Below are 576,716 nucleotides of genomic sequence, written 5' to 3'. Positions count from 1 at the left end.
GCAAATGAAGGATAAAAAATTAAGTAAATTAAAAAGAGATGAGCGGGATTACAATGAAGGGAGAATCTTCACTTTTGCCCGAGGGTACGATGAGGTGGCCAAACCAAAACCCAAACCCAATCAACCGGCTGGGGCAGCACAATCAGGTGTTCTAAGCACGTCCACGAACTATAGTAGTTCTAGTATCTCTTCTATTGAGGAGAATACTATGGGTGCCACAGGAGGAGCTCCTAAAAAGAACTCTTCTTTTTGCGACGAGCTAAAAATGATCAAGAAAGGTCGGAAAAAATTTATAGGAGGACTAGAAGGGGGAGGAGGAAATCCCACAAATACAAGGATGGGCACCAGGAGTCAGAACAGAACCAAGAACTAGACCAGCATCAGGCCACCCCTGGGGAATTGGAAGTCATTAATTTGTCCGATAGATGTTTAAATGAACATGAAGTTTCAGTGTTACAAAAAGGATTAAAATTTTGTCCTGTATACAATTGTGATTATACTGAGTTACACATTGATTTGTTCAAATTCTGCAGAAATTTAAAATTGAAAAGTTTTTTTTCAACATTGGATGTAAATGTGCAGAGCAAAATATTGAATAAAAACTCTGAAATGACATCATCTGAGTTAGAAAATGTTCATTTGTTAATGACTTTGTCGGGGGAAATGGATCTGAATGTTGACGATGTGGCGAGTCTATGTGAAATAGAAACGAATTATCAGTGTACCAGTGGATTGCGCAGCAAATCCAAGTTTATTCCCCATGGCAGCCAGTTTATAGCAATTGATTTATTCATGGAAAAGACATTGCAGGAATTTCATAAGTTACAGGATAAATTTACTCTAAACAGTCATTATAAAGACAATCTGTCCCGGCAAGAAAGATTGGCATTGTCAAACTTAAAACAAGATCCCTCAATAATCATCAGGGAAGCTGATAAGGGGGGGAACATCGTTGTGATGAACAGGTCAAATTATGTGGCTGAGATACGAGAACAACTTAAAGATGTCAATTGTTATAAAAAAGTCAAAACAAATCCGATGAAAGAGATTTCTCAGAATATTTTGGAACATTTGTGTGTATGGAAGGAAGAAGGATTGATAGATGATTCAGAATATAAATATTTAAATGTCAGTCATCCTGTCTCTCCCTTCCTTTACACACTACCTAAAATCCACAAAGACAGGGTGAACCCACCAGGTAGGCCTATAGTTTCCAGCATCGGCAGCGTCACAGAACATCTGTCAGAGTTTGTAGATGGCTTTATCAAGCCGTTAGTGGTGAATTTACCCTCATATGTCAGGGACACCACTGACATTCTCAATAAATTGCATGATTTTAGGTGGGAGGATGGAATGATTTTGGTAACATTAGACGTGGTGGGTCTTTATACTTGCATTGAAATGGAGAAGGGTATACAAGCGTTAGAACACTTTCTTGGCAGCAGAAGTGCGAGTTTAAGACACCATTCCAAAATGATAATTCAAATGAGTCAGCTAATACTCAAAAACAATTATTTCCTATTCGAGGATGAATGGTTCCATCAGATCAGGGGCACGGCAATGGGATCCAGGTTTGCTCCCTCTTATGCCAACCTATTTATGGGCTGGTACGAGAGGGAGCACGCCTGGAGCCGCAGAGCAGGAGAATGGATGGATCTGGTGGTATTTTGGGCCAGATTCATCGACGACATTCTAATAATATGGAGGGGCACTCTGGATGATTTAAATAATTATCTTCATTACCTGAATCATAATGATTTTAATGTGAGACTGACAATGAGTCAAAGTACATCCAGCATTGAATATCTAGATGTGACGCTGTTGGTGGTTGGGGACAAAATTAACAGCAAACTCTTCAGGAAGGAAACTGCCACCAACTCCATCTTAAGGGCAGATAGTTTTCACCCGGGATCTGTAATTGGGGGAATCCCTTACGGAGAAATGATCAGAACTCGAAGAAATTGCAGTCGGGATGAGGACTATATTCAAGAATTAAATCAACTAAAACTAAGATTAGGCAAAAGAGGTTATGCCAAAAAAGATCTAGCAAGGGCTAGTGAGAAAGTGTCAAAAATTGACAGAGCAACTACTTTGCTTCCAAAAAAGAAAGAATTGGTCAGACACAAACCTTCCTTTGTTACAGCATATTGTGTACAAAAAGAGAAAATCAGACAAGCACTAAGCAGGAATTGGACTCTGCTGAAAGGTGTTCCGGGTCTGTCCACAATATTGGATGAGAGACCCTTAATAACGTTTAAGAAATGTCCGACTATCAGGGACAAAGTTTCAACGAATTATATTCGTCCAACAATGAAACAAACTAAAGATTGGCTTCCTACTCAGCCCAAAGGTTTCTATACCTGTGGGACATGCGTGATATGCCCACACGGCATGAATAAAACAAAAACTTTCAGATTTAATGGCACTAAGCAATTTCAAATTAAGGAATTTATTAATTGCAACAGTGTAGGAATAGTCTATGCTATCATTTGTAGCTGTAACAAAGTGTATATAGGGAGCACGAAAAGACCCCTCAAAATAAGAATGCAAGAGCATAGGCGAGCAATCATGAACCGAGACACAAGATTCCCACTCTACGTGCATATGGAAAAGGAACATAGTGCCAATCTGGAATTTAAATTCCATGGCATAGAAAAAGTGTCCCAACATGTAAGGGGGGGAAATTGGGAACTACGAATCCGTCAAACTGAAGCACGTTGGATAATAAAATGTCGTAGTACGATATATGGTTTAAATATAGATTCTGAACTACATCATTTTTTGGCATAATTACCAATGAATGAGGATCCAAAGAAATGTGCATGATCAAAACAAGTGGATTCAATAAATACATGTTGTATGAGGCATTTTTTATTGTACACATTCTGGGATATTGAGCAGGCAAACAGTTGTTTTCTTTGCAGATGCCTTCTTTCAGTATGACATGAATGCGTCTGGGCCTATATTTGGAAGATACAGTGTAGACATGTCCAATTAAATCTTGGAGTATTTGGACGACGTTTTGCCCCATTTTTTCATAATTATATTTAGACAAGGTCTTGAAAATGTATACATATTTTGACCGTCAGCAATAAGATTGAAATATATCGATAACACGCTACTTATTTCAGATATCAATATCAATGGTATACGCACAAGCAAATATATATTAGAGAAGTAGGGTTACGCAACAACAATATGATAGGGCATGCCGCAACAAATGTCGGGCTAAGTTCTGGCAAGCATGGTGATGGGTCAATAAGATTGGGTTTTTTATGTTTGACCCATGTTGTTAAAGAAGGAAGGCGGCATTATTTAGTCAGTAAGAGGCGTCTTACTGCGATACTCGATGTGATAAACTTAATCAACACCATGACGGTATTTTTTTAAACATGTGAGCATACTGTGACGCCAGATGAGAAAATAATAGTGTAGACGAGTGATCCGCATATCTCTTATCGGGAAGGTTGTGTAAAGATGATCGCTAATACTCAGGAATAACTTCATATCGGGAATACTAACCTTTATTCATATGGCGGACCTCAATGGAAGCTTGCTTATTTGATCTACGCATGACCGGAAATAGTAGCATGATATTGCTTTAACATAGTTACTTTTTTTCATGGCGGACTTGAATGGTAACTTGCTCGTATGATGTGCGCATTACCGGAAATACTAGGGGTTGTTGACTAGGCTGAGCAATAGCTGAATGCGCATGAGCGGAAACACTAAACGGCGTTTAGTGAACAGACATTAAAAGTAGCGGACCTGGTTGGAAACACGGAAACACTTGGTAGCTTGAGAAAGCAGGGGTAGCGGACCGTAATGAAAACGTCTTACTGGCTCACAGGTGAGCAGAATTATAATACGCGCGGAATTTGAGCGTGTTTTGATTGGCTATTGAATCCTTTTTAAACGAAGGGAGTACAGGACACCCTCACCTTCTGGATTTATCGCACCCGGATGGCGTGGAGAGGAACAAGAGGCCACAGTATGAAAAGTAAGCGAAGAGGGTTGGACAGAGCATAGCGTGATAGTTAATTTGGAAGGGAATAAGCGTCAAGATTATATTATTTTGTTTATTTTGTGTACTTTTTAGATTTGGTGGTTTAAGAACGCATTGATAGGACCACTACGAAATAGATGTTACTTTTCTGCTTGGCTACGCTTTATTGGAATGCGGTGAGTGGACATGGAGGCATAATAAAAAATTCTTTTTTAGATACTTCAGAGGGCTAATAAAGCGATCCAATGCATCAATTTCTTGTAGGTATGAGAAGCTACTGGCAGACTGTTTTTTAAAGGACTCTCGGTTTAAAGAAAGGATAAACCAATTTTGAGGGAAACATTGACTAATATTCTTGAAGGTATGAATTTCTAAGGGCAGGGTATGTTATGGTGTTTAAAGAAATCGGTGCTTGATATAATAGAGAAATAAGAATTGGAACAGTGAAGGTCACAATTGGGTACATATACAGTATTTGTTTAATAATCTATCGGTCTTTCCTTTCTCTGCCTCGCCCCAGTTCATGAACACAACTTTTGTATGAAGAATCGGCCTCTTGTAGCGAAACTACCTAGACCAAAGGTTACACAATTTTTGAAGCCAATTAAACAAAGGAGCCTCATTACAAGAGTATGAGGTGAGCTGTTCACCAATAATAATAAAAATGTTTTTTAACACTCATGCAACAGTTTGCCAGCACTTCATCCCAGGGTGTAGGTAGAATATTTGTGTGTTCAAAGAAGGAACAATAGATGTGTTGTAGAGTACTTTTGTGTTCGAAAAAGGAACAGCAGATATGCTTATATGTGAAAAAACCAAGCCAATGTTTTTCCGCTTGTTGTTTAATATTGCTGTAGTTATTGAATTTTCTGTTAGTACCACCCGGCACAGTAAGCTGTACTGAATTTAAAAAAGTTACGAAAAGATGTGGGTTCTTTTGCTTCTTACAGGTTATTACGGATCGATATTGTATATATGTACTGATATGTTTGTATTGTGTGTTGGCTGTAGAAAAACAAGAATAAAGAAGATTTAAGAATTTTGATTGTATTTTCACAATTTAACCTTTGGGAACATTGTTCTGCATGTATTTCTTTTTGAAAATTAAAATATCAAATTGTTTCAGGCATAAATAAGCACTCCCAGCTCTCTTATTTGTATTGGTTTGGTCTAACCTGGGGTTGGGACGGTGCCCCAGTAGTTGGTAGAGTGCCAATCAGCGTGACTTTTAGTGTACTATCCCTAGTGCACCAGATCATACCCTACGTCGTCCAAAAATCTTTGTGGTGTAAACTATTATTGAAGGGTAAGAGTAGCACAGGGACCTGTTAAGACATGGATGATGACAGAGACAAACTAGCAGCAGAAGTTTTTCAGATTAGACAGCCCAATGGTGCCGCGGGTACTAAAAGAAATGAAACCAAGATTAGTCTTAGAGACAAATTTTTAAAATTAGAGAGACTTCGCAAATCTGAATTAAGCAAATGGTGGGATGGTGTAACCCTCAAAAATTATATGGAACAAAAGAGGGTACCTCGAGGACTTCGCATCCTCATATTCCCAACCTTCGATGATCTTGAGGAGGACCACCTGAAGGAGTGGGAGGAAAATTTGTACACTTCATCATTTACTATGATGAATATTCTTATAAAGAATTCGGACAGAAAAGTAAAAAAATTAAGGCAACAGATTGCTGATTTGGAAAAGGAAATAAAAGAGATGAATCTACCTGAACTCACTGATAAAAATTATCTTATCCTTAAAGATGTCATTAACAAACATCAATTGCAAATTAAGGATAAAAAATTAAGTAAATTAAAAAGAGATGAGCGGGATTACAATGAAGGGAGAATCTTCACTTTTGCCCGAGGGTACGATGAGGTGGCCAAACCAAAACCCAAACCCAATCAACCGGCTGGGGCAGCACAATCAGGTGTTCTAAGCACGTCCACGAACTATAGTAGTTCTAGTATCTCTTCTATTGAGGAGAATACTATGGGTGCCACAGGAGGAGCTCCTAAAAAGAACTCTTCTTTTTGCGACGAGCTAAAAATGATCAAGAAAGGTCGGAAAAAATTTATAGGAGGACTAGAAGGGGGAGGAGGAAATCCCACAAATACAAGGATGGGCACCAGGAGTCAGAACAGAACCAAGAACTAGACCAGCATCAGGCCACCCCTGGGGAATTGGAAGTCATTAATTTGTCCGATAGATGTTTAAATGAACATGAAGTTTCAGTGTTACAAAAAGGATTAAAATTTTGTCCTGTATACAATTGTGATTATACTGAGTTACACATTGATTTGTTCAAATTCTGCAGAAATTTAAAATTGAAAAGTTTTTTTTCAACATTGGATGTAAATGTGCAGAGCAAAATATTGAATAAAAACTCTGAAATGACATCATCTGAGTTAGAAAATGTTCATTTGTTAATGACTTTGTCGGGGGAAATGGATCTGAATGTTGACGATGTGGCGAGTCTATGTGAAATAGAAACGAATTATCAGTGTACCAGTGGATTGCGCAGCAAATCCAAGTTTATTCCCCATGGCAGCCAGTTTATAGCAATTGATTTATTCATGGAAAAGACATTGCAGGAATTTCATAAGTTACAGGATAAATTTACTCTAAACAGTCATTATAAAGACAATCTGTCCCGGCAAGAAAGATTGGCATTGTCAAACTTAAAACAAGATCCCTCAATAATCATCAGGGAAGCTGATAAGGGGGGGAACATCGTTGTGATGAACAGGTCAAATTATGTGGCTGAGATACGAGAACAACTTAAAGATGTCAATTGTTATAAAAAAGTCAAAACAAATCCGATGAAAGAGATTTCTCAGAATATTTTGGAACATTTGTGTGTATGGAAGGAAGAAGGATTGATAGATGATTCAGAATATAAATATTTAAATGTCAGTCATCCTGTCTCTCCCTTCCTTTACACACTACCTAAAATCCACAAAGACAGGGTGAACCCACCAGGTAGGCCTATAGTTTCCAGCATCGGCAGCGTCACAGAACATCTGTCAGAGTTTGTAGATGGCTTTATCAAGCCGTTAGTGGTGAATTTACCCTCATATGTCAGGGACACCACTGACATTCTCAATAAATTGCATGATTTTAGGTGGGAGGATGGAATGATTTTGGTAACATTAGACGTGGTGGGTCTTTATACTTGCATTGAAATGGAGAAGGGTATACAAGCGTTAGAACACTTTCTTGGCAGCAGAAGTGCGAGTTTAAGACACCATTCCAAAATGATAATTCAAATGAGTCAGCTAATACTCAAAAACAATTATTTCCTATTCGAGGATGAATGGTTCCATCAGATCAGGGGCACGGCAATGGGATCCAGGTTTGCTCCCTCTTATGCCAACCTATTTATGGGCTGGTACGAGAGGGAGCACGCCTGGAGCCGCAGAGCAGGAGAATGGATGGATCTGGTGGTATTTTGGGCCAGATTCATCGACGACATTCTAATAATATGGAGGGGCACTCTGGATGATTTAAATAATTATCTTCATTACCTGAATCATAATGATTTTAATGTGAGACTGACAATGAGTCAAAGTACATCCAGCATTGAATATCTAGATGTGACGCTGTTGGTGGTTGGGGACAAAATTAACAGCAAACTCTTCAGGAAGGAAACTGCCACCAACTCCATCTTAAGGGCAGATAGTTTTCACCCGGGATCTGTAATTGGGGGAATCCCTTACGGAGAAATGATCAGAACTCGAAGAAATTGCAGTCGGGATGAGGACTATATTCAAGAATTAAATCAACTAAAACTAAGACTAGGCAAAAGAGGTTATGCCAAAAAAGATCTAGCAAGGGCTAGTGAGAAAGTGTCAAAAATTGACAGAGCAACTACTTTGCTTCCAAAAAAGAAAGAATTGGTCAGACACAAACCTTCCTTTGTTACAGCATATTGTGTACAAAAAGAGAAAATCAGACAAGCACTAAGCAGGAATTGGACTCTGCTGAAAGGTGTTCCGGGTCTGTCCACAATATTGGATGAGAGACCCTTAATAACGTTTAAGAAATGTCCGACTATCAGGGACAAAGTTTCAACGAATTATATTCGTCCAACAATGAAACAAACTAAAGATTGGCTTCCTACTCAGCCCAAAGGTTTCTATACCTGTGGGACATGCGTGATATGCCCACACGGCATGAATAAAACAAAAACTTTCAGATTTAATGGCACTAAGCAATTTCAAATTAAGGAATTTATTAATTGCAACAGTGTAGGAATAGTCTATGCTATCATTTGTAGCTGTAACAAAGTGTATATAGGGATCACGAAAAGACCCCTCAAAATAAGAATGCAAGAGCATAGGCGAGCAATCATGAACCGAGACACAAGATCCCCACTCTACGTGCATATGGAAAAGGAACATAGTGCCAATCTGGAATTTAAATTCCATGGCATAGAAAAAGTGTCCCAACATGTAAGGGGGGGAAATTGGGAACTACGAATCCGTCAAACTGAAGCACGTTGGATAATAAAATGTCGTAGTACGATATATGGTTTAAATATAGATTCTGAACTACATCATTTTTTGGCATAATTACCAATGAATGAGGATCCAAAGAAATGTGCATGATCAAAACAAGTGGATTCAATAAATACATGTTGTATGAGGCATTTTTTATTGTACACATTCTGGGATATTGAGCAGGCAAACAGTTGTTTTCTTTGCAGATGCCTTCTTTCAGTATGACATGAATGCGTCTGGGCCTATATTTGGAAGATACAGTGTAGACATGTCCAATTAAATCTTGGAGTATTTGGACGACGTTTTGCCCCATTTTTTCATAATTATATTTAGACAAGGTCTTGAAAATGTATACATATTTTGACCGTCAGCAATAAGATTGAAATATATCAATAACACGCTACTTATTTCAGATATCAATATCAATGGTATACGCACAAGCAAATATATATTAGAGAAGTAGGGTTACGCAACAACAATATGATAGGGCATGCCGCAACAAATGTCGGGCTAAGTTCTGGCAAGCATGGTGATGGGTCAATAAGATTGGGTTTTTTATGTTTGACCCATGTTGTTAAAGAAGGAAGGCGGCATTATTTAGTCAGTAAGAGGCGTCTTACTGCGATACTCGATGTGATAAACTTAATCAACACCATGACGGTATTTTTTTAAACATGTGAGCATACTGTGACGCCAGATGAGAAAATAATAGTGTAGACGAGTGATCCGCATATCTCTTATCGGGAAGGTTGTGTAAAGATGATCGCTAATACTCAGGAATAACTTCATATCGGGAATACTAACCTTTATTCATATGGCGGACCTCAATGGAAGCTTGCTTATTTGATCTACGCATGACCGGAAATAGTAGCATGATATTGCTTTAACATAGTTACTTTTTTTCATGGCGGACTTGAATGGTAACTTGCTCGTATGATGTGCGCATTACCGGAAATACTAGGGGTTGTTGACTAGGCTGAGCAATAGCTGAATGCGCATGAGCGGAAACACTAAACGGCGTTTAGTGAACAGACATTAAAAGTAGCGGACCTGGTTGGAAACACGGAAACACTTGGTAGCTTGAGAAAGCAGGGGTAGCGGACCGTAATGAAAACGTCTTACTGGCTCACAGGTGAGCAGAATTATAATACGCGCGGAATTTGAGCGTGTTTTGATTGGCTATTGAATCCTTTTTAAACTAAGGGAGTACAGGACACCCTCACCTTCTGGATTTATCGCACCCGGATGGCGTGGAGAGGAACAAGAGGCCACAGTATGAAAAGTAAGCGAAGAGGGTTGGACAGAGCATAGCGTGATAGTTAATTTGGAAGGGAATAAGCGTCAAGATTATATTATTTTGTTTATTTTGTGTACTTTTTAGATTTGGTGGTTTAAGAACGCATTGATAGGACCACTACGAAATAGATGTTACTTTTCTGCTTGGCTACGCTTTATTGGAATGCGGTGTGTGGACATGGAGGCATAATAAAAAATTCTTTTTTAGATACTTCAGAGGGCTAATAAAGCGATCCAATGCATCAATTTCTTGTAGGTATGAGAAGCTACTGGCAGACTGTTTTTTAAAGGACTCTCGGTTTAAAGAAAGGATAAACCAATTTTGAGGGAAACATTGACTAATATTCTTGAAGGTATGAATTTCTAAGGGCAGGGTATGTTATGGTGTTTAAAGAAATCGGTGCTTGATATAATAGAGAAATAAGAATTGGAACAGTGAAGGTCACAATTGGGTACATATACAGTATTTGTTTAATAATCTATCGGTCTTTCCTTTCTCTGCCTCGCCCCAGTTCATGAACACAACAGTTTGTATGAAGAATCGGCCTCTTGTAGCGAAACTACCTAGACCAAAGGTTACACAATTTTTGAAGCCAATTAAACAAAGGAGCCTCATTACAAGAGTATGAGGTGAGCTGTTCACCAATAATAATAAAAATGTTTTTTAACACTCATGCAACAGTTTGCCAGCACTTCATCCCAGGGTGTAGGTAGAATATTTGTGTGTTCAAAGAAGGAACAATAGATGTGTTGTAGAGTACTTTTGTGTTCGAAAAAGGAACAGCAGATATGCTTATATGTGAAAAAACCAAGCCAATGTTTTTCCGCTTGTTGTTTAATATTGCTGTAGTTATTGAATTTTCTGTTAGTACCACCCGGCACAGTAAGCTGTACTGAATTTAAAAAAGTTACGAAAAGATGTGGGTTCTTTTGCTTCTTACAGGTTATTACGGATCGATATTGTATATATGTACTGATATGTTTGTATTGTGTGTTGGCTGTAGAAAAACAAGAATAAAGAAGATTTAAGAATTTTGATTGTATTTTCACAATTTAACCTTTGGGAACATTGTTCTGCATGTATTTCTTTTTGAAAATTAAAATATCAAATTGTTTCAGGCATAAATAAGCACTCCCAGCTCTCTTATTTGTATTGGTTTGGTCTAACCTGGGGTTGGGACGGTGCCCCAGTAGTTGGTAGAGTGCCAATCAGCGTGACTTTTAGTGTACTATCCCTAGTGCACCAGATCATACCCTACGTCGTCCAAAAATCTTTGTGGTGTAAACTAGCCCGAACAAGCGCACTAGCCCGCACATTAGGAGAGCGAGGGTTGCTTAATGCCACAGCCCCCGGTCTCCTAACGAGCGGGGAGTATCCCTGCTCAAGCCAATCTTGGCTCTGCTGGAGCATCGTCTGGTTTGGCTTAGAGGCATGCATTTGCCAGGTCTCTACAGTGGAGTCCTGAGGCAATGGGTGCTTCACATGGGTAGCACACTGTGATGGTATGATGACCAATCACTGTGGCTTATGTGAAGCCATTCAGAAAGTGATTGGCCTGATTTCTAAGCCGATGATGATGACAACCGTAGCGACACAGAATCACTGCCAGGGTTTGGAGATTGAGAGGATGAGCAGTTCACCTCTGCACACCATAAATAAATGGGAACCTCTCACTTCACCAGGAACCTACGCACAGATTATTACTAAAGGTGGGTACAGCATGCATTCCTGTACTTCATTGTCCACGCAATGAACCTGGCAACTTTAATAACTTTAGGTGACGATGTTAAAAAACCCATAAGTTTCTGAAGACATTCCCGAGACCCGAGACTTAAATATGTTTTGGAAGAATGAGCACATTCTGTTTAATGAAAACCTCTCTCGTTGATTTTTAGAAGTAGAAAAACTTGAGAACTATGACCCCCACTTGGCACATTGTTTGTCTGACATATCAAATCTCAGTATTGGGTATGAGGCTCGCCAGTTGGAGCAATATTGACTTGTCAAAGCAAACAGCCTTACTGCCCCAGTGACTTAATGGGCATCAGCGTCTGTGGGCACTGGAACTCAGATTAGAGGCTTTACAATTGCTGTGGAAGGGTCCTAGAGATTCCATTGAGCTCTTGAAAAAAACCCTGTAGTCCTTGACTCTTCAAACAAGCATTTACAATGCAACGGTTTCGCCTTTGCTAAAGTTAGAGCTATTGGCATTGTAAATGACAAAATTTGTATTTATGTGTTGGTTTTGAAAGGTTGCAGGATCCGCACCTACGATGGATTTGACCTGGTCTATTAAAGAGGTCTATTTCAATTAGGGTATAATTGTTAGGATGTTTAGATCCCCTACTATGCTTTGCAGTGCCCTGCACGAGGTTCAGTGCCTTGCGTTTCCCAATCTGTAACAGATCTATGTGAGTAAAGGGGTCCACAGCCCTAATAAAGGGTAAAACAAAAACCAATGTAGTGGGGGAAAAGGACTTCAATGATCAGCCAGGTTATGGAAAGTAGTCTAGTGAAGTAATCTATAACAAAGAGAGGGGGGTAGAACAAAGAGGGGCAAAGTAGACCAGTAAAATAAAAAAAACCTTGATATACAAGAAACTTCATTACACTTCCCCAACGTAGACAAACCTTGAGGGTTTATTAAATCCAAAAACAGAGAAAAAGAACACTGAGCATGGTTGTAAGTTCACAGTGGCTGATGGGTCACCCCAAGGAAGAGCTCTTTAAATGTCACTTTAAAGAGTCAAGGGTGCAGGAAAGATAGGGCAGAGTGAACTTATGAACATAAGTGACAGTGAAAGGATATTGAAAAACGCAGTACCTTCGGTATCATAAAAGGAAAACCCAAGAGGGGCGCAGGAGAAGGATGGGCCAGCCCACGACCCACGTGGGCCCCATGCATTGGGATTGAAGCAAGCGCTCGTAGCATTTTCGCCCAGCCCCCTTCCTCGCAGCTGTTAGCACAAGTGCCACCTGGCGTGAACAGCGGTGGGGGGTGGAGTTCCCTTGACTCAGGTTAGTCTGCAGGGGCTGAGAAATCCTTTTCCAAGGTCTGAAGTGTCCCAAATAGTCAAATCACGATACTTGGTAAAACACAATTTAGCCTGCTGCTTGGGCAGCCATCATGAGTCCCTTTCTGTTACATAAGTTTCAAATGCAGCAGCAACAGTGATAAAGCAACATATTTGATAAGCACCAACGACTTCAGATACCGGTGCAAACTACATTACATCATGTAAGAGGTTATACTAAAGTCCCAGTTGCCATCATGTTTCTTATGCTCAAATTGACTTCTTTTTGCAGCAGTTTTATGCCTCGTGGCTTCTTTTGGCATACTTTTATATTTCTATTAACATGGTCTCAGAAGCAAAATAAAATGTCCGCTGAACTGTAACTCTTTAAAGGTGCTGCAAAATTACAACTTGTGAAACGGAGGCATCTATAAGAGGATTTAAACAAATACCAGCTGATTTATGCTATCAGTGCTGGCATGTAGCATTGTAGCAGTACCTCTAAATATAAAACATTTTAAGTTACTTCAGTGTATTAGCGCCACAGTTACAGCTGTCCTTTCAGATCACCCCACAAAAATATCCTAAAGTGCCAGCTCATAAGATCTGTATAATGTTTGAACACAGTTAATCCACAGAATGCATCTTTTAACACAACTATTTTAAAGTTGGGCCGCTTTCTTCCAGATGTGAACGTTCAATATGAGATGGACTTAGGCGTTGATCTCAAAGGGGAAGGAGTAAATGCTAAATTAAACTTGAACCTCTCAGACACACTTCAGCTAGAACAAATAGTTTCCTAATCAATGCATTCTCCTTACAAGCAAATAAAGGTCAGTCCCCCGGCAAAACAGTGAAGCGAGTTCTACCCTTCGTATTGGCAGAACTCAGTTACAGTCCGGTAACCCTACCTACATGTTCCGGTAGAACGTGCATAGTGTGAACGGCGAAGTCGGAGAACATTTTTCCAATACTAAGCAGATTGATTTCATTTTCTTCCAAGATGAAATGTCCCAGAAGACCAGTTTGTAATACATGCACGCTGGCTTTTCTTGCTTTCCTTTGAATGGACATTTCATGATTACACTGGTAAAGACAACAATGGTATTTAACATTAGAGCAGTGGCGTAGCTAGAGCTTTTGGTGCCTGGGGCGATCCCAGAGTTTTTCGGTGCAGGTAAGAGCAGGGGGTGGGGTGGGCGACAGACAACGGTGAGCGGGGGAGGGTGACAGACAATGACGAGGGGGGAGGGCGACATACGACAAGTGGGAGGGGACAGACAATGAGGAAGAATAACATAAAAATCCTCGAACCTCTGCTTTAAGGATGCAAACATGGTGAAAGCTCTTGGGCTCAGCTCTGGGGAGGGGGCTGGGGCTGGGAAGCTTGGGCACTGGCAGGTTAGGATGGTCTCACTCAGCTCTCTGGTGTAGCGGTTTCAGGATCAAAGGGGCGTGTGTTCCCCCCCTTGTGTTTGCCTGGTTGTAGTATTATTCAGGGGAGTGAGAGTGGTTCAGGCAGACAGTACTCCAACTATCAGCATGCAACGGGGCGGAACTATAGAGAAAGAAGGCGGTTCCTACAAAAGCACCTCCCTCCCAAGAGGAAGGTGCTTGTCAATCAATCCGGAGTGTTTGGGAATGGCGGATGGTAATCCCCGCCGGAATTCAGCTAGAAGACAGAAGCCCGTCGTGTTGTTGGAACTTTCGTGTCTTGGATCCTGTGAACTGCGCGTTACGATAAGTACTTAGTAGCCGGAGTGCGGGCTCGCCTCCGTAGTGCCGAAAGTGTATCTTGCTGTGTTAGCTGTTGAGAGAGAGAGAGACCGTGGTGTCAGATTGAAACGCGCTTTGCCGTTTACTGGCATCCATGAGTATAAGAAGGGATTTTGCTGGAGATCGTGTCTGCAGTGAAGACGTGCTCTCTTACATTTTCTTTCCAGCTAGCCAGAGTCGCTATGGTGATATTTGAATACTTGCTCTCCCCGGACTGTGAAGCAAGTGATTCAGCGGACTAAGACTAAAAGAGATATTACTCCTTTGGAGACTCATAAAGAGGAGCATCTGGATTGTCACTGCGACTAGCTTGTGCCTACAACAACCTAGTCGCCTTCTAAGGAACTTATGCTCCATTTGATTTAGTTTTCAGCGGCAGTTGAACTGTTGGGGCAAAAGAGATTAAGACAGTATTATTCTTATCAAGAAGGAGTACATTTGCAGCATTATTTTGTCTACAACAGTGCCCTAAGCTGCTATTTTCCCGGTCTGGGTGGTGTGAGACTTTGGTGAGTGGCAGTAAGGAGTGTTTCGGTTTTACCATTGCTACTGCTCTATAGATTGTTACAAACCTTATTCTTGTCCTTCCTGTACATAGGGTGGACGCTCCTTTCTGAACAATTGAAGTCCACTGACCAGAACCTAGAGGGACCCCCAGAGAACAATCACCGCCTGTTTATTGTTTTATCCACTTCCCCTTTTCCCGCCTGGGCACGTCTTCTTACAGAGAGTTTATACTGCCGCTGTTTGAGTCGTGTTTAGGTGGGACTGGGGGGCTTATCATCAGATATCGTTTCTGCCGGTCATCAGAGCAAGGTTAGTGGCGTACTTTATACTTGCGCTGCGGCCAATCCCCGACAGATGCACAAGCCCAAGTATACACGCCGGCCTGAACGATGAATATCGAGGTTATGTTGGCCTCTGTGGTGGAAAGCCTAGCAGCTTTACAGCAGGAGGTACTCACGTCTAGAACAGAGAACCAGACCCTTTATAAGGAGGTAGGCTCTTTGAGGAGAGAGGTCGCAGGTTTGTCACGTAAGGGCACAGGTGGAAATCCCTATATTAAACCTGCTACACTGCCTCCTCCTGTTTCTACAGCACACTCACCTTCTGGGGGAGCAGAGGGGGGTGGATTTTTTGTTCCTCCTCCTGTAGACCCCCCTTCTCTGACACCTCAGATGAATCCCGTTCATACAGTTCATGTTGTGCAAAATGTGGGAGTTCCATTGGCCCCGCCTGAACGTTTCTACGGGGACCCTAGAAAGTTCGAGACATTTTTGAACCAGTGTAGGTTACACTTCCTATGTAAACCTGGGGTATTCCAAGATGATCCTGCTAAGACAGCTTTTATGATGTCCTATATGAGTGGAAATGCCGCTAGCTGGACTATTCCTTTGTTGGAGAAAAACGACCCAGTGTTGCACAGCTTTCCTGCTTTTTGTCTTGAATTACGTAAGCTTTTTGATAGAAAGTCGCACATGATGACCCTGGATAGAGAATTACTAACCTTACGTCAAGGATCTCAAGACCTGTTTTTCTACATTACGTCATTCAATAGACTAGTGGTCGAAACCGACTGACCTCCTGCAAAAACCATCACTCTGTCCTCTGAGTATTGTAAAGAGCACTGCATTCAGGATATTCCTGTTGCCAACACCTCTTCCTTATCATCTTCACTGTGTTTGGCAACAGCATGTTCTCCGGAACGGATGTGTTCTGCTACAGCCCTTCCAGAAGAATACACTGAATACCTTCCTGTGTTCAATAAACAACAAGCTACCCGTTTGCCTCCACATCGGGTATATGACTGCCGAATAGAACTGGGGCCCGGAGCGGATATCCCGTGCAGTCGGGTCTATGCCATGACAGAGAAAGAGACACAATATCTGAAAATATATATCGAGGAGAATCTTGCATCTGGTTTTATTAGACACTCGACATCACCAGCCTCCTCCCCTATGTTTTTCATTCCCAAAAAAGATTGTGACGAATTAAGACCATGCATCGACTACAGAGCAATCAATCGTGTGACCATCAAGAACCGATATCCTCTCCCCTTGATACCAGTACTCATGGACCAACTCAAAGGAGCCCGTTTCTTCACCAAACTCGATCTTCGTGGAGCATATCATCTGGTACGGGTCCAAAAAGGGGATGAGTGGAAGACCGCGTTTCGAACACGGTTCGGATTGTTCGAATATCGAGTAATGCCTTTTGGGCTGTGTAACGCCCCTGCCGCGTTCCAGTTCTTTATGGACGAGGTGTTATGAGGATGTCTGGAAACATATTGTGTCGTATATATAGACGACATTTTAGTGTATTCATCGACCCTTGTGGAGCATGTCTCTCATGTGAAATCCGTGCTTGGCAGATTACATCAGTATTCACTTTATGCAAAACTCTAGAAGTGTCTGTTTCACTTCCGAGAAGTTGCTTTCCTGGGTTACGTGATCAATGCACAAGGATTCCAAATGGACCTGAGTAAGGTCGAAGCTATCACGAATTGGAATACTCCTCGGAACGTTAAGGCGGTGCAGAGTTTTCTCGGCTTCGCGAATTATTATCGGAGGTTTATTAAGGATTTCTCCAAAATAATACACCCGATTTCCAGCCTTTTGAGAAAGAATACCCCCTTTGTATGGAGTTCAGAGGCTGCAACGTCGTTCCAGTTCCTGAAAAAACAGTTCACTCATGCTCCCATCCTTCGCCATCCTGATCCGCAATTACCTTATATTCTGGAAACAGATGCATCTCAATATGCTGTGGGAGGTGTGCTCTCTCAACGTCATCCTGTGACGGGCCAAATACATCCTGTTGCCTTTTTCTCAAAGAAACGTACGCCCTGTGAGATCAACTACACCATCTCAGATAAAGAGCTCCTGGCTATTAAAAGAGCATGTGAGGAATGGCGCCACTATCTCCTGGGCGCCGTGCATACAGTCACAATCTATACGGATCATAGGAACTTGCTGTTCCTAAAAACCGCCAAGGCACTCACCCCTCGACAATTACGATGGACCTTGTTCTTCTCTGACTTTGATTTTGTCATCAAGTACAAACCTGGCCCTGAAAATGGGAAGGCGGATGCCCTTTCTCGTATAGGAGACGAAGAAGAACTAGGAGGGTATGAAACGGTCGAACCACCCTTGATTCTAACGGCAGTGGATGAACCCACTTCACTGATCGCCTTACTGTCATCACGAGATTTTTTGGAGGAAGTGAAGATTGCTTTGGTGGATTGGAACTTGCCTGAATGGGTGCAGGAAGACCCAGAACATCGTACAGTAAAAGACGACCTTGCATATCATGGCAGTGCTCTTTTTGTGCCAACAGAAGCATTGCAACAACAAGTGTTAGTCTGGACCCATGACTCCATGTTGGGAGGGCATAGCGGAATGTACAAAACCATTGTGAGTACGGAACGATCCTTTTGGTGGCCCCGATTGAGAGACGATGTTCGAACATATGTCAGGAATTGTGCAGTCTTGGCTCAGGGGAAGGCTATTCATACTAGACCTGCAGGCCTCCTTCAACCTTTGCCCATTCCTCCACACACTTGGCATACGCTCTCAATGGACTTCATAGTCGAAATGCCACCATGTGAGGGGAAGACTGTGATTCTAGTTGTCGTGGATCATCTAACAAAGATGGGTCATTTCGTGTCATTGGCTGGATTACCTACATCTGTGGAACTGGCAAGGGTGTTTCTCCAACAAATCGTACGGGCTCATGGTTTACCCTGTGTGATAATAACTTACCGAGGGACACAATTCACCTCTCTGTTTTGGAAGGCTCTTTGCAAGACTTTGAACATTGATGCAAGATTTTCCACCAGTTACCATCCCCAGACGGATGGTAAGACGGAACGTCTCAATCAGACACTTGAACAGTATCTACGATGTTTCACTTTGCAAAATCATGTGGACTGGCCTACTTTGTTATGGATGGCGGAATTCGCCTATAATAACGCTGTGCACACTACTTTGGGTTGTTCTCCTTTTTTTTGTCTCCATGGGCATCACCCCAACATGCTCCCTTTTGACTGGCCTATACATTCTCCTGTACCTAGCATTCACGAACATCATGCACATCTCAGAGCGGTGCTCATTGACGCCAAACATAGCCTGGCGAATGCTCAGACCAAGCAAAAGGAGGGTGCTGACAGACGGCGAACTGTAGAACCAGATTACAAGGTGGGGGGTAGGGTTTGGCTTTCTACTAAACATCTCCACATAAAGGGGGTTTCTAGACTTAAACCTAAGTATGTGGGTCCGTAGTCTATAGTTGAGGTCATTAACCCTGTGGCGATGAAGCTCTCTCTCCCTGATTCGTGGCGCCTCCATCCTGTGTTCCATGTTTCCCTCCTCCAACCCTGCCCTTCTAGTGTGAGCTTGCCGGAGAAGCCCCTTCCTGTGGAGGTGGACAGTCAGGAGGAGTATGTTGTGCAGTTCATTCTCGACTCCAGGTTGGTCCGAGGTAGGGTGCAGTATCTGGTGGAATGGGAGGGTTATGGCCCAGAAGACAGGTCCTGGGAGCCAGTGGGTAACCTTCACTGTCCAGAGTTGGTTGAGCAGTTCCATGCCCTGTATCTGGGTAAACCGGGTCGACCGCCGGGTCGGCTGTCCTCGAGAGGGGGTTCTGTAGCGGTTTCAGGATCAAAGGGGCGTGTGTTCCCCCCCTTGTGTTTGCCTGGTTGTAGTATTATTCAGAGGAGTGAGAGTGGTTCAGGCAGACAGTACTTGAACTACCAGCATGCAACGGGGCGGAACAATAGAGGAAGAAGGCGGTTCCTACAAAAGCACCTCCCTCCCAAGAGGAAGGTGCTTGTCAATCAATCCGGAGTGTTTGGGAATGGCGGATGGTAATCCCCGCCGGAATTCAGCTAGAAGACAGAAGCCCGTCGTGTTGTTGGAACTTTCGTGTCTTGGATCCTGTGAACTGCGCGTTACGATAAGTACTTAGTAGCCGGAGTGCGGGCTCGCCTCCGTGGTGCCGATAGTGTATCTTGCTGTGTTAGCTGTTGAGAGAGAGAGAGAGACCGTGGTGTCAGATTGAAACGCGCTTTGCCGTTTACTGGCATCCACGAGTATAATAAGGGATTTTGCTGGAGATCGCGTCTGCAGTGAAGACGTGCTCTCTTACATTTTCTTTCCAGCTAGCCAGAGTCGCTATGGTGATATTTGAATACTTGCTCTCCCCGGACTGTGAAGCAAGTGATTCAGCGGACTAAGACTAAAAGAGATATTACTCCTTTGGAGACTCATAAAGAGGAGCATCTGGATTGTCACTGCGACTAGCTTGTGCCTACAACAACCTAGTCGCCTTCTAAGGAATTTATGCTCCATTTGATTTAGTTTTCAGCTGCAGTTGAACTGTTGGGGCAAAAGAGATTAAGACAGTATTATTCTTATCAAGAAGGAGTACATTTGCAGCATTATTTTGTCTACAACAGTGCCCTAAGCTGCTATTTTCCCGGTCTGGATGGTGTGAGACTTTGGTGAGTGGCAGTAAGAAGTGTTTGGGTTTTACCATTGCTACTGCTCTATAGATTGTTACAAACCTTATTCTTGTCCTTCCTGTACATAGGGTGGACGCTCCTTTCTGAACAATTGAAGTCCGCTGACCAGAACCTAGAGGGACCCCCAGAGAACAATCACCGCCTGTTTATTGTTTTATCCACTTCCCCTTTTCCCGCCTGGGCACGTCTTCTTACAGAGAGTTTATACTGCCGCTGTTTGAGTTGCGTTTAGGTGGGACTGGGGGGCTTATCATCAGATATCGTTTCTGCCGGTCATCAGAGCAAGGTTAGTGGCGTACTTTATACTTGCGCTGCGGCCAATCCTCGACATCTGGTTTAGTGAGGGGGCTGGTGCCGTGTCAGCTTCCGGGTCATATGTGAGGGGTCGTCTCGGTTTCTGACGTGTCAGGAGTACTGTACCCGACCCCGGCCTCACCGCTTCAGGCTTGTCCAGGATCTTGGCAGCTGCCGAGCTTAGCTTGTTTGCGAGGCCTTCGGGCAGCTGAGAGGCCAGGAGGTTGGTGTCTAGCTCCAGGAAGTACATCTCTGCGTCGCCGTGTGTCCGCGGATATAGGAGCGAAGCCGGTGGGAACTGCGGCGAGATAAGTGCAGAGACCAGAATGAACCTTTGCACACCTGCCTCACTGTGAAGTGAGGATCAAACGAGGCTCGCCATTGGATGGCCTGGAACCACCTCTCGGTGCTCTAAAAGGGGCCGTACACTGACCTTGGTGTTTGCTCTGAATTTCCTGAAGTTGTACATCAAAGGGAGGTAGTTAGTGGTTACAACATTACAAGAGAAATTGTTAATGTGATCACTGATCACATTTCGACCACTGGCGCAAGATTTGTAAAAAGAAAATAAAACCTGTCAATTTCCAAGGCACTCGAGTTCTGGCAAAGCTTAGAAGTGTTTGTATACTTCAAATATAACAATACCGCTCGTGTCGCGTGGTGTGTCCACTTGTGTGACAATGTGCGTGAAGAGGAGACTCTACAGAAAACAGAAACAAGCATTTACAGGTGGGGCCGGAGACACGGACAGCGGGAGGGGGCGGGAGGGGGCACACGGACAGCGGGAGGGGAGGGGAGCACTCACCTGGACTTCTTCCGGCGGCGGTCGGCCTGGAGAAATGACCCAAAAAAAACCTTAGAAGATTGAAAAAATAAACCACCGCCCACCGCCGCAATGATGTTCTAAAAGGGGCGGGATGAGTAAAAATTACCGGAACGCCCACGAATCTGCTCCGACAATGACGGACAGATCTCTCTTCCAATGGCTAGCCTCCATTTATAGAGCAAGTCAATGGAAGAGAGAGGCGGGACAAAGCCCCATACTGGTAAACATAAGATTTCGCCTGCGCGAGCACTGCTGCGCAGTGCTACGGCCAGACGAAACCTAAAAAAGGGCTCTATTTTGTGCTAGATTTCTTGGGCAGGGAGCCGCAAAGGGGGTAGCGCAAGAGGGTAGTTCGATGGGAGAGGAGTGGGAAGAGGGGGAGAGGGTATAAGAGCAGAGCAGACAGGAAGCCAAGGAGGTGGTGTGAGATGGAACAGAGAATTGACAGGGCAGTGTGTAAGCAAACCACTTTGTAAGCTGAAGAGGCAGTGAGCCCCTGGAAGGGTTTACTGCATTTTCATATTGAATACTTGTAAATTGCCACTGCCAGTTGCTCATCCGTCCTACTTGCGAGTCTTATATGTTTATACCAAAAAATTGATCTTTTAACTTGAGCTCCATACCTCCCTATGTATTAGCATTTGCTTTACAGGCAACTACAGAACACATAAACAACTGCAGACCCACCAGCCCTGGTAATGAAGTTTGATTGTGTGAAAGGGGCCGAGTGAAGCTTGTTTGTTTTGTATGAATACTTCAACGTGTATTTAAAGTTGGGCTTAGACAAGTAAACATGGCAAGAGCCGGGGAAATATTGTGACACTATGGGACAGATTTACAAGCCACGTGCACGGCAGCGTAAAGCTAGAGCCATGCTGCAGGGGATTTACAACGTGACACATCTAGGGAGATGCGTCACATTGTAAGCCCTGCGCCACATGAAACCTGCATCAGGTTTCATGTGGGCGTACCGACGCACGGTAGGCGTTCTGGTGCAGGAACACCTCGGAAAAGGAAAATATACCAGATTTCACTCAGTCACTTTTCCGACCCCGCTGTGTCACAACCTTGCGCCTGCTTGATTCAGGCGTAAAAGTGTAATGCACCATGTGGAAGATAGGCCGGGTTGGCAAAGAGCTGGAGTTACGTCGCGACACACAACTGCCTATCCTTGCTCAATGGCGTGCCGCATTGTAAATGCGGTGCATCCGTGTTGACGCAACGATAGCATTGCGTGTCGCACGTTTCTTGGCACATCCCTGCTGATTTGCAGGGATGCGCCAGGTAACGTAAATCTGCCCCTATGTGTTTTATATATATGTTCATGCTCCAGTGTTGGACTGGGTTAGAGCTATAGTGCATTGGGCAGTTTAACTGCGTGAAAGAAATATTTCTGGGTTAAATTATGTTATAGCTCTGCTCTTGCTTCCTGATTAAAATGGCATGTTTTATTAGGCTGGCAACTTATGTTTTAATTCCCCTGAGTTGTGTTCCACTATACTTTGCATATGTTGCTTGCATGCAGAGTATTCGGCCCTGATGGAGTCAGGCGTCCAAGCAACCCGGATGCTCTCTTAACATGGGTGCGACCGTCCCAATGTACAGGCTGATGAGAAGTTCATGGCAGCTAACCCTGAGCCCTGTGTAATAGGTATCTTAACCTGTAACCCTGGTTGTGGAGGCTTCCTAATGTTTCTTGCTGTTGAATCTGCAGAGCCTCTTGGGACTGTAATCCCTCACTTCCTCCAGATGTGAGATTTATTGTGCATGTGTAGTATGAAAGGGTGGAGTTTTGGGGGAGGGATACCTCGCTGTCATTGATTGACTTTTATGGCTTGGCTTCAATCTACCACTTCAGTATACTCCTCCCCCCAAACATGCCAGTGCAGCTGCATTATCCAGCTTTTGTTGTTGATTGTAGGCAGGATGCAGTTGCTTATATAGCGCCGATTAGTGTGGTTAGGCCTGCTTCTAGGTGGCACAAGTTTGGCAAATGGTTAACTTCAGCACAGGGCAGTGGTGCAGCCAGCATCATAACTTGAGTCTGTTGGTACCACAGTGGAACACTGTTGCACTGAGCATGTTTACACCTCTAGTTAGCTGCCTTAATAGTGATGCAACGGTCATGGCTTCCATTTTGTAATGGCAGTGTTTTACAGTGGTGTGTGTGGGACACAGCTGCGTTTCGCCACACAGGGTGCGCTCAACCTGTGTCCAACGCTGAGAGGCTCTATCTGCATGTATGGTCAGCGCCTCAAAGCACTCCACAAAAACATATTGTTGATGTATGAATCGTTTTTGCAGTTCTCGACACTTTTGTTGACTTGCATAAGAGGTGTCTGAAGGAAATGCAGATATGTTTGAGAGCCTTGGAGTGAGAAACTGCTACATTCCCTAAGCGCTAGCGTCCAAGTAAACTCATCACCCTGTCAATCATGGTATTGTACATGTTAGTTTGTGGTTCTATCCAGTATGATTAAGAATAGTTGTGCTACTGCGGTACCAGTAAATTGTTGTTCATTTTAGTTCCATATTCCCAGAGCATTCTCATTGTGCCAAACTTCTATAAGGTTTCCTAACTCCCACAACTCTAAACAGTAGTATTGACTGAGCTGATCTTCACATCTTCTGGTTTGATTGAAAAAGCACCATTTGCCCACTCTAGTTTCAAAATGTTCTCAGGGGAGAACCCCCTTTAACCCCACAACTTTCAAATCTATACAAAAGGGGATGATGGACGGAGCGTTTGAGCAAATCAACCACTCACCCCCAGTCAACTGATCTGGGTTTAATCCATCACCATTCTTTAGCTCACTCGGCCACCCCAGTTCAGACATGGCTATATGCAAATCAGTCTGACCCTGTGCCTCATGGGAACAGTCCAGCCCGAACTGCCAAGCCATGTCTTCCCTGGACCGGAAACAAGCATCCTGGGACCGGTTTCGGATTCATAATCCTCATCAGCCAGGCTATCTTGAATCCAGTGGCCAAGTGAGCAAAGGACTCACGTCTGAGCATACCCTGCCACATTTAGGGCGAACAAAGCGATACAAAAGGGGATGATGGGCGGAGAGTTTGAGCAAATCAAACACTCACCCCCAGTCAACTGATCTAGGTTTAATCCATCGCCATTCTTTAGCTCACTCGGCCACCCCAGTTCAGACGTGGCTATATGCAAATCAGTCTGACCCTGTGCCTCATGGGAACAGTCCAGCCCGAACTGCCAAGCCATGTCTTCCCTGGACCGGAAACAAGCATCCTGGGACCGGTTTCGGATTCATAATCCTCATCAGCCAGGCTATCTTGAATCCAGTGGCCAAGTGAGCAAGGGACTCACGTCTGAGCATACCCTGCCACATTTAGGGCGAACAAAGCGATACAAAAGGGGATGATGGACGGAGCGTTTGAGAAAATCAAACACTCACCCCCAGTCAACTGATCTGGGTTTAATCCATCAGCATTCTTTAGCTCACTCGGCCACTGCAGTTCAGACATGGCTATATGCAAATCAGTCTGACCCTGTGCCTCATGGGAACAGTCCAGCCCGAACTGCCAAGCCATGTCTTCCCTGGACCGGAAACAGGAAATAAGTGTGGCTGGGTTTGCTCAGACGTGAGTCCCTTGCTCACTTTGCCACTGGATTCAAGCAAGCCGGGCTGAAGACGGCTGCAATGCCAGAAACCGGTCCTCTGAAGCTTGTTTCCGGTCCAGGGAAGGCATGGCTTGGTAGTTCAGGCTGGACTGTTCCCATGAGGCACAGGGTCAGACTGATTTGCATTTGGCCATTTCTGAACTGGGGTGGCAAAGTGGGCTAAAGAACGGTGATGGATCAAACCCAGATCTTTTGACTGGGTGTGAGTGTCTGATTGGTTCAGATGCTCCGTCCATCACCACCCCCTTTTGTACCGCTTTGGCCACCATAAGTGTGGCAGGGTATGCTCAGACGTGAGTCCCTTGCTCACTTTGCCACTGGATTCAAGCAAGCCGGGCTGAAGACGGCTGTAATGCCAGAAACCGGTCCTCGGAAGCTTGTTTCCGGTCCAGGGAAGGCATGGCTTGGTAGTTCGGGCTGGACTGTTCCCATGAGGCACAGGGTCAGACTGATTTGCATATAGCCATGTCTGAACTGGGGTGGCAGAGTGGGCTAAAGAACGGTGATGGATCAAACCCAGATCTTTTGACTGGGTGTGAGTGTCTGATTGGTTCAGATGCTCCGTCCATCACCACCCCCTTTTGTACCGCTTTGGCCGCCATAAGTGTGGCAGGGTATGCTCAGACGTGAATCCCTTTCTCACTTTGCCACTGGATTCAAGCAAGCCGGGCTGAAGACGGCTGTAATGCCAGAAACCGGTCCTCGGAAGCTTGTTTCCGGTCCAGGGAAGGCATGGCTTGGTAGTTCGGGCTGGACTGTTCCCATGAGGCACAGGGTCAGACTGATTTGCATATAGCCATGTCTGAACTGGGGTGGCAGAATGGGCTAAAGAACGGTGATGGATCAAACCCAGATCTTTTGACTGGGTGTGAGTGTCTGATTGGTTCAGATGCTCCGTCCATCACCACCCCCTTTTGTACCGCTTTGGCCGCAATAAGTGTGGCAGGGTATGCTCAGACGTGAGTCCCTTGCTCACTTTGCCACTGGATTCAAGCAAGCCGGGCTGAAGACGGCTGTAATGCCAGAAACCGGTCCTCGGAAGCTTGTTTCCGGTCCAGGGAAGGCATTTCTTGGTAGTTCGGGCTGGACTGTTCCCATGAGGCACAGGGTCAGACTGATTTGCATATAGCCATGTCTGAACTGGGGTGGCAGAGTGGGCTAAAGAACGGTGATGGATCAAACCCAGGATCTTTTGACTGGGTGTGAGTGACTGATTGGTTCAGATGCTCCGTCCATCACCACCCCCTTTTGTACCGCTTTGGCCGCCATATGTGTGGCAGGGTATGCTCAGACGTGAGTCCCTTGCTCACTTTGCCACTGGATTCAAGCAAGCCGGGCTGAAGACGGCTGTAATGCCAGAAACCGGTCCTCGGAAGCTTGTTTCCGGTCCAGGGAAGGCATGGCTTGGTAGTTCGGGCTGGACTGTTCCCATGAGGCACAGGGTCAGACTGATTTGCATATAGCCATGTCTGAACTGGGGTGGCAGAGTGGGCTAAAGAACGGTGATGGATCAAACCCAGATCTTTTGACTGGGTGTGAGTGTCTGATTGGTTCAGATGCTCCGTCCATCACCACCCCCTTTTGTACCGCTTTGGCCGCCATAAGTGTGGCAGGGTATGCTCAGACGTGAGTCCCTTGCTCACTTTGCCACTGGATTCAAGCAAGCCGGGCTGAAGACGGCTGTAATGCCAGAAACCGGTCCTCGGAAGCTTGTTTCCGGTTCAGGGAAGGTATGGCTTGGTAGTTCGGGCTGGACTGTTCCCATGAGGCACAGGGTCAGACTGATTTGCATATAGCCATGTCTGAACTGGGGTGGCAGAGTGGGCTAAAGAACGGTGATGGATCAAACACAGATCTTTTGACTGGGTGTGAGTGTCTGATTGGTTCAGATGTTACCTCCATCACCACCACTGAAACACACATCTATAAAAAATGTTCTTTCCGACATGGGAGTTGGTCTATATGTCGCCGAAAACACGGACATCCACGGTGTCTAGTGGCGTTCGACTTGTGGTTGTTGGAGCATCAGTGATGCATGAACATGAAGCTTTTTGAGGGAGGCATTGTTGGAAAAGTTAGAGTCTCCCCTTTCCAACAATGCCTCCCTCAAATGCAGCGAGGCATCCAATGCCCTAAAGACCCCACCGGACAGGGGAGCAGTGCATTAACATACTGGTCTATCTCCTGTAGGGGTTTGTGACATTAAAATTTCTCACGGCACATTAAAGTTAGAAATGAGCGTGCCAGTGGGTTGGGGCCAAAGCAGAATGGATTCTGCTTTGCTGCCACCCACTTGTTAGTGAAAAAGAAACTTCTGGTGCAAGCAGATGGACACACTGGGGAAGGAGTGCGGATGTCACCAACTGACCAGCAACCACACTAATAGTGTTAATACCTCCATTATATTCTGTAAATGAGATAAATATGCACGTCATATAATCTGTGAGACCCCTTCCCATTATTAGGAATGCATGCTTCTAATTTAAGGTTATAGTGCGAGTCAAGAAATTAGTGAGCCCTGGAATCAGGTAAAAGTGTTGTAGCATAATTTATTAAATAGAGCCTAACAAATCCCAACATTCCTTTCGAGTTTACAACATTTATTACTCTTGGTAAGATGCTGTCGGTCATAATTCATTTGTTTATCTTGATATACAGATTTTCCTCCAGAATTCCACTATTATGTTCATTTCACCAACCAACACACGTTTCCACCCTATTGTGACATTTGAGCCTAGGGATTTGTAGTGTGCTATATAGTGGTCTTAGAACTGTTATGTAAGTAGCTGCCAAGGTTGTGTATAAGTCAGTCGTGGGGAAATCGCAAGTCCATAGGCAGCGTGTTGTGGAGCGTCTATTGAACTGCGCATCAAAAGGCTCTAAGCGAAAATAAACACATGCTCATTTTTTACTGTGAAATTATAAATGATATTATTCATTGTGCCAAATTGACATGCCTTTACTTCTAAGTAGAGTAGTGTTGTTCTATTTTAACAAAAAGTTTATTATTGGTTAATATAAACCATATAAACAATGTACAAATTGCAAAGCATACTTTGCAATATATAGAGCCAATCGATCTACATACCGTCACACAAAATTGTGCCAAAAAGGTCCCACAATTCACACTTCAATGTCATTGTTGGTTTATTGTGTGTATCCATCAATACTTTATCTGCCCTAGTCGGATCGCCCAAAAGATGAATGTGAATATAGCACAATCAAAGTTGAAAATTGCTTTTCCCTTTTTAGGCTGGCAAGGCATCTATAATAATCAAAGCAAATGGGGCATAAGACAGCTTCGAAGAGCGAGTGTCTTTGGTAAACCAGCAAAAGTAAATAACTATTTTTTCATTTGACTTTTAAAGTACGGGTTGGTTATTTGAAAAAAAGTAATCTTCCAACAAGGTACTGTTACTCAGTCCCTGCAAACACCTAAGTATTAGCCCTAATTAGGATCAAGTTTTTAAGTACGCTATACAAAAGACATAATCAATTTAACATAAATGCTAGATGTGTTAAAGAACTAGCACGGACACAGTCAGTAGGACTGACCTTGGCAAGCTGGTGTGGGGGTTAAAATATTTTAATTACTATTGAAAGCATATGCTTCTAAAATAAACAATGGTTGGTAAAACCCAAAAATATCACCTTGGACAGATGAGTGGGGACATATTGGCCTGGGTAATGCTGTTAAATTTAAAATCTAATGTGTAAAATCAGCCATGTTGACAAGGTATACGTTTATTTATTTAAGAGTCTTATATAGCGATGACCAGATCCAAAGGTATCAGAGCACTTTACAACAATTATCATGGTGATAACGGACAGACATTAGTTCAGTAAACAGCATTGTCTTGTGTCAAATCAGGTTAAGGCCAGGGGGAACCATAGAAGAGGAGTAAAATACAGGTGGTGTAGGAACCCTTTTGCTATGGTCAATTGCTTATTATCTGGACAAGACTCCTATAGCAGAGGCACTGGATGGTTTCTATCCAGTTGGTTGAGGTGTTGGTTGAGGTTGTATGTCGGGACAAGTTCCTTTACAAAGCCTACCTGAACAACGCAGTCTCTACTGTGACCGCGTCTTAACCTCGACAAGCTATAGCATGATTTTTCATGCTAAAGGCCTGCATAGTAAGCAGCTATCAATGACTGAGTTTACTGCCCCCTCCTTCTCCCTGAGACCTAAATACACCCCGAACCTCCTAAAAACTCCCCGAACTCCCCACCCCCTTAAAACTAACTCAAACCCCTCCCACCCCCTAAAAACTATCCCGAACCAACCCACTCCCTAAAAACTAACCGAACCCCCTTAAAACTAGCTTGAACCCTGTACCCCCTAAAAACTAACTCGAACCGGCCCACCACAATAAACTAACTTGAACCCCTCCCAATTCATAAAAACTATCTCGAATCTCCCACCCCCTAAAAACTAACCAGAACCCCCACCCCCTAAAAAATAACTCACGCCCCTCCCCCTAAAAACTAACTTGAACCCCCCACCCCCTAGAAACTAACCCAAACACTTCCCACACCCGAAACATTTAGAGTTGTTCTGAGGGGGGCTAAGTGTGATTTTGCAATGCCTGTGGGGGTTGCATTCTTGTAGTCCAAACTGGATTGAACCAGAGATTGCATGGCATATTTGAGATCATTAGGAGGGAGGAAGTGTTTGTTTGTGTTGATGAGTTTTAGGTTGTAGAAGGCAGTGCTCTTTATTTGTTTGCTCATGTTCTATTGTGGGTCCAGAGTAATTCCAAGGGATTTTGCAGACTCAGCCAGGGTAAGATTGCAGTTAAGAGCATTGATGGATTTTACCAATTCTTTAATTTTGGGCGGGGGGTCTGTTCATTATTGGATATGAGGAGGATTTCTTTCTTATCTTGGTTGAGTTTTAGGTGGTTGTGTGATAGCCAGTGCTGGACTTCTCTGAGAGTGTTATTTAGTCTATGTATGTCATCTACTGAGGATGTTTCCAGGTAGAGATGGCTATTGTCCGCTTAGAGGTGGAAGAGGATGGTGGCTTTTTTGAGTATGGTGAGGGTGAGGGGCTCCATGTAGATGCTGAACAGTGAGGGGGAGAGAACTGACCCTTGTGGGAAACCCCGGGATATAGGAAATATTCCAGAAGAAGAATTGTTTATTTTTATTTGTTGAGTTCGGTTTTGTAGGAAGGATGTGAACCATTGTAGGACCACCCAGTCTGCTTCAATCCTTTCTCGGAGGGAATTTAGAAGAAGTTTGTTGTCAACCATGTCAAAGGCTGCTGATAGGTCAAGGAGTATGAGTAGGCAGTATTGGTCTACATTAAGAGATTTGTATACATCATCTATAACATTCTCTGTCTCCATGCTGCATCCTTTTCTAAAGCCCGATTGGTGAGTGTCCAGTAGGTTTTTGCTGTCAATGTGTTGGTTGAGTTGAAGGAGAACACATCTTTCAAGGATTTTGGCTAAGAAGGGGAGGTTGGAAACTTGCCTGAAGCTATTGCGGTCATTCGGGTCCGTGCTCATTTTTGTTTAGTAATGACGTGACTTGGCCAATTTTAAGAAAGTCTGGCATAACTCTGGTTCTCAATGAGCTATTTACAATCTTGGTCCAAAGTGGGGATAGGGCGTGGGTCCGCCTTTTTTTGCCAGGTGGGACGGAATAGGGTTAGCTATATGGGAGGAGGGCTTGGACATATTCATCATTTCAGGTATGTCTGCTTCTGAGAGGGGGGACGTCTTCCAGATCCTGGGCAACATGGGGGGCTCTTGGAGTTGGTTGCGTTTGGTTATTTCCGGTAGGGAGCCTGATGTTTGTGAGTTCAGGTGGGAGATCCATGCTTGTAGGTGCAGGGAGTGTGTGGGGAAGTGTTTGCTTTTGTTGGAAGACAAGGTTGGTTGTCAAGGGAGCACTCAATCTTGGTAATTTTATCATTAAAGAAATTGGCAAAATTGTTATAGAGTTCTTTGCACGGTTTTATGGGTGGCTTGGAGGTTTGTTGTTTAATGACATTGAAGAGCTCTATGGGACGATTTTTGGCATTGTCTAATGTGCTGCGGAAAAAGGTCACTTTTTCATTCATGATGTGTTTTTTGCTTTCTGTATTGAGTTGGTCAAGGTGGGTTAAGGATGGGTTAGTCCTCCAAAGTCTTTCAGCAGCTCTGAGTTGTTTTCTTTCAGGGTTGAGGTCTAAATTGAACAAGGATCTCGATGGGGTGTTATTGACCCTTTTCTGTTTCAGAGGGGCTACTTGGTCTACGATGGCTGTCAACGTTGCATTGTAGTGTATTGTAAGTTTGGTTGTAGAGAGGTAATCTGCAGTTGGGGAAAGTAGTGCCATCTCCCTGTCTTCAAGGTCAGCTAGAGGATTTGTCTTATGCTTCTCACCCAATGAAGGGATTTTTGTGTACAGGATAGGCAAGGAATTGTTTGGCTAATGTGAAATAGAATGATGTGGTGGTCTGACCAGTCGACAAGAAGGTTGTGATCTATAGTAACTGTATCTTTATGCGCTATAATGATGTCAAGGATTGAGTCTTTCTTTAGAGTTTGATCTTTGCAGTGCAGGATAAGGTTATTACTGAGATAAAATTTTGTTTAAGGATTGGATTAGAGCTTTGTTCTCGTTGTTCCAATAAAGGTTGCGGTCACCTAAGATTATGTTATTGGAGTGCTGGAGTGAGCAGTGTGTTATCAGGTCAGATAGGTGTTCTCCAAAGGCAAGTGTGTTGCCTGGAGGGTGGTAGAGGAGGTGACAGTACAGCGTTTTGTTGTCCTGCATCGTTATGGTGGAGATTAGATATTTAAATGTGTTGTTGCTGAAGGTGTCAATTTCAGTAATGGTAATACTATCCTTGTGGATGATTACAATGCCACCACCACAATAGTTTTTTTTCTGTCTTTCTTAATGATTGAAAACCTGGGGGGCACTAGCATGTCAGTTTGGATAGGAGGATTCATTCAGTCAAGTTTCTGTGATAAACGTGATATTACTGTCATGGTTCAGGATGGTATCCGCCAATTATGTTGCAAGTTTGGTTACATATCTGCAGTTTATAAGCATGCAGCTGCTCATTCCCTTGTTGTTGAGCTTCTTATGGGAAGGTGCCATGGGTATATTGATGTGGTGGGCTGGTAGCCTCGTCGTTCTTGGTGGAATGTGGTCTCTCCCAAATCCAGTGATAACTTGGATCTTGGAAGTGGGGTTCTCTCTGGTTGATGATGAGACATAAGAATTGGCAAGATCCGTCGCCTCCCTCAGAGACATTGTGGCACTTGTTCTTTTCGATCTCTGAGAATGGTTCTTAAAAGGCTTTCGAGTTTCAGCTCTGCAGCTGTGTCTTTGGAAGACTAGGGTGTTGGTTGTTGGTGCCAGTGGGTGGTAGGTGTAAGCACTTGTTAGGATCCGGATGTGTGTTTAGGTTCATTAAGATTTTGTTTATACCCTGTATTTCTATCTCTAATTGCCTTTCATCAGAGAAAGTCTCTAATTAATATTCAGTGAGGACGGGTTGTGGGTGTTTAGTATCAAGCTGTCTGGTGTGAGGCAGTCTAGAGATGGAAAGTGTCTGTCAATAAGTGTGTGACTCACAGTGTCATTGGTTACTATATTGTTAATGGTGGGTAATGTGGACAAGTGGTGTGTGCACTCTTATCTTGTTTCAGACATCAGATTGGTGAGTGCTGATGGTAGGTTTGAGAGTCAGGTGCATTTGTTACGAGGTCACCCTCACAAATGGCCTGTAAGAAAAAGGATTGCAGGACAGGATGGGTGAAGGGATGGTCAACGGGGGATTAGGGAGTCAAATTAGTGACATTCTTCTGAGCTGTTCTGGTTAACACGTCCTTACCTTGCAAGTGAAGGATAGTAGTTGGTACAGTGGGTAATTGGTATTGTGTCTTACGGGTGAGGGGGAGGCAGAGAAAGTGGTGGAGGAGGGGGTAAAGTTATAGTTGTTGGTGTGATTTGTGAGATTTTTTTTCCTCTCTGTGTGAGTCCTCTTTCAGTTTCTCCTAATAGATCATGTGAGGGGTTTCCTTGCCCCTGGTTCCCTTCAATAAGGAGCTGGTTGGGGTGAATTGTTCAATGTTGTGGTGACTATGGTCCTGGGACCATAGCGTGGAGTGTTTCAGGTTGCCATGTCGTGGGTGCTGCTGGGGGACAGTCAGCAGGGCCTCTGTGGTTGCTAGGGAAACTGGAGGGTGATGCCGAAATCACTGCAAACCCTGGTGGTGGAGCAGATCTGTTCCTAAAGCACAGCAGGGCTGGGGCGGTGCAGACGACCAGCCGTTCCTCTCCTGGGAACATTCAGGTCAGCTTCCTGGAAGCGGGGTCAGCCAGGGATGCAACTAGTGTGAGCTCTTGGGGGAAGCTCTGCACCGATTGCAACCCCTTTGTTTCTATTTCAAGATGCTCCAACGACGTTTACTCCACTAGCTAGCAGGTTCACCTGTGGGGTGGGGCCATGACGCCCTTGCCTTCCTTCTGCTCTACTGCCTGTGTGCATGGTATGACTAAGCTTGAGGGTCGGGCACAGCCTCTGGAGCCTGCTCCCAGCAGTGGACACTCGTTGGGATTGGTACTGACTTCAGACTTGCCCACCTTTCTCCGGGGGCGTCAGAGGTCTACGATGTCCATGACCATCGGATGAGGCAGCAGGTCTGGGGAGTTACTTTCCAGTTCTACTCGACCATGGAGACATCCACTGTAGGTCCAAGGAGTTGGGCTGAAGCTATAGATAGCTATATGCTGGTGCGCCATGTAGCATGAAATGAATGTGAGTGGAAGGCAGCCATTTTCTAATGCTTTTTATGAAACATGGCTGCCATGTGCATGCCATGATGCACAGGTGACCGTTTTGGCTTGTTTTCACTATACTATTTCAATATGGCTGACAGCCATTTTAGAAGGGTAAAATAAAAAATGGCAAAAGAAAATGCGCAAGAGCACAAATAATCAAGCTGCTCAGTAGCAAATAGCAGCTGCGAAGTTCTCGGAAAATAAAAACATTGACAGCCATTGATGAGTGGGTGGAATTGAGGCTGGAGCTTACGCATCTAGAGACAGCATTGTGGTGGAGGCCTTTGCATAGAAATATATATAAACATAAACAAAGGAATAAACACCAATGTGCTTGTCCACTACTTAAAAAAATATATACTTCCCATTTGAGAAATACCACATATTAGCACTGATGGATAAACTCTTTGAGCCAATGCCTAGAGCCAGCTGAACCACAGCCGCCAGTGACTAAAAGGGACAGTCCAAACATCCATCTCTGTATCTGTTTCTATGTGGGTGTTTTCAGTGTATTTTGTAGTGTGTTATGACATGAGCACTTACCACAAACTTAAAGCTGTCTGTAGGTAAGATCCAAAAGAGAAGAAGAAAAACAGAAAACATCCTGTTTAAATGCAGCAGCTGTATGCTTGCAACAACCAAAAAACACAAATATATATACCATTGAATATAATTATAATACATCCAGACAGGTGCTTCATAGCAAGTGGTGTACTTAGAACGGGCTTAAAGACCCGTTTTAGTTTTCATGCAACTTGTTGGGCCTGGCCCTCTTTGTAGGACTTACTGCTCCTATTTTTTGCTGAATTTGTTTTTGTTGGCTTTAGGACTCTAGTTGGCCCCAAATCATAATACCTTCTTCCTGTAATGCAGTGGATATGGAGTAGTTGAAGCAGACTGGCATACCTGGTGAATTCCAAATGGGGGCCCCTGCACTATAATAAGAGATCTTCAGAATCTTCCTGAATTGAAACCAAACTTCACAGTCCGAACTTAGAACCTTAAGTTTATTTATTTTTTTAATTTTGGGTGACCAAACTTAAAAATAACTCTGTCGCCCCCTTTTGGGGTGTTTTTGGACATGGCTGGTAACATAGGAGGGAAACAAGAAGAGTTGAAGAGGCGAGGTCTTACATTTTTTATTTAAAAGCGGAGATCCGGGCTAGCAATGTCCGCCTCTACTTTTGAACATCTCAACTTCTGCCAAGCAATCCTCACCCCCTTATTAGCCAAGAGAAAAGTATTTTTTGACCCTTGCACTTTTTGTAGAGCATACTGATCAAAAGATAAGGGGATCTTGTTAAAGATGGAGGTAAACTTTGGCTAAACTGACATCTTAATTAAGTTAGAGCGGCCCAAAATAGATAAAGTGAGGCTATTCCAAGAATTTAAGAGCAAAACCATTTCTTTCCTTTTAAGATCTAAATTTACTAGGGTCGTATTAGTAATATCCTGAGTAATTTGGTTGTGAAGATAGAGGATTTGCTGTTTTGTTGTAACTGAGCTTACAGGTGTGTTCCAAGTCATAATCTCTGTTTATTTAGGGTTAATTAAATAACCTGAAATCCTTCCAAAATTCGTCAATAGTTCCTCCAGACAAGGTAAGATAATAGGAGATTCGCTGGAGAAGATCAGCCCTCCCAACTGAAAGGTGTAAATCTGCTACTGGCCCTAATGCTACAAGCTAAGGGCTCTATGTATAAATTAAATAATAAGGGGGATAACGGGCATCCTTGCCTCGTCCTTCATTCTAACCTGATTGATTTAAAGAGATTGGCGTTGATAAGTCTGGTGGTGGGCGTATTGTAGATATTTTTAATTGCTCTAATTAAATAGTCGCCCAACCCAAACCGTCCAGTCATATATATTAAAAAAGGCCAGTTCACTCGGTCAAAAGCCTTTGCCACATGGAAGGCGAAAACCGAGAGGGGACAGGTATAGACAGTGCCTATATCGATCGCCCCAATTAGGTCATGTGTTAACTCGTGAAGCTGACGGCCCCTAATGAATCTTTTTTGGTCCTGATGAACAAAAGAACTCATTACCAGATTCAGCCTCCCTGCTAAAATTTGTGCAAAGATTTTATAGTCACAATTTACTAGGGAGATAGGTCAATATGACTCACACAGCCAGATTCATGAAGCAATAATCGGCTCGCAAATGGCCAGATTCTGCGAATCTGGCCCTTTGCGAACGCTTTTTTTGCATTTGGGATTCATCATCCCAAATGCAAAAATCGCAAATTTTGAAATCGCTAAATTGCGATAAATTGTATTTAAGGAATCTCTATTTGAGATTCCTTAAATGCAATTCATGAACCATTATAGAATTGCGAATTTGCAATATTTGGCCGCTATTTACCGCAAAGTCTGAATTCGTGGTAAATAGTGAAAACTTAGTAAATTGCACTTTAGTGCATTTTTCTAAGTTGGATGTTACACACACACATGTCCTCTGGACATGTGTGTGCGCAACACCAGTGTAAATCACCATTTATGGGGTGCTACAGGGTGTCCTTTGGACACCCTTGATATCTCTTCCTTATTTGCGATTCGCTAATTGCTAATCGCAAATAAGGAAGCCGTAGAAATCGCTATAAATTTTGCGATTTCTACATGCATCCCGTTTTGCGAGTCTCTATTAGCGATTCCTTAATAATCGCTATTAAGGACTCGCAAAAGAGGAGCATGATGAATCTGGGGGACAGTTCTTTGTGTTTTTATTTAGTTTAAGAGCTAAAGAAACTGCGGCCTCATCCCATGACTTGGGCATTGGGTTATTTTCCGTAAAAATACTGTCAAATATAGTCACCAAGACCAGAGCGATCTCTTCAGCCAACGCCATATAGAAATCATTCGGGATACCATCCGTTCCCACAGCACTGCCCTTTTTTAGATGTTTCAACACAGCCTTCAATTCTGCTGAATCTATATTTTTTATCCAATAGACTAGTTTGACTTTCTATTAGTCGAGGGAGCGGTAAATCCTCAAAACACCTCACAAGCCTTTTCTATTTTTAGATTATCTGAAGAGGACTCTCCTGATTCTAATGTTATCTCTTTAATTAGATTCTTAGCTCGATTTACCCGGGACTTCAAAGCAAGGAGTTTCCCACATGCCTCCCCACACTGATAGTTAGCTAATTTACTAACCTCCCACTTTTTTCTTATTTTGTCGTCCAGGGGGTCTTTTAAGAACTGCTTCTTAGCCATTAAACGTCTACCTTGCTCCCCATCCAAATACTCTTCCTGACTGGATTCACTTTCAGCTCTTGCTCTGAGGATATCTTCCTGCAATTACTGAACAACCTTCCTAGTCTCCTTATGTTCTTATCTGCCAAATTTATCACCACCCCTCTGATAAATGCTTTATATGCATCCCAGATAATGCACAAAATTTTGCTCTATTTTATAAAATTGGTGTGGGATGTTTCTTGTGTTTTTACTTTATTACTATCTGTGTGCTGTATACATATTTTAGACATTGCCTCTAAGTTAAGCTAGACAGTTTTTATGCCAAGCTACCAGAGGGCTTACCAATGGTTAATTTATAGACTTTTGTGGATTACCCTGACAAGGATTGTGGCTGGGAAATTGGATATTCTAAAACTAATGGTTAAATGGATGTTATAGTTATGTTCAGATCTTACACACACAAAACCATAGAAATTCGACAGTAATAGTTACCTGAGCTAACTATAACTTACACCCCCACAAGCTTATGACTTTATGTATTACATCACTCCTGACATGATCAGTTACTTCACTCATGACATCTCAAGTGACATTACTGATGAAATCACTCATGACATTATAAAGTGAGTGTGAATGATTTGTAAACATTTTTGAGACTTAAACATATTTACTAGGCTACTGCAAAAGTTAAATTAGTTTTCTTTCCTGAATGTCTAATTAGTGATAATATTTCTAACATATGTCATTTGATATATAATCCTGTTATTAAAGAGGGTCTACCCTGCTGATGTGTGTGTATGGATGTGCCTTGAGACAGTCGATGCTGTCCATTAAGACTTTATCTCACAGCGATGGCTGAGAATAGTTCTGATTTGAGGCATAATGTCCTGTTTCCTTAGACCTCTCTCCTCGTTATGAATGACTGTAGTGGTAGATGGCAATAAATTCATCTGTTCACTAAGACATTTCTCTAGGGTGATGGCTCAGTTTTGTAAATATTTACAGCAGACTCACATCAATACTCACATCTGTGTCGAGGATGAAGAGTAATTTGACTAGTGGGTTGGTATACAGTGGTTTGTCCGCTAAGACATCTCTACTGATTGTATGTTGTAATGGTTTGTGTAAATCTGACATTTGTGAGTAAATCTTCTTTCCAAGTTCACAAATGTTGTTGTTGTGGTTTTCAATAGACTAGCGTATATGGTTAGATGTATTGCTTTGGCCATTAGAGCTTAAAGTGGTGGTTCAGGAGAGACAGAACTATCTGCTGAGAATAGTTTATTAGGGGATAAGTGACTGTAGTAGATGATAAGGCAACAGTGAGCTCTTTGCTATACGTTGCTCACCGATGTCGTCTTCTTGATTTAAAAAAAAACTAACTAGTATTTAATGAAGTATATTGAGGTTTACTTTGCTGGATGATGTCATCTGAGCCGTTATCAGTCATGTCAGTAATGGTGTCACTGATCATGTCATGAGTGATGTAATATGTGAGGTCATAAGTACCTCATTGTAGGGATTTAAGTTATAGTTAACTCAGATAACTATAACTTCTGAATTTTAATGGCGTTGTATGTTTTTAAAATCTGAAACTAACTATATGTCCCTTTAACCTTTAGTTTTTTCAGTGCATTTTAAAGGTTTTTTCAATGCTATTTCCTAACTAAAACTCCCAGTTACCTTTGCTTCTCCAGTGTATTATTCCAGTTTTTGAATGTTATTTCTTAACTATTATGTCCCTCTAACATTTGTTTTTTAGTGAATTGCTAAGAGATTTTAAAAATAAATTCTTAACTGTAACCTTTAACCTTTGAGAGTGAATGTGTGAGTGGCTGTATTGGTCAGTGAGTTGGTGTATGAGTGGATGTATGAGTCTGTGAGTGGGTGTGTGAGTGGGTGTATGGGTGTGTGAGTGGTTTGTGGGTGTTTGAGTTGGTGCATGAGTGACTGTATCAGGTCAGAGAGTTGTAAGTGAGTGGCTAAAAGGGTCTGTGAGTGGGTGTGTGAGTGGCTGTATAGGTATGTTACTGGGATTGTGAGAACCTGTGTGGGTCGGTGTGACTGGTTATGTGAGTGGCTGTATGGGTCTATGAGTGGGTGCATGATTGACTGTATGGGTGTATGAGCGGGTGTGTGAGTAGTTTTGAGGGTGTGTGAGTTTTTTTGTTGGTCAGTGAGTGAGTGTCTCTATGGGTCTATGAGTGGGTGTATGAGTACCTGTGTGGGTGTGCGAGTGTGGTTTGGGAGTGGCTATATGGGGCTGTGAGTGGCTTTATGGGTTTTAGAGTGGGTGTGTGAGTGGCTGTATGGGTCTGTAACTGGGAGTGTGAGTGGCTGGAAAACCATACACTCTGCTCTCACCAAGAAACTACAAGACAGAGCCCACTCTTCACAGTCACTACAGAGGAGACTGAGCTCTGATAGATCAGTGATAGATTCACATGCATGCCGGATTTCATATAATTTTTGAAGGTGGATCTGAAAAAGAAACACAATTACTGTGCCTTCGCCAAGCCCAAGAAGGTAGGATTATTTGTCCTGTACAGAAGTAGAGCTTCAACCGGGGCACCTGTTATGTTTATATTTGTAAGTGCTTCCCATTGAGGTTTAATTTCTGTGAAATGAGCGTCAGGGCCAGAACGGAACCTCACCTGTCCGTTTATCCAACAAGAGCCCACAGTTTTGCACAAATTGTCTACCCAACTGGAGTATTTTCTAAAGGTTAATTAGTAAAAGCCGCTCAAGGGCTTTTTATTAAGATGTCAATCAACCTGGAAAAAGGCAGGAAAACTTTTGCCTACTGCTAAAATCAATGATGCATTCTCCAGCATCAAGGATTTCAGACCAATTTCTAATGTGAAATTGTTGAGAAACACACTTGCTTTGCCTTCATCAAGCTCAAGAAGTTAGGATCATGTGACGCTTCAATTGGGGCACCTGCTATGTTTATATTTGTTAGCGCTTCCTGTTGAGGTATAGTTTTAGTGCATATTCAACACTACAGCTATGTGATGGACCATGAGGAAGTGTCTCCAGTGACCCTAATGTGGGAGCACTTTTTTCATCTGTTTCTTTGCCCCCTTAAGAGTGGCAGGGAAACAGATGAAAAGTTCGGCTCAGCGGCTGTGTGCATTTTTAATGCTCCCACACGCTTGGAGCAGATGTACTGTTTGCTCTCGCTTGGTGGTTGATTTAAATTGCTTCTGCCAAGCGAAAGCAAACATAAGATTTCTGTGCCAACACTGGTATGGGCAGGGAAACCACTATGTTGTGAGGATGGGCCCCTCGGAACATAGCAGATGCAGAATGAGCTTCAGGACCAGAACAAAACCTCACCTGCCTGTTTATCCAACAAGAGTGTACATTTTTGCACACATTGTCTACCCAACTGGAGTACTTTCTACAGGTTAATTAGTAAGTGCTACCTCATTGGGTAAATATATAGTGCATATTCTACACAACAGCTGCATACTGGATGACAAGGAAATGTCTCCAGTGACCATGTGTGCATTTTGGCAATGTGATCCAAGAAGAGTGCACAGTTTTGCACAAACTGTCTACCTATCTGGAGTACCTTTCACTGGTTAATTAGTATGTGCTTCCTTGTTGGGTAAATGTCTAGTGCATATTCTACGCTACAGCGGCATAATGGATCACGAGGAAACGTGTCCAGTTACCTAGTGTGCGTTTAATTTCGGCAATTTGATTGTTCCTCGAGTGTCTTCTTCCAGAAATCTCTGATAACATCAATCCTCATATAGAGATGATGAAGAAACTACAAAGAGGTGAATCTCCACCAAACAAGGATACTTCCTCTTAACTATAGGAAGTAAGTGCTTCTTTGTTTGGTGGAAATGTGCTTATATTCCTCTGCATCAGGAACGTGTCACTAAAATTGGCAGCCCACCCATAAGGCCCAGTAGCAAAGAGGCACCTTGAGACCTTCACAGGTGAGTAGCTGTGCTTTACAAGCCTCTAATTGATTGAGTGAAGCCAGCCCTCAGGGTGGTCATTCCCAGGGCCATTAATGGCTCCAGGACGGGGGTCCCTCCTTTCAAACTGCACGGCCTAGCCATGAGGTAGATGGTGGTCCCTGGGGCCACAAAGGCCAGAGGAAGGGGGCCACGTGGCCCCAGTTCCTCTTAATTGATTTGGCTGTGCCCTGGGGTGTGGTGGTCCCCTGGCCTGAAATTAGCCTGGGGTGGTGGGCCATGCCAGCTCCTCCCCTCATTATATAACAAAATAAACCCTGGAGAAAAGAAAGTTGGGTCTTTTTCAATTTTGCCACTAAATCACAGATCCACTGCAATTTCATGGCAACATTGAAAAAAACTATTTTTGGCCTGCAGCGGGATCCTTGTGGGAACCCACCACCAGGCCTAGGGGCTTTTTCACGTTTTTTTTGTGACTCAGGCGAGTCCAAGTCCCAGGATGTCTGCCAATGCTTCCTGGCTGTAGTGTTGGCAGCCAATCGCCTCTTAGCATGAGATTTGTCATATCAGTGCAGGATTCACGTCCCTATATATCTATACATATTTTTTAATAACTCCAAAAGTACTTAATAGATTCACACCAAATCACAAAAAGGGCTCCCTATGGAGGAAGAGGTAGGTTTCTGCCAAATTTTGTGTAATTTTGTCCAGCATTTTTGGCTGCAGCCCTGTCTAACATCTGTATGGGAAATTGCATGGGAAACATGCTTTTTTGAAACTCCCCTCCCTTTTTCTCAGCCCCCACTTGACGGATCACCCTGAAAGTTTCCATGCAGAACTAGACAAAGTAAACCACTTTCTGGGGGAAATTTCATAAAGATTCATCAAATGTTATTAGCAAACCAAAAAAATGCTTTGTCTATGGAAACAAAGTCCTAAACAAAACTACCTACTGGCAAGCGCCAGTACGTAATATGTACTTTATATTGGCTAATTATCATAACTCACTTTCACATATGTATTTATCATATGAAAAATATGCACAAATCATTCAAATGAAAAAGTGTGTATGCAAATGTATATTGCTGGAACCCCGCCCATCAGCTTTGTGAAGGTCATTTGTAGTTCTTGAACCTGACTCAAGAGCCGCATCCATCAACCACTTGAGGTACTGCAGCTTTGTGAAAGAATTTCCAGGCTTTGAGGAGTATTGTCAGCATAGATCATGCATTATGCTGAGTACCTTATATGAAATGGTGGCCCAAGTGGGAGTCATTGGAAAGATTTCCAAAATAGAGAGGGGTCATCACATGATTTTAGATCAGCAAGCAATCTACATCAAGATATTTCCAATCTTTTAAATCATGTAGTTTCTTTGTGGAGTGATGTAGATCTTGAAGGACTGTTTAATAGCATTCTGCCCACAGGTTTCCTAACTGTCTTAAAGTATAGAAGTGAGCCCGTGAGGGTCTTCAGATGATATCGCTGGAGTATTTGTTTTCTTTCTCTTCCAGCTTTTAATTACAATCTTCTATATTTTTTATTGCCACTGCTTAACCCTTGATCTTTATCATTTGGGCCGCTCTTTTACCACAAATTGTACTTCATGCCTACACACTTGCATTTGCTTCCCTCTTTCAGTCACTGTTAGTCTGTTTCTTCTCTCTCTTTCGTTGCCTGTTTTAGTCTCCCTGCTCTCTTTTTTATTCTCTTTGCTCCCTGTCTAATAGTACTACAGATAGGCATTCTGTCACTTCTCTTCCCATACTTATCATTTCCAGTTTCACACTTTGGACCAGAAACCGGATTGGGCGTAATTTGAGGGACATAAAGTGCCTATAGTTTTTCCCTACTTTTTGTGAAAAGGCAACCATCCCAAGACGGTAAATTCCATAGGGCATGGATTCTCATGTGCTGTGAAACTGAGGGAGACATCTAAAGTAGCCTTCTTGCCAGGGTGCCGACTTGCCTGAAAGAAATATAAATGTACACAGCTGGTTATTCTGCAAATGTAAGGGTGCTTGGAAGCCAGTATTGGCTTTAATTTATGGAATCACTTGAAGCTTCATTAATACACAGTTTTGTTATTTTTGAGAGGTACTGCAAGGGAGTTACCAGCAAGCCTTGAAGTGTGTGCTTTTAAAGTACAGTTATAAAAAATATTGCACTATGTACAGTCTGGGTATTACTAAAATCTATATTTTGGAAGCACTTTTTTTCTACTGTGAGTAATGCTAGTTTAAAATAATGGCTTATATATTCACAGTGTTTTCTCTCATAGACTGGGGCATCATAGCACTAAACACACACTACTGATTATTCTGCAGCTGATGGGGTGAAACAGATTGTGCGCCTGTTGTGGCTAGCGATATTTGTGCTGGTAACACTGTTGTGTTTGACCTGTATCTGGCCTGCTAATTCCGGCTGGCAGGAGCCATGCCGCTAGTGATGTTTGTAGACCCTGCCACCAGCCTGCGAAGATGGGGCGAAGTGGCACCAAAGAAGTGCCTAGAGCAAGTATGGAACGACAATTCTCAACCACCACGGGTGTTCGGAAGACCCAGGCCACTGACCAGCCATGGCAAGCTGGCGTGCATGCAGGTTCTTGTGTGGAGCCCTCTCCCACTGTACTGCAGTGTAGAAAGTGCACACACCATTCCTGCATATTTTACGAAGTGGTTCAGAAAGGATGTTTGTAAACGTAGGTCAGGCCTGCCATTGTGGTCTGGGTGCACACTGACACCTCGGGTGCTGTTAACCTACATGTACGACCTGCACTGGCAGGACGTTGTACACAGTTTCACACACTGTGTTTCAAGCATGTGGCCTGCCTCAGCAGGGCTGTGAGAGCACGTACTCCAGCTGGCCCATATCAAACATGGACCATCCAGAGGAGACCTTTCGCCTCCCCCAAGTTGGAAGATGAAGGGCTGGGCATACACGCACTGGTAGGGAATACCCACGAGGGATCCACTTCAGAGGAGGCTTGCTAAACCCTTAAGTTAGCATCGGGAAGAGAGAGCCTGTATTTTTAGCTGCAATAATGAAATGCAGTGGTGTTGCCTTATTATGTTTTCTATCAATGGATTTGCTATGCTAAACCCGTTCTATTGGAAACTGTGGCCTTAGCATATCTTGCCTGGAAATGCCACTTACGAAAAATAGACTTTTTATGCATCACCTTCTTTGTGTGCCAAGATGTTTGGCACTGGTCAGCACCTGAGGCTGGGGGAGCACATCGGGGCATTCTCCAGTGATAACTATAAAGCACTGGGCAGGCACTCGAGATAACCAACCTCTGCAGTTTGTGGGCCTGGTGAAATGGGGCATGGGAGCAGAGATTATATATGAGGGTAGAGATTGTGACACCTGGCCTCTAAGGCCAAATCACGGATCCCACAAACATGAGGAGCTGCATTCAGCAGCCTCATGGCAGACAGTGTGGGGACTGTGGACCTCCAAGGCCTTGGGGGTCAATACACGTGTGCGCAGCACGCACACACACAGACAAGACACACACTCAGGTTGCTGGTCTGGGCAGGAAGTGCCGTGCCACTTCCAGCCCGTTTATTTATCTCTTTCTGGCCACGCCTGGCCAGAAAGTGTTACAATGTGTGCTGGTGCTTCCGGGGCTCAGGAGAGACCCTCGGAGCACTAGAGCGCTACATCCCTCCCCAACTTGGATTTGAAAACAACAGTTAGTGATAGTTCAGCATCTGAAGTCAGCCAGCTTCTGGCTCGGCTTTGGATTAGGTCTAAGATCATATCTCCATCTGCCTCGGACCGGTACCTGATCAGCTCTCGGGCTGGGTGTCGAGATGCTTGCGTCGCCCTGGTCTGTAGTGTTCATAGGCGTGCTCGCATCATTGGATCTTCCCGCTCCAGTCTCGGACTCTTCTTCTGCTGGCTCTATTTGGTCGGAGTTGCGTTGTCGAGTGGCCGGTATTTGTTTGAACCAGGAGACATTCCTAGTTACTTCTTCTCCATCCCGGCGAGCTGTGACGGCGGTGCCCCGCATTTCTTTGACGACCCATGGTTCTGGCTCAAACGCTGTGTTGAACTTTCCTCCAGGCCTTCGGGTCCGGATTAGCACAGTCTCGCCTGGTAGTATACTTCGGGACCGGGCACGCCTCTTGCTGCTTGCTTTCTCATTCGTTCTCCTCCGCCTTTCTTGGGTGCGCCCAGGGGAGTAAGGTGGAGGTGTCCAGTTGTCGGCCATGGGGAGTAGATCTCTTCTCGGTCCAGCAAACATCAGCGCCCATGGTGATTGTTGCGTGGTACTGTGGGGCGTGCTTCTGTACTCCCGTAGAAACAGTTGGAGGGCTTCCTCTGGGTCTTTTCCTTCAGCAGTGGCAATTCGCAGGATCTTGTTGGTTGTCCTCATGAACCGCTCCACCTCCCCATTTGCTTGAGGCCATTGGGGCGTGATTCGGTGATGTCGGATGCCTAGGTTGTGTAGGAACTCCCTGAATTCGCTCCCCTGGAATGGGGGGCCATTGTCTGTTTTGATGACCATGGGAACTCCAAACATGGCAAAAGACTTGCTCAAGAGTGGGCGAATGTTGGCAAAACTGGTGGAGGTGGCAAGATCTACAATCGGGTATTTCGTGTAGTTGTCAATCAGCACGACTGTGACTCTCCCATCTGGGAAGCTCCCAAAGTCCAGGCTGAGCCATGACCATGGGGATGGAGCATGCTCCTCCGTGATTACAGGCGCGGGGGCGTCCGCTGAACTAGTTATCTGGCATGCTCGGCACTGGCGCACCACGGTGTCAACAGTTTCCTCCAGGTTCGGGAACCAAACCTTCTCTCGCATTCTAGCTTTCATCCGGCGGGTGCCCTGGTGCCCTTCGTGTGCTAGGATAGTCGCCCTTTCCTGTAGGGTCTTAGGGATGATCACTCGGTGGCCTCTGAGGATGAGGCCATTGCTTGCTTGGCTCAGGTCATGGCGCACTCTCCAGAATTGTGTCAGGCGTGTTCGATCGTCCTCGCTCCAATTGCTGACATTCCTTAGGAAGTTCTCCCAGGACCCTGATTGTACGGCCTCTGCTACCCGCTGGATGACCGCGTCGTTCACATACTCAGGTATGATGGCGTCAGCTGTGAGGGCTTGTGGACAAGAGGCAGCTGACAGCATATCCACAAACTCTTCAGTGGGGTTCTCAAGTTCTGTTGGCTGGCATTCTTTTGGTCCTGGATGCCTGGATAGAAAGTCTGCGGGGTTTTTGGCCCCAGGGCGGTAGGCGAGGTCCATTTGGTACTGCTGCACTTGTATGGCCCAGCGTTCTATCCTCGGGGGTGGATGAGGAGCGGTGCCCTTGAACAAAGGTATCAGCGGCTGGTGGTCAGTTATCATGCGGAACGGGTGTCCAGAGATGTATAGGTGGAAATGAGCGCATGCCCACTTCACTGCTAGGGCCTCTCTCTCAATTTGCGAGTATCTTGACTCGACCGGGGATAGTGCTTTGCTTGCGAATGCTAGTGGCGACCATGTGCCGGGCTCGGTTTCTTGTGATATCACAGCTCCCAGACCAACCGGGCTGGCGTCTACTACTATTTCGGTGGGTTTGGAGGTGTCAAAGTAGGCCATCGTGGTGCTGTCTAGCAGCGCTGTTTTTATTTTGTCGAACGCATTGGCTTCAGTCTCTGTCCATCGCCAGGCGTTTTCCTTCTTCGTTAGGTTCCTTAACGGTTCTGCAATCGAAGCCAGGTTGGGGATAAACCTTGCACAGTATTGTGCCATCCCCAGGAAGCTACGCACTTCTGATGCTGTGGTTGGTGCAGGGGCATTCTTGATCGCCACCGATTTGCGAGGGTCGACAGCAACTCCTTCTGACCCGAACACATAGCCAAAGAATTCGATGGACTTCTTGAAAAATTGACATTTGTCCTTCTGAAGGGTTACGCCATACTGTGCAAGCCTGTGTAACGTTGCTTTTAGCCTGTTGTGGTGTTCTTCGCTCGTTTTGGCATGGATTAAGATATCGTCGCTGACGTTTAGCACTCCTTGGAGCCCAGAGAGGATTTCTTTGATCGTGTTCTGGAAAATCTCAGCTGCCGATGAGATCCCAAAGTTTAACCTCTTGTAGCGTCTCAATCCCAGGTGTGTCGAGAAAGTTGTGATGTATCGGCCCTCTTCAGCCAGTCTCAGCTGGTGATATCCTGCATTGAGATCCAGTTTAGAAAACCACTGGGCGCCGTTTAGGTCCGTCAGGATGTCATCGACTGTAGGTGTGAGGTGTCGCTCACGGCGAATGGCTTTGTTTGGGATTCTCATGTCGATGCAAATTCGGATTTTCCCCGGTTGTTTCGGTTTCTCGGCTATGACCATGGGGGACACCCATGGTGTCGGTCCGGACACCTTTTCGATCACTCCCTGTGATTCTAGCAGGTTCAGTTCTTGCTCGACTGCAGTACGCAGGTGGAATGGTACTCTTCGGTGTCGGAGTGCAATTGGTTGCACTGTAGGGTCTATGTGTAGCTTGATAGGTGGGTGCTTGATGGTTCCAAGGCCTGTGAACAGCTTGGGGAACATGAGTAGGATGTCTTCAACTTGCAGTGCTCGCACTGCGTTCGCGAAGGCAATGAGGCCTAGGTCTTCCGCCGTGTTGCTCCCTACCAACAGGTCTGCCTCCTTGTCGATCACGTGGAAAGTGGTCGTGACTTCCTGGTCCTCTGCTCGGACTTGCACAATCATTTTGCCCCGCAATGGGAGGGGGTCCTGACTGCCATAGGTGAAGATCCTGGCTTTAGACGGAACAAGTGTAGGTTTCGGATCGAGTGCTTTGTAATGCTGAATGCCCATTACATTTACCGTGGCTCCGGTGTCGATGACTCCGATCGCAGGTGAACCGTGGATTTGTATCTGGCACTTGGGTTGCGGTCGTCGGCTCTTCTTCAGCTCACTGACAAAGGATACGAAATAGCATTCGTCATCGTCGTCTGTGGACGAGTCATCGTACTGTGGTTGCTGCGACCTGTGCGACCTAGTGGAGCGTGACGTTGTGGAGTCATCTAGCGACAGCTGTTTGACTGCTCCAGCGGCCGATCGCCGTCCTGAAGCGTTCCGTCCTCGAGACCCCCCTCTGCATACGCTGGCGAAGTGGTTGGGGATGCCGCATTTGGAACATGTCTTCCCTCGTGCTGGGCAGCCATCTTGGGTGTGTTCCTCCCTGCCACAGTAACCGCACGGTGTTTGACGTCGTGTTCGTGTCGGCCCTCGACCTCTGCTTCCTCGGCTCGACACGCGCACTGCATCCACCCGTTCTGTCTTGATCACTGTTCCTGGTTCGTGGTGTGGATTAAGGGCCGCCTCCATCGCGGTGGCGCGGGCGTCAGACAGCTCGTGGGACCGTGCAAGGATCAAGATTTCGTCGAGTGAGATCCGCGGCTGCCTCAGGATCAATGTCCGCAAATGTTTGTTGCGGCAACCCTGGATGAGTTGTGCTGTGACTTCCTTCTTTTCGTCGTCCTCGGTGCACGTGCTTATCAGGTCTCTTAGTCGCGCGTGAAACGCGTCCATTGTTTCCCCTTCCCGTTGTTTGGCTTGTCGGAATTTGAACCTCTCGTAATGGGGGTTCAGTTGTGGGTCGAAATGGGCGTTGAGCGCGTTGACCGCTGCATCGAAGTCATTGGCGGCACCTGTGTTGGGGAGGTGCCTAAATAACTTGTAAAGTTCTGTGCCTCCGAAATGGAGAAGTAGAGAGCGCTTCACTTCATTGTCTTTCTCTCGGGTGGCTGTGAAATAATTGTTGAGTTGCCCCAGCCACACTGCCCATCGGGGTGCTGCTGTCCCCGGGTCAATCAGCTCGCTGAAAGGCGGTAGCGCCTGTAACTGTGCATGTGTGGAGGGTGTTGGAGCCTGAGCTGCAGGGGGCGCTGCTACCTGTGGTGCACCTCCGGTGGCCCCTCCGGTGGCCCCTCCTTGGCCTTGAGACATGCTTGCGTGGGCAGTGCTCTCTCCACTACGCAGGCGCTGGATTCACTTGCTTTGCGTTCAATTGTATTGTCCTGTGCTTGTGTAATTGTATTGTCCTGTGCTTGTTTAATTGTATTGTCCTGTGCTTGTTTTTTTTTTTTTTTTCTTTTATTCACTCGAGTTGCCGGGTATCTGTTCAGAGCGCTGGGCGCGCGCTTTATTATTTCCTGTTTTCCCCCTCAGCGTCAGGCGTTGCTGGGCCTGCGCGTCGGTCTTTTCACACACGCGGTGAAAGCCTGAAGCCTGCGTCGGCCTCACTCGTCTGCGCATGCGCGCACGTCTTGGTCGGCCGGCTGGGCCTTTCTCCGGCGCTTCCTGCTTCTTCGCTCCGGCGCGTCGCCGGTACCGGTCCCTCACGCAGCTTCTTGCATATGCTGCTTACCGGTAGGCGATTTCTTCAATTTGCTCTTGTTCTTGGGACTCCTCTGGTGCCGGGCGGCGGGTCTCGGCTGAATCGGGGCTCGGCGTCTCCGGCGCACCCGCAGCTGGTCCGCTCGTGGGCGTGGGTGGGTCCCACTCCTTCGTCGCCAGTGTGGGGACTGTGGACCTCCAAGGCCTTGGGGGTCAATACACGTGTGCGCAGCACGCACACACACAGACAAGACACACACTCAGGTTGCTGGTCTGGGCAGGAAGTGCCGTGCCACTTCCAGCCCGTTTATTTATCTCTTTCTGGCCACGCCTGGCCAGAAAGTGTTACAATGTGTGCTGGTGCTTCCGGGGCTCAGGAGAGACCCTCGGAGCACTAGAGCGCTACAGACAGGACAAAAATGTAGGTGACACATCTGTGGTTCAAAAGAATACCATTTGAACCTTCCCTGACCTCAAAGGCCATGTGTATAACTCCCCAATGCCACCCCAGGAAAGGCAGAGATCCAATTGTGGGGACGCAGGACCGGAGAACCTGATCGGCGTGGGGCACATTGCCAGAGTGGTTGATCGTGCACATGTAGGATATCTCCCTCTCTGGCCTGTCAAAGTGAACCATGTGCCCTCTCCCCATCTGACTAGAATTGACTAGGCCGGAGGGATCCTTCCGGAAGGGTTCAGGAACAGTTCAAGAGACTGCATGATCCCTTGTGCTTCACAGAACTGGGCTGATGCCAGAAGGCCCAGACTGGTCCCAGAAGGCCCAGACTGGTCCCTGTTTGAAACTAATTATTGCTCTTAGCCCGTTTCTGCTTCGCAACTTGGTGGTGCCCTTCTTGAGTGGCACCAAGACTTCCTTTGTTTATGTCTATCCCTTGTTTATGCTTACTGTTGGTTTCCATCTGATTTCTGGGGACCCAGATAAGGTGTGACCTCAGCCCTGTGTGGCCTTGTACCTGAGGGAGCGACAGGTGAACTTCCATCCGGGGTGTCTCGGACAGTGATGGTGAACTGGAGGGCAGCGGTAGGCTTGAAGTCACTGGATTTGCAGAGTATTACCAATTAACTGGTTTGGAATCGGTGGCACCGCATTAGGGTGTCGGTGCATATAAGCATGTTTGACAGTGCTCATACAGACCAAGGTGGTACCTGTCAACCTAGCAGTGCAGGGTGAGCATGAGTGTCCAGGGGCGACTGTCTGTGAACTGCCTGAGCTTCAGATACTGGTCGGCGGTGTTGGTTTATACATTGTTCTATTTGTTAAAATCACTTAACCTCTCAACAGGTGATTTACCAGCCTGGCCTTGCCCTTCGGTGCTGCTAAAAGTGTTTTAAAACTGTGTATGTACATTTTGATTATATCATTTTAGCCCAAGGTGCACCCAATAGCTGTGTTGAAATCGCATTGTTAGAATTGTGCGGGTGGGCAGGGGGTGACAACGTCACACCTCATAAAGGTATTGAAATGGGATTAGAGTTGGGTGTATTCCCATGTGAGCATATTACCGAGAACTGATCAAACACAAACTGAGCCTAGTACTGCGAGTTGTTATTTTAGGACAAATACATATGAGAAGTGGTTTATGATAATGACTCAATATTACAGATTTCAATATATTTTGTGATATTTATCAAAGTATGTGATAACACTCTACTAGCAGGCAATGGAAAATACAAGAGCCTTCAGATGTGTAGCATGGAGCTTTTATTGTGTGCGCGCACTGTACTTTTGCTTTGCACATTGCCACTGAAGGAGGCGTGAAAGCTCAGTGCCAAGCAACCCTTGTGGGAAGCGGTTCTTTCTGCCTGGCTGGGGCATTCCCTCGGTCATCCAGACAGTGCCGGTTCCAACAGTGAATTTCCCACTGATTAATTTAACTAGAATTTATATTTCATTTAAGTTGTGCAATTCAATTCAACTCGTAATATTATTTATATTTTGGAACTCATCTGAGATCCACATAAAGAATACAGAAATACATCCTTAAAACAATCAACATTTCAACATAATAAAAACATTTTTAGAAACCTTTTTAGAAAATATGTTTGACTACAGTAGTGTGATGAACTATTTCATCCATTAACTGTTGGTTACACAAATACATATTCATGTCCACACAAAAACCTAAAACTGGATGAATAACATGTTTAGTGCAATACACTCCATAATAAAATGCTAAACCTTACAATGTGCAGATATGCAAAAACAATACAAAATACAGTACACTCCATAATAAACTGCTGAAGGCCTAAAGAGTGCAAATGCGCAGAACTATCTGATTGAACCAAATAAAGTGCTACAAGGACATGTGACTGCAAGAAAGGGATATACTGTTCAGTCCACTCAATTAGTGAAGTGCAAAAATACAATGCTATGCAACAAACAACCAACATAGATCACAGCATATAGCATACATCATATAGCGTGCTAATAGAGCATACAACTGCATGATAAAGTTACCGGTTCTTTGCAAATCAATTATAAAGTCCAAAGTGCCATTGCAGACATACATGCAAAATTAAAACACATTTTAAAAAGTTGAAATGTTTTCCGCAAGCAGTTTCAGTTGGGGGAACACATAAACATTGGCAAGCCTCAACTGCAGAAGTTATATTAGGTTTCATAAAGATCGGTCCCAAAAAGTGGCGACAAGCAGAATGAAGGTATGGACATACCTACAAAAATCACATGATTTAAGTCTTGAACATGATTGAGGCAAAGATCACTGAACCTCTCATCCGTCGGAATGCCTTACCATGTTCTTGTGATTACTCGTAGAGGAAGCACATTTTGCCCTAATAACAAGATGATTGTCCGAACAGAATGTGGGAGATTCTGTAGGAGTTAGGGTTAGGATTTTTACAAATACTACCTTCTATTATAATTGTATTCCACACATGCTGTAAACTATAAAAAAAATATCCCTTTTACTACTCATTATGTACAAACTTTTTTTTAAGTTATTGGAAACGGTTAATCCTCAATCTGGACAATCTCAAACATTTCCAATACTTTTGTAAAAGAGAAATAAAGTGCACCTCTTTCTTTCATACTACGAAAATATTTGTGCTTTATTGTGTCTCAGATAGACCCCATTATGCTTCCCATGAAACTGTTCATCTACCCCAAAACAGCCCCCATAGCAAGCACAACTGTAGAGGGCAACCCAAATTCAAGTCAAAGAGCAGGTGGGAAAGACAAAAAATTCAAATCACAAGTATGACGCTATATACGCCCCTCTTCTATCTCCAAAAAGGACCAATGCCGCATGTCCATTGCTTCGCAGGCATAACTCAGTGTGGACAGGATTTTTGCATTGCAAATTGATAAGGCATGTGCAAAGTGCCTTTTCCCACAACACTTATGCAATCTATGGATAGCAGAGGCCTTTGACAATGCTTTGCTTTTACAGTGGTTTATGTGATCATTATTGAAGCAATTACTTCAAAAGATCCTGCCAATATAAGAATAAAATTGCACTACGTCTTAGTACTACCCAAGAACAAATTAAAGTTTTGCCTGACAATAACCCCCTTCTTTCTAAAGGTCAGAACTTTACTCTTGGAAGTTTTTATTTTTAACTAATGTTCCTCAACATAATTTTCCAAAGCACAGAGAAGTCTTTGGAGGTCTGTTGGAGTTAGGTCCACAAAAAACCATTGTCAGCATAAAGAAGACAACCAACGTTCATTAGACCAAGTTTGGTAGGATCCCCCTTTAGCAGACCAACTCTGCGATGCAAATAATAAGTATAGTGCAAGAACAGAAGTGGAGCCCGTAGGCACCTCTTATTTAAACTGTTCTGCGCCTCTACTTTTCTCGGCAAGACTTGAATCTCTCTTATCAAAACCTGAGTCCAAGTGGAAAAGTGACAGACAATTATTAGCCTCAAAAAGAGAGCAGGAATTCCTAGCACTTACAGTTTGGTCCACAGCGTTCCCCGGTCAACCCTGTCGACCGCTGTGAAGAAATCAATGAATGTGAAATACATGGGCGCATCCCCGGACCAAGGATACTTTTCTACAAGTGTTTGTAAGACCGTAATGTTGGTCACTTATCCGTGATGTCATAATCAGTGTTAAATTCATCCCCAAGTTAGTGCTGTTATCTCATCCTGTTTCTTATCCCTCCGCCTCATTCGTTAAATATCCCGCTTCTTCTCCACCGATGCCCTCAAATCCATCATTTCAGCCCTCATCACCTCCCGTCTCGATTACGGGAATGCCCTCTATTCTGGCATCCCCGGCTATGAAATGCGCCGGCTTCAGGCCATTCAGAACCAGGCCGCCCGGCTCATCTTTCATCTTCCCAAATTCTCTCACATCACGCCTGTCCTCAAGTCCCTTCACTGGCTTCCTGTACGCTTTCGTTCTTCTTTCAAATTAGCTTGTCTAGCCTTTCTAGCTTTCACTCACTCTGCCCCTCTGTTTATTGTTTCTTTGATCACTCCCTACACCCCCTCTCGCACTCTTCGTTCGTCCTCTCAACTTCTTCTTCAAGTCCCCCGCTTCCGTAAAGCTCGCATGGGCGGCACCCGCTTCTCGGTGCTGGCCCCCCAGTATTGGAATAGTCTTCCATTTTCTATTCGATCAATTTCCACCTACCCGGCTTTCCGAAAAGCACTAAAAACTTTTCTTTTTCGTCAGGCCTTCCCTGGTTAGTCCCATTGTTTGCAGTGTCGAACCCGTTCACCTTTTGTTTTCCCCTTCCCCCCATCCCCTCCCCCCCTCCCTCCTTTCCCCCCTACCCCCCAGCGCCAGGAAGCCGCTTGGCCACAGTGCGCTTAATTACGTTTCTTTTTCATTTCATTTTCATTTCAAATGGATGACTGTTTCTTGCTATCCTTATGATCAAATAGAATTGATTTTAAGGTCCAATACTTTGGTTGCCAATTTCGTAGGTTTGGATATTAGGTCCTGTCCTCCACCCCAGTCACAAATCCAATTTAAGGACCCAAAGTTTTTCAATCAACAGTGTCTAGCAAATGGACCTTGCTTGAGATCACTTAATTCCTCTGCTCGATCTAGTGACAGGGGCACCCCCTTTAACATTTTCACAGGCCGATTTCCCATTCAGGATGGTGAACTGATAGCACTCAGAATGGCAAGGATGATGTTCACCTGCTTACTCAAGACTCAAGACTCAGTTGGATTCGGAGTACTTTCCTCAGGTTCCATAGCTGTTGTCATTGGCATTCTATTAAATAAATCTTCTCTAGTGTCAGAAATTCCACTCATGTATCAACTTGGATCTTTAAGTACTGATGACCATGACATAAATTCTCTAGAGACGAGTGGTCAACCATTTTTTTTCCAGATTGGAATTCTTTCCTTAAGTCATATAACATTTGTTTGTTTCAGGAAACCTGGAGTGCGAAACCAGTTTTTACATTGGTATTCAAATTATGTTGATCCTGCCATCTGTGGACCGGTTGGCCGGCCCTCTGTGAGCCTTACAATTTGGGTTAGAATTGACCTGGATTGCAAAATTAAATTGCTTAACAATGATTCCCCTGACATCCAGGCTATTCGTCTCGTGCCAAAAGAGAGAGACTAATTGATATTTACAATGTTTAACATATATGCTAGAGGTGTTCGGGGTGGCCTATGGTCCTGTACCATCACTGCACTAGAGGAATTTCCATTAGTACGCCATTCCAATCTGGGTTTGATTGTAGGGGATGATTTTAGTACTAGGTTTGAGCCTTTATGTCAAGATTCAACTTATCTGGTTCACCAAGGTCTTGCACGGGAACAGAGATGCTAGAACCCAAATCCCTTTGAGCAATGTCAGTGGGTCAGGTCTCTGAACCCTCCCTTCATTACTCCCAGGGAAGGGTGTGTGGATAAAATAACAAACAGAGAAGAGAATGGTCCTGCGTTGGTTCCCTCTGGCCTCTGCCTTCTGGTGGCTTGGTAGATGTGTGGAACCTAAAAACAATAACACAACATTACACTCCTACCATCTATTTTATCACTGGTCTATTCTTGAATGCGTGCCTTTTCTCTGCTCACCCACCCTAGTGCTGCTGGACCTTGCCTCTCTTCTTATGTAATGATTAGGCTTCTGCTCAGCTACCAGTTGTCACTAATATAACAATAAACAGCAATGAATTAGTTTGGTTTCTAGTAACTATGGCAGAATTTTACCTATTTATTTTGGATAGGGAAAGTGCACTTACTTCACTGGCATCTGAGTTTTCTGTTAAATGGGATTCTGTTTTAATTGTCTTTCCTTATTTACTTATTTGATGTCTAACTGAAGAATAACTCTGTCTCTCTTTCCTCCCTTGCAGATTCACAGAGTTCCTAGAGTTGTCTCTCAGCTGATATGGTAAGTATTCACCTTTTCCACATTTTTGTCTTTCTTAGTTTTGCACACGTCTTTTAATTTATCAGTATACTGTTTGTTGAACCTCAGTTGCTTTTGAATTAACTAAATATATATATATATATATATACTTATAGAGATAACATTTCTGAATGAAATTGCAGTCTTTCACTTAGCTTGCTTCCTTCCAGCGACTCGCGCTGCAGGCGCCTCTCGCCCGGTCTTGTCCTCGGGGAACTTGAAACCTCTGACGGGGTAACCGGCGAACTCTCCTCAGCTGTTTGACAGCGGCAAGACGTTTCTTCCCTGACGGCCGCTCCTCTACTGCTTAGCGGCGATAACAGTGTCTTTTTTCATGAAGACCGCTCCTCAGCTAGTTAGCGGCTGTCAAGAGGTCTCCGTCTTGAGAAACGGACGCTCGCGATGTTCTTAAGACTCGCGCTTGGCTAGTTTCACCGAGTCTACTTCCGACGTCTTCCACCTTACTCTCCGGATTACTGAAACTTCTCACCACTAGAAAACTACTATGACTAAAATCTTCATAAGCTTGACACGACGAACCTCCTCAGCTAGGGTCTTCAGTGAAGTGCGCGTTTTTCATGACGCTCGCGCTCCACATAGCAATCTCAGCAGCTAGGATCCGAAAGACTAGAACGTCCATTGTCTTCCACGCTGGCCACGACGGCGGCCATCTTGCATCTCCAAGATCGTACCCTGTCTGCCCAAGTGTTTGGAGAACATCTTGATTCACTCCATAACGCAGTTGGGTTGGTAATGACAGAACCCACAGCTTGAGTCCTGACACTTTAGATAACAATGACTTTCTCGATCTAGGCAAAAAGGATGAGATCTGGGGAACACCAAAGCTTGATCTTCCACCAATACTGAGGTGGACGGAGACTGCCCTTCAGTTGAAAGCTCTTATGTTGAATTTTGGTTGACTGCCACAAACGGAAGAGCTCTCTCTGATATGAAGGATGCTGACACATACAATTCACTCCACACAAGTTGAATCGATTACATTTTTTTAGATATTCGTCTCTGTTCATCTCTTGTTGATATGCCCGCTATTTATTGGATTGAGAGTGATAATGATCCATTAAGCCTGTCCCTGAACTCCCTTTTTCTAAATTGAGAACTGATCAACTGTCAACAGTTATAACGAGGGAAGTTATACCAATGAATGATATGAGTTGATTCAAATAGTCCAAGATTGTGGAGACTCCGTCTGTGTTAGATCAAATAAACTTGGACCTAAAAGATTGTGTGGTTGAATTGACCTTCCTGACACCTTCATTTGCAGACAGTTTCAGCTGAAGCCTGAAGCGGGTAGACTGGATATCACTCCTACAGCCCCGCGAGCGAAGCTGGCGATTGGAAGTGTAGAAGGTGAGTCGTTTGTTGAGGTATGTTGGTCCAGCTTCGTGGAGTGCTTTGTGAGCGTGGGTGAGGAGCTTGAAGGTGATTCTCTTGTTGATGGGGAGCCAGTGCAGGTCTCTCAGGTGGGAAGAGATGCGGCTGTGGCGGGGGATGTCGAGGCATGAGGAGGCGTTCTGTATGCGTTGAAGTCTTTTCTGGAGTTTGGCAGTGGTTCCCGCATAGACGGCGTTGCCGTAGTCCAGCCTGCTGGTGATGAGGGCCTGGGTGACCGTCCTTCTGGTTCCGGTGGGGATCCATCCGTAGATCTTGCGAAGCAGGAGGAGGGTGTTGAAGCAGGAGGAGGAGACGGCGTTGACTTGCTGGGTCATTGACAGGGATGAGTCCAGGATGAACCCCAGGTTGCGAGCGTGTTCGGTGGGTGTCGGAGCAGCTCCCAGCGAGGCCAGCCACCAGGAGTCATCCCTGGTGGAGGGTATGAAGCCGAGGATGAGGACCTCCGTCTTTTCCGACTTCAGTTTCAGGCGGCTGTTCTTCATCCATTCCGCTATGGCCTCATTCCTTCGTGGAAGTTGGTTTTGGCGGTGGCGGGGTCCTTGGTGAGGGAGAGGATCAGCTGGGTGTTATTGGCGTATGTCAATACTGTATCAGTCAGCATGATCAGGAAGTCTACTGCTCCGTTAGCCAGATTATCTAAAGTACAAATTCAAAGTGGTTTCAATACTGGGATACCAGTGGAATTGAAGGTTGGTGAAACGGAAAAGATGGCAGACAAGGTCTAGAAGTATCATTGCTATGGTTGATAGTTCAGGTCAGAAAGGATGACGTTTTTAAGGAGGTGTTGAAAAATACAACACAGGAGGATGGATAAGAAAAGTGATGCTGAAGTAAATTGTGCAAACCTCTTGGAAGACTGCTGAAGACTGTCAGTGGAAGGAGATTTATGTGTTAGTAAGGATAAACTGAATCCTCCCATGTGTTCAGGGATAAGATAATAAACATTGCACATGAGGCCATTTAGGAATACATATTAGCAGGTGGAGTGAATGCTGGTGGCCATGATTATCTTAAGAGAATTGTCTGCATTTGTGTTGCATGTAAATTGACTAAATGACTAAATCTCCACCTGTGAGGCAGGTGGAATGTTCAGAGAGAGCATGGCAAAAAATAGGGGTTGATTCATTAGTGCCACACACGCGAGGTACACAATTGTGCAAATTGATCATGTGTCCAAGTGGGTGAGGAGTTAAATGCTTGGCCAAACCTGCGACAGCGACTGTGTTAAGCTGTTTTCAGTAGATGTTTTTATAAAGAAGGAAGCCCCACATTTTAAATTTGGTTTGGTTAGGTATGTTTTAGATAGTTGTGATATTCAACATTCCAGAACTCCCTTCTACTATGCCTAGAGGAATGGCAGGGTATTTAGATGCTGAGTGTGTTCAGGGTACATCAAAGCAACATTGTTGTTGCTAAGTATATGCCAAGCAGACTTACTGGTAGGCCATTTAGCCGATGGACTTGAGTATATATCAGTTCTGTGTCCTGAAGAGAGCCCACGAATAACATTACGTGTTCGAAACACGTTGATGACAACAACACAATCGTACAAGCAAATAAATAGGGCTTGAAGAGCAGGGAACTAGAATAAAATGATTGAATTGATTCCCTGTGTATATGAACATGGCTTTGTAAGGTTGCGTAGCCCATTGATGTAGGAAGTCATATGCATCTTCCTGGTTGGCCAAATGGAAGGCACTGTAAAGGGTCTTACATTTCATAACCCAAATGAGAGGTTTTTAAAATAATTAATTGCTGAAAACAATCAACATGTTTGTTGTTTAGTTTGTGTATATGTATGTTGGGTGAGTAGCAAAATAATGTTTGATGTATGAATTGGGCATTTATGTCTGTCCTGGTATGTTTCTGTATTTGACAATTTTTCAAATTATTCTTTAAAATGTGGAAATGAATATTCATTGATCATTGTTATTAAAGAGAGTGTTCAGAAAAAATAAGTGTGGTAGGGAGTTATCAGTACTGGCATTTTGTCGAGAGTACATTTTCTAAAAGTGGCATTTCTACAATAATAATGAAAAATCCACCTGAACCAATAAGTAGGATTTATCACCACTATTCCGAACATACCAAACATGGCAATGATACTCTTTTCAGATCAGAAATGACCACTTTTGGAATACACAATGTTCTCCTATTAGAGGAGCAGGCCTCACAGCAGTGAGAAACAAAATAGGCTGTTTGTCACTACCAGGACATGCCACACAATAAAGGCACATGGCCTACCTTTTACCTACAAAACACCCTGGCCATAGGGCAACCTCGGGCTACCTTAGGGGTTACCTCTATGTAGTAAAAGGGGACTTTCAGGCTTGGCAAGTATCTTTCAATACCAAGTCACTGTGGCAGTAAACTGCAGTGGCAGGCCTAAGACAGGATTGAAAGGCGACTTCTGTGGGTGGCGCAAGCAGTACTGCAGGCCCACTAGTAGCATTTAAATTACAAGCCCTGGCTATATGGGATACCACTGAACAAGGGACGCAAAGGTAAATTAAATATGCCGAACATGTGTAACCCAATCATACCATGTTTAAAGGAAGAGCACATGCACTTTTGCGCTGATTAGCAGTGGGAAAGTGTCCAGAGTCCTAAAGCCAAAAAAAAGATGGTCAGAAAAACAGGAGGAGGAATGCAAAATGTTTAGGTATAACCCTGGAGAAAGGGCCAGGTCCAACTCTAATAAGAGAAACTAATTAATTTTATTGAAACCAATGTTGCATTGGTCATTTGTCACATTGGGATTAACAGACTGGGCAATGTCATGCTAAAACATTTTGGACATTAATTTAGTTGAATACTTTTGACAAGCTTTTCATCATTAAATATTATTTTTCTCAATAATCAAGAATCTATGTAACCAGAAACAGGTCTAACTGCTGTGAGAAAGGTTCTCTTTTTCAGTGGTCACTCTCATTTGTAGTTGATTAGTATGGCTGTTTTTTTGAAAATTTGTGATGGTATCGATGGAACATATCGACTGAGATCTTAAGCCTGTTGGAACATTGAATACAGTGTGTTTAAGTGGTTTTCCCTTTAAAGCCTATATGACATGTCTTCACAGTCAAGTCTTCACATCCTTTTATTCTTTCATACATACATTACATCATTTATGAATGAAACCTAGGACATGTCTCAGCTAGATCTGATTTACTTTGCTTTATTGGTTGACATGCACTTTCTATGTGCTAGTCAATGTTGGCCAAAGCAAAGAATCCCTCCAAAAATGTAAATCTTGCTTTTTTCAAGATTTGTGTTATAAAATGAACAAGTCTATCATATTTAGTAGCTCTGCAGGCTTTCTTTCTGTTAGTAAGTGGCCTTGACGTTTACCCCTTTTTCTGCCCTTTTCTTATAGAAGATTCATTATTTATGCATTTAACTATAAACAGATAAATGGATAGATGGAGTAAGAATTCAGTTTATATCAATTGATAGGTGTTCACTATTTTCAGTGTGTAGCCTGAAGCTACTGGTATTGGTGGTAAAAGAGTGGGAGACATTCAAATGTAGTGGCCGTTGATGTCCTCTCATTGGGTGGATACTTTTTGCACTTTCACCAGATCAAGATTTCTACCTTCAGGTTTACTCTTTTTTGTGGTGCTCAAAATCTTCCAGCAGGGCAAACCTAGAACTGCATCCAATGCAGTCCTTTTCAAGTATTGCTGAAGCTCCAGAGGACTTGGAAGTCCGAAGAGTTTCTAAGTCACAACTTTTAAAAGTTTCTAGAGGGCTAAAACTCACTCCAGCAGAAAGCAACAGCAAGATTCAGTCCGGGTGCAGTTGCTACTATTCCACTAGGTGCTTCAGGAAAAAAGGCCGCTTGAAGCTTGTTGTGTCCTTGTATTCACATAGAAGGTTAGCCAACTGATCCTTGGATTCAGCCTAGTCCTGGGGGGTGTAAGTGGGAGCAGGTTCAGCCCTTCGGGCCTCCACATAGCTCTCAAACAGCAATACAAGTCTTCTGTTCATCCACAGTTCCAAACAGTGTTCTGATAAACTATGGGTAAGGTGCCATTTTGTAGGATTCAGTAGCAGTGGATACTTCCTAGCCAATGAGGGAAAAAAGATCCCAAGAGCAAAGCTTCCTATCTATATTGCAAATCCTGTTTAACCTCCTGCATAAAAATCCCTCATTGCACTATTTTAAGTAATTTACAAGATGGTAACATCTTTCTGTCCTGGGTGCTGGATGTGGTGCCAGCCAGGGGTGTGTTTATGGAAATGAGAAGTTCGCTCCTTTTCAGCTACACCAAACTGGCTCTGGGACCAGCTTCCTGTCCCACTAGGCTGGTGCCAAGCTGGCTACAGAGAGATCAGGAAATGAAAAGCGTCTCTTTCCCAGATTTCCCCTTAACATACAACTATGAACCCTCCCCAGCTGCCTTTCCTAAGGTTATATAAGTCACACACCTTGGTGTCCCTGCCAAAGGCCCTAAGCAGATGTTTCTGCTCTGGCAGCATCTTGCTAAGGGGAAGCACGGGACAGCCGATGGCATTATAGTGCTCATTAGCCAACTAATGGTATAAGCAAAGAAAGTATACATTTTTTAAAGAAACGTTTCCTAAATATTTATTCAAAATAAGACTTCATCACTGAATTGTATTTTTAATAAACATTACAAATAGTGTTTGAGTTAATCTAGTAGATTGCCCCAAACCAAAGTAAGAAGACTTATGATGTTATTCTGAATTGTATTTTTTTCTCATATAAAAGCTTCAGCCCTGCACAAGGGGACTAGTCACTGTGGGTACATGCCAAAACTAAATTCTTGCAAGTACCACTTTTAAATATGAGGCACCCTATCTTGTGGGCTACAGGCCTACATAGGGGTGAGTAATCAAATATTTAAATGTAGGGTTCTTTCCTGTCACGAAGGCTTATTTTGACAGGTTTGTCTGCAGGTGTAAAAGCTGCAGTAGTCCGGCTACCTAGGCTTGAAGGCATGTTTTCTTTGTTACTCTAGTGGATAGCACAATAAGTGCTGAAGTCCACAGGTGACAATCTAACTTCCTATGCAATTAGTGTAATTTCCTGCAGCATATACTGTGGCCCTTGCATGAACCAAATTATTTACATTCAGGATTAGCCTATTTTACAAAGTTTTAGGGGTCAGAGTACATACACCGTGGTCTCGGCAACAGGTCCAAGTCAACCGTGAATAATGCTACTGATTGACGCTTTACTTTTTCCTGGCACTTTTTGCTTTGAATGTTTAAAAAATCATATATTTGCTTCCACTTATTGAATTTTGTCATTTTGGTATTATTTTGCTCATAAAATATTAATAATTTTGCTACTTTTAGAAATTGGTGGCAGTATTGTTAATGAGTTGTAGTTTGACTTAACTGTTGTGTTACTACTAAATACTTTACACATTTTCTTAAGGTAAGCCTGTCTGCTCTGTGCGATAGCTAGCATGGGATGGAGCCCAGGTTTAAAATACTGAAAATATGTTTTACCGTGACAAGTTTGTGGCCATCATCCTTGTGGCAAACTCTCATTCACCCCAGTCAGTACTCCAGTTGCTGACACTAAGGGCTGGAGAGATCTTTCAAACACTTTCAGAATCAAGGTGGCCAATGACAACCAATATGACACTACCATCAAATCCTGGGGTGAAATAGAAAAACTTCAGTGTTCCTCTAGGCAGCAAACATGGAGATACATGCTATCCTGATGTTACCGATGGTACAGGTCTGGTTTATTGTGTTGTGTTTTGACATTTTTTAGCTGTTTGGTTGCTGCTACTTTACCAATTTTCCTTCATTAAGCCTGTCTATTCTGTGCCTGAGCTAATAGGAGCTTAAGCCCATGTTTAAATTATTGAAACTGTATTTTACCCTGATATGTTTGGCTACTCACCCCAATTAGTAACCCACTTTTTTACAGCCGTCATCACCAATTGCTCAAATGTTAAGCATGGTTAGTACTCATGTTGTATGCTTTAATACAGGAGACCGGAGGAACGCTGACAACTATTTGGGGAATTTTAGTTTGAAATATATTTGGTTTGAAAGTTGCAGTAAGTGTAATTTATTTTTAAATTACTAAACGTTTTTAAAGGATAAATAAAATTCTTTGTTATAAACTTGATCTAGCTACATCTTTGAACCTGGCCACTACCTTTGCCTCTGGCCGAATAACCTCAGCCCTAGAGCCAAGCCACAGTAATGCTATGATGTGGTAATAGAGTAAGTTAGAATATAAAACGTATTTGCCTGAACTAAATGCTTTAACAGTAAGGGTATTTGAAGTAAAACTGATTGCCTAGACTGGGCAAGAGCAGAAATAGAATACTTTGGCAATCATTACAGCTTTATTTCTACTTTATTAAAGTGGATATTACTTTGCGAAATTGCCCTGAAAATACAGATTTCTCCTTTTTTATTCTTCCTAAGTTGTTTAGTATGTGTAGGCAGTACAACAACATGACAAGACAAGCTTTAGAAATGTGACAACTATAGATCTTCAAAAACAAAACTTTGATGGCTTTGCAGGTTTGGAGGTGATAGCACTAAAAGTAGTACCCAATTATCAATTGATATAAACTGAATACTTACTCCATCTATCTATATATCCGTTTATAACCTTAGGGTCACATGTACAATGGGGTTGCAATGTACTTGCCTCATCAATATTTATGAGGCAGGTCGCAATTTGCAACCCATGGGAAATGGGCAATAACACAGGGATGGTGGTCTACTGTGGACAGCAGAACACCATGTCTGTGTTTGCTTTTAAATAAATCAACTTTTTTCTTTTTGAAACACAGCCTATTTTCTTTAAAGGAAAAGGGGATGCATTTCAAAAAGAAAAGTGAAAAGTTCCTGTTTCATTTTTTAAGAGGTGTCAGTGTTCCATGCTCTTACAGCATGTTGTTGCTGCCTGTCACAAAGGGGAAAAGGTTTCGTAGGGATCCCTTCCAGTTTGCGACTGCCTTACCACCTTCTTTAGTAGGAGGTAAACTGTGATTGTTTTGCAACCGCATTCCGATCGCAAAACTGTTGTACATCCCCCTAACACTCGCTATTAGGAGGGGATGCCTTTGGCAAGCCCCTTCCTAATAGCGACTCACAAACCCTATTTTGCAAAATAGGATTTGTAAATTGTAAAATGCAAGGGCCATTTGCACCTGCACCTGGTAAAATGTGGCGTACATCTGGCCCTATATGTATAACTAATGAATCTTCTCTAACAAAAAGGCAGAAAAGGGGTGAACTTCTGGGGCGCTTTTACAAGAGAAAGAAAGTCTGCTATGCTATTAAATATGATAGACATGTTCATTTTAATTACACTAATCTTGACAAAAACGAGATTTAAATTTTTTTGAGGGATTCTTTGGCTTTGGCTCAAACAAAGTGCATGCCAACCATTAAACCAACGTAAGCCAGTTCTAGCTGACACATGTCCTAGGTTTCATTCATGAATTATTTCATGTATGCAGGATAGAGGGATGTGAAGACTTGACTTAGAAAGCATGACATATAAGCTTGTAAGAGCGTAGCCACCTCCTCCTACTCTGCTCAGTGTTCTCAGGGGCTTAAGATCTCAGTCGATATGTTCCATTAATCCCTTCACAAACCTTTGCTCAATCCAATCGATGAGAATTAAACTTCTTTTAGCTGGTTTCTAAGTACAGCAACTGAGCCTTAGCCACACACTAGTGACCTTGTTATTCCAATTTTATTGAATCAAATAGTGGGTTGTAACAAACAGTCTATGGGCTAGATTTGTTTAGGTAAGGGAAATTCCTAAGGATACTAGCTATGTGAAAGGCATACAGCCCAGAACCCCCTACCCAGACAAGTCAATCTTCATTAGGGATGAAGGAGACTTGAATGTCTCTGGGTTGTTTAATACTGGATATCACTCAATGGAAGGAAAACAGACCTATTTACAGTTCACAGACTCTGGACCACCCATCCTCGGGACAGGGATTATTAGCACTTCTGTGCACCTTGCAGCTATGGCTACACTTAATATCTGGTTAAATAACAGTGCATTTTCTAATTGGTTTTTAAAGGGTCCTCTGAAGCTGTTTGAACCCTGATAAAGTGGTCTAGGAGGCCCTACCAAATAATCTAAACCCGGTGAAGCCAGTCATGTGGGTTCAGAGCGCACTAGTTTGTTAAACCCCGGAATATAAAGAGTATGATAATATTTGTCAAGGGCAATTCCCATTCTAATCATTTCTCTATCCACTTACAACAGCTTTGCTCTGTCAGCAATAAAGCTAAGTTAGGATTTCCAGAAATCAATGAAAATGGTTAAATTTTCTTAGCTTAGAGTACTGTGTCTTCAGAGTATTCTTGTAAGCTTTATGGTAGGGTCATTACCTGGATGGTTTGTAATCACTTTATGTAAATCTCTGAAGGGGTCTAACAGAGGAGTTGCGGGGGCATTTGTGTACCTACAACAACACCCTGTTCTAGTGATTTCCAGATTAGTGTGAGCGTTCTCACTCAAGTACCAGATTGTTGTTGATAGAGCTCACAATCTGATTATTCTTTACACAACATATTTACCGATTCAGACAAAGAAGCCTGAATGTGCACTTTGCACATGTTGAGAAAAATAACACAGGAACTGCACCGTAAAAGCATGCTTAAAATCGTAGTAGTATAGAAAAATAAATGCACAAAGACTATTATGCTCACTAATAGGGTGTTCTAACAGATTACTTATGAAAATGATAATTTTGTATGCTTTCACTGGCAAAGCTAAGCAACTTATTGATGTGACTTAGCATTTCTATTGACTTTCATTGTAGTGCACCATGAAAAGAATTTTGGGCAAATGTTTAGTAGAAAACGCTAGATAGCAGATATTTTCATAGATATTTTCAGTAGTGATACTAGACCTTGTAGACTAGTGGAGAAATGTGGCTCAAGTGGAGAAGTGTGGCTCAATGGTTAGAGCAGCAGACCCTGATGCAGAGGTCTAGCCCGGGACCAGGGTTCAATTCCCCGCCTCGGGGCGTCTTGGGCTCAAAAACTCCACGGACCTGATAATTCTCGCCTTGGTGCCTATTCCAATCATGGAGTCCTACTCTACAACTCTGGGCAATAGCTTGCTTAATCTCCACAACAGCCCCCACAACGCTAAGGATGCCTGGCCTCCACCTTGGGGGTGCCCAGTAGTAGACACCTCACAGTGAAAGCCAGGATGGGTTCCACAGCGGTATTCGTACAAGCGCCTTGAGACCCTTGCGGGTGAGTAGTGCGCTATACAAGTATCAATTTACATTTTAGACCTTAATAGGGTCATAATTATGTGAAAGCAATTTTAGTAAAATTAATTTTAAGAATAATTTGATTGTATATATCTGGAGAAAATTTGTGGTAGTAGGCCACATACAGCTTTAGTCCTTCTTGAATAATCACTGACAATTTTACTATTGTTTCTTTGCATGAGTTACTTGACTTATCACAACATAAATGCATTTATTTTTGCTTTTTGCTTTAGAACATTTTGAATGCTGTTAAGAGAAACAAGCCATCATTCTGCCTTTGATGGTGGTAGGAATCTGTAACTTATAGCTGATGTGAATGTTTTCTAAAAACTATCCTCTTCTGAATTAGAAACTTTGACTAAATGTGTGGTTTCATACTACGTACTGTAAGACTTTTGACTGAAATGCTTAAAATGTTACTTATATGCATTGACTTTGGATCATTAATACAATAACCAAATTATCTAAAACTGCCTGAGTCTATTATTGTGTTCTAAAATTCGTTCTTTAAAACTGTGCTTTTGAACTTAAATTCTGAAGGCGTAATAGAGAGTATGATATACTGTTTTCAGTACATTAAGTGCTTTTATTCTGTGTTGTGACTGCAGAACTCTTCGTTTGTATGATCCAAGTTAGACTGAACTTCTTCAGGAGTTTGAGTCCACCCATCGCAATACTGTATTTCTATAGCATGGTTTTGAGAGTGGTGTATTTGAGCATAATCCCGAATTTGTGAGTTGGCTACTAATTAATGTTCCTTATTGGAGGGTCAACGTGGAGTTTGGATACCCTAATTCCCACCTCTCAGTATCAGCAGAGACAGATTCATCAGAGGACCATCACCTCTGTGTTAAAAGGTAGCGATGCAAGCTGACTAATTGTTAAGGGCCCAGTACGGTTACAGTAGTGAGTTTGGAAAACAAAATGCTTTCACAGGATCATTTTTAACTTGGGAACCTCATAGCATTCTCTCAGGGTTAGGATTCCCATGCTACCCCGAAAATATTCTATCTAGGTATGCCATATTTAATTTATGAACTCTTTATCAATGCATATTTTGGGCAAGAAGTGTAAACTTGGGGTAGCAAGGAAGTGAGTTTTTCCACCTCCATTGCTCTACGATCCCACCTTCATTTTGTACTGTAGTTGCTGTCTGAATCAGTAATGGCGCTATTTACCTATTCAATGGGAGTTTCAAAAACTCTTACTTTATTACGAGTCAAGTCCTTTTTCTAATTCCTACGACAGGTGCTATTTTCAACATTAAAAGTTGGCATTCAGCGAATAACATCTGAGGGAGTAGGCAGTGGTTATCTTGATTGCTCTCTTCTGGCAAAAATAACAGAAAACACCAATCACAAGGTGAAATATGTCCATTGAGGATTTATTCCTACATTGTAAATGTCGTAAAATGCCCTTTTGGAGATTAGTAGCAGATTAATTAATGGTTCACGACTACAATTGCAGTCGCAAACCATTGCACAGTCAGGGATGTTACACCGGACTGCTCAAACGCACGAGGTGATGAACTTGCAGAGTTCTTCTCCAATAAGATCAAGGATATCTACAATTCCTTCCCCGTCCCCAGCCCATCCATCAATCAGCGGCTTACATAGCACTCCATGTCCGGTGAGCACTTTCGCAGGGAAATTCCCTTGATAGACATGGACACCCTAATGAATATGTGTGCCTCAGTAAAATCTGGCTGTCCCAATGACCCAGCACCTCCCCAATTTTTTAGTAAGGCTGGGGATACAATTTTCCCAGTATTGCTGAAGTTGATAAACTCCTCCATTTCAACCGGACTAGTACCCCCACTCTGGAAACATGCCATGGTGAGGGCACTATTGAAGAAACCCAGTCTTGACCCTGATACACTTGGAAATTATCAACCTATTTCTCTTCTCCCCGGGATCAGCAAAATGCTAGAAAAGCATGTCAACTCAGTTCTCTCTGCTTTTCCAATCTAATAATATACTCCACCCATCTCAAACCGGATTTCGCCCCGAACACGGGACTGAAACCGCATTACTCGCAGTGGTTGAAAAGGCCAAAATGATCCTAGACAAAGGAGGATCAACGGTAATCATCTTCTTGGACCTCAGTGCTGCCTATGCCACTGTTAACTACGACAACCTGATCCACAGATTGAGGAATATTGGTCAATCAGGTAGTATCATCGCCTGTTTATAGTCCATCCTCAAGGACAGGAGCTTTCAAGTATTTGAAGGGGGATAACTCGTCAGATCAAACCCCACTTGGCTGCGGCGTCCCCTAGGACTCACCCCTAAGCCCAAAAGTTGTTCAATATCTACATGAGCCCGCTGGCACAGATTGGCCTCCCCTTTGGGATAGACATTGTTACGTACGCCAATGACACCCAGTTAGTGGTGGCCCTAAACCACCCAGGAGCCACCTCATCCAGTCTAGGCCCCTGCCTGAAGAGAGTCGCCAAATGGATGGAACTCTCCTTCTTCAAACTAAATGGAGATAAAACAGAGCTCATGATGCTGGGCAACTCACCCATTTCTGGCCTCGGCCTAGCTTGGCCAAGCTCTCTCGGCTCCCCATCCACACCCAAAAATCTGATCAAAAGTCTAGGCATGTAGCTATATCAGTCACTCACTTTTGATCATCAGGCAGCTAAACTGGCAGCATCCTGCTATGGCATCCTGCGGATGCTCCGTAAAGTTCTTCCGCTCCTCCCTTTTTCAGCAAGAAGACTCATGGTCCAGAATTTATTCCTCCCTCACCTCAACTATGGAAATATTCTGTATTTAGGAGCTCCTAGGGCTACCTCAAATAAACTGCAAGTCATCCAGAATTGGGCAGAATGGATGCTTTTTATGATTCCCAACAGCCACTCCGCAAGGCCTGCTCTGAAAACCCTGCACTGGCTCCCAGTTGCAGACAGATTAAAATACAAGTCTCTACGTATTGCCCACAAATCTTTCTGGAAGAAAGCCCCCCCCCCATCCTCCAAGCCATCGTCTCCCCTTACCACCCTAATAGACTCCTTCGTTCATCCTGTCTCTACCTAGCTGCAGTACCGAAAATCAACAGGATGAGAAGTGGTGGTCGTTCCTTCTGCTTTACCTCTGCCAAGCTCTGGAACACGCTCCCCCTCCACCTCGGATCAGAACCAAATCTCCTTCCTTTACGTAAACTTTGGGAAACTTGTTATTTTCAAAACCCCTCCTGTTAAGCTGTTGTGACCTGCCTCTCTCTCGGCTAGCTCTAGGACACTTTCGGGTAGCCATGCGCTCTATAAATATCCACACCATAACAGTGAATCACATAAGACAAAAGAATGCCTATTACATGTCCCATTTCCTTTGAAATTTGGTATATGTTTTAAACTGCACTGTGTAACTCAATGTGAACATTTTACATTGTAATCAGCAGTGACAAAGACTGGATTTGTAAATTGTAGGCCTTACAACTGCAAAAGCACTCTGTACATCAGGCCCTAAGTTTGGTTTGGAAAGGAATTAGTGATTTATCTAAGGAAGGTACAGGAATATTGACGCCCACTCAATTTCACCGCCACTCACCTGCTTTACAGGAACAACAGAAAGAGTAATAGCAATACCCAATATGAGATATTTTTAGGTCTCCGACTGCTTATCTTAGTGGTTTGATGACTAAAGCAAACAACAGTTAAAGGTGGAAGAAGTATCTGTCTCTTTGGTATAACTTGAACAAAAGTAAATACTTCTCACACCTTGGATGATAACTATAAGACAGAAGTCTGATATTATTGATGAGAACTGCACAAATGTCAAATCTGTCAAGTGTCACTCTCAGGAACTGCTATCAGGGGGTCCAAGGCTTGCAAGGCATCAAAGTAGGACATTCAGGTAGAATATTTTCTTACATAATGGCCTGAATGTTGGCTCTACATTTTGGCTCCACAGTAAGGTTTATTCTCTTCTAAAAATAAGTTATAATGAACAGCAGATATGTTTTCCACTAGCATGAACTTCTGATGAGTGCTCATTAGAGGCATCTTCTCAAACCCCTTGTGCATTGCAAGAAAGAAGATTTCTGCTTATTTCTCACAGGCCTGAGAATTTAGGCCTTATAGGATTTATGATTCAGGAGTATTTAGGAGTTTTCTATATTCATGAGTTAACAACAATATAAAATGCTTCCAAATAACTTTGTAGTTACTTTAGTACTGGCACAATTAGTGCTGCTGTCTACTAGTGACATTTAACTTACGTACACTGGGTTCCATGTAAATTAAATTTGTCAGTTAGGATTTTCAAGCCATTTCAACAAGTTTTGAGGAGCCAGAACACATGCCCTGTGGCCTGGTAAGCTAGGTCCCATTGCACAGCATTCAAATACCTGCAGCATGAGTCCAGAAACAATTGGGGTAATCATGCAAAAATAGGTCTTTTCTTACAGAAACAATGAGAAGCCCTGACTTGAAAGAACGCTATCTCACATTGCTAACGTGAATCTAGTGACTGTGATTTTTGCATCCAGGGTACCTGCCATATGAAGGTCCCAGCTATAAGATGGCCCACAAAGTACCACTGCTTGGTTGTTTCTTTCTTTCCCCACTATACTAAAAATCTTAGTTGGGCAGCTTGAAAGCACGTTGTAATGCCAATTGCCAATCCTCCTTGTGCTGATGCCTGATATAGAATTTTAACAGTGATGCAGAGAGCTTTACCTTGCCACATGTAGGAGCGTATTAACCCCTGGAGTTGCTTAAGGATTGTGGGGGAAAACAGAAGAAATAAAGGAAGTAATAAAGCATCTGTGTCAGGATTCAAATTTTGACCACTGCGATCCTTCCTAGCCATGAAATTTGCTTAGTGTACCATCACTGAAAGCCCTGTCTCCTCTCTTTAATGCCCTTGAATTAATTTAGTGGCAATACCTGGGTGGTGGTGCGGCATATATAGGACCAGGAGTCATGGCAGAGCGCAACACGTGATTAGGCTTGTGCCAAGAGAATCTTTCCTGGAGAAAATGAGGGACCCCCCTGATGTATGGCTTTATGGACCATGCACAGGGATTTTAATTTTAACCTTTTGACACAGTGCAGGGCATGAGGGTGTCAGAAGAAGAGTACCAACAACAAGACAGCGCTGGCTTAGCAGCAGGAGTCTGAATGCTATAAAGCGGTTTCATCAAGTAGTCAGGTGCAGCAAACAGTTACATTAGTTCAAATGGCTCAATATAACAGACATGACTATCATTGGGTTGAAATGAGATGGAAGAAGTGGCACACTTTTGCAAAGAAGTTGTATCAAGCGGAAGGCAGGCGGGACGTCTGCCACTGACTCCCGCTGCCAGAAACCATCCTGCTGCGACGTTCTGGGTCCCTGTGAGCCGCGGACTCGAGCTCACTGACCTGTCGCACCAGAGACCGGCAGACACAGCCCCTGCCCACATGCTCTAATTGTCTGTCGAGTGTGAGGCGGAGGCCGGTTGGAAATCGCAGTGAAGCTACCGACCAGGGAGCGGTGTCATAGACGTCACCCAGAGCGTGCAATAAGCCGCGGACAGAGGCGGTGCCGACAGCTGCTGGCGCCACAGTAGGGAGAACAGTGGATGCTATGCCGGGCCGGAAGCGGCCTAATTCAATCGCAAAATACTGAGATTGGTGAGACGGCAGGGGGTCCCAAAAGTGGCTGTGGATGTGACTGGGTTCTTTTTCCCCCCACCGCCCCCGGTCTTCCAATCCTGGTGAACTGCCCGACTGATCTGGGGAGGGCTAGATCGCTGGTAAGGAACCTGCCCTTCCTCCATTTCCTTGGGCCGTGGTGAGCAAGGGGGGAGTGGCAGGGGTCGCAACCCAGGAGCCACCGAACAGCTGAGCCCTTCCTCCAACCTGCTTATGAGTCATGGCGACGGCCGCGAACGGCGTTGAGATCCCTTCTCCTGCCTGTGGGACTGGGAGCCATCCAGGCAACAGAGATTGTCGGCCATCCTACTGAGAAAATTGCTGGCATCCCTGGTGGCTATAGGTGTACTGCGGCAGTGCCTGGGGACAATTGCTTTCACCTCTTGCCATCAATGGTGCTGCTGATTGAGCACTTGAGATACGTGTGACACCTGGCGACAAACAGAGGAGACCTGGATCTTGCCCTCGCAATGCATCGAAACACAACTGGCACTGGGAGCAGAGGCCCGCAAGACGAAAATGGAGAGGAAAACAGCTGTGCAAAGGGGTCAAAGTCGTTGCAAGCAAACAGACTTGATAGTTACACCATCCCAAGGACATGCTCCAGGGCCGCCAATTTGGCGGCGACACCCACAGCGAGCATGGAAGAGAAGACCAAGAGTTGTCACTGAAAGATATCATGAAGGCGATTACCAGTGGCCAGACTTCCCTGGAACATAAAATGGACACCATTGCCATCGAGGTTAACTTGATCCAAGCCGACCTCACAAAGTTTAACGAGAAAGTCAAGCAGGTGGAGCTCCCTACTTCTAGCCTCGTGGGTGACGTCACCCAGCTTCAGGGTGAGATCCAAGAAATGCAATTATTTTGTTTGGTCACAGAACTCAAGCTAGATGATTATGAGAGGCGTCTTCACCACAACAACCTACGCATTTTGGGCGTGCCGGAAAAGGCCGAGGGTCAGGCCCCAGATCTTTTTGTGGAATAACTTACTTTAAAACATCTTCAGCCGAAAGGCCTCAGCAAATTCTTTGTCATTGAGAGGGCACATAGGGTCCCCGGAGGTCACCCCAAACCAGGGCCCCCCGTGCCCTATTCTAGCCAGAGTACTGAATTTCTGGGACAGGGATGTAATCTTTCAAAACTCCAGAATGGAGGTAAACATCTCCTTTTTCCCAGACTTCGAGTGCAGAAGCAGAGGCGGTCGTTCATCACTGTGAAGCAGAGGCTCAGAGAAAAGGGACTGGCTTTAATACCAGACGAAACAGGCGACATGTGAGCACAATGCTGGAGATACTGTTGCTTCCCCGGCCCATGACTGACGAAACCGAAGTGGATATGATGACTTCTCAACTGGGACCGCTTCCATCTGCAGAATGGGACAGGTATCAGGCTGCATGGCGGCCGAACCTCAGGGGGACTTTTCCCATCTAAAGACGGACAATTAGAACTATATATGTGCCTCACCTTGGAGATTCTATCATTTCTATCCATTTTCGGGGGGGACAAGGACACTGATTGCCACATCCTTATTTTATCTGCATTTAGTTCTCCTATTGGGCGACAGGCAGTCTGCAGTTTTTTATGGGTAGTTTCACGCCCAGAGTGCAGGGTAGCAGGGAGGGGGGTTGTTGGGTGGGGGACTTGTCTTGTTTTATTGTCATGTTCTTGGCATCGGTACTCGAGTTTGATTTCGCCACAGAGGACTCTGATACTCACAAAGCGTATATTGGGTACACGGGGGGACATGGATGTTAAATGATTGAGTTGTAATGTTAACGGGCTTGGGGACAAAATCACAAGCAGTGTAGTTCTCCAACATATCAAGCGGCATGCCCTGGATATTGTCATGCTCCAGGAGACCCACTTGATCGGAAACTTATGTGAGGCACTGAACAGAGGGGGGTACAAGATGGACGCACATGCAGGATTTACCTCCGGTTCCGGAGGTGTAGGCATCATGGTCAAAAACATGTTCCCCCTTGCCATAAATTCCACATGGACCGACACCCAGGGTAGGTACATGGGGGTTTCACGCACATGGGAGGGCCGCCCCACTACCTTCATGTCTATATAAGTCCCTCCAAGCCTGCAGAGTACCACCTTTGCAGACCTGGGCTCGATCCTACACACTTTTCCAGATAGCCTATTGGTCCTTGGGGGCGACTTCAATGCAGTAGTTTCGGGCACCCTGGACCGATACCACTCAAGGGAGGTGGGACCCTCTTCTCGATGGCTGCCTGACTTCCTTGAAACTGGGACTGGTGGATGGGTGGACAACATATCATCCAGATCAGATACAACACACCTTTCACTCTGGGGCGCACCATATCCTCTCCCGCTTGGACCATTGCTTAGTGCCCGCGTAACAAGCCGCATACATCCACAAAATCAAGCAGTTAGCTAGGGGCATCTTTGACCACTCACCGGTATGGATCCATATAGTCCTTAATCAGGTTAAAATGGGAAGAATAACGGCAATTAACCCTTGGTACCTACGTGATCGACAATCCGTAAAACCCTTATCAAAGCCTTGGGCGATTATTTTTCTTACAACGTGGGGTCCGTGTCCTCATTCCAGTCATTATGGGAAGCATTCCAAACTGTAATTCGGGGTCAGGCTTTATCGCTGATCTCTGGTAAAAAGAAAGATAAAAAAAAGGGCTCCTGGACATTGAGGCTGAAATCTATGGACTGGAGAGGGACTTGGAATCTGGTGTGACGCCGGAGAAGCTTCATTTACTGAGCCTGAAGCAGTATGACTACAAAGCTCTGCACTCTGCTAAATACTGGGATTTGCGCTCCTCCTCAACGGCTCCTTACCTAAAATCCTGGTCTGAATATCCCCCGCGTTGCTGGACTTGAGCTTTGCTATTGCCTTCCCACCTGCTTTGTTGATTGCCTTCGTGATTCCAGCCTTCGGCCCAACCTGCACCTATCCCCGTGGATAAGGATGCCGAAGCACAAGCAATTGAAAACCCCTAAAAATGCAGCCGATCCATCATGTTCGACTATTGATGCTTACTTGGTTAAGGCGGTTAGCTCCATCAATGTTGAAATTAACAGGGTAGAGCGCCGCCTATAATTAGGAGTGGGCACTGGGTTAGAGGACACACACGTCCCAGAGGTAGAGGCCACAATGAATACTGTTCAAGAATTTATCTACCTTGCAAACCCGGTAACTCCTGCCCCCGACCAAGATCTATCATCGTAAATTGAGGCTCCACGATCACCATTACTTAGTGGCTCACCAACCCCAAAAAGGAAAAGGAATTGCAGGAAAGACCAAGCTAAACCTGGAACTAATAGTAAAACTAAAAAAGGCCCCCCTTTGAATCCTACTAGTAAGGTACCCGAGAAAATCCCTGACTCAATCTTATGTCTGATGAGCAAGTTACTTATATTGTAGCCCTTATAACACAAACAATGGAATTAACCATCATCATCATCAAAATTACTTTATTCGGCATTAAACAAAACCATAAAAAGTACAATGTTAAAAAAGCATCACAGACAATTTAAAACCAAGCTAAAAATCTATATACAATCAGTTCATGGAATGGGACTAATTCACCAAGAAAATCATCTTAAAGGACTTGTATGAGATGTCCTGGGTGAGAATGGGTCGACAAAAATTCAATGACAAGTTACATTTAAAATCTGTCAGGTTAGAGCACAAATAAGTAATTCATATGTGCTGAGGAGATGCCCACCCTTTTTCTAGAATAGAGGTGTTGAAATCAAGAACATTTACCCCACGCCTCTGGTGTTTCTGAGTCTCACAGCTGATCTTAAAACATTTACAGTACAAAAGAGTGTTAGAACCTCTATGGACAGTTTCAGGAACAATAGGGCCACCTTTGCCTGTTTGAACCGGGCATTCTTTAAAATACTTTTTAAAAATAACTTCCTAGGAAAGGCATAATGAGGGCATAATAAAACAAAGTGAAGCGTGTCCTGCGGAGACCGTTGGTCGCAGCCGCATGGACCCTTCATCTCTAATAATGGTGTGTACCCAGCGAGAACTGCCAAGATATGGTGGAGCAGGTTCAGCCTGAATGGGGTCATTAGAAATCTATCCTGTGCATTGTGAATATGGGACAGATACGGTTCCATGCCCAAGCACGATTTGGCTAACAGGTGAGCTCTCACCGATGGTTTGGTCAGCTCCCTGTCTTCCCTTATTGATGTCACTTGCGTTAAAAATTCTGTCTTAATGAGGCCCTTGTCCCGGGGTAGCAGTTTTGTCAGGTGGTTAAAGTATTCAGCATAGCCCAAGCCCGTCAGAGTTTCCCTCACGTTTTTGAGCCAAGGATATTTCGACCCCGGTCCCGGGCAATGCAGTCCATTATTATCTGCTTACTTAGTGAGGCTTCAGGGTTTGTCCATGTTATGATCCAACATGTGAGGGGTTTAAGTTGCAACCTGTCACTAATGTGGGTGAGACCCAATTCCTCATGGACGATATGGGAAGATGTGCTCTGGGGGACTTTCAATACCCGTTTCAAGTATTTGTTTTCTTCAGTTTGAAGCTTCTGTGAATCAATAAAGCCCCAGACCTCACTGCCATACAAAACTTTGGCACATTTTATAGAACTATACAAATTCAATATTTGCTCCGGGGACCAACGGCCTACCAGTTCGGCCAATCTTATTAATGTCTGTCCCACTGTGATGGCATTATAAAAGTTAATAAAAGTTAATTTAAGACCCTTGTTACGATACCTGGTCCCTTGCATAAAATCCGAGTCCCAGCCCATGTCGTCCCATCTCCCTTGTAATCTCAAATCCACATATGTGATCAGACAACCCTTGGCTGCGCCCCGCGGCTACCTTGCGTGCAGGAACAAAGAACATTTTGTATCCTTCCAGGGCAGGTACACTGCTATTTACCTCACACGTTTCCTGTAGGCAAATGATGTGAAATTTCTTTATGTAGGCTAGCCAGTCATGTTTTTTTATTTTGGAGAACAGTCCCGCTATGTTCCAGGAGATTATCTTGATGTCTCTAGATCTTGGGCTGCCTGGGCTTTCAGGCCTGAGACAGGTGTGCGGTTTGGGGGATTCAGCGGGTGTTTGGGAATTTCCCACTGGGTCCATCCCACTGTACTCTCCATGTCCAGCAAGAAGAATGGGATCGCTAAGCTTTGGTATGACTATCCCTCCTGAGTCTCCATTAGGGGGCAGACCCTACCGTATGACACCATTCCCAAGTGAGAGCCCGCAGGTCAGTCAATCTATTTCATTTAGGGCTGAGACACTGTTAAGAGGTGTGTACCGGTTAGTTAGCGGGACTGTCCAACCGTCCCAGTCTGGTCCGGGTAAATTCCGCCTATAGTCATCTTGGTTTTTCACATGCATCATGTCCCTGTAGAAAAAATCCAGGGGGAGCATTCTGATACTTGACCCACCCTCAGCCTGATACGGCCCTTGGCGTTGGTTAGAAAAAAGATCTGTTACCAGCTCTGGATACCTTAAGTTTAAAATCACACAGTCTCCTGGAAAACTCTTCCTGCTATTTCCAATCCAGGACACCCTCCTTGCCATAAGAATGTGCCTGTGATGTGAAATATTAAAACCTGTATTGTTAACCAACCAATGGGCAGCCTTATTAATCAGGGTTCTCGAGGTTTCTACTCTATCATCACTGCAGGCCGGGACCCCTGTCAAGACCACTGTGTAAGGGCATGATGCCGGTGGTAGGTCTAGGATTGGCAGGCCCCGGGTCCTCTGTGCGAGGTCGGCTGATATTGGCTCTGTGTCATTGGGTGTGGCAATTCTTCCCTCAGGGTGTTTAGGGGCTGTATTAAGGTAAGGCCTATGAGCTGGCCTGACGCTAGTTGAACCTTGGGCAATTCCATTATTGGTTCCCACCATTGATCCCTTGTTTGCGACCTCATTTGCGCCTTCAGGCTGTCCGCAGTCATGGTTCCCCCCCACTGTTCCCTCGTTGCTAGGAGCTGACTTGGAGCATGTTGCAGCCTCTAATGCCCCCGCCCTGAGCCCCATGGTCATGGAGGACACAGTGCGGCCCTGTGCAAGTAAGAAGGAAAGTTTCCCTTCTATCGCATTCATTTTCTCATACACAGGCCCCAAATGGGTGATTAGCATTGATTCCAACTTAGACCACAATACCTTTTCCACTCCCTGATTCAACTCAGCCTCCCCGCAATTTTGACACTGAGAGTTGGCTGCAGGCCCCCCGCTTCTTTAACCCTGCTCGCTTTGGCAACACTCTGTTTTGGTTTGGGTTTCGACATATGATGCCCCCCCCCCGAGTTCGATTATCTGGAGCCATAGAGTCAGCTAAAGGGGAGGCCATGGTTGCAGTGCACGTAGCTTTCAGGGCCCTTTTAGATCGTGTGACCACCTCCCCGCATACCCTTGGCGTGATTCCTACGTCTGATGGATCCACGAAGAGAACAGGCTCTCCTTCCCCCGTCCCTAACCCATCGGGTAACAAAAAGATTAGGTTGGGATGCCCCTCCGTCTCTTCTATGGTGATCTGTGACTGACTTAAATCAGCGGCTGACAAATCGATAGGTTGTGTTGACAGACCCACCCCCTGTAACAAGGGGGTGGCATGAACTAGGGCCTTTGTGCTGTTACCGGGGGTTAAATTAGGTTGGCCTGAGGGAATCCCCCGGAGCAGCCATCACTTGCGGCGAGATTACAGGCAGCAAAATGGCTTCAGTGAGTTGGTAGCAGGTAGGTCAGATCCCAGGCAGTAGCAAAATGTGACCAGCAGAGATTCAAACGTTTCCCGTGCTGCGGGAGGGAAGCTGATTTAAGCGCTTCCAGGTGCTTTCTGATGACGCGGGTGGCGTGCGCCTCTCGAGGGTGCCAGGAATTGAAGTTCCTGGAGCCCGGCGAAACCCCCGGAGCAGCTATCACTTGCGGCGAGATTACAGGCAGCAAAACGGCTTCTGTGGGCTGGTGGCAGGTAGGTCAGATCCCAGGGAGTAGCAAAATGTGACCAGCAGAGATTCGAACGTGTCCCGCGCTGCGGGTGGCGCGAAGCTGATTTAAGCGCCTCCAGTTGCTTTCTGATGACGCGGGTGGCATGCGTTACTCGAGGGTGCCGGGAATTGAAGGTCCTGGAGCCCGGCGAAACCCCCGGAGCAGCCGTCACTTCCTTTTTGTTAATTTCTGTTCATTTCTACTTTTACTTAGTAGCTATTTTTAGTTTGCGCTTTTTATGAGGACAGTGCCTTTTGGTCAATATACACACAAAATGGCTGCTCGTTTGAATAACAAGGACAAGGGGGCCATCTCCAACCACAGGGCATTCCTTTGAGGGATGACTAACACCCTTCTGTCCAAAATAAGAACAACTGAAGTAGGACCACAATCCTTCATACTTTGGTGTTCATCGAAACAGGACTACTCTGGATCTCACATGGTCAATGGAAAAAGAAAGAGGACCGCATAGAGGTCTATGAAGATCTTGACTAAGGAGTTGGCCATATTAGTCTGACATTACCACTGGATTACAGCCCATAGATTTGTGGCTAATGTCTTCTCTCCATACTCATCTCATGCCCCGTTCGTGATGACTGGAGGGGTCCTAGGGGATGAGATCCACATACAATTCTCACATCAGAACTAGTATTGCAAAGGATGATGTACACAGCGCCCAGTTTCTGCAGCAGCACTTCCCTCTACTTACAATGGGACACATGATGTAACCTGCAACTTTAGCTTTATTTATTTGAAACGACTCCCGAGGCGGCATAGTGCTCTGCACAAAGGTACCTTTAGATTTATTTACTACCTCTCTTTATCTTGAACGTCTCTTCAATGGCAGTGGCACAAAATGGCTGGGGTCATAAACTACAATGGCAAACCGCCTCCCCCAACCACGGACGTTACTAAGCCCGGGTAATAGCTATGTTTTTGACCTGTGATCATCATAACTGTAATAGGACTTGACTCCTCTTCCTCATGACTTAATCATCCAAATTGAAACAGGACTTATCTCCTCAGCCCCAGGATAGAAAGCGAAACAGGACAACACTCTATCTCATAACTCATGGAAACAAACAGAGGACCACACAGCCATTCTTTAGCTCTCCAAAGGAGTCAGCCATTTTAGACTAATCCCTAAATCATAGCTTATTCAGCTTCTTCGGCTACCGACCTCACCTCCTGCACACATTAGATCAGAACCTCAGTGCATCCCCCCCCCCAATTTTTGGCTCGACCTATCCCTGCTGGTATTTTAGACTGACTCAACCACTTCCACATCCCTATTACGTTTGCCCTGACTTAACACTGACCCCAGCCAGCTTTGACTCTCTAGCCTACACCACAACAGACACCACAACACACTCCCCTCACCTACACCACAGCTCACAGCATGGAACCCACAGGCACTCACACCTACAATATCATTTACCCCCCCCCCAAACTCACTAAAAAATCGGCCAAACGCTTCAAACACAACTTTTTAAAATCTCACCCAGAAACGCCCTTTAATGACCCATATTTCTCACTACACAATGGGATCACGACCACCGATATCATTTTCTTCACTAAACGTAGAGCTCAATGGAGGAAAGCCTTCTTAGCCTTACTCGCGATTTCCTCCACGAGGAAATCCGCATATGATCTAATGATCTACACTGCACCATCACAACTCTTCCAAGCGACAGTAACCATCACCGTTTACAACAATGAAACTATTCTCATTCAGTCCACGGACCGCAGTCTAAACCTATTTGATAACATCTTCCCTATTATTAAAGAGCATGTATCTAATCCACCTACTTCCACCCAACTGACCCTCACACCCAGCACCCCAGACACCACAACTCCTACCCCTTATGCCACCATTCCACCCCCTACCCCCTGCTATCAAGGAGCTCTGAGCCTTACACCTCCCTCAACCTTTCTAATTTACTCTCCAACACATGTCTCCTCTCTTCACCTAACCCTCACATACTTCCAACTTGCACAACTGTAACAACAAACTCACCTCTTATCCAATCTGTTAGGTCCCCCGCAACGACCATAGCCCCCCCACCTCTCGTTCCTCCTCCTCCATCACCATCCTTCCCCCTATCTCCGCCCTGCCCCACAACATTACCTTCTTCTTCCCCCAACCCAGTACTGAAACCACTCACGCACCCACAACAGAAGTTGTTCTCCCACCGGTTCCAAACAGAGGTCACTCCCCCCTAACAGCTCTCCCACCTTAACACTCTCTTCCCCTGCACCTTCCTTATTCCACTTAGTTACCTCGAACTCTGAACCCCTCTATCCCAGTCAACACCCCTGTGCTCACCAGGTGGTGTATAAAAGGTCTCCCCACCATGACCACTCAATGATCGGCCCACCACCCTCTAACCCGCCTTTAGTACACTTCCCACCCCCTATTACTCCTCCCACTCCCCTTCTCCTGCCAAATGCACCCACTACCCAGTTAGCTGCAATTACAACTCTCCTAATCACATATGCTACACCCTCTCATACGTTCCACCAATTCATACACCAGAGCATACTACACTCCTGGACACACCTACCACACCTCTTCTCCCACCACCAACCACTCCAACTACCCATAAATCCATGCCAACGATGTGCCCAACCCTCTACTCATCACCCCCCCTCTCCTCCCTCGCCTTCAGCAGATTTCACACCGAACCGAGCCAAACCTCCTCAACTCAACTTTGAACCCCCCACGTCATCTAGTGGTACTACTATGGTATATTCCCTAGCATTACTCAACTGCCGCTCCCTCCCCAAACATGCAACTGAACTAAGCATGTTATTAGAAGAAAGACGCCCTGATGTTCTTTTCTTAACAGAAACTTGGACGAATGCCTCCTCCGATTCTGATGTGGTCAAGGTTGTAACCCCAAATTATGCCATTTTGAGGCAGGATCGAGACAAGTGCCAGGGCGGGGGAATTGCAATTATTTTTAAAAATACCTACTGTTGTAGATTAAGCAGCTGCACTATCTCTGATTGTGAGAGTTTTTTGTTTTCCATCAAGTTTTCACACACATGTACTCTATCAGGGATTCTTTTATATCGTCCCCCAGGAGTACACGCCAACTTTTGTAATGATCTTCCTAATATTGCTATTAATCATGCAAGCTCCACCCCCAATTTTTCTATTTTGGGGGATTTTAACATCCATCTTGATGAACCCGACGCCCCTGCCTCCCAAAGTCTTATGGCAGGATTAGACGTGCTCCAATTGAGACAAATCGTCACTGGACCAACCCACAGGGCAGGTCATCTGTTAGACCATTTTTCACCAACCTTGACAATAGCAGCGTGAGGGAGTCCACTGTGGTTCCTTGGTCAGATCATGCTCTCCTGTCTTTCTCTTGGCCCCCCCCCCGGATCTGGTACTTCCGGCTATAAGAACAAAAAAACGGAGTCGTGTCTGGTCTAAGTTGCCATTGGAGGAATGGGTTACGACCCTTAGTCGGGCCGGCTATTAGCACCAATCCTATAATGGCAAATGCATCTTTTGATAACTGGCTGGAATCCTCTTTGAACCTTACTCTCCCGAAAACAGAATTCTGTCACCGCATTGGCATCAATAAAAAAGCATGGTACACCCCGGAATTAAAAACACTTAAGCAATCCTGCAAACAGTTAGAAAGGAAGTGGAGGAGGGACTTCTCAGAAGGTGGCAAAAGTAATTATAGAGCAGCCCTTCGATCCTACAAAAATAAAATAAACACGACACAATCCAGTTATTATCTAGACAAGATTACCTCTGCCTCTAATTCCCCGAGGGAAATTTTTAAAATTTTTAAATCTCTGGTTTCTCCTACAGGTCCTCTTATAGGACCATCTAACGCACAGAATCGGTGTGATGAGCTAGCAACCTTTTTTGATGCGAAGGTTTCCAACATATACTTGTGGTTCCATCAGGTGGAACCCACAGTGCCCCTTGCCCCCCCCCCGTAGGATTGGTGAGATTGGAGGAATTCACTCCCCTTGACCTACCCACTCTCCAGCGTTTGCTGGGGAACCTTAAATCTGGATCACCGGCCGATGCTGCCCCTCCGACTATTCTTAAGAAAGCCTCGGAAACTGTCTCTCCAGTTCTGCGAGACGTAATTAACTGCTCCCTGGCAGCGGGGCTGGTACCACCTTCATGGAAACAGGCAAGAGTGAAGGCACTCCTAAAGAAACCCAATTTAGGTCCAGAAGACTGGGCTAACTATCGTCCCATCTCCTTGTTACCTGGTATAGGTAAATTGGCCGAAAAGCATGTTAACACCCCATTATATTCCTTTCTGGAAATCAATAATGCCCTACATCCCACTCAGACGGGTTTTAGATGTAAAGAAGGCACGGAGACGAGTCTCATTGCCGTAGTTGAAGAGGTGAGGAAAATAGTGGATACCGGAAGCTGCGCCGCTATTATTTTATTGGACTTAAGCGCGGCTTTCGATACCGTCAATCACTCGATAATGATGCAGAGGCTGAGTGACGTTGGGGTATCAGGGTTGGCCTTAAACTGGCTCCAGTCCTTTCTCACAGACAGAACGTTTGCTGTCTTTGAGGAGGAGGCAATCTCGAAGCAGATTCCCCTGCAGTACGGTGTCCCCCAGGGATCTTCTTTAAGTCCTACCATGTTTAACATCTACATGAGGCCATTGGCTCAGATGGTTCTTCCCTGGGGGCTTCAGTTGGTCACCTACGCCGACGATACCCAGTTGGTAATCGCCCTTTCCAGACATGACACCTCTGGCTCTAACCTCTCCGCATGTCTTGGTAAAGTCCTTGAATGGATGGATGCATCGTTTTTGAAGCTTAATGGTTCAAAGACCGAAATAATGATGCTGGGGCATATGGCACCCAACAATTTAGATCCTTGGTGGCCGAGCTGTCTTGGGTTGCCTCCCCCCAACCCCCCAAGAAGCAAATCAAGAGTTTGGGTGTCTGGTTGGACCCCAACCTTAATTTCCTGATACATGCACGCAAGGTTGAGGCAACCTGCTATGGTCTTATTAGACTTCTTAGAAAGATTTTAAATCTTCTCCCTTTTGTAGCCAGGCGTTTGTTGGTCCAATCACTTATCTTGTCACGTCTTGACTATGCGAATGCAGTGTATCTGGGTGCCCCTTTGGGAACTATCAAAGTCTTGCAAACAGTACAAAACTGTGCTACTCGCCTGCTTATGGATGTGCCTAAACGTAGTTCGGCCAAATCTGCATTACATCAGTTGCACTGGCTTCCAGTGCAGCAAAGGATTTGGTTCAAAGCTATGTGCACTGTCCATAAATCCATTTCTGATCCTGGGCCTGCTTTGCTCCAACCCATGTTCCAGCCCCACCATATTCCACGGACCCTCAGATCAAACCATAAGAAGCTGCTAACAATCCCCAGGATTAAAAGGACTAGGATGGGTGGCCGTCGTTTCTCCCTTCACGCTGCAAACTTTTTGAACCAGCTTCCAGATGCCATCCGACGGGAATCTAACTATCTCACATTCAGGAAACAGCTTAAAACCTTCTTGTTTCCCTGAGCTGGAGGAATGACTATGGACTTAATGCACTGGGATGCCTAAGGGTAGCCATGCACTATACAAATGCGTAATCATTCATTCATTCATTCAACTCATACCTGGGTCTACCACCACTACCGTTCCAAACAACACCTTGGACAAGATTATGTCCACTCTTCTCCAAATTAAAGACGAACTTCATACTTTCAAAGAGTTGATCTCGAATCAACCCAGGCACCCCACTCCCCCAGAACCCTTTCACCCAACAAGCCCACCACCCACCCTCCACTTTCATACAAACATAATCCTCCTTACTGGACCTCAATTCCCTCCGTAATTCTGCCACCCGTCCTCTACGAAGCATCAATCCACTTTCAGTGTACGACATACGCTCCCTCCTCCACACACAAAACCATTCACACCGCCAGCCGCCAGCCCAGCACATTACAATTCTCACACCAGCAGACAGCGCCATTCAAGGGCCCATCACTTTCACATGCTCACATTCCTGACACAGCAACCACACCAGCTCACGGACTGCGTGGAGTGGCGTTTAGCTAGCAGTGCGTGTAGTGACCAGCAGCAAGTCACTACTCATACACCACCAGCCAAGCGCCCATTCACGCACACCGCCAGCCAAGCACCAGTGTACGCACACCACCAGCCAAGTGCCAGTCCATGCACATCGCCAGCCAAGCGCACGCATACGGTTAGAGCGGATTGTGCCACAAGCAAAAGTGTCCACTTTTAACAATTCCTTAAACAATGGCACAGAAGTGTAGAAGTTATCATGGTATAAATGGTGACCTCTGTTAAACAATCCTCTAGCAAGTTCCCACTCAATTTTCTCTGAAACTCCTAAAGTGGACGGACAACCAGGGTGGTCAATAGCGGAATCCTTACCAGTGTACACCCGGAACTTAAAGATATATCCTGTCCTACTCTCAGACAACATATACAGCTTAATTCTGTAACGTGCCCTCTTGCTAGGAATGTTCTGCCTAAAAACCAAATGGCCCTTGCACAGGACCAAAGACTCATCAATAGATATTTCTTTGCCTGGAGTATAGATCTCTGAAAATCGATCTACAAAGTGATCAAGAACAGGCCGAATCTTAAAAAGACGGTCACAGTCAGGGTGATCTCTTGGCAACGCCAAAGCATTACCAACAAAATGCAGCATCCGAAGCAAAAGTAAATACTGATCACGACTCATAATTGCAGGAAATATGGCCGTTGCCATCAAGGCACTGGTAGGAGACATGGCAATCATAAGGCGGGACTAGCAGCCTCTAAACCAATCAGAAGGCAGCATTTAGAAAGAAGAAAGCCACAAGCCAATGAAAAAGTGGGCGGGGTTCCCTCACCTATAGTGTATACTGCTTGCCTCGCAAAGCCAGCAGCGCATGCGCTGCACCGCTAGGCATGATCTAAAAAGGAGAAAAACAACATTACAATCACATATGCAAATATGCACCAGCCAAGCTAAGGGACTTGTGGGCCTAAGAGTATAAATGAAATATTCACCCCCGTAATAGGGGAGCAACCCTCGCCCAAGGGGCCACTCACCACAGTTAGTCACTGGTGGTTTAGTGGGAATCTAAAATAACATTGCATGGTGGTTTCTGCCCCCACAGAGGGGCAGACAGCCAAAAATATTGCCCCCAATGGGGAGTGACCCTTGCCCAAGGGGCCACTCACCACAGTTAGTCCCTGGTGGTCTAGTGGCCTTTTAAAATGTTATTAAGTGGCGAGATCTGGCCCCCCAGGGGACAGACCACCAAAATATATTGGCCCTGAAAGGGGAGCAACCCTTGCCTAAGGGGCTGCGCCCATTAAGCTGTTGCAGGCATTTAAATTTGTATAAGAAAATCCCTGGCGCTAGTGGGCATTCCTACTGCATGATTTTAAAATGTATTGTTGTGGTTTTAATTAACTGAAACAATAAAAAAAATTAACTTTCACTTTACTGCATGATCGCACGATCGTGCAGCAGGAATGCACAAAACCCTTTCCTTTCCCCCTGATGCCTCCCCAGAGCCAAAACTCACTTCTTTGTTCCCCGACGCGCTGGAAGCAACTGGTTTCCAGCGCGTCAGGAAACAAAAGGGAATCTCCAATGACAAGGGCGGAGGGTGGGGGGGAGGCAGGGGAAGGGCTTCCCCTGCCTTCCCTGGTGGAGGCATGTAGGAGCGCGGCCCACGGGGGGAGCAACAGCGCTTCCCCTGTGGGTGGGTGCTAGGACGGCTGGGAGTCGTCCGCCGCACACGCCCGCCGTGACGTCGGACGGCTCCCAGCCGTCCGCCGCACGGAAGAGGTTAAAAGATCTCAAAGCTTGCTTTCCGCAGACTGTATTACTGGTCACATGCTAAATTTTTTAACATTTTTCAAAAGGGTCAATTGAGGATGAACTTACAGAAGCACGATATAGTTTCTGAGGCATCCCTACACCAGCAGATACTCCTTACAACTGGCAGTCAAAAAGTGGACCTCAAAGTAATGTATTCACTTCATGCAGCAGGTCTAAGTTTTGAATGGTTGCTTCTCATACAGTAGTCCCATGGTAGTGACACACACCTTTGAACATAAATTGTCTATTCTTGATTACAGTTGCTTTCATTCAGCAGTTTCAGGCCACTTACAAACATAAGATAACTATAAGAATGGAAAGTGACCACTTTCCTCAAACTTTTGACCTACATTTCCCTGGCACTAATGCAAAAAATGTAGTGTGTGAGGACCTGTTGTGGTCTTGCGTGGCTAAAGAAAATCAAATAGGACGTTCTAACAGTCATCAAAAATTGTCTCTGGCAAGAAACGCCACTGGCAAAACAGTTAGCATTACACCTAGCCATAGATGACAATAAGGTTTTGACATCAACAAATTGGTCAGCCATCACGAACAATCTAGTTAACACTAGGCCTGGGCAGTGAACTTCGTTAATTTTGCGGAGTTTTCTGCACTCCGCACTCCATGGAGCTCACAGAGTGCAGAAAACTCCGCTTCGCGATGTGCAGCAGAGTTTTTTACCCGCTCGCGATCGGGAACAGTAAGTTGGCACGTGCGAGCTGCTGCTCGGGTAGAATTTCTACTCGCGCTGCAGAAATACCCACACAAACTGCAGTTCTCACTGCACTCCGCCACTCGCAGAACTCCGCAGAGTTTTTTTGTAACTTCGGTGAGTTCCGCGTAGCAAAACTCTGCGAACTACGCCCAGGCTTAGCTAACACTCTCTCCATCAACTGGCATAATCTGGGGACCATGCGACCAGCCATTTCAGCAATTATCTGGTTTAGCAAAGAATTACAAACTCAAAAGAAGGCCATAACAAAAGCACAAAGGAGACTTTGCCTTTCTGTGCCTGCAGAAGCTGGTGGTTGTAGGAGGCTGACTTAATAAACGGTGCACACTTATTTAAGTGAAGCATCTTGCACTAATCCAGGCAGCCCTTATGGTGATTTTAGTGGTCTTAAATAACCATAGAAAGCTCTCTAAGTGGTTGCTGTGGAGTGCTACCTTATCTTTAAGGAGTGCTTAGCAGCTTGTTTTACCAGATCGAATCATGTAGTGGTGGTTAAACGAAAAAGAACCACACAGTTTATCTATTAAAATAGTTCTATTCATTAAAAAGTGGAATGGAAACTACGACTGATGTCGGGACTTGGACCAGGAGACTCAGAGGAGCTGGGGACACAAGGAACTACCCATGGTAAGTATCCAGGAACCCCACGGAGGCTGTGTGCAGAGTGGAAACACAGCCACATGTCGAATAGAAATTATCTGGGAAGTTGTGGTTGCTGTTTTTAAGAAGGACCCTTCCCAGAGAACCCTGAAACAACTCAGTGGAAGACAGAAGGTTGGAGAGTCACCGCAGGATACCTACACCAGGGAAGCCAGATGCATAGGTGTGAAGTGACGTTGGAAACCGCCGTAGACTACAATGAAGGACTTCAGGAAAGATGCCGCTGGAGATGACTGTGCAGGAGTCCGGTGGAATCCAAGGGTGGATTCGTGAAGTGAAGAACCTGTAACCAGAGGGGACAGTGTCTATGTCACTCAGAGGTGACCAGGAGGCGTGGAAGAGCAGTGCCCACTGATGACAGACGGTTCAAGGGAGTTGATTGTGACCTGGTCGCTGCAGATGAGGACCAGGCAGTGCAGAGGAAGACCAGGAGCCATGCACTAGCAGTCCCACGTCATAAGTCGGGAACCAGGGGGTTGGTGTCCGGTTGGAGCACCAACAAGCCTTGGCAGCTGCAACAGGCCTGGAAAGTGAAGAAGGTGCAACCATGGGACCAGCAAGGTTCAAGGGACTCACCATAGCAGGCCCCAAGCAAGCAGGGGAGACCACTAAATCAGGAGAAGGCTCTCAAGAGGACCCACGCCGAAGGCACGAGAGTTGCAAGAGGTCCTCAAGCTGCTCATCAGGAAGGAAGGCCCATGACACAGAGGATGCAGTGAAGGCCTTGTACTTGGCAGGAAGAAATGCTGGAGCCTGGAGCTTCTTGTAGCCCGAAGATCTTTGGAGTGCAGAGCCAAAGAGCATTGACAACGGCAAGTGCATTGGCAACGGCAAGTCAATGCGGTGCACAAGGGTTTTGTCCTATGGTTCAGCTGAGGAATACTGGCCTCACAATCGCCGAGAGGACAGGTTAGGCCTCGAGGGAGTTGCAGAATCACCACCTGTGCTGCTGACCCTTTCGAATTCTGTGGGATCTCAGGAGCAGCAGACTGCTTAGTTTTGTTGCGGTTGCTGCAGATGCAGGGGAGTGACTCCTTTACTCCAAGGGAGATTACTTTGGGTATCCTTGATGCCCACAGGTATGCTGAAGATCCTGGAAGAAGCACAGACACAGAAAACGAAGAAGACTTGCAGAACAGTGAGAGCAGGAGCAGCAGAAGTCTTCCTTGATGCAGTCTTGGTTCCAGGCGAAGTCAGTCTCCAGAGGGTCGAAGAGTGATGTCGTTTCACGCTTGAGTCTTGTCCCATGATGAATCTGAGGACCCACCCACAGGTAAGCCCTTAAATACCCTAGAAAAGGGGTTGGGATGACTAAGTGGTACCTCCTAGAGGAGGAGCTGGATAGAGGGGAGGATACTCCCATGTCCTTTGTCCAGTTTCTCCCAGAGCGGAAGCCAAGCCCTTCCTGAACTGGATCAAACCGGAGTGTGCAAGGAGGGCACCAAATGTGTCCTTCAAAGCAGAAAGGAGTGTTGGCAAGTGCCCTCACCCCAGTCCAATACAATAAATCCTGTCTGGGAGGTGGTCACACCTCTCTGTGACAGGAAACCTATTGTCTACTATTCCCTGCTTAAGCTCAGCTCAGCAGCAGGAGGAGGGCAGAATGATGTCTGGGGTCGTCAGCAGCACTAGCTTGCTGGCAGACCCTCAAAGGCTGTTAACAGGAGTACTGGTGCTTCCCAGAGCCCCTAATGAATGGAATCATACCTCAAACACTGGTAACGGTGTTGGGGTATGATTCCAACCTGTTTGCTAACGAACATGCCTAGGTTTGGCACAGCCACTATATAGTTAGCCGGCGTATAATGACAGATTGCCACTATATGTATCAAAATGGCTAGCCGCACTTACAAAGCCTGGAGAATTGACTCCGAGGCATTATAGGGCTGACAAGTAATAAAGCTCCTGGCCCTGATGGCATGCCCCCGGATCTTTTTAAATTCAAAGTATCGTTATGGGCGCCGGTTCTGACCGCTGTGCTTAACGCAGCCGTTGAACACGGCTGCCCAAGGTCCTGGGGTATTTCTACAATTGTGCCAATATTTAAGAAAGGAGACCGTAACAGTACAACCTGCTACAGGCCGATATCCCTTATCGATTCTGTGGTCAAGGTCGTGGGAGGTGTAATCTTGAATAGACTGACATCATGGGCCAATGCAAACAGGGTCATCTCTAGAATACAGTATGGGTTCCGGCCAGGACACTCCACATTGGCACAATGTCTCAATTTGTATACAGTCCTGGGGAAGTACACTACAGCAAGGCGGGGCACTGTTTACATGGCGCTCATGGATCTCTCCTCCGCGTTTGACTGTGTCAACCGGGGGAAATTGTGGGAGTCCATGGGCGCCATGGGGGTCGAGCCGGCACTGGTTAACTTCCTGAGGGACCTGCACTGGGACACAAAGGCCAACGTAAGATGTTCACAAGACCTTAAGGTATCTAGGGATTTTGGTGTTCATAGAGGTGTAAGGCAGGGGTGTATCCTAGCCCCCTTTCTTTTTAATTTGTATATTAACGATTTAGAAGAGTGCCTGGTTAGCATGTCGGTGAAAGGGGTCTACCAGTTCTGCTATACGCGGACGCCGCCGTCCTCCTAGCAAGAACTGCCAGAGGTCTCCAGTCCCCATTAAGTGCCTTACACAGCTTCATGGCTGCCCGTGATTTATCCATTAATAATAGCAAATCTTACATCATACAGGTGGGGCGGCATACTAAGAAACAGTACCCTTTAATGGTTAATACAGAGAAGGTACCTATGACCAAGACATTTTCTTACCTGGGAGTCTTATTTGACGACCAGTTAAAATGGGGACCATTGCTTCAGAGGAAAAGGGGAGAAATCATACGGGTGAACACTGCTATCTTTAATTTTGCCAAACAAATGGGCAAGCGCCCGATTGCTGCTTTACTTAAAATGTACCAGGCAAAAAGTGTCGCAATAGGCAGCTACGGTAGTGAACTCTGGGGGTATGTGGCGGCTGCTGGTATAGGGGTGGTTGAGAGTAACTTTTTAAAACAGCTTTTGGGGGTACCAAAAGGGACCCCTAATCAAATAGTCCATGAGGAAACCGGTACTCCGTTCATTAATGATAACATAGCACTCCGGCCATTAGTTTTTTGGCTAAAGTGCTGGCTCAATAAAGACCTGGTCCTAAATCACCTGCTCTTAAAAGACGTCCTGACCATGGATTACATGCTCAAAATTCCATGGTTAAAATATTTAAAAGATTGTTTTTTTTGCATTGGGGTGCCCGGACCTTTTTTGAATCCAGATTCGATTGCTCTTACCGATGTGGAATTTGTGAAGAAAACATTTACCTCTCTAAAGCAATTGAATCGTGATGAGGTGGAATTGATTAAACCCAGTGTCCGTAAACATATCATGTTGAAAACTACATCCTCACTGGAGCCTTACCTTACATGGCCCATATCGGGATACGAGCGATTTTTGTTGATAAGGTTTCGGCTGGACTATTACCATCTTTTATTAGCTGTCCCGAGGGGCTGTCACAGAGGCCAAGTGTTACCGTCCTGCGGCTGCGACAATGAGTCTCCGCAGGACCTGGTACACTTTTTATTTGTTTGCCCCCTTTACGAGATACCACGGAGGTTTTTCCTAAAGCCCCTTTTCAAAGTACAGAATTTTACCCAGGTGCGCCCAGCCCTCTGTTATCTACAACTGTTGAAGCCTGAAAGCACTTGATTGTTTTTTTTTAAATCAGCCTTAAAATCTAGAAACAGTAGGGTGACTTAATTATATGTCAAATTGCTGCTATTCACATATTTGTTTCTTAATGGCTGTTTCTTCTCAACACATTTTAAACTTTTTTATATGGAATGTTTTTAAATGTATAGCTTCTCTTCTTCCTTTTTTTGTTTATATTTCATGTTTTAACTATGTATTATATTAACTGTGGTAATATTGCTTTTATGGTTTTCCATCTCAAAAAACCGAATAAAGTATATATTGAATTGAATTGACTCCGAGGTTTGAAGGGGCACCCACACACTTAGAACCCAGCACCTTGCCTTCAGGATTGAAAAGCATGCCTTAGGAGTGACTTATAGGTTTTAAGTGTAGTGACATCAGATGTAAGAACACGTATATCTTGCTTAAGTTGTGCTAGGACCAGCTTACACAGACTCAATGGCAAACCTGTAGTCACAGTTTGAGTGGTCTCTGATGGGTGGCACAATACATGCTGCAGCCCATGGGAGACCCCTGGTGTACCCATGCCCTGGGTACCTTAGTACCATATTCTAGGGACTTATAAGGGTAAACCAGTAGCCAATTGTAGAGTACAGAGGTTCTTACCATGGCCAAATGTAGGGAGGAAGCATAGGGACCAGGGTCATGATTAGCAGGATCCCAGTCAGACTAGTCAAAAACACACTGACACCGGGCAAAAATTAGGGGGGTAACCATGCTAGAAGGATCCTACCTTACTACAGTGGTCAAAAATCCAACTCCACAATAAGTTTCAAAATGAAAAAACACAACCTTGGCCAAGGTATTAAAAAGTCTGTCCTGATCCTTTGCCAGCTTCCGTTCTGAATTTCCCAATTAATAGAACATTTAAATTCCCTGGTTCTCAGTCAACAGAATAAATAAAGAATTCCTAGTCAAACACTCAATAATCAATTCTTTTATCAGGAAAAAACTGAAATGTTCAAAGTCTCACTTGCAAAGAGTGAAAAAGTAGGCTGATGTGACTCAGTTACTGATGTAGAAATCTTGGGCCAACTGCACCTTACTGTGATCTTCCTCAATGGAGGAAACCACAATCACCCGCAACTACAAAAGGGCAGGGCCATCATTTAAGCACCAGCCCTAACCAAGATGAGTGCCAGATCTTGCAAGGTCGTCTGCTTGTCCACCAGGAGCACGAAAAAGCTTGTTCAAGACATGAGTAGTCTTCTGCTCTAACTATAGAAATGAGCAAGTCCACAAAGAGGCCTTGTGTACCACTTGCTCAAGATGACTGTTCCCCCACAATGAAAGGCCACTTAAGCTCTAGCGAGACGCAGGGGCACAGACCTTAAAATCTAATGCGTAACTCTATGGATAAGGAGTAGTTTCTGTCCTGTAACTCCAGTTCTGTAGTAGGGGATCTCTGTTATAGTCATAATCTAGTGAATAGTCCCGCCCATGTGCGTGGACCCCGGAGCAATCAAAAATAATCTCTTAAGGTGTCGAAAAATGCAGAACTGCACAGACACTTAAGAGAGAATTAAAGACAGATAATGCAGGCTACACTGTCCAGTACTTCAACTAGATATTCCACCAAAAATCCACAAACAGCAAAGCCTGTCCAGATTTCCCTTGCTTTAACAGCAAAAACCCTCTGGAATGATAGAGAGAAAGACCTGGACAGACAAGCCCCATAGGCTGCCATTATGTGGCTCAAAACAGGATACTCTGCCTTTATGAGAACCTTCCAGAACTTCACAGTATCCCAGAATGCACTGCAGGTCCCTTTTACTTTCAGTTCTTTTTTCCGGCTCCTGTTAGCAGGACCCTGGAGCATTGAGCTCTCCCTTTTTGGATTTATTTTTGTGATTTCTCACTTTTTCAAGTGTTTTTTGGTAGTTTGTTCAAAGTACTTTGGTTGATTCTTCTTTGGTGTGCTTTTGGGGCAGTCTTTTTGTCGAATATGCCTGCATTATTTGACAAATGCCCGGAGTGTTCCAGGAAGAAGGCCAAGACTGACCCACATGAAGTGTGTATCCTCTGCCTTCCCTCCTCTCATAACCCTGATGAGTGCGAGATCTGCCAGGGATTCACAACCAGGACCCTGAGAGACAGAAAGAAGATCAGGCTCCAAGGCATGGAGGAGAGAAGACTGCAAGCACGAGGTGGGTCTGGAGGGGCTTCATCTGCCCATGCTGAGGCCTCTGGGGGGGTCCCGAGAGGCAGGAAGTCCAGGAAGCGTCCTCATTCTCCGTCTGCATCGATTGTACCGACTACGGCGTCGAGAGGGATGACTACAGTCTGTTCCCCGTCTCCCCAGGGATCTGGGTCGAAGCGGCGTCGACGTTTCGACATCGAGGGAGCTGAACAGACCGCCGTTGACGTCACCGGTGACGGTTTCGTCGTCGTCCTCCTCGGCGTCGTCGTCGAGGACTCGACGTCGACGGGTGGCCCGGCGTCAGCGCTCGCCGACGTGGCGACACCGCCGTTTGCCGTCGGCGAAAAGGAGAAGATCGTCATCGAGGGGATCCTCGGCGTCGAGGGGGCGATCGCCGCCGAGCCGCAAGAGATCGCCATCGAGGCACAAGAGATCGCCGTCGAGGAAGAGATCGCCGTCGAGGCACAGGAAGCCGTCGAGGCGAAGTCGATCGACGTCGAGGCGATGGAGATCGCCGTCGAGGCGGAAGCGTTCGCCGTCGAGGGACAGGCGTTCGCCGTCGAGGAAGCGCAGTTCGACGTCGAGGGGCCGACGCTCACCGTCGGGTCACCGTTCTTCGACGCAGGAACGGCGCAGAAGGAGTTTGGGCGCCAGGAGTCAGTCTGACAGGCGTCCAGTGCCTAGGAGAGACTCTCCCACGTCCCAGCCTGATAAGGAGGGCGGGTCACCGGGCTCGGTGTACTCCCTTGTTTTTTACCCCTCCTAAGCCGGGGACAGTGGCGCCTCCTCCTCCGCCTCCTTTGCCGGGAGGGCTTCCTCCGCGGGTCCCTACCCTGCCGCCTCTTCCACCTCTACCACCTCTACCACCTCGGCCTCAGCCTCAGCCTCAACCTCAGCTGCCGGTTGACAAGCCTCCACCGCTTCCTCCGAGGTCGGTTTCCCTGGCAAGGTACCCGACTCCTCCGTAGGGGATCCCTCGGCCGAGGGGACCACCCAAGCCACAGTCTCCTGTTCCGGTGGAACCGGCAGGACGACCAAAGCCACGGAAGTCGCAATCCCACTCCGGATGGAGAGGGAGGTCACGCAGCCGTCACAGATCCTCGACGAGGTCCAGACGGCGCCACAGGAGGCGCGGATCACGGTCCCACACGGGCTCTTCCAGGACGAGGTCCTATTCCCCGACCTTGTCAGACTCCCCGGGGAATAGGGTGTCTCCCGTGGATGACATCAGCACGTTCCAGGATGTTCTCCTGAGGGGTGCGGCGAAATTAGGAATCACGGTGATGGCTCCCACACCTACGACGTCCGTGATCTTTGAGACACTTCACAAGAAACATTTGTCTTGCCTTCTGCTGCCGCTCGTGCCAGGCTTGGTAGAGCCAGCGGAGGAGCTGTTCCTTACGCCTGCAGTAACGAGAGCTGCTCCATCCTGTCTGCTGAAGAAATATAGGGCTCCGGATTCCGACCCAGCTTTTCTAAGGTCTGACCCGGTTCCGGATTCCGTTATAGTGACGGCAGCCAGAAAACAACATTCTACCTCTCCGTCTTCTCCCGTGCCTCCGGATAAGGAGAGCCGATGGATCGACTCTAATGGCAGGAAGGCTTGTGGGACAGCAGCTACGGCCATGAAGACCGCTAGCGATACGGCTCTGCTGGGACGGTACAATCGTTCCCTGTGGGAATCTCTCCAGCAGTTCACGGAACTCCTGTCACGGGACAAGAGGGAGGATTTCCTAGAGATCCTAAAGGAAGAGATGCTGGTTTAGAACCAGGTTATCAGCGTGGCTGCGGATGGTTCCCTGTTGGCGGCCCATGGTTACTGTCATGGGATCAACCAGCGACGCCATGCTTGGCCATGCTTGGCTCAGGCTCACATCACTCAAGCCGGAGGCCCAGCAGTGAGTGGCTAATCTGCCCTTCTCGGGGGAGACCCTGTTCGAGAAACATGCAGATGATGAGATGGCCCGCATGAAGGTGGAGACAGAGACAGAGACTCTGACGGCTGATAAGGAGGGCGGGTCACCGGGCTCGGTGTACTCCCTTGTTTATACCCCTGTCATCCTTCCATATCTTCTACATCTGGCGCAGTCTGGCCTCAATGTCCATTCCATTAAGGTTCATCTGGCTGCTTTGACTGCCTACAGGAAATGCCCTTCACAGACTTCCTTCTTTCAGATCCCTGTGATCAAAGACTTTTTGGAAGGCTTGAAGAAAGTGTTCCCTCCTGTCCGGCTTCCTTCGCCTTCATGGGACTTGAATGTGGTGCTGTCCAGATTGATGAAGGAGCCTTTTGAACCTATTCATAAGGCTTCGTTGCAGCACCTGTCCTGGAAGGCGGCGTTCCTCGTGGCCATTACATCGGCCCGCAGGGTGAGTGAAATTCAGGCGTTGTGTTGCCAAGAACCTTATACTGTATTTCATGCTGCTAAGGTTGTTATGCGTACTCGCCCTAGATTTCTTCCTAAAGTTATATCTGACTTTCATGTTAACCAGACCATAACTTTGCCTACGTTTTTTCAGAATCCTTCCTCTCCAGCGGAAAGGTCCCTGCATTCCCTGGATGTCAGGAGGGTGTTGAAATTTTATCTGGATAAAACCAAGGATATTCGTAGGTCAGACCAATTGTTTATCAATTATGGCTCAGTCAGGACAGGTCTTGCTACCTCTAAACAGTCCATTTCTAGGTGGATTGTGTCCTGTATACAGTTGTGTTACCAAAAAGCTGGTAAGACCTTAGGGGGTAAACCTAAGGCTCATTCCACCAGGGGCAAAGCTGCCACGACTGCTTTGCTCCGTAATGTTCCTATTGCAGAAATCTGCAAGGCGGCCACTTGGAAGTCGGTCCATACCTTTGCTAAGCATTACTGTCTGGACACTGATGCCAGGGCAGACGCTCAGGTTGGGCAGGCTTCGCTGCGAAATCTGTTCGCACAGTAGTGGTGTTATTTCTCTTTTCTCCACCGCCGCTTTGGTGTGGGGATGGGCTTGCCATTCTATTCACTAGATTATGACTATACACAGAGATCCCCTACTACAGAAGGAGTAGTTTCTGTCCTGTAACTCCAGTTCTGTAGTAGGGGTATCTCTGTTATAGTCATAAGCGCCCACCCTCCTCCCCGATGGAGAGAGATATTCATGTAAGGAATGCTACAGGTCTGGCGTGTTACGCCTTCAAAAAGCTCAGAGCTCCTGACGTGGGGGGGCCCCTCCATGTACTTTGCAGGAGTCCCTCAAATTTTGTTACAACAGTGGATTTCAGATACATTATTAAGGACCACATACTGATTATAACAGGAAACATGGATCTATGTCAAAGTAGGAACTGGCAAATTTATTTTAGATTGAATAAAAACAAAACGAACCCTAAAGCAGGGATGTGTTAGCCCCTTTATTATTAATGAGTATGTGGCAGACCTTGGAATAGCTCTTGGAAATGACAGGTCTTGCTCTCCAAGGCTAGATGGGTAGTCCGTCCATCAGGTCTAATAGACTGACAATACAGTATTGCTAACAAAGCAAACAAAAGGAGAGGATGGACGGAACGCTGAAACGTTTCATACACTCACCCCAAGTCACAGATCTGTGTTGAATCCATCATTGATCTTTAGCTCACTTCGCCACCCCAGTTCGGACCCAGCCATATGCAAATCAGTCTTGACCCTGTTCCTCATGGGAACAGTCCAGCCTGAACTGCCAAGCCAGGTAATTAATTCAGAGTTTTTAAATAATTCTGAGTTTTTAAAGCGCCTGGTTACACCTGCCGGTGTGTCCCCGCGCTATCAAGGACTGAGCAGTAGCCTGGACAGGTGGCGCAAGACATGCGCCAGAGAATTAGGGCTTTGGAAACAAGAGAGTTTTCAGCTCCTTTCGGAACAACATCTCCGAGGGCTCCAGACAGAGCTTATGTGGGAGGGAGTTCCATCTTCGTGCGGCTAAGAAGCGAAAGGAGCGCCCTCCCATTCTTGCCCTGTTAATTCTAGGGACCGAGAACAGGGCTGTGCCCATGGAGCGCAGGAGCCGGGTGGGCTTATAAGGAAGAAGCAGATTGCAAAGAAAACCCGGACCCTTTCCATGGGCGATCCTGTGACTGACACAAAGTGCTTTAAATCCTACACGTTCCTTGATAGGGAGCCAATGCAGTGTCTCCAAGGCTCTTTTTGAGGAGGCTCTCCTGGGAAGCTGTAGCACCAGTCGCGCGGCTGCGTTCTGGATATGTTGCAATCTTAGGATGCAGCTCGCGTTAGCTCCCAGGTAGAGGACATTCCCATAGTCCAGCCTAGACGTAACCAAGGCATGGACCAGGGCTTTTCTGGCAGACGCTGGGAGTAGGTCAAGTGTCTTTCTTAGACTGCGGAGGATTCCAAAACACGTCCCTGCGACACGCCGCGTATGGTAATCATAGGACACTTTGGAGTCCAACCACATGCCCAAGTTTTTCACTTGATCCTTGGGGACAGGTAATGGGCATAAAGCCTGAGGCCACCAGGCAGAGGTCCACACCAAGGGGGACTTGCCAACAATAAGCAGCTCGGTTTTGTCCCCGTTCAACCTGAGACAATTTTTGGCCATCCATCCTGCCAGATCTTGAAGGCAGGATGCGAATCTGCTGGCTGCATACTCAGCTGGCTGCGACAAAGCCACAACCAGCTGAGTATCATCAGCATAAGTTACCACCTCTATCCCATACTGCTCAGTGATAGTAGCCACCGGCGCTACGTACAAATTGAACAGGGTAGGGCTGAGGCTGGAGCCCTGGGGAACACCCTGCTTTAGGTCCAGAACCTCTGACCTATAAACACCCTGTTCCACATAGAAGCTGCGGTCATGGAGGAAAGATTCCAACCATGACCAGGCGCTCCCAGTCACTCCACTTTTCCTCAGACACTGTAGCAGGGTGTGATATGCTACAGTGTCGAACGCAGCGCTGAGATCAAGAAGAATCAGCGCTGCTGTCTGACCCTCATCTACATGTTTCCTCAGTGCCTCTGTGGAAAAGAGGAGGGCAGATTCGGTGGAGTGAAAGGCAAGGAAGTCAGCCTGGGAGGGATGGTAAAGCCTGTGCGCCTCGATGTGAGCCGTCAATTGTTGGTTAGCCAGCTTTTCGGCTATTTTAGAGAAGTAGGGGAGGAGGGAGATCGGGCGTAAATTATTAAGTTGGGTTATGCTGATATGTGGCTTTTTCCTAAGTGGGAGTACAACAGCCTGCTTCCATGTGTTCAGCACCCTGCCAGATTCGAATGACAGAGCTAAGAGATGCTTAACATAAGGTGATAGTACTTCCATGCTGCCGCTCAGAATCTTGGCAGGGGTTGGATCCCTTGGGGAGCCAGATTTGACCCCCCCTCGCTACTGCTATTAGCATAGCCTCATCCGGGACTGAGAAAATACTGATGCTGTCTTCCTCCAAGATAGCACCTTCCACTGGCGAATCACTGCTGAGGTCAATCCTGGCCTCACTAGGAAAGGTGGTATAAATATCTTGCACTTTCTTATAGAAAAAAATCAGCAATCTGGTTGCATATTTGTACAGAGGAATCAACTTGTTCGGTTCTTGAAGCCAGCAATGATATCTCCTTATAGACTACAAAGAGTTCCTTAGTCGAACACTCAGCCTTATCAATACAGTCAGTGTAGTAGATTGAGCGGGTTTTTCTAATCAAGGCGTGGTAGTGCCTGAGGCTGAATTTATACGCCTTACCCGCCTCCGAAAGATAGCCCTTTCTCCAGGCTCTTTCCATACGTTTGCATGCTGTCCTAGCTTCTTTCAACTCAGCATTAAACCAGGCAGCTGATTTAGTGCGGCGCGCTGGGCCATTCATCGACCAGGGGGCAGTCAGATCTATGGCCGTCTCAATACGTTTGTCAAGAGCCGCGCAAGCTTCATCAATAGTAACACCTAGCCCATCTGGGGAACCCCCCTGTTCTAGGCTGGCATAAAAAGTGTCCAAAGAAAATTTAGCCCACTTCCTCTGTTTCTTTTTGGTGTCACTTCCATTCTTCGGGTTGCTGCCCTCCATGAATTTGAAGCAAAAAGGAACTAAGTAATGGTCTGTCCAGACCATCGGGACAGGGGGCCCGGCCTTGATGCCCTCCCAATTGCAAAATAGAGGATCCAATTGATGACCTAACCGATGAGTAGGAAGTGTCGACTGTAATGTCAGTTGCATGGTCGACAGCTCTTGGCGTACCTCTTGGGCCGCCATGTTAGATCCATCGTCGAAATGCATATTGAGATCGCCAAGTAAGAGGAATTTATCATATCTCATAGCAGGGGATAACAAGTTGCATATTAAGCTCTCCACAAACTTGCTGCTGCCGCCCTGGGGTCTATAAATTAGTAGGCCTTTAATAATCATATTACTGGTCACTGTTATAGAGAACGCCCCTGTCTCGCTGCCCGCTATACTAGCAGGCTCCATAGTGCAAATAATATTGTCCCTATGGATCAATGCAATCCCGCCCCCCCCTTCCGCGGGGTCTGTCCTGCCTACAAATGCCATATCCCTGGGGCAGGGCTTCTAGTATTTCAGGGTCTGACTCCCCATCAAGCCAGGTCTCTGTTGCAAAAAGAATGTCTAAATTGTTATCCAGAAATAGGTCCCGCACTTCTATGTTGTGCTTTTTTATAGACCTACAGTTAAGCAGTGCACAGATAACTTTCTTGGTAGTGCCTCCTACTGGGGCTTCACCCTTCAGCTTGATACCACAGTACTTACAGACACTTACTGCATCCCCCCTACTGGGATCCAGTCCATGGTTGCACTGTGGGCTGACCGTCGTACATAGATCGAGCAGCTCTTGCCGAGTATAGCCCAAGATTGACCCAGATCCGACAGGGGTTCTGGCCCAAGGCCCGGCCGACCGCAGACGGGCCAAGACGGGCTTGCCTTAGGCGCGCATCCGGCGCGCCAGCTGCGCTCGACCGCTGCGCGTCCGGTGCATGAGTGGCTAAATACCCTTCCTTCCGGCGGACGACTAGACCGCGTCCTGCCGGAAGTAGGGATTCTGTGGACTAGTGGTTGCCGCCCTCCGCGCAAACGGCACACCAGCCGCGGCGGAACGGGGTCGGTAATGATAGTAAAACGTTTAAAATGCCCCCGACAATGTAGTTCACAGTGCCCCAACTCACACACTAAAATAGTATCAATTAAAATATTCACAAATTTTAAAATGCAGAGCACAAGAGTTGCACACGATTTCACAGGTTATAAAAAGAGGACAAAATCACTAGCGCTTAAGAATTGCGGCGCCTCCAGAGCTACTCGCAGTCCCTGGTCTTCCCTGGATCGGAAACAAGCCTCCTGGGACTGGTGTCAAGAGTAACACCCCTGATCAGCCAAGCTAGCTTGAGTCCAGTGGCAAAGTGAGCAAGTGACCGATGTCTGGGCATACCCTGCCAACTTAGGGCGAACAAAGCAAACACAAGGAGATAATGGAGGGAGAGCTGAACCTATTCAGACACTCACCCCCAGTCACAGATCTGGGTTGAATCTCTTGCTCGCTGTGCCACTGGAATCAAGCTAGCCTAGCCGATGAGGGGTAATACCCCGAAACCGGTCCCAGGCTGCTGGTTTCCGGTCCAGGGAGGACCTGACCTGGTAGTTCGGGCTGGACTGTTCCCTTGAGGAACAGGGTCAAGACTGATTAGCATATGGCTGGGCCCAAACTGGGATGGCATAGTGAGCAAAAGAACGATGGATTAAACCCAGTTCTGGGAGTGAGTGGTTGAAAAGTTTCAGTACTCCGTCCATCATCTTGTTGTGTTTGCTATGTTCACCCTCAGTGGCCAAGGGTATGCCCAGACGTGGGCCCCTTGCTCGCTGTGCCACTGGATTCAATCTAGCCAGGCTAATGAGGGGTAATACTCCGAAACTGATCCCAGGATGCTTGTTTTCAGTCCATGGAGGACCTGGCTTGGCAGTTCAGGGTGGACTGTTCCCACAAGATCACTTAATTATTTTATGACTTTTAATCTGAGTGATCAGTTGGTCTGACATTAATAGACATCATTTCTGGGTATAAGCTGATCTGATGAGCCAAGTATTCAAGTCCCCTTACTGAATCTCTATGTTCTCTCATCTCCCTCAGAGAAGGAATAGGCAATCGTTATGCTCAATTGCCATGTGAAAATGGGGAGAATTCAGGAGGGGTGTCTGGTAGACTGGCGTAGAGGCATGCTGAGGTATTTGTTATGATGGAAGAAAGCTTTAACTGTTTTCATCACCAGTGAAGGGACATACCAATGTACTTGCATGTCATTTGAGCGTATTTCAGAGGATGACGGCGAACATATTTGAGGGCATGGAAAATGTCTACTTTCAAGACAACATTTTGATTTCAGGGAAGACAGTTAAACAACAATGCCACTCGAAGTCAGGTTTTGAGGAGGTTGGAGGAAGTTGGCATGACTATGAGCCGTGATAAATGTGTGTTCTTAACTACACAAGTAGAATACTTAGGTTGCACAATATCTAGTGGAGGGGTAAAGCCTAAACACTGCTCATGTCTATATCCCGATTGAAAAGACGCAGGTAGCCATTTAGCACGACACCCCGAAACACAGAACTATTAGAGAACAGGAAGAAATGGAAAAAAGCGGTGGTTAAACCCCTCTTGAAAAAGCCTACCTTAGACCCGGAGGTGTATAAAAACGTTCGCCCCATTTCGTTGCTCCCTGCCCCAGCAAAGATGCTGGAAACCCATCTGAACCAGCATCTTGCATCCTTTCTGGAAACCTCTGGTCTCTTGGATCATTCGCAGCACGGATTTCGAAAGGGTCACAGCACGGAGTCGGCCCTTACTGTGGTGCTTGATAACATCCGCACCACAGTTGATAAGGGTTTGAGTACCCTGCTGATCCTGCTAGATCTCATGGCTGCGTTTGACACCCTGTCTCCCCTCGTCCTAACATCTCGACTGAGGGAGATAGGGGTGGAGGGGCCTGCGCTAAGTTTGTTGGCCTCCTTCTTGGACCAGAGGGAACAGAGAGTGAAGCTGGGGGAGTTCCTATCTCCATCCCTGCCGGTAAAATGTGGAGTCCCACAGGGGTCGGCGTTAAGTCCGACCCTTTTCAACATCTATGTGACCCCACTGGCCAGGCTCATACGATCGTTCGGGATGGAGGTAGTTTCCTACGCCGATGACACCCAGATCTTGCTGTCTCTCGCCCAGCCTGTCAACTCTTCTGCCGCCAACTTTAGACACTGTATGGAGGCAGTTGCTCAATGGATGATTGACAATTCATTGAGGCTAAATGGCGAGAAGACGGAGATCCTCGTGTTTGGCGGGAAGGAGGACATCTGGTCGATGGAATGGTGGCCCCATTCTCTGGGGACTTGCCCTGTACCCACCCTCTTAGCACGAAACTTGGGGGTTATGATCGATCCGGCCCTTGCTATGGGCCACCAGGTCAACAGGACAATTTCCACCTGTTGGGGCATTATCAAGATCTTGAGGAAGATTAAGCACTATTTGACCGTACAAGCCCGGAAGCAAATTGTGGTTGCATTGATAGCCTCTCGGCTTGACTATTGCAATGCCCTTTATGCTGGAGTAAATAAATGCCTGCTACAACGACTTCAAACGGTGCAGAATGCCGCAGCTAAGTTCGTTTTGGACTTGCCTAGGAGGTCTTCGGCTACTGCCACTAGGAAATCCTTGCACTGGCTCCCAATCGAAGCCAGGGTCTCTTTTAAGGTCCTCTGTTTGGTTTACGGGGCCCTGATTAGGAAAGAGAATGGAGGAGTAAAAGATCTTCTGATTCCTTATGCCCCCCCGAGAAACCTTCGCTCTTCAAAGAAGTTTCTTCTCTCAGTACCCCGAGTTCGAAGAGCCAAGTGGGGAGGCAGAGCCTTTTCTAGCCTCGCTCCTAGATGGTGGAACACTGTGCCCCGTGAATTTAGGATGTTGCCATTGATGCAAACTTTTAGGAAAGCCCTGAAGACGTGGCTTTTTGCCAAAGCTTACCCTTAGTTGTTGGTTCTGCCTTTTATGATTCTTTTATAGGCGCCTTGATGCTTTCGGGCAAAGTCTGCGTGGTATAAGTTCCATTTCATTTCATTTCATTTCAGAAGCCGCATCTCTCTCAACAGGAGTTTGCGATTTATGCAGACTTATTTGACGTTCACTCGTTCATTATTCTTTCAGACTATCTATATATACAACAGAAGGTGGAACAAGTAACGTGTGGCCTATAGGGTTTCGCCATCATTGTGGACCATCCGGCTGACATTTCTGATCACTGCCCATCATCAGTAAACGTTAAGATACCAGCATAAAACATTTCTTTTGGAAGAGGATCGGCTTTTTAAATAATTTGAAGATAAAGTTGAGGCTACTTCTGACGAAGGCATTTTTTACGCCGATACACGCGTCGAAGACTTAACCATTTCCACGTTTTGGTTTTTTAATGTATTTTCATGATAAGAAATTATGTTCTGAATAATGTTTTTTAAATATCTTTAAACGATGATGATGATTTTAATATTTGATTATTAAAGAATTTGAAATATATCTGAGCATTTCTTGATCGGTTACCTTAAGCTTAATAACAATGAGTGAGATTTTAAACTGTTCAGTTGCGTAGGAGCTCTTTTCCATTATACATTTACCCTGTCCTAGGAATTGTCTTACCAATTTTACAGGGGGTTCTTGTTTTCTACATTTGGCTATAAGATCTGCACCATGTCCTAAAGACAAAGATCAATTGAGATATTTTCTAGGTCTCATTGAATATTATTCTAAATTTGTGAGAGGATCTGCTGATAAAGTGAGAATATGAGGAAACTTTTACGTAGGGCAACAAATTTGTCTAGGAATAAGACAGATTTATTTTGAGAAGATTAAGGAGAAATATGTAAAGCAGGGATTCTTGCTTCGTTTGATACCAAGTGCAAATCCTTTCTTACAGTTGATGTCAGTGCTACCGGTATTGGTGTAGTACTATCGCAAAGGCAAGATGGAACAGAGAGGACAGTAGCTTTTGCTTTGCGCACCCTCACACAAGCAGAGAGGAACTATTCCATAATTGGACAGAAGGCCCTAGCTGCAGTATGGGGTGCGGAATATTTTTGAGTATAGATGTGGGTTATGAGGTTCATTTTAACCACAGATCATAAACCTCTGATCAAAATCTGCGGGTGGTGCTGGTAAAGGGTCTACAGGGCTGGCCAGATTTGCCGCCAGATTACAAGAATATCTTTATAATGTTGGCTTTAATAAATGGTTGGAAGTATGTGCAGGCCGATTGTTTGTTGCGGATGTCTTTGGAGTGAAAGACTGTGGAAGGGTTGGCTGTTAGGAGTTCACGACGGTGGAATGGGGGGAGGAAATGTGCTCGGATGAGGTGCTGAAAGAGGTCATGTTGATGAAAAAAAAGGTGCCAACGAGGTGTCTATGCCAGCTAGGCCATTCTGGAAGCTGTTGGACGAATTATCTGTGACTGGTCTGGACATAATCATGAGGGGTGATCGTTTTGAACCACCTGTGGGGTTGAGATTTCACATATTCACATTAGCACATGAGGGGCACTTAGGGCAAAGTATGACAAGCAGGAGGATTAAAGAAGAATTTTGGGGGCCAGGTCTATATGATCAAGTCAAGAGGTGGGTGTAAAATTGTAGTATTTGTAAGGAAAATGAGAAAAGGTTGAGTGTGGGCAGTCAGAGTGTGAGTGGTCGTATTGATGATCCAGGAACACCTTGACACACCATATCCTTAGATTATATAGGCACCAAGACAGAGTTAACTTGTCAAATGAGGTTTGCTGCAGTTACTGTAGATGTCCATTCTAGGTGGTTAATTGTGAAATTTATGGATGTGACCACAAAATCCACCATTGCAACCTTGGAGAGAATTTTTGAGGAGTAAGGTGTTCCCAACACATTACTCACTGATAATTGCACACAGTTAACTTCCAATGAAATGCAACAATTTTTGGAACAATGTGGGATCAAACATTCTCGCACTTCTCTCTACAATCCCATGGGCAATGGAATCGTGGAGATGGCCAATAGATTAATCAAAGGTACTATTCAACTTGCGTTTTCCAATGGACAATCTATTAGAAAACAGATAACTGACATGTTATGGCCGTATAGCAGCACAGTACGAAGTGTCACACACAGATGTCCCTTTCAGCAAATGAGGGGACGTTCCCCGGGAAACCAGTTTAGTTCCTGCCTGGTTAAAGGAATGGTTGGTTTTGGGTGGTGAACATGTCCATGAACCAGATGGTGTCAAGTTCAAGAAAGGTGATTGGTTCAAAATAAGTTCTAGTAGTAGGGTAAAAGGAGGGCTGTGCAAATTCAGGGGTCCTTTCCATCTAGAACGTGTTGGAACATTTGTTGTGGTCGGTGTAGGTGGAACTTGCGCAATGTGGCTCTGTACCAGAGGGGAGTAGACTGTGAAGAGAAAGGATTTTCAGGAGCTATGTTCACGAGTGATGTAGAAGTTATTAGTGATCGTTGGTGTAAGGAACAATACATTGTACTGGAAGGAGAAAGTGGTTCCAGGAAAGGGGTTGAGGTCAGAGTTCACAGGCCTCCCTCTTAATTGCAGGAATATGCGAGAAGGTGATATGTCTCATAGGTACAAGTCTTAAGGTCTATGTTCTGAGGGTACTTTATGCTCTTGTATTTACTTTTGGGTAAGGATTTTTATGTTTTGTTTTCCATTCTCATGTTTTAGTTTTGTGCTTCTACCAGTGTTCTTATATATTATTGGGTTTGCTTATATTTGTGTAAGGGAGGGTGATGTGTTATGATGGAACATTATCTATTCGAATTCTATCCTTAGAATGTGAGGCTGATAACACTCGAGAGAAGTCAGTTGACCCGGATTCCTTGAAGTGGATTGACGCCAGGTTGTGTTTCTACAATAAACTTTCAGTTGCAACTCAGCAGCTGTCCCGTGGTTCCTGCAAGGCTACTCACAACAATATTCTTCTAACTCCTTTGTTGTGTACATAGGAAGCGTGTGGGTCTTTCAAGCTTGTACCCTCTAGAGCTGTTGTACTTTTCTACACACACTAACTTGTCGTTCTGATCAATGAAAGTGCCTATGACCTGCTGACTAGCCCAGTTTTTCTTCTCTCCTCTGCAGCCTCTGATGGGCACTGCCGCTTAGACTAAAAGTACAGCAACCAGACTACAAACACTCGCAACTTGTGGCACATTTCTCTCACAGGTGAAACTGTTTGAAGTTGACAAGCATTGCATTTTCATGTTGTGAGACTTGTCTTATACAAAGTTTATAAGCAGAAATTATTTTGCCCAACACTAGACAATGCATGATGTGCTGGCTCCACTTTAACAAATTTGTAAGAAACATGCTACCAATAGCATATCATGCTATAATGAAAAATACTAAAATAATAATAACATCATGTTTCTTGACGCACTGACTTTGCACAACATTTTCATTTTAGAAGTTTGTCTTTAATCTAGAAAAACAAGAGACCAATAAAGTTTACTAACCATGAAATCAAAAATATCAGTGTATTCATCGCATACCGAAGACCCTGAACACTAAAGATACAATAACTCATAAGCATCATTCAAACACATTTACATATTTTGCAGGCATTCTTTCAAAAAAGTAAAGCAAATCATGAAACGTATAACGTGAAGGCAATAAAACCTGAATGGGCAACGACGTGTACAGGAGGCAATAGAGTGAGTTTTTGTTATTAACGGGATAGAAATATTAACAAGCTGGGCATTCTAAAAGCAAGAATATTATTCATTTTAACATAAATAAATATAGACAGACTACACCTTTTGAAAATATACATGTGCTTTCGTTGTGCCTCCTATCAATTACAGTTTTAAAATGCTTACTGGCTTTACTCAGTTCCACTCTGCCCCGTCATTCAAATTCAAGCAGTATGCTGCAGTAACAAGGCCCTTTAAAGTTCCTAAAAGCCAGGGTAGCTGCTCTATTGCTTAATGGAGCATTACAATTCATTACAATTCATAATTGCCATGGTTGAACGAACAATAGACATACTGTCAGATTGATATGGTTCCTCTGAAGACTGAACTTCAACTTCTTCATAAACATAGGGCTGAGGAGGTGGCATTTGCTGCGTAGAAGGCGGCTTAGGAACCTTATTATCTTTAAACCGCAGCTTCTCGGGTTCTGAGATATTTTGGTGTACAGTCATGGATTGTATTTTACAGGTGGATCCTGTAGGATTTCCATTAAATTCAGTTCTTGAATCTTCAGGCATTTTAACTGACACTGGTAGCAATGTAAGAGAAACGTTGTGAGTGAATGAATCACCATTCTGAGACCTTTCTGGGTCAGAATTTTCCATTACTTGAGGAAATTCCTCTAATGCAATAGTGGAGTCACTCTCGTTGGTTTTAAAGTGTGTTCTTTGGTGTCGTCTTAATACAGCAGAACGGGAGAAACACTTATGGCAAGTATCACACGTGTATGGCCTTTCTCCGGTGTGGGTCCTCATATGTCGGCGTAAATCACCAGACCCTCCAAACCGTTTTCCTACGGGATAAAAAGTGACATTAGATGCTTATTCTGAATAACAGCAAACCTTTAGGTCCATTAGATCAAAAACGTTGGGTTGAGAAAGCGTACATCTTGTGTCTACCACAATCTGATCAAGAAGATGTTCTGGGGGGAACGACTGAAAAAAAGTCATAAATATCTAATTTTAATAATTAATACAACACACTTTCACCAAAAATAAGCAGCTAAAGTTAAGGTGCAATATATACTTTCAAAAAAGGTGAAATGTGTCATTTAAATTGGCCATCACATTCTAACTGATCACAATGTAAGCTAATGACTACATCACATTTCATTTCAATTCAACTCAGTAGTTGTACCCCTACAGATACCTTTATTCCAAGTGTGAAGTAATTGCTTTGTTTCAAATGTTCTCATTCAGAGCATCAGCTCTTGCTAAGCATCTCATAATCTCTGCCATTCTTCTTTACTTTCAGTGAAAATATATCTACCTACACGTGAGACCCTAAAAAACCTTGACAAGTCAACCTAATTCTACACGGCGGGAGCAGGCGAGATATCTACAGGAGGAGTACCCACCTTGAAGTAAGTGTGACTACAGGGGGGACTCTCCTTGCCTCCCACTATTTTTAGCATTTGTTAGTAAACTCGTACACCAGCAGAGTACAGTCAAGGGGTTAATTTTGAGCCAGAACGAGTGGTTCGGACACCCTCCTATCTCGAAATTCGAGGTGAGAGATACATAAATATCTATATTCTGGGATCGGCAGTCAAGAAGGCCGGAGTGACCCTGAACGAGTGGCGCATATACACGGCCGAAACATGTAGACGATTTGGCAGTAAGGAGCACATTACATCTCCCAATCACCACCATCCTTCACATTTTTAATCCTGGCCGGGGGGTGGAGGGTGCAGGAATAATTTACAGGCACAGTGACACCTCCGAGCTAGTTTTAAGCCACACTGCACTTTCACTTCCAGTGATCCCAGTAACTTTAGATTTTATTGTTTGTCTTTTATGTTGTGTTTGTCTTCCCCCGCCCTTTTGCTCCACCTGTGGTAGCAGCCCTATAATGAAGCATGTCACACAACTGTGTGAGTGAGGGCAGTATTAAGACACACAGCACGTGCCACCACAAAGAATTGAGACACTATTTTTATCACTCCCTACTCCTTCAGATGTATGCAAGTCAACCTAATTCCCATGCAAAATAAAGACTTCGTCAACACAAGTACAAAACCCTAATTTCAATCTATAAAACATTATTGCTGTGTGTTTAAAACTTTGAAGAGAAAATATTTCTGCATGAAGGTAATACATTACATCTTTATATGGTACAAAAAAGATAACACAATCTATTACAGATAGTAAGTACCTTTCTTTGGGGCAGCAGGATAATCTTTTTACTATGCCAAAATTGCGAGTAAACCAGAGCACGGCTTAAGGCATAGCAAGTGTGCCTCATTAGTTAAATAGCTGAATACATGTACTGCTATCTCCAACAGAAGGAGAACCACTAATAACATGCCTAAGCTGGAGTAGTTCTCATAGCGACCAATCTAGCATTGTCCAGGGACTTGTTTTGGCATTTTGTTTTTGTTTTGTGTGGTGAAAACAAATTGATAAGTGGCGTTCCCCACAGGTGAAAGTGTTTAGTGGGGAAATTTTGTCGTGATCTACCATTGTGTATCACTTCATGTTTTCTGCTCAAAAGGTCTTCAAAACCGTTGTTCATTCCTGAAATATGTTCTGCAAGAAAACAAACGTGAAGCCTTTGTCCCCAATATCAAAGCTGTTATGCCAATCCTGGACAACTGAAGGGTGGACTTCCTTTCCTGTTTCTGTAGGTAATGCACAGTTGTCATGTTTGTACAGTGTATTGAAACTACTGTGTTGTATAGTAGATCCTGAAAAGTCTTGGAGCAATGGCCACTGATGTGATCTCCAGTCTATTAACCCTATCCATGCTGATGACGGAACCGCTCCGTCATCAGCCGCGGTGGCGCTGTGCTGATGACGGAGCGGTTCCGTCATGGCCCGGCCGCCGTGCCTGCGCGGCGCTGATTTCGCGCCTGCGCGGCGCGTTCTATTAGGTGGGCGGGGTCATGACGGAACCGCTCCATCATGAGCACAGCTCAACCGCGGCTGGTGACGGAGTGGTTCCGTCACCAGCATGCGCCCGCCGCGCGGCTCCCCCTCCCCCTTAGCGCTGCGGCAGAATAGCCGCCGCAGCGATGTGGTTAATAAGTTAAAGAGCTATCTTCACTGACCATTTATAAGTAGAAGTTTAAGCTTGCACACAATTGGAGTTTGTGCTGTACTCTTGCAACAACAATAGTTCCTTCCAGCCCCTCAAGGAAATTGGCTTGCTAAGCACGCTTGCAGAATGCCCATTTTTGATTTCGCACTTGGATCCTAGACTGTGCATGATGCCGACGAAATACAGAGGACTAGCAACATAAGGTGAAATGAAGACTACCAGAGGCTGGGTGGAACAGGGTGGGAAAGACACAGAAAAGTGATTGGAATAGACAGCTGATCACACTTAAGAAACCGGGCCAGATGTTGTGAAAAGGAGAGAGGTTGAGAGAGGGGAATCACATTTTCCTGTTTTTGTGTTGTACTGCTATGCATTGTTGTACCTAATTAAATAAAAAGAAACTTTAAAAAAACACTGTGCATGATGCCATCTTACCCAACAGTTTCTTAACTTTCCACAATGTTACAGGTTGTGATCTGCGGTAAGGAATAATAATTTTCAGAAATGGGAAAATTATGTGCTGTATAGCAGACTTATCTCAAAACGAGTTGAGGCTTGATCCCAAGAGGCTGAGAATCTGGTGAAGCTACAAATGAGGTTTGTTTCACATTGTGTACTCAAGATTGTTCAGTAAAGCAATGTATATTGTGTGTGGTGCAGCATTTTGAATTGTCTTCCCCTTCACTAGACAATTTTCCAGGTATGGGTAGACAGGAACACGCCGATGTTGTAGATATGCTATCACAACACTAATAAACACACCACACATTTAATAAACATTCGTATCCCAAATTAAAGAACCTGAAATTGATAGTGGTTGACACTTATCACAAACCTTAATCACTGGTGATGTGCTGGATGCATTGTGATGTAGAAGATTTCATCCTTCAAAACCAGTATAAGTCAACCTTTTTTTATGAGTAGGATCACATTTTGCAGCCATTTTCAAATGGACTGTGTTTACACATTGCTTCAAGAGATAAACAGTTATAATTGGCTATAGGGATCAATGCTTTTGTAAAATAAAAAAGTAGATGGAGTTTTCCTCTGTCTAACTTTGGCAGATAAACTTCTTAGAATGTACAGTTCAATAGCAAATGCTCCACGTTCTTCAGTAGGAAAGCAACACAAAGTCTTTTGCTGGCCTGTCCTATCATTACTGGAACATTTAATGGGATCCAGGCAAATATGATACAATCACCCTCACTAATTATTGAGAGAACCTAACAATCTAAGGTGATTTCCTGTCACTTGTGTGGAAAAAAAACTCAGGCCTCACCAAGAGTTATAGAATGGTCAGGAGAAGGGGAACAGAGTTGCTGTTTAGGTGACTTTTGTTGTGTGCATGGTTTTCACAAAATAATATACTTCAGCGTAGCCCTGTAGCTTCTTAATCATCTATATATATACAAAACAATGAAGGGACTGGGAAGGCAAATTCCAATTCACAACCCTCCCTAAAACACCATTTAACAAGAAACGCGCTCTCCCCTTAAAACCATTCTTGAGATCTGGACATCTTGTTGTTAATGTAAGAGAACGTATTTAATTTGTAAATGTGGAGTCCAATGCTCTTCGGCACTGCTTCCATAAATAGCCAGCTCACAGTATTACATTTTATCTCGGAGTTGAACTCCAATAGGTACGCAGGAATGTATTTTTTTTAATCTTTTCAATTATGCAGGTTGTATCCCTAATGTTTTCATATATCTGGGAGCCTGATTCATACCTAGATTGATCAGGCTATCAGAAGACTGAGCATTTTGTCAAACATTTGGCGTCAGAATTTTTCAGGGCAATCAATCGATGTGATTTACAATGTTGGGGGTCTTTCAATGTTTTCTGTTTTGGTGTTCTGTTAGTGTTATGCTGCCCTCTGTCATAGAAGCCTGAATCCCAATACTTCAGTGAACAAATTAAATAATCAGCTAAAATGCGAGACAGAATGTCTGCTAACATTTTATAGAAATGTATCATACAGCAGCATCTATGGAGAAGCCCAATTCATTTGGTCGAGCATTTGAGACCTGTTGTAATTTCTTATGTTGACTTAAAGCCATCCACCAGCTTTTGATTTGTTTGTTTCAGTGTGCTTCAAAAATCCTTGCTTGCCAGTGGTCAGTATTGCCTCTTTGTCCCTCCCTTATCTCTTCTGTTCCTACCATGCAGCAGGGACTAACTACTGTCTCATTCCACTATGGATGTTTATGTGGTGTTAGGGGCGCTCTATTTTTTCTTGGTCTGTTACTGTCTCCCTGTGTTCATCTTTGGTGCCATTGCTGCTTACATGGAAATACAGCAGACTTCCCATCTCCTTTTACTGCCCCAGTTGTGTTGGTTCTGCCTCAGGCACTGTGCCTCCCGCTGTACTGCCCTGCTTATTGCACTTATTTAGCTTTTTTCAACTTTTTGGTGTCCACAGCAATTGGGCTTCTTTCTGGTAGTACTTGCTGCATTTTGGGCTTTTAAAAAAAATATGATTGGGTTTGTTTTCAATTGCATACACAGAGCTGCAATCATGATTCTATGGCAGGACCGGAGGCTTCTGATTATGCTTTCTCATTTCTTTACTGCACAAACAGCAGCCAATGAAAGTAAAACTACAATGGTAAAAAACAACATTTCCCATGAGGCTTTGAACCACGCCTCCAATACTACAACCAATCACAGTAGTAACAAGCATATAAAGTATAGAGACACTAATCTGGCCTCCTCTTTCTTTGCTGCTCCGCAGCCCAGATAAGTGCTCTTTACTTTATATGCTTGTACTGCTCTATGGCAGGTCTCATGTTCAAGATATCGCCTCTGGCGTGCTTAATGGTTTATGATTACTGATTTGGTGTTTATTGGCATTGTTTTCACCTTGTTTACACTGCTTGTGCGGTTCTTGGATCGACGCTGCTATCGGCTCCTTTTTTCCCTTTCAGATTTCGGACCGGTGCTTCTTGCCCGCTCCGTGCCCCTTAGATGACTCTTGGAGCGTGTGTTGCGCCCGTAGGCTCCCGCTCTCCCCCTGCATCGCTGCTTTGATCGCGGCCGCCTGACTCGCAGTCCGCGATTACGAGGGACTTGGCCCCCCCTCGGGGAAGGAGGCGCACGACGGCGCCCGGCTGAGGCCTGGCGTGCGTCTCCGGGGACCCGCGCCCGCCAGTGTGCGCGCGCAGCCCACTTAGTGCCGCAGACGCTCTACCCCCAGCTGAAAGGGGGAGTCACGCAGTTTGGCCAGCAGCCGAGGGCCCGTTTTTGATCTCAGAAAAGCAGCGTTTTCCTTCCCTTTGGCAATCGGAGGACTTGGACATTAACCACTAGCTTCCCAACGACTGAGGAAGCGGGGCAATTTTTGGAAACCCTTTTCAGAGCTGATTAAGGGTTATTTTCCCTCCGTTAGTCCTAGAATTGGTCTTATACGCTTGATAACACTTGGTATTTCCGGCTCCTGCGCCTGGCACTTCCCCTGATCGACGCCCTTGCCTGGGCTGGCAATTGTGCTTCCCTCTGGGGACTTGGAGTGGAATTGAAAGTTCCTTGTGAATATGGCAGATACTGAGTACTGCGAAGAGGAAGGTGCTGCGTGCGACTACCAGGGCAATTATGAGTATTATGAAGAGGAGTCTATGGAGGATATAATTGACCAAAAGCTGGGCGCTAAACTAGATAAGGCCCTTTCCTCGGCCCTGCTTCCACTAGCCAAAAAATTGGAACTGTTGGTCCCTGATAAGCCACTCCCTCTTCCTGGACAGGATCATTCACGTCCCCCTCCCCCTAAGAAGGTGGCCCTTGACCCGACCTGGCCCCACGCCCAGTCCTATGATAAGATTTATAAATCCAAGGAGTCTTCCGCTGGTGACAAGACCTTACCGTCCCCCCCCACCCCCCCGAAGTATACCACTACTGACACTGATACAGACTCCTCAGATGCTGCTCCCCGCAAGCGCACTAAGAAACACAAGCATGCCTCCCCATCTGTCAACCCCTCGCCCTTCTCCTTTGATCCATCGGACATTGTACACCCTAGGTCCTCTGATTGGCTCCCTCCCCCGGCTGTGGCGGAGTACCTGGAGACTCATCTCCGTAAAGGTTTTGATAAAGAAGTGAGAGCACGCCTCAAGTCTGAGTGTCCCCGTCCCGATTTGGCCCACAAGGTGGCCGTCACCCCCAACATTGACCCTTCCATGACTACTTTCCTCAAGAAATATAAAAAAGACCCTAAGAAAGGGATTGATCGCGTGCTCAGAGCGTGCCAAGATAAGGCCCTTGACCTTTCAGGGTCGTTGGCCAAGACCCTGGAACTGGCCCTTCAAGCTCAAGAGACAGGTGACGCCATTCACCCTGAAGTCCTAGTGGGTTGGGCACAACGTGCCATCTGCATGCTGGGGAACGCCAACTGCGCTTTAGCTTCTGAAAGGCGGAAGTCAGTCCTACTCCGGATTGACCCTCAGTTGGTTGAGTTGGCTTCGTCAGAACCTGGTCCTTTGGCGGAAGGACAGTTGTTTGGGGACAACTTTGTGAAAGACATTGCCAAATTTGTTAATACCTTTGCGTCCCTTGATAAATCTCAGGCCTCCTTGAAGAGGGTGTTGCACCAGGTCTCTAATAGGGCCGGGCGTGGCAGAGGACGCTCGACCGGCCGCTATTCGAATACCAGTCCTCAAAGGGGATACGCTCCTAGATGGGGCAGAGGATACACACAAGAGCCGGACCAGGCCGGTTTCTACCCATCAAGATCACGCGGCTTCAGAGGCTGCTATAATCGAGGTGTCAACAGAGGGTACAAGAACTTCGATAATCAGTCCTCTGGTAAGTCAGGTGTGCCCATTGGTCCCTTTAGGGGGCAGGTTGCGTCACTTTGTGATGAATTGGACGAGTCTGACGTCAGATGCTTGGGTCCTACAGACCGTCTGGGGTTACCAAATAGAGATGTTAGAATGTCCCCTTCAGACCTTCCCCCCTCAGCCTCTCCTTTTTTCCCCGTCTAGAACAGAGTTTTATCGACTCAGAGCTAGAAGAATTGTTAACCAAGAGGGCTATTGCTGTAGGACCCTTCATTCCCGAAGGCTTCTGCAGCAACGTCTTTCTGGTACAGAAGAAAGGAGGCGGCCAACGCCTGGTTCTAAATTTAAGAGACTTCAACCCCTATGTCACTTATTGCCACTTCAAGATGGAGGGTATCCATCTTTTACGGGACCTTTTGTTGGAAAACGACTGGATGGTCCGTTTAGATTTAAAAGACGCCTATCTGACAGTCCCCATCTGCCCCGCTCATCAAAAATTCTTGCAGTTCCCTTGGAAAGGGCAGTGGTACCAGTACAGGGTGCTTCCCTTTGGTCTGTCCTCAGCCCCTTGGATCTTCACCAAGCTTCTCAAACCGGTGATCTCTCGCCTCCGAGAGATGGGAGTGCGTCTCATTGTTTACCTAGACGACATGCTTATTCTAGCCCAAGATCGGTCCCTTCTTCTCACCCACCTAGAATGGACGACGTTCCTGCTGCATAATGTGGGGTTCGTTATCAATACCAAGAAATCGGTGATGATACCGAACTAGCAGATGGAATTCCTAGGTTTTCTGAAAGACTCTGTGTCAGCTCAACAGCTCCTCCCTCTTCACAAGATCAGGTCCATCAAGAGGGAAATAGTATCCACTCTGACCAAGGAGAAGATTTCCTTGCGTGTGCTAACGAGGATTGTGGGCCTTCTGGCTTCGTCAATCCAAGCCATTTTCCCGGGCCCCTTACATTATAGAGCCCTTCAGAGACTAAAAATCTTTTACTTACAGAGGAAATTTCATTACGATCACCTTATTCCTCTTTCCCCTAAAGCCCGAGAGGAGTTTCAGTGGTGGCTGGATCACATGTCAGCATGGAATGGCCGAGCAATCTTCGGCGCAGACCCCGGATGTGGTGGTCGAATCAGACGCCAGTCAATGGGGCAGGGGCGCTCGCTGTGGAGACTTTACCACAGGAGGACGGTGGTCCGCGGACGAACTCTCACTACACATAAACTGTCTAGAGTTGTTGGCAGGGTCGTTTGCCATCAGGTCTGTCTCACCACTGAAGAGCAATTGTTGTATTCTCCTTCGAATGGACAATGTCTCAGCGGTGAGATACATCAATCGATTAGGGGGGACGAAGTCCCGCATGCTGGTCCACATTGCGAAGGAATTTTGGCACTTTTGCCTGGATCGCAAGATCTCTGTGGTGGCGGAATACCTTCCGGGGAAATTCAATCAGGTGGCAGATTGGAATTCCCGATTTCTCCGAGACTTCAGCGATTGGAGACTTCACCCATCGCTGTTTTCTCAGATCATGACTATGCGAGGCCCCTGTCAGATAGACCTGTTTGCCTCTCGCCTCAATGCCCATCTCCCCCAGTTTTACAGTTGGAGACCGGATCCGAGGGCGATGGGAACGGATGTGTTCCTCCACCATTGGGGGCAACGGAGGAATTATGCCTTTCCCCTGTTTGCTCTGATCCAGAGAGTGGCGGCGTTGGTGCGCCGGCAGAGGGCGACAATCGTGTTGGTGACTCCGTTCTGGTCGACTCAGTCATGGTTTCCCACACTGTTGGAGTTATCTGTGGATCTTCCCTTCCGGCTCCCAGTCTTCCCGACGCTTCTGCAGGACCCAGTAGGAGCTTGCCACCCCTTAATCCTGCAGAACCAGTTGACTTTAATGGTGTGGACGCTCTCCGGAGACATGAATGCCTTGCAGGTCTTTCACGAGAAGCTTCCGGCTTTATGCAGCAGGCATGGGCTCCTTCCACCCGGAAACGATACTCTGCATCTTGGAAGAAGTGGGTGGGTTGGTGCCTTTCAAAACAGGTGGATCCCGTGGGATCAAATGTGACTGATGTGCTGAATTTTCTGTTTGAATGTGCAGCTTCAGGCCTGGCTTACAGGTCGGTGAATAATTTCAGGTCTGCAATTTCTGCGGGTCACGACCACATCGATGGTAAGCCTGTGGGGTTGCATCCCTTGGTTTGTAAGTTACTTAAAGGTGTTCGTGTGGCCAATCCTCCTCGGCCAAGGTATTCCACGCTGTGGGATGTTACAAAAGTGCTTAATCTGTTGGAATCCTGGCCTGATAATGGTGATTTGTCTTTGAAGCAGCTCTCTGCCAAGCTTACTATGTTATTGTGTCTCATTTCATGTCGCAGAGTTTCAGATGTTAGAGCACTAGATTTGGCTGGTAGAATGTTTTCTCCGCAAGGTGTCTCCTTTGTTATTACACGGCGGACTAAGACCATGTCACGTTCAGTGGAATACCCCGCTTTTCCGCATAACAGCAAGTTATGTGTGTTGCAGTGTCTCACATGCTATGAAGAACGTACTTTTGCACACAGGACAGATCATTTAGGCCAGTTGTTAATCTCTGTTCAGAAACCCTTCAAACCAGTCGCTGCGGCTACTTTAGCCAGATGGGTTTGATGGATTATGTCAGAGGCTGGCATCGATATATCTGTTTATGGTGCTCACTCACCCCCCTTTTCCAAAATTGGTTTATCCACACTATGTGTGGGAGGGTATGCTCAGACGTGAGTCCCTTGCTCATTGCACCATCAGGATTCAAGCAAGCCGGGCCGAAGAAGGCTGTGATGCCAGAAACCGGTCCCCGGAAGCTTGTTTCCTTACCAGTATAAGAATTGGCTTAGTAGTTTGGTTTGCCCTGTTCCCATCATGCACTGGGACAGGAACAGACTAATTTGCATATAGCCAGGCTCTGAGCTGGGATGGTGCATTGAGCAAAAAAACGGTGATGGATTAAAACCATGATCTCTTGACTTGGTAAGAGTATTCTGCATCATTCAGAAACTCTGTCTATCACCACCCCCCTTTTCCAAAATTGGTTTATCCACACTATGTGTGGGAGGGTATGCTCAGACGTGAGTCCCTTGCTCATTGCACCATCAGGATTCAAGCAAGCCGGGCCGAAGAAGGCTGTGATGCCAGAAACCGGTCCCCGGAAGCTTGTTTCCTTACCAGTATAAGAATTGGCTTGGTAGTTTGGTTTGCCCTGTTCCCATCATGCACTGGGACAGGAACAGACTAATTTGCATATAGCCAGGTTCTGAGCTGGGATGGTGCATTGAGCAAAAAAACGGTGATGGATTAAAACCATGATCGCTTGACTTGGTAAGAGTATTCTGCATCATTCAGAAACTCTGTCCATCACCACCCCCCTTTTCCAAAATTGGTTTATCCACACTATGTGTGGGAGGGTATGCTCAGACGTGAGTCCCTTGCTCATTGCACCATCAGGATTCAAGCAAGCCGGGCCGAAGAAGGCTGTGATGCCAGAAACCGGTCCCCGGAAGCTTGTTTCCTTACCAGTATAAGAATTGGCTTGGTAGTTTGGTTTGCCCTGTTCCCATCATGCACTGGGACAGGAACAGACTAATTTGCATATAGCCAGGTTCTGAGCTGGGATGGTGCATTGAGCAAAAAAACGGTGATGGATTAAAACCATGATCTCTTGACTTGGTAAGAGTATTCTGCATCATTCAGAAACTCTGTCCATCACCACCCCCCTTTTCCAAAATTGGTTTATCCACACTATGTGTGGGAGGGTATGCTCAGACGTGAGTCCCTTGCTCATTGCACCATCAGGATTCAAGCAAGCCGGGCCGAAGAAGGCTGTGATGCCAGAAACCGGTCCCCGGAAGCTTGTTTCCTTACCAGTAAAAGAATTGGCTTGGTAGTTTGGTTTGCCCTGTTCCCATCATGCACTGGGACAGGAACAGACTAATTTGCATATAGCCAGGTTCTGAGCTGGGATGGTGCATTGAGCAAAAAACGGTGATGGATTAAAACCATGATCTCTTGACTTGGTAAGAGTATTCTGCATCATTCAGAAACTCTGTCCATCACCACCCCCCTTTTCCAAAATTGGTTTATCCACACTATGTGTGGGAGGGTATGCTCAGACGCGAGTCCCTTGCTCATTGCACCATCAGGATTCAAGCAAGCCGGGCCGAAGAAGGCTGTGATGCCAGAAACCGGTCCCCGGAAGCTTGTTTCCTTACCAGTATAAGAATTGGCTTGGTAGTTTGGTTTGCCCTGTTCCCATCATGCACTGGGACAGGAACAGACTAATTTGCATATAGCCAGGTTCTGATCTGGGATGGTGCATTGAGCAAAAAAACGGTGATGGATTAAAACCATGATCTCTTGACTTGGTAAGAGTATTCTGCATCATTCAGAAACTCTGTCCATCACCACCCCCCTTTTCCAAAATTGGTTTATCCACACTATGTGTGGGAGGGTATGCTCAGACGTGAGTCCCTTGCTCATTGCACCATCAGGATTCAAGCAAGCCGGGCCGAAGAAGGCTGTGATGCCAGAAACTGGTCCCCGGAAGCTTGTTTCCTTACCAGTATAAGAATTGGCTTGGTAGTTTGGTTTGCCCTGTTCCCATCATGCACTGGGACAGGAACAGACTAATTTGCATATAGCCAGGTTCTGAGCTGGGATGGTGCATTGAGCAAAAAAACGGTGATGGATTAAAACCATGATCTCTTGACTTGGTAAGAGTATTCTGCATCATTCAGAAACTCTGTCCATCACCACCCCCCTTTTCCAAAATTGGTTTATCCACACTATGTGTGGGAGGGTATGCTCAGACGTGAGTCCCTTGCTCATTGCACCATCAGGATTCAAGCAAGCCGGGCCGAAGAAGGCTGTGATGCCAGAAACCGGTCCCCGGAAGCTTGTTTCCTTACCAGTATAAGAATTGGCTTGGTAGTTTGGTTTGCCCTGTTCCCATCATGCACTGGGACAGGAACAGACTAATTTGCATATAGCCAGGTTCTGAGCTGGGATGGTGCATTGAGCAAAAAAACGGTGATGGATTAAAACCATGATCTCTTGACTTGGTAAGAGTATTCTGCATCATTCAGAAACTCTGTCCATCACCACCCCCCTTTTCCAAAATTGGTTTATCCACACTATGTGTGGGAGGGTATGCTCAGACGTGAGTCCCTTGCTCATTGCACCATCAGGATTCAAGCAAGCCGGGCCGAAGAAGGCTGTGATGCCAGAAACCGGTCCCCGGAAGCTTGTTTCCTTACCAGTATAAGAATTGGCTTGGTAGTTTGGTTTGCCCTGTTCCCATCATGCACTGGGACAGGAACAGACTAATTTGCATATAGCCAGGTTCTGAGCTGGGATGGTGCATTGAGCAAAAAAACGGTGATGGATTAAAACCATGATCTCTTGACTTGGTAAGAGTATTCTGCATCATTCAGAAACTCTGTCCATCACCACCCCCCTTTTCCAAAATTGGTTTATCCACACTATGTGTGGGAGGGTATGCTCAGACGTGAGTCCCTTGCTCATTGCACCATCAGGATTCAAGCAAGCCGGGCCGAAGAAGGCTGTGATGCCAGAAACCGGTCCCCGGAAGCTTGTTTCCTTACCAGTATAAGAATTGGCTTGGTAGTTTGGTTTGCCCTGTTCCCATCATGCACTGGGACAGGAACAGACTAATTTGCATATAGCCAGGTTCTGAGCTGGGATGGTGCATTGAGCAAAAAAACGGTGATGGATTAAAACCATGATCTCCTGACTTGGTAAGAGTATTCTGCATCATTCAGAAACTCTGTCCATCACCACCCCCCTTTTCCAAAATATGGTGCTCACTCAACCAGAGGTGCGATGGCTTCTAAAGCCTATGTATTAGGTTCCCGCTTAGAGGACATCCTAGAAGCGGCTGATTGGTCTTCCGATTCCATGTTTAAAGTGTTTTTATTATAAACCTATTCCTCATGTTTCTGATGCTGTGATTGATGAGCTTTGAACCAGCATAATCAGAAGCCTCCGGTCCTGCCATAGAATACAAAATTTTCTAGCTATCGCGACAAGAATTTTAGATTCTATTAAGGACACGGAGGCGAGGATTATCCCACCCGTTGGGACAGTTATGTGACTGTAAGTTGTTTGAAATGATGTTGTTTAACAACTTCTACCCACCCTATGAGAAATGTAGTTTGGTGGACGTTTTTTCTCAGACTTCTTTTTCTGTTTCAGGAAATGATTCCAACAAGAGTTGATTGCCTTCTTTGGATTGTGAGGCTGTCCTTCCTGGCAGAAGATGATTCCTTCGTGGTTATGGATTGTTCTCCGTTGAGAATTCCTATGGAACTGTTTTTTCTCTCCGTTGAGAGTTCAAGACTTAATTTAATTCGACAAGACTGTTCGCGCAAAGAAAGAGGAGGCCAGATTAGTGTCTCTATACTTTATATGCTTGTTACTATTGTGATTGGTTGTAGTATTGGAGGCGTGGTTCAAAGCCTCATGGGAAATGTTGTTTTTTTACCATTGTAGTTTTACTTTCATTGGCTGCTGTTTGTGCAGTAAAGAAATGAGAAAGCATAATCCTCGCCTCCGTGTCCTTAATAGAATCTAAAATTCTTGTCGCGATAGCTAGAAAAATTTGTATTGCAGCCCAACCGGTCTATGAGCATCGCTGAATGGGAGCACCTAGGTGTCTTTTATTGGAATGTAAGGACCCCTGTGAGAAGCGCTCTCCCACCACCACTTATTTATTTTTTCTTTGCCATTTTATAAAGTGAAAACTTGACCCGCCGGCACCGGGATGACATTGCTTTACATGAGAATTAAGGGATATATTTTGTGTTACTCTTCCTGCCGTTACGCTCAAAAAAATATAGGGGAAGGAGAGAGGAATTAATTGATATTAAACTCCAATTTAAGGACAAACTGGAAGCCGTGCCCTTCCAATACGGTGCCCCCTGCACCTACAGTGTCTCACTCTTTTTACGAAAGGCAAGGGGAGGTGACTTGCCTCTGCTCTGGGACGTACCCTGTGTCCTTCCACTCAGCACGTGGGGAGTGCTGAGGATGGCCCCTTTGTCCCGGCGTGAGTGTGTTCTGAGCCCTGCATTTTTTTTTTTATGAACATTAATTAATGATGGCTGCGTATTGTTTTCTCAGCCACCCGGTCTTAACTATACAAACGAGCAAGACCGATTAACGTTGCCAATGCTTTTTACTTGCAAGGAATGGGAAAAGCTACTTGCTGGTTCTCACCAAATTGATCGGGGTGGCTCGGGCTGGAGGCAGGCATGTAGCACCACAGTTTCACTGTTGCGAGCTCTAGCTGTCAGGCCACACACATCTTGTCCTTCCTGTGGCTCTCTGCAGCAGCACCCCAGCGCTAGAATACACTCTCTACTGACTGTCAGAGCGCCTCACAACCAAACTCAAAGCCTAGCATTCAGCAGCACCTGCAATGCGCGTACCTGTAGCACTGCTCAGAGCCTGACCCCCACCGGTCTCAAGGAGTACCAGTACTCTCCTAGCACAAGGAGATGCTCCGGTACTCAGGGGTAGAACACTCAGAAGAGCCAGTACTCCGTACCGGTGAGTCACGGCCCATTTAAAGCACAGGTTGCAGGTATAAGATGACTTAACTTTGTTTCTGTAGGGCATCAGCGTCTATGTGTGTGTATGCGCGCATTATATATTCCATTTTGTATTGTATTTGCTGTAACATTTAGCACAATCTTTATAATTCTAAATGCACATCAAATAAACCATACAACCTCGTCCTAAATAGGGTAACCCCTTTTAGAATTAAACCATGATAACTAACTACGATTAGAGCGGCTTTGCCTTTCTATCTCGACGTTGTGGTGCCAAGTTTTGGTTCAGAATTATGGATGCATAGGACTGACTGAAGTAACTGAAAAATGTGCATCTGTTTCTTTCTTTTTCTTAAATAAATGTACACCCTAAAACTACCTTCGGACAGCAATAAAGTAATAGCTAGAAACTCAGTCTTTTAGAAGTTTCCCCTCTGTTTAGCACTGCAGCCTCTCCTACCATTCCCCGTTATTTAACTCTACACCCCAATGACCCTCCAATGCTTTTACCACCCTGCTCCCTCATGCTGTTCATAAAATACTTTTCAAACAAAACAGAAATAGAGCTTTGTGTGTTTCTAAACTCCTATTTTTCGATGCATGCCAGCCTCTGTGCATATCTGCACGTGTTTTCCTCTACTTGTTTTTATTTTATTCAGGGGATTGCACTAGGCCTGGCCACTGAATCAAATAAATGCATCCGTCATCTGTGATTCACCTCTAGAGCACGAGCTTAAATCCTGGCGTCTCCTCTGACCTTTCAGTAAAGTAGGTGCGTTTAATTTTGATAGCTAACAACAGCTGTTGTATTGTGCAAAGAGGCTATATTGGGATGGACCTGTTTTTAAAAAAATGACAAAAGGTTTGTTTTTTTGCGTTAAATTCATTGTCATGACTATGCCTATGCATTTAAAGGTTATTTTAATTTATTTACTCTGAGTTCAGTTAAGCTAAATGGCAATATCTGCTGTCCACCCGTTTATTCTAGCGCATCGAATTGCCCCTCACCATAATTTAGTGCAGGGCCGGCCTAAGGCATGTGCAAGCTGTGCACCTGCACAGGGCCGCCAAACCCCAGGGGCCGCCACTCCAATATATATCCTTAGATACATATTTGCGTGGCGGCCGATGGCAGGGATTTGGCGGCCTCGGGCCCCCTACCTACACTCCCTGCTCAGGGCCTCCGTGAGCCTACAGCCGGCCCTGTTTAGCGCTGCTTTACACAAATTTAAATTAACATTGTGATTGCTGACTGCTACGGCTGCTTCCCTCCTTTGCTCTATTCCTTTAAGTCTTCAACTTTATACGGCAAAGGTAGTGTGCAAACAGCACTTCTTAGCCTTAAGCTGGATACAATGGGGACAGTCACAGAATGAGAAGCACAAACTTTCAGTGAATATTATTTGCGTTAAATCCATTGTCATAACTGGTGTTGTGCAGCAATCAAACCACACTATTGTCAACCACACATATAGGGCTTCAAAAGTCATAGTAGGAACATACTAAGCAGAGAAGATAGTGATGTTTGCATTGCTCCCACAATTGAATCCTAAAACAGATAGTTTTACGAATTCACCAGAATCAAACAATGTAATATCCAAGTTAGAAGTATATTCTCCAAATTTTCACTTTAAAATCCATTAATGGCCAATGCTGTTCATCAGGGTATGGGGCCTTTGTTAACCGCTAATGTAATTCTACGGAAGCCAACCCAGCCTTTCATCTTTCTGGTGTTGATATAGTAACATTAGACCGCAGTACTTGAACACCACCAATTTGTAGCTATTTTCAACACAAGAAACTTATATTGAGAAAGTTTGTGCACAAATAAAACGTATTTTTATGTTTAATTCCTCAGTACGTTGTTCAGTTAAAGCAACCATAACTACAACTACTAAAATGCACCAGTTTCTAGAGCACAGGGCTAAAAACTGTGTTTCCTGGTGAAATAGAAACATATGGTAATCTTAGGCAAATAGCTTTGGATTAAATGTGCACTTAACTGCATCACATGTGGAAAATAAATGGCATGCTCCTAGCTGTTTGTTCCACGCAGGCGCATAATAAAGGGAAAATGGGGAGGACCAAACATCAGTTTTTCATTCTTTTTAACACCAAAAGAAGCAGATCTAAAGGAAAGCTAATACTTTTTTTTTTGTCACGAAAAATGCAAAGCTATCCACACAGCCCCACACCGCATAATTCAAATCCAAACATTTCCAATACACACTACATATTTCAACAAAGCACATAAATAAAATCAATATAATGATTACACTACCCACCCCATACAACCAATCCATACTACAAATTTCCACACCACACAATAACACAACTAATACAATACAACACATATAATACTACTGCACACCATAGAATACACTCCATTACACAGGGAAAAAGCATCGCCATTTAAAATGCCAATAGCTCCAACTCAACCAAATGCAAGACCTATTGCACTTTCAATGCTTGTTTTTCTTTGCATTTGAAAGGATTAGCAAAGGAACTTTCCAAAGTACCCGAAAGTTACTTATTTTGTTCCTGGCCCCGTACGTGCAATTACATATAATATTCTGTGAATATGCTTTACATTTCTTATCGTGTCGCCTTAAAAACCCTGAATTCCTCCAGAAAAGAACAATTTTTCTTATTCTTGTGCCTTCGAACCTAAATTTGAGCCACACTATTACCTTTCAAGTAAAATGTTTTGCTGAGGTGGTTGCAGCAGGGTTTGCTCTGCGTTTAGCATTTTCAGTATGTTAATCAGACCTTTGATTCTCTTGGTTCTCTGCCGTAAAGCTACTACCCTATAGGTTTTATGCTATGCTACTAAGTTAGCCAGCTTCTTATGCAGCCTATGCCTCTTTTGTTTTTATTTGTGGCAATATAAATTCGTTTTCCCACAACTGTTGCTTTCAAGCCCATGCCTGTGGTGAGAAACAGAAGAGTTTAACCCCAGCATCTCCCCTACTTGGCCAGTGCTAACCCTCAGCAGTATAAGATAGACTGTATAACTTCAGAGAATGATCCAGTAAGTAGGTCACTTTGTGCTTCAGCCGACTTCAGTGAAAGTCACCCTCATCATGAAAGTGCTACTGAGTCTGTGAAGTTCCATTTACTTTCCACTTGCCTAACCCACGCACTTGTGTAACCCAGGTAAAAACATTCAAGGTCGTCTTTCATCTTGCTCTCATGCTTCATGCCTTGATCTCTAGCTCTAATGGTGCTTCTCTGTTTCTTCTACACTGACTTATCTTTATATTCTTCAGCTGTTGTGATGGCAAGTTCTAAACCACATGACCAAAACTGTAATGGTTGTGTAAATCCATCAGTAGTTAATTTGTTTTCCATTTAATTCAGTGATGACGGACTGGAATGGACTTACTTCTGTAAAGTGTCACAAGACAAATCCTGGCATACAGAAACACCTCCGTCAAGATAATGGATCTGATCCCCTGCCTCTCTTACGATTCTCCCCTGATGTGAGTATGAGAGCACCTTGATTATGAAATATCTTGGCCTGTTTGCATTCTTGGCTGAGCAACTTTCATCCCTTTGCACTCTCTATCCTATTGAAATCCTGGTTCTTGGGGGACCCCCTGAATAGATCTGTTACACACCGTTATATATATAAAAAGCAGACAGGGACCCTACTTACCCAAGGGGACAGAGCACCGTTTTAGACTCCTAGTCAAATGTAAAATATGTGTTGCATTTTCCGTATCACACATCAAACATACTTTCACTCTTGAATTTCAATCTCATTCCATACTACACATTCACCCCTGATAATATTAAGGTTAAACACCACATCTATGCATTCTTCACACAAAAAAATAAGTATTCATATAGCCAATCTCATTTAAGGGCCAATTTGAAATTAGTACACATGTACCTTTATAATACGAATCCAATAGTGCAATGCCAGAATCACAATAATTAAAATACATAAAACATTTAAAAATTCAATCAATCAGGGATTTGTGAGAAATGAATCATTGTATACTCATTTCTGACGGAGAGAAGGAACTATATTCTAAAATACATTGACAGGCGACTATACAAACAGACAGAAATAGATAGAAGAGTACAGTAGACAGTCACGTGTGTCTTTACAGTCACCAGTCTTACTGGATCATTATTTGTGTCACATAGTATCACAAGCTTATTACTATCTACTGTGATCTTCAATGCTTGGATGGATCCTGTCCATTTACAGACTCCCGAACAGCTGGCTACCACACAGTGTCCGATTGTTGGGGAGGGGATTCCACAATTGCAGCCCCATCATCTTACCACTTCTCTTCCAACCCTTAAGAGTATAGATAGTAGCCCAACGTCCCTCATACTTCCAGAACTCAATTAGGGTGGGCAGCTACAACCCAAAGCTGTCATCACAAAGCATGGCAGACTATCTTGTCAGTAAATTGCTTTCATCGCCACACAGCTCCGCCTGGTAGCTGTTGCCTCCTGAGCCCTTCAGATCCGAAGTTCGAGGTGTCCTCCACCGGCAGGCACCTGCCTGCACCTGATCCCTGGTGGTCCAGCCTGTCTGCACCCATGTGTGCCTGAACTATGCCAAGTGCCGCGGACCATCCACCGCTACAACTCCAGCACCCTCCATGCACTCAACTCCAGACTGACCACCGCCTGCCACCTTGCATCACCCAAGAATACCCTGGGTCTGTTCACCTGCCGCAATTGGGCCTTCTCCTCCCTACGCACACTAGACCCACCAGCGGCATGACATTCAAGCACCAGACCCAACCACCTCAGAAGCATCCTTCTCAACATCAGCTCCCTCAAATGACACGCCGTGGAGATCTGGGACCTGCTCGTCTCCATCTCCCACAACTTTGCCTTCCTTACGGAAAGCTAGATGAACTCAACCACAGTACCAGACATCGCAACAGACATCCACGACGGCTGCAAAATCCTCCACAAGGAATGCATCAACCGGCTGGGAGGAGGCATTGACATCACACACAAAAGCACCCCCTGCCTCACTCCCAGCTCCAATGATCACTCACCCGACATGGAACACCTCCACACCCAGATCCAGACCAACCCGAACGCCACCATCTACAGACCTCCCAGACCCTGCCTGCCTTCAGCGAAGCCATAGCCGACTTCATCGCTCACCACACTCTTGTCTCAACGGACTGCATTCTCCATGGTGACCTCAATTTCCACCTGGACAACCTCGACGACCACAACACCTCATCCCTACTGGAGAACCTCACCACCATCTGACTCAAACAACTGGTCACATCTCCAACCCCTCAGCAGGACACACCCTCGACCCATCTTCTCTGCAAGTAGCCACACCTCTGAGCCACAATCGACCGAGCATTGCTGTGTCAACTTCTCCTTCACCAACCTCACTGTACGCCACCACACCCACCGCAACCCTCGTAAAAATCGGAAAAGGTCATCGAAGACCAGCTCACCACCTCACTCAGCAAAGCACCACCACCAACATCCACAGAGGCCAACACCTCAGCACGCAATCTCCACCGATAGATCTCCGACTGTGCCAACACACTGGCTATAGTCAGGCAAGCAACCCTCCAAGAAAGCCAACTGGTTCTCCCCTGCCCTCCAAGAGTATAGGCGTACATTCAGACGGCTCAAGAAAAGATGGAGGAGCAGCAAAGTCGTGGCAGAACATGCAGCCTTCAAAAACGCTGCGAGCGCACACCACCACCTCATCAGAACAACAAAGAAAGCAGACATACAGGAACGCATCAACCCCAACACACACAACAGTAAAGAACTCTTCGACGTGGTCAAAGTGTTCATTAAATCCAGCACAGAGACAGAAGACATTCCCCCTCCCATGACATCTGCTTCAACCTTGCCACCTTCTTCCACCGCAAGATCAAGGAGATCTACGACAGTTTCGCAAGCCAAGGAACAACCACTCCACACGCAACCACCGCACCAAACGACTCCAGACCTCAGCAGACCATGCCCAACTCGACCACCCTCACCCCAGACAACACCCTTAGGATAAAAAAAGAGCAACCACTCCAGAGCCCCCTTGGATCCCTGGCCTCACCACATCATCAACAGAGCCGCCACCTCCATCGCACACAAACTCTGCCACACCATCAACTGCTCCATTAAGTCCACCACCTTCCCCGAAGACTAGAAGCATGCAGAGATCAACCTCCTGCTAAAGAAATCCTCTGCTGACCCGACGGACCTCAAGAACTACAGACCCATCTCTCTGCTCCCATTCCCAGCAAAAGTCTTAGAGAAAGCCATCAACGCCAAACTCTCAGAGTTCATTGAAACAAACCACATCCTGGACCTCTCCAATTCAGCTTCAGAAGCAACCACAGTACAGAGACCACTCTCCTCGCCGCTACAGATGACATCCACACCCTCCTCTACCGAGGCAAAACTGCAGCCCTCTTCCTCCTCGGTCTCTCGGCTGCCTTATATACCACAGCCTCTGCACAAGACTCCACGATGCCAGCATCTTCGACAAAGCCCTAGTCTGGACCAGCTCATTCCTCACTGGCCGAACACAAAGTCAGTTTTGCATTGTTCATATCAGAACCCACAGAGATCAGCTGTGGAGTGCCTCAGGGATCCTCCCTGAGCCCCACCCTCTTCAATATCTACACAGCCCCGATTGCAGCCATCGTCAGAAGCCACAGATTAGTCTCTTATGCTGACAACACCCAGCAGATTTTCTCCCTCACAGACAAACCTTCAAGAGCAACTTCCACAGTGGGATGAAGGCAGTTGCCACCTGGATGAAGGACAGCTGCTTCAAGCTAATCTCAGACAAGACCTTAGTCCTCAATCTGGCCCACCCACTTCGCCTAGGACAACTCCTGGAATGTCCTTTAGATAAATTCATATACACTGAGCTGAGGCCATTTTTGAATTCACATTTCATATGCACATATTTTTCATTCTACTGTAGATTATAGAATGAGGTGTGTATCGTTATCTATATATATGTTTTTGATTGTTAACATCATTGTATTTGAAGTGACATTCATGTATATTTGATAGTTTGCATATATTTTCCTGTTGAACGGCAATGTAGGTTAAATCAAATGATTGACATTGTATGCTGTATGTGGCATGGCCGTGTTGTCACCCGCTTCTAATAACCCAAAATGGCCGCCGTTGAATGTCAGTGATATACGGAGATCGAACTTGATATGAACATTCATTGGTGCTCGGGTATGAGAGTTTGTAAACTTTGGTTTGAGTACAAGTTTATAGGATTAAGCATCAGAGACTGAACTCTATAGTTCAATTCCTGATATGTATCACTATCGTTCTGGTAAAAAAGTTAATTCAAGAGGGCCACCTTGTGACAGCAGGTAATGGCACATAGGTTGTTGAGTAGTCCGTTTTTAGTGTCTTTAGTTGATGCTTAAAATACGGCTACACGTAGGTTTGAGCAACTTTCGTCCTCGTGGAAGGAGCCCACGCACACAGTAGTTGGATAACTACTGAAGAATGGAGAGTAGGTTAGTGTTTTTGGTAAATAGGGAGTGAGACTTTGTTGGGTTGGTAATTAACAGTGCTAATCGGTGGTTGCATTTTGCAGCATTCCTTGACGGAGTGACATATGAGATGGAATTACTTGAGGAAACTGGTTGTGTCTGTTGGTTTACGAGGTATGTAATATGAGCACAATACAGTGGCCCCTGAAGACGGGACTGTTTATGTCCCGAAATGCATTGGGTAAAGGCAACTTTGTAAAGTGGATTGCACAGATGAAGATGTTGTCAACAAACAATGAATCAATGTTTGATGCTGTAAAAACTCATATTACAGTAGTATTATTGTTCATTTTGACATATTGTGAAACTTGAGTCAAATATATGAAATGGAGACAGAACAAACGAGTTGTTAAAAATCATTTATTGGGATAACGTATATTGCATGGTTGAAAACTGGTGAACAAGTAACACACTTGACCCCGCACCAGAGAGAGCAAGTGTATGGTATATATATATATGTCCTAGTACATCAAGGCACAACAGAAAACACAATATAACAATAAGTAGCTTCCCAAATGATAAAGATAAGCAATCTCAGAGACTTGATTGAAGATATTTTGTTCTGGCCACACCACAAACTTGGCTACCGGAGAAACCACAAGGCTTCTACACCTGTGGTAACTGCTGTATTTGCAGATTTGGAGTGAATAAATGTACCAGCTTCTAATACAACAACTCAAAAGAATATAGGATATTCTCCTTTATCAATTGCAACACAACACATGTGGTATATGTGTTGAGGTGCGCATGTGAACAAATCTATGTAGGGAGCAGTATCAGATGCTTAAAAATTCAAATACAGGAACACGTGAAAGACATCAAAAATAAAAATGAACGCTCCCCAGTGGCCCAACACATACTAACAGCCCACCCAGAGCAACCAGGAATAAAATTTCATGCACTAGATCATGTAAAAAGTGGTGTCACAGGGGGTGATAGGATCACCCTACTGAGACAGACTGAGGCGAAGTGGATTTGTCGATTGAGAGCAGTTACAGCTGGGCTTAATTTTAATAATGAGTTTCATAATTTTTTGTAATAAGGAAAACAAAAATTTACAATGCTCATTGCTAAATCTCAGTTATGAATAATATTCGAATGAATGATATATTACTGTGATGCGTAATGTTAAACATTGTGGACACAGGATGTGATCTCAAATATGGCTGAAATAACACTGTTCGCCAGTGATGCTGTTAAAACAATGGTTTGTAAACATGCAACAAAATTGAAGACGTAACATGAAAAAATTGATGTATAGACCTCTAGATAGAATTTGTAATAGATCTATAGATATTGTGCAGAAAAAATATCAGGTGGAATATTATGGTTGAAAGAGAACAATGATATAAATATTGACTGCTCTCGGGCTCTTAACATTAAAACCAATCTGTGAGAAGTCACAGTCATAAAAACTTGTATGGCTTCGTGTGAAAGTAGAATCGAGGGATTACAATCGTTAAAATGTGTTTAAATAGACACCAAAATACACTCAAATATGGCGCCCATCTGTGTAAGCGAGGACATTAGGACTCTATACTATGCGGTGAACAATATAGATACATTGAGTGGATACAGAGTTAACCCATGCAGAAGTAATATAGACTGAGATCATTCGCATACGTTGTAAGGATTTGTTTATATACATTTACTTCGGCTTGAAACTTTTGTACAACTTAGTTGATGGCGTCATATTTAAGTAAATAAAGGTAACGTATCCCAAAAGGTGGCGCCTGACGCCGTACGTGGGTTGCATGACTAATGGACCACCGCAGGATAATCACAGGTGTCGAATATATGGTACAGGGTATGTAAACGCGGTGAGAAGGGCGTCGCTCTTGTATGCGAGACCGGAAGATTGGCGTAACTCAGAGGGTCATCCACGCTGTGGTGAGCACTAAGTTGGTTAGCTTAAAGAATGGGGCTTTAAAATAACTGGCAAGAGGATGGGTGTTTGGATATTACTGTGGGAACGATTGATAGATGACGTTACAGATGGTTGGGTCAGCCCTTCTTGGATGTATTCTGATCCACTTCTTGTAAACGTGAATTCACGGATGTGGGGTATGAAAGTCGTTTCGTATTTTATGTGAAGTCTTTAAAGGTTTTTATAAAACAAAGTTCTGCTGCAATCTAACACTGGCACTATGTGTATTTGTATTTTGAGTATTACTAATGGACCGTATCTTGGTCATTAGTTTATCGTGACATGAATGGATTAGGAGGGATACACCCTGTATGAGATACATCAGAGATTATACCCGGCGCTCTCTGCTTTTCATAAATAGTAAGTGATGGTAAACAGCTATTTTTATGTTAAGAGCTAAATATGTGCATGCGGTGATGCTGTCAATGATGGCTTTTTTAGAAGTACATGAACAGGATTTGTGCATACATAAAGTATAAACAAGGGGTCTAAGATGATGAAGCGGGACCGCGTGGGTTGGTTACTGTCTAAGGATAGAGCCGACGAGTTGTTAAAATACGGCCTAAGTCAACCCGCTCATCTCGCCCTTTTGAAATTGACTGATACATTAAAAATTACGAGGGATTTTAACATTAATGTGGTATGCTTTGATAGATTTTTGAGGGCAACGACACTGACGAACTGTTCTTGTTGTTTGCTGGGACAACATCTGATGCTTACACTGAGCTGTTTTATTGTGTAAGTACACGGCCGATGATACATTTGTGACTATCAAGTGCATATATTTTTCTGATTTTCTAATCTAATCCCTGGATACGAGATATCTTGGGAGATATCTTGGGATAATGAAGTGTAATATATAGAGCACAAATAAAGTGCATAAGTGACAAAGTAGGACCGCATGGATCGTTTAGTTTCGTCCAATGATAGCAATTACGAGCTCCGCAAATACGGCTTAAGTCGGCCCGCTTGCGCAGCCTGTGTGAAATTGATTGGTTTACCAGAAATTAGGAGGGTGCGAATACCAATGTTATATGCTTTGACAGATCCTTGAGGGCGTCATTACTGACGAATTATATCTTGTGTGGACGTTGAGAAAATATCCGGTTTTAATATTCGGCTGTCTTACTGTGAAAGATACGGATTACGACAATTTTGTGATTAGTAAGTGCACAGAAATATTTATTGTGATTTTAAAATATGTGTTTATAGATACATGGTTTCATCACTGCAGTTGCTTTTTCAAACGTGGCATGAACATCTGTCAAAATATAATGATCAAGGTATGAAATATAATGTAGTTAACACTAACTTCAATTTATTGTCATTATAGATCAAAGTGTAATTAGGCATTCTATTTATATAGGATAGATTTCCTTTTATGCACAGCACAATGAACTAAAAGAGTTATAATATGGAATATGATGTTTATGGATTTCCTAAATTTGTCTCCTCCCACTCTTACAAATGCTTAGGATACCATGATTATTAAATGGTTTGTTCGGCTTCCCATTATTGCATACTGATATTGAGGATATTGTCAGCAAGTGATAGGCAATACCTATGGGGGTGGGGTCGCACACTACTCACACACCGGCGGTGCCGCCCCTAAGGACTCTGGTCAATGTAGTAAAGTGTTCGCGATGCATCATCTTTCGATCTTCTGCTATCTTCGCTGTCTTCGCCATCCCTGGACACGTGTTTCGGGGTATCACCCCTCGTCAGCAGGGATAGGCCGTGTACTGGGGTTGCCGATGGCTGCCAATATCTGCCAGGTATAGTACCACTCAGGCGCGTAGTTGCGGGATCCCAGGCTCGTCAGCCCACTGCTCACGGGAGCTTTAAAGTTACAAATGGGGGTGGGGTCGCACACTACTCACACACCGGCGGTGTCGCCCCTAAGGACTCTGGTCAATGTAGTAAAGTGTTCGCAATGCATCATCTTTCGATCTGCTGCTATCTTCGCTGTCTTCGCCATCCCTGGACACGTGTTTCGGGCTATCACCCCTCGTCAGCAGGGATAGGCCGTGTACTGGGGTTGCCGATGGCTGCCAATATCTGCCAGGTATAGTACCACTCAGGCGCGTAGGTGCGGGATCCCAGGCTTGTCAGCCCACTGCTCACGGGAGCTTTAAAGTTACAAATGGGGGTGGGGTCGCACACTACTCACACACCGGCGGTGTCGCCCCTAAGGACTCTGGTCAATGTAGTAAAGTGTTCGCGATGCATCATCTTTCGATCTTCTGCTATCTTCGCTGTCTTCGCCATCCCTGGACACGTGTTTCGGGGTATCACCCCACGTCAGCAGGAATAGGCCGTGTACTGGGGTTGCCGATGGCTGCCAATATCTGCCAGTTATAGTACCGCTCAGGTGCGTAGGTGCGGGATCCCAGGCTCGTCAGCCCACTGCTCACGGGAGCTTTAAAGTTACAAATGGGGGTGGGGTCGCACACTACTCACACACCGGCGGTGTCGCCCCTAAGGACTCTGGTCAATTTAGTAAAGTGTTCGCAATGCATCATCTTTCGATCTTCTGCTATCTTCGCCATCCCTGGACACGTGTTTCGGGGTATCACCCCTCGTCAGCAGGGATAGGCCGTGTACTGGGGTTGCCGATGGCTGCCAATATCTGCCAGGTATAGTACCACTCAGACGCGTAGGTGCGGGATCCCAGGCTCATCAGCCCACTGCTCACGGGAGCTTTAAAGTTACAAATGCGGGTGGGGTCGCACACTACTCACACACCGGCGGTGTCGCCTCGAAAGGACTCTGGTCAATGTAGTAAAGTGTTCGCGATGCATCATCTTTCGATCTTCTGCTATCTTCGCTGTCTTCGCCATCCCTGGACACGTGTTTCGGGGTATCACCCCTCGTCAGCAGGGATAGGCCGTGTACTGGGGTTGCCGATGGCTGCCAATATCTGCCAGGTATAGTACCACTCAGGCGCGTAGGTGCGGGATCCCAGGCTCGTCAGCCCACTGCTCACGGGAGCTTTAAAGTTACAAATGGGGGTGGGGTCGCACACTACTCACACACCGGCGGTGTCGCCCCTAAGGACTCTAGTCAATGTAGTAAAGTGTTCGCGATGCATCATCTTTCGATCTTCTGCTATCTTCGCTGTCTTCGCCATCCCTGGACACGTGTTTCGGGGTATCACCCCTCGTTAGCAGGGATAGGCCGTGTACTGGGGTTGCCGATGGCGGCCAATATCTGCCAGGTATAGTACCACTCAGGCGCGTAGGTGCGGGATCCCAGGCTCGTCAGCCCACTGCTCACGGGAGCTTTAAAGGTACAAATGGGGGTGGGGTCGCACACTACTCACACACCGGCGGTGTCGCCCCTAAGGACTCTGGTCAATGTAGTAAAGTGTTTGCGATGCATCATCTTTCGATCTTCTGCTATCTTCGCTGTCTTCGCCATCCCTGGACACGTGTTTCGGGGTATCACCCCTCGTCAGCAGGAATAGGCCGTGTACTGGGGTTGCCGATGGCTGCCAATATCTGCCAGTTATAGTACCACTCAGGCGCGTAGGTGCGGGATCCCAGGCTCGTCAGCCCACTGCTCACGGGAGCTTTAAAGTTACAAATGGGGGTGGGGTCGCACACTACTCACACACCGGCGGTGTCGCCCCTAAGGACTCTGGTCAATTTAGTAAAGTGTTCGCAATGCATCATCTTTCGATCTTCTGCTATCTTCGCCATCCCTGGACACGTGTTTCGGGGTATCACCCCTCGTCAGCAGGGATAGGCCGTGTACTGGGTTTGCCGATGGCTGCCAATATCTGCCAGGTATAGTACCACTCAGACGCGTAGGTGCGGGATCCCAGGCTCATCAGCCCACTGCTCACGGGAGCTTTAAAGTTACAAATGCGGGTGGGGTCGCACACTACTCACACACCGGCGGTGTCGCCTCGAAAGGACTCTGGTCAATGTAGTAAAGTGTTCGCGATGCATCATCTTTCGATCTTCTGCTATCTTCGCTGTCTTCGCCATCCCTGGACACGTGTTTCGGGGTATCACCCCTCGTCAGCAGGGATAGGCCGTGTACTGGGGTTGCCGATGGCTGCCAATATCTGCCAGGTATAGTACCACTCAGGCGCGTAGGTGCGGGATCCCAGGCTCGTCAGCCCACTGCTCACGGGAGCTTTAAAGGTACAAATGGGGGTGGGGTCGCACACTACTCACACACCGGCGGTGTCGCCCCTAAGGACTCTGGTCAATGTAGTAAAGTGTTCGCGATGCATCATCTTTCGATCTTCTGCTATCTTCGCTGTCTTCGCCATCCCTGGACACGTGTTTCGGGGTATCACCCCTCGTCAGCAGGGATAGGCCGTGTACTGGGGTTGCCGATGGCTGCCAATATCTGCCAGGTATAGTACCACTCAGGCGCGTAGGTGCGGGATCCCAGGCTCGTCAGCCCACTGCTCACGGGAGCTTTAAAGTTACAAATGGGGGTGGGGTCGCACACTACTCACACACCGGCGGTGTCGCCCCTAAGGACTCTAGTCAATGTAGTAAAGTGTTCGCGATGCATCATCTTTCGATCTTCTGCTATCTTCGCTGTCTTCGCCATCCCTGGACACGTGTTTCGGGGTATCACCCCTCGTTAGCAGGGATAGGCCGTGTACTGGGGTTGCCGATGGCGGCCAATATCTGCCAGGTATAGTACCACTCAGGCGCGTAGGTGCGGGATCCCAGGCTCGTCAGCCCACTGCTCACGGGAGCTTTAAAGGTACAAATGGGGGTGGGGTCGCACACTACTCACACACCGGCGGTGTCGCCCCTAAGGACTCTGGTCAATGTAGTAAAGTGTTTGCGATGCATCATCTTTCGATCTTCTGCTATCTTCGCTGTCTTCGCCATCCCTGGACACGTGTTTCGGGGTATCACCCCTCGTCAGCAGGAATAGGCCGTGTACTGGGGTTGCCGATGGCTGCCAATATCTGCCAGTTATAGTACCACTCAGGCGCGTAGGTGCGGGATCCCAGGCTCGTCAGCCCACTGCTCACGGGAGCTTTAAAGTTACAAATGGGGGTGGGGTCGCACACTACTCACACACCGGCGGTGTCGCCCCTAAGGACTCTGGTCAATTTAGTAAAGTGTTCGCAATGCATCATCTTTCGATCTTCTGCTATCTTCGCCATCCCTGGACACGTGTTTCGGGGTATCACCCCTCGTCAGCAGGGATAGGCCGTGTACTGGGTTTGCCGATGGCTGCCAATATCTGCCAGGTATAGTACCACTCAGACGCGTAGGTGCGGGATCCCAGGCTCATCAGCCCACTGCTCACGGGAGCTTTAAAGTTACAAATGCGGGTGGGGTCGCACACTACTCACACACCGGCGGTGTCGCCTCGAAAGGACTCTGGTCAATGTAGTAAAGTGTTCGCGATGCATCATCTTTCGATCTTCTGCTATCTTCGCTGTCTTCGCCATCCCTGGACACGTGTTTCGGGGTATCACCCCTCGTCAGCAGGGATAGGCCGTGTACTGGGGTTGCCGATGGCTGCCAATATCTGCCAGGTATAGTACCACTCAGGCGCGTAGGTGCGGGATCCCAGGCTCGTCAGCCCACTGCTCACGGGAGCTTTAAAGGTACAAATGGGGGTGGGGTCGCACACTACTCACACACCGGCGGTGTCGCCCCTAAGGACTCTGGTCAATGTAGTAAAGTGTTCGCGATGCATCATCTTTCGATCTTCTGCTATCTTCGCTGTCTTCGCCATCCCTGGACACGTGTTTCGGGGTATCACCCCTCGTCAGCAGGGATAGGCCGTGTACTGGGGTTGCCGATGGCTGCCAGTATCTGCCAGGTATAGTACCACTCAGGCGCGTAGGTGCGGGATCCCAGGCTCGCCAGCCCACTGCTCACGGGAGCTTTAAAGTTACAAATGGGGGTGGGGTCGCACACTACTCACACACCGGCGGTGTCGCCCCTAAGGACTCTGGTCAATGTAGTAAAGTGTTCGCGATGCATCATCTTTCGATCTTCTGCTATCTTCGCTGTCTTCGCCATCCCTGGACACGTGTTTCGGGGTATCACCCCTCGTCAGCAGGGATAGGCCGTGTACTGGGGTTGCCGATGGCTGCCAATATCTGCCAGGTATAGTACCACTCAGGCGCGTAGGTGCGGGATCCCAGGCTCGTCAGCCCACTGCTCACGGGAGCTTTAAAGTTACAAATGGGGGTGGGGTCGCACACTACTCACACACCGGCGGTGTCGCCCCTAAGGACTCTGGTCAATGTAGTAAAGTGTTTGCGATGCATCATCTTTCGATCTTCTGCTATCTTCGCCATCCCTGGACACGTGTTTCGGGGTATCACCCCTCGTCAGCAGGGATAGGCCGTGTACTGGGGCTGCCTATGGCTGCCAATATCTGCCAGGTATAGTACCACTCAGGCGCGTAGGTGCGGGATCCCAGGCTCGTCAGCCCACTGCTCACGGGAGCTTTAACGTTACAAATGGGGGTGGGGTCGCACACTACTCACACACCGGCGGTGTCGCCCCTAAGGACTCTGGTCAATGTAGTAAAGTGTTCGCGATGCATCATCTTTCGATCTTCTGCTATCTTCGCTGTCTTCGCCATCCCTGGACACGTGTTTCGGGGTATCACCCCTCGTCAGCAGGGATAGGCCGTGTACTGGGGTTGCCGATGGCTGCCAATATCTGCCAGGTATAGTACCACTCAGGCGCGTAGGTGCAGGATCCCAGGCTCGTCAGCCCACTGCTCACAGGAGCTTTAAAGTTACAAATGGGGGTGGGGTCGCACACTACTCACACACCGGCGGTGTCGCCCCTAAGGACTCTGGTCAATGTAGTAAAGTGTTCGCGATGCATCATCTTTCGATCTTCTGCTATCTTCGCTGTCTTCGCAATCCCTGGACACGTGTTTCATGTGTGAGTAGTGTGCGACCCCACCCCCATTTGTAACTTTAAAGCTCTCGTGAGCAGCGGTCTGACGAGCCTGGGATTCAGCACCTACGCGCCTGAGTGGTAATATACCTGGCAGATATTGGCAGCCATCGGCAACCCCAGTACACGGCCTATCCCTGCTGAAGAGGGGTGATACCCCGAAACACGTGTCCAGGGATGGCGAAGACAGCGAAGATAGCAGAAGATCGAAAGATGATGCATCGCGAACACTTTACTACATTGACCAGAGTCCTTAGGGGCGACACCGCCGGTGTGTGAGTAGTGTGCGACCCCACCCCCATTGATAGGCAATACCTGTTCCACTTAAAAAAGGTGAATAATGAATTACACTGATTTTGTATACTTGAACATGTTCTTTTATTGCATATATTTTGTAAATATTGTGTTTTTATAAATTGCTTCCAGCCCTCAAGAAGTCCCAGGAGGGATGAAACGCGTTGGCGGCAAGCAATTCTGTGATATTTTAAATAAATAAAGTGTCTCTGAATAAAAAGAATGAAATATCTTCAATCAAGTCTCTGAGATTGCTTATTTTTATCATTTGGGAAGCTACTTAATGTTATATTGTGTTTTCTGTTGTGCCTTGATGTACTAGGACATAAATATAAATACCATACACTTGCTCACTCTGGTGCGGGGTCAAGTGTGTTTTTTGGTTAGAGGTGATTCATAATCGCCTATGTGGGAGGTGTATGGATCACATCCCAGAACCCAACACACAGGGATTAAAAGAAGATAGGCTTACGTTAACAGTGATGTTTAGTGCTGGTCTCGCATAGCTCTGACCCTTTGCAGTTTTTTTCACTGGTGAACAAATGATGAAATTGTTGACATTGTATGTTAAATACATAGAGCAGTGCAAATAGGGTTTTCAGGCAAAATCCTGAATATACGCTTTATTAGTTTCAGGGATTCAGGCAGATCCTCATCCCTGTCTGCATGCAACACAAGAGTACACTGATATAACAGTTGGAGAAGTAGAACAGGAGTGCACCCCACACACCCACAGAACACGCACAAAACCTCTGCATTATCCTGGACTCCTCGCTCTTAATGAACCACCAAATCAACGCTGTTTGGTAACACCTGCTTCTACATGCTCCGCATGCTTCATAAGATCTTCAAGCGGATTCCCAGTGAGTCCAGGAAAACAGTCACCCATGCCACCTGAGACCTTCACTGGCTACTTTAAGCTCCTCACGCATGCCTACAAAGGTCTCCACAATGCCGGAACTGCATACCTCAAACACCTCCTCTCCTTCTACACTCCTACCAGGCATCTCTGCTCAACTGGCCCTGGATTTGCAAGACCACTTCTGGAGGAAGGTCCTCTTACTACCTCGCTATGATGACCTGGAACTCCCTGTCTCCACGCCGAATATAGCATGTTACACCGCATGCTATTATATCACGTATTATTACAACGTGGTCGTTACAACGACCGCGTAAGTAGGCAATACCTTTACATCGCAAGTCATTACAACGACTTAGATGTAGGGGGTGTGCTGGACTTAGGAATAGTATTATTTTCTATTCCTACCTCAGTTTGCGCAACAGCAGGAAAGGTGTTGGATTTCATCTCCAACACATTAGCGCCCCCTACAGCAAGTCGTTCTAATGACTTGTGATGTAAAGGTATTGCGTACTAACAATGCAGTCGTTGGAACGACCATGTTGTAAAAGTACTACGTTGTGACAACAGCGTTGTTGTAAACGCTTTTTCCCCTCTACACCTCAGGCAATCACTATTGCTGCCACAAATCAGGAAGGACCTTAACACCTGGCTCTTCGACTGAACCGCAGATTCCCCACTCGGCGCCTTGAGACCCTCACAGGTGGGTAGTCGAGATTATAAGAAACCTGATTGATTCACATGCTGCACTGCCACGATTCTCAATGTCTCTCCTCTAAGTGTCTGCTTTCTCCTCTCATAAACAGTGGCATCTATCCTTCAGCACCATATTAGCCAACGCCTTGGATGAGGGGAAAAGGATCCTCCTCCCCCTAGTGGCTATCATGTCACAGGTTGGGCACTGGCGCCCTAGACATCAGGCTCGGGTCACTCTCAAGTTGGGGCTGTATCTTTATTCTAATGTCTGGTCTGCGACCATCCCCTTCACATCAATCAGGCATTGAGCGATTCTTCTCAGTTTGGGTCAAAATTTTACATACGTGTGTTTCCTCTAGCATCTAGAAGGCCAATATTTCTCCAGAGCCAGGTTCTCTGCTTCACCTTCTGCTCTCGGTCTCATCTAACTTAGGTTGAGTTGGGTTCAAATTGATGTTCATCATTGATGGAGCAAGGTTTCCTACGTAAAGAAACTTGCTCGGATTCAATCCTCTCGAATATTTAACCAACATGTTTTGTAAATACTAATAATTGCATTACACAACATTTGCTTTACCTAGGGGAAGCTTTTGAATGTGCTTTACTAACAAGTAATCCGAGTGTCTAATATGGCTGCCAAAAAACACGGGAATCTTCTGCGCATGCGTCTACTGCATCTATGTAGTATGAAGTCTTTCGCGGGAAATCTTTGCAGCTGCGCAGTAGTATTAAAGATGGACGCTTTGAATCTCACATGTTAATGCACATGCTACGCTTCAAACTAAATCTCGATTGTCTTACTAAACTGCTAATGCAATAGCTAAAATAAATTAAGGAAATTAGAGTAGGAATAAGTGGTATACAGTGCATTCATTTATTCATATTCTAACATGTTATTCTTTTACTTTATCATTAGTTGGTATTCGGGCCTTGAGGGTGACTGAAAATCGCCATCTTGTCTTCCTTTGCGCAACCATACTCGACTCTGTCAAACTCCGCATTGTGACATTGAAACAAAGCCAAGGACACTTGAAGGAGAAAAGCACCTGGGAACAGCACTTCTTGACCCGAAGAGGGGAAGAAGTCGACAAAATTTTGCATGCATTGTTGATGAAATTGATTCTGTGTGGTTTGGGAATTAAAGCATGGGAAAATAAGTAAGGGGAGGAAGCATAGAACAGTAAACGTTACAAAAATTACATTACATTTGTATGGTGTGATGACCTCTCCCCATCCCATTGTCTAATCATCATTAGGAAATAAACGCATATTGAAACATTGGGTGGTGTTACATACACTGAGAATAGTATAACTAAGGTAGGCTCAGTAAGTTAGATTGTCTGACTTGTCACCGACCTATCACCGACCCATCATTGCTGCAGAAGACACCAGAGGCCAAGGAGGTCAGAAACTCTGTCCGAGAACTCTGACAGAAGAATCGAGGAGGAGAGACGGTGAGAAAGAAGAGCCAGAGAGATCGCTGAAGGAGAAAAATCTGTCCATCCAGAAGGGGGAAGAATCAAGGAGAGTAGCACCAGAGAGGGGTGTAATGCAGGTGTTGCACTTAGAAGAGGTTACCTGTCCTGTCCTGCAGCTGTCCTGAACTGTTGGCTCCTGACTACTCGGGAGTCCCTTTTCCAGCTCCTTGGCAAGGGGTTGGTCCTCACACCATACTAGGTAATATAAATCTGTATGGTATGTCCTTGTACCGTTTTCCTTTCCAACCCATCCCAGGTACCCAAGTCATGAGATTTTACTAAGTCTTAATGTCTTTACTTAGATCATTATTTCTTCTTGAAAAGTTTGGTGTTTGCCATGAATTGGTATTTGACTCACAAAAGTATTGCATAGATAAAGGTTTTAAAACTTCCCCGAGTCTGTGGTCATTCATTATGCTAACAATCTGATCTATTGACCAGAGGAAAATTGAGAACTAAGGTGACAAGGTATTTGTATGAAATGGTGTACAGGTATAATTCACTATAAGGTAAATATAATTCCCGATCACCAAAATGATTGGCAGCTGATTGTATGAATGTTTTATGGGCCCAGGTGAGTGTGGTATATTTAGAATAAACCCAAGCTGGTAATTTTGCTGCATCATCATCAAGTGACATGTTTAAAAGATTTTATAAAATCTCTGGCCTGAACCCTAAAAGCGGGTATGACTTCTGAGTACCAGACATGCATTTATCTGGTTGCAAACTGTCTGCTGTATCTAAGGCACAGTGTATGCCTTTTTTGCACCAAAGTCGGTGCACTTTGATTGTATGGCTCAGCAGCCATTGCAGAACCTCCTCCGTTTCAAACCACTAGTGGGATTTTCTGTGTCAGTAGACATTGTATTCATATCCTGCTACAGCTATCATTAATCTACACGGCTGCCTTGTCTGACTTGCCAATGATTGTGATGGGTCTGTGTTGATTAACAGTGGCTTTGCAAGCAACTTCGTTTATCCACCGGCCCAGATATCTACAGCCCCATAGACACATCCTGCCCCTTACAAGTCAAGCTCGACAAAAAGATATTCTGGATGTGAAGTGCCAGATGGACAATGCATTTCAGGTGTAAAAGAGAAGTGAAGTAGAAATAGACATCTTGACAGATGGAAAATGGGCTGGAAACTCTACTCAATTTCCAGGTTGTGCTGCACTATACTGGCTCTTACCTAACATTTGGATAACTGGTTTTAACGAATGTCGCATAGTAGCAGTGAGGAGGACATAACTTTATTAGCCTGAGTGTGTGGCTCTCCGGGTAGTTCTCGCTGCACGACGGTGCAGCGTGCTTCTTTGGTGAAGCAGGACGGGCGCGGCCGCTTTTGCTTGGCTGCTCTGCCGGGTCGCGCTGTGTCTCTGACACTGGGTCTGGGGCGCGGCGCGCAGACGGCGGGCGCTGGACTGGGTGGCCGCTCTCGCCCCGTTGGTCGATGTAGCCCTGGCCGATTGAGGCAGTGGGGGACACACCGGACGACTCTAGTGCTCAGGGCACGTAGGGAGGTACTCTACCTTACCTTGTCTCGTATTTGTTTTGGCTAGTCTACACCTGGATGTCAGCACTCCAAACAATAATTTCAGTAGACTACCCACTCGATTAACAACCACTGTCTCCTGTAAACTAGGTACCATACCTCCCCAGCCGGTCCCACGGGAGCAGACTGAGAGGTCCATCAGGGAACCTGTTGAGGGTAAGGTCACCTAATTAACACTCCTCAGATTTTAAAGCACAGTACAAAATTGTTTCTTCGTGTCATTTCCGACCGATGCATGGTATGGCTTGGACTAATTGATCACATCGATGGTTTGCCAGTATTTACAAACATTTATGCTCGGGTTTTTATAACAAGCACGGTTAGTGTGTGTGTGTGTGCGCTCACTATTTTTCTCTGGGTGAAACTTCATCAATGCAGTTATCCTGTATAATGCCTTTCATCTCATTTCCACAGGTATTCACACTGCAGCAGGACCGACTGGCCTGCATTCTGGTATTACTGACTAATTAAGGTTGTATACCTACCTGCAAGTTTTTGACCCTTCACTTTTGTATATATTTTCACTACATTTTTCACTGTGTGGTACGATCTTACTAGGTCCTGAAGAATTGCCATCAGGCAAGAAACATGTTGACCAATAATTGAGGGTAGTAGTCCAGTTTACTCTAAGAGTGTTAGGGTAACTGTCTCTCCCCTCCCACACCACCTTCCTTCGTTTTTAACCAAGGGAGTCTACCACGAGAATAAATTCAGTGTGTGGACTGACTCACCTTTTTTAATTTAGCACTCACGTCACGACCACACTCCCCAGGCCCTCTCACACGCATGCACCATATGGCGGGAACAAAAGATCTCCGATAAAGAGCCCCGGTTTCGGGAGCCCGTCAGACATTGCAGCGCCAGTCTGACGAGGAGCAGAGCCCATATGATGAAGCATGACACCTAGCTTGCTGGGTGTGTGAGGGTTCTAGTTCCAACTAGGGGATTCTCCCCACTTACCAGCACACACACCACCTTCCGTCACTCTTCCCGGGGAACTTTTGTACACCCTTTTGTGTCACTAGTCTATAGGACAAGTACACTGGACCCCGTAAAATATTGTCCTATCCTAGTCCCTCCCCTTTGTATTGACATATTTAGAATAAACCCAAGCTGGTAATTTTGCTGCATCATCATCAAGTGACATGTTTAAAAGATTTTATAAAATCTCTGGCCTGAACCCTAAAAGCGGGTATGACTTCTGAGTACCAGACATGCATTTATCTGGTTGCAAACTGTCTGCTGTATCTAAGGCACAGTGTATGCCTTTTTTGCACCAAAGTCGGTGCACTTTGATTGTATGGCTCAGCAGCCATTGCAGAACCTCCTCCGTTTCATACCACTAGTGGGATTTTCTGTGTCAGTAGACATTGTATTCATATCCTGCTACAGCTATCATTAATCTACACGGCTGCCTTGTCTGACTTGCCAATGATTGTGATGGGTCTGTGTTGATTAACAGTGGCTTTGCAAGCAACTTCGTTTATCCACCGGCCCAGATATCTACAGCCCCATAGACACATCCTGCCCCTTACAAGTCAAGCTCGACAAAAAGATATTCTGGATGTGAAGTGCCAGATGGACAATGCATTTCAGGTGTAAAAGAGAAGTGAAGTAGAAATAGACATCTTGACAGATGGAAAATGGGCTGGAAACTCTACTCAATTTCCAGGTTGTGCTGCACTATACTGGCTCTTACCTAACATTTGGATAACTGGTTTTAACGAATGTCGCATAGTAGCAGTGAGGAGGACATAACTTTATTAGCCTGCTGATCTTAGAAGGCATTAACATTCTCAGTTAGGGCAAGACTTGGGGGTGCCCCCCTAAAGAAGACAGGAGGAAAGAAAACAAAGCGAGAACATTGCTCATATTACCTTTTGTAGGGGGAATAGGAAACTGTGAGAATGGAGAACACTATTAAGCAATCAATTACTTCTAATTTACCAGGGGGTAATTAAAAATGTCTGCACTGTAGAGCCACTAATTTAGCTTGCATAGGAGTTACAATGGAATTTAAGGCTCCAAATTCAAGCAAAATTAAATACGGTGTTAAGAATCATACGGACTATGAACACAAAGTGTAATATGACCTCAAACTTTTTCAAGGTAAGCCGGACTTTAGCCAAGGCCTTTTTGGTATCTTTGAAATGAGCGCATTAGCTAAACCTCCAGTGACTGCAGAGGTGGTTGCTACTCACATGAGTTTGTACCACTAATTCCTGTAGGAAGCCTTTTTAAATTAGATTTGGGAACCACCTGATAATAGGGCCTGGCTTCAATCATTAAATCATGTTATTGAGCCAAACCATGCTTCAAATGCATTTGGGAAATTTGTGCAAATGTTTACGGTAAAGATCAAACAACTTGGGACCCTATTCTGGGTAGGCTTACATGCAAACATGGAAATAATATAGCCTTATAGCCCACTGTAGAGGGCTATACCGGCTATTAAAGGCTCTCTCCAGCGTTAAAGGCCAGAGCTGAAGGTGAGGGCCTTTAACAAGGGAGAGGGACGTTAATAGCCGGTATAGCCCAGCTACGAAGGGCAGAATGTTCTAACAAAACAAGACAAAGCCTTATGGGAGCGTGAGGGGATTGGAATCCCCTCGGGCTCCCTGAAGCCTTTGTTCACAGCCAAGCTGTGAACAAAGACACATTGTGATGTTGAAGCTCCAGGCTTATACCAGCCATTTTAAGCCCGGAGCACTCCATTGTTTTCAATGGAGCTCCCAACATTCCAATGTTCTAATAAACATTAGAACATTGGAATGTTGGGGGCTCCATTGAAAACAATGGAGTAGCTCCACGCTTATAATGGCTGGTATAAGTCTGGAGCTTCAACATTCCAATGCTTCTTTGTTCACAGCTCTGGCTGTGAACAAAGGTTTCAGGGAGCCTGATGGGATTTCAATCCCCTCGCGCTACCTAAAGCCTTTGTTTACTTTTTTAGAACATCCTGCCCTCTAGTGGCTGAATGTTCTAATAGTCCTTCGTAGCAGGGCTATAGCGGCTATTAAAGTCCCGGTCCCTTGTTAAAATCCCTCGCCTTCGGCTCGGACCTTTTACGCAGAAGCGGGCCTTTAATAGCCAGTGTAGCCCGCTACGGCGGGCTATAAGGCAATATGAAACTGACGAAGGATTGTTATGTTTGTAAGTTTATTCATGCATGAAAATATCACTACTCACCACAAGATGAACAGCTGTACGGTCTCTCCCCCTTGTGTCTGATCCCATGCTTTAATAACTTCTGATGCATATTGAAGGATTTTCCACATTCATCACAAACAAACACTTTATCCGTTGTATGTGTCTTTTTATGTTCTGTTAAATTGCTGAAATTACTAAATCCTAAAAGAACATATAATATATTAGTCTCTCATAAATACATCAATCCTATTTGTTTAGCAACCACACAGTCAAGAGTCATGAGATCATCAAATATTATATTATGCCAGAGATAAAGCTCAACAAATATTTCCAATAATGCTAATTGCTGTTGGGTACTTAGTTATGTGGACTGTAATGCGGTACTTAGCCGCTTCTTCCATATTAGAGTACTTGCACCACAAAATTAAGTTGGTCTTTGAAACAAAAGTCAATCACTTAACCCACTTATTTTAAACACATGTTTGAGCACATCAATCATAAAATACTTCATGTAAATAGGAAGAGCAATACGTGCATTAAAGAGCAATATGTATAGAATTATGAAGTTAAAAATGCCCAGCCACGACTCTGAAACAATCAATGGCAAAGTCAAAAAGTATTTCCCTTCAAAGGGGAGTGCACAGATATTTGCTTTGACAGACCTTATTTGCAATGGTAGGAGAAAAAAAAAAAAAACAATCCAAAATGTATACCGATGTGCCACGACATATCAGCATGCAGGACAGGCCATCTTGGAATGTGTTTACTAAAAAAGATGAACTTTTCCAATGCCGCCAAAGCACGTGAAGGCATTGTAATGCAACAACGGCCATTTTGAAAATGTTTTTTTATTATAAGAAACATAATTAAAATGATGCAAGTGTTCTGATATGGTTCCGTGTATAATATGTTGGACTCCAACTAAGGATGAGTTTGAATGTCAAACCTGTAAACAATTTTGAGAGATGAAATATGTATATGGTCAACTTGCAGATTTTGGCTATAATTTAGAATGATTCGTCATATAGCGAAGGTATTTCGTTGTAATGAGGAAGAGATAATTTATGGAAACAAACTAATTATAAAAGCTAAATGAGATGCCTGATTTGAGAATCTGAATTATGTGCAAGAGCCCTGTGGAAGTGGCGGTATTCCATGAAACATGTTTCGGCTTGACTCAACATAAATCTTTTGGTGGAGCCTATACAGCGCTTTCCCTGTTAGGCAAGCACTATATAGGCTCCACCAAAAGTTGTAGGTAGTTTATGGAGGTCTGACTCCTCCCATACTTTAGACTGGCTTTTGTCTGCGTCCTTTAAAAATGTTAGCCTACAAATTGCTAATGGCGGGTGCATGTCCCACCTTTTATCGCACGTAAACTCCCATGGAGTATTGCTGCGGGAGCTAGCAGCAGCACACATGCAGCTCCCACGGCGAACCTCCCGCCCCATTAGTTCCACCCTCTCCCCGGGTCACTCCCACCCGTCACTTTCCATACTGTTTCCCCCTGCGGATCTGCCAGTTCGAATTGTTGCTTTAAATTAACAAAAAAAAAAATTGCAAGTCCTGCATCTACAGGTCCCGTGGGCCACACTGCGACTCTATGCTGTCACTAAATAAACAAAGAACAAGTGCATGTATGCTGCTTTACTTGGATCAGACGGCGCCTTCTGTTCTTCCAGGCAGGTATGTCACTGGTAATTTGGCTCCAACAACTTAGGTTGTTTATGCCTGTGCCTGCAGAGACACCGTGGCACTGTGCCCCTTAGCTTGAGCAGGTAGCACGGGGCTGCAGGTTTTTTTTGTGGCCGAAGCCAATGGGGAAAGACTGTATCTCATGGCTCTCCTTGGCTGTGGTGCACGAGGCCACAACTTTGCTAACGAGGTGTGATCAATTGTGATAATGTCACACATCAGCGTCAGTGTATTGTGTTGTTGATATCAGAGTATCAAGAGCCTTTAATTTTTGGTAGTCCGACACCCATGTGTATGTGTACGGGAAGGGCTGTATCATGTGTGGCGGAGTGCACACAAGTGCCAGGCTGCTAAGACACTAGGTTGCTGCCAGGCCAGTATCATAGCAGCCCCAATGATAAATTCAGGCCAGTGACGGTAATTATTAAATACGGCAATGTATTGCTGGTATATCTTTGTCCTTTCCTATGGGGGATAACGTAGCTGCTGATCCCCATTTTATTTCGCCGTTTTATATAGCGTGAACTCGGCCGGATGATATAAGAGCGTTTTACATGAGCACCAGTTGCATTACCTTGTTGGAGGAGCCGAGACTGCTCGCCCACCCTGGGCCTCACGGATGTATCACCCTTTCACCTGGGAGCCTCGGCAAGGAAGAGCCCGTTGCAAGAAACCTCATAAATTTAAGTTTCTGTGTCAAATATGTGGGCATTTTTTATGAACTTCATTGGATGCCGGTGTCAATTTATTTCTTGCTTGTTTGTGAGTGCTGCTGATGGAGAGAGGGTGAAAACAAAAAATTTGGTATAAGTCTCATGAAGTCACCTTCCCATAACTGTAATATGTATTAATCGTGTGGTTTTAAATTAACCAACGTAGAATAGAAAGCACACACACAAATACATGTGGGATACTAATTTGCCTGTGTTGCAAACCTTAATCCATTAATTATGTGAAACTGTTTTACTAATATAGTGCGGAAATGCTATAATCTAAACGAAAGGCTATGCATGTATGCTTCTTAAAAGTATAACTGTGGCAGAAATGACGGAGAACAGTAAGAAAACAATGCATCTATGTGGCTTTTGAGCTAGGTAACGAATAACAGGGTGAACATAGAATGGGGGATGTAAACAGAAGGGTTTTACTTAGAAATCTAACATTTAATTGTGTTTGTTTCTGTGATAGTTCCGGCTATGGCCCATGCGGCCTAGTAAAACATGGAGGGTTTGCAAGAATGTCTTTCTACGCATGCACAACTGTGCTCGAGAGAGGTGCAAGCAGTCTGTGCCTGTGCGGCTGGTGTCAAGTTCAGAGTGGCCTGAAGAGCAGAATGGTGCCAAGTTAAGATGTCCGTGTTGTGAGCCTGGGAAAGTACAGAGAAGTGACAAGTTAAAGGACAAGGGTGAAAGAATGCAATAACGAACAATTGGGACTTTATTGTGCTTCGAATTATGACTAGGTGGAAATACGGAAAATGAGGAGATGAGGTTATCCTCTTACAACCCTTGAGTGGACCAATGCAAATTGAATGCAGACCCTAAAAGTTACAAATTTTAGTTAGATAGTTAGGAAAAGGGTATAAAAGAGGTTGTTTGGAAGAGAGAAAAAAGCTTGCTTTTGAATTACTTTTCGCACCACGACATGCTGTTTTTGGGAACTCTGCTGTTCTAATCCTGATTTCTATTGCCGAGAAGATTGATAATATGTCTTTGACTTATTTTTCTGAACTTGTCTGCTAATAAATGTAAACTGTTTGAATTTAATTTTCTCTTTATTTAGGTGAATTAATAAAATGTTTAATTGAATTCGAACTGAAGGTTTAATAAAGTACGGTCATGCTAGGAGATATAAAAAATGTAAAATAAAAATTTAAGAAATGGAGAATTAAGCTGGTCTTGTTGTCCATTAGTTAACTTTTACTAGCTGATCCATTGGCCAAACAGTGGTTGTGTCTTGAATGTTTTCTCGAGAATTAAAACCATGGTAAGATCTAATAAAATGCATATATATATATATATATATATATATATATATATATATATATATATATATATATATAATGTGCAGAATTTAGACTAAATAGATGAAGTAGGACACTCCGCTATTCCAGCAGCTCATCCTCTGGTTTTCACTGATCTTGGGAGCAGGGTGATTTGTATGAATGAGTGACTTGCGGTGTCATGGGCCCCACCGACGAGTAAAGTGTGATAGCTCCTAGGATATATAGTGATGGTTTGGAGGGTTGTTTTAAAGCAGAGCTGGACCAGTTTTTCTTGGTAGAAGGAGTCTGGTTGCTATAGGTTAACTTGGACAGGTAATGTATAGATTTAGCAGGGTAATGTATATAGAGTTTTGATACACAGAAATGATGACTAACATTATATGTTGAGTCTGTATTACGTTATGTGTAGTCGGAATTGTGAGGCTTCTGGTTACTCTGCTTAGGAAGAGGAAAGTGTGGCAAGTAAGTTGCACATTACATAGTCTGTTTCAAAATAGTAATATCGTCGTGTATTACAAGTTAGGAACTTTACCGTATGTAAGTGGTGAATGGATAGCGAAGGACACCTGTAAAATCTTGGCTCTAAGCATAGGAGTCAAATGTACTCTGATTAAAACTTAGCCCTAAGAGAGTAGTAGAGTTGTTACTGGAGCTTGAGAGAAGGGTAAGGTAGAGGTAAGTGCTACTTTATCGGCGAACTAAAATTCTGTGGTAGAGAAGAGGTAAGCGCTGTCTACTGGAAAATACAGAATTCTTTCTAAAATTGAGGGAACTATCACTTTGGTTTTAGGGAAACAGACAAATGGAAATGTTTCATGTGGTTACTAACCGGGTTTAAATGTATAAAGTTGTCATATAGTGTGCCGATAAAATGTGTAAAGGAGGGGTCAGCCGGAGCTGCAGAAGCCGGAGCAGGGCTGACGTTAGAGGTGTCGCGCTGGGATTGGTCCATGTGACTAGAACGAAGTAAGCGCCGATTGGTACGCTAGCAAAAGCTGTGTAAGCATTGGTTGAAAACGATTGGAACGTATTCTGTTCTGATTGGTGCGTTAGTGTGAACCACGCTGTGATAAGTTGGTGTAGCGAAGTAGTTTGTGAAAGAGTGCGCGATTGTTTGAAAGTCGGGAAACAATCGAAAAATGGAGTTCTATTTTGGAGAAGAAAGAGAAAAACCTTCATGGTTTAAGAAATTGAAGAACATGTTTAAGAAGGACAAGGAAATAGTTACCAGAGAGGGAAAATTGCTTCCTCCACCTAAAACGCCTGCATCGTACATGATGACAAAATATGGCTATAATACCTGCATATGGTTAGAGAATTGGGCTAGATACACTAAGAATGATGGAGTGTTGGTATTTCCAGAAGTAGGTTCTTTTAGTACTGCTGTATTACGAAATTTGAGAGAGAAAATGACTAAGCTTGAACCGAGACCTAGACCAACTCAGTTTGAGGCATTGACCCAGTGGGGAGATGAGATGCATGAATTGGAGCGAGAAAGATTTGAGGAGTTCAGAGGACCTAGAGGTGGATTGAGAGGTTTGTGGGGAACGACTCATGAAGTAGAAATGCTGATATGTGTGATGGAATGTATCCGGTAAGAACAGTTGATGAAATGGTAGGACAGAAGTGTACAGAAAAGAGGAATAATGGGGAATCAGAGAAAAATATTATGGGGATGGTGAGACAGAGGATGAAGTTTTGGAGGAGATATTAAATAGAACACCCCCTCCATATAAACAGAGTACTGTAGCAGTGACTCCAAATGCCCCACCAATTGAGATCAGACTTACTGGTACACCAAAACGATTTTCTGAAAGTAAAGACAGTACCGAGAGGGAGGAATTGAGATATGATTCTAATGCCCCATCTATGGAAACCAGATTTACTGGTACTCCAAGACAATATTGTGAGATTAGAGGTAGTATGGAAAGAGCAGAAAGGAGATTTGAAGGCAACCCAAGTACGTCCGAATATGTGCGATCTACTAATGAATTAACTGAAAAGATACAGGCACTCACTAAAAATATAGAAACTGTGACTGTCCCAGTAACAATAGGTCCTGTGATTCCAGTGTTCGAAAATCAGAAAATAAAAGAACCATCATTAACTATCCCTTTGAAACAAAGTTTACAAAAAGTAAGAGAAAAGGTTTATCCAGATCTATCTGACGTTAGGCATACTAGTCAGATGACGCCGCCTGATTTGACCTTTAATCAAAGTCTCCCATACAAGTTTCCAACGGGTGCGGAGTCAGATTCTGCAACACCCGAAAGAAGTGTAGAGAACATTGATTTATCACAAACTCCTATAGGACCGACAGAAAAGGAATTAAGTGATTGGCTTAAAACGTTAATTAAAGGATCAAGAACCTAAAGTGTTAGATGTGGTCAGAATGAAAATCGACATGGAAGAATTAATAATTGGAACTGTTGTGAATGTATCTAGGACCCTAATTAAATATTCCCGATTCATGCCCTTATGTGGTTATAACAAAACATATCGTTATAAAGGCATAAGAATCATGTCCATATTTAGTCATAGCCAATGCAGTCCAAATACGGCAAGGCTACTCCCATAGACTCCTAGAAAGTACAACGCGTTCTTTAAACAAACCAAGCCTCCAGCAGCCCGGGAATTCCCCCTGCTTTTGTTTTGATTTGCACAAGAACTCCTGGAGTCCAGAAAGAACTGTAAGTTCTTAGTGACGTCTTATGTCCAACCGTATGTCAAACCCGGCACCTTCTAGGTATAAATATACCAACGTTGCCTTAAGCAAACACACGGTGGTTTGGAGCAGAGCGGCTATCTACTTGCCCGACGCCCAGCTGATGCGAGTGCCAAAGGAAGCCGACCCTCCCATTTGACGCACTGAGAGAGGCGCTGTCTTTTCTCCTGCTGAGAAATCCAGCTCGGGTGTTTCCAGTCACCCTTGTGGGTTGCTGGGAGATGGAGTCCTGAGAAAGAGATACAAGACCTCCTTCATTCTAAAACCAAGGTACGGAGCTGATTAGATCCTTAGAGAAGTCTTGATGCAGATTCTTGGCAAAAAACTAACTTAACTTAAACTGCAACTTACTTACTCCTTCCCATGTATTAGGCTAGGTCAGGTACACCGGGGGAGGCGTATCTTAGAAGCACCAGTTGAGTACGTTTAGTCAATGATTTTATGTATGTATATATTTTATCCGTTTTAAGTATCATATGGCTCAGAAACCATATCAATGCTTTTACAGTATTATTTTATAATACTCCTTTTACTGTACGCACTTTACTTCATGATAAGTATTGCAATTGTGGCAATTCACTTCTCTTGCATGAGCAAGAGGACTGCTCAATAAATAACAACTTTTATTGAAAACGCCCGTCTCTCTATTTCTCTGCACTCCTGGTGAAACTAAGTATGCACGATTTACTGAGTGAAATAACAGTCTATTGTTTTCACAAGACTCTAGAGATATACTACTTGTTCTGGAGGGAGCAAAGTTGTCATGTTTATGCGGTTGTCAGAAACTAATCCCTTCTTGTCTAATCAAGAAAGTTAACTCCTTTCTGTTCATTCGAGAAAGTTTCTAGTGACCTCTGAGCGAGCTGGCATACCTAATTAAGTTTAACATATTCAGTAGAGACCTAGATGACCTCAGTCCTACGTCTAAACTATTGTTTGTGTTATTCCAATGCGCAGAGCCTATTGGGAATATAGGAACTACACTACAGAACAATTGGAACATATAGCTTAAAAGCCCACCAAGATGATGAATTACTGTTCATGTGTAAAAGCATTACATGGAGAGCTAAAAACCTGCATGACCGATTAGAGGGACTGGCAAATGAACTTGATGTAGACTTTGCAAAGATTAAAATATTGCAAAAGCCTTACAGAGTAGATTTTTTTCCTGAAAAAGATATTGACAATATGAATACTGCCGGAAGATTAACTCAGATAAAATAATTGATTGTGTTGTTGAGGAAGTGGGGAGATGTGGCACGGTGGAAGAGTAAATGGACAAAGAAAAGGGAAGAAATCAATGACAAAACATCATTAGCGTTTCCAGTTAGACAAAAGAGCCTATAGCGAATTAATTTCCTATGAGAGGAATACCAGGAGGAGGGTATGTGCATGTTCCCTGGACTAGACAGAATATATTATGTCATTTTTAAATGATTTCCCTAGGTTACGAGAGAAACCAGTGGAGTGGTACCGACAAGTGGATCGATTTGTAAAGGTCTCAAAAGTGTTATCGGAAGATTTAGACGGGTTGTTTGACATAGTAGTACCAGCAGATTTATGGTTAGAATGCAAAATTACTGTGGATTGGCCAAAAGCAGAGTATCCAAGAGATGTTAAAACAGGTGCTCCAGGACCTGAGGTAACGCGGAAATATGAGCAGGTAATAATAATATTCTTGAAGAACAAAATACCTCCAAAAGAAACAGATTGTGTAAAGATTGACAGGACATTGCAAGAACCCAAAGAATCAGTAGATTCATTTTATGAAAGATTGTTGTTAGTGTTTAAGCAGTACAGTGGCAATGAGGAGTTGAGCGAATAGGACATGAGTCATTTTGTGTATCGATTTGTCTTTGGATTAAGACCAGAGATAGGAGATATGATTAAACATAATTTGATGGGTTGGCAGTCATGCTCTGTTGATGAAGTGATGAGGCATGTAAAATATTGTAGCGATGAGATTGAAATTAAGCAAAGAAAGCTTAAAGAGAAAGCCATGCGGGCACAAGTGAAAGTGGCTGAACATCAAGTAGCTCAATTAGAGAACAAAAGTCATGATGGAAGTCAGGCGAAAATGAGAGGGAACCTAAATAAAGGAAAAGGAATGGGTAATTTAGAAGAGGCGAAGAAAAAGTTTCCATGTCACAATTGCGGCAGGCTAGGGCATTGGAAGAACGAGTGTAAGTTGCCACCAAGAGTTAATCCCGAAAATACATCATTGAATCCACAGGTACAGAATGAGGTAAATCAGCAGTCATCGCTACAGCAACAGGTAGTTACCCACAGAGTCAGGTGCCGCCACCACCACCTCTTCCACACAGTGTAAATCTACAGAAATACAGTGCAGAGACAGGATTCTTTGGAGGAAAACAGGTAACAAGATCACCTAGAGTGAATGGGAGTACACAGTATTGGATGAAGGAAGATGGGAATGAGTCAGATGAAAGTTATTTACGGTGCATAGGAGAGGGAGAAGAGTGCGTACTTAGCACAACTCTAGAGGTAGATTAATCTGGTCCTTTTGTGAATGGAAAGGTGAATGGTGTAAATGTGACTTTACTAGTGGACACAGGTGCTACCCGTTCTACTGTTAGATCAGTAGAAGTTCATAATCTTACGCTCTCAGGAGACTTCATCCAAGTAGTAGGTGTAGCGAATAGGCAGATTAAGATATCCCTCACTGAACTAGTTGAGGTTGAAAGAATAAGGGGAATAAAAAGAAACCTTTGAGGAAATACAAGAAGAAAAGGCAACGTCGGATAATTTTTCGAAATTCTCTGACTACCCCGGAGAAAGAACTGTCTGTTGTAGATCCGTCTTTTCTACCCACTAATGTGAATGTCGAGATGGAAGCGAACCTCCCCATTTCTACCTTTTTTAATGTGGAAAGTGAAATGTGTCCATTAACATCTTTGGATGGTCTTCCACAAAGGGGGACTCTCCCTCCCAGCCTGTCACTCTCGACTGGGATCGTTGGTTCCATCCAACATCCATCGGGGGCTTTGAATCCTCTGGCCTCTCCTTTCTTAGTAGTTGCTGAGAGGGGAGATCGCCATGGCCCGGATTGCCCGGTAACAGCTGTAAAAACTCCAGTGGAAACTCTTGAGTTAGACTTCTTACCTCTTTTTGACGGGGACTTGCCCTTAAATAGGTCTTGGCTCCTTAAACGTTTTTTTGAGATAGAAAGTCTCCGTCATATCCAAACTAGAGATATAGAGCTAGTTACTCTTTTTGGTGAAGTAAAGGTAACAAGTATCAGGGTCAAATTTTATTCACCCATCATTGTAAACTTGATATTAGGGCAAGCTGAGTATTTTCAACGTTCAGGTATTGATATTCTCCCGATTTTTAATCGTGAAAATACAAACCTGCTTTCTGGGGAGTTACTTAGAGGAGCAGAGATAAGTGGTGCAGCCTCCGCCTTTACAGACCTGAGGATTTGGGTATCTAAGGGAAAACGTGCGGTCTCCCAAGTAAAGCCACTTCCGCTGTCTCAGAATTCTTTTATGTCTGAGGACAATAATCGGTGGAACTGGCTTCAAAGCGCCCTATCTACAAGAACCAAAGATAACCCCAGGTTGTTTCAACATCTTTAACACCTCATTTAATATTATTTCCTGGAATGCGGCAGGGATCCACAATAGCCCAGAGAAACTTGAGTTTTTATATTCCCTGGGTGCTGATGTGATCTGCCTACAGGAAACGTGGTGTATCAATACGTTGAAGATTTCAAAGGACTATTATGCCCTGGAAGTGCCCGCGGTCCCTTCAAAGAAAGGCCATGCTAGGGGGGGCATTGCTTGTTTACTTTTAAATAAATGGCAATGGAGATTTTCTCACTATATTGATCCAAGCAAATTGTTCCATGCTATAACCATTGATAATTTGTTGAACAATGGTATAAAATCCCCCATTGTGATTTTGAATGTTTATATCCCTCCTGATGAGAGTTTTAATAAGATTTTATCGCAGGTATTCCAATATATAGTTTTGATTAAAAATGTTCCGTCTCCTCCGGAAATTTTGCTGGTGGGGGACCTGAATTCCAAAATCTCCAATGTTAGTTTGGAACTCTTTAGGAATATACCTAGGGAAGAGGCTTATTTTATTCCTCAGTCACTGTTCCCTGATAAATTAGTGACAAATAAACGTGGGAAGATTTTGCTAAATGAATTAGCGGCCGTCGACGGGCTCATATTAAATGGGAGATTACCGTCGGATGTGCCTGCTAAATTTACTCATAAGTCTCCCTTTGGGTCTTCTATTCTGGATTATGTAGTCACGGACTATGGTTTGTTCCCTTCTATTCTGGACCTTAAGGTCATAGATACCCCTTTAAGTGATCATAGCATATTGCTGGTAACTTTTTCTTTAAAACCAGTGACAACCGCATCGTGGTCTATGCACGGTAGGGATGTGGCTTTCCACGTTTCTTCTGGACGGTGTTTCTGGAATCCTTCTGCCATTAATGAGGTGCAGGATTTCTTAGCCCATACACTATTATCTTTAGATGAGTGGCGCGGTAATGAAATGGCTTATTTTGCGGAATTTATGCGTAAAATTACCTCGTATGCAAAAAGAAAGAAAATGCCCTGTCCCAAAAACGGAGAAGTAGTTCCTAGCATTTTGCGTAGCTTGAATGTGGAAATAAACAAATTGGTCCGTGAACAATATCTTGATAGACTTAGAGACCGTGGAAAAGAAATTTCCAGGTTAAAAAGAAAGAGAAGTAGACTCCGGCAAAAAATAAAAAAGGAAGGGGAGGATAAAGTATGGATTAGTCTGAGGGAGGCAGTTCTGCATGGCAGGATCAGAGAATTTTGGGCAATAATCGGTAGGGGGTGTGGCTCTCATATAAGCCCTTCCCCTATCGCTATTGCGGAAAATGTTTGGACCGCCTATATTCAAGATCTCTATTCAGGGAATGGGAGCTTGATTATGGATATTACAAAGGGTGCTCCCACCTGTAATGATTTCGACAGCGGTGTCACTTCTTTGGGCCTTTGTATTTGCCCCGCTGAAAAAGAAATCGAGTCGGCGATAAAAACTATGCGCGTCTCTGGGGCAATGGGCCCAGATGAACTACCCATGACGGTCCTGAAATCCGATCCTGTAAGGTGGAGTAAAATCCTGTATCCACTTTTTAGGGCGTGTTTTTTGTCTAAAACGGTACCACCCTCCTGGAGGGGAAGTATCCTGGTCCCTATCTTTAAGAAGGGTTCCAGGGATAGTCCTGGTAACTATCGCCTGATGGCACTTCTCGACTCCGTCGGAAAGGTATTTGCGAAATGTATTTTGACATACCTCTCCGACTGGGTGGAGGAGAACAATACTTTGCCATTGGAACAGACTGGTTTCCGTAGGAATCACGGTACGCTGGACAATCTTACAGCCCTTCAGGTGGTAACAAATAAATACGTGCAGGTGAGAGGTGGCGTTGTGTACGCTGCCTTTATTGATTTCTCCACGGCGTTCGATAAAGTTGATCGTGGAACGCTGTGGAGAAAATTGGCAGCGTTCAGGCTCCCACACTATTTGTTGGAGTTGGTGAAGGCGCTACACACAGAGACCTGGTGCAAGGTTTTGATGGGGGGCGAAAGGGGGTTATCCGGTACAATTAAAACTTCGAATGGCCTTAAACAAGGCTGTTTACTGGCTCCCCTTTTGTTCTCCTTATATACGGCAGACCTTCCGGCTGCCTTGGCCGCCGGAGAGGGCTTTCCCCCGGTGGTTGGGGGGGCTCCAATTTCATGCATGATGTACGCCGATGATGTTCTCATCCTTGACCTAACACCTAAAGGTTTAGCAAATCGGCTTCATGCTTTGCATTCGTTTGCGGTAGCTCATGCCATGAAGATTAACATTAGTAAAAGTAAAGTCATGTGCATAGCTGGCAGGAAGAGGTGCCGTTCTGTTGATTATGGTTGGTTCATTGGGGATCAAAAACTGGAGGTGGTAAAGTTTTACACTTTTCTAGGGAAAATTGTTACAGCTAACTTGAGTGAGAAGCTCCATATTGAGCAGTGTACACGCAAAGCTCTGGCCCATGGCAAAGGTTTGAATGCCCTGTACCATGCAACGGGGAAACTGCACTTTCCTATTTTATTGGAAGTATTTAGATCCAAAATCCCCGCTACAATATTATATGGTATTGAATTAATTGATATGGGAAAATGGGACTTTTGCCATAAGATCGAGGGGAAGCTTCTAAGATCTCTCTCTTCCTTAAACACTGCGTGCTCGCTGGCAGCCTGTAGACTCGATTTCGGCCTTAGGAGTAGTTGGGCCCAGGGAGTATGTGCCCTGGTAAGATGGGTGGCTTGCCTTGCTAGAGCTGAAGTAGGTACAATGAGAGCCCTCGTCAGAAATGAATTGTTGGGTAATTTTAAGGAGTTTTCTCAACTTGTCTGTAATTTTAGAAAAGCTGTATCTTTGCTAAATTTAGATGAAACTACGCTTTTCCTGTATTCACCATCACAGTTGAAATCGGTGCTGAAAGCAGCTTCATGGGACCTATGTTTTCGCTCTGATTTAAAATTAATTTGTGGAAAAAGCCATGTAGTTCACCTCCTTGATTCGTATCAGTTGAGACGACCTCAACCCTATGTTTCATGGTCCCTTCCTCATGGCATACGCAGGTTCTGGTTTCTCCTACGCTATGATTTAATACCTCTTAACCAATTGTTATCTAAATGGAATGGTTCATCTCCTCTGTGCAACCTATGTAAAGTGAACATTCAGGACTGTATGCATGTGTTACTGATCTGCCCTGCACTTCGTAAACTGCGCGGCAGATGGCTAAAATCTATCTGTCTTCGTTTGGGTATACTTACACTGAACGGTTTCCTGTCTGCACTTTACTGCCCTCCCAACGAAATGTTTTGTTTTTACATTTTTAATTTTTTTAAGGGCTTCCTTGTTATTTATTAATGAGTTCTGGGAGGTGTTTTTGTGGGTTTGATTCTGTATATTCTCATGGCACATGTTAGCATTGTATTTTCCCTAGGGTTTTTCAATTAGTATTGCATTTATTTTAGGGTTTGTAAATGGCATATGTTTTATGTTGGTTACTAGTTTCTTGTGTTTATGTAACTGATATGTCTGGAAATTTGTACACTTTTATGTGGCCCTCTTACGAGAGCCAAAATCATAATAAAATAAATTGAATAGTTGAGGTTGAAATTGGCAATTTCAAAGATATGCATTGATTTGTAGTGTGTGACAGTAGTCCCGTTAACCTTCTTGGAAGGGACATACTGTGCAAGATGAACTGTGCCATTTATTTTTCACCAGATGGCATTGAACTCCAGATGAAGATAGATTGTATAAAATGACCATGTCACTGATAGATTCAGAACAAAATAGCATGTTTCCTGTATTTGACAAAGAAAAGATACCTGGTGAATTAAAAGAGACAGTCAAGGAAGAGGTGTGGGATTTCACAGGAGAAGATATTGGATTAATTACAGGTGTGGATCCTGTGAAAGTATCTGTAAAGGAAGGAGTGAGCTACCCACATATTCCTCAATATAAATTGACAGCAGAAATAATTGAAGGAATGACTGAATGATTGAACAGGGATTTTTGAGAGAAATAATAAACAGTCCATGTAATTCACCTATAATGGGATTGAAGAAGCCTAATGGAACATTTAGGATAGTACAGGATTTACGAAAAGTTAATAAAATTGTTGTCCCATGCTGTCCTGTTATGCCAAATCCAGCAGTGATCCTGTACCAAATTCCACATGATGCAAAATGGTGTACAGTCATTGACCTATGTAATGCATTCTTTACAGTTCCGTTACACCCTGATCGTCAGCCAATATTTGCATTCCGGTTTGGAGACCATATTTCGGCATGGTGCCAAATTCCTCAGGGGTATACTGAGAGTCCCTCCATCTTTAATCAGCTGTTAAAGAAGTCATTGGAGTGTTTGAACATGCCTCGAAATTAAGTATTGGTTCAATATATTGATGACCTGTTGGTACCATCAAGAACCAAAGATGCATGTGTTTCAGATACCATTGGTTACTGAATCATTTGGCAGAAGGAGGACATAAGGTGTCACCATCAAAATTACAATTCTGTCAGAAAGAAGTACAGTATCTAGGTCACAAAATTGCCCAAGGAGTCAGACAAGTCACCATAGAAAGAATCAGAATGATACAGGGAATGAAACCTCCTAAAACTCAGAAACAGGTGAGAATGTTCCTAGGAATGGTAGATTATTGTCGACAATTGATCAGTGGATTTTCCCTGATAGCAAAGCTATTGCAGAGATTGCCAAGAGCAGATGTAAGAGACCCCATAGTGCTAAACAAGGCAGAAATGGAGGCCTTTGAACAACTGAAAACCAGTCTGTGTGAAGCACCAGCATTGGGTATACCTGATTATGAGAAAGAGTTTGAACTGTATTGTAGTGAACGAGAGGGATGTGCACTATCAGTTCTAATTCAGAGACATGGGAAGTTGAGAAAGCCAACTGCATATTTCTCAGCTGTATTGGATCCAGTTGCTAAGGCATTGCCAGGATGTCTGAAAGCAGTAGCTGCCTCAAGTGTGAGTTTGGAACAGAGTGAAGGCATAGTGATGGGATACCCTGTGAAGGTATATGTACCTCATTCAGTGGAAATTCTCCTCACTAGGACAAAACACAGTTCCTTACAAATAACAGGATGACCAAGAATGAAAAGGTAATTTTGGGTGCAGATAATGTGACAATAACACAATGTGTAAATGTGAATCCTTCTACATTGTTACCTGATGTCATGGATGTGGAGGCGAAAAATGAAGTTGATCATAAGTGTTTGGATGTTCTGGAGTATTGTCCCAAACCAAGACCTGACATTAAGGATGAGCCATTGCCTGAATCTGATTATGTAATGTTTGTAGATGGCTCATGCCTGAGAACAGATGAGAATGCTCTGAGTGCTGCATATGCTGTATGTACAGTAGCAGATGTCCTGGAATCATCTTGTCTGAAAGGAATTCGTTCTGCTCAGGCAGCAGAGTTGATTGCTTTGATTCGAGCATGTGAACTGGGAAAAGAAATCCAAGTCACCATAGTGACTGACAGTCAGTACGGCTTTGGGGTTGTCCATGACTATGGTCAACTGTGGTCCCAAAGAAGGTATTTAACTTCTGCAGGATCCCCCATCAGAAATGCTGAGTTTGTGAAAATGTTGATTGATGCAATCCAGTTACCTGAGAAAAATGCTGTTGTGAAATGTGCAGTTCACAAGAAAGGAGATGACTATGTCACCGGAGGCAACTGCTTTGTTGACTCTATTGCTAAGTACTGTGCTAAAAATATTGCATCTATAAATCGGGACAGAAAAGAGGAACATGTTTCAAGTCCTTTAATGCTAACAACAGTGGTTGAGACTTGGCAGTAGGTAAAACAAATGCAGGAGTAATGCAAGTGAGGAACAAAAAGACATTTGGTTAAAAGCAGGATGTCGACAAAGAGAAGAGGATGAAATTTGGGTTTACAGATGAAAGACCAGTAATGCCTGATAGCATGATCTCTAACATGGCCCGAATGTACCATGGTCAAGTTCATGTTGGGAGGGATGCGATAAGAATGTTTAGGCAAACCTGGTATAATCCCAAGTTCAGGATGATCGCTGAGAGCCTTTGTCAGCAATGTCTTGTGTGCCAGCAGATAAAACCAAGAAGAAAAACAGTTGTGAGTTTGGGAACCATAGGACGGGAGGGAGGTCCATTTACAAGAATACAATTGGATTTCATTGAATTACCACCCTGTAATAGGCTTCGATATGTGCTTGTGATCGTTTGTCTATTTTCCCGGTGGGTGGAGCCTTCCCTACCAGACGAACTGGTGGAGTGACTGTTGCAAAACTGTTGTTAAGAGAGATCATTCCACGTTTTGGTTTCCCAATAACGATTGAGAGTGACAGCGGAACTCATTTTCAGAATGAGTTAATACAGATGATTTGTGAGGCACTGGACATTTGTCAGAACTTACATTGTGCCTACAGACCAGAGGCTTCTGGGGTAGTTGAGCAGGTAAATGGAACAATAAAGGACAGAATTGCAAAAATGTGTTTGGCCACTGGACTGAAATGGCCCGATGCTTTGCCACTTGTTCTGATGACCCTAAGGAGTATACCTGATAGAAAGACAGGATTGAGTCCTCATGAGATTCTGATGGGAAGAGTGATGAGATAAGTATTTGTGCCAGTTGATAAACTGTTGACTATTAATGATGATATCATACTGGATTACTGCAAAAGCCTGACGTGGTAACTTCTGTGTTCCATCAGGTGGGAACTGAGACAAACTCAGAAGAGAAACATCCAACTCATGATCTAGTCCCGGGAGATTGGGTTCGGATAAAAGTACACAGGAGAAGAAACTGTCTAGTTCCTCGTTGGCAGAAACAAAGACAAGTCATTCTGGTTAGCACCACTGCAGTTAAGTGTGCTGGCGTAAAGAGATGGGTACACGCTAGCCACACAATCTGTGTGCCTGAGCCTGAGAATCCACAGGACGAAGCAGAAAGCACAAACTGACTCAGATTCTGAAGGTGAACCAGACAAAAATCCAGATACTGAAGCTCGAGCTGTTCGTCAACATCTGGAAATATCAGATACAAGCTCTGCATCTGAAGGAGAAAGTGAAGTAATTGAAGTACCGAAATCTGAAGATCGACCTGAAAGTCGAGATCTTGCAAGGCCTGACACCAGTGTGAACACTGATCAAAGTAAAAAAGTAAAGACAAAACTGGTAGTCAGCCAAGTACTGAAGGACAGTCTGAAAGCTCTGGAAGCAGGAACATACATCTTGAAACTGGTGAAAAGGAAACAACTCACGATAAGGATGCGCTTCCAAGTACCAGCTATGGAGAAGTTCCAAACAGAGTGAAAGAACTGACCAAAGAGAAAACAGATTCAGTGAATGAAATAGACACTATAAAGTTCACCATAAAAGAAACTGATGAGAAATCTGAAACGGAGTCTGATGACAGTGAGGATGAAACTCAATTAAGGAGAAGCTCAAGAAAGAGAGCTTGGAGAGTGGAACGTGGTACTGTCGAACCTGAAAACAAAAGACCACGTAAAGGAGATAATTTGCCTAAAGGAAATGAGGGACTGAAATTCAATCTGGTTAACAAAGCTAAAATCCAAGAAGATCAAGTAAATAACCAGTCAGAAGGATTTGTTGGGAGAAAAGATAGAGATTTTGCAAAGGCCAAAAAGAGTAAGGAGACCAAATCAAAGATACAAGTCGCCTGAATGGTCATACGTTGCATTGCCTCCAATAAGGGAAGTAAATAGCAGTCAAGAAAATGTTGAATTATCAAAGTGAGGAAAAAGAAAGTGAGTGAATTGAAATTTAAAAGAGATAAAAGGAGTACCTAAACTGGCAAACCAAAGAGAGAAAGTTGAAGGAACAAGATTGCCAAAGAGAGAAAGTTGAAGGAACAAGATTGTTGATTTATTTTAATTGATGATAAGAAATGAAATGAAATGAAAATTGCACTTATATAGCGCGTAGCCTACCCGGAGGCCTCGCAGCGCTTTGACTGATTACTGTAGCGGCCGGTGAAGTGAATCAGTATGCTTTTGGACCTGCAGTATGCAACCTGGAAACACGCAATGGTGGGGGCACTACTAAAAAAAAACTCCCTTGACCCAGCCAACCCGAGCAACTACCGCCCGATTTCTCTGCTCCCATGGGCGTCTAAGATCCTGGAGAAACACGTCAATACCACTCTGACGATGTTCCTCGAGGAAAACCATCTCCTCGACGCCTCCCAGACGGGCTTTCGCCCAAAACATGGGACAGAGACCGCCCTACTGGCCGTAACTGAGGAGGTAAGACGGATCTTGGATCGAGGGGGGTCAGTGGCAGTGATCCTCCTTGATCTGAGTGCCGCGTTTGACACGGTACATCATAAAATCTTGTTGAACCGTCTTGCCGACCTAAGAGTGTCCGGAGGTGCCCTGGCTTGGGTCGAGTCTTTCTTATCTGATAGAACCTTCCAGGTCTTTGACGGTACATCCCTCTCATCAAGCAGGCCTCTGGGGTGTGGAGTTCCGCAGGGCTCATCCTTAAGCCCCACGCTCTTCAATGCATACATGAGGCCGCTTGCTGGGACTGTTCGTCCGCATGGGGTCAATATCATCTCCTATGCGGACGACCCCCAGCTGGTGGTCTCCCTTGCACAGAAGAGCGGCCTCCAGTCTCCGCCAGATCTAGCGGCTTGCCTGGAGGATGTAAAGAGCTGGATGATGAGCTCATGTCTGAAGCTCAACGACGACAAAACTGAGCTCATGCTCCTGGGCCCGGCGGCCCCTTCCACCTTGGAGCTGATATGGCCTCCAAGCATGGGTATGCCCCCACCCCCCAGAGATAACATCAAAAGCCTGGGAGTATGGCTCGATAAGTCGCTGAGCCTTAATACACAGGCCACCAAGGTGTCAGCTATTTGTTTTGGCCTCCTTAGGGTGATTAAAAAAATCCTTCCCCTTCTTCCATTCGAGGCCAGACAAATAATCATACAGGGCCTTATCCAATCCTGGTTGGATTTTAATAATGCCTTTACCTCGGAGCACCAGACTACACCCTACAAAAACTACAGCGCACTCAAAACTGTGCTGCCTGGGCGCTATTGGGAGTCCCACGGAGGACCTCAATAAAAACTGGCCTAAGAACTTTACACTGGCTGCCTGTTAGGGACAGAGTGAAGTTTAAGGCTCTATGTATTGCCCACCGGACTTTCTGGAAAATGGGCCCAGAAATCAACTGCTCCCTGATTTCTCCTTATCTGCCCAACAAGAATCTTCGCTCCTCAACCGCATCATTAGCCAAAATTCCCAGAATCTTCAGAGCCAGAGCAGGAGGACGCTCGTTCTCGTACAATGTATCCAAACTGTGGAACACCCTCCCTCTACAGACGCGAAATAATTCCAACCTAACTAGTTTCCGGAAACAGCTTAAAACTCTCCTGTTTAATAAATAGTAACCTTGTGAGGGCATCTTCTGTTTTCCAGCGCCTGGACGCCTCAGGGCAACTGCAGCGCTTTACAAATCCAATTTTCATTTCATTTCATTTCATTTTGCGAACAGGTGGGTTTTCAGGGCTTTCCTGAATGCCATCCGGTTACTATTCTCTCTGAGGAACAAAGGGAGAGAATTCCAGAGCCTCGCGGAAGTATGGGAGAAGGAGCGGCCGCCCCATCGGGCTTTGTTGACTTTGGTTGTGGTTGCGAGAAGCAGTGAGCTAGAGCGAAGAGCTCTGGTCGGTGCATAAGGCACAGCTAAGGGGAACAAGATAGTAGGACCTGTTCGATAGAAGGATTTGTGCATAATGCACATCGCCTTGAACTGTGCTCTGGCAGCCACTGGGAGCCAGTGGAGTTCTTTTAAGGCTTTCTTGGCTGACTGCCCGCAAGGGATATTAAACAATAATCGGGCGGAACAGTTCTGTGTGACTTGAAGCCTGTGGATCACAGCTGCCGAGGCTCCTAAATATAGCGCATTACCATAATCCAGGCGGGAGAGTATCAGGGCCTGAACCATGACTCTCCTGGCCTGGAATGGGAGTAGAGGAAGCACCTTACGAAGCATTTTCATCAGCCCAACACATGTCGCGGCAGTTTTAGTGGCTTGGACCGAGAAGTCCAATGCTCTATCGAGCCAGATTGCAAGACTCTTTATCTGGGTCTTAGGGGGGGGAGGAAGACCGAGGCATGTGGGCCAGATGGAGTCCAAGGTTGTCAATGGAGGGTTGCCCAAGAACATAATCTCCGTCTTCTCCCCGTTAAGTTTCAGACAGGAGGATCGCATCCACTCAGCAACAGCCTCTAGACAGGGGCCTAGGGTGTTAGACGACCCCTCAATGTGGTCCAGAGAGACCACCAATTGGGTATCGTCGGCGTAGGTGACAATACGCACACCGAAGGGCTGGACTATCTTTTCTAGAGGCTGCATATAGGTGTTAAAAAGAGTAGGGCTCAGGGAGGAGCCCTGGGGAACCCCACAGCCAAGTGGATACTTAGGGGAGACTACTTCGCCCTCAAATACCTGGAAGAATCGCTCATCCAGGAAGGACGCCAGCCATTCCAGGGCCGCGCCCGACACACCCAAGCCCTTCAAACGATGTAATAATATGGCATGGTTAACTGTGTCGAACGCGGCACTGAGATCGAGAAGTATAATGGCAGCTTTTCCTCCCCGGTCCAGCACAGCTCTAGCTTCTTCCGTCACTGCTAAAAGGACACTTTTAAGTGCAAAAGAATTTGAAAGAGATAATAGAAGGTCAGAAAAGATTGTGAAATACGCAGTGTAAAAAAAAAGAAAAAAAATGGGTACTAATTATGTACAAAGATAGAAATGTACTATTTTTAGAAAACGGTGTAGAATGTGGTTAATATGCACAAAGTTATTAATGTTGGTATGGTTGATATTAGCTATTGTGATTCCTTTTAGGCCTGATTTTGAAAAAGCAAAGGGAAATGAGAGTATAAGTGAAAAGGCCTATGAGTTAAAGGGTGAGATAAAACACATGTATTAACCAGAAGTACATCAAGATAATTCCATCAGTGATTATTCTAGAAATACATCTTTGAAGTTATTGTCTGAATATGTGAGAACTATGGATGACCGTGATTGTTATGTCTGTGTGAAATTATCTGTATCAGAGGGTGTGACATATCACCATCTTCCATTCACATATGGGGTTACATGTAGTGTGTTAGCTACTTTGTTCTATAAAACAGGTAAATTAGAGTACTATTATTCAAATTCTGATGATGTTTTTGCAAAATTGAAAGTCGAAGCTGAATTGAACCAAATCAAACCTGCGAAAGCTTTTGGAGAATATTTTTGGGAAACACAAGAACCTGACCCATGATTATGCGTTCAAACATAATTTGACTTGTAAAAGGAGAAATGAGGAGAAAGCCTTTTTGGACATGGTAGAGGAAAGGAGAATCCAATATAAAAGAAAAGAAAAATCTAAGAAATCTAAATCTACAATGTGGACATTTGAGGACGACAATATTGAGGGACATAATGTGAATGTGGCTATAAGTATAGATACACCACTATTAGGGAAGCTATGTATTCGAAGAGACAACACTGTGTATGATAATTATTTTTTTAGGAGCGAGTCAATGTGAAGATACATATATTATAAAAGGGGGTTGGGGATTTAAAGGAGGTAATGATCCAGTTTTTCCCGGTATCTATTTTCTGTGCGGCAACAAAGCTTATTATAGATTGCCTGATCACTGGAATGGGTCCTGCTATATAGGCCTGGTCTTTCCTAAAATTTTCCATGTAGATACAGGAACTAACGGAATTCATGAGATAGGTAAACCTTTAAGTCGTAGAAGAAGGGAGAGTGTGATAGAAACAATAGGTGATGTTTTTGGAGCATTGATACCACCAGTGGGTATATCTTTTAATGCAAACAGAATTCGTAAGTTGTCAACGATAGTAGATCGTTTATCAACAGACACTGCAGGGGGATTTTTAATGGTAAACAGGGAAAGGGTTGCTATGAGAGCTATGGTAATGCAAAATCGACTTGCTCTTGATATAATTTTGGCAAAAGAGGGAGGAGTCTGTGGAATTTTAAAGCACTGTGGAATTTACAGCACTGTTGTACCTATATTCTATGGCAGGACCGGAGGCTCAGATTATGCTTTTCTGTCTTCGCATTTATTACAAATTTGAAAACACAGCAGCCTTAGAAAAGCTCATAATGCAGAGAAATGCTTCAAAACCAACAATAAAGCATTTTTTGTCATATAACTCAAGGAAAACAATGTCTCTGGGACTACAACTCCCATTACGATAATATAACAGTCCGAAACGGAGTCCTTCCTCTATGTCCACAATCCATAGATAGGCAGTCCTTTCTCCCTGTTCCTCCTCTTTCTTCGCTGCTTCCGCAGCCAGTTAAGTGTTTTTTTCTTTCCCTCTCTCAGTTGTTGCTGTTAAGGGATTTGTACAGTATTTATGCACTGTAATGTTAATTTTTGGGGCTATGGGTCTCTGGTGTTAATACTTTCATTTCAGAGCCCCATTCAGGTCGCGGAAGCGCCGTTTCGCTTCCTTCGCGACTGTTCCCGGTGTGTGTGTTGCGGTGCGCAGTCAACCGCTAGGGGGCGCGGCCGCGTCTCGTTGGTCTCCAGCGCGGGTTTCTCCTCACAGAGGAGCCGCGCTGAGGAGACCAACCGCCGCGGAGCCGAGCCCTCTAATCTGCCTCATAAAACGCCCGTATACCGGGTCTGTACCATCTTGCCCCATATGTGAACGCCCCGGTGGGGGTCTGTATTGCGGTGTTCTACCGCGTTAACGCCGACTTGGCAGGTTTGCACTCGTGTTGTATTGGTGTGGCAGTGCGCGGTGAGGCAGTTGACCTGGTCCCCCTGGGGTGGGTCTGCGCACTGGGGGTTGTGAGTGCACCCTAATTTTGCCAGTCCCTGGCAACCAAAACTGTTGCAGTCCTCCGGTCTGCCCTAAATTCTCAGTGACACCCAAGCTATTGGGTAGAGTGTAAACCCCCTAAAGCTTCCTGTGTGCAGCATGGAGGACGACTATTATGGGGGTGATTCTCAATCCTATCTGCAGGATGAGGAATTCTACCAAGCAGTAGACAGCTCTATCTACCGCTGCGTGACAGAGGTGGTAGCCCCTATGGAGGAGCGTCTTTCGGCGCGCATAGTTGAGGAATGCGCCAAGTTAGCTCAGGCGCAGTCGGAAATCCCTTATGCCCTCCCAGGTTCATCAGGTGAGGGCCCCCCTGCTCCTAAGAAACCCTGCAAAGGGGGGTTGTCGGAGGGTGCTCAGGGGGTGGACAAGGGTGCCTTTGAGCGTCTGCGTGACGCATTTTTGGCTAAGGCGACCGAGTCCCCACCTGACCAGCCTGCGGCCCCCGCCTCGGTGGTGGCTACTGGGACTGCCCCTTCGTCTCCGAGGGACTCCCAGGATTCGGAAGGGGACGAGGAATCGGTGCGTTCCTGGCGACCTTCGAGCTCGGCCACTGAGTTACCGCGGGACAGCTCAGGTATGCTGGACCCGGATGAAATCATGCATCCGCGGTCCGCGGCCTGGGCCCCGGGTGACAAGGTGGCAAAGTTCGTGGCTAGTCGGTTGCGCAAGCCTCTGGAGCAGGAAGCCAGGGGATGTCTCCGTGGGGAATGTCCTAGGCCCACCTTGGAAGGGAAAGTTGCCATGACACCGGATTTAGATGCAAAGATGGCAACGTTTCTGGCAAAGTTTATGAAGGATCCGCGTAGGGGCATTGACAGATCCTGGCGGTCGTGCCAAGACAAGATGCTCGACGCAGTAGGGCCCATTACTAAGACCCTAGACATGGCGGAGGAGGCTAAAGTTACTGGTTCCGCCATCGACCCCGACGTCTTGTCAAATTGGGCGCAGAGGGTAATTGTTTTCTTGGGCAATGCCAACTGCGCCCTTTCCACCGAACGGCGGAGGTCTTTCCTAATTAAGCTAGATCCTAAGTTAGGAGACTTAGCCTCTTCGGAGGCAGGAGCGGTTGCCCAAGGTGGTCTCTTCGGAGAACCGTTCATTAAAGAGTTAGGGAAGTTCGTGTCTACCTTCACGTCCCTTGACAGAGCTCAGTCCAGTATCAAACGCGTGTTCCAGCAGCGTTTCTCTCAAGGGGCCGGTCGCGGTAGGGGCCGCGGGACCGGCCGTGGCGGGCAGAATGCCGGCAACAGAGGGCAAGGCTCCGGGCGAGGTCAGTACAACACCTCAGCCAACTTCAACTCCTTCTATCCTACAAGAGGGCAGCGTTTCGGAGGTCGAGGCTTCAGAAGGAACTCCAACGCTTCCAACACACACGGTGAGTGTTATCCCCGCAGAGCAGGTTCAGATTGGCGGCCGACTAGCGGCCTTTCGGAGGGCGTGGGTAGAACTTACGGCAGATGCTTGGGTGCTGCAAACTATCCGCGGGTTTCATATCGAATTCTACGATCAACCTTTTCAGGAATACGCCCCGCGCCCTATAACCTTTTCAGTGGCCGATGCCCAGTTGATAGACGAAGAGGTCGCGGAACTTCTCCGCAAAAGGGCCGTTCGCCAATCAACTCGGCACCCGTCGGGCTTCCTCAGCAATCTTTTCCTAGTGGAAAAACCAGGCGGAGGTCGTCGTCCGGTGATCAATCTCAAAGAATTCAATGGGTGGTTGGTCTATCATCATTTCAAAATGGAGGGAATTCATCTCCTTCGAGATATCCTCCTTCCACGGGATTGGTTTGTACGGTTGGATCTCAAGGATGCTTATCTTGTGGTTCCAATCTACCCTCCTCATCGTCGCTTCCTCCAGTTCCTTTGGCGGGAACAGGTGTTCGAATTCACGGCTCTTCCGTTCGGCCTATCCTCGGCCCCGTGGTGTTTCACCAAAGTGTTACATCCCGTGGTGGAGTTCTTGCGAGCGCAGGGAATTCGCCTAATCGTCTATCTAGACGACATTTTACTGATGGCGCAATGTCCACGCAGCTTGCTTTCTCAGCTGGACCGGACGGTCGACCTGCTCCAAGAGCTCGGTTTCGTCATCAATGGAGACAAGTCGGTTCTCGTACCCTCTCAGAAGGTAGAATTTTTGGGGTTTGTCATAGACTCCGTCGATGCTTCCCTGAGTCTTCCGTCCCGGAAGATGTCCAAGATCAAGCACGTCTTGCGACAGACAATTACGAGGTCTCACACGTCGTTGCGTCAAGTTGCCAGAGTGGTGGGCCTGCTATCGTCCTCGATTCAGGCCATCTTTCCAGGCCCTCTGCACTACAGGGCTCTCCAGCGCCTCAAAGCTTATCATTTACGCAGGGGCGTGTCCTACGACCAAATGGTTCCCCTATCGGAAGAGGTCAAGGAAGAAATGTTGTGGTGGCTTACCCACATGGAAGCCTGGAATGGTCGGGCAATTTTCGGATCTTCCCCGGACCTCGTCATCGAATCCGATGCCAGCAGAGTCGGTTGGGGAGCGCGCTGTGGGGATTTTTCGACAGGCGGCACTTGGTCCTTGGAGGAACAGAAGTTGCATATCAACTGTCTAGAGCTTCTGGCGGGCTCCTTTGCAGTACGCTGCAGGACCAGGGACTCAGTGAAGTTGTGCGTACTATTGAAAATGGACAATGTTTCGGCAGTGCGGTATGTGAACCACCTGGGGGGCGCGAGGTCCCGTGCACTGGCGAATTTGGCAAAGCAGTTCTGGGATTACTGTCTAGAACATCACGTATCGGTGACGGCGGAGTACCTGCCGGGTCAGGCCAACCAGGTGGCAGACTGGCACTCCAGGTACCTTCGAGATTCAAGTCTGTGGATGTTGGATGTCCAGGTCTTTCGCTGGCTCAACGGGCTGTGGGGTCCTTTCTCACTGGACCTGTTTGCGTCCCGCTTGGATCACCAACTTCCGAGATTCTTCAGTTGGAGGCCGGATCCGCTGGCAGAGGCCACGGATGCGTTTCTCCAGGACTGGAGCAAGGAGAAGCCCTTTGCGTTTCCACCTTTTTCGATGGTGATGCGAACAGCGGCGCAGGTTCGCCGGCAGGAAGTGGAGCTGGTGTTGGTGACGCCGCTCTGGAGGTACCAAGTCTGGTTTCCAGTTCTTCTGGAACTTTCCTGGGATTCTCCAATCCTACTCCCCCGGTTTCCTCACCTGCTCCTCAACCCGGATCGGGATCCTCATCCTCTCATCGTTCAGGGCTCTCTCCGCCTCATGGCATGGAGGCTTTCAGGAGACGTTGGTCGCTCCCGGGCCTTTCGAGATCAGCTGAAGGTCTGTTATCCAAGGCCTGGGCTGCCAGTACGTCGAAGCGCTACAAATCCGCTTGGTCTAAGTGGGTGCGTTGGTGTCTTCGACGGAGTTTGGATCCCTTGGTCGCAGGGCTCGTACCCGTGCTGAATTATTTGGCGGAATTGGCCGTGGGTGGTTTTGCCTACCGCACGATTAATGCTGTGCGTTCAGCTATATCGGCGGCGCATCACCCAGTTGACGGTGCTCCGATCGGAGTACACCCTTTTGTATGCCGACTTTTGCGGGGCGTCCGATTAGCGTTGCCACCGGAGCCCCGGTACTCAGTCCTTTGGGACGTCAATTTGGTTTTGAATCTTTTTCTGTCCTGGCAACCTAACAGGTACCTATCGATCAAGGAACTCTCGGCGAAACTGGCTATGTTGCTATGCTTGGTGTCCTGCCGGAGAGTGTCGGATGTGCGTGCTCTAGATGTCTCAGCACGCGTGTTCTCACCAGATGGTGTCACGTTCACAATTGGTCGCCGCACAAAGTCGGCTTCTAGAACGATTTCGTATCCGGCTTTCGTGGATGTCCCGAAGCTATGTGTTGTTCAGTGTCTGAAAGCTTATGAAGATATGACTTGGGACATTCGCCCTCCGGGCGAGAGACAATTGTTAATTGCCTTGCGTAAACCACACCATGCGGTCTCTTCCCCCACCATAGCCAGGTGGGTGCGTTGGGTCATGCAAGAGGCAGGTATTGATACTAAACGTTTCGGAGCTCACTCTGCCAGAGGGGCCATGGCCTCTAAGGCTTTCTCTGCAGGAGCTCGTTTAGAGGATTTGATGCGGGCCGCGGACTGGTCCTCCGATTCCACCTTTAAGAGGTTTTATTTTAAGCCGGTGGTGGATATTGCAAGTTTGGTGGTAAGTAAGCTTTGAACTAGCATAATCTGAGCCTCCGGTCCTGCCATAGAATCGAAATTTGCCTAGCATTTGTAACGGTAAGTTTCAATTCTATTAAGGACACGGAGGCGAGGATTATCCCACCCGGTATATCGTCAAGCGACACCCCCCCGTATGGCAGTAAGTAACCAGGTTTTGAAGTTTTTCATCATGGTTAAATCTGAACCTTGCATAGTTGATTCGATTGTGAAATCCTGAATTGTCCGTTACGGCGCTGACGCAGTTCTGTTTCTTCTGTTAGGAAATGTTGGTTCCAAGCCAGACCAATGAACTGATGGCGTAACTTGCGCGAAGAAAGAGGAGGAACAGGGAGAAAGGACTGCCTATCTATGGATTGTGGACATAGAGGAAGGACTCCGTTTCGGACTGTTATATTATCGTAATGGGAGTTGTAGTCCCAGAGACATTGTTTTCCTTGAGTTATATGACAAAAAATGCTTTATTGTTGGTTTTGAAGCATTTCTCTGCATTATGAGCTTTTCTAAGGCTGCTGTGTTTTCAAATTTGTAATAAATGCGAAGAAAGAAAAGCATAATCCTCGCCTCCGTGTCCTTAATAGAATTGAAACTTACCGTTACAAATGCTAGGCAAATTTCGATTCCTGACAAAAGTCAAACATTGAAAGGTATATTACAAACCTTACAGAATTGCATAAAGAAAATATACCACTGGAGGTTGATGGTGTTCTTGAGAAACTTGGTAGGAGTTTTTCAGCTGTTAAGAAATGGTTTTATGAAATAGGTAGATCAATAATAGGGAAAGTATTAATTCCAGTAACCATAATAATAGTGATATTGTTAGTCTTAAGATTAGGTTGTACACTTAGAAAAAGAAGAAACCTTAAAAAGTCTATAAAAAGGAAATTTGAAGAAAGACAAGGAAGAGAGTGTGAAAAGGGGAACATTGAGATGGAAGAGTTTAAAGAGAAACTTTATCAAGACAGAAAGAAAATGGAAGATACTAAAGTGTAAACCATACTAAGTGAAAAGAACTTGAAACATGTTTTTGAAAATTTTATGAACATTTTGGGTCATATTTGGTGATAAATCACCAAAGGGGGGAGTTGATGGAGCGAGGGTGAAAACAAAAAATTGGGTATACCCCTCATGAAGTCACCTTCCCATAACTGTAATATGTATTAATCGTGTGGTTTTAAATTAACCAACGTAGAATAGAAAGCACACACACAAATACACGTGGAATACTAATTTGCTCATGTTGTAAACCGTAAATCATTAATTATGTGAAACTATCTTACTAATATAGTGCGGAAATGCTATAATTTAATGAAAGGCTATGCATGTATGCTTCTTAAAAGTATAATTGTGGGAGAAATGACGGAGAATGGTAAGAAAACAACGCATCTATGTGGCTTTTGAGCTAGGTAACCACTAACAGGGTGAACATAAAATGGGGGGAGGTAAACGGAAGGGTTTTACTTCGAAAGCTAACGTTTAATTGTATTTGTTTCTACAAATAGTTCCCGGTATGGCCGATGCGGCCTAGTAAAACACGGAGGGTTTGCAAGACTCCAAGAGAATGTCTTTCTACGCATGCCCGACTGTGCTCGAGAGAGAGGTGCAAGCAGTCTGTGCCTATGCGGCTGGTGTCAAGGTCAGAGTGGCTTGAAGAGCAGAATGGTGCCAAGTTAAGATGTCCGTGTTGTGAGCCTGGGAAAGTACAGAGAAGTGACAAGTTAAATGACAAGGGTGAAAGAATGCAATAACGAACAATTGGAACTTTATTGTGCTTCGAATTATGACTAGGTGGAAATACGGACAATGAGGGGATGAGGTTATCCTCATACACCCCTTGAGTGGACCAATGAGAATTGAATGCAGACACTAAAAGTTTCAAATTTTAGTTAAATAGTTGGGGAAAAAGGGTATAAAAGAGGTCGTTTGGAAGAGAGAAAAAAGCTTGCTTTTGAATTACTTTTCACACCACGACATGCTGTCGGACTGATCGATTTTTCCTTGGTGCAAAGACTTGGAAATTTTTCCAGACTCTGACTTTTGACGGGGTCGGAGTCCTGATGGGTTGTGAACATCGAGAAAGAATAGAGAGGCTGGTTTGGGAAATCTGCTGTTCTAATCCTGATTTCTATTGCCGAGAAGATTGATAATATGTTTTTGACTTATTTTTCTGAACTTTTCTGCTAATAAATGTAAACTGTTTGAATTTAATTTTCTCTTTATTTAGTTGAATTAATAAAATGTTTAATTGAATTCGAACTGAAGGTTTAATAAAGTAAGGTCATGCTAGGAGATATAAACATTTTAAAATAAAAATTAAATAAATGGAGAATTAAGCTGGTCTTGTTGTCCATTAGTTAACTTTTACTAGCTGATCCATTGGCCAAACAGTGGGGGTGTCTTGAATGTTTTCTCGCGAATTAAAACCATGGTAAGATCTAATAAAATGCATATATATAGATAATGTACAGAATTAAGACTAAATAGATGAAGTAGGACACTCCGCTAGTGATGGTTAGGAGAGTTGTTTTAGAGCAGCGCTGGATCGGTGCTGCAAATAGAACGGTCGAAGCACACAGACCTGGGTGAAGTACCGTGAACTAAATGTATCCCTGACCCCCCCAGCTCCTGAAGCTATTAAAGTCTTAGTGAGAATGCACTGACATTAAAATGGGACGGACTTGAACTTTACATTGAAATACCTTTAGATGTATGAGTGAATTTAACTGAAAACAATTAACGTTATAATAAACGAAATTATTTGAGTTATTCAAGTTTAAAGTTAAGACCAAACGAGGCCACTAGAATTAGCACCAACGCTCCTAGCGTAAACTGAGTTCAACTTTCGATTTGTTCTACAGTTAACATTGAATTGTAGCTGGAGATAACAGGGCACCTAATAACTTGATGCGCAAAAACAGGAAGAAAATAGCGTCCCTACATTTTTTCGCTCCTGTTTACCCTGGTTTGTAAATTAGACACAAAAACACCTATAGCACCCACTGCAAATTTAACATGCGATATCGCGTTTACACACCGTTGTACTTGTAGGGTCGGATAATATTTCGATAACCTGTTGCAAATGCCGATCTGGCGCTGGTGCACTTTTAAAGTCCAGGCATGGCTTGTTCTGTGGAATATCTAAACGAAAAAGTGATTTCAAAACTGTATTTTCGCAACATCAAACACGGCTTGTCAGTCTACTGGAGCGGCAGGGAGCTTCTGAGAATATAACTCATCAGGTGCTTCTTTAGGAAATGTATCTGTAAGGATGCAAGATGGCCTTTACTTTTTATTCAAGTCTTGTACATTCCCTAAATGTAATGACCCCCATGCGCTCCTTTTTTCACATAATAACGAATAACGCTTAATTCATCCAATATGGGTGCTACAAAAAGAGGGGCAACACCAAAATTCTCAATTGTTAGGTCAAGTGTCAGATAAGACCATTTGATTTTACAAAAATTATATGCATAATGAGCTTTATAAGGGCTTTTGCAAGCCCTGTCCATCCATTGGTCTGTTATTGTATTTCACATGCTTCTTACGACCTATACAGCATGGGGCATTGGGCCAGCACCCTTCAGCCATTGGCCAACTTCAGTGTGAATGCCTTCATTTTGCTCTTTCCCAAGGAGCTCATCCATACAAAATGCTGATCTCCATGTCCACGGGGACGGGGTGATTAGATATGGACACACTGGTGTCTGCAGAAAGCTGGGGCTGCTAATCCTCACTAAGGGCAGGAGTACAAGTGAAGAGAAGTGTTCATTGCCCAACCTACCTGGATAGCGCTCTTCTGGCAACTGGTTAACAACAGATCTAGTCTCAGGGAAGGAGTGAATATACTATTTTAAATCATTGTGATATTTCAAGCAAATCAGTAGCATTTATTAATGACAAAGGTCTCCCGTACTTTTTAAATCAATATGATTACAGAAGCTTTTATTCCAAACATGTGATGTTATAAGCTTTCTCAATGGCGTAGTTTCAATAGTAAACATGTGAGCTGGAGACAAATGTTACCAAGAGAGTCCCATCTAGAAGCACATATGTGTTGGTCTGCATCAGTGTGCTTCGTTTACGATGAAATGGTAAATTGTGCTCACAAGATGTACTGATTTTCCCAGGATCGCACAGCGCACGAAAAGCTCTTTCTACAGTCTTACTCTTAACAATTTCCACTAACTAATTACTCTTTTATTTCAACCCCCTCGTAAAATGTCAATTTGTGGCTCTTCTATCTGAGATTATCATTTCTGAGGATAGTGCCTTGTTCAGGTGGTGGGAGTACTATGGGGGCATCTAAATATCCGACGTGCACCAATCGTAGTGAGGAAAGTAGTCGTCTCTCTGTAGCTCACATGGTAAGGACAGGTATTGCAACTTGTGTCTTTGGGATGGCCTACATTTCTTTACCCAGCAAGGTGACAACGCTACTCACACATTGTCACAGAGCTTCTGATAGAGGACCCTGCATTGAGAGTGACATTACCAGACCAGAGAGAGCAGCTTAGAGTAGTGCCAGTAAGTGGCCATGCAGCAACGAGGCAAGCCAGTTAGGCCTCTCTCAGAGACAGCCGCCACCTATCACACTGCCTGCAGCTACCTGCGTGCTCCCTGGCTGGCCAAACACCTGGCTGGCCAAAGCCACTTTATGGCTTATTCTGGCACTGCACTGAAGACGAAAGCTGGCGACATTTATATACAGGTGCCTCCCGTCACTGAACATCCCAGAGAGATAGGCTTTTACACATGGAAGGTATAGCGACATATCAATAATGTATATTCTGAAATGCATTGTTTATTAAAAATATGAGGTGATCTGTATTAGAACGAACTCTGCACCAAATAATGAATGAACACTTTAGTCTGCTCGCGCAAAGGCATAATATCATAGGATGCAGGATTATGGCTTGTATTTTTTTGTGTTGTAATTTATTTAAAAAATGAGCATAAGATTTTATCAATAAAACATTTTGTGTAAGATTTCATCATGAAAACAATGGCTTCAGTCGCACGTTTACAATTGATAAGGGAACAAATTAATAAGAAACGTGTGTGACAAATGCCTTTTTAATGGATAAGAAGAACATATAAATATATGAATATATATCAGGCTCGGGGGGGGGGGGGAGAAGGGGGAGAACTACAGGGGAAACTAAGAGCTGATATATATATAAGAATAATAGAAAATGTAATACTGGCCTAATGTATGAAGTCCTAAGAATGGTAGCTTTGGTCAGGTAATTGTGTATAGCGTATGTGGCTGGAGTCAATCATCAATCAAACAAATCAATTTGTAACTCTGGGTGAATACACTCTCTATTCCTGGATGTAGCTGCTGTGCCGATTTGTGGAGAGGTGCTGAAATTCGGAAGTGGGGGTGGGGGGATCGTATTATTTACCTTCCATTGCTGGATTACTGCACGGCATCAAAGTATAACATTATCAGAGTATCCAAATTGCTATATTGTTACACTGCTGTAATACTGTATTACGTATGATGTTTATTAAAGTAGAGCCAGGGGGTAAAATGGGCTTGGGAAGGCGAACGCAAGGGGGGGGGGGGAGAGGTGGATTAGGAGAAAACATGGAACAAGGAGGGAGAAAAGAAAAGAACCTGTAGAGGTATGGAGAAGATCGCCAGAATGCTTAGCAGAGAATACAGGATGACTTGAGATGTCAAGGATTAATAATGAATAATGTAAAGCGCACTTAATGTGACCATATGATAGGTATTAATAAGGGAAGGAGGAATTTGAAGTCTATGAAAGAACACATGGGCACTGATGAGGTATGGTAGGAGAAAGGATGATATCTTAAGGAAGGGTTCATTATTCTTGTTTTGGATTAATAATCTCACTTTATGTCTTTGCAGTTGCGAAAGTTGGACTCTTCTGTTATGTCGCTCTCCACTTTCAGGAAAGGTGCCCATATCTGAAGGAATAGGTCAATCTGGTCTTGCAGATTATAAATGACCAGTGCCAGTCATGTAGGATTTTGAATCAACAGAATTTCAGTCCTGCTTTCCTCTTGCTTTCCCAGTGCTCCTTTCTTAAGTCATCCAATATCTCTACCCACTCTTCATCCGTACAGGAGACCGATAACTGGGTTTGATCAGATGGTACGAAGATTCCACAACAGGGGCTGTGAAAAGAGATGGGATGTGAATGCTCTTTAAAGACCAGACGTTACTCCCTTATGCTTTCCCCATTTGTTTAAATACGATACTACTAGTGAGGTCTGAAGCAACCAAGGGAGAGGACCCAAACTATTCTTCAGGCAATGCTGAAGGTGGGTGAATTTCAGGGAATGCTGCTTCGGAAGACCAAGGGCCAGATGTAGGTGGCCAATTACCGGTCGGTAACGGCCGAATTCGGCCGTTACCGACCGGTAATTGGATTTTGAGAAGTAGGGCCAGGCATTTTACAGAATCGGTAAATTAACCGATCGGTAAATTTACAGATTCTGTAAAATACCGAATCGGTATTTTTACCGATTCGGTAAATTTGATATGTAGGTGGGACTCTTCTGACTCCCACAAGCCTTACTGAATCGGTATTTTACCATCAAATTCAATTTGATGGTAAAATACCGATTCCGGTGTGCATGCACATGCGTGCATGCACACCTGTGCCATATGACAGGCAGACCTGCCCTTAGGGCATGTATGCCTGCCACATGGCACCCGACCCTGTTTTGGGGGTGCTAGAGGGTGTCAAAGTGACACCCCTGCACCCTTGTGAAATTCGGTATTTACCGATTCGGTAAATACCGAATCGGTAATGCCCATTCATTCCTATGGGGTTCAAAGCCCATAGGAATGAATGGGCATTACCGGTCGGTATTTACCGAATCGGTAAATACCGAATATTACCGATTCGGTAAATGCACATCTGGATTTACCTACATCTCCCTCCTTCTATTTTACCGATTCATAAATACCGAATCGGTAAAATTCGGTATTTATGAGTCGGTAAAATAGATTTACCTACATCTGGCCCCAAATTCCTCCCTTAATTGAGTAAATGTTTTGAAATCACCTTAATGGAGGAGCTGATCCAGGGTGTAGACACCGGCTGCCATCATAATGGTCAGGATATTGTTCAACTATTAATGCGTATACCTGAATGACCCCACAGAGGTGCTTTCTCATGGATTCGTGGGTTTGAATCCAACACATGGTGATCATTTTGCCAAGCCTTGCGCATAGCTGATAATACTGGATTCTTGGGGTCATGAGGACTTGTTCCTGTCCCATATAAGGCTGAGAGACCAGGTTCTGAGGACAACAGGTGTCTTTCTAATGTACCCATTGCGGTACATCAGGGATTCCTGATAGCATAAATGAGATAATTGCAATGTGAGAGCAAAGTGTTCAATCGACTGGGAGGCTCAATCCGTCACATGCGCGATTTGCTTTCAATTTCACTGCAGCAAGGCAAGGTCGTGCAGACCCCCACACAAAAGATGTTATCTTGGAGTCTATTAATCGTAGCGTGGACAGGGGGGTCTGAAGCGGCAGAATACCGAGGGTGTATATGAAACATGGAGGAGTGACCATTTTAACGACTTGGTCCCTATCCCACAAGGAAATCCCTGAGCTTTCCATTTTTCAAAGTCGCGCTGCATCTGGGTGATCATGGGGCTTAAGTTGTCTGCAACCATCCCCACCAAACCCTTGTTCACCAAAACTCCCAGGTATTTAAGACGTGAGGGTTGCCAGTGGAAGGATAATCCATGTATAGCTGCTTTTGTGGGTCTGTCTGAGATGGGCAGCACATTACTTTTGTCCCAAATTATTGTGTTGCAAGAAAAGGAGGAGAAATCATCTATAATTTAGAGTAGAGACGGCAGAGAGCGGAGAAGATCTGTAAGAGTAAGCAGGATGGCATCCACATACAGGTAAAGTTTAGATTCTCCCGTCAGAAGGCGTATGCCCGTAGCGCTGGATGCTTGACAAATGGAGGCTGCTAAGGAGTGGGGATAGGGGGCACCCTTGGCGCATTCCTCTACGAATCGGGAACACATCGGATATAAAACCCCCACAATTGACTTGGGTGGTGGGGTTATCGTATACCAGTCGTACTTTGGCTATAACAGCTTCCCCAGTCCGAATTTTTCCATTACTTTAAAAAGGTAGTCCCATTTGATGTGATCAAATGCCTTTTCTGCGTCTAGTGATAATGCTAGTGCATCATTTGAAAGGCATTTGGAAAATTACAACGTATGGGTTAATGTGCATAGATGATTCCTAGAGGAGCGTCCTGGTACAAATCCTACCTGCGTTTGATGTATCAGGGCGGGCAGGACTTTACAGAGACGGGAGGCCAGGATGCTAACCAGTATTTTAAGATCGCAGTTTAACAGTGAAATGGGGCGATAATGGCCGCAAAGTAGGGGATCTTTTCCGGGTTTAGGTAAAACGGCAATCACTGCTTTATTAGAGAGATACTAATGAGGCTTCATGATCCGCCTCTTGGAATGTGGCGTGTAAAGTGTCAATTACACTGTTGCCTGCCCAACGATACAATTCAGCTGGGAAGCCGTCTTCGCGGGGAGCTTTATGATAAGGCAGGTTAAATATTGCCCGTGAAATCTCCTCCTTACTGATCTCACCTTCAAGGAGCTATCTGCCTTCATCCGAAAGATGGGGAAAATCCGCCACTGTGAGGAAGGCAACCATCTTACCTGTATCATACAAGAGAGCGATAGTAATGTCTAATAGATCGCACCTCAGAAAACAGTATATAATCAGACTGGGCAGTCGAAATACTTTTCTTAATTTCCCTGGTCACAAATAACAAGAAAGCAATTGATTGTGGTGCCACTCGGGGTAACAAATGCACCTTACTACCTTAGATGCATAGATACACAGATCCTGCAAACAGTCACTGTGTAATACAATATAATATACAAGTACCCCGGCACTCAAAAGTAATAGCCTTTTCTTCTGTCTAACCTTTATAAGCAAACTACATTCAACTGTGTCAATATATCACTGGTGACAAACAAAGATGGATTCATACAAAAAATATTCTTTTTAATTTAAACAGATATTATGTAAGGCATCACAATTTTCAAACAAGACCATAAGGACCCCTTGTCCCTGGAAAGGCATGACAATGCGGAGACTATTTATAAAGGGTGTTCAAGGCTTTACAGTCTTGGTCCAAATGCGCAACAGCCGACACGTGTTTCGTCACATCAGTGACTTCCTCAAGGCTTTCAAAGAAGATTGTTTTCTGTACTAACAAATCCTGTTTCTTCAAGGTAATTTGCCGGACATGGGCACGTTACGACCGGTATTTTTCCAGTTGAAAAGGCGATGTCCGCCTACCTCACAAGTTAGAATTCCGGAAACCTATCTAACAAGTTGTTCGGAAAAAGTGTACAATGGTTCCTGGATATTTTTTTGTATGTCAGGTTTTGTGCATATAGTACGTTTTCCAAAACCCAAAGGACAAGTTCCAAAATGTGCTTGTCCCTGTTAGAATCCTGTCATTCCATAATTCGATATTCAGGGGTGATTGTAACCTTCAGAGTGTCTTGTGGGAAACAGCCATGTTTGAATTCCCAACGGGCTATGATAGGCCCCACGTACTAGGTGCAGTAATCCAGTGGCGTGGGCTTTGAAGTTTGCTAAAAAAGGTTAGACAGAAGAAAAGGTTATTACTTTTGAGTGTCGGGGTACTTGTATGTCTTATCTGTATCAGCCTGTGTCTTAGGGGTGTAGAGAGACTTGTAGAACAAAAGCTAATTCATTCACAATATCCTGGGATCGGGTGAGCGTGGTGCCTCCAGCTGACCATATGGCCGGTATGGCCATAGCAGCTTCTCTTTGGCGTAGCTGTGCCGCCAGTAGTCTCCCTGCCTTTTCTCCCTGCGCATAGTGTCTCCCTTTCATTCTTTGTAAAGCGTACTCTGCCTGAGATGTAAAGTTGGCTTGGCTGTGTATAGCGGGTATAGGACAAAATGTCCTGTTTTAGTACTTTCTGTCGAGCAGCATTTTGCCTATTGGCTTGTGCTGTGTCTCGCATAAGTTGACCCCTAATGGTAGCTTTGGCCACAGCCGAGATAATCCTACCTGAGCCCACTGACCCTTGATTGGTGGAGAGATAATCCTGAAGGTGCGTTCGTAGTTGGGATTTACCCTCAAGGGTAAATGACACTGAATATTCATGCGCCAGGGTTTGCGTCCCGGAGAGTCCTAATTCCAGTGATAAAAGGACCGGAGGATGATCAGAGAGTGCTGCCTCTAAAGAAGCAGGATTTCTGGACTAGTTGTACCACTCTTTGGGATAACAGAAAATAGTCCAATCGAGAAAGCGTGCCATGGGTAGGAGAGTTAAATGATAATTCTGTAGCAATCGGGTGGCAAAGGCACCAATGATCCACTAGCCCATTATCCGCTAATATGTCATCCAGCAAGGCCCTATCTGCGGCATTGCTCCAGTCAAGGGGGCCCGTTTTGTCTAACATAGGATCTCTCACTAGATTCCAATCCCCACCAATAAGGTATTGTGACGCACCTATTTCTGTAAGTAAGCGGTTCAATTGGAGAAGGAAATATTTTTTCGCCCCTGTCGGGGCATAAACTGATCCCACAAAGACATGAGCGTCACCTATTCACAGCTTAGCAAATGCATAACATTTGTCTGGCTCTATCCATGTCTTTGGCTGGAAGGGATTTGCAGAGGAGGTTCGCTACTTCGTATTTACGGATAGGGCTCGTATCTGGAGTTTCTCCTATTTGCACATTACTGTGAATCACCTTACCCACCTAGTTCCTGCGCAACTTGTTAGATTTCGGTGCATCTAGATGCGTTTCCTGGAGTAATGCCATATCCACCTGCTTTGATTGTAGATAAAAGAGTATTTGTTTCCTTTTTATGTAGTGCATGAGTCCGTGTAAATTCCATGTATTGCGCTTAGAGAAGAGTGTTATTCATATTGCGAAGGCTAAGCGATGAGAATCAGTGCCAGGCGGACCCTGAGAGTATATTTAGAAAACTTCAATAATGTGTGAAGGGGGGAGCGTAAAGTATTACCAGTATTTCAAGGAGAGAGGAGCAAAAGGATAAGAGAGAAAGGAAATATATATGGATTAAAAGGGAGAGGGACCCTGGCTCAGAGCAAAGATGTTACCGTCCGATTGAATGACACTTGGCAGTGGTGAAGGAGATATTCCAAGTATAGGACATGTGGGAAGTCAAGTGTCATGCATGCTAGGAGGAGGGAGATAAAAGGAAGTAATTGGGAAAGAGGTCTGTAAGCTGCTGTGCAGCAGCACTCTGTGTCCTGAGCTTTTAACCGCAGGTCTGGGTTCACTGGAGCACCACCGCAAGGTGAGGCCGCATCAGGAGGGCGGACGATAGCTAGGGCAAATGGAAAACTTGCTGTGTCCGACGTGTCGGGTATGGGCAGTGTGAACTGTTGATTAGGGGGAGGTATGCAATGATGCAACATATTAACACCCACTAGTTCATTATCAAACACATGAGAGCACAAGGTAAAAATACTTGTATGTTAGAAATAGGGTTAGTTTAGTGGAAGTGACGTCAGTTATATCAGTTGCATTATACCTAACAAACATAACGAAGTCTAAATGAGCTAAAACTGAGGATAACCTTTACTACGTATGTACCTGGTCAGGTTTTTAACTGAGTTAGTGTAATTGGTGGCGTAGTGGATAAAACCGAACGAAAGAGCATTTACTCCATGCAAGCCGGGATGTGTATAGTATTGTCAAAGAGAGGGAGCATTCTGATGTAGCATGTAGCACATCGTTCATTATCGGTATTCTAGGGGGGGGAGGTAGACTTGTCTCTATGTTGCTCCTGGGTAAAGGCAGTCACAGATTGAAAAGCTGAGGTCTTGTCCTCCTGGATGCGAATGGATCTCTCAAGATCCCTTCCGCAGTGGCATGAGATGCTGGTGTTCTGTCGTCTGTGTCTTGGTGTCTGCATGGAGGAACTAGATTGGGTTTGCATGGGGTAGAGTGTTGTGTGTCCATTTCCTGTGGCTTGAAGCGGTCTATGAAGAGGCACAGGTCATCAGGATCGTAAAAATCTTTGGAGTCCCCATCTTTGGTGATGCGGAAGTAAGCCGGCTCAGAGACCATATTTGATATTCAATTGGCGTAGATGGAGCCTCATGAAGAGAAATGCCTTGCGGCAGTCATTATTCTCTCTAGAGAAGTCAGCTGACATACGGATTTAGTGCCAGTCATATGTAAATGAACCTGGAGTGCGTGCTGATGCTAATAGCTACCTTGTCTGCTCATGTCTTAGGAAACAGGCGATGAGGGGTTGTGGACACGCTGCAGTCTTTGCGTGGATGAACCAATGCGATGTGCAAGCTGTATCTCCAATGGTGGGTAAAAGGTGGTGCCAACTAAGTTCAGAAGAATGTTTAGAAGGAATGCTCTGGGGTTCGGACCTATTTTTTACGGGAATCCAAAAAAACTAATATCATCCCTCCTGCTGCGGTCTTCCAAATCGATCAATTTGCTGCGGAGGAATAGTAGCTCTTGGTCTCTGCTTTGTATTGATTCTAAGCGCTCCTCCCCCGTCATCAGCCTTTGATCAAGCCCTTCTGTTCTTGTGTGGAACCCCGCAATGCCTGCTCTGATTGATTTTGCTTCTGCCGCTAAAGAGGATATATTTGTGTCCATTTCTTCTAGCCGCCGGCTAACGGCGCAGATTTCTTGTAAAATGCGTTCCAGTTTTGCCTTGTGTGGACATTTGAGTTACCTGGGATGAGCCTTCTGCTGGGGAGGTAACATTTTTTGTAGACATATTGCGTGACTGTTTGATCATGTCCGCGAAGAGAAGTTGCTTGGAGGACTTGTTTGGTGGTAGACATTTGTCTCTTTAGTACGAGGGCAGCTTGCTGAGGCAATGCAGGGGCACAGAGGGACAACAAGATCCTTAACGTCAGAGCTTTAGTGAACTAATTACGAACTGGCGGAGCCTATTCTTAGTAGGCATTACAGGTGTGAGTAATGCAGTTTTGTGTGAACTTTTCCTCTACCTGAGTATATATGTGGGGCACTGTATGCATGTCGACTTCAGTGTTTACCCCTCGTGACTACTGTTGGAGTCATCAGAAACTGCCTGATGATAGTGGGAGGGGAGCTTGGTTTACACTCACCAAATGCGAGTTGTCATCTTAGTGTCCTAATACCTTAGTGTTTCTTGTCACCCTTGCCACATTGCAATCCAGAAGATATTCAGGGGTGATGACTTGGGTTTGCAGTTGCAATTGTTCCTCTTTTACGGCACTCTCCTCTGCGAGTATTCAGTCCAGTCAGTGACAGTGAGGGGACCAAGGCTTGGAGCGTATCTATAGACCTAATATTTTCAAGTATTCCACTGATGCTTCTTCTTGCTTAGAGATGATGGGCAAAAGGAAGACTCTCCCCTATCCTAGGTATATGCCTTTTAACTGAGGGGATTAGTTTATTGAGTTATTTTGTTTCTCATGGTTCCTCCTATCCTCCTCATGATGACTCTTATCAATTCTGTGTGCTTAACTGTAACTGAGGCCTAGGAGGCACTTTGCCGATTTTGTAAGGTCAGAGAGTAGGGGGTTTGGCAGGTGGTGGTAAAACGGGTAGAACGCCTAGCTGTATAGTTGTTTGGGGGTCGCGACTCTCCCTGCTATTAGGGCGCCTCAGAATTTTCAGCTGTGATCAAAACGATATGTGAGACTCAAGGCGATAGTTGTTTGAGAGCCTAGACTCTCACCATGTTTCAGGTTCCCCAGGATTTGCAGTGGAATTTTGGCACGCTGTGCTGATGCTCAAGGTGATGCTGACATCTCTTGACAGTTGGGGCAGTTACTCACAGCTGTCATGAGAAGCGGATGAACCCAGTAGTTACGGGTTGAGGCCATTATAGCAATGCGAAGCTCTGTGTTCTCCTGGGCGCCTCTGTGGAGATAATTGGACCGGAGGGCCAGAGCGACGAAGTACGTAGGGGCTCCGGCACTCATCTGTGTCTCGTTTTCCATTGTTCCCTTAGTTTTCCAGACACCGTCAGCACTATCATGAAGAGTGACGTTGCTGCCTACATAATTTTGTCAGATTTATTTATTGGCTTCATTGAGGGTGTAGGTCCATCCGCGACAGTGAATCTGGGATTTTGATCAGTAACCAAAGAGAGCTGAGGGGGGAGGGGGGGGGGGGGGGGAGGGGGAACACCTTACTACTCTAGGGCCAATGCTGCAGGCGTGTCTCTAGGCCCAGCGCCCTCTCATAGGTCACAGTCCACGCTCTTCCCAAACCATGTCTTGGCTGCTTTATAAATCCAGCTTATCGGTTTCCGGTGCTCTCTGCGTTACAAAAGGTATTGATAGAATGCTTCAGCTGCGCATGGAGAGCCGCCTCCTCTGTCTGAAGCCCCCCTCACAGCGAAGCCCACAGTTCAGGCAGCCATCTTTGCCCACGGCCAGACCACCATGGCAATGTATTTCAATGTCCTTCGCACCCACTTTTCCCCTTCTCTCCTTTCTGTCACCACTCAGCGTCATTTATTTTTAACCTAACTTTTAGATGCCCCCTGCACAGAGCTTGCTCTCAGTGGAGTGTTACCTGCAATTTTAAAATCCATCTCAAGTGTGCTTGTATTTATAGAGCCCTGCTTTTTCTTTTTCAAAAAATAAAAATATGCCCTATGTATTCATCTTCAGCTACAGTTGTGAGTTGTAGTTTGTGCTACCTTTCCGTCATCCACTTTCACTAATTTGTCAGTGAAATTAGGTGTGAATACAAAAAATCCTTCTCCATGCGAGATGTGAGGGTGCATACTTTGTAAAGTATGTATTTCATTCTTAAAGTGTAGATTTAGACTAGAAAGAGAGCGTGTTGAAAAATTCATGTATTAGTTCTTTTATGTCCACAACAATATAGCAGTGCATTCTTTTCAGGTTAACTTTGCCCGTTCATATCTTGCATTGTGTAATTTAAAAAAGTATAATTTATAGGTGTTTGTGTGCTATAAAAGGCAACCCTCAACAGTACACCACATCTTTAAACCCCACTACATGCTACTCTACAACACAAAATACCATTCCACATAATTCCACTCCATAACACACTATACCATTCCACTAAATACCAGTACACTCAATACCACAATTACTATGCACATAATTCCAATGCACACCAAAGACACAATTCCACAACACAAATGCACTCCACAAAATCACACAGGTAACTAAACCAATTCAACCCACATAATTCCACCAATCACCACATACATACACTCCATAACACATACGTAAAAAGCATTGCCATTTACAATGCCAATAGCTCCAACTCCAACGAATGCGAGACCAAGTACATTTCCAATGCTTGTTTTGATTTCAAACAAAATTAAGAGGCTTGAAAGACCTTGATCTAGACATGGACTGTTCTATTACTAGTGGTTTGAAGAATAAATCTAAATGGACACCTACTCTCCCGGGTGGGAACTCTGTTGACACTTTCTACAAACGGGTCCTACAAGACCTAGATGATTGGGACTTCAAAACCACACATAAACATCGAGGGCAACTCTTTGGTGATAATCTCACCAAAGGAGAAAGATTGGCTTTAAAGAACCTCAGTGAGGATCAAACTATTCTGATTAGGGAGGCGGATAAGGAAGGCAATGTTGTGATAATGAATAAACAGGATTACAGTAATGAAATTCTTAGACAACTATCAGACACTATATGCTATGAACCTATTAGCCTTAACCCTACTGGACAACTGGGATCAATGATCAATAAACACTTGGTTGAGTGGCACTCCCAAGGTTTATTGGATGATGACGAATTAGCTTACTTAAAGGTATTTAGACCCACCTTTCCGTATCTATACACTTTACCGAAAGTTCATAAAAACCAGGACTTTCCGCCAGGTAGACCGATTATATCGGGTATCGGGGGTCCCACTGAAAAATTGTCCGAATACGTGGACTTTTTCTTGGGTCCTCTTGTACGTAATCTACCTAGCTTTATACAGGACTCAAAACATATCTTAGGCATTCTTGCAGATGTGGATTGGCATACTGGTATGATTATGGCCACTTTGGATGTGGTCTCACTGTATACAAACATCAGCGTAGATTTGGGCTTGGAAGCCGTAAAACGAATGTTAAGTATAAGGCCAGCCACGGAGTGGTTACATAACCAAATGTTAATAAGAATGATGCAAATTATTCTCCATAACAACTTTTTTCTATTTGAGGGGAAATGGTACAAACAGACCAAGGGGGTAGCTATGGGGTCCAAATTTTCACCTAGCTTCGCCTGTCTTTTCATGGGTTGTCTGGAAAAAGATTGGATTTGGGGCATAGAAGGCGCAAAATGGATTGATAAGATCTTCTATTGGGGGAGATATATAGATGATTGTCTCCTTCTATGGACAGGCACACAGGTTGAACTTTTTGAATTTCTGACATACATGAACAACAATTTACATGGGATGCAATTCACTATGGAATTCAGCAGTACACACATCTCTTTTCTAGATATAGAACTATACACGGAGCACAACAAATTAAAGGCCCGTCTCTTTAGGAAAAATACTGCTTGTAATTCTATCTTACATGCTGAAAGCTCCCACCCTATACACCAAATCAGTGCTATACCTTATGGTGAGTTTGTTAGGGCCAGACGCAATTGTAGTGAGGAACCAGAATTTCAAGAATGCCTTGAGGATATGAACCAACGCTTCGTATTAAGAGGATATTCCCCTAACATTCTGAACAAGGCCAAGAAGAGAATTGGGCGAGTCAAGAGGGAAGAAACTCTTAAATCTAAACCTATTGCTAATGGGGACAAAAAAGACAATATCCGTATGGTCATTGACTTTAATGAATTGAGCCATGTCCTACGTAGGAGCCTCAAGAGACATTGGAGCATCCTAACTGCGGACAAGACTCTTACCAATTATTTGACCAGACAACCTCAGATTACATTTAGGAGGGGTAGGACTTTGCGCAACAGACTTAGCCCTACAGTTCCTAGAACACTAAAAACCAACTCATGGCTGACCTCTCCGAATAAAGGTTTTTTCAAATGTGGATTCTGTGGAATATGCAGGTGGGCTAAACATAAGACGAAAAACTTCAAGGGTTGTGACAACAAAACCTATGACATTCGTATAAATATCAATTGCTTAACCAAATTCGTGGTATACATCATCGAATGTAAATGTGGACTCCAGTATGTGGGCAGCACCATTAGGAGCTTGAAAGAGAGAATTGGGGAACATGTTTGAGCGCTATTACAACAGGACGCTAGATATCCAGAGGCAATTCACGCAAGTATTTGCCAAGCTCAAGGCCCCAAAAAATAATTTGTCTTTTTCGGAATTGATCATATTCCTATTGACACTAGAGGGGGCAACAGAGAGCTTCGCCTTAGACGAGCTGAAGCATTTTGGATCATGAGACTTCATACAGTGGGGCGGGGACTCAATTGTGACCCCGAGATGCAATTCTTTCTGGGGGACTGATGGACTATTATTGGTCTGAAATATAGTCATTTTTGATACTCCATAGTCCTGTGTCTCACCACGTTCTTTCTATTTTGTTTCATATTCTGTAGCAATACCTCGCAACAATTGAAACTGGAATAGATCATTTTCTAATTTTTTGACTAGGTATTTTTACATAGGGTTCTGGAAAAGACTTTGTTCTCTGCCCCTCGCATTCGGCTTATTTTCTGTACCCATTGAATAACTTGGACGTAGAGTGGATGTTGTAACACTCATACGTAACGTTGTCTGAATTTATTTATTTATTTTGAAAGTTTTGTATAGCGCGAACAAGATCTTCGCAGATATCAGAGCGCTTTACAGCGGAGGGGAGCATGTATACGCAGATACATCAATCATGTTAACAGTACATTGAAGTGATATCATAAAACAATCAAGTAAGTCAATTTAAAAGTCAAGAATAACAAATATAAGTGTTCGAACAATTAGTACAGATGAGTAACGAGTCTTTGTAGTTATTCCTCAGTAGTCATTCAAGTGTATTTAGCCATGAGGATCGCTTTTACTTCTCTCTTGAAAAGTATGGTGGAGGTGATAAGCCTTGTTTCAGGGGGGAGCGAGTTCCAAATCCTGGGAGCCATTCCTGAGAAAGAGCGTTTAAAAGTTTTTTCCTTGCGGAATCTTTTAGGCTTTAGCAAAAGGTTGTTTGTGCCTCTAGTGTTTCTGGAGCCTCCAGAAATCGTCAGCTTCTGAGCGAGGTATCTAGGTGAGCTCAGGTGGACCGCCTTGTGGGTCAAACAAGCTATTTTCAGGTGTATTCTGGCTTCAAACGGCAGCCAGTTCAATGATTTGAAGTCCGGGGAAATGTGTGAGTGTTTTTTTGATCCAGTGATAAGTCTCGCTGCGGCGTTTAGAGAGGCTCTTATGGGTGCCGTAGTCGCTAGGGGGAGGCCGCAGAGGGCGGTGCTGCCATATTCTATCCGAGGTATGACTAGTGATTGTACCGCAGTCTGGAAGTCTTTGGCTGGAAGGAAAGGTTTAAGTTTCCTAAGGGTGTTGATTTGGTAGTTTGCTCCCTTAGTTGCTTTGTTGATGTGTTCCTGCATGCTGAGATTGGTGTCAAGTGTTATGCCCAAAGATTTCGCTGAGTCCACGATGGTGGGTTGGACATTGAGCGCCGTTAGGTCTTTAAGCCACATTTGTGCGGTAGTGATCTTCGCTGGAGGTGAGATCAGAAGGAACTCTGTTTTTAGGGCATTGAGTTTGAGGTGATTAGTGGCCAACCAGGATTGGGTGCTTCTGATCGTTGAGTTCAGGAGTGTGATGTCTTTGGGTGATTGCAGTTTGAGATAAAGTTGGGTGTCATCAGCATACATGTGGAAGTGTACATTAGATTCTTGCAGCAAGGTTGTGAGAGGTTCCATAACTAGGTTGAACAAAGTTGGGGATAGGGAGGATCCTTGTGGTACGCCTAGCGATACGGGTCTTGGAGCGGACATCAAGTTGTTGCTCTTGAATTTCTGCGATCTGTTTTGCAAAAAGGAAGTGAACCATTTGAGCACAGTTCCAGATAGGCCCATTCTTGTGTTTAATAGTTCGAGTAAGCTCTCATGTTTGACGGTGTCAAATGCGGAGGAGAGATCAAGGAGGATGAGGAGGCAGGTATCGTTATGGTCTAGGATTTGGAGGGCGTCGTCGATTATGTGAATCATGGCAGTTTCCGTACTGTGATTAGCTCGGAAGCCTGATTGATGAGAGTTGAGAAGATCAAATTGAGTAATGTGTTTAGTCAATTGTATTTGTGCGCATTTTTCCAGCAGTTTGGCCAGAGTCGGAATGTTGGTAATGGGACGGTAGTTGTTTAGGTCAGAGGGGTCGGCTGTAGGTTTCTTTAGCAAAGGTGTTACTTGTCCAACTTTGAGGGAGTCGGGAATGATCCCTTGTTGAAGTGAGCTGTTGATGATTTTGGTCCAGAGTGGAAGGAGCGCCGGGGTAAGGACCTTGACAGCATTAGCAGGAAGGGGGTCCGTGAGGTGATTGGATGGTTTCAGAGTGCTGAGCAGTTTGCCAATTTCTTCTTCCGTGTAGGTGACAAAGGTTGACCAGGTTGCATTGTTTTTTGGTTTAGTGGGTGTTATGCGGTGGGGTTTGGGATAGAGGCTTGCGTCCATAAGGAGATCATTCTTTATGTTGTCAGTTTTTTGGTTAAAGAAAGAGGCGAAGTCTTCGCAGGAGGGAGCTTTGCATATAGTGTTGAGAGGTTGGGGTTGTTCTTTGGTTTGTGTTCGGATAAGCTCAAACAGCTTTCTCGGACGATTTTTGGCTTGGTCGAGCTGACGGCTGAAGAAGTCTGATTTTGATCGTTTTATTTTCCTGAAGTAGGCATTTCTCTTTTTCTTCAGGTTTTTTAAGTTCAGTGCAGAGGGAGCTGATCTCCAGGAGCGCTCTGCCATTCGCATGGCGCGTCTATCGTCATTGAGACTCCCGTCGTACCAGGGATTGGAGATTTTTGTGGTGGCTTTTTTTAGCTGCAAGGGTGCGACTTCATCAATTATTGCGGTCATATTGTTAAGATAGTGATCAGTCAGGGATTGGACGTCCTTAACGCCAGCCGGAGGAAGTAGTAGGTTGCAGCTGTTTGGGGGCAGAGAGTCTGAGTTTAGTTTTTTCATGTCTCTTTTCCAGACTTTGGGCCCGGCGGATTGAATAGGGTTAAATTTAACTTTTTCATTGATGAAGAACGTGATAATATGATGGTCCGACCAGTCACAGGGTTGGATAGATTCGAGTTGGATAGAGGCCTCTTTGGAGATGATAAGGTCGAGGGTAGAGCCTTTCTTGTGTGTTGGACTGTTGCAAATTTGTGTAAGGTCTAGGGCATTAAGGAAATTCTTCAGGCCTTTTACCACCGCATCCTTATGATCGTTCCAGTGGAGGTTGAAGTCCCCAAGGTATATTTGTGTGAGTTGCCGCCCTGAGTTGGTTGAGATCATGTCCATGATTTGTTGGGAGAAGGTGAGGTTGTCACCGGGTGGGTGGTAAACGCCGTGAAGAGTGCAGATCGGTTTGCCCTCACTGATAATATCTAGGCTGATGTATTCATAGGACGTTGGGGAGGGTAGGGGAGGGGAAGGAACTTTCAGGACAGAGAGGTTGCTCCTGTATATAACTGCGATTCCGCCACCTTTTTTATTGCCAGACCTGTCAAGTCTAGTGATGTGGTAGTTGGGGGGAACCAGAATGTCCATTATAGGTGTAGAAGATTCTGTTAGCCAAGTTTCAGTCAGGATGATTAAGTCAAGATCCAACTTTAGGATGAGATCGGCGATAGCGGTGGAGTGTCTAGCGGCTGATCTGCAGTTTAGGAGAGTGCATTTGAGACGGGGTGTGTCAAGGGTGGAAGGATGTTCTGGAGCGAGGGGGACTTTACTCAGGTTACTGTGGATAGCGACTCTGTTGTTCAGTGTGGGGGGTCTAAGGGGATTGGAGTGAATCGTAGGTATGGCAGTGAGAGTGTCGGGTGTGTTGCTGAGGGGAGCTGAGTCATAGGAGCGGAGGAGGATGATTGTGTCTAGGTCCGAGAGAGGGTTGCAGGAGCGATGGGGGCGGTTTTCACGATTGAGAGCAGGGATTGAGGTCCAGTGCGGTGGGGGTCGAGTGCGAGAGTTCGCCGCCCGGGTGGGGGACCAGTTGGGAGGGGAAGTGATGGTGGAGACGCGTGAGTGATGTCTAGGGTGTGTTCTGAGCAGTTGTTTGATGATGTGAATGTCTTGTTTGATCTGGTGGAGGGTGTTGGGTGGGGGGTGGCTGGAGTGTGATAGACAGAGTAGTTGTTGTTTGATGATGTGCATGTCTTCTTTGAGTTGAAGGAGTGAGGCCGTAATGTGGTCCGCAGTGGGACATGTGTTGGAGGTGGGGATGGGAGGGTCAGGCGTGGATGACATAGGGGAAAGGTTGGTGGTGCGGATGAGAGTATTGGTGGAGGGCGTAGAGTGAAGGGTGGAGGATGTGCACTTATTAGTGGTGGCGGGGGTGGGTGTTGGGTAGTGGGGGGTGAGCCTGGGAGGGGAGTGGGATTGTAGATGGGGTCGAGTTGAGTTGATGGGGGTGGCGTGTTCTGTGTGATTGGTTAGTGGGAGAAAGTGGGGGCTGAGAATGGGTGGGGGTAAAGGGTGGGGTTTGCCTTTGTGTGTGTCGGTCTGATGTTGATCTAGAATAGGCCTGTTGCTGGAGGGATCTGTGGCATCAGGGGTGAGAGGGACGGGGATGAGAGGAACGGGGATGAGGGCTGGTGTGTAGGTGGAAGGGGTGGTGTGGTTGTTGTAAGAGGGAGAGAGATCTATGTCTGTGCTTGAGGGATGTGGGGTATCTACGGTAGGTGGGATGAGGGCTGGTGTGTAGGTGGAAGGGGTGGGGTGGTTGTTGTAAGAGGGAGAGAGATCTATGTCTGTGCTTGAGGGATGTGGGGTATCTACGGTAGGTGGGAGAATGACTAAGGTGCCGGGAGTAAAGGGGTGGTGCATGTCTTTTTGGGTGGGGGCTGTGGTATCAGGGGTGGTGAAGGGGATGAGGGCTGGAGTGTGGGGGGAAGGGGTGAGGCGGTTGGTGTAAGAGGGTAAGTAATCTATGTCTCTGCTCGACGGGAGGAAGGTAGATACGGTAGATGTGTGAGACACTGGGGTGTCGGGAGTAGAGAAGAGGTGCATGTTGTTTTGGGGTTGGGCTGGGTTAGAATGAATGTGGTTTGAGGCTGTGGTGTCAGGGGTGACGGGAATGGGTGTGGTATGGGAGGGTGACAAGGTGAGGTTGTAGGGGGGGGAGAGGGTAGATGGGTGAGTGACTGGGGTGTCGGGAGTAAAGGAGAGGTGCATGTTGTTTTGGGGTTGGGCTGGGTTAGAGTGAAAGTGGTTTGAGGCTGTGGCGTCAGGGGTGACGGGAGTGGGTGTGGTATGGGAGGGTGACAGGGTGAGGTTGTAGGAGGGGGAGAGGGTGCCGCTGGAATGTGTGTGTGTGGGATCTATGTCTGTAAATGTGGAGAGCGAGGTAGCTACATTGGGTGGGTGAATGTCTAAGGTGCAGGGGGTGGAGAGAAGGTGCGTGTCGATTTGTGGTTGAGCTAGGTTAGAAGTGTTGTTGTTGGGGGCTGTGAATTCAGGGGTGATAGGCCTGCGGGTGCTATGAGTGGGGGTCAGATGACTGGCGAGGTGCTGTTTGAACGTGGGGAACAGCTTGTCTAGTAGTTCCAGGTTCTTGTCAGTGGATTGAATTAGGATAATTCCGTTATTGTATATAGTTATGGTTGTTTTGCCCGGGAAGAGTTGTGATGGAGTGATGGAGAGTTTTAGGCCATGCGCGAAATTCCTGGAGGTGGCGACGGTGAGTAAGGTGCGGAACGTGTTTCTCCATTGGGCTCTGCGTGTGGTGTGGAAGATAATATCAATGTTCAGTGAACCATTGACTGGTGAGAAGTAGGTGTCTGCACAAGGAGTTTCCGGGTGGGACCTCAGGAGGTTGTGTTTAAAGCGTTTAGCGGCTTGTTTGGTGAGTGAAGGTGGGTAGTTGATTTTGTATGTGTGGTTGCCGATAGGTTCCATAATGGGAGGACAGTCTAGGTAGGTGTAGGAGTGAGGGTGTAGGGGGGAGGGTGCACTGTCCTAAACAGTTGCAAGGGCCTAAAGTGATACTAGTGCGTGCACATTAATGTTATGCGCAGAGTACCGCTGCAGACAATAATAGTGAGATAATTGGGAGCGACACTAGTGCGCGTATTTGAGGTAGTAATTGGTACATACAGGATTGACTGACACTAGTGCGTTGGCAAGGTATTTGAGGTAGTACTCGGTGCATACAAGATTAACACTTGAGGTGGGTGCGAGTTGCACAAGTATAGGGTGCGCAATAAGGATATAAGGGTGCAGAAAAATGCAAGCAGATAACACATATGCGGTAGTGGTCAGTGTATACGGGAAGGGACAATGTATGTGCAGGTTACATCAGTGACAGGTCTATGTGAGAACAGCGATAATACAGTTTAGGTATAGGAGTGAGGGGTGACAAAATTGAATAAAAAACTGCGTACGGTACAGGAGTCTGTGGCAGAATATCATTGCACATACAGCTTATATGAACCAACAAGTGACATTAGTGATCAGCAACGAAAAATGTATAAGGTATAGAATGTGAAATGTGAAATGTAGCACTGAGAAAAATACTTGAATAAAGTAAACTAGCTGTGCAGACCATAAAGAATATCTAAATCGAAGGTGCCAATAGTGAGTTAGTCAAAAATCTAAAATAATATGAAGGTACAGTGAGTCTGCGCCAGGGAACCCTTGCACGTACCACTTATATGAACCAGCAAGTGACATTAGTGAGCAGCAACGAAAAATATATGAGATATAAAATATGAAATGTAGCACTGAGAAAAATACATGAATAAAATAGACTGTGCAGACCATAAAGAGTAACTCAATCGAGGGAGCCAATAGTGAGTAGTCAAAATAAGTAAGGTACAGTGACAGAATACAATTGCACACATAGATTTAGATGACACAGACTAAATGGCACAGCAGGTGGTATTAGCGAGCAGCAAAAGAAAAAGAGAAATGTATGAGGTAGCAAACGGTGCATTACCGTTGACGATAAAGTGGGACGTGCAAACTACAGTTAGGAATATATAGAGTATAATGCTTCTGTACGAGGCAGAAATATATGGGTAGCAATTGCGTTTGCAATTGGTGCAGAAAAAGTGAAGTGTGCTGGAAACAGTTAAGGAATATAGTAATACATATCACTGCGGCCAGGAAAATAGGAAGTACCAGTCGGTGCATTAGCTACAAGTAGCCCTTAGACTAAGCAGGCCACCTCAGTGGATGACTAGTCCAAGATGGTCGTCCGAGTATCCTATATGGAGACAAGCTTCCCTTGTAGTAGTCCTTTGTCTGTTGTGGATGTCTTTTTGAGAGTTTTGTTTCCCTTTCTCTCCTCTGGGGCCGATCTGGTTAGTCCCTCATCTATGTTCGTTGGTGGGGAGGAGAGAGTCCCTCATCTATGTTCGTTGGTGGGGAGGAGAGAGAACATCTCCAGTGTTGCAGGGAGGAGAGGAGAGCGTCTTATCTCTTTTTTGGTAACCCTTGCCCCTTTGGAATGTAGCCTCATGGACGTCTGGTGGGCAGTGGAGGCGATTTATAGCTCTTCTTTATGGCCCCCGCCATTTTAGTTGGTGAAGAGAGCAGGAACGCTTTGTCCGGAGAGATAAGATCTTGCAGGCATAGAGACTTGCATGTAAAGGACCCCTGTAGTGGTCGGTTTTGCACATTCAATATAATTGTTTGCGTGCAAAAACCTTCACGAGTCTCGAGTTCGTCATGCCTACATTGGAGTTCTCACTGTCGAGTTCTCACTGCCTACATTGGAGGGGGGGAGGGGGTGACGGGGTGCATCCAGCTGAGGGGTTCGCTAGCTAATTCCGCGTTGACCCCGAGAGAACCCCCGGGAATGAGGTCGCTCTCCCTTCTCTTCACTTTGCCTCCCCTCGCTTTGCCTCCCCTCTGTACAATATACAGCTCACCTTCCTCCAAATGTCGCCGCGTTGTGCAGATTCATCCCGGGGCAGGATTTAGGCGCCGCGCAGGACAGCCCGGCACCCTGCTTGAGCGGGGGCACCAGTGTTGCTTGCGGCGGTGAGCGTGATTGAGCAACGGCAGCTGCAGGCAGGCAGGAGCAGAAGTCAGGCGACCAGCCCGCAGGACAGCAGGCTCCCGCCGTGTAAGGGACACCAGGGGTATCGGCTGTACCTGTAGGCAGTGGAGATGACTCGTCTGCTCCTCTCCTGCGAGGCTCCGCGCACCAGTGCATGCAGGCTCCCGGAGCCTCAACCGCTCAGTCCCGGCAGCGCGTTGGGGGTCTGTTGTGTCCAGTCGCACTGGTGATCCACTGGATAGGAGCCAGTGCCGGCCGGGTCAGTTCAGTATCCGACCGCTTGTGCTCCGGATTTCTTGGAATGGACGGGCGGGCGGGTCCGTTCTCGGGTCTCGTCCTTTTTGCAGCTCCGGCTTAGCTACCGGCGTCTTCTACCGGCGTTTTCTGCCATGGGACCGGCCAAGAGGGGGTGTCTCTCTAAACCCTCCGAATCCACCGATGTTCCTCTGCTGCAGCGATGATCCGTGGGGAGGTGTGGGCTCCAGGATTTTCAGGCGCACAGTCCAGCAGCGCGATGTGGGTACCTGAAGGCGAGTGTTCAACAGCCGATCTCTGGGCTTTGCATGTTCAAGCTTCCATCGATCAGGTAAACAGGCAGTCCGGAGCAATCCAGTTACTTTTGTGTTGTTCCAGTTACTTTTATGGTTTTTTCCAGTTACTTTTCGTGAGGGCTGATGGGTGCTGACAGGGATAAAGCCTTAAATGGGATCCCGAGCACTCGGAGCTCTTAACGGGAGCTCCTACCAAGCGGCCATCTTGCCTTGCCTTGAATAATGGCTTATTTCATTTATCACCATGTCACTTATTGTTGCTTTTCACCTTCACGAATTATTGTCATACTTAATAGAGTCTACCATGTTCCTCTTTACTTTCCCTATAAATATCTTTTAATTTTCTCTTATTACTTTGTTATATAACCCCCTCTTCCATTCACACCTTTACGATATTCTCAATACCCTTTCTTTTCCGCTTGCGGTTCATTGTTGACCTTGTGGTGGTGGCCATTACAGTACATGAGCATTTTGGAAAATTACAGCCGTAACATGGGCTGAAGATTTAGTTGGAGCCGCTTTAATTGTACCTTTTGATTTTCAGTTGTACTTTCACAAACGGGACCTCGTACTTCCCCAGTTATACTTGCGGGACTTCGAATTTCCCCAGCGGTAACATAGTCTGTTTTCTATCTCGCGAACCCCAATGGAGGTTCGCCTTCTAGGCTTTCTTAACCCGCGGAGGCTATAACTTTACCTTCCGGGTTTTGTGTGAGCTACTTCCGGGTCGGGGACGCGAGTTACATCGAGGGTGATTCTACCCAGGTACAGACGGCTATTGCTATATTACGGACTCTTAATTTTGTAGCCTTTGGATACTGCCTGAATTACTTGAGTAGCTCTCACAGCTGGACCGATCTACTAACAGATCGCGTTTTTTTTCTTACTTCTAGAACTTGGACACCATACGTACCCGTGTGGTGGACTGTGAAGAATTTCTTTTACTACACGTTTTGGACCATGGATTTTTTGATGGCACAGATATGTTGAAATTTGGCGTCCCTTCTTTACAGTGTGATTTGAACTGCTTTAACGGGTAAGAGACTACCTTCATGGGTTAGGGAGGACTGAGGATAACTCAGTTCTTGCACCGAGTTATAGGCTACTTTAGTTTAATACATGGGGCTGTGATAGCCACGACAGTTGGTTTCATTTATAGTGTTTAGTTTCACATACTATGTAGGGATCTTGAAGTTTGGTGTCTTATTGGATACATCCTTGATCCTACTTGATTAGAGATGTTTTCGGTTGATACGTGCATTTGTATTAGAATTTAGCCTTGAGATAACTTGTTTGTTTATAACTTGCCACGCGGAACATCCTATGCCTAATTTGGGGCACCATATTATTTTTACAGAACTACTACGCCGTCATCCTCCTACTAATAGGTTACCCTGCCGGGTTGGAATTATCACCGGACTAGGGGTAAGAAGCTTTTTTATGCTAAACCTGCCGCTCTAGTTGGGGTATCTTGGACTATAACACCCAGTTACCTTCTTAACCTTTGCTCTTTCTGTTTCTTTTTTCATTTTCTCCTTCTTACTTATCTCTGTATACACAGCCCTTACAGATAAGGATCCAGCCATTGAGGTAGCTTTAAACAATCTGTATAACGCATTGCATTGATGGGGTTGCATGCGGTGGAATTATCACGTCTTTGCTCTTCTATACATTCCTAAGCGTAGGTTTTAAATTCAGTTGGACCCTGCTCATGTACGAACAATAATAATTTTGAAATAAATATTGTAGAGATTCATTTTTGTATCCACCATGAATAATGGATTTATATTTCAAAGTCAACACGGGTGTCTTTTCACTTTTTTTGTGATCATATTGATGATTATATTCATTAGTACTGTTGGAATTACTATGCATTTATTAAGACATGACGAAATAGGATTAATTTCTTTTAAAATTTTGCTTTTAGTATCACCCTTGGGTTCCATATGATGGGTTGTATCTTTTGGAATGAGGATATGTCACATTCACTTTGGCACACTGATTACATACTACTTTTGTAGTACATTGTTTATAGGTCACTCGTTTTCTGTACCTTTCCAGCCCTGAAGAGTTATAGTGTCTAGATTTGTATAGACCTATAACGAAACAAGTGTCGGCTGGCTGTGAATTCCCATTGGTGTGACCAACTAATAAAAGGAGATATACATCTAAGAACCTACGTTGGACTTTTGTTACTGTGAATCATATATAGTAGCACTCTACTTGTTTGTACCTAATCTGTGTGTGCAGGATTTTGTTTCTTAATTCTTAGATGTGAATTCTCACATTTAAATTGAGGGGTTCTTGGGGTCTCCCCTCCCTGCTTGCACCAGTGATTGTTGTAAATTGCACTAGATATACACGCTAATATTGTTTGAGCGCCATTTTTTCCCGTATACTTAATACCCTGTTTTCTGTTGTGTATAACTTGTCTCGGGAAAGGCTGCCACAGCGTCTGAATATTTATTTATACCTTTCCATTACTATTTACACATAGTAACATGGACAGGGACAAAGAAGCAGAAGAGTTATTTGGAACCCTTTCCACTAACAATACCAGTAAAAACAATACTTCAACCAGTGGTAATACCACTCGTAGTATGGGACTTAGGGATAAATTCCTTAAATTGGAACGTTTAAAAAAAACGGAGAATGCCAGGTGGTGGGATGGAGCCACCCTTAAACAATATTTACGACTAAAAAGAATTCCGAGAGGCTTACGTTCCCAAGTCTTACCTACTTATGACGAACTTGATGCAGACCTCCTAGTTAAGTGGGAACAATCTTTAACGATTAACTCTGAAACTCTGATGATGATTTTAATAGAAAGTTCAGACAGAAAGGTCAGTAAACTGCAGGCAGAGATTGACACCCTAGAAAAAGAAATAAAAGACATGAACCTCAAAGAGGCCACGGATAAAAACTATGTGATTTTACAGGACATACTATTAAGACACCATAAAGATATTAAGGAGAGAAAATCTAGACAACTAAGACGGGATGAGATAGACTATAAAACGGGGAGAATCTTCACATATGCACGCAAATATGACTCAATAGTGAAGAGCAACACTAAAGCGGATACCACACCAGAAGCAGACAATAACTCTGTAGCTTCTGGCTCCACACTAAACAGTATCCCTGACATTAGCATTAGTGACAATGAGATCAGTAACGCCTCACCAGCTTCGGCTTTTTTACTGGAAGTCCGAACAGTACGCAAGGGAAACAGAAACCAAGGAGGGAGAACAACACCAGATCCAAAACCCGTAGAGGCCAAAGGGGCGGACAGAACAGATCAGGAAGAGTACAAGAGGAAACTCCGCTCAGGCAATGTAAGGAAATAGTTTCCACCAATAGTGACTTACAGGTCATTAACCTCTCCACAAAAACTCTTGACATGGATATGGTTTCCTTACTGGGCAGGGGTTTGAGCTTTAATCCTAAAGAGACTGGTGATATGTGCAAAATGAAGGTTGATTTGTATAAATTTATCAGAGTACTAAAGCTAAAAAAGTTTTTTGTGTGCAATCCTAGAATGAATAAACCTGCTTCACTCGCAAACATGAGTAATGTGTCTGATGTACCAAGTATCCAGGAAATACAACCTACACGACTGTTACTATCTATAACTGAGATTGAGGATTCTCCTTTAACTATGACCCAACTGTTGGAAGACCTTGATATAGACATGGACTGTTCTATTACTAGTGGTTTGAAGAATAAATCTAAATGGACACCTACTCTCCCGGGTGGGAACTCTGTTGACACTTTCTACAAACGGGTCCTACAAGACCTAGATGATTGGGACTTCAAAACCACACATAAACTTCGAGGGCAACTCTTTGGTGATAATCTCACCAATGGAGAAAGATTGGCTTTAAAGAACCTCAGTGAGGATCAAACTATTCTGATTAGGGAGGCGGATAAGGGAGGCAATGTTGTGATAATGAATAAACAGGATTACAGTATTGAAATTCTTAGACAACTATCAGACACTACATGCTATGAACCTATTAGCCTTAACCCTACTGGACAACTGGGATCAATGATCAATAAACACTTGGTTGAGTGGCACTCCCAAGGTTTATTGGATGATGACCAATTAGCTTACTTAAAGGTATTTAGACCCACCTTTCTGTATCTATACACTTTACCGAAAGTTCATAAAAACCAGGACTTTCCGCCAGGTAGACCGATTATATCGGGTATCGGGGGTCCCACTGAAAAATTGTCCGAATACGTGGACTTTTTCTTGGGTCCTCTTTTACGTAATCTACCTAGCTTTATACAGGACTCAAAACATATCTTAAGCATTCTTGCAGATGTGGATTGGCATACTGGTATGATTATGGCCACTTTGGATGTGGTCTCACTGTATACAAACATCAGCGTAGATTTGGGCTTGGAATCCGTAAAACGAATGTTAAGTATAAGGCCAGCCACGGAGTGGTTACATAACCAAATGTTAATAAGAATGATGCAAAGTATTCTCCATAACAACTTTTTTCTATTTGAGGGGAAATGGTACAAACAGACCAAGGGGGTAGCTATGGGGTCCAAATTTTCACCTAGCTTCGCCTGTCTTTTCATGGGTTGTCTGGAAAAAGATTGGATTTGGGGCATAGAAGGCGCAAAATGGATTGATAAGATCTTCTATTGAGGGAGATATATAGATGATTGTCTCCTTCTATGGACAGGCACACAGGTTGAACTTTTTGAATTTCTGACATACATGAACAACAATTTATATGGGATGCAATTCACTATGGAATTCAGCAGTACACACATCTCTTTTCTAGATATAGAACTATACACGGAGCACAACAAATTAAAGACCCGTCTCTTTAGGAAAAATACGGCTTGTAATTTTATCTTACATGCTGAAAGTTCCCACCCTAAACACCAAATCAGTGCTATACCTTATGGTGAGTTTGTTAGGGCCAGACGCAGTTGTAGTGAGGAACCAGAATTTCAAGAATGCCTTGAGGATATGAACCAACGCTTCGTATTAAGAGGATATTCCCCTAACATTCTGAACAAGGCCAAGAAGAGAATTGGGCAAGTCAAGAGGGGAGAAACTCTTAAATCTAAACCTATTGCTAATGGGGACAAAAAAAGACAATATCCGTATGGTCACTGACTTTAATGAATTGAGCCATGTCCTACGTAGGAGCCTCAAGAGACATTGGAGCATCCTAACTGCGGACAAGACTCTTACCAATTATTTGACCAGACAACCTCAGATTACATTTAGGAGGGGTAGGACTTTGAGCAACAGACTTAGCCCTACAGTTCCTAGAACACTAAAAACCAACTCATGGCTGACCTCTCCGAATAAAGGTTTTTTCAAATGTGGATTCTGTGGAATATGCAGGTGGGCTAAACATAAGACGAAAAACTTCAAGGGCTGTGACAACAAAACCTATGACATTCGTATGAATATCAATTGCTTAACCAAATTCGTGGTATACATCATCGAATGTAAATGTGGACTCCAGTATGTGGGCAGCACCATTAGGAGCTTGAAAGAGAGAATTGGGGAACATGTTAGAGCGCTATTACAACAGGACGCTAGATATCCAGTGGCAATTCACGCAAGTATTTGCCAAGCTCAAGGCCCCAAAAAAGAATTTGGGGCTCATTAGGATGGCGGACGGAAGAGCCACCGCGGCCCTGGAGTAGGCGGAAAAAGCCTTTTCCGTGTCCGCCTGCCGCGGATACTCCGTCCGCCATATCAGGATAGGAAAACGTGTCAAATTTCCGTCCGCGACGGAAAAGCACGCACCGCCGCCGAACTACACACGACCACGTGGCGGACGGAACACATCCGGAGGCCCCGCCGTACGTACTGACGTCTAAGACCGTCCCCCAAATCAAGATGGCGGAAAATACACATAAAACCGCAGCGGAAAAACAACCTGTCTGAACACGGCGGAATCCCCACAGCGAACGTAGGTGACATAGCAGAGATACCCACCGCAAGCTGACCACCACCATGGACCCAGTGCTACACGCTTTCCCGATGCTCTTCGCGATCCACCACGTCCTAGTCATGGCCCACTATCGACGACGACGCAGGTAAGGCACAAACCATTGGCTGTCTGGAGGGGAATACCAGCAAGGGACGTGACGTAGGGAGGGGGAGTGTCATGTTACCGAAACCACTGATGAGAAGCAAATACGAATACACATTTGTAGTACGCAAGCAGGAATGACAACGACAGACCACGAGACTTGATAGACTACCTTTATTGTACAAAATAGGGGTATAATCACAGTGTATGCGTGAGCATGGGCAAAGTGGGCACCAGAGCAGCTACATCATTGGCAGTTAACGAGAGGGCAGAATGCAGTATCAGAGCATCAACAGGGCATTGTGGAGTACAGAGCAGGTACAGCATTGGCAGCACATGAGAGGGCAGAATGCAGTATGAGAGCATCAACAGGGCATTGTGGAGTACAGAGCAGGTACATCATAGGCAGTAAACGAGAGGGCAGAATGCAGTATCAGAGCATCAACAGGGCATTGTGGAGTACAGAGCAGGTACATCATTGGCAGCACATGAGAGGGCAGAATGCAGTATCAGAGCATCAACAGGGCATTGTGGAGTACAGAGCAGGTACATCATTGGCAGCACGTGAGAGGGGCTAAGTGCATCAACAGTCCATTGCACAGAGCAGGTCCCTCAGAGGCAGCACGTGAGAGGGGCTAAGTGCATCAACAGTCCATTGCACAGAGCAGGTCCATCAGAGGCAGCACGTGAGAGGGGCTAAGTGCATCAACAGTCCATTGCACAGAGCAGGTCCATCAGAGGCAGCACGTGAGAGGGGCTAAGTGCATCAACAGTCCATTGCACAGAGCAGGTCCATCAGAGGCAGCACGTGAGAGGGGCTAAGTGCATCAACAGTCCATTGCACAGAGCAGGTCCATCAGAGGCAGCACGTGAGAGGGGCTAAGTGCATCAACAGTCCATTGCACAGAGCAGGTCCATCAGAGGCAGCACGTGAGAGGGGCTAAGTGCATCAACAGTCCATTGCACTGAACAGGTTGATCAAAGGCAGCACATGGGAGTGCAGAATGCAGTATCAGAGCATCAACAGGGCATTGTGCAGTACAGAGCAGGTCCATCAGAGGCAGCACGTGAGAGGGGCTAAGTGCATCAACAGTCCATTGCACTGAACAGGTTGATCAAAGGCAGCACATGAGAGTGCAGAATGCAGTATTAGAGCATCAACAGGGCATTGTGGAGTACAGAGCAGGTACATCATAGGCAGTTAACGAGAGGGCAGAATGCAGTATCAGAGCATCAACAGGGCATTGTGGAGTACAGAGCAGGTACATCATAGGCAGTTAACGAGAGGGCAGAATGCAGTATCAGAGCATCAACAGGGCATTGTGGAGTACAGAGCAGGTACATCATAGGCAGTTAACGAGAGGGCAGAATGCAGTATCAGAGCATCAACAGGGCATTGTGGAGTACAGAGCAGGTACATCATAGGCAGTTAACGAGAGGGCAGAATGCAGTATCAGAGCATCAACAGGGCATTGTGGAGTACAGAGCAGGTACATCATAGGCAGTTAACGAGAGGGCAGAATGCAGTATCAGAGCATCAACAGGGCATTGTGGAGTACAGAGCAGGTACATCAGAGGCAGCACAAGTACGTGTCCCTACCAACCCGTCACAGGAACCACAAGAGTGCCACGCAGTTCTCAATGGACACACCATGTGAACTAACATTTGAGTGAAGTGTTCAGCACCTCACATCACAGAATCAGGGGGACTGCGTGAACTACCTGCCTCGGACACACTGGCAGCACCAGCAACAGGAGTGTGAGACACAGCCACAGCCCGAGTGACACACACATGGGCCACGGACCCAGACACACTGGCAGCACCAGCAACAGGAGTGTGAGACACAGCCACAGCCCGAGTGACACACACTTGGGCCACGGACCCAGACACACTGGCAGCACCAGCAACAGGAGTGTGAGAGACAGCCACAGCCCGAGTGACACACACATGGGCCACGGACCCAGACACACTGGCAGCACCAGGAGTGTGAGACACAGCCACAGCCCGAGTGACACACACATGGGCCACGGACCCAGACACACTGGCAGCACCAGAAACAGGAGTGTGCAACACAGCCACAGATGTAGTCACTGACACGTGACCCACTGACCCAGACAGACTGCCAGCACCAGAAACAGGAGTGTGCAACACAGCCACAGATCTTCTAACTGACACGTGAGCCATAGACCCAGATACACTGCCAGGACCTGCAACAGGAGAGGGCACAACTGAGACTGTGCCACTACATGATGCATGACAGCCAACAACAGACACAGTGCCACCATCTGATACATGAGAGTCAACTGCACCAGCGCCACTGGGACAACTGAAATGATGAGCCACAGGGCTGTATGGGCCAGGAGGCAGGGTGGGCCTGGGAGCTGGGGATAGCTGACCTTGAGCCAAATCGGGGTTGGCAGGTGTCAATGGTGTGTGTCTGCGTTTCTTAGGGATGTGTGAGTGCACACTGGACAGGACAGGACTGCCAAGTGGTGGGGACTCCAAAGAATCACCACCCACCATAGGTGGAGCATCTGCAGCCGGGGATCTGGTTTCTGGGGACGTGCTGGAGCCTGCTTGTCGTTTGCTCTGTGCCTGCCGCCTGGACTCGGAATCATGTGTAATGGGGGATGCAACAACAGGGGACACCCTCCTCTGCTTCTGACTGGCCTGGATGGGAGTGGAGGTATGGGGGGACTCCGCCGCGGAGACATCTGTTTGGCGTTCAGTAGAAAACATCAGCCTCAGTGCAGCCAGGGGTGAAGTATGCCTGTCCTTGATTGCGCCATTGTCCATGCTAGATGCCTTGTCCGTAGGATGTGCCTTATCCTTAGGTGGAGTGTTGTCTCTGGATGTAGCCTGTGCCCTGGTCGCCGCCCTGTTCCTGCCAGCAGACTTGTCGTCTGTGGTGCACCTGTCTCCAGTAGACACCTGCTCTCTGTGTGTGTCCCTGCCCTTGGGAGATGGACCTTGCTCTGCTGTGGGCCTGCCCTTGGGAGTCTCCCTGCTCCTAGGAGGTGCCTTTGTCTTGTCACTGTCCTTGGGAGTGTCCCTTTCCTCTGCTGTGGGCCTGCCCTTGGGAGTCTCCCTGCTCCTAGGAGGTGCCTTTGTCTTGTCACTGTCCTTGGGAGTGTCCCTTTCCTCTGCTGTGGGCCTGCCCTTGGGAGTCTCCCTGCTCCTAGGAGGTGCCTTTGTCTTGTCACTGTCCTTGGGAGTGTCCCTTTCCTCTGCTGTGGGCCTGCCCTTGGGAGTCTCCCTGCTCCTAGGAGGTGCCTTTGTCTTGTCACTGTCCTTGGGAGTGTCCCTTTCCTCTGCTGTGGGCCTGCCCTTGGGAGTCTCCCTGCTCCTAGGAGGTGCCTTTGTCTTGTCACTGTCCTTGGGAGTGTCCCTTTCCTCTGCTGTGGGCCTGCCCTTGGGAGTCTCCCTGCTCCTAGGAGGTGCCTTTGTCTTGTCACTGTCCTTGGGAGTGTCCCTTTCCTCTGCTGTGGGCCTGCCCTTGGGAGTCTCCCTGCTCCTAGGAGGTGGCTTTGTCTTGTCACTGTCCTTGGGAGTGTCCCTTTCCTCTGCTTTGGGCCTGCCCTTGGGAGTCTCCCTGCTCCTAGGAGGTGCCTTTGTCTTGTCACTGTCCTTGGGAGTGTCCCTTTCCTCTGCTGTGGGCCTGCCCTTGGGAGTCTCCCTGCTCTTAGGAGGTGCCTTTGTCTTCTGACTGGCCTTGTCCAAGGTACAGTCCATGTACATGTGAGTATCCCTTGCCTTGGCAGTACCTTTTGTGTTGAATGCCTGTGTAGCCCCTGAAGGCATGTCCCCCAACAACACTTGTGGATCCTGTGTGTGTACTCCAGTGTATCTGACGTTGTCTACGTGAACAGATTTAGCTGATCTAGGGGATGGGGTCTGTGCCCTGCGTGCCCTGACGTGCTGTCTGACGCTGCTTCTAGTGCAATAACCTGTATTTGAGTCCTGCTCAGAATAATCACTACCCCCTGAGACATCCAGTGGTGTAGATGGGGGAAACAGAAGTAGCACCCTGTTCATGCGACTGTACTATTGCAGACGACACACTGCTTGCCAATGACTGCACTGTCCTGTGTAGACCTGCAAGATCGCCATGCATCCCTTCCATGAATGCCACCACCTGCCCCAACTTCCTATCATGGTCCTGGAAAGCATTTGTCATATTGGTCTGCCCCACACACAGCTGTCGCAGCAGATCAACGGCCTCAGCACACAGTGCATTTTGGCTCACCGTGGCAGGGGCAGCGGTGCCTGCACCGAACGCCACTCTGCTCCCCCTACTCCTCCGGCCACGAACAGTACATGGTGCAGTTGGCGTAAGTGTGGGCCCTGTGTGCTGTCTTCCGATAGAAGGTGATGAGTGCCCACTCCCAGTCTGTGACAACAGTGCAGGCTCACCAAGAGTGTCCGACGAGGAGGACGATGGTGTCTCCACATGCGAGTCCTCAGGGACGGTCCTGTCCCCCTCTCCGGCGCTGGCCTCCTCTGTGTCAGTCTGCGTGTGTGCGAAGTCTGAGCCGGACTCATTTCCTCGACTACTCTCCACCGTCTGTGGCTGAGTGTCCTCTGTCATAGCTGAAATGCACATAAAAGATGTGTGAGTCATGGGCAGACTGACGTACAGAAGGACCAGGATTGCCAAATTACATAGCTGACAAAGATTTTGTAGCCCCCATCCTGCACACGGCCCACCTCTACCAGTCATCCTCACATTTCCTGCCATGGGGCCATGGACCACTAGGGGATGTGCTTCAACACTCAACTACTAAGCAAGTGGCGTGTCAACATGGCGGACCTGGATGTCAAATGACAACCACCCAATGGGACCAAAATGGCATCACAGAGATACATACGCAACACGGAACTCTATACTGTGTCTGTGCACCAATACATGCATAGCACTCACAGGTTTCCTACACAGACAGTATGCTCACCGCTAGTTTGCTGTTGATCGGCACTCAGACGTTCGGCCAGTTCAGGATGCGTCACTGCAATGATACGGTGCATGAGAGGGGTCATGGAGCGTCGGGCCAGACGGGGCGTCCTTGGAATCATGCCCAGTGTTACTTCCGCTACATTCTTGCTCAGCCTGGAAATGTTGTCCCAGCGTTTGTGGCAGTGTGTGCCGTTGCACACCCCCAATGCCCGTACTTCCCGTGCTATGCTCCTCCACAGGTCCTTGCGAAGGTGCAGCTTGACCTACCATGATGGGAGACAAAAGGGTTTAAGTCAGTGGACAGTTGGCCTGTCACACACATAGGGGCAAGACGTAACTGTCATCAGCCATGCACAATCAGGAACATATGCCTAGCCCACACTACACAGCTAAGATAGAAATAGGCCTGATTATTTGGCCCCCTCATGCACACCAACATGTCCCACACTGCACTTACCACCCGTCCTGGTGCGCCGTAGAGGCGTCCATAGTTGCGGAGTACACCGTCCACGAGGACATCAAGCTCCGCGGCGGTGAAGGGTCGAGACCGGATCTCTTTGCCTCTCGACATGGCAAGATCACGGAGTATTCAAATACAAGCCCAGGGAAGCCCTGGACTGCTAGAAGAACAGCTGCTGGGCATTAAGCCTCTGTAAATTTAATAAAGTTTTAATACATATACGCAGAGTTCAACGTGCACATTTATTTGTCAAAAGATAGCATATTTTCTCTTGGGCAATTGTCAAAAATATATATATATTTACACATATATCAACGGACATACATAATCAGTGTAAAACAATAGGCACATGAAAATATTAACAAGGTATATTTTCAATTCCTGTTAATTGGTAGTAACAACTCTTCAATGATTGTTATTCAAAAACAATAACCAGCATCCCAATGCATTTCGGGTTACGTAATGAACCCTTCTCCAGGGGATTAATTATATACAATCAAAAATACAATCAAAAATACAATCTTCCTTAAATGATTGGTCTCTCGAAGTGCAGATTCGACAGGATCTAAAAAACAGCAACAAACCAAACTATATTGAGTTTTTCCATATATACAAATATTCATCACGAAAGAACGTTCTGGAGTAACACTGAGGGGAAAGAGCCAAACGTGCCAGCCACCAAAAGATAACACCCGTGTCTTAAAAAGCGATCAATAAGTGTGAGGTGCAAAAATGCAAGACAACTATTTTATTAGAAATAATAGGAATCAAATGTGCTACACTATCAGAAGTAAGAAAAAAGTCAACAAGAGTTGTCATCAGAGCGAGCATGCTAATGACAATTTCACCGAGTGAGTAAGAGTGGTAAATTTTCTCCCCTTAAATATAAAAACGCTACTTCAATGTAAAGAATACATACACTCGTTTAAACAGCCTCGCGCTTGTCCATTAACTTATCCAACGTGAATAGCCTTGTCTTTACCATGGCCTAAACAACAAGTAAGCGGAAACCTTTCTCAATTATCGTGCAATATGTTTCAAATACCGGCATGAATGTAGTACCAGTAACTGTCTTACCGCCAACTTCAAACGAGATCACACACAGTTCACAAGTGGTGGCCCAGCAACATTCTATATGTGGAGAAAAAACTCATAGTGAGTTTAAAACTGTGGAGCTAACAACCTTACCGAGTGCAACTGCAATTATCAAGTTCGCAAACCGACCTGCCGCCTCCAGCAACGGCGTCCTGAGTGAGTCTACCGATGCGAGTCCGCCCAACCGGTCACGTGGTGCGGAACTCACCCGATGGTTACTGCGTTACTAAACACGAAGAAAGGACTATGGTCACCAAACTATGTTTATCCTCTCTAATCATGGCGGTTGAAGTACGCCCTGCAGCCTTAAAGCTGTTAAATAATGAGTGCGTCTGTTCAAAAACCGAAAGTGAACCAGTGCAAAAATATACCTTGGAAAACGATAAATAATAAATGAAATATCCCGAGCTGAATCAGAAGAATAACGGTAAAATACACACATACATAGGATTGTGCTCGGAGGTTCACTCAGATAAGCTCAAATACAACCTGTGCTGTACTACCATAGACACTTACTGTGTTGCTACGCTAAATCGAAAAGTGCTGAGTTGAAAGAGTGAAGGTAGAGAGAAAGTTGCAGAACACAATTAAATGATTTATAAAAAGGCTGAAAAAAAGGCTGAGAAAAGAATAAGTGAGTGCCAAGACTCAGTGTTCCCCCTTACAATCTAGAATACATTCACATATGAAATTTAGAGAAAGCACAAAAGTTCATAATGATCATTTAAACCATTGGGAATAATGGTTCCTAAAGATTTTATCCAGTGTGTTTCCCTTCTGGCTAGAAGTGTATGCAAGTCCAATCCTGGGGAGCGCTCTATGCGTTCTAAGACTGTGTACCTGAGTTGGGGAATTGTGTGATTAGCTTCTGCCCAGTGTCTGGCCAAAGAGGAGGTTGTGATGCGATTTCTAATTCGACTTTTGTGCTCTACTATTCGAGTCTTTATTTTTCGACTAGTTCGTCCCACGTAAACTAGTCCGCAGGGACACTTAATCGCGTATACAACTCCTTCCGTATTGCAATCTGCATTATGTCTTAGTTTGATGCTCGCGCCCGATTGCGGGTGCGTGAATTGATCACCTGTGATAACGTTACCACATTGTCCACAGTTATAACACTTCATCATGCCCCTCTCTCTTTGTCTTACAGTGCGTTTTGAAGATTTCAAGAGTTCCCTTAGGTTCTTGGTTCTGGTATGTGCGAAAAGGGGACTGCCATGAAATACTGTTACAAAATCAGGTTCATTTTCGATAAGTTCCCAGCGATTCCTGATTATTGTCTTGATCTGTGTGGCTTGCGTTGAGTTCTTAAGAACAAATACCTCACGTTGCATGGGTAATTTCTCTTTAGATGTCAAAAGTTCGTCACGAGTTTTTCTTAACGTAATCTGAGCAGCTTCACTGAGTATTTGATCTGGATAACCGCGCTCTTTGTATTGTTGCATCTGTTTAGTAATCTCTTCCTTACATTGTTCTTCATCTGAAGTTATCCTCTTGATTCGCATCATCTGCGAAATCGGAAGATGTTTTTTCAAGCTGTACGGGTGTGCGCTCGTGAAAAGCAACGCATTATTAACATCTGTTGGCTTCCTGTATACAGACGTAGATAACCCGGTTGATGTTTTACTTATTTCAATATCCAGAAAATGGATCTTCTCTTTTTCAATGCTATGTGTGAACTGGATGCGGGGGTTCAATTCATTCAATTTACAAATGCTCTCTTCCAGTGCTTCTCTCGTGCCTGTCCAGATGACTAGGATGTCATCAATGTACCTCAAGAAAACAGCTGCATGTCTTTTCCACATCAGATTAGATAATATGTATTGGTCCTCGAAATGAGCCATATAGGTATTTGCGTATGACGGTGCTCCGGGAAAACCCATCGCTGTCCCAGTACGCTGAATGAAAAAGTTGTCCTTCCACACGAAATAGTTGTTATAAAGTGCAAAATGTAGTAGTTCCAGAAGAAAAACAGCTTTATCGTGATCAATTTCTGAGTGTAACAGTCGCCATTCTATTGCCTCTAGTCCTTCTTTGTGTGCTATAGAGGTGTATAGTGCGACTACATCAATTGTACAGAGCCAGATGTCATTCTCAAAAAGATGTTTCTGTGATTCCAATTTCAGTAAACAGTCTGTTGTATCTTTAACATATGTCTTCCAGGATTGGACCAACGGTTGTAGGTAAAAGTCAAGGTAATATCCTAGAGACTCGTGGATAGAACCGCACCCGGCTACTATAGGTCGAAAAGGTGGTTGAGTTTTGTGCTTGTGCACCTTCGGTAGCATGTATAAGGTCGGGATCTTGGGTGCAGGATTGAAAAGAAATTTCTTAGTGTTCTCGTCTATGATGCCAGATTCTAAAGCTCTAGACAGGAACTCATCCAGTATCCTCAGTAATTCATTTGTTGGATCTTGTTCCAAAGGAAGGTAAGTGTCTCTATCTTGTATGTGTTCCATTACACTCTTGTTGTAAAAGTCAGTGTCGAGCACCACTAGAGCTCCTCCTTTATCTGCTGGGTGAAATGTTACCGAAGGATCTTGTCTCAACTTGTTGAGAATGCGTCGTTCCTTAGGACTCAAATTTTGGTGTTGTGTGAAACCATATTTGATTGATTCCAAATCCTTTTTGACAAGGGACTCAAAGGTATCAAGTGTCTTATGGGAGACTGGTGACAAAAATCTGCTTTTTGGTCTGAATTTTTTCTGTTCCATCGTAAGTTCTTCTTGACTGGGGTTAATAGTAAAAAACCACCTTAATCTTAGTTTTCGCATGAATTTAAAGAGGGCTACCTCCGTCTCTAATGCGTTGGACGTGTAGGATGGAACAAAGGAGGTTCCTTTGTTAAGTACCTTAATCTCTTCCATGGTTAGCTGTTTGGATGAAATGTTAATTACCAAAGAGTTCACTTCTTCACAGTCCGCTGTGGCCTTCCTTGCTCTTTTTGCGCCTTGGGTTTTTCCGCGCCTGGTGTTTCGTCTTGTGGTGTTGACGTTTTGTCCGGTGGAGTTTTGGTCATGGGGCCCTCCCCTAAAAAAGGTCCACTGCTTGTTGAAGTGGTAGCTGTAATTTCTACGTTTGGGGCTGTGAAATGTGTCAAGGTAGCAGGAGGCCTCTGCATCGTTAGGTCCTCATCCGGTACTATGCTTTCTTCAGACGACGTAGCATCTGGTTTTTTGAAAACCCTCTTTTGTGCATATTTTTCGGCCCAGGTGTAAACCTCGTCCAATTTGTAATCGATCGTGTCCCTTCGGAACTTACGTATCTTCCTTTCGTGTACTTTCTTTGCATGCGTGTCCAGATTTTTATTTATCTTCTCAAGTACTTGATTCCAGTTCTCATTCTCCATCCGGTTGCTAATTTCATTCTTTAATTTATTGATGTCAAACAGTAGTTCTCCTAATAGTGACGATATCTCTTCTATTATTAGCAGAATCAAATCGAGCGAACATTTGTTCAGAATCGCGTTCCAACGGGCCATAAAGGATTTATTATATTTAAAGAGCATTGGGCGTAGAGCAACCCTCAAGCCTCGGGGTATACGTTTGACTTTATGATATTCTATCAGCGTGGTTGCGTGTAATCTTTGGTTCACTTCTTTTCTCATTAAATATTCGAGTTGTTTTAGTTGCTGCGTCGTAGTTCCTGTTGATGTTCCATATTCCCTCACTTCCTTTACTAATGCGTAAATTACTTCCGCTTCTTCTGATGAGTAAACTTTTGTTTCTGCCTGATTCGTGGTCAAATTTGAAATGTCCTGCCAGGACATGATTGCTCTTGGGTGCTGATCCACTGATTGGCACTGTGGGTATAAAATTCCTTGTGTGGGGTGGATCTGCACACCCGTAATCAATTGTGAGGGTAGGTTATGTGGGTTTTGAAGAAATCTTAGCGTGCTTACTAGAGTGAGGGTTGTGTGCCTGACTCCCTCCTACTTAAAAAGCATTCAAATACAAGCCCAGGGAAGCCCTGGACTGCTAGAAGCACAGCTGCTGGGCATTAAGCCTCTGTAAATTTAATAAAGTTTTAATACATATACGCAGAGTTCAACGTGCACATTTATTTGTCAAAAGATAGCATATTTTCTCTTGGGCAATTGTCAAAAATATATATATATTTACACATATATCAACGGACATACATAATCAGTGTAAAACAAGATCACGGAGTATGGCACTAGAGCAGCAGTCGGTGGTCAGCTCAGCAGCAGCAGCAGGTCGAGGTGATGGTCACAGGCAGCAGTCGGTGGTCAGCTCAGCAGCAGCAGCAGGTCGAGGTGATGGTCACAGGCAGCAGTCGGTGGTCAGCTCAGCAGCAGCAGCAGGTCGAGGTGATGGTCACAGGCAGCAGTCGGTGGTCAGCTCAGCAGCAGCAGCAGGTCGAGGTGAACAGGCAGCACTGGTCCCCAGGGTAGGAAGTGTCATTTTGGCCAACACACATATATAGGGCCCTCAGCACGTGTCAGTGGCATACGTCGCCAGCAATTGGTCAGCCCTGGAAGCGTGTTCGTGAAATGGGCCAATGACTGGCCCTGTTGTTGCGGTGCACTGCTTCCGCTACTTGCGATTGGCCATATGCGGCCAGCGTCCCTCTTCCCATTGGCTGCATGTGCAGGGCCCGGCCCGGCGGTTGTGTACATGGCTGGGCACGGCGGTTGTGGACATGGCCGGGCACGGCCGTCCTAGGCCCGGCCGCTCCGGCCGGTGTACGGTGGATGATGCAATGTGACTGTAAGGGGGGTCATGAACTGGCATGTCCATTGAGTACATCTACAGGGTGTATAGGCCTGCACCTCCCCCGCTGAGTACGTGCACCGCCATGGAGGCGCCAGTGATAGAACATTGTTGCAACTGAAGCATCCGTGTCTGAAGCTTGCACGTGCGGTTGCCGATGTGTGCCCGTGACGGTCCCTGCACATGCAGCCAATGGGAAGAGGGACGCTGGCCGCGTATGGCCTTTGGGAAGTAGCGGAAGTTGTGCACCGCCATGGCGGCGCCAATTATGTTATCTTGTCAGACGCTGCACCGTGATGTGTTGTGTGCAGTTGCGTCATGAGGGTTGTGAGCGTGATAGGGAAAGGTCATATGTCATACAATATAGCATGTGTGTCCATACTATGCCCATCGGTCGGCACACAATGGGCAACAGATGTGCATTTGTACGTGTTGACGTCGGGTGTGACCCTACAGACGTTCTTACATCTTCACAACTACACAGTACATCACGGCTGTATGGCCAAATTATGCATCTGTTGTCAGTGTCTTGTTCTGGCGAGGTGACTACAGTGGTGGTGGTACACATGCATTCCGTGTATGTGTTTTGGACGTTGTGTCACCATGCATGTAATTACCGTATGCACAACATTATTGGTGTTGGCATTTGTGCTGGATGACATGGCGTGTGTATAATTATCGTTTGTGTGCATGCAGTTGCATGTGTGTCTGTGATGTGGCTACTAAACATTAGGGTGAAGACTGAAGTTTTGTCAGTAAGGTTCACATGTGATGGAGTTGTACACGTATGCGTCGTTTGTAAGTTGACCTAAGTTACATCTCTCTCCCACACAGGAGGGCTCCAAATGTGCATCGCCCATACACTGTCCTGGAGGATATGGTTGACGAGGAGGTGATTCAGAAATTCCGGCTGGATCGACGTCGGTTGCTGGAGCTTGTGGCTCAATTGTCTCCTCATCTGCAGCCACGTAGGACGTATCCTGGGTCGATTACACCCACTGCAAAGGTCATGGCGGTACTACATTTCTTTGCTACTGGCACATTTCAGTACACAGTTGGACATGCCGGGGGGATGTCACAGGCCATGTTCAGCACGGTTCTTCGGGATGTCTTAACAGCTATGATGCTGTACAAGAATGACTACATACATTTCCCACGGCCGGAAGAGTTGGCAGCAGTCAAAGCTGACTTCTATGCACTGGGCCACATACCTCACGTTGTGGGTTCAATTGATGGCACACACATCGCTATCATTGCACCACGGGCACGGGAGCAAGTTTTCAGGAATCGCAAACACTTCCATTCGCTGAACGTGCAGGTGGTGTGCCTGGCAAACAACATCATCTCCCATGTGTGTGCAAGATTTCCTGGCTCCGCACATGACGCCCACATCATGCGGAGCAGCATTGTCCCACGACTCATGGCAAATCTGCGACCCGGTCAAGCGTGGCTTGTTGGTGAGTGTGCAGTGGGGACTCTTGTGATCTCTGTGTTGCATGGGGTACCCACCATATCTTGTTGTGATGTTTGTGTCTGTCATCCCCCTACATAGGCGACTCGGCGTACCCAAACCGGCCCTGGCTCCTCAGTCCCCTACGTAATCCTACAACAGCGGGTGAAATGCGGTACAATGATGCACATGGAAGGACACGGAGAGTCATCGAACGTACCTTTGGACTGCTAAAGTCTAGGTTTCGGTGCCTCGATAAGACCGGAGGGGCCCTGCCTTACTCACCAGGAAAAGTATGCAGGATCGTGATTGCCTGCTGCATGCTCCACAACCTGGCAGTACGCAATGACATTGAACTGCTGTTGGACCCTGAAGACGAAGAAGTTCCTCGGCCTCCCATCCCACCCATGTCGACTGATGAGGATAGTGGTGAGGAGGAAGGTGTGGACCAGAGGCGCCAGCTCATAGATCGCTACTTCCCTTGAATGTGAGTAACTACCTCTAGTGGCGGTTGACAATGCCTCATGTATGTTTGCTGGTGTTGTGTGGATGTGGGCTTCATCAGCTGGGTGTTGTTTGTGATGGTTGCATATGTGTGTCTTCATGTCTTTGGACATACAAGTCTCCATGATGTGTGTGCTCTCATCCCATGCTTTTGTGATGGTTGTCGTTTGTGTAATGTTGCTGTGCATTGTGTTGTGATGTGTGTGAATCTGTTTCCTGACGTGTGTTTGCTGTCTCTGATTTTCACTAGGTCACTCCCGCAGCGCCATGATCATGTACGACTATGATCCCTGAACCTGTTTACATCTGTTTCTGAAGGCAATCATGTGAATAAACATGGAGGCAAAACATCATTGTGTGTGTAAGTGCAATTTATTTACAGGTTGTGCTTTTGTGCTGGTGAATATTTACAAGTAAGTGGGGTGGAGGGAGTTGGAGTTGAAGGTAATGGCAGATGAAATGTCCGTGCTGACACCACATTGGGGGGTGTCAGGGTAGTCCAGCAGACCAGTGGGAATGATTGTCTGTGGGACAGGATACTTAGCAGGGTGAATGCCTGGCACAGGCAGTGACATTGTCATTGGCGTCCCCTCTTGGAGCGTGTGGATGGCGCTCCAACACTGCTCTCAGCCACTTCCTGCCTCGGCCGGCCCCTCCGTCTCTGAGGTGGAACAGAGTCAGCTGGGAGGGCAGGTTGTTGATGGGCCACATCCGTCGCCAGGGGCACAGGTGGTGGTGGCGGCGGTGGAGGCGGAGGTGACGGTGGCGGTGGAGGCGGAGGTGACGGTGGCGGTGGAGGCGGAGGTGAGGGTGGCGCTACGACAATTGGTGGAGGGGGGGGGGTTGTTCCGGCCAACCCATTCCCTCCACATCGTTGCCTGCTGGCCCATGATGTGCACCATCTGGCCAAGGAAGCCAGAGATTTCGCGCAGGATGTTGGTGCTGTCCACTGAGTCCTGGTGTGCACGATCAGCGTTTGCCTGGGACAGGTCGTATGATGCCTGACACCTGGCAAGGGCTTGTAGGGACTGTGCCACTGGATGGGGTAGCTGTCCTTCCTCTGCACGGCGGTGTGTGGCTCGCCTGATTGGCTGATGTCCCGTTGCCTGTGTTTGTGGCCCACTCACCCTGCTTGTGTGTGAGGCCGATGGACCAGCGTCGTGCGCTGGGTTATGTTGGGTGGCACAGGCAGGAGTCGTGGTACTGGTGTTACTGGTGTTACTGGTGGTACTGGTGGTGGTGGGGACTGTGCAGATCACAGAGACAGGTGTCGCTGGAGTCACACATGCGACGTTGGTTGGTCCCGGGATTCCCTGTGAGCCAGATGGCCCTGGCTGCGTGCTTGGTCCCGCTCCATCCTCCGCACCGGAGCTGCCTGTGTCCTCGTCACCAGAGAGTCCTGTATGTGTGGGAGGCGAGGCTGGCGGCCGGGTACTGGTTTCCCCAGTCAGTTGACGATCACCTGAGGGACAAGATAGAGCTGGTCAGTAATGTGAACATTACATGGTCATATAGATTTGTAGACATTTCTGTTTCCTGTCGCACACACCCCACCCTCCACCACCACCACCCTCCCCGTGAACACGGGGGCCTGTTGGGAGTTGTAGTTTGGGCCTCTCACACACCCCACCCTCCACCACCACCACCCTCCCCGTGAACATGGGGGCCTGTTGGGAGTTGTAGTTTGGGCCTCTCACACACCCCACCCTCCACCACCACCACCCTCCCCGTGAACATGGGGGCCTGTTGGGAGTTGTAGTTTGGGCCTCTCACACACCCCACCCTCCACCACGACCACCCTCCCCGTGTACATGGGGGCCTGTTGGGAGTTGTAGTTTGGGCCTCTCACACACCCCACCCTCCACCACCACCACCCTCCCCGTGAACATGGGGGCCTGTTGGGAGTTGTAGTTTGGGCCTCTCACACACCCCACCCTCCACCACCACCACCCTCCCCGTGTACATGGGGGCCTGTTGGGAGTTGTAGTTTGGGCCTCTCACACACCCCACCCTCCACCACCACCACCCTCCCCGTGTACATGGGGGCCTGTTGGGAGTTGTAGTTTGGGCCTCTCACACACCCCACCCTCCACCACCACCACCCTCCCCGTGAACATGGGGGCCTGTTGGGAGCCATGTACATGTTTGTGAGTTGGTGTCCAACGTGCATGGGTTGGGGCGTAGGAGATGTTTCTTCTCAGTTGTGTGAGCCTGACCATGTCGTGCTGATCGTGGTGCTTGGTTTGTACTCACCAGTCTCTTCTCCTTCGTCAAGTCCGTCTAGGCTCTCTGGGTGTAGTATCACCAGCACCTTCTCCTCCCAATCGGTGTAGGGTATGGGCTCCGGGGGTGTGCCACCGCCAGTATGATTGGCTCTAGCAAAGTTTTTAGCTCAGATGCCCTTCACCCTGGTCTTCAGGTCATGCCACCGCCTCTGAATGTCATGCTTCGTCCTCGGCACAGTCCCCGACGCATTCACCCGAGTGACGATCCTGTCCCACATGTGGTTCTTTTGCGCCACGGACGTCTGCTGGACTTGGGCCCCGAAGATGTGGGGCTCAACACAGATTATTTCATCTACCATTACCCTCAACTCTGTCTCCGTGAATTTAGGTTTTTTTTTGGGTGCCATGGTGTGTGGTGCTCAGTGTGTGAGTTGAGTGAGTTGGGGGGTGCAGGTGTGTGGTGTGTGATGTGTAGGATTTGTGTGGTGGGTGTTTGTGTGGTGGGTGTGGTAGGGTGGTGGTTGTGTGTCTTCTATGTGAGTTAGCAGTATCTCGAATAGGGCCTCTTGCTAGCAGCAATGCTGTGATGCAAAGGATTGTGGTAGTGTGTGGGTGTCATTTTATAGTCGTGTCTCAATGGTTGTTGGCAGTCAGGTGGTAGGTGGGCGTGTTGACTAGTGTGCATTATTGGATACTTGCTGGGAGAGGTGTGGCGCCACGGCCAGGGCGACTGACGCTGGAATCTGGGGATCAGGGTTCGATCCCCGGCTCCGGCGGCAGGTTAGCCCAGCACCATGTGACTCTGGGCAATAGCTTGCTTAATCTTCCCGACGGCCCCCAGTGCCTAGAGACCCTTACGGGTGATTGTGCGCTTTACAAATGTGGATTATTATTATTATTATTATATACTTGGGACGTGTCATGGTGGCTTGTGCTTGGTGTTGGTGTATGGGGGGGGCGTTGTCAATGTTCGTATGTTTGCTTTGGACTTGCGGTACACTTTCTAACATTTGTTTGCCGCTAGGGATGTTGTGCGTGTTGGCCTTCCGCAGTGATGCTGTGGTTATCGTTGCATTCTTTCCGCCGCGGACGTGGATGGCTGTGCGTTCCGTGGTACGGGCGGATTTATCCTAATTGCGGCCACGGAGTATTCACAGGTATGGCGGTACATGTGTTATTTTCCGCGGTCATTTCCGTCCGCGGCAGTGGTTGTTCATTGGACTCCGTCCGCCGCGGACGGAGTTGGATGTGTTCCGTCCGCCACAGACAGTGTTGGTTATGATCCGTCCGCCGCGGTCGGAGTTTCGTGACATGATTATCCTAATCCCAACCGCGGAATCTCCGCGGCGCAGCCGGGAGTAAAATTTCCCCCACCATGGCGGACAGTACCCATTTCCGTCCGCCATCCTTATCGACCCCTTTGTCTTTTTCGGAATTGATCATATTCCTATTGACACTAGAGGGGGCAACAGAGAGCTTCGCCTTAGACGAGCTGAAGCATTTTGGATCATGAGACTTCATACAGTGGGGCGGGGACTCAATTGTGACCCTGAGATGCAATTCTTTCTGGGGGACTGATGGACTATTATTGGTCTGAAATATAGTCATTTTTGATACTCCATAGTCCTGTGTCTCACCACGTTCTTTCTATTTTGTTTCATATTCTGTAGCAATACCTCGCAACAATTGAAACTGGAATAGATCATTTTCTAATTTTTTGACTAGGTATTTTTACATAGGGTTCTGAGAAAGACTTTGTTCTCTGCCCCTCGCATTCGGCTTATTTTCTGTACCCATTGAATAACTTGGACGTAGAGTGGATGTTGTAACACTCATACGTAACGTTGTCTGAATAATGGCTTATTTCATTTATCACCATGTCACTTATTGTTGCTTTTCACCTTCACGAATTATTGACATACTTAATAGAGTCTACCATGTTCCTCTTTACTTTCCCTATAAATATCTTTTAATTTTCTCTTATTACTTTGTTATATAACCCCCTCTTCCATTCACACCTTTACGATATTCTCAATACCCTTTCTTTTCCGCTTCCGTTTGCGGTTCATTGTTGACCTTGTGGTGGTGGCCATTACAGTACATGAGCATTTTGGAAAATTACAGCCATAATATGGGCTAAAGATTTAGTTGGAGCCGCTTTAATTGTACCTTTTGATTTTCAGTTGTACTTTCACAAACGGGACCTCGTACTTCCCCAGTTATACTTGCGGGACTTCGAATTTCCCCAGCGGTAACATAGTCTGTTTTCTATCTCGCGAACCCCAATGGAGGTTCGCCTTCTAGGCTTTCTTAACTCGCGGAGGCTATAACTTTACCTTCTGGGTTTCGTGTGAGCTACTTCCGGGTCGGGGACGCGAGTTACATCGAGGGTGATTCTACCCAGGTACAGACGGCTATTGCTATATTACGAACTCTTAATTTTGTAGCCTTTGGATACTGCCTGAATTACTTGAGTAGCTCTCACAGCTGGACCGATCTACTAACAGATCGCGTTTTTTTTCTTACTTCTAGAACTTGGACACCATACGTACCCGTGTGGTGGACTGTGAAGAATTTCTTTTACTACACGTTTTGGACCATGGATTTTTTGATGGCACAGAAATGTTGAAATTTGGCGTCCCTTCTTTACAGTGTGATTTGAACTGCTTTAACGGGTAAGAGACTACCTTCATGGGTTAGGGAGGACTGAGGATAACTCAGTTCTTGCACCGAGTTATAGGCTACTTTAGTTTAATACATGGGGCTGTGATAGCCACGACAGTTGGTTTCATTTATAGTGTTTAGTTTCACATACTATGTAGGGATCTTGAAGTTTGGTGTCTTATTGGATACATCCTTGATCCTACTTGATTAGAGATGTTTTCGGTTGATACGTGCATTTGTATTAGAATTTAGCCTTGAGATAACTTGTTTGTTTATAACTTGCCACGCGGAACATCCTATGCCTAATTTGGGGCACCATATTATTTTTACAGAACTACTACACAGTCATCCTCCTACTAATAGGTTACCCTGCCGGGTTGGAATTATCACCGGACTAGGGGTAAGAAGCTTTTTTATGCTAAACCTGCCGCTCTAGTTGGGGTATCTTGGACTATAACACCCAGTTACCTTCTTAACCTTTGCTCTTTCTGTTTCTTTTTTCCTTTTCTCCTTCTTACTTATCTCTGTATACACAGCCCTTACAGATAAGGATCCAGCCATTGAGGTAGCTTTAAACAATCTGTATAACGCATTGCACTCATTGGGTTGCATGCGGTGGAATTATCACGTCTTTGCTCTTCTATACATTCCTAAGCGTAGGTTTTAAATTCAGTTGGACCCTGCTCATGTACGAACAATAATAATTTTGAAATAAATATTGTAGAGATTCATTTTTGTATCCACCATGAATAATGGATTTATATTTCAAAGTCAACACGGGTGTCTTTCCACTGTTTTTGTGATCATATTGATGATTATATTCATTAGTGCTGTTGGAATTACTATGCATTTATTAAGACATGACGAAATAGGATTAATTTCTTTAAAAATTTTGCTTTTAGTATCACCCTTGGGTTCCATATGATGGGTTGTATCTTTTGGAATGAGGATATGTCACATTCACTTTGGCACACTGATTACATACTACTTTTGTAGTACATTGTTTATAGGTCACTCGTTTTCTGTATCTTTCCAGCCCTGAAGAGTTATAGTGTCTAGATTTGTATAGACCTATAACGAAACACGTGTCGGCTGGCTGTGAATTCCCATTGGTGTGACCAACTAATAAAAGGAGATCTACATCTAAGAACCTACGTTGGACTTTTGTTACTGTGAATCATATATAGTAGCACTCTACTTGTTTGTACCTAATCTGTGTGCGCAGGATTTTGTTTCTCACAGGTCTAATAAATGTGACTTTAATAGAATCATAAGAAAATGTTGAAAACTATGGACTTTTGAGATGTGAATTTTTCCAACAGGCATTGGTGTTGTAAATATTTATATTGAAAGTACATGATAGTTAAATAGATCAGGAATGCAAAGTCTTTTTTAATTTCACTGGCTCGGCTCAGGTATCAAAATATTTGACTCCATTCTTCAATATTTTGGCAAAATAAAATAGGTATATTTTATTCTTACCTCCTTTTTCTTCCTCTAAATGAATATATGACTAATGCTAATAAAAATTGCTCCCCTTCTGCCGATTTTTTGTATACAGCTAAAGCGGTCTGTAGGCAAGACCTAACAAGCATTTACAATGCAATGGTTTTGCCTTTGTTAAAGTTAGAGCTATTGGCATTGCTCTTGACATTATTTTTATTTATGTTTTTTTTAACATAAATAAATGGCATTGTCATTTACAATGCCACTAGCTTTATCTCTCGCAAATGACACACACAAACACACACACAGAGCCCCCCCCCCACACACACCCACACAGAGCCCCCCACACACACAGCCACACAGAGCCCCCCACACACACAGCCACACAAAGCTCCCCACACACACAGCCACACAGAGCCCTCCACACACCCACACAGAGCCTTCCACACACACCCACACAGCACAAGCAGGCAAGAGGGGCACACGGAGGCACAAGCAGGCAACAGGGGCACACGGAAGCACAAGCAGGCAACAGGGGCACGAAAACGGAGGCACAAGCAGGCAACAGGGGCACACGGAGGCACAAGCAGGCAACAGGGGCACACGGAGGTACAAGCAGGCAACAGGGGCACCCGGAGGCACAAGCAGGCAACAGGGGCACACGGAGGCACAAGCAGGCAACAGGGGCACACGGAGGCACAAGCAGGCAACAGGGGCACACGGAGGCACAAGCAGGCAACAGGGGTACAGGGAGGCACAAGCAGGCAACAGGGGCACACGGAGGCCCAAGCAGGCAACAGGGGCACGAAAACTGAGGCACACGCAGGCGACAGGGGCACAAAAACGGAGGCACAAGCAGGCGACAGGGGCACGAAAACGGAGGCACAAGCAGGCAACAGGGGCACACAGAGGCACAAGCAGGCAACAGGGGCACACAGAGGCACACGCAGGCAACAGGGGCACACGGAGGCACAAGCAGGCAACCCTACAACCTAAAAGACTACCCCTGCACAACCCAAAAATACTACACTTACCTCTCACTCCTCCATTGTGCCTCTCTTCTCCGGCTTCCAGCGACATCAGATCTGCACGTCGTTGTTTGGAAACGGAAACGCCTTCCAAACAACGATGTGGATAGCGCATACCATTACAACTCATGCGTTGTAACAACGCTTGCGATGTAACAACTTGCGAACTAATGGTACGCGTTGTAAAATCGCAAGTGTAGTAACGCTTGGGAAGTAATGGTATGCGCACTAGCAGCTGCACACTAAAGGTCGTTTACCTGTTATGTGTAGCGTACAAAAGTGTGAATCTTCTGCCTAACTCAGGAGAGTTTGCAAGTATACTCGAAAAGTGCTCAAATGTACGGATAATACACCTGCTAAATGGGCTTAAGATCTGACGTCACTTCTTGTGTTGCCACTCCCTATGATGTCACGTGTGCATGCGACCGATGGCATGTGGGATGATGTCATCAGCTGTGATGCCACTTGCTTACTGATTAACTAGGTTAGTCCCCGCCCTCTTCTTTTTTTAGAACTTGTGCCCTGTTCATAACCAATAGGAACATTTCTTAAAACGTCAAACCACAAACAAATGCTAAACCACAAACAGCTTGGCTATCAAAGCAGCATAAGGAGATGTGTGGGTCAGCGTCACAGCTGCTATGCTGACTGACTTCATGGATATCACATCTAGCACGTGCAAGCTAGACCACGTAGGCCGTGGTGGAAAGGGGGGGACTAGAACTACAAGTCCCAAAATGTAAAGGGCTGCAGGATGGAAGCCAAGACAGGCTGCGGGTGTCACGCATGACACAGGGCTATTGATAATCTATTCAATTAGCATTGTATGTTAGAACACCCTCGTGTTTTTTTTGGGGGTTTACCTGGTCATTGATAGCTCAGTTGACAGATAAATAAAAGTACGAAAATATGCGCGAGGCTACCGCACCGTAGAAACTGTAGGTAGGTTTGTTTGGGGGGGGGGGGGTATTTTGCGTCTTCCGCTCCTGTGCCAAGTAAACGTGCTCGGGACTGGAGGTAGGCGCAGGGGCTACCGATCCTCAGCTGCCCAAGCAGCAGCGCCGCCTCCGTGTCCTGCCACTGCGCTTATTATACCTGAGGCGGCGGGGAGTCAGAGCATATCTGCAGAGAGGAGGCGGAGGGGGCGGGCCAGGATTCCGCTCGGCTTTCCCCTCTCTGCAAACTCACCGGATCCGCCAGCTGAAGGAACACAGCTCCGCTCCTGCCGTCTCTTCCCCTGGGGCTCCCTCAGCACACGGGAGCCCCGCACCATCCAGCACTTCTCCTCCGGGGCTCCATGCGTCTCCGGGCGGGGGCGGAACTTCCGGCCAGCCGCGCCAGGATTGGCCGGCCGGCCAACCACTTCCGAAATGACGGCGGGTGTCGTCGCCTATGCCCACGCTTAGTAGAGCGACCAGGAATCAATGTTAGAATTTCCAAAATAGAGGTGCCTTACCCATTGAAATGCCTGCTCTCGTGAGATGACTCAGGACTACAGAGTGACGTCACAGCGTCTGCTCCTGTAGTTCTAATGTGTCGTTGTTCACAGGAATTTGCCGTCGATGCCGGACCAGATTCGGGGGCGTTCCCGAGAACAGGCTTTCGGCTGACGTAACCAAAAGCCAAAAATTCTCGGGAACGCCCCCGAATCTGGTTCGAGATTGACGGACAGAGCCCTCTCCCAATGGCTAGCCTCCATTTATGGAGCTAGCCAATGGGAGGAGGGGGCGGATACCCGACCCCACACACAGATCATAAGATTTTTCCTAGCGCATGCGTACTTCGTACGCATTTGCCAGGCAAAACCTAAAAAGGACAGATTTAAACTCTAAACACTTTCTTTTCAGAGTCTATTACGTTAAATAAAAGATAAGATACTGACAATATCTATCTGAGCACGAAGATTGGGCAGCACAGAGGTCACCCTCTAGATAATATTTCCATTTGCTTAGTGGCCACCATGCCCCCTCAGTTTGGACCCAGCCATATGCAAATCATCCTTGATCCTGCTTCAATGGGAACCGTCCAGCCTGTACGTCTAGGCCAGGTCCTCAATGAAAAAATCTACCCAGGACCAGTTTCGCCCATATTATGGGCTTACCAGCCACTTTTAATTTGACTTCAGTGGCACAGTGAGCACAGGACCTGCGTCTCGGCATATCTGTCACACTTAAGGCATCAAAACACAAAGAAATAGATGGAATGCAGGAATTAATCTCAGCCACTGGCGATCGCTCAGGGGCCGCATCTCAATCCATCATTTCTTGCCCACCATGCCCCCCTCAGTTTGGACCCAGCCATATGCAAATCTGCCTTGCCCCAGTTCCAATGGGAACAGTCAGACCCGAACTGCTTGGCCTGGTCCTCCCATAACTGGAAAACAAGCAACCCAGGACCAGTGTTACCCTCATCATAGAATCATAAGCCAGATGTAGCTGGATTTCAATGACACAATGAGCACAGGACCCACTTCTGGGAACGCTGGGTTCACCCGTACAGGACAGGTCCAAGATCTCTTATAGTCTGGGATAGGCCTGGGCACATAGTAAATAAGCGTGATGGAAGGACACAAATAAAAATCAGGGGGCTACCAATACAGGCAGTCAGCTATTCGTGGCAGGGGAACTGAACCATATGCTAAGAAGTGGACATTCCCGCCATAACAGATGCAAAATAGAAATGAATCCCCTTGATGATCTAATGGTGATAATCAACCTCCTACATGCAAGACTTCTACTATCTGGGTGAAAGTTCCTAACTAAATCTAAAAGGGGCTTTAAACACCTGTTTTTATTGACAATGAAAGAAAAAGCATAAAACACCTGAACTTGAGGATGGTTCACCTATTCATAAGCTTCGTAAAAGAATAATCTTCTGAACATTTACCAAAAGTGAAGAGATTGTGGAAACCAAGCAAAATGAAATGGAGGCATATTCAACCCCTAAATCGGCTTTATGATTTTCAAACCCAATTATATTTTGCATGATTCTCTAATGGAATGTAAAACACCACCAGCAAAACGTAATATGGAAGGGTTATTAATAGCACTGAGTCAGGGCTGACCTGTGGTTTGAATTTTATAAATAAAATTGGTTTCTTGCTAGAGATAGGCATTTTAGGGTTTGGTAGGACTGAGGGGTCTCCCTTTAGACAGCTCAAGTTCTATATTAGCTTTAAATGTATAAAAAACCTCAGTGAGAATAAGGGATAAGAAAAAGGGGGATTGCAGGAGTTGTAGTCAGACGTCCAGGTGAGAAGGCTAGGAGCTTTAAGCAGCAACAGATGCAACAATTCATTGGTGCCTCAGTTTTCACCCAAAATTAATTCCAAACAGACCACCGGAGAATCTTCTTTTAGACCTTGTGAAAGGCGGGCTAGTACACTCGTACAGTAGACTTTATCAGTAATGGCGTGTGAGGTATATGTGGTGTCTGAACCAAATTACTAGATGTTGGCAGCACTCAAATATCCAGACAACTCAAAGCAGGCATTATAATCAATGCTAAAACTATGTGATAGTTTTTATCTATACATGCCTATAATTGCGGACATCATAAGAAAACTAACTCTCAAGACTGTGTGCCAAACTACAGCTTGTGCAGTATGGACTAAACATTTGTTGTTCCAAAACAAAAATAGCAGGCGATCGGAAGGAAAAAAAATAAGAAAAGGCAAAAAGCACACACTACAGCCATCATAGTGTAAGGAAAGGGGGCTAAGATAAGACTGATAAATGTCCCTGTGAGGGGCGGGGCCAGAAATGATGTGGACTGGGACATAATTATTCTACACTTTTTGTTTTCAATTCAGATTATTAAGCCTACACATATAAGACATACAACAGAAAAAGGAGCAAACATAAAATATAGATTTTACTTACCTCTGCCGCAGGCATCACATAAATGAGGCTTCTCTCCAGTGTGAATAACAATGTGACGTTGTACATCACCAGAAGCTGCAAATCTACAACAAAAAGTGACAAGTAACAGTGTAAAAGCCTTGTGCTTCACCAATACTGGTTTGCATGCTAGAGATGATCAATCTGCTTTTACAGAATACCTGTAAAAATGAATGAGTATTAACTTCATACAAGGATGCCGTATCCTAACCATGATCAATACTATTATACATCATTGTTAAGGGCTATGTTTGGAAGCACCAGAACATCATGCAACAAAAATAAATTACAATCTCCTACAAGCACTATGTTTGCCATATAGTTCCCAAAGGCACATACTGTGCTTAGGCATACCCTAGAGTTATGTAATTGTTTCACTTTTGATTTAAATTATCTATGATTTAGTGCAAAATAAATAAAAGGCATCATTGTAAAACATTGTTTGTGCATGACATTCACAAGTAGCATAAGGAGAGACTAATGACTTAGATCTTGTATCAGAAAGCGTGAATGAATGAAGTAGTTTTATAGAGTGCGCATTACCCGAAGGTGTCTTAGTGCTAGGCGAATCAAGGACTGAGGAAGGAGCATCAAGCCGAGTTAGGTCTGAGTGACTTTGTTGTTTACAGGCAGAATTAACAAGGTCTTTAGCTGCTTTCTGAATAGCTGCAAGCTGTGTTGGGACCGGAGAGCAAGAGGAAAGGAATTCCATAACTACCCCACCCTCCCCCGAAAGTCAGTGTTCTACCGTCCCAGTTTACTCGAATCCCACAACTGCTAAAATTCCTTCAGCAAGCAAAAGTAGCAGCAACATAATAAAATAATTTTGCTATGGAATGGTTAGTAGTATTTTTCTGTATGACAACAAAATGGGTTTCTAAACAAAAGGTGCCTATTTCATATGTACACACGAGTGACATAGATACTGCGGTAAACACCAGTAGCACAGTGATAGTAAGGACTTTTTTAAATGGTCATATAATTGTGGGATGTAAGAAGATGGATTATTAGCTGGGGAGGTTAGGGTCAAATACACAGTTTAAACTACTTAAATATGGACTCACTCCCTGGTAGCTATGGCAAAGGCTTAACTTAGAAAAATTTGTAAAGTATTTAGCAATACTAAAACAGTCAAAAAGTCAAAACACTATTCAATAAAAATTCCACAACCAATTTCTTAAACATAAGAAAAACTGAATAAGAAAAATTACATTAAATGGCCAAAATCCAATAAGGTGGATTGGAGATATGGACGTTCAATGGTTTAAGGCAAGCAGTGCAAGAAAAAGTAAAACATCAATCAGAAGCTGTAGTTTACCGTTGACCAGGACCTAGGTGCAATTTCAGAATGACCGTGTAGGAGCCGAGGTCAGATACACCCAGCAGACTATTCTAGTCCAAGTTCTTACCATTTGACTTTGATTTTTTTTTTAGATGTCGAAATCCTTCAGGGGGGCAAGGCTGATGGCTGCATCCCACAAAATCCTCTCAAAGCTGGACAGCTGCCAGATGAGGCCTCGCTGAAGTCGCTAGTTTTGGTGGGAAAAGCTGTGAGAGGGAAAAATCTATTTTTGTAGCCACCAAAATCCTCTTGTTGAGCAGATACTTCTCCCACCTACGCCAGGTAAAGATATCTACCGTTGGCCTTTTTTATGAAGTTCAGAATACTCCATTGGGGCAGGTCTGATGCTGTATTCAATGACGTCCTTCAGAAATTCGGACACCTTTGATGAGAGGTCCTGCTGAAGCTCTGCATGTCTTGAACGTTCAAAAATTGTCTATGTCCCAACTTTTCAGACTTCCTGGGAAAGTTCCTCTTAGCAGCTTCTGAGGCTACCAGGACTTCAGGGACAGCATTTAGGGGCCCGGACACACTCTAGCAGAGGACACCAGCACGGTCGAGTCTAGTTCCAGTTCTAGCTAGTCAACTGCCCACTCCAAGAAAAAGGTCTCTTGCATCTTTTGATGTCCCTGGAGGCCGGCGAACTGACCCATGGAGTCAACTTTTTGGAGCATGTCCACAGGTCTCCTTACAGATTACAGAGAACATGTCCAGTTCTTTTCTATTCTGTCACAAGTCCAGGAAGGGATCAGAGAAGCAGGGGTGAAGTGCTACTTTTTGTTTCATTCACTAAAAAGTTCCAAAGGACAAGCCTTCCCACTTTTGCAGCATATGCTATTTGTGTCCCACAAACAATCCCACAGTTCAACACACTCGGGGAAATATATCACAAAAGCTTTCTGCCCCTCAAGGGAGTATGTGGCAAATTTAAGGATGCAAATGGTGAGCAGTTCCCTCTCCCTCAATCACTGCAAACTGGTTCTAGGGATAGCTCCCTCCACCAATGAGACCAATGTCAGAAGGATAAACTGTGTTTTGGGATGAAACGTGACCTCTTCTCCAGGCTTCCCTTCTCACCAACCTCTAAAAATAAATGACTCCCCGGTCCCATTTAACATAGTAACGTTTATCAACACTCTTGGTTAAGCTGGGTCACATTCTTCCCAGAGCCATCCTTCAAGGGCCAAGCCATTGTCTCTACTCTGAGACACGTTTTGACACCTAATCAAAGCAACACTAAGAGGCTAGGTGCAGGCAGGTTAATGTTAATTAGCCAGCAGGGGCTTTAGGCAGGAAAAGTAGAACTGTTTAAGTTTACCATTGCTGCATATTTATTACAAATCAAACTTCACCACTTAACCCCTTCCACGCTTGTGACGGAACCATTCCGTCACGAGCCACGGTGGGGCTGTGCTGGTGACGGAATGGTTCCATCAAGGCCCTGCCGCTGCGCTTGCGCGGCGCTGATTTCGCGCCTGCGCGCGCGTTCTATTGAGAGGGCGGGGCCGTCACGGAACCATTCTGTCACAAGCACAGCGCCACCGCGGCTCTTGACGGAGTGGTTCCGCCACGAGCATGGTGGCGCCGTGCGGCACCCCCAGCCCCACGGCGGAATTACCGCCGCGGCCAAGGGGTTAATTGGATGTTTTAATTAATATTAAAAACAGTTGTTGATCCATTTTTACATTGTATTCTAAACCAGAGATATGGAATTAACACATTAAATGAACATTTGCTTTTTTCTTCATTGAACTATTTACAGCCTTAACAGTCAAAATAGCTTTTGAAGGCTAGTCTCTATAGGAACAAGAATACGTTAAATTCTTACTTTTTCCATTCCACGTTTAAATGTAAGCCACCTTACCTTGTGTACTTCAAGGCTTAATTGGGGTGACTTACTTAATGTTTAAAAGTAGAGTTTCCCCCTGTCAAAAGCTGTCGGAGTCAGGCAACCATGTAGGACTGAATCCATGTTTTTCTTGTCAGCCTAGTGTATGGCACAATAGATAAAGTAGTCCACATGTGACATTTAACTTTCAATGCCATTGGTGTATTTTCTTATACCATATACTATGGCCTTACTGGAAAGTTGAAGTTACCATGTTTTTGGGGGTCAGAGCACATACACTGGGGATTGGACAGCAGTACCCCAGTGCGAATCGTTGAAAAAACAAAAGCATCAATCGATAAAAAATTGGGGAGTGACCACACAAACATAGGCACTTTTTCACGGGATGTACACTATTATGGACCTAAGTAATTATTTAAGATATGATGATTTTGTTAACCAGGATGTTATAATTGAGGCTTCCCAAGCTTTTAGTTTCTTTATAACCACCCTTATTTGCTGTGCTTTTAGTTTGATAGCTAGGAAACGCCCTCCGTGATCAGCGCCACTCTGTATGTATAACTCAAATTAATTTCTGGTCTCATTGGATACTTATTACATGTTTTGATTTCCCTTGAACAACAGTAATTGGGGACTGCTTCCTCCACCACCACCAGTGAGTGTGGTCCTCAATTAAGCCTTTTTCAGGTTGAGCCTACAGCACTTGCGCTGCAGGATGAACTGTTATATGTACTTTCTGGGGTTTGCCTCCTACCATCGCTTTGGATTGGCTTTTGACTGCATCATACAAAAATTGTAGCCTTCAAATAGATAATGGTTGGTGTATTTCCCACCTTTTCTCAAAAGTTAACTCCCATGGAGTATTGCTACGGGAACGAGCAGCGATGCAGCAGACACAGAGGGGAGAGCGCTTTACTCACTCTGCCATTGTCCTCTGCTCAAGGACTCGCTTGCGGCCACACTTGTTTTTAAATGGAACAAGCCTTTCCCTGGCTCAGCATGTCGCCCACGAGATGTTGTTACTCCAGTGTAGGACTTGGCTGTGTTCCCTGTATAACATAATGGTAATTGGTTGTCCATGATTGGTGTGTTTGCCTTACTAAGTAAACTCCCTAGTAAAGTGCACTACGTGTGCCAGGGCTGGTAATGCAACTGCTACTAGTGGGCCAGCAGCACTATTTGTGCCACAGACACAAGTAGCTTTAAAAAGGGAACTCAGGCCTGCCATTGCAGGGCCTGTGCGCAGTTTGTTAAACTGCCATGTTGTTCTGTCAAGTGCACTCACTTGCCGGATCTTACCCTTCCCTTTCTATGCACATCAGACACCCCGATGGAAGGTGCAGGGTACCCCCTTGGGCAGGGTGCAGTGCATGTGAAAGGTAGGACATGTACTAAGGTGTGTGCCATGTCCTGACAGTGAAATAATCTCCATTTTCGTTTTTCACTGTTGAAAGGCCATCTTGCCCATAGGATAGAATGGAAATGCTGTGTAATATCTTTTCCAGCCTATCTTCCCAAAGGCTTAAGATGGAAAGGTAAAGTTTAGTATGCCTGAACTCACAATGTAATAACACATCTTTTTATGAAGGCGGTTTTTGCAATGTATGTTCATAAGTGGCTAAGTTTTTGTGCTCAAACATTTCTGTGGGTCTCTGCCTGGCTATGGATTGACTGTCTCGCAATAGGATCTGGGGAACGTCTTGACCCAGGGGAGGAGGTGAGACAGCAACAGGCTGACTTGCATCTGGAGTGTAAGGGGAGGGGAAGCCCCAAGAGGTGAAGACGCCTGGGTTGCGGCTATAAAACAATTGGCTCCAGCTGAGTGATTGAGAAACCCCACTAATCAAAGGAAGAAAGGTGTCACTGGCAGAGAGACACCCAGAACTGGTTTGAACAGGGGTCAGTGCCCCCTGAAGCACAAAGACGTCAAAGCCATTGAGGAGTACGACTATGAGAACTGAAGCCCCTGAACTTTGGAGAATGGCTTGATCAAGTGTGAACAAGACTGGAGCTACTTCTTGGTCAAGAGGACCTTTGCCAAGGAAGAAACAACTGAAGAGACTGAACGATAGGACTGGCCCTTGATGTGTGTTCTGGGGCTGGCCTGCAGTTTGCGGTTTCAACCAAGAAAAGGATAATGGCACTTAGCTGTGTGCTATGTGTCCCCGCTTGAAGGTCTTTGCTGTGTGCTGTGTCCTGAAGTAACTTATCCCCAAGGGCCTGAGGTGAGCTGGCTCCCTGTTTGGAAAAACAGGAACATACAAGTTTACAGGAGAGTCTCAGCGGCGCTGTGGGAGCATGCCTGTTGCAATCTGAGGCCCTCGTAAGAACTGCCTGTGATCATGGTTGCCTGTTGTCCAAGTGAGTCTCAGTGACGCTGTGTGAGTGTGCTTTGTGCAGCCTGAGACCTTCAGGAGGATCAGTCTGTGATCGGGGGCAACTGGATCCAGGCAAGGATAAGTGATGCTGTGTGCGTATGCTTCGTGCAGCCTGAACCCTGTTATGAGGATTGTCCAGTGATCGTGTGCACCGGAATCCAAGTGAGTCTCATCGACGCTGTGAGCGTGTGCGTTGTGCACTGTGAGACCTTCGGGAGGATTTGCCTTGTTATTGTGTGCACCGGAATCCAAGCGAGTCTCATCGAAATTGTGAGCTTGTGCGTTGTGCACTGTGAGACCTTTGTGAGGATTTGCCTTGTTATCGTGTGCACTGGAATCCAAGTGAGTCTCATCGCCGCTGTGTGCGGTTGCGTTGTGCACCGGAAGACATTCGTGAGGATTCGCCATGTTATCGTGTGCGCTGGAGTAAAGTGAGTCTCACCGATGCTGGGCGTGTGATCTTCGTGCAGCCTGAGACCTGTGTGTTGAGTGCCCAGTGATCGTGCACCCGGAGCGAAGAAAGACTCAGCGACGCTGTGTGCGACGCTGTGTGCGTGTGCTTTGTGGCAGCCTGAGGTTTTTGTATGTGAAGCGGCCCAGACTTTCAGTCCCGGAGGAGCTGAGTGGCCGGCCCGATCCGCAGTTGCCATTTCACAAAGCTGCATTGGAGGTACAGCTGCTAGACGAGGAGAGGAGAGTGGGTTCGCGCCCACCAGGTAACGTGTGTCTACTTCTGGGGTGGGGCGAGGGCTCCGGGGGAGACGCTCTCGGCCTCTCTCGTGTTGGCAGACCGAGGTTCTTCTTTGGCCGTATTGCCATGGGAGTGGCAAAGGAGTGCAAAGCTGCACTTTGGGATTAAATGGTACTGTGTTGGGGGCAACTATGAGAGGCTGACTGAAGGTCAGAAGAGGAGGCAGAGAAACCGCCTAAGGCCCGGTGATCGGGGCCTTAGTATACTACATTGTATTCCATTTCTGAGAAAGGAGTACCTGACTGACGTTTTACACATCGCATCATTTCTGTATAAGGAACTACTGGATTGTTGTATGACGCATTGCCTTGTTCCTGCATAACGAACTACCTGATTAGCGTATTGCACATTGCATTATTCCTTCATAAAGAATTACCTTAGTGTATACGCATTTCCTTGTTATGGCAGAATGACATATCTGGTGGTTGTATTAGGCATTGCATTGTTTTACCTTGCAAAGTGCCTGATTGTTGCGTTACGCATTGCATTCTTTTCATTGCAGAGTGTCTGATTGCTACGTTACGCATTACAGTATTTTTACATTGCAAAAGTACCTGATTCTCACATTACAAACTGTATGACATGATATTAGGAGTACAGGAGAATGTTTAGAAGTGCTCATTGACATCGTCAGAACTTTCAAGGGCTGGCTGGCCTAACAACCGGCCACGAGAAATATTACACAACCTCATATGTTGGTTTTATATCTTGTGGTCTTATCGTATATCTTTTTACAAACTCGTGTGGAGTCCATTTGTGGTGTCATCATTGGATTAATGTGAGCGTGGTTGTGAATACTTTACACATGTGCTTTGAAGATAAGCCTGGCTGCCGAGGGGGTGAACGGGGCTAAGAAGGTGACCTTCCTTTCCCTGACGTTGGGACACGGGTCCCTACTTGGCCTAAGGTACCTACCTCAGCTAACCAGGGACCACGAGTCTCACATTAGAGGCATGCACAGCGCGGTTTAGCTGCAACATGGTAGACTTTAAAATAGCACTCCACTACCTTCATGCCGATTTCGGGCTGTTCAACATTGCGAAAGGCACAAAAGGCTTAGTTTGTTATTGTTAATGGGGGGGATCTGCGCATTGGGACTTTTTCTCCCTACTGCCATCTCTACTCTGGACATCTGTGTTAGGGTCATCAACACAAAAGAGCAGAAGCGAGGCACACACTGTACACTGCACAAAACCGCAATTACATCAAGCACTGTTGTGTTGTTACACGTTTGGTATCTACTGATAATACTCCTCAGGACAACAGGGCTTAGCTTATAAACAAATACAGCTTTTCAATGCTTGCTCTATTTAAAACACTATTGCTGCAATTAGTCTCCGCGTCGGCTTAACATCCTGTGAATCTGGGCACATCATGTAATCTTCCATTGTCTTAAAAAGAAAATGAATGTGAACGTGTGCAATGTAACTGGTGCTCATGTGTAGCGCTCCAATACCTTAAGGTTGTGTTTGCACTATACAAAACTGAGAAAGGCACCGAAGGTTTCATTTGTTCATGGTGCGATCTGCTTGCGAGGACTTTTTCTTCCCACAGTTTTCTCCACTCTGGACATCTGTATTAGGGTCGTCAACACAAAGGAGCAGAAGCAGGGCACTCAAAAGATTACATAATTCTCACCCACACACACTATACGCTGCACAAAGCCCCAATTACATCAAGAGCTGTTATGTTGCGGGAACCTCCGCTTCCGCCCTTCGCAACGGCCGCCGCCGCTGCCAAATGCTCCTCAAGCGCACTCAGCGCGATCTTCGCCGGGGTCGGGAGCCCGAAACCAGCCCCAGGTTTCCGCCCGGTATCTCGGAGGTGCAGGCAAGGATCACGGACAGCACCCAAGTCGGAATCTGCCGGTAGGTACGCGCTGGGCAAAGCTATGCAGGTAAGGCTCCAGCTGTGGGCAGGAGCGGCGAGCAGATACGTCCTACTTGTCTGCCATCTTGACCACCCCCCCGGCATACCTGACTTTTAATGCTAACGCGACCACCAGCGATTTCCGGATGTACGAGGTCTGGACTCTGCATTACTGCATCGACAGCATGCATTGACCGCCAACGGGAAGCTCCAGTGACGACCATCTGTGATGCCCGGCAGGATCTTCACGCTACATCTTCGACCATCTGGGATGCTCTCCCAGCTCCTCGCTGTCCCTTCCACCGTGAACGGAGCTTTCCGTGCCGGGCTTTGATTGTAACTCTTTAAGTAGGACTAACTTGGTCCCTGTATCAAACATGCGCTACATTGCAGTCTGCCGGAACTTGTGGCTTTTACCTAGTCTGGCACAGCAAGATAGCAGTGACTTCCGCTTTGAGCTTTTAGGTGCTTTACTAACTTGAAATCATAAAAATTGCATATCTCTGTTGGACTGATCGGGCTTTTGTAATTTTGGTGTCAAATAATAAATGACATTTTACTCTTTTTCTAAATTGATGTGGGAGTTTTCTTGTGTGGGTTAAGCACAGGTTAATTTGGGGTCTGCTTGTATTTCACCCTGTTCGAGACTGATGTTGCTGCTTGAGTAGGGCTTCTCCCCCCTCAACCAGAAGCCCAACTTCCAACACACTGTTTTACAATAAAGCTTGGTTATGGTGTTTCGATTAGACATGGCACGTAGAGTGAGCGATATCTTGTATGTGCATGACATCCTTGTTTGTAATGCATAAGACTTCATGGGGCAGGTTGCTTCCTAAATCTACTTGTCCTGTTACAATACCCAATTGTCCCTTTGGTGGCATGTAGTGCAGCGATAAATTATGGCAGCAATCAGCTTTGATATAGCCTCTCTTATTATGCCAAGGCTCATACCACAGTAGTGTTTCAATTCTTGCAATCCCCTTATGTTACCAACTGTAAGCGGATCTACATACTGCAGCTGAAGGTAGTGGTAAGAAATAGTTCCAGGATTAGAATGCCCTTTTGGGGTCTGTGCAAACCTAATAACTCGCATGTTTTAAGGGTATTCAACAACTCTTCTCTAATCTTTTCCCATACTGAGAAATGTTGGAAATTTACTCCTGACAGTGGCAGACGTAAAGCTTCTTCCAGAGTTGGGATAAAAGTGTTAGGTGGGAAAGTGAACTTCTAAACACTCAGATTTTCGCATGAGCAAATCTACACATGCATATTTGCTCATGTTAAAATACAGTTCACAAATATTTTTCTAGGAGTACTATTTCGTGTCCTACTTCTGTAAATTCTTGGGAATTCATGAAAGCCATTTAGCTCACTTAATGCAAGAAACATATACCATGGGTGCACTTTTGAGACTTTCTTTAATAATTGGGCCCCTAATTTGGTCTGGCGTTGACCATGACTTTTTGCGCTTATTAAAATTTCGTCTCTCTCTCTCTGTACTGGCTGGCTTCACTGTGAGTGACAGCATTCTGCTCTTCCATACCAATTTCAGACCTACTGGCTTTGTCAATGCTTGTTTATTTTTCTTTCCCATAATTCTATTGAAAAGGGTTACACTGATTTTCCTCTATGAATATTTTTGGGAAAGACTAGCATGCATAAACACATATTACAAAATGATGCTACAAAGAAATGGCACCTGAAATGTTATAGTAGTTTAGCGATTTTCTTTTCCTGCTTTAATTTTTTTAATGAACATTTTATTTTGAAAGCAAAGAGTCATCAATCATCAATCATGCTTTCAAGCTTCTGCAAATATCAGCATCAACTCAGAGAGCAATCTGGGAGCATTATACATAGCCTCATATTGCTGAACTTTAAAAAAGTGTTTACATATTTCTATATTCGAATCACTGTCAGTAGTGCAGTCAGCGCTTACAACATTTACTTTGAGCGCTCACCCCAATAATAATTGCTTTCAATTAATGAACCATAAATACAAGTTTGAACAGCATTAACATATGGACGCAGATGATGTGTTGATATAGCTAACGTCCCCAACACGGTCACTTACCTGCTTACTGAACATCTGTACTGCATACGGGATGGTGTCAGGATACATTATAAATTGGTCAAAATCACTTCTTTATATTTTACACGGTCCCATATCCAAGCTCCCGCAGGGTTGTGAGCTGCAAATCACAACTAGGGGTTTTAAATATTTGGGAATCTATGCTACACCACAGGCAACACTTTTTGGTGAAGAAAACCTGATGTGGCCACTCACAAAGTTTAGAAAAGGCGTAAAACACTGGAGATCGCTTCCATTATCGCTTCTAAGGAGGGCAGCACTCTTTAAGATAATGGCTCTGCCCAGGTTTTTATACGCCTTCCAAAATAACCCATTTCCAGTCCCCCTTCCTATTTTAAAGCTATTGACGCTGAAGGTTCCGCTCTACTGTGGGATGGGAAACTGGCACGTATAGCGCAACATAAGCTGGTCCGCAGCTGGTATGATGGGGGAATTGCATTACCTAACGTTAAATTGTACTACTGGGCTTCTCAACTGGTGGTGATAAATCAATGGATACATGCCCCACAGGATGAACCGGCATTCATAATGGATATATATGTTTTACCTAATGAACACCTAATGAAAGCCCTATATACTAATAAACTAAAGAACACACTCACGGGCCCGACAGCTCAGACAATTAAAATATGGCATATAGCGCAGAGCGCATTGGGCTGGGAGGGAGTGCGGACACAGGCCACCCCATCTGGGAGACCAGACGTTTAGGCACTTTAGTCAACACAAAGGGATTCAAGAAATGGGACCTCATTGGTATTACCAAAGTAGGAGATCTATGGGTAAAAGAGGAGGTTCTGCCCTTCGCAAAACTGTGAGAGACGTACGGAATGGCAGAGACTGAACTCTACAGATACATACAAATCAGACACGCACTCAAGAGTGTCATCCCCCCCAGAAACACAATTAGCAGAGGCCTCGCCATTGGAGGAAGGACTCCTCACTAATCATATGCAAAAAAAGGCCATCTCCCAGACGTACCGTGAAATAGTGAACAACCAACCAGACCCCACAACGACCCTCAGAGAACGATGGCAGACGGAACTGGGGGACATGGAAGACTCAGACTGGCAGGACGCATTGGCATCGCCCAGGGAAGGAGCGATTCCATCTAAGATCAAATTAATACAGCTCAAGGTGCTTCACCGCATATCTTACTCACGCACTACATTACATAAGCTGGGACACGTGCCTGACTCACTATGTCTGCGAACCTGTGGACTCACAGGAACATTCTATCACATAGTATGGGAATGCCCGCGAATACAACTATACTGGGAAAGAGTCATGAATGTAGTCTTGCGGATGGGAGGGGCAGACGTTCCGCTGGATCCCAAGAGGTGCCTCCTTAACACTTGGGAGCCAAGGGACCTAAACTTAGGGATGCAAAATTGGGCCACGCTAGGGATTACGATAGCAAAGAGAAACATAGCTAGGAACTTGAGCTCCGGAGTAATTCCCACATATCAACAATGGAGAAATGACATGGATATCACAATGGTGGCTGAAAGGGAAGTATATACCCACAGAGGATGCCCTAAGAAATAGTCCAGAATCTGGGGAAAGTGGAACGAATTTAGGGGGAATCTTTGCGAGCCTCCGCAAATAGATTCCAGCCCAGACAACAGCCCGTGAATGATGTAATGTTATTGATTAATGGTAACGGTTGTTGGGGGGATGCTAAGGGGCTAACGCAGAATGATATGATATGATATAATGTGTAAAGTCATAATGGAAACTCATAAGGATGGCTTGATATATGTGGTAAATCAAATGATAATGGAGATTGTTGAATGTTCTTTTGAAAAATAAAAAATAAAAATTCTACAAAAAAGAACATATGGACAAAATTATTATCTTAGCTTCAGACAGTGCACTTCTCTGATCCATAATGTGGTGTTGCAATCTGGCAGCCAAAGGTTTTGTGCTACAGGGGGTTTGTTCTACGTGTCCCAAGGAGAAAATATACATGAAAACCTGTTGCCCTTGACCCAAAACACTATGTCCTGGGAGTCGGGCTATAGGAATTCCACATCCCTGCTCAGAGTCTTTCCTAATTTATCTGTTCCTGGCAGCAGACCACAGGCAATGTATATTAAAATCTAAAAAGTTACATTAATGTTCGTGATGTGCTAAATAGAAAGCATTTATGTAATTACAATTGGAAATATACAAAGATCAAACCCAAGACTCAGATTCTACAGTTATTATTGGACCACTAATTAGCAGTAAATGGTACTTATAAAAACACCTTTTACATGACGTTTGTCAATAAACTTCACAGTAGGAGCCTCATGAACATTTGACCATTTTTTGTGATGACTGTTATGCAGCAGTATTAGAGCACCCCATGAAGAATACACATTCTCCTACACACAGGAGTATCAACTTTAACAAAATTATAAAGTGCATACGTTATTTAAAAGGATACACCATAGCGATTAGTAGAAAAGTAAAACTGGGACATCACTACTTGGCACACTATGGAGGACAAGTCTGGGGATGCTCATGTTGAGCATATGAATACATCATGCAACAGCATAAGAGTGATCCACCTCACAGTGAACTTTGCAAAGAAAGTAGTAATTCATCGTCCCAATCTTGGGTTATTTTTGAGGGGCAACTGTACAAACTTCTGACTGTGTATTACTAGTAAGATATCTGCATGCTTTACAATACCAACCGTTTCCCACAGACTTCACAGATGTATGGTTTATCACCGGAATGACGGCGTAAATGTGTTTGAAGGTTACCAGCCTGAAACAAAAAGCAAATATTTTAAAATTATTCAAAGTATTCATGAAAACATAAGAAAAGTCTAAGCCCGGCAATATGAACAATGTTCAGCATAACACTTGTGAGTTTGACTACAAAAGAATTACTTTAATGCAATGGAAATATATAGAAAAATTAAGCTTGTCTTAATTTATTTATTTAAAGAGTTTTATATAGCGCTGGCTAGTCCCGGAGGTATCAGAGCGCTTTACATGAGGTTTCACAAAATTACACGATTACATCGGTTTCGATTTACAACAGTTGCTAGACAAACAATTACAGAAGCATAGAGAACGAGATAAGTGGATTGTAGAGGGGAAGGGGGTAAGGGTAAAGGGGAGGGAGGGAGAAAAGGCAGAAAGACGAAGGTAGGTCTGCCCAAAGTCCGGCTGGGTAGGTGACGGTCGAGGGGGAAGTCCCAAAACCTATCTCCTCTATAGCTATCGGTAGCTCCCCCGGTCTTTTGTCAAAAAGCTAGGTCTCAATGGGAAACATTTAAAGAACATGGGGCCAGATGTAGGAGAGGAAATACCGGTCGGTAAATGCCGAATTTGGCCGTTACCGACCGGTATTTAGGAATCGGCATGTAGGGGCCAGCATTTTACAGAATCGGTAAATTTACCGAATCGGTAAATTTACAGATTCTGTAAAATACCGAATTGGTAATTTTACCGATTCGGTAATTCCACATGTAGGTGACACTCCTGAGAGTGCCACAGGCCCTTAAGAGTCGGTATTTTACCACCCAATCCTATTGGGTGGTAAAATACCGAATTAAGGTGTGCATGCACATCTGTGCATGCACACCTGTGCCATGTGACACACAGACATGCCCTTAGGGCATGTCTGTGTGCCACATTGCACACATGCCTGTATTTGGGGTGCTAGACGGTGTCAAAGTGACACCCCCTGCACCCTTGCAGGATTCAGTATTTACCGATTCAGTAAATACCGAATCGGTATTGCCCATTGATTCCTATGGGCTTCAAGGCCCATAGGAATCAATGGGCAATACCGATTCGGTATTTACCGAATCGGTAAATACCGATTCTTACCGATTCGGTAAATGTAAAAAGAAATTTACCTACATCTCACTACTTCTATTTTACCGATTCATAAATACCGAATCGGTAAAATTCGGTATTTATGAATCGGTAAAATAGCATTACCTACATCTGGCCCATGGAGAGCAGAATAATGGAACGTAGAGGGGAGGTTGAGAAAGGGAGGAAAGGGGAAGAGACAACAAGGAGAGACGAAAAGAACTCTGTCTAAAGGCCGACTGGATAGGTGACGACCAAGGAGGGAGTCCAAGGCCCATCTCCCCTAGAGCTACCCCAGGTAGCTCCATCGGGCATCAGACAAAATAGTTCAGTCTCAAAACATTGAAAGAGGAGAGAAGGAGAGACATAACTGGAGGGAGGATGCGTGAAGAGATGACAGGAGAGATGAAAGGAAGTCTGGCTAAAGACCGACTGGGTAGGTGACGTCCAAGGAAGGAATCCTTGACCTTTCTCCTTTATAGCTAAACCAGGTAGCTCCATCGGGCATCAGGCAAAATAGCTAGATCTCAAATGACAAGGGAAAATTCACAGGTAAACAGGGTGGGGACTAGGGCCAGGACAAGGTGAGGGCAGATGTCAGTAGCAGGCTAGGGGAGAGTAGTAGAGCGGGGAGGAAAGAAAGAATTACAGATGTTCTCAAAAGGGTAGGCGCAGTCCTAGACAGGTAGAGTAAGTCAAAGTTCAGCAGGGGGGATCGGGGGGGGGAGGATTGGACGAAGTCATCTTTAAAGGCCCTGATGGGGTCAGGCATCCTTGGACCCTGTTCCATATAAAAGAGTGACGAGAGCGGCGGATCTTTGCAGGGTTGGGGGCGCCTATTAGATGTAAGACAGGCAACAAAAACATCCCTGGCGTCCCTGGGCACCCTACCCTGTAGGTGCGCTGGGACACAGTGGGGGACCGCCATTTTGCCTCACGTATGGGTGAGTGGAGGAGGGGGTCGCTTGCCTCGCTTCTTCAGCAACCGGAGGCTTAGGGCAGAAAAGCTGGCATGTCCGCTAAGACAGCGGGCGGGTAATAACTTAGGACACTGGCAGAGGGTCTCATCACAGACAGGAGATTGCCAGAGGATAAAATTGCCCCCCAAATTCAAGATGGCAGCTGGCGCCGCCATCAACGTCCACCGCGGGCCCCATGTTAGAGTCAGGCAACCGCTGATTTTTAGTTCCTCCGCAGGGTAAACTAAGTAGTGCTATCGGGTCGCAGGGGGGTCATAGCCAGCAAGGGAAGCCCTCAGCAGCGCCTCCTGCTGCTACAAGACATCCGAAATTCACCCCGCCAAGCCTCCGCTCACTTCACCAGTTTACTTCATGGTGCCAGGAAATGGCAGCTGCCGCATCCTCTGCATCGCGACACAGTCAATCCCGCGAATTCCTCGCTCTGACCAATGCTCAGCGCTGCAACCGCAGTGCGGCTCCACAACGCCGCCGAGGAGGCAGCTATCGACTCTGGGGCGGTTCGGACCCTCGAGCCCACATCGCCACAAGGCTCTCAGCAGCGTTGTGTGGGGGGAGGTGGGGTGTTCACCTCGTCTTGCCCAGAGCTCCACGCTGCAACACGAGAGCTCGAGCACAGCGAAGGACCAGCGACATACTCCTCCCGTGACAGCTGCGACAGGACTCTGCATTGGCTCCAGCCCAGACCCGGGACGCCTCAATCCCCTCCCGAGCCAGAGGCGAACTTCCAGGGAGCATCCCTCCCTCAGCAGCTCTACAGGAAGATAACTCTATTGAGAGGTGGTGTCGAACAATAGTTGCGTTGCTGACGCAATTCTGTATGCAGGGGTGATGATTAGAAGGGAGGATGGGGGGGCATAAACAGGGATATTCACAATATAGTGATCCCTTGCCCCAGAGCTTCTTTGTAGAGCTCCAGCACGGCGGCCATCTTAGAGGCAGTATCACCATGGTCAATAAGTAAAACATGCACAACCTCGGAAGTTTTCCAATTGCCACCCTCGTATTAAATGGTATCAAACTGCCATAAACGGTTGTATGATTGAGAAAAGCACATATTTGGTGTACAATTCAAAATTCAAAATTCTACCTAGCAATACTGACATTATTCAGAAAGTTTGCCGTGCAAATGACAATGTTCCTGGCGGCAACACGCACACCCACATATTTCGCCTTGGCCTCAATTATGGTGTAAAATGCCAAAAAGCCAGGGTAAATAGATATGAAACACATTTTTAAAAAGGTACATTAAAAATGAAAACAATTCATCCAACCATATGATCTCACTGAGTGCAATATATATATATATATATATATATATATATTCATGGGGCAACCTTTTGTGTGAATATATATCTATATAAATAAAAATATAAATGTTTGTTTGTTCAAAATCGCAAATCTCCGAAAGTTCTTCACCGATTGATTTGAAATTTTGACACAACGTTGGATTCGATTAAGCGCGTGTTTATATATATACACACAACATGGGATTAGAATACGAGCATGTCCAATACGCGCATGTTTTTATTCGAAAGCCCGAACAGACCCTATTGATTTAGTTGCTGCGCAAAACCTACAAGGGAAAGTTCTTCACCGCTTGATTTGAAACTTTGACACAACATTGGATTCGATTAAGCGCGTGTTTATATATACACAACGTGGGATTAGAATACGTGTGTGTCCAATACGCACGTGTTTTTAATCGAAAGCCCGAACAGACCCTATTGATTTGGTTGCTGCGCAAAAACTACAAGGGACGCATAGAGACAATAGTCTACATATATTAGGATGGACAGTTGGAGTCAGGATGGAAGAGCGGTAAGTGGGTGGAGGGAGGGGGGAGGAGTTGGTTCACTTTGCAACATTAAGAAAGGACACATAGAGACAATAGTCTACATATATTAGGATGGACAGTTGGTGTCAGGATGGCAGACCGGGGAAGTGGGTGGAGGGAGCGGGGAGGAGTTGGTTCACTTTGCAACATCAGGCCGTGTTTATATATACACAAAGTTGGATTCGAGTACGCGCGTGTCCAATGTGCGCGTTTTTAATCGAAAGGCCAAACAGACCTATTGATTTGGTTGCTGCGCAACAACTACAAGGGACACATAGAGACAAAAGTCTACATATATTAGGATGAACAGTTGGTGTCAGGATGGCAGACCGGGAACTGGGTGGAGGGAGCAGGGAGGAGTTGGTTCACTTTGCAACATTAGCGCGTGTTTATATATACACAACGTGACAATAGTCACAAAAACATATTGTGTGCCCACAAGCATTGTGAAATTAAACATATTAGAAATGTGCGCTTACTCTTTTCTTTCTCTTCCATTTAACCAGACTGAGCCACAGCAACACGTGGCAGGGTACAGATAGTGTAATATATATATATATATATTCACTGAAAAAACCATAGGTTTCAGGCCTTATATAGTTAGGAATTAGCATTTAAAAAACCTTTGAAATTCACTGAAAAAAACATAGGTTTCAGGAGTTATATAGTTAGGAATTAGTTTTTAAGAAACCTTTGAAATTCACTCAAAAAACTATAAGTTTTAGTGGTGTTATAGTTAGCTGGACATTTTACTCATACAAAACCAATGAAATTGCTCCTATATAGTTAGTTGTACTAACTATATTTCGCGCACCCGCAATCCACTGCTGATGATGTCACATATTAGATCATTCATGACATGGTCAGTGACATCACTGATGACATCTCAAATGACATCACTGATGACATCATCCAGTGAATGTGGTTTGCTTCGTTATTTAAATATGCATTATATATATAGCAATTTACATTGAAGAATGAGTGGATATATATAAATAAATATTTGGATGGAGGATTTAGTAGCAGTGTAATTGACTGTTTACCTGACCAATTTATAAGGTCTCACTAAATATAGTGGATAGTGACTAAACTGTGTGAATATCTGTATCACTTTGTCAGTTGTTGTGTAAACTGGGAGAGGTGTGGCGCCGCGGCCAGGGCGACTGACGCTGGAATCTGGGGATCAGGGTTCGATCCCCGGCTCCGGCGGCAGGTTAGCCCAGCACCATGTGACTCTGGGCAATAGCTTGCTTAATCTTCCCGACGGCCCCCAGCTCCTAGAGACCCTTACGGGTGATTGTGCGCTTTACAAATGTGGATTATTATTATTATTCTACAGTTGGTTACTAGCTGTGTAAAAGTCTATATTAGTTATTGATTAGTTAACTGAGTATTTGTATGGGAGTGTGAAAGTGTGTGTGGTTCGGTGGGGGGTGTGTGACTGTCCAAAGATGTGTGAATAGTTGATTCAGTAGATATATGAAGTTAAAACTACATGTTCTAACAGTTTGGGTGAGGGAATCTCTTTATGGGTGTGGTGATGAGCAAATATATTTCTTAAAGGTACAGGTCCAACAAACTAGAAAAATAAAAGGCAGTGTATGTGTCAGTTGTTGTATATAAATAAGTATACATAAGACACAATGATTGTGTGAGAGACTGTATGGATAACTGTATACTTGTAATAATGATTTTATAATTCACTAAGTATGACTTACTATCTAAATGAATAGAAGAATTGGTGTTTGTATAAGTGTTTTGCTAAGTAAATATGTAAGTATGATCCATTGTTCGCATAAGTGAGTAGGATGACTTCATATGTGAATAGGATGCGTGCTGTTGTTTAATGTCGATATAGATGTATAAGTATTTTTGATAGTGTTCTATTGTTCATTGACAGCATGTAGGAGTGAATCCATAGGTAAGTGATTAGATGTGTGTATACATCTATGAATCACTGAGTGGATTTTTAGATACTTGTATTGCTGTGACAATGGATTTAAATATGATACTCTGTATTTTACAAACGGTGATGAAAAATTGTAATAGTGTATGAAAAGGTGTATGTGATTGTCACGTGGATGATGTCATCAGTGATGTCATCAGTGATGTCATTTGAGATGTCACCAGTGATGTCACTGACCATGTCATGAATGATCTAATATGTGACATCATCAGCAGTGGATTGCGGGTGCGCGAAATATAGTAAGTACAACTAACTATATAGGAGCAATTTCATTGGTTTTGTATGAGTAAAATGTCCAGCTAACTATAACACCATTAAACTTATAGTTTTTTGAGTGAATTTCAAAGGTTTTTTTAAAACTAATTTCTAACTATATAACTCCTGAAACCTATGTTTTTTTCAGTGAATTCCATAGGGAAATCGCAACATTCTATTGGGAATAACTTTGGCGCCGGTTGAGGAATCTTCCTGAGATTTTCCTTAACTTTGCCTTGCGGCACTCCGCTCCTTCCCTGAAAGTTTGGGGGGGATTCGTCAAGCGGGGGCCGAGATAAAAGGGGGGTCCCAAAACGTGTTTTCCCCATGTTAATTTCCATAGGGCGGTTGGACTCACTTTTAGCCCGAACGGCTGAATGGTTTTCCACCACACTTGGCAAAATTGTAGGGACTGGTAGCCCGATGTGCCTTTGCTATGTCTCAAGATATGTGCTCCAGTGGTTTTTACGAAAATTAACTTTGAAAAAATATATATTGGGCTACATTGGGCTATATATATGTTAGAGCCCAAATGTAGCCCAATGTAGCCCAAAGATGGCCACCAGAGACAAAAAAAACAAATGTAGCCCAAAAATCTGCCAGATGTAGCCCAACTATAGCCCAATGACAGAATGTCCCAGAGTGTTCTAAAGAACAACTAGAACGCTAACAGTCTTACTTATGACAAAAGTATGGCACACCTGAAGTCATCTTGATTGGAATAAAGTGGTAACACTTAATACATTTAATTTGAAAAGGAACAAAATGAGGGGTTTCATTTTGCCATAGAAATGTTATATATATATATATATATATATATATATATATATATATATATTACCTACTGGCGGTCGCTAGTAGGTATATATAGTTAGGATTTTTTTGAATAGGGATTTCTGAAAATTCTATGTTGAATAACTTTGGCGTTGATGAACGGAATTGGCTGAAATTTTCAGGAAAATGGCACATTTTGTTTGAGCGTCCCCTGAAAGTTTGGGGGGGTTTCGTCAAGCGGGGGCCGAGAAAAAAGGGGGGTCCCAAAACGTGTTTTTAACATTGAGTTTTCCATAGGGCGGTTGGACTCACTTTTAACTCGAACGGCTGAATGGATTTCTATGAAACTTGGCAAAATTGTAGAGACTGTTTGCCCGATGTGCCTTTGCTAGGTCTCAAGATATGTGCTCCAGTGGATTTTGAGAAATTAACGTTAAAAAAAATATACATATATGTGACAGCGTCCCGGTAAGCGCCCCGGTTCGCGTACCAGACGCGTAACGGAACTTCGCGAGGAGAAGCGGATTGGCTCTCCGGTGACTGTCAACATTCTAAACAGTCCGGAGCGGCCGCCATCTTGTCTCTCGGTAGGATCGAGAGACAAGAGGTGGAAATAAACGAAGGGGGAAATGAAATAAAGGGGGCAAGGTAGACCCCTCCTGACCCCCTAGGATTGATGTGGGGGCTATAAAAGGGCCCCGCGGGGCAAAAAAATAAAAGATTTTTTTTTTCGATTTTTCGCGGTGGAAGCGCTACCCGGTACGCGAACCGGGTAGCTCACCGGTAGCGTAACGGGAGTCCACCATCTTGTGTTTCGGACGAATTTAGTCACAAGATGGAGGATAAACAATGTTGGGAATGGGTATAAGGGGGCACGGGAGACATATCCTGACCCCCTAGGTTTTCTGAGGGTGGCTGAGGAGGCCCATATATGTAAAAAAAAAAAAACACCTTTTTTTTTCAAATTTTCGCACGGTTAGCGCCCGGTCCGCGCACCGGGTAGCGTTCCGGAAAGCGTAACAAGGGGAAAACCAAGGGAAATAGTAAAATTATATTTTAGAGTGCTTTGAGGTAGGGTAGCTCTGAATAGAGCTATTGTGTTGTGTGGGTGATGTAAGTACCAACATGTAGGTACCAATGAAGAGTCTAAAATTCAATGTACACCGTCTCCTCTGTAGATATTTTGTATGTTCTAATATGGGTTATTTAAATGTAAATGTGTGGAAAAGCACTTCATGCTTTAAAGCAATTGTATTTTTGAACTGATTGTTCTTTCCTCTTAGTCCTCCTCTTTGTTTTTTTTTCCCCACACTCTTCTTCAGCATGATAGTTAATAAATTTGTTACCTCAAAAAATTTATATACATAAAAAAATTATATTCAATACATATAAAATATATTTTTCCTTTAAAAGAAGAATACATTTTACAGCTTTTGATATTTGCTATTAAAAAAACATTGAAATTCACTGAAAAAACCATAGGTTATAGACCATATATAGTTAGGAATTAGCATTTACAAAACCTTGAAAATTCACTGAAAAAAACATGGGTTATAGACCATATATAGTTAGGAATTAGCATTTACAAAACCTTATTTTACTCACACAAAACCATTGAAATTCGCATATATAGTTAGTTGCACTAACTATATATCGCGCACCCGCAATCCACTGCTGATCATGTCACATATTACATCATCCCATGACATGGTCAGTGACATCACTGATGACATCACTGATGACATCTCAAATGACATCACTGATGACATCACTGATGACAACATCCAGTGACTGTATGTTTCTGTAAAGTTAAAATATGTCTTACATATTGAAGAATGAGTGGATGTATAAGTGTCTGGATGAAGGATTTAGTAGGTGCATGACTGACTGTATGAGTGAGTGATTAAATGTGTCTCACTGAGTGCATGGGTTAGTGACTAAACTGTCTTAAATTGTGCATCATTATGTCTGTTGTTCTGTAAACTGCTGCATGTGTTGATCAGTAGCTATATGAGTAACTATATGGGTTATTGATTGGTTGCCCAAGTATTTGTATGGGAGACTGAGTGTGTGTGTGGGTGGCTGGGAGGTGTATGACTCTGTGCATAGATGTGTGAGCAGTTGATTCACTAGATGTATGGGTTCAAAAGTGCATGTGGAAACAGCTGTATGGGCGGTTGACTGTGTGCATGAGTGTATTGGTGAGTGAATGGATATCTCAGTGCTACATGTCAAAGTAAGTACATATGTAAAACACAGTACATGTGAGAGTTGACATATATAAATAACTGTGCATAAGAGCCAGTGAATGTGTGAGTGGCTGTATGGATCATTGTGAACTTGTATCAGGGATTGTATAAGAGAGTAAATATGTGTTAGTATATGTTTGAATAAGTAAGGTGTGTATAACTGTATAGTTGAGGAAATGGAGGTGTGATTGATTCTTTGCATGACTGACTAGGTGTGTGAGTAACTCCATGGATGAGTGACAGTCTGTGAGAGTCTGTTTACACTGAGTGTATCTAAGGTTATATTAGAGTCTGAAGAGGTTCATCGTATTATCACATGAATGATGTCATCAGTGATGTGATCAGTAATGTCAAATGAGATGTCATCAGTGATGTCATCAGTGATGTCATTTGAGATGTCATCAGTGATGTCATCAGTGATGTCATCAGTGATGTCATTTGAGATGTCATCAGTGATGTCATTTGAGATGTCATCAGTGATGTCACTGACCATGTCATGGGATGATGTAATATGTGACATGATCAGCAGTGGATTGCGGGTGCGCGATATATAGTTAGTGCAACTAACTATATATGCGAATTTCAATGGTTTTGTGTGAGTAAAATAAGGTTTTGTAAATGCTAATTCTTAACTATATATGGTCTATAACCTATGGTTTTTTCAGTGAATTTTCAAGGTTTTGTAAATGCTAATTCCTAACTATATATGGTCTATAACCTATGGTTTTTTCAGTGAATATATATATATAGATATATATGAAAAAAATCAAACTTCTCAAAAGACCTCCACTGACAAGAGAGTGTTGCTCTATTTTTAAGTGCTCTCATGCTCCCTTGCAGCCTTGTTCACAAACCATGACCCTTATTTAGTTACACCATTTAAAGAGCACATTACTCCCAGTTACAGAAAGTGACAATGTATTTGATAATTTATATAGTTATATACATATACTTATATACTGAGAAGCCACGCCCGAAAATAAAGTTTACATACCCCTGTGGAGTGTCAAAGATTGTTTGGGACAAACTAGTTGGTAGAGGTGTGGTGGGGGTGGGGGTGTGTGTGTGAAATTTCAAGGTATATCATGGACGTCCCATAGTACATAGCGATGTCAAAGCACTGCGTGATTGGCTAATGACAAAAGTTAAAGGCAGCCATGTTGATTTTGGTACACTTAGACTGTGTTCTGCGTTAAGCCCTTAGATATAAGCGAGTGTTAGGTTTGATAGTTTTCTCTACCTATTACAACTTTAATAAAGTGCTACTAGGTAGGAAAAAGACTCTAGACCATACAGAACGCTGCAGCCAAACTCATCCTGAACCTCCACAAACGACAGAAACGAGAAAAGATGACAGTCCAAGTCACTCATGCACGCCTACATAGACCTCCACGACCTAGGGCTTGCCTACCTCAACCATCGACTGAACTTCCATCAACCCGCTAGATACCTGTGATTCTCTTCACTCACCCTCCCACATATTCCCTGCATCTGTCGCAGCCGCAGCTTCTCCTACATCGCTGCCAAGACCTGGAATGACCTTCCCTTCGAACTCTGCACAGCTCCCTCGCTAGCACACTTCAGAAAGAGACTCAAGTCCTGGCTCTTCGACGGAGCCACAGCGCCCAGATACCCCTAGGGGTGACAGTGTTGCGCTTTACAAATGCTGTTTGATTGATTGGTTGAATTTCAAGTTTCTAACTAATTAAAACACATGTACTGAGAACTGCGGTACTTAAAATAAATAAATGGTAAATTAGAAATACACTGTAGTACACTATATTTCCCTAACACAATGTAAGAAAGTGTATTTTTTAACATATTCAAATCTTCACAAAAGAAGTCTGTGTAGTACTGCGGTAATACCTACAGATTACTGTGCTAGTTACAAAAATGGAAACCAAAATGCAGTTCTCCCCAAACTGCTAAAAATATACATAGAAAATTATAAATACATGTCTCTACCTATTCCCACTTTAGTAAAGTGGGAATAGGTAGGCGACAACAATAAAACTACTTTTTGCCTATATCTAAGACTGTAACCCAGAACGGAATAGATAGCAGCCAAACTGTGCTGCAAATGGCATGGCTACCTTTTATATTTGGTAAACACAGCCATTAGCCAATAACATACTGCCTTATTATGCACATATACCGCAAACTTAGCATGGTATCCTGGAGTACAAAATGTAATTAAGTATATTAAAATGTATAACTTTTACACTACTTACACTATTCACACATTCTACCAAAAATTACAATTTAGCTCTATTTTTTCTGCCACATTCGCGGTTATCTATTCTTGCATGACCAGGTGAAAGTCATACGTTCAGGCTGACAGTGATGGAGTGTGGGCCAGACACAGGAACCAGCTGAGTCAACCTGAAAAGATGATCTTCTAAAGTCAAGTGTGAAAAGTTCAGTTCATGGTGGAGGAAGCTGCAAGGAGCAGGGAGAGCACAGCGGATGGTCGTCACTATAGTGCAAAGATCCTGTCGGGCGTCGTTGCTAAAGATGCGCACCGGCAGTCTCGGCGGGCTGTAGTGCATAGTGCAGATCTTGTGGCGTTGGTCATCAGTAGTGGCCCGTGTAACACATAGAGTCTGGTTCACTGAAGCTTCATGTTGGCAGTTGGCACGGGCCGCAAGATGTTGCCGTGAACTGACCTGTTTGCAAAGAGCCCAAAACTTCAGGATTTCTTCTTTTTGGTAAGGAGGAGTTGAACTGATGCCACACCAAAGGTCCAGGAATAAGGAGCCATAGCTTAGGGCTGAGGAACTCCAGCAGAAGTCAGCAGGGTTCAAGAAAGCCCAGTTACCATGTCCAGTTGCAGAAGGCCACCTGGGCAGTTGTAGAGAGGCCTCTGGAGCTTGTTGTGTCACTGCATCCAGATATATAATACAAGTAACATTACTCCACAACAAGCCGGGACTATTGGCTTTGTCAATGGTTGTTAGTTGCATAAAATAAATAAGCAACTACTACGGATTTGTTGTATATAATATTGAAAATGCTTCAATTCTGACATGAGAAAAAAGTAAAACGAGTCTCTTGGAAGTTATATCAAGGCCTGTGAAGGATGGTACTGCTGCAAAGTGAAGATTTTTATTTTCACCCTGAGGGTGAAGGCAAAAATTGGAGAGCCTAATAAGGACCCTACTCTGCACCTGCTTAGCACCTGCAGGACCTGGGCCACTTAAAACCCTGCATACAGTGTATGTTTTTGGAGGGGACGCAAGATTCGTAGAAACATGAATAGCTTTAGTTGTATCCAGCGTTTGCAATCACCAATTTGCTGGTTCGTAGCCCCATAAACAGAGCTGCCAAGTATTTCCATGTAACGTCTTATCAGTAAGTCATGACTTTTCAACCAACTGCCTGTTACTTTCTGGAACTTTCATTTTTTTCGTAACATTGTAAGTGTAGGTTAAAAAAAAAACAGCACGAGTAGTGGTATTGAAGTAAAGTCAGTACTGGTTGAAGGTGTCACACATTACATGAGAGATGGGCGGTTATGAATGAAGTGATTCATTTCGGATAGAAGCCACATAATTAATATGTTTTCTAGTGCTTCAAGCAGGAATAAATAGCGTGAAAAAATTAAAGGCTATACAAACTCAGATAAGAATAATCCTGTTAGTTGTGGGTCAACAAACGTAAATCAGAAACGTGTTGTGAGGACCTTGTCATTTAGGTAAAATAGCGCAATCACAACAAAAGACTGTCAAATACTGCCCCCCTTACCGCCTATAAACAATCACCTCACCAATTCATAGATCAAACTATGCCCAAACCGCTCTACCCCTCTGGGCCTCCTAGGCGCAAAACCATATGTAGCATTTGTAATTGCATTTCACCTTCTGTCTGTGATCTATCTGAATGCTATCCATGAAACCGTCCTTAATCCTCATTTCAGCTGTCTATTCTTTCCAGGCTATTTCAAGTTGTATTCCTATGCATCTGACCTTCAGAACAATCATCTCACCACATTCCCAACACCTCCCAACTGGCCTGCTTGTCCTGGAAATCAAAGTCAACCCTCCTGTAACACAGAAATTGCTAAAAACGTACCTATATTTCTCATACGTTTATTCCTACATAATATTACTATATTTTATCACAATACACGCACACACAATCCCACTCTATAAACTTTCCTCCACTTTACTCAACTCAACACCACTCCACGCTAAACTACTCAACTCCACTACACTCTACAATGATTTCCTCTACTCTATACTACACCACTTCACTGTACCACACTACACTCTATAGGTCTACATTAACAAAATTCGAACTAGTAATGTTGCATTTATATTTGCTACACCAAAAACTCAAACTTTTAATAATGCGAGACCTATTGCATTGCAAATGCTTGTTATACCTGGTGCCTCCTTTGAAGAAGGAGAAAGTTCTGGTGTTCCTACCTAGAGAGGCCTCTGGCATTTCCTTCCAGCCTGTCTGAGGGCATAATAGTCTAATGAGAAGTCCTTTGTGAGTGTGCTGGGCTAGTGCAGAGGAGTGAACAGGAACAGAGATCTGGGAAGACGAACAGAGGGCAGTGAAGAGGAGCAGAGATCTTGGAAAACGGCAACGGAGAGGAGCATAGAGCTTGGAAAAGGGCAGTGAAGAGGAACAGAAAGCTTGGAAAAGGGTAGTGGAGAGGAGCAGCGAGCTGGGAAAAGGGCAGTGAAGAGGAGCAGAAAGCTGAGAAAAAGGCAGTGAAGAGAAGCAGAGAGCTGGGAAAAGAGAAATGAAGAGGAGCAGACAACTTGGAAAGGGGCAGTGAAGAGGAACAGAAAGCTTGGAATAGGGCAGTGAAGAGGAACAGAGAGCTGGGAAAAGGGAAGTGAAGAGGAAGAGAAAGCTTGGAAAAGGGCAGCGAAGAGGAGCAGAGAACTGGGAAAAGAGCAGAAAAGAGGAGCAAAGGGCAGTAAAGAGGTGCAAAAAACTGTAAAGAAGAGCAAAGAGCTGGGAAGAGGGACAGAGGGCAGTGAAGAGGAGCAGAGAGCATGGAAAAAGGCAGTGATGAGTAGCAGAGAGCTGGAAAAGGACAATGAAGAGGAGCAGTGAGCTGAGAAAAGGGCAGTGAAGAGGAGCAGAGAGATGGGAAGATGAACAGAGGGCAGTAAAGAGGAGCGGGGGCAGGGAAGAGGAGCAGCGGGTTAAGAGAAGGAACAGAGGGCTATTAAAAAGGAAAAAAACATGGGGTAGGTAAGAGGGATTGCGGGTTGTGAAGAGAACAGGGGTCTCCGAGTATGAGCAGAGGGTTGGAAAGAGACACCGAGAGCCGTGAACAAGGAGCAGTATTCACTGAAGAGGAACGGAGTTTGTCGAAGACAAGGAGAGAGAGAGGGCTGTGAAGTATGGCGGATGCTCTTGGGGCTGCGAAGAGGTGCGAGGAGAAGTCGAGAGCTGTGGAGTGCACAGTATACTGTGAAAAGGAGAGAGGGGCCTTGGAAAGGTGCCAGTGATTATAAGCGGACCCAGCCGTGGCCACGAGCTGACAGCTGCACGGCATTCGTCCTTGGCCCGCTGGCTGATGGTCTCCTAGCCCCTCTCCTGGGCGGTGGCACTGTCGGCCTACAGCCATAGCCGCTGGGGTAGGTGACGCCGTCACTGCCGCAAACCGGGAACCGGCTCTTGCACACGCACACCCCCGGCGCCGCGGGGCCCTTCCTGCGCTTGTGGATCTTGAGGCACTCGGTGCCTGTACTGCTGGCCCCCGCTTGCCCACCCCGGGGGTGCAGAGCTGGCAGCAGCCACAGGTGTCTAGCATCGTGCCCTGGGCACAGCCCTCCTCCGACAGAGGTGGGCACAGGGCCGGCTGGCACTGCCCATAGCCCTGATGAGGCCCCAGGGAGGAGAGCGCAAGCTCCGCGGGCAGGAGGAGGGGCGAAAGCTGTATCCTGTGCTCCCTTCGGGAGTAAGCGCACCTCTCCTCTTTGCAGCCTGTGCAGCCAGAGCAGCGAGCGCACCTCCGGCTAGCGAGCAACACGCACCGCAGCCGGCCACCAATGGGGGAAGCAGTGACACTGCTGAGCAGTGTGCGCCTGAAAGAAAATAGTGCTCACCGACTACCTAACGTCAACCGTATAACACAGCAAGTGAAAGATCCAGTCCTGATGGGCGGTCACAAAATGAGACAGGGTGGTTACAAGGAGGGACTAAGAAGCCTCATATAGAATCGGAAGCCAGCCAACGAAAAGTATGGGCGGAGAGTGGGCGAGGCTTCCACGGCACTTCAACATCATACCCTACTACAGCATGCCTCGCAGAGCGAGCAGTGCATGCTCGCTGCAACGCTAGGCTCGACCTAAAAATAAGGATTATATAGGCTATTGATATGTTGGATGTGTTAGAAAAGACAATGGGTCGGCAATTGCCTCAGTAAAACTCAAGAACATACATTTTAAGAAAGCACAAGCTGATGACCAAGGTCATTTGTGCTACTTATTCGGTTGCAGAACTGATTTTTCTAAAAACAGTCAAGGCCTATTTGAAATATCACATTTCAGTAATCAAGAATATAATTTTCTCAAGAGCATGTGGCTTGAATGTGAACTTAAGGATGAATAGATAACAATTTAAAGTCATGGTCAGCGCATAAGGGAAGCCAGCTTCTGCAAATATTCAAGGTCTCTACTTTATTAGGCCATAAACATAGTGCAGAAGACTTTGAATTCTTTCAATAGGGCACTAAGAGCCAATAGGGTGTTTTTAAGGTTAAGGTTAAGGTTTTGGTTTTGTGTGGTCCTGTGCTTTTCCAAGGAAGGATATTCAGCTGCTGGCTTATGCATCAGTTTTAATTGGGCAGGACATCTGAAGGACTGGTCACTTCCAAAACAAACTCAAATAAAATGTACCAAATTACAATAAATAGAGTTGAAACAATGCTTCCAACATTTCACTTTACCTAATCTTTGAGAGCAGGGTATGGGGTGATATATCCAAAGTTTCTATTTCCTCCATAATATACCTAGAGCACCTAGCATACCCAATGCAGCTAATGTTATACAGAGATCTTGAATTCAATGGTATTTTGGGTTGATGTTACAATTATTATTTCAATTGAAAACCAACTCATCAGAGAAATAGTGAGAGATTTTCAACAAGAGTCTTGAAAGCCATTCTAGGAACAATGTGGTAGAGGAATCAAAGTTCTTTAAAATAGAAGTTTTGCCCTTAAAAAAAGAAATGGACACGAAGGTTCTCAAATCAATTTGTTTAAAGAGAAGCATTGCTCACATTATATTTTAAATAGATCTAGTACATCATGTAAAATAAGATATTTATTAACAGATGACAATCTTACCTGTGAGAACCGCTTTCCACAAATGACACATTCAAAAGGTTTCTCACCTAAAAAAAAAATTAACATTTGTGTTCTATTAAAGACTTACCGATTCCACTTACAAATATAATCACAAAATTACCAAACTGTGGATGTCCCATTTAAAATGTTGCTGGTTAATTGCAAATATAAAGTTACCTTTAATAAATATTTCTGGTAGGTACTGTATATTCAAGAGTATTGCTCATCTAATGAATATCCTCTAGGAGACAGGAAACCTTTCACCTGCAAAAGACCTCCAGGTTGTAGATGGTGTTACGTGATGCTAGTTATGTCTCCGTCCAGCAAAGATGTGACAGTGGCTTACATATGGCACTGTCTAGCGCACTCGCATCCGTCTTTTGGAACTAAAAGCTTAACAACAGTGAAAAATAACAGCAAGAACATCACTGCGTACTTTGGAATACTGGTAGGGAAAAACAGTGAATGGGGACTGGACCAAAGGGGCCTGCAATTCACTAAACCTAATGCAAAAGTAGTTGCTACCATTAATACAGGATTAGGAGCCTGTAGGCAAAAGTAACGACTGTGTATTGGTTCAAATGGTGATGCCATGACAAAAAACAAAATTACATCAAATCCCACTGCAAAATAAACGGCATGGGAGGAAAAGAGAAAAGCTTTTAGGAATTGTGCCACTAGGCTGTTACATAATTAAAGATGGCTGGTCAGAAAGCCATACAAAATGCAGATAGGACGGTGAAATACCCTATCAATGTACTTCCTGCCACACTTACTTAAGCAAGGAAAATAACAGAACAAAAACAACATAAAAAACTTGAGCCATGAAGGGCTTTAAGCTTGTAGACTTGCTCAGAGAAACAAATGTAGTTCAGCAGTTTGCACATTCAAACTTGGTAGCAGGTTTTTGGGCAGGTCAGCTGATAATCAATACCTATAATGTGAAGCATAAAGCCTTAAGTTGACACCACTTAATTTCCACATGTGCAGTTGGAGCATCTGAGCACTGGAGTGGAGGACTCAACCATTTTATTGCGAAAGCAGATCTTGTCTGTGTGGGAGGTGCTGAGGGGGCCAGAAAAATGCAAATCAGCATATCAAATCTTCCTAACCCAAACTGGGGCAATAACTAACAACTGTTCAAGATCCTTTTGCACTTTCGATAGGGCCTTTTAAAGCAGAGGAACTACAGGGAATGAGAATGGCGAACAATGTGACCAGTTGAATCTGAAGATGTTCGCAAGGTGCCATTTAGAGGGAAATGCTGGACACACAACAAAGTGCCCTTCCTGTTCGCAACCATGACGAAATCCACATAAGGAAATCACAACTGCCAAATAATCTGGTTTGTCACTGTGGGAAAAAGTTCCCATTCATGACCCTTCAGGGACAAGTGACTTAAGTGCTCCACCTTCACATTCAGAGTGCCTGCCATATTGGTCGCCACCAGGAAAATAACCCATTGCAGAGTCCACAGTCACAAACGCAAATCCTCCCAACACAGGGCCCACGGATCCAAACCAACCTGCCAATAGTGGTAGTGGATGGTAATCATGTTGGCTGAAAAGATCTGGGCAACTCGCTATGAAATGGAGAAATGAAAAACGGTCAGGGCAAATATGGCGCCTACTTGACTAGCTAATTTTGCCTCCTGTCCAGGTGCCAAAGGGGGCCCTGGACAAAGGGGTCGGATTCCTCTCCTGTGAAAGGGAGACAGATTTGTATTTCAAATGCGGCAGCTCTTTGAAGCTTGCCACCTTAGGAAGGCTTATCAGATGGTCATCCAGTGGGAGGGGGAGGGCCACCGTCTTACCAGACAGGCTTTTGTTCTAGGTCTCCTGAGAGCAAACGGTTCGCACCCTAGGAGGTCATAACAGTGTCTCGCGTGGCAGGCTGGCAGAAACCAGTCAGCGAGTACACTAGAGGCCTGTAGGTTTTCAGAGAGCACCTATAAGGTGCCCTCTGTGTGCGTGTATTTATAAATCTAACACTAGCATCAGTGTTGGTTCATCAATACCAGATAGGTGATACCAAACATCCCTATCTTCAGGGAAGCCTTCATGTAACTGGGGAACTTGTTTTCACAAGTGTCCACTACATGGTTTAAAATGGCTTCACTGGTCACCTGTACTGGCAGTAATAGGACTGACCAGCACAGGGACATATCTGCTCATGCAGGTATGCCCTCGCATATAACAATAAGCACCCTGCCAGTGGGCTGTCAGGCCTTCTGTAGGGGTGACTTACAAATAGTACATGCAGTGGTATGGGACATGGCACACAGGGATGTGTGACACGACATGTTTTCACTTTTGTCTACACCAAGACACACAGACTGCAATGGCAGCCTTTGATGTGCTTGGTGAGGGATCCCTTAGGGTGGCACATTTAGAGCTGCAGCCCTTAGGAGTCATCTTTAGTACCTCAGGCCCTATGTAACAGGGTTTCCCATTACTAGGGCCTTACAGAGGGTGCTAAAGGGTTTTGCCAATTGGAGAAACAACTGTACAGTTTTGGGAAAGAGATCTGTCACAGGGGACCTGGTTAGCAGAGCCTCAGTGCACTTCCAGTCGAAATTACTTCACCAGGCAAAAAGTGGGGTTGACCATGTCTGAATGGGCTACTTTCCTACATAGACCTACTGTGGGAATTGAGGGGCACATCCACCAGGTGTTGTATGAAAAGCAAAGGCATCCTCCAGATGCTGAACTCACTGTCACAAACAAAATGCCCTCATTTACCACATGGCAGGCAGCACCAATTGTAGGAAAAGTGTCACCATGCCTAGCAGACAAACTACCTGCAGAAATCAGGATAGGATAGAGTTTCCGAAATATCAAAATTATACGCTAAATAGACAAAATCCTTTGGACAAAGGAAAACCTCTTATTCACGTTGTGTTTAGCATCATGCCAGTGAAGGTCAGACTCCGGGTAGGAGTAAGTAGGACTCCTAAAAATTGATAGAGAAGGCCAAAGAGGAAGAAGATTTATGGTGTACAGTAGCTTGTGTGAGACGAGGGCAGGTGAACCAGTCTTTACTGTGCTCTTCTAAGTACCTCACCGTGCTTAGAGGTGTGTTGAGGAGCTCCTTGTGGAGGAGTCAGAGCCTGAAGTTGTGGTGAGACTCCAGTGTGCTGGGGGAGTGGCCCGGTGTGTTTTGCCAAGCCCCAAGCTTCTCCTATGTGCCCCCTAATGCCCAAAGGGAGCTGGGCTGTTTAGAGAAGCACTCTCCACAATAGGGACTGTGCATGCTCATGCCCTCCTTGCTAAGCTGCTAGTTAACACCCCAAGGGAGGGGTGAGGCAGCACACCTTGATTGTGGAAAACCTGCAGAAAGTGAAAACTGCCATCAAAACACCAGGGGAGGCAAAGGTGGTAAGGTATGAGGTCACACTTCCTTGTTGCTTGACTACAAGCCCATCAGCCCACCTGTAACCGGCTACTGGAATTTTAAAGATATAGGCTGGTGAGACCCCCTAGGTAGTTGGTGTCATACTGGAAAGGCGTGGAAGCGACCGGAGTTAGTCCGGTGTGGCTTGCACCTCTCAATGCACCGTCACTTCACACAATCCCCTCTATTTGTCCACCTAAGAGTGTACTTGCAGAAGCACTGGGCTCCATTGTGGATAGAGGCAAGTCGACTAGAGCCAGGAGCCGAGCTATCTTGACGAGCAGACGTTGTGCATTCCGGTACATCACAGGGGCCAGTGGTGACCCAAAAGAAGCAAAGGAAGAGGTCAAATCATCCTGTACACTCAGCTCCGCCATACCAGATACTTCCACTAACGCCAACACCAATAAGGGCCCACCAGTCTGACTCAGGGCAGGCATCATCTCCGGCAACACCAACATCAAGCAGCTGCTGCCTGTCCCCATAAGCCAATCTGTGATCGTTCACAAAAAAAGCTCAGCCCCTTCCCTCAGCTGGAAGAGAGCCCAGGGCTCTCAAGAGTCCTTAAGCCACTAAGGAGACCCCCTCAATGAGGGTGCCCTTGTTGTCCAGGGCAGGGACGAGGAGCAGCTGGTTCACCTCGGACCAAGTACTCTCTTTAGCCCCTTGAATCAAGTGGAACAAGAGGGCTAGGGAAAACAACCAGAGACACTAACTCAAAACCTAAGGCTATGGGAGACTTAATGCAGCTTTTGGTCAACTCGTCACTGGGTGGGGAAGACTCACCCCATCTAATCACACAAATAGACGAAGAGGAGAAAAAGTGGGCTTCCCCTGGGCCAGAGGTAGGACCTGGTAGCACCAGTCCAACGACACCTGGACAGCGTTGCCACTACCTGATGCCCAGGGCTGCAAAGAATGCAAAAAAATCACAGGGAAATGGCTCAAACCAATCAGCTAACACCGAGGAAGTTTCATGAACCCTTGCAAGAGATCTATCTTAGATCCACTCAAAAGAATGGGAGAACATGCTGGACTCATATGGCAACAAGACACTGAAAAACTCCAGCCCCATTATAATCAGCAAAGAGGAATCCTCCTCTTTTTACAAATGGTCTTAGTATAAGAGACTTAGTCATAGAAGGGTCCCATGTGGAGGGCTACACAAATCACTTCATTCCTGCATCAAAACAATGGACGCAGCATGGGTGGTCTTGCCATTTACAGATTGATCACAAGCGCAACTGAGACCAGAGTACAAGACAGAGACAACACGGAGCTACAAGTAGTAGATCTATCACTTAAAACTTCCAACGGCCAAACAATGAGAATTACATTGATAAATGTTTATATCCACTAAAACGCCATCTCAAGGACAGAGGTCTCTGACAACCTGATTGACATCACTATAGGCCTTAGGTCGGAGAAGTCCATCAAGGAGCTTATGATATCAGGCAACTTCAATATGTGGCTAATGAGTGCACTACCTGCAAATGAGATCAGAGAGGCGCAAGGTAGCCACTGAACGACACCACCTCAATATTCCCCAGGGTGGCACAAAGAAGACAAGAGAGGACAGCCCTTAAAGGCAATCGTGAATACCTTGGCCGTAGAGCTTTAAATGACCATATAGTTGTATAGCATCTTTATTCGATTCATTGAATCATCAAAGCATACAAACAAAAGTGCAACTTCGTTCATTTTAGCAGCATAAAAATAAAAGTTTATGTAGTCATGCAAACTCTGGATGATGACACTTAAGGTTCACAAATCATCAGAAGAAGATATTCTTCAACATCAAGGATGAATATAAATGACAGGACTATAAATGTATAAAGTACATATGCCTTACAACGTTTCATCAACTATAGTTTTGACATTTAACTGTAGGCTATTTAGTGACGAAATATACAAGTACAGGTGAATAAATAGGATTACAATTCTTAACCAAGACACTAACATCATGCTTTGACATATTCTTTCACTTCAATGACCATATACTTCTGGACAAACCGCCTTGCCTCTCATATTAAACAAGTTCCTGTGCTTCTTTAATTGATTACACCTCTGCCCGTCTCCCCACGCTGAACATCATCACCTCCTTTGGCTTTGGAGAAAAAATGGATAGCGACCACCAACCTCAAGAGATAACCATCAACATTGGTTTGGATGGGTATGACTGTGCAGCAGATAAGGGGGTCGAAGGGCACACAATTAACCTTAAACGCATCAAGTACACCACTGACACCTTCTGAACCCCGGCCTCCGAAGCTAAACAACTATTGGCATCTACTATAAATACTATAAATTTGAGGGAGACTCTCTATCTTGTTGGGTAAGGTTTACTGAAAATTTTGTAAGTAGGTACACTAAGCCCGTAATAGCCAAAACAAAAAAAACTAAATCCAACACGCAAAATGGTCCCTTCTACAAGGATGGGGAATAAATCATCTGATACGAATGGCTAAAAGGAGGATCAACCAGCTGTGGAGAACCCTTAGAAGATCGCCAATGGACTCAACAATACTATATAAACTAAGAGAGGCAAGACAAAATCTAAAGGTGGAGAAAAGGAATACTTACAGAGATGGAACTCCTTCTGGACAAAATTACTGTATCACATCAGGGAAAACCACTCAGCGACCCTTTGGCAGACTTTAAATTTAGGGGGCAGAAATCTCTCATATGTTTCCTCCTCTAACATCCCAGAGCCAATTTGGTACCACTTCCTATATGACCACTACAATCAGTCGGCACAGTCGGACCAGTCCTACTTACAGGGAGATAGCTCGGAGGCTATCAAACTCCTTTCACCCCATACCAGGAGCAGTGATCACAAAACATCCTGGTGCTCTATCACTCCTACTCAAGTCCAGAAACAAATTGCAAAGGGCCGCAGAGAGGGAGCACCAGGCCCAGGTGGAATCCCACCAGCCATTTCTAAGGAAGATCTAACATTCTGGGCTGCTCAACTAACACTGCTCTTCTCAACCATCTTAAAGCTGAGCAGTATTGCTCCTCCATGGTGTGGCGCAATACTTGCACCAATATTCAAGGAAGAAGACCAGGGGGCCCCTGAGAACTATCATTTGGTAGCTCTAATTGACAATGAAGCCAAATACTTAACAGGGGTCCTACTAGAAGAGCCACAGATTGGGGTAGAGACTAATAAGATCATTTCACCAAACCATATCAAACCGGGTTCACCAAGCACACAGCGACCTCTGTGAACCTTATAGGCACTCTCCTTATTATCTGATCAGGCAAGGTCCAACAGCCAACCAGTCTACCTGGGTTTTATCAACTACAAATCTGCATTCATTAGGGTCAACAGGGGGACACTTTGGTGGAAATGGCCCGTCTCAACATTCCGGGTGGCCTGCTTAGGGCCCTGGAATAACTGAATCAAGAAACATAGGTCAGAATGAAAAAAGGAGAATAGTCTCGCTTCTCCAGGCCTTGTTAAACCCACACAAGGTCTCAAGTAGGGTTGCGTCCTTGCACCAACATTAATTGACCTGTTCTTATCTGATCAGACCCCTACCTTGGTCTCCATTAATTTCAATCCGCCAAAACTTGGGGGCTTTCAGCTCTTGAACCTGCTGTACGCGGACAATCTAGTACTGATTAGCAGAACCAAGATCAGCCTGCAGCGCCTTCTGGATACTACCCAAGCCTTTTCAACTAGAAATGACCTGACAATCAACAAAAATAAAACTTTGATCTGGGTGGTTCAAGGAACTAGACTACAAAAACCAAAGTGCTTTCTGGATCAAGAAAAGTTAGGCTCAACTAGAAGTTTTAAGTACCTTGGAGTTTGCTTCTATGATAACGGCCGATACAGTGACCAATTAAATATGAGGAAGAAGGACATTGCCTTAGTCTTCGCTCTCAGGTCTCTTTACAGAAAACTAAAAGGTCCTATGCTTATGCCTATCCTCCAGGTGGCCCAAGCAAAGATTCTCCCCACCTTAGCTTAATGGAAGTGAGGCTTTTAAGGGGTGGGACATCGCAATACTGGATAGAATGTTTCTCAAGATCTACAGAACAAATTTTCAGCATCCCTCCCATTCATCTCCAGTCCAGATAAGGCTTACGTTTGACATTCCTAAGCAGACGCTGGCTCAGAAGGCGGCCTTTATGATATGTTGTCACAAAATCAGGTCAGCAAACAATGATTCACTGGGCCATCACCTCTGGTCCAAATGAGAAACAAAGCAAAACTCCTCTGCAAGCTCCTACCCATCTCAGGCCTTAAGCACGCTTAGACTACTGAGCACCTTGAACTTATCCATTAGCCATCAGGAGTTCAATAGGATGGCAAAAGCAAGCACACAACAGCTCTCACTACTACAGGACAAGGCCTGCCTATCTTAGAGCAAACATGGCTGGATGACTTTGCACATCTATATGCATCTGAAACCACAGTGTTCTCTAAGCAAATTTTATAATGATTTGGACCAAGGTACAGTTAAAAAAAAAACTCTGGATGTTGCTAATCCTGACCCCAATTTATTATCCCGCATGGAAAGGTGTAAGAAACAAGCAAACTGTCCGCTATGCAACCAGGGTTAGGAAGATATTTTCCGTATAAAGTGCTTGTGCCCCACCCTTATGGAGGACCGGTGGGAGATGCTGCAAAGAAGGTGGAAAGTCCAGGGCATAAGGTACTGCAGGGAGGCAGTCTTAGCCTGCTTTGAACCATCGGATATTAGACTAAACTGTGAACTGGTGAAATTTTTTCATCGATTCTCAAAAAAGTTGGAGGCCATGGCCCCAGCAGTTGAAGGTAAGGAGTTTGATTAGATAGTTAACAGCCTTGGTTTCAGCCCAAACACCCACTGTTAGATTTTTTATGAATTTACGCAGGCTATAAGCTGGGTAAAGATTCTACATGCCTAGCCTGCTGTTTCGCATCTGTTAAGCTAATGCTTTCAGAGGCCTATCGACCTGGCATTGCGAAAAGTGTTTTTATCCTTTGCCTTCCCTCAATGTACATCACTTGGAACCCTTTGAAAGACCTTCCCTCTAAAGACTCATTAGGTGCAGGTAGGTTCACCAGTCAACTTAAGGCCTTAGACGCCTAAACCCTTGCACACACACCTTTTTAGCGATAACAGCTTAAACAATTTAAATAGTCTTTGCTCTGCCGCATTCTAGTTTAAGCACATTGCACTTTAACCATTGCACAGGTCCATCAGTCGGCTAAGGCCTTTAGACTCCTAGACCTTTTGCACATTGTTTCAAGTTTATTTTATTTGCATAGTTTTTTAAAACCATTGCAACACAAAAAATATTTCATTACAAACCCATAAAATCTCCATAATTATGAAAAGGTAAAAAATTCTATTAAAAAGACTGTACATTAAAGTTCGGATATAGGCAGACACTTGATCAGGCAGGTTATATCCAGAAATGCATATCGCAATTATTTACACCACGGTAATTCTTGGATATAATACTTTGTTTATAAATGCATAAGTACATTTTAAAAGTTAGCTTTCAGTCAATGTTTTTAATCTCCGGCAATTTCTTAGTGCATGCTGTCAAAATTTTTACCAAGGCGCAGTTTAGTTGGGGATCACTTGGAGCAAAGCATGCCAGAACTGCTTGCCTCCTAGTTCGAATTCCCCGCTGGTTGAATTTTGCTTTTAATATTTGTTGCCGTTCTTGCGAGTGTTGCTTGCAGGAGCATAATAGATGTAACAGGTATTCCGATGCTAACCCGCAGAGGCGGCATCTAGGGTCCGCCTTCTCCTTCAGCCAGGGTGGAGAATGCGGAGTGCCAGGCAACAAGCCAAGTCTAAACTTCATAAACCTAATTTTTGTATGCTTGGCGTAACCCGTGTTAAAGTACTTCTGGGCTGCTTGCTCACAGTATGTATTCAGAGTCATCCAGCCGTGAGACCTTTGCACATGAACTTTTAACAACAGAACAGTCTTGATGCTGCCCTTTTTAAGGTCTCGCCTGGCGACGCAGCGCGAAGCGCTGTCACCAGCGATACCTATTGACGCTGACTTTCCTCTCATGCGAGACAAGAGAATGACATGAGCAGGCCGGACTGGAAATGAGAACGAGCGTGTTCACCACGTGCAGTCACGCACTGTGCCCATCTCCTGTCTCCCTTAATGCGGGGTGGCACACACTCACCGGGCTGACTCAGGACTCCCCCGCTGCTCTCGAGGAGTCCCTGCTCACCGGGCTCTTTCTCTCGACAGCGGGGCAGGCTCAGCAGCAGGCGGGGCTCTCCACGAGCACAAGAGCCCCGCTGGCTCACACGCTTTCTTTTTCTGGCTGGCTTCACAGGCACAGGAGCACGGGGTAGGTTCCAGTCTGCTTCCTGTCTTCTTGCGGCCCCGCCCCATCCCAACACAGGTTGCCTGGCTTCCTGTCCAAGCCGGGCTGCGGCGGTGATTTCCTTAATACGGTGGCTGCAATACGGGGTAGGCTCCCGTTCTAGATTAAAGATAATAGCGGGGTGGGCACCCGCTTTTTCAACGAGCACCACTGCAAACTACAGCTTATCAACTCTGCAGGTACAGATCAACGCAGGGTTATTTTAAGCGACATTTGAAAATGTGTTTACTGCACTTTAGTATTTTTTCTGTCTGTGCCCCCTACCTCTCTCCCCGAAGCACTCCCAGGTCCCACCCATCTCTAGCTGCTCTTAGTTCTAATTTATTTTGAATGTGGGTGGTGAGTGTACTACAGACATTTTACAGAGAAATATGTTTATGTTTTATACAACATCCATAAAAAAAGTTCTTTAGATCAAAACAGGACCTCGCATATGAAAAATGGGATGGTGTCGCCGAGATTATTTGAAGTAAGGTTAGTGAGCGGCTACTGTATTACAATATTCAAAACACACAGCAGTGTCTGTAAACACATTCAGAATTTGAACAAGTGTGTATGTGCAGTGTGAGTGACCTGGCCGAGGAGGGCATGAAAGGGCTTAAATGGATCATTAATTCAAAGCTATTTCAAACAGGGGCCCCCAAAATACGTTAGGCCTAACGCCCCCAAAATTGTTAAGATGTCTCAGCTGTAAGTGCTCCTTTTTGTTCTAACACATGCTCGCTGGTTTTTATGCTTCTCATCCCGCCCTGCCCTTCGTGTTTTTTTCTCTTTGTTCTTTGTTTCCCTGTGTTGCTCTCTCCCTCGTACCTCCCCTGACGGTCCCGCCTTTGTCACCCGACTCATGCTGTACTTTTTTTCAGTTTGAGCTTTCGCACAAAAAAAGATGATTTGTTTAATTTGCTGATCTCAGTGGCATCCACCATCTTGCATCGGTAAATAAAAAATAAAGCAAAAGGCGCCTGCATCATTCTGCTGGCACATGCATGTGTAGTCATGCATGTGCGCCAGCTGTATGATGCAACTGCCATCATGCCTTTTTCAAAAAAGTTTTCATCAATGTGACACATAATTGGCAAAAAGCATTCCTCAACGCAGTAGGACATTGCCAAAAGGCACTGGAAAAGCCAATAGGTAAGGCAAGTCTGTCTGGGTTTGGAAATACTTGTTTAAAATTCTTACCACCAAGGAACAAGCAACATGCCAAAATGTGACAATGAAGCTATCCATTCTTACGTTATTGGTCACAAACAAGCTGCATTTTAAGATAGATGATGGGGTTAATGTCCTTACTTCAGAGGTCTGTCTATCAATTGGTTATTGCATTTCCTGGAGAGATCTGTGTGTAATCTCTGGTCACTGGTTTGGTTCTTTAAATAGTTCAGATGATTAAAGTCTGCTGCCGAGAAGTGCACGTGATGCCCAAGTCTCAAATTTATATTTTGTGTAATATAGCACAGTGGGTTGATACTTTTGTTTCAGGTATCTTCCTACGGATCACGAGTTACAATAATGTAAAATAACGTGCAAGGCATGAGGTTTTATTCTTGCTGGTTTTACTTTTAATACAATCTTTTGTTATTTGAGGTTGATAAAATGGGATGATAATTAACACTTATTAAAAAGCGTTGTAAGCGTTCTGTTTGTGCTCTCGTGCTGGTGGCTTAGTGGACTAATATGTCCACGTTAGGGACCTGTATTTGACCTCCTGGTGACAGGTTCAAATCATGGCGGGGTTACACAGCCATTCATCCTTCTAAGGTCTAGAAAGTGAGTACTGTTGGCTCGCAATAAACATCTTTTATTCAGCTTCAAGATGCCCACGGGTGAACGTGCGCTTTACAAATACTTATGTTATGCTGTGTGAGAAATTATAGTTTAAGTAGTTACACGCACACTTAGACATAACTGACATTCTTACAAACCACACATTCTTCCTAATATAGAGTGCTTCAGTTAAGAAATGTTTTTAAATCTCACTTTATTTCTCTCGAACTTGTGAAGCGACATCTGAGTGGTGCTGAATCAGGAGACAAGGTTCCAGCTGTGTTGACAATCCCTCTCAGCTGGACACTCAATTTATACGAAATGCATTATTATTGATTGTCTTCTGAAGTGAGTAATGTGTATCTGGGCTGCACTCTGCCCTCCACTCTGCAGGCTCAAGCTTGGCATGGTGAAACAAACTGAACGTGTGTTATTGAACCCCTGTATCAGGACACATTAGGATGGATTCGGGGAGGGCGGGCGGGGAAAATGGCGGTACCAGATCCGGGCTCTGGCTCAAATATAGTAGGTAAACTGCAGCCCAGCTGACTCCAACTCTATACCGGCAGCACTGTTTACTCACCATCATACTGTAAAAAAAATACTGTAAAAAAAAAAAAAGCATTTGCAATGCAATAGATCTCGCAGTTGTTAAGAATTTGAGCCATTGGCATTGTAAATGGCAATGCATTTTATTTATATGTTGGTTTTTTAAACGTAAATAAAAGGCATTGTCAATTACAATGCCAATAGGTTAAACTCTCGCAAATGAGAGACCTATTGCATTGCAAATGCTTGTTTATCATAGGCACACTGCACTTTATTTGCCGCACCCGCACTTTCACTCGTTCACTGTTTACAAAATCTGCTTACGTGAACCCATAACCACTTGGGGCAGGAGAAGATCACCTAGAAAACTGGTCACACGATATTGGTGTGGAAGTGAGTCCCTTTCCGGGGTTCCGTCTTTTAAAGGTCAATGGCAATGGCACCATGTTGTGATCTTTGAAAATGGACAATACATCATACGCTGACAGAATTGAACATATTCTCAGGTATGATTTTTCCGATTTTCAAGAATATTGCTGCCTTGTTGCCAGCACTGTGAGCAACTAAGAAACTCTACAGCAGAGAGTGGTGGCCATCTAGTGTCCTTTTATACAAGTGTTTCATTTAGAACTACAGTAATTATATTCTTATTTTCCAACATTATTCTGCTTCTGATCTTCACCATTTGGATTTAACTTAACCAATATTTTTACTGGCAACCAAGCTTGCACAAGAAAGGTATCTCTGATTACATGGGACCTTTTGTTATTGTTGCTGTATACAATAATGTTGTCACTGTACACAATGGTGGTAAGCGGAGTATGTCTTGTTTGGTGAAGTTTCAAGGTGATAAATCTATGTTTCCATCATGTCCAGCTGTGTCACCTTCTTCTGATGCACTTTCTATTAGAGATTCCTCACATCAGCCACCTAGGCCGCGTCGCCTTCCAAAAAGGTATGAGGATTATGAAATGTCCTAATCATCATCATTGTTCTTTTAATGTACAATTTTATTTCTATTTAGAATACTTTGTAATAATTTTTTTTAACTTATTAATTTTGTTCCTTCTTGTTCATTGTTATTTCCTCTATAAGGGTGATGTGTTGTGATCTTTCAAAATGCACTGCATGTGCATATTACATTCTGTCTCCATGGATGAGTTCTGTGAGACAGTTTAACTTGAGTGTAACAGCAGACTGGCAGCAGGAGCTGTTGGATTACGAATAAACTTGAATACATCTTCTGAAACTTGCCGGACAGTCTCTTCTTAACACACTACGTGTCTGTTTAATGTATTTCTTTTAATATATATTTTAATGCAGTTCCAGTGTACTGTATTACAATAGTTTTTAATAATCAAGCAATAAAGATTACTTACTTACACTCTAATAATTTCTACCGACTTCAAAGGTGCCAGGGACAACATCAGAAGGAGGATTGAAGGTAACTGAGCCGGCGCCTCCGAGGGCAGTAGATTTTTTGGCAGCAGCAACGAGGTTGGAGCCTCTGGAGTCAAGGAGTTATCTGGTGTCCTTTTGGGGCTTGGCCCAGAAAGATGAATAGCAGTCCTAAGGCTATCCTACATAACCTTTTGAAAAGCCTCGCCCTGAGTATGTTTGGTAGACAAGTTTTTTGTGAAGTGGTAATGACTTCAAAGAAGATGGGAAAGAGTTAGGCGTCAGCGAATGGCACCATCGAATCTTCCAACGGTCCTGGGAGCAGGTACATTTTGTTTGAGGAAGAAAAGGACTACTTCCTCCCTTGGAGTTTTTTTGGCTCTTGCAGGAAGACCCTTCAGGGGCAGGGACCCGAAAAAGGAACTGTTGATGAGTGTCCTTACTGACCAGAGTGAAGAATACTTGGCCCCTAGCTCCTTGATGGCCCCTGCACCTATCACCTAAACTCACCTAAATAAATAAAATAATCATAATATAAAATACAATTGCACTGGTTAGTGGTATCATGCACATGCTAGTGATACATTTCAAATTATAGTTAACATGTAGATGCCTCACACAGTGTTGTGTTTCAGCCCATTAACATTTGATTAGGCAAAAGTGATTAGCGAGCCTCTGCTGTGAAAATTGACTTCTTCGCAGCTCAATAAATATATTTTTTTTAGTGTTAGCCACCAGATGGCACTGCTGATAAAACATTAGGAATAGCAAGGAGACGAGTGGTTTTTAGTGGAACGTTCACAAGGAAGCGTATCTATCACACGTGGAAAAAACACATTTCAAATTCAATGGTTTAAACATGTAATTCCGATGAACTTGTATTACCATAAATTAGGATTTCACCCAAGGACTTAATGTATTTCTAAGTTAAAAAATTAAGTAATTCAGCTCGAATAAATTCAAACAACTATCAAGCATGATGTTAAATATAAGAGGAGATAGTCGTTCTACTAACTTATCATCAATTACCACGAATAGGCAAATACAAAGAAACAAAACCATAACAATATTTTGGGAATTGTGTGGTAAAATTAAACCTGTTTAAGTAGGTTAGTGTCTCCTAGCAGTTTTTTTTAGTTATACAGATGATGATGGGAAAGAAGTGCATTAATAAATCACACGTCAGGACAGTATACTGCACACAATCACTGGGACACTGGTATTATTCGATTCTGTGGCAGCTACTTTTTGTGCATAATTAAGGATTTGTCACATCTTTCAGTTGCTTATTTATGTATTTGGCAGTTAAACTGGTACTAATTCGGTAAAATATTTGCCCAGACAGCATTACTATGTATAAAACTATTAAAATAATGAAGTAATACCATCAAAACCCTGCTGCCTAATTTGGTTTTACCCTGCCGCATAATTCCAGTGGCTCTGACAAGACAGCAGGCATATAGAGTAAAATATTGCCTGAAATACCTACTCTTCAAAGCTATTTAAAACAGAAATTTCTGAAAAGTTGAGTGTTGGACTTGGCCCTTTTTATAGGGTCATCGCTGAACTTTTTTGCCTTCCTCCTAGCCTTTTTTCTGATATGATGTTGGCGGTTTTAGGACCCTGGGCGCTTTAGCACTGCTTTCCAGTGTAAAGTGTGTGTGCTCTCTATGATAAACATGGTAAGATTGGTCAACACCTGTTTGGCGTATTTACCAGTCAGTCCCTTGTAAAGTGGTATCTCAGATACCCAGGGCTAGTAAATTAAAAGCTACTAGTGGGCTTGTAGCACTGATTGCGCCACCCTCTAAAGTAGCCTTTCAAATTAGTCTCAGGCCTCTGCCATTGCAGGGCCTGTACGTGCAATGTTACTGCCGCTGTGACGTGACACCTACTGCATGCCAGTTCCCTGTAAGGCAGATCCTAGCTAGCCCATTGGGCATGGTGCATTGTAGGTAGAAGGTAGGACATGTACCTTAAGTGTGTGACATGTCCTGGTAGTGACATGTCCTGGTAGTGACAGTCATTTTGTTTCTCACTGCTGTGAGGCTGCCCTCTCATAGGAATGCATTAGGGATTCCCCGTTATGTGTTTCAGTGGTAATTCCTGATATGTGAGGAGCAGCGTGGTCAGGTTTGGTATGTTTGGAATAGTAATAATAAATGCTGCGCAATGATGTGCGCAGATTTATTATCACTAGTTTAGAAATGCCACTTTTAGAAGTTGGCATTTCTGTCTGCCATGTGTCTGCCTGCCTGATGTGTTTTGCATGTCTGGCTCCGCAGTGACAGGGGCTGGTGAGGTGTGTGTGGCTCCAGAGTGAGTCAGCGCTAGGCTGAATAGGAGATTTGCATTTGGAGTAGTGGGAGGAGTAGTCCCCTGACCCTGAATAGGTCTGTGTCTGAATGGGTGATTTCTGGCTCCGCCCCCCTGTGGTGTGTCTGATGACCGAGCCCCCACCTGACAAAGAGAAAGAGGAGCACGGTAGCCAGAGTGCTCCAATTCCCTCAGAACCAGTTGAGACAGTTTCCCCCCAAGCCCTGTCCCAGGACAGAACAAAGAAGAAATACTGTATAAATATTGGGGCTGTGACCCCATGTGTGTTGTGCTTCCTTGTGTTACTTTGGGACTTGCTGCTGCTGGGCCCCAGGAGGAACTGCCACAAGGGACTGTCTCTCAGCTGGAGGGCCTTCCTGGGCCCAGTCTTTGCCCTGAAACCTTTGGGTATGCACAACAATAATGGTTCTGTCAGGAAAGCACTATTCCTATGCGAACAAGAACTCTGTCAGACAAACATTTCTTTTATATGTAATGATTTAAGTCATGCCTTAAATGCAAACATGGAAGCAATGGGACACAAGACAATAGAACAAAGTTAAAGTTTCTTGCAATACTTGATATTTCTATGAATTCCAGCATTCATACAAGTTAGCAAATTTATCAACACGGCTGTCAAAAACAGTGTGCAGTGTAGCAAGGTGTGCTTTTCAAGGTGCAAACTTAATGCCCTCCAGCAGGGAGAAAGCAGAAGCTGTAAGCACTCTAGGCAACGTGTCTGTCGCTTTCAAATCTTCATCCACTTCAATCAATGAACTTAAAATATTCTTCAATTCTTACATTCCTTTATTTCAAGTTTTCCACTGTTCATTTTACTTCATGTATTCATCAAAATTCAATTCATATGATTCTTCTCATATACATGTCAATGGTAAGATCAATCACCACATTACACAAGTGCTCCAATGCATTTCGGGCAGCTGCCCATCATCAGGGGGATAAATCCTACAAAAAATGTGTTTACTTGTCAAAATACAATTCCAGGACCATAGATGTGCATTTATGTATTAACAACCCTGTTGTTGTGCCTGTTATATATGCATGTACAGAGAACTAATAACGGACGTGAATAGTACAAAAAGAACTGCATATATCATATATAGCGTGAGAACCGGCAGTTTGATACATTAATCACCCCTGAAAGCGTGACTCAAACTCTTGCCACGAACATGAAAAAAAACGTAATTTAAATGAGTATAGGAACTACCGTGCTCATGTTAACACCGCAACATCAAGCGCGCATGTGAGCGGTGATAAAGTTGTCAAAGGTGAAAAGAACAACACCCTATGTATCGATTAAATCGAGGATACTGTGTACGAAGGAGCGTGGTTAGTAAAAGAAGTGCACCTAGGGCCTGCCATGCTTCTAAGTAGACACTGTGGTTTCGAGCACGCGTGCTAAAGATAATCATTCTGACAAAAAGTGAAAAAGACGGCACCTGTTATCCCCATTAAAAAATGGCATGCTGCTGAATACCTGTAGTGATGTCGATATGTTCTTAATTCAAGTTGTAGACGTGAATCTGAGTAACTCGGCGTGTCTACCCAAAGTTAAATGCCGCGTGAAACCAGAAGCGCAAGTAGATGCAGAAAAAAGACTATGCCATCTGTGTGGCAGACGGACCGATATAAAACTGTGGTGTTAAAATAAAGCAGGACTGGTTTCCAATGAACTGAACAGCTGAATACCGAAAATATTCATTGTTTTGACATTTCTGTAATATGTGCTTTGAAAAAAAAATGACATTGTATCCAGTATGCTGTGCTTCGCATGTTTCAATAAAGCACTATACAAAAAAAGCAAGTGGGCTCTCTCCTATTCATGTCCTGATGAAGACCCGTTTGACAACTGAACAGTGTATTGTTAGGTCGAAACGCTGATGATCCCACATGGTCCAGGCACACCAAGACTTTGGCTCAAAATCAATGAATAACTTTCCTATCTACCAGAGACATTGCGTCCTTCTAGCTCTAACCACTTTCATACATCCTCCGTTCTCTGTATAAATTGTACATATTTTCACTATATTTATATGCACTGCATGTCTATCACTAAGCACCGAAATGTCACCTTGAAAAACACAACTTGCTACACTGCACACTGTTTTTGACAGCCGTGTTGACAAATTTGCTAATGTATTTGAATGCTGGAATTCATATAAATATCAACTATTGCAAGCAACTTTAACTTTGTTCTCTTGTCTTGTGTTCCATTGCTTCCATATTTGCATTTAAGGCATGACTTAAATCATTACATATAAAAGAAATGTTTGTCTGACAGAGTTCTTGTTCGCATAGGAATAGTGCTTTCCCGACAGAACCAATGTTGTGCATATACTTACCCAGGTTCTGAGGGACACAGGGTTACCCCATTATTATTTACTGTAACTGAAACCTTTGGGGGCTTAGCGCTATATTTCTACTCCAGGAGGAGTGCTGGTGGCCTGCAGTGCTTGACTGCGAAGTCTCCTGAAGGGAATCCCGGCGTGGCGATTCCCCCCATGCAGCGGGGGGAAAGTGGGAGCCTACCCCGCATTGATGTCCCTTTGAACGGGAGCCTACCCTGCATTTGGCCTCATGGAGAAGCGGGAGCCCACCCCACATTTGCAAGCATTTAGAAGCGGGAGCCCACCCCGCATTTGCCAGCATTGAGAAGCGGGAGCCCACCCCGCATTTGTCAGGAGCCGCTGAGATTGAAAACAGAAGTCAGGCGCCCGTGCCTGACTGTGGGCTGGGCCGGCTGCATCTCCGGAGCCTCGTGTGCTCCATTATCGCCTCCCTTGGCAGTGGAAGAGGAAGCCAGGCAGTGGTCACCTGATGTTGGGCGGGGCTTCGGGTCTGAAGTCCGTGGCGTCCTGAACGGGGCTCCCATGACAAAAAGGAGGGCCTAGGGTACCGCCAAGGGAGCGAGATGCCGACCTGAAGTACCGGAGCCTCTGGGGCTCCCAGCCAAAGTCCGGAAGATCCAGTAAGAGTTGGAAGAAGGCCCCGGCGAGTGGGGTGTGTACAGGGGGCTCAAAACTGCACCCAGAGGAGTCCCGGGAAGGAGGGGCTCCCCAGGCAATATTAGTGCATGTTCTGGCCCCACACCGGTACTGCCAGATTATGGGGCAGCTGTGCAACGTGGGGGCAATTTTGTTTTTAGAGTCCCAGTGGGGGTTCAGGAGGCACTGCAGTGCCAAAGGTGATTCCTCAGCTGCACCACAGGACTGCTGGCAGCTGCAACAACGGGGCCATGTGTATTTGAGTACCAAGGAAGGGGTGAGATACACCCGACTCCCACAGCACATTGCGCATAGTAGTTTCACTGCTTTGGCACCCAGAGGGATACTTGGGAGGCCCTATAATTGCAAGCCCTGACATTTGGGACAAAGGGCATTTGAGCCCCACAGAAGGCCAGTTGGCCGGGGGTCAGTTTTGGTAGGACACAAGGCCCTATGTGATGCCTATTGCATAATATGTTCATGCCTACAGAGATTGCATAATGTGTTTATGCTTATGATGTTTATGTATAACATGTTTCATGCCTAATGTGATGCAGACATAATGCGTTTATGTTGCTAGTGCTAATGCGGAGTACAGTATTTTGCCAGTAGTTACTGGTTGTCTTTTACATTTGCTATTTCTGCTTTGTGATGGTTCTGACAGTGGCCCGATTGGCCCTGTCATGTATATGATCCCCTGCAAATTGTTACCTGGTGCCAGTTGGAACAGTGTATATGTGTAATTATGATTCTAATGTGTTTTGGATAATACAAAGGCTATTTTTTATATAACCTTGTGTGGAGTTCCTTTTGTAGTGTGCCTAGTGTGTCGTTGCTATTGTGAGTGTGTTGCGCAAACGCTTTACATATGGCCACTGGGATAAGCCTGACTGCTTGTGCCAAGCTACCAAGGGGCTGAGCAGGGGTTATCTTCAACATGTAACTCCCTTGCCCTGACTAGAGTGGTGGTTTCTGCCTGGCTACCAGAAATCCCATTTCCAACAGTAAGTGAATGTCTCTTGTTTAAAAAGTTTCTATCATGCTATTCCTAAAAATGATATATACACATTTGTACATTATTTATACATGGTTTTTCAGTTTGGTGCACAGTGCGAGTAAAACCGTAATCCACATTGCTAACATACCTTAAAGCTTGCTTTGTTTTAAAGATAACCTGTCTATAGGTGTACCTGACTTCTTTCACGGATTACTTGGCTCTTATCCCTGTCACCAAATGCTCAGGCAACCCTCTGGTCTGGCATGTACTATATAAAACGGCAAACAGATGTATACATTTAACCTTCACATGTCAAGTGTATTTTTTGTAGCTTTATGGCTTTCACACCTTTGGACTTTAATATCTACCCGATGTTGTGGAACCACAAGATTATTATAACCACAGCAATCATGATTACAAATGTTAAAGTTCTGTACTGTTACCACCACCTAAAACAAAACCAAGATCATACCAGTATGGGAACGTTTGTGAAGCTCCAAATTGCTCGGATGTTTGAAGTTCTTCCCACATAAATCACAGGGATAGGTTCTTTGCAACTGTGTTGTGGGTGAATGTTTTTCTAATGCAGAAATTCTCTGGCACGTTTCCTTTTCAATAGGCTGATTATCATTGTCGAAAGAGCACGGTTGATCAGCTATTTCTTTCTCCTTGCCCGACATAGACGAATGGTCAGGTAGGGGCGCAGTGTGACAGGTACCATGTTCCACAATCATGCTGCGATCATCTGGTTCAGATTCAAAAGACACTTGATCTGTTGCTTTTTGAGATCTTAGGAAGTTCAACTTTCTGAGGTGCACTGCCTTCTTCAAAGACTTCATTCTATTAGACTGGAAAGATATACTCCCAGAGTCGTTGTCAGAAGCATATAAATTCGAGCACTCACCAAAACAGTGAGATGGCAAGGCTTCAGTGGAATCTGAAACACTCCGAGAACCCGGCACAGTCCAATCATGATTATCCCCATGATATGGGTCTGCTCGCTCGCTGAGCTGCCTCGGTTGACCTGCTTGGTTTTCTTGTTTAGGATCCTGATTTTGTTTGTTTTGCTTGCTAAAAAAGTTTCGGAGTTTGTAATGGTGGCTTGTCAGCATTGTGCTTTCAGCTCTTCCAGATGCTTGGCTTTGTGCGATGCCTGAAGAATCATCTGGCTTGTAACATTGGGTGCCTTCCAACTGTTGGTTAATAGAAACTTTACTACTTAGTGTCTCAGCGTGGATCGTAGATGGTTGTAATGAGTGAGTACTAGCAGTCCCATCCAAAATAGAATCAGAAGCTACTGGTGAAGCACCAAGGCGTGGAAAGGCGTTGTGATTCGATGTGATGCAGGAGTCCGCACAAGTTGGTGGGTTTAAAAAAGAGTGGCACATGTTTAGTACTATTTGCACCTGAAGGCATTGTGCAATGTCCAGCATAGCTTGCACGTTGTCATGGTTTAAGTCAAGATGCGAGGTGTACATAAAGTCCAGGATCTGGCCTATGCCACCGACGTTTTTAATATCCAGATTGAACACATCATTCTTTTGAGAGGGTGAATTCTGAAACAAACACCTGTAAAGTGAAGTAGACATATATTCAGAACATTACCATAAGAAATGTTTGAGCATATAATGCTAGAAAATTAACAATGCTTTTAAGAAAATGTGAAAACAAGAAGTCAAGGTAGCAAAGAAATAATTCTCAACCTACCGGAAATACTGGCTGAAAGCTGCCAAAACATTCTTATGAGCCTTGAAGCAGACGCCTTTTACCACCAACATACAGTCACATAGAAGGCCTTGAATGCGCTGTTCATGAAGCTGCTGAAGGAGGTGCAAGCTGTGGCTCGCTACTGAGTCCATCCTAACAATACATATTTGAGGCTGCAAATGAATAAGCACAGAATTACACAGATACTATGCAAAACAACAGAGAAAGACCACACAGTCTTCACATTTTCCTATTAATCCAAAAATCCAAAGAGCATATTTAGAATCCAGGTGAACCCTAATTAAGCCAATGCTTGAGCTCATTCATGTCTCGTAAATGCTTGCAAATGCACCCAAAGAAATATTAAGTCGTGTCTGCCGGAGCCACAACACAGTCTATACACCATGCTTCTGCTCAGATGCCATAGTACAAAGAAAGTGAAAGTACCAATATGTGGATAAATGTCCTGGGAACGTAGCTGCTAAGGGTTAGTCATTTCTCCTAATATAGGGAAAACAATGTTGAACTCAACAATATAGAAAGATTTTGGGCCACAAGAATGCAAACGCTCCCACTCTGTCCCCTTCAGGAACCAACTCACTCAATATCAACTACCCTCCGGACTTAACCAAAAATGGAGAAAAAAAATTAAAACAAAATATTCTAAGGAGCAACCCTAAAACTCTCATATTGGACTCCAGTTTTTGCTCCTCAAAAGGAGCCATTAAGAAGGATCTGATCTTCCACATGAGATGCAGAGCTAAATAGCAGTATGCTTTTTACTCCTTCAAAGCAGTCAAAACCACACAGAACATCCACTATGGCCCCATAGTCAAAGCAAAAGCTACCATCTCAATTTATAACAAGCATTTGCATAGCAATAGGTCTCACATTTACAAGAGTTTGACTTACTGGCATTGTAAATGGCAATGCCTTTTATATATGTCTTTTAAAAACCTGAAAGTGGTGCGTAAACACACACTTTGTACTTCTAGTCCTAGCTTACGAGAAGCATGGCTGGTAGTAAAAGAGGCACTGTTACTGCCAGCCTTGCTTCTTGTAAGTAACGACAATAAGTATAAGGTGCGTGTTTACGCACCGCTTGCAGGTTTTCAAAACATATAAATACAAGCATTTGCAATGCAATAGGTCTCGCATTTATGCGAGTTTAAGCTATTGGTATTGTAAATGACAATGTGTTTTATTTATGTTTCAAAAACCAAAACATAAATAAAAGGCATTCTCATGTACAATGCTAATAGCTCAAACTAGGGTAAATGCTAGACCTTTTGCATTGCAAATGCTTGTTTCCATTTCAAATTATGCCAGCAGTAGCACAATACACAAAGAAATTTCTTTCCAGAAGGAAAGGGTGCAGGACCAGGTACCCCTAGTGACAGCCTGTGGTACTACGCCTGATGTTCTGGTCAGTGGCATTGGTGTGCACAGACAACAGCTGTGGTTCTGCAGCGCCAAGCGTTTTCCTGCTATATATAAAGCTCTTTATTAAAAGGCGGTCAGTCATCATGCGTGTGCCTGCTACTGCACTATGAACACTTATTAAACGCACGTAATTATAGAGTCGCTGTGCTGCTGCTGTATGTGTGCCTGGTCCGTGCTGCAGTTTACACCAGTGCTGCCATTTGTAGCCGGTGAGGGTGCCTTTCGTTCAATTGTACAGTGTGTGTTAGATTACAGTGAAATAGTTTGCAGATTACTTTCCGTCTACACCCCTGCTGATGGTTTCTGCTCTCACACAACGCATCAGCCAGACTCAGAAACAACTGGCAGGCAGCATTGCGAGAACGTGCCGGAGTCTGACCCGCTCCCACAATTAAGTGCCAGCAGGGCGGAGTGAAACAGTAGTTAGACACCGATGCCTTGGGACTACAAGGAAGTAACCTCAGGGCCAACAGCCAACAGAAATCAGTAAAACAACAGCAATACTAGACTTAAACCAATGGCGAGGAGCAGGAGAAATTACACGGAGTTGAAGCCAATATAGAGATTGTAATAAAGCTGAGGGAGTCCAAGTAGTTCAGATAAGCAAGTGTAGTTTATTCAGCCCCAGCCAACAGTCAGCTAACAACTGACAGTCCTGGAATTCACAGTAATGGGAACCTTGGTGACAAATGGTTCCAAACACTAGGTTCCAACATGGAACCAGAATATCTAGAAAGACAAGTCATCACACTTCTCCCTCTTAAACATTAAACAGGTTTACACGTCCAGCAATGAAGTAGGCAACAGAAAGATAAAGAACTCAAAAGGAGAAACTACCTAGACATAATCACGCCAATGAACAGGAGGCCTGCATACTCTCACACTCTTGCGAGAATAATTAGTATGCAGATCAGGAACAGCAACAACATCATCACACTTCCCTTTACCCCCAAAATGAGAAACACGACTATTGTTCCAGATACGACCATCCTCCGTCTTTACAGCATTTTTGAAAATGTTCACAATGGTTCTAGGAACAGAAAACTTTGACCAATTTTGACAGCCAACAGGAGCCCTGATCTTTACTATCTCCCCCACCACAAACTTCGAATCCTTTGCAGAATTTCTTCTATCCACATATATTTTCCTTTTCCTCTGTAGTTCCAATTCCCTTTCACTCCATGTCCCCACCTCATTATTTTTTACACCTTTGTCTCCAATCATCCAGGCAGGACATAAGTAAGTGTTAGGTGCTCTACCCTTGAAAAGTTCAAACGGAGTTTTTCCTGTAGTTGAGTGAGGAGAGAATCGATATGCTGAAATTCTATTCTGTAACTCCTTTCTCCAGTCCGAATTGTTGACCCTTGCTAATTGAATGCTTTCCTTCAAAGTTTTGTTGAGTCTCTCCAAAGCACCATTCGCCTCAGGGTGATACAAAGAAATTCTCTTGTGAACAATGCCACACTTACTGAGGTACTCCTCAACTTTCCCTGAACAAAATTGTGGTCCATTGTCGGAAAGAATGGAGTTTGGAAAACTCTCACGTTTAAAGACAGACTCCAAAAAGGAAATAACAGACTCGCTTGTAATCTCCCTTACCAAACTAACCTCAACCCATCTAGAATACAAATCCAATAGAACCAACATAAATGGAGTTTGGTGCTCACCATGTAAAGGCCCCACAATATCCACTGCAATTTCATCCCAGGGAGACCTAGGCAACCTCCTGCAAACCATTGGAGAAGACCTCGTCTTCAAAACTTTATCACTTGCCTGACAAGAAGAGCAATCTCTAACAGTGCGTTCCACCAACAAGTCAATACCCGGCCACCAGAAGTCCATTCTTATGCGTTCTTTCGTCTTTGAAATACCCAAGTGCCCCTCATGAGACATGTCAACCAGAATACTTCTGAGATTAACTGGTGGAACCACCCTAGTACCTCTCATGAGTAAACCATCCACCACTGCCAACTCATCGGCAATCAAAGACCAAGGTTTCTTCAAAGAACGAGACCTTCCAGCTTCCAGCAATTTAATGACCTCCTTCAACTCCTCATCCTTACCCAGCTCTTCTCTCCAAGTATCTTCTTTCACCGCCCCCAAGGTGATGTCACACACCTTTAAATCACCCTCAAAATCGTCAGCCAAGGCTTTCTCACCATTCTCTACCACATCTACCAACCTTGACAGACAATCTGCCGAGACATTAGTTTTCCCAGGTATGTACTCAAACTTGAACACAAACTCCTGCAAGGAAATTACCCATCGCCTTATCCTTGCAGAGATGGAGTCTAGCCCCTTTTTTTCGAAGACCTCCTTTAGTGGTTTGTGATCCGACCTGACAGTGAAGGAGGAACCCCACACAAACTTTCTGAATTTATTCACAGCCCAATATATACCTAGTGCCTCTTTCTCTATGACAGAGTAATTCAACTCTGCCCCTTTCAAACACCTCGAAGCACAAGCTATCAGGACCTCTTTGTCCTTCCTCACCTGTAACAACAACGCACCCAGACCCTTGCTGCTAGCATCTGTAACAATGAACGTCGGATCCCTTGGAACAAACGCCTGCAAATTTGGTGCATTCCTCAGATCCATCTTCACCTGAACAAACTCTCTGCTACACTCTTCTGTCCAATTAAACACAGCATTCTTACACATGATTTTCCTCAGATTAACAGTCTTATCTGCAACATTTCTGACAAACTTGTTATAAAATTCTGCCATGCCCAAAAACGATGAAACTTCTTCTTTTGAGCATGGTTCCTTCAACTTTTCAATTGTTTCTTCAAGGTCTTTTTTTGGAGATATGCCCTTCCTTGAGATGTGGTGGCCCAAATAATCTAGTTCATTGACACCAAACTTGCACTTGCTCTGACGCAGAGTTAAACCAACATCCAACATTTTCTTCAACACTAGGCAAACCCTCTCATCATGTTCCTGTTTGTTCTTACCAGAAATGAGAACATCATCCTGATAACATCTTACCCCCGGTATTCCTTTGAACAGATCTTCCATAATTCTCTGGAATACCGAGGCTGCTGAAACCAGCCCAAAAGGCATTCTTAAGAACTTGAATGCACCCATTGGTGTAATGAAACTAGTAAGCTCTTGACACTCTTCTTTCAGTGGAACTTGGTGATAGGCTGAAGCCATGTCTAAGGTGGTAAAATAGCATGCTCCATCTAATGTAGAAACCAACTCCTCTATGTTTGGCAAAGGGTACTTGTCAACTATTACTTCTTTATTTAAAGCACGAAGGTCAACACACAGCCGAATCTCATTGTTAGGCTTCCTCGCGACCACAATAGGTGCGAGCCACTCAGTTGCTTCTACTGGTTGTATAACCCCAGTCGACAACAACTTCTCAATCTCTTTACCTACAGCATTTTTTACACAAATTGGAATGCGCCTTACTTTAGCAGCAACAGGTACCGCACCCAACTTCAGCTTTATGTTGTGATTGTAACCCTTTATGCATCCTAGTTTTTCACTGAATAACTCTTTAAAGTTCTTTATAAACTTGTTCTCTACATTGTCTACAGCCTGAACTTGAATAACTGGACGAGCATTAGGATTGAGACTCACCCCCAACCTTGCTTGATGAGACCAACTCAACAAGTTGTCTCCCCTGTTTACCACATAAACTTTTGCTTCTGTATACCTTCCCTTATATTCAATGCAGTCAAAAAAGTAACCCATTATTTTTATGGGATGTTCTTGATAACCTGTTGGTCTTATATCCGGTTTACACAAGGACTTATTCTTTCCGAACGCATTCTCAAACACTTCGTTTGAAATGAAGGTGACATGTGAGCAAGAATCAAATTTCATCAACACACGTGCTTCTCCTATCAACACATAATCAGAAGGGTGTTCCACCACATCATCATTAATCTGAAAGCTAACTAACTTGGTCTCGGTCTTCATTTCTCTCCCTACTCTTGTTCTGCAATCTCTACCAATGTGTCCCTTTCTTCCACACACATTGCAATTGAATTTAAGGGCAGGACACTCTCTCGCATTTGCCATATGCCCATACCTCCCACATCTGTAACAAGTTCCTTGAAAAGGAGTTGTGAATTTCTTACTTGTCTGTGTTTTAGAAATGCCACCATCAACCTCCCCTTTCAATTTTTCCTCCTCACACACTTCTTTTTTCTTCTTCTCATCCGCTCTCTTCACAGCCTGACACACCACTTCTTGTGTTGAAGAACTACTTGGCTTTTCATCCTTTTTCTCCTTGCTTAGTTCACCCACGCACTTTAACATGTGTTCAACCCTTTTTGCAATGCCTACTACTTCTTCTAGTGCAGGTTCATCTTTTAGCCATAACTCTTCCCTTATTTTATCACTCACACACCTCAAAACAAACTGATCCCTAATTCGTTCTTCTACCAAAACCCCAAACTTGCAACTTGATGCCAACTTTCTGAGCGCAGTAATGTAGTCCTCAACACTCTCTTCCTTGCCTTGTTCTCGTAATCCGAAATAGTACCTTTCCATGATGGTACTCACTTTAGGAAGATAGTGCAAGTCCAACTGCCTAGCACATACCTCATACTCATTCAATCCTCTTTGATCAGCATGTGAGAGAACTGGAAGTGTCTCCAGAATTTCCTGACCTTCTCCTCCCAGACAATGCATTAATAATGCATGCTTCCTTTCGCCACTCAAATTCGCACCACACACCCTCGCATAGTTTTCAAATATTTTCTTCCACTTTTTCCACCTAATCAGTGGTTCCCCTGGTTCCATCAGAAAGAAAGGAGGTGCAGTTACATTCTGCATCTTGCTACTCCTATTCACCTCAATATTCCTTGACTTTTTCTACTTTTATAATTCACCATCAAAATACCTCCACCCTTCCCTGATAGAGTGTGCCTATCACCGTTGACAGGCTTGTAGTCACCCACTCAGTTGCAATTGTTTAGTCTCATCAACACTTCCAGTCGCTTTTCCAGCTTATGTCCCTTAGTCCAATGCTCCTTCGGCTTTACTCCTCCTTCTTTTCCACTTTCCACTTTTTCAACAATACTGTTTTTATCCCCCAAAATGAACTCCTATAATGTCATTTCCCAAAATACTGTTTTTTTTAGTCGAAACGCCGAATTTCCTGTCTCCCTCGATGTCTTCTTCTTTACAAACTCGAAAAACGACAAAAAAAAATTCAAAATGGCCGCCACCAACTCCAGAAGTGCACTCGGTGTTTTTTCTTAAGTCGATTGGCCTTGTTTTTTTTTTTTTTAGACTGACCCAAAATGCCCGCCACACAGCGATTAGACTTCTTTCTTCGGCTGATCGGGCTTGTTTCTTTTTTCTTTAAAACGCTCCCATTCAAAGATGTCTGCCACTTTCCTCCAACAAACAGTCTTTTTTCTATGGGAATTTGCCCACGAAAATCGAACTTCACACTCAAACTCCGTTTTTTCTCCCTTTCCTTATTAAATCAAAGAAAAGAGTCTACCTTTGCCGATTTTCGCCGCGTTTTGGTCATTCTCTTCAATATTTACAGCGCTACCTTCGTTTTGCTGTAATCCTCCTCTGAAGATGCCAATCCACTTTCTTTCTTCCAGACAGCAGCCAAGTGGGTGTTTTTTCCTTCTTTTTACTTTATACCTGTTGTTGAGGCTGATTTGCACACTCAGACCTTTCCTCAAACGTCGCCAGTGTAATAAAGCTGAGGGAGTCCAAGTAGTTCAGATAAGCAAGTGTAGTTTATTCAGCCCCAGCCAACAGTCAGCTAACAACTGACAGTCCTGGAATTCACAGTAATGGGAACCTTGGTGACAAATGGTTCCAAACACTAGGTTCCAACATGGAACCAGAATATCTAGAAAGACAAGTCATCACAGAGATTATTATAAGTCTCGCTTAGACAGCGTGTGCGCTGCCAAACACAAGACCTAAAAACGCATTTTCATATACAATGCCAATAGCTCAAACTCTTGCAAGTGTGAGAGCTATTGCATTCCAAATGCTTGTTTATTTTTCAACCTCTGGAGATGAGGATGGCTTCACCAGCCAGCCAAGGCATTTTTTTCTGCTCAGTGTAATGGTGATCGCGCGCAGGGCATGCTGACGTCATAACACTGAAAGTGAAAGTGAAATGAGCCGATCGCATCAAAGTGAAAGTGAAATGAGCCGATCGCCTCATTTCACTTTCTCTACTTCGATGCTCACAGTGCATTCTCCAATATAAATCACCGTGGGGTGACCCAGTATCCCTCAGAACCTGGGCAATACAATTAAATTTAAACAACCATTGTTTAAATTTAATCACAGTGCATTCTCAGCATCGAAACACACAGGAGATGTGTCATTGGGAAAGGAAGAATCTGCCCTTTCCAATGGTACCCTTCCCTGGAGGACCCCTACTTGGGGATTGCTGCAGGAGGGCGATCATCCCCAAGCAGGGATCTACCACTTGATCCCAGGGAGGTGGGAGCTGCCCCATGGGCAATGGCCTTTGCTCCCCCAATTTTTAGGTCTGGCTGAGCCAACGCGAGAGTTAAGTAAGGGCTCTCAAAAAGGCTCCCGAAGTCTGCAGGCGGATCGGGTACAGTGCATGTGCGCCGGGCGCGCGCACCATTTGTCTGCCTGCAGCTTTTGGGAGGACTTTCGCGGCCGCTTTGATGTTCTCAGTGAGCAGCGCGGCCACTGAGAACATCAAAGCGGCCGCGAAAGTGCTCACCATTTGCCACCCCCTCCCTTATCCCACTTCCTGCTTGTTTAAAAAAGATATTCCTCACTGCTGTAATGACTTGTTTCTGTTCCCCAATCTGTCGTTCTTCTCTTAAGGAAACCTTTCTGAAAAAATAATCCTAGTAAGAGCGATTTTGCTTTATTCAAAACTGTAAATTTGTATTATCAGTAAAATCTTTAGTCATGTTAGTTCTTGCATGTGTTGTCAACTAGCGACAGTTACCTCGATGGAATAAGACAACAGAAGAGGTTTCATAGAAGTGACTGAGACTTTGTAATGGAGCTTTTAAACTGCAGATTTATATAGGTGGTTTTCTATTCTACCGTTTTCAGTGAAATGGTCCAAGCATACGCACATCATTCTTGGCCCACCAATAAGAGAAACAGTTTATACTAATACGCATATTAGTTTCTGTAAGTGCTGTCGTGCCTGGGCATGGGGTAGAAGAAATATCAGTGCTCTAGATCGGATTTGGTATTGCCTCAAAGATTAAAATATATCTTTCCTGGTCTAATTTCAATACTTGTTGCTCATCCATAAGTTAACCTGCTCAGAGTTGCTCTGTTTATTTTAGAAAGAACAAGGGGAACCCAATAAATGGCCTGGGACCGTGGGTATCAATTATTTCAAAGAGAACAAGTGGTCCCCAGCATAAACAAAGTTGTTTTGGCGAATTAATATATAGACCACAATGGGCTACTATATAGTATACAAAATCCCTTACCCAGCCGGGCAGGGAATCTTTATTCAATTAATAATCTATTCTGATGTCTGAATGCAATAGGTAACCGAAGACATCAAGGTTACTGTAAGGCACAGTCCTGTGCCATACATAGAGGAGGAAGTAAAGAAGACAGTAAGTACAAACAATATCAGGCAAACAAAGTGAGCTAACAGGCCACTGACATCACTTGAAATCAACAGTGTGACCTAGAGTTAACCAACCATACTCTAATACAATAAATTATAAATATGGGACACTCTTAAAACAGTCGACGAACGTTTCGATCCCAAGCTCAATTATAAGGGGATCATCTTCAGGACTTTCTTAATCACAACTTTTGCCTGAATATAACCTTTTCACATAAAACCGCCAGAGTTATATCTGTTATTGGGTTTTTTGGACTTTTCAGGTGTCTTCAGTAGTTAGGACACTAGCACAACATCCATGTTTTTGAGGGTTGGAATTTCAAGCTGGACTTCAATTGCGTCCTGCAGGTATGCGATTTCGGTCGTTGCGCGGATTTTGGAGGTACTGATTGGACTCTTAGAATCTAATTCCACAGGATTGGGAAAGCTAGTCCCATTGATTTTGTGTTTACAGAAAGGAATTGCAATCCTGCGGAGCACAACGCGCCATTGATGCACGCCAAACCACCGGTACCTCGAGGAGACCTCCAATTTTTGGGCCCCCACGGAGGATACCAGCGTGTGGTTCCCGTATCACAGTGTTTATTACTTCCACTGCAGCTAAACAGATCGGAATTCCACAATTTATAAAGGGAGATCCGAATCCATCGATATTGAGTCTTAGTTAATACCCACTATACTTCAACGAAGACTTCCTCCATAGAAGTGGTTTCAGCGCGAAAAATTCCTTTCTGTAAACACAAAATCAATGGGACTAGCTTTCCCAATCCTGTGGAATTAGATTCTAAGAGTCCAATCAGTACCTCCAAAATCCGCGCAACGACCGAAATCGCATACCTGCAGGTCGCAATTGAAGTCCAGCTTGAAATTCCAACCCTCAAAAACATGGATGTTGTGCTAGTGTCCTAACTACTGAAGACACCTGAAAAGTCCAAAAAACCCAATAACAGATATAACTCTGGCGGTTTTATGTGAAAAGGTTATATTCAGGCAAAAGTTGTGATTAAGAAAGTCCTGAAGATGATCCCCTTATAATTGAGCTTGGGATCGAAACGTTCGTCGACTGTTTTAAGAGTGTCCCATATTTATAATTTATTGTATTAGAGTATGGTTGGTTAACTCTAGGTCACACTGTTGATTTCAAGTGATGTCAGTGGCCTGCTAGCTCACTTTGTTTGCCTGATATTGTTTGTACTTACTGTCTTCTTTACTTCCTCCTCTATGTATGGCACAGGACTGTGCCTTACAGTAACCTTGATGTCTTCGGTTACCTATTGCATTCAGACATCAGAATAGATTATTAATTGAATAAAGATTCCCTGCCCGGCTGGGTAAGGGATTTTGTATACTATATAGTAGCCCATTGTGGTCTATATATTAATTCGCCAAAACGACTTTGTTTATGCTGGGGACCACTTGTTCTCTTTGAAACAGAGTTGCTCTGTTGCCATTCTAGATCTGTTTGGAAATGCTGACATAGTAACTGTGGCCCATATGTCGGTGGTTTTCTAGTATTCTAGTCAATATGTGCATCCGGGTACTTCTGGAAGATGTATGTGAAAGCAGTATTCTTGTGGAATGTCATTGTTCTGTGCTGAACAGATGGAGGAAGACACCTATTTGTTTTAACTTGATGCATATAGCCCTTTTTAGGTCTCGCTGAGCGAAGCCCACACACAACCCCACACACACACACAACCCCACAACAACCACACACACACAACTCCACACACACACAACCCCCCCACACACACACCCAACTCCACACACACACACACAACACCCCACACACACACACAACCCCACACACAACCCCACCCCCACACCCCACACCCCCCACACACCCTCCCCCACACACACACAACCCCTCCACACACACATAACCCCTCCATACACAACCCCACACACACAAAAACCCCCACACACACCCACACACAACCCCTCCAAACACACACACAACCCCTCCACACACAACCCCACACACACCCACACACACACACACACCCACACACACAACCCCCCACACACACAACCCCAACACACAAGCAAACACAAACAACCACAAGCACACACACAAGCACACACTCAACCACACACTCAACCACACACTCAACCACACACACACACAACCCCACATACACACACAACCACACACAACTACAACCACACACACAACCACAACCATCTATCTCCGTCACTCGATCTATCTATCTATCTATCGCCCTCACTCTATCTATCGCCCTCACTCTATCTATCTATTGCCCTCACTCTAGAAAACTCCACACACACACACACAACTCCACACACACACAACCCCACACACACACACACACAACCCCACACACAACCCCACTATAACCACACACAACCACACACACACAACCACACAACCCCCACACACACACAACCCCCCACACACACAACGCCCCACACAGACACAACCTCACACACACACACACAACGCCCCACACACAACCCCCCACACACAGACACAACCTCACACACACAACCCCCCCACAACCCTCCCCACACACACACGATCCAGCACACACACACACAACCACCCCACACACACAACCCCCCCCCACACACACAACACCCCACACACAACACACACACACAACCCCCCCACACACACAACCCCTCCCACACACACAACCCCCCCACACACACAACCCCCCCACACACACAACCCCCCCCACACACAACCCCCCCCACACACACACACAACCCCCCCCCACACACACACAACCCCCCCACACACAACCACACACACACACAACCACACACACACAACCCACAATCCTGGGGGCGGAGGCACAACACTTTTGCCCAGGATGTGCATTGTTTCTGGTCCCAGAGAGGACGGGCTCTCTACCCTTGGGTCTAGAAATAGGTCTGGTGATGGCTGGCTGACTACAGTAGGTCAGAGACCACACCTGGGTTGGTAGGGATTCAGGGGGCACATCTGATGTGCCCTCTGGATACATGGTACAATAAATCCCACAGTGGCATTGTCGCACCGACAACTTTCAAATAATTATTAAATGATTTATTCCACTTTTATCATTTTAGCACTGGTTTACCAGGCGTGGGCAGACAAAAAATGGAGGAGGGGAAATATTTTGCATGACTGAATATCACAGGATAACACAATTCACACAAATAAATAGACAAGATCCCCAGTATCCGATATGCTACTCGAATTCAGTGATACACAGCAGAACATGTGGGAAAAAATTGTAGAATAACAAAATGCAATTGCATTACATAAGCAATCTGAAACTAAATGAGCCTATAACTGGGCAAATACCAATTGTAGTCTCTGCAATGCTGCAGCAATTCCTTCCTGCGTGTACTGGAGGACTTAAAGGTCCACATGTAAAAGTGTTTCAGGGAAGTATCTTTCAATTTTTCCTTTTTTTCAATCCAGTCAACTTTAATTAAGCTCCAGTCTGGTGGATAAGATCTAGGATTTCCCTTTCTCAATCCTTCTTTGTAGTAACACAGAGGATAACACATTTCCAGAAAAGGAGAAAAAAAATAGAGTTTTAGTCCCGCCACGTAACAACAGCGTGGGGTTGACTAATTTCTCAATTCACATGTGATGACATATTGCAGAAGAATGAACATATGCCACAGAATGGAGACTGCGTACTGTCACGTAACAGCAGTGTGCAGCACACTAGCTTTCCAAAACGCACACATGATGACCCACGTACGTAGACAAACGTAGCGTATGCAGTTGCACAAGCCTAGATGTGAACGCAAGCCACTAGCATCTCATGATGCACCACTTGTGAAACAAAGTGCAGCAGCCGGAGACAGCATGTGGTTGGATCAGGCAGCAGCTTGTAGGGCGCTCGTGGCAATAGGTAAGCGCTCACGGCTGGGATAGCGCAAACTGCTAAACAACTCTCAAATTTATGTAAAGAAGAACTAAACAAAATCGAAGCCTCGCATAATCGTCCGTATGAAGAAAGTCGTCAAAATCAGGAAGAAAAACCACATTGTACCATAAAGTAAAATCTCAGTTAAAAGACAGAGTTGAAGTCCAAAGGTGCTAGAGGGTATAGGGTTGAATTAATATACGTGCCGTGAAAGATAGAAGATGCTAGTTTATTCTGGAAATGATTCCAGCCTCCTGTTCTCAGATAAAGCACCAACAGTCAAATCACAGGACAACAGAACCATATTAAGTTCCAGAATACAAGGCATGGTCTGCATAGTACTGAACCGTCTGCATGGTATTTAACCAATGACATAGACCGCTCGGGCTGTGTTACAACTTCTAATGGAGCAACAAACTAAGACCAACATCAAAAAATCTGGAACACTGTCTCAGGACTAGAACCGTTCAAGAATCAGCCATTGTTTGTATTAATCAATCAATCAATCAATCATGTCATTTTTAGAGCGCACTACTCACCCGTAGGGTCTCAAGGCGCTGGGATGGGGGGGGGGGGTGCCGTTACTGCTCGAACAGCCAGGTCTTGAGCTTCTTCCTGAAGGAGAGGTGGTCTTGGGTCAGGCGCAGGTCGGTTGGGAGTGAGTTCCAGGTCTTGGCGGCCAGGTAGGAGAAGGACCTTCCTCCTGTTGTCGCTCTTCGGATGCGGGGGACGGCGGCGAGGGCGTGGCTGGTTGATCTGAGGAGGCGCTTGGGGGTGTAGAAGTTGATCCGGTTGTTGAGGTAGCTCGGGCCTTGGTCGTGTAGGGCTTTGTGTGCGTGGGTGAGGAGACGGAAGGTGATTCTCTTGTTGACCGGGAGCCAGTGCAGATCTCTCAGGTGTCCGGAGATGTGGCTGCGTCGGGGGATGTCGAGGATGAGTCTGGCCGAGGCGTTCTGGATCCGCTGGAGTCTCTTCTGGAGCTTGGCGGTGGTTCCGGCGTAGAGGGCGTTGCCGTAGTCCAGTCGGCTGGTGACGAGGACCTGGGTGACCGTCTTCCTCGTCTCGGTGGGGATCCACCGGAAGATCTTGCGTAGCATGCGCAGGATGTTGAAGCAAGACGAGGAGACGGCGTTTACTTGTCTGGTCATGGAGAGGGAGGAGTCCAGGATGAAGCCCAGGTTGCGTGCGTGGTCCGTCGGTTTGGGTGCGTTGCCCAGGGCGGGGGGCCACCAGGAGTCGTCCCAGGCGGAGGGCGAGGAGCCCAGGATGAGGACCTCCGTCTTGTCCGAGTTCAGTTTCAGGCGGCTGGTCGTCATCCATTCGGCTACCTCTCTCATCCCTTCGTGCAGGTTGGCTCTGGCGGTGGCGGGATCGTTGATCAGGGAGAGGATCAGCTGGGTGTCGTCGGCGTAGGAGATTATGTTGAGGTTGTGTTGGCGTGCGATAGCCGCGAGGGGGCTCATGTAGACGTTGAAGAGGGTGGGGCTCAGTGAGGATCCTTGAGGGACGCCGCAGATGACTTTGGTGGCCTCTGACTTGTACGGTGGTAGGCGGACTCTCTGTGTTCTTCCGTCGAGGAAGGAGGTGATCCATTCCAGTGCCTTGTCCTGGATTCCGATGTTGCCGAGGCGCTGTACTAGGGTGCGGTGGCAGACAGTGTCGAAAGCTGCGGAGAGGTCCAGGAGGATGAGGGCCGCTGTTTCTCCGTTGTCCATCAGAGTTCGTATGTCGTCGGTGGCAGCGATGAGGGCGGTCTCGGTGCTGTGGTTCGCTCGGAAGCCAGACTGTGAGGGGTCGAGGGAATCGTAATATCAAAGTTAGCTTACTTCGTTCCAACACAACCAGACGGGGTACAAAACATGCAAGAAGAATTCCCTTGGATTCCCACAAGTTAGAGGACATCACAAAAGTGGGAACTTCTACTTGTACAGGTACAACAGCAGTATCTTTCAATTTTCCTTTTTTCAAACCAGTCAACTTTAATTATGCTCCAGTCTGGCGGACAAGATCTAAGATTTCCCTTTCTCAATCCTTCTTTGTAGTAACACAGAGGATAACATATTTCCAGAAAAGGAGAAAAATATAGAGTCCGAGTACCGCCACGTAACAACAGCGTGAGGCTGACGAATTTCTCAATACACATATGATAACATATTGTAGAAGAATGAACATATGCCACAGAATGGAGACTGTGTACGGTCACGTAACAGCAGTATGCAGCACACTAGCTTTCCAAAACGCACGTGGGAGGACCCACGTACGTAGACAAACGTAGCGTATGCAGTTGCACAAGCCTAGATGTGAACACAAGCCACCCGCATCTAATGATGCACCGCTCGTGAAACAAAGTGCAGCAGCCGGAGACAGCATGTGGTAGGATCAGGCAGCAGCTTGTAGGGCGCTCCTGGCAATAGGTAAGCGCTCACGGCTTGGATAGCGCAAACTGCTAAGCAACTCCCAAATTTATGTAAAGAAGAACTAAACAAAATCAGAGCCTCGCATAATCATCTGTATGAAGAAAGGTGTCGAAATCAGGTAGAAAAATCACATTATACCATAATGTAAAATCTCAGTTAAAAGACAGAGTTGAAGTCCAAAGGTGCTAGAGGGTATAGGGTTGAATTAATATACGTGCCGTGAAAGATAGAAGATGGTAGTTTATTCTGGAAAGGATTCCAGCCTCCTGTTCTCGGATAAAGCACCAACAGTCAAAGCACAGGACAACAAAAGTCCCAGAATACAAGGCATGGTCTGCATGGTACTGAACCGTCTGCATGGTACTGAACCAATGACATAGACTGCTCGGGCTGTGTTACAACTTCTAATGGAGCAACAAATGAAGACCATCATCAAAAATTCTGGAACACTTTCTCAGGACTAGAACCGTTCAAGAATCAGCCATTGTTCGGATTAAGAAGGAATCGTAATATCAAAGTTAGCTTACTTCGTTCCAACACAACCAGACGGGTTACAAAACATGCAGTAATAATAAAAATAGGCACATTTATAAAGCGCAAGGTTACACTCGGCCAGTGTGCCCCCGAGCTGCGGTGCAATTGCAAATATTTCTACACCCGGAAACCTCACCTCTCCTAACTATTTAAGTTGATTTTATATAGAAATAATATTATATGTATGTGCCACCCAAGGATTTGAAGTGATACATTCTGTTCAATTGAAAACAGAATATTGGCTCAAAGAATTAATTGTTCACTTATGACAACTGGATGGTATGAATGTCTAAAGTTTGACTTCCAGTACGCCTTCCATTCTTTTGAGGTGAATACAGTGAGCTTTGGTTACAGTGTGTATTAGTAACAATTGTGATTTTCAATGCTTGGAAAAGGCAACTGTAGAATTACGGTACAAAATAAAATAACTTTCAACTTTAACAATGTAAATTGTTGTGAATCAGTAACTTTATAGCACACATCTATTTCACTTCAGTTAAAATTAATTATGTTAACACAAAACTAATATGTATGTACAGTTGATCGCCACTGATATTGCTTCAAAATAACAACGTCTAGCCTACAATACAAACAATGCTCTATAGAAATTGAATTGATAGGCTTAAAGAATATAGTTTTGACTGATAATTTTGGAGTGTGTCATTAGGAAGTTGAAATCAAATGAAGAGAGAACAGATGATTACTAGGGAACACTGAGTATTCAAACACATAGAATTACTGGAGGAGACGAGACGCTGTGCCAGCTACAAAAATAATGTGAATGAATAAGAATTAACTCTTTGTGATTAGCTACATAAAAGGAGGCGTTAGACTTGGAAATTATCGCTAAAAGGATTTAAAGGCACACAATGATATAAAAGAAGATGAGCACTGACTGGGTACAAATTCTATGTAAAATGTACAAAGAGTCCAAAGATTTAAAAACAGTCATCCCCGTAAGGCTATTCTCTGAGACCCTAAGCTTGGCACACCTGGGATCGTGAATGCATGCATTTAAAGTCTAAAGACTTTAAAAACAAGGATTAGCATAGCCAATAGGTCTCGCTTTTGGGAACGTATAAGTATTTAGTTATGCAGCCCAATATCCTTAGTGCAACAACATCAACTGCTGCATGGCTAAACACTTATAAGGTCCCAAAAGCGAGACCTATTGGCTATGCCAATGCTTGTTCAGGGCTTGCCACTGCATACATCTCACTCAAGAACTCTGTAAATGTTTGTTTTGCTGACCAATGTATGTCTGTGCCTGTCAGTTGGGTAGCAGGTTTATGCAGTAAAGAAAATACGCCTGGGGAATTGCATAAAGTTTTTGTTGCCAGCTGTTTTTGCCTATTAATTACAATGCTGTTTCTCCCTTGGGTTTTTGGAAAATGAGAATAAAATGTCTTCCCCCATGACTATGCCAAACCACTGCTGATGACCTCACCGGTCATTTTGGACGGCCTTATCCAAGGCTGGAAAATTAACTATGCCAATATATTCGTTCAGTGGTTTGAATTGGCCATTTATTGCTTTAGCAGCCACACAACTCATACTCAACATAGCTTAAACACATTAACAAAGACAATAGCTCTGACAAAACACTTATAAGGTCCCAAAGGCGAGACCCATTGGCTATGCCAATGCTTGTTGTGTATTGTTTTGAGGTTCAAATCATAAAAATAGCTTTGGCTGGGCAGGGTACCCGACTTCCAGTAGTGATTCAGTGAAAAAAATATTATTGTCTACGGGTGCTCGTGGAAGACAATTTCTATGGACTGGAATCTAGAGAATACTAAAGTGATTCTGGTATTTCACTGACATCTGCTGGTTGATTTCTATCAAGAAAGTTAAATAGACGCAGTTGCCAGAAAAATAAAAAAAGTCCCTCAGCAGAAAGCAATTCTGGTATTTTACTGACATCCACTGGTCATTTTCTATCAAGACAGTTAAATAGAGGCAGTTGAACAAGCAGAAAGCAATTCTGTTTTCTACTGACCTCTACTGGTCATTTTCTATCAGACAGTTAAATAGAGGCAGTTGAACAGAAAAAAAAGTCCCTAAGCGGAAGTATACATGTCCTAGGGCTGATCTCCCGAGCCCACAAAGTACATACACATATAAGTATGTACTAAAGTATATACAAGAGGTCTCGAATGCTCAACCTAAAAAGGATAGTTTTGAAATCGTGTTTTCTTAGGCCTATACTTCCCATTTCATGGTCAGACAGGGCTCTTAAGTACTTCCTTGGCCAATGTGAGTATATTTTTTCAGACCTTATTTTAGTCTTGTCATTCTGGTTCATGTAGTTTGGATTTTACCATTATAATGCAAAACCACAATTTCCACAAAAACTTTAAACAAGCATTTGCAATGCAATAGGTCTCGCATTAGGAAAGTGTGAGCTACTGGTATTATAAATTACAATTTTTTTTAATATGGGCTGGCTTTGAAAATATATAAATTATTAGCACTTATTCACAAAGCCAATAGCTTACACTTTCCTAATGCGAGTCCTATTGGCTATGGCAATGCTTGTTGGTAGCAAGCAAGGACAGTGCTGTTGTGGTGCTGAGTGATGCTGTTGTGGTGCTGAGTGATAATGTGGTTGGGCTGAGTGATGTGGTGGTGTCCCAGAGTGATGTGGTGGTGTCCCAGAATGATGTGGTGGTGTCCCAGAGTGATGTGGTGGTGTCCCAGAGTGATGTGGTGGTGTCCCAGAGTGATGTGGCGGTGTCCCAGAGTGATGTGGGGGTGTCCCAGAGTGATGTGGGGGTGTCCCTGAGTGATGTGGGGGTGCCCCTGAGTGATGTGGGGGTGTCCTAGAGTGATGTGGGGGTGTCCTAGAGTGATGTGGGGGTGTCCTAGAGTGATGTGGGGGTGTCCTAGAGTGATGTGGGGGTGTCCTAGAGTGATGTTGGGGTGTCCCTGAATGATGTGGGGGTGTCCTAGAGTGATGTAGGGGTGTCCTAGAGTGATGTGGGGGTGTCCTAGAGTGATGTGGTGGTGTCCCTGAGTGATGTGGTGGTGTCCCTGAGTGATGTGGTGGTGTCCCTGAGTGATGTGGTGGTGTCCCTGAGTGATGTGGTGGTGTCCCTGAGTGATGTGGTGGTGTTGTGTGGCATTCAGCAGTGTGAGGCGTGCAGCAGTGTGAGGCATGCAGCAGTGTGAGGTGTGCAGCAGTGTGAGGCATGCAGCAGTGTGCAGCGTGCAGCAGTGTGCAGCAGTGTGAGGCGTGCAGCAGTGTGAGGCGTGCAGCAGTGTGAGGCGTGCAGCAGTGTGAGGCGTGCAGCAGTGTGAGGCGTGCAGCAGTGTGAGGCGTGCAGCAGTGTGAGGCGTGCAGCAGTGTGAGGCGTGCAGCAGTGTGAGGCGTGCAGCAGTGTGAGGCGTGCAGCAGTGTGAGGCGTGAAACAGTGTGAGGCGTGCAGCAGTGTGAGTCGTGCAGCAGTATGCAGCATGTAGCAGTGTGAGTAATGCAGCAGTGTGCAGCATGCAGCAGTGTGAGGCGTGCAGCAGTGTGAGGCGTGCAGCAGCGTGAGGCGTGCAGCAGGGTGAGGCGTGCAGCAGAGTGTGGCGTGCAGCAGTGTGTGGCGTGCAGCAGTGTGTGGCGTGCAGCAGTGCGTGGCGTGCAGCAGTGCGTGGCGTGCAGCAGTGCGTGGCGTGCAGCAGTGCGTGGCGTGCAGCAGTGCGTGGCGTGCAGCAGTGCGTGGCGTGCAGCAGTGTGCAGCATGCAGCAGTGTGCAGCATGCAGCAGTGTGAGGCGTGCAGCAGTGTGAGGCGTGCAGCAGTGTGAGGCGTGCAGCAGTGTGAGGCGTACAGCAGTGTGAGGCGTGCGGCAGTGTGAGGCGTGCGGCAGTGTGTGGCGTGCAGCAGTGTGAGGCGTGCGGCAGTGTGAGGCGTGCGGCAGTGTGAGGCGTGCGGCAGTGTGAGGCGTGCGGCAGTGTGAGGCGTGCGGCAGTGTGAGGCGTGCGGCAGTGTGTGGCGTGCGGCAGTGTGTGGCATGCAGCAGTGTGTGGCGTGCAGCAGTGTGTGGCGTGCAGCAGTGTGTGGCGTGCAGCAGTGTGTGGCGTGCAGCAGTGTGTGGCGTGCAGCAGTGTGTGGCGTGCAGCAGTGTGTGGCGTGCAGCAGTGTGTGGCGTGCAGCAGTGTGTGGCGTGCAGCAGTGTGTGGCGTGCAGCAGTGTTTGGCGTGCAGCAGTGTGCAGCAGTGTGCAGCATGCAGCAGTGTGAGGCGTGCAGCAGTGTGAGGCGTGCGGAAGTGTGCAGCATGCAGCAGTGTGAGGCGTGCAGCAGTGTGTGGCGTGCAGCAGTGTGTGGCGTGCAGCAGTGTGAGGCGTGCAGCAGTGTGAGGCGTGCAGCAGTGTGAGGCGTGCAGCAGTGTGAGGCGTGCAGCAGTGTGAGGCGTGCAGCAGTGTGAGGTGTGCAGCAGTGTGAGGCGTGCGGCAGTGTGAGGCGTGCGGCAGTGTGTGGCGTGCGGCAGTGTGTGGCATGCAGCAGTGTGTGGCATGCAGCAGTGTGTGGCATGCAGCAGTGTGTGGCGTGCAGCAGTGTGTGGCATGCAGCAGTGTGTGGCGTGCAGCAGTGTGTGGAGTGCAGCAGTGTGTGGAGTGCAGCAGTGTGTGGAGTGCAGCAGTGTGTGGCGTGCAGCAGTGTGCAGCAGTGTGCAGCATGCAGCAGTGTGAGGCGTGCAGCAGTGTGAGGCGTGCGGAAGTGTGCAGCATGCAGCAGTGTGAGGCGTGCAGCAGTGTGTGGCGTGCAGCAGTGTGGGGCGTGCAGCTGTGTGTGGCGTGCAGCTGTGTGTGGCGTGCAGCTGTGTGTGGGGTGCAGCTGTGTGCAGCATGCAGCAGTGTGAGGCGTGCAGCAGTGTGAGGCGTGCAGCAGTGTGAGGCGTGCAGCAGTGTGAGGCGTGCAGCAGTGTGAGGCGTGCAGCAGTGTGAGGCGTGCAGCAGTGTGAGGCGTGCAGCAGTGTGAGGCGTGCAGCAGTGTGTGGCATGCAGCAGTGTGTGGCGTGCAGCAGTGTGTGGTGTGCAGCAGTGTGTGGCGTGCAGCAGTGTGTGGAGTGCAGCAGTGTGTGGCGTGCAGCAGTGTGTGGCGTGAAGCAGTGTGCAGCATGCAGCAGTGTGAGGCGTGCAGCAGTGTGAGGCGTGCGGAAGTGTGCAGCATGCAGCAGTGTGAGGCGTGCAGCAGTGTGTGGCATGCAGCAGTGTGTGGCGTGCAGCTGTGTGTGGTGTGCAGCTGTATGTGGCGTGCAGCTGTGTGTGGGGTGCAGCTGTGTGCAGCATGCAGCAGTGTGAGGCGTGCAGCAGTGTGAGGCGTGCAGCAGTGTGAGGCGTGCAGCAGTGTGAGGCGTGCAGCAGTGTGAGGCGTGCGGCAGTGTGCAGCATGCAGCAGTGTGAGGCGTGCAGCAGTGTCATGTAGCAGTGTGAGGCGTGCGGCAGTGTGCAGCAGGTTGAGTAGTGCAGCAGTGTGGCGTGCAGCAGTGTGAGGCGTGCAGCAGTGTGAGATGTGCAGCAATGTGAGGCGTGCAGCAGTGTGAGGCGTGCAGCAGTGTAATTGCTTTGATACTAGAGTATGCATGCTCTCGTATCAGTGTGCGCACGCTCTGCTGCGACAGTGTGCGCATTCCATACTCAGGGTGAGTGCGTTTCGGGTTCTTAGTCACAAACAGTATGAATGAATGGTGAAAACAGGAAGAAGGGCAGTCATGCGGGCGTGCGTGTTTTCTAATCAGAAATTGTGAGCGATTGAACCAACGCAATGGTTTGTAAACAACAAGAAAAGTGGACATCAAAGGAAGGGTGGGGGGGGAACGAGCATATGGGGTGCGAGCGATAACGAAAGTTAATTGTTGTAAGACGGGGAGCAGGAAGTGAGGCCGAGCGCGCGCTGGCGAAAGCAGTCTGCTGCTTTCAAGCCCGATGCCAGATGCCAGCTTCGCGCTTGAATGCCTCACATGCACTGGCCATAAACCGCATTCCAAAGGTCTTTGGGAGAATTTTCTGGTGCCCCTTACTAAGTCTCCCGCATAGCGATTGCTTACGCGATAGCTAGGCGAGACCTAAAAATCGAGGACAGAGTGATCGACTAATTCATGGCTTAGGACACCTTGAGATTTCTGTTGACTGCTGTTCTCCTGTTTTGAAGGTCAAATGTTTCTTCACCTAAGCATTTACAGAGTTAGAAGCATGTATAATGCTGCTGACTGGAAAAAGAGGTGAGACGAAAGTCACTCATTTCATTTGGGGATATCAGACAATTTCAAACGTAATACTGAAGACAGATTGAACAATCTCACCTTCACCTGGGTGGACTTCTCAATAAACATTCGGGGAGGTATTTTGTCGCACACCCAAAACTGCCCTGGAACTGTTCTTCCAAGCAGTTCCACGAAACATCGTTGGCAGCCGCAAGATATTTATTACTCCAACTTGATGACACCTGAACTGCTTTTCATTAGTGCGAGCTGCGCGCGAACAAGTTCTGACTTTTCCTTAGTTGGGCACGAGACTCGGGCGAGAGCAAAGGCCTACAAGAGCGACGGAAGTGGCGCGAGGGTGAGGAAGCAAAACCCCACCGAATGTTAATCATAGTGCTAATTTCTCCATGTGAGGCTAATGAATTAAAATATTGCCCTTCTCAATTAATCCACCAAAGATCATAAAACGAGACTTGCAGTACGTGCCACATCAATCAAAAGAATAAACTGGAGCAACACCACTTTTTCGGATGTAAAGTAATTTTAACTCTAACAGTATTCGTCTAAAAGTACTCAGGTAAGATAAAAGAATACATGTAGCAATTGGTTGTTTTCCCTCAGGGGAATGAGTACGGCTGAGGCACGCTTGTCTCAAAGGCGCCATCTTTGGGTGAGACTGTTGAAGACCATGAAACCCTGGTTTGGTGAGACCAGAGAGGCACAGAAGGGCATTTACTCATCCACAACGGGGGCCGAAGAAAGAGGACAGGGAAAGAAAAGTGAAAAATGTGAGAAAAAAAAAAGAAAAGCTGAAATGTCCATAAAGCTAACAGCCGAAGCATAGCAATGAGGCTTCAAACTATTCAAACATACGCAACAGAGCAGAAAAGGACTGTTGGTGCCTGTAGGGGGTAAATGCTCCATATTTCCCTTGGCAGCAGACCAAGCCAAAAAAAACAGTCTGGACTGTTCCCATGAGGCACAAGGTCAAGGCTGATTTGCATATGGCTGGGTCTAAACTCGGGTGGCATGGTGAGCAAAAGAACGATGGATTTAACACAGATCGATTGACTGGGGGTGAATGTATGATTTATTCAGCATTGCGTCCATCATTTGTTTGCGTAGCACTTTTCACTATAAATAGGATGGGTATGCCCAGACGTGGGTCCCTTGCTCACTGTGCCACTTGGATTCTATTGCAGGACCGGAGGCTTCAGATTATGCTTCTCTATCTTTAATGAAGCTCACAGCAGCCAATGAAAACGCTTGCTTTTCATTAAAAACGTTAAACAACTACACATCCCATGATGACTAGCCCCAAGGCACGCCCCCCAAGTCCATAAGAGGCCTCTGCCTGCCGCCATCTTCCTCTTTCTTTGCTGCTCACAGCAAGAGCTAAGTGCACTTTGTTACCTCCCTCTGCTGTTGGCATATATTGCTCATGTTTATGTGATTAATGAGGGGCTAAGATATGTTAAAGTGATTAACGAGTGGTTATAATTGCCCGCTATAACATACAATTGTTAATGCGTATGTTGGTCTATCGAGTTTACCTGCTTGTGGGGTGACTGGGACTTCAGGGAGTGTGTTGTGCTTGTTCGCTAGCGTCGCGGCGCCTAGCGACTCTAGAATCATTCCTCTGTGGCGTCAAACTCGCCTAGTGGCGTGCGGTAGCGACGGTCGTTGACCGGGGGCAGACGGGCACCGAAATATACACTTGGAGCCTTCTCCCGGCTGATTTCCCCGTAGGCGCGTCTCGCGCATGCGCATTGGCGTCCCTCATAGGCCAATGACGCGAGTAGGGTCCGGGTGGCTCTCGGCCGCGACGTGCATCCAAACGCGCTGAATTTGGGCTCCTTTTTAGTAGGATTTCAGTCGCGTTTGGGCTGCATGTCGCGGCGCGAATCCCAAACTGACAGTCATAGCGTTTTCTGCAGGAGAGGAGTTGGCATAACGGCTAGGGCGCTCGACCTCGGACCTGGGGATCTGGGTTCGAGTCTCGATAACGACGCCAAAATGTGTGTCTGCATAAAATGAAATGCATTCAGGTACTGGAAGTGAAAGAATTGCATTTTACGATACTCCTCGGCCTGGAAGAACTGGATGGATTGGTGCATGGAACGACATCTGGATCCCGAGTGGGCAGAATTATCCCACGTGCTGAATTTCTTAACGGATAAGGCTTCCGAGGGTTTGGCCTACAGGTCGGTCAATAATTTTAGGTCAGCCATCTCAGCAGGCCATGCTCAGCTGGATGGAAAACCAATAGGTATGCATCCAGTGGTGTGCAAATTGCTTAAAGGAATAAGGGTGGCTAACCCACCGAAACCCAAATACACTGGGTTGTGGGACGTGTCTTTGGTTTTAGAACTTTTTAACAAATGGCCGATTAACTCACTTTTATCCAGAAAGCAGTTGTCAGCTAAGTTGGCCATGTTACTCTGCCTATCGGCGTGCAGGAGGTCATCGGACGTGCGAGCGCTGGAGCTTACAGGTAGAGTATTTACTCTGGAAGGAGTTTCTTTTTCCATTTCAGGACGCACCAAGACATTATCTCGTCATATTTCGTATAATGCTTTTCAAGAGAATGATAAGTTATGTGTTGTAAAATGTTTGAAAACCTATGAGGAATGTACAGCGGCTTATAGACCGCAGGGCTGTTATCAGTTGTTGATTGCCATACAAAAACCTTTGAAAGCGGTGGCAGCAGCCACCATTGCCAGATGGCTTCGTTATGTCATGAAAGAAGCCGGGGTGGATATCACCATTTTTGGGGCTCATTCAGTTAGAGGAGCCATGGCGTCTAAGTCATTTATGTTAGGTTCTAGCATACAAGATATCATGCGTAGTGCAGATTGGTCGTCAGAATCGACCTTCAAAACTTACTATTATAAGCCGGTGGGGGATATTACCTCTGTTGTTTTTAATAAGCGTTAAACAAGCATAATCTGAAGCCTCCGGTCCTGCAATAGAATCACAAATTTGCTAGCATTCGCGACAAGAATTTGCAATTCTATTAAGGACACGGAGGCGAGGATTATCCCACCCGGCATGTTATGTATAAATGCTTGCCCACCCAGTGGTTATGGTGGTTACGGTCTCATATCCTTTATTGCAGGCTCAGATAAGAAGGGTGACTGATCGTCGACGACTGCAAGGATAATACTCCAGGAAAAGTTGTTTCTTCCACGTTGGAGGAGTTACCAAGTTCTCCAAGTTGTGTTTGGAGCTGTTCGCCTAAAGAAAGAGGAAGATGGCGGCAGGCAGAGGCCTCTTATGGACTTGGGGGGCGTGCCTTGGGGCTAGTCATCATGGGATGTGTAGTTGTTTAACGTTTTTAATGAAAAGCAAGCGTTTTCATTGGCTGCTGTGAGCTTCATTAAAGATAGAGAAGCATAATCCTCGCCTCCGTGTCCTTAATAGAATTGCAAATTCTTGTCGCGAATGCTAGCAAATTTGTGATTCAAGCTAGCCTGGCTGATGAAGAGTAATACCCAGAAACCAGTCCCAGGATGATAGTTTTCGGTCCAGGGAGTACCTGGCTTGGCAGTTCGGACTGGACTGTTCAAATGAGGCACATGGCCAAGACTGATTTGCATATGGCTGTGTCTAAACTGTGGTGGCATGGTGAGCAAAAGAATGATGGATTTAACCCAGATCTCTTGACTGGGGCTGAATGTATGATTTATTAAACATTACATCCATCATTTGTTTGCGTAGCAGCCCCTGCCAGATGGCGGGGCACAAAAGAGACTAACAAGGTAGCGAGTTGGGGCTTAACTCTGGGGAAAGGCTACCTCCCTACACGCAAAGGGGTGTGGTACACAACAAAGAACAATCTACGAGCTGTCAGGGTGATTTACAACCCTAGGAGATGCAAATGAGCAAAAGGCAAACCAGTGATTTATGGCCAGCTGATGATTTATGGCTGATGATGCTCCTGCAGAATCATTTTTGACAACGATATGATGGCAGATTGTGACAGAATGATTTATGACCTACCTGTGATTTATGACCCGTGATTTATGGCTGCTTATTTATGATGATCAGGTAAACTGATTTATGACAACAAAAGAATGACCGATTGCGGCAGAATGATTTATGACCCATGATGTCCAACTGACAATGTATGACAATCAATTTGTAATGATGTGTGACAATGGTTTATGACTCCGGCCCCAAGGTATCCGGCCATACGTGTATGGCGTATGTAAAAAGTAATAAAACTGCGCCGAACAACGACCGCCAAATACGACAAGTGTTGGCTGTGTTTACTAATGCAGATGCACAAGTGTGGTACGGTTCCTGGAATGGGCACAATGTGGCCGTTATGTGGCGTGTTGAATTTTAAACGACCTTAAAATTCCCTGGCATATGATACAACTCTGTAGAAGCTGTACTCGTTCCTCTACAATACTCTCGCATCTGTTTCCCAAAAGCGAGGCTTCTCAGAATATAAAACTGTTGTGCTCACGTCCGGTTCTCGAACTATCCCCAGCTCACATAGCGTGTATTCATCTTAAAAGAATTAACTGGCAGTCCTGGGCAGGATTTTAGTTAGAGAGAATCGCAGTACTGTTTGACCGAACTGGTACATTGGGTAGTGTCTAGCATGTTGTAGCTTGTTTACATCTGCTCGATAACTTAAAGTGAAACTTGTGATATTAAAAAGGGTGCTATGTATGGTGGGCTCCATCTCCCTTTCTCTGCTACATGTACGCCCCCTACAGTTCCAATACGACCTACATGCGTTGGAAAACTAGCATACATTTTCAAACAAGAGCACGTATCTCCCGTCCCGATAAAGCATATATCCAAATTGACAGCATGTGCAATCACATAATATTGCAAAGAAGTGTAGAGCTTATCAGAACCATTTCCTTGCTACACACTGACAACATATGAAAGAGTGCACGAGCATTAGCTGCGTTTCTTTTATTCCCCATATCCTAATCTCACCTCCACTCCGGATATGTTGCTGCACAGTTCGACTTCGGTCCCTACTCCCTTTACTGTTTACTTCCGGTGCTTCCAGAGGTCACTTCCTCTTTGTGCGGACGTGCGTTTGAAACTCTTTTGCTCTGGATGCAGCGCGAGAGGAGACATGCGGGTGAGTCCTAATCTCTCTCGAAAGAGAGAAATGGCAGATCACGGCTAAAAGGTGCCTTTCCTCTTGCTGCGCATAAGAACCCACGCAAAGTGCAGCGGCCACCAGCCTCCTTGCGGAATACGCGTTGAACTAGGCGTTTCAGGCGTAGGTTGGCCAGATGGCACAATTTCCCGTTTCTGGACTTTGCTTTTTAAAGATCATTCACTATTTCTAAATCCTCGATCATTCACTATTTCTAAATCCTCGGCGCGTTAATCTAATCTGTTCAATTAAAATAAACGTAGATTACGTCTCCCAGGTTGCAGTAATATGTAAGCCTGGTCCAGGTATGTGAATGTGTTCCCTGGTGGCAAGGGGTTATCAGGGCACCAAACCACCACTTTCCCCTATCCAGTCAGCTGTTCACTTGCTTCCCATCTACGTCTCGTACTTACCGACACGTATACAATGTTATGGAACAGATAACGAACTCGGCACGCTGTCAGCGTGGTGTTTGGTGCAGTGCCACTGCTGTTGTATCAATGTATCAAAAGTGTGTGAAGATTATGTTTGTGATGCGCGATGAAACTGTTCGACCGTTGAAGTGTCTGGCTTCTCCAGTAGTAAATCTGTGATTAATTATGGGTTTGCAGCGTATGATTTATCAGTAGTTGTAATCAATATAGCGAATGTAACCACCAATCTCAATGATTATATTCAACTTGATGTTATTTTCTTTGAAGCACAGTCAACTCCATATTTGCCACCATATAGTGGAAAGCTTGTGCCATAAAGAGTCGCCTTTAACATGCTTTCGTAAGGATAAGTTAATGTCTTCTAGAAGCTATTGTTAACTTAAACTAAACAGTCGTAAGGTGGTTTGAATCATTAATTGTATTCATTCTATCGCTGATTACATTACGAGTGATCTTTGGTAATACCCGCCTAGCAATAAAACTGTAGACACAATAAAGGTTCTATGTTTTAGGCTACCAGTAAAAAGGGCCGTTAAAAAAGAACAGAAAGTCGTTCTACAACTCATAAGACCTTAATTGTGTTATAATGCTGTCCTGGCATACTGTCGCCTGTAAAACGGCTACAGTTATTTCTAAGAAATCCCTGTTGTTGAAGAACTGCTGGTTTTTATTCGTAGTTGAATTATAATTATAATGAACCCCCGTTTTGTTGTAAGCAATAGCAATTTGAGCTGTTGCTAACTCTTTAGGCATTATTTTCATTCAACTTCTCAGATGATAAAATAATTGACATAATATGCCATTCTAAAACCTCAAGTTTTCCAGGCCTTACCAGGACGTTCTGTATATTAGAGATTCTCTTCTTATGGGGCATGTGTATTGTCATTTACTGCCCTATTAGTTCCCATCTCTTGGCCTGGCTGTTTGATGATCCCAATATATCAGAATGGATCTTGGAAAATGGCATAGAATTATTGTTAATAGCGTTACAAGACCAGTCAGTGATGATGTTGGCGCAACTTGATAGTGTAGATATAAGCCCCCCTTCTACAATGTGTTCTTGGAATTATAGTGTCATTGATAATGCCTTTGCATTAGTATAGATCATGGATCGATGTGTATGCTGAAAGCGCCACAAACTATGTGAATCATTTATTGATCTTTCTAGCCCTCTAGAGCATGTAGATCATTCTTCGATCTGGGCTAAGCTGTGTAATTGGGGCATACTTTATGGAATTTCAAAAATATTAGTAAAATTACATTCACAAACGTGGATCTGGGCACTTGATGGTTCAACAAATGGATACGTTTGAGAAATTAACAAAGTTACGGGCCTTAAGCAGAAATGTATTCTAGCACCCCTGTTCCTTTCTTTATACATGATTGGTTTTGGTAAAAAACGTTGTTTTGGCCTTATAAAAGAACTTCTAGATGTCTCCTCGCTAATGTCAAGTAATGAGTGTCGTCCCTTTACGGGCTTATCTGTGCCAATGTTATGCCCTTGCAATTTATCAAATATACTTCAGTTTTGCCTGGCGAGGAACTGCTGCCTAATTGTTTAGAATGTTGCTAAATAAATAATGTGGCATTTTCCTGTACGACTTTCACTGGGAATGATTGATATTTCATATGCTGGAAAGAAAATAGTGCTGTGCATAGAAAAATGACACCTGTAACTAAATACGAGACTGAGAACAACAAATTACCTAGTGTAAATTAGTAATAGAAGGGCGGAAAGTTTTATTGTTTGGGCTAGGGAAAGAAGGGCTTAGCAGTCTGTCCTCATTAAGGGGCCTATTAGGATGGTGGGCAGACCCCCCTCCCCTCCCCCACTCGGCGGTAGCCACCTCTTACCCGACTGGGGCGATCTACCATCCATACCTGAAAGACCCCCGCCATATTGATGTGGCTAGGGGGTCTGCGGCGAACAGAAAAACCGCCCGCTGCTTTTCCGCCTCTTGACTCGTCAACCGGGCGGAAAAGGGGGATGATATGGTGGCGGTGTCTGCAAGACACCGCCATCCATATCATGATGCAGGCGGAGAGCAGCCTTTCGTTGCCGCCATGGAAAGGCATGCGGTTTTTGCTGTTGGGGGCCCGTTGCGGGGCCCCCAGGTTGGTGGGGGGTGCACATGGAGAGAACCTATGGTACCATCTGCATTTGAATGCACAAGGTGGCAGGCACCACGCGGTGCCTGTCACGTTGTGCATGCAAATGCACAACATGCATTTTTTACATGGCGGCGGGTGCTGCTTACAGCACCGCCCGCCGCAATATAAAATATGCGGGATGCGCCCGCCAGTGTGGCGGGCACATCCTAATTTGAATGGCTGGACCGCAGCTACATGGGCTGTCGGTCTCGTGCTACGATGCGGTAAAAGGTCCCTATGAGTTGATGAGATACTTTTTGAAAAGCTAATGATGCTAGATTATTGTGAGTTGGGATATTCCAGATATTTATGCCAAGTGAAGAAGGTTTACTCTCTGATTTACTCCTTTTTCCACTGCTGATTTAGAGCCTGACTTTGCCTAGACCCCTTGTATTAGCTGTCTTAGGTGGTTAGGTATTTACCCACTGTGATTGTTCTTGCTTCTATGTAGGTCCCATGAGTCCGCATGTGATTTCCTTGAGCTTTTTACTTTATCATTGCTTATTCTTCTATCATTTGTTATATTCATGTGGCATTTATTTAAAATAAAACGTAACGCTCATGAATAACTTTGGTCACACTTTTGGTCCTGTGTATCCTTTCTGTTTTTTTTATCTTTCAAACAGTGATTTTACTACTAACATTCTATGACAAAATAAGTAAGCAATAACTTTACCTTTCTCTTACAGGAATAATGCTAAAGGATTGCAGACCCGCTGCTGTTTTTCAGAAGAATCTTCTAGTTTGAGTACATTTCCAAAATGGTATTTTTCACTTGCAATGCCTGCGGGGAATCCTTGAAGAAAGTGCAAGTGGAAAAACACTTACATGTATGCCGTAGCAGTTCATGCCTTTCTTGTATTGATTGTGGCAAAGACTTTTGGTAAGTTCTTACTGTGTTCTTACTTGGTTTAAAATGAATGTGGGTAGAGTGCCAGTCAACTTGATCTAGACCACCAGGATCCAAAGCTCAGTGCCATTTTTTCTTTCTTAAAAATTATTTATAGGTGGAGTAAGCTGTTTATGGCATTCCTGCTCTCGTTCAACATGAGTCCCTCCTTGAGAGACATAGCTCCAAGTATGATTGTAAATTAAACTTTTCCTCTACAGCAGAAAATGATGTAAAGATAGATCTGTCCTATGCTGACCTGAAGAAGGAAAACATCTCCAGCCAAAAAAACACGACAAACATCTGTTAAAATCCTAAATTCTGTGACACCCGGAGACCCAGCATTATATACTATTGAAATATTCGATGCTACAAGCACTTTTCTGCTGTTTTACTAGATTTGCCTGCATTTTAATTTATTGTGATTGTTTAAGGGCTCCAAATTGCTTTCATTTACGACTGTCTCTGTCATTTTCAAACTGCTACTTTAAATGTGATTGTTTAAAATAATTTAAATATGAAGGTAATGCGTATTCAAAACCTGCTTTAAAGTTGATCTAGATGATAGAGCTCATCATTGATGCTCAGAGCTGTTGTTGCCCACTGTTCTAAACAGCACAGCTCTGACGGATTAGAGACCCCCCCCACTCCCCCCTGTATTTTTTTCTTTTAATTATAAGAAGGACTACTCGGTGAACAGTTAAATGTAGCAGTTCGACCTCTTTTCATGGGTATTATTCTGCGCTATTTTCTTGGCTGCTAGTTTTCAGATTATAGTTTCTTATAATTCTGTAACTTCTGTATTTATTTTCTTTTTCCAGGGGTGATGATTATAAACATCATTTGAAATGTATAAGCGAAGATCAGAAATATGGTGGTAAGGGCTTCGAAGCGAAAGCGAACAAAGGGGAGGTGAAACAGCTGCAGTGGATTCAGGTGATATAGCATGGTTCATAACAATAATACTAATTGCGATATCCTTATAACTAGCAGGCCATATATTTGCACATTCTAACAATGAACTTGAAACTCGTTGACGAAGGGGAAGTTGTGACATAATCGATTCCTGAACCCTACTACACTACAATCCCGCAAAATTATTGTTATCCTGGACTTCAGGTCTAAATTGGACTTGCTGTGTTTTCCTAGCTTCATGTCCATGACATTAGATCTCTGTCCATTAGACCGATATTTATTTCGCCTTTATACTAGCCTGTGTGCAGCTTCAGAATCAAAACTGATGCAAGGCTGCAGTGGAGCACTCCGGAAACTACAGTTTTCTAGGTGATGCCTCACTAACAATGTGTAATACATTTGGAATACATAACTTTTCTACACATGTTATCTCTTCATGTGTAAACTAATATTACTTTAACTTTCTACATGACCTCACCAGGTGTTTTTTTCTCAGAAGTATATTCCTTATGAGAGTTCCGATATGCCTGAGGACAATTTTCACTTTTGTTGTAACTGTTCAGTATAAGACTCATGTTTGCTTTTCGACTGACTGCAGTACCTTTTCTGTGTGCAAATGGAAGGTTTGCATTGATGCTTCTGCTCCTGTACTTGTAAACGTTATTTTCTTAGTGAAGTTTTCACAGCTTCTATCCTCTGTTACTAAAGGCTGGTAAAATCCTTGACTACACGAAAAATGAATATTGTGATTGTGCAAAGGGTTATCAATTTTGGCTATCTCCTGTTCCGTACAGTTTTAACTGCTGAATTGGGCCATACTTGTTATTGATTGGAGCATGCAAAGTAAAAAAAAAATTCGGGCAAACAGACGGGAGGAGAGTGTGAGCTCTCATTAATTTGAGTTCTATTTCATAGTTTTAATGTGCCTGTGTACGATGTTCGGCTATATGTACTTCCTAGGTGTATTTGTTCTATAAATGTTCCAGATGTCCTGTTTTTTTATACCTTATATTTAAAAAGTGAAGAAGCATACAACTATTAAATACTTTGGCGACAGCTCTCAAAATGATATAACTGACCATGTACCCTCCAATGTGGGAAAGACGTTTCATTAAACATGTTTAAACCATTTCTGACACAATATAACCCCGAGACCAGCAATATGTGATGAGCCAAAAGTCCATTTGTATTCTTTGTAGTAGTGTCTGAGTGGGGAGAAGGAGTCACTGATTAACTTGGCAATTATTAACAGCACCATAACTACTATGTCTCACTTGCTGGAGGCGGTGATGATAAAAACGAAGGAAAGTGGCCGAAGTGCACTTCACATGCTTTAAATACATTCTTAATTATACGTTTCCTTTTTAAAATATGTTGTGAATTGCATTTTTGCAACCACTGAACTAACAGTTTGTTGTTTTATTTTGTAGAAAGTCCATGAAGTCATGAAAAATCCTAACATTAGTCCAAAGCTGAGGGACATTTTAAAACAAATGAGTACATATGACAATATTCCTAGGAAGAGAGCAAAATTTCAGGTATGCAACCTCATTATTGTACTTAATGCTTGTTACTTTCATGATTATTTTCAAATGCAGCAAAGCAAATTAAAAGAATATTGGGCTTAAGTGCATGATGTAGTGGCCCATCAATCTCTCTCGCCCTATCCATCTCCTCCAAACCCTTCTGTGGTGGGAACTCAATACCTTCTAAGAAAGATGATCAAGGTAGTTGTGACAATGTTAAAAACGCTGCCTGGGGAAAATGTCCAGAAAATATTGGGGTATTGAGAAATGGGCAACAGCATTTCGCAGAATGCCCTGTTGGAGAAGCGGGAATGAGCAAATGGCTTAGGCTTATCAGTAGGCTGTATACATTGGTTGTGGGATGTCAACCTGCACGTTATCCCAGATGGCTGGATTTGCCTGAATTCCTCTGGTCTTGAGGTACCTACAGTTGCCTTACTCTTTCCCTGGCTGTTGAACAATGTATTCTATCTAACCTGAAGAGAAAGCCTATTTGCTGATCCTTTTTTTGGATCCCGTCATTTCCCAAACGTTACTGTAAATAACCTACTAGAAACACGTGTTTTCAACACTGTATTTACATTCATAACTTTGAGCAATTGTAACTCGTTGTTAGACCTGGCATCTTTGGCGTGATTTCCCCAGACTTTTTTTTGCCTCTGCCTCCTGTATTTTTGACGCTGTGCTGGATTTAGTTTTTGCTGGTTTAGATGCTTTGGGCACTTTGCCACTGCTGATCAGTGTCAAAGTGCAAGTGCTCCCTGAGCTAATTGTAATTGTGATTGGTTAACCATGATTGGCATATTTGTATTACCAGGAAGTCCCTAGTAAAGTGCACTGAATGTGCCAGGGCAGGTGATTGAAATGCTACTAGTGGGCCTGCAGCACTGATTGTGCCACCCACATGAGTAGCCCTAAAATGGTGTCTCAGGGATGCCACCGCAGTGCCTGGGTGCAGTTGCTAACTGCCATGCTGCCCTGGCCAGTGTCCACACTGGCCAGCCCTGGCCAATGTCCACACTGGCCAATGTCCACACTGGCCAGGCCTAAACCTTCCCTTTCTGTACACATTGGACACTCCTATAGAAGGCCCTAGGTACCCCCCTGGGCAGGATGCAGCGTATATGAAAGGTATAGCATGTACTGGTGTGTGTGACATGCTCTGGTAGTGAATTACAGCCATTTTAGTTTTTCACTATTGAGAGGGCTATCTTGCCCATAGGCTATAATGGGGAATGCTGAGTATAATGTTTACCTGCATATCTTCCCATAGGAGCAAGATAAAAAATTAAAGTCTGGTATCCCAGAATTTCATAACCCATCTTTTAGGAAGGATGGTTTTTAAATCATGTGTTTGAGAACATCACTTTTAGAAAGTGGTTGTTCTCCAGTCTAACCTTTCTGTGTGCCTTGGCCTGTTTGTGAATTGACTGTCTGGTTTGTGAGTAACAGGGGCTGGGGAGCCCCCAGGAGGGTGGATGAGTCAGCCCTAGGCTGAATGACTGCATCTGCTCTTGAGTGGTGGGAGAGGTTAGCACCTGGGCCTGAATAGGGATGTGCCTGCCTTCACAATGCTGGCTCCACCTCCTGCTGGGCGGCTACGACCCTTCCCCTCTCTTTGAAAGGAGAGAAGACAGAAAAACAAAGTGCTCAGGAACTGACCTGAACTGGTTCTGACGAAGCCAAGGCCTCTCTGCCTCTAGACAACAAAGGAAAAACTCGTATAAAAAGGGCTACCCAGACTACAGAAAATTAGATCATCCAGGAATCAAGAAGGAACCTCTGCTAAGGAGAAAGCTGAAAGACTGAAGAGGAAGGACTGTCCTGCTGTGTGCTTGTGGACTGGCCTACTGTTGCTTTGCAGCCAAGGAGAGGGGGAGGTCTTTGCTGCATGCTGTGTCCCCTTGCTTGAAGAGATCTCCAAGGGCCTGAGGAGAGCTGGCCTCCTGTTAAGAAGTCCCAGGAACAAAAGGACTTCACCCCCAGCTTCCCACATGAACTCTGCTGAGTGAGTTCTGCCCTTCCTAGAGTGCTTGATCCAATTGTGGGGTCTCTGGAAGTTGTTGCCTGCTGTTTGGGAATCTGGACAGCGAGAAAAGAAGGCTATCTGAAATTTTCACGCATCGCTCGCTTGAGGAACGCATCCCCTACAGTGGGAGGAAATTCCCGCCGCCGCGAAGATCGGGATCGTCGCAGCGCCTATTGCCACTGAAAGAACCGATGCATCGTTCGCTTGCCGAACGCATCGCCCCAGTGCGGGAAGTTTCCTGTTGCTGCGAGTATCGTCGCAGAGCCTGTCATCGCTGGGTGAGATCGGCAGACCGCATCACATCGCTGCGAACATCGTCGCAGAGCTATCGTATTGAGGGGCCGCGAGAGGAAAAGATCGACGCTGCGCCGCACATCGGTGCAGCACCTGAGATCATCGCCATCCCGAAGATTGTCACATCATGCCTGTGCGAGACGCTTCCTATCGAACCTGCGCACCGGAATCCATACAAGGTAACGCATCCCTCCCCATACAGACCGGGTTAGTCGCAACACGCTCGCTGCGTCCAGCTGGGCTGTCGTATCGTTTCCCCAGGGTCTCAGGTGTGATGCATCGCTTGTTTTTGAACGCTGCAGCTTCCATTTGGAACTTTTGTCACATCTACAGGTACTTTGGGGCTAAACGTGATGCATCTGTGGATTATTTTGACGCAAACTCTAGAACTCTTTAAAATTCATATTCTTGAACTGTGTATGTTGGATTTTTGTCGTTTTGATCTTGTGTAGTTTAGATAAAGATACTTTATTTTTCTAAACTGGTGTGGATTCCATTTGTGGTGTTTTCACTGTGTTACTGTGAGTGTTGGTAAAAATACTTTACACATTGCCTTTGATAAGCCTGTCTGCTTGTGTCAAGCTACCAAGGGGGTGAGCAAGGATTATCTAAAGAGTTTAACCCCCTTTACCCTGACTAGAAGCAAGGGTCCCTATTTGACCATTGGTACCTACCTGTGCCAACTTAAGACCCCCAGATCTAACATTGGTGGTCAGCGGTGAGGATTTGAACTTGTATTTGTACTTGACCCACAGTAATTGGTGTACATCACTAGTTTAGTGCAGAGCACTATGCAACCACATACCGTGTTTGGATTTTTGGTTCTATTTTTGATTAACTCTTCAAAGCATCATGTATCAGAAGGCAGCAAGTGCGCCAGCAAGCAGAATTGGAGTTTTGCATTCAGGATCTGTATTTATACAAAGTTGAACAGCTCAAACAATTCTGCAAAGTTCTTGGTTGCCCTGTGAAAACCAGCGCTAGAAAGGAGGAGCTGTAGAAAATCTTGAAGGCCTGGTGGGAGGCCCAAGAGGGAAATGATGCAAGTGGAAGGGAAGGGTTTCAACCCCAAGATTTGCCTGTGAGCAACCCAGGCTCAAGGCCTGGCAGCACTCATTCCAGTAGGGGGTTCACTCCAGAAGAGTGAGAGGAGAACCAAAGAGTGAGAAACCATGAATTGGAAATCATGAGGATGAAAATGAAGCAATTGGAAGTAGAGAAAGAAAAGGCGGCAGAGGAGAGCAAGAATGCTCGTGCCTTGGAGGAAAATAAATTGCTTTTGGCTCATGAGTTGAGCATGAGAGAACTGGACATCAAGGCTGAGCAGGTGGAGTCCGGTTCAAATGGTGGCAGCGCACAGCCAGTGCAGGGGGGGTAAAGTATATATTCCCAAGGATTTGGTACAGAATTACTGAGGAGTGAGGATATCTATGCCTGGTTTACCTCGTATGAGATTGTTCTGGTGTGCCTGAACAGCATTGGGGGGCGGGCCTGTGGAAACATTTTGAAGCTTCTGGAAGGAATGCTCTAGAGCCCTTAGAATTAGCAGGTGCCATGACCTACCCCAATATGAAGGAGGCCCTATTACTCAGGTATGGACTTACTCCAGAGCAGTATAGACTGCAGTTTAGGAACTCCAAGAAGAAAGAGTCTGAGACTTGGATGGAGAGTGTGAATCTAAACTCATGTGCACTGGAAGGTTGGATGAAGGGCAGCAAAGTAACTGATTATTAGGGGTTCTTGCATTTAATTAGTTGGGAGCACTTGAGTAGTCATTGTGTTCCAGAGCTGCGCCAGCATCTTTTAGACAGCAAGCTGGCAGACCCCATTAAGCTTGCTAAGGAGGCAGACCGCTGGACCAGTACCAGGGTCCACAGAGGAATTGTGGGTACCACAGCCAAAGGTGGGCAGGGTCCCCAGCAGAAGAGTGGGGGGGGGACAAGCATAACCAAAAGGAGTTCTCTCAAGGGCCCCAAAACCGTTACCAGGGAAAGGAGTCCCGAACCCCTGACCTAGACAATCCTGGCCCCCTAGGGGCAGGCAGGACACCAGGGGTCCCCCTACCTGCTATCACTGCAATGAGGTGGGGCATGTTGCCCCTAAATGCCCCAAGAAACCTCCAGCACCCACTGGTGCTCCAACAACGGGTTTAGTGAGTGTAGCTTTGGGAGAGGATTTAATTTTTAGTGAAGGGATGGGACCAGCAGTAATGACCCTTGTCTCCTTAGGAGACCAAGAGATGGTCCAGGAAACCTACCTGCCCCCGAATACTAAGAAATATGGGCAGAAGGTGACCATCAATGGGAGGGAGATAGAGGCTCTGAGAGACACAGGAGCCAGTGTGACATCTGTAAGGTGTCAGTGGGTGTCTAAAGAGCAGGTCATTCCCAATGTACTTCACCCAGTAGTTGCAGCTGACAACTCGTGCGCCTCTGCAAAGTGGCGCAGGTTGCATTTGAGTGGAGGGGGGTCTCGGGTCTCTTGAAAGTGGTTGTGAGTCCATCCATGCTGTAGACTGTCTGGTAGGAAATGACCTGGAGAGTTTCCCATGGAAGGAGGTGGAACACCAGGCTCGTATAGAGATGTTGGGTCTGCATGAGTGGGTCTGTGTGACCACTCGGTCTATGGCAGCCAATAGGGGTGATTCAGCAAACATGGAGCCTGAAACAGTGGCCCAGGTACCTGCCAGGAAGAAGAGGGGCAGGGGGGGCGCGGGAAACCCGCCCCCGCCGTTCTCACGGCCCAGGAAGGAGCAGAACCTGAGGGGGATGCACTGGAGCCTACCAGGGAACAGGTGGCCAAACTGGGGGACCTACCTGAGCTGGCCCGTGGCAGTAAGAAGATGGCCCCTCCAGGGAGGAGTTTTGCAAGGCACAGATGGAATGCCCCTCTCTCATTGGTGTGCGGCAGCAGGCTGCAGAACAGGCAGCAGGTGGAGAGTCCAAGGATCATCTCATTTACTGGGAAGATGGGTTACTTTATAGTGAGCCTAAGTTCGCTGAGCCCAGTGCAGCCCGTGTGCTGGTGGTACCCGAGCGCTTCAGGGACTTCCTAATGGGTCTGGCTCATGACATGCCTCTCGAAAGGACATCTGGGGCAAGACAAGACCTTCCAAAGGCTTGTCACCCACTTCTTCTGGCCCCAGAAGAAGCACGTCAGTACATTCTGTAGGACTTGCCAGACATGTCGGGCCAGTGGCAAGAGCGGAGGGAAGTGCAAGGCACCCCTCCAACCCTTTCCTGTGGTGAGCACCCCTTTCGAGCGGATGGTAATCGACATTGTGGGGCCACTGGACCCCAAGACAGCCTTAGGCAATAGGTTCATCCTGGTCTTGGTGGACCATGCCACCCGGTACCCGGAAGCTGTCCATCTCAGGACAATCACAGCCCCCGGGGTGGGCCGTGCATTGATGGGAATCTTTACCTGTGTGGGGTTCCCCAGAGAGGTGGTCTCTGACCGGGGTACCGTCTCCGACCGGGGTACCACCTTCATCTCTAGGTACATGAAGTCTCTGTGGGAGGAGTGTGGGGTAACTTATGAGTTCACCACTCCTTACCACCCTCAAGGAAACGTGTTGGTTGATAGGTTCAAAACTCTAAAAGGTATGATTATGGGCCTGGCGGAGCCCATGAGACAGAAATGGGACGTCTTTTTACCATGCTTGTTGTTTGCCTACAGGGAGGTGCCTCAGAAGTCCTTAGGGTTCAGTCCCTTTGAACTTCAGTATGGCCACCCTGTTAGAGGACCTCTCACTCTGGTGAAGGAGGGGTGGGAGAAATCCTGCGGGAAAACCCCCAGGATGTGTTCAGCTACATGCTGGCCTTCCACAACCAGACATAACGCTTCAGGATGCTCGTTCAGGGGAACCTAGAAGCTAGCCAGGAAGAAATGAAAAGATGGTACGACCAGAATACCACTCTGGTCGAATTTCAACCTGGACAGAAAGTGTGGGTGATGGCGCCAGTGGAGCCTTGCGCGCTCCAAGACAAGTGGACTGGGCCATATGAGGGGGTGGAGTGCAAAAACGAAGTAACCTACCTGGTTAGCTTGCAGACTCCCAGGCAGCCCCTGAGGGTCTTGCATGCGAACCGCCTCAAACCCCACTTTGAGAGGTCTGATGTGACAATGCTCCTGGCTACAGATGCTGGAATGGAAGAGGAAAGTGACCCTCTTCCTGACCACCTGGCAGCCAAGGAACAAGATGGGTCAGTGGATGGTGTGGTCCTCTTGCCCACCCTGACCCCAGAACAGCAGAGGGACTGTCACCAGATGTTGGGTCAGATTGCCTCCCTGTTCTCCCTGACCCCAGGTGTCACCAATTGGTGCGTCCATGATGTGTGGACACTGGAGATAGCCTACCTGTGAAACAGACATTTTACAGGGTAGCTGAAAAGGTCAGGGCCAGCATCGAGGAAGAGGTTTCCAAAATGTTGGCGCTAGGGGTAATTGAGCCCTCCAGCCGCCCCTGGGCTAGCCCAGTGGTCCTAGTACCAAAAGCTGCTGCGCCCGTTGCCACTCCAGAACTCCGGTTTTGTGTGGATTACCGTGGGCTCAATGCGGTCACCAAGACTGACGCACACCCCATCCCCAGAGCTGATGTGCTCGTGGATCGGTTGGGCGCTGCTCAGTACGTTAGACTTAACATCTGGGTACTGGCAGATTGTCTTAACTGAGGGGGCCAAAGAGAGGTCTGCGTTCTCAATGCCCGAGGGGCACGTCCAGTTCCGTGTCATGCCCTTTAGGTTAAAGAACGCGCCTGCCACATTCCAGAGACTGGTCAAACAGGTACAGTCCGGGCTGGAGGAATGCAGCGCCACATGCCTGGATTACATTGCTGTGCTTAGTTCCACATGGGAAGAACACTTGCAATACCTCTGTGAAGTGTTAAAGGCTCTGCAAAGGGCAGGCCTCACTGTCAAGGGCAGTAAATGCCAGATAGGGCAGGGATCGGTGGTGTACTTGGGACACCAGGTAGGGAGCGGACAGGTGGCGCCCCTACAGGCAAAGATTGATTCCATTCTGGCTTGGGACCACCCCGAGACCCAGACAGAGGTGAGAGCCTTTTTGGGTCTCACCGGGTATTACCAACGGTTTGTCAAGGGATATGGCACCATCGTTGCCCCCTTGATAGGGCTGCCTTCAAGGAAGCAGCCCAGGAGAGTGAATTGGACTGACGCCTGTCAAACTGCTTTTGATGCCCTGAAGACTTCCATGTGCACAGCACCTGTGCTCAAGGCACCTGATTTCTCCCGTCAGTTTGTAGTGCAGACAGACGCTTCAGAGCATGGTGTGGGAGTGGTACTCTCGCTGATCAACGACAAGGGCTTGGACCAACCTGTAGCATTCATTAGTAGGAGGCTACTTCCCAGGGACCAGAGGTGGAGTGCAATTGAAAGGGAAGTTTTTCTATAGTCTGGGCTCTGAAGAAGCTGAGGCCCTACCTGTTTGGGACTCACTTCCGGGTTCAGACAGACCACAGGCCCCTCAGATGGTTAATAAAGATGAGGGGTGAGAACCCAAAATTGTTGAGGTGGTCCATCTCCCTACAGGGATTGGACTTTATGATGGAACACCGCCCTGGCACAGAACACGCCAACGCTGATGGTCTGTCCAGGTTTTTCTGCCTTAGCGATGCGAACCCCCAAGAGGGTGGGTAGTTCTCCCCACTTTCAGCTGGAGGGGACGCGTGTTAGACCTGGCATCTTTGGCGTGGTTTCCCCTGACTTTTTTTTGCCTCTGCCTCTAGTATTTTTGACGCTGTGCTGGATTTAGTTTTTGCTGGTTTAGATGCTTTGGGCACTTTACCACTGCTTATCCATGTCGAAGTGCAAGTGCTCCCTGAGTAAATTGTAATTGTGATTGGTTAGCCATGATTGGCATATTTGTATTACCATGAAGATCCTAGTAAAGTGCACTGAATGTGCCAGGGCAGGTGATTCAAATGCTACTAGTGGGCCTGCGTTTTTTTAGAAACAAGGGGAACCCAATCGATAGCTAAGGACCATGGGTATAACTACGTTATAGGAAACAAAGGTGCTTAGGTTATTCAACATAAATACAATACAGTATAGGAACACAATGGAATACTATACGGTTAAGGTTTCCTGACCCAGCCGGGAAAGGAATTTATTTCCAAGACAAATTGTCTAATGTACAATGCAAAATGAAATAACATGACACAAGCCTGTGCCGTACCAAGAAGAAAAAGGAAGAATAGAAGTAGAGTGAAAGGGGTGTTTTCCAGGCAAAGGAAGGGAGCAAGAGCAGGGCACTGTAGACAAATTAAGGATCACTGACAGTGTCACCTGAAGCGGAGCATACACAATTTCATTTGACAATATTGTAAGTGTACCCCCACTTTTGGGTGTCGACGTTTCGATCCCTATTGCTCATTTAATGCATGGGATCATCATCAGGACTTAGAATAAACAAAGCATGCCTGAATGTAATAAAGCCTCTATTTTTCGAGGTAAGAAGCCTCACGTGGGAGGTTTCCTGCACTCCTTGGTTTGTTTGGCGGGAGTTACGATCAACACGCCAAGCAAGGGGTTAAATTAGCACGGAGGTCCTTAATGGGATCCAGTTGCAATTTAGGTTTTTTTGATTGGGAAAACGTGTCCCGTTTTCCGTTTTCGCCGGATAGCCGTACTTTTCCGCTCTATGTGAGGGTAGAGTACGAGGTTTTTAATGTAGGCATCAAATGGCCGTACACGCAGTGCACCCTCGGCGTGGGGCTCAGGGGTCAGTCTGCTGTCAGCAGAGGCGAGTCATTATCCGGACTGACGCCTAAACCCCACGCCGAGGGTGCACTGCGTGTACGGCCACCTCCCACGTGAGGCTTCTTACCTCGAAAAATAGAGGCTTTATTACATTCAGGCATGCTTTGTTTATTCTAAGTCCTGATGATGATCCCATGCATTAAATGAGCAATAGGGATCGAAACGTCGACACCCAAAAGTGGGGGTACACTTACAATATTGTCAAATGAAATTGTGTATGCTCCGCTTCAGGTGACACTGTCAGTGATCCTTAATTTGTCTACAGTGCCCTGCTCTTGCTCCCTTCCTTTGCCTGGAAAACACCCCTTTCACTCTACTTCTATTCTTCCTTTTTCTTCTTGGTACGGCACAGGCTTGTGTCATGTTATTTCATTTTGCATTGTACATTAGACAATTTGTCTTGGAAATAAATTCCTTTCCCGGCTGGGTCAGGAAACCTTAACCGTATAGTATTCCATTGTGTTCCTATACTGTATTGTATTTATGTTGAATAAGCTAAGCACCTTTGTTTCCTATAAACTAGTGGGCCTGCAGCACTGATTCTGCCACCCACATGAGTAGCCCTAAAATGGTGTATCAGGCCTGCCACTGCGGTGCCTGGGTGCAGTTGCTAACTGCCATTCTGCATTGGCCAGGCCTAACCATTCCCTTTCTGTACACATTGGACACCCCTATAGAAGGCCCTAGGTACCCTCCTGGGCAGGGTGCAGTGTATATGAAAGGTATAGAATGTACTGGTGTGTGTGACATGCTCTGGTAGTGAATAACAGGCATTTTCGTTTTTCCCTATTGAGGGCTATCTTGCCCATAGGCTATAATGGGGAATGCTGAGTATAATGTTTACCTGCATATCTTCCCATAGGAGCAAGATAGAAAATTAAAGACTGGTATCCCTGAACTCAGAATTTAATAACACCTCTTTTAGAAAGGATGTTTTTTAAATCCTGTGTTTGAGAACAGCACTTTTAGAAAGTGGCTGTTCTCTTGTCTAACCTTTCTATGTGCCTTGGCCTGTTTGTGAATTGACTGTCTGGTTTGTGAGTGACAGGAACTGGGGAGCCCCCAGGAGGGTGGATGAGTCAGCCCTAGGCTGAATGACTTCATCTGCATCTTGAGTTGTGGGAGGGGATAGCACCTGGGCCTGAATATGGCTGTGCCTGCCTTCCACAATGCTAGCTCCACCTCCTGCTGGGCGGCTGACGACCCTGCCCCTCTCTCTGAAAGGAGAAGAGAAGACAGAAAAACAAAGTGCTCAGGAACTTACCTGAACTGGTTCTGACCAAGCCAATGCCTCTCTGCCTCTAGAGAACAAAGGAAAGACTGGTATAAAAAGGGCTACCCAGACTACAGAAAATTAGATCATGCTGGAATCAAGAAGGAACCTCTGCCAAGGAGAAAGCTGGAAGACTGAAGAGGAAAAACTGTCCTGCTGTGAGCTTGTGGACTGACCTGCAGTTGCTTTGCTGCCAAGGAGATGGGAAGGACTTTGCTGTGTGCTGTGTTCCCTTGCTTGAAGAGATCTCCAAGGGCCTGAGGAGAGCTTGCCTCCTGTTAAGAAGTCCCATGAACAAAAGGACTTCAACCCCAGCTTTCCCCCTGAACTCTGCTGAGTGAGTTCTGCCCTTCCTAGAGTGCTTGATCCAATTTTGGGGCCTCAGGAAGTTGTTGCCTGCTGTTTAGGAAGCTGGACAACGAGAAAAGAAGACAGTCTGAAATTTTGACGCATCGCTTGCTTGCGGAGCGCATCCCTGACAGTGCGAGGAAATTCCCGCCGCCGCGAAGATCGAGATCGTCAAGAACAGACGCATCGTTCCCTTGCGGAACACATCGCCCTGGTGCGGGAAGTTTCCTTTCGCTGCGAGTATCGTCGCAGAGCCTGTCATCGCTCGGTGAGATCGCCGCACCGCTTGCTGGCGGACCGCATAACGTCGCTGCGAACATCGTCGCAGAGCCATCGCATTGAGGTTCGCAAGAGGAGAAGATTGACGCTGCGCCACGCATCGCCGCCGCACCTGAGATCGTCACCATCCCCAAGATCGTCGCATCGTGCCTGTGCGAGACTCTTCCTACCGAACCTTCGCACCGGAATCCATACAAGGTATCTCATCCCTCCCCATACAGACCGGATTCGTCGCAACACACCTGCTGCGTCCAGCGGGGCTGTCGCATTGCCTCCCCAGGGTCTCGGGAGTGACGCATCGCTTGTTTTTCAACGCTGCAGCTTCCATTTGGAACTTTTGTCGCATCTGCAGGTACTTTGGGGCTAAACGTGACGCATCTTTAAATTATTTTGACGCAAACTCTAGAACTCTTTCTAAATCATATTCTTGAACTGTGTATGTTGGATTTTTGTCGTTTTGGTCTTGTGTAGTTTAGATAAAGATACTTTATTTTTCGAAACTGGTGTGGATTCCATTTGTGGTGTTTTCACTGTTTTACTGCGAGTGTTGGTACAAATACTTTACACATTGCCTTTGATAAGCCTGTCTGCTCGTGCCAAGTTACCTAGGGGGTGAGCAGGGATTATCTAAAGAGTGTATCCCCCCTTACCCTGACTAGAAGCAAGGGTCCCTATTTGGACATTGGTACCAACCTGTGCCAACTAGAGACCCGCAGAACTAACACTCGTGAACCTTTGATTGAATTTTGTTGGTCTTGTTTGAAAGAGTAAAAGAGATACTATTTTTCGACAACCGTGCCTGTGCGTAAGTGTGTTTTTTACATATTGCCTCTTTAGTTTAGCCTGACTGCTCTGTGCCAAGCTACCAGAGAGTGAGCACATTGAAAAAGAAATGTGTATACTACACTTACCCTCCCTATGAGTGTGGTTCCTGCTTGGACAGGGTTTATATCTCAGCCAACCACAAACCCAGTTTCTTACACTGCCCTGCAAAGTGCTAGACTCTTCCAATAACTGACTACTTTCCTCTATGATCATACAATGGCACACCCAGACGTTTGATAGAAGCCTAGTAAGTTTAGTGGTAGGCATTTCTACTTGCTCTCCTCTAATTCAATAAGTATCTTGGTGCGATAGCATACGTTTCAAATTTACCCCTTGTTGCTGTAGGATGTGGACCAATGGTTGCATGTTTTAGGTGAACTGTAATAGAGTGCTTAGTCTTGTGATTCTTTAAAGAATATAATGGTGTGACCCTAATTTGTACCATGTAGCTACAATCAAGGAGGTAGGAACTGTTCCAGGCTAGAGTTCTCTCAATGATCCATGCCCGGTTCCTAGATCCTTTTAAAAGGTGGTATAGGATCAATTATGAATCCCCAAAACAGGTCCTAGGATGCTTGTTTCCAGTCCAGGGAGGACCTGGCTTGGCAGTTCGGGCTGTACTGTTCCCATGAGGCATAGGATCAAGACTGATTTGCATATGGCTGGGTTCAAACTGGAATGGCATGGTGAGCAAAACAACGATGGATTTAGGCCCAGATCTCTGCACTGGGGTGAATGTATGACATTGTTCTGCATATCAAATGTTCTTTTTGCAATTGTCAGATGCCGCTGTGAGGCTGAACACTATGAGAACATGCTGCGGAATGTCATCCTTTTGTGTAAGGATTTACACTGTGGTGTTGAATAACTTTTTAGGGTCCGAACTCTGGCTAATGATGAAGTAGAAGATGGTTTTGCTTCACATACTTTTTTCGTTGTGTTTAACTTATTTTTGACAGCTTCTACTGCCCAAATGCAGGTTGTTGATTGCATGGTTGATGGTCAAATCTTTGGGTCTGCAATTGATGACTTTAGCCAACTTTAATAATACCTTCTTTTATTGAGGGACAAAAAATTCTAGAAATCCTGGTAGAAAGTTGTGATGAATTGTTCCTATCCAGCAGAAGCGTCTGATGACCTGCTTACACCTGTGGGGTTTGTTTACAGTGCTACTCCCATTACCTTATTCTCTTGTCTTTAGTAGTTAAGGCATTGTGCCAATTTTCTCCAGTTGTCTTGTTCTTTGTTTAGTTCAGCCCACTTCGTGTTTGAACTATTGATTAGGTAATGTAATTCCAGATTGTTGTTTTACTGATCTGAAAGTGTCTAATTTTAGATGGATGTTTGTCCGACTTCCATTGAGAGCTATATTGATGCATCATGGTTGTGACCTTAAACTGTATCAAGGAATGACCAGGCCATCTGTGAAAATGTACTCTTAGTTAGGCAGTTTCCACAAAGTGATAGGATACTATATAGTGTGTGTGAGACCGTCTTTTGTGTGGGCTTTGGTACATTCTCAACATGGCCGAAGCCCAAAGCTAGAACATTTCCTCAAGATTCTTGGAGCACGTTTAGGGTTGGGATTACCTACCCTCAGTTCAAAGTCTCCCATTATCAGAACTGTGCTGAGGCTTACAGAATTATGAGGAAGTTCTCTAAAAAGAGGTCAGTTTACCTTAGATGTGCATCACAGCAGTTACTAATGAGCTGTTTGAGTTTAAGTCACCACACTAGTTAAAGGAGGTTGTCAGTATGTTTCGAGTCTCTGGGCAGGTTTTTTGCTGAGTTATGAACAAACTGCTCCTCCCTCTTCATTGACTTCTTAGCATCCTGAATTTCTGAACTTCAGCCCATCGAAGACTGTGGTAGAGCGATCTACAAGGGTTTTTCTGTTAATATGATTATGTATATGTCATTTTGAATAACATCTTAAACCTCGCATGATTTTTTTTTTGCGTGTTTGTTAAGCCAACTTTCATGTCCATGTTACAAACTTGTGGGAGCTATCTCTTAAGAGTCTTGGTTTGTTCTGTGACCTTCTACACATTTGATTTGCAATGTTCTGATCAGTTGGGATGCCAGTCATCTAAGAATAAATGTTTGTTTGTGTTGTTCTAGATTTAAATCCTAATGTTGCCAATCTGGTGCTTCTTGGCTTAATTGTTTACGGGCCTGGATGTGGCAAAGGTAACCTTTTATTGTGTGGTTTTCTGGATTGTGGTTTCATCATTGGAGTTGGTGTTTCTGACAGGTTCTGGGGTAGTATTAGATTTAAAGAAGCAATTGTCTTTGCTCTACCTAGAAGAATTCTGGATCTGGTAAAGGTGTGAAATATCTCAAAAGCACGGACATTCCTGCCTAGCTTGAAACATGATGGTCACATTAGAATAAATATGTATAGTTAATTTCCTAATGGAGATATGAATAAAATGTTATTTTGAGTGTTTTTCTGTTTTGGATTTCTGAAGTCCTGGACATACTGAACTCAGACAGTTACTGTAAGATTCAGGTACTGGCACAGCGCAGAGAAAACCGTGCCTTATTTTAGATTTGTTGGTTGTACTTGGGTACATATGAGAAAAGATAATTTCTGACTGACCAGTTTAAATCTTTCCCTAGAATTACAGAAATGCAATTCACTAGGTAGGTGATCGGTGCCTTTATTTCTTAGGTTTTGCTTCTCTGATCAGAGGAGCGACCTCTGACCCTGCTCGCAGGCAGGTCGCTCCCCTCGCCACCACACGGCCGCCAGCTGCCTCGTACCTTCTCCCTGCTGCCCGCCTGTTTTCCCGCCGTTTCCCGCTCCTTCCCGCCGCTGCGTCCATGCGGCCCCGCCCCCCTGCTCCCCATTGGCCACCCCGCTACCTAGCTGCTCCTCCCTCCATATCTCCCTCTTATGGAGGCCGCACAGCGGGCGCCCCAAAGGCAAGTCCGTCTGCGCCTGTGCGCTCCTGGACCGTGCCCAGCGCCAGAACCCCTGGACCCTGCGAACGCCACAACACCAGACTCCGCTACGACGCCAGCTCCTTCTACACACTCAACGCCGGCCGAAACCACACCTGCTTCGAAGCCGCCCCGAAACGGACTCACGGACCTTTCTCCTGCCACACCTGCAGCTTCACCTGCGATAGAGCCACCAAACCTCCAAGGACTGGACCCAACCACCTCCGCTGCATACTCCTCAACACCAGCTCCGCACGCAAACACGCCGTGGAGCTCTGGGATCTGCTCGACACTTCCGCCCCAGACGTGGCCTTCCTGACCGAGACCTGGTGGAACGACTCCTCGGCGCCCGACATCGCCATAGCCATCCTGGACGGCTACAAGATCACCCTTAGTGATCGCGCCAACAGAATCGGAGGAGGAATAGCCATCGTCCACAAGTCCACCCTCCAGGTCGCCACCCACGCAGACGACACCCTCAACACCACCGAACACCTGCACTTCCGGATCCACACCGACCCCAACACCACCTTCAGAGGAACATCTACAGACCCCCAGGACCCCTAGCTTAATTCAGCGACTCCATTGCCGACCTCGCCAGCACCCACGCACTCGCCTCCACGGACTACATCCTCCTCGGGGACCTGAATTTCCACCTCGAGAACGACGACGACACCAACTCCTCCACCCTGATCGACAACCTCGCCAAACTCTGCCTCAGACAACTCGTCACCGCACCCACGCCGCTGGCCACACGCTGGACCCCGTCTTCTCCACAGGCACCCACGTCACCTTCGACCACACCACCGAACTCCACTGGACCGACCACCGCTGCATCCATTTCACCTTCAATAAACCACCACGCACCACCGCACCACCACGCACCACCGCACCAAACAGCTACCTCGCCGCTGCTGGAGCAAAGTCACTGAAAACCAGCTGATCACCACCCTCACCCAAAACTCACCCACCAACCCAGACACCGTAGCCCGCAACCTCAGACATGGATCGACGACTGCGCCAACACCCTCGCCCCACTCAAGAAACCCTCCAACAACCACGCCAGCAAGAGAGCCACCTGGTTTACGGACGAGCTGCAGACCTCCAAACACGCATGCCGGAAACTGGAGAAGATATGGCTCCACGAACGCACTCTGGACAACCACGCAGTCCACAAGGATGCCACCCGCAGACATCACCACCTCATCAGATTAGCCAAGAGATCCTCCTTCAAAGACCGCCTGGATAACAACTCACACGACAGCAAAGAGCTTTTCAGCATCGTAAAGGACCCAGCGCCAATGACATACCGCCCTCACAAGAACTGTGCAACTCACTGGCCATCTTCTTCCACCGCAAGATCACTGACATCCATGACCGTTTCAACACCATGACTGCCCTAACTACGCCAGACTCCACCTCTCCTGTGAACACCACCAGCGCCAACCGCCTGACCTCCTGGTCCAACACACGCAAGGTCATGAACACCATCCACTCAGGATCTCCGACAGACCCGTGCCCACACCACGTATTCAACAAAGCTGACGCTGCCATCGCACCCCAACTACGGAAGGTCATCAACATCTCCTTCGAAACAGCGACATTCCCGGAAAGCTGGAAACACGCCGAAATCAACGCCCTCCTCAAGAAGCCCAAGGCGGACCCCAAGGACCTCAAGAACTTCCGGCCCATCTCCCTGCTCCCGTTCCCGGCGAAGGTCATCGAGAAAATCGTCAACATGCAACTGGCCCGCACCTGGAAGACAACAACATCTTGGACCCGTCCCAGTCCGGGTTCAGATGAAACCACAGCACCGAGACAGCCCTCATCGCCGCCACAGACAACATCAGGGGCCAAATAGACAATGGTGAAACATCAGCCCTCATCCTCCTGGACCTGTCAGCCGCCTTTGACACGGTCTGCCATCGCACTCTAAAGACACACCTCCTAGAAGCCGGAATCCAAGAGAAGGCCCTTGACTGGACCAGTCTTCCTCTCCGGCAGAACCCAGAGCGTCCGCCTCCCGCCCTTCCGATCCGAGGCCACCGACATCTTCTGCAACATCCCCCAGGGCTCATCCCTCAGCCCGATGCTGTTCAACGTCTACATGGCCCCCCTCGCCCAAGTGGCCTGCCAACATGACCTCAATATCATCTCCTACCCTGACGACACCCAGCTCATCCTCTCCCTCACCAAGGACCCGTACACCGCCAAAACCACCCTCCACGAGGGAAGGAAGGCTGTCGCCGACTGGATGAGGAACAGCCGTCTGAAGCTGAACTCGGACAAGACGGAGGTACTCATCCCCGTACCCACCCCCTCAGCCTGGGACGACTCCTGGTGGCCGACCACACTGGGAACAGCACCGACACCCACCGACCATGCAAGCAACCTAGGATTCATCCTCTACTCCTCCCTCTCCATGTCTAAACAGGTCAACGCCGTCTCCTCCTCCTGCTACAACACCCTCCACATGCTCCGCAGGATCTACAAGTGAATCCCGACCGAAACAAGAAGAACGGTGACAGGCCCTCGTCAGCAGCAGACTGGACTACGGCAACTCACTCTACGCAGGAATCCCAGCCAAACACCTACAACGACTACAACACATCCAAAACGCCTCCACCCGACTGAACGTCCGCGTCCCCCGCCGCAGCCACATCACCCCCCTCCTGAGAGACCTACACTGGCACCCCTTCGACAAGAGGATCACCTTCAAGCTCCTTACCCACGCACACAAAGCGCTCCACAACGCTGGACCAGCCTACCTCAACAGCAGCAGCAGACTCAGCTTCTACACCCCCACCTGCCAGCTCCGCTCCGCCAGCCTCGCTCTCGCCGCAGTTCCCTGCATCCAACGAACAACCTCCGGCGGCAGATCCTTCTCCTACCTCGCCGCCAAGACCTGGAACACCCTCCCTACCCACCTATGGCAGACCCAAGACCTACTCGCCCAGTAGAGGCACCCCCTCCCCTCAGCGCCTTGAGACCCTCAGGGGTAAGTAGCGCGCTTTACAAGTACTCTGATTGATTGATTGATTGTTGAGATGGTTGCTAGAGCCACAATTGTTGCTGCAGTAGATGAATGAATTGACTTTATCCTGATTCCACATCCTATTTGTTTTTGTGCTTCCTTATGGATTGTAGTGTGTAGCTATCCCTACAGTAAGGTTATTTGTTCTCCCATTCCAATAGCTGAAAAATAAGTTAATGAGATTGGGAGTAATTTGGTCTGTAAGCAAGCTTGATGGATAAAGGCAAGGCTTAAAAGACTTTGTGCGAGTTGTTTATTTTTTTCCTTCGACCATGGTATACCAACCTGTTCTCCTGGCCCAGCTGAGAGAACTAGGAATTACCTCCTTTCTCTAAGGTCGTTCTCAGTCAGTGAAACTTCCACATTATCTGTCCAAGATCTGCGCTATTGAATCAGTCTCACAAGGATCCTTAGCTTCACCAATGCTTTCAGAGTACATCTGCCTGCTCTTACTCAATTAATCATATTGCATGCCTATTTTGCGTGCAGTTTTAACATCGTGCTTTTATGTCTTAAACCACCTTGAACAATTCGTAGACTTTCTTTTATAAGAACTTTGTGACAAAGTAGTCTGGGCCTGGGTTGATTCAAGAATAGACTGTTGTAACATTATAAGCCTTGGTTACCTGAAGTCTCTCAAGAATTACTAAGGATTCAAGCTAAATTTGTTGAGTATCCCATCTCAGAAATTCTGATCACTTCTCTTAAGCCAGACGTTCCTTCCATAGGATGCCTTTCCAGCAGAGGATGAACTTTAAACATTCTGTCGAGTGTATAAGATGTTCTATGAAACAGCAAAGCCTTGTGTTTGAGAGCACATTAGGCAGTATATTATCCAAGTCTCTACAGTCTAATTCTCTCTAGTTACACTGGGTCATACGGATCCAGCACAATCCATGCAGATCACTCACTTCACTTCTTAGGTCCCCAGCTATGTTACACCCTCCTCCACCACACCTCAGATCAGTTCACTCACAGCTGTTCTTTAGGAAGGCTGTCACCTTTTTATTCTTCTGAAGATTTTCCTATTGTTTTTCTATTACAATGTCAGGGTTTAGAATACAGCTGTTGGAATATTTTTTATCACCCTATCATTAAGGCCATGATTTCTGTTAGTTTATCAGCTTACCATGGGTGTGATTATGTATGTATATGGTCATTTTGTCCACATTCTTAATTTATCTAAGAGAATAACTGTTCTCTGAGGTCAGGTTTTACTTCTGTACTAGTATTTGATCTATTTATTCAACTCCTCTAATGTGATGTTTTTGAAACAACATAAACGAGCTACTGATCCTTGCATTTTTCTAGTCTTGTAGTCTCCTACCACTTTGAATCTGAATGGCCAGTCAGTTGGAGGCCTGCTACTCTGTCCTGCATACCAACAGAAACTTTGGTTCTATATATATATTCTATATATTGTTTGCCATATTACCTAGAAGAGCTTGGTACACCTACAGAAGCAGGCTGAAACTAGAGGCAACATCTTAGAAAATATTCAATGTTAGGATAGGAACTCTACACCAGGTCTGAGAACAAGACTTGGTGATGCTGCTGCACCACCTTATGTGTGCAGACCTAGCCCAATACACACTAGAGAATTAAGTGCAGCATCTCTGTGCCCTACTGTGAGGAGGAAGTACAGAGGGACCTACACTACAGATGACCCAGAGCCCTGAGATGTTGCAGTTGCACTAAGTTCACAAAGATGAGTGTGAGAGCCTGTGCACCTTCGCAATCTCCGCTGCATCTGTCTCACCCTGATAGGTGCACTGATCCCTAGTTGGAGGTCAGGGTGACCTCATCCCTTCATTTTGCTTCTATGACTCCTGAAAGTGAAACTATCCCACTTGTGAGGGCCCATGTGACCTCTGCCCATTCTTCAGCATTATGACTTTTCCTTTAAGTGGCGCTGTGAAGGCCTGTGAGCTTGTGTTGCTTAGCTGCACTGTATTCCCATGGTGAGCGGCACTGTTGAGCAACTGCAGCTGCATCTTTCTTCCACTGGTGAGCACTTTGACCCCTGGCCAGACCCCCCAGGATATTTCGGCATAGATTTGCAAATTTAGCGGCATACAATTGGGAATTTAGCAGCACAAAAAACGGAAATTTAGCAGCATTATTGCTGCACTTTATTTTACTCGTAATCATTTCCTTTTCAGCCTTAAATCAATGTAAACTGATTTAGCAAGGTATTCCACTGTGAAACTCGCATGTTTAAAGTCTCTCCGGCTCTACAGAAGCACGGCTCCAATCTTCACCTCGTGAGAGGGGGGATGTATGACGTTACAACGCATACTTTTACTCCGCATACCATTACAACGCGGTATTTACAACGAATACCGTTACAACGCATAGCGCTTTGGGGTGCTGGATAGTGGTAAGTATAATTTACTATTCTAACTCCAGTCCCCGTGGACCCTAGGGAAGGTGTTGGATAGTAAATTAAACTTACCTCTTATCCTAGAGCGCCCCCCAGCGCAATGCGTTGTAATGTCATGCGTTGTAATGCCCGCGTTGTAATGGTAGTGCGGAGTAAAAGTTGCGTCGTAACGGGTGTATACCGAGAGGGGACCCTATTTCTCCTTGGGGTGTTCTAGCACCCATGTATGCACCCCTGCCGGGGCACTGCTACCTCCTGGACCCGTCCATTTTAAAAAACAGGAATTTCTATCGCCTTTTTTTAGGTCTCGCCTACGCAGTGCGCATGCGCTGCCTAGGAGACCTTTAGCCGTCGTTCTGCTGTTTTTCGAAGCACATACTTGTGCTTGTGGCAGCATACACCTTGCGGAAGCGAGCTGGGGCACGCCACAAGCACAAGTGTGTGCTTCCAAAAAGAGCAAACGGCTGCTGCATCGCGCGTGTTCAGAAGCATTCCCAGGGCGTCTCTTCTATGCACTCCCCTCACCCCTCCAACTTGTTGTGGATTTGTTTCGGGCAGGAACACTTGCGCTTGTTTTTTTTTTCTTTAATCCATGGCTTGCAAATCTGGGTTAACAGGGGGGCATACAGAGTACATTGATTCATTTTAAGGTATGTAAAGGTGATTAGAATCCAAGCAATCGCAGAGACATGAAAAATCTTCAGTTTCAAGCTCCTTCGATATGTCATGTAATGTTATCTCTGAGCTATGCTGCACATGTTCTTAAGGGTCTCTTCACTGCAGTCCCAATTCTTATGCTAAGGTGTTGGTAGGGAAGGCAGTTTAGAAGCTATGGTGCTCGCATAAAAGGTTATAAAATGTGTTTTTTTAACCCGTTTCTCCGTAGCTCCAGTGTGCTTTTTCCTTAAAGCTCAACAATGCCACACCCAAGGGCTTTGTCCTGAGGTCTGTGCTAAGCTCTCCCCATTCCCGCGGACCTTCTCTCGAGGCCAAGGCTGTTATTTTTTTTTCACTATATCCGACCAAAAGCCACTGACATAAGAGCGCAATTAAATGTGCATGATTGAGTCATGTGCTACACAAAAACCTTACTTTTGTTTAGACAATAATTTTGCTCTCTTTAATTAGAATCGAAACCACATATAGGGTTAAAAAAACCGCAAACTTTCAACTTATTTCACTAATAGCATTGTCCTCATGGTAGGGGCAGCAATGTTTCATTAAAAATGTTTCTTACATAATTTGCCTTTTGCTTTGGTCCTACCACATCCAAATAGAGCCCATGCCAGAATGTCCTGCCACCTCAGCCTCAAATTGTCTCCCACCTTGTTGTCCTGCCAGCCCTACCTCAAACAGACCTATAGCCACTTCATGAATCACAAACTCTTGAAAATCTGGCATCTTGCCCTACTCCCAAACGCACTCTGTGTCCTGTCATAGACAGAATTGCCTTTTCTACCCCCCCCCCTCCCCCTCCCCACATATACTCTGCCGGTCAATGGCTGCCATCCTTCCATAATCCCAGGCCTTTGACACCATAGCCCATACTCGGACATGTGTCCTGCCATACCCTACTATAAAACACCCCGCATTTTCGTTCCAGATGTCCTGTGAAGGAACGAGTCTGAGTGTGGAATGAAGTATTCTTTTAGGCATTTAAGGTTGACGTCTGCTTTTTATGTAGGGCTTCACAGTATTTTTTTTATAACTCGCTGGAGGTGAAAAACGTGACTTCACTTTTACAGAATTGGAGATCACAAGCTGCAGATCGGATCGCAAGGGCAGAGTGTGTATGATGGCGGTAATCTCAGAAGAGCAATAGTTTATGGCTTGGAGCATCTGCAACACCCTAGGAACGACTTGGGGGGAGGAATTTTGAGTAGGCGAGGAGTAAAGATGAATTTTGTTTTATACAACACATCTGGGACTCCCAGTGTGTAAAGCCATCATTCAGTTTGCACTTTAAATTAGATTTAAAAACCCCAAAACACACTTTCAGATTGCAAAAAGCTTTACAACCTGATAAAACATTTTTCAGGGTTGATCGGCCAAACTATTGTCGTGCCCGTTGTTGCATCATTATTTTGTCCCTTTTTTACCTCTAGTTTGTAGGTGGGGGTAAACTGAAGTGTAAAAACCAAGAGCAATTTTTACATAAACCACAATATGTGCATATCTAACAAGCATTGGCAAAGCCAATAGATCTCTCCTACGAACGGTATTGCCTGAACTTTTGCCTTTGCAAATACTTCTGCCGATGAGTAAGAAAAAACGCTTGCTGTGGAGGGAGGCGAAATTCCTGGCTCTTGCATCATGACATGTGCAAGTGTCACCAGGCATGCACACGTCCTGATGCTCCATGCGACCATTCTGTTTAATATATTCATTCTAAGATGGAGGACGCAAATCATAGCCATAACTTTAAAACAAAAGTGCACTGTAGCAAAAGCGACCATTAGAGAAAGTGTTCCAGCTGCAAATGACAGTTGCTTTGTACTAAACAAGCTAATAAACAAGCATTAGCATAGCCAATAAGTTTCGCATTTGGGACCTAATAAGTGTTTACTTATCCAGCACAATATCCTTGGTGCATCAATATCAACTGTTGCATGGCTAAATACTTATAAGGTCCCAAAGGTGAGATGTATTGGCTATGCCCATGCTTGTTAACAGTGAAAATATATTGATAATACCAATATGACCCATACAGGAAGTCCTGCTTTGCTGCTAGAGCGCTTTACTAGAAAGTAATGCTGTGAAATAAGTCTGGCAATTTAAGTGACACTTTGTGAGTGGACAAAGGCAAGGAAGTTCATTAAAAAAACTATCCTCTTTTCTGAAACCCAATGGTCTAAAATGGGCCTTACAATATCCCAAACAGTTCTGAAGCGCTGCTGCAGGGCACATAGCTGCCAAGGTTTCAGATTGGTTTGAGTGTTGTAAAAAAGAGGCAATAATTAATTGCTGTTCATAATAAAGCATGGTCGCATCAAAGATTGTTCAGAATCTTTTATTTCGCAGACGAGCAGAACCAATGAGGGGCTACTGAAACCATTACTTGCCAGTAAACCTAATTTCGGTAGTCAGATATTCCAGTTGGACAGGAGATAATAACCATTCCTCATGAATGTTTTCATACACAGAAAGTACCTGTTTGTGAGAAAACGATTTTCTTCCTGAACTTGACTAACCTTGCACCGGGCCTGCGTAGAGGGCCATTAAATTATAATTACTTGGGTTTGCTGCCCTCCGATGGTTGTTCACAGAAATTCTTTTACCCTATCCACTATATCTGATCCCGTGTTTTGTTCGCGTAACGTAGGCTTGTGATTTGACGTAGGTTGAATAACTTGTTTTTCCAACGTGATACAGACTCATTATAATTTCAGGCACAAAGATCTTCTATCAAAAGGGTGTTACGCCATGGAATTTTCCAGACTAAATTTAGAACAAACGTGCAGCGCAATGTCAGACTTTCCTGAATCAAGAGTATATCCAGTCAGGAAACACACTTCAATAAGCGGTCATCAAGACTTGCCGCACATTTATTTGTGAAACGAGACCAAGGAGAGACCCTGGAGTAAGCAGGAAAAGGATTTATCAAGCCTTATATATTGACGCGCTCCAGGCGTCAGGTTGGAAGATTTTTCTCACCCACCTATATAGAAGGGGGTGATTTAATCGAAACTGTGTGCACAACAATCGCACTGTTTGCAATATATAATAAAGACAATGAATAACTGGCACAAAGGGATAAAGAAAATAGGAGACTAAGGATAAAATAAAGAATCCGGATCCACATTACTTAAGTGTGTATTTCGAAAATGTACAAAGTAGCTTTTCCTTCCCGAGTGCTACAGTACAGGTGTTTTTATCTTTATCAATGTATAACTTGGATAAGGGAAGATAACTGTTAGTCCTGAGGAAGGTGGTTACATTCAGACAACTTCATCAAAGTGCGTCAACGCAGCAAGTTTAAGTTAACTTTGAAAATAGACCGCAAGAATGGGTGCTGTTTACATTGGTGTTCAAATTAACATTTGCAAAACAGATTATATTGTCTGGTAGTTTCCTGACCGGCGGGGTCGTGTATTTTGCAATTGATGTGTATAGGAGAATCTAGGTTTTTAATGGTTTTTAAGAATTCGTATATTTGTGTATATGATTGGTTTTGTTGATACTCAAAATGTCTAATTATTTGTGATGTCTAATTATTTGTGATGTTTTGTTATTTGTGATGATTTGTATTTGTACTATACATTTTTACCTATTTGAGTTTCTGATGTATTAAATACACACAATAGTGCTTATATACTCTTATTAGAGTTTCTTACTTTAATCTTGGGGGAACATTGATGCATCAGATAGTGTTTGGCATGAGTGAGGAGTTAATGACCAAGTGTGCATAAGGAGTTCCAGAGGGAACATTCTGGTTTTAACTTTCAGGTTACATAGGAGCTCTGTCCCTCTGGATTTTTAGCACCCCTCTCCTTGTTTTCAAGGCACATTGCTTCCCCCATACCAGGAGAAGGTATTGGACGGCTGGACGGCGGCACCTAGTGACGTATGCACCCACAGCCAATGAAAGAGCATTGTTTGTTTTCCTAACACTTTTTTGTAAATATCGCAGCAATAATTGTAAATATCACGTCCATCGCGCTAGTCGGCTGATTTTGCAATGTTTTCATGAATCGCGAAAAGCTTGAGGGTCTGCCTGGCGAGAGGTCAGTGTGGTTCCTCACTTCATCATCGCATCTCTGAGTCTCCTGCAAGCAGCACTATTCCCCGTTAGCTGTTAGTGCGTGTCTGTTTTTTGCCCGTGCTGTAGTACATTGACTTTCCATCATTGAATGTGTCTCTGAGAGCATGAGGGCCCATGTGGCTCCATTACTGCCGATTTTCTGAACTCTGGTAACCACTTCCCTAACTTTTACGGAAGAAGGCTATTGTCCTGTAGTTTCTAATCTGTGGTAGGAACTGTACGTTTGTGGACAGCATAACGTTGGGATGGTGCTAAACTGATTTCATGCACCCCCTCAGGCTATATTGTCCCATAGGCTGACTAGCTCACAGTGCCATCATAAGTACCACTAAACCTAGGCGGGTAGCTAATGGTTCTGGCTACCACTGAACATGACAACCCTTCGCAGAGATATCACCAAGCTCCTTCTTTGGTTTCACATGCTTTTCCAATCTGTGTCGCCGTCCATCCACCTCTGTCTGAACGTGTATCAGTATCTTGATACCTTTCAGGAGGTCTAATATTATCACAGTTTCGAAGATTATATCGTTTTTTTAGTGACTCCCTGTTGAGGAGACCCACCCTGTGATATAGTCTTGTCTTTATATTTTTTGTTTATTGTCCCATTTCTACTTTGTCGAAGAGTCGACCGCTTGCTTAGAGTTATCCTTTTCAGAATTACTCCTCAATTGTGATTTATCAGGACGGGCTCCCAAAGGATCTGTACCTAGTGTAGCGTAGGTTTCTTTGATGACTTTATGTCATTTGCGCATTTACTGTGCAGGAGTCAAATCACGTATGCCCTGGTGTATAGCCAATGCTGCTGCTTAACATAATGGTGGATAATGCGGCAATATTGCCCTTCCGTTTCATCTCTAGGTCCAGGGCATGTACTGCCCCATACTCATTCTAGAGCTGTTTCAGCACTTCAGGCAAAACAGCCATTGAAAGGGTACCATGCATTCTGGTATATACTGCTGCAAAGACTGTACCCCAAGTTGTGCAGTCTTCCACAGGGGGAGCCATCTCCATCTGCAAGCAAATAGTTAATATTCCCTGCTTCTCTCGCGGGACCATGTGGGGAAATACCACTTTAAGCTGGCTTGGTTTTTGCGTAATCCATAACGGAATCTCCTCTCGTCTGGCGGCAACTTTTCCCATGCCTGCATTCAGGGTTAGTGGGCTGATGCCCGGGGTAGCCAATCGTGGTTGTGCAGCTTGAGTAGACCGCGCATGGTTACTAAATCTTTGTATAGTCTTCGCACATCGGCTGCTGGTAAGTTATCATCATTAGGATGTGGTATGTAACTGACTTAGACTGGCCTTGATGCTCCTTCATTGCTGAGCAGACAGAGTTTAATTTTTGCTGTAAAGTGTGGAAGGGTGCCTTTAAACCAATTTATGTGTTCTTGGTAAGTGAGAGGTATTTCTATTTCTTCATATGAAGTATAGTTATCCGGTATTTCATCCTCCGTGTGGGTGTGAAATAATTGCGAAACGTCTTCAGCCAGGAATGTAACCCAAAAACAGAACACCTCTGTCCAAAATGCTTTGTGTGCATCAACTTCGGACATACCATCTCCACCCCTGGATCTGAGACCATGGTGTGATAGTTTCAGAGTACTGTAAGTTACTATGGGGTAACCCAGTATCCCTCGGAACCTGGGTAAAGCTTTTCATATAAACAATAGTTTTGCAGCGTGAATCTTTCTGGATTCACTATGCTGTGCATTATTCCGGGGTCTTGTGGTTGGGTCCCGATTCGTAGTCTTTTCTTTTTTTTTTTTTTTTTTTTTCTTTGCCCAGGTGGGCGTCGGCGTCACACCCCCTTGGGTGTATTTCCGGTGACGTCGGCATGCTACCTGCGGAAGCTCCCACTCTTGGGTGCCATCTTCAGATTCTTTTTTCCGCGGTCGGGTCTGGATCGTTCCCGTTTGGGCTCCAGACATTTTTGGAGAAAGAAGAAAGAAAATACAGAAAAGACGAGGAGAAGTCATCTGAAGACTCCAGGGGACTTCATCGACGAAAAGTCAGCAAGGAGAAGGCGTTTTTCATCGAGATCATCGACGACCGTCGACTAACACGCGACCAGAGAGGCCTGGACGCTCGATGATGGACAACAAGCCGTTCAAGTTCTGCCGTAACTGCCACCACAAGTACGCGCAGAAGGACCAGCACCCGGTATGCAACCTTTGCCTACCGATGAACCACGAAAGCGGAGACTACAACGCCTGTTCCGCCTTCGCCCCGAAGACCCTTCGTGTGAGAGAGAGGCAGAGGGTAGCACACGCCACCCTGCAGGGGAAGGCCCCGACTCTGTCCCTCTACGAGCTGGGGATGTCCTCCGAGGAAGAAGACCACGCTGCCGCCGAAGACGACAGCTACACGGTCGTAGAGACCGATTACATGAAGACTTCTGACAAGGTAGGAGACTCTTCGGCCCCCAAGAACCCGAGAGACTCTGAGTCTAGAAAAATCGAGGGCAAGACCCCGAAAGCACCGACACCAAAAAAGGCGGCGTCCGCGACTACTCCCAGGCCCAGCGGATCCTCCGAGAAGGAGTCCCCGGCGCCGAGAGCTGCTGATCAGCAGAAAACGTCGAAAATCGTCCCCGAAAAGGATCGATCGACGCCGAGGGAGAAAGACCCAAAACTGACGACGACGACCAGAGACCCAAAATCCGGTTTGACGTCGAAAACTTCGACACCGAAAGGCACGGCGACGAGCCATCCGCCGAAAAGAACAGCCGACCCATCCGACGCGGAACACGCGGCCGAGATGGAGAAGAAGAGAAGGCGCCTCGAGGCCGAAATGGAGAACATCATGCAGCGAAAGAAAGATTTCGATGCAAAGATGAAAGCCTTCACGATCCCTCACAAGACCAAGCCACCGGTGGTGGAGGCAGTCGAGGAGGAGGATGAGATCGCCGAAGTCGCCGAGGAACAAGACCAGGACGTCGAGGTGATCGACGACCAGGAGGAGTACGAGAATCCCTACGATAGTTACAACTATGGGGAGGAAGAGGAAAGCAGGACGGACACAGAGTCGGCACCCTCTGACCTACAGGAGGTAGATTACATAGATGTCGACACCGACAGCCCGGAGGAGGTGGTCGACACTTACCCCTCGAGGCCCTCGCCGCCGGACGACATCGGGGCCTACAACTCGGTGATACAATCTGCCGCAGCAGCTTTCAAGCTCAAGCTCGACGAAGAGAAGCAGAAAGCAGACTTCCTTCTAGAAACATTGCTCCCAACACAAACGAGGAGCCAGTTCCTTCCAATGCTCGAAAGCGTCCTGGCTCAGGGGAAGGAAGCATTCAGGGAGCCCGCAACATGCAAGGCAGTAACTCCCAGAACTGAGAAGAAGTACAAGCATTCCACAAAGGACCCGGCCTACATTCAGGGCACGGTCTCCGCAGTCTCCATTATCACGGCCACAGCAAGGAGGAGGGCTAACGTACCCACTACCTCGGGCCCGCCACCGGATAAGGAGAGCAAAAGGATGGACCTGGTGGGCAGAAGGATCGAACGGAATGCCGCGACCCACTGGCGCATGGCTAATTCCAACGCCCTGATAAACAGGCACATGTACCAGATCATGGAGGGGCTGGGGCAGTTGGTGAAGGACCTGCCCCAGGATGCCAGGCAGAAGGCCGAAAAGCTGGTTGAAGAGGGAAAAAACGTGGCAAATTCTTGCCTTAAGACGGCCCTGGATGGGGCAGACACCGCCAGCAGGCTCATGATGATGGGCGTCACGGAAAGGAGGCACGCCTGGCTCAGGATCTCAGGTTTCAAACCGGAGGTGCAACACAGCATCCTGAACACACCGTTCAACGGCAACACGCTTTTCGGAACAACAGTTGATGAAACGCTCAGTCAACTGAAAAAAGATAATGAAACCGCAAGATCCATGGGAGCATTGCAGTTCAGAGGGAACAAGAGGGGCACCCCGTCACGGAGGCCCGGCGGGAGAGGCGGAAACCAGCCAGGTACATCACACCAGGCTTTTCAGCAAACGCACCAGGCAGACTCGCAGGCTCAGCATGGTCAGCAGAAGCAGTCCTGGCAGTACCAACAAAGAGGCCAGTCCTTTCGAGGGAGAAATGGACGGGGACAAAATAGAAGAGGGGGGTAGCAGCCCACCTCTAAGTGACTTCAAAAAACTCCGTGTGCCCGCCCACAAAAAAGATCCCAGGGGGCAGCACGTACAGATGGGTCAAGACAAACTAGACACCTACGACCACATGACACCAGTGGGAGGAAGATTACGATTTTACCACCGAGAGTGGAGAGAAATCACATCAGACAAATGGATCCTCACATTATCCAATTCGGATACTGCATAGAGTTGGAGGGGAGGCCAACAAGCAGAAAACCAAAAAGAAAAACACTAGCAAGCAAGCAGCTGCAGTGTCTTCCGGAGGAGGCAAAGGAACTCCTGCGGAAGCAGGCCATAGAACGGGTACCCTTCAAGGAAAGAAACACAGGAATATACTCAACGTACTTCCTGGTACCAAAGGTAGACGAGACAATGAGACCCATTCTGGACTTACGGTTCCTGAACAAATTCATAAGAACGCAAAAATTCAAAATGACCTCCCTGCAAGAGGTGCTCCCACAATTGCAGACCGGGGACTTCATGGTCACAATAGACCTCAAAGACGCCTACCTGCACATCCCAATGAACAGAAAGCACAAACACATGCTCAGGTTCACCATTGGAGAAAGCCACTACCAGTTTACGACACTGGCCTTCGGACTAAAATCAGCACCAAGAGTTTTCACAAAGTGCCTCGCAGCTGTCGCAGCGCACCTACGAAGGCAAGGAATACATGTATACCCTTACCTGGACGACTGGCTGGTGAAAGCAAACTCATACCAAAAATGCAAGCAGCACGCACATACAGTGACGAGCACGCTCATAAGCCTGGGTTTCTCCATCCATTGGAAGAAATCATCAATGGAGCCGGAACAGGTCAAGATCTTCCTGGGAGCACAGATCAACACCTCACTGGGCAAGGTGTTCCCCAGCGAGAAGAGGGCGAGGGCGCTGGTGAAGGAAACTCGCCTCTACCGGAAGGGGCAAGCTCGGACAGTGAGGACTGCGAGCAAGATCATGGGCATGATGGCATCATGCATCCACCTGGTACCAAATGTACGACTCCACATGAGACCCATTCAAGAATGGCTACAGGAGCAATGGTCACAAGCTACAGGCGGATGGGAGGATCTAGTGGTTGTAACGCACACAGTGCAAAAGGAGATGGCATGGTGGACCATGGAGAACATAACAAGGGGAAAGCCTCTAACGCCCCCAACGCCAACAGTGACCATCACCCTAGACGCATCCCTGAAGGGATGGGGCGCTCACATGGAGGAGCTCAAGGTGAGGGGACTGTGAACGCCAACAGATGTGGCAAAACACATCAATTACCTAGAACTGAAGACAATCTTCCTTGCACTGAAAGCCTTTCAAACAAGACTGTACAAACACAAGGTGTTGACACAAACCGACAACACCACTGCGATGTTCTACATCAACAAGCAGGGGGGCACACAGTCAGCCCCGCTTTCAACCCTGGCGCAGGAGATATGGAGATGGGCCATCCCTCTCAAGATAGACCTGCTAGCCATACACCTACCAGGGAAGGACAACATACAAGCCGATTGGCTCAGCAGGCAGACATCGGCATCCCACGAGTGGGAGCTCAATGCTCAGGAGACAAGGTACCTGTTCGACAGATGGGGGACACCATCGGCGGACCTATTTGCCACACGCCAGAATGCAAAATGCCAAAACTTCGCATCCAGGCAGCCCGAGGAGGGGTCACTGGGGAATGCCCTATGGATAGATTGGTCAAGGACATTTGCTTACGCCTTTCCCCCGATACCACTGATGCACAGAGTGCTGAGCAAGTGCAGAGCGAGCAACATGACACTGATACTGGTCGCACCACAGTGGGCGAGGCAGTCATGGTACTCGCAGATCATGGAGATGACACAGTGTGCACCCCACAGATTCAGCAGGAGGAAAGACCTACTCTCCATGCAGAACGGAGAGGTACTACATCCAGAGCCAGAGAGCATGAGCCTAGTGGCGTGGCTCCTGAGGACATAGAGTTCGCACATTTGAGACTACCAGAAAGCACCCTGAGGGTACTTCGGGAGGCACGAAGGCCCAGCACTCGGAAGTGCTACGTTGCGAAATGGAAAAGATTCACTATATGGTGCAGACAGGAAAGACTCCACAATAAAATGAAGAGGGACTCCACAGTGCTAAGGTACCTGACGCACTTGCTGGAGAAGAACCTTAGCTCATCCTCTTTAAGAGTTCACTTGGCAGCGATAGTCGCCTACACAAGGGGAGAAACGTGCAGGAGCTTCTTCACATCACAGGTGGTGAAGAGATTCCTAGAAGGTGTGAAAAGGATCGCACCACCCAAGCGGGTACCGCCACCTGCATGGAACTTGAACACAGTCCTAACGGAACTCATGAAAGAGCCCTTTGAACCACTTCACAAGGCCTCCCTAAAGATGCTAACTATGAAAACAGCCTTCCTGGTTGCAATAACGTCCTTACGCAGAGTAAGCGAGCTTCAAGCGCTGACGCTACAAGAACATACAAATACACAATGATAGAGTTGTGATGAGGACTGACCCACACTTCATGCCGAAGGTGGTATCGAAATTTCCATGAACCAGTCTATACAGATACCGAGTTTTTTCCAAAAACCAACAACAAGCGCAGAGCGAGCTCTGCACACCCTGGACGCCAGAAGGGCAGTCATGCACTACATTGAAAGGACAAAGGGACACAGGAAAACAAAACAGTTTTTTGTGTCATTCGCAAACAGCTTCATGGGGAAAGCTGTAACCAAAAAGACCATTGCACGATGGATCGCACAGACAATTCAACTCTGCCACAAGCGTGCAGGACAAGAACTGGCAGAGGGGACACGTGCCCACTCCACCAGGAAGAAGGGCGCTACAATAGCCTTCCTGGCTAACACACCCATAGAGGACATATGCCTGGCGGCAACATGGGCTTCGGTGCACACGTTCACGAAGCACTACTGTGTGGACATACAAATGAACAAGGAAGCTCAAGTTGGACAGAAGGTGCTACAGCACATATTCAACACCCAACGCTCATCTTCCACCCAGCCGCCACAGAGATGAGAAACCGCTACAAAATCTATGCACAGCATAGTGAATCCAGAAAGATTCACGCTTCAAAACGAATAGTTTTCTTACCTGTCGGTGTAGTTTTGCAGCTTGAAGATCTTTCTGGATTCACTAGCGAACCCACCCACCTCCGCCAGAAAGATGAGGCTGGAGAGAGAAGAGGTGGTTAACTAAAGAAAGGACTTTAAAAGTACAAAGCGGTAAAATACAAAAAAAATAGAACATTGCCATTACTTCGGAAACGAAAGAAACACGGAAAAAAAGAACACGAAGATGGCGCCCAAGAGTGGGAGCTTCCGCAGGAAGCATGCTGACGTCACCGGAAATACACCCAAGGGGGTGTGACGCCAACGCCCACCTGGGCAAAGAGAAATAAAAAAAAAAAAAAAAAAAGAAAAGACTACGAATCCGGACCCAACCACAAGACCGCGGAATAATGCACAGCATAGTGAATCCAGAAAGATCTTCAAGCTGCAAAACTACACCGACAGGTAAGAAAACTATTTGTTCTGTCGTGGCGGGTACAAATGAGTAATTCAAATGTATAGAATTAAATTCACAGAATGATTTCGGGTTACAACGCTAATTGTTCTGCGTAGACCTAATGCAAATCCAAGATGAAAACGAAAACAAAGGTCGGGGTATAAATAAATTATTTTATGAATTAAAGTTGCATTCATAAGTGCCCCATTTCAAAGTACAATTAACAAATTCGGTATTATTTACACAGTGGCGCATCAGAACAAAGAGATGGTGAAATTGAGTGCAGTGATCTATCGTGCAGTAGTGATCAGTGACTTGTATACAAGTGAGAGCACGAGGGGAGGGGGGCTAGAATGTTGGCCAAAGTAAAGTTCGATTGGAGTTATTCCTTTGAGCCACAATGTTTGGCAAGTTCTATGGAATACTCTCTGTTGGTCCAAGAGTTTGTCGACGTTTCGACCCTAGTACAGCCCGATTCTCGGGTCAGGGCGGGTCTTCATCAGGACGGGGAGGTGCGGGAGGGGTGATGTCGCCTGTAGAGTTAATTAAAAAAGGCATCAGGTATGGATTTGCGTTTTTTAGGTCAAAGGGATTAGTGGTTTGGCGATTCAGAACTCACCTCTGGGGACCCAGAGGGGTCGCACCCAGACTTGACCCAAAATCATTCTGTGAATTTAATTCTATACGTTTGAATTACTCATTTGTACCCGACAGAACTATTGTTTATATGAAAAATAGTTTCAGAGTAAGCGCATGTCTGCAGTTCTCAGCAGTGTGTATTGCCCGAGGACCTTTGTCTCCAGATATAATAAGAAACAAATTACAAAATGGGTATAGACAGTGGGAAGTAGATCCTTCAAGAGTTCAAGCTTGAACCGCCTATAGCAAATACATAGGAGTTACCTACTCAGCTGAGGAGGATTTTCCCTACCACCATGGACATCTCCGACTAGGAGGTAAGTAGTGTCTTCTGAGAAGGCAAGATTAAACTGCACCCATTAAAATAAGAACCCAACCAACATTGGTGACGCATTGTTATGTAGTTCCCACCCTATGGCAGAACTGTGTGTGTTTGTGGACAGCATAACCATTGGGATGGTGCTAGACTGATTACATGCACCACCTCAGGATATGTTGTCCTATATGCCACCACAAGTACCCCTAAACCCAGGCGGGTAGCAAATGCTTCTGGCAACCACTAAATATGACAACATTGATCCCCCAGGGAGTGTGCTAACCGATCCAGAACCCTTTTGCTCAGTCATGCGTGCTCTCTTTCTCCCAGAGAATATACAAGGAATACACAGTGGGACTATTTTCAATGTTTATTGAAAAAATTTGATTCTTGTATAAAATATGTGTTGCAATGTCAATAGACAGAAGCAAATGAAAGTGATAGGAGGAAGTACTAGTATAGTAAACAGGAAAAAAGTTCCACCATTGTGCTAAGACTTTGTATATATGCAGGCATATAAAACAATTTAGAAATTTGGTGTACTCCTACTATGCTTTCCGTAATCTAAGTGTCTTGGGCATGCGTTTATTCTGCCAAGAATCCCGTACTAGTTGATCCAACTCCTATTACTTGACCGAAAAGAATACAAATCCCCTTGGTGTCCACAAGCTGAACTTTCTTCGCAGAGATATCTACAAGCTGCTGGGCCAAAGCTTGAGCATCATGTAGAGACCTTACCAATGACAGCAAAGCGCTTCTCTGACTAAACCCAGAAACGCTTGTTTATGTAAAATGAAAAGCATCCTTGCTGGCCTCCGGCAGGCCAGCGTTTTTATGGTCTATAGATAGCTGTGTCTACTCAAGGATAAAAAATAGAACGACATTTGCAAAATGTGTGTCGAGGCTTGTGCATTGTGTTCAAGGAGTCGTGATAATGGTCTACCAACAGTGGAATCTGTAAGCGAAGCAGTTTCAGAGAAACATCCAGCATTGTCACGCACACAGATGTGTGTAAAAGGTTATTGTGTGAAAGGAAAGGCAGGTTTAAGAAACGCGCACATGGTGAAAGATGGCGGCGTTTCTTCATGGGCCTAACTAACACGTGATACTACTACAGACTGCTGCCTAAGTTGGATGAAGTTTATGCAGTGCGTACTCGAGACTTGACCTGCTTGAAGTCATGTGCGCTACTTCTGTCAGCATGTGAGTTAGAAATCAAATTGCGATTGTGACGAGAAGGATATGATGCTTCACTTTGGCTGTAATATTTCATTCAGATATGAACCTGATTCCCTCTCTTGAATGTGCACTGAAGTTAAGCATAGTTTTTTTTAAATGTCAACAAAGTCAAATTTCTTTTACTATACAGATTAACATTGTTGGAACATTATCGTTATTGTGAGAGATGCAAGTGATTGATAAATAAACAGGTCGACCCCACACCATCTTCCAAGGTTAAAAGATTATTCTAACTTTCCACTGTTAATTTTGTACACATATTCTAGCATATGTTTTCTTTGGTTTATTGTAAATCACTGTAACACCATTAGGTTCAGTTATACTATAGAAATAAATAATTCAACAAAGATCCCTGGACTGGGAAAAATGTTTGTGTCATTCCAGAGGACAATCTTAAAATAAAATGTGAAGACCATGTGGTCATATAATCCTGGAAGTCTAGAAATGCTTTGCGTTGTATCTTTGTCATCTTCAGGTGTATTCAATTTGGTATATTGTTTTCTGTTATGTAGCCAATATAAGCCAATGTGCACTGTCAGCTTCACAGCCTTTTTTTTTGCCAGAACTGGATGAAGAACAGTTTGAAAATTCATGATCAAGCCACACAGGAGAAGGTGTGGCAGATTTTTTCTGAAGCAAACGACAGTGTAAGTAATTTTTTAAGTTCTCTATATCGTGAAATTTTCTGAAGCATGAAGTGCTTAATGTTGTTTGATATTAAAAGATTTTCTGGCTTGTCCTTTGTAGAAAAGAAACAGTCATCACTTTTTGCTTGTTAGAAATCTACCACAGGGTTGATGGTAGGATGGATAAAGTGACCAAACATGCTAATGGCTACATTTATGATCTCACAATCGTGTTAAGCAGACTTAACAAAGGCGATACAGAAGTTTCAAAAAGTGCACAGGTGTTTTGTGTTTTTTCTAATGTTAGCTAAGGAAAAAGATGCTTACATTACCCTAACAATACTAGTAGTAAATTGGCCAAGATACTCCAGAGTTAAGTATTCCGCAGGTTTTAATGTGGTAATGTGAATACCTTCTTTGTGAACGATCGCTAGCCCTGCCCTCCACCTGTTTTGAGCGGTCTGTCCTGTCTAATAACGTTGTAACCAGGAGGAGTAGGTCTAGCATGGGGTTAGAGTGGTCGTTGAGCCAGGATTCTGTGAGAAATGCTATGTCTATTTCTTCCCTGAGTATAACTTCAGCAATGTCTGTGGGGTGTTGTACTGCTGATCTGCAGTTGAGGAGCATGCAAGATAGAGGGCAGGAAGTATTAATATCGAGGTGTGCTGTAGGGATGGAAGTGTATTGTGCCGAGGGTCTGGGCGAGTGGACTGTTCTAGGGGTTCTATTTGTACCAGCAATGACTGGGATTGCGACGGGAGCTGTGTTCTGGTGTGTTGCGAGGTGAAAGTCTTTGATCTCCTCTGATTCCATTATTGAATGGGTATGGAGAGCTCGTTTAGGTCAATGAGCCTGTCTCCCCAAAGGAATGGAGGGCCATGGCTGGTCATGTGGGGCCATGGAAAAGGCTGTGTGGAGAGAAGGTGTGTAACTACCCGGAGAGCGTGTGCAAGGTGGCTTGAACAGGTTGGGCAGATCTAGTTGGAGATGTAGGATTTCGGCAGCTAGGGCTTCGATTTTTCGCTCCGTTCTGGTCAGTTGTTGAGTAAGTGAGTTAAGCGTTACTAGTCTTCGGAGGGGGCGGCGTATGACTAGGGTCAATATAAGGAGAGAGTACTGAGTTGTGGGATTGAACGGTATACTTGGGGGTAGGCGTGTGGATAGATTGAGCGTAATGAGTAGGGTCATTGATGTTTCCAGTCTTGAGGTAAGGAGGTGTTGTGGGACTTGGGTCAAAGGGAGGAGAGTGAGCAATGGTCTGGAGGGGGTCAGAGTCTGGGGGATTGGCAGTGATATTGGTGGAGGGGATGGGTTGGGCATGTGGTCTAGGGTCAGAGGAAGGAGAATGACCAATGATTAGAGGGAGGTCAGTGTCCGAAGGATTGTCAGTGGCGTTGGACTTGGGCATGTTTATGGCAGATGGAGTAGGGTCAGTGTTGGAGTTGGGGATAGGTGGCGAGGGTAGGGTTGGGTCTACTGAGGTCAGTAGGGGAGTGGCTATAGCGAGTTCGGTAGTGGGAAGATTCCAGTCTGTGTCTAATCTGTCTGGTTCAAGATCAACCTTGCGGTGTTTGTTAGCTATGCGTTTGCTGGTCCTGGTGGGATTAGTAGATGCCGTGATAGTGGGTGTTTGTCGGCGGAGAGTGATAATGGGGGTAGTGAGGTTGTAATGGGTGGTGGTGGATGTCCATGAGTTGTAGAGTGAGTCGTGGGGCAGGGCGATTGGCTGTGTTCTGGGACATTTGTCAGGGTGAGGGTCCGTGAGTTTGTAGAGTGGATCGGCAGGGCAGGGATGCTGTCACGGTTCTGGGACATGTCGAGATGGGGGAGGATTGGTTTGATGGCTCTGTTGAGTTAAAGAGGAGAATAGCGACAGGAAGTGACGATCAAAGGTGGTGAGGTGCGGGTCAGTGGCCTGTATGAGAATGTTTCCTATTCTGAAGATGGAAATGGTGAGTTCACCTTTAAAGGTAGGGGAGATGGTTGTGCAGATTTTTTCGCCGTAGGGAATAAACACAGACTTGGTGACTCGGAAGTGAAGATTGAATGTGTTTATCCACTTTGTCGGACGGTTGGTGTAGAAGACGAAGTCAGTTTTCGTCTTGCTGTTAGTTGTGGTGTGGTAGTTGTATACTATGAGTATTTCCGGGTGCTGCTTTAAGGTTCTGTGTTTATAGTTCTTTTTGCATTACGGGATAGATTTTCTGGGTAGATTATGGACCCAGAGTTGGGTCCATAACGCCTGAGTGCTGAGTTAAGGGGGGGGTTTAGCGGGCGCATTCAGCGACTGGGAGTTCCGGTTCCCCATAGCCCACGGGCTGTGGGGAAAGGGCAGTGGTCCAAAGTCCTCGTGTCAGATGGTGGAAGGATTAACTCTGTTTTTTTTTTTTGTAGCTGTGGAATAGTAGTTTCTTATAGGGTACGTCATCACTCACTGTAAATTGTCACTTTAACATTGTCGAAGACCATACCGTAATATTCCAAGAGAGATTTTCTGTAACCTCTTGCCCACAGTGGAAACACAATAGTGCTCCAGTAGGATACCTAGTCTATTTCTCGCTTGCATTAGACACACTATTGCTTGCAAAGGGCACGGATCTGTCCCTCTTCTATCCCTCTGCTACCTTTCTCAGTCCAAATAACTGACTAATATCTACCACTCAAATTACTTTCATATTTCACTATACTAATTCAACACTAATCCATTAATGGGTTCTGGAGTAGTGTGCTACTCGCCAAAAAAGAGCACTTCACCAACCCATCCGGGGTAACAAGCGCTATCTAAATGCAAACAGTTTCATTCTTCTATCCTTCTCAGTTCAAATAACTGACTAACCTAGCCACCACTCAAATTACTTTCATATTTCACTATACTAACTCAACACTAATCCTTTATGGTTTCCAGAGAAGCGTGCTACTCTCCGAAAAAACGCTTTGACGCCTCGTCAGGGGTAGTAAGAGCTATATAAATGGAATTACAGTACAATACAATAAAATTGACCCTCCCAGCTTTAAAGAGTCCAAAAAGCAGGAGTTTTCCATATCTAATTTCCACTGCCATTTCACATTGTATTTTCAGGTCGTCTGGGACCCCCTCCATAGGACACCCGTATGTTTGTGATATTGAGTAATTGGTTCCCCTTATTAAAATCTCCATCAAGAGTATCCTGGAGAAACCTGCTAATCCCCCAACCTTTCTCAATAGGAAGTCCCTAAATTGTTAATATTTAAAATAAATCTTGGGTGCAGATATTAAATCTGCCCCTAGTCTCTTCAAATTATACCATATGATTCAGAGAAAGCAGATCACCCATCCTCCTGAGGCCACCTCAATCCCATTTGGCTAAGCAATTGTTATTGAATATTTCGGGTAGTTGACTATTCCGATGCAACTGAGTGTACCAGCTATTCCTTCCTACTCTCATTTGTTTCCGAATTCCAGAGCAGTTTCTGAATACTGCCATTAAAATCTTAAACTGTGTCTCTTTGTAATAGCTTGGCTCGATGATCTTCAGCAGATACCCCTTAGCAGCTGTCCCAATCAATAGCTCAAATATCAAAGGAACATGTCCCTTATTCCCCTCTTCTCCTTCCTTATTATTAAATAAAGGGTGATAATATTACAAAGCTGCTACTAGATAATATAGTTTAAAATTGTGCAGCACCCATCCCTGGATAGGTTCAAAAATCTATATGCCCTCCTGGTTTTCCCATATGTCCAGATAAACCTGCCCACCATTCTTTCAATCTCTTAAAACCAAGCATTTTCGAACTCCAGCGGAATTGTGTGAAATATATACAGTAATTTCAGGAGGAAGATCATTTTTACAAGATTATTTATTTAATTTATTTATTTTGAAAGTTTTATATAGCCCAAACAAGATCTTTGCAGATAACAGAGCGCTTTACAAAGGCAAGGGGTAAGTGAGTGGTAGGGTAGGTACACGAGGGAGCATAGTTAGGTAGGTAGGTCATCAATGCAAATAGTACAAATAAGAGGGAGCATGGACAATCAGGTAAGTCGATAATACAAGTAATACAAATGTGCAAAGAGATCAAACAAGTAGTACAGATCGACGCAGAGTCTTAAAAGATCCAAAGTAGTAGTTCAAGTGTATTTAGCCATGAGGATAGCTTTTACTTCTTTCTTAAAAAGAAGAGCGGAGGAGATGAGCCTGGTTTCAGGAGGGAGTGAGTTCCAGATCCTAGGCGCCATTCCTGAGAAGGAGCGTTTGTAAGTTTTTTCCTTCCGGAATCTTCGAGGCTTCAGCAGAAGATTGTTTGTGCTTCTGGTGGTTCTGGAGCCGCCGGAAATTGTCAGCTTCTGAGTGAGGCAGCCGGGTGAGTTCAGGTGTATAGCCTTGCGCGTCAGGCAGGCAATTTTCAGATGTATTCTGGCTTCAAAAGGCAGCCAGTTCAGGGATTTAAAGTCAGGGGAGATATGCGAGTGTTTTTTAGATCCAGTGATGAGTCTCGCTGCCGCGTTTAGCGAAGCTCTTAGGGGTGCAGTTGTAGTTAGGGGGAGACCGCAGAGGGCGATGCTGCCGTAGTCTATGCGAGGGATGACTAGTGCTTGTACTGCAGTTTGGAAGTCTTTGGCTGGGAGGAAGGGTTTAAGTTTCCTCAAGGTATTTATTTGGAAGTTCGCTCCCTTAGTTGCCTTGCTGATATGCTGCTGCGTGTTGAGATTGGCGTCAAGTGTTATGCCTAAAGATTTTGCTGAATCCACGATGGTCGGTTGGACATTGAGTGCAGTTAGGTGCTTAAGCCAAGTTTGAGTGGTAGAGATTTTCGCGGGAGGTGAGATCAGAAGGAACTCAGTTTTCATAGCATTGAGTTTGAGGTGGTTATCGGCAAGCCAGGATTGGGTGCTTCTGATCGTTGAGTTCAGAAGCATAATGTCTTTGGGGGATTGTAGTTTGAGATATAGTTGGGTGTCGGCGTACATGTGAAAGTGTACATTGGATGCTTGTGGCAAGGTGGTGAGAGGTTCCATAACTAGGTTGAACAAAGTTGGGGATAGGCAGGATCCTTGGGGGACACCTAACGATACAGGTACTGGAGAGGACATCAAGTTGTTGCTCTTGAATTTCTGAGACCGGTTGTGTAGAAAGGAAGTGAACCACTTGAGAACAGTCCCAGAAAGACCCATTCTTATGTTTAAGAGTTCGAGTAAGTTCTCATGTTTCACAGTGTTGAATGCTGAAGAGAGATCAAGAAGGATGAGGAGGCAGGTATCGTTTTGATCTAAAATTTGGAGGGCGTCGTCAATTATGTGAGTCATAGCAGTTTCGGTACTGTGCCCTGCTCGGAAGCCTGATTGATGAGGGTTGAGGAGATCAAACTGTTCTATGTGCTTTGTCAATTGCAGTTGAACGCATTTTTCCAACAGTTTGGCGAGAGTGGGAATGTTGGTAATAGGACGGTAATTGTTTAGATCAGTGGGGTCGGCTGTTGGTTTCTTTAGTAAAGGTGTAACTTGTCCAACTTTGAGGGAGTCAGGGATGGTTCCTTGTTGAAGTGAGCTGTTGATAATTTTAGTCCAGAGTGGGAGGAGCAAAGGGGTGAAGTCTTTTACAGCGTTAGCAGGAAGAGGGTCAGTGAGGTGATTGGATGGTTTCAAGGTGCTGAGTAGACTGTCAATTTCTTCTTCAGAGTAAGTGCAAAAGGATGACCATGTCGCATTGTTTTTTTGGTTCAGTGGGTGTTATGCAGTGGGGTTTGGAGTAAAGGCTTGCGTCAATGAGGAGATCGCTCCTTATGTTGTCAGTTTTTTGGTTAAAGAAAGCAGAGAAATCTTCACAGGAAGGTGCATTGCCCATAGTGTCGACTGATTGGGGTTGTTCCTTGGATTGTGTTCGGATTAGCTCGAACAGTTTTCTTGGACGGTTTTTTGCTTGGTCGAGCTGGAGTCTGAAGAAATCTGATTTTGAGCGTTTTATTTTCCTGAAGTATGCGTTTCTCTTTTTCTTCAGAATTTTTAGGTGCAGTGCCGAGGGAGCAGATCTCCAGGTGTGCTCTGCCATTCACATGGCCCGTCTATCTTCATTGAGACTCCCGTCGTACCAAGGGTTGGAGATCTTGGTGGAGACTCTTTTCAGTTGCATCGGTGCAGCCTCATTGATTATTGAGGTCATAGCGTTGAGATAGTGGTCAGTTAAGTATTGAACGTCAGTAACGCCGGTAGGGGGGAGTAGGAGATTGCCGCTGTTAGGGGGTAAAGAGTTTGGATTGAGTTTCTTCAGGTCTCTTTTCCAAACTTTTGGCTTGGAGATTTGGACCGGGTTAAGTTTAACTTTTTCATTGATGAAGAATGTGACCATATGGTGATCTGACCAGTCACAGGGTTGGATTGAATCAAGTTGAATAGTGCCTTCTTTGGAGATGATAAGGTCGAGGATAGAGCCTTTGTCATGGGTCGGACTGTTGCAAATTTGGGTGAGGTCAAAAGCGTTAAGGAAATTTTTGAGGCTATTTACCACTGCGTCACTGCAATCATTCCAGTGAAGATTGTAATCGCCAAGGAAAATTTGTGTGTTTTGCCGTCCTGAGGTGGTTGACATTGTGTCCATGAGTTGTTGGGAGAAGGTGAGGTTGTCCCCAGGTGGGTGGTAGATGATGTGTAGTGAACATACAGGTTTGTTTTCACTGATGACATCAAGGCAGATGTATTCACAGGAGGTAAGAGAGGGGGCGGTGACTTTATTAACTGAAAGGTTGCTCCTGTAAATGCAGGCGATTCCACCGCCTGTCTTGCTGGACCTGTCAAGTCTAATGACGCAGTAGTTGGGGGGACTAGGATATCCATGATCGGAGTAGAAGATTCAGTTAACCATGTTTCGGTTAGGATGGCTAGGTCAAGGTTCAAAGTAATGATGAGATCAGCGACCTCCGAGGAGTGTCTTTGGGCTGATATACAGTTGAGAAGTGTGCATTTGAGTCTGGGGGTGCAGAGGGAGGAGGTGGGATCTAGAGTGAGGGGGACTTTTGTGAGGTTGTTGGGGGCGGAGCCTCTGTTGTTTTGCGTGGGGTGCCTGAGGGGGTTGGAGAGAATCGTAGGAATGGACAGGTGTGTGGTGGCTAAGAGGTTTTGGCGAACCGGGACATATGTGCGGAGTAGGGTGTGTATGTCGAGGTCCGAAAAAGTCTTGATAGTGCGTCGGGGGCGGTTGGAGGTATTGTGAGAGGGGATAGAGGTCCAATGTGGGGGGTGAGTAGGATGTGAGGGGGATATGTTGTTAGGTTGAGAAGTGGTGGTGGGAGGGGGTGTCTGGGGTGTGTGAGGAGTAACTCTTTGAGGGTGTGGAGTTCTTCTCTCACTTGGAGGAGGGTGGACATAATCATGTCCAGCGTGGGGTTGGGTAAGGAGTTGGGGTGGGCACTGAAGGAGAGCAGGTGTCTAGGTTACTGGAGTAGGGGGGAGAGGGGTGGGGGTGTTAGTGAAGTGGTTGGAGTTGGAGGTGTTAGTGAGTGTGTTGATGTTCGGGTAGGTAGGGAGGTTGGGGGGGAGGGGAGTGAAAGGATTAGTGATGATGTTGGTGTTATTGGACAGGGAATCCGTGATAGGAAGGGTGGGGCAATTGCGGGAAGTGTGGAGGCTGGGCGTTGCGGGGGTGACGGTGTGGTAGAGGGGAGTGAGAGTGGGGGGGAGAGGTTGAGGGAAGAGTGAGGGCTAGGAGTGGCGGGAGTGCCAAGAGTGGGGGGGGGAGAGGTTGAGGGAAGAGTGAGGGCTAGGAGTGGCAGGAGTGCAAAGAGTGGGGGGAGATGGGTTGGGAGAGAGTCATGTTGTGTGGGGTGCAGTTAGGTGAGGTGGGTTGTTCTGAGAAGCTAGTCGGAAGTGTGGGGTTCTGGTTATGTGGGAGTGGGGTGGTGGGGGTGGGGGTGTTGGTGGCGGAGGGGAGATCCGCGCCTGGGATTGAGGAGTGTGAAGTGTATGTAGCCGGGGGGTGATAGAGTAGAGTACTGGGGGGGGGAGGAGGTGCGTGTTAGTGGTAGGTGGTGCTGTGGGGTCGAGGATGTTGGGATTGGAGGCCGGATGGTGTGGGATCTGAGCGTTGGAGATGTATTCTTTGAGAGTGGGGAACAGGTTGTCAAATAGGTCAAGGTTTCTGTCTGTGGATTGAATTAAGATAGTGCCGTTGTTGTAGATAGTGATGGTTGCTCTAGCTGGGTAGAGTTGGGATGGTGTGGTGGAAAGTGTTATGGCATGGGCAGTTTCCCTGGTGGTCGAGATGGTGAGTAGGGTGAGGAATGCTTTTCTCCATTGTGCTCTGCGTATAGTGTATAGATTGATATCGGTGCTCTTAGCTCCATTGATGAGGGAGAAGTAGGTGTCTAAAAAGGGGGTTTCAGGGTGGGACTTTAAGAAGTTGTGTTTAAAACGTTTTGCGTTTTTTTTGGAGAGCTCTGGGGGTAATTAATTTTATATGTGTGTTTGCCCGTGGGTTCCATGTTGGACGAAGGGGAAGAGGCAGGTGAGGGGGCTGTGTGGGTCGGTGTAGGAAAAGAGCTATGGTGTGTGCGAGGGAGGTGTGGGAGAAAAAGTTAAGAAGTGTGTATGGAAGGGTAGAGATTTTGACTAGCCTAAGATGGCCGCTTCGTTAGGCATGGTGAAGAGATGAGGACTGACTAGTCTAAGATGGCCGCCAAGATAGAGAGGTAGCAAAGAGTATAGTAGTCATATTTCTGATAGATACATCTGCCGTGTGGATTCCTCACCTTGTGAATATCCCCTTGCGTCAGCAACATTCGGAAATTCTTTTTGTAGCTTCGCGTGGACTTGGACGTCATAGAGGCACGGCATCGCTCGCGACTCCGCTGACGTCACCGACGCCTACAATAGGCCCACGCCGGCGTGATTACATCAGTTCCCTTTTTTCCGCGTCGTCAACGCTAACGGTTTTGGGATACTCTGTAGCTTATAGTATATTGTTACTTTATTTCCTCTGTTCTCCATTCTCTGAACCTTTTGCTCGATTATCATGTCGACAAAGAAAACAGGGTTTAAACCTTGTAGAGAGCGTGGGAAGATGATGTCCGTTACGGACCCTCACCAAGACTGCATCTGGTGCTTGAGTTCGGATCACGACGTTGACGAGTGTTCATCATGTCAGAAGATGAATCCGAAGGCTCTTCGAGAAAGAGAATCAAAACTTCTTGTGACTAAGCTGAAGGCGAGTAAAGTTAAAAGATCCTCGAAGCACTCGAAGAAATCGAAGTCGAGATCCAGGTCGAGGTCTCGAGAGGCGTCGGCCTCGAAGTCTTCGTCTGATCATGCTTCCAGTTCTCGTAAGAAGCATAAGAAAAGGAGACATGAATCCCGCCATCATTCAGGTGATAAGTCTGGTTCTAGATCGTAGTCTCCCAAGAGGATGAAATCGAAGGTAATTCCTCCGCAAGTGTCGGATCAAGAAGGTGAGGCTTCGCCTTCGGAGTCGATGGTCCATTCTCCGAATCCGGTTCCGGATCCGACGCCGGCACCGTCTCCGGCTCCAGGTGACACCGATGGAGTTCCTATTGAGGAGGAAACTTCGAATCCTGTTGTGGAAACAGATTCTAACCTACCTCCAGATCAGCCTGAGCATCCACCATTCCCGACTCCAGGTCAGGACCCCTCTGCGTTTTTTAATGCGATGTATGGTGTGTTCTCAAGATCGTGGTGCCCCTCTGGAGCACCTTCGGGTCCCATGGGTCCTATGGCTTTCAATTTGGGTGTTCCTCACTCATATGCTCCAGCACCCTTCATGCCATATATGCCAGCCCCGACCCCGCTGTGGCAGTACCAAGCTCCACCGAGGTCGACGCCGGTATCGACGCCGGCTCGGCCGAAGTCGACGACTCCGGCTCCGACGTCGCCGGCTCCTAGCAAATCTATGGAACAACCTTCCAAGCCCTCGGATTCGATTCCGAAGTCGGCTCCGGCGCCGTCGGATTCGGCGCGGGATTCGACTGCACTTCGAGTTAAAATGAGGTCTCGAAGAGAAGCTCAACGTCTTCTTGATGAACAGAGAGTTGGTGATTCTTCTTCTGAAGTGGAGGAAGGTGAGCTGGAAGGGAGTTATTTTGAGGACCTAGCAGAAGCGAGTGGTCTCGAATTTTCCCCGGAGTGGTCTTTACCTTCAGGACCTGATACACCCTCCAGAGATGTTCAACCTTATCATGTTGTCATGAAGAAGGCAGCAGGACTTTTGGGTTTGACTTTGCCTACTGTCGAATTTAAGTCCAACTTACTGACTGAGGTCCTTCATTCTCCGAATTCGGCAGTGGAACCTTTACTGCCATTTAATGATGCTTTAAAGGATCCCATTATGGAGGTATGGAAGAAACCTTTTTCTGCTCCTGCAGTTTCAAAAAATGTGGCTAGGAGATATAGAGTAGCTCCTGAGGATCCTGCTTTCTTGTCTTCTCATCCTTCTCCTGAGAGTTTGGTAATTCAGGCCGCTTGTTCTAAAAAGTCAGTTGGTGCTTTTCCGCAGGTGCCTGGCGACAAAGAGGCCAAGAAACAGGATCAAGTTGCAAAAAAGACTTTTTCTTCAGCTAGTATGGCATTGAAGTCTTCTAATGCCACTTGCCTTATGGGTAGATATATTCATGCTCTTATGGACTCTATGCGTTCATTAATCCCTAAGGTTCCTGAGGATAGCAGAAAAGACTTTGAGGAAGCTTTGTCTGATTCTCAGGCGGCAGCCCGTCAGGTCATTCAAAGTGGGCTTGATACTACGGATTCTGTGGCAAGGATCATGGGCACGGCGGTGGCCACGAGGCGTTCAGCCTGGTTGAAGTCGTCTGATTTTTCAGCTGATGTACAATCTGCTCTATTGGATTTACCTTTCGATGGTGAAGGGCTCTTTGGAAGGAAAGCAGACACTGCCTTGGAGAGATTCAAGGACAGCAGAGCAACTGCTAGATCTCTTGGCCTTCAGGTCAGGGGTTCTACGACCAGGAAATTTAGAGGTTTTGGCCGTTCTTCCTTTCGTACATTTAGACAAGGTCAGCAGCAGCAACAACAGCAGCAGCAGCAGAATACCTTGTATAGATCATACAGGGGAAAACAGAGGGCACGTCCTCGAGGACGCCGAGCCTCCTCCTCTTCCACCTCTTCCAACCCCCCAGCCACAGAAAAGCAGCCCTAGATCCGCCATTCAGGATCATGTAGGCCCAGTGGGGGGTCGGCTTACCCACTTTCTACGAGATTGGGAATCGGTTACATCAGATCTTTGGGTTCTCAATCTCGTAGAAAATGGGTATGCCCTTCCCTTTCGGGAATTCCCTCCCAATTACCCTCCTTGCCAGGGGTATTGCTCAGAGGAACATCTGTTACTCCTTCAGGAGGAAGTCCAAACTCTATTGAGAAAAGGTGCGATAGAGGTGGTCCCAGAGCAGGAAAGGGGTCAGGGATGCTACTCCCGGTATTTCCTGATTCCCAAGAAGGATGGCAGACTTCGTCCAATCCTGGATCTCAGGATCTTGAATTTTTATCTGAAACAGGAAAAGTTCAAGATGCTCACTCTTGCTCAGGTTCTTCAGGCGCTGCTGGAAGAAGACTGGATGGTGTCACTCGACTTGCAGGATGCGTATTTTCATATTCCAATCCTGAAGTCGCACAGGAGGTATCTCCGTTTTACGGTGGGATCGCAGCACTACCAGTTTGCGGTCCTTCCGTTTGGACTTACTACTGCGCCTCGGGTCTTCACCAAGGTGATGGCAGTGGTGGCGGCGTGTCTCAGAAGATCAGGGATTCCTGTATTCCCGTATCTGGACGACTGGCTGATCAAAGCGCAGTCGTCAGAGGCTGTGCTTCATCATCTGCGAGAGACAACCCAGTTGTTGTACAGGTTGGGTTTTTCGATAAACGTACCCAAGTCTCACCTGGTGCCCTCCCAGCGCAACCTGTTCATAGGTGCTGTACTGGACACAACTGTATGTCGTGCATTCCCTCCACCTCAAAGGATTCGCGACATACAGGAAATGATTTCTTTATTTTACAATGGAGCGGTCGTTCCAGTCCTGAAGGTCCTTCGCCTGCTCGGTCTGATGGCTTCTTGCATTCTGTTGGTCAACCATGCACGCTGGCACATGAGGGCACTCCAGTGGTGCCTCCGCAGGCAGTGGTATCAGCACAACGGAGATCTCAGGGAGTCTGTGAGGATCTCCAGAGAAGCTGCGGCGGATCTGTCTTGGTGGAGTGTGGAAGGCAATCTGTCTCAAGGAAAGCCCTTTCATCTGCCTCCATCGGTTGCCACAGTGATCACGGATGCATCCACTCTAGGGTGGGGTGCTCATCTGGGGGATCTGGAGGTCAAGGGCCTTTGGTCTCCAGAGGAAAGGTTGTTTCACATCAACCTTCTAGAATTGCGGGCGATTCGTTTGGCGCTCAAGGCTTTCCTCCCTTCCCTTCGCGGTCGTTCGGTCCAGGTCCTGACGGACAACACGACCGCGATGTGGTACATCAACAAGCAGGGAGGAGTGGGGTCGCAGTGTCTCTGCAGAGAGGCTCTGTCTCTGGTCCTGGGTTCAGGACCATCAGATTTGTCTGATGGCGAATCATCTGGCCGGGGTTCTGAACGTTCGTGCAGACAGTCTCAGTCGGCGGTTCTCTGCCGACCACGAGTGGAGGCTCCATCCGGAGGTGGTTCAAGACATCTTTCAGATGTGGGGGACTCCTCGGGTGGACCTGTTCGCCACTTACGAGAATGCGCACTGCCTGTCATTCTGCAGTCTCCAGTATCCGATGCAAGGAGCCTTGGGGGACGCGTTTCAGTTGAGTTGGAGAGGTCAACTCCTTTACGCTTTTCCTCCCATACCCTTGATTCCTCGGGTTCTGAGGAAGATTCGCCAAGACCGGGCCCAAATCATATTGGTCGCCCCGGACTGGCCAAGAAGGGTGTGGTATACGGATCTTCTCCACCTCTCCTCTCACCCGCCGCTCCGTCTCCCTCTCAGGGCAGACCTCCTCTCTCAGATGGAGGGGCAGGTTCTACACCCCCACCTCCAGACATTACACCTTCATGCCTGGAGATTGAACGGGGCAACCTGATTTCCTTTTCCCTCCCACCTGACGTTGTGGATGTCATCTTGTCAGCCAGGCGTGACTCCACTAAGTCCATCTATTCTTATAGATGGTCGAAATTTGTCACGTGGTGTGGGGAAAGGTCTGTTGACCCTTTGAAAGCCCATTTGTCTAATGTTCTCCAGTTTGCCCTTTCTCTGGCACAGCAGGGGCTTGCTGTTGCCACTGTGAAGGGTTATCTTTCTGCGCTGTCGGCTTTTATCCGTTTGCCTGACCAGCCTTCTCTTTTTAAATCTCCTGTTGTCTTAAGGTTTTTGAAGGGCCTTGTAAATAAGTTCCCTCCTACTCCTTTTATTGTGCCTCAGTGGGACTTAAATCTTGTATTGACCTTTTTGATGGGTGCTCCCTTTGAGCCTCTTCACAAATGTCCCATGAGGCTTCTTACCCTTAAAACAGTCTTCCTTGTTGCAATAACCTCGGCAAGGAGGGTAAGTGAGCTTCAAGCTCTTAGTTACAAGCCCCCTTTCTTGTCCATTCATGCTGATCGAATGGTTCTCAGGACCAGGGCTGCTTTTCTGCCTAAGGTGGTAACTCCTTTCCATCTAGGACAGTCTATTACCCTACCTGCCTTCTATCCTCCCCCTCACCCTTCTAAGGAGGAAGAGAGACTGCACCGTCTGGACCCTAAGAGGGCGGTGTCCTTTTACTTGGACAGATCCAAGGACTTTCGTTTGGAAGACCAGCTCTTCGTTGGATTTGCTGGCTGCAAGAAAGGAAGAGCGGTCCATAAAAGAACTTTATCGAGATGGATCGTCCTCTGCATACAGATCTGCTACTCTTTGGCCGGTAAGGAACCACCAGAGGGTATAAGGGCTCATTCTACTAGGGCTAAGTCGTCAACCTCTGCATTGGCTAGAGGTGTGCCTGTTGAGGATATTTGTAGAGCGGCAACTTGGTCTTCCCTCCACACTTTCGCGAAGCATTACTGCTTGGATTCCGAGGTGAGGAGGGACGGTCATTTTGCACGCTCTCCTTCAGGATTTCCTGGTCTAGAAGAGTGGACACCCTCCTCCGGGAGTGGGGACTGCTGTGGGACTCTATTCACAAGGTGAGGAATCCACACGGCAGATGTATCTATCAGAAGAACAAGTTACTTATCTTCGGTAACGCTTTTTCTGGTAGATACTATATCTGCCTGTGGATTCCTCACTGACCCACCCGCCTCCCCGTTGTCCACTCTTCTTTACCAGAGTTATTGTAATGTAATGTATTTATTGTTTGTTATCAGGGAATGTTTCAATAGCTTTCCTGCTTTTGCTTCACACTGTGTGTTTTGCCTTTACTATTGTGTACTGTGTATACTGTATACATTTCTACTGTCATTGGTCCGTCCGTGTGCCTCGATGGCACGGAAAAAAGGGCGGAACTGATGTCATCACGCCGGCGTGGGCCTATTGTAGGCGTCGGTGACGTCAGCGGAGTCGCGAGCGATGCCGTGCCTCTGACATCCAAGTCCACGTCGGCGCGAAGCTACAAAAAGAATTTCCGAATGTTGCTGACGCAAGGGGATATTCACAAGGTGAGGAATCCACAGGCAGATATAGTATCTACCAGAAAAAGCGTTACCGAAGGTAAGTAACTTGTTCGTTTGTTATGTCCTGAGATCAGGGAAGCAGACAAGTTTCATATACTAAACAGGGGCTGGTCGAGGAAGTCCTGTTTCTATCTTACTGGGAGGGTAGAAGTGAGTCCTATGTCTATTTTGGAGGGCCAAGGGGAAGGCAGTGCTTTTAAATTAGCTTTGTGAGGGTCTGGCGATTTGTTGTTGCAGGTTTATGACCCCAGCCATTTTGGGTGATAGATCTGGTTTTCTGAGGAAGTCAGGGAAATGGAGTCGAGTAAATACTACAATTTTATGGCCCCAGCCATTTTGGGCAGAAGGATCACAAAAGTACGTGTAAATCAACTTAAAAAGTGGTGCAAAAATAAAAATGAAAAACTGAGCAAGAGGCACGATACCTTGCCATAGTCCTGGGGTCGTTTTTTGTACGAGATGATTGCTTTGCTGGCTTCAACACGCCCTGTTTCCAAGATTAAATCTCCCCATTATATAGAGGTATACGTTTTCACATCTTGTGAAATCCATTTGAGCTTCTTGAATAATAAGGGAAAGATTTATCTCAACTATCCGCTCAACGTTTACTCTGAGACTCCCAAATAAGTAGCCTGCTCTACTACCTGCCTATCCTGGGCGTTTGTATGACTGTTTATTACTGCCTGTGTTTTATATTTATTTAACTGATTTCCAGAGTAGATCCCAAATTTCTCTGTTATCCTTTCATTGGAACAAAGAGCACTATCTGGATCTCATGTAACTATTGACACATTGTCAGCATAGGCCAGTCTTTCCATATACCATCCGTACGGACTAATCAGTTTGATGTCCATGGAGGCTTCCGATCTCCTAAGAAGGGGGTCTATATAAATATATATAAAGCAAATAACACCCTGCCTTGTTCCCCTTTCTATATGAAAGGGTTCATATTCAACCCTCATTATCCACAGTCGAGCTACTGGGTTAGAGTACATCACCTGGATTGCCTGAATGAAAAGCCCCCCAATCCACAAGCCTCCATATCTTTCAACAGATACCCCCATGACACCCTGTTGAATGCCTTCTCAGCATCCAACAGGGCGACCCCATGGGTTCCTCTAAAACGTTGGTGGCGTCGTCAAACAGTGTGATTACGCGCTGTACATGATCCGAAGTCCCCCTTCCTGGAATAGACCTGTGCTGTCAAACCGTAACTAATCGATTTATAATTCTGCCTCACATACTACCCAAGATCTTAGAGGAGAATTTAGCATCACTGCTTAAGAGCATAGTCGGTCTATAAGAAGCAGGGTCCTTACCTTTCATTAAAAAAAAATATTACATTTGCAGTAACCCAAGAAGCTGGGGGGTGCTCCCCATTTCTCAAATGCCTAAATATCTCCAGCATTTCCCCAAGAAGCTCTGAGATTAAAAAAATTATAACATTCCAAGGGAATTGAATCTGTTCCTACTGCCTTCCCTAGATGGAAGTGCCTGGAGGGCTAGCTGTATTTCTTCTAGCGAAATACCTGCCCCTAAAATTGACCTCTCCCTCCGAGTAGCTTTTAATAAACATCATTGGAGCCAAATATTGCTCTAAATCCCTGGGACATACTATGATTGAAGCTTTGTATAGTTCAGCATAGCATGCTCAAAAAGTTTCCCTGACCTCAACTGGGTATGCTACTATTCTGCTTTGCATATTCCTAATTTAGTTGATTTGCCCTGTGGCCTGTTTTTGCCTTGACTTAACTACCAATAGTCACCTCATCCTTTCATTCTATTCTTAACAGTCCTGAGTTCTAGCCACAAATTTCCTGGTGAGCTTCTCGGCTGTAAACGTGATGTAATTATAGCTAGGCGATTCAACACCAGGAAGAGCTCTTGTCCAGATGAGGGGGCCACAGCCAACTCTGCCTCTAATTCACCCAGCGTTTGTTAAGTTCTCTAATCTGCCCTTGCAACTGCCTCTGTCTTGCAGTACTAAACCTGAGGGGTTCCCCTCTTAAGCCAGCTTTAAAAGTATCCCAGGCCAGCCCTGGGGGGGCACTACCTTTATTAAGCTCAAGGAACACTGGAATCCACCTCTTCATGTGTCTTATATATTTCAGGTCCGACAAAAGACTCCTTTCAAAGGTCCATCTTCTGGGAACTCTTCCGAATCCCTCAAGGGGAAGCACCAGAACAATTTGGTTATGGTCCCACATTAGTCTTTGAAAGAGCTCTACACGAGCCCCCTTAACTGATGATGTCACCGAAAAATAGAACAGTCTTGCAAACTTGCCATGGGGGGGGGGGCGAATAGTAGGTGTAACCAGCAACAGGCGCCTTCAGAATGGCCCGAACATCTACTAACCCGATTTCTTTTACTAGATGCCTGAAAAATCCCGTTTTATGTCCCGCATAGCACCCTCCCTTTTCCTCTAACCTTCTTCTCGACCCATTTAAGTTCAAATCCCCACAAACTATATATGGGGGCAGCCAGGTTGGTAATTCTATTGCTAAAAAATTAAGCAGCACAGGATCATCCACATCTGGGGCATATATCAATCCAAGCGTAAAAGACCCGCTACAAACTGTGCCCTCCATGATTGCCCACCTCCCATACTTATCCGCTGCGTTTGACCATGGATGACAGTATTTCCTTTCACTAACATGGCCACCCCTTTAGTCCTAGTATCCTGTGTCTTGCAACAACAAACATTCAGCCCCACGGAGTTCAACAAAGCTCTGTCACGCCAGGCAATATGAGTCTCTTGCACACAATAAGTATCAGCTCTTAAAAGTTTTATATCTCCTTGTACCCTTCTCCTTTTGACCCCATCGTGGAACCAACAGATATTTATAGTTGTGATACGAAGCTTAGCCATCCCCCTCGTATATCATCCAGCAAAAGTGCTCCAAACCGCATATTTTTACAAAACTCATAATTGGACTTCTGAAAAAAAGATAATCTCGTACCATTCTTGGAATATCTCGTCTATCTGACCCGACACAGCCTTTGACCAGCTGTTTTTGCATTTTTCTCACCACCATTTTTTCCAAACCACACTAAGCATAGCCCTACTGAAACATACCTGCTGCTTTTTCAACGCCGCAGTACTTGCTCCATCCTTTCTCCCCAACCTCTCCCCCATTACCCTCCTACCTATCCCCCACCCGCCCACCCTCCTCCCATACCCACCTACCGGCTGATGGAGGCAGCCAGACCACCCAAGGTCTGTGTGAGTGTGACTGATGCAAGCTGCCGGCAGCCCCCTCACCCCCACCACCGTACCCACACATTTTTTTTTAAGTCAACCCACCACCAGCCTTTATAAAATTCTGATACCCGACTGTAATGCTGAGCTGTTAAATGAGGATCTCAGAGACTTGCGTAGGTCCAATCTTGAGTTTATTCTAGGAATAAATGTCAGGTAAAACACCCACGACCAGAGCCGTCCAGTCTTGAGGAAGCGAACGTCCAAAGTGACGTTTAAGGAATCCTCGAGACTGAACGTGGGGATTCTAGAACCACAGTGGAAATCTCTCGTGCTTGCAAGCACGAGAGAACAAGGGGAACAAAGCATTCATGGATATATAACATCTTCCCCACTAAGAAGGGAAACAAAGAAAACTCATAAAAGCAAACATGAGCAATTATAAAGTTAAGCAATATAACTCTAAAAACAGTCTCTCAATCTGCAGGATAATTACCTTAAACGTAAAGCAATTGCAAAGTTGAAATATTATTCTAAAACATAGTCTCTCAATCTACATGATAACTGTTTTAAACGAAAAGCCCTTTTTGTTGCCACTTCAGAAGTTTCCTGTGAAATCGAATCATGTGATACAGGTAACTGCAGGAACGGAGGTCTGTGGCAAAGCAGAGGTGGAAGGAAGAGAATCTGAGGTTTCAATAACTGGATTGGAGGGAGACTCAGCAACAGGATTGGATGAGGGTGTTTGATCATAAAAGAAATCAAACCAATCACAATGCTCGGAATCTGAAGTGGCATGTTCCTTGATGACATGGGCTTGACGTGGAGAAATCTTAACAAGAGCTCGCTTGTTCCACCACCCACTGTCATCAAGAAGGGCTGAGGTTTTACTAACTTGTGTAACCAAATTTGGAGAAGAAAATTTAGACCTTCCTTTGGAAACTCTCTTGGGATTTTTGATAAGAACCATATCTCCTTTTTGTAAAGGTTGATCAACAGAATGTTTACCTTCATCAAAACGTGATTTCATAGACAATTGTTTAGCACTCACACGATCTTGAACAGAAAAAGAAGAATTAGACAAATCACAATTCTTATGCAACCAACTGGGATTGAGAGCAGAATGAACTCCTCTTTTACGAAGCAAGCTAAAGGGTGAGACACCAGTAGTAGAATGTGGGGAGGTATTGTAGGCCCACACTTTGTCATGAACGAAAGCCAAAGGGTCAAGCCTAGAAGACAAAGCAGTCTGAACACCCTCCTTAATAATGCGATTACATCTCTCTACTAGACCATTCGAGGATGGTGAATATAGGGCAACTTTGAAGTGAGAAATATCGTGACACTTGAGGAAAGACCACATTTTAGGGAGACAAAATGAGTTCCATTGTCAGTAACGATGGATTTGGGAAAGCCTTCGACATCAAAAATAGACTGCAAAAATGTAATGGCGTTGTCAGTGGAAGCAGAATTGCAAAAGGAATAATAGAGCCATTTGGAGTAATAATCAACAAGAAGGATAAGAAATTTGTGTTCAGAAGGTAAAACATCATATGGACCAGAAAAGTCCAAAGCTACTTTGTCCCATGGACCAGCCGGTAGAGGAACGGGACATAAAGGTGTGGAAAGAGTTTCCCAATGTTTATCAGAGAGAATGCACTGCGTGCAATTGTCAATCATATTCCTAATGTGAGAGTCCATGGAAGGCCACCAGTAAAATTGTTTGATGCGTTGACAGGTTTTAACAACACCAAGGTGACCCTGATGGGCAGAACGAATGATATGATCACGAACAGACTGAGGAGGAACGAATAAATCGTTGCGCATGACCATATCATTAACTAAAGAAAGTTCATCTGAAACATTTGCAAAACCTTTTAGCTCAGGGGATAGGGTTCTACGTTCAGGCCATTTGTTGACAATGAAATCTTTAACTTTGGAAAGTACAACATCATTCTTATAAGCCATATTCCATTGTGTGACAGAAATGGGTTGACATTCAGAAACTGCATCGACTGTGGCAACAACACACTCAATATCATCATTAACAATTGAATCATCAGTTAAAGACATTCTTGATAGGCAATCGGCCCTGAAATTCTTACCCCCGGGAATGTGTTTGATGACAAAATGAAATTCATGGAGTTTGGAAAGAAGACGAACAAGTCTGGCAGAAGCTCTATTGGAGGTACTGTCGGACAGCATATGCATAAGGGGTTTGTGGTCTGTGTAAATCTCAAACTCCCGACCCCAAATGTAAGATTTGAACTTCTGGATTGCCCAAACGCAAGCCAGAGCTTCTCTTTCAATTGTGCTGTATTTGGTTTCGGCAGGAAGGAGAGTTCTGGATGCAAAGGCAACTGTGTTCTTTGCCCTCGACCCATTGTCCTAAAACGGCACCCAAACCAGTAAGACTGGCATCTACGGTGATAAAACACTTAGAGCCGTCACAAAAAGGATTTAAAGCAGGTGAATCTTCGATGATCTTCTTGACTTGGTGAAAAACTTTTTGCAAGTCTTGAGACCAAACGAATTTAACACCTTTTCTCAAGAGTGTTCTTAAAGGTTCAACAATCTGAGCGTAGCCATGAACGAACCTGGCATAATATTCGGATAAGCCCAGGAAGGAGCGAAGTGCATCACGATCCTTGGGAGGTATAGCATCTCGAATGGCTTTGATTAAAGAGAACTTGGGTTTAATGCCATTAGGAGAAAGAGAGTGGCCCAAGAAATCTAACTCTTGAACACCAAATTTACACTTGTCGTGTCTAACAGTCATGCCGGCTTTTTCTAAAACTTGTAGGACAGTATTAAGAGTGTGATTATGCTGTAAAGAGTCGTTGGCGTAAACCAAGATGTCATCTTGATACGCCTGCACGCCAGGGATGTCTTGAAACAGATTGTCCATTAGTTTTTGGAAAATACTGGCTGCCGAAGCCAAACCAAAGGGAAGCCTGAGGTACTTGAAGGCACCAAAGGGCGTGACGAACGTTGTTAACTCTTGAGATGTGGGGGACAAGGGAATCTGGTGATAAGCAGACCTGAGGTCGAGGAGGGAGAAAAATTTAGCTTCACCCAAATTAGCCAAAAGGTCATGAATTTTGGGAAGAGGGTGGCAATCCACGATGATATTGTTATTTAGTGAGCGTAAATCGGCACACAATCTCACCTCTCCAGATTTTTTGCGAACTAGAACAATGGGGGAAACCCATTCAGACGAGTCACAGGGAGCAATGATTCCTTCGTTGCAGAGATTTTTCAGAACACTTTTAAGTTCATCTCTAGCGCTCAATGGAAGAGGACGAACTTTGTGAACAACCGGCTGAGCATTGGGTTTAAGTCGAATTTCATGTTTAAAACCAAGCACTGTACCAACCTTATTTTTAAATAAGTTTGGAAATGAACTCAGTAAAGTGTCCATTTTGACTATGGGAAAGGAAAGATCTGAAATATTGAAGATCCCAGAATCATGACTAGTATAATAGTCATGAGGAATGTCGCCTAAGGCAATGGGTTGATCAGATCCAGGTTTGAGAATCAAACCCATTCTGGCTAAATCGAACCAACCTACAATATCCCTGCCCTTGAGGGCAACATAGACCTTAGTGAATGTGTATCTGCCAAGGCAAGCAATGTTAGAATAAAAGAAGCCTAACATATCGATGTCCTTTTCGCCAAAGGCCTTGGGATTGACGTCTGACTTGGAAAGGACAACATGACTCCAATTAGCATAAAATGTGAGGTCGGATAAAATGGTGATGGGAGAACCAGAATCAGCTTTGACCTGAATTGTAATTGTGCCTATCAACAATTCACACAAGGGACTCTTAATTTTAGTAAATTCAATAGAATCCCATTCAATAGACAACATAACATCATTGAGTCTGGTGGAACAAGACTCTACATTTTCTTGAAATTCAATATTATTGACTCTAGTGAATCTTTTGCGACCTCTGCAAACAGAAGGAAAATGTCCAATTTTCTTGCAGGAAGAGCATTTTTTGCCAGAAGCAGGACACGTAGGAGAATTGCCAAGATGATTCCTAGATCCACATCTGTAGCAAATTAGTGGTTTCCTATTTAGTTGTCTTGAAGAATTGTTAACAAGGTCAATGGAAGTAAATGTAAATGTAGTATACTTGTAAAGCGCACAGCTGCCCCAGCAACGGGGCGTCCCGGCGCTGTATAACTCTGGGGAACCCGTCCTGGCTTTCCCTGTGGGATGGTCCCTTGCTGGGAGTCCCCAAGGTGGAGCCAGGCATCCCTGGAATTGGTGGGGCCGTTGTGGAGATTAGGCAAGCTAATGCCCAGAGTTGCCGAGTGGAACCCCTGATTAGAGTAAGCACCGAAGCGAGAATTATCGAGTCCGCTGACCAAGGTCCACGACCCTGCCGCGTCGGGAATTGAACCCTGGTCCCAGGCTGACTTCTGCTCTCAGGCCTGCCGCCTCTAACCAGTGAGCCACACTACTCCACTGTGAAACTAGAAGCTTGATCAACTAAATGAACGGAGGGTTGAGATACACTTTCTTGTAGAATTTTAGAGGAATAAGTTGCGCGTTCAATCCCTTTGGCGATATCAATTGTTTCGGATAAAGGAGGATTTTTGCAGCTTAACAAACGTTCCTGGATTTTCTTCGAATAGCAAGCAAAGATAAATTGGTCTCTGATGGAGGTATCTGTACTAGCACCAAAGTCGCAGGTGGAAGCTAGGATTCTGAGTTGAGCGATATAGTCTTCTACACTTTCATCAATACTTTGTTTACGTTTGAAAAAATTATGACGTTCTAAAACAATACTAGGTTCATCGTCGTATTGTTTATTGAGACGAGCAATGGCTTCTTCGTAAGCATTCCAGCTGTCACCTGCTTCACCAGTGGGAGCAGAAATATGGGGTAAGTTTTCAAAAACTTGTTGAGCAGCAACTCCCAAACACCCATAAAGAATAGCAACCTTGCGAGGAGGATCATATTTGGTAGCATCGATGGCTATTAAATAGTTCTCAAAGCCTTTGAACCAGTTGCGCCAAGCAAGAGTGGGTTTTCCAGGAGTTTGCAGAAAAGGAGCTGGTGTTTGAAACTGTTGAGAAGAAGCCATGGTGAAATGTTTGTGATGGTAAATGAAAGGCTCTAAGTGTAAAAATTAAGGTAAAGTAAAGATGGTAGGCAGTAAAGCGTGCCTATCGCTGTAGTTACTTGAAGACTTGTAATAACAATGAAATGTCAATGAAGATGGTAGGCAGTAAAGCGTTCCTATCGTTGTGTAATAAATGACTTTGGTGAAATGATGAAGTTAAATAAATATGGTAGGCAATGAAGCGTGCCTATCGCTGTAGTTGAAGATGAAATTGACAGCAGCAAAACGTGCTTAACGCTGCACAGAATGCTAGACGAAGGCTTGATTATAGGGTCGCTGAAAATGGCCGCTAGCGTCGTCGTCAAGGTGACAGGACGACGTGAATTTCTAGAGGCGGTGGGCTTGTCTGGCAATGAAGGCGTGGCGCGCGTGATGCAGCGCGAGCAGGAAGTTAGAACGTTGCGCGCGTGACTGAGCGCGAGGCAGCAACTGACAGAAACAAGCAGCGCCGGAGAAATGCCAGAATTGAGAGAAATCCACGCCGGGAGCCAGGTGATGGACGGGGAGAGAGTGTCCAAAAGTATACGACCTGTGACAGAAGTCGGACTGGAGGCAGGTTTAGTTGAAGAGGTGGAAGACGAACAGTGGTCGAGTTCTGGTGAGTCTTGACTGGCGGTGGGTGCGGAGAAATCCCATCCTCGTCGCCAAATATGTTAAATGAGGATCTCAGAGACTTGCGTAGGTCCAATCTTGAGTTTATTCTAGGAATAAATGTCAGGTAAAACACCCACGACCAGTGCCGTCCAGTCTTGAGGAAGCCAACGTCCAAAGTGACGTTTAAGGAATCCTCGAGACTGAACGTGGGGATTCTAGAACCACAGTGGAAATCTCTCGTGCTTGCAAGCACGAGAGAACAAGGGGAACAAAGCATTCATGGATATATAACATGAGCCTATTAATTAAAGAGGAACAAAGCCACCACAGCGAAGGGCCATTACTTTCAATAGCAGACCAAAAGTTTATACATTATCTTTAACCTTCGTTAAACCACAAAGGTATTATCTAGCTTAAATCTCAGAAGTAAAAAACTTGATGGCCCCTTTGACAATGGTTTTTGATTAAGCCGGAGTTTCTCAACCTGCTTCCTGAAAGGGCTTAATTGACGGAAACGCCACCTGCGTTCAACTGTTGTGTGGCAAAAGTCTGGGCGCATAAAAAAAGAGGATTCCCTATACTTTCTTCTAGCCTCAGGGTGGGCTTTCTTAAAAATTGCTTGCTGAAACAAAAAATTACCGAAAAATACCAGTATAACGATTGGTTACCTTTGTTCTCGATTGCTCCGGTTAAACGTGTGCTGAATTGTGGGGAATCTATGCACCCTCTGCACTTCTGACTTCCAATTCCACCCTGACGGTTCCCTAAATGACCCGTCTCTTCGCAGCTCCGCTGGCACAGAAACTCTGCTGCTTTTTCCGAATCCCGTGCAGTTAACTCCTAAAATCTTGTTGGCCAGTCCATGATGCTGGCGGTCCCGTATTCATGTGGTGAGGTGAGTCGGAGAGGGAGAGTGACCCGCTGCACTCCTATGCGGTTGCCAACTTGACTCCAAAAGCAGTACCGGTTTCGAGGTTGCACCAGTGTCTTTTACAGACTCAATTGGATGCCAAAGATAAGGTGTTGGGATGTTACTTAGTGAAGTGATGTCAAGTTTGGTCCCCTCATGCTAAGCTGTATTTTCAGCTAGTTCCTTTCTACATTGTAGCTGTCTGAATCCACCATGAATCATGCTTGGCAGTCATCCCTTGAGTATAACTGAATGTGCAGTAGGAGTTAGCTAATGTAAAACCTATTTATATCGCTGCTCCTTTTAAGAGCCTCTTATGGAGAAAAGCAACTGCCCTAGGGGAGGCTAAGCAAGCATGGGCGTCTTAACCTTGATGCAGTAGGTCCGTTCTAGGTATATTCCTCCTTTTTATTTTGTTATTTATGTTGCTTCAATCTGATAAAAGAGATTTGATGGCCAGGAAGTCTGTATCAGGTAACCAGAGAATAAGTTTCTAAATTGGTAATTGTCAGTAGTCCAGCACCTTTAAGTTTCATTTACCTGAAAAAATGAGAAAGTTGAAAATTTGTCATAACAGTTTACGTATTAAGATTTGACAAACATCTTTCAGTGCTTTAATAACATGTTACTTGTATGATGCTTTCCTTCCAAAGAGCAACGTAAATTCCCAGGAACAACAGCCCTCAAAAATGGAACCATCCCCTGTTGAACAGAATGAAGAGACTCCTGAAGGTACGGAGAAGAAGTGTAAGAGGGAGCGCAAGGAAGAAAGGCAGAAAAACAAAAAGAAAGAGAAGAAAGAATTAAAAGGAGGAATTTTGCAGGATAATTTTCAAATGAAAAAAACCAAAAAGCGTAGGCATGAAAGTGAAGGAACTGTTGAAGAAGTGGAGCCCCAAGAAGCTGCTGAGAGCATTGGAAAGGAAAGAAAGAAAAAAAAGCACAGGGAGAGCAATGGGAATGTGGAAGGGACTGAGAATGGTCATGACATTGAAACAACAGAATATACGGAGACCAAGGACAATCTCAAGAAAACAAAATACTGCACGTCTGAAGGTATTGCATTTACTATAGGTTTACAAGAGGCAACAAGCACACGCTTGTGAATCCGAGCCATTGTGTGTAATTTCTTATTGACATGTTGCGCCACCACTGCAGTAAGCCATAACGGAGTCAATCTGGAATCAAATTTCCCCTTTAAAGTGATTTCCTTTATCCACAAACATGCATGCTGCACATATGTATATAAAGACAAAAGTATAACATCTTTCAAAAGCATAGTGAACATGCAGTTACTGGAGACTTGCAGGGACAAAGCTTTTATGTGCAGGGTAAGCCCTTTTTATGTCCACAATACCTTGCATTATTATCTTAAGCTGGTGGGCTACCTCACAGCCACAGTGGACCTGGGCAGTCATTACTTGTTTGTTGATCCTGCTGCCCTTAAAGGGCGCTATCCTGCCGACTCTATCCCATGCCTAAGCTGAGCACTTAGAGTGCATTGTCTAGAGCATATCGGGCACATCCTGGCAATAACAGCAAACACGGATACAAATCACATCTGCTAGCTTTACGGGTAAACAGGTCCATTATGCTGTCACTTTGAAAATAGAAGCACATTAAGGCACAGGCAGGCAAATGGGGTAACAAACATATCATGCATGCATATTTGGGCAAATGAAGAATATTGTGACTTGCATATTGGACGCGTTGCATGTTGTGGCATTGGTAGCACATCAGCGCATTGGCAGTCATATGGGGGATGCATCATAGCATTCGCTATCAGACGTGAGAATTGTCACATCACAGGAAAATGTAGGAAATAATTACATTTTATGGTATATTGGGATTATGAACACATCAGGGTATTGGTTGGTAAAATAGGAGCTCATCATGGGAATATTCATAAGTGTAAAAGGCAGCACACCCTGGTATTGACTGGAACTTTGGGGAAATCAAGTGTTATATTCTCCATTTTCTATCTTATTTGCCTTGAATGTTTTGGAGAACTGACTCGTGGCAGTCAGCACTCAGAAGGGTATGGAATAAAGGTAATCTAACACTAAGGCAGTTGGTGAAAAATGGAACATTGTGTCAGTATGTGGCATACGAGGCAATGCCATGATCTTCCTGGACAAATAATGTTTTCTCAGAAAAGTTATATTTTGAGACTTTGTGCTTTTTCAAAATATTTGCATACAAAATCATGATTATCTGCGGCCACGCCTTCCTGTCGTCCCGAAGACCAAATGTTTCAAGCTAGGACACTTACTTCATCACTTGTGTTTGCAATTTGTTGTCGTAGCTGTTATGGCCTTAGAGCTTCAAAACCATCTGTTTACATAGCGGGAGGAGATTTAACCCCTTCGACGCTCATGACGAGCTGGGCTCGTCATGCAGTAGCCTCCTGCTACGCTCATGACGAGCCCAGCTCGTCATGAATGTGCGAGGATCGCGAAATCCCAGCACAGCAGGGGAATTCCCATAGCATCCAAGAGGTTAAAGATGATTGTAACCTAGTTCTCCAACCAAAGCCTATAAAATGTAACAAAACTCTGCTGTTTAATGCCTGACAGAGTGAGAAATGTGTCATTTTTATTTCCCCATATTCCTCATTACAAGAGCTTCTCAGTTGGATTATATACAAATAACCTTCATTATTTCAATAACTAAAATGGAATCACCGGGTTAGATGTTTTTGCCTTTACTTTAAATCTCAGTCCTACTTACACAGTATCATTTGTTATATGTTAATGCCACATGGGATAAAACCTGTGCAGTTTTATGTTATTGGACACCCTGTGTGTTTATCTTCCACTACCAAGGCTCCTTATTTCTTTGGGCTTCCATCTTTGGTTGGAAGATAACTATAGACCCTATTGCTCCTATGCTCTTCAGCTCCCCGAGCGATCTAGGATTTACTCAAGGAATTCTGTAGTCAATTTGTTAAAAAGCTCACATTATGTACATACTTTTTTAAAAGTATGCTTATGCCAGTGATTTGGTCATATCACTATCTCATTGAGTTTCTAACACATGAGATTGCTTATCCATGCCCTGCACCACCCATGAGGTATTCAACAAAAAACCTCTCAAAAACAACTTACAACTTCAGCTGGTTAAGACCTCTGACACTGTACTTGGCTCTTCAAGACCTATGGCTCTTCTTTTGGTGCCCTGATGTCTATCTTTATGAGAAAAAATCTAGACTGCGATTTTGGTGATTCCTGGTTTAACATAGAGCCTAAACTTCCAGGCGCAGAGACTAAATGGAAAAAACATCAGCTCAATGATGGTCACTGAATATATTAAAATAGTACATCAGCTATAAAGACAAGCTATTCAAAAGACAAAAGGTCTTAAATTATTCTAGTAAGTCTAGACACTAGTCTAATTTAGACTGGTAAATACTGCATTTTGCACAAATTGGTCACTGCTATGAGTGCGTGTGAAGATTGGAGCTTTATTCTTTGTCTAAAATATTAAATCCTTTTTTGCCTAGAGGCAATTGCTAAACCCTCAGCTCTTAGAACCTCTATGCTGTCTTCACAGAGACGTCCTCCCACTTATTTACTCCCAGTGCGGCAAAAATAATAAACATTCTGAACACTTGAAAGCCCACTGATGCTTCCATAGACGGTCGTGCCAGCATGGCTGTTGATGAAATTCGCTCCTCATTTTGACCCCCAATGACCCCTCCCCATCAAGTTACTAGTGTCTTCATTTCAAGAAGGTTGGGTACCATCTAAGCTTAAAGACGGAGATTGTATTTTGTTGGGAGTTTGGGACAACACACTGAGATGAGCGGATGGAATAGTGGGTCACATCGTGGTCATGTTAAACCTATCTGCGGTCTGTAATACAATTATTACTAGAATGACAGTGGTAACTATGGTTCTCTTGTTTAGTACGTTTCTACATTATAGAAGCAGAGAGTACAGTTAGTTAGGCTTCCTCTGTCAGTCCCAGTTTTAACTGACTGTTTTTACTCAAAGGATTTCCCCTTTTTCGTCTGTCTGTTCAACATTTGTACTTGTCGCCTGTTCAACCGATTTGCTGGCTTGGTTGTCAATGTACAGTCAGATGCAGAAGACCTTAGAGGTATACATCGGGTACTTAGAATGACATCTATGAGTTCATCCTCCTGCAGGACGTTCTTCAGAAGATACAGGTTTGGATCCTTCAGAGTCAAATCAGCTTCCAGCTAAATAACTATAAGACTGAGTTTATCTTCATCAAGAATAGAGAGCTAAAAGACCAGTAATCTTTGTGTGCCGTTAATAATTATTTATTTGATTGTGATTTTGCTGTTGGAGCTGGACCAGATACGTCTATGGGAACCTGTTTCCACCAAATAAAATTTTTTTTATTTTTCCAGTCCCCCAAGAATGAAGGCCTAAGTGTAGGTGCATAACTTCCAACTGGAATACAGCAACTGCTTGCATGCAGCCCTGCCAAAGTCTGCTTTTGCGAAAATTGCAAAGAGGACAAATCGCTGCAGTGTACGCACTGTAGGCCTCAGGCATAGGTGCCTTGTCTCTGCAGCTTCAGAATCTTTGCAGTGGCTTCATGTGGCCAGCAGGATTAGATTCAAGTTAGTGTGCTAGATGTATAGATGCTGTTAACAGGCGAGTCTGCCCTCTCTAAATAACATAGTAAGACTTTATGCTCTCTCTTGTTCTTAATGTGACCAGGACCTTTTCATCCTCACTGTCCAAAGGCATAATCTTAAATCTACGGGCTGGAGAGCTTTTTTCTTTTTTTAGTAATTCACATTCTTTGGAATTCTCTCTCAATACAACTCAAAACGTCACCTTCCGTTACCAGCATCAAGACAGCTCCGAACTCATACCTTTTCTATAACCTTCATAGGATCAGCATTCTGAAGACCTCATCTAAGTGGCGTGCATCTTAAAGTGTCATTATTCAGTCTATTAAGGAGGAATGGGGGATGGAAAGAAGCTGAAGGAGGAAGTTAAGTAAACTGTTTTTTTTTTTTTATTCTCCTTTTGTGGAATTATAACAGACGATGCCAAATGTCATACCTTTGTTATTTGACACAGGACTTTTTGGCCAATTACTTTGAGGAAATTCTGTTATAAAATACACAGTTGCCTCCATTTTGTTGAACTAGTTTTGGCGTGGTTACATTTAGCCCCCTTCCTCTTGGCCCATTACTTCTCAAAGTACACTTTAAATGACTGATTGCCCAGTATAGGAAAAGGTGTTGGAAAATTTCATTAGAGCTCCTTTTAGAACTGCCTGTAAAACCTAAAGCCTTTTTATCAATTGTATTGAAGTATGCTGTAAAATGCACAGTTTAGAGCCCAACCCCAATCCCTCGTCTCTGGGGTGGATTGGACTTGGATGTTAATCTCACTCTGAATAACTTGTCACAATGACTCCTGTCTCAAAGTTCTCCACCTGCAATTGAATGGATTAACTTGTAACCAGTGTCTTCATTTGAGTTTCATGCTTGTTATAGTAGATTAGCAAACTGCAAATTGGGAGTAGGATGTGAGGACTAGTTGTTTATCTAAATTCAAATTGCTTTGTTATTCAAGGCAGTGGTGTTTACCAATAAAAGCAATACATGCCAAGTAGCTACTCACCAGTCAGCTGCCAGGGCAGTTTATACGAATGTTTGCAGCATCCTATACCTGCATGCCTGCAGTTAGTGGATAACTGATTGAAGCCACAAAACAAGCCCACCTAAAGGTTCCTTGATGGAAAACTGCCCAGTGGGACAACAATCTGTCTCTGATGTGGGATTCCAAACGTTAAATGAGAGAGCAAATGTTCTGAAATGCTTCTTGTCTTATGTCATGTGAGTAAAGAGTGTCTCCATACTGAAGAGTAAGCCTCACTGACGATTGACCTTTAATAATATAGGAAATGTATAAAGTGGAAGCATAAACTGAACATGTAATCCTTTACATTCAAGATATGATCAAGTGACTTCACTGATTGCTGAGTAAGTTTTCAGTACTTAACTAAACATATCTTTAAGTTGTTTTATTATTAAATAGGGACAATAACAAATAATTGAAATGAAATATTAATTTGATAAATTAGAATGTTTCTCAGTAGATTATCATCAGGAAGTTTGTTGCTAGTCTGATCCTCCTAGGAGAAAAAACACAATTTGTTTATTTATTGTTGAACAGTCACTGGCAAATTCTTCAGCTTGTTTTGTACACCACATTGTCTAAAATGATGCCCTCCTCGGAGTACCTGTGCAAGTTTCTGATGTGTTGGTGGTGATCACAGTGATCACTATGCCTTTAGATTAAACTTGAAAAGTAATTAATAATTTCATGTTGATTATTTTATTGAAAAGCACATTCTCCCTCTTGTTTTGGTCACTTTAAAGTTATGCTGTAAAACCGATTGAAAAGACAGTGTTCGAGGCATGTGGGCTGCTGAATTCATATCTATAGCATAGATCGCCGCCTAGTGTTGGGTCCGGATGATTGCACATTGTGGTCCTGGAAGAGTCTTCGAAGTATCATGAGATAGGTGGCTCCTCCCCTGGACTACAGTGCGCATGGGCATCGACTCCATCCCCAGATTGTTTTTTCCGCCATTGGGTTCGGATGCCTATTCGATCTCTCCAGTTCGGAATCGATATAAACTTTCCTTAAGGCCCGAAGGCCTTTTCCTATAGCGTCGGTATTGTCTTGCGTTCGGTGCCCAGCTCTGTTCCGGCTCAGTTCCCGAGTCGGACATCCAGAGGAGTCGCGTGGCTCTTCGGTGCTCGAGGCCCTGTCAACGCAACCAGACTTTCGACGTCACATCATGGAACGGAGCCCGTTCAAAAGATGTCCCGTGTGCAACTCAAAGTATCCCCACATCGACGTCCACCCGGTGTGCAACAAGTGCCTGTCGCCGGATCACGATGAAGCCAACTGTATGGCTTGTTCCCGTTTTCGCTCCAAAAAGACGATTCGACTTCGGCGCGTGGCGCGCCAGGAGGCCCAGCAGACGGCCCCGGCACTGGTGGACATTTTGGAGGGGGAAGAAGCAGACGAGCAAGAAGATCGAGAGCCGATTTCACCTCCAGCGGAGGAGATCGACTACAACTACGACGCGGACGTAGAAGTGCTCGATACAGAAGAAGACGTCGACGAGGTAGGAGACGACAATGAGGCCTATGGGGCCATGGAAGATAGCTCAGGCGAAGAGCTATGCCCCGTTCGAACAATCACTAAGGCTCAGGTCGAGGGATCGCCACATGGCCTTACCCAAGATCTTACACCTGGATCCACGGCCTCGCCTACGGGCCCGGCTACGGACACTTCGCCATTAGTCAAAACGAAACCGAAAATTAAAGCTTCGGTGTCAACGAAATCGAAAGTGATAGAGACGCCGTCGAAACAGAAGACATCTGTCGCTCTGGTCGCCTCCTCGTCTTCCGACATGTCGGGGCTGACGAAGCCGAAGAAGGTTGTCGATCCGGTGAAGTCGCTCAAGGGCGTCGAGCCGAATTCGCTCAAGGGCGTCGAGCCCAAATCGATCAAGGGCGTCGAGCCGAAGACTGGGGCACCAAAACCAATTGCCAAGGCCGCCGACCCCACACCGTTGGCGCCCAAGGCCGTCGTCCTGGAAGGAGGACGCAGCGCACCAAAAGGGGCTGATCCGGCACATCGGCCGGAGAAAGCCAAGGGTTCGGCGCACGAGTCTGCACATGCTATTGGACCGAAAAAGTCTGTCGGATCGTCGAAACCGTCCGCATCCTTCACAAAGCAGGTGTCGGACTCATTGCAACGCATCAGGAACAAGGCTTCCGCAGTCGATCCGAAGGATACTTCCACCCCGAAGCAGGCTGCTAAGACGCCAAAGTCCTCGGCACCAATCCAGTTCACGCTGCCGCCGAAGGTGGCGGTGAAGGCGTTCGCACCCAGGTCGGTCGACAACGCGCCCTTGAAGGTGTCTACAGGGTCGAAGCCTCATCAGCCACTTGTGAGCTCGAAGCATCGACAACCCCTGATGGAGGAGCAGTCGGAACACTTTATCGACGCCGACACCGGTAAACTTACCCTCTACAAGAGAAAGATCACGCCGGCACAGCCTATGGAGTCCTACACGATTCCTTTGAAGCGCAAGAAGCCCTCTACGGATTCCCCAGTTCTGGTTGAGCCAATTGATCCACAACCTCGAATCATTGCTCCACCCTCACCCACTTATTCAGATGTGGAGGCTGGGGAAGGGGACGATGAGGAGTACAACTTCCCTGCTGACACTGATCCTGAGGATCACCAGGACTCATGGGCAGATGCAGGGGACCCAGGGGATCAGCACACTGCCCCGGACACTCAGGTGTACAATGTCAAAACCTCTCCTACTGAGGATTCTGCGGCATTTAATGCTCTGATTGAGAGGGCGGCTACAAATCACAACGTCCAGCTGCATGCTGACCCTGTTGAAGTGGACTTCCTGTTTGTTACCTTTTCCACCTCTGAAAAGACTGTCAAGACTCTGCCAATGTTGAAGGGGGTTCTCAAACATGCTGCAGACATTTGTAAGGAACCCACACGTGCCAGGGTTATAAACCCCAGGATTGAAAAAAAGTATAGACCGGCACCTGGCGACCCTACCTACATCAAAGGCCAGTTGCCGTTGGACTCTCTGGTTGTTTCTAATGCCCGCAAGAGGGCAAATTCACAAACCACTGGTGATGCTCCTCCCCCTGACAAGGAATCTAAAGTGCTAGAAGCATCAGGGAAAAGGGTGGCGGCTCAAGCGGCCAATATCTGGCGTATTTCAAACACTCAGGCGCTCTTGGCCAGATATGACAGGGCACACTACGATACACTAGAGACCCTGTTACAGCACTTGCCAGATCAGTATAAGGAGGCAGCGGAGATGCTCATTCAGGAAGGGAAGCTCATCTCTAATGCTTCTATTAAATGTGCACTGGACGCAACGGACACCGCGGCCAGAGCCATTAACACAAGTGTAATGTTGCGACGTCAGGCCTGGCTCCGAATCTCTGGGTTCAAACCAGAGATACAGACCCCCATCCTCAATCAGCCTGTTAACCCTGATCGTTTATTTGGACCTGACGTGGATACCACCCTGGAAAAAATAAAGAAAGATACCGAGACTGCAAAGTCCATGGGGGCTCTCCAGGCCCAGCAATTCAGGGGTAGTACTTTTTGTCGCTCAAGCAATAGAGGTGTTTCCAGAGACCAGATATCCCAGCAAACACAGTACAATAAAGGTGGGGCGCAGACCTTTTACAACAATCAGAGTAGAGGAGGCTATCGTGGCAACAGCGCCAAGGGCAGAGGTCGTGGAAACAACAACTCCAGATCCTCCTCCACCAACAAACAGTGACGCCTTGTCACTGCCCCCCGACCATACAACACCGGTCGGGGGGAGACTCCAGCAATTCCTGCCAGTCTGGAAATCCATCACCACAGACAGGTGGGTCATAAAACTTATCCAGTACGGTTATTGTCTGGAGTTAACGTCCACTCCACCCAACATCCCACCAAGGCACCGTCCTATGTCAACAGAGCATTTGCACTTATTGCAGCAGGAGGTGCTCATCATGCTGCAAAAAGGGGCAATAGAGCTCGTGCCGGTGGAGGACAGAGGCTCCGGAGTGTACTCCCTGTACTTCCTGAGCCCAAAGAAAGACGGGTCCCTCAGACCCATACTGGATCTCAGACCCCTAAACCAGTACATTCTCTCAGAACACTTTCACATGCTCACGCTGCAGCAGGTTCTTCCGTTGCTCAATCAGGGAGACTTCCTCGCAACATTAGATCTCAGGGATGCATATTTTCACATTCCACTACATCCGTCACACAGAAAATACCTCAGATTCACCATTCAGAATCCGCATTATCAATTCAAGGTCCTCCCTTTCGGAGTGACCACAGCGCCCAGGGTCTTCACAAAATGCCTGGCGACAGTGGCTGCGCACCTCAGGAGGCAGAACGTGCACGTCTACCCCTATCTGGACAACTGGCTTGTCCAAGCAAAGTCGGCCCAGCAGTGCGCCGCCAACATGTCCCACACCATTCACCTTCTTCACAATCTGGGATTCTCACTAAATTATCCGAAGTCGCACCGTCAGCCAGCCCATGTACGGCAGTATGTGGGCGCGACAATAGATACTCTGGCAGCCACGGCTCAGCCAAATTCTGTGAGGATCAACAGCATTCAGTCGTTGATCCAGAAGTTCAGACAGCAACACTCGCTCCCGGCACGAGTGTTCATGCAGTTGATAGGTATAATGGCCTCCTGCATTTTCATAGTCCCGCATGCGAGACTACATATGCGTCCGCTTCAGGAGTGCTTGGCACATCAGTGGAATCAGGCTCAAGGACAGTTGAAGGACCTAGTGTTGGTGACCGGTCCGGCATACAACTCTCTGCATTGGTGGACTCCACACAACCTTTGCAAGGGCCGACCGTTCCAAGAGCCTGTGCCACAGATTATTCTGACAACGGACGCATCTCTCCAGGGATGGGGAGCTCATGTACTCCACTACACGGTGCAGGGACTATGGACAACGCAGCAACAAAAGATGCACATCAACTACCTAGAACTGATGGCAATCTTCATGGCGATGAAGGCATTCAAAGTACATCTGCGCAACAAAGTCGTGTTGATCCGGACGGACAACATGACAGCCATGTACTATATTCAAAAGCAGGGAGGTACACACTCTCCACAGTTGTCTCATCTGGCTCAGAGCATGTGGAAGTGGGCCATTCAGAGGAACATTTTCCTCATGGCGGAACACCTCCCGGGCAAGGACAATCAGATGGCGGATCTGCTCAGCAGGTACAGCCACCAAATGCACGAGTGGGAGATACATCCATCAGTACACCGCCCGTACTTCCAGCAGTGGGGTCATCCACAGATAGACCTGTTCGCCACAAGGGAAAACTCCAAATGCCAAAGCTTTGCCGCCAGGTTCGCGCACCCACAGTCGCAGGGCAATGCGATATGGATGAACTGGTCAGGCAGATTTGCGTACGCTTTTCCCCCAGCACCTCTCATACCGCTGGTGGCAAGAAAGCTAAAGCAACACTCAATGACACTCATCCTGGTTGCTCCAACGTGGACACGCCAACCATGGTACACCACGTTTCTAGAACTCTCCGTGGTACCGCATCAAAGGCTGCACCTCACACCCAGACTTTTGACGCAGAGCCATGGCGACATTCAGCACCCAGATCCGCAACAGCTCAACCTGGCGATCTGGCTCCTGAGGTCTTAGAATTTGGCTACCTTAACTCCTGACTGCATGGATATCATACGGGAGGCAAGAAAGCCCACCACCAGAGCATGCTATGCTGCAAAATGGAAGCGGTTCGTCATTTACTGTGCAGAACACAACATCAACCCGCTAGATGCATCTACTCACAACATCATTTGTTATTTGTTACATCTTTACAAATGCAATCTGGCATATGCTTCCATTCGGATACACTTATTCGCCATAGCGGCTTATCTCCAGAACAGGCAGCATCTCTCCGTTTTCAGAGTGCCTGCCATTAAAGCCTTTCTAGAAGGACTGAAACGGATCATTCCTCCCAGAACCCCGCCAGCTCCTGTATGGAACCTTAATGTGGTCCTCACCAGACTGATGGGTCCACCTTTTGAGCCTCTACATTCATGCGAGATCCAGTTCTTAACATGGAAAGTGGCTTTCCTTATAGCCATTACGTCTTTGCGACGTGTTAGTGAGCTCCAGGCGCTCACCGTACAAGAGCCATTTATACAGATTCACTCAAACAGGGTGGTGCTGCGCACTAACCCTAAATTTCTTCCTAAGGTGGTTTCACAGTTCCATGTCAATCAGACTATTGAACTGCCTGTGTTCTTTCAAAACCCAGAGACAGTGGCCGAAAGAATGCTCCACACTCTTGATGTCAAACGAGCTTTGATGTACTACATCGATAGGACCAAAGATTTTAGGAAGACGAAACAACTCTTTGTTGCCTTTTCTGCCCAACACAAAGGCAACCCCATTTCCAAAGCAGGTATAGCCAGGTGGATCGTGAAGTGTATTCAAATTTGCTATCAAAAAGCTAAGCGCACTTTAACGGTCCCCCCCAGAGCCCACTCCACCCGCAACTTGGGGGCCTCCATGGCTTTCCTTGGTAATATCCCTTTGGAAGACATTTGTAGAGCAGCCACATGGTCTACCCCACACACATTTACTAAACACTACTGTGTAGACGTGCACTCCAAGCAGCAGGCAGCTGTAGGGCAGGCTGTTCTAAAAACACTTTTTCCAACGTCTGCAGATGGCACAGGCGGCCGCCAATGATGGAGGGACTGCTATATATTCTATGCTATAGATATGAATTCAGCAGCCCACATGCCTCGAACTGAATATGCTACTTACCAGTATGCATCTGTTCTTGGCATGTAGGGCTGCTGACATTCATATCGCCCGCCCTCCACCCCGGCGCCTGTAGCGGCTGCAGCATTTTACACTTACTCTTAGCATGGCCATCGCTCACACTGTTACACTCCATCTTCGCCACAATGGCTAAAAACAATCTGGGGATGGAGTCGATGCCCATGCGCACTGTAGTCCAGGGGAGGAGCCACCTATCTCGTGATACTTCGAAGACTCTTCCAGGACAACAATGTGCAATCATCCGGACCCAACACTAGGCGGCGATCTATGCTATAGATATGAATGTCAGCAGCCCTACATGCCAAGAACAGATCCATACTGGTAAGTAGGATATTCATTATGGTGGTTGAGGCCAGCTAACATTCTCCAGATACTCTCCTGGGCCACAGCTTTGGTTAAATGATCGTACAGTTCTGATTTGAGAGTCTGGTTCTCCTCTTAGGCATTGGGCCAGAGGGGGATGTTTGGAGCCCTTTTCTCAGTTTTAGGCCACATTGATTCTAGCTGTTTAAAAGGTTGCTCCCGCTCAGTGGACCTTCAGATTGTGCAGAACGCCTGGGACTCTTTCCCAGTAGTACTTGAACATAATGCTTAGAGTTCTAAAAGTAATCCTTCCATCCTGTGGGAGACAATCTGCTTTAGGAGTTGGTTCAAAGCCATCCTGTTCATGTAGTTCTTAACTGTCTGATTCAAAAGTCTCTGCAGCATGTTTCTGACGAATTTAAAGGGCTTGTGTAAAATCATGCTGTTCACTACAACTATATCTCTTATGCTAATGAACTGCTTCTCAAAAGCTGAGAAGTTGCTTATTGATGCCCACGCTAATGAGATGTCTGCTTTGTGGATGAATGCCAGGTTCCCAACTATCTTGGAGGTCCTAGATGCAGTTTCCATGCTTGACAGGCAGCATTAAATCCACTGATTGGGAGCTTTAAACAAAGACGTTATTGGAGTACTGAAACAACTCAAAGGTTTGAGAAGATAAGGAATCTACAAATCTCACATCCATTCCCAACCTAGCTAACAGGAACATTACATTTGAGGAATTTGCCTGCATCTTTCGTGCTAAATTTGAAAAGACTGAAGCATTCCTGTTGTCCTACATCATCTAAAAACTGGCTTTCAAGGAGACATCCCAGACTGTTCTCCTCAGCGTGCTCCAAACTCAGTCTTTCTAACTAATTTTTCAAAATTGTTTAAAATCTTATATTGGTAGGAGATGTTATTTTCATGATTCTAACTGATTGTGCGTAAACGGACACTTATTTTTTTTTAAGATACTGCTCTGATCGAATTTGAGCTTATTGAGCATGTTTAAATGGTCATATTTCATTTAAAAACCCAGTACCACCTATTGGAGTAAGCTTTCATTGTGTGGCATACAACTTTTGACAGCCGGGTTTGCAAAGTCTTGTGAGTGCAATCAAATTTGAGGCCCTAGAACACCAGTAACAAATTCCAGCTCCCTCTCTGATTATGGTTGGAATCCCCCAAGATTCAACCCTGTCCCCTACCCTCTTTAATCTTTACCTTGAACCGCTCACAGAGGTGCTACGCACCGCCAATATCTCCTACCACATGTATGCAGACGACACACAGATCTACATTAAAATCTCTTCTCCTGAGGACATTCTCTCCCTGAATGAGGCCTTGAAGCCGACTTTTCACTGGCTCACTTAACCAGTTCAAACTTAATCTTCTAATCTCCCCACCCAAAACAAATCCAGATATCCAGGAATGGATCAAGGCTATCGCAGCGCTAACATGCGTGGCCGTATTAACTCGATGGCCAAAACTGCCAGATTTCACCCGAGTTATCTAAGAAACCGAAACCGCCCTTCCTCGACACTCCCGACCTAAAACTGGCAATCCAGGCACTAGTCATCTCCAGACTAGAATATGGATGCTCTACTCTCGCAGGTCTACCTAAGAACTCTCTGGCCCCACTGAAAGCCTGCCTCAATGCCGCCACCAGACTCTAAACCGGTTCAAAGAAATTCGACCACATATCTCCCCACCTTAAAGCTCTGAACTGGCTTCCTCTTGAGGCCAGAAACCAACTTACGCTGGCCTGCATTACTCACACTGCTCTATACTCAAATTCCCCTGCATTTCTCGCCCAGAAACTCATGATATCCGGAGGAGCCAGAAACTCCTGGTCTGCCAGAGACCTTTTGCTCCAACCACCTTCCGGAAAAAAAACCTACAATCTGGCCTTCTCTGGGGCCGCTCCAAGAATATGGAACTCTCTCCCGCCCACCATCAGAAGACTTTCGTCTTTGGCACGCTTTAAAAAGGAGACCAACATTTTCCTAATGGGCAAATTCCTCGCCTATCGATCGCATTACAATCACAGACCTTTAACAGTGCGACTCCAGTGCGGACGCCTGGTGGAGCGAGCTGCTTGGACGCCACTTTTTAAAACCTTTTAAACCCAGTTGTAAATTGTGAGAATTGTGTTGCTTTAAAATCTAGCTGCTTTGCATGTGGCCCGTGCCATTATTTTAAATTGAACTGCCTTGCTCTCTGCCTATCTTCTCTCCTGAGGCGGAAAGCCGGGAGATCTTTTCTATTACTCTACTCGCAGGTATTGGGCTCTGTTCTAACTTCTTTTCTGGGGGCAGACGAACACCTACCTGTTTCCTTTCACCATCGCGCCGCTTCTCCTCATACCCTGTCGCCGACTTCGATCTGGGCGCTCCCCTCTCAGCTGATTACGAGCTGAGGGGCATTGAGGGACGGGGAGGCTGCGCACGAGTACGGCGGCTATCTTGGGTGAGGAAGGCTGGCGGACTCACGGGCGGGACTATAAAATTAGACGGGTATGGCTCCGCGCAGCAGACGCGCTCAGCGGACGCGCCTGTCCCGCGCCAAAGGAGCGGCTAAGGACAGCCCGTCTGCGCCCGTTAGCGTCACGGGGGCGGGCGGGTTGGCGTCCTCCGGGAACGGCCCCAGATTTCATCATATAGGTATTCTCCAACGCAGCTTCTGAGTTTGAGACGCCCTTGCAATAAGGGATGTACACCTCTGGGTCATAACTTCGAGGGTAACTCTCACTGTGCCGGCTGTGGCTGGTCACTGAGTGAAGCCCCGCCGGTAAGGGACCCTAAAGAACTAGGGCATGCCGATATCTCTATGTCTGGGATGGATCATTCCGAATATGTCTTTAATTGTGCCCTTCTGAACACTCGCTCAGTAAGTAAACCTGCTCAGGACCTGTTCAACCTTTTGTCTGACTCCAAACCAGCATGTCTTTTCCTGACGGAAACATGGCTTGGTGAGGTGTCTGGGCCAGACATCGCCAATGCTGTGCCCCCTAACTACTTCATGCTGAAGATAGACCGGGGCTTGGGCAGAGGAGGGGGCGTCGCTCTAGTGATAGACAGGCGCTTTGATTGCTCCATTGTACCAACAGAAGATATTTACGGGGCCGAAACGCTTGGATTCTGTTTGTCTCTGTTTCCAGCCCAATCCTGTGCGGGACTGCTGGTCTACAGACCCCCTGGCCCTATTGGATCCTTCCATGAGGGACGCGCCTCAGTAATTTCGGAACTGTGTGTGCAGTTCAAACACTGCATACTCCTAGGCGATTTTAACATCCACTTCGACGCAGTGAATGCGGTAGATACCATCAAGTTATTAGACTCCACTAAGCCTTTGGGCCTATGGCCCTACCTGGCGTCACCCACGCATAACAAGGGGCACAGGCTGGACCAAATTTTTTCCACCACCCCTATTGGAGTTTCCCCCCCTCAACCAGTATTATGGTCTGACCATATGCTGGTGTCTTTTGATATTCTGCATAAATCCGGCCCCACCATTAGAGATATAGCGTGCCCACCACAGATACTCCGCGCTTTCCACAGAGTGTCACCTGACATGATTGAACAATATCTGAAGAATCACCCTTGCTTGTTGTCAGGTGACATTGAGGAAGATATTGATCTCTTTCAAATATGGCTTGCGCGATGTCTGAGGGAGTTGGCGCCGCCCGAGCGGTCCCTCAAGAACTCATCCCGCGCATCGGCGCCGTGGTTTACTCCATCGCTTAATTCCAGCCGTAGGCTATGCAAGAAAGCCGAACGAGCATGGAGAGCAAATTACTTGGAACCACTGAAGGAGGCTTACAGGTGCAGTTTAAAGGCATACCATAGGGAAATCTATCGCGGGGAAAAAAGCCTACTTTGCCAGAAGGATTGAGGAGGCCATTTCTACTAGTAAAGAAATCTTTCTGGTGGTGAAGGAGTTTACTTCACCGGCTGCCATCACGCCTAAGCGCTCCTTTTTGGAACCATGGGTGACCCAACTGGCAAGCTTCTTTGCGAACAAGATCAGAAGTATCCAGGAAACTTTCCCTGCTGCGGTAATTGGGGGTGTGCCTAACCCGGGACCCCTTTCCCCTACGGCGGCCGTCGGGCAGCCCACTTTGTCAACTTCCCCCCCCCCCCCCCCCCCCCCCCCCCCATGGAGCTTCAATCCTCTCTGGAAGCTCTGTCTAAAATGAGATCCGTCTCCCCACTGGATCCATGCCCCGCCAAGTTTCTAGCGCAAACAGCATACATCAATAACCATATTGTTAACCCGAATTTTAAATCGGTCTCTGGCAACGGGAGTTGTGCCGCAAGCTTGGAAACAGGCGATGGTTCTTCCTCTTTTAAAAAAAACGTCCCTGGACCCCAGTATCCATGCGAATTATCGGCCTATATTGCTGCTTCCGGTTCTGGCCAAGGTGGCCGAAAAACACGTGCATGCGGTCCTGGCCGACTTTGTAGAGTCACATGAGATCTTGCATCACACCCATTCCGGTTTCAGGGCAAACCTGAGTACCGAATCGGCACTGTTGGAAGTGTCAGAGGCCATAAAGGAAGTCCTTGACAATGGAGGGAAGGCACTGCTCGTGTTATTAGATCTATCGGCTGCGTTTGACACCGTTCCCCAAGACCGCCTCCTGGCAAGACTCTTGGAGATCGGTGTTCGGGGAACGGTGTTAAGTTGGTTTGAGTCGTTTCTATCCAACCGACAACAGACAGTCTGGGCGCCCCCGTACTCTGCCGCAGTGCCGCCTCTGGAGGTGGGAGTTCCTCAGGGGTCGATCTTGAGCCCCACTCTTTTTAACATCTAAATGTCCCCTCTCGCGGCACTGGCAGAGTCATTTGGCGCCCAGATTGTCTCGTACGCCGATGACACTCAGCTTCTATTCACATGCGAACGGAACTCGGACTTTGATGGAGACAACATTAAGAACTGCTTGGGGGCGGTATTTGCCTGGTTTTAACTCAACCAGCTGAAATGCAACTCAGATAAATCTGAGCTCCTCTTCTTTGGGTGCCCTTCTGATCCCGGTTGGAAGGCCTGGTGGCCAGCGGGGATGTACCCGCCTTCCACTGATTCCGCGGTAGCAAAGAATCTTGGAATCAAGATGGACAACAGTCTCTCACTGAAACCATAGATTCTTGGTCTGGTCGGACAGTGTTTCGGGATTCTAAAAATGTTAAGAAAATTCCTCCCTCTCCTCTCTATTGCCCATAGGAAAATAACGGTGCAAGCCTTGGTTGGATCGAGGCTGGATTACGCAAATGTGCTCTACCTCGGCTTGCCGGAATATCTTTTATCTCGCCTGCAGGTAGTGCAGAACGCGGCGGCGCGAGCAATCTTTGGCCTTGGCCGCAGCTCTCATGCCACGGGACTGTTGAAATCCCTGCACTGGTTGCCAATCCGGAAACGCATTGTTTAAGGCTCTCACCATAGCGTTTAAGGCTCTCCATGGCACCGGGGCTCTCTATCTGAGAAAGAGAGTTGGCTTTCACCACCCATCTAGAGCCTTGCGCTCGGCCGCGTTGACATTGGCCACGGTCCCGGCAATCAGACGTGCGCGGACGGGGGTCGTCCTTTAAATATCTGACGCCGCGGGCATGGAATGCTCTGCCACTCGCTCTGAGAAAGAGCGAGAATTTGGTCGCATTCAGGAAAGAGCTTAAAACGTGGTTGTTCGTTCTCTGATCTCTCCCCTGCCACCTGGGTTATGCTGTGTTGGGTCTGATAGCGCCGGGACACTCTTGTTTGAGTAGCTGAGCGCTCAATAAAACCTCCGATAACATAACATAACATCACCTCAGCTACCTTGTTCCACCCACCATTACTGCATTATCCATGGCTTTTCCAGATGATACCATCCCGGCACTTCTGGGCATCCCACCCGGGAGTTGAGACTGCTTGTTTTCTTGTATAATGAATCTACCTGTTTTTATCCCAAATGTATCCAGGATTTGAGACTGCTTGTTTTTCTTGTACCCCGATGGTATCCTCCCCTCCTAAGTATTTTGTATATCACCCGTCAATCCTGTAAAGCACTCTGATACCCTCACGGGTCTGGTTTGCGCTCTATAAAACTTTAAAATAAATAAATAAAAACAGCACCTTGAATAGATACCACTCCCTCCCACTTATTGCCCGGCAACGTATGTAAAAGGCTTTGACAACATACTTTGAGAAACTCTAGGGCTTTTATAAGGCAGCTTGAATGAGTTTTCATGTTTATAAAGTGCAGATAAGTTTGCTGCCTTATTGCACTACTATAAATGTTTTGTTTAAATCCTCCAATATTGACGCACTCTAAATAAACCCGCATTGGCAAAGCCAATATGTATCGCCACTGTGAGAGCTATGGGGTCTGAAAATGTCTTTTCTCCATGTTGTAGATTTTGTGTGGCTGCTGCGCAGCATGACTAAAATATATGTCATAGTCCTTTTTTTCCTATGGCAGCTGTGGGGGTTGCAACACAGACAAAGGGAGGGTGAAGGTGGGAGGTAAGAGGCAACACTGAAAACAGGAGGATGAGGTGGAGGGAAGAGGCACTTGTACAACAGGAGGGTAGGGAATCGGAGGGAACAGGCAACATGGTCAGCAGGTGTGGGAGAAAAGAAGTAACATGGAAAACAAGGGTGTGGGAAAGGAGAGTAGAAGCAGTAAGGACGACTGTTTGTTGAGAAAGAATAACAGTATCTAAGTAACAGCAGCATAAGGGCCTTAATCAGGATGAAGCAATCAATACTTGGTCCACGCTGTAAACGGAATACGAGGAAGTAAAGCAGGCATGCCCTTCCTATTAGGAGGCAGCACTGAGAGTTACAGTGAATCACACAAATTGTATGCAATGGGCATGCCCCAAGCTCCTTCTAGTAAACAATATCTATTGCATGCAAAATTGTATGCTATAGGAGCACATGTGCCACTACAGGCAAGACCTAAAAATGAGCCTTTTAGTAAAAGCATTTGTCTTCAACAATTTCTTTTTGTTTTGTTAAGAAAATGGCCTCAGTGCTGAAGTGGAGGAGAACGAAGATGCAGATGAGAGCACAGTGAAAGGTACTGTCATCCATTTGACAAGGTCACTTACTTCAACCCTATTGTTCACCCCCCAGGGACACACAGATGGATGCTACCCCATTTCTTGTGTTTCTGTCAAAGATTATTATTTTTTCATACCAGAGATGTTATCCTCCAGTCAAGGAACTATTCAGATGAGAATACTAATTAAATTATTAATTGAAACCTAAAGAAGAGTTTTATTCCATGTTCACCCATGGCTGTTTAATTATTGCCTACAACACTACATTTTTATATTGACTGCACAACTTTTTTTCGCGTCCAGACGAACTGGGATTGGACATTCAAATTGCATGTGAGATTGGTGCCCATCTGAAAATTAAATATGTCTTAGCCACATTAACCTTTGTCTATTCAAGAGCTTGTTTTTGTTACGTTATCCTTACCCTTTAGAGTAGTGCAATAAATAGAAGTTCCTGTGGGGCCTGAATTGTGTTAGACCATGTTACCTCTGAATGGGAAGGCATGTAAGATCAGCAAGGTTGAAACATGACTGTAGTTGCTTATGTTCCATGTCAGAGGAGAATGACAAAGCAGTTCTGCCTGCACTGTCATGTTTTATGCATGGGGTAAAGACTGATTTCATTAGGCTCCATCTTCAATGCTGGAACGGATTCAGATCTTTGTATTGAGAGTAATTACTACTGTTTTATATGAATTCATGTGTGTTCAACCATCACGTTTGGGCGTTTTGACAATTGTAGCAGGATTCTTTGCGAGTGATGAAGACTGGCACTAAAGTTTGTCATTATTGTCAGATAAACTCACAATACTCTTAATTTTGAGGTGTGGTAACCTAAAAGCAAGCAGAGTAAATAGGTGTTTGTTTTGCATTGGGTTGGAAAAACTATTTGCCTCAAATGACAATCCCTATTGCCCAGTTCCATATAATTCAAAATTGTTGATCTCGCAGCCGTTAAATTGCAATATAATGACTTGTGATTTTACTGCCCCTATGTCGGGCGCTGAAAGTGCTTGCCCACATGAGTAGCAAGCTACACGTGTAGGGTATGTGGTTGGAAGGATGTTGTTCAAGTTTTGATCCCATGTGTTTCCATGTCATGTGCGACAACCATCGAGATGCTGTTATCGTGTTATGTTATTTTATGTTTTTTATGTGCTTAGCTGGTTACTGCACTGGGTTACTTGTCCAATCTGAGGTTTTGTGTATAGTTGTGATCCTGGACTGGTTTGGTTGGATGAAGGAAGAGAGAAGTGCCGAGATCGGTTTGGATGAGCTTTTGATTATCATCCCATATCCAAGTGTCTTTAAGAGATGTAAAGAAGCAGTTGAATATTTAGGCCCAGCAGCGTATGGGCTATATTAAAGTCCAACAAATTGTCCAGTAATGTGTGACAGATCTCTTCAGTTATTCCATTTCTATTTATTTGGTGATGTTCGTTTTTTTGGCTGTACCGTGCGGAACAACCCTCATAGCAGATATGTCTTATGTGAACATAAGATGTATAAGTTACATTTTGTCGCTGGTCTCTGTGTATTATGTTTTTAGTATTATTGTGGGCCATAACTATTATATATGGAAGTACAGAACTAAAGAATGCCATGGCGAACCATAGGTCAACCCTTTTTTTTCCACTAATGAAAGCTGATTGAGTTGTTTGTGATTCTTGGCCTTTAAGCTGAGGATCGCACTTGCGGGTGTGACTGTTTTCTGAGCTCTGTAAACAGGATCTGGGTGATAGAGTTAATCTAGGAAGTTGGTGGCCAAGGAAAGTGAGGAAAAACAGTGGAGTAGACAAGAATTGGTTTAATCAACAAGAGAATGGTACAGCAAGAAACTATGTGCACTACCGCTCATACCACATCATGAGTTCTACCCCCAATCATAGATCTTTTTTCAGGATGTCCTTGTCTATGAAACAACTACCCAGAGCATGGCTCATAGCCTAGGAGCTTCAGTCCTTGTTGAGAAAATTGATGAAATCATTCCAACTTCTTACTTTGATATTCACCAGGCAAATCAAGGGAAAAGTAAAAAAAACAAAGCTGTTAATGGTCTCAACACTTTTTTCTCCATCATGGCTCGTTATTACTCTGTTACTCAAGTCCTCCTCCAGACAGATATAACTTATTTCTCCTGTCTTCCTGGTCAGGGCAACTAGTATGTTCTGGAAGTACTGACTCATCTTCTTTAAGAGCAGGACTTTGCCTCTCAACTCATTGCCAGAATTATAAGAATGAAGGGTAGGGGGAGACCAGGAACAGACCTGCATCTTCATATGGTCTTGTCCTAGCTTTACATCTCTTGTCTTGCTTGCTTCTCAACATCTTTAGGTGTTCATGGAATAAAAGATTTCTATCAAGTTCAATAAATCTGCTAGTCATGTAGCTTTTCCTTAAGTTTATTATTTCCACCAACAAGATCAGCTGCTTACTCTATCAGCAACTGCTTCTTCACCACACTCCCCAGTATTCCATCTCCATAGTTACCCAGGTTTCATCATGCCACGTTCCATATGATGAGAAAGCAAAGGAGACACAGGTGATCGAGGGAATGTGGAACAAATCAAACATTCACCTCCAGTCAAGAGATCTGGGTTAAATCCATCGTTCTTTTGCTCACCATGCCTCCCCAGTTTAGACCCAGCCATATGCAAATCAGTCTTGACCCTATTTATTTATTTTAAAGTTTTATAGAGTTCGAACGAAACCTGTGATGGGATCAGAGCGCATTACAGGATTGACTGGTGCTATACAAAATACTTAGGAGGGGAGGATACCATTGGGATACAAACGGGTAGATGCATTCTACAAGAAAAAGAAGCAGTCTCAAATCCCAGATAAATTTGGGATAAAAACAGGTACATACATTATAGAAGAAAACAAGCAGTCTTAACTCCCGAGTGGGATGCCCAGAAGTGCCGGGAAGGTATCATCCGGAAAAGCAATGGATAATGCCGTAATGGTGGGTGGAACAAGGTCGCTGAGGTGATTGTAATGCGATCATTAGGCCAGGAATTTGCCCATGTCCTCATGCGAACAGTCCAGCCCGAATGACAAGCAAGGCCTTCCCTGGATCAGAAACCAGCATCCTGGGAACGGTTTCAGGGTATAGTCCCTCATCAGCCAGGCTAGTTTGAATCCAGGGGCACAGTGAGTCCGGGACCCACTTCTGGGCATACCTGCCGCACTTAGGCCAAGAAAGCAAAAGACACACAGGTGAGCAAAAAAAGATAGATTTAGGGCCAGATGTCTGTAATGGGGGTGAATGTTTGACATTGTTCAGCATTCCGTCCATAAGATGTTAAGTTGTAATTTTTGCATTTGCCACCCCGGGTGGGACGGATATGCCCAGACTTGGGTCCCGTGCTCTCCATGCCACTGGAGTCAAGCTAGTCTGACTGATGAGGGGTGATACCTCAAGACTGGTCTCTGGAAACTTCCATGAAACATCTTGTATATATTATAAGCTCAACAATATTCTTCTAATAGAAGTCTATCTCTCATTCTGTATTCTAAACTCCACACATATCTCCCCCCCCTTTCACACACTAAAAACAAAAAACTAAAGAAAAAAGTGCATTGACCTATATAAATATCATGACCTGCAAATACTACACAACCCAAATCATAAAATTTGGTTAATATTTTTCTAATTGTGCTTTTTCGTACCTACAGAATATTGATCATAAGTTTTGCTTGGTATTTTCCTAATTCTTGTACTTTTCCATAACATCTGTTTGTCTGTGCCTTCCAATTGTTTATCCATGCCTAACCCACTATTGATTTCGTTAATTTTTGCCAAACAAGCCATGTTCCACCATTGCTAGTTTTAACCGCCTGATCTTGTATTTCTGTGATACAAGTTGGCTCCCAAAATTTTGACTTTCCTTTTTGCACCAACAATGGATATGACATGCACATAATCACCTTCTGCAAAATTCACACAGTCTTTCTTGACCGCTTCAATTTTTCACATCTCTCATTACTGAACCTATCACTGGTACTGTTAGTCCTGTTTGATTGACTCAATACATCAATTTCACCACCCAAGATTTTGGATTTCCAAAATAGATTAAATGCCGAAACAACTTTCCTGCCTATCATTAACTCAATTTGTATAGTTCCAGTAACCGAGTGTGGGGTTGTCATATAAATCCATACCACACATCTAATTGCCATATATATATATTTCTTTTTTATACTGAAAAAAACATAGGTTTCAGGGACGTTCTAGTTAGAAATTAGCAAATTAGCATTTAAAAAACGTTAGAAATTCACTGAAAAAACCATAGCTTTCAAGGACTTTATAGTTAGTTGGAGACTTCACTCGTACAAAACCATAGAAATTTGGCCTTTATAGTTAGTAGACCTAACTATAACTCGCGCCCCCGTAATGCACTGCTGATGAAGTCACATATTACATCATTCATGACATGGTCAGTGACATCATCCACGTGATCATCTGATGCACCTCCTCATACCCTAATAAAACCTTTCATACACCCACTCTAAAAAAACAGACCACCAATATCGAAACCCTAGACAGACCAATAGCACAATACACACAGTCATACACCTATACAGCCACGGCTATAGCCACTCATACACCCATATAGACACTCACACACTGCCACTCACCCAAAGCGTTACTCCTACACCTGGTCAGTCACACTTATCACACACCCATTTCCTTGCTTATACAGTGATACAGACACCACCGCACTTATTTATACAGATACTAACACATACTTACTCTCTTTAACAATCACTCATAGAAACACACACTCATCCATACTTATTTATTTATTTTAAAGTTTTATAGAGCACGAACCAGACCCGTGAGGGTATCAGAGCGCTTTACAGGATTGAAGGGTGGTATACAAAATACTTAGGAGGGAAGGATACCATCGGGATACAAATGGGTAGATACATTCTGCAAGAAAAACAAGCAGTCTCAAATCCCGGATACATTTGGGATAAAAACAGGTAGATTCATTATAGAACAAAACAAGAAGTCTCAACTCCCGGGTGGGATGCCCAGAAGTGCCGGGAAGGTATCATCCGGAAAAGCCATGGATAATGCCGTAATGGTGGGTGGAACAAGGTCGCTGAGGTGATTGTCATGCGATCGTTAGGAGAGGAATTTGCCCATTAGGAACATTTTGGTCTCCTTTTTAAAGCGTGCCAAAGACGAAAGACTTCTGATGGTGGGCGGGAAAGAGTTCCATATTCTTGGAGTGGACCCAGAGAAAGCCCGATTGTAGGTTTTTTTGTTCGGAAGCAAGCTGGTTGGAGCAAAAGGTCTCTGGCAGACCAGGAGTTTCTGGCTCCTCCGAATATCATGATTTTCTGGGCGAGAAGTGCTGGGGAATTTGGCTATAGAGCCTTGTGAGTAAGGCAGGCCAGATTAAGTTGGTTTCTGGCCTTGAGAGGAGGCCAGTTCAGAGCTTTAAGGTGGGGAGAGATTTGGTTGGATTCCTTTGAACTAGTTAGGATTCTAGTGGCAGTATTGAGGCAGGCTTTCAGTGGGGCCAGAGAGTTCTTGGGTAGACCTGCGAGAGTAGAGCATCCATATTCTAGTCTGGAGATGACTAGTGCCTGGATTGCCGGTTTTTAGGTCGGGAGTGTCGAGGAAGGGTTTCCGATTTCTTAGGTAACTCAGGTGAAATCTGGCAGTTTTTGCCATCGAGTTGATATGTAATGTAATGTAATGTAATGTAATGTAATGTAAGCTGCCGTCTAGGGTTATTCCTAGGGATTTAGCAGAGTCCACAATGGTCGGAGGGCAGTTTAGTGCTGATAGCCTTGATCCATTCCTGGATGTCTGGATTGGTTTTGGATACTCTTGCAATCACTCACTCTCACACATAGTCATTTATATACTCCAACAAGCACATATACTGCGTTACAACATATGTAGTTACTCATACATGCCCCACTGAGACATAGACATCTACTCCCCAACACACAGATACACACACACACACACCCATACAGCTGTTTCCATATGCACTCTTAAACCCATACACCCAGTGAAACAACCACTCACATATTTATGAACAGTCACACCCACCCCCACCCACAAAGACGCTCAGGCACCCATACAGGTACTCAGACAACCAATAAATAACCCATATAAACACTCATGTAGCTACTCACCAAGCCATGCAGCCGCTGACACCCCAACTAACAGACTAGTAAAGACATTCACACAGTTTAGTCACTAACCCATGCATTCATTAACCCCTTCGACGCTCATGACGAGCCCAGCTCGTCATGGAGTTTCCATTGATTTCAATGGAAATTACATTGAAGTGGTACCAGGGGCTCAGCATCCAAGTGGTTAAGACTCACTTATACAGTCAGTCACGCACCTACTAAATCATCCATTCAGACACTCATATACCCACTCATACTTCAATACACCTTGGCATATATATATTTATATAAAACACATTTTTATACTTTACAGAAACACACATTCACTGAATGATGTCATCAGTGATGTAATTTGAGATGTCATCAGTGATGTCAATGAGCATGTCATGAGTGATGTAATATGTGACGTCATCCACAGTGCATTGCGGGGGCGCAAGATATCGTTAGGTCTACTAACTTTGAGGGACGAATTTCTATGGTTTTGTACGAGTGAAATCTCAAACTAACTATAACGTCCCTGAAACCTATGGTTTTTTCAGTGAATTTCAAAGGTTTTTCAAACGCTAATTTCTAACTATGCCTACAAAGGTAGGACATGTAAAGAAAGAGGAAGAAAAGCGCCGAAAGAAGCAAGAAAAATGCATAAAGAGGCGACAGAAGTCCAGCAAGACAAAGAAAAGTGCAGGAAGAAGAGATGTGGAGAAAGAACCAACAGAGGAGCAGAAAGTCCTCCTGTGCGTTTTTCCTGATGGATACTGGTGGTAACTGACTCTGACTAACCAGGCCTAGAGCCAGTGCTATGCTAAAAGACACTTAGAATACAGTGAAAACACCTACATACACTAGGGAACACTATGCGTTGGGGTACCCTGTGATTAGCATGACCTCCTCTGTATTTGCCATGAGTTAAGGCCTGGGTCATTACATACGTACACGAGTAGTGACTGGATGATTAGAGTGCTACAAGGAGAGTGCATGGTGATTTTATAAGTGCTTGGGTTTTGGCGCAGTGGTTGGATAAGCACATAGGATTGGCTGGGTGATTGGAGGACTACATAGGTAGTACCAGGGATATTACTGGACTGCATAGGTAGTCCTCAAGGTATTGCAGCAGTGCATGTGTTAGTGACTGGGTCATTGCATGAGTACTGAGTGGATAATTAGAGTTATGCGAGGAGAGTGTGTGGTGAATTTATAAGTGCTTGGGTATTGGAGGAGTGTTTGGATTAGTACATAGTAGTGGCTGGGTGACTGGAGGAGTGCACAGGGAGTGACAGTGTGATTGCGGGACAGCATGGGTACTACCTGGGGAATTGAAGGAGAAAATGAGAAGTGTGTAAGTGGGCATAGGACTGTACGGGTAGGGCATATGGGATTGTAACAGTCATCAGTTAGTGCCTGGATCATTGCATGAGTACAAAGCTACTGACTGAAAGGTTAGAATACTGCAAGGAGAGTGCCTGAGTGAATTTATAAGTGCTTGGGTATTGGCGGAGTGTTTGATTTAGTACATGGTAGTGGCTAGGTGCCTGGAGGACTGCACGGGGATGACAGCGTGATTGCTGGACTGCATGAGTACTACCAGGGGAATTGAAGGAGCGAATGAGAAGTGTGTAGGTGGTTAGAGGACTGCATGGGTAGTACACAGGGATTGTAGCAGTGCATGTGTTAGTGCCTGGATCATTGCATGACTACATGGGTAGTGACTGGATGATTAGAGTACTGCAAGGAGAGTGCATGGGGAAATTATAAGTGCTTGGATTTTGGCACATTGGTTGGATAAGGACATATGACTGGCTGGGTGATTGGAAGACTGCATAGGTAGAACCAGGGAGATTACTGGACTGCATAGGTAGTCCTCAATGGATTGCAGAAGTGCATGTGTTTGTGGCTGGGTCATTGTATAAGTACATAGGTAGTGACTGGATGATTAGAGTGCTGCAAGGACAGTGCATGGTGATTTTATAACTGCTTCGGTTTTGGCAAATTGATTGGATAAGTACATGGTGCTGGCTGGGTGATTGGAGGAGTGCATGGGTAGTGACAGAGGGATTTACGGGGTGCATGGGTACTACCTGGGTAATTGGAGGAGTGAATCAGTAGTGTGTAGGGGGTTAGAGGTCTGCATGGGAAGTGCTTAGGGGATGGTAGCAGTGCATGTGTTAGTGCCTGGGTCATTCCATGAGTTTATGGGTACTGACTGGAAGATTAGAGTTACTGAAAGGAGAGTGCATGGTCAATTTATAAGTGCTTGGGTTTTGGTGGAGTGATTTGAAAAAGTACATGGTGCTTGCTGGGTGATTAAAGGAGTGCATGGGTACTGACAGGTCGATGGCTGGACTGCATGGGTTGTGCTCAGGGTATTGTAGCAGTGCATGAGTTAGTGCATGGGTCATTGCATGAGTTCATGGGTACTGACTTGATGATTAGAGTACTGCAAGGAGAGTGCATGGTGAATTTATAAGTGCTTGGGTTTTGGCGGAGTGATTGGATAAGTTCACACATTTCACACCAGTCCTGCCTCTTCTCTTCACCACTGTGCAAATGCGTCCCCTGGCAGGTTCTAAGTTAGGGAATTAATCCCCCTTGAATCCTGAGGGTCCCTGGGAGCCAACTAGCCCACCATGTACCTCCAGTAAGCGCCACAGAGCTGTGTTGCAGAGAGGTGGTCCAAAGCCAAGCCCCTTTTTACACCTCTCTGCAACGCAGCTCTGTGGCGCTTACTGGAGGTACCTGGTGGGCTAGTTGGAGCCAAGGGACCCTCAGGATATAAGGGGACTTAATCCCCCAACTTACAATGGGACAAAGGGCCAGTTTGCACAGTGGTGAAGGGAGGGGTGGGGCCTGATGTGACAAGTGTGCAAACGTGCCCCGTGACGTGTTTTAAGTTGGGTAATTAAGTCCTCTTGAATCCTGTCGGTCCCTGGGGCCCAACTAGCCACCAGGTACCTACAGTAAGCACCATGAATTCCCCAACTTAAAACGCACCACAGGGTGTGTTTGCAGAGTGTTGCTGGGAGGGGGGGCGGGGCCTCCAGCACGATGCCTGTCTTTTTTTTCTTTTCTTTGTTAGAAGGGGGGCTGTGTGGCCACCCTTCTTTTTCCTTGTTTTGTGCTCTGGGGACCCGATCCCCCAGGGCCTGACCCCTTTTTAAAAAATAAAATCTGAATCCTCCCGTGGCCAATCCCGGCCCCGTAGACCCCATCCCCTGGGGCATGACCACATATGTATATTTGTATTAACAAGCAAGGCTGCGTGGCCCCCCCTCCTGAGGCCTCTATTGGTACGAAGACCCCATCCCCCAGGGCCAGCCTTTATTTAATTTTGTTTAAATTTATAGAGATGGGGGCCACGCCCCCCTCCCGGGCCACTTCTAACCCCGGAGACCCCATCCCCTGGGGCTGGCCCTAACCGTTGTGGAGCCCCAATCCCCGTACGGTCCCGCCAGCTCCCCGTGTCCTGCGGGAGCCAGCATTGCTTTTCCACACTGGGAGCTGCTGACATGCAGCTCCCCGTGTGGAAAAGCAATCTGCTTTGGATTTGAAAGAGAGAGCAGTTTTCCCTGCTCTCGCGGCTCCCGCCCTGACATAGGAAACAGCAGTGTCCTGGGGGTGGGCACTCCGGGACACTACAGGAGCCGGCCCTGGCGGGTGGCGGTCCCAAGAGCCATCAAGGTCTCCTGGAGGGGGGCCGCGCGGCCACCTCCCTTTGTGAAAATAGCCCTGGGGAGGTGGTGGGGCTTGGGGGTCCATAATGGACCGCCCATTTAAAATTTTTAGTGCCATGGGGAGGTGGCAGTCCCCGGGGCGTGTGGGGGGCTCGAGCCCCCCTACACAGGTTTGATAATGTCCCGTGGGGGGGGGGGGCTTGGAGGCCCTCCCAAAAATTAAACAAGCCCCAGGAGGTGGCCCCCTCCAGAACCTGGATACCGACACAGGGACTTCGATTTAAAAACTCTATTTTGTTTCCTGGTGTGTGTGTGTATATATATATATATGGTTGTGGTGTGCGCAAATGCTTCACCCCCATTTTAGTGACGAACTGTACCCCATTGTCTGTTAAGAGTTCCTCCGAAACTCTTTTTTTTTACTGAACACATGCTGTAAAAAGTGAATGACCATTTTAGTGTTGGGTTCAGAGATGCCTCTTACTTCGACCCACCTTGATAGATCTATCAACAAAACAAAATACTTCATGCTATTTGTTAACACATGAAAAGGTCCTAAAAAATCCACTGCTACTCTCTGCCATACTCTGTGTTGACTCAGTGCAGGTCTCGAAGTTGTCGATGTTGATGTAGCAAAGTGCTCCTTTTTAGGTCTCGCTGAGCCAGTGCGCTTGTGCATTGCTCCGGCCAGAATTATGTAGGGGCTCCAGGAAAGCCTGCCAGAGGGTTTGGAATGCGGATTATGGCCAGTGCATGTGTGCCAGGCACGCGCTCACTATTTGCTCCCCTGCCCCCCACATCAGACTTGAAAGGAAGCTGCTCGCACACCACCATTTGTCTGAGACTCGGCATCAGTCTTCAAAGGAAACCCCCCCCCCCCTCATTAGACTTTAAAGGAATGCGCTCCCGAACTTGCTGCCTCGCTCTCGTTAGCCTTTATTTGCTTGTTTTGTGTTGTGGCTGTCTTTGGCAAGCTTATGAGCTACATCCTACTGAACCCCGACGTATTGCAGATTGCTTAATTGACCCCCGTTATGTCATGCAAAGCAGCTACGATTTCAGCTCACTATTTGGCATACATGGAATTATTGCATGTACAGAAGGCAAGCAATACAGGTTTGTATCGTCACAACTTTTTTTAAAAATCTTCATCGTATCTGCTCCAAGTGTTTTATCAGTAGCATCTTTTAGCTGTTTTTGTAGTAAGTGAAGTCAACACAGCGTTATTTAAGAAAAGCTGGTTTATTTCCGCTTTTAACATCACCAACAGCATGCCGCGTTCATCTGGCTCTGAGGTCAAACAGCATCTTTGACTTGCCATTCGAAGTCTTGCCAGGATCCGCTCTGTGTGAGAGTTTACATTAATTTACATCACTTGCAGTATACATCTCATGAGCTAAATAGTGCACAGTAACACGCGCTGGAAGTGCAGAAGATGCCATGCCAGCATTACACCCCCAAACCCCAAAACAATATAAAATAAACTTTACATGTCTATTTCTTAATACCTAATAAAGTCATAACATATTAAAGGAACCTTCCTGAAGCGTGAACTACTCATATTTTCTTCACTATTGAGACTAATGTCAGCATGAACAGATCCTGAAGGCCACACTTGTTCACTACTCACACTTCCAGAAATAGTGGCTGCATTCACACGTCATATGGCAGCCAATGCGCCCAATCTTTGTTATCCACGGAAAACTACTTCGGTTGCATGATGTTTGCTTGTTCAAGTGTAATCTTCATTAGTTTTCTCTAGTTTGCTTTCCTTTCCACCCCTCTCTTGTCTGTCATTCCGTATTTCCTCTTTGCCTCTCTTTACATTGGCGGTAAAACAATTACAAAGAATTTGACAACTATAAAACCACACAGAAACATATAAGCCCCTCCACACAGACTCATGAACACTTTAACAGTACAGATGCATACACACACCTCAATATTTGCACACGCCCCATACATAGACACAGCCACACTTTTCTCCCATAGACACCACTGTTACAAATCGCCCTTAACACATGCAACTCTATAGGTTTGCATTTTTTGCATTTATGAAAATACATACAAAGCTCCGCCCATGACAGTGTTACCTCATACCTCTCTGTTAACTCCCCTTTCCGGCGCGGTGCCGACACCCCTGTTTGTTCCTTGCTATTTTTATGTATTTTTATGACACTATGCTCTTTGTGCGTTTGGCCCACGAAACTATTGGTCAGCTGGCAGCCACTACCGTGTAACGTTCACAGGAGGAGTGTGCATTTCCCCCAGGTAGAATATAACTCAATACTACACAATATTGGATGGTGTTTAAGCAACCGCAAAATACATGTTTAAAAAAAAAAGTAGACCATGTATTATTTTTGTATCCATTTGTAAAACCAGCAAGAGCTCCTAAAGAGGAGTGCCGGGCAGCTAACTGACGAAGATTTGTTTTTTTACTAACACTTATATTACTTGATTTTTGCCTACTGTAGTTGAAGAAGTCTGAAAATAATTACTAAGAATGGGTGAAATTTGCGAATTCGCGCGAAATCGAATTCGCAATCCGTGAATTTGTGCGAATTTTTGTTTTTTTGCGTGTTCGCGGGGTTTTTTGCGTGTTCGCGGGGTTTTTTGCGTGTTTGCGGGGCTTTTTGCGTGTTCGCGGGCCACTTGCATGGCGAAGCTACCCATGCGGTCGTGTATGGGCACAGCACCCTCTGGTTCATCACTGCCACCCTCTGGTTCACCACTGCCACCCTCTGGTTCACCCCTGCCACCCTCTGGTTCACCCCTGCCACCCTCTGGTTCACCCCTGCCACCCTCTGGTTCACCCCTGCCACCCACTGGTTCAGCACTGCCACTCTCTGGTTCACCCATGCCACCCTCTGGTTCAGCACTGTCACCCTCTGGTTCACCACTGCCACCCTTTGGTTCACGACTGCCACCCTCTGGTTCATCACAGCACCTCTGGTTCACCACTGCCACCCTCTGGTTAACCACTGTCACCCTCTGGTTAACCACTGTCACCCTCTGGTTAACCACTGTCACCCTCTGGTTAACCACTGCCACCCTCTGGTTAACCACTGCCACCCTCTGGTTCAGCACTGCCACCCTCTGGTTCAGCACTGCCACCCTCTGGTTCAGCACTGCCACCCTCTGGTTCAGCACTGCCACCCTCTGGTTCAGCACTGCCACCCTCTGGTTCAGCACTGCCACCCTCTGGTTCAGCACTGCCACCCTCTGGTTCAGCACTGCCACCCTCTGGTTCAGCACTGCCACCCTCTGGTTCACGACTGCCACCCTCTGGTTCATCACAGCACCTCTGGTTCACCACTGCCACCCTCTGGTTAACAACTGTCACCCTCTGGTTAACCACTGCCACCCTCTGGTTAACCACTGCCACCCTCTGGTTAACCACTGCCACCCTCTGGTTAACCACTGCCACCCTCTGGTTCAGCACTGCCACCCTCTGGTTCAGCACTGCCACCCTCTGGTTCAGCACTGCCACCCTCTGGTTCAGCACTGCCACCCTCTGGTTCAGCACTGCCACCCTCTGGTTCACCCCTGCCACCCTCTGGTTCACCCCTGCCACCCTCTGGTTCACCCCTGCCACCCTCTGGTTCACCCCTGCCACCCTCTGGTTCACCCCTGCCACCCTCTGGTTCACCCCTGCCACCCTCTGGTTCACCCCTGCCACCCTCTGGTTCACCCCTGCCACCCTCTGGTTCACCCCTGCCACCCTCTGGTTCACCCCTGCCACTCTCTGGTTCACCCATGCCACCCTCTGGTTCAGCACTGTCACCCTTTGGTTCACGACTGCCACCCTCTGGTTCATCACAGCACCTCTGGTTCACCACTGCCACCCTCTACCGAGACCTTTTGTGACGCAGCGGCAGCACAAAAGATGCGCCATGGTGCTGGGTATTAACAACGTGACGCATCTGAGAGATGCGTCATGTTGTAAAGCCCTGCGCCATCAGGAGGCGTTCCGGCGCAGGGGAGGGCATTCCTGCGCAGGAACGCCTCCTAAAAGTGGCTGAGTGAAATCTACAAGATTTCACTCAGTCACTTTTAGGCCAATGCTGCGTCAAAACCCTGCGCCTGCTTGAAGCAGGCGCAAGGCTTGATGCAGCATTGGGGAGATAGGGCCCCCCAGAGCATTGCTGGAGCTGCGTCGCAAGCGCGACGCAGCTCCAGCAATGCGCTGCAGTTATCGCACAGATCCGTGACGCATCTGTGCCGTTTTTGCCACATGGTGCGTCGCATTGTAAATGCGGCGCACCATGGGTGGCGGAGCTACGGCGCACAATAACTGGCGCATCCCCGGGGATGCGCCAGTTATTGTAAATCTACCCCTATACATTTAGCCAACGAGGGAGCACTTACTGATTAGACAGTAGAAAGTACTCCAGTTGAGTAGAGGTATTGCACAAAAGGGTGGCATCTTCGTGGTCAAACACGCAGGGCAGGATTCATTCTGCCCCCTGTTCGACTCGTTTTTGTGCCCTTTTGCCCTCTGTTAGACTCGTTTTTCCCTTGTTTTTCTGCCCTCTGTTAGACAAGTTTTTTGTGCCCTTCTGCCCTCTTTTATTCCCTTGTTTTTCTGCCCTTCTGCCCTCTGTTAGACAAGTTTTTTGTGCCCTTCTGCCCTCTTTTATTCCCTTGTTTTTGTGCCCTTCTGTCCTCTGTTAGACTGGTTTTTGTGCCCTTCTGCCCTCTGCATCACTACATCATCACTCAGCGCTACCCCAGCATCACTCAGCACCACCACATTATCACTCAGCACCACCACATTATCACTCGGCACCACCACATTATAACTCAGCACCACCACAGCACCACTCAGCACCACTACTGCATCACTCAGCACCACCACAGCATCACTCGGCACCACCACAGCACCACTCAGTGCCACCACAGCATCACTCCGCACCACCACAGCTTCACTAAGCACCACCACATTATCACTCAGCACCACCACAGCACCACTCAGCACCACCACAGCACCACTCAGCACCACCACAGCACCACTCAGCGCCACCACAGCATCACTTAGGGACGCACTTAACCCAGTGGCAGGTGGTTCGCGTATGCTGTGGCAGTGTTTGGTGGCTCTCTTGCTTTTTAAACTGTAATTTTTAAAACTGTTTTTTGTTCTTACCTCTGCTGCCTACTTTCCTCTGTCATCCCCCAGCTCCCCTAGCCTCGTTCCGGCACGGCTGAGTGCCGTTTGAAACCGGAGGGCTGACGGGGTTGCTGGCGCAATATTGGAAAGGGCAGTTGAGGCTTGGTTAGCGCTGCAGCTATGGCGCTCCTAACCCATTTAAGGGACGCCCCATGCGCACGCGCAGCGGACGCACACATCCCAGTGGCAGGGGGTTCGCGTATGCTGTGGCAGTTTAAACTGTAATTTTTAAAACAGTTTTTTGTTCTTACCTCTGCTGCCTACTTTCCTCTGTCAAACCCCAACTCCCATAGCCTCGTTCCGGCACGGCTGAGTGCCGTTTGAAACCGGAGGGCTGACGGGGTTGCTGGCGCCATATTGGAAAGGGCAGTTGAGGCTTGGTTAGCGCTGCAGCTATCGCGCTCCTAACCCATTTAAGGGATGCCCCATGCGCACGCACTCAACCCAGTGGCAGGGGGTTCGCGTATGCTGTGGCAGTGTTTGGTGGCTCTCTTGCTTTTTAAACTGTAATTTTTAAAACTGTTTTTTGTTCTTACCTCTGCTGCCTACTTTCCTCTGTCATCCCCTAGCCTCGTTCCAACACGGCTGAGTGCCGTTTGAAACCGGAGGGCTGACGGGGTTGCTGGAGCCATATTGGAAAGGGCAGTTGAGGCTTGGTTAGCGCTGCAGCTATCGCGCTCCTAACCCATTTAAGGGACGCCCCATGCGCACGCGCAGCGGACGTGCGCAGCGGGCGTGCCGAAGGCAAGCCCGTCTGCGCCCGTCCGTGGCCCGTCGGGGCTAGGGGCCTCCCACTATGCCCGTTTTTTAACTTATTCCCAATAGCAACTTTGCTCAGTTCAAGGCCCCTGGCCGCTAAGTGCCTCTACCATTGAGTATATTGAAAATCTTGGCCTTAGCCAAACTAACTCCTCTCCTTCCCTGCCTCCCCATACGCCACCTCTATCAACCCCTCTAACGACTTCAGCTGCCCCCCCTGCTCTGCCCTGTCCTGCACCGGCCATCTCAGCTTTCCTCCTTAACACCAGGTCGGCCGTCAAGCATCATCTTGAACTATTTATCTTTTTAGACACTGTCAAACCAGATCTCTTGTTTCTTACAGAAACCTGGTTTTGCCCAGATTCGCTGCCTAATGTGCTAGCGGCCCTCCCTTCTTCTTATTATGTCCTACGTGCCGACCGGCCCGTGGGAAAGGCCGGAGGCGGTGTTGCCCTGGTTGTCCGCTCCGGACTCCATTTCCAACTGTTATCATCTCCTTCCATTATGGCGGTCGACTGTTTAGTTGTACGGTCGGCCTCCTTTCACACCCCCATTACGTGTGTACTTGTTTATGACCCCCCTCAGCAGACACCGTATTTCATCTCTGCTATCCAGGATTTGCTGGCTACTCTAGCAGTGAACAACTCGTCTGTTTTACTGCTGGGGATTTTAATTTTTGGCCCTCTGACCCGGCTGAGGACGCGATGTCGAAAGAATTCACGGAACTCCTCCTCAGTCTAAACTTTTTATCACACATCCGTACCTCAACCCATGTCCGAGGTCATATTTTGGACCAGCTCTGGTCACTCCATATACCTGTCTTCCCCCCTGTTGTCACACCTTGTTCCTGGTCCGATCACTTCCTGGTTTCCTTTTTTTTTTAGACCAAAGTCTTGCTAAAAGACCCCCTCTTCCCAGAGATACCTGGGCCCGCAACTGGAACCAGGTAGATGTACCCTCTCTTTGTTCCTCTCTCCTAGCTTCCTGTCCCACTCTTACTGACCTATCCCCTTTATCCCAAGCAGACACCATTAACAACTGGCTGTCCACAGCGTATGACCAAGTGGCCCCGCTAAAACGCGTCAGAACCAGGCGTGTACATGACGCCAACAGATGGTTCAACGCAGAGCTTAAGAAAAAGAAACTTACTGTGCGGCAGGCAGAGCGCGCTTGGAGACGCGCCTACTGCCCCGCACTGAAACTGCAATATATTTCCGTATCCAATGAATATAAAAAAGCCATTCTTCTGGCCAAGACCAACTATTTCTCCTCAAAAATCCTCTCGGCTGAAAATCAACCCAGGGAAAATTTTGCTACCGTCCATGAGTTGGCTTCCTCAGACAGTCACCCTTAAACCCTCCCCTTCCCAATCCATCTGTGACTCTCTCAATGAGTACTTCATTGAGAAAATCGTTGCCATCAAATCCAACATCTCACCGCCCCCTCCGTCTTTCACTGACCCCCAACCCTCATCCAATCCGTCTCACCTGGATCGCATTCCTCCTCTGACCAGGGAAACCTTTTTGGCCTTGATTACCAGAGTCAAGTCAGGATCCCCCTCCGACATTTGCCCGGCATATATCTTAAGGGAGATTTTTATAGCTTGTCCCTTGCCTCCTCTCACAACGATTCCCTGACCCAGAGCATCGTCCCTGACCTTCACAAATCAGCAATCATCCCTATTCTTAAGAAGCCTGGCGCCGACCCGACTTCCCTTCCTAACTACCGCCCCATCTCTCTTCTCCCGTTCTTGGGTAAAGTCCTGGAAAGCCACGTCACTAAAGGTCTGAGTGCTTTTACGGAGGATAGCGGCAGCCTAGCCCCCTGCCAGGCGGGCTTTCGTCCATTCCACTCCACTGAAAAGGTAGTTCTTTCCGTCATGGACAAGCTCAGAGAGGGGATGGATGTCAACGTACCCCAGGCACTGGTCCTTCTTGATTTGTCCGCCGCCTTCGACACGGTTGACGATTCCTTCCTTCTTTCCCGTGTTTAGGCTGCCGGCATTAGGGGACATCCTTTGGCTTGGCTTACCTCCTTTCTGAGTGGCCGCACGCAGGCCGTCCATCTGGCCGACTTCTCTGCACCCCCACGTAAGGTTCAATGTGGCGTTCCTCAGGGCTCTTCCCTTTCCCCCCTCCTTTTTAATTTATACATTTTCCCTCTCATTTTTGGTTTACAGCGGATGGAGGTCACGGTCTTCAACTACGCCGACGACCTCCAGCTCATCTTTAACCTTTCTTCCTCCCCTGAGTCCATTCACAATTTCCAATCGGTTATGATTTTTATCAGGGACTGGATGAACTGCAACCACCTTAAGTTAAATCCAGATAAAACGGAACTTCTACTCACAGGTGGCAGCTCCAGTCCCTGGACCCCATTGTTTTGGCCTTCTTCCTTGGGTACCCCTCCCTCACCTTCCTCCTCAGTCAAGACACTAGGGATCACTCTCAACAACCACCTCACTCTTCATTCCCAGATTAGCTCAGTGGTGTCATCCTGTTTTTTAGTTCTTAGCACCATTCGTAAGATATCTCTTTTTTTTTTTTTCTGCTCTCAAATTGATCCTATTGGCCATGGTCTTGTCACGCCTCGACTACAGCAACATCTTGTACAATGGGGTCCCTGCCTATGATCTTCGGCGCCTTCAAATGGTCCAAAACGAGGCTGCTCGTCTCATTTATGGCCCCCCGAAATTCCACCACGTAACTCCTTTACTTAAATCCCTGCACTGGCTCCCCATCCAGGAGCGCGCCCTCTTCAAGATGGGTTGCACGACCTTCCAGGCTCGCGCTGGAACTACTCCAGCCTTTATCAATTCAGCAATCAAAATGTATGCTCACAGTAGGGAACTGCGCTCCTCTACTCAGTTCCTTCTGACTGTACCCCGTTTCAGGAAGAAAAAAATCTGGGGGCGTGAAGTTTTCCGTCCTCGCACCCACCTTTTGAAACACCCTTCCTTGCACTATTAGATCCACGCTCTCCTATCTTGACTCTCGTAAAGTCTTGAAGACTCTACTTTTCTCACAAGCTTTTCCGTCCTAAGTCTCCACTCTTTGCCCTCCTGGGTCTGCATCCTTAGCGCCAAGGAACCGCCTGGTAGTCGTGCGCTCAATAAATATCTTTAACTTCAACTAACTCAGCACCACCACAGCATCACTCAGCGCCACCACATTATCACTCAGCACCACCAAAGCACCACTCAGCACCACCACAGCACCACTCAGCACCAATCAGCACCACCACAGCACCACTCAGCGCCACCACAGCATCACTCAGCGCCACCACAGCATCACTCAGCGCCACCACAGCATCACTCAGCGCCACCACAGCATCACTCAGCGCCACCACAGCATCACTCAGCGCCACCACAGCATCAATCAGCGCCACCACAGCATCACTCAGCACCACCACATTATCACTCAGCACCACCACAGCACCACTCAGCACCACCACAGCATCACTCAGCACCACCACAGCATCACTCAGCACCACCACAGCATCACTCAGCACCACCTCAGCGCCACCACAGCACCACTCAGCGCCACCACAGCACCACTCAGCGCCACCACAGCACCACTCAGCACCACTCAGCGCCACCACAGCACCACTCAGCGCCACCACAGCACCACTCAGCGCCACCACAGCACCACTCAGCGCCACTCAGCGCCACCACTCAGCGCCACTCAGCGCCACCACTCAGCGCCACCACAGCATCACTCAGCGCCACTACAGCATCACTCAGCGCCACCACAGCATCACTCAGCGCCACCACAGCATCACTCAGCGCCACCACAGCATCACTCAGCGCCACCACAGCATCACTCAGCGCCACCACATTATCACTCAGCACCACCACAGCACCACTCGGCACCATCCCAGTATCACTCCGCACAACCACAGCACCACTCAGCATCACCAAAGCAGCACCACTCAGCGCCACCCCAGCATCAATCTACGCAACCATTCAACAACAACTGGTTCAAATATGTTCTCTCAATGTTTCAAACTTTATTACCAATGTCACAAAAAGATGTTAATATTTCACTTCTGTTCTTGGATTTTCGTCACAATAAAATACACTGAACATAATCGTCACAAAAGTTATTTACAAAAGTTTAAGCTATTGCCATTATAAATTAAAATCACTTTTATTTAAGTGTTAATTATTTAAAAAAATTAAAAGCCATTGTAATTTTTAATATCAATACAGCTAAGTCACGTAAATACAAAACATGTTGCATTACAAATGCTGTAGGTGTCACATTTGGGAAAGTTATAACTATTGGCATTGTAAATGACAAAGCTATTAATTTAGCTATTTTCAAAACCAACACATAAATAAAAAAAAATTGTCATTTACAAGACCAATAGATCAAACTTTCCTAATGCGAGACCTATTGCATTGCAAATGCTTGTTTTTATATCTATTTACAACAAGGGGTGGTGATGGACAGAGTCTCTGAATTAAGCAGAGTACTCTCACCCAGTCAAGAGATCAGGGCTAGATCCAACACCGTTTTTTAGCTCATTGCACCATCCCAGTTTCAGAACCTGGCTGTATGCAAATTAGTCTGTCCCTGGCCCAGTGCATCATGGGAACAGGGCAGACCAGACTACAAAAGCCAATTCTTACACTGGGAAGGATACAAGCTTCCGGGGACCGGTTTCTGGCATTACAGCCGTCTTCGGCCCGGCTTGCTTGAATCCTGATGGTGCAATGAGCAAGGGACTCACATCTGAGTATACCCTTCCACGCTTAGGGTGGACAAAATTATTTACAACAAGGGGTGGTGATGGACAGAGTCTCTGAATTAAGCAGAGTACTCTCACCCAGTCAAGAGATCAGGGCTAGATCCAACACCGTTTTTTAGCTCATTGCACCATCCCAGTTTCAGAACCTGGCTGTATGCAAATTAGTCTGTCCCTGGCCCAGTGCATCATGGGAACAGGGCAGACCAGACTACAAAAGCCAATTCTTACACTGGGAAGGATACAAGCTTCCGGGGACCGGTTTCTGGCATTACAGCCGTCTTCGGCCCGGCTTGCTTGAATCCTGATGGTGCAATGAGCAAGGGACTCACATCTGAGTATACCCTTCCACGCTTAGGGTGGACAAAATTATTTACAACAAGGGGTGGTGATGGACAGAGTCTCTGAATTAAGCAGAGTACTCTCACCCAGTCAAGAGATCAGGGCTAGATCCAACACCGTTTTTTAGCTCATTGCACCATCCCAGTTTCAGAACCTGGCTGTATGCAAATTAGTCTGTCCCTGGCCCAGTGCATCATGGGAACAGGGCAGACCAGACTACAAAAGCCAATTCTTACACTGGGAAGGATACAAGCTTCCGGGGACCGGTTTCTGGCATTACAGCCGTCTTCGGCCCGGCTTGCTTGAATCCTGATGGTGCAATGAGCAAGGGACTCACATCTGAGTATACCCTTCCACGCTTAGGGTGGACAAAATTATTTACAACAAGGGGTGGTGATGGACAGAGTCTCTGAATTAAGCAGAGTACTCTCACCCAGTCAAGAGATCAGGGCTAGATCCAACACCGTTTTTTAGCTCATTGCACCATCCCAGTTTCAGAACCTGGCTGTATGCAAATTAGTCTGTCCCTGGCCCAGTGCATCATGGGAACAGGGCAGACCAGACTACAAAAGCCAATTCTTACACTGGGAAGGATACAAGCTTCCGGGGACCGGTTTCTGGCATTACAGCCGTCTTCGGCCCGGCTTGCTTGAATCCTGATGGTGCAATGAGCAAGGGACTCACATCTGAGTATACCCTTCCACGCTTAGGGTGGACAAAATTATTTACAACAAGGGGTGGTGATGGACAGAGTCTCTGAATTAAGCAGAGTACTCTCACCCAGTCAAGAGATCAGGGCTAGATCCAACACCGTTTTTTAGCTCATTGCACCATCCCAGTTTCAGAACCTGGCTGTATGCAAATTAGTCTGTCCCTGGCCCAGTGCATCATGGGAACAGGGCAGACCAGACTACAAAAGCCAATTCTTACACTGGGAAGGATACAAGCTTCCGGGGACCGGTTTCTGGCATTACAGCCGTCTTCGGCCCGGCTTGCTTGAATCCTGATGGTGCAATGAGCAAGGGACTCACATCTGAGTATACCCTTCCACGCTTAGGGTGGACAAAATTATTTACAACAAGGGGTGGTGATGGACAGAGTCTCTGAATTAAGCAGAGTACTCTCACCCAGTCAAGAGATCAGGGCTAGATCCAACACCGTTTTTTAGCTCATTGCACCATCCCAGTTTCAGAACCTGGCTGTATGCAAATTAGTCTGTCCCTGGCCCAGTGCATCATGGGAACAGGGCAGACCAGACTACAAAAGCCAATTCTTACACTGGGAAGGATACAAGCTTCCGGGGACCGGTTTCTGGCATTACAGCCGTCTTCGGCCCGGCTTGCTTGAATCCTGATGGTGCAATGAGCAAGGGACTCACATCTGAGTATACCCTTCCACGCTTAGGGTGGACAAAATTATTTACAACAAGGGGTGGTGATGGACAGAGTCTCTGAATTAAGCAGAGTACTCTCACCCAGTCAAGAGATCAGGGCTAGATCCAACACCGTTTTTTAGCTCATTGCACCATCCCAGTTTCAGAACCTGGCTGTATGCAAATTAGTCTGTCCCTGGCCCAGTGCATCATGGGAACAGGGCAGACCAGACTACAAAAGCCAATTCTTACACTGGGAAGGATACAAGCTTCCGGGGACCGGTTTCTGGCATTACAGCCGTCTTCGGCCCGGCTTGCTTGAATCCTGATGGTGCAATGAGCAAGGGACTCACATCTGAGTATACCCTTCCACGCTTAGGGTGGACAAAATTATTTACAACAAGGGGTGGTGATGGACAGAGTCTCTGAATTAAGCAGAGTACTCTCACCCAGTCAAGAGATCAGGGCTAGATCCAACACCGTTTTTTAGCTCATTGCACCATCCCAGTTTCAGAACCTGGCTGTATGCAAATTAGTCTGTCCCTGGCCCAGTGCATCATGGGAACAGGGCAGACCAGACTACAAAAGCCAATTCTTACACTGGGAAGGATACAAGCTTCCGGGGACCGGTTTCTGGCATTACAGCCGTCTTCGGCCCGGCTTGCTTGAATCCTGATGGTGCAATGAGCAAGGGACTCACATCTGAGTATACCCTTCCACGCTTAGGGTGGACAAAATTATTAACAACAAGGGGTGGTGATGGACAGAGTCTCTGAATTAAGCAGAGTACTCTCACCCAGTCAAGAGATCAGGGCTAGATCCAACACCGTTTTTTAGCTCATTGCACCATCCCAGTTTCAGAACCTGGCTGTATGCAAATTAGTCTGTCCCTGGCCCAGTGCATCATGGGAACAGGGCAGACCAGACTACTCAAGCCCTGATCTTTGGACTGGGTAAGAGTGGTCTGCTTAATTCAGACACTCTGTTCATCACCACCCCCTTTTCTGTATCGTTTTTGGCCACTATAGGTGTGGCAGGGTATACTCAGACATGAGTCCCTTTCTCACTGCTCCATCAGGATTCAAGCAAGCCGGGCCGAAGAGGCTGAAATGCCAGAAACCGGTCCCCGGTAGCTTGTCTCCTTTCTGGTGAAGAATTGGCTTGGTAGTTTGGTCTGCCCTGTTCCCATGATGCACTGGGCCAGGGAAAGACTAATTTGCATATAGCCAGGTTCTGAGCTGGGATGGGGCAGTGAGATAAATAACGGTGATGGATCAAGCCCTGATCTTTGGACTGGGTAAGAGTGGTCTGCTTAATTCAGACACTCTGTTCATCACCACCCCCTTTTCTGTATCGTTTTTGGCCACTATAGGTGTGGCAGGGTATACTCAGACATGAGTCCCTTTCTCACTGCTCCATCAGGATTCAAGCAAGCCGGGCCGAAGAGGCTGAAATGCCAGAAACCGGTCCCCGGTAGCTTGTCTCCTTTCTGGTGAAGAATTGGCTTGGTAGTTTGGTCTGCCCTGTTCCCATGATGCACTGGGCCAGGGACAGACTAATTTGCATATAGCCAGGTTCTGAGCTGGGATGGGGCAGTGAGATAAATAACGGTGATGGATCAAGCCCTGATCTTTGGACTGGGTAAGAGTGGTCTGCTTAATTCAGACACTCTGTTCATCACCACCCCCTTTTCTGTATCGTTTTTGGCCACTATAGGTGTGGCAGGGTATACTCAGACATGAGTCCCTTTCTCACTGCTCCATCAGGATTCAAGCAAGCCGGGCCGAAGAGGCTGAAATGCCAGAAACCGGTCCCCGGTAGCTTGTCTCCTTTCTGGTGAAGAATTGGCTTGGTAGTTTGGTCTGCCCTGTTCCCATGATGCACTGGGCCAGGGACAGACTAATTTGCATATAGCCAGGTTCTGAGCTGGGATGGGGCAGTGAGATAAATAACGGTGATGGATCAAGCCCTGATCTTTGGACTGGGTAAGAGTGGTCTGCTTAATTCAGACACTCTGTTCATCACCACCCCCTTTTCTGTATCGTTTTTGGCCACTATAGGTGTGGCAGGGTATACTCAGACATGAGTCCCTTTCTCACTGCTCCATCAGGATTCAAGCAAGCCGGGCCGAAGAGGCTGAAATGCCAGAAACCGGTCCCCGGTAGCTTGTCTCCTTTCTGGTGAAGAATTGGCTTGGTAGTTTGGTCTGCCCTGTTCCCATGATGCACTGGGCCAGGGACAGACTAATTTGCATATAGCCAGGTTCTGAGCTGGGATGGGGCAGTGAGATAAATAACGGTGATGGATCAAGCCCTGATCTTTGGACTGGGTAAGAGTGGTCTGCTTAATTCAGACACTCTGTTCATCACCACCCCCTTTTCTGTATTGTTTTTATATCTGTCAGTGCTTCCTGTTGAGGTTTAATTTTCGTGACAGGCGCCTCATTGCCTACTTGGAACTATTCTCTGACCCTGCTTCAAGGGTCAGAGCAGGGTCAGAGAATAGTTGCAAGTAGGCAGCAAGGCGCCAGGAAGCACTTACAGGCTTACAGCAGCAGGTGCCCAAGTTGAAGTTAATTTCTTTGTAACCCTTTTGTAAAAGGTTACAAAAAATTAGCTTCAACTTTTGCACCTGCTGCTGTAACCCTGTAAGTGCTTGGCTGAAAATTCGTCCCCGCTGATTCGCGGATTTTACCGCGATTTCGCGAGACTCGTGGAAAATCCGCAAATTCCGCAAGCGGAACGAATTTTCAGCCCATGCTTAATAATTACGTGATTTTTAGGTCTCGTGGCGTTTACCGCGAGAGAGCGCGGTCTCGCCAGAGACCTATAGTCACCGGCTCAGCCTCCCACAGGAGACAAGAGATGGCCACGCGCATGTAAAAGAATCGGATCGAGCGGGCCGCGCACACGCGCTCCATTCAGCATGCCGGAATGAGCTTAGAAGACTTAGCTTTCAGTTTCGTTCTCTGGCACTGCTGTCGGTGGAATGGAGGCAGATGGCCTGAGCCTGCAGCACTTTCCAGGAGCCTCGCCTGTTTTTTTCATACCAAACGCATTTCCTGCCACGGTTTGTATCAATATTGTGCGCAAACGGCGACTTTCAAGTCGTATTGCTAATCACATCCACTGTTCCCCATTTATAATTTTTGGATTGCTTACCTAGGCCTATGTTGGTATTTACGTGGGGTTATATGTTATGTGCGAACGATGCTTGTGATTGAACTGCTGAGTAAGTGATTCATTGTCTGCTGTCTTAACGTCATATTTGTAAATTGCTTCAGTGTCAGAATGAGTATACCATGTCTCCTTTAACCCCTTCAGCGCTGATGACAAAGCCAGCTCGTCATGGCCGTTACCTGCGCTACGCGGATGACGAGCTGGCTTTGTCACAAACTGCGCATTTTTCAAATTCCAGCGCACAGCGGGAAAACGCGGTAGAGGTTAATAGCACAGTGCTGCAGGTAATGACGCGGATGGCTTTGACCCTGCACCATACACTAATAAGAGTAGTAGCATTTCTTTAGCGGTGACCTGTAGATGGTACTAGCCACCTACTTACCTAAATTAAATGCAGCAATAGAGCCACAAAGCTGCGGAAAGGTGATGAAAAGATTGTGCTGCCTAATCGTTCAGTTATTAGATGTTCCCGTCAACACATTATTCCTTGAAGTTTTTCTTTACGAAGTTTAGAGGACGGCATATTGATGTACGAGTGCGCGGTTTCCTGCTGTATTGCTCGCCATTCCGCGGCTGACAGGGTAAACTTTGAAAACATTGCAGCTTTTGAGCTGCGGTACTTCAGGGTCCTATCACCGGGAGCACAGGAACCCTTTGTGGTAGGCCTGCGCAGCCCAGCAGCTGCCTGCATGGACCTCCGGAGCAGCCACTATGGATTTTTTTCTGCCGAAAATTGTCTGCTACATTCCAACGCATGGTTTGGGAGACCGGAGTGGAGGGCTGTTGGACTGCGAGCTGTATGATGAGAGAATCGCTCTGCTGAAACAGGACACCTGGGGGAAATAACCTGTCACACCAGTTGATAACACTTTGATATCTTGTCAGCATGACCGCAGCACCGATCCTCCGCATCCCCACTGCTCTGTCGTTTCTATTAAGTGGGAATCTGCACATTCCTGCACGCCCGCCCCGTACTGGTTGTATAAAACAGTGTTGCAGAACATGTCATTCCATTGTGGGCATGAACTCTTAAAGCCAGTATTGATAAGAAATACACCGAGTGCCCACGTGGGGGACTTGCCTTTCCCACTGCAGTAGCTTGATGAGGTCTCCAATTTTTGAATCTTTTTCCATAACTCCTTATCCGGAAATGGCTCGCATTTTGATAGTGCCAAATCTAAGCTTTCCAAGAATAACTTTTCCGTTGGATATAAAACCGGTGATTTCCAGCTGCACACCACTGTCAATGACGGGTCTGAGTTTGGGGGATCCATTTACCAGAAAGTGAGTGACAATCTGGACACTGCAGTCAACCTAGCCTGGACAGCAGGCAACAACACTACTCACTTTGGAGTAGCGGCCAAGTACCAGCTGGATCCTTCTGCTACTGTCTCTGTGAAAGTAAATAACTCTAGCCTAGTCAGTGTTGGTTACACCCAGACCCTGAGGCCAGGTGTAAAACTCACACTCTCTGCACTCGTAGATGGAAAGAACTTCAAGGCCGGAGGTCACAAGGTGGGGCTTGGCCTGGATTTGGAGGCTTGAAGGGGCCCACATTACAGCAAGCAGATAGGAAAGCGATTTGATGAATTTGGCCTTAACGATGCATTTTTTGAAACACGGCCGCAGAGTTTGCCTCGCTCCTGTGGACGGAACCGGAACAAGCTGTATTTTTATGTATTTAAACCATGGCCTGTTAGCTTGTTTCTAGTTGAATTGGTGGTTATCGGACCCTGGAAAAGGCTGACTCTTTCACCATTATTTAAATGTCTCGTACTGCACCTGCCCGCAGGAATGGATTGGACTTTCTGAAATGTTGAACGGTGTACACCATTATTTTATTGTCTCCAATATTGATGCAAACCAGATCATTGGATGTTTTGAAAAAAAAATATTGTTATGTCACCTTTGTCCAAAATACTTTTGGTATCCTGCAAATGTACCACCTAGGAATACAAAATTACACCTGTACCTTACATCATAGGGCAGACTGCATAAATGAAACCAGCGGCACCGATCGCTTTTGTAAACAAGCGGGAGTTGTGTGCGTGCGCGGCTGATGTCAGCGGCGCGGCCGTCTAGGCGGCTGCTGGAGTGCGAGACGGGCGCACGGGCAAAGAGTTGCTGGTGGAGCAAGGAGTTGTGCGGGGGGCACGCGGGCAGCCGAATGAGGGAGCCGGAGCCTCAGGAAGACGCGCGGGTGGATCGACTGGGAGCAGGGGCGCCTCCCGCTGCCGCCAGCAGCCATGGCGCGGGCACTAGCTGCGATCCTCTGGACTTTACTTGCGAGACCTACACAGGTAAGGAGAGCTGCGACCCCTGCGGATGGAAGCGGTGGGGTAGGTGAGCCCTTCTCAATTGTGCTGGTGTGCTGTGATAGACTAAGGGAGCACTTCGGGGCGCGTTGACGGGCGTGGAGTCGACGGTGGAGGGGGAAGAGGGGGGAGGGTAAGTGAAAGTGGCTGCAGGAGGTTCCATCCACCCACTCCATCCATCCCCCCACTCCATCGCTATCATCTTGCAAATCATCTTTATACACCAATACAGACTTTGCTAAAAATTTAATGCAACACATTGTCATATACAATGCCAATAACTCAAACTTTAATGCTGCGAGACCTATTGCATTGCAAATGCTTATTTTTTGTTCTACCAGCAAGTTAGCAGCTCTCGGCTCCGGTGTCAGGAGTAAGGGGCTGTATATACCATTTTTACAAACATATCACACATTCCTTGAAGACTTTTTTCCAATTGTTGAACAGAATGCACTCAGTCAGTCTTCTATCAGCCACAGGAAAAAGGAAATAGCTCACGTTACAAGAATGAAGACTTCCACGAAGAGGGGTGTTCTAAGATGTTGTGCCATTGCTCAAAATTTTTGCTAGTTTTTTAGGGGACTTGTTTGCATGATTTGACATGGCTGAGTGGGAAACAAATAGTTTTCTTTTATTGCAGACGCAACCTTTCAAATATGTGTTCCTGCTATCCACGTGAGTTGGAAATTACGTAAAACATGCTATTTCTGTGAGAAGGGCGGTGGTTAGGCTTCAATTCTAGATTTCTTCTCCTTGTTTTCTTACAACGTTTAACAGTGGCACTCTACCGCCCTCACTCTACCCCCCTCACTCTACCGTTCTACCGCCCTCACTCTACTGTTCTACCGCCCTCACTCTACTGTTCTACCGCCCTCACTCTACCGTTCTACCGCCCTCACTCTACCGCCCTCACTGTTCCACTCTCACTCTACCACTCTACCGCCCTCATTCTACCACCCTCACTCTACCGCCCTCATGCTACCACTCTATCGCCCTCACTCTACCGCCCTCACTCCACCACTCTACCACCCTCACTCTACTGCCCTCACTCTAACACCCTCACTTTACCACTCTACTGCCCTCACTCTACCGCCACCACTCTACCGCCCTCACGCCATCACTCTACCGCCCTCCCTCTACCACTCTACCGCCCTCACTCTACCGCCCTCACTCTACCGTTCTACCGCCCTCACTCTACCGCCCTCACTCTACCACTCTACCGCCCTCACTGTTTCACTCTACCACTCTACCGCCCTCATTCTACCACCCTCACTCTACCGCCCTCATGCTACCACTCTACCGCCCTCACTTTACCACTCTACCGCCCTCACTCTACCACTCTACCGCCCTCACTCTACCACTCTACCGCCCTCACTCTACCACACTCACTCTACCACTCTACTGTACTCGCTCTACCGCCCTCACTCTACCGCCCTCACTCTACCAGTCTACCACTCTACTGCCCTCACTCTACCGCCCTCACGCACTCACTCTACCGCCCTCACTCTACCACTCTACCGCCCTCACTCTACCACCCTCACACCATCACTCTACCGCCCTCACTTTACCACTCTACCGCGCTCACTCTACCACTCTACCTTACTCACTCTACCGCCCTCACTCTACCACTCTCACTCTACCACTCCACTCTACCGCCCTCACTCTACCACTCTACCGCCCTCACTCTACCACTCTACCGCCCTCACTCTACTACTCTACCGCCCTCACTCTACCACCCTCACTCTACCACTCTACTGCCCTCACTCTACCACTCTACCACCCTCACTCTACCGCCCTCTCTCTACCACTCTACCGCCCTCACTCTACCACTCTACTCTACCACCCTCACTCTACCACTCTACCGCCCTCACTCTACCACTCTACCGCCCTCACTCTACCACTCTACCGCCCTCACTCTACCGCCCTCACTCTACCGCCCTCACTCTACCGCCCTCACTCTATCAGCCTCACTCTATCAGCCTCACTCTATCAGCCTCACTCTACCGCCCTCACTCTACCGCCCTCACTCTACCACTCTACCGCCCTCACTCTACCACTCTACCGCCCTGTCTCTACCACTCTACCGCCCTGTCTCTACCGCCCTGTCTCTACCGCCCTGTCTCTACCGCCCTGTCTCTACCGCCCTCACTCTACTGTTCTACCGCCCTGTCTCTACCGCTCTACCACCCTCACTCTCTCTACCGCCCTCACTCTCTCTACCGCCCTCACTCTCTCTACCGCCCTCACTCTCTCTACCGCCCTCACTCTCTCTATCGCCCTCACTCTCTCTATCGCCCTCACTCTCTATCGCCCTCACTCTCTATCGCCCTCACTCTCTCTATCGCCCTCACTCTCTCTATCGCCCTCACTCTCTATCGCCCTCACTCTCTCTATCTATCGCCCTCACTCTCTCTATCTATCGCCCTCACTCTCTCTATCTATCGCCCTCACTCTCTCTATCTATCGCCCTCACTCTCTCTATCTATCGCCCTCACTCTCTCTATCTATCGCCCTCACTCTCTCTATCTATCGCCCTCACTCTCTCTATCTATCGCCCCTCCCTCACTCTCTATCGCCCCTCACTCACTCTATCGCCCCTCCCTCACTCTATCTATCGCCCTCCCTCTATTTATCTATCGCCCTCCCTCTATTTATCTATCGCCCTCCCTCTATTTATCTATCGCCCTCCCTCTATTTATCTATCGCCCTCCCTCTATTTATCTATCGCCCTCCCTCTATTTATCTATCGCCCTCCCTCCCTCTATCTATCTATCACACTTACTCTATTGCATCAGCACAGCCTCACTCAGCACCACCACAGCATCACTCGGAGGCACAACATCATCACTATGCGCTACCACAGCATCACTGAACACCACAGCATCACTCGTCGCCACCACAGCATCAATCTGTGCAACCATTCAACAACAACTGGTTCAAATATGTTCTCTCAATGTTTCAAGCTTTATTACAAATGTCACAAAAAGATGTTAATATTTCACTTCTGTTCTTGGATTTTCGTCACAATAAAATACACTGAACATAATCTTCACAATAGTTATTTATAAGTTTAAGCTATTGCCATTATAAATTACAATACCTTTTATTTAAATAAAAAAATTAAAATCCAATGTTATTTGTAATATCAATACATCCAAGTCACGTAAATACAACACATATTGCATTACAAATGCTATAGGTGTCACATTTGCGAAAGGTAAAACTATTGGAATTGTAAATGACAAAGCTATTATTTTAGCTATTTTCAAAACCAACACATAAATACAAAATGCGTCTTTTACAATACCAATAGCTCAAACTTTACTAATGCGAGACCTATTGCATTGCAAATGCTTGTTTGACATGGTCATTAAACAAAAGAGAGGGGCTCTGTATACCTGTGCGCCGAGCCTGGCATGCCTATATGTGGCCTGCTTTGAGGAAAAACATGTTTTCAATGAGGCGGCGCCCTTCTCTGAGAACATCATGATGTGGCGTCGTTTCATTGACGACATTTTCTTCATTTGGGAAGGAAATGTTGAAACCCTGGAGGAATTTTTATAGACTGGTTGAACTTGGGAGCCTATGATAACCACGCAGTGAACTTCTTGGACATAACCATTAAAAATAAGGAAGGACAGTTACAAGTGGAGTTATATACTAAATCCACGGATAAAAAGACTCTCCTCCACTATAACAGTTACCACCCTCGGTCTCAACGAGATAATGTACCATTTGGACAATTTCTCCGACTTAGGAGGAATTGTTCCAATATGGGGGATTATCTTAAACATGCTGATAAACTAGCTGATCAATTCAAAGCTAGAGGATATCCAAACAAATTAATAAAAAAACTCCTGCAAAAGGGCACGATTCTATAATCGGGAAAGTATGATACACCCAGACCCGAATACTCCTAAAAAAAACTCAATCTATAACTGACTCCAAGCTGGTATTTGTAAACCAGTTTTCCAATATCAGCAATAGGTTGAAGAATGTCATCCACTCAAATTGGAACATCCTAAATGATGGCAAAGCAGAAAAAATTCCAAAACCAAACTTTGCGTCTAGACGCAATGAAAATATTCGGCAGAATTTGGTACACACATATAGAGAGGAAAATATAAATAAGCAGATGACCATAGAAGGCAATAGAGCGGTTGGTAACCACAAATGCAGTAATTGTTCAATATGTGACAACTGCATGGTTACGAAATCATTTACTTATAATAACTATATTATGACTGCTAAAACCTTGAATAATTGCAGACGTAGTAACCTGATATATCTCCTAGTTTGCCCCTGCGGACTAGCATACGTAGGTGAAACTGGAAGAGAAATAAGATTACGACTGCTTGAACACAAGTCTGCTCTAAAAACTGGTAAACTGAATGCCCCTTTGGTCGATCATTTTACAAAATTAAAACATAAACGCACTGAATTTGCCTGGTTCATTATAGAAAGGATCACATCCTCTAGGAGAGGAGGGAATATGGAAATGAAACGAAAAAATAGAGAGCAGTGGTATATCTCCACTCTCGATATGGTGAACAGAGGCCTTAACACCAAAGAGGACTGGATGAAAATAGCGGTTTAAATCATCCTCATTGAATAACTATGAACAATTGCAATAAGTCAGGACAGCATAGTTTGAAATAGGAGCCCTGAAATAGGTTATTTGATTGATAGTGCGTTATAAACAGCTGAATAATTTTTCGGATTATAGTGCAAATTTCAAACCACAAAGGATAATAAAGTTTTTTATAATGAGGTAAAATAGCAATTTAAATCATCCTCATTAACCAAATAATTATGAACAATTGCATGTTGTCAGGACATCAGCGGCAGACCCTGATGCAGAGGTCTGGCCCGGGACCAGGGTTCAATTCCCGACGCGGCAGGGTCCTGAGCCCAAAATGTCCACGGACTCGATAATTCTCGCCTCGGTGCCTATTCTAATCATGGGGTCCCACGCTGCAACTCTGGCCAATAGTTGCTTAATCTCCACTACGGCGGCCCACCCGCTGCGGGATGCCTGGCTTTCACCCTGGGGATACCCAGTAGGGGTTATCTCACAGGGAAAAAGCCAGGACTGGTTCCCAAGGCAAGCGCCTTGATGCCTTCGGGTGATACGTGCGCTATTTAAGTCGCAATACATTTACATTACATTTACATCATATTTTGATAGACGAGCCCGGAAATAGGTTATTTGATCGATAATACGTTATAAAGGGCCCAATGACATTTCGTAATTTAGTGCACTGTTCAAACTGTAAAGGACAATAAAGTTTTTCACAAAGAAGTAAACCCAGCAGATAGGATTCATGATAGAGCTACGTCACAGAGTGACGTGCTTAAAAGCAGCCCGGAATAGCGGATTAGTCCTCTGTCCATTTTTATCGCAATCGCCCTGACGCGGAAGGAAAAAACACCAGGAAGGTCTGCCGTCGGATTAAAAAGGTAGGTGGAGGAACGGGTTTTTCCCACCAAAGTGTGACTATAGCATAGATTGAGGGGTGAATAACGCCCACAGAGGTGCCCACTTATTTAACGATACGGGTGGGTTAATTAAGTAATTAAAAAATCGACCGGTGATCCCTTAACGGACTCCTTAAGACGCCAACATTTGCGAATAGGCGAATAGGAGGAGGGACAGCCTCTACGGAGTATATTTAATACCTGATGGGTGTGTTCTTAATTGTTAACATATAGACTCGCTCTGTTCTTATAGATATCTTTGTCATTTTTTTGAAAATTATACAGCCACGAGCGACCGATACCTGGTGTTAGGAAACTACCCTAAAACAACAGTCCTACAGGAACGAGGTGAGCAGCTTAACTCCTAGACAGAGTTGTTCCTTATCGAGGCTAGCCAATTTAATCCTGTTTCCAAAAATTATAATCTAGTAATAAAAACAATCTTCCATATAGGTGGGGTACTGATCTATAAACAACAACTACCCCAAACGAAGGACGGCAAATGTTAAATGTTGTATACTTGTAAAGCGCACAGCTGCCCCAGCAAAGGGGCGTCCCGGCGCTGTATACCGCTGGGGAACCCACCCTGGCTTTCCCTGTGAGATGGTCCCTCCTGGGCATCTCCAAGGTGAAGACAAGCATCCCCGGCGCTGATGGGGCCGTTAGTAGAGATTAAGCAAGCTATTGCCCAGAGTTGCTGAATGGGACCCATGGTTGGAGTAGGCACCAAGGCGAGAATTATCGAGTCTGCTGACCATGGCCCAAGACCTAGCCGCGTCGGGAATCGAACCCTGGTCCCGGGTCGACCTCTGCTTCCGGGTCTGCCGCCTCTAACCAGTGAGCCACACCACTCTACAGGGTTGAGTCTCCGACACACGACCGGGAGGTAACAATTCGACATATCCCTATGTAAAATGAATGGACAGAAAATTTAATAATATCATAGCTTTGTAAAAATAGCTTGATCTGAAGACAGTGAAGTGGCTAAATTCCCAATTTTCATTAACAGGGGTCCATCGGAAACCACATAGATCCTTTTTAATATACGTGCAAATGAATGCTGCATTACAGGCAAGATTGAGCTAAAAACTGCCTGAATAAAGATTAACGAAAAAGTTAAAACAACAAAAATTAGAAAAAATTTAATGATTTATCTAAGCAGCCTACAACTATTAGGAGTGTTTCCCAATTATTAATTTGTTGCATCATATTATTTTTGACAGCTGGTGAAACCGGGAATCGCACAGACAAACCCATATGAACTATTTAAATTGTCTATACAGTTCACCCTAGTGCGTTTGCACAGGTGAGTCCCCTTTATTATTCAAATAAAAGGGATCCATTGGCACGATAGTGTCTAATGGGAGTGCATGGTCTGAATGAGGAACTTGATCTATGGTAGGATGTAAGCGTGAATGAGAGTGAAACACTTACAATGTTCAAAAAATAAATAAAGTGCAAAACAGACTTTTTGTTTAAAAAATGTAAATGATTTTTAGTTAGTATTGTTGCCAGAATGACAGGTTGCCTTTTTGCATAGAAAAATGATGAAGTAGATTATAACAAATTTAGTAATAATAAAACAGATAGGACTAGGCAGCAGAGATTATTTTACTTTATGGTAAAAGAAATGTTTTATCTCTGCACTAGGTGGCTTACTGGATGTGGAGAAACTATAACAATTTGTCCTGAAGAAGGAGGCTAAAATCAGCGAAAGCTTCCGAAACGCGTTGACGCACTGTACATTTGTTAAATTTGGAGTGGTCAACTAACATTTGGTTATAGGGAAGATAAGCCCTACTGTGTGTTGCCAATATTGGGTTCAAATTAACAACCATAAGACAAAGTTTACTGTCTTCCCCCACTGTTCTTTCTCCTGTGCCATCTATTGTGATATAGAAATTTTAATTGTATATATTGTTTTTAATTGTATATATTGTTTTTTAATTTTGTATATTCAATTGTAATGAAGATTGTGTACTGAGTATATCAATGACAATACCTTCGGTGTTTTTTTAATTCATCATGCAAATAAATAATCTGTTTTTTCATAAAGCTTGTTCTTGTAAGTGTTTCACGTGACAATGGTGGGAGTTTGTACCCCACAAAGGGTTGGTTATTGTGAGTTATGAGTGAATGAGCTGAGTGCCACATAATTATTCCCAAAAGGAAAACCTTTTTTTACTTAACGTTAATAACATGGTCACCCCCACTTTTTGCTTGGGACCTGATGCAATTTTGACAGAAGTGCACTGGGGCGGCCCCTGAAAACCTCCCAGCCTCTAGTGTACTGGCTAACTGCTGGCGAACAGCCTGCCACCACAGACCAGTTTCTGACGCTGGCAGGTGCAAGCCTACGCTCTCTGAGGGCAGAAGGAATGCCTGCTCTGGCTGGAGGCATTGTCACTTCCTCTAAGCAGGATGACTAAGTAATCAGCATTTAAAGGCAGGAGGCTTCAAAGGGCCCTCCCACCTTTGATAGGTGACCCCAGCTACCCCAGACAGGGGAAATGCCAACCTCCTGCCCTGGGCCCATATTACACCAGGACAGGCGGGACATCAGATATGCAGGGAGATGTGGTGCACTACTGGGCCAGTCACACCCCTAAGGTAAGCTGCCTGATGTGCCTTCCTTCAGCAAAATTCCGCCAAGAATTAGGAACTCTGGGACAAAGATAGCCCACTTCCTACAGGAAGTGGTAATATTGGGGTGTAGTGGCTCATGGGTAAGTAGCCCATTGGCTACCACCCTTCACTCCCTTTACACCCCTAAATCTTGTATTTAGGGGAGCCCCTGGCACCAGGAAAGCCGATTCTGTGGACCTAAGAACAAGGGTGCAGAAGAGCAAGAACTGAGGAGTAGCAACTATGTTGGCGCCAACCCTACAGGCCTGCCTGCTGTTCATGACACTTGCACCAAATATGACTTGTCATGCAGCCTCCAAAAGCTTGGGAGGACTGCCAGCACGTCAAGAAGCAACCAGCATCTCCTGTGGAGTATTGGAGATACTTACCTGCACCATGCAGGCACCCAAGAACCACGAGGAATCCTGACCATGAAAGCCAGACACTGGGAAGCACTGCTGCATGTGATAACCGGCTTCAAGACATGCTTTAGTACCACATCAGTCTCTAGGGCACTTAGCCATACTTCCATATCCAAACAACCACCCTGTCCTCAACACTTGCAATAATGCATCCCTCAATTTCCTCTTGTTCTTTTGTTTCCAACTCCGGATTCTCGAGACGTCCACGCTCTGCGCAACGGTTTAATGCCCAAGAAGGTACACTTCAAATTCACTTAATGTTCCAGAAGATGAAAGCCATTCTAGAAAATCTCCTCTGCCATATAAGGCACTCACACAGTTGCCTTTCAACTCTGTCCTTGACACTATGCACTGTCCTGAATACCAGCCGTACGATTGCCTCACTGCACACGGCTCTCCTTTACTAGTATGCCTGGTAGAAAATGAACCAATGTATCGTAACGATGAAAGCCAAGTGTCACAAAACTTCCAGAAACGTAAAAAGTTTACAGCAATATTGATGTTCTATGTCATGTCAAATGAGAAATACCCAGATAAAATCTTACTTGCAACTTAAATAGTGCACAGGAACTTCTACAGTTGTAATTAGTGAGTTAAATTGACATAATACTCAAGGGCTGTTGGTGGACAGTCTTTCTGTAGAGTAAATGCATGGCAAGAAGTACTTTTAAAGTTATTTATTTCGTAGTAGAAACACCAACAGCACAGCTCCAAGTACACGTCCTCCTTCTTCCCCTACCCAGTTTCTCTGTCTGTTCTGTACAATCATGAACCTTGGACACAGCAGTTGAGTTTACAAAAGTAAACAAGGCTAGCATTTGCACAATTCATATATTTATTAATAATAAACCTTAAATACACAGAAACAATTTACTAACAATTTACTAAACACGCTATACTAAAAGAATATTGAGTAATATACAGTAAAACACGCTTTCCCTTCACAGGCAGCTCAAGGCCAATGTTAAGTTCAATAAATCCTCTAATCATGTAGCTTTTCCTTAAGTTTATTTTTACCAACAAGATCAGCTGTTTACTCCAGCGGCCACTGCTTTACCATAGTTCATAGTTACTCGGGTTTCATCATGCTACATTCCATATGATATGTCACAAGCATAAAGAGCATACAAGAAATAACAGTATGTTATAACAAGTGCCTCTAGACTGCCATGAAGGGAATATATGGTTTATTGAAAAGTGTGCCATGTTCAGGGTTTATAATAACAGCCATAGCATGCACAGCATATTTTCCATACTTAGGAGAAGTGGCATCACCAAGTAGTCAATGGGAATGTGCTTTACTGATCTTTTTGGGAGTTTTCCTTGTTTCCAGACAACTCGCATAATTGAAAGTTGGAGGCCGCAGATTAAGGGAGACATTCAGTGCATGTGTAATGTCACTGGTAAGATTTGGGAATAGTCTGGAAGGCAAAGAAACTCGCTTCTGTCAGTTTTGTTCTCTAGTTCCCCTCTCGTCTAGCAGGGTGAGAATGTGGATTTCCCCAAACCTTTTACTTGGGCATTCAGGCCTAGAGCAGTTGAGAAGCTATATTCAGATGGGTGTTAAACTCCAAAACCCTGATGTGAAATCATCTCCTTGTGCCGCAGTCACTGTATCCTGAGAAGAACCATTACATACCGCATATGGTTAACTATTGTCTTTAAAGAAACTGAGAACAATGTGCAAAAGAGAATATTTTTGGCAAAATGTATACTCAAGAGTCATGATTAACTGTGCCCACAGAACTCCGTATGTAAACCCTCAGTCCAAACACAAATTAATCTCTTCAAACTATGGAGAAACCTTTACACTAAAGACAATAAACCGCACAGAGCCCACAACACATCTAATCAATTGTTCCTCCTACCTTACTCCAAATGCGTTTAACAATTTCTTTTGCAATGTGAATAGAACCAAAGTAAGCAGCTGAATACAACCAAAGTAAACCACCTTTAAAAGGCATTGTAAAACTGCTATCCTAACCATTCTAATTCAGACATGATACTACTAAATGTTACCAGACATGTAAAAGTATTTCCATTGCTCTGGGCTTTAGTGCTGTTTTAACAACAAATGCATAGTTAACATGGTTGTACGTTGTTGTGAAGCTACTGTTTCTTTAGACATGGGTTTACTGCGTCTGGCTATAAGAAGAACACCTATAGTTCTGATAAAGGAGGGATTCATCATGGTCTACTCTATATTGATCTATTTACAGAGCTGCGCCCCTTTGAATGACTCTGAAGCACTGGACAAATCCTATATGCAATACAGTAGGTTGATGCATTGCTGATAGGTGAACGTTCAAGGATAAGTTGGATTGGGAGGGTACCGGATATTCTTAGTTCAAGGCCAATTTAGACAGTTCCAACATCAGTAGTTCCCCAAAATATAGATATTTGGGTTTTATATGTTACTTTACATGTTGACTATATCTGAGCAGTAATGTTACTCGTTTTTGGGATGCTTCTCCATTTAACTTCTAAAATGCTTTATTTTTGCACTGAAATGTGATAACAGTATTGTATCTTGTACTTTTGTATTTCAGTGAAATTTAACTGGAAGGGAACTATCAAAGCTGTTTTAAAAGAAGCTCCGGATAATGAAATGAGTATTAAAAAACTACGAAAAAAGGTATGGTTCTCTTGTGCTATTTTCAATGATATTTGAAACTGGAGCTGGTCAGGTTGTTTAATGTTGGCTGTTGTTGCTCTGTTGATATAAAATGCTCAGAAAAAGATAAATCTGCAAGTGCTCTGGAGGCCCCACTGTAGGAAGCTGGCTCTGTGTATACTATACCAAAGTAAGGTATAGTGTAGAGTGCAGTAGAACCCCAAAGGTAGGCAGAGGTAAAAGTAGATAATACCTTTCTCTCTATTTGTGGTAGTGTGGGCGGGCAGTAAGGCTTTATCAGAGGATCGTGTTAAGCATTTATTGTACAGACTCAAACAACAAATGACGTTACACACTCAAAGACTGAACTCCGACCAAATTGTTTGTATAAACAATATTATTTAGATATTTTATTTCTAGAACCAAGCCAGGCCTGGTGCAGGTAAGTGAAATAATACTTGTGCAGATGTAATGCAGTAAAATACAATTGGAATACCGTTGGATGCACTTGGTTTTGTTTACAGGTAGGTACACAGACAAAATTACTTTAAGGTTACTTTTGAGATTAGTTTGTTTATTACTTTTCAGATTACTTTTTTGTTACTTTTTCTACTCAGTGTGATATGCCTAGATATATCACTGTGACATTTCGTAGCAAAATGGTAAGTAATTCAGTTTTTGTACATTTGCAGTTTTTCAAGGTTTCATACAAACCAACTCCACACTTAGAAGATTTTTCAAAGAAAAGCAGTCAATGCAATCCTGTGGGAGGAAATGAAGTTCTCAGTTTACAGGTTAGTACTTGCTTACAGAAGTTGGGTTTCTGGGGCTAGACCAGGGTTCCCACGGGGTCAAGGATGCACCCTCAGCGGCACTAGGACGGCCGGGTGCTGAGTGTTGAGGCCCAATGTTATCCAGTGGGGGATAGGGGACCTCCGGTTGGTGGCTGCGCAGGCACAAGGTTATGGGAGCAAAGCTCCTGGTGTTAGGTTCAGGGCAAAGGGGGGTCCGGTTTAGCACAGAAGGTACACCCACAAAGGTGGCTGGGTGCAGGGTGCTGTTTTGGTGTCGTGTGCCCTGTTGATTTCAATGGGGATTCTCCGGTTGCAACAAACACTGCAGGCTCGGGGACAAAGATCTTTGGGAGGAGACCACTGGTTGGAGAGGTAAGTTGGGATACCTGGGGATGACGGGACACTGTCGGTTGGGTCACCCAAGGCCGTGGGACATCAGGTGCAGGGGTGTCCTTTTTGTGTCTGGTTTTTCTTACCGGCTCCAGTCACGACTGGGTGATTCTCCAGAAACCGGCTGCAGGCATTGGTTGGAGACTTGAGGCAGGTCAGGGATCACCAGATCCCAGGTCAAGATCGCTGGGGAGACCTCCTTGTGGTGTTGGGCCACTGGAACCCTGGCTGGGTGCAGAGTTGTGCAGACTCGCGGATTTGGCTGGATCCAGAGTCTGTGGGTGAGCAAATCTGGTGCTCATAGGAGACAAAGTCTGGTTTGGGAAGGCAGGGATTTTGCTATAGCAGGTTGAGGTCGGGACAGGCCGGTAGAGCTGGGGAAAAGTCAGTTGGTGTCCTCTTATTCTTCAGCACAGCTCTTCTTCTTCTGCTTTCTTGTCTGCGAAGGCAAGGTTCAGGCTGCCCTTAAATACTAGATTTAGGGGCGTTACAGGACAGTGCAGGTTGGGACCAATGGGTCCCTTCCTCGGGTTGGGTACACCCACTATTATGCCACTCTCCAGAGGGAGGGGAGCATAAGCCTCACTCTGGTTGGCTGGGTCCTCCCATCTGCAAGATGACGGGGACTGAGAGTTGTGTTTCACCTCGCCTCCCCACCTGGGTGGTGGGCACACCTTTCTAACTTGTTTTTCCCGCCGATTCTCCCTCCCAAAGTGGGGGCTCAGAACCAGTGGGAGCCAGTTGCTGGGAGCAGCAAATGGCTGGGGTAGCTCACAAAGGCGGCAAGCTGTTGAAGCTTCCCCTTCGTGGACCCTGCCCATCCTGGGGGAGGAGGCTTGGCACCTCGTCCCAGGATGTGCTTTGTTTCAGGACCCTGAGAGCGGCAGGCTCTTGACCCAGGTGTCCAGAAACATGTCTGGTGGTGGGAGCTGGCGAGCAGCCACTCATCCAAGACCCTAGAATTAGGTCGTTTTTCAGGGGGCAGCTCTAAGATGCCCTCTGCGTGCATTTTTCATTAAATCCCACACTGGCATCAGTGTGGTTTTAATGTTCTGAGAAGTTTGATACCAAACCTCCCAGTTTTCAGTAAAGCCATTATGGTGCTGTGGAGTTCGTAGTGACAAGCTACCAGTACCATATACACATTATGCCATTACTGCACCTACAATGTCTAAGAATTGACTTAGACACTGTAGAGGTACAGGTCTCATGCACTGGTATAGTGCACACAGCTAGAGCTTACCTATGCCAGAGCAGTGGGTTGTAGGCATGGCTCAATGGGATGTGTGCCTCGTCGACTCTTCACGTTGTTCTGCACCAGAACACGCAGCCTGCAATGGCAGTGTGTGGGTGCAAAGGTACAGGGCTTCTAAGGGTGGCACTGTAAGTGCTGCAGCCCTTGGAGGTCTTCCCTGGCCACAGTGCCCTTGGTACCTTTTACAAAGGACTTGCATGTGGCCAGAGAGTTGTCAATTCTGTTGTGCAACAGTACATTTTACGGAAAGAACATAGGCCTTGGGTACCTGGTTGGTAGGAACCCAGGGCACACTGAGTCAAGTACATCAACATTAGGCACAAAGTGGGGTGCAACCATGCAAAAGGGGCACTTTCCTACACCTGCCTCTTGGATTGTTCCTCTTCAGTGAAGTGTAGAGACCAAATTAGTTTACTCAATAAAAGTGACAGCACCACTTGATTGAGTAGTACCACTATTAGCATGCCTGGACCCAATTAAGCCTTTCAAGCATCTCTTGTTGGTACATTTTACTCACCCTAATGTCAGGGCTCGAGGTGTATCGCTGTATAAATATCTGTAGTAGCTCTGCAGATATTCACCGAAATAATGAGACTGGCTGTTCTGGCCTTATTTTGTATCCTTTCAACTCTTGTCTCTAGGCTTACCTAGTGTTCACTGCACATGATTTAAACATGTAAGTAGCTTGTGTGCTCACATCCTTATGTCATTTTCTGTTGACACACTTCAGCTTTGATTAAATGCCTTTTCCCCCCTTAGCTTTCAAATGTTTGCTGACATTTGATGAAGCTGACCCTAGATATGTCATAAGTTCTTCAATGCTTGAAGCACCTGGGAAATGTCCTGAGAGGGCTCTCCAGGGGCTCAGTGGACACTTTCCTTTCCGCATGTCATAATGTCAGTATCTTCCCAAAGAAACATTTACTCCTCATTTATTGGTGTGTTGCTTGCCTTGCCTTTCCCTTGGGGACTCTAAGGCAGGATAAAGCTCAGTGCAGGAGAAAAGTGGTGAACACAGTGCTTGGGTGTCTGTTTTGTTTAGTGAAGACAGAGGCCACAGTCCAGCAGTGGGACCCCCCAGAGTGCAGATCTCCGGAGAATTTACCTTCTCCTCTGTTGAATCTGGTTCTGTTTCTTGGCACCTTTCTGTCTGTCAGACACTTCACATCATGGTACATTGTGCTGCTGACTGCATTAAGCTGTGGCACTTGGTAGAGGATTCTCACTTCAATTTACTCGTTCTTACCTCAACTCACTCCCAGGCCAGCTTCGGCACCAGTGTTGGCCTCAGCGCTTCAGCTCTAGCAGACACTGACACCTTGTGTATGAGTCTGCTACTTCCGAAGTTGGAGAGAGACGTCAGGTCAATCACTTGCACAGGAATCAACTCTTTGGCCCAGAAACGTGCCAACCAAAACACAGTTGACTTAATGGTTGAGGGCATTTGTAAAGGGCCCACAATCAATAGTCTTTTGGTGCAGAGGTTCATTATTTCTACACACTGTACTCCTCTTGTTCCTGTTATTCCATGCCCTACATTTCTGTCTTCTTAAAAAGCAGTTCTCACGGAGGAAACATGACCTCATACATTGAGGCACTATTTCTGAGCAGCAGTTTTGGATCTCTACTTGACTGTCGTCTTTGATATCTGTTTTGGAAACGTAAGAGGTGTTTTAGTATCTAAAAGCATCTATTCTGATTTTTTGTTGCTTAATTGGAACCATATGTTTGTTATTTACATGCTTGTTAGATTTTGGGGTCTCTAGTTTGCACAGGTAGGTACTTGTGACAAATAGGGACCCTTGCCTCTAGTCAGGGTAAGGGGGTACACTCCTAAAATAACCCCTGCTCACCCCTTGATAGCTTGGCACGAGCAGACAGGCTTATCTCAGAGGCAGGGTGTAAACCATTTGTGACCACATAGAGTAATCAAGTGACAACACTACAGATGGACACCACACAGTTGTGTATTAAAAATAAGTATTCTTTTTATAGATTTAACACGACCACAAACGACAAAAATCCACAATACTGTACTAAACATTGTAGAATTAGCTTAGTTCTCTTTAGATCTTAAAGTGCGACACTTTTAGTCATTGTACCTTAAGATGCGACAAGCAGGGCAACGAAGTGTTGCGAGGATGGTGATGCGTTGATTCCTTACTGCTTTCCGGGGCGATGCGGCGAGCAACGCCACCATGCGATGAAATTTTGGGGCAAAGAAATAAAGATGCCGTTTTCTTCTTGATGCGGCACGCTTCTCCGATGTTGCCAGAAGTCTCGACTCGATGCAACAGCTGCAGCGGCGACACCCTTGTTCCGTGATGTGACGACAGTGGCTTTGGCGGCGACACTCTTCTCTGACGACGCGAGACGCTTCTCTTGATGTGGTGCAATGCTACAGCGGCGACATCCACGATGCGGAGGCTGCAACGGCAGCACGCTTCTTCTTCGTTGCGTGACGCTTCCAGCTCCTTGCGACACGCAGTCCCTCAGAAGGCCCAAAATAGCAGCAGGCACTTCCAAAGAACTCTTGGGGAGCTGGTGGTTGAAGTCTGTTGTCCCTGAGACTTCAGCAGGAGGCAAGCTCTTCTCTCAAGCCCTTGGGAATCCTTTACAAGTTGAATAAAGTGCACACAAAGTCCTTTCCCCTTTCTTCGGCAGTCAGGCAACCCCCGCAGGCCAATCCCCCAAGAAGCACTTCAGCTTAGTGATAGTCTCTCCTCAGTTTCTTCTGGTTCCACTCCTCAGCAAAGGTTTCTTCTTGTTGTCCAAAAGTGATGTAAATTCTTGGGACCAGGGTCCCAATATTTATTTGTCCTCTGAGGGCAGAGGCGCCTTTGCTAGTCCAAACCAGTTCTGGTCAGTCCTGGAGCACTCTGTTGACATAACTCCTTCTCTCCTTTCACAGTGCAGGGCAGATACATCAGACGCACCACAGGAGGTGGAGCCAGCATTGTGGAGGGAAGGCACAGCCCTATTCAGGTCCCAGGTGCAACTCCACCCACCCATCTAGATGCAGTTCTCTCTATTCACCACTGGGCTGACTTGCCCTGTCTCCTGGAATCCCTCAGCCCCTGTCACTCAAACTCCAGACAAGAAATACACAACCTAGCAGAGGCAGGCTTGGATAGTTAGACAAGAAAATACCTACTTTCTAAAAGTGGTAGTTTCAAACACAGAATGTTAAAATCAACTTCACTAAAAGATGTATTTTATCATTCTGAGTTCAGGCATACTAAACTCGAATTTCTACCATGTTTCCTGAGTTAGTTAGGATTATAAGATGTTGTAATCTAACTGCCGATTCTGGCCTATGGAGAACAGGTAGCCTTGCAATAGTGAAAAACGAAAATGGCTGTAATTCACTATTAGGACATGCCACACACAACAGGGCTTGTCTTACCTTATACTTACAATGCACCCTGCCCTTGGGCCTACCATAAGGGTGTCTGACATGAAGAAAAGGGAAGGTTAAGGGACTGGCAAGTGGGTGCACGTGCTCAGTCGACATGGCAGTACCGGACTGCACACATGCTTTGCAATGGCAGGCCTTAGACACACTTTTACAGGCTGCTTCTGTGGGTGGCACAACAAGTGCTGCAAGCCCACCAGTAGCATTTGGTTTACAAGCCCTGGGCACTCCTGGTGCACTGTACTAGGGTCTGACAGGTAAACCAAACCAGCCAATCATGGAATCACTAATTCATACATTAATTTACAATATGGAGCACTTGCACTGTGGCACTGGACAGCAGTGGCACAGTACCCAAAGCATCTAACACCAGCAAAAACACATGAGGCGACAGCAAAAATGGAAGGGAGACCCACGCCAATGTGCCAGATCTAACAATGCTTAAAGCCAAAGCATTGCATTCACATAACCACGAGTATTGCACGGACAACCTTTTTGAATTTTAGGTTCTATTGTTTCACTGTGTATTACCCTCAAGCTAGGCAAAGCACATTGTGCATTGCATTACACAGAACCGCTAACCAGGTTTTATTTTATTCCCAAGGCAAATGCTTTGTGATTTATCACAAGTATTTCTATATTGCATAGACAAATGAATGTTATTACATTCCAACAATTGGTGGAATGTAATAAAGTCAATTGGTGAGGATTGGGCTCTGGATTGCTTCACTCTCACACCTCTCTCCTATGCATCCCTATAGTTTCATCATTAAATTCCTGCTACCATGTCATTCTTTACATAAACCACATGGCCGCTTACCTGTGAGCCGGGGGATGGAAAGACTGTTGCAGAGACGGAGCAGGAGGTGTGGGGTTGGGAAATACGAAATTTCACAAGAAATTAGTATGCAGTACTCAGACACCAATGCCTTCTAAACCCAAATACCTAAATAGCCTCTTAACTGGCATCCCAATCTTTACCTCGTGTGGCAAGGGTGCATTTTCTCTAAGACACACAACTGCTGGGATTATGTTGTCTCTCTCTTCCTTCTCACCTCCAAAAGTATGTGACACATGTTTTCCTGGTATTATGGAATAATAGAATCCCTTCTATCTTAATAAAGTTCATGACTTGGAAGCCACAGTGGCATAGCTAGGACATATCATGAAGTCTTGGGATAACCAGTATTTACTGATGGGTATCTTGTGTGGGTACTTTTGTTCCCTTTAATCAATTGACACTGTGGAAAGCAAACGTGAGCAGTCAAGGTTTAGGAGGTGTGAGGGGGATATATGTATTCTTATATGTATGTATGCATGCAAGTATGAATGCCCTAAGAGTTCTTTGAATTTAATATACAGTTTATAAGCAAAGTTCGGTTACAGGCATATCACCAAATGCCCACCACTCTCCCTCCACCACCACTAACCACATTGAAAACGGCAGAAGATGCGCATATGAAAAACTGAGTAGGCTAAGCTTGTGAACAAAAGCACAGCCCTTTAATTGTCCCAGCACTTCATGACCTTCAGGTGAAGTTGATGTCATTGTGTTGGTCACCAGAAGTTGACTGCAGGCTCTTGTGTCTCCAGGAAGAGGGCTCTTCCGGCTCCAGGACAGGCCTTTCATCTCCATAGCAGGCTTAGTTCCTCATGGCAGAATATTGTAGCCACTCTGTGGTGTTTGTGAAACTTTCGTTTTTAGTGACGGCTGACAAATACCCACAACCTCTTAATATGGTGTACAGAAACCTGTGGATTTTTTTTCTCGCGATTTGTGCAAATACGGCCCAGTTTTATGTCCCCCAGAGACTGGCTAAAGCCCAGGCTCACAGCCAGCTTACCAATTCAAGACAGGACCAGGCCTGAAGTGCACAAACCACCTGCGCATTGCATAAGTTTGGTGTGTTCTGGGCAACAATCAGTCCTGTTAGACTTACAGTATCATTTGTTTGTTAGTGGACTGTGAAACGCACACAAGAATGCACACCATATATACATATGGTTTTAGACCTTGTTCAAATCAACGTCTTAATCTAGTGCAGATAATTCATATAGATGTAACTATAGAAATAAACCATATACAGGCAATGAAAGTAATTAACATGCAAAATATTTAAGAGTTACAACATTGTGAAAGTGTTTTAGAAATTATTTACACAAAATGATGGATCTGGCTAGCGATTTTATTCCGACTTGGTTTCGATTTGATTACGACTTGGCAAACTAGTTCAGTCAAATAGAGGGCTTCAATAAATGTCGAAGACCATGTGGCAGAAAGCTTCCCCTGTGGTATTGCACAGCATACAAAACTGTGTTACCTGATGCCCCCTGTTGTTTCGAAACAATAGAAATTGCCGGGTCTGGTGGCTTAGTGGACTATTTTATCCACTATAGGGCTCTCTGTTTGACCTCTTTGTCACAGGTTCAAATCCCGGCCTTTCACCCTTCTGAGGTCAATAAAATGAGTACCTTTGAGTTGGGTAACAATAAACAACGGTTATTCAGCGCCAAGATGCCTACGGGTGAGCGTGTGCTTTAAAACTACACATGGTATGGTATGTTAGAACCCTTTTGATAGTTTCATCTGAGGCCCCCATCATGGTGGACAAACACGGCAAATGAATACCATGGTCTACTGTATCAAAGCCCACAGAAGGACCCATCATCATACATGGTAATAGGTGATCAGACGGAACAGGAGTCTAGAAAACTGTGTAGTTATAGCACAACTGCTATCGCTAGCATTGTAGACAGATGAGTAAGGAAACAACTTCCTCTAGGCTAACCTCCTTGGATTGGCAAGGATTGTAGTTCTAAACGAGTCATTGAAACTTGCCTCATTGATGTACAAACATCTTTGGGTGCAAGGTTTAGCACTTCTGCTACTGAATCCGTCTATTGATTTTAACTCTCAGCCACTCTACCTTTATCGAGAGATTGGAGATGTGGTGGGAGTATCGGGGGTGAGCAGCACACTGCTGTTTATTTGTTTTTTCATTTCCATTAGCCCCACCAATGGTGAAACCATGCAAATCAAATCCGTAAAGAGTGCAAAGTGTTGTACCTCACGGTTCTTGCATGTCCCCTTTACTTTTAAGTGTGTATTAAGCACTTAATCAATTACTATCTAACTCCTTCAATTTTCACAGCTACTCTGGCAACACCGGCGGTATTCTCAGAAAGACCGGAGAAGAATAGAGAAGATTGTCATAACATTGGTGTCTGCCATACGGGCTTGTACAATTTGTGATATTGCGCCAATTCATTCAGGGATGTCTTCTACCTTCTGGAACGTACTATGAGGCCAAGCCAGTGACTGTGGTTTTACAAAAGTATTTTCTCTTGACATCATCTACAAAACAGCTGCTTTGACTGCACACATCCCCACCCAGGCTAGCCTGAAGAACGGACTACCATAGCTGCCTCAACTCGTTAACGTACTTGGATATCATCCCATGTCTGACGGATGGTGCTGCAGTGCAAGCAGAAGGAAAGTAGCAATGTTGGTTTTCATGGTAATCGGTTTCAGTTATACAACTCTACCTCCAGCACCCTCGCCTTTTCTCTGGCACAAGGTTCGTATACCTTTCATCATGTAGGCAAGGAAAAGTAAGTAGTGCATTTTACCCTGATGACTTGGTATTAGTGATGCTATACATGCTTGGTCCTCTTCCTTCTTAAAGTGCTAGTGCGCTTTCATTAGGCACCTTAAATTCATAACTGTTACTGTAGGTGTTGAAGAACCAAAAGTAATTGTGCTGCCACGAAGATGTGGGGCGGGGGGAAGTGTGTGTGTTTTGCACTTCCTATTTGAATGATGTCTGCGTGCACTGTTTAAGAGGAACAACTTACCCGAACTGAGCAAATACAAGCATTTTAATGAGGGTTGTGATTATTTTATCATGTTTTTTTGTATCAGCAATTGCTTCTTATTTTATTTACTAATGTTCTTTTGTTGAATTAACTCTAGTTTAAGTGCGAGTGTGGACTTCTGATTTGGAAAATTATTTAAATAAAGAGCCAGATTTGTACCAAGAGCGTTAAACTGAGAGCTTCAAAAAAGCAGATGAGTGATGCTGAATAATATTATCCCTCTTTCTTTGTTTCCAGGTGTTGGCTCAGTATTATTCTGTTGTTACTGAACATTATAAATCAAGAGATGATGTCCTTGTTACATTCAAAAAGAAAATCAATTGCAATCCTAAATTCAGGATTTTGAAAGAGAAAGTAAAGCTTGTACGATAGAAATGTTAAAGAAATGCCAAAGTACTACTAGAACCGTCTCCTGAAATCTACTCTGTGCTCGAGTGCTGAATATACTCTATTGTATAGAAGGCAGGCACGTGAATTGGCACGGGTATCTGATTGTTTGAGACTTTAAAATGTTTTCTTAAAATACTGTATTTTCTAAAAACGTATGCAATTCAAATTGTTAGAAGCCACAGTCCATCCTAAACTCATCAGTCTTGTCTTCTCATTGTTTTAGTAATCCGAGTTCTTCTCTTAGTGACTAAATACATCATTTTTATACTTTGTACAATACTAGTAGCATGTGGAGATTTTATCTTTGACCTCCTGTGCTTTTGACCCCCGAACTTCAGTACAGGTTACTGGTTAATCGGCATGTTGCAAACCATGAAAGTGCTACTATAACACATTTCAGTGTTTTAAATGTGAGCAGAAAGATACTAGTGAAGTGTTTCTGAAACCTTGCATCATTCCTGCTTTCGTAGTAGATAAACCAGATAGCTCGTCGGTCATTGATGCATAAACAAAGATTATTATATTTTTATCTTAACTGGTGGTTGTTTGTGGTGAGAATATAGGTGCGATTTGTCTTCTGAATCGAAAAGGCGTGTCACATATCCTGCGTTCTATGCAAATCGAGGTTGTTTGATATTATGTTGCCATTTTACCATTTGATTGAAAAACAAACCTTAAATAAAAAATGTTTGTTTATAAAAGAAGTCTTGTTTTACTTTTATGTTGGTTCACTATGTACTTTGGGTCACTTAATCTTTATAATACTGTGTCTATATTCATTGCACTGTTACAGTTTACCTGAAAGAAATTGCACGTTATTGGCCTTTCTAGCCACTGCACTCTGCAGACATTTTACGAATTCCCAAACTAACATTTGTGGACAGGGGCTTTTCAGGTTCTTACCAAGTAATTGACTAACCCAGCTCCTTACTACTATGCCTTCATGGTTTTTAGACCAGCTCTTAAAATCTATTTAATCTGATCGTTTTGGCATGCCAGTTTCTTCTGTCAGCATGTCTAGTACTTGTTTTGTAAATGTCAGATTCGCTCCAGTTTTGTACATTGCAGACTCGCTCCAAAATGCTTCAGTAGCGTACAGCCATGATCCCACCCTGCTGTGTATTATCCGGGAAACTGTCACAGGGTTGGACCATGTGGTTAGCTACTGTAAGGTAGTGGCCTTTTTTACACACAATACACTCACAATAGTACAATTACACCGTTGTGATAATTTAAAAAGATCTCACCTGATTTGGATGTATGCCCTTGGTGCAGTTCAAGTTTAGGGTATACCTGTACACGTTACAAACACTCAACATGGACGTGCACTTAGCTCATGTTTCTCGTGTGGTTTAACGATATTAAATTAAGTGTTGCACTTGACATTTATTTCTAGAGTGCATTTACTGTAGAACTAGTGAATTTACTCAAACTATGTGCTTTAACCGTATTACATGATATTGTAATTGGAATTGCATTTATATAGCGCTTACTACCTGGGACAAGGCGTCAAAGTGTTTTTTCGGCAAGTAGCACGCTACTCCGGAACCAATAAAAGATTAGTGTTGGATTAGTATAGTAAATATGAAAGTAATTAGAGTGGTGGATATTAGTCAGTTACTTGGATTGAGAAGGATAGCGCAGGGATAGAAGAAGGAAAAAAGGTTGGCATTTATATAGCTCTTCTTACCCCTAATTGTGTATTGAAGTGCTTTTTTGGCGAGTTGCATGCTACTCCAGAACCCATAAAGGATTAGTGTTGAATTAGTATAGTGAAATTTGAAAGTAATTTGAGTGGTGGATATTTGAGTCAGGTATATGGATTGAGAGGGTAGGGGAGGGATAGAAGAGGAAAAAAGTTAGCATTTATATAGCGGTTGTTAACCCTGATAGAGTGTTTAAGCGCTTTTTTGGTGAGTTAACTCTTACTTAGTAGTTATGTACTCGCAATGAAAATGAATTCGATTTACATAACGTGTACCTTAATACATTAAATCACATTTACTGCATAGATAATGGAGGAGAAACCATCCTCACCTATGTAGAATGTGATTGTTCTAGAAACGACTAAGTGTATGTAATGTGTGCAGTAATGTTATCCGTATATTTCATTAAATTTTAGTTCTTCGCCTTGCACATGATGATCAAAAGATTTACAGTATGCCACATGTACTATTAATCTAATGTACTGACATTTTACATTTACTTGTGTTTAAACGTGCACGCATACTAAATGTGCACTCTTGCTTTAACACACTAAGTGGACATTTTAGGCCTACATTTCCATGCTGCATAAATACTGTTTTCCAGTTTCTGCTAACATGGCTTTCTTCGCTGGTATTCACATGCATTGTTAGTCTGAGAATAGATAAATTACTGTACTAGTGATAGAAAGAGAGAGCCTGAGAAGAAGAGCTTGATGAAAGAACATGGAGAGACAGAGCGTTAACAGAAAGGCCTATTCAGCAATATTCCTCCTAGCGTGAGTGAGAATGGACAATGTCATTCCCATGTCCAGTGTTGGATACTTTATGAATGTTGCAGTCTGCAACGTGAGCATGGAGAAAGACAATGAACCCCTGATGATACAAACAGAGGGAAGTTCTCTGAACGATTTTAGCATGAATAATTGGAGTCTACACTGTCTGATGCTAGAGCTCTTTTCCCCTGGACTTTGAGAGGCTCTACTCTATTCGATTCATGATGTCTTATATAGCCAACATCTACTCTAAAAGGCCTTCCAGCTCTGAGACAAGCATACCAGAAAGGTCTTGGCAATCATACTAAAATAAGAATGGATTGGTTTTTAAGAGTTACCTGGAGGATAATGTTTGGCTGAGTCAGTCTTAGGTTGGCAGGGAGGGCATTCCACAGCGTGGCAGTCCGGGAAACGAAGAAGCGACCGCCGAACCTAGCCCTTTTGACCTTAGAAATGGTCAGAAGGAAGGAGCTTCAGGAATCTAGTGTTCTGCTTGGCACGGAGGGACAGAGCAATCTTCAAATCAGAAGGGGACCTTTTCCCTGCATTGCACGGTAGGCCATGCATAGGATCTTGAAATGGATCCTCCTTTGTATTGGGAACCAATGTAGCGCAGCCAATACTGAATGATGTTTGGGAGCTTAAATATTGAGCCTGTTGCGGCATTCTGGATGATCTGTAAGCTCCTTAGGACATATTGAGGGCTTCCCAGAAATCAGGAGTTGCCGTAATCAAGGCGGGTGCTCATTCATCCCTGTATGACCACCCTCTTCGGAGAGGGTGATAGCCAATGCATGACGTTTCGAAGTATTCGTAGTAGTCCAAAACATGTTATGTACAGTTTATGGCATGGGTTTCCATAGTGTGTTTGTTATCCAGCCAAACCCCAAGGCTTTTTACTGTTGAAGACTTGACTGACTCCTCTCCAAGACATCCAGGCCAGGGCAATTCTTTCCAACAGGATGAGTTGTTGCCAACAGACAGTGCCTTACTACCATTGAGCTTGAGGCTGCTGTCTGACATCCATTCTGCTATTTCCTTAAGGGAAGCATTTAGATCACTGGGTGTCTGCTGAGATTCAGTGGTAAGTCTGAGTATCATCTGAGTATCCAGTGAAGACCTCTGTGCTTCCCTTGATTCTTTCCTGAATGTGGCGTAGGCTACCATGAACTTCCCTGACCCAAGAAGTCTCTTGACCGAGCTTCTGCAAAGCTGACACCTTCATGCTTAATTTTCCTGCCTTGTTCTATTTTTCCGAAAAAAACAAGGGGGACCCTAAGGGTGGCCGTGGACCAAGGGTATAAGTCAATTTCTGGAAAACAATGGTCCAAAGCAATTTCAAAGGTATGCAATAATAACGAAACAAACCATAATCGGCTGCTCTATATTTGTCCAAGTCCAGCCGGACAAGGAGTTTATTATCATATTGATAGTTGAATTTAGTAAAATCTTAGTGCATAAGCAACATATCAAACATAAAGAACACAATCCTGTGTTTTAACTCGGAAAAGAAAACACTCAGGAGATAAAGGATAGTTTCGGAAAAAGAAAGGAAGATTTCCAGGCAGAGAAGAAGTGAGCAAGCTGGACACTTATTAAATTCAATTTTGCAAGTGTTTGCCAGAGTAGTACATACAGAACTTAATACAAATTGGCTTTACTGTATGGCTACTTAAAAGATCGACGTTTCGATCCCGCGCTCTAAATTAGAATGGGATCATCATCAGGACTGTACAATTATGACTATGCCTGGTAAGAGCAATGGAGTGCCCCGAGGTGCGAGTAAATCGTTCCTTAGGCGGGCGGAGTGCTTTTCAATCAAGGTTTGTAAGTTTTAGGATGGATGGAACTAATAGCACCGTCCGAGTAGAGCCGATGCTCCAGAGGCTCAGAACGTCAGGGTAATTACCGACGTCAAGATTTGGTGCGCTGGAGCAACGTATTTTCTGTAAAGGTTCAGCGCGTAAGAATAGTTACCTGAGCACACCACGGGCTATCAGGTCGTCAGCTACTACTTGGACACTGTTCCGCCGCGGATTTAACTTATTTAAGGACCGCTTTCCCACCGGGCACAATATTTAATGTGCCAATTCAATGGAAGTACAATGCTCTACTGCGCCTACTAAGGAAGCCGGTAACTATTCTTACGCGCTGAACCTTTACAGAAAATACGTTGCTCCAGCGCACCAAATCTTGACGTCGGTAATTACCCTGACGTTCTGAGCCTCTGGAGCATCGGCTCTACTCGGACGGTGCTATTAGTTCCATCCATCCTAAAACTTACAAACCCTGATTGAAAAGCACTCCGCCCGCCTAGAGAACGATTTACTCGCACCTCGGGACACTCCATTGCTCTTACCAGGCATAGTCATAATTGTACAGTCCTGATGATGATCCCATTCTAATTTAGAGCGCGGGATCGAAACGTCGACCTTTTAAGTAGCCATACAGTAAAGCCAATTTGTATTAAGTTCTGTATGTACTACTCTGGTAAACACTTGCAAAATTGAATTTAATAAGTGTCCAGCTTGCTCACTTCTTCTCTGCCTGGAAATCTTCCTTTCTTTTTCCGAAACTATCCTTTATCTCCTAAGTGTTTTCTTTTCCGAGTTAAAACACAGGATTGTGTTCTTTGTTTGATATGTTGCTTATGCACTAAGATTTTACTAAATTCAACTATCATTATGATAATAAACTCCTTGTCCGGCTGGACTTGGACAAATATAGAGCAGCCGATTATGGTTTGTTTCGTTATTATTGCATACCTTTGAAATTGCTTTGGACCATTGTTTTCCAGAAATTGTTCTATTTTTCATTCATTGAATTTCCCTGATTTGTAAGATTATTTAGGCTCTAGAACTATCCTCTTAGCTTGGACTCGAATTAAGGTAGTTTAGACTCTTCTCTGCGCATCAGATACTTTTGTTCATCTTTAATATTGCTGTGACTGAACTCCTTGTTTGCTTGATGCTGGTCCACCTAAAGTTCTTTAGGAGGTTAGGCTTCCCAGTAGTTATTCTGTATCTTTATAGTATAGTGCTAAGAGTCATGTACCTTAACTTGTTAATTTGCCATAACTCTTAACCATAGCTACTGATTTCTGAACCTTATTATGTAACTTAATGGGTTGCACTGTTAATTGAAATTGATTGAAGTAATGTTAACTGCCATTAACTTTCAGTCCGGGAAAAAGTCCCATCGGAGGACCAAATAATAAGAAATTTGGCCCAGAGCTCTGGTTCACCCTATCAAAGGCCAAGTAGGTAAGATTGCTCAAGATGGGTATTCGGAACTGTTGATGTTGTAAAAAATGTTTTAGCCAGGACACAAAAACTGTACAAGTACCCACACACAAATAATTATTCAATAGCCCCAATATTTCTCTTATTCTTTCCAGTGAGTCACTTGTGACATGTACAATACGGTTTTCATGATTTCTGTTTTTTTCTTCATGTTTTTCAGACCTTGATTACTTGTCAATTCAGATTAATATTTCATTTGAATTTTAAAACATTTCTTTTAGTGTTCTATGGATTCTTTAAAGATATCTAAATGCCATCCTACTTGCTGTAGAATATATAGTTGGATTTCGTTCTACAGTTCTATGTGGGCCCATGTGGGTTCTATGTGGACCCATTTTCGATCTGACTGCAGACCTCTTTAACTGCTGGTAAACATTTTGTCATTGCTTTTTTTTTTAAATGTACATATAGGGCTTTGGCTAGCAGAGGAGCATTTCTCTCTCACCGTCATGATATGGACTCGTTTGGTGTATCAGTCCACCTCCTAGAGAGTGGTTCCATTGCAATGTAAGGGATGCATTCCCTGAAAGACACATGGTAAACTCAGAGTGCAGGCTGGAGGTTACATAAAATGGAGTTCACTGCGGTGATCCCCTCAGAATGGAGGGTTGTGGTTTACTGACCAGTGTCCACAAAAAATGATAGATTTTATATCCAAGAAAAAGGTACGTCTAGCAACTGGCAAAACATCTTAATTCCCAGTTTGAATTATAATCGTGTTGAGCAGTTTGTATGCAACTGGTGTCATCCTGATGGCAAGGGTGTTGTGGGGTGGGGTATAGTGCATTCAAGTTTATGGTTCTACGAACTGGCCTCTCAGAGACCCATACGGTTCATCATGATAGTCAATTGCTGGAGTGAGGAAGGTCACCCGAGTGGTTAAGTCTTTTAAAGTCTATGCCAATAATAACAGGGATCGAAAGATTCAAAATGGCAACCCTTGTTTATCTCTTATCCTAGCACCTTCATTCCCTTACGGGCTGCCATCTATGCTCCCTCAATCAATAAGGCACCTTATCTTTTTCTATGACTCTTTGGGTTTACTTATTACTGCACTGCTCCCCCGCAAACATTAACCCACGAGATTTTGCACACTGAGGTGCTTAACCCCATGCTGATTGTTATGACATGAGGTTTGGCTCTGAACTGGGACACCCCCACACGAGTCCTTAACTACAGGGGGGTAATCTCAACACCTATCCTGCTCGGGGAATAACTAATTACCTATATTTCTACTTATTTAGTTTTCTATGTTTATTCCATCCTGACTGACTGACTGAGGGTATTTGTAGAGCGCACTACTGCTGAGGCGTCTTGGCGCTAAATGAAGTAACGGAGCATAACGCTGACTTGTTTAACGCTGAGAGAAGAGCCATGTTTAATTTCCTTCCTGAAAACCAGTCGATTAGATGATATTCTCAGATGTACGGGAATTGAGTTCCAAAGCTTAGATGCCAGGAAGGAAAAGCGTTTTCCTCCACACCTTGCTCTTTTTATCTTGGTGAGTTTGACCAGGCCCAGAGTGGCTGACCTTAGGGAGCGCGTTGGCATGTAGTGGGAAAACATGGATTGTACATCCTCTGCCCCGCGGAGAGACTAATTACCCCTGTATCTATTTAGTTAGTTTTCTTTGCTTATTTCATCTTCTATTTCGTACTGTTACTCACCTACAGCTCAAGTTTATTGTATTCCATATGTTTATTTAATTTACATGGTATTTGGATATTGTTTTATCACCTACAGCTCTAGTCTATTGTATTCTATGTGTTTATTTAATTTGTATTGTATTTGGATTTTGTCCTGCATTTCTCTCGGTGACATCTCCAATCATATCTGCCGGCCCTCTGCCTTATTCTCATACTCTTCATACCTGCACTCTTCATACCTGCACTTTCTTACACCTATTGCTTACCTGCCCTATTCTCATACCCATTACCCGCCACTTCTATTTTCCATCGCCGGTAATCCTCCTTCTATCATTCCCAATCTCCCCCCCCCTTCTTTCATCTATTCCCCGTACCCACACATTTTGCCTCCTTGAGGCCATTGAGGATTGCCTTATCCCCTCCCAGTCTCATTCAACCTGCACTGTCCCATACCCCCTCTCCTCTCATGCTTTCACCCCCCTCTCCTCCCTTGCTCTGACCCCTTCTCCTTCTTCCCCCTCTGTCACTATTCACTCTTGCCCCTTCCCCCTCTACACCTGCCCAAACATCTCCCTCTCTATGCTTGCTCACCTACGTCCCCTACCCTCTCCACACACTGCCACCAGGTACTCCTGCCCCTTCCCTTACCTCATCTTCCCACTCCTCCCCCCTCAACATGCCCCACATCAATCATACCCCCAGCCCCCAAGACCCCTTTCTCTCCAAACACGACCCTAATTCATGGTCCCGTCTTTACCCCCCGAATCAATCAAAAAATGGCAAGAAAAATTTTAAACACAAATTGCTTATCCGAAACCCGGAAATTCTTACCGTTGATAATTACATCAGCCTCATTTCCTCCATCAAAACCAACTACATCTTTTACTCTAAACGCCCCTCCAAATGGAAAAGCATCTTCCTACAGCATCTCCCTGTCACCTACTCTATTAAAATTCCCTATGGCTTCAAATTATCTACTACCCCTTCTCCTGCCTTTCCTGGTGAAATCGACATCTCCATCTTTAAAACGGGTAACATCCACATCCAAGCCGCAGAATCCCACCTCACCACTTTCAAACACCACTTCAGCTCCTTAACCCTCAACCTTTACAAATCCGCTCCAAAACTTCCCTCCTCTCATCCCGACAATGCCCTACCGGCCTCGACCCATACATCTCACACCCCTCATCCCCTCCCTTTCCTCCCACCCAGATTACACCACCCTCCACACAATTTTCCCACTCTCCCACTCCACTGATATCTCCCCTGACAATGTCACTCTTTCGCTGCCCTCCGTTCCTCCACTCTCCCCTCAGACCTCTCCTCTTCCTTCTACTCATCCTTGCTCCCAATCCCCCACACACTCCAACATCCCTTCCTCCCCCTCCCCAATTACCCAGACTCCCTTCCCTCCCCCTCCCTTCCTTTCCCCCCAACATGAATACCCACCTCTTCTCACCTTACCCCCTTCCTCTTCTATTCCTCCTCCAGCCCCTCCACTTGCCCCTCCGCTAACCTGTTCTCACCCACAGAAATTCTCGCCTTACCTTACCCCTGAAGAGAGCCCGCTCCTTACCAGTCCCACTCCCCTAACCTCAGTTCACTCGCTGCCTAAGGTCTCGTATCTCCTGTCCCGCGTCACACTTCCTTTCGCAGCCTCCAACTGTAGCTCTCCGTCTGCCCCCTACGAACCTCTCACCAATGCTTATTACCAAATTCACTCCTAAAGCAAACTCTGAACTCCCCCATTATCCCCCTCCCTTCCGATTATGTCCCACCTCACTCTTATATCTCAGTCGCTACTCAATATAGAACACGTTATCTCCACACTCTCTAAAGAACTTTCTCGTCTTAGACTAGATTTCAACGCCCTCAAGAACAAAATCCTCCCTTATTGGGGCCATGCCCTCTGGACGGGCCAAATAAACTCCCCTAACGTCAAACCGGGAAGTACAACCCCTCTCCACTGCCGTTTGCATAGACCTCTCCGTACCTCCTGCCATCTCTCCCTGGCCGACTTCATCGACCTATGCAACTCCTACCCCCCAACTCTCCAATCATTAAACTGCCACCCCCCTACTCCAACATCCCCGTCTTAATAGGGACCAACAGAATTCCCCTCACTCCCGTCTCCCACAGACCACCGCCTCAACTGACTACCATCCACTCCTGTCCCCCTCCCAAATGTAACCCCAATCCCCTCACATGCATGCTTGTCAATTGTCGTTCCGCTGTCCGACACGCTTCCGAAACAATTCTTAGTGAATCCATCAACATTGCGTTACTAACGGAAACCTGGCTTTCTAGAAGCATCCTGGACTTACTCTCCCCTCCAGGATTATTAGGAAAGATAGAACTGACAGAATGGGTGGTGGTTTAGCAATCATATTCAAAGACGAAATTCAGATCTCTCTTGTTAACAACTCTGAACACCCCACATTTTAATATCTTGAAGCTGAACTTAAAGTCCAAGGCTCCCTTCCAATTCGCCTACATAATATATACCACCCTCCTGGTGACCCTCTACCCTTCGTCGATGAGCTATCCAACCTTCTAACACAATCCTCCATTTCTAACTCTAAAAATCTCTTTCTTGGAGATCTTAACCTCCATTGGAATGATTCCGACGATCCCTCTATCACCCTCCTCAACAATCTCCTCGAGATCAATGACCTCGTACAACTATGTAAATCCCCAACTCACTCCAAAGGAGCCATCCTTGATGCCATCATCACTAACAAGGACCTGGCCTTTTTATCTAATATTGTACCCATAGACTGGTCGGACCATCACCTTGTCCTGTTCACCGTAGGTGCTATGGCACCTCCCCTCCCTACCAAAATCATAAAACGTAGGAAACTGACCAGAAATCCAAACTTCATTCCCCCTACAGTGCTAGAGTCCAAACTCTATGATCAACTTCTACTTATCCCCCCTCACAAAACGCAAATGAGCATTTAAATAAAGCAGTCACAGATACCCTTGACCAACTGGCCCCAATGAAACTAAGAAATCAAAGAAACATCCCGTCCAAATCATGGTTTAACTCCGAGCTTAACATAGAAAGACATACGCTTAGACTGACGGAAAGAACCTGGAGACAAGTTCCCTCTCCCACACATCTGGCCCTACTCAGACTAGCCAGATCATCCTACAAGAAACACATTTCTAACGAAAAATCATCCTTCCGATCTCAACTCGATTGGGCAAAGAACAGACCCAGAGAACTGTTCAATATTGTTCATAACCAAACTTCTTCCACACCATCTATACCATTGGCTACGACCGCCAGATGTGAAAAAATTGCTAATTTCTTCTTGGATAAAATCGCGAAGATTGAGCACTCCTTCCTCCCCACTCTGATCCCTTCAACCGCCCAAATTTCTCCAGACATCCCCTCTATAACCCTCTCCCCGTTCCCCGCACTGCCAGATAATAATACTCACACCTCTTCCCAGCTTACTTCTTCTCCCCTCTATCATCTCCCCTTACACGCTTCTTCCATAATACTCGCCCATAATCTCTCCACGTATTTTCCCATTTCCATTCCTCTTGAAAACAATCCGAATAACTCGCAACTCAAAAACATTGCCTCCTGGGATCATTTCCACCCAGTTTCTGAACACGATGTCTTTAACATCATTTCTAAACTTAAACCTTCCTCCCACACCAAAGAACCCCTCCCCTCTAACCTAGTCCAAGACCTAAAACACATCATTACCCCATCCTGGACCTCAATCATTAATACCTTCTTGGCATCAGGTAGTGTCCCCACCTCCCTTCAGCTTGGACAAATCTCCCCCATTCTTAAAAGCCCTATGGCTGGCCCTAATGACCTTAACAATCTCTGCCCCATCTCAACCTCCCCCTGCTTTCCAAAGCCCTTGAAAAATGTGTCCTACTCCAATTTGATAAACAACATTGATAAATTTAACTTACTGGACCCCCTACAATCTGGCTACACAAAAGGCTGCAGCACTGAAACTGCTATGCTCAACATTGTTGACGACATACACCACTCCCTTGACAAAGGCGAGACCTGCCTGCTAATCCTCCTTGATCTCTCAGCTACATTCAATATGGTCAACCATGCGGTTCTACTTAATGTTCTCAGAAATCGTTTCGGCCTTAAAGGCACTGCTCATAAATGGTTTGTCTCCTACCTCCAGCACCGATCACAGCAAATTAAAATACACAACTGCCTATCTAACCCCACTCCGGTCTCCCTTAGAGTTCCCCAAGGATCTATCCTCTCTCCCTCGCTCTTTAACCTGTTTATGGAACCCCTCACCCTCATACTTAAACAAGCTGGGATCAACTACAACCTCTATGCCGATGATACCCAAATCTACCACAAGATCAAAACCCACGCCGATATCCTACACCTCAATAACACCCTCACCAAGATTCAATCCTGGTTCCAGCTAAATCATCTCAAGCTTAACCCCCAAAAAACTGAAATCATTCTCTTTTCCCCTAAAAACAACCTCCTCCCCATTCAATCCTGGATCTCTGACCTCAATGCCCTAAACTGCTCCCTATCCCTTGCCAACTCAGTAAAATCCTTGGGAATCTCCCTTGATACTAAACTTTACCTCAATGTTCACATTAAAACACTGCTAAAGGAGCCCTCTTTACCCTCCGTCATCTAAATAAGATTAAACCCTTCATGCCCACTGATCCAATCTCTTGACCTATTGCACATTGATTACGGTAATGACATCCTCACTGGAATCCCCAAAATCCACCTTGCGCTGCTTAAATCTGTGCTCAACCTGGCAGCAAGGCTTGTTACTGACTGCAAATGCTTTGACGACATCTCTCGTGCCCTCAAAACCCTTAAATGGCTCCCCATCGAAGGTAGGTCCTCCTACAAAACTGCTTGCATCACACATAAAGTCCTCCACCAAAATTCCCCGACGTACCTCACCAACAAAATCCACAAAGCGGGCAACACAAGACCCCTAAGAAGCTCTAACGCTCTCCTCCTAGTCCCTCCCTTACAAAAACAAAAATCCACGCAGTCTCACTCCTTTACCGGAAACGCCCCAATCATCTGGAATGCCCTCCTAAAAGACCTACGTTGTAACCCCTCTTACTCCAGCTTCAAAAAATAACTCAAATTACACCTCCTCTATAAATATTGGGGTGACTAACCTGCGACTTGTTCCAATTTCCCCCTCCCATCCCCTTGCCCCGCAGCATTCTGTCGCTGATTTCCCTCCTACCCTCCTCCTCTATCTCTTAGTTCTCTTTCTCGCCTGTCCCTTCCCTCCCAAGCGTCCCCTTTTGCCTCTCCCTTCCCTGTCTATTCGTCCAATCCTATCACCCCCAACTGTTCACCTACCTTTCCCCCAGTTTCATGGCTCCACTCTAAACTCGATCACTCACATCTTGATATCCCTGATGTATATTGCTCTAGCTCTCTCTTTTGGCTTTCTGTAATGTTTTTTTGTTTGACTTAAGCAGTTCCTAGGTTTTTTTTTAAATTTAATATTTGGTTTTACTGTTGATTTATTGTTCCGTAATATGACCTCTCTCCTACCCCTGTCCAGCGATCTGATACCTCTGAGTCCAGCCAGCGATATATAAAACTTCTACATAAATAATAAATAATGCACAGAAGTGATGTATGTCGCACCTTTGAAATAGGCAGGTTAGCAGATCTAATAGTTATGTCAGGCAGACCCAGAATGGCATCGCCCAATATTTTTATGCACTGGAAAAAAGGGGTATGGTCTGAGGCCCGACAACCCACTTGAGTTGCAAACCAAAAGACATGAGTTGCATCGGAGACAGTGTGGCAGCAAAATTGCCTTTCTCCTTGACTGAAGTTAAACCACTCTCCTATATTGACTACATTTACCAGAATGTTGGTGAAGATAAAACCAGTAGTAGGACACAGTGAGACAAATGATTTGCATAGCGTCTCCATTATAGGACACGATTGGATCGACAGAGGAGAGTAAAAAGCAATGAGATGTCTGGTGGTTCTTAATTGAAGATACATAAGTGAGTGTGACTGGCAGAACGATATGGGTAGCCCCAGAGGGGAGAAGTATAAACGAGTATGCTTTGCAAATTCTGCAGGTGCCTAGGCCGTGTCATTTTCCCCTTAGCTATTTGCCCTATCTGTGATTTACGATAGCGGGTATTTTATGATGCAGACAAATGGAGGGGGTATCTAAGAATAGTTTAGGAAAAAGGGGACCCCTATATATTAATAATGCACTCGCTATACATAGGGAAAAATGAATTGATTTGAAAACGGTCTATAGCCAAGTGGAAAAGTGCTAAGAATACATAACAAGTTCTTGAAGATACATAAGTGAGTGTGACTGGCAGAACGATATGGGTAGCCCCAGAGGGGAGAAGTATAAACGAGTATGCTTTGCAAATTCTGCAGGTGCCTAGGCCGTGTCATTTTCCCCTTAGCTATTTGCCCTATCTGTGATTTACGATAGCGGGTATTTTATGATGCAGACAAATGGAGGGGGTATCTAAGAATAGTTTAGGAAAAAGGGGACCCCTATATATTAATAATGCACTCGCTATACATAGGGAAAAATGAATTGATTTGAAAACGGTCTATAGCCAAGTGGAAAAGTGCTAAGAATACATAACAAGTTCCATAAGGGAACCACTTAGGATGTGGGATAATATCGTCCAACAATATAGAGACTCACCACCCAGATAGTAAGTCAATTGTTTAATTTATTATTCATAAGTCATATAAAAATTATATCTTTTTATAACATTTTCGTATCTTTTTTCATTTGTATACTTCGTATTTCTTATAGGACTGGTTTACAATTCATATACATACTCTTAAAATCACAGAACCAACAGACAATTCGCATTAGACATGGCAGATGATGGAGGCAATGCGGCGGGGTAATTCACTACGCGCGTTTCGGCCAAATAGCCTTCCTCAGGTGACCGTCTATTGCAAGAAAGGAGTTAATTCCAGATCATACCACGAATAAAGGGGGAAGGGCGTGTAATAGCCGCCCATTAATATCTCACTAGTTTTCTTGATGAAGCTATTATTGAATGCTGATCGGTGTGATAGTCGACGCCACAACATAAAGTGCAGATAATAGTGATACTTCAAAATGGACTTGTTGGATTTGTTGTATAGATATCCACGGGCTATGATAAAATTAACAGGGATAGAACTAGTGACTCCTTAAAACCGGCCTTCTGTGAAATCCCGTATATGCACTCGCAGAGAATGATGGGGGCGCAGCGTGGAGGGGTGATTCAGGCGGTGATATTGTAAGAAGAGGAAACTGTTCTTCTAGCCTAAAACAAACTAAGAATAGACTGTCCGAGCTTCAACGCCAGACCACTTTTGCTCTGGTTCCTACTTTACTAGCCAGGGCTGCTTTTTCCCCAGATACCAAGAATGGCAAGATGAACGGACAACTCATTTGAAATACAGCTCACTGAGAAAGGTGAGTTACCTTTATGAGATTGCGTTCAAGCTATATTTGCCCGACCTGAAAATTACCCACATTTTTTACATCAATTGGTGGCCTCCTCAATCAACATATTTTCAGGGAATCCTTTCCCAGCTATCGAAGGGGTTGTACCAGACATTCCAGTGATTAAGACCTAGGCTTTAGAAGCATACTATTTATTCTGTAGTCTGTACGGCCTGGGGGGGCAGGGAGATGCGCATGCAGCCCTCCTGACCTTTTAGATGCACCTCCATCCTGACCTTTTAGATGCGGCCCCCTGGTCAACAGCAGCACTGGGCTACTTTTTACTCTGATCAGCCCTAACATTAGATGTTGAAGAAATGGGCATTTGTTTTCAGGTTAATTGAAGTTATAGGAATGAAGTAACTAAGGTTTCTTGCACCACTTAACTTTAGGAACCCTTTCGTTCCACCTTAGTACAGCACATTATAGAAGTGCTTTTTTTAAAAAGTGATACTTTTCAAAGATGAATTTAAAAAACATTCATGCTTCCTTCCGCTCACTGACATCAATCGCAATGGGGAACTAAAAGGCAAGTCACTTATTATGTGCATTCTTTGGGTGGCCTGATTTCCTATTATGCATAACATTATAGTTTATTAAATCATACACAGGACATGGTTTGATACAGATCACATCCTAAAGTTTTGCTTTTCAAGGTCCTATTGTATGTGATAATGGAGAAAAAGAAGGGAAAGCGAAATAAAACAATTGCCTAGAATCACACATTTTGGGCAAGTGGGGAGGCGTGGATCGATCGTAGGTTTTTGATTTCACAGTGTGCTACTCATCCACTAAGTGAACATACTTCACTTCCCCTACATCCACCTTACAGTCCTGCCCCCACCCCGCCACATGTGGGCACCACCACAGACCAAACGTTTTGGCCCTTGGGAAAATGTTTGTGAGTACCCATGCTCTATAATAATTGCATGAAGGATTGTAGTGGGTGCTGATACTCCACTTAAAAAGTGGAAAGCCAAAATCTAGATAAAAAAAGCAGTGGAAAGGGCCAGCAGATCAAGGTAATGCCATTAGTCTAGAAAAAAGCTCGACCACTGCTCGTCTTATCCACAATATGAGCACTTGGAAAGTCAACTAATTAATGCCCTGTGTATTTAGTTGTCACTGGCCCTTATAATGACAGTGTTGATGGCGCAAATACCCCCAAACTTACTGTAGGAAGCGGACTCTTTGTGTGATATATCAACAATCTAATATGCTGTGTAAAGAGTCCAGGATTTGCCTTATTAGTAGACAGGAGCTTGCTATGCAATCCCAAATTGCTCTGTTAAGAGGTAGTGTGATCAAGCAGCCTTAGGCTTAACACAGATGAGTGCAAGACATTGGCAAATAAACATACTGATTAATAAATGACACAAGACCCAAGATGGAGACCCACACCAATTTATAAAAATCGCAAGTATCTTTGTATATGTCTAGGCATCAGAGAAAAATCGTTCAGGTAAGGACGTTTTCAATATAAATTATTTTCACTTTTAAAAAGTGTACCCCGCCCAATTTCAGAGTTCTTCAATGTTATCCTATGCAAAGAAGAATTTGTTGGGCAAACAGGTACTGCACATTGGCTTTCAAGACCAATCTCAAGGAGTTAAGGTGAGTGGTGGGCAAAGTCCAAGGCAGCACCAGCAGTACACCACCAGCAGCACGGGGCAGCCAGGTGCAGGGTGCAAAACAGCGTTGGGTGCCCAATAGGTTTCAATAGAGATCATTCACTGTTTGCTTTGTTCTTCGCTCTCATCTGACCCGCATTGCTGTTCCAACACTCTGGGGTAAGACTTCATCCTTCCCGGGTGCATCTGGGATTAGAGGCTTTCTGGAACCCTTAAAATTGCCTCCAGCGTCCCCCAATACGAGCCCGTCTTCGCTCAGTAGAGGCCAGGCCGCCCTCCGTTTATCTTTACCGTGGCTTATTTTTACTTTTCTTCGTGGCTACAACGAGTAAGTGCAATTCCATGTATCAACTTTTGTTATCATTTATGTAACCGCAGTAAGAATGGGCAAACCTAAAGCACAGGATCCTTCGAAGCCTCCAGTGAGTGCAAAAAAAAAACCAAGGAAAGGTTGGAAGGAAAGTTAGTCTATCCCCACAGTGCATTACGAACTGTGTCCTAGATATTGAACATTTGATTGAGGAGGTGGAATTAATCTTAAAGACTGGTGTACCTTCTAATAGCAGGAAGTTTAATTTGACTACAGTGCGGAAATGTTTAAAACAAGCATTTGCAATTCAGTAGGCCTCGCATTTGCGAGAGTTTGAGCTCTCAGCATTGTAAATAAAAATGCCTTTTATTTATATTTTTAAAAACAAAACATAAATAAAAGGCATTGTCATTTACAATGCCAATAGCTCAAACTCACATTAATGCGAGACCTATTGCATTGCAAATGCTTGTTTATTGTGTGGAGCACCAGAGACTTTTCCGCTTTCCTCTGAGCAGTCCGCATCAGTGCTTTAAAAAATCTTAAACAACAATACAAAAGAAACACAGAAAAGAAAACACGAGGGAGGAATGTTGGGAAGTCAAGCATGATAGAGGATAGGGTAGGGTGGCAGGGGGATTGGAAAGCGAGCAGAAACAGGTGCGGGCAGGGGGAGGAAGGGAACCAACACAAGAAACAGAGCTTGGTTGCTGATAAAGTAAACCAGCACAAAGGGGCTGGAATAGGGTGAACTGTTTCAGAAATCCAAAAACCGTGACAGTCCCACCCCGTTGCCGGGGTAGCCATGCGCTATATAAAACAACTTAACATAACAGTCCACAAAAATAGAAATCGCATAATTTTGCATCGATTGTTCGATTCGTGAAATAGCATTTGTCTTCTAACTTAATTTCAAATCAAAACAGTGCAAAGAACCCCTTTCCTTCTCTTCAACAAGTTGGGGGGAAAGTTTAGGTGTGAGTTGAGTGCCTTCTAAAATGCAGATTTGCCCCTTTTACTTTTTGCTGTGTACTTTGCGGAGACACTAACGTGTAGCATGAGTCCTTAAAACAACTTTATAAAAATTGACTTTTATTCTCTTAGTAGCGTAACAGAATAGGGCGCTAGGAATTGTGAGATTGCACTCTATTTTAAATCTAACGGGCACGCTCATTGATCCTCTCCCTAAATCCGGGACATTAATTAGTTTTGACTAAAACTGTCGGGACAGTGGGACTGAACATAAAAACCCAGGATTGTCCGGGGATATCCAGGACGTCAGGTCACCTTAGGCTGGTTGTGTTTTCATGCGATCCTCGTAAGTTTGGAGCAATTTACGTTGATCACCTGAAAACGCAAGCGCTAATTAAACCCACATGTTTTACCCATCTACAGTCATTATACTGGGGAATGACTTCCTTATCTGAGCCCCGGGGATATTCACAGTGACGGATCCTTCCTCTTCCTCCTCTTCCTCTTCCTCCTTTTCCTCGTCTGTGGCCGGTGCCGGCTACTAGGCGGAAGTGGCTTGAAGGCGGGACTTGGGCAGTTGCCAGGAGAAGCAGCGCTGTGTGTGCGGCAGGTGCGGAGGACAGAGTAAAGGAGGGTGAGGGTTGGCATTTTTTTAGCTAGCAACTCCATTTCTTTAGACCTGGCTTGTCTAAAGAAAGGTGTGAAGGCTATTAAAGTAAAAGTGCAAATAGAGCGCTTTTACAAAAAAATAAAAATGTGTTCCGCTAGTTGACAAACAAATGTTTTTTATGTAAAAGTGCCCTATTCGCGCTTTCACTTTAATAGTGGCTGCGCCACGTCTACAGAAAGTGGACTTGCAGCCATTAAAGATAAAGCACAGAATGGGGGGCTTGTTAAAAAATAAGTAAATAAATAGGTCCTCAAAAAGATTTAAAAAAACTCCAGTGTAAGGAGACTAGTTGCTCGGTGCTCTTCTCCTACAAACGGAAGTGATCTATCGGGATCACTAGTCAATAAGGAGCCACGAAACAAGCGCAAAAGAATTTTTAACCAATAGCTAGCAGCAGCTGTAATTTCACTCGCTAGAGTGAATCAAGCAGGTCTTGCAGACAGCACATGCGCTGATGCTCGACCTAAAAACTTTTACAAAAAATCTCCCTTGATTAGTGGATCTAGCCCTTGTGTCACTATTCGTGAAGTCACTGTGAGCCCCTCAAGTTTTTCTAGTGTTCAGCACAATAGGCAATGAGGTCTTATTTTTGATGAATTCCGCAATTGTTAGGTCTCGCCTGCAGAGCGCGCTTGCGCTGCACAGGAGGAGACCTCTTGAAATAGATTAGCTTTTCTCCCCAAAAACGTGCACGCTTGCAATTGCAACGTGTGCACGTTTGGCGATTACCTTGCGGAAGCGAGCGGTGCCATCTATTAGCACTTATAGCACTCGCTCTTTCAAGGGAAATGCTGCGTGTCTTTGCTTCGGCCGCACTCCCCCCACCCACCCCTCTTACTTTTATTACCATGCATCTGCTTAATAGACAGCCACGCACATACGTTTTGGTTACAGAGGTGAAGTCCTCCTGAGGCACATCCGGGAGCGACCAACTCTGTATTTAGCTGTTAAAAAAAACGTATCCTGACATTGTGTATATTTCACTTTTAAATTTAGCAATTGTGGCATTTTAACTATCGATTAAGGATTTTAAAACTGCGCATTTGCACTTTGGGGCACTTACCCAATAACTAAGCCCCCTGCAGCTCCATCGTGGGTTTCACCGCCATCTTGGGGAGCTTTTTCGGTCAGCGGGCTAGTCTTTGTTGCCCAAGACCGTACTTTATCAGGCGATAACGCGAAGCGGGCGCGCCAAAGGAAAACCCGTCAGCGCCCGTCCGCGCTCGTATCGCGCTCAGCGCCAGCCTCCCTGTTTCTAAGACCTCAGGGAGAACCTCACCTCTTGTATATTCCAGCAGTGACCTAAAGGCTCTCAACCCAAACAAATCTGACCAATTTTGCAGTATTTATTTACCTGAACACGGGCTCTCTCACATCTCGAAGCTCTGCACAGGATGTAATGCTAAGATTCCAGAGTTGACATCGCTTCCTGTGGCAGGACTGACTAGGAAACAGGTAGTTTCTAACCAAAGCACTGCCTGGAACTGTGTCTTGATCAATGCAAGATCGCTGATCAAGCACAGTACTGAATGTGCCTCCTTTTTGGAAAATGAAGGTATAAAGATAGCCTTCATCACTGAGACTTGGACGGATGATGCCTCAGTGCCGGACCTGGTGAAAGCCACACCACCTGACTATGTCTGCTATTCACTTAGCAGTGTTCAGAAAAAAGGAGGTGGCCTCGCAGTCATACATCACCATACCATAATATCATCCTTTAACCCAATAATAAATGAGGAATGTGAAGCGCTGGAATTCTGCCTTCAGATATCTCATCAGAATTCCTTCAGAGGCTCCCTCATTTATAGGCCACCAAGCCCAAGAAAACCTTTTATAAACCATGTAGGCAACATTTTAGAAATTGGGCTTCATACTCCCTCATTTACAATACTGGCCGATTTTAATTTCCACCTAGAGGCAGACCTGGACCCAGAGACAGCCAATCTTCTGGATCTTATGTCAGGTGGAAATCTAGAACAATTGGTCCTCGGAGCCACGCACCAAGCCGGTCACACTCTAGAAGGGATCTTCTCTAATAACCCTTTACTCACTTTCTCGAACACACTTCCCCTTACTTGGACCGACCACTCAGCAGTACTCTTTAAGCTTACTGTTCCTAATTGGTCAGGCACTAAACCCTCTAACAAATACGTTGAATCTAGAGCCTGGAAAAGTATAGTAGGGGAGGATTTAGACAACCTTCTCATAACTACCGACTCTCCATCTCCCACGAACCTTGATCACGCCACCAAAACCTACTCAAAATGGTTAGAAGAGGCAGGGAAGAAGTTAGCCCCTCCAAAATCAGTTCGCCTCCATAGAACTCACAGGAACTCAAAGACCAGAAACTTATATGTAAACATCTGGAAAGAAATTGGAGAAAGGGATATAAGGACAAAAACAAAAAGGAATATAAAGTAAGTCTAATGCAAAAAAAACAGATGTTGCAAAATACTAAACAAAATTACTATACGGACATAATACTTGAGGCCAAGAATTCACCTAAAACTATCTTTAAACTGTAAACTCCTTGGCCCACCCTAAAGTCCCAGTAATCCCAGCAAGCCAAGACCTATGCAATAAAATCGCCAAGTTCTTTATGATAAAGTTAACGTCATCTTTTCAAACTTTTCTGCTTAACTCAAGGGAATGACAGTCGATCCAGCCACCTGCACTAGCACAGGCCCAAATACAAAATCTAATCTTAGACTTACCGGATTTAGCCCTATCTCCCATGGGGACACCTGCAATCTTTTGGTTAAAACCAAATCTGGTTCCCTTTACGACCCTTGTCCGATAGAGGTATTAAAATTAGCTGGTCATACGGTGGCACGTAAACTTACCTCCATCTTTAACCTTATGTATAAAGAAGGCTAATTTCCTAGGGAATGGAAACAGGCTTCCATTCTCCCGCTACTGAAAAAACCTAGCCTGGACTCCAACGACCCAAACAACTTCAGGCCCATTTCCAGACTTCCTCTCCCTACAAAATTGATTAAGAAAGATATGAATAAACAATTTAATCAGTTTCTTAATCGCACTCAAGCACTTGATCCCACTCAATACAGATTTAGAGAGGGCCACAGCACAGAAACGGCTCTTATCAAATCCACAGAGGAAATAAGAGCCGCCCTGGATAGAGGAGGCAGGGCCGCCCTCATCATGTTGGACCTATCGGAGGCATTTGATACGGTCCACCATGCAGTTTTGGTGGACCGATTCGATGAGATAGGAGTTAAGGGCAATGCCCAAAAACTATTAAAATCCTTTCTCCTGGAAAGAACCCAAACTGTTAAACTAGACAGATTTGAGGCGGATGCCTTCTCACTGCCATGCGGAGTCCCGCAGGGGTCTTCATTGAGCGCAACCCTTTTTAACGTTTATGTGTCCTCTCTCGCGCCCCTCATTGAATCCTATGGTTTTAGTTTAACATCATACGTGGACGACACTCAAATCGTAGTAACCATTCAACCTGAAAGACCATAAGACACCGCAGCTAAATTTCATGATTGCATGTAGGCGATAGGAAACTGGATGGCACAAAACTGCTTGAAGCTAAATTCCAGTAAGACCGAGGTCGTGCTATTCGGGAACAACCCTGCCTTCTGGACACCCAATTGGTGGCCGAACTCACTAGGACCTCTACCAGTCCCAACCAGGAAGGTGAAAAACCTGGGAATCTGGATCGATGACAGCCTTAGCTTCAGGGAACAGGTGAACTTAGTAGCATCTTCTACTTCATTCACCCTCAGAGCCTGCAAAAAAATGATGCCATTAATTCCTAAAGAAGCACAACAAATGGCCTAAATTAGACTATTGCAACAGCCTCTACCTCAAGCTACAAGAAGGCCTAATGAATAAGTTACAGATTCTCCAGAACGCAGCCGCCAGACTTCTGGCCGGAACACCTAAATATGCATCTATTACAGGTGCAATCAGAAGGCTACATTGGCTGTCGATGAGGAAGCGTACCAAGTTTAAGGCCCTGTGTGTGGTTTTCAAGGCCCTGCGTGGAATAGGTCCAAAATTTCTAAAACAACACTTCCATTGGTACTCACCTAAAAGAACACTCCGCTTCTCGGATGCCAAACTGGTGGTTACACCTCGGACGAAGAAAGCCAACTGGGGCGGCAGAAGTTTTATTGCTAACGCAGCCACAGCTTGGAATTCCCTCCCTCCTCTTCTAAGACATCAGACCAACCTGATGGCATTCAGAAAGGCCTTAAAAACTTGGCTTTTTACCAATTAAGGTCTGCCTTTTGTATATAATCCATCCGTCTAATGTTCATCAGTAGGCTCTTCACCCCAGCGCCAGGACACCTTTTTAGTAACAGCAGCACTTTATAAATACAATTAACATTAACATTAACTGAACCATTAGCAAAACGTCCTTTTTTCGAGGCCTGCCCTGATGTTGCCCCCAAACGCACGCTACCCAGGTTGCCTAAAAATGTGTCTTCCACAGCTGCTGCTTTAATTCCTCTACGCATCTAAATTACTTTGCTATGGCATGCATGTGGTGCCATTATTTATCTTCGTCCCCCGTCTTGGCAAGGCTGATTTCGGCCGACAACACTCAGACCAGGTGCTAAGATTAGTGTGTTTCCCTTAATTTCATCGAGGGTAAGTCACGCACACAGCTTCATAAATGTGATGGTTCTTCCTTTAATTCTTTTAGTTACCGAACCATTCCAGTGGTATAGATTTATCAGCATGTCCTTTTTTTCGAGGCCCTGACATTGCCCCGACACGCTCTCTACCCTAGGTGCCTAACAACATGTTGCACAGTCTGCCACAGCTGCTGCTTTTGTTCCTCTACACAGCCGAATGACGTTGCTTTGGCGTGCATGCAGTGACTTTATTAATCCTCATCTCCCGTGAGAAGCATAGGGATTTCCTCTTGGCAATGTTGTCACCCAGGGCCCCTTTCTCAGCCCTGATGAAAGCTGAGGAATGTCGTTATAAATCATAGGGGAATCTAGTCACTGCCTTGAAATGTACACACTCGAGGCTTCATTTACTGCCTTAGTAGAATCACCTCGTCTCATACAGATTTTGTTCCTGTACAGGTCGGAGTATCCGGCATTAAGTGTGCACTATCTCCCCATGCGACGGTAGTGGAAAGTTGTCATGGTTACTGAACACACAGAACGTGTAGAACTGCTTCCACTCTCGATGCCTGGTGCATACATTAGTGCTACTGAGAGAGAGCGCCATTTAAGTGAAATTTGTAGGGGTGCATCATATGTACAAGTAGTCAGCACCCGTATATATAGAGGACTTTAATCATGTTTAGATGCAAGGTGGAATAGAGTACTAGAGTAATTGGGTCTAGAAAACGTGAAGAGCCCATCTTATGATTTGCAAATCCACACTTGCTGTTTAACATAGAGATGTTGTTGAAATGGAATCTTTCACTAATGAGATTATTTTGCATTCAGATTTGCTTATTGAAATGTGTAATTGTGTTTTTATATATTCGATAACTGGCTTAAAGTAGAAAAATGTATTTGTTTAAGGTTGGAGGCCTAGTGAATCAAAGGATTGCTCACGTAAAATCGTTGGGCCTATAGAACAAGCAGAGGCCTAGTCCATGAAACTCGTGCAGGCCTGTTTGAAAAAGTCTTGCTTAGCATTTAGCTGTGGAAATGTTTTATAAAAGATGCTTTAGAAATTATTGCAACATTTATAGAATGTGAGCCGAATTGTATGTATTTCTTTGCAGGTGCATCACCAAGCCGACAGTAGAGTAGAAGGGCCCATTGTGAATGAGAGTTAGAAATGTTAGACTCAGACATGGAGGAGTAGACCAGGAATTTGAAGAAGCAACTTGAAACGTTGGAGAGTCTGGGATCCAAGGACGTTTAACGGACAAGGATGGACAAGTGCCATGGTGGAACATTCTGGAAATCAACACCTTCTAGAGGGGCGTACCTGAAGGCGTGTCACTCGCATTGTGGGGTTTCGTATTAGGGACAGCACCCCGAGGGTAGAGGCAGAGCAGATGGGCTGAGGAGCTAGAGAGAGCGGTCGTGTTGGGCAAGGACATTAGCGTGGATGAGAAACTCTAGTCTAAGAGAGGAGTGGGTGAACTTCTTTGGGAAGTCACCACGGCTGACACCTTTTTGGCTAGGATGGGCTACTGTTGAGTAGGGATGTCACTTAGTATAGTGTAGGGACAGATTAACTTGATTTTTCTTTCCAATGCATACCAGAATCCAAGTTACAGCAATTTTTGTTAGCCTAATGGTTCTGGAACTGATTCTCGTATTATTCATAAGCCGCCTAAGACTTGTACGTAGGATTATGTTTGTATTAGTGCCCGTTTACCTTTTGAACCTCGTGTTGAGGTGTCTGTATCTTCAGCTGTTTTCATTTCTGTAATAAATCTTTAAACTTGGTTCTTAGTCAGTGGTCATTTGGGAAAGGTAATTGGGAGTTGTTGCAAGTATTGATTATTGGTAAATAGGTTGCCTAATTCACTCTATGACAGGTAAAAAGGTCCAGTCGACCTGTGACGGGATTTTGGAAAATGGTTAGCAGACCCAGAAAGTAAAAATCCCGCCTTTCCAGTTGGTAGCAGAGTAGGATGGTTTATCTTCTGGAGTGAGGGTAATCTAGAAGCAGGTTGAGATTTCCCCGAGGGCCATAGAGAACCAAGGATGAGTGTCCAGAGAATCGCGGACGGAGGATGGCGTTCCACGGAAACTGACAAAGAGTGACAGTGCGGCAGAAAGCAGCAGGTCGGAGGAGAGTGAGTATGAAAAAGGGTCATGCGTTGTTAGATTGCGGTTATGTTGTGTTGTTGTGTTGTGTTGTCTTGCGGAGTTGAATGCCTGTAGTGTGAAAGGAAGTCAGGTTGTGAGCACACGCAACCGGAGAAAATCTTAAGCTCAAGAGGAGTTTAAGTGGTCCGGGTGTATCGAACACCCATAGTAATTGTCGACCATTGTTAAGGGGGTCATGAGGTACCATTGATCGCCCGCAGGACCGAGATAGGGGGAACGAATGTGTGAGTGCGTGGGTAACGGACGCTGGTCGGAAGTTGCCGTGAGTTGTAACCTACCAGTCGAGGCGATTGTCTAGCCGTTAGCGGACAGACAGTTGCCAGTTCAGGTGACAATTACAGTCAGACTGTGGACGTACAGTCAAGGAAGTGGCTGCTTGGTCGGAAGTAATCATTTCAAGTGTATGATTGGGACGCATGAGAGACCGCGAGACGAACGGAGAGAGGAGGGGAACTGCTGCGAAACGGAGGCGAGTGACGTCAGAAAGAGCCGCGCTGGGATTGGCCGGCTAGCGTGGAGCCGCGCTGGGATAGGGCGGTTAGTGTGAAGCCGCACTGAGATTGGCGGATTGTCATCAGGAAGTAAACGAGCGCTGTAGAACAAGGAAACGTTGTGATTTTCATCATGAAATGTTTTAAAGTGTTGCGGAAATGTTTCAAGGGGGATAACATGATAGAACCTCGGGGTGGGGAGGAGGCTCCACCCGAGGATACTCCAGCTTATTATATGGCAACGAACGTTGGGCTACATACCATATTGTGGCTTGATAATTGGTGTAAGATGACAGACGGAAAGGAAGAATTGACATTCCCTAAATATGGAACATTTAGATTAGAGGTGTTGTATCAGCTGAAAGCGATTATGGCTGCGCTGCGACCTTTGCCCAGACCAACACAGTTTGAAGCGTTAAATGCGTGGATCAGGGCAGCCCATGAAAAGAACAGAGATAGGAGACAAGAAAGAGTGAAACGATCAGTTAGGGCGGTCCAAGATGCGAGATGGGATGCCATGGCCAAGAGATGGAGGGTACAGACCATTGAAGGGGATAGGTTGTACCCGTTGCTGGAAAATACAGGGGATGCACAGAGGAAAAGTACGGAGGATGAGGACAGTGAGACAGATGACAGCCTGATAGAGAGGCTGTTGTCAGAGAGACAACCTCCATACAATCCTGAGTTGGAGGGAACGCCAACCTCAGCGAAGAACTGGGAAGTCTCTGACGGGGATGGTGGGGTTCAAATGGTGAGTGGTTTGAGTACCTCAGGGGACAAGTTTGGCCCAGCGGAGGGAGAAAAGGCACCTCCACCTTCCCCAGTGACGAGAGTAGTGGGGAGATTTACAGTACAAAAAGTTCGGGTGGAAGAGGGTGTCAACTCTCAGAAATTGCCAGATGCGCTTACAGTACCTGTTACCATACGTCCCATAGTATCGGTGTACAACCCCGAACAGAGCCGAGCTGAGGATCCGCCACCAAGCGAGAGTGAGAGAAGTGTCAGTGAAGACAGGGGTAAGGTGGCGGATGGATGGAGGCAGTTGCTAAGGCCTGTAGAAAGAAGCACTCCTTTGGCAGCATCGGCAGACTCCTCTGAAGAGCAGGGGGTTTGGAGGGGACCGATGGATCTGAGGGGACCGAGGTCGATGAGGGAATTAAGGCCAGATTTGAGAACTTGGGAGACAATTGTGGACACTCAGAGCAACAGATCAATGTATGACTCTGGGTCTGGAATTCAGGAGAGTAGGATGGGGTCTCACTGCGTGCCTAGTGAAAGTAGGCAGGAATGGGAACGCGAAGGGGTGGGGAATAGGGGGGCGTCCCCTCACACCTCTGGTGACAGGAGTGGGACCGCGAAGGCTGGGAGAACAGAAGGGTTCCCCCTAACACACCTGAAGAGAACAGACGAGAGAGTCAGGACTGTGGCGGGAGGGACTCTAATGGAACTACTGGCCAAGGTACATTGAGGGCTGCGATAAAAGCAAGAAGGATAGATGTGCTGAGACTAAAATCAGAAGTGGAGGAGATAGTGGAAGGTACATTGTCACTAGAAAGGATCGAACTCTACGAACCAGACGAGCTATTGTTTGTGGCGAAGGATGTTACGCGGAGGGCTAGGACAGCTCACTAGAAACTCTCTGAATTAGCGAAAAAGTATACTGTAGATCTGACGAAGACAAAAGCACTGCAGGGCAGGGGCGTAGCTAGAGCTCGTGGCGCCCGGGGCTACCCCTCAGATTGCCGCCCCCTGGGGGAGGGGGGGGTGCTGGTGAAAAAGGTGGGTGAGCACTTGAAAGATGTCCGAGTCTCCGAGGAGAGACACGTAGTATTGCTGCTATCTGTTTCCTTGATCATGCAAGTTACATGCACCTACATGACAAGGTCAAAGGCTAGACAGTTGAATACAACGGTGACTGACAGTACAAAAGAGAACACACAGACTGCATGATCTATCTGGGGACTCAGAAAACCCACATGTGACATCCATCAGAAAGCTGTGTGAACAATTACCCCTCAGCACAAAGCAAACATGCACATACATGACACTGTTCAGGGATCCATCATCTACAGCTGACATTAAATGACCATAGATCATAGTCCCCCCATTAAAGCAGTGGGGGCCTGCACAAATGTGATGTGCTCTGGGGACCCAAACCAACTAACAGTGTCGAAGCCTGTGTTTCTTTACCTTTCAAAAACAGCAAATTAATTATTATCACAGGGACTGACTCACTGTGTGCCCTTAGAACTAAACACAGCACAGAGGGGTCAGTCAGCTCCACCTTGCCAACACAGACTGGATACACAGCCCACTCTGGTGGCCTAAAGGCAACAACCAATAGTTGCGCCCTGTCATTACTTATAAGCAGCAGCAACCAACTCTCTGGGAATGAAAAGACGTGTGCTCTTGGGACACAAAACCAGCTTGTAATAGTGCATCTATCCTTCAGAGCAGCCTCAGCACAAAGAACACATAAGGTTAATATGACTTTATTCTTATATCTTGTAATAATATAAAAAAATATTGTTTCAGTTTGCAGCCCCTCTTAATACACATCAAAATTCCAACAAAAACTCAAAATGATGTATAGGAAAGTAAATGAAAACACTATGTTGAATTTTCAAGTGAAACTTAAATCCAACATTCTAAACGGTTATTTTTCTTGCTTTTCTATTAGCAAAATCATCGATGACATCATCAAAGTCTAGTTCATCACTCAGTTGCTGTTCTATAGACAGTATGGCAAGATTTCTTAAACGTAAGGCACTCATTGTAGATCTTAGGTAATTCTTAATCAATTTCAATTTAGAAAAAAAACTCCTTTCACAACTAGCAACACTTACAGCAATTGTAAGGAAAATTCGCAGTAGTATTACAATATTTGGAACGGAGTTCTCAAGACTGTATGTTAGAATAAACTGCAAAAGTTCAAGGGGACTGTCCTTCCATGTCTCTGTTTCGTGTTGCGTAGCAGCAACAGAAATAAAACTCTGAAGTCTTTTTCTCTCAACCAGGAACTCTTCCTCATTAATGTCATCATGATAATGATTTAGTTGACATTCGTATTTATCATCCAAAAGATTTGATGGAGTAAGGAAAGCATATTTTTCAGCAAGAACATGAAGTTGTTGAAATCTTGTGGTGATTTCTTGGATCACTCTGTCCAGTGAAGAAAACATTTCTCTCCTCAACTCAGTTTCGTATGACAATTCAGCACCTCGTGATTCTTCACCTGCCATAAGTTTCTTCTTTCTACTCCGACGATCCATGACTATCCCAAGATCATCACACATTTCTTTGGCGTAAGCTACTGATTTGTTAACTAATTCACACCTATTTTCAGTTAGAAATGATTTTAAAGCAGTGAGCTTTATGTCACATTGTTGAATATTCAATCCTTTGGTTTGGAGGTAGACCTGAGTGTCGTTAATTTCTACAAGGACAGATTCCCACAGTCCAAGAAAGCACAGGAAGGAAAAAGATTGTAAAGCAACAAGCAGCACACCAGCATCTGACCTGGTAACTCTATTTTCTTCTTCACCAGTTAAACGTTCTACAGCACTTAAGATTTTTGAGTAATTCTTTTTTACAACACTCACAGCATCTCCACGTGCACTCCACCGAGTTTCTATTACACGCTTGACACTCTGACCAGTGACTGAAGTCAGAATATCCCAGCGATGGGTCGGGGAAGAAAAAAACGTGAACAAACGCTCCACAGTTCCAAAAAAGGTAACAGAATTCACAGCAACAGAAGCTGCATGTAAACCAGCCAAATTCAGCGAGTGATTTGTACACGCGACAAATTCTGCTTTTCCATTAATTTCTCTGATGCGTCTTTGAACGCCAGTATGTTGACCAGTCATCACAGCAGCATTATCTTATGCCTGTCCTCTACAATTTTGAATATCAATTCCGTTGCTTTCTAAATTCTGCAAAATCATAGTTGAAATATTCTCAGCAGTTTTTCCTTTAGTTTCAATGAAATCGACAAATGATTCCACAACCATCACTTTATTTCCATTGATCATAACGTAGCGTAAAACTTGGCTCGTCTGATCCTTATGAGAAATATCACGGGTGCTGTCGAACATCATAGAAAAATACTTTGCTTCTTTCACTTGCTCAATAACTTTGCTTCTTACTTTTTCTCCCAAAATTTCTATAAACTCATTCTGAATAGTAGGCGACATATATGATTTAGCATACTTTTTTCCCAGCTTAATTCTTACAGTATGCTCACGTAGCACTGGATCGTATTTTGCCAACAAATAAACTAATTCTAGAAAAATTCCTCTATTTCCTGTTGAATCAGGTTCATCATCAGTCTTGCAATGAATTCCTTCTCGGTGACCCCTAAAAGCCAAATTTTGTTTAGCTAGGAATCTAATGATATCCAACAATCTTGACAGTATCTCCCTCCACTTCTTTACTTCGTTTTCAACTTGTTCTTGTGCCTTTTTATCAATTGTTGCTCCACATCGGATTCTAATTTCCAACTCCTTCCATTGTGTGAAACATCGAACATGGGCAACACTAGATTCATGATCGAAGATTTGGGGATTCAGTTTCCACCACGTGTTGAATCCATCTGCAGAATCAAAATTCGAATGACTTCTGTCAGCAAATAGTCTACAACAAAAGCAGTAAAGAGCTTTCTTGGAAGGAGAGTACACCAACCATGACCTCAACATTTTTTCATTATTTGGCAGAGTTTGAAAAAAACACTCGCGTGTAAGTTTTCTGGTTCGTCCTTTGATCAAAGCACCCTCACGAATGACTTCACCAAAATCAGAATCTAGATGTTGAACCACAGACGCCCCTTGTTGTACCAGCAAGATAAGTGTGTCATCTTTAATCTTACTTGGCCAAAGACCAACATCTTTTAAGTCAACAGCTGGAATTTGTTGTCCATCAGACCCCTTATCACTTGTTGAAGTTGAAGGATCACTTGACTTTGATGATGGATTGACTTCGAAATCAGAAACTGCTTCAGTAACAGTAGTAGTACTAGTAGTTTCTGCTTCTGTAACAGTAGTAGTAGTAGTAGTAGTACTTTCTGTTTCGCCAAAATCAGAATCTAGATGTTCAACCACAGACGACCCTTGTTGTACCAGCAAGATACGTGTGTCATCTTTAATCTTCTTACTTGGCTGAAGACCAACATCTTTTAAGTCAACAGCTGGAATTTGTTGTCCATCAGACCCCTTATCACTTGTTGAAGTTGAAGGATCACTTGACTTTGATGATGGATTGACTTCAAAATCAGAAACTGCTTCAGTAACAGAAGTAGTACTAGTAGTTTCTGCTTCAGTAACAGTAGTAGTAGTAGTACTTTCTGTTTCGTGACTGAGGTATTTCAGTAGTGAACCTTCATACTTTTTTAATTCTTCCTCTCTAGCCTTTTTCTTTTTTCTAAAGGCTGCACCGCTTTCTTTTATTCGCTTCATCTTTAAGCTTTAAAGAATAAGAAAAAGATATTCATAATAAAAAGAATAGCGTTTAAATACATCCAATTTCAAAATGTTAGCTTGTAGTCTGCTCCATTTCAATTGCAATAAAATAAAGTGAGACAAGAAGGGCATGCGACTCCAACAACTTGTAACCCTCACTAACTTGTTATCTGACACAACCTGTATGTTGAGTACCATACGGAGGGGGGCGTCACATCACTTCCCAGCTGTCAGAGTGCGGCTCAGTTAAGGGGCCATTAGGCCTCCTTTTGATCGAGTGGCCTGGAACATCACACCTAAATGTAAATACAACAGAGACAAAAGCATACAGCTGGTTATCTCTTCACAGAGGTACTTAAGAGAGGCATGCTTCTGACTTTGTTAGGCCCCTTTATGTGAGTGCATGTACTGAAAGAATGTCAGATGTGTTGGTCTGTCTCAGTATTTATACACAATGTAAATAGTACTATTTTACTTTCTTTTATAACGCTACACATCCCAATGCAGAGTGTCAGAGCGATTTTAATAACATACAGATTGAAAATAAATCATGCAAGCGTGTAAATCAGTGAGTGAACAAGATGTGTTATTGCATGAGTCAGTGAGGGTTAAAAGTAGTAGCAGTCACATATCCTACATAGCTCACTGTGCTATATTAAAAGGCTTACTATTTATAAACTGCAAGTAACAAAAGGATCTGACTGTGTTCAAAACAGTAACCTTACCTAGCTACATTAAAACAAAATATGTCACCTGATTATTACATGATGTGCTTTGCAGGCACATTAACCTTCTATACTACTTCGAGTCAGATCTGAGACTACACAAAACAGAAATTTCTCCAAGAAAAACTTTATCCTCCAGGGTTCTCTCACCGATTGTTATTCCCTGATAGTTACTGGGCACCTCTGAAGCAGATGCCTTAACCCTCTAAAAATAATAGGAAATGCAGACTTGGTAAACAATTAAGCATAAAAAATCTACTAACATGCTTCTATTTGTTGCCAATTTCTCACCAATCCCACCGCATACTTCCAAAAAAGACACCATCCAACAACATCAGAGTCACTAAAGAGCCAGAGAAAGAGGTGCGCAAAATATGTCTTTCTCCACCATTTTGTAAACAAGTCACTCTTAAAGTTACCTAAGCAGCCCATTAAATGCAAGTCTTACTCTTTTTCTTGCTTTCCTCTCTGCTCTGAAAACATGTCATAGTCCATCCCGCCGGCCAATAAACAGCCCTTGGATGCTCTTACAGTCGGGTGATCTTCGTACCATGTTTACATTTGCCTATTTTATAAAATATCCATCCCAATTACAACAGTCTATGTAAATGCACAGAAAAAATGGCATTTATATCAACTTCTAATACGCCCAATAACATTCACACTGAGGGCAAGTGCCAACATCCTGACTGTGAATGCTTACATTGTTAGATTAGATTCGTTTTGATTAGCTTAGATTAGATTATTTGTTCTTTCAGTGCTTGATCTCCATCCACACAAGTTAGAGTGGAATAACATTTAAAAAAATCATTAAAAACAATGTGGGGTTCTATTTCGGTGCAAATGATATACAGCACAGAAATAGTCTGTTAACTTCAGCGTCGGCTGCAATGCAAATGCCCACCCACCCCCTTATTTGTCCTTCCCTCCGTGAGCCTGCCACCCTGGAACAGAGCTGCGGTGCTGCCCATCACTAAGTACCCAAGAAAACAAACACATCTAAGGCAACTTTTATTTCAACCAGACATTTTAACTTCATGCACCTGCCTCCAGCAACACCTGCATGACTTACTTACAGCACCATTGTTCCGTGCATTTCTTTCTAAGACTTCTCTACAAAAGAGCGGAACATTTTGGACAATATTCAAGGTGGGGGGGTGAGGGGGTGGGGGACTGTGAGGTCATGTTGTGTGCTGCATATGAGCACAACCACTGGCAAAGCGAGTAGGTCACACTGTTGTGGATATTAAGCAAGCTATTGCCCAGAGTTGCAGAGTGGGACTACATGATTGGAATAGGCACCGAGGCGAGAATTATCAGGTCCGTGGAATTTTGAGCCCAAGACCCGCCGAGGCGGGAAATTGAACCCTGGTCCCGGGCTAGACCTCTGCATCAGGGTCTGCCGCTCTAACCATTGAGCCACACTTCTCCACCTTAACCTTACTATCAACATGCCTAAACACAGTCATGCAGAACAGAGGGAAATCAATATCAGTTGTTACAACTTTTTTTTAAAATATATATATCCAAATTGAGATGACCCATTAAAAAGGTATCTTAAAACTTTGAAGGTATCCAACTTATAGGAAAAGATGGATGTCTAGCTATGTGTTTGGACTTGTGTAGTTACGGTGTATTAAATAATAGTTTTAACCAATGGTGGTTTTTCTTGGTTTCGTTCCTGTTCTGATTGATTACATGTCTTTTATCTTTGACGTAAACAGCTATTTATTGAGTTTCATCAATAAATAATTTTTTACACATGACATGGTTGACATGCAAAGGAGCGAGAAACTCAGTATGTATCAATATTATTGAGGGGCTGGATGTCAGTTACACTTCTAGCACGGCTGAGAGTACGAAATGGATTCAGTGCAATTGATAATTTGTTATAACTTTGGACTGGCTCTTGACCCCCGCCCCGATCACTACTGTTCAGTCCCTTTAAATTCGCCAGTGTGATGTCTGATCTGAAAGGTAGGTTGCCCGTAACGTTTTAGATTCAGTTGCACATAGTTGATGCTTACGGGCAATCAATGATCATTTCCTTGTTGTAAATACACATTTAAATAAACTTCAAATAAAAAAAAGGTACAATGGTGGGTCACATGCCATTTGACAGAATGCACTGTAATGCTAGTGATGGCCAAAAAGTGTGCAATGCAACTTCAGCTGCTTCTTCATTTTTAGTAAAATGAAGCCATCATAACAAAGAAACTTTGCCAAACTAATTGGTCTGCATTGCACTCTGGGTCATGAAAAAATATTTTAAAACGCCTGCTATAGTGGGAAAAATAAATCAGAAAACAATTGATTTCTGTATACAATGCACCCATAAGATTAATAATTTGCTTTGTGAATCAGTGTGCATTTGAGATGTACAGTTGCCCCTCATACATTAAAATGCAGGCATTCCATTGGAGAGAAGAACGATGCGCCAAACAGTATGAGGAGTGGGGGGATACTCCTGTCACTATGTACTGTTAAAACCTGTAAGCCGCTGCAGGCCCTCTGGTCAGTCTGAGACTATGAACTCCCATTGAATGATTATGTGCATTGTGCAGACAGATCCATCATGAAGGAATCTGGTGCTGTGTGGTGCAATCATTGTCCGTCCACCTGAATGATTAGTTGATTACAATCATTGTAATCATTCAGATGGACGGACCAGACGGTGGGACGGGCGGTTCTTTATTTCATTTCATCAGGAGTGCATGTGCATTTCATTCTTCTCTCTCTCTCACCTATGACCTGCTGAATTTATTAGTTGCGACGCACGCGTGCCACTGCCGCCCGGCGCCCTCAGCCACAGACAGTAAAAATTTTCAAGCAACAGGCTGGCTGAGCAGGGCCAGGCCAAGCACGACGCACAACTTGAATGATGGTGGTTGGTGGCCTGCAGTGCACGCACTTCTTCTCCGACAGCAAGACGACGGGAGGGGCGATGAGCGCGCACTTGCGCAGCGCGTAACACGCCGTCACGTCTGGCTGGCTACGGTGCGGCGAGGGCTGGCCCAACGGTCCTTACAGGGCCGTCATTGGTTCGTGCTTGTGCGCACCGCGCACGCTGATTGACGGCCCTGAGAACTAGTGTAGTGTGGTGTGCACTTGAGGCTGGCTGAGGTGGCGGGGCCCCCAACAACGGTCGGTGTCGGTCGAACCGATTATTTATTAAGATCCCTACACCCGCACCGGAGCTTCAAAAAAGGCAGGGGCATGCCACCACGGCCGCAACGGGCCTCGGCTCGGCTTCCACAGTAGTAGTGACAGTGAGTGTCGGGCCGGCCCGCTCGGCCGCGGCCCTTTAAACCCCTAATCAAATAGGCTGGAACATTGAGTCTTTTGGCAGTTCATATTTTTTTATTTGCAGCAGCAGGTCATCTGTAATCAGGGGGCGCAAAAAGGGAACAAAAGCCCGCGCAATTCACCCTTCGCCGCTCCAGTCCCACACACTGTACCGTTACCGACCTCACCCTGCCTATCTGAGCCTGCGACTGCAGCAGGAGGCAGATTATTACAGTGAGTGTATGTGTATGAGACCACAGGCAAGGTGATAGCGGCCGGGTCCGGCCCGGGAGATGATGAAAACTTAAACGGTAATAAAACACAGGAGCACAATGGTTAACCTCCGCTCCACAAGGGAACAGAAATGCTTTCTTTACTTTCACAGAGTATCAGTAGCGACACAATTCGGTGCCGATATCATGCGCCCCCTCCTTACCCCTTTTCCTATATTGCCCAATTCCCCCCTGTCTCTGCGACTGCGTGAATCCTTGAAAGAATTCTGGCTGCAGCGTCGGCCAATGGGTGGGATGATCATGATGAATACAGTATCAGCAGCGGCAGCCAGATTAACGCTGTCAGCCTCCGTCCAGAGCACTCCCCTGCAAGGGGTCGCCCAATAAAGGTGCCGCCTGGGGCGGACCGCCCCCCCCTCCCGCACCCCGCTAGCTACGCTAGTGCTGCAGGTGGCCACCGGTTACAGTACTCAGATCAAGATCTAGAAGAAAAGAGGTTGATCGGATTAAAAACTCACATTAGGGAACTGATTGTGGGAATCCGAACGTGGTCCCAGCTGGAGAAGTGGGAGGAAAGGTGGTCAAAGAAAAAGAGTGGTAGAGACATCCCCGGGAGAAGGATTGATGCATACAGAAGCGTACCCCTTGCGGGAGGTGGCCCATGGGGGATATGTACATGTACCCTGGAGTAGGGGAGACCTGGCTGCCTTTACGAACACATTTCCAAAGTTTTGTGAGAGTCCAGTGGAATGGTACAAACAGGTAGAGAGGTTCGTTAAAATCTCAAAGGTGCTGTGGAATGATTTGAACACGCTGTTTGACATTGTGGTTCCAGGTGATTTGTGGATAGCATGCAAGGTCAGTGTTGAATGGCCCACAGCGGAGCCAGAACGAGATGCTGCCACAAATGGACCGTCTCCCAGGGTGATGGCAAAGTATGAACAAGCGATCACGTGGCTAAAGACTAAGGTACCACCACAGGACATAGACTGGGTGAAAATAGACCGGACTAGGCAGGAACCAAAGGAGACAGTGCATGAATATTACGAGAGGCTATTGCAGATTTTCAAACAGTACAGTGGATTAGATGTGATGGATCCAAAGGACATGGGACAGTTTGTATCCAAGTTTGTCCTGGGACTAAGGCCTGATATCTGTCTCATGATACAGCAACATTTAATTTGTTGGCAGAACAAGCTTCTGGACGAGATCTTGAGGTACGCGAGGTATTGCAGTGATGAAATAGACTCAAAGACAAGGAAGCCTAAGGATAAACTGATGTTAGTACAGATGCAATCAGGAGGACAGGGTCAGTCAGGCAATGGCACGTTGGGGAGGAAATCAGGGGGACAGAAAAGGGACAACGAGGAAGGTCCGAGACCAAAGATAGATATAGCGACCCTGAAAAAGATGACCAAGTGTCATAAATGTCATGAGGTCGGGCATTGGAGACGCGAGTGTCCCCATAACCCTGACAATCTGGTACAAGAGGAAGAGGAGGAGGAAGTACAAGCCCCTCCGATACGGAAAGTAACAGTGACAAAATTCCAGACGACAAAAGGGGGGACTTCAGCCCCTAGGGCTCCGGTTCCCCAGCCACCGAAGATTTCAGCAGGGAACAAGGTATACAAGCAGATGCCTTTCATAGTTGAAGGGGACGAGTGCTATTACTTTGACCCAGTGACAGGACGGTACCTGGATGGGGAGGAGGGCTGTACTCTTGGAGCAGTGCTGGAAATAGATCAGAGAGGACCTTTTGTAGAGGCAGATATAGATGGACATCCCACCACCTTTTTGGTTGATACTGGTGCCTCTCGCTCCACTGTGCGGTCTGCGGTAGTCCCCAACTTACCTCTTTCTGGACAGACCATACAAGTTGTAGGAGTAACAAACAGAAGAATGACAAACCCCCTGACTGAACCAGTCCCAGTGAAGATCGGAAGTTTCAGAGACAGACATCAGTTTGTAGTGTGTGATTCTAGTCCCGTGTGCCTGTTAGGAAGAGATCTTTTATGTAAACTCAATTGCACCATCTATTGTACCTCAAAGGGAGTAGAGTTACAGACAAACGATGATGATGCTGACTTTAAGGTTGCTGATACGCATGGGTGCATTGAATTGTACCCTGCGTTAACTGTGGAGGAACTCCCATGGGATTTGAGGGATTCGGTTTCACCAGAAGTGTGGGATTTTACAGGGAAAGAGATCGGTCTGATCGAAGGAGTAGAGCCCGTTAGAATTCAAGTAAGACCAAATGCTGAGTTCCCGAGAATACCCCAGTACAAGTTGACCCCGGAAACACTTGCAGGTATAAAACCCGTGATTGAGTCTATGATTAGACAGGGAATTCTAAAGGAGGTCATGGGCAGTCCATGCAATTCTCCGATCATGGGGTTACAGAAGCCTAGCGGGAAGTTCAGGATTGTGCAGGATTTGCGAAAGGTAAACAACATAGTTGTTCCATGCTGTCCAGTGGTACCGAATCCATCAGTGATACTGTTTCAGATTCCGTTCCAAGCTGAATGGTTTTCTGTGATTGATTTGTGTCAGGCCTTCTTTTCAATTCCATTGCACGAGGAGAGCCAATTTCTTTGTGGGTTCAAAATAGAGAGTCGCGTCCTAACATGGTGTTGTATCCCTCAAGGGTATACGGAGAGCCCATCGATTTTTAATCAGTTGCTGAAAAGGAATCTTGAGAGTCTGGCACTGCCGCAGAACTCGGTTCTCGTACAGTACATAGACGACCTCCTTGTTGCGTCAGACACCGAAGATGCTTGTAGGATTGACACCATTGCCTTGCTGAACCATTTGGCAGAAAATGGACACAAGGTGTCCCCCAACAAGTTACAGTACTGCCTGTCTGAGGTGCAGTATCTGGGTCACAGAATAGGAAAGGGAAAGAGAAAAGTGTCGCCTGACAGGATTGAGGCGATCATGAGAATGACGGTGCCCTCGACTCAAAGAGAGGTTAGGATGTTCCTAGGCATGGTTGGCTATTGCCGACAGTGGATTGCTAACTTTTCCCTGAAGGCGAAACCATTGCAGAAACTGACGCACAAGGATGTAAGTGATCCGGTACCATGGAACACAGATTGTATGATGGCTTTTCTCGAGCTGAGAGAGGACCTGTGTCGCGCTCCGGCTCTGGGAATGCCCGATTACACCAAATCATTTGCATTATTCTGCTGTGAGAGAGAGGGGTGTGCATTGGCAGTCTTAGTGCAAGATCATGGAGGAGTCCGTAGACCAGTTGCACACTTCTCGGCTACCTTAGATCCAGTAGCCGCAGCGTTGCCCGGATGTCTCAAATCCGTTGCTGCAACAGGTGTCAGCATTGAAAGATGTGAAAGTATTGTAATGGGATATCCACTGACTGTGCATGTACCTCACTCTGTGGAATTGTTAATGACCAGGACCAAGACGCAGCACTTGACTAACAATAGGCTCACACGCTACGAGCAGGTTATACTTGCTGCGGAGAATGTGACTCTCAGGAGGTGCTCTGTCTTGAATCCTGCTACCTTGTTGCCATTACCTAATGATATAGAAGATGATTGGGAAGACCATGATTGCCTTGATGTGACTGAACTATGCACCAAACCTAGACCGGATATTGTTGATGAGCCATTGGCGGACCCTGATGAAATTTACTTTGTGGATGGCTCATGTGTAAGAGACAATACTGGTCAGTTGAGAGCAGCGTTTGCTGTCTGTACTATTTCTGGAATAATTGAAGCAGCCTGCCTGGAAGGAGTACACTCCGCGCAGGTGGCTGAGATAATTGCGTTGACGCGTGCCTGTCTGGCAGCCAATGGGATTCGGATCACCAAATTCACCGACAGCCACTATGGATTTGGGGTGGTTCATGACTTTGGTCAATTGTGGTCTCAAAGGGGCTACATGACATCGCCGGGCTCCCCAATCAGGAATGGCGAATTTATCCGGTTGTTGCTGGAGGCCTTGCAAGGTCCTGCAGAGATAGCTGTGGTAAAATGCACGGCCCACACCAAAGGTACGGATTTTGTGATAATGGGGAATCGCTATGCTGGTGAAGTTGCACGATACTGTGCGGAGCAGGGATACTCCTTTACAGAACAAACGATTGAGGGACCAAAGGAAAGAACCAAACTAAGCATGATGCTTGAGGTGGCAGACACATGGGAAGAGTTGAGAGACATGCAAGGACAGGCGTCAGATTATGAAAGAAGGGTGTGGGAATCGGCCGGTTGTGTCAAAGGAGATTTGGACATGTGGGTTTCAGCTGATGGAAGAGCTGTGTTGCCGAATGAGCTGGTGAGTGCAATGGCACGACAGATACATGGTCCTGTGCATCTGGGAAGAGATGCAATGATGCGTGTGTTTAGGCAGACGTGGTACAATCCGAAATTAAGACAGGCTGCGGAAGCAGTGTATCAGAGATGTGTAACATGTCAACAGATGAATGTTGGGGAAAAGAACACCAGTTACATTGAGTCACATTGGGAGGTCCGGCGGACCTTTCTATAGGATGCAACTGGATTTCATTGAGATGCCGAGGTGCAACCACCTCAGGTATGTCTTGGTGATTGTGTGTGTGTTCTCTAGATGGGTTGAGGCATATCCCACTCGTAGGTGCGATACACTCACAGTAGCAAAACTATTGTTGAGGGAGCTAGTGCCACGATTCGGGGTTCCGACCTCTTTGGAATCGGACAGAGGAAAGCACTTCAATAGCGAAGTTGTGAAGATGCTCTGCTCTGCATTTAACATTGATCAGAGACTGCATTGTAGCAACCGCCCAGAGGCTTCTGGTATAGTGGAGCAAATAAACGGAACTCTCAAGGCCCGAATGGCGAAGGTGTGCTCATCCACATCCCTGAAACCGCCCGATGCATTGCCATTGGTACTAATGAGCATGCGTAGTACCCCAGACAGGAGGACAGGGCTCTCACCTCATGAAATGTTGATGGGGAGGGCTATGAGACTGCCATCTATTCCTACAACTGCCTTGCTGAATATCACAGATGATCTGATTCTTGATTATTGCAGGGGACTTTCTGATGTCATCCGTTCTGTGTCTCTTCAGGTGCAGGCTGCGGAAGTCCCAGCTTCTAGCGACCTTTGTCACGACCTGTGCCCTGGTGACTGGGTCCTGGTGCGGAAGCACGTTCGGAAGAGCTGCCTGGATGTGCGCTGGAGAGGACCTTTCCAAGTTATCCTGGTAACAACCACCGCTGTGAAGTGTGGTGAATTGCCAAACTAGATCCATGCTTCTCACACCCGCCGAGTCCCAGCACCCCTGGAAGGAACAGCTCCTCTAGAAGAGAGAAATTCTGATGAGGAAGAAGATCCAGAAGAGGGGTCGAGTCAAGCTGTGGGGGTGCCGGTGGAAGTTGGGGACTCTCCTGATCGAGCGGAAAGTGAACACGATAACAGTGACACTGAGTCTGCTTCAGAAGGGGGAAGTGGCGACGAAGGTGATCTGAGCACAGAAGAGGCTGACAGTGGGCACGAACAGGGTGTGCAAACGAGAAGCAGAAGAGCAAGAAGTGCAGAGGCTCATTGGCCCGAGAGACGGAGGCGAATGAATGTGAGATTGGCTTCCGAAAGAGATCTTGCTCCTGTGTCTGAAGAATCAGATCCGGAGGAGGGAGAACAAGAATCGGAGCAAAGGGGTCCGAGAAAGTCAAGGAGGGTGAGAGTACCTTGCCGAAGATACGCCACTCCTGAGTGGACCTACCCTTTTACAAATGCCAGGTGTACTGAGGTCCGGGAGGGTGAGGTCAGTGGCTGTGACCAGTACGATCCCAAACGTTAAGTTGGAAGTGATACTGTTGGTACCTGGACTTGAAATTGAAGGCGTACTGACACTCACAATTCCTAATCCCTCTCTCCTGAGCAAGATACGTGATTTACTCCTGGATAGACTGATTTTTCCTACATTTGGTCCGGATATACCATCTTATGATGCAGTTGTGCTCCGCATGGAACTTTTAGACTATGTGTTGCAGGCAATCGGAGCAAGTATCATCATTGATTATTAAAGACTTTGTAAAAAAAAAAAAACCTTTGAAAAGACTTTGTAAATGGCTGTTTAACTTAACCTAGTGCCGAGTGGAAGAAGAACAAATTTAGGGACTTTCCACAGAGGACGGAGAAGGGTTAAGCTTGTCTGTTGTTGAAGCAAAAGAAGAACTGAAACGGGGATTTCTGTCTTCCGAGGTGGTTCGTGGGACTCAAATAAGAAAGAAAGAGACTTTGGGTGCTTTCCGAGAACGAACTACTTTGTGCTGAGACCATGGCGCCTGGAAACCCGAATCGTAGAGCTAAATGCATAGTAGGCACTCTTTTAGGAGGAGTGATACTCCTTATAGCTATAGTAGTGTTAGTTTCCTATTTTGCACCACACGAACAGGTAGTGAAGGCTGAGGGGACACCGACACCTACCACCCCTAGCCAGAAGGAAAACAGAGCAAGAAGAGAGAAAGCTTTGCTGGCTGCAGAAAGTCGTAGGCTACATACAGATCTGTCTAAGGGAAATTTTGGACAGAATGCGTATGCAAAGTTGTTATATGAGTACATTGATGCGATGGATGCGAAAGACTGTTATGTGTGTATGCAATTGCCAGCTTCAGTAGACGAGGGTATTAGATACCATCACCTTCCATTGACATATGGAATTTCATGTAGTTTGCTGCTTAGCATATTTTATGGGCGAAACCATTTTGAATATTTCTTTTCGAATTATGATGCTGTGTTACCGGAAGTCCCTGCTTATAAGCACTTGAATAAGTGGGATTATTATAAGTCAGAGGACAGGCTTGGATATTTTTTCATTCCTACACAAGAATTAGACACCCCGTATGCACACCGACACAATTTGACCTGCTTACTATCAGAGACAGAGAAGAAGTTCATTGAGCAAGTGGAAGATAGGTACACGAGGCAAAAGCGGCTGAGAGATTCAGGACAAGGCAAGGTAGACTGGACCGAAGAAGAGAAGCAGCATAGATCAAGGGGGAGTTATGGTCCAATAGCTAGATGAAGTGCAGAAAGGGAAGTTGTGCTTCACCGACCACAGACGTATTATGAAAATGTGTATGTGGGTCATACTACATGTGAACACACCTTCACATTGGAATATTACACGAAAGATTTCTTGAAGAGCATGATACAGGTGATCCCTACTGTGTATTTCGTCTGCGGAAAGAATGCGTATGTGAGATTGCCTGAGAAGTGGTATGGAACATGCTATTTAGCCATTATTTTTCCCAAGATTTATCACACTGAGGATTTTGCTCTTTTGGAGGGAGGGCAGCCAAGGAGGGTGAAGCGAGGGGAAAGTGCTGGAGCAATTGTGGGAGATGTGTTTGGAGCAGCGATACCTATGTTGGGAGTCATTTTGAATGACATAAAGATACGGCGATTGGCGACTGTGGTGGACGAATTGTCAATGAACACAGCTAAGTCATTAGTGTTGGCTGAGGGAGAGATGTCGATCAGGACAATGGTTTTGCAGAACCGTCTTGCGCTAGACGTCATTCTAGCGAAAGAGGTGGGAGTCTGTAAACGATTGAAGGTTCAGGAATGTTGCACTTATATCCCAGACAACTCTAAGGATCTGGAGACTTATATAAGCAACATTATGGCAATCCATTATGAAATAGAGGATTTGACTCAAGAGAATGCGTGGGAGACGGTTGGCAAGGGATTTGGGAAAGTTGGAAACTGTTTGCCAATTTAGGGAAGGGTTTCCTTGGGTTTGTACTGAAACCCCTCATCATAGCAGTGGCGTGTGTGATTGGATTGTGGGGTTTAGTGAGATTGTACAAATGGTACAAGTCCACTAGATTGGCGAGATCAATGAGAGCGCAAGAGATGAGAATGGAAAGGCTCCAAGATAGTCAATATCGTAGCTTGAGAGCGTTGGAGATGCTCAAGCGAGGGAAAATGGCCACAAGCACTGTTTAGAGCGGTTCTTACCCTGAGAATGGTATAAGGGTGGTGATGACACGGGTCATCAAACGGGGGAACTGAGAGAGCGCCATTTAAGTGAAATTTGTAGGGGTGCATCATATGTACAAGTAGTCAGCACCCGTATATATAGAGGACTTTAATCATGTTTAGATGCAAGGTGGAATAGAGTACTAGAGTAATTGGGTCTAGAAAACGTGAAAAGCCCATCTTATGATTTGCAAATCCACACTTGCTGTTTAACATAGAGATGTTGTTGAAATGGAATCTTTCACTAATGAGATTATTTTGCATTCAGATTTGCTTATTGAAATGTGTAATTGTGTTTTTATATATTCGATAACTAGCTTAAAGTAGAAAAATTTATTTGTTTAAGGTTGGAGGCCGAGTGAATCAAAGGATTGCTCACGTAAAATCGGTGGGCCTATAGAACAAGCAGAGGCCTAGTCCATGAAACTCGTGCAGGCCTGTTTGAAAAAGTCTTGCTTAGCATTTAGCTGTGGAAATGTTTTATAAAAGATGCTTTAGAAATTATTGCAACATTTATAGAATGTGAGCCGAATTGTATGTATTTCTTTGCAGGTGCATCACCAAGCCGACAGTAGAGTAGAAGGGCCCATTGTGTATGAGAGTTAGAAATGTTAGACTCAGACATGGAGGAGTAGACCAGGAATTTGAAGAAGCAACGTTGGAGAGTCTGGGATCCAAGGATGTTTAACGGACAAGGATGGACAAGTGCCATGGTGGAACATTCTAGAAATCAACACCTTCTAGAGGGGCGTACCTGAAGGCGTGTCGCTCGCATTGTGGGGTTTCGTATTAGGGACAGCACCCCGAGGGTAGAGGCAGAGCAGATGGGCTGAGGAGCTAGAGAGAGCGGTCGTGTTGGGCAAGGAGATTAGCGTGGATGAGAAACTCTAGTCTAAGAGAGGAGTGGGTGAACTTCTTTGGGAAGTCACCACGGCTGACACCTTTTTGGCTAGAATGGGCTACTGTTGAGTAGGGATGTCACTTAGTATAGTGTAGGGACAGATGAACTTGATTTTTCTTTCCAATGCATACCAGAATCCAAGTTACAGCAATTTTTGTTAGCCTAATGGTTCTGGAACTGATTCTCGTATTATTCATAAGCCGCCTAAGACTTTTCCGTAGGATTATGTTTGTATTAGTGCCCGTTTACCTTTTGAACCTCGTGTTGAGGTGTCTGTATCTTCAGCTGTTTTCATTTCTGTAATAAATCTTTAAACTTGGTTCTTAGTCAGTGGTCATTTGGGAAAGGCAATTGGGAGTTGTTGCAAGTATTGATTATTGGTAAATAGGTTGCCTAATTCACTCTATGACTGGTAAAAAGGTCCAGTCGACCTGTGACGGGATTTTGGAAAATGGTAAGCAGACCCAGAAAGTAAAAATCCCGCCTTTCCACTACTGCCACATTGTGCTCGGGTCAGCTGCTGTGCCCAAGATGACGTTTACTGAATGAGTTGCGATCATTAAAACACACTCTTTATCTGAAATGAGAATGTGTCATTAGGTATTTACCAGAAGAGACATACCTCTTTTTTACACCAGGCTAAAAGTTTACAATTCTAGAAAACATAATCAAGTGCCAGATGCATCCTAACAAACTGGAGCTGTGGGTAATGTTTTCAAAGTCTGAACTCCGTTATTTCTAACTGTGCTGAGAACTTCTGGTTTTCCTGACTAGTCTGTGTTTTTCTTTTGCATACTGCACTTTGATCAAATTGAAGGTATGTTGCCTATTTGAAGGGCCGGGTTGCAGAAAGGGGCGCTTTAAATCCTCCCTTGCGAGCTTTCCACAGAGTCCACCAGTGGAGCAGGGCGAGGACCTCCCACACCCTTTCAGAAACTTCATACGCAGATTAGGGCCTGAATGGAACTGCTCTATTATTACAATCCGGGTATTTGTGTCAGGCACGTGTGACAAACGAGTGCCAGATGATTAGGCTGCTGCACTGCAGCAGGTGCAGTGACACTGGGTAAAAGAGTCCCTCTTCAATCAGTCCTTAATCCCCAAAATAAAATTATATCACAAGAAAAGTGTGACTGTGGCTTTGTGTAGATCAGAAAGATGTGGCGGGGCAATCAAGAGGCACTGGTTTGACTCTATCATGAGTTAGATAAGTATGAGCGGGGATTTTGATGGAGGATATTATGAACAGATAAGAATAACACTGGTGGGATAGCCATCTATCAACAGCTTGGTGTTTGGAGTTTAAAAATATAATATGGGGAGGTTAATCGTGAAAACATCTTCACTAATTAAAACTTCAGTTTTTAAAAGGTATTTTAGGAGTTTGTGAATAATTCCAAAGAATACCTTGACCTGTTGTAACAGGTTATTTTGTGGGTGTTACAATTATCTTCAGTTATTAGTGGAAATGTTTAGTTACACATTTTAAATGATGACATAATGAACAAGAGCCATACCAACGTATACCTCGAATAGGTGAAGGTTAACTTTTGCTGTAAAAAAATTATTTTGAATAATCAGTCATAGCGTGGTTCTTTTTATTCTGAAATTAAGCCTGGGAGAAAAAAACTGTGTTATTGATATAAACCTGAAAAACATATTTGAGGGCAAGGGTCTAATGAATCACATCAGTCTGCCCTCGGAATCTGGCATCTGTTGATTCTCCCCAAGTGTCCGTCCTCTGCTCGTGTTCTAATTAAATTTCTGTTTTACAACCTCCACTCCCAAGTTATTTATGTCCCGCTCCCCGATGACAACAAAAATGATAACAAACAAGCATGACAACAGGCAGGAAGAAATTGCCAGCAGTGAAAGTACAAAAAAACCAGAAGACACTTTTCATGTTAAAATCTTTTTTTAATCAGGTTGTTCACTTGTATCTAATGTTGTCTTGGTTTGTATAAAGGTAACAAAAATTCTTAGGAATTTTTATTATAACTTTTCAACATGATGCACAGCAGCCACCATGCATTACAACATAGCCAAAAGTTCTGGATAAACACATAATGTCCCAAAAGCGAGACCTATTGGCTATGCCAATGCTTGTTTGGATTGTTTCCAGCCCTGAAATTAACATTTTAACAAATATGCCAGGCTCCAATAGGTGTGCTCTCTTGGCCCAGCTAGAACCAGCATCAGTTGTCCAAAACCAATCACCCATCGTGCCTCCAGTTATTTCTGCTAAACTAAAGAGCAGTTACTGTATTGAGCGCAGCACTAATACATTGATGCACCCACTTGCTGCTGACTATGTTTCCTTACTTTAAAAATTGGACAGTTTAACTAAGGAGTTGGTCATGCTCTGAAAACAACTATCAACCATGCAGAAAAGCCAGTGTTGCTGCAAATCTAAAAGCCAGGAGAGTTCTGCTGGGCAGCAACACTCTGGTAGTACTACTAGAGGTTTTGTGTTATCACAGGAAACGTTGTTATCCATTACGCCATGCCCTGTCCCTGGGCCTATATTGCAAAATCTGACCAGGACAAAAGGGCAAGAAACCCTTTCTCTAAATAACCACCGATTGCAGTCGGTGCCTGAAGGACCCCTGAGATGAATACAGCCAATCAGGACTTCGTCCCACTTACGAAATGCGCAACTGATGCATGCTCCACTAGCAAATTTTTTAAACAACATCCATTCTAGAGATACAGTTCGTCCTTTCCAACGACCGCTATCAGCTTCGTCCGCGTACTCTTGGGAACTCTTTTCATTATAATGGCACACGCAACAGGCATAGGACTCTACCTGACACAGGTCAGTAAACTACCTACAGTGGAATTGGAAGATTCACTGATTACCAAAGTTACTGACTGGCTCGGGTACAAACGTAAATGTCTCTCCTTAGTTAGGCCTGACATTGCTCCTGTTAAATGTCACAGCTTAAAGCTTCTTCCTGCGATTTTATTGTGCAGTCATTTCAGGACGATTCCATAGTAGGTGACTTTATTAATCTTGAATTACAAACAAGCCATTTAGCGGGTTTGGACATGACTCCTCTTACTCAACTACTACCAGGAATGTTTCTTTCAACACTTGCCCAAAAACCATCCTGCCCAGAACTCCAACCAGATTCATCTAATTTGAACTGAATTGATTGACTATGAAGTACGACTAAGATTGGTAAAAGTGGTGAATGTCCGGCTTTGTCTTTTATTACTCCTCCAGGTTTGTCTACGGTTCTAGAGCCTGTGGAGAATCTAGTGCCAGAAAATGTCAAAGTTAACTATCTGTGATTTCTCTATTGCAGCCTCTCCAGTTCCAGCACAAGTGGGCACATGCATGGTTAGCATACATTAGCAATTATGATATTTGTTTGTTGCAGGAGACATGGGCTACAGCAAGGGTGTGCATAAATAGTTTTACAACTTAGTGTGTTAGCTCAACTTACAGAGAAATATAGAAGAGCTAGAGAAGAACTCCTAAATATGCTGAAAAATTACTTGCATTTTACCCACTCACTCATAGCAATAGACCCTCCTGACATCATGGGGGTGTTGCTCACATTCTCCTCACAATTGAAATTGCCGATCTTTAATGTATGTGCTGGTACTGTCCCCATGGGCAGTAAGTCCTCGGTTTTAACGCTTCCAGATGAGTTAATGGGATATGATCAACAGTAGGCCAAGAGCATTGTGTCAGGTGATTTTAATATATCTTTTGAACCTTCTCCATACATTAATGAGCTAACTGCAGAAGAAAATGAACAGTGAAGTATCACCTGGTTAGAGGGAAGGCAACTTCACCCCTTTTCGCGCACTACTCTTCAGCTAGCGGCAATTACAGTAGGAAAGAGCATTGGGGTCTTTAATGGTAGCACTCAATCAGATTTCTCTAGGGCACCTACCTTTAACTTGGCTTTTATTCAAGTATCATTGATTACCTGTTTTTTAGATGTCACAATATGGTTTCTTTTGAAAGGCCTGAAGGTTGATGTTCGGTTTAATAGTGACCCCAACCCCCTTCTTTTAACCCTTTCCGGTGATGCACTGTGTTGAGATGCCACTACCATCTGCATTATATATTCCCGAACCCTTGTTAGCTAATAATCGCAGGAAGGTCTCTTGGCCTCATGTACTGACAAACCAAAAACTGTATGCCAAGATCTGTGGTGTTTCTTTTCATTTGTCTTGTTTTGGATTGGAAATCATATTGATACCCAAATTCCAATTCTTTGAATTTACAGATTGTTTTTAGCTGAGCTTCAAAGGGCTTTTTAAAGTAAATTATGTACCCATAGGCAACCTTCTATGGTCAGGCAGGTTAAGTGGTTCAATCGAGATTGTAAACCAGCTTCAGATTGAGGGTCACTGCTAAGGGTCATGCATGCGAGGAGATAAAGGAGGTTAGAAGTGATGAGAAATCTGCTCTTACCAACGCGAAAACATATTGGAATGATAAAGTCTGGCAAGATCTACTTGCAGCATTTAATCTGAAGGACAGTAGGTCGTTTTGGCATATCTTGTTCAATAGCAGTAACGACAATCCTAGGGTCTATCAACATCATATGTAACCCTAAAGTTGGGTTTCCCATTTACAAACGTTATATGCCCCGGAGGATTCTGTTTTTCCTGCTCTTCCTTTACCAAGTTCAAGAAGGATATTGTTATATTAGCTAGTAAAGGTTACGCAAATTGAGCCTGTGCACTTTACTTTAGAGGATACTGCTGATGCAATGTCTTCATTAAAATCTGCTAAAGGCCCCAGATCTGAAAAAATCCCTGATGTTTTCAAATCTGAACCCCTGATTTGGACGAGCTATATTAATCTCATTTCCAATGCTATAGCAAGGGGAGGGGAAATTCCGGCAACTTAGGGGTTATGAAATTATTCTGGTGTACAAGGGAGACTTTAGTATTCCCTCAAAATATTAGTCTATTGGACAATTTACAAAAAATCTTTGCCAGTCCTTGGAAAAACTATTAAGGTGCGTTGAGGATGAATCCTTTTTGTCAGTGTCACCATTTCAAGCTGAATTTCGTCCGAAGACCAGAACGTCTGATCAAGTTTCCCGTTTGGCCCTTCTCTACTGGAAGTACATTTTACTTCGCAAGCAGAAATTGTATGTGGCTTTTGTGGACCTTAGGGCCACTTTTAATCTTGTTTCCAGGGGGAAACTATGGGGTGTGTTGCTTAAAACGGAGGTTCCTGGGAATCTGGTCAATCTTATAGCCAAATTGCACTCTGGAAATGATGCCAAGGTTCCGTGGTGTAGTAAAGAGGAGCTGAGGGACTGCATTCCTATTTTGCATGCTGTATGCCAGGGGTGCTTCCTCGCTCCCACCTTATGTACCTTCTATATTAAGGATGTGGCACAAGTTCTTTTAGATCTTCTCAATAATAAAAAAATATATAATTTATTTATTTGCAGATGATTTACTTTACATTTCAAAAACACCCATTAGTTTACAGGCATTGATTAATAAATTCCAGACTTCTGCATAAGCAGAGTCTTAGAATTAAATGAAACCAAGACTAAGTTTAGAGTGTTCGGAAGGGGGCAGGCCAGAAGTTGCACTTTGGGGGCAGGAACTGATTCTCACGAACGAGTGCATAACCCAGATTATTTAGGAGAAAAGATCTCGAGCAATCTTAGCTGGTAGCCCCAACTTTACAAGAGTATACTTAATATCAAGCATAGAGCTTCAGCTATACTGCGGCTGTACAAAGATTAAAACTCCCTTGCAGTGTCTCCCGCACTAGAAGTATATGGTGTGAGAGCAAAAAGTGCTGCGTCCTTTGCCACAGAAGTTTGGGCAAACAACACACAGCAATTGGCCACAGCGGAGAGCAGCTTTGCCAGATCATTGCTCGCTTGTCCAGTCAGTACCACCCTGACTCCGCTCTTTTTAGGTCTCGGCCTGATCCAGCACTTCGCTGGTCTGGCCGAGACATTTAGTAGGCTGCTTGGGAAAGTGCTACTTTCCTGGCGACCAGCTTACTTTCGGGCGCACAAGCACATGCGGGACGTACACAGCACCTTTTTCAAGGTGCGCTTGCGCACAACTCGTTTTTTTTATTTTAAATGATTTCTTTCGGCCTGGCCGCGCGGCCAATGCTTTTTAATGATGGAGAAATGCACACTGGGCTGCATACTCTTCCACATCGCATCCGTTGTACGTAACTGAGCCTAACATTCCTAAGAAAAGAAATAAATCAAAAGGTGAGTCACAAATATGCGTAGATTTCTACTATTTTGCTAACAATGTAGTTTTAGACCACTATGTATGATTCTACAAAGTAAGTGATACGTAGTCGCTTAGTGCTCTTGTGCTACAGACGGAAACGATGTTTGAGGCGGCCCATGCGATAAAAGCAGTCAACTAAGAACACAAACAAACAAATTGACGTTTAGTAAAGCAGCAGGCGGAAATGCATCCTTTCAGAGACTACTGCCGATACCGCGCTGCCGCTCGACCTAAGCAACTCTGCAGGACCTAAGGATGTGAGCAACAGCCGCGTCCCTCACAATCCTTTGCGAAATATCTTCATAGAAACTCTCCTTGCATTTATTTTTCATCACTACAGGCATTAATATATATTTCAATTAATCCAATCTACTCACATTATATTAAACGTTTTTGCACCATACTCTGTTGCGGCATAAATTGCAGCCTCGCACTATTATAGTTAGGCTATCGTGCTTTGTGTGTTCATTTAACAGCCCGTAATATGATGGATATTCCAACGAGTTTTACACAGAACACGAACACTTGAAGCGGTTGCATTGAGATACCCATTTTAAATAGTCAGCGTTATACAAACACGAATCTGCAATACTAAAACTTTCCGGGGCAGTCTGTTAATATGTGAATCAACACGAGAAGGGGCGCTATGCATGATGGGCTGCAGTACAATTACGAGGGGACAAGACTGTCGATTCAGTAAGCTCACCTTTCTTCTGTAACACTGTTCAGTAAGTGAGACTTTCGTTCCAATCATTAATAAAATTCCAGATCGCCATAACAAAATGAGGTTTTTACTGGTCATCAGCGAAGCGCTAGCATTACTTCTGCGAGCACCCTTTTCGTGGGTTACGCAGCTGTTCAATGAAAGTATAGTGAGCAGGCGCGCAAAACACCCATTGGACTCCCTGGGCTTCAGCCCCCCCCCCCCCGTCATGTGTGGCAGCCCGGGATGGGACAGATCCCGGGCATACACAGCCGCACCCGAACGTTTCACAGGTCTTTAAAAGACCATTTGAATGGGGGCGTGGCTTAGGCGCCGTACGGAATGGCGGCGTAGCTCCGGGGCTCTGAGACGAGCCTTTGCACTAACTACATTCTCTGCCTCTCTGAGGGGCCCTGCCACCTATATGAGCCCGCAGAGCTGACCGGAGCGTGGGAGGCACTTCTGGCTGGTGTTGTTTCCCACCTCTGCAACGTTTTCATCACTTTGTCGGAAAAGCCGTTTCCGACGCGAAACCTCCGCCATCTTAGGCGCCGGCCGCTTCTCCTCACGGCGGCCGGCTGAGCCACCTAAGCAAACTCAGCAACGTCAATTGTGGTGTGTTTTCGGCCCACCACCGCAATTTCGGTCCTACAATCAAGGTGAGCCCCCCCCCCCCGCTATGCAAATACCGATTTTGGACTTTTGAGGCTATTTTGGGCTGCCATTATATAGAGTTTTGCGGCATCATCCGCCATTTTAGGAGGTGAATCCCCACTTCTTTCCTCAGGATTTGCTCTCAACTGCAGCGCTTCTCCCCATGTCTCTGTGGACCGCCTCCTCAAGGTTTTCTGCCTGCGCAACGCTCCTTTCAATTCGCAATTCATGATGGAGGCTTGATAAATGCTTGATTATGCTCTCCATACCACCTCTTCACTAGCATGGCTCTTTCCTCTTGAATTTGGCACGCCACGCACACCGCACGCCATGCCATGTGATACCCCCTGGAACTGATTTCTTCACTTCTGTCCCACTGAGGTCCCGGTTTTGACTTTGCTTGTACTTTTCCTGTAATTCTTGCTTCCGGAGGCCGTTGGTCAACTCCTCTTTTTGGTCTACTATCGCGCTCTGCATTCTTTCGCAGCGCAGGAGGAACTGTGTTTGCTCTCTGTTCTTAATCAGCCTTCATCGTGCTTCGTTGCCCACCCTGGGTAGCGTTTGGATGTGGCACCTCTTGGCTGTCTAATCTGTGGTGCATCTCGCTGTGGCGTGGCCTTTCCGTCTGACCACACTTGTTCTACTGCTGCTCCCTTCAACCACAGTCATTGTGTTGCCTCTTTTAGAACATTCTACTGGTCCTTCAGCTTCTGACTTTCTCCGGATTCAACGCTTGTCCCTGTTGTGGCCTTCTATGGGGAAACTGCGCAATTTTGAACTAGCTTCATCCACTAAGCTCCCTCCTGGTTCTGACTCTGATTCACCTCTTCCAGACCCTGCTCCATTCAACATGTCAAAGTCAGAGTCTACTCTTGGAGCGATTCCTAAATCAAATGGAGGGAAGTCTACGCCAGTATTACCTAACACCAAGCGCCACAGGAGGATCCATCTTCCCCTGAGAATGGCACTTCATCGTCATCTTTGGACACCATTTTAGAGGAGATCCGGGCTCTCAAACCATTTATAGAGGCGACCACTCTCAACATGCAAGCTATGCAAGACAAATGGTCTTCTCTGGAATCCCGAGTTCTTCTCCTGGAGCAGTCTTCGGAGGATTTCCACGCTACCTGCTCCCGCTTTCCTTCTTTGGAGGCGGAGGTTCTTCTTCTCAAAAAGCAGACAGAGGATTTAGAAAATAGAAATCGGAGGAATAACCTTCGCCTTTATGGTCTTCCGGAACTGACGGAGGGGCCCAATCCAACGGCCTTCTTCCCAACATTTCTCTCGAAAATCCTGGACGCTCCTGCACTTGCCTCTATTAATATACAGAGAGCCCACCGTTTAGGTCCCAGAATATCCTCTAAACCTAGGGGGTTCATCATGCTTTTTCTGCAATTCACAGACCTTTTGCAAGTGCTCTCATCAGCTAAGGCTAAAAATCAGATTGTCAGGGAAGGTCATCGCCTCTACTTGTCGCAGGATGTTTCCAAAGCTACTGCAGATAGATGGAAGCAATTTCTGAACCTTCGTCCTCGACTTCGGCTTCTTGGTGCGAGATATGGTCTACTTCACCCTTGCCTCTTCAAGGTCACGTACAAGGACAAAACCACCACTTATGATGACCCTGATGTTCTGCGGGAGTTCCTGCGCAGACAAGGTTCCGATGACATGGATGTCTCCAGATCGCCTTGAGAGGACCTTCTGCTTCCTTTTTGCCCTGGTTTCTAATTGCCTTTTATTCGTCCTCCTCTCCTTGTGCTGATGTTCTTTCTTTAATATGATGACATCCTTATGACCTCTCCCCCCTGGTCGTTTCTGATTATTGTACTTATGTGTTATCGCTCTCATACTTCCAGGTTGTACTCACCTCGTTTGCTTTTCCTTCCTTTTGCAGCCTCTTCACCCTCCCTGCTGTATTCAGTTTTGTCTGTGCGACGCCCCTTGGATCCTTGATGTCTAGGCTTGGCTCCTGCTCCGGATGTTGTCGTCGTCTTCCTTCTGGTGTTCCCACCCCCCACCCTCGTTTGTACTTTGTTTTTCGTAAGTATGTTCCTCAGTCGTCCTTTCTGGATATGTACTGTCTTCTTGATCTTATCTTTCTCTATCTCTACCTTTGCCCTCTCTCCCCTTCTTTTTTCTTCTTCTCCCTCTCTTTCCCCCTTCCTTTCTTCTGTTTTTCTTGACATCCTTCTTTCCCCCCCTTCAGATATTTTTGACTCCTCCTCTACCCACTCTATCTTCATCTTCCTATCTCTCTCTCATTTTTGATTTTGTTTACAATATTTTTGCATTACTTGCCAATGTTTCTTTGTTGATTTTTTCACTTATGTTGCATTTTATGCTTCCTCAATTTTACTTTGCATTGGTTATCTTTGAGCATGTTGTTGAAATTTGTTTGCTCTTCTTGTTTCGTTCCGAGTTACTTCATGGAACGTTAAGGGATTGAACAATCCCATTAAAAGGCAAAGGGTGCTATCGCACCTGGCTAGAATTAATACTGATGTCGCCCTCCTCCAGGAGTCTCACCTCTCGGAGGCTGAGGCGAGTAAACTCAAACGTTGTTGGGTGGGACAGGTTTTCTGTTCCCCCTCTGTTGCAAAGAAAAATGGTGTATTAATTTTGTTGCACAAAAAGTTGAATGTTTCTTCCATTACTCACGAATGTGACACTGACGGCCGTTGGGTCATTGTTGATATGCTTATTGATAACATTCCCCTGACTCTCTTTAACGTTTATGCTCCCACAGGAGTAGATAAGTCTTTCTGGCCCTCGATTTCTGCTAAACTGGCCTCTCTCCCTGGGAATTACATTCTTCTCGGTGGGGATTGTAACCAGATCATGGACCCCTTTCTAGATCGCCATTCCAAGGTCAAATTTGTTCCTTCCAGGATGCACTCTCAATTTATTAACACTACCCAAAACAATGCCATGGTTGATATCTGGAGGTTATGTAATCCTGACTTGAGGGAATATAGTTTCTTCTCTCCCCCACACCAATCTCAGTCCCGTATTGACCATATCTTTCTCAGTAAATCCCTCTCTCAACATGCCATCCGTTCCGAGATAGGCTCCATTTTGATCTCTGACCATGCCTTTCTTTGTAGACCTGGATCTCCTCCCTTTCTCCCCTCACTCAGGCAGATGGAGATTCAATAATGCTTTACTCCAGGATCCCACCTTTTGCTCCTAGTTCTCCACCTTTGCCTCTTAAATTTTTCTTCTTAACCATACCCCTGACTCCCCTTTTGTTATGGTTTGGGACTCATTTAAGGCAGCCTCTAGAGGTTTCATTATAGCTTTTGTGGCAAAACGGAAAAAATTAAGAGAGACCAAGTCCGCCCAAATCCTTGCCGATATCAAACGTCTGGAACTTGCCTATCACTCTTCCAACTCAGATTCTTCCCTTAAGCAGCTCATTGACGCTAAAATCTCTTTTAATAAATTCACAACCGAAGCGGCTTCCAACCTTCTTTTAAAATGTAACTCTCGCTACTACGGGGGCAAGAACAAAATGGGGAAGTTACTAGCTAATTACCTGAAGATTAGGAAGGAACGCACTAAGGTCGAATCTATTAAGACATCTAATGGCGAAACGCGGTTTAAAGATGCAGAAATTCTTGCAGAATTTCAAAAGTTTTATGACAATCTTTACACCCCTGAGAAGATTCCCTCTGAGGCGGACCTTCTCTCCTATTTCCAATCTCTCCCCTCCCCCCCTACATCTCATGTTGATTGGGCCCCCCTTGATGCTGACATTTCCCTGAATGAAATATCGCACGCTGTCTCCAAATTGCGACACGGTAAAGCTCCCGGCCCCGATGGTTTCACCATTGAATTTTATACCCATTTCTCTTCTCTTCTCCTTCCTAAACTACTTCTTCTGTTTCAATCTTTTCTTTCAGCAGGATCTTCAAGCGGTTCCTGTTTGATTCCTAAAGAGGATAAAGATCATACTCTTTGTAAGAATTTCCGCCCTATCTCTCTTGTCAACACGGATTATAAGATTTTGGCTAAGATTCTCGCTTTAAGACTGGATCCCCTTCTCCCTGATTTAATTGGTCCCGAACAGTCCGGCTTTGTTAATGGCCGCCTCTCATCTGACAATTCTTGGGTCTTTCTTAACATCATTAGTCGAGCCTCCCACTTAGATCTTCCCTTCGCAGCTATCTCTTTGGATGCTGAGAAGGCCTTCGACCGGATCGGTTGGGATTTCCTGTTCCAGGCTCTCCGTTGGATGGGCTTGCCTTCTACTTTTATTTCTATTATTTCCTTACTGTACTCTAATCCCCAAGCTTCTATCTTTCTTAATGGAATGACCTCTGATTATTTCTCCCTGCACCGTGGTGTTCGTCAGGGTTGTCCCTTGTCCCCACTCCTGTTTGTCCTGGCATTAGAACCTTTCCTCGCGAAGATTCGTCAAGACGATAACATTTCCGGCTTTGGTTTTGGTCCACACCAAGTTAAGCTTTCGGTTTACGCCGATGATATTCTCTTCTATTGCTCTGACCCTCTCTCTTCGCTACCTCCCTTTCTACAACAAGTCTCTTCCTTCTCTGATGTCTCTGGTTACCGCCTTAATGTCGACAAATGTGAAATTCTCCCGCTAAATTCTCTTTGTCAGAAACACTTATTTGCCCATACGGGTTTCTCTTGGCAGCCTTCTAAAATCAAATACCTAGGTGTGTGGTTCGCTCCCCGCCTACCTGACACCCTCAAACTGAACTTTACTTATGTTTCTAAAAAAATGGAATCGGCAATTACTCGCTGGCATCCTCTTTCTTTCCTGGTGGGGACGCTTGAACTCTATCAAAATGATGCTCTCTCCCCTTATTCTGTATACTATTTCCATGCTTCCATTACGTATTCCAGCTTCTTTTTTCAAAACAATTGACTCTTTGCTTCTCAAGTTCCTTTGGAATGGTAAACGGTCTCGGATTGCGATTGCTACTCTTCGTAAAGATAAAAGTCAGGCTGGGGTTCGCTTTCCCGACTTTAAGGTCTATCACAGAGCTTTTACCCTAAAACAATCTGCCCTCTGGCTCTCCTCGGATTTTCCCTTTCATTCTCCCATTTGGCTCACCATGGAATCCTCCTTCATCTCCCCCTTCAATTTCCGGGAAATCTTGTCCTTCACGTCTTTACCAATTCGTCTTCGTACTCCTATTATCTCCCACTGCCGCTCTCTTTTACTCCCCTTCTTATCCTCCTCATACCCTTCCCTTCTTTCCTTCCATGAACAGTCTATCTGGTACAATTCTCTCCTAAAGATTCGCAATCACACCCTTTACTGGAGGTCTTGGCACTCCCGAGGCCTGTCTTGGATTTCTCAACTCATCTCCCAGGATCTACCTCGATCCTTTTTGGATCTTCAGTCCTCTTTCTCGCTGCCCCCCAGCGCTCGTTCCCAGTATGACTCACTGCTTCCTGCTCTCAAAGCTTACCTTCAAACGTTGCCTCCCTCCTCTAATATTCCCACGGAATATGCGTCCACTTCCACATTATTGGATTCACAGCCTTCTGCCTCATCTTTATATAATTCTTTCCGGATCATACTTACTAGACCAAAGTCGAAGACGGAAACTGCTTGGGAATCCGACCTTGCCTTTGATCTACCCTTTCCTCTCTGGGACAGGATTTGGTCTAAGTTGCATAAATCCTCTAGGGCTACTCAGAATACCCAAACCTTGTACTTTATTTATAACAGAATCCTTTTTACCCCGCCTACTCTATCACATTTTTCCTCTGATACTCCTTCTACTTGTTGGTCCTGCCCATGTCCCTCAGCAGACCTGAAACATATGCTGTTTGAATGCCCCCCTATATCTAGATTTTGGAACTCAGTTTGGATCCAATTGCAAAAGATTTTTCATTTCCTCATCCCTTTTTCTCCCGCTGATGTCTTTTTGGGGTTCCCTCTCCCCCCATCTACCCCAATCTCCTCACCAGTACCAACTCCTGGATCTCTTCATAGCAGTAGCATTTCATACTATCACTTCTAATTGGAAAGATGCCACAAACGTTTCCTATAACGCTTGGTGGAATGCAGTCTGTTTCCATCATAGACTGGACACTAACTTCGTTTCCCCTATTTCCTTGGTAATCAAACGTGACCTCCTTTGGCTACCATTAGTTACCTACCTGTCTTCCTCTGCCCCATCACGACCTTCCCTCTCTCCCGACGTAGTTGAAGTACGCAAACCTCCATGAATCCTCCCCCCTTTTGCCTTTTTACTGCCTTGCTTGTATTTTGCATTATATATTTCGCTTGTTATTTTTGACTACTGCTTTACAGTTTTTCATGCTCATTGATGCTTCACTCATATGCCTCCTCGAATTATTGCTTGTATTTTTTCCCTTAATCAATTAATTGCTGTATTTTACTCCGATGCATTTCAATGCCATATCCATTGCTCTGTTTTTTCCTCCCCTCCCCCACTTCTTTCCTTTTCTTCAATAAAATTCAAACTTAAAAAAAAAAAAGACCATTTGAATGATAATTAGGTCTTGCAGTTGTTTCACCCCTTCTAAGAGCCCCTGCAGCTCCACTCTGCCTACTGATTAAAGGTTCAGCCCCCCCCCCCCGAAATTTTTTCTTAGCCCCCCTCCGAAATTGGCCTCTAGTTGCGCCTCTGCGTGAGGGCAGCATTGTTAACGCCTAAACAATACGTATGCGCTACTATGGAAGCCTTAGTTCTACTCATCCCCCAATAAATAACACATCGACTACTGTCATCGTTAAGCTCACAAAGTTATAATCACCTATAGGTGTCAGCACCATTGACTCGGATGAGCATGTCTGCATATATCTAGCCATCGGCTAAAAAATACCTTCTTTCTGCAGCTGCAGAGAAGGCCCTGTCTCTACAGATAGTGCGGGGCCTAGGCACAATTAAATAAGGTTGATGTTGTGGTGCACCTTTACGGACTATCACCACGGTTTTAAGCCTTTGATGTGATGAAGCCTTCTTGGTTGTTTTAAGACGAGAGAGTTATGCGTTTGTTTATGTAGCTCATTAAAAATTCGGAGGGCAGCATTTTGCACCAACCGAAGCAAAGGATTTTTGGCCAGCATTTTGCACCATGTAAAGCAGAGAATTTCGGAAGCAGATGATTTATGTGGCATCTAGATAAATTGCATTGCCGTAGTCCAGTCTAGATTGGACCAGGGCATTAATAGCATGTATGTGAAAGTGTGATCATTAAAAGGCAATACGAATCTAAGCGTTTAAGTTGCCAAAGCTTGCCTAGGTAGGTAAACCATTTGTGCTTTTAAGGAGAGACCCCGAAATGCTGGCTAGATCAATCACCCTCCTCTCATATTTTAAGCTCGAATATGTCTAGAGCTAGTTTTTGCATGATGAAGCCATTATTTTTGACCACTGAAATAAAGTTTTCATTGGCAATATTTATCTTTTCCTTGATGACACCTTTGGTGTAAATAGCACTGTCGCTGTTCAGCAGAGCAGTTCACTTATGAAAAGAGTTGTTTGGAGTTAAATTATGTAAATATAAGTTTGGGGTCGACACAAAATCCATATAATATAATTAGTTACATAGTGAAAGTCTTCTCTTCCGGGTTTCAAGTGTACAAGCTGCTTATCTACTCGAAGAGTTCGCCAGAACTTGTTTGATTTAGGCATTAGTCAAATTTCTCACCTGGCGGCGTTGAAGCCACTCATGTATTCGGTACACCTGTTGGATAGCCCAGAACGTAGGAAATACAGGGACTCTCTGAGGGAAACTATGGCCCTTAGCAATGGCCTACAAAATCCCTTGGTTTCATTGTGTCCTTGTTTTCTGAAGCTTGATCTTGAAATATTTATCGCTATTAGCATTCGTAAGTCCGTTGCTGGAATCATAAAAGAACGTTACTGGACTTTTGTCCGTGAACATTGTGTTCCTAGTGAGACTAATGAACAGCTAACTGCGAAATTCTTTGAATTCAGGGAACCTCCTTCTTTTGAACCTTATCTTGACACAATGGCTCCTGCACTCACCAATAGTTTGTACGTGCTATTTCGTTTTGACTGTCCCTCTACAAAAGTGTTTGCCTGCAGCTAGGACAAAGATACTGGTTCCAATCTGTGCTCTGCTTGTGGGTCGAAACCAGAGACTGTGGAGCATTTCCTGTTTTTTTTTACTATCCTGAATACTTTATATTTGAGGCGTATGTGGATACGCCCGATACGTCTAAACATTGGGACCAAAATCCACTCAATAGGTTTTAGGAGATACTTCTATGCCAGTAATTTCCTTTGTCAGCCGCCATCTGGCAACATTACGAGGTCATGTATTAGACATTTAGTCCCAACCCAGACAGTAGTGTTTCTTTGCGGGGAGGGACGTGGGAATGCTTTGGAAATTGCTGGGATGCATCTAATTACATTTTAATGTATGGACTAGGATTATTTTAAAGCTTTAGTTTGAGTCAAGTAAAATAATTGCCGGGACGCAGCTAATTATATTATAATGTATAGACTAGGATTATTTTAAAGCTTTAGTTTGAGTTAAGTAACATACATTATAATGTTTGCATTCTTGTTACAGATTTTATATTTTTTTAACCTAAAATGTTATCTTGAATGTCTTTTACATGTTTGCTTTAATTGGTTTTTCTAATAACTGAGTAAAGCATTATTTGATTTGACTGCAGGCAGGCTCTGGCCAGGAAGCTAGTCGGGCTGAACCAGCAAGTGGGCTCAGGCCTTGCAATGCTCAGGTACGGAGGACACCTTTGGTCATCTTCTCCAAGGCCCTGGGGCGACGGGTGCAGAGGCGTCCTTAGGCGTCTGTTTTTTTCATTATTGGCGCAGTCGCGTTTGAGGGGGCTTGCGTGCAGTGGCTGCAGGCGACGTCAGGGAGTCCAGGAAGGGTGAAACCACAATAGCCTGGAGGTCTAGAGGGCTAGGAGACCTAGTTGACACTGGTGGCCCACTTCAACTCGGGCTGGAGGCGACGTGATAGCTTCAGGTGTCTGGATTTGGTGGTTCCTGAGGCCTCAGAGTCTATATCTGCAAGATGCCGAAAACAATTCATCTGTTCTGTGGGAGGTCTTTGTCTTCATTGAAGACAGGCAGTCCTTCCAGGACTGCCTGCTTTGCACAACAACTGCAAGACGAGATGTCTTTGGTGCAGTTTCAGTGGCGAACGGCTGACATGCCGGCAGGTAAGGGGGCAAGTCAGCCGGGCTTTTCAGTCTTCTTCGGCTCATCTGTGTCCTTCTTCGTAGGTCGTCTGTATCTGCTTTAGGAGAGTGTAGAGTAGTAGCCAATGGGCTACTGATCCTTGGGGTCACTATTTCCCCTATATGACCACTTCCTGTGGGAAGTGGGGGCATAACCCTGTCCCAGAATTCCTATATATGCCATCACAAAGGTGGCTACTTCTGAAAAATCGTGTCCACCTCCCAGTAGCCCACCTTAGGGGTGGTACTAGCCTGGAGGTGGCACGCCTATCTTACTGGCTAATTTTCCCACCTGTTCAGGGGCCAATAAGGCTCTGGACAGCGAGGGTGGCTTCCTCTACTGTGAGGGGAGCCAAATTTGAATTCCAAAGGCAGCCCCTTCTTTGAAGCTCGCTGGCCCAAAGAGGCTAATCAGCAGGTCATCCATTGTGAGGGGCTGTTGCACCCTTTTCCTGGACAGGCTTTTATTCTGGGTTTCCTGAGAGCAAAAATCTCTAATCCTAGGAAGTCAGAACAGCGTCTCGGGTGGCAGGCTGGCAGAAACCAGTTAACAAGGACACGAGAGGCTGGTAGGCTTTCAGGGGACACCTCTAAAGTGCCCTTTTGCTGCATGTATTGGTAAATCTACCACTTGTATCAGTGTGGGTTTACCAATACGAGATGTTTGATAACAAACATCCCTATTTTCGGTGAAGTCATCATGTAGCTGGGGAACTCGTTTTCGCCAGTGTCCAGCACATGTCTCAAGATGGCTTCCCTTGTCAATTGTACTGGCAGTAATTGGACTGACCAGCACAGGGGCATATCTGCACATGCAGGTATGCCCTCACATGTAATAATCAGCACCCTGCCTTATGGCTGTTAGGCCTGCTGTATGGGTGACTTACAAATGTCACATGAAGTGATAGGGGACATGGCATACAGTGATGTGTGACATGTGTTTTCACTTTTGTCTGCACTAAGACACACAGCCTGCAATTGCAGTCTTGCTTGTTCTTGGTGAGGAGTCCCTTAGGGTGGCACAATTCGTGCTGCAGCCCTTAGGGGCCCTCTTTAGTACCTCGGGCCCTAGGTACCAGGGGTACTACTTACTAGAGACTTATAAAGGGTGCTAAAGGTTTTACCAATTGGGGGGACAATTGTACAATTTTGGATAAAGAACATTAGCACTGGATCCCTGAATAGCTGGATAAGATAAGATACATTTTATTAATACATTACTTAAAATCATTGCAATTCTTACAAAAAGATATTAAAAACAATTTTCATTCTCTGTGTGAAAGAGCTCTGGCATGGCTAAAATTCATAGTGATCTTTTGCAGGCGAGAATAGATTTGATTGCAGACACACATTTTACAAAACAGGCGGCCGTCTGAGCAGAGTCGCCCTTGATGCACTCCTCTAGGACCTCTTGGCATGTCCGCACATTGAAGATACACCAAATTGGACGCACCCATAAAATTCGCAAGTGGTGCAGGATCTTACAAATGCATATAACGTGAGTTAAAGTTTCTTCCTCATTGCCGTAAAAACGGCATTGAGAGGGCATATCTTCCTTATACCTCTGGCCATACTTATACGCCATCAGGGAGATTAGGCCAAAACATAGTCTCGTTAAATGATGTTTCACTGATGGCTTCATGGTGGATGATAAATAGTGTGGTAGGGTTTCATGATCGTACAATTTTGACGCCCAACTGCCACAGGAAAGATTTTCCACAGCTAGTGCATCGTGCTCCGCTGATAAGATCTTTAATTGTTTAGTCAACACTTTTGCAGCCACACCTATGGGTAGCGAGCTGGACCATATATTGTGGGCTTCCAGTGCATCCAAACAGTGTGTTAAAAATGGACTCCAAGTGATTGTAGGATTATTTAACAGAGACCAGATGTAACTCTTTGATGTGAAGTCACAGGCCTTTTTGGTTTTTAGGCAGTAGGGAATAAATCTTGCTTTCGTAATCCAATGTTGAGATGGCAGACTAAACTACATGAGGATTTGGGCATGAGAGGTTGAGTGAACAGTCTGATTGTGGTCTGTCTAGCCATGTGAAAATTTTGTCTTTAAAAGTCAGCGCACCAAAGGCTAATGTCGGCAAACATTTGGCACCTATCTCACAAATTAATGGCGAGAAATCCAGAGAATTCAGGGCTTTCTTGGTTCTTAATAAGGCCCCCTCCAGGCAGTGGGCCACTCCTTGCATTGCTGCAATATGCGGTGCCGATCTTTCTCTACAATCTGTTCAGACTCCCAGGTATTTCTCTGCAACCACTACCTCTATGGATTTTACTTCGATATCCCAGAAACACTTTCTTGCTTGCTGTATTGGTACCGTCATCACCTTTGTTTTGGCGATGTTGAACTCTAAAGTGTTTGTTTTGCAGTACCGGCCAATGAGACAAAGAGACTCTAGAGGCCCACTTAGGTTTGATCGAGGAGAATCGTGTCATCTGCATATTGCATTGATTGAATTTTAGTAGATGTAATTTTGGGCGGAAATGCTTGAGAGAGAACCAGCAACTGGGGCAGGTCTGCTAGGTACAGATTGATGAGTGGTGGGGCCAAAATGCACCCTTGCTTTAAGCCTCTGTTGTTCATGATTTTATTGGTCGTTGACCATCCTGAAGAAACTTCTATTTTTACCCAAGTGTCAATGTACAGAGTGATAAGAGCATTCAATAGGGATTGCGGGATACCCCAGTCCTTTAATTTTTCCTACAATGTGGGGCGGACAACGCTGTCAAAAGCTGTTCAGAAGTTGATATAGCGACTTTCCTTTTACAGCGAGTATGCCCTCGATCATGTGAGCTAGACAGATCAGGTTCTCTACAATGTGGCAGCCCTTTTGAAGGCCAGTTTGAGTATATGGTATCAATTTGCAGTCTTCCACCCAGGTGGTGAATCCTTGAAGTAAAGTACTTGCGTAGGCCTTCCTTTCAATGTAAAGGAGAGCGATCATCCTGTAGTTCTCTGGGCTAGACCGGGGACTATTCTTATGAATAGGGATGAGGAGAGAGCCTCTCCAGGAGTCAAAAATTGGCCCGCCCATTCTGCTTGCCTCAAATAGGGTGGCCAAGAGTACAGCCCACTTGTGTGTTGATGCTTTGTACACCTTTGTCGGTATGCCATTTGGGCCGGGCGCCCCGTCTGGGTGCATTTTTTTAAAATAATAAATGCGACTTGGGTTGGTGTAATCTTAATAGAGGGCACCGGTCCTCTGTGAGAGTTGAAATGGCTAGAGCTATAGTGGCCAATCCGATTGTTGCTAATGGGCTCTTCGAAGAGTGTTTCAATGTGAGCCTCCCATTCGGCAGGAGCAATGTTTGTTACAGTTGATGGTTGGGCAGGTCTGGCACCTTTGTTAACCCTGCTCCAGAATCTCCTTTGGTCCTTGCATTTTATTATTTTGTGATCGGTTGCTCAGAGGTGTTCTTCTTTCGTCCTCTGGTCGGTGAATCTTGGTTTCCTGTACTCCTGTTACGTAATCTGTATCTTCTTGCGAAGAAATGTGTGTTTAGTGTCTTTGTCTGTGCGCCTACGTAATAGGTTGTTTAATTTGCGTTTTATTTTCATTGTGGTTTGCTTGTGCTCAATAGAGTGGTGGGTTTTTGTTGTGGGTCTGTTTGGCCCTTTAGTAGTCTTTATGGCTAGGTTTTCTCTAAGGTCTTCCACTTCCATTTCCCACGATGTTGCAGTCAATTAATCATTGGGCTCTTGTATCAATTTTTCTAGGAAATGATCCACCCTCTCATCAATTATGTCCTGATGGTCCAAGGCGCACCATACTTTTCTTACAGGTTCAAGGTTGCTTTCTTTCCCGATCAGCTGGGTTACTGGTCGGAGGCACTGCGGGAGCGACACTTTGCACGTGAGAACGGCATGGTCGCTTGCCAGTGAGGGAGACGCCACAAATTCCTGCACAAGATGGAAGTGAGCATTCGAAGTCCAAATGTAGTCCAGGGTGGCCATTCTAGAGGAAGATACGTGTGTGTAAGCCGCAGGCGAATCTGATTTGAGTCTTCTGTTTAGAATACGGAGGCCTAGTTGATTTAGGTAAGCTGCCTCCTTTATGCTGCGTCCATCCTTCCGTTGGTACTGATGCCTTATGTCCGGAATGGCCCACATTTGGTCATCCAGTGAAGTTAGGGATGAAGAGTCCAAGCCTGTCTCAATGAGGTTGGCATTGAAATCTCCCATCATTAACTACATGTCATTTGGAAAGTTAGAGAAAAGGTCTCTCATGGCAGGGAGCATTTTGCTCAGGGTTGCCTCTCGCTTGAATCTAGAACGATGTAGGTAGATGCATCAGAGGATCATTGTTGTTACGAGTTGCGATCTGGGTTACGAGTTGCTGGGCCTGAGTTTTAAGGAAAATGTAATCTCCATGCTCTTTACAGAGCGTCAAGTGTGAGGTTGTTGTCCTTTCAGCTTTATCCTTAGTTAGACATAGAATGTGCCAAGAACAGATTTTAAGGTGGTAAGCGGCATCCTTATTAGTATTATTTTCAGCGGAGGTGCTAGGTGCTTTGCCCTAGAGCCTGGGGGAGCCAGGAGTAGTCTTGAGAATTCTGGCATTTGAGAGCACACTGGCGTCGACCTCCTGTCTTGCTTATTTTGATTTGCAGTAAACCCTCTCTCCAGGGCATTGTTTTTGTTACTGCCACAGAGCCACACAAGAGTGAAGTGGATGAGGGCCTGGTTATATTACTGCAGGTAGTGCTTTTTTGTTGGTGTCAGTTGGAGTGTTGAGGGCTCTCTCTTTTAGGAAATCTGTATACTTAACTGTAGCCGCAAAGCTAACCTGGATACCCCGGTCTCCCAGGCGATTTTTGTTATTCTATGAGGCAGAGGCCATATCTTTACTGTAGAAGGTTACTTCCGAGGCCTCGTTTATCTCAACCTGTTCTGGGCCAACAAATGCCACACTTTCAATGTCTGTTGTCTTGATGTTTTCTAATCCCGGAAGGTACGAGCAGAGCTTTAAGATATTTCCTCTGTTGCGAGTGTCCCACTTCCCTTGGGAAACATACTCCAGGTGCAACTTTAGTTTTAAGCCTTCTTGAGGCAAATGGGTTTTCTCCGCAATGTTCGCTGTCGCTTTGTTCTGCTGTTGTGAGAGTTTTACCGCAGAGCGTTCTTCGACTTTAGTGTTCTGCTGTTTTCATTTGGGAACAGTTTAGGCAAGCATCATAAGAAGGTTCTTCCCCCCTTACATTTCCTCAGGGATGCTGTGGCTTGCCATTGGCTATTTTGAGGGGATTTAATGCCTTCTCATTTCGCATTTTTCCTGAACAGACCATAAGTTTTGCTTGTATAGCTATCTCTACTGTGATTTGTCTTGTTTTAGGGCCTTCGTCAGCTTCGAGCAGCTGTAATGGATCTTGGCAGCTTATATCTTTATATTGGGAACCCCTGCCAGGGTTTTGTTTTAGCGTCATGTTGGCAAAAAGGCCTGTTTCTTGATGGTTCACTAGACAAGTCAAGAATCATGTGGAGTTCTCTGACGACCAGAGGTCTGCTGTTTCTTAGATGATTGTTTCTCCATTGCTTTTTCAAGATTCTTCGCTGATTGAAGCTCGGTACATCGATCATTGTCTGTGTTGTTTTGGTGGGCACCTTGCGCTTCGGTGTTTGGTTCTCGGGAGCAAGTTGCTGCGATTTCTCCTCCATAATCATGGTTAGACAAGGGGTCTGTGTGAACTTTTGGTTCCCTCTCTTCACTTCAGAGCCAGCATAGGAGGGCACCGTCCTTTTTCTTGGACTTATTTAGTTTCTTTAGTGTCTTCTTGTTTTTCCTAGATAAATGTTGGCCTTCTCTAGGGAGTGCATTTGCTGTGTTTATTACCTCAACGTGTAAAATTGGATTGCTGATGTCTGTTGCAGAGTTAGGTTGAGTGAGATTATCTGCATCTTTTGTTATTGATGTTTTTTTAGTAAGGCCATATTTTTGTTTATCATCTGCTTTAGAAATGCCGGCCTCTGCCTCTTGTGTGTCAATGGTCCATTGCTCATGAACCTCAAAGGGGTCATGACCATATGACTGGTTTCTTGTCCTGGTGCCAGTTATGTTACAGCCTGGGTGCTCTCTGCTGCAGGGGTGCTCTTTACTCAATATGGATCGAGGTAGATGTTGGCTTTGAGGTGGCAGGGGTGCTCGTCTGCATGCCTCGTTCTTCGGGTCCTCGATTAGGGTGTACATTACGTCCGAGAGCGCTTCTAATTTTTTTTGTATGGGATTGTGTTAGACCTGACATCATTGGCGTGAGTCTCCCTTCCATTTTTGATGGATTGCTGCTTTGGGCGCTGTGCCACTGCTAATCAGTGCCACAGTGGAAGTGCTCCCCATGTTAAATTGATATACTAATTGTTTATTCCATGATTGGGTTATTTGATTTATCTGTCAGCCCCTAGTACAGTGCACCATGTATGCCCAGGGCTTGTAAATCAAATGCTGCTGGTGGGCTTGCAGCCCTGGTTGTGCAACCCACATAAGCAGCTTATAAAGTATGTCTCAGGCCTGTCATTGCAAGGCCTATGTGCAGCTTTGCCCTGCCATGTCGACTTGGCCAAGTGCACCCACTTGCCAGTCCCTAAACCTTCCCTTTGCTTCATATTAGACACCCCTATGGTAGGCTCAAGGGCAGGGTGCATTGTAAGTATAAGGTAGGACATGATCTGATGTGTGGCATGTCCTAATAGTGAATTACAGCCATTTTCGTTTTTCACTATTGAAGGCTACCTGTTCTCATAGGCCAGAATGGGCAGTTAAGATTATTACATTCTTATAATCCTAACTGACTCAGGGAACATGGTAGAAATTTGAATTTAGTATGCCTGAACTCAGAATAATAAAATACATCTATTAGTAAAGTTTATTTTAATATTCTGTGTTTGCAAATACCACTTTTAGAAAGCAGGTATTTGCTTGCCTAACCAATTGAGCCTGCCTCTGCTGGGTTGTGTATTCCTTGTCTGGGTTTGTGTGTGACAGGGCTTGGGAAATTCCAGGAGACATGCTGGGACAGCCCAATGGTGAATAGAGAGATTTACATCCAGATGGGAGGGAGGAGTGCACCTGGAACCTGAATAGGGCTGGGCATTCCCTCTACAATGCTGGCTCCACCCCCTGTGGCTTGTCTGATGTCTCTGCCCTGCACAGTGAAAGGAGAAGAGGAATCCTGTCAACAGAGTGCTCCAGAGCTGGATCTTCCCTCCCCTGTGCTGGCTCCACCTCCTGGGGGCGTCTGATGTCTCTGCCCTTCACAGTGAAAGGAAGAGAAGAGTCATGTCAACAAAGTGCTCAGGAAATGGTTTGAACTAGGCAGAGGCCTCTCTCCCTACAGAGAACAAAGGATTTTGGTGTATAAATATTGGGACCCTGATCCCAAGAAATTAGATCACTTCTGGAACAAGAAACCTTTCTGCCAAGGAGAAGAACCAAGGAAGCTGCAGGAGTTTAGACTGCCCCTCTGCCAGTGTGCTGTTTGCTGGGTTGGCCTGCAGTGGTTGCTTCATTGCCAAGGGAAAGGAGAAGGAACTTTGTAAGGACTTTCATCCACAGAATATTCTCCAAGGGCTTGAACTGTGCTTGCCTCCTGCTGAAGTCTCGGGGCCAAAACACTTCACCTCCAGCTCCCTCCTAAATTTCCTTGCTGGGAATTCTGACTCCAGTCACTTGCGTGCCACTGGAAGCGCGACGCATCGAGAAGAAGCGTGTCGCCACCGCAGCTGAAATCGTAGCAACGCCGGAGAAGCGAGCCTTCGCCGCATCTCCATGGAAGCATGTGTTCATCGAAGCTGCCTGTTGTCGCATCATCGGAGAAGCGTGACGCCATCAAGAGAGTCGCCATCGCATCACCAGAGAAGCGCGTCGCAGGGCCTATCGCGGCTCCAAAGTACAGAGTCGTCGCAAGGCTTCCAGGGCGGCATCGCATCGTCATCGCATCGCCGCAACAAGGGCGACATCTTCTTGCATCGCAACTGGATCATCGCATCGAGGCGCCATCTTGCGCATTGCAACGGGCCCGCAAGCCAAGAATCTACGCATCACCTCCGCCGGTAAGGCTCACGACGAGGCCCCTACTCTGCGCAAGCATTGAGGTAAGACGCAACAGTTCCCCCGGATCACGGAACTGATGCATCTCCCCTTTTGCGAGCCTTTTGTTCACTTTGCGTTACGCATCCAGGTACTTTGTTGAGAACTTTGTCGCATTTAACAGCTACTTGATCTAAGAGACTTTAATCATCTTTTAAGTAACCTTAAGTATAGTATTGTGGATTTTTGTCGTTTGTGGTCTTGTGTTTCAGTCTATATAAAGAATACTTATTGTTATAAAACCTGTGTTGTGTCCATCTGTAGTGTTATCACTGTATATATTCACAAATGCTTAACAAACTGCCACTGAGGTAAGCCGGTCTGCTCGTGCCAAGCTACCTAGGGGGTGAGCAGAGGTTATTAAAGAGTGTAATTCCCTTATCCTAACTTAGAAGTAAGGGTGCCTATTTGGACAAAGGTGAATACCATTGCCAACTAGAGATCCCCAGATCTAACAGATTGCAGTTGCATTCCTTGTACATTTGAGTTTGCGTTGAATTGTTCTGAACTCTGCATATCAGAGAATTAAGTTAATCAAGCTTGGTATCAATTCCAGCTATCAGATGTTGGATGTTTATTTGTGCATCCAGTTTGCATGCATATGAGCCGAGTTAGCCAGTGAGTTTCAAGGCTTTGTTAGTAATTATAAGCAGTCTCAACCTTATGGGCGGAAGGAGTATGGAGTGCCTCATGGTGCGAAAATTCAGTTTTTGGAGGTTAATTGGCCTGGGTTTGAGGATATAAATGTGTTGAGTTTGAGCAGCTACTAGTTGGTGAGGGTCGTTCTCCTTGTAAATGTTTTTTATAGGTCTTGTTGTAGCTTAGATGCTTTATGACTGTCAATGCTATTATTGGCGGTCATCAAAGAGGCATTTGTTATGCAGCGCCTGTACTCGGGCTGGTGTAGTTGCTCGGGGCAGGTGTTACAAGGTTGCTCACAAGGACCAGGTGACGACAGGAAAGCAGGCGAAGGCGGGTCGAACCTGAGCTCTTGGGTGCAAGACTCCAGTGCACCGTTAGATTGCTTTGTTACTATTTGAGGGAGTAACAGGATTGATGAGTTGATAAACTGACTAACTGAACTCGCTGGATTAGTAGACGAGATCTGGATAGCAGGAACCCAGTGCACTTCAGTCAAATTTGCATCAAATTCCAGACAGAAAGTGTGGGGCTACTGCAACAAAATCCCAGCTACACTTACAGGATATAATGATTTTATCTACCATCAAGTTGTTGAGCATTTGTCATAACCACCCAATGAAGACCCTCAAGAAGTTGGTAATCCTGTCACCAACATGCAGTCTGACTGAGCTGGTGTCCAATTCTTTCCTGAACAGTGGGTACATTGAGAACACCAGACCCAGTAATTCTAGCCTTACAGGAGTTATGTTATAGCTTCATGGGACTTATGCTCACCTGAATCCTAGAATTGCTGAAGCTATACAGTCCAGCTGAAATTCTTGGAGAGTCAGCTGTGAAGTGTGCAAATTGTATATACAGGTATTCTACTAATATAATGGGTGCATGGAAGAGTAAAAAGGGTTAATGTCTACTCCCTGATCCCTTTTCAAGCTACCAAGATCCAGGTTGAGATGCACAAATGACGGGATGTTTCTACCTCGGACATCCGAAGAACCTTAGAAGACTGTTAGCTGTAAAGACCACATTCTAGTTCTGTTGAGGAGAGTGATGAGACAAAATATAATGAGGAAAAAGTGTGAGAAAATCCAAAGACAGATGGGACAAGAAGGCACCTTAAGAGAAATCTCAGTCTGACAAGTTATTCAACACCCATTGCAAGGAAGTAATGAACTATAATTTTTCAGCATGATTGTGGATGCACATGTTGTGCATTATTCCGTCATCTAGTGGTCGGGCTGTAATTCTTCTGTTGGCCCCCCCTTTTTTTAAAAGTCTTGCCTAGACAGCACTTGTGCAGTCTCTTCGAGACATGCTGTATTCAGGATAATGGCATGAAGCCATTTCCACCCATCTTTTTGATTGGCTCCTGCTAGTGTCCTTTGTAAATGGTGGCTTTTCATTGGTCAATAGGCTTAGTAGCCCCTCCTAAGTACCGCCTTTTCTCTTGTTGTAACCTCCCATGAGGACTTCCCCTGTTACATATATGGCTACTTTAGAAGTTGTAATTACAGCCTCGGAGCACTATTTTGTAAAATCACTTTCTCGTGTCTGCTGTTGCAGGCCGGACACAATCTCTCCAATGCTTTTTTTGCTTAACCAGCGTGGCACGCCTCAGCTGCTGTAATGGCGGGCGTGCCTTTCTTTTGTTATTTGCTGCTCGCCGAACTCGGCCGCATGCATTTTTTTCTATTTCTTTACTTTTATTACAATGGCGGCACCCCGGGCTTTAACTTTAACCATTATAAGCTAAAGTGTGGCTGCTGCGATTGCTTAAAAAGTAAATAAATAGAAAATGCATCTCCATGCCTTTTTTTTCTATTTCTTTACTTTTGAATCAATCGCGGCACCTGCGCTTTAACTTAAGATGTTTAAAGCTAAAGCACAGATGCTCCCATTCCAACTAAAGTAAATAAGTTGAAATGAAAAGCGTGCGGCTGCCATTTCTTTTCCATTTGCTTACTTTTGCAGCAAAGGAGTCACATATGCTTTAGCTTTAAACATCTTAATCTAAAGCACGGGTGCCGCGATTGCTTCAAAAGTTGATAAATAAAAAAAAATGCGGCTGCATGTTTTTTGTATTTCCTTACTTTTTAAACAATCACAGCCCCCACGCTTTAGCTTTAAACACCTTAAGCTAAAGCATGGGTGCCGCTATTGTAACAAAAGTAAATTAATAGAAAACATTTTTTTTTTATTTATTTCAATTTCTGTACTTTGTTTACAATTGTGGCACCCGTGCTTTAGCTTTAAACATCTTAAGCTAAAGCATGAGTGCTGCGATTGCATAAAAATAAATAGGAAAAGAAATTGCAATGCATGAGCTCTCGCATTAATGGCAGTCTGACCTATTGGCATTGTATTATTATTAGCAACGCCAATAGCTCAAACTTTCAGTAATGCGAGACCTATTGCATTGCAAATGATTGTTTATAATATACCAATTGGTGTATTAGTCCTTCTTTTTCTGATGTCAGATGCCTGCTGCCGAAGCCCATATGGTTGGTTGCCATCTTTAAATTATTTTTCTGTGGTTTGCTCTGGAAGCAGAGTAAAGACGTAGAAGTTTCTTCGACTTTCATGACTTTTTTCACTGAGGATGTTTGGTGAACAGCACAGAGACACAGAAGGAACATCAACGGTTGAACCAACAATATGAATTAGAGGACATCATTTCCACAGACAAATAAACAACCATGGGAGAGACATTGGCCATGGTGGTGTTATGGAAAGAAAGGAAAGGAAAGAGAATAACCCTTTACATTTTGCCTAAAGTGCCACCCTAAGTACCCCAAAAAAGAGCCACTAAGTCTTCAACTTCTGCCTGCAGAAAGACCAAAATACAGAAGGCTGCAATGCATGTAGTGAATTTCAGCTGAGTACTCTTAAAACAATGTAAAAGCAGAGGTCGTTATATAATGCTAAAGCACAGGTAAATAAATTCATAAAGGACCTTAGCTTCTTGAAAGGCTAGGAGAACCTCAAAGACACTGAAGTAGCGCAAGGGGAAGGCTCAAACCTTGAAAAAGTAATTTACACAGATAGCAAAATGCTGTCGAAGAAGTAGAAAAAGCTCCAGGTAACACAAGGGTGCAGAGTCAAGACACTCTAATTCAAAATGATGCATTGAGGATGGAGCCTAACGGTTAGGGTGGTTGACTCCAAATCTGTGGACCGGGTTCGAATCTCTGCAACGACTCCCAACATCCTGTGATTCTGGGCAAACCACTTAATCTTCCAGTGCCTAACAAAAATACATGTGTCCTCATGTAATGCACCTTGTACTCATGTAAAGCGCTCTTATACCTGATTTCAGTTCATGTTCGCGCTATATAAAACTTTTTTTTAAAGTTGCCCTTTCACTTTCACCATTCCCTCAATGGTGATTGAGGGAAAGCAATAACATAAAGAATCCCGCTAGTCGAAGTCGAAATAAACCATTAACAGTTGATCCTCTAAACCAGTCTCAACACTTAAAGGTGACCGAGAGTGTGGTAACAGAAAGAACCCTGAGAGAAAGAAGTATCAGTGCCGTAAAGAAAGCTGTCTACTTAGACCATTAAACTCTCAAAGTGAGGAGGCATAAGCTCAGACTAGAAATCATCATCATCATCTTTATTTCGGTTGGAAAACCATAAAAGATACACACATATTCTTCCTTAGCAGTGGAGCCCATGATACAGTAAAAATAGATATTTAGTACACCAGGTTCAAATGGTCAAGTATCACGTAATAAGAATTGTAAACACCGAGGAAATCGCTAAGATACAGCATTTCTATGTGTGTACTCAATAAAAAATCACGTAAAAAGGATAAAACAGGAATAAGGTGTGAATGCAATAATGATTAACAATATCCTCAATTTAAAAAGATTTTGATAAAAACTTTGAGAAGAAAGTTAAAAACAGGATTCTAAGGATTAAAGCACCCTCGATTCGTAAGATTTTTACTACAGCTGGTCCCTGGCACAAAAAAAAGAGGACAGGGGCCTTTGCCTAATGGCCCAGAACTGGCCAAGACATTTTGCAATGGCACATACAAAGGAGGGTCTTGTATCTGATCTTAAAATCCGTAGTGAGTCTAGATGGCTATGGGTCCCCATCTGTCTGCATAGTGGAACCAACCAATTCCTTCTTGGTCTGTCGTAGGCTGGGCATGCAAAGAAAACATGGCCCACAGTTTTGTTTGGGTCAGGACAGGATGGGCATCCCTTGGGCTGGCTGAAGTTGTTTAGCCAAATGTTAGTAAAGGCATTGATGGGTAAGCAGCCAAACATAAACTGGGTATACAATTTCCTGTCCCCAGGCACTTTGATGATATCAAGATATTTCTCAATGTATTTCGAGGATTTTATATCTAAAAAAACATCAGTTAAGCAACCATGGCGAATCCTCGAATAGGTTGTCTTTTCTTCCCATAGCCAATATTGACGCTTCAGCTGGTCCTTTGAGTACCGTGGTAGAGAGCTAGCAGGCTCGTTAGGGAGGCAAATTGCTGTCCGAACAGTTTTAACATTTAATCCACCCAATTTTTTTGTTCCTGTCTAGGGCGGACACTTCGTTAAAAGCAGCAACATAAGGGGCCAGGTCGGGGGTGGTGACCAACCTATACCAAAAAAGCAAGGGGCACAGACTCGCTTGGTCATGTATAGACCTAATTCCCAGGTCCAGTTTCAAAGGAAGGAGGGGGGTGCTATGGGGCAGGGCTACAAGACTTCTAAAAAACTTGTTTTCAACCTTTGTTAGTTTCCTTATGTCCACCAAACCCCACAGTTCTGCCCCATAGAGTACACTACTTACAACCTTTGAGCTATAGAGTTTAAGAGCTGGGGCTACGGGCTTCGTATATGATAAGCAAATCTCGCGCCGCAATGCCCCTGCTGGCTGAGAGAATTTTAGGGACGCCTTGTTCAACTGATTATTCCAGGTCATGCTATCAGAGACCACTATGCCCAAATATTCAAAGGAGCTGACCCTCTCCAAAGGGACATTATCTAGGACCAGGTTCCGTTTGAAGAGTTTACGAGAGTTCATTATCATCAACTTGGTTTTGAGGGTATTAATAACCAAGCCCCTTGCATTACAGAAAGCCTTAAATTTGTCCAGGAGTTTCTGAAGACCCATAGGAGTTTTAGATACCAAAAGGGTATCATCAGCGAAAAGCAAATTAGCTATTTTCTGATTCGCCAATTTAGGGGCATCAGCTGGAGTTGAATATAAAAGGTCGACAATCTGGTTGACTTAAAGGGAAAACAGGGTAGGGGCCAAGACGCACCCTTGGCGTATCCCGCGCCGGATCTTAATTGGGTCGGTAAGTTGCTCCTAGTTGCCCCACCTCACATGCGCAAAGTTATCTTCATGCAACCTGACCAACGGTTCTAGAATTTTGAGGGGAATTCCCATGTTCATGAGGGTTTTCCAGAGTTGATGTCTGGGGACGGATGTATGACGTTACAACGCATGCTATTACAACGCATGCTTTTACAACGCATTTTTTACAACGCAGAGGATATTACAACGCAATCTTTTACAACGAGTACTATTACAACGCAATATAGAGTTACTAATGAAAAAGTACCATTACAACGAAATCCTTTAACACGCATACCTTTACAACGCATTTAAATAATATTTTTTTTTTTGTAATATAAAATCTGGCACGGGATGCAGGGAAATTAGGGGTTTTTGGGTGGGGAAGTGTATTAAAATGTGGTGATAAACTGCACGGAAAAGCCCCAAATTTCTTAAAAATGCATACCTTTACAACGCATTATTTAATAAATTAAGTAAATAAATAATTACATTTTTTTTTTTAAGTAAAATACATTCTGCCACGGGATGCAGGGAAATTAGGGGGTTTTGGGTGGGGAAGTGTATTAAAATGTGGTGATAAACTGCACGGAAAAGCCCCGAAATCACAGAGATTTTAAAATTAATATTCGAGTAACAAAATGAATACTCGAGTAACAAAATTAGTACTTGTATTTATGAAAATTCACATATTTCACCGAGAGAACGATTTACTCTTCAAAACAACGTGGAAACGATTATTAAATAAATGAAAAACAAAAAATTTTCATAAACAGAAACATTTTACATACAGAGAACCGCCATTTTAAGCACTGTATTTTAAAATGAAGTCCATCTACCATTTCCATGAATTTAAAGATCAACAATACTTTCAAAATGGATGCCAAAACGGAACGAAACTGTCAAAACATCACTTCAAAACACAACATTTTAAATTATACGTTTTCACATTGTATGAATGAAAATAAAATTAGAAAACTAATGGCGTAAATTCAAGAAATATTGATGCTACTGACTAAAAGTTATAAATACGAGCAAGACACCATTTTTAAGTCAGTTGATTATCAACTCCCAGAGTGACCAGACATCAAAATTTGACTCTCTGACCTCTTCAACGTGATATCAGCCGAAGCCAACTTTGAAGCTTTTTTTTCATGACATTCAAGTAAGTTAAGAAAACGAAGTAAAGAAATTTTTGATTATAGTATTTCAGCAGTATTAAGTTAGAAATATTTCTTTTTTAAATACAATAAATAATACAACATTAACCTTTAACTAAGGAAATACCTGAATATATTAACAAATAACTTTAAATAATCCAAAAAAATATAAACGTTACTAATATTAAAACGTTGTAATTTTTTTAAAAGAAAATATTTTATTCAGAAAAGTTCTATAATTTTTTTAAACAACAAACATTTTTTATTTCTTTTAGAAACAGTTCTCCAACGAAGTGAGAGGTAAAAAACAAGTTTTATAAAATAAAGCTTTTTTTTCTAAAGAGGAACACTACTCATCACGATTTAAAATAAGGTACTTTTTTTCCTATTTACCAAAACACATTAATAAATAGTTTACACGCCTTCCGATGTAATAATCCATACCTTTAAATTATTCTTTTCGCACAAGAAAACCAACTTGATTTTAGAAAAAATCCATTCATTTTCGAAGTACAATCGTCTAGATTTTAAGAAGGTAAATATTTTTTATATTTAATAAAAGTATAAATAATAAAGAAATTATCACCGAAAAAACGGAATTAAATATTGATCTTACTACTTGAAAATGCAACAGTACAGAAAGTGTGACATGATGTAGAATTTTCTAATTCAAATCCAACATCTACAAAGTGTAGCTGTTGAAAAAATGTGGTACGGTTTAGAATAAACAATAACTAAAGCAATTACAAAACAATGCAATTCTACAGAAAGTAAGATTTTAATTTGGAAAATTAATTAGAATTCTTACACAATAAAAATGCAGCACTAAGTAAGTATGTGATGTTTTGAAGATAATAATTATTTATCATTTAAAACTTGTCAGTTATCACTAGATCAGAAACAATAGAAATCAGATTTTCATGAAATGTTTTGAATACATTTTAGATACTCAAATTTATCTTCTGAAGCCCTCCAATCAAGAACAAAAACTGGGAATACCAGTCGACAAAGAAAGCCAAACAAAAACATATAAAAAAACTAGGATTATCAGTAAGGTAAGGGCTGGATAGTGTAGAAGTGCCACTTACTATTCTAACACCAGGAAAGTGCATCAGTAGGGTAAGTGCTGGATAGTGTAAGGGTGCCACTTAGTATTCTAACTCCAGGAAAGTGAATCAGTATGGTAAGTGCTGGATAAGGTAGGGGTGCCACTTACTATTCTAACTCCAGAAAAGTGCATTAGTAGGGTAAGTGCTGAATAGTGTAGGGGTGCCACTTACTATTCAAACTCCAAGAAAGTTCATCAGTAGTTTAATTGCTGACTAGTGTAGGGATGCCACTGAGTATTCTAATTCTAGGAAGATGATGCAGTTGGAAAAATTTAAAACAGTTATAATACAGTGTTTAAAATTAAATAAAAAAACAATATTTTTGTAATTCTGCACACCTTCAAAAACTTCAAAAAGGAAAATAACATGAAACATTTAGAATACATTTAAAACATTCTGCTATTGTTTTTCTAGAGCCAAGCCTGAAAAGCAAAACTCAAAAGAGCTATCAACAAAGAAACCCAAACAAAAAGAAGTCAGAAAACCAGGAAGAAGACAAAGAAGCAAACTCCAAAAACCAAAGGTAATTTATTAAAAGAAACACATCTAATCCGCAAAATAAATAGCAAACGTTTATTTGAAAAGTTTGTAAAAAGCAAAGAAAGAGCCTCAGAAGAGTAATTGATGAAAATTTTAAAGGTATCACTTACTATTCTAAATCCAAGAAAGTGCATCAGTAGGGTAATTGCTGGATAGTGTAGGGGTGCCACTTACTATTCTAAAACCAGGAAACTTTATTAGTAGGGTAAGTGCTGGATAGTGTAGGGGCGCCACTTACTATTCTAACTCCATGAAAGTGCATCAGTATGGTAAGTACTGGATAGTGTAGGTGTACCAATTACTATTCTAACTCCAGGAAAGTGCATCAGTAGGGTAAGTGCTGGATAGTGTAGGGGTGCCACTTACTATTCTAACTCCATGAAAGTGCATCAGTAGGGTAAGTGCTGGATAGTGTAGGGGTACCACTTAGTATTCTAACTGCATGAAAGTGCATCAGTAGGGTAAGTGCTGGATAGTGTAAGGGTGCCACTTAGTATTCTAACTCCAGGAAAGTGCATCAGTATGGTAAGTGCTGGATAGGGTAGGGGTACCACTTACTATTCTAACTCCAGGAAAGTGCATCAGTAATATAAGTGCTGGATAGTGTAGAGGAACCAATTACTATTCTAACTTCAGGAAAGTGCATCAGTAGGGTAAGTGCTGGATAGTGTAGGGGTGCCACTCACTATTCTAACTCCATGAAAGTGCATCAGTAGGGTAAGTGCTGGATAGTGTAAGGGTGCCACTTACTATTCTAACTCCAGGAAAGTGCATCAGTATGGTAAGTGCTGGATAGTGTAGGGGTTACCAATTACTATTCTAACTTCAGGAAAGTGCATTAGTAGGATAAGTGCTGCATAGTGTAGGGGTGCCACTTACTATTCTAACTCCAGGAAAGTGCATCAGTAGTATAATTGCTGGATAGTGTAGGGGTACCACTTACTATTCTAACTCCAGGAAAGTGCATCAGTAGGGTAAGTGCTGGATAGTGTAGGGGTGCCACTTACTATTCTAACTCCATGAAAGTGCATCAGTAGGGTAAGTGCTGGATAGTGTAGGGGTACCACTTAGTATTCTAACTGCATGAAAGTGCATCAGTAGGGTAAGTGCTGGATAGTGTAAGGGTGCCACTTAGTATTCTAACTCCAGGAAAGTGCATCAGTATGGTAAGTGCTGGATAGGGTAGGGGTACCACTTACTATTCTAACTCCAGGAAAGTGCATCAGTAATATAAGTGCTGGATAGTGTAGAGGAACCAATTACTATTCTAACTTCAGGAAAGTGCATCAGTAGGGTAAGTGCTGGATAGTGTAGGGGTGCCACTCACTATTCTAACTCCATGAAAGTGCATCAGTAGGGTAAGTGCTGGATAGTGTAAGGGTGCCACTTACTATTCTAACTCCATGAAAGTGCATCAGTAGGGTAAGTGCTGGATAGTGTAAGGATGCAACTTAATATTCTAACTCCAGGAAAGTGCATCAGTATGGTAAGTGCTGGATAGTGTAGGGGTACCACTTACTATTCTAACTCCATGAAAGTGCATCAGTAGGGTAAGTGCTGGATAGTGTAAGGGTGCCACTTAGTATTCTAACTCCAGGAAAGTGCATCAGTATGGTAAGTGCTGGATAGTGTAGGGGTTACCAATTACTATTCTAACTTCAGGAAAGTGCATTAGTAGGATAAGTGCTGGATAGTGTAGGGGTGCCACTTACTATTCTAACTCCAGGAAAGTGCATCAGTAGTATAATTGCTGGATAGTGTAGGGGTACCACTTACTATTCTAACTCCATGAAAGTGCATCAGTATGTTAATTGCTGGCTAGTGTAGGGATGCCACTGAGTATTCTAATTCTAGGAAGATGAGGCAGTTGGAAAAAATTGAAGCAGTGAAAATACAGTGTTTAAAATTAAATTAAAAAACAAGAATTTTGTAATTTTGCACACCTTCAAAAACTTCAAAAATGAAAATCACATGAAACTTTTAGAATACATTTAAAACATTCTCCAATTGTTTTTCTAGAGCCAATTCTAAAAGCAAAACTCGAAAGAACAATCAACAAAGAAGCCCAAACATAAAGAAGTCAGAAGACCAAGAAGAATACAAAGAAGCAAACTCCAAAAACCAAAGGTAATTTATAAAAGAAAACACATCTAATCCGCAAACTAAATAGCAAAAGTTGATTTGAAAAGTTTGTAAAAAGCAAAGAAAGAGCCTCAGTAGAGTAAGTGATGAAAATTTTAGAGGTATCACTTACTATTCTAACTCCAGGAAAGTGAATCAGTAGGATAAGTGCTGGATAGTGTAGAGGTACCAATTACTATTCTAACTCCAAGAAAGTGCATCAGTAGGGTAAGTGCTGGATAGTGTAGGGGTGACACTTACTATTCTAACTCCAGAAAAGTGCATCAGTAGGGTAAGTGCTGTATAGTGTAAGGGTGCCACTTACTATTCTAACTCCAGGAAAGTGCATCTGTAGTGTAAGTGCTAGATAGTGTAGAGGTGCCACTTACTATTCTAACTTTAAGAAAGTGCATCAGTAGGGTAAGTGCTGGATAGTGTAGGGGTACCACTTAGTGTAGGGGTGCCACTTACTATTCTAACTCCAGGAAAATGCATCAGTAGTATAAGTGCTGGGTAGTGTAGGGGTGCCACTTACTATTCTAACTCCAGGAAAGTGCATCAGTAGTGTACGTGCAGGATAGTGTAGGGGTGCCACTCACTATTCTAACTCCAGGAAAGTGCATCAGTAGTGTAAGTGCTGGATAGTGTAGGGGTGCCACTTACTATTCTAACTCCAGGAAAGTGCATTAGTAGTGGAAGTGCTAGATAGTGTAGGGGTGCCACTTACTATTCTAACTCCATGAAAGTGCATCAGTAAGGTAAGTGCTGGATAGTGTAGAGGTGCCACTTACTATTCTAACTCCATGAAATTGCATCACTAGTGTAATTGCTGGATAGTGTAGGGGTGCCACTTACTATTCTAACTACATGAAAGTGCATCAGTAGGGTAAGTGCTGGATAGTGTAGGGGTGCCACTTCCTATTCTAACTCCATAAACATGTATAAATAAGAAAAGAATTATACATTTCTAAAAGATAAAACAAAGACATAGAAAAACATAGTAATTTGTTTTCCATTTTCATTTTTTCAACAGATAATGTCAAGCCAGGCCACAGCATCTTACATTAAATCCAGGAAAGGAAACAGACTTCTCCAACATTGTGGATATATATATATTGTAATGAAAGGATAAGTGAACCCAGGAAACATTGGAGGTGTGTGCAATATTATTCTTCCCGTTGCAGCGGCAGAGCGGTTACTGTTGGTGACAACATAATAAAAACAACTGAACATAACCACTCTGCCTCTGCAATGGAGATAGAAATACGTGAAACGATAAATGAAATGAAAGATATTGCATCCACCTCCAATGAAACTCCTGGTAGAATTTTAAGAGAGGTTGCACAGCATGTCCCTGGTCATATTGCTTGTAATATGCCTAATATACCCAATTTGCGTAGAATTATTCAACGTAAAAAGCAGGCAAGTAACACTCGCACAGTTACCCCTCAAACTTTTGCAGACATAAATATTCCTCATGAACTTACTCTATCTTTCTCTAATGAACCTTTCTTACTCTATGACAACCAAAACCCTCTTAAACGTATTCTAATATTTAGCACTCCCCGCAACCTTTTTAAGTTAGAGAATACTGAAATTTGGATGATGGATGGATGATGATGGATGGGACGTTTAAATGTACGGCCCATCCTTTCACCCAAATTTACAGCATTCATGCACAGATTAACAAAAATGTAGTTCCCTTAGTGTATAGTTTGCTACCAGATAAGCAATCTGCAACCAGTGATTAAAGAGAAAACATCCGGGAAAAGTCCTAGGAAAATCATTATAGATTTCGAATTGACTATGATCAATGTGATCAACAAAATGTACGTGGATACCCAAATTCAGGGATGTTTTTTTCATTTTTTCCAGGCATATTGGCGAAAATTACAAAAAACATCCCTGGTTTCAGATTACTGCTCAGATAGTAAACTACAATTTGAATTAAAGAAATTAACAGCACTTTGTTTTGTACCTCCCGAAAGTGTAGACGAGTACTACACTGCAATTTCTGAATCAGAATAATATGTCGAAAATGAAGAAAAATTGGCACCCTTGTTAAATTACTTTGAGGACACATGGATTGGGCATCTAAGCAGATCAGGTCGCAGGAGGAAGCCACGTGGAGTGGTGGAACTGCTACTCAACCTGCTTGGAAGGAGGTGCTAAAACAAACAATGCCATAGAGGGATGGCACAACTCCTTCAGTCATACAATTGGGAAACATCATCCAAATTTCTACTCTTTTTTGAAAACTTTGAAGAAGGAGCAAAGTTTTCAAGAAATGAGACTTGCACAAGCATTAACAGGTAGCCTAAATCCAAGACCTTCTAAACAAGCTAAGGAGATGTCCGAGAGACTATTGGCAGTACTTCAACAATTTTCGTTGAATGTGGCATTAGACTACCTTGAAAATGTTGCTAACATATTACATTTCTAATCAATTCTCACAAACTTACTTTCCTGCTTTTACCTTAAATTATTTTTTTCACATTTAATTCAATTGGCATTTTTTTAAACATTTTTTAAATTAATTTTCGTCGGGTTCTCTTACCTTATGAAGTCTTCTTTTTTTCTGTTCCACTATTTTCCAATGTAGACAAATGCATTAGTAATTTTTTCCAAAAAAAACCCCCTTACAATCCAAAGATAAGTCACTCTTCTGCTTCTTTTATTTTAAAGTAACTTTTATTTATCCATTGCATTTAAAATGGAATATATTTATTTTTGAAAACATTTTGAACGTTCCTTTAGAAATATCCTTTCCTTCCTCACCACTTATTTTTTCCAAAGTGATGCTTGCTTAAATTTAATTTAAAAAAAAACAGTTTTTTTGATAAACGTTTTTTTAAAGGATTTAGCATATTTTTAAAAATTGTGTAAAAAAGAACAATGTTGTAATCTCCTAAATTTATACCTCAAAAAATCTGCAAAACTTATCAGAAAATTTTTCAATTACTGTTTATCAAAAAGATACTTTTTCTATTTTATATTTTTAAATCAATAATTTAATGCATTTCCTGAGTAATGCATTCTTCTTTACAAATTAAAAAAAATTTAAGTGCCATAAAAAACATCCATATTCATAAGTTAATTCTTTCAATTTTTTTTTTCTGTACTTTTTCAAACAGAAAAATTACGTTCTTGAAAAAAAATCCGTCTTCGTTGCCCGAATCCTTTTGCATTTTTCTTTTTTTCAAAAATCCCTTGCAGCAAAATGTGACGTTCCAAACCTGTAAATTAATTTTTTCGCTTATTGAACATCACATCCTAACTGGATTTTTTCTCGCTAACTAAATCATATTGTATCTAATTCCAGTTTTTCAAAAAAACAACACGCAAAATAATTCCATTAAATTTATGGCCTATTAAATATTAAAACAATGCAACCAATCAAACCTCAAAAACGGAAAGTACAACAATTCTATAAAAATGCTTCTCCTTTCTTTTTTTCCTCTTGCAATTCAAAAAACCAGTTTAATTTTTTACCAACGAAGCCAAAAGCAATCGTTTTCCAAAAATAACAAAACTATCCTATTTCTCTTCTACTACACTTCAATCGCAATACATTTCTATCTCTACACAAAAGATAAAACGTTCAAAATCTTTTCTAATAATTAAACACTTAGTAAATTTTCCATCTTTACCCATTACTTTAATCATAACATGACCCGACGTAGGCATATACAAGTAAAAAGTTCGGCGGCATGCTGAAAACAAACACTAAACAACTTTATTTTACATCCGCAACCTCTCCTTATCCTTTCATTACAATATATATACATTTTTTTCTTTTTTTTTTACTTTAAATAAAGGTATTTAAGTTTCCTACCTGAGCGCAGATCAGCTTCCAGCTGCTTCCAGCAATCGATGCAATCCAAGATGGCCGCTAACGTCGACGTTAACGTAACGACGTGATCAAAATCTACCAAGATAAAAAAAGGACTATTTGCTAAACATTTTTTTTTCTAAAGGTATTATTTTTTATAAATATTATTTATAAACATAAAATGTTACAAAAATATTGAGAATGTTAATAAAAATGTATATTTATTTTTGACATTTTTAAAAAAAAATAAAGCAAAATAAAACAATAACGTCATGGTCTTTCTATTTTTCTATTTTATTATCGTTACTTTAAAAATAATGTGTTGACTACGATAAATTATATTTATTATCACTTACCAGTATGCTAGTCTTGTTTCCATCTTCTCCCTCCTTCTTCTGTTGTTTTTCGACCTTGCTATTCAGTTCCGCGGGTTACTATAGAGTAGTCATTGAAATAAACGAAGGACTAAACCGTCCATTGGAATCAATGTAAAACCGTTGTAAATTTTCTATAAATGTTTCTTATAATATTTATATCATTTTTTTAAATTCCAAAATATTATAAATAAATAATATATATTTTTACTTAATTTTTATTAACCTTATTTTCTTTCAAAAAATAATAATTATTGTTATTAAATTAACATTCAAATAAATCTCTTTTCAAATAAAATATCTTTTTTTTCTTTAAAATTTACCAGAGTATTATTGCTTAAAATATTTTTGAAAAATAATTAAAAATACCGGAGTATTTTTTTTTAAATAAAATTAATTTCTAATATTAAACATTACATTTTAATATTTTCAAAATGTAAAATTAAATAATAATTATTAATTAAATATAGTTAAAACATTTATATTTTCTTAAAAGATACCTGAGTATTAATTCTTCTAATTAAATTCAATTTTCCAACATTTATTAAAAAAATGTAAATTATTATTTTAATATTTTAAAAAAGATACCTGAGTATTAATTCTTCTAATTAAATTCATTTTTCCAACACGTATTAATATTTATTAATTTATTATTTTAATATTTTCAAAAAAGATACCTGAGTATTAATTCTTCTAATTAAATTCATTTTCCAACATTTATTAATATTTATTAAATTATTTTAATATTTTCAAAAATATACCCGAGTATTAATTCTTCTAATTAAATTCATTTTTCAAACATTTATTAATATTTATTAATTTATTGTTTTAATATTTTCAAAAAAGATACCTGAGTATTAATTCTTCTAATTAAATTCATTTTTCCAACATTTTTCCAACATTTATTAATATTTATTAAAATTTTTATTTCAAAAAGTCCTCTATATTTTTACATAGAAATCAAATCAATAAAAAAAATACATTTTTTAAATATATTTACGATGTAAAAGCATGCGTTGTAACAGCACTTGCGTTGTAAAAGCATGCGTTGTAAAAGTATGCGTTGTAATAGAACTTGCGTTGTAATAGTTGCGTTGTAATAGCACTGCGTTGTAATAGTTGCGTTGTAATGGCTGTTCCCCCTGGGGACAAGGTCGAAGGCAGTTTTGAGGTCTATAAAGGCAAGATATAAACAGCCTTTGCCCAACACAACCACCTTCCAATATAGCAAGAGAAGGCGAAAAGCCTGGTAAATAGTGCTGGTCTTCTGTCGAAAGCCAGCCTGTAAGGGAGAGAGGAAGTTCTTCTCATCCATCCAGGTTTGGATTTTAGTTAAAAGCTAGTGACAGAGGACCTTTTGAGCGCAATCTATCAAGCTAATTGGGCGGTAGTTGGTGGGCTTAGACCTCTCCCCTTTTTTGAAGATTGGAATCACTTCCGCCCCCTTCCACGAGTTCGGAATCTTTCCTCCTCCGACAATGTCATTGGCCAAGTTCATAAAGTATGTTGCTCAGTTCGCCCTGTCAGCGCGGAAGAGATAGCCTGGGATGCCGTCTGGGCCTGGGGCTTTAGCAGGTATAATAGCATCTAAGGAGCTCATAATCTCTTTCCTAGTAAATACATTTATGCTTTGTTGGACGTCCAAGCTGGGGGGCATCTGAAAACTATTGGTAGTATTATCTAAAGAATATAGCTCATTAAAATGATTGTACCATTCTAATGATGTAATGTTGTGAGCCATGGTAGGGTTATGATAAAAATGTGTCTTGGCCACTAACAGCCAAGACATGCCCTGTACCTGTTTATAGGTCCTTCTGCATTCACGGATGCTTACTTGGTCCCTATTTTTAGGCTGAGCCTGTGCAGCGCATGCAGCACATGAGCTGTCTCAGCTAGACCTGTAGTAACCTGAATGTTGGCTGAAACTTCCTCTAATTTGTTCTTCTGCTTGTGATTGGTTTACTTGGGCCACTGCTGTTGTTTCTGTGCTTGCTGGTGATAGTAGAGTTACTTCCTTGTAGTCCCGAAGCTGCGGCGCCTAAGTACAGTTTCCATCCGCTCTGCTTGCACTTCCTTTAATTGAAGTGCAATGTGCCATCTGTAGCCTGTGTCTGTAACTGGAGACTCTCCTGTTGCTGCCACTCTTGCTGCAGTCATAAATCTCCGTGTTGTCCGTGCCTTCTCATTGGCGACTCCTCTTCGCCTATCTCATGCGCGTTTATAGTTATTTTTTTACTATCGCGACCGCGAAAGCGATCGCTTTCAGTTCTGCTTGTATTTTTGGGCATCCATTTCATGGCGAAACAACTTGGTGTGCGCTGAGCCGCGATCTCATAACTCAAGCTTGTTTTTTTTTGTCAACTGCCTGGCTGTCAGATTTGCTTTCGGCCCCCTCCCTTTTCTTTTTGCCATTACGTATTCCCTGTGCCTGCCTCTGTGTTACTCGAGCGTCAAAGGCCCCGGGATTGGAGCCGTCACTGCCCGGAGGAGAAGCAAACCGGGACCCCGCGCCTCGCTTGTGCCAAGTTTGGGGGTGCCGAGGACCTAGAACTGGGAAGGCAAAGGGATCCAGACCGAACCTCGGGACACTGTAAGTGCCCCCTCCCCTCCTCTCCTGTGGCGGTAGGTCAAGGTGTTCCTCAAGGCTCTATACTTGCACCCACATTGTTCAATCTCTATTTAGAACCACTGGGAAATCTCCTAAGTACATCCGGGATCCACTATCATCTCTATGCAGACGACACTCAAATCTACCTCGAGGTTGCCTCCACTCACGATCTCTCCATCCTAAGCTCTACTCTTGACTCCATTCAAAACTGGATGTCAACTCATCAGCTGATTCTGAATCCCTCCAAAACTGAATTTCTACTCCTCTCCTCTTCACTTCACTCTCTCCTCCCCCGGTTCAATCATGGATGGATCAGATGAATCTACTTCACAATAAACTCATCATTGTCGACAGTGCAAAATCCCTTGGTGTCATACTCGACAAAAAACTCAATCTAATCTCCCACATCAATTCCATTGCAAAGCCTGCTCGATACCAACTGCACCTTCTTTTGGGAATTCGTCGCTTTTTCCCGGAGCAGGACTTTAAAACCCTGGTGCAATCGCTGGTCCTCTCCAGACTGGACTACTGCAATTCTCTTCTTACAGGCCTCCCTAAATCCCACTTGTCCCCCCTTAGATCTGTTCTCCATTCAGCAGCTCGTTTCATTTATGGGGCCAAAAGAAGCGACCACATCACACCGATGTTATCCACCCTCCGCTGGCTTCCCATCAAGGCTAGAGCTATCTACAAGACTGCCTGTATCACTCACAAAGCCTTGTACTCCTCCTCTCCTTGCTACCTGGCAAATAAACTGAAACTCTCTGGAGGCTCTATACCATCACGTAATGCGGAAAATCTACTGCTTGAACCTCCCACTTTCAAGAAGGAAAGATCGATGGCCCAATCTTTTCAGGCAAACCACCACCTCCTCCCAGGTCTTCAAAACGGACCTCAAAGTACTCCTACTCCAAAGACACCTCCAAAAGTAATTTCACGCCCTCTCTATTATCTGAATAAATAAATAAATAGTGTGCGCGGGGGGAGGGGCTCTGGTGCATGCATGCTGTCTTTCTTTTTGTCGGTGGGCCGAGGGCTGCACGGAGCTGTACGTGGGGCTGGGGCGGCTGCAGTGACACAGAGCAGTCAGTGGATGTGCTCAGAGGTCACTGGGACCTGCAGGTCGCAAGTACTCAGAACAGCCCCGTAGTGCACTGAGTGAATTCCATGGACACAATCAAATAACATTAAAAGTTTTTATCTCACCACAATAAATCTCCTTTTAGAGCTTTCATCAACCCACTTTCACACCCATTCCATCCAACCTTTTTTGACATGCTTTCACAAACATCCATTACTCACCCTCCTCACACCCTCACCCTCACACACCCCCTCACACCCCCATCCTCACACCCCCATCCTCACACCCTCACCCTCACGCCCCCTCACTCACCCTCACACCCTCACACCATCACACACCCTCACCCTCACCCCCTCACACTGCATACTTACCCTCACACCCTCACCCCCCTCACCCTCTCATTCCTCTCACCCTCACTCACCTCACACCCTCACCCTCACACACCCTCACCATCACACCCCCTCACCATCACACCCCCCACCCTCCCACACCCTCACCCTTACACCCCCTCACACCAGCACACACCCTCACCCCGCTCACACACCCTCACTCACCCTCACCCCGCTCACCCTCTAAACCCTCTCACCCTCACCATCACACCCTCACCCTCACACACCCTCACCCTCACTCCCCCTCACCATCACACCCCCACCCTCACACCCTCTCACCCTCACACCCCCTCACACCCCTCACCCTCAAACAGCCTCACTCACACCCTCACCCACCCCCTCACCTTCACACCCTCACCCTCACACCCCCTCTCACCCTCAAAACCCCCTCACCCTAGCACCCCCTCACCCTCACACCCCCTCACCCCTGTCACCCTCACACCCCCGTCACCCTCACACCCCCTCACCCCATCACCCTCACACCCACTCACCCTCACCCCTTACCCTCACACCCCTCACCCTCAAACCCCCACACCCTCACAACCCCACACCCCCTCACCCTCACACCCCCTCACCCTCATACCCCCTTACCCTCACACCCCCTCATCCTCACACCCCCTCACCCTCACACCCCTCACCATCACACCCTCACACCACATGACCCTCACACCCTCACTCACCCCCACACCCTCACCCCCTCTCACCACCGTCACCCCCCTCACTCTCACACCCTCATCCTCACACCCCCTCACAACCCCACACCCTCACCCTCACACCCCCACACCCCCACACCCCCACCCCCTCACACCCCCACACCCTCACACCCCCTCACCCTCAAACCCCCTCGCCCTCACACACCCTCACTCACCCTCACACCCCCTCACAATCACACCACAACACCCACCCTCACACCCCCTCACCCCCACACACCCTCTCTCACCCTCACACACCCCCTCACACTCACACACCCTCACCCTAGCACGCCCTCACCCTCACACCCCCTCACCCCTGTCACCCTCACACCCCCTCACCCTCACCCCTCACCCTCACACTCCCTCACCCTCATACCCCCAAAACCCTCAAACCCCTACACCCTCACAACCTCACACCCTCACAACCCCACACCCCCTCACCCTCACACCCCCTCACCCTCACACCCCCTCACCCTCACACCCCCTCACGCTCACACCCTCACCCTCACACCCCCTCATCCTCACACCCCCTCACACCCTCACACGCCCCCTCACACACCCTCACCCTCTCACACCCCTCACCCTCACACCCTCACCCTCACACCCTCACCCCCTCTCACCTTGTCACCCTCACACCCCCTCACCCTCACACCCTCATCCTCACACACCCTCACCCTCACACCCTCATCCTCACACCCCCTCACAACCCCACACCCTCACACTCACAATCCCACACCCTCACACCCCTACATCCCCACCCCCTCACACTCCCTCACCCTCACACCAACTCACCCACCCTCACACCCCCTCACCCTCACTCACTCACACCCCCCCTCACACACCCTCTCACACACCCACACTCCCTCACCCTCACACACCGTCACCCTCACTCTCACACCCCCTCGCCACCCCACACCCTCACACACCTTCACCCCCACCCCCTCACACCCCTTCACCTCACACTCCCCTCACCCTCACACCCCCTCACCCACCCTCACCCTCACACCCACTCACCCTCACTTCCCCTCACCCACCCTCACCCTCACACACCCTCACCCTCACATACCCCCACAGTCACACTCCCTCACCCTTACACCCCTCACCCTCACACCCCCTCATCCTCACCCTCACACCCCCTCACCCTCACACACGCTCACCCTCACACACCCACCCCCTCACACACTCACCCCCTCACACACCCTCACTCCCCCTCACCCCTCTCATCCCCCTCACCCTCACACACCCTCACACACCCTCACACACCCTCACACACCCCTCACACTCACACACCCTCACCCTCTTACCCTCACACACTCTCTCACCCTCACTCACCCTCACACACCCTCACTCACCCTCACACACCCTCACAATCCTCTCACCCTCCTCTCACCCTCACACACCCTCTTCCCCACACCCTCAACCCTCCTCACCCTCACACACCCTCACTCACCTTCACTCACTCTCACACACCCTCACACACCCTCACACACCCTCACCAGCATAGCATAACAAAACATAGCATAGCATAACAAAACACAGCATATCATAGCATAACAAAAAAAAGCATAGGATAGCAAAATATAGCATAGCATAAGAAAACAAAGCATAGGATAGCAAAACAAAACAGCATAGCATAACAAAAAAACAGCATAGCAAAACACATCAAAGCATAGCATAGCATAACAAAACACACCAAAACATAGCACAACAAAGCATAGCATAACATAACAAAGCATAGCAAAACAAAACATAGCATAGTATAACAAAACATAGCATAGCATAACAAAACAAAGCATAGCAGAACAAAACATAGTATAACATAAAACATAGCATAACATAAAACAAAGCATAGCATAACAAAACATAGCATAACAAAACATAGCAAAACACAACAAAGCATAGCATAACAAAGAACACCAAAACATAGCATACATAACCAAACATAGCATAGCAAAATATAGTGTAGCATAACAAAACAGAGCTTAGCACAGCATAACAAAACATAGCATAACAAAGCACAGCATAACATAACAAGACACAGCTAACAAAACATAGCATAGCAAAACAAAGCATAGCATAATAAAACACAACAAAACATAGCATAGCATAACTAAACATAGCATAGCTTAACAAAGCATAGCATAGCAAAACAAAACACAACAAAGCATAGCATAACAAAACAGAGCTTAGCACAGCATAACAAAACATAGCATAACAAAGCACAGCATAACATAACAAGACACAGCTAACAAAACATAGCATAGCAAAACAAAGCATAGCATAATAAAACACAACAAAACATAGCATAGCATAACTAAACATAGCATAGCTTAACAAAGCATAGCATAGCAAAACAAAACACAACAGAACATTGCATAGCATAACAAAACAAAGCATAGGATAGCAAAACTAAACATAGCATAGCATAACAAAACAAAGCTTAGGATAGCAAAACAAAACATAGCATAGCATAACAAAACATAGCATAACATATCAAAACATACCATAACAAAACACAACACATAGCATAACAAAACATAGCAAAACACAACAAAACATAGCAAAACACAACAAAACATAGCATAGCTTAACAAAACAAAACAAAACATAGCATAGAATAATAAAACAAAACATAGCATAGCATACCAAAACATAGCATATCATAACAAAGCATAACATAGCATAGCATAACAAAGCACAGCATAGCATAACAAATCAAAGCATACGATAACAAAACATAGCACATCATAACAAAACAAAACATAGGATAGCAAAACAAAACATAGCATACAGCATCACTCTGCACCATCAAAGCATCACTTAGGGGCACCACAAAATCACTATGTGCTACCACAGCATCACTGAACGCCTCAGCATCACTCGTTCGCCACCACAACATCACTCAGCACCACCACAGCATCAATCTGTGCAACCATTTAACAACAACTGGTTCAAATATGTTCTCTCAATGTTTCAAGCTTTATTACAAATGTAACAAAAAGAGGTTAATATTTCACTACTGTTCTTGGATTTTCGTCAAAATAAAATACACTGAACATAATCTTCACAAAAAGTATTTACAAAAGTTTAAGCTATTGCCATTATAAATTACAATAACATTTATTTAAGTATTAATTATTAAAAAAAATTAAAAGCCATTGTTATTTGTAATATCAATACATGTAAGTCACGTAAATACAACACATATTGCATTACAATGCTATAGGTGTCACATTTGCGAAAGTTATAACTATTGCAAAACAACAGTTGATGGACAGAATGCAGACCAATGTCATACATTCACCCCAGTACAGAGATCTGGGCCTAAATCCATCGTTTTTTTGCACTCCACACCACCCCAGTTCAGACATGGCCATATGCAAATCAGCCTTGACCCTGTGCCTCATGGGAACAGTCCAGCCCGAACTGCCAAGCCATGTCTTTCCTGGACCGGAATCAAGCATCCTAGGACCGGTTTCAGGCTATCAGCCGTCTTCAACCAGGATAGCTTGACTCCAGTGGTGTGGAGAGCATGGGACTCACGTCTGAGCATACCCATCCCACTCGGGGTGACAAATGAAAAACAAGAGTTGATGGACAGAGCAGAAAAATGTCATACATTCACCCCAGTACAGAGATCTAGGCCTAAATCCATCGTTTTTTTGCACTCCACACCACCCCAGTTCAGACATGGCCATATGCAAATCAGCCTTGACCCTGTGCCTCATGGGAACAGTCCATCCCGAACTGCCAAGCCATGTCTTTCCTGGACCGGAATCAAGCATCCTAGGACCGGTTTCGGGCTATCAGCCGTCTTCAGCCAGGATAGCTTGACTCCAGTGGTGTGGAGAGCATGGGACTCACGCCTGAGCATACCCATCCCACTCGGGGTGACAAATGCAAAACAACAGTTGATGGACAGTATGCAGAACAATGTCATACATTCACCCCGGTACAGAGATCTGGGCCTAAATCCATTGGTTTTTTTTCCACACCACTGGAGTCAAGCTATCCTGGCTGAAGACGGCTGATAGCCAGAAACCGGTCCTAGGATGCTTGATTCCCGTCCAAGGAAGACATGGCTTGGCAGTTCGGGCTGGACTGTTCCCATGAGGCACAGGGTAAAAGCTGATTTGCATATGGCCATGTCTGAATTGGGGTGGTGTGGTGAGCCAAAAAACGATGGATTTAGGCCCAGATCTCTGTACTGGGGTGAATGTATGACATTGTTCAGCATTCTGTCCATCAACTGTTGTTTTTGCATTGGTCACCCCGAGTGGGACGGGTATGCTCAGACATGAGTCCCGTGCTCTTCACACCACTGGAGTCAAGCTATCCTCGCTGAAGACGGCTGATAGCCAGAAACCGGTCCTAGGATACTTGATTCCGGTCCAAGGAAGACATGGCTTGGCAGTTCGGGCTGGACTGTTCCCATGAGGCACAGGGTCAAGGCTGATTTGCATATGGCCATGTCTGAATTGGGGTGGTGTGGTGAGCAAAAAAACGATGGATCAAGGCCCAGATCTCTGTACTGGGGTGAATGTATGACATTGTTCTACATTCTGTCCATCAACTGTTGTTTTTACATTGGTCACCCCGAGTGGGACGGGTATGCTCAGATGTGAGTCCCGTGCTCTCCACACCACTGGAGTCAAGCTATCCTGGCTGAAGACGGCTGAAAGCCAGAAAACGATCCTAGGATGCTTGATTCCGGTCCAAGGAAGACATGGCTTGGCAGTTCGGGCTGGACTGTTCCCATGAGGCTCAGGGTCAAGGCTGATTTGCATATGGCCATATCTAAATTGGGGTGGTGTGGTGAGCAAAAAAACGATGGATTTAGGCCCAGATCTCTGTACTGGGGTGAATGTATGACATTGTTTTGCATTCTGTCCATCAACTGTTGTTTTTGCATTGGTCACCCCGAGTGGGACGGGTATGCTCAGACGTGAGTCCCGTGCTTTCCACACCACTGGAGTCAAGCTATCCTGGCTGAAGACGGCTGATAGCCAGAAACCGGTCCTAGAATGCTTGATTCCGGTCCAAGGAAGACATGGCTTGGCAGTTCGGGCTGGACTGTTCCCATGAGGCACAGGGTCAAGGCTGATTTGCATATGGCCATATCTAAATTGGGGTGGTGTGGTGAGCAAAAAAACGATGGATTTAGGCCCAGATCTCTGTACTGGGGTGAATGTATGACATTGTTTTGCATTCTGTCCATCAACAGTTGTTTTTGCATTGGTCACCCCGAGTGGGACGGGTATGCTCAGACGTGAGTCCCGTGCTTTCCACACCACTGGAGTCAAGCTATCCTGGCTGAAGACGGCTGATAGCCAGAAACCGGTCCTAGAATGCTTGATTCCGGTCCAAGGAAGACATGGCTTGGCAGTTCGGGCTGGACTGTTCCCATGAGGCACAGGGTCAAGGCTGATTTGCATATGGCTATGTCTGAATTGGGGTGGTGTGGTGAGCAAAAAAACGATGGATTTAGGCCCAGATCTCTGTCCTGGGGTGAATGTATGACATTGTTCTGCATTCTGTCCATCAACTGTTGTTTTTGCAAAGTTATAACTATTGGCATTGTAAATGACAAAGCTATTAATTTCGCTATTTAAAAAAAAAACCATAAATAAAAAATGTGTCATTTACAATACCTATAGCTCAAAATTTCCTAATGCGAGACCTATTGCATTGCAAATGCTTGTTAATAGCTGTGGTCCATCTTGCTCTAGCAAGCCTACAGTCTATATAGTACCACGGATTTGCTCCAAGGGGGCTACCCCGGAAGGATCTGGTCTTTCAAAAGGGGATGTAAAAAAAGGTAGCCAATTGCTCAAAGAAGGCTCCGTGAAGGGCACTACAGGTGTTCAAGAAGTAAGAGTCGCTACTTGTTGGGTGTAATATCGCTAAAAACTCGACTGGAACTTCATTGATTTTTAGCATTTTAAGTTTGTCAGCCAGTACCATGGGCCATTTAAGCCGATGCTTATCATTTGTGGCACTCATTTCCCTTGTGCGTAGTGGGGCAGTAGAGTCTTGCCGAATACTCCCCCATAGATGGCTAATAGATAAGTGTAGGGAGTTGTGATCACTGTCGCAGGTCTTGTGTATAAGCATGTCCTGGACTTGAGGCCACAGGGTCAGATCCACTAATATATAGTCGATCAAACTTGACCCCTTTGTTCCTATAAAGGTCATCCCACCACTTCTGACGGAATCGGTTAGTCCATTGGTCGCCCTTAGCCGGTATTCCATGGAGATTACTTTCAGTGGAGGGCAGCATGGGACCATTTTTTGATTGGGGGTAATTCCAAAGAGGGTACCCTCCAAACTGTGTCCTCTTCGGACACATCAAGGGACTCAATCCAATCCAGGGGTTCGAATGTACCATTAAAATCACCACCAATTATCAGCGGATAGCTGACATTCCTGTCTCCCAATAAATTATCCAAGGCAAGGAGAGTCGGTGAGCTACCACCTCTTGTGCTCCTGGCATATACATTGTACATATCAACAGTTAATCCATTCCCCTGGGCTAGCCTAATCCCCAAAATGTCCGGGTTATTGGCAGCCAGCTCATCTATTCCGTAGTTGAGGGAAAGATTTACCAAAATAAGTAGGCCCCCTGAAGCCCGACCCACTTTAGCAGGAACTGCTGGTTTAAAAAGGACTTAAACCTAGGAATATGTATGGGAGTCTGGGACCAGGTTTCTTGAATAAGACATATTTCCTGCTGAGAAACCAGATCCAACCAATGTGGGTAGTTACACTTTCGACTAGTACCTGCCAGGTTCCATGAGAGGATATTCATTGTGACCCCATTAACTTATTCTACCTGGACCTGGAAAGATGGCGACACTTGCAAGATAGGCACAACTCCACTGTCAGTCCTTCTATCTAGATTCTATCTAGATCGCTGACCTGAGAGCGAGTATTAGCTGCGAGTATTAGCTGATAATGATAAGTTGAAATGGTCAGGCTCTGCTGGAGAACTACTCCTCCGCTTTTGCTCAACCGGGTAACCCTCAGGGTGTAGATAGAAAGGGGCTATGGAGATCGTCGGGACCGTACCAAAGCTATTCAGTACTGGCTTGGGAGATAAAAGAATAAGTCAATCAATCTGTGAGAGTGATGAGGTTGGGGAGGCCAGGGGTGCATTGCTCACACTTACATTTGGGTCGGTGGCGACAGCCAGCCTCAGCATAATCTTTGTTCGTACGTTGTAATGAGATCTTGCTTCTAAGGCAATTATGTTGTGCACTAGTTGCTTGGAAGTTAATGTTAGTTCAATTGCATCCACTAGGCTGTGAGCCACGATACACCTCTTGGAACAGATGATATCCTCCCTTATTACGGATCTGCACCCCCTAGTGTATCTCAGCCAATGTATGACTTTATTTTTCAGGACATCCCCGCTCTCGTATCTAAGGCAGAGGGGATCGGCTTTAGGAACATTAGTCAGAAAAATTGGAATTGGTGAGAGAGTACTTTGCTTGGATACCTGGGTTACCTGTAGTGACTCAGGGGCTTTGTGGTGTATGAGTGCCCTGCTGGGGGTCTGGGAAGCTAATCTTGAAGATGAGCTAAGTGCTACCATGTCCCGTGTTGTTACCACTTTTCCTTTGCCTTGCACTTCAAAGGGTCTATATTGTCCAAGTGAGGCACTAATGGTTACCCCGTTTTTGTTCTCAATTAAAGCATTCTGCCTCTCAACAGGACCTGCCTGAATGGGAAGAACACTTGGTAGAACTGCTGATTTTGGGTGTAATTCATTGGTGTTATCTTTTCTTTGGTAACGTTTGAGAACTAGGGAGGTTAGGGCCTCTATACTATTTTTTAATGATGCTATTTCTATCAGAAGGTCAGAGATCGAAGGTGTACTACCACTACTCACATCGTCTACTTCATGCACAGTGTCTGGACTAGTGGTAGTGGACAATATGAGTGCGTGAGTGGGGACAACTTGATGCGTATCTATATATGAATCCTCAGCAGTCGCAGCTACAGCAGCAAATCGATTGCGCAGTGGGAACTCTTCCAATCTGCTATTGGCTGTTGGGCAGGAAGGACCATCCGTATCCAGCACGCTGGATGTAATCATGTTATGCTCGTCCGTTTTTTTAATCGCTTTTTCCTAGCACCTCCCTGTCCAGGTTCAATCTCTTTCCGCTTCCCCATTGCAAGAACTGATGAACACATTTAAAATATTTCAGCAAGGTAATTAAGTCAGCAACGTAACACAGCACTGTATATTATCCCCAGTGACTGAAGGCACAATGCACAAGGTCCAGAGAATGTCCAAAGAATGTCAATGGAGGTGTAGCTAAACACCACGACCAAACATATAGTTGACAGGGCCTCCCTCCCAAGGCAACCGCCACTGGTCCCGGCTGGCACTAGCCGTACCAAGGTCCTTAGCTGTTGGCAAGGTGCAAGGACAGGGATGCACCACCAAAGGCCACAAGGGGACGGCACATCCACAGGGGAACCACTTTGTGCCCTCCTCAGGGGGTCAAGCGCGGAGCCTCCAACCCACCACAAGGCACACGCAAGCTGCAGCCGTACCCTTGTCTTCCCGTTCAGGCAGCTTGTTTAGGGATCGTGTGTGTGGCGGTAGTCCCTCTAGAGGATGCGGGCTCCAGCCAAAAGTTCTCCCCAGGGCACTGCATCTCGAGATGAGGGGCACCATGTCCGCTGCTAGACCGCCCTAAGCGCTCCCTCTCACCTAAGATGCGTCTCAGGTGGTCGGGCGGATCTATGCGATGCCACAGGCAGGAAGGCACCTCGGCGCATCCACCTCACACCCCCAGAGCACTCCAGATGCGGCTCCACATTCGGTAGGCCACAGCGTTAAAGCTCCCCAGGCCGAGAGTGAGGTTGAGGCACCAACACACCAATCACCAGCCTCCCGGCTGCTGCACACCAATGCCGGTCCGGCGCAGCCCCCAACGTGAGACCACAGCTCCGCCTCCAGCGTGTTCATCGACCGTTCCCTGGTATCTGACTAGAAATCAAAGGAGGGCCTCATGAAAAGGAATAGGAAATTTGACAAACCCTTCAAGGGTTTTCACGTTCCTTTGAAACCACAGATGGAGAAGGAGCCTGAAGTTCCAGTGGCAGACCTGGAGCCTCCCAGAACATTAGAGCCCCAGGAGGAGGAGGAGGAACTCTAATATGCAGAGGAGCAAGGTCAGTTCAACCAGGGATTTCTCCACAATACCCAGAGGAGGGAGGGGAGCAGGACATGAAAGCGGGCTTCTCCGAGCAGGCTTCAACCTTGGACACAAAGCAATTGGACCCCCGCTCACCAGCATCATCAATGCAGTGCTTAGCACCGTAAGTTTCCCGAAATCCTGGAAGTACGCAGAAGTAAAAAACCCTGCTACAAGCAGACCCTTCGGACCGCAAGACCTGCTGCCCCATCTCGCTTCTCCCCTTTCTGGCCAAGGTAATGAAGAAAGCTGTCAGCTGCCAACTCACATGCTACCTGGAGTCCAACCCCCTGCTCGATCCCTCTTAATCTGGCTTCCACCTGAATCACAGCACAGAAACCGCCCTCATAGCTGCCAGAGCCATCCTCGACCGCAGCGAGACAGCAGCCCTCATCCTCCTTGATTGGTTAGGGTCCTTCGACACCATCTCCCACCATCTCTTCATCCAAAGACTCCACTACATTGGCATTGAAGGCAACACCCTCAAGATGCTTACCACTTTTCTCACCAAACGCAACCAAAGAACCTGCATCCTGCCATACACCCCTGACCACAAAAGCATCATCTGTAGGGTAGCCCAGGGCTCCTCACTCAGCCCAGCACTGTTCAATGTGTGCATGACCCCACTGGCTCCCATCCCCAATAGCCATGGTCTCAACTTAGTCTTCTATGCCGATGACACCCAGCTCATACTCTTCCTCACCGAAGACACTGACTCCACCTGATCAAGATTCCAGAGTGCCATGACCGATGTTGACGACAGAATGAGAGCCAACTGCCTACAACTTAACACTGACAAAATGGAAGTTCTTCTCTTGCGATGACCCCCCTCACCTTGGGATGACCTCTGGTGGTCTTTTGCCCTCGGACCTCCACCCACCCCCTACCCAAACGTGCAACCTTGGAATTATCTTCCACAGTGAACTCTCCAGGAGACGCCAGGTCAACTCATCTGCCTTCACCTATTTCAACACCCTCCGAATGCTCCGGAAAATCTTCCGATCGATCCCTACCAACACCAGTAGGACGTCACCCACACCCTCATCAGTTGACTCGACTACGGGAATACACTCTACGCCGGAACACACTTCCTCAGTTGCCTCCAAACCATCCAGAACGCAACTGTGAGAATCATCCTGGACCTGCCCCACGGGCCCACATCAACCCCCTACCATGTCCGTAGCCTGCACTGGCTCCCTGTCAAGAAGAGATGCAATTTGGGCTGCTCATGCACGCTTATAGAGATCTCCACAACACCGAACCCAAATAACTGAACATCCGCCTGACCTTCCACCGGCCCATTAGACACCTGCGGCCTGCTACCCTGGCCCTCTCCGCCATTCCATGCATCCATCGCACCTCAGCCAGAGGTCGCTCCTTCTCCCACATCGCAGTCAAAGCCTGGAACGACCTCCCCATCTACCTTCGAACATCAACATCCCTTGCTGAGTTCAGGAACAGACTCAAGACCTGGCTGTTCGAATAGACTTGCATCATTCTAGCACCTGGAGAACCCTGAGAGTGATTACCGCCCTATACAAAACTCTGATCCTCATCCTCCAGATGATGTAACCATGTACAGTGCCCTAACAAAGAAGGCAACCGACATATATGGGCTTCAGCTAGAGGAAGAACTGATTGAGTTCTGCTTCGTACTGTAAACTCGGTTACCAACACAGAGGAAAAAAACTGTTTCTGTCCTTACTGGCAAGCATTCCCAACCAGGGTCTGGAGGCCTTTTGGGAACCAGCTAAAGTAGTTATCCAATAGGTGGAGAAGAAAAATGAGTATTCTACAAAGTATCCACCATACATCAAAAGTAGATGCTGACTCCATCATCGTAAAGGGCTAACACACCCACCACCACAGGCCTCTTTCCACACGGAAAGAGCAAAAAGATGGAGACTATGGGGCTGAAGATGGAAAGGTCTGTAGGAACACAATAGTGCATGCCAACTCCAACGCCCTCCTCAACTGCTGTGCACAGCATCTGTGCTTAGAGAGGGATGCAGCACTTCCCAGAGCTGTTCCAAGCCAGGGTAATGAAGCTCGCTCAGGAAGGTGTTGCCGAGATTATGCACATACACAGAACTATGAGCAGAAAAATAGGACCTCAGTGTATAGGGGCTAAGCCTTGCGTCTAATCAACCTTTTTAAATTACATATCCCTCTTGCATTTCATGAGAGCAAAATCACGACTTCTATCATTGTGTCCCCTCCCCCCACCCGATTCCTCCTCAAGTTAGCCTTCCTCCCATGTCTTCCAAGCATCCCTGTCTTGAATCCCTTAAGTCTACCCAGAGCTGACTTGCTCAATCACCGCCGGGGCCAGAACTGCGGCGGCAAGCAGGCATCTCCTGGGGAACTCCACCAGTCGTCATTCCAGACTTCTGGGCCTTCGTCCCCGTCGCTGGTGCCTTCTCCTGCTTTCTCGTCGTAGGCTGTCTCCTTTGGCCTCGGTTCCGCTTCCCACACTCTTCTCTCAGCGTCCTTGAATCTCCCCACGCTTCCAGGTTCCTCCTCGTGTCCCTCCTGTTCCCGTGGGATGCTCCTTTTCCCCCACCGAGGGCGGGGTCCGTGCCGTCCTGTAGGGAAGAGGAGATGGCAAACGGTTTAACCCTTTGGTTACCTCCGCCTCCATGTCCTATAGAACGCTTCTCTCGTAGATGACGTTCATGCTCTTCCATTGCCTCCTCCTGACAGGACCATAAGGACCATATACCTCCCTTGGTATGCAGAAGTATTATTATATAATTGAAGATCTCTGGTTTTTGTCAGCAGACCCCATACCTCAGGCCGTAGGTCGTATTTCTACATCACAGGTGCGTGGTGCTCTTTTCCCTGGAAAGGTCCCTCTCAAGGTGTGTCTTACCTAAACACGTATCCCCATAATATCAAAGTGCAAGCTTCCAGCAAAAACAGCTTCCTTGGTATGTTTTGTCTAAGTGCTAGGGCCTGACCAGAACAGAATAACAAGAGTCAGTGTTTATCGACCTTGCTCACAATGTTCAGACTAAACAGGCAGAGAACGAGCACAGCAGAGAGTTCTCATGTGAAAGGCATGAACAGAGCTGTGTTAAAAGAAAGACATGTAGTGTTGTGCGCAAAAGTAGCATAGTGGCTACCAGGCTCAGGCTAACTTAAAGATTTCAACAATGAGGGGGCGCAAGGTGGCCCACGAGCGGAATGGCCGCCATGGAGTGAGGCTCCCGCAGACTGGCCAGAAAATCCTTCATTTATCTGGCTCCTCGCCCACAATTTGAGCAATAAAGTGTGGGGCAATAATCCTCTGACTCTGGTGCCATGGCAGTGCTGTTAACTGGGCTGACGGTAGTTTCTGTGAAGAATGAAGAGCGGGAGAAGAGTGACCGGAGGGTTGACCCTGCCGCCCCTAGAGCTGCCAAGCGGTGTGGTCGAGAACGAGAGGTCCCGGCTCCTTACGCGGGTGCTAGGCCAAAGTGAGGGAACTGCGAGCGGACCCGCGAAGATGCTGGCCTCTGCGAGATCCTCCGACGACATATGCTGCGCAGCCGTTGAACGGTGACAGCGACGAGGGAAGCGGAATATAACTGTTGCTCGGTTGGCTGCAGGCCAGGAACCTAGCAGTGGGGAGGCGCATTTCACAACCGCACTGAGCGGCCATCTTAGAGGCGCACATTGCAGACCCCGACTTCGCATGTGCCCGTGCTTGCAGCGCTGGAGGTGCCACCCTCTGCTGCCCAAACAACCTGATTGGGTGACAGATGTCACTTCTTACCAGTGCCCTGGACTACTGACTGGTCACTTGTTATCTGCGGTGATAGAGCAGGCTGCGGAGGTTAGTGCACTGAGAGGGCGCCACCATCTACAGTTCGCAGCGGTGGTGCACACACTTGAGACACCACATTATCTTTGCGGAGCCTCTGCTTGGGTGTGAGGAGTGAGTGAACCTGAGAAGAGTGCACGGCGGCTCAGTGTGCAGCAGCAAGTGAGGCCTTGAGATCGGAGCTGCTGCCATAAGGAGTGTTGGCAGGGAGAGCGGAAGACTTGAGGCCCTGGCAGAGAGAGGGGCAGGGGACAGCGCAAAATGCAGACTCTCTGGCGAGAGGTGGCCGCTGTCTACCGATCGCAGCGGAGGCGCACACATTTGAGAGACACCACATTATCTTTGGGGTGCCTCTGCTTGGGTGTGAGGAACGAGTGAACCTGAGGAGAGTGCATGGCAGCTCAGTGTGCAGCAGCGAGTGAGGCCTTGAGATCGGAGCGGCTGCCAGTGTCATATAGAGTGTTGGCGGGGAGAGCTGAAGATTTGAGGCCCTGGCAAAGAGAGGCGCAGGAGACAGCGCAAAACGCAGACTCTGGCGAGAAGTGGCCGCACTGATTGCCCTTCAAGGCGGTGCTGGGATGGGCGCCGGAGGAATCTGTGGCTAATATATGAGGCTGGGTATAATACGGAATTGTTCGGCAGGAGCACTCCTTTTTGACCGTCAATTTTATGTGTACATTAAGGGGCCGATTCCGATTCGCTACGAATCGTATCCTTGAACGTCCCCGTACGTACGATGTAGTACGATGCGTACCCAAAGCAGTTCTCCGTCCGAATCGTACCAAAGCCCGCACGACTCAATAATCCGTACAAATCGCATTCGGAACGCGCAGTACGCGATTTCCGTACGGATCGAAGCATCATTTTCCGACCCAGCAAGTACAATTCGTCCAGTCAACACTCCGTACGACTCTTTTTTTACGAGAGCTCAAAACGTCCGGAAAAGCAGAATTCAACTCGAAATGCGTGCCAAACGGACTCCTGGTACGGTTCATACATCCCATGACCTTAGGGGTATGGTTCGTACACCTACGATCATGGGGTGTACGAAACGAACGGCTACGAATTCGAATCGTCGTACGGAGTTGTTTCCCGAATCGGAATCGACCCCTTGGTGACGGAGAAGCACCTCTGCACGCATAGAGGATAGTAGCAGAAGTAAAGTGGCGCTTAACCTATCAACTGAGGAGCTGTGATGAGAATTGGCGGGGAATGAGACATGAAGAGCTGCTCCTAGGCCGTAGCATCTGGGTGGGGGCCTGCTCAGTCTGCACCTACACCATGCCACTACCAGAAGGTGTGTGGAACCAGGCACTCTAGCTAAGCTTGCTATTGGATAGCAGTGGTCAATTTATAACCATACCTGAACGCTGACGGATTGGCTGTACAGCCACGAAATACGTATTGGCAAGGGAATTGCTGGGGTCAACTTGTACTGGCAGCCGCTGTTGGACTTAGGGACACGATGGGGAGATTGGATGCCCGCCAAGCGAGACTCACTTTTGATGCTAAAAACCCCACTAAACAGCAACATGCAGAGTAGGCTGCTGGGGTGGAGGTCCCTCAGCAAGATCATCAACAAACACCAAGTGTTGAGCTAAAGTTGCTTCTCACTGAACTTCGTCAAGGCTTTGCGACCATGTCAGATAAGATAAACACGGTATCAACGCGGATTGTCACCATTGTAAGGACAATAGAAGGACATGAGACGCGATTCAAGGAGACGGAGCAGCGTGTCTCAGATGTGGAGGATACCACCACCCGCAAATGGATAAACTACTCAAGATAATAGTGGCAAAAAACGAGGACATAGAGGCACGAAGTAGGAGAAATAACATACGGGTACTAGGTACACCGGAGAGCACGAACACAGGAATGATGGAGAACTTGCTCAAGGCTGTGGGGGGTACTGAACTGCTATCTCCTTACTTTATAGTTGAAAGAGCGCATCGCTCACTAGGATCAAGACCCCCCCGGCGGTACTCCTAGGCCCATTATTGCTCGCTTATTAAACTATAGGGACAGAGACGTTGCCTTGGGTATTGCTCGGGAGAAAAAGCAACTGACCTAAGATGGCATATCTTTCACTATGTACGATTCACATGCAGGAAGAACGCCACAAATTTCTGGGAGTTAAACAAAAACTCAGGCAAGCTCAGATAGATTACGCACTGCTGTACCCCGCTCACCTGTGGGTTACCCACCAGGGAGTCACAAACATTCTTTACTAACCCACAACAATTAGAAGACTACCTGAAGCATCTTAAAAGGCAGAAGAGATCGCAGTTGGAACTGGATCACTCCCCTAGATCGCAATCGCCAGAAGGAGAGTGAGAATTGTGGCACATGGTTATACCACATTGCGAAGATGTACCTCATGCTTTGTAGATATGGCTGATATACTGAACAATAATGGGATCATGGGATGGGACACTAAGCAAGTTCACAACATGGCCTTTGGTTTGCAGATATCTCGGTGGGCGAGAGAGAACAATGTATGGTCGGTCACCCTCGAGTTGGACCTGGGATACCGCTGTGTAACACATAGCGCTCGGGCTGACGAGAGGTATTCGTGTGCTACCTAAGCGTATTTCCCACCTGGGAGAACCCCATTCTTGTTGTTCCTCTGTTGATGCTTCTCATTAGTCTTCTTTTAGGATTCCGAGAGGATGGCTTAGGCCCAGTTGGTGTCTTTGAGAAGATGTGGGATTTTCGGGAGGGGGCAGGGTTGTTAACTACTGGTTGGGATGCTTCAGTAGGGGGGGAGGGATGGGAAGGGAGGTTGGTTGTCACAGTGATACAAGTGCACAGGTTTTTTCTACTAGCTATGTCTTCACATGTATGCAGATGATGGAATGTACACACTCGCTATATGTGGGCCAGGTGAAGAATACTTGGTATGATGACACGGGAGGATAGCAACACCCTCAGGGTGATCTCATGGAATGTTCGGGGCCTTGCGGATCCGAGAAAGCAGAGAAAAGTCTTAGCCTACCTGGATAGACAGCAAATTCATGTGGCACTGTTACAGGAAACCCACATTGCACAGAGTGCCACAAATTCCTTTGCTAATCGGTGGGCGAGTTGCTGTGTGTTCTCTTCATATTCCTCCTATGCCCCTGGCACAGCCATACTTTGCAGTAAACAAATGCGATTTGAGAAGATGAGGGGGATGGAGGACCCACAAGGAAGATATGTTATACTTTGGGGACGGCTAGGCAGAGATACTGTCACAATAGCCAACAGTATAGCCAACAATAGCCAACTGTTATGGCCCTAATTCGGACTGCCCAGAATTCTTTACCAACTTATGGGGTAAAATCCTGTCGATAGGATCGACTCACATTATCTGGGGGGGCGACTTTATTGTAGCTCAAAATCCACAATTAGACAGATCCAATGCGGGGTGGCAACACTATACCAGAGTGCAGGAGGTTCTACAGGGAATCATAGAGGAAGGTGGGATGATTGACAGCTGGAGATACATGCACCCCATACAACATGAAGGGACACATTTTACATCATATAGAGGAACCTGGGCACGCATAGATTACTGTCTACTTACTTGGGGACTTGGACCGACTATCAGCAAAGTCATACATTTGGCTCAGAATCTTTTCTGATCACTGCCCAGTTAAGGTCTCACTGCCCCTCCGGGGTATGATAGGCCTCGACCGAGCTGGCAGTTGCAGCCCACGGCTCTGTTAGATATGGTTTTTTGAGTAGAGCTAGACGAGGAAATCAAAGATTTTTCGTCCGGAATAAAGGCTCCGTAGATAGTGTTGAAATGATATGGGAAGCATTTAAGGTAACGATTTGTGGGTTCTGCATATCTAAGAGCTTCAGGGTTCTGAGAGATATACAAAACACGATACGCAAGATCTGAGAGGAATTGAGAGGCGGATGGGGCGGGGGGAGGTGGGGCAGGTACAGAAGGGCTTTCGTTCAACTTTATTGTTGAATATGAAGATGCCGCGTACAGGGAGGTGAAGTTCCGGGGGCGGTATTAGACAGCACGTAGATAATGGGAGGGTGAAAGACCAGGGAGGGCGTTGGCTGGTGTGACAAAGGGCCCTTGATTTAACATGCATGTGCTGGAAATACAGGAGCCGGGTAAGTCGCCACATCGGGACTCGCAACACATATTGGAGGCATTCACCGCGCATTACACTGCACTATATACATCTTAAAGGCATGACGTCATTGACCTGGAGGACTTCATGGGGGATGTGGAACTTGGTTGGCTTGGAGATACACAGCGGAAGTTTTTAAGCATTCCGTTCGAGATCGATGAAATTAGGGAGGCTATAATGCAGCTTCAGAATGGGAAAGCGCCGGGCTCCGATGGCCTTCCGGCTGAATTTTATAAGGCTTTTATCGACATCATGGCACCAGTCTTGAAGGAGGTGTATGAGGAGTCACTAGAAGTGGGTATACTCCCCTCCTCGATGAGAGAGGCAATAGTCAGGTCGCTGCTAAAACCTGGGAAACCTCCAGAGTCCTGTGACTCATATAGACCGATATCCCTGATGAACTGTGACACGAAAATATTGGCGATGGTCTTGGCTAATCGGTTGTCCTTCTTACTAGATAAGCTTGTACTGCCTGATCAGTCGGGATTTGTGCCTGGCAGGGCCACCTCCCATAATCTTAGGACTTTATTTTCGTTGATCCAGAATGTGGCGCCTGACTTCCCACTCGCTGCAGTATTTTTAGATGCCACTAAGGCGTTTGACTCGGTGGAGTGGGATTATTTATTTGGGGTGCTGCGGAGGATGGATTTCCCTGAGGTTTACCTGTCCTGGATTGAACTATTGTATCGCTGTCCCACGGCTAAGGTTCTGATTAATGGCCACTTATCCCAATCCCTTAATATATCACGAGGCACCTGCCAGGGGTGCCCGCTGTCCCCTCTTCTTTTTGCAATTGCGGTAGAACCCTTCGCGTGTAGGCTGAGGCAACTGCATCAGGACAAAGTGTTCCGCTGCTGCCTTCGACAAATACTGGTTTCGCTGTACGCGGACGATATTACTCTTTATATTAGAGATCCTCAACAGAATAATAACCCCATCTTACGGGACTTTATAAAGTTTGGTCGACTATCTGGTATAGGCATCAACTGGGGGAAATCCCAAATTTTTCCTCTCACACCGGCGGTAAAGCAATTCCCACTTGATCTCCCGATAGAATGGTGTGAAATGGAGTTGCATTAACTTGGCATACAGGTGACCAGAGACAGGGAAGAGACCATAGGAGCAAATTATGGTACAGCCGTACCACGCCTTAATGCCAATGTCACTCGCTGGATATCATTGCCTTTATCGCTTGCCAGTAGGGCCTCCCTTATTAAGATGACCATACTTCCCCAGTTCCTTTACCTGTTCCTAAATATCCCCTATGCTCCGGGGCGGTTCTTTTTTAAAATGCTACTCTCTGAGTTGCTAAGGCTGTGTTGGGGGCGGGGGAGACAGTCGACCCTGACAAAGCCATATGAACAGGGGGTTTCGACATTCTAGATTTCAAGGTATATTTTTTAAGCGCACAGGCGCATTACGCCTACTATTGAATACACCCTCCTCGCTATATGCCGCAGATAGCCACAGCAGATTGGCTGGCTGATCCAGTGCCGCTGAATGGTGTGATACACAGGCCTGCCAACACGCGGGCGACACCTCCTACTACTGTCACTGGCACGGCGGGTGCATGGCACCAGATAACTGCGCTATTAGAGTTGCCTATTCTTTATTCCCCACGGCTCCCATTGTGGTATCATCCTGATCTATCGTTGTTACAGGAGAAAGGATTTCAGGGCCTATGTAAACATGCAAATATAACCACCTGGGGAGATCTCTTCCAAGATGGGATGTTTCGCTCAATGGAACATCTTCTACAAAGAGTGCAAACTACGCCCCTGGATATATTCCTTTATAGACGACTTAGGCAGGGGATGCGGTCTATCCTTCCTAACTTCCCCCAAGAACCAGTATGCCTCCTCCTACTACACCAAATGTTGGAGTCCACAGATGGGAAACACCTTGTGTCAGGGTTATACAGCAGCATTCAAGTACACAGAGCGGGGATAGTCAGTCGGTCCCATGCACATTGGAGTAAAGATTTAGGGCGGGAAATTACTGATGAACAATGGCAATGCTGTTGTGGGTAAACGGCACAAATCTCAGCCAGCTGCATTTTGCGAATCATACATTATAAATATCTTCATAGATTATATCACATGCCGGTGAAGAAATTTCGGTTCAAATTGGCTGATACGGATAGATGCCAAAGGTGCAGGCAGTCAGAAGCAGGATTCCTTCACTTAGTGTGGGAGTGTCCAACCATACATGAATACTGGGAGCAAGTACTAACGGCGCTAGACATTATGACTGGAAGTGTCTTGGAGAGGAATCCGCTGCTCACATTGCTGGGATATATGGAGAGGAAACCTATGTTGTACAGGATGTTTATCGCTATATCTTTGCTACTAGCTAAACGGAGAGTGGCAAAGCCGGTGGGGTAGGGGTTTTGCCCCGAAATTTAAGGAATGGATGGCAGATTTATTCTATTGTCAGGAGCAAAATACAACGTATGCCGAACTGCTGCCAATAGCTTCCAAAGCCCAGCGATATTTTGGGGCCCCTCCAGGAGTATCTCATGTAGCATAGTGCTGTAGACTCAGATATCGATTCTTGTGATAACATATGAATTCCTATGGTCATATGCACATAGGCCGCGTGCCTTGGACTTTGAATACATGCGGGCCCTCTGGTGCTCCGAACTAAGGGGCGGATTATGATGGCAGACGGACCTGAGTCCATCCGCCACAATGGAGCAGGAGGGAACCTCCGCATTGCCTGCGGAGTTTCCTCCTGTGCAATTAGGATGTGACCGCCACCCTGGCGGTCACATCCTCTATTTTTACCATTGCGGCGGGTGCGGCTTCAAGCTGCATCCGCCGCAATGGTAAAAATGCATACATTGCATTTGTATGCAGAAAGTGGCAGGCACCGTGCAGTGCCTGCCGATTTCTGCATACAAATGAAGGGGGGTACCATAGGTACCCCCCATGTGCACCCCCCCTTCACCTAGGGGGCCCGCAACTGGCCCCCGCAGTGAAGCTACACATGCTTTTCCACGGCGGAAAAGCATTTTTTGAAGCCCTTCCTGATATGGCGGACGGTGTCTGAGAGACACCGCCACCATATTAGAGCTTTTCCACCGCGGTTGTAAGCCAACCGCGGCGGAAAAGCTGCGGACGGAAACCAGGACCCACCAGCCATCCTAATGTGGCGGTGGGTCTTTGGTGGGTCCGCTGCGGTGTTTCCGCATCCTCCGGGCCGGCGGTGGCAATCATAATAGGCCCCTTAATACTGTGATCCTCGCTGTGAGTGCTCTAAGGTATGTGTTGTGCATTTCCATTGTATGATTACTATTTGACATGCTGAATTTGGACAATTGCTGTGAGGGATTGATGTACCTGGGTACTAACTTACTGTGACATTATTGTACATGAATTATTGTGATACACTGTAAACCACGTGACACCCTCCCCTTGGCCAGGTTGTAGTGCATATAAAAAAAGGTATCACAGATAAGCAGAGTCAAAGTGTCTTATGTTCATATTCCCCAAAATAATAAAAAGAAAATTATATATCTAGCCAAAAAAATCCAAAAGATTGCGCACACCGTGGAATGCAATGTTCTCCAAAAGAGCATCATTGTTGTTAAGAAAAAAGAGAGATGCCATCCAAGTCATGGCATTCATGTTCCTCGTTATCCTGAGCATCCAGTAATAGAACAGGGCATCTTGTGTGATATTTGATGAAACTCTCATGCAAGAGGTGCTGGGCAGCCTCACATGTATTCCAATGTGCTAACACTCAAAGTGCAGCCGCACGCATCATACGGGCGTCACCAGAACAGTCCTGGTCATGGGCCAACACGGGACCCACCAACAGATCATAGTCCAGGTCAGCATCTGATGTTGTGGAGAAGCAGAGATCCAAGGCCCAATAGAAAGGGTACTGTCGGCAATGCTCTCAAGTGGTTTAAGAGCTACCTAGCCGACTGAGTCACAACAGTCCAAATGGATAACAACATCTCGTGTGAGAGACCGGTCGAGATGGGAGTACCACAGGGCTCCATTCTGAAACCGACCCTTTTTAATCTGTATATGACATCACTGGCCAAGTTGATCAGATCTTACGGTTTTGATGTCATATCTAATGCAGATGACACGCAGATTCTGATTACCATCGGTCCAGACCCCGCTGAAACAAAGCAGCGTTTAAAAAAAATGCATGCCCCATATTGACAGGTGGATGAGCTCCAACCACCTCCAACTGAATGGAGGCAAGTCGGAGATTATGCTTTTTGGTAAGGCTCAGGAGCATTGGTCTCACGACTGTTGGCGAACGGTACGAAACTTAGATTTCTACATGGACAACCAATTGCCCATGAAAAGCCAGATTAACCACTTTATCTGCACCCCTTCAGAGTGATGTGCAGCTTACGGAAGGTTTTCAAATGGATTCCTATTGAGGCTAGGAAACCATTAGTCCAGGGACTAATAATAAATCGAATGGACTATGGAAATGCGCTATTGTTTAAGATCCCTTCATTGGCTCCCGGTGAGAAAACGAATTCTCTTTAAGATCCTTTGCCTGACACACAAGCATATGTATGGAAAAGGCCCGAGATACTGGTCCAAAAAACAAAGGGGTCGATTATGATGGCGGTGAATCCGCATCCTCTGGGCCGGTGGAAGCCACCGCCGACCCAGAGGATGCGGATTCACCGGTGCGGTCCTTGAAAACACCCACCGCCAGATTAGGATGGTGGTGGGATTAGCGGCAGATGGCAGGTCTGTCCGCCGCTGATCCGCGGGGTGTTGACCGCTATTTGGTGGCGGTGTCTGCAAGACACCGTCAGCCAAATTAGGATGCGTGTGGAAACATGCTTTTCCGCGGCGGTTTTTCCGCCGTGGAAAAGCATGTGGACCTTTGCTTCTGGGGTCCCTTGCGGGCCCCCAGGGTGAAGGGGGGTGGGGGTTCACATGGGGGGTACCTATGGTACCCCCCTGCATTTGAATGCACAAAGCGGCAGGCACCGCGTGGTGCCTGCCGCTTTGTGCATGCAAATGCAATGCACGCATATTTAACATTGCGGCGGGTGCTGCTTTAAGCAGCACCCGCCGCAATGTTAAAGATACGGGATGTGACCAAGGTGGCGGTCACATCCTAATTGGTATGGAGGAAACGCCGCTGCCCTTGCGGACGGTCCCTCCACCTCGGGGGTGGCGGAAGGACGCAAGTCCGTCCGCCATCCTAATCGACCACTATGTTGGTACCAGCCACATAGAGTGCTCAGATCCAGTAACGAATCATTGCTTACCCCGCTCAGAATTCGCACCAACAGGAAAGGAGGCAGGTCTTTCTCCTTTCTCGCCCTGGCATCATGGAACAAAATTCCTTCACACTTACGTACCATCTGTGATCATAATTGCTTTCGTAAGAAGCTGAAGTTTTGGCCATTTGACAATTAAGCTAGCATTTCATCAGAGCCATCTGCGAGAGCCATGAGACTTTCTGAGTGGTGTGCACTATTCAAATGTCCCTGATTTGATTTGATTTAATTCGGCATTGGAACACAGGTTGCACGCAAGTGAAACAGGCGAGGGGAAAGGTAAGCCCATAGCTCACACTCAATGTTGCCAGTGACAAGCATCCAAAAAGTTGTTGCATGTACGGCCAGTTTCCTTCGGACTTCAGAAACTGCCTATGGTCACCTTACTTCCCTAGCCCACGTTCTGAGGGCGGGCCCGCGAAAAATCTGGGGGTATGGTTTAGCGAGTACCTACGATTTAGCGAGCATGTAAAAAAACTGACGGGAGTTTGCTTTCGGACCCTCAAAACACGCAGAAAATGTTTCCCGCTGCTCCCGAGAGTGGCCACAGAAACGATTACCCGTGCCCTGATCTTGTCAAGGCTGGACTATGCCAATGCGTTGTTCATAGGCATGCCTGGCTATCTTCTGCCCAAACTCCAAATTATTCAGAATGCCGCGGCTAGACTCCTTTTTAATGCCTTAAGGAAATCCAGCGTGCGGCAATACCTACGGGAACTTCACTGGCTGCCTGTGGTTCAGCGAGTGCAGTTCAAAGCTATTACCCCGGCTCACCGGGCCTTGCATGGAAATGGTCCCACCTATCTCAGGAAGCGCTTTGCCTTCTATGTTCCGAATCGACCCCTTCGATCTGCCTCTGTCCGCCGGATGATCATCCCGCGTTTCCGCAGAGTGTGTCTGGGAGGCCAGTCACTCTCTGTCAAAGCTGCTGAGACCTGGAATGCGCTACCTCCTGACCTCCAACTTATACAAGAGCTCCAACTCTTTAATAAGCATCTAAAGACACATCTGTTCAGTGTGACCATCTAATCTCACTCCTGCCTCTACCCCAGCTCTCTCCTGTGCCAGGACACTCAAGAGTAACAGGGCTCGCTACAAATTCACTATAACATAACATTCGATCACGGTATAGTTGCCAAGCCCCTGGGCTGTGCAGAACCACAGTATGAACATCCATTGCGTAACAGTAGAAGAAGCACCAGTACACCACACTCCAATAAGAGGATTAGTGGAAAACCTCTGAAAGCCCTGGAAAAATAGAATGTATAAAGGCTGGTATTACTCCAAAAGTAGTCTGAAAAGATTAAACAGGGCGGGAGCCCACAAGCTTAAAAATAATATGCAAGGCCTTCGGTATCCGAGGCATTAAAAATGTTGTGATTCAGTTCCCCAAAATATAGTGGGAGATTTGTATTCAGCAGCAACTGAATTTTACTACATGTTTTAGCCACCTGCAATTCAAAGGTCTCCCGAGCCAAAGTGAAAGCAACTTCTTGTTGAAACAATAGCGTTTTGAGTCTGCTTAATTTATTGAAGTCTGTTAGACCTGTTACCATTGGCGTGAGTCTCCCTTCCATTTTTTGCTCTGTTTTTGCTCGTTAGATGCTTAGGACACTCTGCCATGGCTATTCAGTGCCACAGTGCAAGTGCTCCCTATTGTAAATTACTGTATAGGATTAGTATAGGACTAATTTGATTTACTTGTCAAACCCTAGTACAGTGTACCATCTGTGCCCAGGGCCTGTAGATTAAATGCTGCTAGTGGGCTTGCAGCACTGATTGTGCCACCCACAGAAGCAGCTTGTAAAGTGTGTCTCAGACCTGCCATTGCCGATCCTGTGTGCAGTCTAGGACTGCCATGTGACTTGGTAAGTGCACCCACTTACCAGTCCCTAAACCTTCTTTGCACTTTTATTTGCAACTTTCAGCATCTTGAAGAAGAATCTCCAAGGGCTTGAACTGTGTGTGCCTCCTGCTGAAGTCTCAGGGATACAAGACTTCACCACCAGCTCCCCCCTGAATTTCCTTGCTGGGAATTCTGTCTGCAGAAGCCTGCGTGTTGTAAGGAGCTGAAAGCGGGGCTTAACGAGAAGAAGTGTGTCGAATCCATAGCTGTTGCCGTCGGATCATCGAAGAAGCATGTCGCCACCACAAGGGTCGCCGTGGCATCACCGGAGAAGCGTGTCTGCATCACAGCTGTTTGTTGTTGAATCCCCGGAGAAGCGTTTTGCCGTCGCATCACCGGAGAAGCGTGTCACAGGGCCTGTCGTGGCTCCAAAGTTACAGAGTCGCCCACAGCTGTTGGTCGTGCACGCATCGTCTTTCATCACATCGCATTAAGGGCGCCATCTTCTTGCATCGCACCGGATCGTCGCATCGCATCAAGGCGCCATCTTGTCGCATCGCAACCAGGACACACCACGAGATCACCTCCTCTCCGGTAAGGAACAGACTCATCGCCTACTTTACGCAAGTACTGAAGAACAGACGCATCGCCTCCCCCGAAGCAAGGAACAGATGCATCGTTCTCCCTGCGAACCTTTTGGTTATCTTGCGTTACGCATGCAAAGGTACTTTGTGAGAAACGTGTCGCATTTGCCATCTAAAGTGAACTGAGTTATTTCTACCATCTTAAAGTAATTTTCTTAATACTGGATTGTGGATTTTTGTCGTTTGGGTCTTGTGTTAAGTCTATATAAAGAGTGCTTATTTTTTATAAAACCTGTGTTGTGTCCATCTGTAGTGTTTTCACTGTATTACTGTATGTGTTCACAAATGCTTTACACACTGCCTCTGAGATAAGCCTTCCTGCTCATGCCAAGCTACCACAGGGTTGAGCAGTTTTTTTTTTTTAGGAGTGTAGCCCCCTTACTCTGACTAGAAGCAAGGGTCCCTATTTGGACAAAGGTGCAAGCCATTGCGAACTAGAGACCCCCAGTTCTAACAAAGTCTGTTTTCAAAGTGGGAATGGAAGACCACAGCAAGCTATCTACAATCCCATGCTAGTTAGTCTTTCGGAAACCGTTACTATATACGGACTCCCTGCCAGTAACCCGCAAACTAATACATATCCCACGGTAGATTCACAGTCCTCCCCGTTAGGAAAATCTCTCGAGCTTCACTTAGACAGCGAAACGTAAACGGTAAAGATCACATTTTGTGTAGAGAGGAACTACCCAGGGGTTCAAATCTCCCAATAGGATAATGTTTCATGCAGGTACTAAATTGAAAGAGGGAAATGGGCAAAGAAATAACCACATGTATTAACCATACAGAGGAATCAGTCTCTGCTGTAGAGAATGGCAGTTGTTCTAACCTCTCAATATGTAACAAGGTGTATATAGAATCTTTCATAGACATTAGCATTTGTTCATCGGTCAAATTAAAAGGCAAAAATAGGGCATTAGTATTCAAATAATCCCAAGATGCTTTCCCATTTTTCAATGTTTGTAAAGTCCAGCCAAATTACAGTACAGAATGCAACTGATTTTGACCGTGATATAAACAGACACATCATTTTGCACAATCTCAATAACAGATGAAACAATATTGTCCAAAGTGTAAATACGAGAAGACAAAGTATTAGTTCTGTTTACAGCGAGGGTCAGGTCTACATAGCATCACGCTGCAATGATTCAGTTCCCTGTACCTGCCAAATTTTGGTACCCATATTGATTTCAAATCAATTGTGTCCTTCCAATGATCATAACCTTTTGCTGATAAATCGTTCATGAACTTTGAAGAATATACCAATTTAGTATGGGTCAGCATGAATTGTGTGTGTGTTTGTGCATTCAATTTGTATTAATAGGATTTCAGGTCTGACCAATTATAGCCAGAAAAGTACACATGCTAAGGGGCCCATTATGATGTCGGGCGGATTGCCCCCGCCAGGCTGGCGATAGCCACCGCTGGCCTGGCGGGGGCAATCCGCCCGACATCCTCTCCAGAATTCCCCCCGCCATATCAGAATGGCGGGGGGGACCGTGGCGGACGGAAAGAACGCCCGCCGCTTTTCCGCCCCGGTCGCCTTGCGGCCGTGGCAAAAAATGTTTAATATGGTGGAGGTGTCTATTAGACACCGCCAGCCATATTAGCATGGGCTTTCAGACATGCCTTTCCATGGCGGCAATGCCGCCACGTAAAGGCACGCGGTCTTCACTCTGTGGGCTCCATGCGGGCCCCCAGAGTGAAGGAGCGGTGGGGGTTGCACACGGGGGGTACCTGTGGTACCCCCCTTCATTTGCATAAACAAAGTGGCAGGCACCCCGCGGTGCCTGCCGCTTTGTTTATGCAAATGCTGTAATGCATTTTTAGCATTGTGGCGGGCGGTGCTGAGAGCACCGCCCACCACAATACTAAAAATGCAGGATGTGCCCGCCACTGTGGCGGGCACATCCTAATACTCCCCACGGGACCCCCGCCGTTATGGCGGGCGGTCCCGAATTCCGATAGGATGGTGGGCGGACTAAGTCCGCCCGTCATCCTAATGACCCCCTTAGTTTTCTGTGTTTGCGAACTACCTTGAAATGGGGCAGGACAATGTTCCAATTATGTATAATTAACCTGATTACAGATTGTATTTGACTTGTGTAAGAAATGATGACCATAATTGACAGAATTCAATCCTCAGTTTCATAAGCAGTGTAATATTTTAAATCTGAAAACAACGAATGTACGGCAATAACATCTCAATCGTTGGAATGCAGTCCAGGTTTGATGACGCCACACAATGAAACTCAAACTATGTATGGCATCCGAATAGCCTCGGTGAGGCCGTATATTTCCTATTGAACTGTATCCCAAATTATGCCGTCTACTACTAGCACAGCAGAAATGTTAATGTGGGATTGATCCCTTTTCATTACATGAGATGAGGTGAGGGGGCCAAAACACCATTGACCAAATGTACATCAGAGCGTTCAGGTAAATAATGACCATTAATCAAAAGGAAAAACACAGTCACAAATCCAATCCACATGAAGAGAAATACTATAGTAAGTGCCATCCAAATGTAGGACTGAGGAAGAACCAGATAAGTTCTGCGAAACCATTAAAAGAAAATGGAAAATTGACTGGGGGGTTCCTCCACAACAGAATTTGATGACAAGTACGATGAAGGTAAAGAAAAGTTGTCTCTATCCATGTAATAACCAACAGTCCCTAGTCTACAACGGTGTTTAGCATTAAAAGAGGACTGGAGCACATGTTTTGGAATGTCCACCGTAAGCTTCATTGGTGGTGAGATTTGCTTCCGCTGTGCAGTCGTAGCTGATGGCAAAACAGGCAGCACATCAATTGAGGTTTCCACTTCACCCTCCTCGTGTATGTTAGTAGGCGGCGAACATCTCACAGGAAGTGGAACATCTCTCCGCAGGACGGGTTTAGTCATACTATTCAGTATCGGTCAAATGGTGCAATTTGACATATTCAATGGAAATGTAGCGATTCTCATTGCTTCCAGGCGGTACACAGTCTAAATATCAATTTTTTAATATGAACCTACAGAAATATCGAGTCTGAAATATCAAAGGAAAAGGATATCGAGGTCAAGAATATCGTTGGACAGAATATCGACCCTAAGGTAAGTAATATCAAATTTATTTATATCGATGTAAGTAATATCAAAGTCAGTAATATCGATATCAAATATATCGATGTTACTAATTTCGATGTTACTAATATCGATATTTGTATTATTGGTATGTATTTTATTATTTATTTAATATGTATGTGTTATATGTTTTTTGTTAAGTATTTTACTTGTTTTAAATGATATGTGTACTATTTTTATATATTAATAATGTTATTTTTAAGTGAATTTTATGTTTTAGTACTGGAGCGGGTTGTGGGTTTATAGGGGAATAGGGTTGGAAGTAATTTAAATATATTAAATTAATTATTATTTTTAGAAATCACAAATTAATTTTAAATAATTTTTGCGTCTAAGTTTTGTAGCCGGTAGTGGATTTATAGGGGAACTGGGTGGGAAGTATTTTAATTGTAATTAAATAATGATTTATTTTAATTTATTGGTTTTGATAATGAATTCATTTTTAATTAATTATTAATTGGCAATTAATTATTTTGATTGTTAATTTCTTTTTTAAATTGGTAATTAATGTTTGTAATTGGTAATTAATGTTTGTAATTGGTAATTATTTTTTTATTTGGTAATTAATGTTTGTAATTGGTAATAACATTTTTTAATTGGTAATTAATTTTTTTAATTGGTAATTAATGTTTGTAATTGGTAATTTAATTTTTTAATTGGTAATTAAATTATTTAATTGGTAAATAATGTTTGTAATGGGTAATTACTTATTTTAATTGGTAATACATTTGTTTAGTTTGTAAGTATTTTTTTTAAATTGGAATTTTTTTTAATAATTGGTAATTAATTATTTTTATAAAAAGTATTTTTTGGTATAAGAATATTGTATTGTTTAAAGTGTTTTAATTGCTAATCAATTTTTAATAATAAATATGTTTTTTGTTTTGAAAAATATTTTATTGTTCAATATCTAATATTTGGTAACTAAAATTAATGAATTAATATTTATTGGTATTCATTGTTAATTTATTGTTAATTCAATTTTAATTATGTTTTTAATAATTATTAATGGGTATTTGTAAATGATGTTGAGTTATTTAACATGTAAATTATTAATTATTTTGAATACAAGCATTATTTATAAGTATGTTATATTTAATTTCTATCCTAGCCAACGCTTTCCCTACTGTTGCACTCTCTGGAGTGAGAGTAGTAATTGTTACCCCTACGCTATCCAACGCTTTCCCTACTGTTTCATTCTCTGGAGTGGGAATAGTAATTTTTACCCCTACGCTATGCAACGCTTTCCCTACTGGTGCACTCTCTGGAGTAGGAATAGTAACTTTTACCTTCCCGCTATCCAACGCTTTCCCTACTGTTGCACTCTTTGGAGTGGAAATAGTAGTTTTTGCCCCTACTCTATCCAACTCTTTCCCTACTGTTGCACTCAATGGAGTGGGAATAGTAATTTTTACCCCTACATTTTCAAACGCTTTCCCTACTGTTTCACACTCTGGAGTTGGAATAGTAATTTTTGCCCATCCGCTATCCAACGCTTTCCCTTTTTTTGCACTCTTTGGAGTGGGAATAGTAATTTTTACCCCTACGCTGACCAACGCTTTCCCTACTTTTGCACTCACTGGAGTGGGAATAGTAATTTTTAACCCTAAGCTATTAAACGCTTTCCCTACTGTGGCACTCTCTGGAGTGGGAATAGTAATTTTTACCCCTACGCTATCCAACGCTTTCTCTACTGTTCCACTCTCTGCAGCGGGAATAGTAATTTTTACCACTACCCTATCAAACGCTTTCCCTACTGTTGCACTCTCTGGAGTGGGAATAGTAATTTGTACCTTCCCGCTAGCCAATGCTTTCCCTACTGTTGCACTCTTTGGAGTGGGAATAGTAATTTTTACCCCTACGCTATCCAACGCTTTCCCTACTTTTGCACTCACTGGAGTGGGAGTGGGAATAGTAATTTTTACCCCTAAGCTATTAAACGCATTCCCTACTGTTGCGCTCTCTGGAGTGGGAAAAGTAATTTTTACCCCTATGCTATCCAAGGCTTTCCCTACTGTTTCACTCTCTGGAGTTGGGATAGTAATTTTTACCCCTACGCTATCCAACGTTTTCCCTACTGTTGCAGTCTCTGTAGTGGGAATAGTAATTGTTACCCGTACGCTATTCAAAGCTTTCCCTACTGTTGTATTTTTTGGAGTGGGAATAGTAATTTAGAATCTATGCTATCCAATGTTTTCATTACTGCAGTTTTTTTGGACTTTAAATAGTAGTTTTATTTATATATCTATTTAATATTTTGTTTATTATTTTAGATAATGTAGTATTTAATTGATTTTAAATATTTTGAAAGTATATTTAATTTTTTTAATTTATTAAAATAATGATTTACTTTTTATTTATGTTATTATTTTATGTGTGTAGATGTATTTGTAATTTATAGTATTTATAAATAATTTATATGTAATTAAAATAGTTATTAAAAGTTAATATTAAGTAAGTATATATTATATATTTTATGTATATATTTAATTAATGTTTTATTATTATCATACATGTATAATTTATTAATTTTAAACATCATTAAATATTTTTAACTGTTTATTTTACTTATTAGTATCATTTACTTTATTTTACACATTTATTTTTAACAAAAAAAACGATATTTTTAATTACGATATTTTTCACATCGATATTTTTGTTTCGATATTTTTGTACTTACCTTGTTGTAGATAGGATGTCAATATACTTGCCTTCGATATTCCAGCGTCGATGTTTCTGTAGGTCGATATTCTTTGAGTTGATATTTTGTCAGTGATTCCTTCCAGGCAGTGGAGGCAAAATCACAGTTCGGGTGCCCTTTAATCCAAGAACAGGGACTGGTGCTCAGTAGAAGGGACCAAATTATTTTTTGTTCTCTATCTTCTCCCGGACCAGATCTCCAATTTTAGGACGCCACCCTGTAACTGGGATCAGCACCGCTGTGTTGTCGGACGAGTGCAACTCTGCTTTAGCAAGAGTGCCTCGAGTCTTTTGTAGATCCTGTAACATAGCACAATGGTTATCTACGTCAAATGTTGGGGCAGCCGCCACAGCTTCTAGGACAAAAACATTTTGATGCCAAAGAGCATTTCGTATGGGGTCTGCCCACCCAGAGATCTTCTCGGGAGATTATTTCAGGGATGTGACACCCCATATAAATGAGTCAGGCAACTCCTTCCAATACCTAAGACTCTAGCTGTCATAGATTGCTTTATTCATGGTTCATTCGCTCCACCATAGAATTGCCCTCAGGCTTGTATGGAGATGAAAATTGCAATAGCACCCCCCAGTGACCTCATCACATCCTTGTAAGCATTAGAGGTGAATGCAGGACCTTGTTCAGAATGGAAGGTACCACACCCAAATGTTCTGATGAAGACATGCACATCTCTAATGAAATTTCAAGTGTCAGCACTAAGTTGCGGCTAAACCTAAAGGCATCTAGTGCATGAAGCCACTGCAACCAGAGTATGTTCATAAGCCGTGTCGGACGTCAAAGGACCGCAGTGATCAAGATAAATACATCCCAATGGTTGATTTGGTTGTATTGATTATTTAATTGGTAAATAATGTTTGTAATTGGTAATTACTTATTTTAATTGGTAATTACATTTTTTAGTTTGTAAGTAATTTTTTTAATTGGAAATTATTTTTTAATAATTGGTAATTAATTATTTTGATAAAAAGTATTTTTTGGTATACAAATAATTTTATTGTTTAAAGTTTTTTAATTGCTAATTAATTTTTAAAAAGAAATGTTTTTTGTTTTGAAAAATATTTTATTGTTCAATATCTATTATTTGGTAAATAATATTAATTAATATTTATTGGTATTCATTGTTAATTTATTGGTAATTAATTCAATTTTAATTATGTTTTTAATAATTATTAATGGGTATTTGTAAATGATGTTAAGTTATTTAACATTTAAATTATTAATTATTTTGAATACAAGCATTATTTATAAGTATTTTATATTTAATTTCTATCCTAGCCAACGCTTTCCCTACTGTTGCACTCTCTGGAATGGGAGTAGTAATTTTTACCTCTACGCTATCCAACGTTTTCCCTACTGTTTCACTCTATGGAGTTGGAATAGTAATTTTTACCTACCCGCTATCCAACGCTTTCCCTACTGTTGCACTCTCTGGAGTGGGAATAGTATTTTTTACCCCTCCGCTATCCCACGCTTTCCCTACTGTTGCACTCTCTGGAGTGGGAATAGTAATTTTTACCTTCCCGCTATCCAACGCTTTCCCTACTGTTGCACTCTTAGGAGTGAAAATAGTAATTTTTACCCCTACGCTATCCAACTCTTTCCCTACTGTTGTACTCTGGAGTGGGAATAGTAATTTTTACCCCTACACATTCCAACGCTTTTACACTCTGGAGTTGGAATAGTAATTTTTACCCATCCGCTATCCAACGCTTTCCCTACTGTTGCACTCTTTGGAGTGGGAATAGTAATTTTTACCCCTATGCTATCCAACGCTTTCCCTACTTTTGCACTCACTGGAGTGGGAATAGTAATTTTTACCCCTAAGCTGTTAAACACTTTCCCTACTGTTGCGCTCTCTGGAGTGGGAATAGTAATTTTTACCCCTACGCTATCCAACGCTTTCCCTACTGTTGCACTCTCTGGAGTGGGAATAGTAATTTTTACCTTCCCGCTAGCCAACGCTTTCCCTACTGTTGCACTCTTTGGAGTGGGAATAGTAATTTTTACCCCTACGCTATCCAACGCTTTCCCTACATTTGCACTCACTGGAGTGGGAATAGTCATTTTTACCCCTAAGCTATTTAACGCTTTCCCTACTGTTGCGCTCTCTGGAGTGGGAATTGTAACTTTTACCCTTACGCTATCCAACGCTTTCCCTACTGTTTCACTCTCTGGAGTTGGGATAGGAAGTTTTTACCTCTACGCTATCCAACGTTTTCCCTACTGTTTCACTCTATGGAGTTGGAATAGTAATTTTTACCTACCCGCTATCCAACGCTTTCCCTACTGTTGCACTCTCTGGAGTGGGAATAGTATTTTTTACCCCTCCGCTATCCCACGCTTTCCCTACTGTTGCACTCTCTGGAGTGGGAATAGTAATTTTTACCTTCCCGCTATCCAACGCTTTCCCTACTGTTGCACTCTTAGGAGTGAAAATAGTAATTTTTACCCCTACGCTATCCAACTCTTTCCCTACTGTTGTACTCTGGAGTGGGAATAGTAATTTTTACCCCTACACATTCCAACGCTTTTACACTCTGGAGTTGGAATAGTAATTTTTACCCATCCGCTATCCAACGCTTTCCCTACTGTTGCACTCTTTGGAGTGGGAATAGTAATTTTTACCCCTATGCTATCCAACGCTTTCCCTACTTTTGCACTCACTGGAGTGGGAATAGTAATTTTTACCCCTAAGCTGTTAAACACTTTCCCTACTGTTGCGCTCTCTGGAGTGGGAATAGTAATTTTTACCCCTACGCTATCCAACGCTTTCCCTACTGTTGCACTCTCTGGAGTGGGAATAGTAATTTTTACCTTCCCGCTAGCCAACGCTTTCCCTACTGTTGCACTCTTTGGAGTGGGAATAGTAATTTTTACCCCTACGCTATCCAACGCTTTCCCTACATTTGCACTCACTGGAGTGGGAATAGTCATTTTTACCCCTAAGCTATTTAACGCTTTCCCTACTGTTGCGCTCTCTGGAGTGGGAATTGTAACTTTTACCCTTACGCTATCCAACGCTTTCCCTACTGTTTCACTCTCTGGAGTTGGGATAGGAAGTTTTTACCCCTACGCTATCCAACGTTTTCCCTACTGTTGCACTCTCTGGAGTGGGAATAGTAATTTTTACCCCTACGCTATCCAACGTTTCCCTCTCTCTGTAGTGGGAATAGTAATTGTTACCCCTATGCTATTCAAAGCTTTCCCTACTGTTGTATTTTTTGGAGTGGGAATATTAATTTTTACGGTCTATGCTATCCAATGTTTTCATTACTGTAGTTTTTTTTGGACTTTAAATAGTAGTTTTATTTATATATCTATTTAATATTTTGTTTATTATTTTAGAGAATGTAGTATTTAATTGATTATAAATATTTTGAAAGTATATTTAATTTTTTTAATTTATTAAAATAATTATTTACTTTTTATTTATGTTATTATTTTATGTGTGTAGATGTATTTGTAATGTATAGTATTTATAAATAATGCATAAGTAATTAAAATAATTATTAAAAGTTAATATTAAGTAAGTATATTTTATATATTTTATGTAAATGTTTAATTAATGTTTTTATTATTATCATATATGTATTATTTATTAATTTTAAACATTATTAAATATTTTTAACTGTTTATTTTATTTATTAGTATTATTTACTTTATTTTACACATTTATTTTTAACAGAAAAAACCGATTTTTTTAATTACGATATTTTTCACATCGATATTTTAGTTTCGATATTTTTGTACTTACCTTGTTGTAGATAGGATGTCAATATACTTGCCTATGATATTCCAGTGTCAGTGTCAATGGTTCTGTAGGTCGATATTCTGTGAGTCGATATTTTGTCAGTGATTCCTTCCAGGCAGTGGAGGCAAAATCACAGTTCGGGTGCCCTTTGATCCACGAACAGGTACTGGTGCTCGGTAGAAGGGACCAATTTCTTTTTTGTTCTCTATCTTCTCCCGGACCAGATCTCCAATTTTAGGAAGCCACCCTGTAACTGGGATCAGCACCGCTGTGTTGTCGGACGAGTTCAACTCTGCCTCAAGTCTTTTGTAGATCCTGCAACATAGCACAATGGTTATCTACGTCAAATTTTGTAGCAGCCGCCACAGCTTCTAGACCATCAAGGTCTGGCAAAAACATTTTGATGCCAAAGAGCATTTCGTAGGGGTCTGCTCACCAAGAGATTTTCTCTGGAGCTTATTTAAGGCATGTTGCACCCCATATAAATGAGTCAGGCAACTCCTGCCAATACCTAAGACTCTAGCTGCCATAGATTGCTTTAAGTCATGGTTCATTGGCTCCACCATAGAATTGCCCTCAGGCCTGTATGGAGATGAAAATTGCACTAGCACCCCCAGTGACCCCATTGCATCCTTGTAAGCATTGGAGGCGAATGCAGGACCTTGGTCAGAATGGAAGGTACCACACCCAAATTTTCTGATGAAGACATGAAAATCTCTAATGAAATTTCAAGTGTCAGCACTAAGTTGCGGCTAAACCTACAGGCATCTAGTGCATGAAGCCACTGCAACCAGAATATGTTTATAAGCTGTGTCGGACGTCAAAGGACCGCAGTGATCAAGATAAATACGTCCAAATGGTTGATTTGAGAAGTATAGCTGCGTGTGAGGTGGACGTGAAACCATGGACAGTGTAATCTATTGACAAATGCCACAAGAAAGTACATGATTACGTTCTGTCTATACAGGCCACACCACCAATAACTCTGCTGCAAAGGAGACACAGTCGCTGAAACTCCAGCATGTGCGGATGCCATGCCTTTATGTGTGGAAATGATTAACAGAAGTCTGTGGTCTTCGCTGAGAATCAGCTGATCCCCAACGGACGGAATGGATGCAAAGGGAACTTGTTCCGGTAATAAATTATAAAAATACTTGGAGGCGCTAGGGGGCGCACAGCGGGATGGCTGCTTGAGCGAGCGGCTCCGCCGGGCAGGTCCAAAACCAGCGATTAAGGTTGCTACAACGTGAGCCAAACATGCTCCGAATGCTATCAGAGGACCAAGAGATGAGGTGAGCCGCGCCAAAACCAATCTCTCCACCATACGTCGGGAGGTGCCAGACAGTGGGCAGTGGGCGGTCAGCCTCCAACCATAACGCCGTACTTCATTCAAGCAAAGACAGCATTGTGTCATACCAGTCTACCACTTGCAGCCATGGGTAAGCCGGACAGGCAACAATCAAAAATATATTTGAAAACTCGCAAAACCCCTAAAGGTCAACCCGAGGCTGTAGAGGAGGACATGGCCACTGGAGGTTCGGAGGACTGCAACATGGTGGACATTCTTTACGCCATTAAAACCAATTTGCAGGAGATTAATGGGAAGTTGGACGGCCTCACGGGGCGTATGGACAAAATGTCTGCCACGGTAGAGAAACATGGGGAAAGATTGGACAAGGCTGAGAAACGCGTCTCCACGGTGGAGGATGACGCACGCTCCAATACTACCAAATGCACGGGCATGGAGAAGGTACTGGAAGTTATCAGGGCGAAGGCGGAGGAGTTGGAAGCACGATCGCGCAGAAACAACATACGCATCGCAGGCCTACCGGAGACTACAAACACAGGGCGCATGGAGACATATGTCGAACAAATGTGCAAGGACATATTTGGTGCAGACACCATGTCCTCTATTTTTATTATTGAACGTGCCCACAGATCGCTAGCGCCGAAGCCTCCGGTGGGCGCTCCTCCCCGTCCAATAGTTGCACGTGTCCTGAATTACAGAGACAGAGACAACATCCTACGGCTCGCGAGGGAAAAAGGCGACGTCACCGACCAAGGAAATAAACTGGCCTTCTATCCGGACTACACGTACGCCGTTCAACAAGCGAGACGGGAATTCGCGAATGCCAAGACCAAACTTCGAGAACTGCACATACCCTATGCCATGCTTTACCCAGCACGCCTCAGAGTTACCTAGGAAGAGAAACCAGTCTTTCTACCAACGCCTAAAGCTGCAATGGATTTCATCAAAAGAATCACATCCAAGGGTAAAAAAACAAATGGCTGGGAAAGGCAACAAGACTCTGATTGACGGTAAGGTATCGACATATTACACTGAACTATATGATATGCTGCATCCTGGTCAGAGCTCTCACATATCCTTAGCTTCAGGATGACAGCCATGCTGGATCATGTCTATTCAGCGTTTGCTGAAAAATAAACTATTCCTGCATGAACAGTGCATACCTGGAACATCACCTTGCCACTTTACCATTATATGTTAGACCGCACCACCCTCTCTGTGTCCAATGCGGGTCACATACAGTGGTAATGTGAGGGTGGACATAGGGTCATTCCGGAACATGTGTGGTAGGAAAGACGACCGAGACTATCGTGAGGTGTTTTCCATGTAGACATATTCGCAATCCACTAATGTGGGGTTGGAGCGGGAGTTGTTCTGCTCGTGTATTACTGGATTATCCACTCTTCTTTCAACCTACTATCTGCATTGTTATGCTTGATCTGCCCCTGCCCTTTTGATAGGGTGGTGTATGTGTTACCCCGGCGGACCTCCACATGGGAGTTCCCCCACAAAGTTATGGTTTTCGAAGAAGTTAATTGGGGAAGATGGCTTCGGCACGGTTGGGGTGCTGATGTGGGTGTTTTTTCGGGGAGTTGGGGAATTGTTCAGCTATCACCTCCAGAGCATTTAAGATGCATTGCTAACTCCCTATTTGAGTATCCAGTACAGAATTTTTATGCACGTAAACTGTCAGTGAAATGTACTATGTCAATTGACCCTTTGATACAGGTGTTACACTTATATTACTCCCACTCCAACAGATATGGCTAGCATTGGCAACTTAACCCTAATGTCTTGGAATGTACGTGGCATCACTAATCCCAAAAAAACCAGACAGATATTTGCGGGGTTTGACAGGCACCACATAGACATCGCCCTGCTACAAGAAACTCATATTGCTCCTACGATGTGCAGGAAGATTGGTGCGAAATGGGCTGAATCTTGTTACTCCTCAACGTACTCATCCTACTCCAGGGGGGTAATGATATTAGTCAGAAAAGGTATCAACGACAACATCAACAGAACCACACTAGATCCTAATGGCAGATATGTAATAATCTCTGGTGTGCTGAGGGGCCAACGCCTGACGTTGGTAAATGAGTATGGCCCAAATATAGATTCCCCCGACTTTTATCAAGAAATCTGGAATCATATGCTGGAATTTGTAGGAACGAATATTATCTAGGGGGGGACTTCAATGTGGCTTTAGACGACTCATTGGACCGTTCTGAAGCCTCCACTGAGCCACACAGATGCGCTAGAGGGAAAATACGGGACATAATGGAGAAAATTCCACTCAGGGACATCTGGAGAGTTAGAAACCCCGTAGATACTGTAGCCACTCATGTTAATGTGACACACGGTAGTTGGTCTAGGATAGACTATTGGTTGTGGTCTGATGAGGTACTATTATGGACGAAAACAGAATTTTTATGCACGTAAACTGTCAGTGAAATGTACTATGTCAATTGACCCTTTGATACAGGTGTTACACTTATATTACTCCCACTCCAACAGATATGGCTAGCATTGGCAACTTAACCCTAATGTCTTGGAATGTACGTGGCATCACTAATCCCAAAAAAACCAGACAGATATTTGCGGGGTTTGACAGGCACCACATAGACATCGCCCTGCTACAAGAAACTCATATTGCTCCTACGATGTGCAGGAAGATTGGTGCGAAATGGGCTGAATCTTGTTACTCCTCAACGTACTCATCCTACTCCAGGGGGGTAATGATATTAGTCAGAAAAGGTATCAACTACAACATCAACAGAACCATACTAGATCCTAATGGCAGATATGTAATAATCTCTGGTGTGCTGAGGGGCCAACGCCTGACGTTGGTAAATGAGTATGGCCCAAATATAGATTCCCCCGACTTTTATCAAGAAATCTGGAATCATATGCTGGAATTTGTAGGAACGAATATTATCTAGGGGGGGGACTTCAATGTGGCATTAGACGACTCATTAGACCGTTCTGAAGCCTCCACTGAGCCACACAGATGCGCTAGAGGGAAAATACGGGACATAATGGAGAATATTCCACTCAGGGACATCTGGAGAGTTAGAAACCCCGTAGATACTGTAGCCACTCATGTTAATGTGACACACGGTAGTTGGTCTAGGATAGACTATTGGTTGTGGTCTGATGAGGTACTATTATGGACGAAAACACTAACAACACTACCGAGGACGGTCTCCGACCATAACCCAATCACACTGCAATTACAGATACCCCACTACGTTCCACCACCATTTAGCTGGAGGTTCAATGCTAAGGCACTCCTCGACCCACTATATGCAGACACCATTGCCACCGCAATCAAAGAACACTTCCAATTAAATAAAGACTCGGTAGATGACCCGGGTGTACTTGGGGAGGCATTTAAGGAGACCCTACGCGGGGTTTGTATTAGCACTACAGTTGGAATACTCAGGGATATTAGGAGCCAGATCACGAAATGCGAAGCCAGAATGAGAACGCTTGAGAAGGAATATGAACGAACACAGAACATTACCATCCTAGATGACCTTAGGCAGATATACACTGAATATCAGACGTATGCCACTGATGAATTAAAATATATCACTAAATGACCTCTAGCTAGACAGTTTGAGGAGAGTGGTAGGCCCGGTAGGGTACTCGCACTGAAAATCTGTAAGGGAAGGAAACAAGAAGTTATCAAACAAATACGAGATGATGGGGGCACTATCCTGACCCAACCAGAGGACATACTCCGATGTTTTGTAGACAACTATAGCGCACTGTATGAATCCAGGCACACCCCCCCCCCCCCAGAAGAAACTTTTGCATACTTGTGTGATATTGCTATTGCCTGGCTCTCAGATCAGCAACGCGAATACCTAGCGATGCCCATAACAGTAGAAGAGGTAGCAGATGTTATCAAGTCCCTCCCAAACGGCAAAGCACCTGTCCCAGATGGGTATACATGTGAGTTTTACAAGACATACATAGACATGATAGCCCCACATCTAGTAGCCATGTATGGTAGCGCCTTTGATCAGGGTACATTGCCCCCGTCGCTACGCGAGGCCATGCTGATAACACTTTTAAAGCCTAATAAAGACCCGGACCTCTGTGAGTCCTATCGACCTCTATCCTTACTCAATGTCGACTCCAAAATACTAGCCAAACTACTAGCGGTCAGATTACAGCCCCTCATGACTAACCTCATTCTGCCGGACCAGGCTGGGTTCATACCCACGAGGGCAACGTCTCATAACACCAGGACACTGTTTGCTGTCTCCCATTATTTAACACCCAACACTAAGGCGGTGGCGGTCATGCTCGATGCCGCCAAGGCTTTTGATTCAATCGAATGGTCCTATTTATTCACAATGCTCCAGCGTATGGGCTTTCCCCGCTAGATTCATATCATGGGTGACTCTCCTCTACACCAATCCAGTGGCCAGGGTACGGGTAAATGGCTACATTTCTGATTCCTTCCGCATTGAACGTGGCACTAGACAAGGGTGCCCTTTGTCTCCCTTATTATTTTGCCCTCGCGTTGGAACCACTTGCATGTATTATTAGGCAAACACATAATCACTCAGCGCTTCATTTCCCTGGCCGGCCATTGCATATATCCATGTAGGCAGATGATATGCTTTTATATATTAGAGACCCTGACCAGAACATGAATCCCTTACTCCGTGAATACATTAAATTCGGTAGACACTCAGGCCTACAGATTAACTGGGATAAATCCTCCATACTTCCACTCACAGACACCACGACGCGGCACGACACGGACTTCCCACTTGATTGGCAAACCGACCCTATTAGATACTTGGGAGTGTGGTACAGTAGTGACCCCGAGGAGATTATCCGAACCAATTATGGTAAGGTATTAGATAAGTTGGCTGTGAAGATTGACAGGTGGATACAATTACCACTATCATTGGTGGATCGCATTGCCATTGTTAAAATGAATATCCTCCCCAAACTGCTGTATCTTTTTAACAAAATACCGATCACGCCCTGAAGGCGGTATTCAAGAACATAACTCGTTGGTAGCAGGCGCGCATGGACCTACACACACTGACATTACCTTATGAAAAAGGCGGTTTTTGTGTCCCGGACTTCTATTTGTACTATCTTTGTGCACAGGCGCAGTATGCAACATACTGGTAACACAAGGTCCCGTATTTGACACATACAGCGGTCGAGGAGGGGGACGCCTCTCCGATTCCACTAACGGCTATAATTACACATAAACGCCCGCCATTACATGCGGAGGACATCAACACAATTGATACAACTACTGACGCCTGGAGGTCACTGGCCAGGTTAACACACAAATCGCCACTTTACGCACCAGCACTGCCCCCACACCATCACCCCCAGATTTCGGTCACTGCTGAAAAAATGGGAATGGACCTACTGAAGCAGGCAGGCATAGACACATTTGGGGATCTATATTGTGAAGGCACCTTCAGACACATAGACGATCTATCCTACATTAGCAATCAAACCACGCTGTTTCGCTTCACCTACTATAGATTGCAACGAGCCGTCCGTGACCTCTACCCAAACTATCCAACGGAACCCCCCTGCCTAGATGTACTACAGGACATCATCACGTCCCCCAACACGTCACATCTAGTTTCACGTCTGTATAAGAAAGCCCAGAGTGAGATACCGTTCACTTCCATTAAAGCATGGACACGCTGGAATGAGGCATTACCAGACCCACTATCAGAGAAGGAATGGTACACGACCTGCGCGCTAATTAGATTGCTCACTCCTAACGGGAACTTGCGCATTCTCCATCTAAAGTATCTACACCAAACGTACCACACACCATCATGCCTTCATAGATTTGGGTTACGAGAGGATGCTAGGTGTAAACGATGTGGGGCACAGGATGCAGACTTTGTGCATCTGGCATGGTTATGTCCACAAATACAGGAATTCTGGGGGAAAGTTGTTACGTTACTTCAGAAAATGGTAATGGTTGAGGTAGAATGCTCTATAAAGATGTGCATACTAGGTCTACTACCCGCGGTCAAGGCGGGGAGGCGTAAGTTCTGTGTTGTGTCACTGCTCCTAGCCAAAAGGCAAGTATCATTATGTTGGGGAGGTACAAGAGTTCCAAACACGAGACAATGGCTGCAGGACCTTGCATACTGTAAAACTCAACTGCAAACATACGAGGAGGAACTACCGGCCAGATCTCGACTAAAAGACTATTGGGTTTATTTAACTTCTTATTTGCAAGACAACGTTGTCACCGACACACTGTGAGATCGAATGTGCCAAATATTACCTGGTGGGAGTTAACAACCTGACATGTTGTACTATGTTAAACTGTTTATACCTGAACTGTACTGACAATAACGACTTTCTCCTATTCCTTTTACTTATCTCATACAAGATGCGACGATGAATTCAGAAATGTACTGGTATTTGTTGTATTTCCATTTTTCGAATGGTTGTACTTTATTTGTTTTTGAAAATCAATAAACAGAATTAAAAAACAAAAATTATAAAAATACTTAGAAGTGAAACCTTGTGGGGACACCGTCCCATCCTTTGTAGCTGCAATATTTGTCAGAATTTCATTATCAATTTTAGTCATGGACCTTGTAACTGCTGCTACTGACCACATGGCAACTGCAGATTTGGCCGCTTCATCAGCCAAAGAATTACCAACAGTATGCGCTCCCACATGCTGATGGCCAAGAGTATGTATAACGTGTGAGTGGCAAGCTTTCTTTAAGAGCTGCTACTCAAACCCAAAGTATTTATGCTTGATTGCGCTACGTTTAGAGTCTCGATAATAGTTTTGAGACCAAAAGTATGGCTTGTCATTAAAGGACTGTACACAATAGAAAGAATTGCACACAATCAGTGTAGGTACATCATGATCAGCGCATTTGAGAGCCAATACTAAAGCCTGCAGCTCAGCCAACTGAGCCATGCAGTCTCCAAGAGACTGTGTGTGGACCAAGGAAGACTTAAAATCACAGTCAACCGTAGAGCCCGCCACAATGGCACAGGCAGCCGAGTAAGCATCTTTGGAACCAACGTGCGGCTGCGCCAATCCGTTGGTATAAACTATACATTTGTATTGGTCTAGAGGAAGCAAAAACTGGGGCGCAAGATGAACCTGTTCATACTGTAAAAACTAGCGTAAGCAAAAATCAAAATAGGGAGTGAAGAGGTAGTGCTTAAAAAGCACTGGGGTGGATGCACCCTCCTCCAGTCAATGGTATATTCAAACAACAAGATCCACCTCTAACAGGTTTTCCTGTGAGCCAAGATATGACAGGCATACACAGTATTTGTTAAAATAACCCTCACACACCAAAAGGTCCCTTGGTGTCATGCTTCATCATCGGGGTCTTCCCGCCCCGCTGCGGAAGCCGCGGACGAGGGAGGATGCGAGGAGAACTCGAGGTTGAATGGAAGTTTCATTTACCCCTCATTCCTGATCGGCTCATGGGGCATTGTCTGCAACTTATTTCAGCCCACGAATCAGTATTACTGTTAGGACTCTATAAACTGTAAATTAATTGCATACCACATAGGTATTAGAATATCCGTTTCACCTGTATATACACATAACACACATTGATGGCAACATTAGTGAGTGATAGAGGGATCTGACCCCGTCCTGACGAAGAGACAGGTAGCCTCGAAACATGTTGACACCATCAGGAGAACTAGCTCATTGACAAGCTGTGTTTTTCTCCGCCACACCAATTTTTAACAATACCAGCCTATGAGTAATAAAGAATTTTTTTGTTTTCATAAGGCCAGGTATTCCTCTAACCTCACTTTTCCTATCACTTTTTGACCCTACTTACACTCACAACAATACACCTCACATAGCACTTACAATATCTGAGTGCTCCAGCGTTGTCGCTAGTCGTAGCACGCCCCGTCCCGCAGCGGGGCGGGAAGACCCGATGATGAAGCATGACACCAAGGGACCTTTTGGTGTGGGAGGGGTATTTTAACAAATACTGTGTATGCCTGTCTTATCTTGGCTCACAGTAAAACCTGTTAGAGGTGGATCTTGTTGTTTGAACATACTGTAAAAACTCCTGCATATCAAGGATGAGTCAAAGATAAACATGACATCAGCCATTGTCAAAGAACTCACCCATTGTATCCAACGTGGGTTGAAGGCTTTAGAATTCGGTACGCTCGCCTTCGTGACCACCTCGAGAGTAGGCACAGGTGATACCATAAGAATGCGTTTCTCCTGAGCCACAGAACGTTCCTTCAGGATCGCCATCTGCACTGCCGGAAGATTATTTTCAATGGGGGAAAAGCGCATCTCTGCTGATGTGTAGGCAATTTGTAGGCAATCAGGACGGTATCGCCCTCATTGA

At 45.2% G+C, this 576,716-nt stretch overlaps 2 protein-coding genes across 4 annotated transcripts; one reads left to right on the top strand and one right to left on the bottom strand.

Moving 5' to 3' along the window:
* Positions 1 to 107,305: 107,305 nt before the first annotated feature.
* Positions 107,306 to 308,829, bottom strand: ZBTB49 (zinc finger and BTB domain containing 49). The gene is made up of 8 exons (XM_078678479.1): positions 308,775 to 308,829; positions 281,762 to 281,934; positions 280,527 to 281,623; positions 260,272 to 260,318; positions 243,764 to 243,837; positions 230,785 to 230,867; positions 147,458 to 147,619; positions 107,306 to 108,390 (listed from the first exon to the last, which is right to left on the bottom strand). The coding sequence occupies exons 2-8, from the start codon at positions 281,911 to 281,913 to the stop codon at positions 107,840 to 107,842; spliced, it is 2,166 nt and encodes a 721-aa protein (XP_078534605.1). The 5' UTR covers positions 281,914 to 281,934; positions 308,775 to 308,829; the 3' UTR covers positions 107,306 to 107,839.
* Positions 308,796 to 444,140, top strand: LYAR (Ly1 antibody reactive). Of its 3 annotated transcripts, none has more exons than XM_078678483.1 (9): positions 308,796 to 308,925; positions 312,221 to 312,414; positions 313,242 to 313,356; positions 314,766 to 314,873; positions 350,220 to 350,303; positions 375,378 to 375,456; positions 394,422 to 394,481; positions 433,255 to 433,340; positions 443,287 to 444,140. In XM_078678483.1, the coding sequence occupies exons 2-9, from the start codon at positions 312,293 to 312,295 to the stop codon at positions 443,419 to 443,421; spliced, it is 789 nt and encodes a 262-aa protein (XP_078534609.1). In that variant the 5' UTR covers positions 308,796 to 308,925; positions 312,221 to 312,292; the 3' UTR covers positions 443,422 to 444,140. The 3 variants fall into 3 exon arrangements, with proteins under 3 accessions (XP_078534609.1, XP_078534606.1, XP_078534607.1); XM_078678480.1 differs by having other exon boundaries at positions 375,378 to 375,780; XM_078678481.1 differs by lacking the exon at positions 308,796 to 308,925 and adding an exon at positions 309,050 to 309,069 and having other exon boundaries at positions 375,378 to 375,780.
* Positions 444,141 to 576,716: the final 132,576 nt, after the last annotated feature.

The sequence above is a fragment of the Lissotriton helveticus genome, chromosome 2_2 (genome assembly GCF_964261635.1).
Source record: "Lissotriton helveticus chromosome 2_2, aLisHel1.1, whole genome shotgun sequence".
In the NCBI taxonomy this organism is placed as follows: Eukaryota; Metazoa; Chordata; class Amphibia; order Caudata; family Salamandridae; genus Lissotriton; species Lissotriton helveticus.
Note: the sequence above shows the minus strand (reverse complement) of the source record. Positions and strands in the feature narration are given on the sequence as shown.

Excerpts from the sequence above, each read along its gene's own strand:
- LYAR (XM_078678480.1), top strand. The coding sequence starts at position 312,293 with ATGGTATTTTTCACTTGCAATGCCTGCGGGGAATCCTTGAAGAAAGTG. Across the intron at positions 375,781-394,421 it reads AAAATACTGCACGTCTGAAG|AAAATGGCCTCAGTGCTGAA; the intron begins GTATTGCATTTA and ends TGTTTTGTTAAG. Across the intron at positions 433,341-443,286 it reads TTAAAAAACTACGAAAAAAG|GTGTTGGCTCAGTATTATTC; the intron begins GTATGGTTCTCT and ends CTTTGTTTCCAG.
- ZBTB49 (XM_078678479.1), bottom strand. The coding sequence starts at position 281,913 with ATGGACTCAGTAGCGAGCCACAGCTTGCACCTCCTTCAGCAGCTTCAT. Across the intron at positions 281,624-281,761 it reads GCTTTCAGCCAGTATTTCCG|GTGTTTGTTTCAGAATTCAC; the intron begins GTAGGTTGAGAA and ends TTCACTTTACAG. Across the intron at positions 108,391-147,457 it reads GTACAGCTGTTCATCTTGTG|GAAAACGGTTTGGAGGGTCT; the intron begins GTGAGTAGTGAT and ends TTTATCCCGTAG.